Below are 472,280 nucleotides of genomic sequence, written 5' to 3' on the forward strand. Positions count from 1 at the left end.
CTTAAGAGCTGGAAAGTCATGGTTGGTCATGTTACCAATGCATGGATGTGATGTCAGTATGTGGAACACTGGAGTAGGATGTTCTTCAAACAGCTGATGGGTGGTATGATATGTGACCAGGCTGTAGAGCGTTGTAATACCCAAGCAGTTATCTAACAGTTTTTAAGCACCAATATCTGTCCTAGGGTGCTCCCTGGACACCTTTGAGGTAGTGAGTGGGATGAGGATGATGGCTAAACTCTGGGCCATCTTGGACAACGCCTCCCACCCCCTGTATGAGTACCTGTGTGCCCTGGGCAGCTCCCTCAGCAACAGACTGCTCCACCCACGCTGCTCTAAGGAGCGGTTCTGCAGATCTTTTCTCCCTGAAGCAATCACACTCTACAACAGCAATCATCACTGCTCACTGCGGTCACAGCAGTATCATTAGTATTAGTATTAGTAGTAATGTTGTATAATTACTATTACCACTGATATGTGTCATATCTCCTCACAATGAACTACCCAATCCCAGGGTCTGTGCTGACATATCCTTGCATTTGTCATCTATACAGTTTCTTGCACTTGTCACTTTGAAGCAGTTACATCTCAGTTCTTACTCTTTTGGCTGCTATTTGCTTGTTGTTTGTGTACATTGTGTGTATAGACATTCATATGTTGTGCTCTTGTCCGATTCTTATGGCTTACTGCTGTAACACCTAAAGTTCCCTTCGTGGGATCAATAAAGTTTTATCTTATCCTATCTCTTATATTATAAGAATACTTTTTTTGTATGAGCGTTCAGTATGGACTGATGATGGAAATATGCACAACCCTAATTACAACAATGACTCAGTGTTTGATTCATAGAATTTTAATGTGCAGGTGGGAATCATGTAATAAACAGAATAATCAACAATACTCAGCAGAAATGAGCATGTAAATGTTGGCACAGAAGTAGCTAATGACTACACATTGAATTAATAAAAGGATTGTCAGCTACTCTCTGGATTTCATCTTGCAGAGACTGGCTTGGCCTCCGTTTTATTTTACAGGCAGGACATTCTGTGCAGGGAAGCACACAGAAAAGCATTCATCATCTTGATGGATTCAGTTTTAATGTTAATTTGACAAACACAGGGCAGGTGCAGAACCAGAAAATGGACCCATACAGTACTGTACATTCAGGTTGGGTTTATTTGCATTTACGTTTTGTAATCTTTAAGAATTCCTGTTGACTCTTGGATAGAAATCCCTATACATTCAGGAAACATGTGAAATAGTATGAGACAACCTTGGCTCGATTGACATTTATATATATATAAATTGCTCTCTTGTCATTTATTTATCTCTATTTCTATCAAAAACATAGCTAATGTCATGAAAACAATTATCTCTGATCACGTTTAAATCATTCAGTCATTACTGGGTTTACTTTCACCAGGGGAGATGGCTTTAAATGATATTTTGAGCCTGCTGAATCTATGGAAACTCGTTACTTTCAATACTGAATGTCCTGCACTGCTAAGTTAACATTACAACAAGGGGGTTTTGCACCAGCTCAGAGCTAATTTGTTTGAACAGTGGGTATGCCAGCCTCTTAATCCCCCTCAAAATGCCCTGGATTTACTCCATGCCCCAGTTTTATCAGTGGAGTGCAGTCCATACAACCATCTTCCTCCTTTGTAGTATTACAGTGTATGGAGGAAAGGGGCTACCTTTCATGGACTACTATGTTAGCTATGTTCCGGATGTGGAATGAACTGGGATCAAGTGTGGCTGGTGTTAAGATGAAGTTCAGCATTTTGTTTTGAGTAAAATTATTTGTGGCAGTAAAAAGTGGAAATCAAAAAGTAATCATCAAAGGAGCACTAAGTAAGGATTTTACTGCCTCAAGCGTGACCATAATGTATCTGCCAGAGGTTAATGGGATTGTTTAGCAGTGTCTGTGACTCAACGGTTACTCTGTGAGGTGCAGCCACTTCGGGACTTGTATGTGGAACAAACCTTACCTGAACACTGGCATTTAAAGACAATACGAGTCGACACTCTCCTCACAAGAAAAACAACAGAATCGGTAGTCGTTCAGACTGAAACCAGCCATGCGTTAAATGCAAGGAGCTGTGTTGGTGGACACAAGTACAGGTGAGACAAAGAAATATGGTGAAGGAAGTCCAGTTTGAGTAACATATCCAAAGCCAAAACACTGCACAGAGATTTATGATATTAAGAGACAGGGTTTTACAACTATTTTGTTGAAAGGTAAATAGAAATATGGCATTCATGTCATAAAGTAATCTTACAGGAATGCAGCACCTTCTTGGATGATGATGCATTGCACTGTGGCAAAAGTAAATCTAGGTTCAGCATTTTTGCCAGAGCCCTTTGTGTTAGCACCACCACTGCATTAACGGAGGAGACTGTCCTCCCAAGAAGACTGACACAATCAGTCGTAATGTCAGTCGCTCATCAATGACTTACATTGAGTGACAGATGCCATCTAGCGATTCTAGTAATTATGACCAGGAGCAGTGGTGCAGTTTAGATGACTTTATAAAAGTTTACAATTTTCCACTTTCAGAAGAGAAGAGGTGGATGAGGACATTAACCCAAAAGTGGACTTTGCCACAGGAAATGAGTCGGGACAGTTTTTAAAGAAATGTAACTACAATCGTCCCCTAACCTTAACCCCATGGTTATTATTGTTGCCATGGCGACAAAGGTGGCGTAACTTTAAGGAAGCAGTAACTTTAACCCACACACACCATGTTCCTCTAATCTTAACAGAGTGATCATTTAAACCCAACCAAGTGGTTTTTGTGCCTAAACCTAGTGAACAATGACTTGTAAGGGTTTTGGAAATGATGATGTCCTGCTGATTACTGTTGATATGCTCCAATGTGTCCTTCTGGAGTCACATGGTCAAACAACTTATTCGGTTGTTTAATTTGGAGAACAAATTAATTAATCTGACCACAACTTTAGTCATTTATTCAAATGTCTAAAACAACCATTTGTTTGTTTATGTTTACCCGACACAGACCTCTCACAGCCATTTGAATTAGTAAGACTCTTTATCTGCAGCAAAGGTAATGGGCCTCATGCAAAAACCATTCGGATGAACAGATTTGTTCGTAAGATGCACGTAGGAGTGATTTAAGAACATTTGCGGCAATCATCAATGTTCTCATACTTAGAATTTAGTGGTCCAGACCTGATGTTCGAGTCATGAACAGTCTGCCGTTCTTCACAGGGAAGAAACACTTGTTTGATTTATAATTATAATGCCCTAATCTGGAGTTTAAATCACAAAATCCCATCATGGAGCGCTGTGCTTTAGAGAGATGTTTTTTAGCATCTAACTTCACAACAAAGCATTATCTCTTTATTTCTGTCACAGTGCAGAGCTGTTGTGATGATACGTGGTTGGCAGCTGGATTCATATTTTCATATTAGGTCTCCTACTGACACTCCTAAATTTGTGTTTGTCTTCTGATTTCTGAAAGCAGGACTTGAAGCTGCGCAATGTTTTTACTCTTTGGTAACTTCTTGTGAATGAAACTCGCCCACAAACAGAGCGGAACATGGAGCCTAATATGACAGTTTCAGGGGCGTGGGTTACGCTAATGAACATTCATCAGGCTGAAATAAGCAATCTATGACAAGTTCAGGCAGTTAGGAGAATTTGTTGAATCTGACTTGGAACACTTGTATGAACAAACCTCAGAGAAAAGTCAGAGCTTCAGAATACTAATAAGAAAATGTTCTTGCATGAGGCCCATTGTTGTATGGGTGAAGCGTGTCTCACATCTTGATTCCTACCAACAATCAATATTGTTTTCTTTTAAACAACCTCTCCCTAACCTTAACCAGGTCCTGTAGTTTTTGTGCCTAAACCTTAACAATAGAGGTGGCGGCTAAGGAAATGGTCATATGAATTACATTTGTAACAGTCACTTGTAACTTGTTTGGGATGTCACTGGCAAACAATGTCATACTGCTGATAGTGGTGTCAGATCAGAAATTACTTGTGTTGTTTTGGAAGGCAGTAACAATGATGTATTTTGTCATTAAAGATTCCAGACATGTTTAAGATAGTATATAAAAACACCCTGCTTTGAATAATAATTTTCTCTATGTTGGTTTTGCTGCTGGATGAAACATGTCTCCTTTTCAAAACATTTCTATTCCCTTGCCCAATTATGGGAGAAGGTGCAATGAATGGATCAGACATTTAAGCTAGGACTAGTAAAAACATACAATTTTGAAAACCAAAAAGCAAAAGGTTTGTCCTTTATTGTCTGTGGAAAGAAAACTAAAAAAAAAAGATACGGTAGCCCTGAAAGCTCACTGCACTGCATCTTCAAAAAACACAATAAAAAGACAAAACAAAAGCAAATTATCAATGAAGATGACATATGCAAAGCAAAGTAAGAAAACAAACACAAATACGGAAACTTCCTGCAAACAGAAAACAACCAAGAGGAGTAAACACATCCAAATACACAAAACACACAGCAAATACAGAGAAAAAAAACAGTCAAATACACACATTCTGTATTTGCAGCATGTTTGTATATTTGATTGTGTTTTCCTCACATGCACATGTTATCAGATTGATGAAGATTTTTTTCTTTGTTTACTTGTGTTTGTTTCTTTGCATGTGTTTTCTTAAGGTTCAGTGTGTTGAGCTTTCAGAGCCACTGTAGGTTAGTGAAATTATAATTCTTTTGTGTTATTCACCCTCTGGTTGCTCCTGTAAAACTCACATGTTCATTTCTCACACCCCATTGTCACTAAGGTAGCCATGTTCCTTTTTTCCAAGTTCAAAAGTAATGCAAAAACAACCCCATGCATAAGATGTTAACCTAAGACTCATGATGTAGTACCAGGGCTTTTCAACTGATTGTCACCCAGAGACCACCATTCTGACTAAGAAGCAACCTGGGGACCACTGTTGTGGGGTGTGAGGACATGGGTTGAGATTAGGTTTTTTTCTTACCTGTTAGTGTGATTTCTTGGTGTGGTGAATTGCACACAGTCTGTCTATTCTTGGCAATATAGTAGTGGATCATATCATTCTCTGGCTCCAACTTTGCCCTGCACTTATTCTCCAGGTATGCCTGTGTGGAAAAAACACTCACACAGAGATATGTAGTTGCAAAAGCACTTTACTGTTTTTGCTGTGAGCTCTGGAAATTCTGCCTGAGAACTTATCCGGAACTTCACAAGGGGTTGTGTATCATACATGTGCCTCTCGACAGAGCATGTGGACAATGAGCTGATCCTCTACTGCTTGACCCTGCTGCTGCATCATCACAGAATGGGAGCAGGATCCATTTGCTGTCACAAGGCCACTCGTCAGAGTCAGAGCAGTACTTTCAGAATGGAAGCACAAGCCTCCTCAAATGGCCACAGATAATGTCTTTAATGTCAGTGCTGTCAGGATATTCTTCAACTGATGGAAACATAGCCAGGTAACAACCCTCAACTCGCTCTATCCACCTTTTCATTTATTTAACAAATGCCTCCAATTTTTCAAACAGCTGTAAGACGTTTGCATCTCTCCCTTGCGTGGTTCTATTCAACTTGTTAAGCTCTACAAAAACATCAGTGAGATAGGCCAATGTTATATCCTGAACAGTTTCCTGTTACCTGTATATCTGGACTCCAACTGAACGTTAATCATTTATTATGCAACTGCAGCACATTCATAGCAGCATGGCTAACAACAAACAGAACAGAGCAATTCCCTATTGTGCTCCTCACTAGGGGAGTCATGCTAGCCCAAAATACATAACAGCCAGCTTACTTAACCAGTGTCTGCCAGTGAAGTTAGAAGCCAGTTCAATGCTCGTATCATGGATAGCACCAAGCAGTTCAAACACTGCACCACAGGACCGCCATCTTACCTCTGAGGGGTTAAGGAGAGAGGTGTGTTCACTTCCTAAGCCTTCAGAAAGGGATGCAAACAGACGTGTATTTCATGCATTTTGCTTTATGAGGTTTACAGTCTTTACAAGAGCATCAAACACATTGCTGAGCTCAACGCTTAGTGCTTTGGAGGCAAGGGACTCACAATGAATCATGCAATGTTTCCAAATTATTATTTGCATGCACAAACAACCTAGTCTAGCTGCCACTCATAGCTGAGGCTCCATCATTACATAATGCCACACACTTCATCAAGGGCTTTAAAGATCTCTGCACCTGTCATTTGCCCTGGTGGTGGTTTGCAAAATCCTCATATTGCACAATTGCCAACAGTTGCGCATCATTGGTGATATCTGTCGACTCATCAATTTGAATTGAGAATCTTTGAACTGATCTAAGTTTCTCTATCAGCTGCTCTTTCACATCATTGGCCATTTCCACAATTCGTCATATCATGGTTTTACACGTCCGTAGCTGCTGGTAAACAGAGGTGGCTCATCCATAGAGGCAGAGGAGGTTGCTCCTCCTCTATTTTTGAGAGGCAAGAGGGAGATGATAAAATATAAGAAAGAGCAACTGGTTGAAATAAACCATTACCAAATCTCAGTATCATTTAGGCCTGTGCATTGCATATATCTGCAATATCAGTAGTTTGGTATATATAGAGGATTTCCCATATATTCATTTCTTTATGGTGGCCCGCCACAATATCAACATTGACCATTTTCTTCTTTTTTTTTTCAACCATTTAAAATGGATAAAATCTTATTTCATAGTAGAGCTGCATTAGGGGTGTGCCCGAATACAAATACAACCTATCCCATCCCAACCCTCATGATCCTGGACAAGGCTGGGAGAAGACTGAAGAGGGTAGTTTGGAACCAGTGTGGTCTTGTGGCCCTATCCTCCCCTCTTCCCTCATTGACTTACTGGAGAAAACTGCTGAGGAGGTGGAGGAGAGTGAAGAAGAGGAAGAGGAGCAAGAGATTGACTATGAAGAGCTTCTTAATGATGACGACTAAATACAGCACAGCACGATGAAAAAGTAGCATTGCTTAGCACCTCTGTCGCTTGTTCTGTCATGAAAGATTATACTAGGAGTGGAACACCTTCCTTTTATTTACTTGACTTATTTAACTCATATTTTGTTATTTTTCCCTACTCACTGTCAATTTTAGCTGACTCCAGAGTTTGTGTGGACCGTATAGTTTGGTATACATGTAGACATTGTATTTTGCAAGATTTTGAGTGTAAATTATACAGATTTTTTTCTTATTTTTTGATTTTTAATGTACCAAACTTATTAAAATCATTACAATAACCATCTCAATCAATTCCTCATGCCAAAATTATATAGAAAATGGGGTCATTTGTCTCTGCATGATGTCTGGGTCAAAAGTTATGTCAATTTTCAATTTTTATCGGAGCTCCTATGTGGCCGCCAAGATGGCCGCAAAACGGCCGCAAAACGGACCCATGGGAATATTTCGCGTTGGGAACATGAAAATTTGTTTACTAGACACCTTGAGGATTACAAAAAACTAAGTTAGAAAAATATATCAGTCGGGTGCATGGGGACTAGAATGAGGTAAAGCCATAGTCCACATTTCCTTTTTTCAGATTTAGAGGTTATGTTTCACTTCTTTTATCGAGCAGTAGATAGCTGCTCCCGTTAGCCAACGCAACAGTTGGCTTTTTGTAGCAGCCCTGGAGGACTGCAAAGTAATATTGTCTAGCTAACTGGAGAATGGATCTTGATTGTGCGGCGCAGTAGCGGCAGGACGCCACAGGGGAGGCTGGAGGGAGACGCAACTGGAGAAACAACCAGGAGAGTTAGCTTGTTTGTCATTGTTGTTAATGATATCAGAGTGTTTAACCAGCAGCCACAAAGTTCTGACTAACAAGATGACCAACAGCCACAAATGGACGTTATGACGTGGATACTTCATCTCCATGATAGAAAGAAGAAGACGTCAGATAACGTGAGTCAGTTACAGCTTCTCTCTCTCTGTCTCTTTGGTAATTTCTTCTCTGATGGTTAAATGTTTCTGGGGCTGTTGTGTGAATTTATCTCCTTAACAGTAATGCAGCAGAGATCATATAATGTGTTGTGGGTAGTTTGCTTGTTGAAGTTACAGTGAGCTGTCTGGACTCACTCATTCATTTGGGATTGATCCCGTTTTTAATTGAGTGATTGTTCAGCACCTGTTGATGTTGTGTGATTAGTGAATGAGTGTGCAGGAGGTCTGGCTGCTTGTTGTGACAGTTTCTTCAGTTCGTCTTTAAGCTGAGTCATACATTTAGAAATAAGCTTAAAGTAACTAGAATAACAAGTGTTAACATGTCAGCTTTGTAGACTATATTTTATATTTGGTGCATATAGATAAGAGTGTGTAAGTCATGTATTTGATACATGCATTAATACTTTCTGATGTGAACCTACACTTTTAGATCTGTGAATGTTTTTAGTGTTCAATCTTTATAGTGTTCATCACTGATCTGTACCTGTATCAGATTATAAGCTTTGTGGTATTTTATATATTTCTGTATACTAAGAAAATACACAGGAAACACACATAAATGTAAATCATGTGATATATTGTCTGTTTTTGATGAGAACATAAATCTGTTGTCACAATAGAACAATACTATAAATTTGAATGTAACTTTGTTGGTAAAATGACACATTGTGAACCACGCTACGGCTAAAACGAGCACCTCTTTGTGTAGAAACAATATGTATATGCTAAATGTCTTTGAAGAAGCAGCCTTTTCACCACTCAGGGGTTTTTTATTGGCATATAAAATTGCCCCCCACCCCTCTGATTTCATCAGGTAGAGACAATGATATAGTTTGATGTGGTGTGTTGTAAGACTCCATGTTGGTTTTCCTCCTGTCCTCCCCAAGTTCTTGAGTCACCAGCCGCCACTGCTGGTAAAATGAGTTGCTTTGTGATTGTATGGGTTTTTTTTTGCATTGTGCAACTCTAAGCACCACCTGATATGACGCTTTCAGTGCATTTTCACTCACTTTTGCACTCTTTCTCATGAGCATCTGCTGTCTTTGAAATTATGCAACATCTCTTGCATATACTCAATAGGCCTGGCCTTCAAGAAACTGGGATTTATCACCATATGCCGCAATAGTTTTGATGGCTTCATTTGAAAGATGCATCTAGCATACGAAACAGAACGGTACCTGGTCTCCTGCTTTGTCAGTAGTTAATATAAATCCATATTTAATGTAATCCTCACTGTATTTTCTTCTTGACGTTTCCCTCTTTCCTCTGAAGTGGAAGCTTTGTCTGTCAGCATGCAGCAGAAGCCTGGTCCACTTCCACCTCTGTCACTGGCTATTTCCTTACTACCAACCATTCCATGGTGGTGCTGGCTAGCTAACTAGCTAACAGCATAGCAGTAGCCCACTCCCTCAGACATTAACTCTGTTACTTCTTACTGTAACTTGCATAAAGGCTTTTTCACTGGCAAAAAATAAATGAACTCTTTTTAGATGCTGGTTAGTAAACTAATATTTTTGGGCGTGAATCTGTATGCATAGATAAGCCAAGAATGCATGGGGTGTTAGGGACGCATTCCAACATTAGCAGAGTACAGGCTACATAGAATGAATAGGCACTATTTTAATCCTAAAAGAAGTCACCTTGGCTTTTCTAAATTTTATATATATTTGCATGAATTTGATTATTCAGAAACGATAATTAATACATGAAAATGTATATAAAAATAGTGATTCCCACACTGAAACTACATTATTAAATGCATGGTCAGGAACCATGCCTTCACGGACCACCAGGGGGCCGCACACCGCCAGTTGGAAACCCCTGATGTAGACCCCTACTGTGACTGCACAGCACTGTACACTCTTGAAAAGAGAGGCAGAAGAGCTTGGAAGCATCAATTAATTATGCCCATTCTATTGTAACAAGCTCCTCAATCTGTTTTTAAAAACGTGTCCAATTTAACAACCCAGCTTCAAATCTAATTTGTGTGTGCACGTGGGTGTGTGCAAACAAAGGTTAAAACATTGTGAATTACAGGAAAATTAAAGGTTCTACTGAGAAACGTGTTATTAAATGGGAGCAAATTTTAAAGTGCAGGCTCATAAAATGTGAATGTAAAATATTTTAAAAATAGCCTCCAACATGAACTTGAATATAAGTGTTGCAAAAAAAAAAAAGGAAAAGGAATAGCTGTTAATGATGGACAATTTTTCATTGAGACTTTTTGAATGACAAAGTTCCCCAAAAATCTGGTGCATCAGGCTGTATGAATGAGAGGCTTGAGGACATTTTTAAGACTGGTTTGGCCTTGGCACTGCAGCTGCAGATGGATACTATAAAAAGGGCTTATGAATAGGCAGCAAAAGTAATAACGTTTTGCTGAGACAACATGCTGGAGTTCTTAATCAGTTAAAGGTACTTAAAGTATCACCAGGGTCCTGCAAAACAAGTCACAGAGTTCTAGATCATGACTCTTCAGTGGTGGCGGCAGCTCCTGCTCTGCGTTAGTGCCTGCTCTGTCTGTGAGTGAGTGACTGGAAAAAAAGTGTTGTGACAAAAAAAAAAAGTAAATACACCTGTGTTAAAGTGTTAAAATAAGTGCTCATGAATAAACTACCTTATGAAGGAGGTCCCCAACATCAGGTCTTGAACTGGAGTCTCTCAGATCATAGACGACTGTGCTGATTACTGAGCTAAAAGTTTACTCATTGCCTCATGCAGACAGACCTCTGACTATTTATACACCCATAACACAGAGACAGCACACCATGTAACATGTAGGGAGGAACTTCAAAGGCAATTATTGCTTTGCACTTTTCATTTATTGCCCATTTTTTATAACCTAACTTTGTGGAAAGGAGAAGGAGAAACACAGGTTATAGAGAGTCCCTTGGGAGCACTTTGCCTGTGTCAGTAGCTCAGCTTTATCTCTGGGGAACACCCCCAACAAATGATTTTTTAAATATTTGTATGAAACAAATATTTGTATAAAACCCACTATTTGTGCTTTGCTGAATAATGTATTTGCATTCTGGTGCACCCCTACTACATACAGTACAAACTCTATTCAAATATCACAATGCTCAGTATTGCACAGTGATCACCTCTGAATAAACTCATTGTTATGATATGTACAATACCTTTTATACTAGTATACTATATACTATATTATATACTTTAAAGGACCAGTGTGTAGGATTTAGTAGCATCTAGCAGTGAGGTTGCAGATTGCAACCAACTGAATACCCCTGCCCTCAACCCCTCCCTTTCAAGTGTTTAGAAGAACCTACGTTGGCAACGAAACTCGTGAGAAACACCAAAAGCCCTTATTTGGAATTTTAGAGTTTAATTTGTATGTTCTGGGCTACTGTAGAAACATGGCGGTGCAACATGGCAGCCTCTGTGGAAGAGGATCCGCTCCCTACATAGATATAAAGGGTTAATTCTAAGATAACGAAAACACAACAATTCTTATCAATAGATCCCCATAAATCTTACACACTGGTCCTTTAATGCATTCAAGACTCATGTAGAAGACTTTCTCATTATTGGTATCTATGTACAGGTTTTTAAATATTCATCAGTTTCTGCCGTGACCTTAATACAACAGAAGTGAATGAAGATTTATTTGTGATGCTCATAACAATGAAAAATTACATTTAAAAAAAAAAAAAATCCAATAGCTTCAGGGAACAATGTGGCTCCGCTGGTGGAGGAGGAAACCCGGCTAGAAGGCTAGTCGGCTGGGCTGTGCCTAAAAATTGTTGGTTGGACTGACGTTTTGAGTATCAAACTCTCACAGCCTGTGTTCTTGATAAGTGGTTGCATCAAATATGTCATTTGCTCCATCATAAAGAACAGTGTCTGCAGTCACCTTGGATTCACAACAGTTGTATTCCTAAAGGTTTTCACAGCAGAAAACAGCAACAACACATCCATAGAAACTTCTCAAATCACTCCTGCAGCACAACACTTCATACTGTCTGTCTGTATGGTCAGTACACACATATTGTTTAACCAAAATATTGCTAAATAAATGGCTTCCCTGCATGCTATTATCCTCCTCAGTGCTCTAAAGCCCTGTAGGAATTAGCAGCAGTAGAATCATGACATTGTACTCCTCTACCACCTTTTAACCTGGAGCTGTTGTTGAGATGTGCTTAATTACTTACTATCCTCACTGAAAATCAGGTGGCAGTATGGTACAAATGACATTCATTAATACAATAAAAACATGATTGTGAATGAGCTTCCCTCTGGAGTGACCTACACCTTGTGCTAAGGAAGCCTGACTCTGCTATAGCCTATATATATATCACTGCAGGAAACATTGTGGCCCCGCTGGCCCTGGCTTTAGATTCTGTGTGCTGTTGTATGTTGTTGTGGGAAATGTAAAATGCATGGACACTAAACTTGAGTCTGCTCCTGTAACCCCCTGAGAGGATTTGCTTTAGAGTACATTTAAACTGATGGAAAGAGTTGATGGATATGATGCACACGTCAATACAGAACCTCCCTGTAGCTGTTTTTCAAAGCACTGTAGATAACTGTGCAGTTCAGCTTGATTTATTTCGACCATCACTAAAGCATGTCTCTAAGGATTTTACAAAACTTTTTCTAGATTGAACCAATGAGTAAACAGAAAGGAGGACATAATACAGTGCAGGTATAAACATTGAGGAAGAAAAGTCAAGCAGAAGACTACAGGAGGACCTGTAACTACTCAGCAGCGCCAAAGATGCAAAAAAACCTTCCCTAGATAATCTTCCAAGACAAATTCAAAAACTAAATGTGCAATTTGTGCCACAAACTAATGAACAGTAATGTGTAATTACATATAATCATAGCATACGATACAGAGAAAACATGAAAGAACTTCTCAGAAAGATCATGGAATGACCTTTCTGTCTCACAGTTAGAAGTTGTGTATTTTTTATCCGAAATAAAATTCAAAGATGAAGACAGAATAAACATATAGGCTAACACAGCGGGAGATAAGATAATGATTCCATTTAAGAGAGAGGATGAGTGCTGATACAGTCACTCCATCCTAGTGATCCTGCCGTGAAATCCTCTCAGACACTCCAACCATAGAGGTATTCATGTTATCTGTTAACTTATACAGTGTTCAGTATAGTTCATTTCCTGCTCTCATTGGGTCATAAACATGAAATATCATTCAAAAACAAAATAAATATTGAACCAAGATGTGAACCCAGGGCTGCAAAGAGTTTGTTTCAAGTTTGTTTGTTATTTGAACTTTTGATTCATTGCAAATGTTGTTTCTCTCTGTAGCTTTTATCAAACCAGTGAACAGTATGTGTGATTTACTCTGAAACATTCTGCTATAGATGGCCTACATTTAAACTGGGACTCCTCGTTAGATTAATTGTTTTTTTTAAAAGTCTAAACCCACCTTCACATTTGGTCGTTGGTTGGTAGAGGGAGATAATAACCAATTTATCAGATCCAACCTCTGATTCTGATCAATCATTGCCACAGTAAGAGGACATGCTACTATCATTTCAATGAAATGACCAGCAAATGAAATTTTTTACTTTCACCTAAATATAATAATTTCAAGCACTTTTGCCACAGCTGTCTGTAAATATTATTGAAAACTACTTATGACATGAGGCAATGTGGCGTCATGGAGACCCATCCAGTAGCTTTGCTGATGTATGTTTTCTTTCATGCATTTCAGTATCATGCAGCGATTTGAATGCATCAAAAAACCTGCTCAACAGTTGGTTGTACAGTACTTTAAAAAAATGATGCAACACAAATTGTACGTATTCCATAAGAGCATTTACATATTATTTATTAAACTACTGGCTTAAATGCCACAAAATCCATGTAAATTAGGTATTTTAACAATAAATGAAATTATTTGAATTATATCAAAATAATTTTTTGACTCAAAATTGCAGCTTGCTTACTGCCTGTTTTTGCCATTAAACAAATGGCTGAACAACATTAATCACATGCTACATGCTGGGCAGAGACCCCAGTGAATCAATGTGTAGGAAAATGATGTAGGAACTATGCTGTCAAGTTGAATGAGAAAGGAATGGATGTCAGGGCTGGCTTTGACACTGAAGAGGTTGTAAATGTTTATTCATGCGCATATGACGGACTACAAACACATAATTTTGATCCTGCTAAGTGTCCAAAGGATCAGAAACCAACGAGGATTAGGAGAAATAACGGTCATTGGACAGAAATTCAGTTATACCATAACTTCCAGCATGAGAACCAGCAGACACTGATGCACAAAGATCAGATTGTTAGGTCACGTCTATGTCACGGTGATTTAACTCCTCACTACGTTTACGGCGCAACCGCACAGGAGAGAGAGAGACATGGATAAAGAGAGAGATACATTTCTAATCAATCATTTCTAAGTTTTTAATGGAACGACAGAAGACGTTACAAAAGGTTTCAGTGACCTCATTTAGGTGACAATAAAAGTTATCACAAGAACAACCAAGTGTTTGGATGTATTTAAACATTTTATGCAGTTAAGAGCAGCTTCATGTGTTACTAACAGATGCTGCATTACTGGCTAGGTCTGCAGACACCAGCAGCTAATACTAATAAATCTATATAAATAAAAACTACTCGTGCATTCTAGTATTCTCCAACTGCATCGACTAAAACTAAACACGTATGTATGTAATACAAATGTAAAGCAAGGCTTAATCCCACCACCCAAATTCAAAAATGTTACTATCACCATCAAACTGATCAATAACAGCATGTAACCACTAACCTATAAAACACTGGTACAAAATATACTATATCTAATTTTGACTAGAATCAGGTAGGATACATAAACATACATGTAAGTTTTTAAATTATGTATCTTGATGTATCTCAAACATATATGGTCAAATGAAAAAATACTAATTTACCCTTAAAACAACTAGAAAGCACAGCATGGATACCACCAAAACTGCACAATGCTCAATTAGTTACTTCAAAATGTTTCAGTCTGTGTCTGGCTCTACCTCAAAATTCATAGAGATACACAATCATGAGACATGTTTTTTTATTTAATAAGCATGAGTAAATAGTGAAAATGTTCAAAAATACCCCATCACTCAAACATTCATGAGCCAAAATTTTCCCTCAAATTTCATATAAATCTTTTACCAGGTTTCAATGAATAAACAACAAAACAATCAGTCATTGTAGAATTAATCTGACTTGTTATAATGTCAAACTGAAAACCACGACATCCGTGCCAGGTTTCACACTAAAGTCCTGTGTTAAACCGTCAAGGCTGTGCAGGTTACAGGCTGACTGCCTGCCTCATGTTTGCTGATCTGCTGGCGGGATCTGGAGAGGGACTCTGGTGCAGTGGAGGACAGGGTAGCGCTTCTCTCTCGTAGAGTCTTTGATGACCTGAAGTAGTCCTCCCTCAGAGACTCCATCAGGGCTGATGCATATGCTGGGGGAGATAAGAATATTTAGATCACATTCAGTGATATAATATTAAATACATTCACTGACCCAAATTATAAATTAGATTAAATGACTGAAATTGCTAACTGTACGATAGCTTCTCCTTGATGGGGCAAACTGTCTGGGAACCAATGTCCGCTTCCCGTTTCAACCGACAAAAGCGGGTGTTTCTGATGATCTAACCCTAACCCTAACCCTAACCCTAACCCCTAACCCCTAACCCTAACCCTAACCCTAACCCTAACCCTAACCCTAACCCTCTAACCCTAACCCTAACCCTAACCCTAACCCTAACCCTAACCCTTTCTCTAAACCTAACCAAGTGGTCTTTGTGCCTAAACCTAACCAGACTTTAACCACAACGTTGTCAAACCATAAAACATCATTATTCAACGGGTAGAAATGTTAATATGCTACGTTTGTAGAGATGATGATATGATACGTATTACAGGTGTTGAAACGTATATATTCAACATTTCTGTGGTTTGCAGAAACGTTCAATGCCATCGTTTTCTTCTGGCGATTGTGTTGCTGCAGAAGAAGCAGTTGATGCGGGTCATAAGTTTTTTATATACATAGTAAAACATCATTTTTCACATGATGTGTAATGTCATACTGTCACTAAAGGGTGCATTTTGGACATAGTCAAAAAGGAATAGCCTGTATCAATACACTCAGTTTATTAGTTACACCTAGCCAAAGCTAATGCAGTCTCATCCAACAGACCTGCAATAAATCTTATGTTCATGAGGGTTCTAATGTTAAGTTTTTATTTGAACTGTTTTAGATTCAGCTTTATGGTCATTTTAAAGGCTGCAGTTTGTGGTGCTTTTGAATATTAGCTAATGCTTTATACTGAGAGGTGTTTCCAATATTTTGTCCATCCCATGTCTATCAATGAGGGCAGGGTTGCTTTGTTAGACTGGATTAGTTTTAGTGGCACTAACTCTCAAAAAGATCACACAACGGTCACCTGCTGTACATCTCAAGGAAGGAGAAGCCAGTGTAGTCTGGTACAGAGTGGAGGACGAGGGAGTGAAAGGCCTCCAGTGAGAGGCTCTGACGCTCTGAAGACAACAGCTGAACATCTTTCACCGGTGCTGTTGTAGTAGCTGTGCTCTCCGGTTTAAAGGCTCCCGTACACCCTGCATAAACAAATATTTTATAAGATTTATGTACAAATATTTATTCATACATTATGGAGCTGCAGAGTGTGATGTACTTCAACATCAACTTTTGGTGTGTTATCTTTACAAAATAACAAAAAGTGATTCATTGCACTTTCTGAGTTGTATATTTAAAAGTAAGAATATTCTCCAGCAGATTATTTTCTAACTGGAGCATATTGGAATAAGTACACATAAAGCATGAACCAGCAGCACTGAACATTAGACCTCTGATCAGCCGTCTAATTTGTTTGTTGTGTAGCAACTAAAAGGGCTGTGGCTCTCAATAGCTCTTACCAAATGAACATAAACTAGATTACACAGATCTCTCCTCAGCAGATTTATATCATACTGGTTTAGCTACATGATGGGATGTAGTGAGTGCTGTTTATTCACTATGGTTAGCTAGTCCAGTGAATGCATGAGCCTCTGGGTAGACAGCTGCCATATTAAATTATTAAGGGCAATTATCGGAGAATTGATTCATCATTGACTTCCCTAAATAAATTGAAATAAATAATTATGAACACTCTAGTCACAACTGTATTATCAGCTCAGAAATGTATGTTAGACAATGTATGTTCTAGGTTTGAAATGGAACCGTGATGTACAGTACACCCTCACATGTATGTTTATTACTAATGGAAAACAGAAAAACAATTCAACCTGATGCTATTCTCTTTTCTTTGGGACGCTCCCTGCTGTGGCAATACAGAATAGCAGCATGTCATACATAGCAACATGGTAAGTAACATGCAGGGAGCATTGCAAATAATCTCCCCAATGGGAATTAAGTCAGAATTAAAGAGCTCCAGGGCGCAGACACACATAGTAGAATCAAAGCTCTTACAGATAGCAGCAGCAGTAGTAACAGCAGAGGAGCGACTCTAAGCTCACACTCATTCAAACAGGCCGCCACTGCAAACACATACAGTGACATGCAGAGAAGGGTGTTTTTTGCTTTCAGCTGACACAGCATAGCATGACTTTGAGTGTCCTGTCACGACAAGGTCGGCAGGATAAACACTGTGTAAGGATGCCCTAACATGCAACCAAGACACTCACAATCAATACTGTGAAACAGTCATGATGGTGTTTACATCAACTGATAATATACTTCAACAACACTGATAGAGCCGTAAATGAGGAGTGTGCTGATTTAAAAAACAAAACAAAACAAAAAAAAAACAAAGAAAATATGAATATGGATGAATGCATATAGATTGTATGTTTAAATGAGGAATTGAAGTCAGTCACTCGTCTGAAGCTGAACTAAACTCTATTATTGCAGAATGGAACAACTTTTGATAAAACTGCCACTGCAGTGATTGTGGCTGAACAGTTATATTGGTAAGAAAACAAAATGCAAATTCAATGCACTTATTTTAAATGATGGATTGCATTTGTCAAACAGTGTCTCTGAAGTGTTTGTACTGTATTACAGACAGAAATAGCTTCTGATTGGTAAATTCATGGATGACTTTAGAATTGATGGCAACAGAACAACAAATAGTTATTCTGCAGGTATCCTTTAAAGCTGTCAGAATCTGTTTTACTTGTTATTAATATTTTCTTGGAAGTCAGCAAAAATTGAGCTTAAATTAAGAATATATCAAATCAGATTTTTCATGCATTTATAGTATATAGTTGAGACTGGTGCATGTAATCAGTAGAGGTAACTATGAAGTGCAGGAGGATGGTACAGAGATGCAGAATTGTATTATTTGTATTATTATTATTATTATTATTATTATTATTATTTTGCCTTTCTCACATGTTCTGTTCTGCATGCTTGGCTGTTATTGTTTACAACATGATTTGTGAGAAAAGATTTTGAATGTCTTTAATAGAAGGTGGAGGGTGACTTTTTAAAGCCAACAAGCCATGAAAAGTTATTATTATTGAGTCACTGAGCATCAAACAGACAGCAGACTGCTGGAATCAGCTGCTCTCTGACCCCTGTGGCCTGTGTGACCATCTAAAGTAAATGTCAAGCATCTCAAGCAAAGACTGATGTTCCCCTCTCAGTTTGTATTTATTCAGATAGTTCTTAGAGGTCTGAAGATGTAAAATTATCCAGTGTTCACAAAAAAGTAAAAGAAACATCTGAACAAAAAATCACAACATAAAAATATGTTTTTACTCATTTTGATTTTAGATGACTTTAGATTTATCTTGTGCCCTTTAGGGGGCCCCGACCCCCATGTTGGGAACCACTGGTTTAAATGATGGGCTGTAAAATCTTGTGGAACATTTATAATAAATTAAGTGACTACTTTATGGGTAGGCCTACCGCAGGGAACTGAAACTGAAAAATCCTGATATGAAACCTATATTAAATATCTTAAATTCTACAGAAATTGTTCTGTTTTTGCTCGCAGGTAATATTTTGTTTTAATTTATATACCGCAAGATAAATAAGTTAATTTAATTAGCATGTTTTATGAGTAAAATAACGTAATTAGGAAAACAGCGGACTGTTGGACGGCCGCCGCTAATAGCCACTTCAAGCTAGCTACAAACAACCGGGTCAGGACAGGAAGTGGGTCGACTTTTTCTTCAAATTAAAGATGTCGCCACTGCTAGGTGACTACCGAAACGGCAGAACACCAGCAAGTGTGTTTTACTTGAAAAACCAGACCGGAAATGGCTGTGTTGATTGCCGCTAGCTTGTGTGTAGCAGCGCTGCCAATAACCTCACAGCTGAAGGAGGGACTCTGCTGAGCGCTGCGTTGGTGGATGCTTTACAGTCAGACAGGAGGACCGGGGACTTGAAGAAAAGCACTTTTCAGGATTTTCAGAGACTCACAGGCTATTTTTCCCCGACGACATCGCACAGAAGACAAACAAGAGATCGATAAACATGAAAAATCCTCTGTACTGGGCTATGCTGGTCGGGATGAGCATCCTGCTGATGGAGCAAGGTAAGTGATGGATTTTGTCATCTTTTGAGCACTTGTTCTCGTTGTCTCCGGCTCTGTTTGGATGGGACTGTTAGTCAGTTTGTTCTCACCCAAGTGCCTTATGCATGTCGCGGCAGTGTTCGCCCGCACGTCTGACATCAGGATGCTTGTCATCTAAGCTGCAGCTTAAATAAAGCGATTAGTGAAGTGCAGTTGAGCTGTCTTGGTGCCAGTGGCTTGACTCTCTAAGTATCTTTAAGTGGTTGCTTTGAATTTATTTTTACACCGGTTATATTAAGCTGTAGTCATGCTCTTCTTTTCTGCGAAAGTTTAATCCTGTCAAAATAATTCTCAGCAGTATTAGTTTTGCTTTGGTTGTGCATTTTTGAATCCGGAAAAACAAACAAAAAAACAAACAAAAACCAAAAACCGAAGAGGAGCAACTAATATGCTGCTCATCATATGCTGGCTGAATAGCCTTCAGTCACATAGGTCTTTTAATGCACCTTCACTGTGCAATTGTCCTTTTTTTACGCTTGCGGCTCTTGCTGCCTGAGGATCATCTTGACGCGCGGTAAATCTCCCGGACGGGAGGTCTTTGCTGCAAAGTTGATTAAGTATTAGTTCTTAATCCACATTGACTGCGTGGTCAGGTCATCCAAGTTAAGCCATATTCTCCGGGCAGGCAAGAGGGCTTTGCTGCTGGAAGGGAGAGCAGTGAAGCAACTCAGTCTTTTCTGACCTTGTTTACACCTGACATTAACATTCCGTCCAGTTACTAGATTGTGGCCGGATCGAGGTGCGCTGAAAAAGACGCAAATAAAGGCCGCCTGCGGGAAATGAACTGCACCTTTATCAGCCCTAATCAACCTATTGTGGTTTTACCTTTTTGTTTTTTCCTTAAGCTCCATCATGAATCTACAATAAGATAGGGACTCGAGGAAAGATTAATGCTGTTAAATCCTCTTTGTCCTTTTGATGATGACCCTTTAAGTCAAAAGTGAACAAATAAATAAATAAAGGGCTGAATGGATAAATGAATGAAGTGGATAAATCCATTGATTTAGAAAGGAAGGGAGGGTGTTTTTGCTCATCATCTGCAAACCAAAACCTTACTATATTTTATTTGGCCAGCAGCCCCTTTGCTTTTTCCAGATGTCTTGGACTGCACAAAATGCAGCCCTCCGCAACCAAAGTCCTGCCCAGTATGTGATAAGTAACGCTTATATAAAAATAAAGCAGCACATGACTCCTACATAAAAAGCTGATCAAAAGTAGATTTTTTTTTTTTGCCTAATGACTTATGCCAACAAATTTAATGTTACTGTTTTTATTCCTCTTATCAAGTACCATCTTGAATGAGGGTTGCTACTCTGCTAGACTGAAACTGATGTTATGTGGGACACAGTTTTAGCATATAAAGCTCCGAAATAAACTGTGGCACAGACTCTTTGCACTTTTCAACCTAATTATGTACTTTTGAAATGTGTCAGTGGTAAGAAAAAGATGGAATTAATCAAGTGACTCACTCAGTGTGTTTTTAGTAGACCAGAGAGAGCTTGTTTTAACCCCTGACTTAATAAAATTCAGCAGATACTGTCACTGTTAATACCACATATCATTACTTATGTTGCAAGGTAGTATAGTCATTATTTAGCAGGCAGGAAATGGTGTCAAGTGAAAAGAAAACCTCTGCATACTTAGACAACATTTTTGAAAAATACACAAATTACCGCTGGAACAGGCAGCCAGGGAGGAAGCGTTTTGTTTTGTGTCACATCGTTGCGCTATTAAAAATGTCTGCTTTTTAATACACCGGCAAAAAAATGTTCTTTCCACCCCATTTCAAGTCCAATCCATTCTCCAGACAACACCGAAATTGTGCAGAATTCATTTGCATATCAGCAGATCTCTTGCAGAATCAGAGATGTGTTAGATTAGATTAGATGAAACTTAAATGGTCCCCATGGGGAAATTGGGTCATTGCAGCAACAGAATAGGGCACTGATAGGAGTGAGGCAAATATTATAACAAATAAAAAGATTAAAAAGAACATATGGAGGATAATGAATTAATGAATAAAGGTAGGCAGATTTACAGGTGAGCAGAGGTCTGCAGGTTAGTGCATCACAAGCTCTCATGATAATAGGCTACAGTATATTTTATTACTTTTAAAACAGTCGTGTTTAGGTTGCATAGCATTTTGTTGAATCTGTATTCTTTCTAACACCTTATTGAAATTAATTAGCTTCATTTTGAAAAAATTGCAGGTAACTCAAGTTATAAATAACTAAAAGTTAAAGGTTCAATTGAGGTCTGTAATCAGCTTTTGTTGGCTCAGACAGCTGAAACTTTTCAGTTTTTATGGTATTCTAATTGGGTCGAGATGAGTCATCTAGAGTGATGTTTTATTCTCTAACAATCTTTGGACGAGTACAGACACAGGCTTACAGACAGAACATTAACCACACAACAGCCAAAAGTTTCATCTTAAATACATTTTTAATGAATAAATCTGTAATTAATGTAATTTCTTACAGAATGACATTAATTAGCTACAGCTGATGTAATCTGGTCCTGGTGATGTTTTGTCATTTCATCTGTTGATGGTCAACAGTGGCTTAAAATGAGTAGCCTGCTAACGTTACCTGAATGTTTTGTACATTTGTAGATTATTTAGTGTTGTAACTCTGGATCCAGGTCACGCACGAATCTCCTCCGAAATGGAACCGGCTATCGGAACCAATTCCCAGTCATACACAAAGTTAAGATTCCTAGAAGTAATTATTAGTAAAAGTAATTACCTTTGCATTACCCGTTTCAAACCCCTTTGTATCAATATGGGTTTAGCTGCAAAATATGCTGTCATCATGGTTTTAACATTTAAGACTGTGGATCTATTTTTAAAACATAAAGGAGCTGTTACAGTAGCTCCTCTCACAGTCTGATCTGATTATAATAACAAATGGAAGCAGCTCGCGCACATTGTGATTGTTCATGAGAGAAACTGTGATATTTTGGCTTGTATACAGATGTGTACAGAAGTATGGAGAGGACTCGGTCAGAACCAGGCGGGCAGGGTGGATGTAGAGAGCAGGGCAGATCACAGGACCAGAGAAAAACAATTAGGAGCAAATTGATAGAGACGGTGTTAGGCACCTGGGCTGAAGAGCTCTGCTACTTGGCTGGCTGAGGCTGAAGCCACTGTGGCAGGAAACACTGTACATCTGGATGGCAGTCGACACGAATAAGTGCTTGAAGCGCTTCTCGGCACACCTCGAGGGGATGAGCCGCAGGCTAAAATTGCTGTGGGGCTGCGTCAGCTCAATGGAGAGGGAAAGAGTAGGAAGCTTCTTCCAAAATGAAGATCAGTTTCCTGTTGATGCATTTTGAGCCTTTCTTCTTTTTTCTGTCTTTCTTTTATGTTTGATATAGAAATTGAGAGACAGTTGTACATCAAGGACAATATATCACAGTGTCACGCTGTGCTTTGGCACACGTCCTGATTTTGCCAAGTGGTTGTTGTCCTGAGATCAACATTTTGTATGATAGACCTGGGACAACAAATGCCTCAGCCAATCAACATTTGTGATGTCATCACAGAGAGCCCTGCTGCCAATGCCTTATTTATATGGCCATTTCTTGTTGCACAGATACATTATATGGTAGGCTATATATCTTCCCTACAACTCACTTCAGTTCCTGTTAACAGGTATGTTGTCATGTTGCCCAAAAAGTTACCTAACATATGTTCTCACGTCAACATTGCTTTATTTTCTGGTATATGATGTTGTTTTCAGAGCATCATACAGTATGAATGTTGACCTCAAGTCTTTTTTGATTTATTTTCTGTTATACGTTGTTGTCTTCAGACCATCATACAGTATGAATGTTGACCTCAACGTGCAACATGAAAGTTTTAAATTTTACTTGTTAGTTTACACTAGTCTGCTCCTACAGCTTTATTTTTGTGATGGTATTGAAATATATTTGCTTTTGCAATATTGCCCAAAAATTGCTCAGAGTATCCTTAACCCATGGATAGAAGTAGACAAAGCAATATTATGGGCAACCTTTGATATTCAACAGTGCCCTAGGAGTTGCCTCAACATATTGGATAGATTTTTAGCCCTCACTGTTGTGTTGCTTGTTGCCTGCAGCATTGCCCATAAAATTGCTGAATGTATTACTAAGTTACCCTAAGCTCAACCAACATCAATAATGAAGGGTGGTTTATGCTTTGTTAGCTAAAGCTAGATATTTTGCCACTGTCCTTAAATATGAAAATAAATCAAATGTCCTTTTTAGTCAAATATTATTTACATTTACAGTCCACGTTCAAAGTTTGGTTAGTATTGGCTTTGTGGCTTGCTAGCTTGCTCATGTTTGCTAGCTAGCTAAGTTTGAGCTTTTTTAGCTAGGTACGCTATAAAAATTTCAACATCTAAATATTACTTTCAGATTGTTTCAATTTGAGCCAGAAATATAGCAATGCTAATCAGTCTTGGCATAGCAACTTTGCTCAACTTTGCAAGCTAATGTTAGCTTACTTGTATAATGGCAAAACGCTAATCTAAAAAGCAAACGTGCATTTTAATATCCTCATGATCATAAAGCTGTAGTAGCAGATTAGTGTAAATGAAATTTGAAAACTTTCATGTTGGTCTCACCTTGTAATTTGTGCATCTTTGCACAGCCATTTTTACCTCCTGTTTTTCACATCACAAACATTGATTGGCTGAAGCAGTTGTTGTCCCAGGGCTATCATACAAAATGTTGGTCCCAGGACAACAACCACTTTGAAAAATCAAGGGCGTGCATCCTTTTGGCTTTCCCATGTGCAGTTGGAAAATATGTGTGGATATGACAAGGTCAGCTTCACAGTGCACCTTGTGTGGTCTTGCATTTTTTCCCTCCATCTATTATGTTTGGCACAGTTGCATTCACTAGGAGTGGGAATCTTGGGGAATCTCACAATGTGATTCTTTGGTGTCTGATTCGATTCAGAATCGATTCTGGACTGAATGAATAGAAAAGGGGACCTGTTTTCAGTCTCTTGCTCCAGTACACTGTGTGCCGAACCATTCACTGTTGTCCTTATTCCACTGAAATACAATATGAAACATACCTAGCAGATAAAATAAATAGTCTGCAGCCTTTTTATTTTAAAAAGTTAACTGCATTAATGAATGAATGAATTAATGTGACAGCATCTTACAATCTTCTGCCCCGTATGAGAATAACAAAATGAGGCAAGACAGGGTGCTCCGCTGTGTTGTTGTTAATGTTATGTCTCCAGCAGTGGAGAGCAGCCTCTCTGGTGCACCGTTAGCTCCGCAGAAAGACATCACTGTCCAAGGCACAACAGGCCAGACTGAGCACGGAGTTATTTTCTTCACCTCAGAGTTGGTTGAAGTTATTTGTGCTGCAGCGTGTAGGTCAGCCGGTCTCATTTGTTACTGTTGAAGTTTGATGCTCTGCTCCGCTAACGTTAGTCTCCGAGTGACGGCGTAGAAAGTTCACAATATACTCCACGTTCATCTTGCAAAGGTGATTATTTACTCATTAAATCAAAAAATGCTTTAGTGAAGATGAACTCTAGTGCGTGCGCCCCGTAGACTGTCCGGGTGCTGCAGCTGCACCGCCTTCGCACTCGAGTTCTGCCTTTTCGTTCTGTCAGCGTCACGTTATTTACTAACATTTAGAAAATTGATTTTTGACATTTGTGAATTGATGCAGAATCATCCATGTCCGCATCGGGATGCATCTTACAATCGATTTCCCCCCCCCCCCCCCCCACCCCTAGCATTTACCATGACGAAACTGATTCAGACTTGACTCTGGAGTCACACTTGAATAAAAGCTGTAGTTAAAAGTATGTGTGCCTGGAATGAGCTTTTCATGTTTTCTGTAAAGTGAGGCTGTAAAGTTCATACAGCTCTAACAAATAGTACCTCTGGCATATTCTGCAGCTGGTCCTAGTGTTTTTATCTTTGAAGTGAATCTGAATGTAACTTTCAGAATGTTTCATGAAACCTGGAAGGATCTGAACCCCACTGGTTGATTATCTTCCACATAACTGAACAAACAGACTCTGACATGTGAAGGGTAAGTGGGAAGCAATCAAACGCTGACATCAGTGGGTGTTTTTGGTGTTTTTTTTGTTTTTTTTTTTTTTTGCAAGAAGGAAAGAAGTTGCAAATAAACCAAACAACAACAAAAAGCCTAAAACACGGTGAAACATCCCAATATCAGACTGCCCAAGAAGAAGCAGCACATATTCTTTTACTCCCAAACAAAAGAAGAGCATTTCTTTCTGTAGTATTAATCCAGCTTAAGATAAACACTGGTAATGAGGCAGTCTCATTGTTTAAGCGGGCTGCCTCCCTCCCTCGTTCTCTGTATGTGGCTGGGAGAAGACGGTGTTGGCTGGTGTTGCCAGGATGCAGCACAAACTCTTGCGATTTTTTTTTGGCCAAGACCCTTGCAGGCCTGTGTTTTGTGCCCTTGTCCTTCCTCCATCGGCCCGCGTCAGCCAAAGATGAGAATTATAGCCGCTTAGATCGGAATTTGGAGCAACAGCTGTTATTGGATGACCAGCTGAGAGAGCAGAGATGGATAGGGGTGGTGGTACGGGAGCCATGGTGTGCTCACTGTATGCAGTCTTTTGTTAAAGACATTGAGATCATTGTTGATGGGTAGAGTGTGTTCTCTTCTTATCGCAGGGCTACAGCTACTCAGTAGGGATCTCAAGGCAAAAGAGGCAGAGCTGTTGTTGCAAAAAAAAAAATGTCTGTGTCTGTCTCCCGGTGCACAGTCCACATAAAGCCTTGCAGCAGAATGTACAGGCAGAGCAGGCAGATGGCCGACAATGGCAGGTAGATATCACCACCTGTGTGCAGTTGCGTGATATCAAAATGTGATAAATGGACCTCATGTAAACTGGCTATGAGACGCTATTAAAGCCAGGAGGCTTCTTGACTGGAGAGCATGAGTTCACCCTCAGACACTCTTACACTGTTATAAGATGTATTGATGTGTGTATTTCGACATAAAGCATTGGAATCTGTTGGGAGCACTGTCCCTGAACCTTCCTCATCCACCTCTACTCCAGATATGGATTTCCTACACTTCCCAGAGCGCCCCAGAGAACTCGAATGAACCTGTTACAAACAGCTGTGAATTACTGTATGCATAAAGAAGGGCTGTCACTTTAAAAAAAAAAAAGAATCTAGTTTGAATGAATGAGAACTAACATGTAATTCATTCACACTAATTCAGATGCAATGCAAGAAGCAAAAACAGCACTGTTCTTTATGAATTGTTGCCTACTTTCCATTTACAATTTTATGTACAAATTAAATACAAATAACTTACATTTCTGTCCACTGAACAGATCAATAATTTTGTTATATGTCTGATATCAGTGAGCCTGATAAAAACACTGTGGTCAGCGATGACTGCTGCCTTTCTAGCTGCTGAAGCGAGGCTTGATGTATCGATGTGGACTGATGGATGCTTCAGTAGCTCTGCTTATGTCTGATGAAAATTTGGGGTTAGGCAATTGCATTTTACAAAACCAGAAAGCAGCTTCACATTTATGATTTTGCCATCCGTGCTGTTGCATTCAATAATGGTTCCACATATTAGTTTTCAGATGGTTTAGTGTCATGATTGCCCGTTGATTGTCCGTTGGCTTGGTAGCTTTCTCCATTCCAAAAAAGCAAGCAACAATCAACTAACTTCAAAGTCTGATACTGTGCCCCATGGATGTACAGACAACTATCACTGGATTGCTGTGATACTGAAGAAAACTTCAAAACGTGACGATATAGGCAGCATCTTTTTCTACGATGATGATACGATGATATTCACGGGAAATGTACATCACACTGAATCTAAATATGTGTATCATTTCTGATGTGACATATGACTGAGTTATAATGACTAAAAGAAGGAGAATGAATTTCAACGCAAATGGTGGCTCACGCCTCATGTCTCTTCTGCCTCACAGTTTGAAGTGAATGGCATGATAGTGAAAATGATTTACTGAAATGGCTCTTTGGGACTTTCCAAATTTTATTAGACCTAACAAATAAAGGGGGGTTTGTGACAATATTGTTTTTCAGCCGTTCCTTTTGTAATGATTTTGTATGAAAAAAAAAACATCTATTTGGGCCAGTGGGTGTCATGTGATCCTGCAATACTGAGAGTGGCCACTACACCAAAACCACCTCATAGTTCAGCACTGCTCCTGGAAGATTGGTGACAGGGAAAATAGTAAGTGTGACTTTATGTTGTTTTTTTTTTTTCACTAGCACTCCCCACTGGAACACAAGAAACAACTTGTTCCTCTTATTATACACTGTGAAGTTTGAATTCAGACTGATAATTACAGATCTTATTTTTTTCCCACGATTAAATGGCAGTTTGAATCTCGAAAAAAAAGTGACAGCCCTAATACACAGGCAAGACAGAGCAATAAGAAGAGAATGGAGAAGAGACTGTCCTCACATGACATACCACCTGCCTCATGGCTGCATTGCATTCTAGTCTATTGAGTCTGCTGTTACAGGAAAAATTCGTATCTCAGCCTCTTCTATACAAGTTGGAAATATATGGACGTGACATCCATGAAATAAGAAAAACACAGGAGTGAGCAACAAAATGGACCCAGAAATGAAAGATTGATCACCGAGAGCTATTTTTACACCTCTATAGTATATTTTTTTCTTATTCTTGCTCCATAGCTTGACTCAAGAGGTTACCGTGGATATGGAACTTTTTTTTTTTCAATTAAACTTCACGTTGCTTCCCTTCATGGTACAATATTAAGGAAATTAGACACGTTATGAGATGATGAGTGTCTGTAAATGACAATTGTTATTCCACAGATGTGAAATTGCCACTTTGCATATTTCATGGAAACAACAAGAGGGTCTATTTGTTTTGTGAAAAGGCAAATTGCAAATTGGAGGTAATTGTTATCCAGTTGTCTTTCCCATTCCTGTGGTGGGGAGCAATTTCTGTGTTGCAGTCTGTTTCTGTATTAAGTGCTGCTTTTTAGGGGTTTTTCTTGTGTTTGTTTGGTGTTTTCACAGGTTCGTATCACAAATTATCATTTCTGGATTGTGGAAAGTTTGTTGTAAGAGTTTAATGGAAGCGTGATTGATTTGTTCACACTCAGTTTGGGTCAACAATCAATTTGCAGTGCTGGAATTTCACTGAAGGCTCTCAATACTGTGGCTGCATTGTGTATGGCATTGACAATTCAGCAGACAAAGAAAAAAAAAACAACAAATCTCAGGAGATGTTGAAAGAAAAACTTTTTCTTGAATATAATTATATTATTACTACTCTAACTTACACTCTAAATGTGTGACATGACAAGACTCCCATAGGTTGAAGAAAACAGACAGATTCACAGACTTTATCCCAGAGGAAACTTCTGAAACGTTAGTATTTGAAATGCAGATAAACATTTCCGGGTAAATCCATCATGGGCAGAAAATGCAGCTGGAATCTGTTTTTTTTTTTTTTTTGTTTATTTTTCCTGTGCTGAATAAAGTCCTTAGTTTGCACATGCATGGCTTCAATTTCACTTCCTGGATATCAAATAATGCACTGTCATCACGCAGTGGCATTTCCTACAGTCGCACAAAAGTAAAGGCTAAGCTTATTGAGAAGCCTTTCCTCCCCCACATAGTTTGCCAAGTTCCAGTGAAGTGGTCATGTGACTCGGTGGCCAGAAGGGACATTGCCAGGGAGAGCTGATTAATAAGCAGCAGGGATAGTGACTTCAGACTGTGTCCATTCACCAAGTTGTTGTGTCGGAGGAATGCTGCCTCCTTGAGAAACTCGCAGCTCGACCTCAGTACTGTTTGTCTCTATGTACGCAGCTTTAGAGAAACACTGCTGGATGTATATGTGTCCTCTGGGGTAAGGGAATGCCAAAGGCTGTTTAGCAGAGTTACATGAAGCACACAGAGTTTCAAATTCTTCCGATGTTTTTTGACTTTTGACACAAAGGATGAGATTTTCTGAGGAGTTAAGACGAGCTAAAGTAAAGAGGAAATCGCTGAGAGGCAAAGATTCTAAGTTGCCAGGCATTTCACAAGTTATTCTTGTTTGTTAGGAGCATTATTTATGAAGCAGTTACAGTATATGCAGCTGCGAGTAAGGGATTTTATTGCCACTTTCTGTATTTTTATTTGCATAATCTAACATTCCATATGTTATGTTCAATTATCTATGTTTTGGTAAAGCTTAAAACAGCAGATATAACCACAATGATAAAAGAACAAACCTTTTGCAAGAGAAGTCAATGCTGTGACCCCTTAAAAGATTAAAATAACAAACAGAATTATTATGTCAAATGCAAACATTACTAGAGTAGCAGTGATCTGCCATTTTATACCAATTGTGTCCTAAATGATGGTACGTTTGAAGCATTTATACCAAAACCAAATTTAATTTACTCAAGTGCAACATTAGAAGGTTTTTGCCAACATATTCTGGACATGGCTTCATGAAAACGGTTTTACTCCAGCTATTTGTATTTTTTAAGAGGTCCTTTGTGTCTTTTTATGTGAGTGAAGGGTAAATTATTACTGAATTTTGCACTGGGACAGTGTTTTGTTTTTGTGTTATTTTGGTAAAGAGTTGCTTCAGTCACTAGAGGACACACATGTTGGAGCAGCTGGGAGTAGCCCAGGAGATCAAGCCACAGGGTCGCAGTATCAGCCACTCCACACTGGAACCACTACACTTGTATTTTCGATTGAAGCCATAGCTGATGCTTGCACAGTGAAAGTTTTTTGTAGCTGCTCATGAAAAACTAGGTTCTCGTGCCAAAAATGGTACTTTGAAGGCATATTTCAGGATCCGTAAAATCAAGAAGAAGGGAGAAGCATCCAAAGCCAACTAGACTGAGTCACCAGAGGATAATGAAATAAGTTAAAACAAGTTTATCTATCAAGAAACAAAAGGAGAACAGTATAAATAATGAATGACATCCCCAACATTAACCATGTGATGAACAAAAGCAGCCTTTTGTCTTGCTACCTAGCTGTAATTAGGCCTTTTGTTTCCTTTTTTTTTGTTTTTTCCAGCTCAGAGTGACCTTGTCATGATATGTGACTTTCATTGTCTGTATTATAATCGGCTTACCTGTAGTTCTTGTGTCTAGAATGGGTAATAACAGCCTCTTATTGTGCACCAAACATCCCTCTCCTGCCTGAACTGCTGATACCATCAACCTGTTTCTGCTGCTATTCTTCATCCGCTTGATTGTGAAGACTTCCCAGCCTTGCAGGAGCGTTTGCAGCCTGCGATGGTTTCCTAAATCTTCCATATGTTCCTTTTTTATCTGATTTGAAATCTCAAGGGAGGGAAACAGATATATAATTTACGTGGGCAGGCAGTATACCCACATCAATCATATACCATCACCTGCCCAGATCCTTAACATCGACTCAGTGATAAGGAGGTCACTCGAGACTGGGCCTGCCCTCATGCATTAATAGCAGGGAGGCATCTCACAGTTGGGGAGCTGCTGTGTACTGAGGGTATTTAACTAGTGCAGCGGTATGGTTGTAATTTTGGAGCAGATGGCAGAGTTAGTGGTTAGCAAGCACATGGTCTGTGGAATAATCTGTGTGCAATTATTGGGGGCTTGCCTGGGCATTTGTGTGAAGCACGAGAGATAATATTTCAATTAGTGCTATCATTGATTGTACTGGAAGCCCCTTGGCAAAGGCCTTTGTTGTGGCAGTCTGGGAGAGTGTTCATAGGAAACAGTTGAGCCTCCTGAGAGCAGGAATCTTCATTAAATATATAGTTGTTATTTTTTTTTCCTCTTTTCAAAAACCTTCAAAAAACTGAGCAGCTGATATACTGACATGATATGTAACTATACCTGTAAACAAAGGTGACACAGTCTTCTCCACAGAAGAGGATGCACTGGCACGTAGGGGTATTAATTACAAATTTCCCACTGGGGGGAGGATGGAGTGTGCTGATTTTATCTGAATCATTGCCCTAACCTTGTGATTGATGAATGCAAAGTTAACAGATCGATATGGCTGATATAACTTAAAGCGCCCCCAGAAAAGGACCTACAGGCTCTCACAGCGTCACAAAGAGCTGATAAGAAAGACAGCAGAGTGGAGTTATGAGCCTTAGGAAGCTTTGTATTTCTGTTTGTTGTTCACAAGAAGCATGAATTTGCAGGTCCACGTTCAGGATATGTGAACTCATGAATATTTAAGCAGGATTTTCCACATTATTGATGTTATGACAGTCATGTTCTAGTCCTGAGTGATTCAGTGGAAGAGACAAAGCACATGGCACCAATAGACCCACCCTGTATTCATGAATATTGATGAAATATCGGTTGGCCAAGGAGACTTGCTGTATTACAGAGTAGACTGAGTGACTTGATGAGCTTACATCCCCCATCTCATATCTGGGAAATGTTGCTTCTTGGCATCTGGGCTGGTGTGTTGTGGTTGTGAGTATGCACTGAAGTAGCTTTTTTAATTGCAATCACATCAGCAGCAGATGTCTAAGATGAACCCTGATGCCGTTTAACAGGTTGATTAGAGCCAACGCATGGAGCGAATGCATGAATGCACTGCTTAAGTCTGTTTGGGCTTCCTGGTGGTAAAGCTTCACTGATGACCAACAGCAGGGTTGATGTACATGACTGTGCTGCAACTGCTCTCATTCACTTCTCTTAATCATTTTGACATGTTTTTTTTTTTAATTCAGTTTTTTTTTTAAAAAATGCCACAAACTGCTGTTTACAATCTTGTCTTGGAGAAGGTGTAATTATTAAAAAGAAATGTGTTTTATTTGTCATAATGGCAGGTTAGGATTGATGATAATTATTAGTTGTCATGTAAATATCATATCTGTTTGCTCAGATTTTCTTTGTCAGTTTTTCCAAATATTTCTTAATATACTGTGAGCAATTAAGTGTGTGTGTGAATAACAAGCATTTTTTTCTCAGGGGAAAAAAAATAGAACAAGGTATCATTAGTGTGTGCGCTGAAAACAAACTTGGCAGGAAAAGTTTAATATGACTGTTGTTTAAGGACTTCATTTACAACCTAATTCTCTACAAAGCTCTTTGCATTATTTCAGACATTACAGTGCTCATTAAATTTCATGGAAGCTTATGTAGGCCTGCCTTATAATTAATGCTCAACGCTTGAGTGGCAATCTTAATAGTCTTTTAAATGGTCAATACAAAAATGAATGTTTCTCATTAATCAAAATCCCATTGCTGTGATTTCTGCTAAGCCATTTTCTTGCCTTGCTAATACGCGATTCATTAAGGCCAAAAAGCTATTGTCCTAAATTGAAAAAAATCACAACACATCCTCATAAAAAAACAACGTTACAGGTCTAAAATTCAGCCCGGCGAAAACAATGTATAGTTTGTTTACACCATTACCTTATACTGATGTCATCTGACCTGCGTCACTTCCATAGTTACTATGGCCACTAGATGGCATAAATGTAACTATAGGTCATTTTTACCGGCCTGAATTTTAGACCTATACTAAAATTCCTTGAGAGGACGGGCTGAAAAATCACTTTTGTTTTCCCCTATCATAAATCTTTTGGAAATCTTTTGGGGGTTAGAAACTACAGTATATTTTCCTGAAAACCCAAAGCCTGCTTTCAGTGTGAAAAAAGCTTTAACGATCAAGCCCTGCTTAAACACAGAGTTCCTGGTTGCTTTCCAAATCTGCAGCAATCCTTCAATTCCAAATGGGGAGCACAATTACAACAGTCATAAAATCAGTGGCTACTTTGTGATGCTGCCCTGAACCAAGGCCAACACAGTCAATAAATTTTAGGGTGGTACTGTATGTGTAAACTGCCAATTATTCCACCTGATATTAGAAAAAGAGTTATAAACGACAACCCAACCTGTGAAAAAGGACAGCTGAAAGGTTTTTACACATGCCATTGCCCTTGCTAATTGGGAAAGATATGTAGCCAGTTTTGAACAGGGACAAACCTCATAGACAGTGTTGTTATTTTGGTGGCTATTAGAAAAAAACAGAAGCAGCCTGGTACACACAATGCATTAATAGCTATTAGCCTAAAATGTAACCAAGTCGTTCTTAGTGTGATGTAGTCATTATTCTATTGTGTTGTAAACTTCTGAACCTGTAGCAGCTGCCATTGGAACAACACACACAATGTGTTGCTCCTAGGGTCAGTAATAGGGTTTCCCCATTAACAATGGTTCCAATCATCAGTCAAGCAGTTGCCGTCAGTCTAAGCATCATACTTTTTTTCTCCACTGTTGCATCATTGTACACTGAACAACCCCGGAAAACAGCATGGCCGGTTACAAAGCTTTGTCTCAAAATGACCTGACTGCAAACCTAACACCCCCTCTCCAATATTTGAAGCATCGGCCCAAAGCGGCTCTACTCGGAAAACTCCTTAGTCAGTAATGAGTATAGTCCCTGTATGTTTTCAACCAGTAAGTAATTTAGAAGTTGCAGCACAGAAATACCAAACTAGGTTTGAGGTCATTTAGAAACAGTGTCACTATTAGTTTGTCCACCAGAGTGCTGACAAGTTGCTTTTTCAACTGTAAAATGTCTCCAAAAAAATACAGCCTATGTATCATTATCAGATGTTTTTTAAATTCCCAAATATTTAGAATATATCATTATTGGTGTTAAACATCCAGTATTGGTCAGACTATAACCCAAATATTGTTCATCTAAAAGATGTCTTCTACTTCAGTGAAAAGTTCATTCTCAGCGTGTCTCAGTGTGTACACTGGAGGCTTCCAGTTTCTACATCACACTTGTGTAAGTTGCACACCAGGATTGACTTCCAGACTAGCTGTGATGTCAGAAAATCTGCTGGTAAGTACACATGTTAAACTGAGATTTAAAGTGAGCATAGAGAAAGATTTCAATTAGTAATACTAAAGAAGATTGAAGATTAAGTAATTTTATATTTACAATATATTTTCTAATGATCCTATCCTCCCAAGAAAAACGACCCTATAGGTTGTTCATTCAGTCACCAAAAACAACCTACAGTTACGTTTCACTGACAGACGCCATCTAGTGGCTGTAGTAATTATGACCCAGAGAAGTGACGCAGCTCAACATCTATATAAGGTGAATTTCTTATTAGGAGGTGGCGAGTTGGGTTGATGGATAGATAATTAGTTAGATGGCAAAAAGTGGACTTCCTGTTTCAACAGTGAGTCAGGACATTTTTTTAAAAACCGTAATGTGGTGTTTACTTTTGCCATGAGGATTTTAACTTTGCAAAATGGACTTGTAATAGTTTTAGAAGAATGAGCCATTGGATTTATTGTAGAGTGAAGACAGCTATTTGCACTGGAATGTGAAAAATCCATTTTAATTTCACATCTACAACATCTCAGCTTGATGACGTGAAATCATTCTTGATTTACCTCCAGGTTGTTAGATAATAGCAGAGACTCGAGTACCTGCAAGATAGTTTTTTTCTTAGCATGATTTTAGATGGACTCCAGTCATGAAAGACTGAAGGCCACTGCATGATGTATCAGGATGCAATTTTGAACTCCATTCAATGGAGCTGAAATCAGAATATTCTTTCCTGCCATATCAACATTGTGTTACAGATTGTCTCACATAAAGTAAATGTTTCCTAATAATGTGCAACATGTCCAAGTGAAAACAATTTTTTTTTCTGTGTCATATCATCAGTTCTGATGTGTGTTTGCAAGCCTGCACCGCTATATTAAATGTAAAACTGAGTTTTGGGTGGCAGAGCCCGCAGAGATGAAAGCAGCGCAGAGCACACAATTGCTTTCATCCACTTTATTGGAATGCACCACCATTTGAGCTTGTTTTGGTGAGAAAGAACGTCCAATTTACATAAATGTCAGGTCCGTGGTGATGGAACAAACAGACTGACTCTACTGTGTGTTTATAGTAGCACTGGGATGTTGCACTTGAGTCATACAATATATAATATAATGTGGCAATTATCTATCTGTTGGCTGGTCTGTAAGTGATGTAAAAAGTCAACATACCTGAGAAATGATGTGACATGTAGGCAGCTTTCATTGTGGTTTATACTAGATCCACTCATCCACTCGTTTTCTAGCTGATAATGCAAACATTTCAGCAGTGGCAAGATCATGGCAGTGTGATATTCAAAGTGAAAGCTCAGGCAGAAACAAAAAGGATGTGTGCTACTTTATTTGGTAAGACTTTAACTTTGAGGCCAGTTTATAATTTATATATGTGCACAAAACATCCAAAATACAGTTTTGAATCACTGTTTATTTTCATGAATGGATAAAAAAAAATGCCCCGATGAGAAATTTGTTATAATATTGTTCAGACTTTTGATTTTGCTGTTTACCATATGAGCTCAAACTAATATAATATGCTGCGATGGTGCGGTTTGCTCTCCTGCACAGTAATTGGTAGCGCCGGTCTAGTCATCTTCTCATGCAGTATCCTTTTGTCAGTGAACCTGAAGTGAGGCCTTTGATGCAAGATGTTTTAAGTCAAGACTGCTAAAAACAAACCTGCCACAGAGAAAGCGAGTAAGTCTTCAGCTGAACTCTGGTCTTCAGCTGAACTCTGCTTTGTGACTCACATGCAAATCAGTAACTGTTAGATGGCACACATATATTTAACTAGGAAGCTCTGCAGATATTATGAAGATCTGTTTATTTGTGTTAACACAAATAGTAGACTATGCTACAGGGAATACATTCTGTTGATGACACTTGTTCATGCTGTTAGACTGTATGAAACTGTGTGTAGAGCTGAAACATGCGGTCTGTTGACTCTTAAGATTGATTGAAAGAAAATTAATTACCAACAATTTTGATAGTTGATGAATCAGTTATGTATTATGCAAAAATGCCAAACATTCTCACCATATATACTAAATGTACAAAAAACATTACCATCCTCTTTTTAAAATCATTTTTATAAAATGATTGTGATTGATGATGATAGAAATTTACAACAGAAATAAATTAAGACGTTGATATTAGGGCCCGACCATGACTGGATTTTTGGGGCCGATGTCGATACCGATTCTTTCTATCAGTTGAATCTTTTGCTAACAGGAAGTGACGGGATGCTCATATGCTTTTATGTGTGTTAGGCTTGGGTGATTGGATGAATATATTGGCTATCAATGACTGGCTGAGTCCATTGCTGAATGTTATTTATTTATTTATTTTTTTTTTTGTGTGATTTTAACTAACCTACTATAGTGATATACAAGTAGCATAGCTCCTTTTTAAGGGATAGCTCAGTGCGTAGGTTGTGTTCATAGCAAGTGTGCAGTTGAGAGAGAGAGAGTGTGTGACAGTGAGGCTGGTGACTGGAGCAGAGAGTATGAAGTTATAGCTGAGAATCAATGGAGCAGTGCATTGTGTGTACAGTTTAGGCTATTTGTAAGTGAACAAATGCTACAACTCCTCAAGACCCAAGCCAAGTTCCAGCGTCCTGCTCTCCATCTGTGTTAGGCGTGGCACCTCTCAGAGGCTGCGGATTTATCAACATATTAGTCCTGCAGGGATTTAATGAACTGTAGGAGAAGCTTTTCATACATTATAAACATCAGATACTGTAAGAATCACCCACATTTATAAATCAGTAGTGATACTTTAACCACATTAAACCTTATTTTCTGTGCTGATTTAGGTTGGAGTGTTTAATTGAAAAATCTTATTTATATTTCAAGCATTTATCTGTTATTGCAGCACATTTACAGCAAGTACTGAGTTTGCTCTTGTTGATAAAATCAGCAAGTGGTAGCGGAGTTACTTTACTCCAGAAACAGACGTGGTTCTGAGACCTCTAAGATCCATTTTCCACAAAAACACCAACAGCTCGCTTTGCCTCCTTCTCCTCCCAGCAGTTCACCGTGCATGCACCGCTGCACACCACAATACCACAAAGATGGGAAAGCAAGGACAGGAAATTACCAAACTGTCCATGTGCTGCTTGCGCTGGTCGTTGCACTATCATGAAAAATAGGGCCTAATGTTGTATTTGGTGATCAAATTATTTATTTACTAGTCTGAAGTGCTTTAATAGGCTACTCATGGTGCCCTGTGTTCTGATTAGGATTGGATTTAAATGGTCCATAGAGGCAGAGGAGGTTGTTCCTCCTTTACTTTAGAAAGGCAAGAGGGAGATCAAAGTATAAAAAAGTAGTAATTGGTTGAAGTAAACCATTATCAAAGGATCATTTATAAAAGAATTTTTCTCTCTTCTTTGGAAAAAATCAATGAAAAGTGAGATTCATACAGTAGCATATTAGAAAAGAAATTATAACATGCAAATTGTGAACTACTCTTAAACACATCACTAAAAAATTACATTTTATTTAGGCCTTTTCAACAGAGTCCAAATTTCCTTTTTTCAGATGCAGTGGTTACATTTCCCTTTTTTTTTTTTTTTTATCAAGCAGATGCAACAGTTAGCTTGTTATGGCAGCCCTGAAGGACTGTTGAGGACTGTTGTTAAGTTAATGGCCAGAATGGATCTGGACTGGAGGGCACGGCAGCAGCAGGGCGCTGCTGGGGAATGGATGGAGAGCTCCGCTCTGCTGGCGCGGCCTCAGGCTTTGCTGCCTCAGCTGTCTGGGTTGGACCCCTGGCATTCAATGAATGGGATATAAAATTGTCCCCCTCTCCCATTTCATCGGGTGGGGGACAATGATATAGTATGATGCAGTTTGGTGTAAGATTCCATGTTACATTCTGTTTGAATATGGGTTGCTATAATTCAAGGGTTTATGCTATAAATGATGTTGGTGTATGGTGTTTTAACTCCCCTCCAAAGGTCTCTGCACAGCTCTGCATTTGAACATAAGAACATAACATAACTTGAACAAAAGAAAGTAGACATAAGTAGCCAACTAGTGTACAATAACACGACGCCGTGGGTTGATTTTCCTCTTGTCCTGCCCAATTTTTTTAGTCACCAGCCGCCACTGTGCTGACCCATAACCTGTACTTCTCAGTCACATAGTGTGGGCTCTCAGCTCTATCAGCCAGATTTCAAGTATGCTGTTAAAAAAAAAAAAAAAAAAAAACCCAAAAAACAAAACAAAGCAATATACACCCATCCAATGTCTGAAAATAAGAAAGCTTTGCAATGAAGAATGTTAAGAGCAAAAGCAGGCTGGCATCAGTTGTCTTTCACTGACCAGCCAATTCTTCCCTTTTCCCTCTTTAGAGTATGTCTGTTTCACAGTACAAGCCAATATGTTTATTATTTCATGCCTGCTTCCTTTACTCTTTTTGCAATGAATTTATTTAATAGAATGTTGAAGCTAAATATATCTTATTTTTAGTCTTCTTTCAATAACTGAATCCTTGTCTCAAAGTCACATGAAGGACTTGTGAGAGCTGTGCCGTCTCCCTTTAAATGGGTGACTTGGATTATTTGGCCCATGTAGCAGATGCGATCTAAAATCCAACCTCAAATATTGGCCTCCAACTGCTCCACCTACTCCTCTGGCTTACCTGAAGCCATCTGTCGAGAGGCAGCAAAAGACCAATAAGAGACTCTTGCTTGCAGCCTGCCTTCTCTTTCATCTCTTTGTTTTGGAGTATATTAATTGCACACTGCGCTCACATACCCAGTGTGATGCAGATACTTCGTTTTCCCAAATCTCCAATCTCTTCTCCATTTCTTAACTACTTAATTAAGTTTTTTTACCAGCTAAGAATGAAAGCAGGAGGTTTTTGGGAGCAGCGTGAATGTAGACAGATTAATGCTGAGAGAGTTCTGCGTGTATTCTGCTCATGGCATCGTTTTTGGTGTACATGGATATTTCTGTAGGTGAAATACTGCCGACAGTAATGAAATCAGCAACAAGATCTTCACATCTGACCTTCTGGGTTTTTCTATCTTTTATTAGGATGAAGTAAAATCTCATTTAGCAGGTTAATACATTACAGCATATGGTGGCTGTAAAGTGTCCCTCTTGGTTAAAAAAAAGTTAGAGATGCAACTAACAGTTATTGTAATTATTAGTCATGAGTTTTATTGTTCATTCAATGAAAAATGGCCCACAGCCTATGATGATGTCTTAAGATTTATGTTTTGCTCAACCAACAGTCCAAATGATTAATTTACAGTGAAATAAAACATAGAAAATAAGCAAAACTTGACGCTGGAGAAGCTGGATCCAGCGAATAATTTGAGAAGTATTTTTATTGGTTTTCTTGCCAAGATGTGGAGATTGATACCACTCTCATTTCTGTGCATTAAATATAGTATGAAGCTACAGCCAGCAGAAGTTATTAGTTGAGAAACATCATCTTAAAACTGTATAAAGTTGTATAAATTGTATAATCCTTATAATGTACAATAAAACAGACTAATTGATGCTCAGCTTGTCTCACAGTAACATCAGATGGTGATGATGCAGCTGTGGCTGTTTCTCAAACTGAGGCCCATGTTGCTTCATTTATCAGCAATATAACTATCATATTAGCTAGCTAACCACATTACATACCAGTGTTAAACCATTCTGAAACACTGCCTGCAAGCTGTGTTTGATTGTTTACTTTCACGCTCCTGTCTGTCCTTTAATTTTTTTTTCAAAATTCAGCTGAACTCCACAGCATCAGCACAATTACTGCATTTGGAGACATTTTTGCATTTGTATTTTAAGGACTCTTCCTGCGCTGGTGTACTTAATTCCACTTTTCCCCCTCACTTTCCCTGCACATGAAGACGAAAAGTAGCAAATCCTCCCATTTTAGAAGCTTAAACCAGAAAATATTTGGCTTTTTTTGCTTGAAAAACGTCAATCGACCAATCAATGAATTGACTGATGGGTGCGGCTCTGTTCTTTTGGTTGTTGTCTGCTGCTGCTGCTGTTTTTCTTCAAATTGTGATCGTCTGGAGGCCTGTCAAGCTCCCGTTTAATGAGCGATGATGTCATTGTATCCAGTGCCAGCAGAGTCGAGAGGGAACACAACACTTTTTTTTTCCCCCACCTTTCCACCCTCTTTTCTTTCATTGTTATTCCTCATCATAATGGAGGTGATTTGCTTAGTGGAGCAGTTATAGTTGATTAGCACATTTGCCTGAAACAAAAGCAATTCTGTATGTCTGTTTTGTTCTTAATTTGTTCCTATTAGTCAGATAATCACCGCTGAAGGCTGTGTGTGTATTTTAAGGTCAGCGTGTGATGACTGTTGCAGCCTGAACGTGTCCTAAGATTTCGGGGCAGTTTTTCTTCTTCTGTAGTATTCATGGCTGCACTAAACTGTTCAACACTACTTTCATAAGATTGCAAACATAACAGTAACAATAGACATCATGTTCATAGTTGCTTAGTGCTGTTATTGTCGACTGTGTGTTTAGTGAAGGTTAATGTAGCTTTACAAATGAAGCTTCATATTGAGTGTTGCACATTGTTTACAGCCAGCTCCATCTAAAGAGCAGAGACAGACACAGAGAGAGAGAGAGAGAGAGAGAGAGAGAGAGAGAGAAAGAGCGGGAGGGGGAGGCAGCTAAAGGAAGTCTTTCAAAAAGCTGCTTTCAAAGATGCAGCCGGCCGACAGCTGACTGAAATATCCAGCAGCCAGTTTTACACATATTATCTCCACTGAGGAGTTTTGTCTTTGTGTTTGCATGTGTGTATTCCCCATGCATTAACAGGTGTGTGTGCGAGGGGAGGACAAGAAGCACATACATACAACTTGTGTGATTATTTACTAAAAGTCCCAAAAAGTTAATATGTATGTGTGTCTGTGTGTGATTAGTACAACTCAGTATAAGGTGACTCAGTAAAATGATTTTGCCTTGTTAGGAGGAAGCAGCTTGGGTGGATGGCTAGATAGTTTTAAAAAAAAAAAGAGCAAGAAGTGGACTTTGCTGCAGTGGACCACTGTTTGCTTCCCATTTCTTCCCATTGTCATGCCATGATGATGAAGGTTGTGTAGTTTTAAGGAAGTATAAACCATGTATCAAGTGATCATTTTAACTCAAAACCAAGTGGTTTTTGTGCATAAACCTAACCAGACCTTAACCACAGTGATGTCACACCATAAATCATAATTATTTTTTAACAGCGGTTTGAAACGGTTTTGGACAGCTGGAGTGTATTACTATGGCTGCTAGATGGTGTAAATGTAACTACAGGTCATTTTTGTGTTGTGGCACATGTATGACTGCTCAAACTCTTTGGGATTTATGGGACTGACTGTACAGTAGATTATTCTGGGATTATTTCAGAGATGTACAATAAAGGATTTCCGTACTAGTGTGATGGCTACGAGGGACTGAGCACATACAAAGCAAAAGCTCTCATCTCTCTCCTCGTCACTCTCTTGAGGAATCCCCGGATTTCATACTGAAAGTGGGGGGAAAAAAAATGATAAAGCTGATCCAGTAATTTATTCACAAGGATATTTAAAGTAACTTACAAAAATGGCTGATGCAGAAATCCGATTTGAACTTTCTCAGGTTGGGACAGTCATATCCTTGAGGCTAGCCTGCGGCTATTCGGATGGCCATGAATTGGTAATGCCCTCTGGGAAGCTGGACACCAGCCGGTACCATAATTTTTCCATAATTTTTTTTTCTGCCTGTGTCCCATACAGCAAGGGAAAAAAAAATGCTTAGGCTCTCGCCGTTTGTGTGTTCATCTAACTCAATATTGGAGACTGACAGAGGCCTATTTGCTCTCATGGTAATAACTGTGGTGCTTGTTGTTGTATTAAGGCTGATTGGCTAAAGGTTTCAGCGTGTCTGATTTCCTCCCACAATATGCTTGCACTCCTATGTCTCCCTATCAGCAACTGTCAGCTGAACCCATTCAGAGAGGCACATAGTCTTATCATAAATGGTGTAATGCATCCTCATGGTGCATGCTTTTTGTGCTGCTTTCTTCCCGCTCGGTGTATGCACTCCCACGAAGAGCAGATACGGTGGACAAGTTCATTGGTATGTACACAGTGTTCTAAAATAAGGCAGGCCCACACTGGGATCATCAATAGGCTGACACAGTGTTGTGGTGGTGGAACGGAGAGGTTAAAATAATATCTAAATCAGGAAATTCTGGGAAGTGTGAGAAATGAATCACTCTTGTCTCATAGCATTTTCTACAGCACCTCTTTGAAAATCCTAACACGCTGTATCTTTCTCGCCAGATGGTGGGCCTCTTGGAAGTTGTTTTCACAGGGGTTCTTTTTGCTCTACAACTAGGTACCACAAGCACTGGGAAATAATATTGCCATTAGTATGCAAAGGGATGCTAAGGCCTTCTTTTTTTTTCATAAACCTTGGGCTCGTTTACTCTGACTCATTGTCAGATTTCTCCCTTACCGAGGTGGGTAATTCAAATGAGGCCTTCTTGTGGGGCAAAAAACAGCAACATTAAAATCAATACTGTATAATATCTGCAGATATTGTGGTCCTAGTGTTTGTATTGTATCTAGCATCCCAGGAGACTTATATATTCAATGTGAAATATGCAGTGTGTGACAGTGTCATCTATACAAAATTACTGGAATTAGGAGGCAAGAAGCGACGCTCGATATCAATTTCTAACACATTGTATATGGAAATGTATTTCTTGTACCAAGTCCAGGGATAGACATTTTTATGTAGAAGAAAAAGAGGGAAAAAAAAGAATCTCAATACTATTATCTTATTTTTCTAGTAACATGACTCAATGTCAAGTCAGTCAAAAACTGCAGAAACAAGGTTACACAGGAAGAGAGGAGGACAGGGACAAAGGCAAAGTGGGTAAGTGGGAGATTACACCAAGAAAACCAATATCATGGTCAACAAACATTAAACCATTATGTGGAGGTCTGTATTATATTGCCATGGTTTAGGTCATCTCTACCCCTCAGAGGGCAAGTAAACACCAATAAATGCTATATACCATTTCTGAGTCAATGCTTGTATCTCATCTTGAGGATTTTCTATAAACTCAATAGTCTTTCTTCTGCACAAAGAAAAGAGTTGATGTGTAAATGTTTTAATGAGCATGAAAATACACCAGATGCCTCAGCAAGTTTTCAACCTGACATATACTGTACCTTATAGGCAAAAGATTCTGATTCAGTTTTGGCAGCACAACCCGCATGGAAACTGTGCAAAGCAATTTCGGCAAACGTATTGATGGAACCTCTATTTGTCAGCATTTGGCTACACGGTCCATGCACTGAGACTGGATTGGGGACAAGAATTCTCTGCCAGTGTATTTACACATGATATAATCCATGGTTCCATCACTTCAATTTAATTACAGATTGTTGAGACACCTTGGTAGATCAGTGGTCTAAGAAGCACACGGTGCACAGTGTCCCTCGTCCTATCATCTTCCCCATGTTTTCTGTCACAGTCTACTCTCAGATATCAAATAAAGCCAAAATTGCCAGAAGAAATGTTCCAAATGCATCACAGTCCCTCCTGTTAGTCATTGTGTGACAGAGAATGGCATGAAGTGATAGAACAATGAGATGTGTTGTAGCACTTCCTGACATGAGACAACAAATGAACAAAGTGGCTTTTCCAGCTTTCTTTTTTTACCCAACTCCGTATCTTAGCATATATATATAGTATATATATTTACTTCACAATGAATATCATACAGCATATCAATATCCCATTTCTTCTTGGTCAACAGTACAATTTGTAGTAATATAATGGTGGTCTCATTTTGTACATACAGGTGTAAATAGCCTTTATATGATTCGTGTATTTAGTCCCATGAAAATATTATATTTTTTTTAAACTGGAAACACATCTAAATTTAATTTTATTGTGGTCCTATGCATCTCCTTACACCTACAGTAGTTTTTAGTGTACAAATACCCTGTTGTTGAACTCATCTAGCTTTGGCTCAGTAAATTGATGGGAATAATCACAGCCATTGCCCTTGGCCAGAGGAGACTGGTCCAGTGCTTGAAGATCCCTCAGACAGGCTTATTATTAGGCCCAGACGTGGACATGTTTGACCTTTATACTCTCCAACCTGAGCAAAAGGACGATGTCATTAGGAAACTCAAGGTCAGAACAGGTAGACTACAATCAGGTAATGATAGGGAGGCCTTCATGCTTGTCTTCCGAAGAGTTGGTCTTGAAAGGTGTTTAATGCGCTCTATTTATTTGAGAATATTTTTCCCTGTGCCAGGCCATTTCATTGTCCCTCATTGCTCAGACAGCTGCTGTAGCCCTACATATTGTCTAGTCTATTAAACGGAAGCCAAATGAATTGCGCTCTAACCATTGATTTCACTTGTACTTTGTGATGGCTTAGTATAACTAGCAACAATTAGGCATGCCAATATGAAGGCATAGGGGAATAAATATGGATGATATGCTATATGCATTAACCAGTGATTGCCTTGTGATTTCATAGCCTTTGATTATACATTGTGCAGATGAGAATAAAAAACAAATATACATCAATGTATCAATTTATTTGAATTGGAAAAACCAAACCTGACAGTAAAATTACATTTAAATTCAGTTATGATAACACCTGTTTTAAGGCATTGCATTCAATTTGAAATTGTGCCAAATTTCCATTTAGATTTAATTTATTCAGCAAATAAAACACATACAAAAAATTATTCAGTGTGAGACATCATCAGCATGACAAATTTAAATTTATGCAACTCAAATACAGTCTCCCTTGGCTTTAATTTCTCTTTTTGTAGGCTGTCTCACCATGCAAACTGAGCATTTAGCTCCTGCCTGGACTGCTACCACTCATTGTGTCTATTTCACATTTTCTATTTGTAAAAAAAAAGCATGGGGCACTTGTAAAATTATGGCTACAATTGTGATCCTTTAGTTTTGTGGGGTTTTTGTGTGGGTTGTGCGCGGGATTGGGGTGTTTGCATGTGTTTAACTAAGCCAAGCAAGTTAGTTGTTAAGTTAATTAACAGTAACTCCTAAGTGGTTGTGATTTTAAATCCCCCACAAACCCCCTGCAGCAAGCTGGAGGGGAGGCTTGTGATTAGGATTTCTCTTAAGTGGCTCACCCGCCTATGTGCTCACATGAATCACTGCATCATTTTGGCTTTCACATCAAATCCTACACAGGCAAAACGACGCAGGGGCAAATCTGCCTTACTGAAATCACATTTTAAGCTCAGGAAAGTCTATCCTCCTCCCAGATACGATGTGGTCCTCCAGCACAGACAGTGCATGATATTGGTGCTGCTGGACCCTTTCGCAGTGAATTTGTAAAGTCATGTCACAGGCTTCCATCAAGGGGATAAAGTAGAAGTGGCTTTAGTGTAGTGCCTGGCAACCAATCACTCGTCTGTCTGTTTTCCAGCTCAAGCCAGAGGTGGAAGCTTGGCCATCAATATTCTCTCTCCCCTCTGTGCCTTCCCTCCCTCTTTCAGTCTTGTCCCAGACAGACAATTGCTTTATTAGATAAGGAGCAGTGGACCCACCAGTTCTAATGCTGCACCTTGTTCAGAGTAGGAAATCGCATATTCCCAAGTCTACAGTTACAGGTCACCATGCTTTGGAAACCTGTAAAAAAAAAAAAATGCTGTGCTGTATGCAGCTTTACGTTTCAATAAAAACAATTGAAGTTTTAGTTCTGATATAGTTGTCTCAAAAATGGTTTGATAACAATGGGTACCTTTTGCATTTGATATAGAATAGAAGTTATTCATTCAGCTGGGGAGTGTGGAGCACTGTTCCAAATTTGTTTTGCAGGAGTATCATCGTAACTTTCTGTCACAATGCACACAACATATTTACAGATGTACAAGAAGAATTTGGGTCCATATTAACGTATTTCCTCTAATAGTGGCCGGTAGTCAATTAAAAGCCGGGTCTCAGATAATGGTTGGGGGTGTGGTCGAAGCGAACAAATAAAGGTGGGCCCCAAAAACAGGCCAGGGAAAAAACAAGCGTGGATAAATTGGTTTCAGCACCACACAACCCTTGCGAAATGACTCATTTCACTATCAAAATTTGATTCATTTGGTCCAATAACATTTGGAAAGACTAGAAAAGCTGTGCAATTAAATTATTTTATCCCCATTCAAGTTTGCAAAGGGTTAACCGGAAGTTAGCCAGCCCAGCCGGTGGAAGTCTCTGGTGCAGATTACTGTAATTACAAGTAAGGCAGTAACAGAAATTGAACAGACTAAATGGAAGCACATCAGAAAACAAGGAGGCTTCTTACTAAAAGATGAGTAAATATACTTATCAAACAGAGGGAATTAGAAATAAAGGCCTTGCTCTGATATAAGCCTGCTTCCAATAAAGGCCTAGCACCCTCTACAGTTGACGTAGCTAAATAAAGGCCCTGGCCACTATTTTAGGAAGTACGATAGTCCATGTGAGAAATGCACCGTTAAATTGTTGAACCTCATTGGGGTGTTTAGGTCAGATAGTCAGAAGTCATTAGAACATAAACGACTAAAATGTTGTCTAGAAACTGAACTAAAACTCTACACACACTAACTCTTAATATATACATGATAATATTCTGCACAGTGTTAGTACAAGTCTAGTAAAGAATTGATTTTTATTGGTGTGTCAGATATTTTTTGGTTGAAACTTAATTGTGTTTGTGTAAAGTTTATTTAAAGAGTGGAACTGATTGATTGAAACCTTTGACAGACTTATTTTGGCCAAAACACTTTTGACAAATAATTGTCACCTTTTTAATTATTTGATTCTCTAATTTTATGACCTTTTACTCTCTGCATTTGTAAACGGTTTATTCTGTTGGTTTCTGACTTTTATTGTGAGCAATGTTTTTAAAAATCTAAAAAAAAAACACTTGCATGCTTAACTACTCACTTGCAGTGAGTGCGTGTTGAGAATTCAAAAGATATTAAAATAAAAGCTCTGTTGTGTTCACAATATTGTTGTGAAGTTAGATAATTGCATAATTGTAAGTCAATGTACTATTGAATTTTCCTGAATTTTCTTAATCCCTGCATGAATGACACTTCCATTGCATGTTCAGAATACGTCAGAATATTCTCTTTCCACCATGTATGACACACAACATTTATCTTTATGAGTGCAGAGATGGAGGTGACGGGAGGAGAAAAGATGGAGGAATAAAGGGCAGGTGAGCCGGCGGGGGTCATTTTCAGGAGCTCTCAGCCATCTTGAGCTGTATTTTAAGTCTAAAAGTGTTATGAGATGTCACTGAAGGATCTGCACAGGCTGTGGTAATGTCATGTTAGAAACAAAAGATTATCTTGTTTAGATACAGGCGGGAGAATACAAGGGAAAGAAAGCGAGCTTGTTTTTCTGTTGGTAATTACTATCTCAGCATCAGATCAATCCTGCTATCTCACGCACTCTGCTGAAAATGTCTCTGAAATAGGTCTCCCAGTCCTGAAAATGAGACACTAGAGATTCTTGCATCAGTGTTGATATTTTGTTTAGCAAGTACTATACAACAAATTTTAAATAATGATATAATAAACCATAATAAGCAGGAATTGCTTGCTTTCTGAATTCCCAGACTGAGATTGTTGTATGTGAAAAGCGATTGAAGTATGGAGTAGAATAACATAACAACCTCTTTGTCATCTTTGAAATACCAGCTCTTATTTCTTAATGCCAAATACTGATGCAAAGTGCATAATATGATCAATATATTTCCATTATGCTCCAAAATACACATCCTGTCTTTGTCAAGCTTGAATAGAAACCTGCTGTTCTCTTTTTCTTCTTCTTGAGCTTGGAGAGCTTTGTTATACTTGTTTTTCCCAAATGTTGCTGTGTGTTCCTTTCCCTTCCACACATACACTGACCAAACTCAACACACACACACACACACACACACACACACACACACACACACACACACACACACACACACTGCTCTTTTCAGGTCGGATGAGAGCTGAACAGCATGTTGCCTAATCAGGTGTTAAGTTACACTGTCTCTGCTTGTCGAGGAGAAGGCTTAAAATATGGGTTTATAATAGGATGTTGCTGCCATGCATATCCATAGTGGACAAAGCTGGTCAGTGAAGCGATGGTTTAGGTCACATACACAAGCTGTGAATACATTGGGCAATTAAAAAAAATTGGGGTGGCAGTCGGACATAAGGCATAAGGAAGGAGTTTTTCATGCGTCTCCTGCTAATCCAGTGTTTTCCACTCTCGCCAAGACAAAACAGCCTCAGAAAGCAGTGCAACATTCCAAGGATCAACAATAAAACTGTCAAACGTGCAGAATGGTAAACACAGTCCTCATCAGGGCTGGATGCTGAAGGTTGGTACTTTTTCATTGCTGAGGGTACCAGATCGATATCACCAATTATCAGACCATGTTGAGGTAAATGGTGCCAGCAACATCCCAGAGTTTCTCCATTTCCAACACCAGCTCAAAGTAACTCAGTAAGCACTTGCTCTTCAGGAGAGGTATTTTGTCATTTAGCCAAGGTGTAGACTTCATTTTTCTCCTGGATTTTCTTTCTTAGAATTGTACCCTTTTGTGAAGGGGGGTTTTAAAATAATGAAATAAGGACATCTCATTCTCTCCTAGAGTTACCTATGATGATTGCTGTACTTTGCAAACACCATCTTGATACAGGAAATGAAACATTTCAAATGATGCAGGCCTCTGTAGAAGCAGGAAAAGGCATGGGTGAGTATTGAAAGAAATGTGAAGGACACTTCTTCTAATTCCATTCAGTGGTCAGCTGTAGAACCAAACCCATCAGTATTTCCACAAATCAAAAAAACTGTATAAAGCTAGTACTTTGTCTCTTCTTTGGCAAACATTTATTTTATTTAAAAAAAGAAGCTTCATAGTGGTAGTTAATGCTGTGATAAATAAAAACATTCTTTTGTCAGTCTCTGTTGTCTTAAAGGAATGTATGTCTTAAGCCCAAGGAGAAAAGACACAGGTAATTATGTGAGTTTTCTGAGTAAAAAAAAGAAAAGAAATAAAAGCATTCCTAGATATAACAAAGTAGTAAAAAATCACAAGGTTGGGGGGAATGGAAGTCTTATTTAGTTTTGGTTAACATGACCACTTAATATAATCTGGACATAGTTGAAGCAGGTTCTCTACAGCTACATATTTCCAATCTAAGACACAAACATCTTCTTTTCTACACAGTGGCACAGGCAGGTTAAAGCTCCATATCTTCTTCAACTGTAGTTATTCAACTTAAGTAAATTCTACCAGATGATTAGGATCATTTAAGTGCAAAACACACAAATGATTCAGACTACACTACTGAAATCTAGATTTTACTTTATTTCGGTGCAGCTGTACGGTCGACCACTGAAAAATATGTAAAGCGGCATTAATTGATTCTTTCAGCCACTTGGCAGCAGCAGAGCAAGCTTTAAAAGCAACATTGACCTAGAGTTGTTAAGTTGAACATGCTAGCAAACTCTTTACACATCCAGCAAGCACAGAGCAACATTAGCATTCATTTGGAGTCATGATGACCATTCAGATGACCTGACGGATGTAAGTCCAATATTCACTCTCCTTTTAGCTCTGTTTTAGTTTCCACCAACCCATGACAACGATATCTGGCTGTTTAGCTGCTAGATGGGCCACTTCTTTCACCAGCAGCAGCTGTTTGGTGCAGGGCAGGTAATGTACAGTGGGTGAACCTAAACAGTAAAGTTTCAGCTGTAAAACCAAATCAATGAGCTGAAAGATGCTAAAATGCTCCATAGATCTGAGGGAAACTGTAGAATCGCTGATGACTTGGTGGGTTTATTACTATTAAAAAATATTTAAAAGAAAGATTTTGTGCAGCTTTAAACCTATCATGAACAAAATACTTCTAACTAACTTCTTTAGTATGAGTATAGACTTTTGTTTTTATCTTAGGAAACGTTAACTGTAGTGAACTTGTTGGTGAATATCAGAATCTGTTAGAGTGAGATAACTTTTTGTCTTTTTGGCAAATGCTCTGGATTTCTTTTTTTCTTTTTTCTTTTTTTTTCCAAAAGTCGTAGATCAGCGTTTAATTGATGTGATGTTTTTCTCTCTCTTCTGCTCCATCATGTCTTGCAGTCTAACATGTGGTGCCTGTACTGGAGTCGGTCATATCTCAGTGGTCGATCTCATTTTCTTAAAAGGGTCTGACTTGTCTGTTTACTGACATAATAAGCATCCTGATATCACTCCTTACTGGTGACTGTTCCATCAAATACAACAAAAATATGAAAGATAATATTGGAATTAGCAGTGTACAAACCAAGGGAGCATCTGTCTGCAGCAGGTAGCAGGTAGCGTTGTAATCCTATTATATATACAGTAGATGAGCAGACATCAGCCTGTAAATCTAATAGAGGCCCACTCTGTTTGGAAAGTAAGCACCCCCACCAAACCAAACACCACAGTGCTTGCTGGATGACTGCATTTTCCCCTCACTGCCCCATATCCTGTTGAAAAAATTCACACGATGTACCTGGCTCTCTCTGTCAGTTATTTTATGTGAGATTGAGGCACTTGCTAGATGCTTGATACTACGGCTGCCAAATAGCCTGCAATGTAAAATATGAGTCCAAAGGCTTTTTTAATCTATAAAAAGCTTTGTCTGCCCTGAGTTAAGTCAACAGCTTTTACATTTTCTTCAATTATGTCCTTCCAACAGTCTGATGAAACTGCTGGCAAGTAGCAGTGTATTTGCATAGGGGTACTCCTTAGTGTAATTTTATGTCCTTTCTCCTATGAACATCAATGCCTATGAAGAGTCAAAAGCCACAGAATTACCATATTATTATTATTTAAATTGGTAAACTAATCTTCCAGATCTTTGTGTGTTACAAGGAGGGATGTTCTCCTTATTTTCTTCTTTACTATTGGACGGATCGAGATGAAATTTGGTACAGATATTCATGGTGCCCAGAGGATGTACTCTAATGACTGATGATTCTCTGACTCTTACTGTAACTCCTCCATCTAAGTTGTAATTCCTTAGCTTCTGCTCTACCACCATCATCTGGTTTCATTTATCAAATACTTTGGTTTGTGATAAAATACCTTCACTATTGACATTCCTGTCAACCTCAGTTGTAGTTTGGGTTTAGTGCTCATTAGCAAATGTTTTCATGCAAACATACTTTTAGCTCAAAGCATCACTGTACCAGACTCACAAAGCCGCTAGCATGACTGTAGACTCTTAGTCTTGTTTTACCAGGCAGAGTTGAGGGATTAGCTGATTTGTACAACAATTTTCCTAAATAGTAGCTTAAAACTTCAGGTGTTTATTTTTTCATGAATGAAATTGCTGTGATGGCGTCTAGCAAATACAACATAATGCGCTTGTTACATAGTTTATAACTGTCTATAACTAGATTGTTGTTTAAAAGTGCATTTGCATGGAATCATTGCAAGGCCTTTTTCCTAAACATATGTGAAATTCTTTGGTGTGGAATTACTATTTGAATCTAGGGTCTAGAGATACATGTAGTCGAGTAGATAATATATTCTTGCTGACCATGAGAAGATGTCTACTGGATATTCCATATTAAGTAAGGTTAACATTCAGTTTTGCTTGACCGTAATGAACTGTACCTGCAGTGACTCAAGGTCTTGTGCTCCAGGACTATTAAAATGACAAGATTATGCACATATGTAATTCCATTTGCCATTTCATTGTCAGCCACACCCATGTGAATCACATGTTTCTATCCTCTCTTCATGTTTACCAAGAATACAATAATTCATCACTTTATCTCAAGTCCATTTCCTACTTTTCTGACCAAAATGAGCCATGTCCATTACCCTCACATTTCAATAGAGCAGTATGAATGATGAGCCAGCCTTTGCATTGTTCTGCACAGTGCCACTGCACAGTGGCACTTGACCCGGGCTGATTTGCCAGTGTGAAGAAGAATATAGAGCGAAATCCCCTCCATCAAAAATACAATCTCTTGTCATTATCTTGGAAAGCCCTTTAATTACAGTTTTTGCTCAGAAGGTTGGCTATCGCCTCACCGCACAGAGGCATAAAGGGGGATTAGCTGGACAAATTGAAAATGGAGTTGTGTAATTTCATACTCCAAAGACAGAGAAAAAGAAGGAAAACAGAAGGAAAAGATTACCGGGATGTCTGCATATGATCACCATGATCTTTAGTTGTACACCGTGATGTTGTTAAAGAAATTCGGACTCCATAGAAACTTATTTTGAGGAGCCTAATGAATACAATATTTGTCATTTGCCCTTCTTATACTTAAGGAAATGGATTACTGGCAGTGGACTGAGGGCATCTGTATGCAACAAGCAGAGACGATGCACATAGCAACAGTAGCTCTACCGGTGTGTCCTTAAATTATCCCCACTGCCACACACACACACAACCACACAAACAAACACATATCCACCCAAGTTCAGCAGGTGAGTTAAGGTCATGGATCTTTGTGTGCTCCTCTGGTGCCTGTCAGAAGAAAGAAAAATTAAAGCCATTCAGAGAACGCTGCAGAGAGGTGCTTACTGCATGATGCTGATAACGTCCTCTCACCCAGCACTACCTGCTACCTCCCACTGCTCCTTTGTTGAGACATATAAGATATTGCTTGATTGGCTCGTGGTGGGGGGGGGGGGGGGCAATGACACATTGCAGATGTGGTTCCTGTTAGCATGTTTATGTAACGATGTGAGATGGGTTAAAGGCCTTTTTATTACGATTAAATCAACATGTTGAAAGGTGTCGAGAAGCTGATTCAGAGCTCAATCCCTGTTTGCACGGGGTTGATATCGATGCAGTCTGGACGAGGGTTAGCCTGGATGTGGTCTCGGGAAGAAATGAGAGGAGCTCGGACGTTTGCGGCATATTAAATAGTTTCTACAGCATGTGCTGGTAATGTCATGGGACTGAGAGTAGATCAGGTATAGAAATGTAGGAAGGGTTGTGTCTGCTTATTCTACTTCACTGCAACCAGCACTTATTCAACAGGATTTACCTGACCATTCGTCTGAGAGCAGTACACTACACAGTTGTTCAGAAGGTCCCCTGTCAGGTTATCTTTTCTGTCTACATTTAATTCATGTTGTGAATGTTTAGTTGAGACAAAGGAGAAAGCAGCAACCAGGTCAGGTAAAAAAAAGAGAGCTTCTTTTGAGTAATTTATGCCAATTGAAGCTGAGAAAAATGAAGATATTCATAAAAATTCTGAAATATCACACTCCAGTGTTTGTGAGTCATAAAATTCAGATTTTCACATAACATAACACGAGTATAAATATGGATATTGCAATAGTTGTGAATTCCCTACCGTCGTATCAGCAGCAAAGTCATTTAACATGCCATACCTGAGCACATAAATGCATATGTTTTATGTGTGTCAGTGTACATTGTCGTTTTGTGCTCATGTGTGTTCTTAACCTTCTGCTTGACATGTGTTTGCATTTTGTATATATATGTGTATGTGTTAGTGCATTGGTAAAACTGATGGACACAGATAGCTGTCCATCAGCAGAAGCTTCCACATGCTGAGCTGATTCACAGTAAGTGGGCAGAGGGATCGGAACACACGTTTAACACTTGACGGACTTGTAAATAGTGTTCACCGTGCTCTTGGCAAGCTCACCGATTTCTTGTGCTCAGGAGAGAGGTGAGAAGGGTCAGTGATAGAAAGCTTGGAAGAAAAAGCTGCCGTGCGACCGGCTGTGTGAAAAGTGGCTGTGTTTAATAGAAAAAAATGACTCATCTTTTTACTTTTAACATCTTTTACTGGAATATGCTTTCTCTAATTTGATCCGATTTTGATCAAAATCAAAAGAGAAATGAAACCTTGACTGTTTGATAGCAAGGTGCTTTTCATCAATAAAAGACAACATGGCTTCTTTCTCTCCTTGCTCCTCTTGCTCATCACATATAATAACCAATATCCAATCAAAAATGGCAATATACATTTCATTAAAGGCATACATAGATATTACACTGTATCACGGAGGACTCATTCGTTGCCTGCATTCTTCAAAGTCATTTATTTAGCCTGTGATAGAACTCACTACCCATACAATACAGAATGGTAATGACTCAAAGGTCAGAACCAGAAGTCCTGGTGGAGGTGCCATTTGTTTCTTAATACCCAGAGAAACTAACATTATTGATCTCCCGCACTGCCTGACTTTGAAAAGTAATTACTAGGTTATATATGATGAGATTTTCCCCCTCAAGGGATAACTTTATTACTACAATATAACATCTCTCCACCCCTAAAGAAATACAAGGTAGTCGATAGAGCATGCCAGTTGTTTGCATAGAGAAAGGATGGGCACTTTCAATGACAGGACCAATTTATTTATCACAGCTATGGAAGTAAACAGTGAAGCGGGTGCAAAAGAGGTAAAAAAGAATCTTTATCCTCACAAGCCCACGAACATCATATTCTTTCCTATAATATGGGGGGCCCATCTGCCTTTCACACTGATTTGTTTGTCTCTCACAGGGGACCCAACCTGTTTACTCCTAAGAAAAATAAAGTTGCTTTTTTATATGGCTGCCGTCATAGGAAAAAGGTAAAGAGCAGCTTGTGAGGTGCTTGTAAGGACCGCTCTACAGGGAGACAGGTGAGAGACGGAGGCAGCGAAGAAGAAGGAGAAGCAGCATGGGGTGAGGGAGATTAAGAATCTGGGAATATGGAAGAGGAGCGGTAAGGAAACAGGGGGGGAAGTAAGGGAGCGATGAGAGAATGAAAAGGGAAAATGGGATGGAGCAAGGCAGGAGAGAGCGGGAGAGTTATGATTACTATGCTCCATGCTGTTTCGCATGGCTCCTCTTCCCAATAGCCCGAAGCGACCAGGGCTCAGATTTGGGCTGCCAACCAAAAGGTGGATATCAGCATTCCTTTGAGCCTTCCTGCCTCCTTCCCCCCAAACCAGACTTCACACACGCTGCTTCTATCAACTTAGTCCGTGTGTGCTGGTCTTTGAAGTGGGGGGCTACGTGACTCTTTCAAGCAGTTTTAAATTCCCTTTTGCAGGTTATGGCAGTGGTATTAATTGTCAGTTAGTACAAGGTCCTACAAAGCCAGCTGAGCTGATGAGCATATGGCCATCACAAACCGCCTCAAATTGGGCATGCAGCATGAAAATTGATATGAAAATTATAAATAGATTGCAAGGGGTAATTTAGAATTCTGCTCAGTAAATGTTACAATTTTAAACATTTTTTATTATTTACAATTACAATATTATTTACATTGATTGAAGTGCTAAATGAGATGTTGGCAGTCTTTATCTCACAACACTGGCATTGTGTTTCTCTAAATGGAGACATTTTCCATACGCCCTTCATTTCTTGCTTGCAGTGTGATTACTGCTATATAACCCTTGTCTTTAATGGTGCTGCTCAGTGTGGATTTGTTTTACCTTTTAGTTTTAACTGAAGCAGGTAGACTGAGGCTTTCGCCTCCATTTATGCAAGTGAACCACTGCCAAATCAATCTCCCTTTGTTCCTTAAACTTAAGCTGTATAAAAATAATGGATGTAGCCACCATGACATCACCCATTGGTTTGTGGACTCCCATTTTGTGGAGCTGAGGAGGAGTTCCCCAGGGTCCAACTACAGCACCTCATGCACCACCGTGGTAGCGACTTGTCAATCACAAGGTAGCTACGCCCTAAAGCATACCCTTATTTTACTCTAAATGGGGCAATAAGTGATTGAGACCATAAACTCATTAGGAAACTGTTTGCTGAGGTAATAAATCAAGTGAGAAGTAGGGTCATTTTTCTCATGGACTTCTATAGAAAAAGACTTCTTTTTGGAGCCAGTGGAGTCGCCCCCTGCTGACCGCTAGAGGGAATGCAGTTTTGAGGCATTGGCTTCACTTTTCAGACCTGGAGCTACCTGCTTGACCATAAATCAACACATCAGATTTCCCTCCAAATCCAACTCGATTGCACATAAAGGGAAATACTTCATAAACCAACCCTGTCAACTAGAAAATATGTTATGAAACTACTAATTTGCAACAGCAAATATATTTTGAGAGAAACGTAATGAGACCTGAATTATGCTTTTTTCTCAACATAATAATGTATGTGTTTGATTTAAAGATCTAGCAAAATGTTCATACAGAATGTATCTGCAAAATGTTGACTGAAAAAGTATTTTGTTTAATTTTTTACATCCATCATCCACCCTGATTACCTCCTCATCTTCAGTGGAAGGAAGAATATTATATATTATTATAGAAATGTAGTTTCTAGTATGGTTGCATGAAAGACAAAATAGGCTGGAAGTCTTTTAGGTAATGGTATTGTTTTCATAATTCTCAAAATGAAAGTGGGTACTCATTTATCGACATTACATCCTTTTATATCCTTTTAACAGTCAGCTGGATAAACAGACAGCCTATCTTGATCTTGAAAAATTCAATAATGTAATTCCTGCAAAAGTAGTGCAAGTACAGGAAAGCTCAGCTGGGATGTTACAGTTCATATATTCATTTTAAAAAGCCTATGCAAGAAGCAGTATAAAGTATTTCTTTGAAATGTTTCGCTTGAGTGTGATTGCAGCTACTCAAAATGTTCTCTTTAATGATTCTGATGATTGTTTTACCATTAGCATGATTTTCGCCCCTGACTTGTAACATGTTCCTGGTAACATGTTCCTGGTTTAAGATCCTTTTTTAACATAGATCAATATCAGATTCCCTTCCAAATCTAACTTGAATGCACAAAATGGAAAATGCTCCATAAACACAGACTGTGTCCCCAGTAATGGCATTGTTTTGACCATTCCCAAAATTAATGTGCTAATGATTTATTGGTACTGTTGTATTGCTTTTATTATCTTGGAATCATCTTGATCGACACAATAATTTAAGCCCTTTAAAGGAGGTGCAAGGACAAGAAAGGACAACTGAGGTGTTTCAGTGTAGAGATTCACTATTACTATTACTTGCCTATGCAAGAAGCAATGTATACTGGGAGTTGTTCAGTTGAAGATGAAATAATGTCATCATGTACCCATACAGTTAACTCACTAGCCCTCACTGGCACTCTGAGAATGAGCTCTACCTTTGTGAGCAATTACTTATATTCATCATTCACATATACACTTTGGATAAACACTCATAATGATAAGGTCTGTGTTCTGCCTCATAAAATCTCAGCACTGGTTTGCTTTTCCTACACACTGCTCTCTCTCTCTCTGTGCTCACATTATAGGCTTACATCCCTAGAGAATTCCAATTTTCCACTGAAAAACTTTGTTCTTCACCGTTAATTACAGTAGGCCAATGTTTTCTCTCACCCTATAATTACAATTCAGAAAACAATTACATATCATTCAGGCAGCATGATTACCTCCTGTCACTCCAGCCTTCCATGCCATAATTTAATATTTTGCTCAATGATCACTCAGAGGATTCATAAAGGCAAAAGAGGCTCCCACTTACAGTGCGTTTCCTAGTCATCAGCCACTCTGCTTGTTCGTCTGATAAATGCCGGGTAGAGGGAGGCACTCTGGTTTGACAATGTGCCATTAAGCCATCCACAGACCCACTCTTGCAGACGCTGGGTGATTAATGTCTTCTCCTTCTCCCCATTTAGCCCTTCAATAATGAACCTGAATTAACAAGCCCTTGCTCCTGGTGACGAGAGCTGCAAACACTAGCACGCAAACCCTGCCACAAAAAGTTGAAGTACCTCTTTCTAAGGACGTTAGAAGTGATGTTAGATGAAAACGTTGGACACAGCATTCAGTATTTGTTTCCAGCTTTGATTTGAGGTATAACATATGGTGAGAAAAAGAATACTGAACATATATAAGACCTTGAATGTTGGAAAGGGGGAAAATCTCAAGGGATATGAGCCTGATGAATGAAGTTTTTCTTTTCAAGTGCATCAAACTGTCACCATATTGAGAAGATCATGTTTTCTGATCTCTTTACTAAATAAATAGTTTAAAAAGTAAGCATCCAGGTGAATTATAGCTTATTCCATATAAGTGCAGGAAAATTGAAACCACCTTGGGCCTAATTACCATAGAAAAACAACAAGAGGCTTCAGCTGTAATGCAATAAAGGCATACTGTAGGTGGAATCAGTGGAAATGGTAACCCAAACAAAACGAGCTGCCTTGTCAGCGTGTATGTACCTGGGCATTCGGAGGTTAATATCATGCATAGTGCAGGTGGAAATTTACATTTTATACACAAAATGGCCTTCTATTGTGAGAAGTCAGGGAACAAGGTTTTACATGCTGTGGCATTTATGGTTCTACCTCCATCATTTTTCAATTTTGGCAGCACTTTGATGCTGCTGTCAGGATGTTTGGGGATGCGGCATGTGTTGAATGTCATGTCACGCATAAAATTGGATTACATTTGGCCAACAGGAATAAGTTAGATATTAAAGTTCCACTGCTCAAAAGGAGTACCCTATAAGACAAACAAGCATGATTGCTGTTGCTCTGCAGTATTGTCTTATCACAGCTGAGTCGATGTTTGATACTGTGAACTCAGGTTTATAAAGCATCCTATTCGTTACTCACAATCTTTGAATGTAATAAACAAAGTTAGAAGTGAAAAAAAAGTTTTCCTAGGCAAAGAAACAACAACACTAAGTGGGGAATAGGGTGATGTACCAGGGTGATGCTGATTTCAAGATTGAGCAGCACTGTTTTTCACTGACAAAATAGGTTCTACTTGTTATTCATTTTATCAAATATATGGAATGCGGCTATGTACTGGTTTCATAACAACTTAAATCCCCAATAGTTACATACTGAAGCTAATATGATTGACTCAATGTTGAAATCTAGGGCTGCAATGTAAGATTTTCATTGCTGATTAATCTAACAATTATTTTTTCAATCGATTAATCATTTGGTCTATAAAATATCAGAAAATTCTAAAAAAAAAAAATGCCCATTACAATTTCCCAACATGCAAGTTGATGCATTCAAACAACGAAAAGCTGCAAACCACCACATTTGTTTCATTTGCGTCATTGCAATTTTGTCGAAAAATTACTTCAACAATGAATCAGTTATCAAAATTGTTAATTATAAAGTTTTTGGCAGTTGACTAATAATTGTCTAATTGTTCTAGCTTTTATTAGCTTGGATTTCAGCTAACAGCAAAGATATGGATTTCAGCTTTTACTGAAATCCATAACTTTGCGTACAGATGTCACTCGATCAATTGACGTGATTACTGCGATGCTGCGATGGCAGTGAAGGGAGATGAAATAATTTATCCAAGAATAGCTGCGGTGTTCACCAACAACCACTAGGTGGCACATGTCTCTCTACTGTAGGGTAGTCAATACCATCTGCAACCATACAATACATCCATCTGTCAACACAGTTTTAATAATCAATAATCTTCAATATTCAGTATTTCTTAGGGTGAACTTTTCAGTGCTCTTTGTCGATGTGTTTTTAAGCATAGGATTTTCAGTTGTACAGTTGATAAAACTATTTGATTCCTATCAAACTCTGATTTGAAGTGTTAATACTGAGTCTTAAGGGGTGCATGCATTATTAAGCAGAACTGATTGTTGTTGCTGAGTAATGCGTCTCCTATTATTTCAGTTTAGGTCATTATTAAATGTATATAATTGACAATGTCGAGCCAAAACAGCCCAAAATATGTGCTGGTAAAACCATTTCAATGTAAACACGTGGGGTTGTTATTCTGTCTGGTTCGTGGAGCCATGAATTCATCTGGTAAAACAGTAACGAGGAAGACGAAGTCAAGTGATGTAATTCCTGTCCTACATGAAAAGAATTAGGCTTGTTCGTGATGAGCTGCACCTCGCCTGGAAAGCGGACGAGATTGGGCGGCGGCAGCACGAGGAAGTGACAAAAAGCTGCAGTCAAGTCGGACAGTTTCCAGCCAGCCAGTCAAAGACTATACAGGAAGTCACAGAAATAGATACATCCTGTTAGATCCGATCCCAATTTAATAAAATGTTATCAGATCAATCTACTCGAGCTTGTATCCACTCAGTCACTGTTTTAATGGTGTTCTGTATGATAGGGTATTGTGACATCCGTATTCAATCCAAACATTAATCTTTGAAATTAGAGGAGAAATATTTACTATTTAATGCCATCTCTCCCCTTTTCCATGAGTGGGTTTAGGGGGTCAGGTTGAATAGTTGAATGAAAATTTCGCACATCCCCCATGTGTGGCCATGTGTTACTGGTCACATCTTTTGTTTTGTTAATGGCCCTCCTTCTGCTGTCTGGTTCAAGTTGGAAGCCAAAAGCTTATATAAAGACTTCTCTCAAAAACTCAAAACAAGATAAATTACAGAAAAAATAATTTAGTTTTATTTGAGTTTCTTTATTTTCGGGAATGAGATTTGAATGAGTTTGAAAAGTTTTATTTAACCTGGAAAGCCTCAATAAGTTATCAATACAGACTACTATGTTGATGATTTATTTGGTTTTAATTGGTTTTAATTGGTTTGAAAATCTGATATTGGAGCTTAAATTTCATCATTTTGTGTCAGCCCAGTGCGGCATGGATTTGCAACTCCACTACAACAAGGCTACCTGCTTGAAGGTGTGACAATTAAATTGAATCTAATCTAATCTAATCTAAAATAAAGGAAAGGCCAAACAGGCATCAGCAGCCATTAATCACAGAATATAGGCGGGAGTGAGCATTCAAGATCTGTGGCAGACAGCCTGTTTCTAGCCATCATGTACATGGTGATACAAATGAGTGGTTAATTTACATGAAACATTATCATTCTCTCTTGGGAGCTTGGATTTGTATCACAACATACCTGATGGCCGCCTCCATTTATTTCCATAGCATATTGATGGTGGACAATTCCAGAGGGAAAGCAGGAAACCCTTAGCCTCTTTCACACATAGTTCCTGGTAAATTACTGGAACAACCTTTCAGGCACTGCTAGTGATTTTCACTATTCACACATGCAGCTACATTCCGGAACATTTCCGTTTTGCGCCTTCTCACGTATACAATGGCATGAAGTTAGCTGTATAACATTAGCTGTGAACATCAGTGCAATGTGTGTATGGTTAAGCTATTTGTCAGTGAATAAATGCGTCTACTGTGCATTTAGAGATGTTTCTGTTGGAGCGGCATGTCGGCCTGCTGAGCCCCGTTAATCAGCATGAGGGATGAGTGAATGTAAAAACCTTAATTACAAACCAATTTGTCGTCTCTTTTCCATGGATCTGACACCCTGCATGTCCATTCTCCATCTCCATTTAATGCTTCCTACATGGGCCTATCATAGCTTAATTAGACAACACGATATTATATGATATATAACCAAGCACACAGCAAACGCATTAAGTATCTTAGTTAAGACATATGCATTCATTTTTACAGAAACAGTCAGTATTAATGTGTGTTATGACCTGGCTCAAGTAGCCACAACAAAAGGGAGACACACCATGTCAAAGTTTAACAAAGTTAATTTATTTAAACAAATTAAGCCAAATTAAAGGAGATAACTGAAAGCTTAAGTTATGAGGCGTGAAAGTCAGTGGGATCAGTCGTGTATATGAGGCATGGAGGGTGTGTGTGTGTAGGTGTTGGAAGGTGCGTGAAAGCAAAGGAAATAACTAAGACAACATAACTCAACCCAAACCCAAATGGGTATGTGGAGGGGAGAGCAGAGAGCTGCAAACAACAGCAGCAGCAGCAACAAACAGTCAGAGGAGAGTGAGAGAAGCCGCTAGCTGCCGCAAGGCTTTAGTTGGGCTAACGAGCCACCTGTGAGGCAGAGCAGACAGACAGGTGAATAAACAGCAAACCCAAGATGACAGGGGTCATCCCCCTTAAGACAGAGTCCCAATGGGATCACTAAAATGACAATAACTAAAACAAAACAAATCACAAAACAAACAGAAACAATTAACAAACAAAAAAAAATCCCATATTAACCCACTTGGGCTGACTAATCTACTCCAGTTGGAACAAAAAGCTTGTGGAGTAGCTGGAGGACCTGAGACTTTAGCAGCTGGTGACAGATCCTACCAGAGGTAAATGAAGAGGCGTGTGGACAGTACAGTACCAAGACTCAGGATTTTTTTAGCCTACCACATACGACAGGATCAGGGGTCTGTACTACAAAGCAAGTTCAACATACCCAGGATATCTTTTCTCTAGCTGGCTTCACTGAGCCTAACATTGGCCGTCCAGATAACTAGAACTATGAAGCTGCTATCAACCAGCTCAGTCAACTCTGGGTTTTCCAGCTGCGAGCATGTTCATGTGAAAGAGCGGGGTTGTTCATCATGAGCAACATCATCAGAACCATGAATGAAGTACTTCATATAATATGAGATGAAATGACGATACCAAGTACCTGCAGAAAACTTCTGTTTTAGGACTGGCAAAAAGTCATATTCAACAAAGTGAATTTTAAATGAGCCTGTAATCATACAACAGAATAAGATGTAGAAACACTAGAAATCATTTCCAAATAATAAAAGCAAGCTAAGGCTTAAAATACATGTAGGAATTATTATTCATGATTATTATTCATATTTAGTTGGATTATAAAGAAACCATCTGAATATGTCACATAAAAAACTTAAAAGTAATGTCAGACTGTTTCTGCTACCGAAGCAAAGAGTGGAAAAGTAGTTAATGACTGATGAGGTCTGTCTGACCCAAATGTTGCATTTATAATCACGAGAACCAATTAACAGTGTGTGGATTATTTTTCTAATAAAAGACAATCTTTCGTTTTTATTTCCAGTTATCATCACACAGCTCATGTTATTGTGAGCTGCAGTGATGGAATCAGAGTGTAAAATTATCCACACTGTCAGCTGTCACTCCAGAGAGAAAATCAACTTAAACAATTAAAATGCAGATAAAATCATCATTATGTGTTTATTGTCGTAAACAATCTCTCTGTTCGTTAGAAGCTCTGTTTTAAAACCAGAGTGGAAATAGAAAGTCTGGAACAATAAAATGTTTCTAATGAACTATAAAAATATATATTGCTCTTTTTTACTGGTCACTTTATTCCAAACTCAGGACTTTTGTCTTGTAGAAATGAGGACTCCTTTTTTTTTTTTTTTTTTTTTACTGTGATCTTATTGGTCAGTGGTGGAGGTGTTGACAGGTTGTGATCCAATCCTCTGAAGTTAACCTGCTCTGCAAATCCTGCTTCGTAATATAGGTGTCAGGATCAGGAGCCTTGAGGTTCCTATCACTGTCCAAACTCACAGCAGGAACCTCAGGCTCTGAAAGTACATAGGCAATCACAAGTCCTGAGCTACTGAGTCACTTTACAGGTTAGAGCTAGAACTTGATCTCAGTATTTTAACAGTATTTTATTTGGATTAAAAAAACACAGAAAAGGATGATCATCAAAGTACAGCTGTGTGCTATACTGCCCTGCTGTGCCATCCCATCACTCTCTCGATTTGAAGATGCACTTATCGTTTCAGCTGCTGTATGATGTATGCAGGTGTTTAATATACCATAAGGAAATCTGACACACAGCCAGCTGTGGGCAACAAACAGAACATTGGTACTGATGTTTCTGAGAAATCTCGGATATATTTATTGACATCTGAACAACATTATTGTAAGATTCAGAACATTATTGTAAGTTTGGAGGTTGGGGAATCCATATGTACGCCCCTCATGGGGCCTTACCATTACGCATGATGTCACTTGGGAATTCCCATTGACACAAGGATTTCTTTCTTTTTTCAGTTGTATACAGTAGTTTATTAGCCATATGGTGTTTTGATAGCCCTTTAGTCTGATGGCCTGTTATCCCGAAAACAAAAGCTCACTCCTCCAAAGGCTCATTGCTCCAAAAATACACACTCTCCCTGGCTTTTTGGTGTGCCCATTGGCTAAAAATGTAAAGTCTTTAAAAATAGATAAATTAGGCAGTCCCCATACGCACAGGTACACATAAATAAACATAAATACACACAGGTACACACAGATACACATCATCTCTTCTTACCGTTCATCTGGTTACCACAGCGGAGAAACAGCTGAATAAATGTCAGGAACAAACTTATTGAAGAAAGAGAAGTCATAGGAGTTTCATTCACTACAAACATAACAAGACACGAATATCTCATATTTTGGCTAAAGTCAGTTCAGCAAAGTTACTGTATGTCATAAACTTTAAAATGTTGCTTCTGCTTCTTCACTTCCTGTGGAGTCAACGAGAGGAAATACGGATAGTGCCACAATGTGGTTGGAGTTGGCATTATTAAAATATCTTCCAACAGGATTCAAGCACTGTGTTGCTACCTAGCATCAGCATACAGTTATCAAGTGCAGCCCACACTTAACCCCCCTTTTACGGGTGGAATATTACTTCGGTAAATGGTAAATGGACTGTTGTATAGCGCCTTTCTAGTCTTCCGACCACTCAAAGCACTTTTACACTACGAATCACATTCACCCATTCACACACATTCATACAATGGGTGCAGGGGCTACCATGCGAGGTCCCAACCTGCCCATCAGAGGAAATCTAATCATTCACACACTGATGGCACAGTGATCAGGAGCAATTTGGGGTTAAGTATCTTGCCCAAGGACACATCGACATGCGGACTAGAGGAGCTGAGAATCGAACTGCCGATCATCCGATTAGTGGAGGACCAGCTCTACCTCCTGAACCACATCCACCGCGGTAATGCGGCAGGAAGTGCGTCAACTGAATGTACCGACATCTGTACGTTGTCACCCTTACAGCTGACAAAGGTCAATTGAATTTTGTTATGACTATAAGAAAGATGGCCGTGCATCAAGAGTTGCTACAGTTTAGTGGGTTTAAACTTGTGTTACTGATGCAACCACAAGACTAGCCCAAATGACTTTATTCTTTTACACAACGTGAAAAATAGTTTAACTGGTAAAAGGTCTGCAGTATATACAGAGGTCAACTTCATTCATCCCTTTATCCTAGGAATTAACGTCAATATGAATGATTCTGCACCTCATGTTTTACACCCAATGCTAACATTGCGTGTCAGCATGGGATGTCGTGTGTAGAGTAGTTGGAGGGACGTGTAGTGACTTTAGCTTTCATGAAGGAGGCCAGAGTTCACCATCTGTTACGCTTGCATTTTTATGAACTGTAACCACTATCTTTACCTGTAGTTGCCTTGCCCTAACCATACCTTAACCATATTTTATTTGCCATATTCATGATCTTTCCCTGACCACAATACCATAGATATTGCAGAAAGAAACATAAAAAAATGTTATTGAATGTAAGACATCCAATCTCAACACTTTTTGTAGGTTTGCTTTATCATAGGACCACTGCTGTTAAATGATCTTATGTGAATTTGTTTTGTTAAATAACACTATATGACCAGCAGACCTGATTTATATCTAAATAAAATATTTGCACAGCCACAGGACTAGTGGGGTGTTTTTCTGCTGGAAGAGGATTATTTATCTGAAAAGTTGGCTGTTGGAGTTTTTTAAGCTAGTAACCTGTCCAAAAGAAGCTGCATTGTCTTCAAATCTCTCCCTCTACTTGTTCCTGACATACAGAGCCCTCTAAACCAATATTTATTCTCATCTTTGAAGAATAAGTGTGTCTCATCCTTTTGGCTTTGCTTGCCTCAGATGAGTTTTTCTTCTTCTTTATGTCTGGTGCAGAAGCCTGCTGTTTATTCCAATCAGACATGGTAAAAGTAAACTTTTCACTATACACTGTTCACATTTTGTTTAAATTTCAATGTGTGCAAAATTGTGGAAAGTTGCAGTGGTATTGGTTTGAACAGACTGTCATTGCTACATCAGCCAGCAGCTACACAGCACACAGACAGCAAGTTTAGTCACTGTAAATGTGCAAACGTATGTGTCATAATGTCTAACCCTCAATCATAGATGACATAGAGTAAAATTCCTATTTGTTAGCTAGTCTTAGTGTCTGCTTTAACTAAAACTCCAAAGTATTTCAGTAAATGTAATCCATTCGAAGCTGGCAGGACTACAATTCCTACTGGATTGTATCTCTGGGACTCCTCTTTCACCTGCAACCCTCATGTCTGTGTTGAGGACTGCTGGGCTTTGGAGAAATAGGACAAGAAGAAGCAAATTTTCCCACTCGAGCCAATCTCTCTGAAGCATTGGCCAAAGCCCTTTGCTGAACACTGTTCGGAGGAGCCTTCCAGATTGCACAGTGCAAGCCCTCACTGAAAGCCTGTTATTAATTGAAAGGTCAAAGCAGGGTGGGTGGTTAGATAGTAGCACAGAGATACTGTCAGTTCTCTCCCCTTCACTGTCTGTGGTTAGGGGAAGTGAAGAATAAAGAGGAAAGCTCATAAGGTATTATAGCACGGTATACCTTTTAACTGTGTGTAAAGTTGGTGTGCTTCAAAGGGACTGAATTTCCATACAAGCTGGATTGTCTAAAAACCTCTTCAGCTGCCATTCATTGCCCTGGACATGCACTCATCTACTCCTCACTGGCAAATTGATAGTTCCCATATATGACTAATGCTGCTTATTTCTTCACTTGCTTCAGCGCTGCTTATTTAGTACACTCAATACTAATATATTTGAGTTGCTGTATTCCCTCAAATAAAAGACGGTATTCAATTAAAAGCAAGGTCTCTGGTAATGGCTGTGGTCGCAGGTGGATACACTCTTGGTGCCTGTTATGTAATGTGCATGCCAATTAAGCATACATAGTAGCTACCTGGATGTAACTCTATGAGTGCATATGTAGCCCTCACAGAGAGGGGAGGGGGATGGAGGAGACATCACATTAAATACAGGGATAATGGCACATATTTTAATAATAATGACCGCAGTGACCAGAACATTACAGGTGGAACTCAGGCGCTAGAATTATCGTCACGCATGTCGGAGTAAGTAGATTATCGGTAATGCGGTAACAAAAATTTAACAGAGAAAACGGAAGCAGATCAGAAAACAAGGAGGCTTTGTACTAAAATATGAGCAAATATACTTATCAAAGTGAGGGAATTAGAAATTAAGGCCTCTCTCTAATATAAGCCTGCTACCAATAAAGGCCTGGTACCCTCTGCAGTTGAGTTAAATAAAGGCCCCAGCCACTATTAGAGGAAATACGGTAGTTTATGTAGTTATTGTTTATAATTTAGGTTTTTCTTGCATTTGTCTGTTTTACCTTTTTGTACCTCATTGTTAGCTATCTATCTATCTATCTATCTATCTATCTATCTATCTATCTAATTTTTGTTTTCAAGAGTGCTCTCCAGTGTTGTCCATCAATATTAAGCTGCCTTTGAAGCTAATAATTACTTCCTGGGTTTAATATTTAATTTTTTAATAAGAATAAATGGACAGGTCCTTGTGGTCCGTGTCTATACCCTTTATCATTGCTCATTATTTGCTCCAATAATTAAACTACAGATGTCAGCAGTTATTCTGCACAAGAATTAGATAAGGACGTCCCACCCTCTCCTCAAAAAGACACCATAAGTGTAATGATTTCTGTATAGTTCATCTGTTCTACTCAAACTCAAGGAGGTACTCAAATGATTCACTGATTGCTTCGCCAAGATGGCATATTGACATTCACAGGAAATGAGAGCATGAGATAATGGTTGTTTTGGGAAACACGGCAGCCATGGAAACTAGGAGGTATAATTGCTCAAAACAATATACTGTCTCATATACGCTACTGAGTATTATCGCACCTGTACTCTTAATACCCTGAGAGGAAAACGGTAGATGCTTATCCGCTGCAGATTCATCAGCCAACCTGTTAGTTTGGATATATTTGTCCAACAGTGTTAGTTGTCCGATATGTCATGAGATACCACCGGGGAGTATCAAAAAATGCCTCCATCATGACAGGATATGACCTGAGCACTTCTATGAATGTCATCTAAACTTTCAAAAGTTGTCTTCTTCCCTTTTGTAAACATCCAGCTGCCAGCACACATTTATCTTTGTTTGTCGAGCATCTTTCCTTACTGCCTTGCTCCTTTCAGGCATTTCAGACATCCTCCTCATTTTATGTACCGCCATCTGTTTTAACTGTCTTGACAAGGTTAATGGTCTCATAAATGTCTGTGCCTGAGAAATCCTGTGGGCAAGATTTCTTCACTGGAGGAGTTTTCAGTTTTGTTTGGCATTGACTGGTGCAGGAGGGTCTCTCTGCTTTGATCTCAGTGGTTCGGTTAACTGGATGCTAAAGGCATGACACAGGGGATGGCGGTGCTCCACTCGAGTCAGAGCTGTTTGTGTCAAGGTGTTTGAGTCACAGTGCACCATGGGAACAACTGTGTTTCCCCCCTCAGTTGTCTGCAAAAACTGTAGTGACTGAGCAGCAGCTTTACATATGCTGTCTCCTAAAAAAAAATCTATTTAGCAGGTGGATATGCATGAAGCGTATGAAGTGTGAAGTGTCAATATGTTTGTTATATGCAACCTCCAAGCTCTGGGGAAGAAGTGAATTATACAAATAGGGTGCACTGCAGTAAATCGTTCTCAACTGTGTCTTCTGTCATTGGTAAATGGATAAATGGATATGAATAGGTTCCCACTTTGGTGGTGCATTAATCGTGTTAGAGATGCAGATTACATCTCTGCATGTTTGCATAAATTATTCATGACATTGTAATATATGGTGTGCAAATAGAGGTAAACCATTGTTCTGTAAAAATGATGTAATTGGGTCAAAAGGGTTTTCACAGAGAGGAAAATAAACTGCCCTCATGGTGTCATATTTACCTATGTTTTAATATATAGGAGATGCTGGCACTTGTGTATTAAAATGTTAGATATGTCTGCAGAGATAACACTATACTGCTATACCTCTGCAGGCTTGTAGCTTGTTGAAGATGATTAGGAAAAGCCTGCAGCTTTTAGATTTTCCCTTTAATCAAGTGTTCCAGTCAAGGAGGTGCCGTGCGCCTGTTAAGAAATACACACACACAAACACACACACACACACACACACACACACACACACACACACACACAGGTTGCTAGTGACGGTTTGCACAACTACCTTCTTGGCACACTGAGCTTCCAGACTCCCTCTGGCCCTCTCACACTGTGAATTGCTTCACCATCAGGCCACTTTGAGGGAGAGTGACCAGAGTACAGGGAATACAGATGCAGCACTTCAAGAAGTATCACCTTGGATTCAACCTTGCAGCTGCCGTTTGAAAAAAAAAAACAACCTATCATCAGATGACGAAATGGGACAAATCGGCAGGAGTTTTGGGGGGGAAACATCAGCTGTCATTGACTGTGAGGATGTGGAGCACGGATGAGAAGATAAAGAAGAATTAATGGTTGCTCACATGAATTTCATCTTGAGCCATTCCCCAACTGATATTTAACTCTATATTTTCATTGTCTGTCAGCTGTTTCTGTAAAAACAAGAGCTGTATGAAACCAAAAATAATTCTCCCACCCCTTGTTAGGCCTTATAAGAGCTGTTCTCTTTTTCAAGTGACTTTTCAGTGACTTGCTGTGGTAAATGTGAGATTTAAGACATAATACAAAACCAAATCTTCTCTACCACTCAACAACTGCATTGCACAGCTGCATGTCATGTGAGAGATTATTGTACTGTGTGTGGAACAGCCCTTATCTTCATTTAAACTCCGTAGTGATGAATGTAATTGAATATTACCAAGAGTATAAAACATTTCCATTGTATTGTAAACCATATATAACACAATAAGAATAATGTTCTTCTGAACAAATCTTGATTTGTTCATAAGCTCAAAACCCTGTTAAAGATGAATAATTACAATAAACAGCAAGACACTTATCTGACTTTGCTTCAATAGCAATTATTAGGGCGACATACAGCAGTTACAAGGGGATTTAAAAACATATTAGCCACCTAATGTTTTGTCTGATTACCTTTAAGGCAGCTCTGGCTTTAAAGAGTTCATCAGAGTGGAGAGTCAATGATGACCAGCAGGTGTGAGTCAAATTGATTAGCAACAAGACAAACATTTGTTTGCATGTTCATGTGTGTATGTGCAAACATGTGCATTAATGTCTACCTGAATGAGAATGTGACTCCAGCAATTGTAGTGATGGGATAAGAAAATAAACTAATCGAGTCTGAAAGGTGTGCAGCTTGAAATTACAAAAACAATGAAAAATGCCAAAGACAGCACAATAAGAGTAATAAACATTCAAAGTTTAATCGAATAAACACAATTACAAAAGACAGGTCCTATTTAGAGACTCACCTGATGAGCGTCTTCCAATTATTTTACTCCCCAGGCAGCACTCTGGATGTTGTGTCAGAGCCATAAGCTTGTTGGAAATGAATGTGCTTTTTCAAGTAAAGAGTAAATCTCTGTTTAAATGGTTTTACATGAGCACATTAAAATCTAGATGTTGTTTGTGTGGCTTATTGTATAGTTTTAAGGTAGTATTTTTTTTTAAAAAAAAACCTTTTTAAAGGAAGTTTTTGACCTTCTCTGATAAAAAAATATCACAACTGTCCTGAACAGCTCTCATCACATTTAAAGTGGAGCGCCTCCACTTACTGGGTCCAAGGATCGTTATTCAATTAATTTTACTGAGATAATTTAACCCTATTTCAAATGAGGAATATTGATGTTCATCGTCATGAGCAAAAATTATCTTAAGCAATGGAACAAAAAACAGATCAAATCTATAAAACATGTTGCCTGTGTAGGGAAAAAAAAAGCTCAGCTGATGGTTTTCATTTTGAAATAATTTTAATGATAATAAATAATTTTTTCTAAGTGATAGCGGTGTTATTATGAGTGTATGTAAATGTTAGAAATGATAATGTCAGTAAAGTCCTCCCTTTAATGTTAAAATAGTTTTATTTTCACCACCTAGTTTCGATAATGAGAGCTGAAGACAAAGGGGAACAATAAAATTACAGCAACACAAAGAAGCTGATGGCAAAAATAGCAGGGATCCCTGGGTATTCCATTAGGATGTGGTTACTAAGTTCAATATCCTCATTTACAAATACTCCCAACACCCACTATTGAAATCTGTGGTAACAGATGACCTCTAATCCCCGCTGGGATGTAAGACCCAGCACAGTCAATTGTAATTTTGTGGCGCTACAGGAAAAAATAAAGCTTCTTTTGTTAGTCTTAGCAGGCTTTATCTATCAGTTTCCAATTACAGTCCATGAGCCCTGGGCTGACATGCCCATAAGACAATCCTTTGCCAAGTTCAGTGCCTTCATTAAATGTATTAATGCTGTTGCTTTCCTGCTAATCAAGCAAATGCCTGCATGTACAACCTTTGGCCCAAAATCATCACATTTTAATAATTCTGATGAAATCATCTGTTATTGTTGCATATATGCAACCTAGTTTTTAGTTTAAGCAGGGCGATGCAGGATTTATACTCAAAACATTTGCTGTTCAACAAAATATTAATCAGTCATTCATGTGTTGTCAGCACAGTTTTCTTGTGGTCTTTTTCTAACAAGATTTATAACAAGACTCTACAACTATGTAGCTTAGTGGTGGGTGGTGGAAAGTACATTTACTCAAGTACTGTACTTAAGTACAATTTTGCTACTTTATACCTCCACTCCACTACATTTCAGAGAGAAATATTGTACTTTCTACTCCAGTACATTTATTTGACAGTTTTAGGTACTTTTCAGATGAAGATTTGACACAATGGATAATATAACAAGATTTTAAAATACACAATTAAAGATTAAAACCTTTTAACAGTCTAAATACACAAACTATGTTATGAACACAACTCCAATGTTTAAGTGGATACTCATGAGACACATCTTTGGAAAGCTAAGATTCTTGTGATTCAATTGATGCAAACCATCTCAAGATACAGTCACAACTGCAGGTACAATCAACACCTCTATCAGACCACCAACAAACAAACAAACAATTACAAAATTCAGGCAACTCATCTATAAAGCCTCATATTATTCCACTGATACATTAAACTCTGACAAAAATGGCCTTGTTACATTGGCAAAGATCCAGTATATTCAATCCAGTAAAATATTTAGTCCAAAACATGTTATTATATCAATAAAAGCTCATGGACCGCTGCTGCAACATTTCAAATTAGCTAGCAGATGTGCCTAATTTTCCACATATTCTCCGTCATAACTTGAGTTAGCAGGTAAACATTAGCGATATCTTGGTATCACAATGGCAGCTGCACTCTAACCTTTCAATTTACACCTCACTTGACCCAATAAGAGCTTCCATGTCCTGTCCACAGCCTACAATAGCCAACAAGAGTCTGCGTTGAGAGGAAGTGCCTGCCCCTCTCCTTTCATGCAAAGACTGAACCAATTGGATCAGATTTCGCTGATGACTGACGCTTCGTATAGCCAATGAAATTCCAAAAATGAGCATCTGCGGTTTTAATGGGTTCTATAAAGCCACAACAAAGTAATTATGTTAATTCAAACAGTGTGCTGTGTGTTGCTTTTTATATAAATTGCTTTTCCACCATAGCACTTGTTTAGTCTAGTTTCAAGGAGGGGAAAAAAGCACTATAATGTGTTTATGCTTCAGTTACTCTGAAGCAGGGAGTCTCCAAAAGGCCTTCTTTTGGAAAACGCCTAGACATACCCCTAGAAAAATGTGTAAAATGTCATTTTCTGTGATATTGTTATCCAATTTGAACTTGGACTAGGTAAGGCTAGATGCTGTGGTCCCATTGTGTTTTCCAGCTACTAAGCCCCAGCTATAGGTCGTCTATAGGCATCTGTTTCCAAAAAAATATTAAGGCGGAAATAAAAACCTTCTACTTCAGTGTGTTCAAACTTCTATTACTCAGTGCCAGTAGCACTTACTGTGGGTACATCTCAAGTCTCTTATTTGATTTTTCCTTGCTCCTCGATCCTCACTTGAACCGGAAGCTGTTCTGGTCCGCCATCATGAAAGCTGTCTCAAAGCTCTTATTTCTGCTCTAAGGAGCAAAGACAGACCTCTGAGGCGCTATGAGCGAGGATAAATGAGAGCAGCCTTCACAGAAGTCTTTTACCGGACAACACACCCCCTTATTGGCTATCAGTTATTGATTGGACACTGCAGCTGATCTGATATATCACAACATCAGTGCAATTTCATAATGGAGGGAAGACAGATAACATATTAAACTCAAGTGTATCACTCCCATGTTTTATATTTTTTTTTTTTCTGATTCGCCGTCTAGTTAAACATCTGTTAGCCTAATTGTAGGTGTGATCAACAAAAGAACCATAAACAACTTTCTTCATTTATTAGAAAGATTTTTCTTTTCATATTTCCCTCATTAACTTTTATTTAAATAATGAATTCAGAATCAGATTATCAATAAATACAGATGCAAATAATGAATAAATAATACAAACGCATTCTGCCAGTTGAAATGGTTCAATGCAGGTTTTTATTCATGTGCAGGTGTTTGTCAAACAGGTAACAGGCTACAGAGAGAAAACAGCTGCTGGCAGTGATAACTGTGCACCTTTATTAGTATTAGCACAGTGCACATGTGTGCAGACACAAACTCCATCAGAAGTTGCTCCAGTTGTTAAAACCGACTGGCAGCTGATCCAGCTGTGATCAGCTGCCGCAGTCATCAGAAACGGACCTTGCATCACGTGACAGGAAAGGACGTCTCATTTCTCTAAAAACATATTTCCTTGTTTCTTCTCTCCTCACATGGTTTCCTTGTGTCTCTCCATGCATTGTCGGTGGGAGGGACAAAGATTCAAGGAAAGACACAAGCGAATGAAACATGGATGCAATGAAGAGACTTGAGATGTTCCCAGTTATTCTGACTGTTGGGAAAAAACAGAGTTACCTTTTCAAAAGAGACCAAAACATGCATGTACATGTAGAATATGCATGGAGGAGCTTTCACTACTTTGGGTATGCCTGAGATAGATGTTTTAGACTCATTTCACAGGAATTTACAGGAATGGTAAGGGGTTAAACCAGTGGTTCTGACTCTTCTAATGTATAAGGTGGGCTGGAGCAAAGAAGAAAGATAGGTGACGGTATTATGTAGTGACAAATTCCACAGAGGAGGTTGTGGTTGAGATGGGTCAACAAAATGTCAGCCTTTAACATGGGAGACCACTGTTTGTTTCCCATATTCTACAATAGGTGCAGTGAAATGCAGAGGTAACATACTCTAGAGGATGTATTTCTTTTTCAACAGTGATCATTAATGGTTTTGGAAGCACATACAAATCATATCATCCTGCCGATAGGGGCATCAGATCAGGAAATACTTGTATGTGATATTTTAGAGGTCAGGTACAAACAACACATTTTGTAGGTTAATTTGGAGGACTTGTACTTTACATTTGGACCATGTTTCATTGGCTGATAGAGGAAACCAGAGAGGTAATTAGAATGCAGATTTTAGCTAAACATCAAGATGTAATGGTACTGTAGATGCTACCAAAGACCAGTAAAGGTAGGGAAGGTGGTGTTAAGTGCTCTGCAAGTTATCCTCGTAATATGAAGAGAATTTGACATATACCAGCTGTTATTTAGCTCTTTTTTTCTACTCTTATTTCAGATATAACATGTGTACGTATATGCAGAGGACCCTCAAAGGCTATTCTTCTTCCGCAATCTGCTTCACCTCCTGCAATATACGTGCGCTTGATCTGTTGCTGCATTCTCCATCTGCTGAAATTAGTATTTTTGTAGGTAATATAAATCTTGCCTAGGGTAGCAAAACTGTTGGAGCCCACTTGAGGTTCATTGTATACATAAATGACTAGCTCCTGTAGCACCTTAATTGAGCTGTTATCTAAATTTGCATCAATTACAAACTTTAACAAATGAACAGTGCTTGCTAATCTATAAGGTGCCTAAATCCACTCTGTCTTACTGGAGGGAATGAGAATGACAAATGAGGATGAATGAATGCCGGCATGAAAATGCATGTTTGTAATTCTAATGTCAAAGGATATCACAATGGCCTCACTGTATGTTGCCAACATAAACATGTGAACAAAATACTTCACAGCTTAGTGGGATGCAGTGTGCTGTGGCTGCAGTAGTAGTAGAAATGAGATGGGGTAGCTTCTGTTGTACTGCCACAGCCTCGCTAACTTCGAGAGTACACAGAAAACTCTAGGTGATGCAGAGAACTGATGCTGTCTAGCACCGAGGTGAAGGATCAAAATAAGCAGCTGTGGTGATATTTTCTTATTGTAGGTTCAGGCTGCTGTGCCTGGCGGCTGAGTACCACATCAATTTATCATGCAGAAAGTCTCAGCTGCCTCGCTCGCCTCTCTGCTTCCTTTTGCTCAAAAAGAGTGTTTGAGAACGGGCTGCAGGAGCTGATGGACCTGGCCTGGATTCCGAGCTGAAGTTTGCTTTACATTGCCACAACAAAGGAAGACCTAGGACACCTTGATATATGTAACCTTTCAAAAGTTGGAAAATGTTTTATGTGGAGGATCACAGCTTTAGCAGACAAGGACATCTCTCATAAGATCATACGTAAAGCGCTTTACGACTCATGATATTTGAGTGAGATAATCGCTGGAAGGACATCTGAGTGATAGAGATATCTCAACAGCTCCCCCACTAAGAGGCCGTGTTGACCTTTCAGTAATGGTTGCTGCACGCTCAGCACAAAATAGATGCCCTTCAAGAGCAGCACAGAGGGTGCATTGTCATAGCCCGGAGAGATGCATTGCTTCCTTGCAGAACACAACACAGTGTTTGCAGGTAGTGTACAGTAGGCTACTGAAGATTGCCTCCTGCAGCCATGTTGGCAACTTTCATCTCTTAGACTATGAAAACTGATAGTGTGTATTCTTACAAACTTTCTATATAAACAGAGAAGAGCAGATATGCTTCAATTCTACTCTGTTTTTGATTCTTACCAGCATCTGTCATCCACAACAGCTAGCATCCTATATTGACAACCTTTCCTTTATTCTGGTGACTCTCTTTTCAAACATTTGAAGATGGCATGTATCTGTTCCATCTGCAGTCTCTATTTGAAATGATGTCGCACATTTTCAAGGCACAATTATGCTTGGCAAATCCACTGGTTAAATTTTGTGCAACCAGCAGCAGACTATTGCAAAATAACCACAGAAACCTCCATGCTTATGTGCACATCAAACTTGTCAGTTAGGATGAATTCTGTACAGTTTCAAATGCACATCAACAGGTATGTTGGATACTGACACAATGAAAAGAATTCACACAATCCCATGACAAGTTGTAGATAAATTAAAACTTCTCTTTCCACTAATAACTCCATCAGGACATCCATTCAAACCAATTCTCTCCTGGTGTCTCTCCTCAAAAGCACTGGGTAAGCGGGGCAATGACTTCACAAGTCACCATTTTAGGAGACTCGCCAAAATACCATCTGGAGCCTCACATTTTTTAATTACAATACAGGTAGACTGTAGACATGTGGCTGTGATGAGCAATATGATGTGAGAGAGATTGTTTGGATTAAATCGTTAAGTCGTGTTCCCAGAAACAAAGCTGTTATTTTAATTTAATTACTGATTTATTTGTTCATTATTACCAGGAGGTATATCTATTTTATGCCGCAATAAGTTAAGTGTAGTTTTTCTGTATCTTTTTGAGACAGGATTTACCTAACATTTGCAATATTATGTAGGTGAAAAAGGCAGTCCTTGAAACATGTTTGATGTGGTAGTTGAAGGACATATCACAATCAAAGATAATTCCTAGATCCCTTACATCGGTGCTGGAGGCACAATAACTTCAGTTTTGTCTGAGTTCAGTAGCAGGAAATTGCAGGTCACTTTTATGTCCTTAAGGCATGCTTGGAGTTCAGTTAAATGATTGGTTTCATCTGGCTTCATTGATAAATATAATAGGGTATCATCTGCATAACAATGAAAATTTATGTGTGTTTCTGAATAAAATTACCTAAAGGAAGCATATATAAGGTGAATAGTATTGATCCAAGCACAGAGCCTTGCGGAACACCATGTCTAGCTTTTGCGTGCATGGAGGATTCATCATTAATGCGTACAAACTGAAATCGATCTGATGAATAGGACTTAAACCAGCTTAAAGCAGTTCCTTTAATGCCAATTAAATGTTCCAGTCTCTGTAATACAATGTGATGGTCAATGGTGTCAAATCCGGCAGTAAGATCTAACAAGATAAATACGAGAGAAGTCCTTTGTGCTATTGGGAGATCATTTGTAACTTTCACCGGTGCTGTCTATAGTTTACCAAAATGCCTGAATCAAGAGTAGGCTTTTTAAGAAAAGGTTTAATTTTAGCTACTTTAAAGGACTGTGGTAAATAGCCTGTTAATAAAGACAGACTGAGTTTGGAGATTAATCGGTGCCTGTCGAGGGCAGTAAGTAGGTGATGAATATTGTCTTTAATATAGTGGAAACCACTTATACTGATCACGTCCGGGTCAAATTGATCACCATAAGTGGATCATTGTTAAGATATTTTTTTTCTTTTTCTTAATTTCTCATGCAGATCACTATCTAACTGACATTTGTATATTTATTATATGAATATAGTATTCAAGTACTCAAACGGGCAGCTTTGCTATTTACTGAATTTTATTGACTGCTTGTTATAAGCTTCAAGGAGAAAACATTTTTCATTGAGAGAAAATTGTTTTCTTTTTCCCGTCATGATTTCAGTGTGCACACAGCACCAGCCTCAGGTAACCAGCTGGAGGTAGAAGGGTTGTGCTTTTAGGCTGTGGGGGTGCAGGGCTGCAGTGGCCTGCAGCGAGAAAGTTGAACCAGAATCAACTTTTGGAGAAACGCAACCCATAATGCTGTACAACCCTGCCATGAGGGAAGAGAAAACATTACTAGAAAGAAGGAAGGACGTTTCTTTTTCGTTTGGTAACGTTAAAAGTAAAGTTAGGCTTTGCTGACGGCTTCCTGACTCATTTTAAAAAAGATGAATAACACGCCCAAGATAATAAACACGCCCATGCACTTGATAATGGTGCCGCAGTTGCTAAGTACATATCATGTGTATCATGGAAGTAAGGTAAAAAAAAAAAAAAAAAGAAATTACCATCATTTTTAAAAAAAAATTCCATATGTTGTCATGTTTGAAAAGACCAAAATGAACACTGTAAGCGGACTACTTGATTATTATAAGCAAATTATTTAAACAGCATTTGTATAGGAATGATTCTGTCCTGCTTTTTGATCCATATAAGTGGTTGATCACTGTAACTGTGATCACTATAAGCGATTTCCACTGTAGTTTGAATTTTAAAGAAGGTCATGAGAGCTATAGGAATACATAGATCAATTAGAGTTATGACTCTTTGTCAGCATGGCCAAAGTGCTGAAAAGGAACCTAGAGCTGTTTTTATTCTCCTAGAGTAATAGGCAAGTCTGGCATTACAGAGGACCTTCCTATGTGTTTTAAGACTATCTTGCCGGACTAAGTGAGATTCTTCCAGTTTGGTTGAATGCCATATCCTTTCAAATTTTTGTGCTTTTTGCTTTAATTTGCGGGGTTTTGGAGTCATACCATGGAGCTAACCTCTTTAAATTCTACTTTCATTTTATATATGGCACTATAGTGGTATTTAACTGCAGATGGTTATTGTATGGATCAACTAAACAAATGGTGACTGTCAGATCTTCATTATATTCAGAGAAGGGAATTAAACTTTCAACAGAGACATCTGCTCTTGTCAGCATATTTGAGCTGCTGTATTCATATTGGAAAGTCTGCACATTCCAGACAGTAATAAGCTTCCTCTGAGGTAAACTCCATGGGATTCCCAAACTGTCAGTGTGTCATGCAGTCCTGTCTTTAAAGGGGATGAAAGTAGTGAATGTGATTGGCCACGATTGTCACAGCCTCTAACATGCTCACCTATAATGAAAGTGTCTTTGTAATCCCAACTAATATCCAAGTGCACTATGCGGGGGCCCGATGAGCCTTGCCACGAAATAAGCATAAGTATCCGTGGCGCACTTGACTGCGAGTTGCTCTGCGCTGCTTGTGTTCATGAACATAGAGCCCTGAATCCCTGTTGCGATAATGTTAGATAATATGTTGGTGTCACTATCTAATCAGCTGATCATCACTCCCTTGTCTAATCTTCTATTTATCATCTTCTAACCTGATTGCTATACAGTACATGCCAGCTAATTATACATTCAAGACACAGCTGATAGTATTGATAAGATTTGGGGCCCTCAGCCTTTTATATTACAAAACAGAAATTGAAACATTATTCATTCTGCATGTATTAACCTTTTCAGGCACAAGCTCTGATGTCTGAACTGTGCACTCAGCATGTCTGTTCATACACGCAGACTGTAACAGGCTGTCTCTTTATTATAATAGTCTTGGACAGGAAAATTCTTGACAATTTTCAAATTACATAATATTGGGGCATTAAGCTGTTAAAGCGTCACAGGAAGTGGTCTTAAATGTATCCTAAGGATTTATTACGTGTCAGACTGGTGCAATACAGATGAGACTAAAAATTGCGGAGGAGAAAAACAAAACATAATCATGCACATGTTTGGATACTGCTGAAAAGAGCTCAGAGCTGACACTCAGTGGAAGAAAGAGTGATGCACTGACAGCTGTAAAAGACAGGATACATGTCAGGTAGTGAAATATATATAAGGTGGTTATTTCCACTAAATTACCATCTTAAAAAGAAAGCCAAGAGCATCGGTGTGTTATGTAACAAATGTAGGCCGAACACTATCAAACGAGTGCTTGATCTCCCCCAGGGCTCACAGCCATGTCAGTCAGGGTCAAACTGCTGTAAAGGATGTGTCAAGGCTTAGCATGAAGACGGGCAGGGCCATGCTTCTACAGATCCTTACCAATGGTGAAAGTCAGGCAATCCAATTCACAATGAGATCCCACCGGAGCCTGGACTCTCAGCAATTCGCCTCAGCCAAGCCTGTAATTGATATTTGTCAGAGGAAAGGGTGGTCCATGTCAGCTCCAAAGCTGCAGGGAGACGGAGAAAGGCAGAAGGGCGCGCTTGAAGCCGAAGATAGCGGAGGAATATGCCTGTGAGGCATCTTATGACAAGCACGCTGATATTTGTAGCAGTCAGATTCATCATTAATGTATTTATCTCTGATTTTATTGCCATGGAATGTTTTGATAACATTTTAAACCTTATTTTACAGCTTTTTCATGCTCTGTTCAACAGTTGTAGTATTGTCAGTAGATTGTGAAGCACTATTATTATTATTAGTCATATATGCAGAAGAAAGATGCTTGACCTCTCATTCAAAAGGCTTCCTTGAAACATCTTCAAGAAACATCTTAAAGCAGGTCGAGTTGCCCTTGACTCAGCCCTTCTGGATATACCTATGAATTGTGAGGAATCTTCTCAGACATCAAAAATGGCACTATTTATAATAATAGTAGAAATAACAGTAGCATTTGTAGCAGTGTTCCTCCCACACATCAAGGAAGCACATTTATTCCCTTTCAAAGCATTTGCTGTTGAAATAAACATGACTGACATAAAAGCGATATTTTAAACAAGAATTTGCTCTTATGTGGGTGAAGATAAGGCTCGTTGGCAGTAGCATTAAAAGTGGAAAAGTTAAAGTCAGCTGCAAAAGAAACAAAATAGCTGTTGATTACAGAGCTAATTGTACTGTTAGTCAAGATCTGAGAGGATTCTCTGAATGTAAATGAAGTGGAAAGTCTTGCCTGCAACTTCAGCTAATTCTAAAAAGAAGAAGTGGAAACCGTCTGTTTACGTGAATGACTGGTACCCCATAGAAATCCCATTGGAGCTGCCTACTACTGCTGGATGAATGTTATGGAAAGACTTAATATTAGAAGCAGCAATACTCATAATAGTCAGACTAGGACCAGTAGTATTAGCAGTAGCAGTAATAGACCCAGTGGTAACAGTTATACTTGATAAGCAATAGTAGCAATCTGCAGCTCAACATTATAACTCATTTGAGGAACTGACTAATACTGCTGTTTTAAGAATGCAATCATTTGAACGACCCTGAGAGGTCACTTGTCATATAAACTTGTTCTAAACACACGACTAATGTTTTCATTTTTTCTGGTGAGGGGCATTTTCTGTACTATTACCTTACAGCTAGTGACAGTATCATCTGAGAGAAAAGATGACAAGCTGTGTTCTCCACCTCAGTGTGAAAGTCACTGCAGTTTTCAATTCTCTGAACATCAACCTGTTCCATCACAAGCCCGTTTCAAACACTATGCTCTCCAGAGGTCGTATGTTGTCCTTTTGCTTCCCCCCTCCTGTCATTCTCAATTGAAAAACGCAATGAAAGGCATGCTAGTGATTGACAAGCCAGTGGGAAAATGGCTTTGGAAAGACAGCCGGTTGAATGTTGAGCACTTGTTCTGCCTTTTGCTCTGTGTTGGTCGTCCTAGTTATTTCTTTAACTGTTGACCTTGTAAAAAATTGCTGGTTGCTCCCTGGGGCCTCAGTGGTCTGGGTCACAGCAGACTGCATCTCATCTGCTGAAAGCTGGCTCTCAATGGATGCTACATTAAGTGCTGCCAGTACTCGAGAGACCACTCACTGCAGGGACCTAAGATCAGCAAGTGTTTCATAGGTTGGTGCTTACAGTATATGCATCACACTAGGAAACGAAGCAGTTGGGCATGAATGAGCCACAGCGGTTCATGTTCTGACAGTGAAAGGCAGAAAACGGTTTCACAGAATAGAGCTCTACTTACGCATAATTTTTACTTCTACAGTCAAAATTATGTTTCAGCTTTTACGTCCACTCAAGCATTTGTTGCTGTTTGATGAAGTAGCATCTAATTGACTTTTTAAAAAAAGTTTTCCCCATTTCTCATCTTCAGAAATCCTGCCACTTGTCAACCCCTGGAGGAAGGTTTAGTGGTGGAGATTAATTGATGTCATAATAGCGGAGGAAACTATCAAAAAAAGTGAGATTGTGATCGCCTGGATTATGAATAGGCTCATCTGTGAGGGGAGCCTCCAAGATGGCAGAGGAAAGGTGATCTCAGTGGCAATCTCCCCCCGTCTTCTTGTTGTCCCTGTCATAATTAGAGCAGAGCAGATAGCATCAGAGAGGTTAGTGCAGATAGAAGCTCATCTTTTTATTTTTTTCTCTTCCTTATTACTAATGGCTGCCTTTGATACATATTGAAACAATGCACTCAGCACTTGAAAACCATTCTGAATAATTCATGCAGTTGCATCACAGAGTGCCAGCACTATACTGGTCCTACAAGGATCATTGATATCTCATACAATTCACAGTGTTCATTCTCAAAGAGAACATTGTGAATGAGCCTCATATTTTCGAGTTAAACAAACTGTGGGTTCTTTTTGCAAAGATGTTGAGTGTGCAAACCTCAGCAGAGGTACAATGCTTTTGTCTTGAAAAGCCCTGCAGTATTTGCACTGGATGAGTAATTGTGGAAATCATTGGTAATTGTATTTCATGTGTAAATTTGCTGTCTATCCTTTGCAGACTACAAATTTTAGTGCAAATTGTAATTTGTAGAGGACACAGTTAAAAATATGAACCCCATGTGAATTATAGTTGTATTAAGGATTACATGTTTTTGGCACACTTCCTCTTTCTTCCTCCTCATATGAGTTTCATATTCCTACAAAAATACAGAGGTGGCAGTGAAACGTCACCGCAGGTTGGATTATTGTTCATTATGTTTTTGGGGAAAGTTGGAATAGAAGAATTTCCAATACTCTCTACTAGTACTCTAGAGGTGCCTTCACTTACCCCCCTTCCTCTAGCATGAAAGTTAGGTTTCTTCGTAGGTATTCACCAGCACAAAAGATTCTTCTATGAGATGCTGTTTTATAAAATAGGAGCACTATCTCTTATCAGTGGTCCAGTACTTGGGTGGCTCACTAAACGCATTAGGATGAGGTTCATGTTATTTTATCCGTGAACTCTGAAAACTTAACCAAAACAGAGGTGTTGAAAAGTTCCCGCTGCAGTCAATTTCTTAATCTAATCCTGGGTTGGTTTTGAACAGACTCAAGCAGCGACTTACTGGGGAGAATACAAATTGCTTGATGAAATGAAATTAATTTCTTGATGCCAGGTTATCTTCAACAGATAATTGCAAAATCCTTTGGCTGCCTCGATCAGCAGAAGGTAGCAGAGGATGGATATAACTGGCATTAAGACCACAGCGCCTGTGTCAGTTGTGTTTCTCTCAGTGGAGAATTCAAATGGCTTTCATATTTGTACACGACTGTCGCTCATAAAGTAATTTCATCTCTGTGATTTTTTAGCTTGTATTGGTAGCAGTGGGGAAACAATCCAGTGCTGATATCAAATAAATGCTGCATGATTTGGCTGTGCATACTAACTGCATATGAAAGTATAAAAAAAAAACTATTCTCCAAAGGAATGACGGAGCCTTGTCAGTGTCCACTGCTTGTGGGCCACTATATGCCTTATAATACCAGACCCATTAACTAAACCCAAAACCCAACAAATTAGGAACAGTGTTGAACCCCCGAGAGTACAATTTATTCCAATCAATCTAATCACAAGTTAGATGTTTTTTCTCACTGAGAAAGAAAGATTTCTGGACTCCCCCAATTTATATAGTTTGAAAATTCCATTAGTTTAGAAAATTGAAAATTTGTTCAAGAACATTGAGACACACTGTGGGACTTTGCACTTACCTCTAGGTTAAAAACAGAGTTTGAAAAGTTTTATGCAGAATTTCTTCTTATTTCCTGTCATATTCTGATTTTCTTTTTATTAATCTATACCTAGATACAATAATTTGCCAGTTTGTGTAACTATTACCTTTCTGAATCTTAGTACTTTCAGTTTTCATTGACATCTGAGGTATTTACTTAAATCTAAGGTCATTTTGGAGGCTTTATTGTAGTTGGTGGTGCTGTTGTATGCCAACGTTAATGTGACTGAACATTATGGATATTAAATGGAAGGAGATGAAAGAGATGACCTTCTTTTACATTAGTATTTAGTTCTTTTCATTTTCACTGCCCAGTACTATATGTGCCCTCTCGCTCATAAGCATTCACCACAGAACCTCCATACAGACCATAAGGTTAGGAGCATTGTGGCATATTACAGACATTAATCTCACAAGAAAATGATGTATTGATCTTTGGTGCACCACAGGTGGATCATGAAATGACCGTTGATGCATAATTTAGCAAAGTCCTTCCAGACTTTTGCAATAGGAGAATGAAAGGTACGGCTTTACAGGTGGCTCATTGTGTAGCGCTAAACCAAAACAAATTGCACTTCCTGTGAATCACAGTGACATTAAAGATATCAACCAGCATCCGCAGCATGTAAAAGCAATTATCAGTAATTGTGCAGGTTTTAGCCCATTTTCCAAAGGGTGCCATAGCTTTTTAGATTCAGGAAAGCAATGGTACCACCTCCCAGCCAATCCCAAACAATAACAAGCATAGACATCTTGAACAGCATAATGAGTAGTGGTAGATAGATTAAAAACCTTACTGTTCACTTGTTGCCATAGTTTCCAGACAGGTCATAGATGCAGCACACTGGCAGACAAATCAAATCAATACTAATATTGGCTTATATATATTTACAATGATTAATATATGATGACTATATCAAAATTCAAAGTAAAACAGAGGAAATGTTTAAAATTTAAAGCCAGACAGGACAGTATTATAAATAAAGGATGAAAGTACTTTGAAGGCAATTTAAATGAGTCTTTTCTTATGGAAGTGACAAATAAGCAACTCTGGCCCTTGTACAGTGTTTTAGAAAGGATTAAACACTGTTCTGTGTTGCAGCCACACATTATGATTCTGGATGATAATGCATATTTTACATAAAGACCTTGCATAATGCAGCTTGAAAGGATTTTAGCATAGACAATTTGTGATGGCATAGGTTTCTATGGTATCAGCCGTATCTGGACTCATCCTACCCAGCAGTGCTAGCCAGATAAATGAATGCCACAGTGACCTCTGGACTCAGGTTTCCACTCTGCTCCCTTTTCACGGGGGAAGTCTCTGCTTTTCCTATTCAAAGATAAAAAAAAAAAGAAGGGTACATCAGTGCCCTAGAAAAATTGTAATTATTTCAGTGGGTGGAGAATCCCAGTGAGGAAAAAAATCTCATTTCACCAGGATAGCAGACCTCCTGTAAAATATGCCTCTCCCTTTCAAAAGCCTGGCAAATTGGGACAGTGAAGACCAGGTGCCACATGGGGAAAACATTGTAATCAGACACTCGCTTATGATTGCAGCAACAAACATCCACCATGTGACTTCTGAATGGTGGTTTTTGGAACCGGAGGATCCATCATTTTGTCTTTCATTTCTCCGTTTATTCAAAGCCTTGAAAGGCATGCAACATATGGCCTGTGTTGACTATCAATTTCCTATTGAATGTGATGTGTTGAAACCTGCTGCCGTTGTCACATTCAAGGACCTATGGCACCAGCCCTTCATATGTATACACACATGCAGTCATAAAATCTCACTCATGAATGCCTTCAAAGTAAAGCCTGTATATGAAATCACTTTGAAAGATCTCTGAGTATTTGAGAATTTCAGAAAAAGAGGATCCTGAAACTTTTTTTTCCATCTAAGAGTGGCCATCGGTTCACTCAAAGCAGAGCTTAAGTGAACAAAGAGGAGTATAATGGTCTTCCTTGGTGGAATCCAGCAGCGAAGGACATTGGACTTTAAAATTTTAGTTGAGGATTAGAGTGGGATTAATACAAGCATGGCAGATATAAAAAGAAGGAATGTGTGATCCAAGATGCCTCTGTTGTACAGTGTTGATATTCAAGAGATGTTCTTAACACCTCCTGTAAATCACAGATGCAAGGATTTGAATCTCTGCCTCCTATGAACAGATTTAGAGCCCACCGTTTTATTAATACGCTGATTAAAAACATGTTGCCAAATGATGATTATGAATTTCAGTGAAGCACAGTGGTGCCTCTCTGCGGTACCTAAATTCCTGTTTTACTTTATTTGTAGCTGAGGTGTTGGACTGGTAGTCTGACAGGATTTATTGTTAGACTTGTTCTGTTAATTTACTTTAATATTGCTCACTGCTGCGTTATTGAGAAGCAGTCAAACTTTATTTCCTCTTTATCTAATTGTTTTAGAGGCCTCGATCCTACTAGATTTGCACATTTGAAACAGTACAATTAGTCCTCAGTTTCAATTGACATTTTAGTTGACACTGAACCTTATGAAACGTGCTGACAAAAGTTAATTAAGTGGCAAAGTTTGCATCTGTTACCACAAATTTGCCACACAAATGTTTTTTTGGTAAATAAATCGCTGACGATTAGCTGGAAAATAATTAGCTTTAATGCTGCTCTCCTCCGAGGTCTGGAGGACAAGCTGTGTGTTAGGTAATTCTGGTCTTGTTCACCTTCCCCTGCATATCAAGTGTCACCTTTAGGCCCTTTCCCCATTATGGAGATGGAAGAAGAACAGTCCTCAGTATGGCAGGCAACACACTTTAGCAACATTAAAATCACCCACTTCAGGCTTGCTGATGCTTGGCAGTGTTTCATGTGTGATATTTTTCATTTGCTCAGTGAAATTTGGTTTGTTTGCTGGGCTGTTACAGCAGTCTGTCCTTTTTACTGTATATGTCCAAGGCCCTGCGTGTCTTGTTGGTTATGACAGGTTGAATGTGATTGTTTCTGACATTTATGGGCCAGATGGTTGTTTTTTAGGCAGCTGTTGTAAACTCTTAGTAGTTTGTTCTTTATTTTCTTTCTTCATTTTGTCAGTGGAAAACAGCATAACATTTGAACTGACTTTGGTGTTTATGTATTATATAAAAGCCCCGGATAGCCTTGCTACTACTTTCTATACTTTCATATTTTAAAGCAGGTTCGATGCTATCTTTTCTTGCTTTCAGGGATATGACATCACTGCTGTTGTTTTAAGAGATTATATTTCCCAACTTTTTCCAGTTTTAATGTTTCAGTGAGTACATTGAAATAGGACATTTCCCTCGTAAGAAGCATCTCTAAACCGGGGGAAAATCATAATAAAAATCAGCCATGCTCTCACAGAAAGAATCATGAACTGTTAAATAAGATCAAATAAATTCAGTCTGCCTCAAAGAGATTGTGTAAAGTTTATCTGTTCATATATATCAGCCTGAGAACAAAGCCCGCACAGAATGAGAAAAGAGACAGTTTTGTTCTCTGGAGGGGGCCAGCACTAAACTGTGATATGGATTAGAAAAATATTCCCGCAACAAAGATGATTATCGTGGCAATATTAACTGGCTAATGACTTTTTGTCTTTCTGGATGTTTGCTTTCCACAGTCCTGTTTCAGGGTGGCACTTCATTGAACAAATAAATGTAACTGCATATGCCTCCTGCTTTATCCATTGGGCTTTGGCTGAGGGAATTGTCTGAGCATATTGAATTCATAGATCATTGTTGCTAGCTGGGGGCTTCAAAGTATCATTAATATTCTGATTCTGGAGATCTGTGAACTGCTCTCTCGTTCCCTCTCTATTATTACAGCCTCATTCCCAGGTTGAAAAGCGACTGCTGGAGATTTCAAACAACTTTTTGTGTGCTGACTTTGAAATGTGCCACAGATAGAAACAGCAAACAATGTCTTCTTTTGTCTTGTAAGAATGCAACTCATTGAAATGCAGTTATTTCCAAAGCTGTGGCTTTGTGTTGCTTGGTATGTAATCATTTCATTGATCAAGGGTGTCCAAGTCCTGTTATGTCTTGATGGATAAAGTTAGGTCGACTTAGGAAAGATCTACTTAGGATCAGTGGCTGTTAGTGGGGTTTGTCAGATTTATGCAGACAGGATTTACCCCTGTGCTTTTGCAGGGATTTGAATTGATTAACAGTTGGAGTTTTCAGACTTCAGTTTTTGGTTTAAACGTTTTTTTTGTGGAATGAATATTTAGTCTCCCCTGAAAGAGGTTGTGTGTTTTGAACAAAAAAATATGTAATGATGTGGAGTTTTCAATACTGTTGTGCCATGTGAGAAAGTTAACTTATGGCTAACACATCTGGCTCATGTTAAGAGTAATGTTACAGAACTAATAACTGGATTTGAGTCAACATTAGTTTGTCTCTTTATTCTTACATATTTTGTAAATATGACTTTCTAACTTTTTGTGCACCGAGTCTGTATTTGCATCTTTAGACTCCATCCACATTTAAGAGGATGTCAGGAGTTATTTAAGGTTTCATTCACAGGTCAGATAAAGTGTCTGTGTTAAGACTGGGGGCAAAATCACCCCCCTCAAAGAGTAACAGAAATGAATAAAAAGAAGAAGGATTGTTAGAGATTTTCCTTTCAAACAGAATATAAATGGGATGAAAGATGGAGAGCTTGTTGGAAATTATATATTCCTTTTAGTGTTTCTTTGTAGAACTTTTGTCTTGCTCATAATGACAGCTTCAAACTGTCATTAAGAGACAAGACAAAGACTAGTTGAGTCCAGATCCCACTGTGTGCTGGTACCAGGTGCTGTTATGTCTACAATCAACATGATGAAACCCCACCAACATCCTGTCTGAAGTTTTCACTGTTGGCCTTTTTGCAGACTAATGACAATGTTTTTTGTTTGTTTTATTTGTGGGCTGTTGCAGCTCACTGTTAATACCTTGATAATAATGATAAACACTTTGTCAGGTCACTAAAGAAACATCTTTTGGTGTTTAGTTTGCTTCCACCTCAGACAGACTGACTGACAGACTGACACTTACTTACTTTTTGGCTTTACTAAAAATACTAAATAAATAGGAAGGACAAGTTTAGACCATCCTGACATGTCTGCATTGTGTGTTATTATACATTATCATACATTATCCCATTTATACCATAGCCACTTGCCATGGTATAAAAATGCTAGACTTTGAATTACCATTTTGGGGTAATATGCACTTGAAATGCATTTTTTATCAACCTCAGAATAAATGATACTTTTCTACTTCTACAAATCAAGTATTAATTTAGGATATAAATTATGGTGGTAAGATGCTGCATCAGAGCTGTACAGATATCAGAAATGAATGCACATATCCTGTAACTCAGAATCAAATTCTGATCAGGTCAGTCAAGTCCTGTAATTTGCAAACATTTTCTTTTTGTTTATTTGCGTTTATTATTTTACACACATATATACATATAAAAAGGAGCACTATATAAATAAATTGTTACAAATAAACAAATGTAATTTGCAAACATAAAACCGATCTCAATTTCTCACACAGCATTTCTCCCCAAAAAGCACAACCGAAAGTAACAAGTGAGGGAGTGGTACCGTAGCATGTAGCGTTTATGTTGGGAGCGGTATGCAGCTGACATTAGCTAACATTGATGTAATGTAATTTTATAACTTACATTAGCTACATCTCTCAATATATGTTAATTGAATTCGGTAGCTTGCACACCTAGCTAGGTGGCAAATAGCTGGCAAGCAACTGAATCTAGTGCCCCTAAACATACAGTATATAATGTTGTGTAGGAAGCTAATATATATAGCTAATATTCACTAAATCTCTACTTTGGGTGAGGGGTGAGGAGATTTCTGAAGAGTTTTGGTACAGAGGCAGATTGCTAACGTTAGCTAGCTAGCTTTGCTCGCGTCACTTACACTTAGCTTACTTACCTTACTTTATGTGCCAATAAAAGGTTGACCTAATCCCAGCTGTCTAAGTAAGCGTTGCATCGCAGAATTTACATACTACTGTGTGTTTTCTTTTGGATGTTATTTTGCAGATGAACTCTGTGGTTTAGGTAGCCAAATTTTATTACAGAAGATTTGGCCGACATCTCCTCCCAGACAGCCGCAGCAGCTTCTTCTTCTGTCTTCTGCATTCACTTTCTTGAAGTCTGTGTGAAGGGGGTAAAAAAAAACTAACAAAAGTTTTACATCCAATCACAGTAATGATGTTAAAAAATAAATCAGACAATGCACAGGCAATTTAGTGATACTCCCTCAGTTGTGGTCTTGACCGATCTTTGAATAAAATCTTAAGTCCTTTTTGTCTGAGACCGAGACAAGACTGAGTAAAAATGTTGTTTATTCCGAGATGAGACTGAGACCTTCAAAAAGTGGTCTCGAGAGACCGATCTCAAGTACCACAAGACTAGTAGATATTTAAAACAAACCAACAAAAGCAAAACACTGAATAACAGAAAAGAACTATTGAAAAATACCAAAATACTGCACAGTATAAGCTTGACTGCAACTCTACAAAACAAACTGTAACATATCCTAGCCCCACAAAAAAAGTGTGCTATGGACTGGGGATGTGACATGATAGGTGGTGATCCAATTGAAATGTCAGTTTTCATTCCATTGAGTGCAACTTCAGCTATTATGCTGAAGATCACGCTGAACTTTGATTCAGTCCATGTCAAAGATGGCTCTTCCTCTTTCTTAATCTTCAGACATTCCATGACACTTCTGATTCACTTTGAAATGCCATTAACATAGATGTGAGCTCAACCCCTGGCTTTGAATCCTAAGGCTCTTAAATTTGGGAATGGTGGAGTGATGCTGAGGAGGATTGGTTGGGAGGGATTCACTTTCACTTTCATCACATTTTCTGGCTTTGCTTCTTTTCCATTAATCTTTCAAAAGGAGAGAAAAGACACTTCTACATGCAACAAGCTTCCATCTTTCAATATGTTGATGATGGCTCCCTTGTACTGTGGTATTTTGTTACCAGACGCTGGATTAAGTCAAGTGGGCAGGTTACATGTCCATCGCTTTGCGCTGCTACTCAGATGCTCTTTTACAAAGGCCACTTCTCTTGGAAGATTAAGAACGGGATGTCTCCAAAGTTCCTCACTCACATACGTTTATGTGTTGTTTTGTGACATTTGATAAATGCACATGCGCTGCACGTCATGCATGTTTATTTTTGTTTTTCTCACTCTTTTTTTTTTAATTTAGGAGAATTATAATCAACAAAATTGCCTTAAACATTCACACACAATTTGTGAAATACAAGGATCTCAGATTCGTAATTTTTTTGCATTTAACCTTTATTTCCATATACAATCATATAGAAGTGAATATACTAACATAATACATAAATCATGTAACAAGTGTAATCATTGCATCTACCTATCTTCCTCAGGTTCTGTTCAAGAGGCATCATAGACATAGGCACCCAAACAACCTCACTCTAACCATTATGCGGTCACCCACATATTTAACCCTACACTTCTTCATATGCCCGTTGGGAAACTCTGGAGCTTAAAGGAGAGAGGGTCAGGAGAAATCTCAATTAGTTGGTCACTGTACCATCACTTTACATGCACTTATATACAATCAAAGTCACATCCGTATACATGACTCCAATTACATGTAGACTGCACCAGTTGAACTCCTCCCCTCCACTGAGATTACAGAGAAGTTGTGCTGTTAATCAGTCTCGGTAGCTGTAGTGTTACTGGTGTCCACTTAATGTGGAAAACATCTGTCTTTAGCTGGAGTTTGGCTGTAATGCTTTCCATCAAACATACACTTTTTAACCTTTCTCTCCATTTTTGGACAGTTGGACATTTCTCCATAACACTATTATAATGTCAGATTTTTGGTATCCAATATAAAGAATGCTGGCTCTAGAGGTCGGTCTACCCCCATGATTTGCTTGATCTCTGCCTGAATGTCTCTCCAATATTGATACTGTTTGGGTCAATCCCAAAATATATGGGCATGGGCGCCAATCTTCCCATATTTTCTCCTGCATAATTGTGAGGTGTTGCTGTATCTCGCTAACACAAAGAGAGTCTAATATACTCTCATTCCAGTTTTCCTTTCATACTTCCTCCAGCTAGGACTGCTGGTCAGCTTGTGACCATCAAGGCATGTCTTTTCCCACATTTCATCCGTGATACTAATTTCTAATTCCCATTTCTGTTTCATTTTTGTAGTGTTTCCTGTTATTGTTATCCCGTTATCTTGAAGACATCTGTAGAAGTGGGTTCTTTTCTATCACTTCCTCCATGGTCAACATGAAAATCTCTTCTAAATTAGATGGTAGTTTACAGAAGAAGTGTCAAACTTGAAGAAATCTGAAAAAAAAAATCCATCCCTGACAGACTTAATTCTTTCTGAATATGTTCATATGATTTCAAAGTTTCCCCACAAAAATGCTCATCCACAATAGATATCCCTTTATCTGCCCATTTTCTGAAGCCGTTATCTGTTTTGTTAGGTGGATATTCTGGAATAGCTGCTATATTTAATGCATTTTTAATCCATTCATTATCTATTTTTAATTTCTTCCAATAATCTTGGCTTAGGAATGGTAGCCCTTCCAGGGAAATACAGGGGCATGAATTTTGCTCTATACTCACCCATCCCATTTACATATCATTTGTTATCCATGCTATCAAGGTCCTCAGCTGTGCTCCCCAATAGTAGCATTTAATGTTGGGCAAATAAGGCCCCCTTTTTGCTTTGGAAGTAACAAAATATTGAGTCTAACTCTAGGTTTTTTATTTTGCCATACAAATTGAATCAATTTGTCAAGAGTGTTGAATGCTACCATAGGGACTCCTACCAGCAAAGATTGAAATAGAAAAAGCAGTCTAGGCAAAACATTCATTCATACAGTTTCAATTCTACGAATTAGTGATAAGGGGAGAATCTCCCATCTGAGCATATCTGCCTTTATCTCCTTCAGTAACTTTCCATAGTTGGCTTCATACAGTTTTTAGGTGGAGGCAGTAATGACAATGCCTAGGTATCTGAAAGCCTCCCTAGACCAATGAAGCCTGGCCTGGTTATCTAGTTTTGATGACTTGACAGCATCACTGCTTCTGATTTTGAGTTTTATAACCAGATATTACTCCATGCTCATTTAAAACTTATATCATGCGAGGCATTGAGAAGATAGGATCGCTCACATACAGCATGACATCATCCACAAATAGGCTATTTTTATGTTCCACCACTAGCTTAGCCTCTACACTTCTGTGTAGCAGGTAATTCATAGCCCTCTTGTGTCGTATTCCTCTGTCTTCTGTTGAGCTTACTTCCCTCCACTTCCTTCGATTTCCCCTCCAGCTTTTCAATTCAAGCACTTAAATCTTTCATATTATTCTCCACACTCACTAGCCTCTGTTTAGTATCTTCTAAGGCCTCTCTGTGTTCTTTTCTCAGTTCTCTGATCTCTGTGAGAATTAGCGATTCTTCCTTGTCAGACTCACAATGTCAGCTCATTGTGTTCAGTTAATTGTTAATACTTGGATAGTAGCATATGCCTCAATATTTATTTTACATATGGCTGCTTTAAAAAGGGTTTCTCAGAGAGCGAGTTGGCTACACACCTACTGCTATCATAGCTCACCAGAAATCTCCAGATCCCTTAATTAAAAACCTCAAAATGAAAATCTCACATATTGTGGCAATTGTTTGGATGTTCACATGAAGAAAGATAAGGAATTGAATGTGACTGATATATTTCAGGTGCTTCAGCTGCAGGCATACTGCTGCTACTGGTTACAGTTGTGCAAGCTATAAATGTAGGGAAATTAATACATTTAAAATCTGCTGTTCTGCTCGTCTCTACATATTTGTAAAGCCACATTTATGTCTCTCAACACCAATAAACAAATGAGTCCATATGCAAAACATCAGTCCTTACTTATCCATTGGAAAATGTTTTTTAACAGTCTTTAAATCACTCAACAAACAAACAAAAAACAGGGTTTGGAGATTTGTTAGATAACATGTAGAAAAAGCACACAAAGTGTGGTTCTGGAAGATTTAAATAATTCAGATTTAATTAATTCATTTAAATAATTCATGAATGTATTCACTGGCACACCAGCTGTGCGTAAAGTGTGCAGGATTTTGGGGAGGTCAGAGTGTGATCTTCTGCCATCAATTTTGTCTAAGCAGCAGGAAGTGAACATACTGTAAAACTTCAATTAAAAGCCGCGCCCCAATTAAACACCGAGTCCCTTTTACTGGCAGGGTGTGGCTACACGTTTTGACAAATAAACACAGGTCTCAATTAGATGCCAGGTCTCATTTTTATCGAAGTCTTTTGGATGTATTTTAACAAGATTTATTGTCTGATCTATACTCCAGAGCAGAAGGTGACAGTAATGCACCAATAAGCTGGATGCCAACCACTGTAAAACAAAAAGATGATTGTAGCAACAGTGAATGACGGTCACGTTCAAGTACAATGGCGCCAAAGAGGTATGACCTGAAATTCAATCTGTCAGTCAAATTTGCTGAATAAAACTCAGGAGAAGCAGCAAGACATTTCTTCATTGATTCAAAGAGAGTGAGAGAATGGCGAAAAAATAAAGTTTAACTTCAACGCCTGTCTGAGGAAGACGGTAAAAGGGCCAGACTGCATGGCGGGTGGAGGAAGAAGGCTAGCAATGAGCTAGAGCTAAAAATGTGCGAATGGATCCACAGCATGAGGCACGACATCTCAGAGTCTCCTGCAAGATGATCAGGATGAAGGCTAAAGAAATCTATGCCACTGTGAGTGACAAGAGGGATGTGGAGGACTTTGCTGCTAGTGCTGGTTGGCTTTACAGATTCCTTAACTGCAATAACTTGTCTAGATGAGGAAGATGGTGATGAGGAGTAAGAGGAGGACATTTGGACTTGATCATTTATCTTACAGTATACTGGCAGGCCACATGCCTGTGCAGTTGTTTTACTGGTAGCCTTCATTCATGTTTTTTTATAATTTGTTTTATATTCATGTGTTTCAGCCAATAAGTTCCGGACTACCATATAGCTATGATTTGGTTATTATTGTTCAGCCTTTGGCCTACAGTATTACCATATTACAGTATCTGCCTACCTACCAATAGGCTTTGTGTTCTTTTAGTTCCCTTATCTGTTAGGAAGGCTATATGGTATGCAGTTTGTTAAACAATGCAAACACGGTACATTAGGCATTCTGTAATTTATTGTTGTTAAGACAGTATAACATACCCCAATGATTTAAGAGGCAATGTGGTCTACCTGATTTTTTTTTTGTTATATGCAGAACTGATTTGTTCAAATATTTTTTTACACTCCATGTACAAATAAAGGTTGAATTAACTACAATAACGGCTCTCATCTTTTCTAAGGTAGGCTTCTGGTATTTTGATACAGGGCTCGCTCTGTCTCTGTCTCTCTCCCTCTCTCTCTCTCTCTTTCTCTCCTAGAATGAATTATTCATAATTGATATGTTATTCAATAGCCTGGTAATTTTTATACAAGTAATATTCAAAGTGGTTTAAATAATCAATTTGATGGTATTTCCTATCTTTGCTGAGCTAGAGTTGTGTATGAAAGGAATTAAAGGCCTGCCCTACATAGAATCCATTAAACACATGGAGGGCGCTTCTGCCTCCGCAATCTGCAGGTAGCCTATCAGTGCATTAAATTAATTTATTATAATTATTATTTTATCATTTATTTATTTCTCCTGGTACAGTTGCTCCTACAGTATCCTGCACCCTGAGCTTGTGCCTTCACTGCCCAGCAGCAGCTCTGAGTTTATATGACAGGTCAGGTCAGGTCAGGTCCTACACTAATGAGTAGAGTCCAGATTTGATTTAGAAATATTTGTGGGTAACAAATCAGTTCACATTGAGCTTTGTGGGTGACTGGCAGGTACAATTTTGCAAACTGGACCCATCCAAGACTCTTCTTGTGAGATTAAAAAAATGTACTTGTGTTTTAACTTATTATTATTTAACTTATATTTTTCACTGCATATAGGATGGATAAATGTGTCTTGTTAGCTACTTAGAGTATGTGGCTGATGTAGGCCAACTCATACATGGCACAGGACCCCTTGATTGTCACAAGGTTTTTAGCAAAACTGTGCACATGTGCATGTTGTTTAGAAAACAGTGGGCTTCATTATTACAGTATGGTTAATGTGATTAGTTATACCGTGTGTCCTAAAATGAAAATGCAGCAGCTACAGCTCTAGAACTACATTGAAGCTGATTGGATGTCTTGTTTTCTCGGTCGTCATGCTTGTGGATTTTGCACCACAAATACACACTTTACATTTGTGGAAAATGAATAGCAGTTAAGGCACCACTTCCATTGTGACATACTTTTTCATGGCGGTGTTTTGCAACAATTTATTGCTGGCATATTTCAAAAATATGCATGTGAATTGATAGTTGAATACATGAAAAGATTGCAGAAAATGCTCCCTTATGTTTCTTTGAATATCTTTTGAGGCCAAGCTGTGAGTTTGTGGTGATTCAGATCTATATAGCTGAATTCAATAAGAAGGAATGCAGAAAGTTGTTGTAAGCTTTGCAACTCATTTCTCATTTATCCTCTCCAATCTTGACTCAGACAATCTATAAAACATAAAAGTTCAGCTTGAAAGACTCTTTGCGACTAAAATATCGCCATAAATAAAGACAATAAAAATTCCCAAGTCTTACACCATGATGACTGTGGTAACAAATGAACAATACAACATCTGGTGCCATGGAAAGTCAGTCTGTTCTTGTTAAATCACCTGAACATACCAACATTGTTGCTATGAGGAGGATCAGCTGAGCATTCCTCTCACAGTCGCCCTTCTCACAGAGCCCTACAAGCCAGAAAGACAGAAAACTGCATGATCTTGTTTAATATCTTACTGTGCATGACAGGATTTATAAGAAATTAGGCCATCTACATAATCAATCATTCACATGTTGACTCCCACCCTTTACTGATTCCTATTTTAAATTATTACAATAATCAAAAATTAAAAGCAGAGATCAAACTCTTAAAGATGTAGGTCAGGCCCTGGCACATTGAAGCTTTACACAACACAGAGGCTATCTCAGTTGTGTCTTCACTATCAGGACACATATATCACATTATTGCCACTGGATCAAAGTCTTTTAAGAATATGCAAGTAGGCATTAGAATAAACTTTTCTGATCTTGAACACATGGTGGTGACACACGCAGTCTAATGAAGGCTACAGGGGGAACGTCTCATTGAATGTCACTAACCCGTGAGATGTTTTGGGAGAAAGTTTCTCAAAGATTTAAAAGGGTTTGAAAGTCAGCCACTGTCAGTTCATCACTGCTGTACTCAATGTTGAATATCGCCTGGTACAAATATTAAATATTAACAATTACATCAAATAACAAGAACATGACTTTCTCACTCTTTCATGACTTGTCAGTCTGGCTATGTTTCCATCCTAGAACGTTCCTCTTTGTATTAAACAAGCTAAGCCTTCCCTCTTTCTATTCAACTGCGAGATGGATCATTTCCACATTTCCTCTTCCAAAAAAATACAATAACAGATATTGATAACATATTTGTAGGGATGGCAACTCCAACAACATCCACCTGAGACTGAAGGGTTTTTACTGTGCAGGCTTTTTAGTTAACTCACTCACTGTGACCATTTCCTTCATATAAAATACTGAAATATGTCTCGACATCGCATTTTGTTTTCACGTGGTGACGTGCTACAAGTCACATGTCAACAGACTTCACACATAATGATAAACTTCAAAGTCAAATAAGTTGAAAGCCTGCTGCTGCTGCTATTTGCCTCCTTTGTTCTCTTGTCAGTAATTAATGACTTTAAAAAAGTCTAGGAAGAAACAAGAGAAAACAGCCAATTGTGGTCGCTTTAACTATTTTTTTTTTAGTTCGTTCAATATAATGGGAAGCGGTTTGGACATGTGAGTCATGCATGCTGAACTCCTCGAAGTTTCTTATTATTAATGGGAAACTTCTGTAACAGTGTGGTTGAGGCCATAGAGGCAACTACTCACGATACATTCACAATAATGAAAGGACTTTAGAGAACAAGACTTGCTGCGAGGGGGGAAACTTTTTTACACTGTGCCCTTACTGTTACTTCCACAGCCTGACTTGAATTTGAAATGCTATCACAGCAATTATGAAGAGAAAAAGAAACAGAAAAAAAACAAGAAAAATATATTGTTGAGCACAGAGTAGAGCTCTCAGGAACCGTAGGATAAGGCACCGAAGACAGAAGCGTGAATATTCCTACCACTAAGTTACATCTACACAGACATTTTTAGCATTAGTTGTTCTGTTTGTTGTTCTAATTCACTGAAATTATAGCTCAGGAACACACTCATATATTTATTTAATTAGAATACACACTTCGCTGAGGTTTCTGCTCGTTCATTTTGCTGTCATTATGTACTGCTTTATATGTTAAAGTGATATACCCAAACGGTATCAGGCCGCACAGAAAGGCAAAGACGAATAAAAGGAGAAATGCTCAGTATTTAAATCTTAGTTATTTTATGATGCATTTTACAAGCCAGCATTATATATATATACTACTGCCCCATAATACATATACCATAAGAAAATATTTCCATACTAACCCATTAATCAGTCTACTAATTCTCCACCACTGCATGAATCTCCTCATTTTCACCTTGCTGCTTGTCAGTTACTGCGCTGAGGTCACACTGCACACAGCATATGGATGCGTGTCGGCACAGGTCACTGCTCCAGATGTGCATGAATTTCAAATTTTTCCCAGAAGTAAATATTAGTAATTAGTGCCTCACTCCCATTGTGTTATTTGATGCCGTCATTTGGGACATATTAAGCATTCTTCACCATCAAACTCTGCTTTTTACTCTCCTGTCACACGTGAGACTTAAATGATTTGACCTGAAACACATGCTCTCATAAAAGAGCACATTGCTTGATTAAACTAAAGATTATTCTAATGTAGCAAACCACAGTTAATTAGTACACCATTAAATGATAAAAGAAGTTATTAAATGAGGTACAGTAGCTAATAGATGTGTTTCTTTTTTGTCTTGTAGTGTAAATTATCAAATGTCAAAATAAAGGTTTGGTGCAGGGTTCCTCTTGATTAAAAAACAACTCCTCAGTTATAAAAACAGCATTAATTTGACAACCATGCATAGGAATGGAAATGAGATGTTTTAAGGAGTATTATTGTTCATCCAGCCCGTCCTCACAAGGAAAACAACAGTATAGATCTAAAATTCAGCCCAACAAAAAGACCTATAGCTATGTTTAAGGCCATAGTAATTATGACCCGGGGAATTGACGTGGTAACGTCAGTATGGGGTGACTTGATGAGGTGATTTGTTAGGAGGAGGCAGGTTGGATGGATGGATAGATGATTAGAGGAGAGTGGACTTTCCTGCAGGAGACCACCGTTCACTTCCTGTTTCCAGCCGCAAGTATCATATTTCCAACCGCAAGTCAGGACATTTTTTAAAAAAAAAACGTAACGTTGTGGTGTTTACTGTTGCCATGACAACAAAGGTTATGTAATTTTAACAGTGATTTATTTGTTAAGCGGTATATTACAGTCCTGTGGGTAGGGCTTGTTTAATTATGAGGATGTGTTGTGTTCATCATCAAGTGTGGAATGTGTTATAGTGCAGCTGGGTTGTGTGAGATTTCATTTGAATGCACTGGAACCCCCTTCTGATATTCTTACATTATCACTTGAGCGTACTATATGCACATAGTGATCAGGTAGTTTTAGTATTTCAGTGCAGATCTATCTGTCTTCAGTGTTCCAAACCTTTTCTGGAGGTCACTACCAAACTAAGATGAGAAGAAAAAAGGAAACAGGAGAACAAATGTCATTAGCTTTAAAATGCCTCGGTAGTAGATGTGTCAAATGAACACACAGGTGTGTTCAGGTCATAGCGTATACACCATCTCTCAGCAAATTACTCCTGTAGTCTGAGTTGCTTAATTGTATTGATCCAGCTGTCTTTTTCTTCTTGGGTGTCGATTATTTTGGCCCAACCTAAGAGCAAAACAAGTTAGGGGGAATTTACAACAAATTCAAAAAACCATGAAGGGATTTTTTTGTCTGCACTCACAAGCAAAGTAAACCTTTGTGAGCAGAACTGCATTGAGATTACACTGACTCCTCATTTAACGGCTCAAATGCCCTCTAAAATCCAGCAACACCTCAGTATCACTTCAAATGCTGAGCTTGTGTGTTGCATGAACACCCAGTATAGAAGTCAAACTCATATGCAAGTACAAGTACGACTTCTATACTGGATGTTCATTTGTGTGCTTTTACTCTACTAGCAATAGGGCTGAAAGATGGAAATACTGGTCTCTCAGAAAGCTCATAAACTATTGACCAGATTGCCATGAATTTCAGCATAGATATTCATGATCCATGCAGTATGATACCTAATGATTCTGCTGAGCCCTCGACTTTTCCTCTGGCCACAATGTCAAGCCAACATTTGCAATTGCACAAAAAATGATGGACCCATTTCTAGGGCTGCAACTAACAATTATTTCCAGTATCGATTCATCTGTCGATTATTTTCTTGATGAATTGATTAGCTGTTTGGTCTATAAAATGTCAGAAAATGATGAAAAATGTCGACCAACGTTTCTAAAAGCCCAAAGATGACGTCTTCAAATGTCTTGTTCTGTCCTGACCAACAGTCCATATCCTAAAGATATTCAGTTTACTGTCATAAGTTGTTTTCACATATGAACCCCAGACAAGGTCCATCTGTGTTGTCACCTACTAGAAATACTCTGTTTGGTTTAGGCAAGGGCTGGTGCCTGGGTAGAGCATGCAGGAGGCAGGACATGATGCAAAAAGTAGAAGAAAGTAGAAACGGCTTTTATTTTACTCAAGAAGTCTCTCCCATTAGCGCTAGTTTCACAGCGGAGCATTCAGGCTCAGTCAAGACAGTGCAGCCTAGCTGGCTTGCTGCATTTGTTCAGCTCCAGCCACATGATAGAAACATCATCAACACGCCTACTTGCTCGCTGTGACTTTGCACCAGGGAGCTGGCAGGGTAAAGTCTGTTCAATGTCCAGTCCAGCTGATTCGGACATTAGCATTCACACATACAGCTCCTCTGGATAATGTCTGGAAAATTTGAGGGATTGCAGTGCATGTGTGAAATGGGCTATGGGGCTATAGAGGACCACTTGTGCTGGAAGTAGGCCCCTATATTGCAACACTCTCAAAATTTTTGTCAAGTCTGGTTTGTGTTCATGTTAACAGCAACAGTGAAGACAGGAGCTGTGAGCACGGTGCCAAAGCTTTGGGTCTGTCCTGTTGGGGGCTATTAATGTGACTCAGGCAGGTCTGAAACGTGTTATATTAATGTCTGAATTTTATATCAGTGTAGTCCAGATGTCACTGACTGTACCCAGGATTTCACAGAAACATCAGTATTGATGTTGTGTTTGTTGCCCACAGCTGGCTGAGTGTCAGATTCTTTCCTTTGACTTTATTCAATACCTGCAGCATCACACAGCAGCACAAATGATAAGCATTTGGGCGCACGGCACAGCAGTGGTAACTTCATTAACACTGGATTGGCCAGGATCTGATGGTAATTAATATTCTGTGTTCTGCTACCCATCTACTCCAATGACTGTATATAAAGATGTTGACTGTTACACACAGATTCAGGTTTATACGATGGGATTGTTTGTAATAAAGCAGCCTTTATGGATGAATCCTGAGCTCAATCAAAGCTGTGAGGACATTTTTATTTTAAGTAAGTAAAAGTCCAAGATAAGCCTAAAACCCGGTACCCACTTGTCCCCCCCCCCCCCCCAATCACCCTCCTCATCCCTCCCCCCACCCACCATCTGGCTGAAGATTTCGCCCTTGCTGAAAACAGTCCTGTGTAAAACAATACAAGGGCTGTGTTGATGTGGGCGTGTTGTTGAAAGTGCCAGTGAGACAGTGAAACAATCCAGCAAGTCAGGTTCTTGTAACAGATTATTGCATTTAAAGGCTGATCAGAAAAGCAAAGCACAGCAGTTTTTAATACTCACAACTCTAGAAAGTTGTCACACGGCAACCCTGTTTATTAGTGTGCACATGTGGAATGAGTCTGTATCCGCAGACCCCTGAAAAGTATGAACTGAACTGTGTGCTCATCCGCATTTAAATCCGCAGCTGTCCGCAGACATGGAACATGGGAAGTATGAAAGGGCCACACACACTTTTTGGCCCCCGCACTTCTGAAATGAATCCGACACTCATGTAGAAGACTAAAGAAACCGGAAAAATATTCATTCAAATGATATATTCCTTTGAGAGGCTGGAACTTGCTGCACACTCTGCCTCCATATGTATTTTGTCTTTTATTCAGATGACATTTTGGCCCTCAGGCCTTCTTCAAGATCAACAATCAATGATTGATCGAATGATTGATCTTGAAGAAGGCCTGAGGGCTGAAACGTCATTATGGATTAATGGATTATGGTCAGAGGCAATGTTTTCTTGAGTGAATGAAGGTCTACATTTATCAGACACACCGAACTTGCAGGGAGTTGGTCGAGGTGGACGGCAAGCATGCAAAGCACAGGACTTTGACACCAGAGACCGGGAGTCTCATCCGTGGTTAGGTTTGGTTAAGGTTAGTGAAACATTGTGGTTTGGTTAAATGTTAATAAATACCTGGTATTAGGGTGTTAAGGTGGAATTTTTCTGTCTTAAACCAAACCATAATCTTATCCAGACCTATAAACAAGTGCATTGAGTTCTTAAACATAACCACACGTGTAATCATGCTGTAGACACTACGCAGGGATATTATACTGCAAGATAAGACACTCTCACTGAACATTTTACTCATACATTCAGTATCAACACTTTTTCAATAGGTACTAGCCACTATTGAGGCTCCAGACTCCAGTACCAACTTTTATTCATGCAGTAACAAAGAGGGATCTGATTGTGCATACCATTCATTTAACAGATTCAGTTTTTGAAGAAAAAAAACCTCTGAAAATGTTATGTTATTGTATGAATAACCTTGCTTTCAGAAAAGATGGAGAACTGAGATTTTATCAAGATTTTGACTGAATTGTGATTTGAAATGAACGAGCTAATGATTTGTCAGTATGTTCATACCACCTTTAATCATAATACATATTTACAAACAGACATATTTACATATGAGGCTTTAAAAATGAGAACAAAATGATCATATTTTGATTGGATTTTACAGCTCACAATGAATGACAGGTGTTGATGTGGATAGTTTTGACTGCAGGATTCTCTTGAAGATTTCCAGAACTATGCAAGCATTCAGCTATGATCTTGATTATTATGCTGTATCTTCCACTTCTCAGTCTCTTCCTATCTAATACACCCACTCACAGGCTTTGTGTGCACCACTGACTATTAATCTAACATACATTATCGTCAGCAAGTGAACAAAGCTAATTATTCAGATAAATTAATAGATAGAATGGAGTGTTTTATCACCCCTGACTGTGTAGGTGTAGATTCACATGTTGGGATCATTTGAAACAAATGGTCTGCTGAAAACCTTTACAGCAGAGCCATATTCACTCAGTATAAACCAGCACTGCTTTGTAACAATAGTTTGTTGCCCATTTGGAGATCTAGTACTGTATATTGGCATGATGCAGTGTCGTTGTAGAGCTTTTCTGTCTTTCATTTTGAGCAAACAGAATCATGGAGCGACAGCCACAAAATAAAGCACCAGGAAAGCGAATTAAAGAAGTAGCATATGGGATAAAAGTGTGTCACATCACAAAGTGTTTAGAGAGACAGAGGGAGGTTTGAAGTGTTGCAGAAACATCAAGCTGCACATTTAGTCTGCTTTCAACAAAGTTACAATGAATGAACGTATAGCCGTCGGATGACACGGAATCCTTATTTAACAGTAAGATGTATGTCTGTGTGATCACACCTTAGATGATGTGCCATCATTTAAATAATCATAAATCCTGGGCTGCATCTCGGAGCAGCTTGTGATTTCTGACTCGTCTTGCCTTGAATTTGGGCTGTCAAATTGAACTTTCTCAGATTTTCTTTTGAATTTTTGAACTAAAGTTTGCGACAGATGATTTGAAAGTTGTACATGTTGAAAGTCACTCTCAGTTTTTTTGAACCTCTTATCAAAGCAACAGGAGGAAAAAAAAAAAACAGGCTCTTGATTTCTGGGGAATTCCGAAACGTCAAAATATTTTCAAATAAGAATTTGATGTTGATGATTTTTTTTTTTTTTTACCCCTGTTTCCTTTTCCTGGTAACCATTTGGAAAAACTGAGATGTAAAAAAAAAAAAAAAAAAAAAGATCCTGTATGTCATAATTCCTGTACCTCCTGGAACCTCTTGAGCCTAATTAGGACCCAAAAATAGAGGAGGGTAAAACACAGCACAAAGAAAAAGAGATGAGATGCTGAATTCAAAGAGCGAATCACTTCTATAGCCACAGGCTTTTTTTTTTGCATTTGGGGTAACAGCATGATTCATTTGCAACACCCAAGGGATCTTTCAGTGGATTGCCAAGTCTCAGGAGAAGAGATGGGAGGCTCTTCAGAGGGGGGGGGGTTGCAGTGTGAGTGGCAGATCTGTAGCTTTGCTCTCAAAAACCAATGATTAGAGGAAATTGTAGATACAAATATTGTGCTTCCGACCCTGCCACAAGGGCTCAGTGATTCAGTGTCAGTGGTAAGTATAGATCAATGCACTGCAGAAAATAGGCCTTTGGTGTAACCGTAAAGGCTTATTTCTGAATTGAGTGTATCTTCTGTTGCAGAAAGACACACAAACATTTAGCTGCAAACTGTCATCTAGGTGCATGCTGCAGCAGAACAGCCGCACTAATTAGATCAAACCGGAGTAATAATCAATGCTCACCGTTAATAGCATTATTTGTTCTACTTGTTTACTTCATGACTAAGCCAGATGCACTGACCTATGTGATGGAATCCACAAAAATGAGAAGACCTCTGAGCAGCTGTTACCATTAATTGTTATTCTAATCCTTCTCTGCTCTAACCAATTTGTGAATCTGCATTTTTATTAATTTATCAAGATCGCATGTGAAAACAAAGTGAAAAAGGGCTGAAATGTTTAATATGAAAATACTGAATCAATTTAAATATTAGTATTTTTGTCAGCTTATTCATTAGAATGAGCAATGCTAGATTCCAAAAAAGATGTGTAATGTAAATGATTTGTAATGCAGTTTATCTAAACACACACATGAAGATGCAATCACACAGTTTTTTTTTTTAATCTTTTGCTGTCATTTATAGACTGACAGAGCCAGACATTAATGTGTCACACATCACCTGGCATGCTTTTAACACAGTCCTCAGAGCGGTGATAACATACGCTCGATGACTCTTGACATCGCAGACTGAATGACCACACACACACACACACACACACACACACACACACACACACACACACACAAATAAAAGGAAAAAATCACTAGTGGTCTCTCTTTGCCTCTGCCTTCTCTACCTCTCGGCTCCCAGGTACTTCTTGTTAAATCTCGTGACCTTTTGACCCACCTCACCGCCTCCACATCCAGCACTCTTACCTTAGCAGCTTTGCACAGGCACTAAGCCAGACCAACAGGGATCTGTGATGGATGTGGCTCGACAGGAGTCAGGAGTTTTGATGAGTTTTCAGCAACTTGTCAAGAGAGAGTTGGGGGGGAAAAAATGCAAGACGGTGAATGAAAAATGAGTCTCGGAGAAGTACAATCAAGATAAATGAAGGAAGAAACGTCAGAAACCTTATGTGCTTGCAGACGACTCATACGGTCATTAAAGCCTTATTTCCATATGATGTACTGCAGAGTCTTGTCTTTATGCATTCATATACAGTTATGTTATGCAATCCGGGCTCTGCTGGAGAGCTGAACAGTGCTTTACTGAGGATTATCTCGCCCCAATGAACCGAGATGATCACGTCTGAAGCTTTGACTTTGACTGAAGTCATAACTGTAAATCCGTTTGCAATCATTTGCAAAATTTACCTCCATGTATCTATGACAAACTGTGAATTTCTACAGCATGGTGATCAACTGTGAAAGCAATCGTTGGGGCATATTTGGAAGACATGTTTGTGAGTGCTCAGCACTATCTTAATATTTGTTGTAGCTATTAAAGTGGTGTAGGTCCAGATCAGCATTTGTAGGATTGTTTTTCATTTATTTTAGGGGAACTGCCAATTTAATTAGATTTTATTAAGTTGAAACATCAGTATTTTATCACTATATGCAATTTTCATTACTAATGTAGACTCAGAAGCAAATTATATAGGCCATGAAATAAGGGTGATACATATGGTTGTTCAGGAGAATGAATTGGACAAAGATGACTGTCAATATGATGGTAACCAGATAGATTTTACAATTTCTGGCCCAGAAATAATCTCTTCTATGAAATAAGAGCTCATTAAGATGTAAAATCTCAAATAAGCATCTTCATAATTTCTTATTTATTATCAATGATTTGACTACAGGCTTTTAACTGATGACATCACAGATCAAAGACTTTCTGATGTCTGTCTGAGTGTAGGCTAAATTCACAAATGATAATTGAATTGTCACAGGGAAAGACACAGGGATATTAATTTTAGAAATATTCATCTGAGTGATATTTCTCTTTACACTGAGGGATAGTTGTCGAAACAGTAGTTTGAATCAGGCTTCGGATGAATGTTTTATATTGTATGTAATATAGAATAAAGAAATGCCATCGCCCCGTAATTATTATACATTGTGTGCTGTTGTCTTCAATACTAGTGGCCATATGGTAGAAGGATGATCATTAAATGTCATTGCCCAAATGAAGCATAAATCAATATGATATTCATAGAGGGTATAGGAGTCAAAGCGACTGTGAAAGAATGGATGCCATTTTTGCTGGTCGCCATTGATTCTGTGTTATGTGGCACATTTGACAGCATCCTATGTCATCCATTGGTATTTTATTACCAATACCTGAAATACATGTTACCATTTATTCAGCACTATCAATTCAGAATCCATTCAAGCGTCTGTTATTGTGAAATCTAAACTCAAATGAATGGATTAGTTTTTCCATTTAATTACTTCACCAGATGGAATTCTTTTGGGATTTAAGCTGAGAGACTCATCAAACCCCTCCAACAAACATTTTAATACTTTTACATTTTTAATTCCTACATTCTGGTGCATAAATGGTTGCAAGATTCACTCTTGAGCCTTCTAAAACAGCTGTAAATAAAAATGATTTTTTTTTTCACATTGGTATTCAAAAGCACCAATACAAAAAAAAAAATCCCTGAAAACTGGGAAAAGTCATTAGTGCTCACAGTGAACTCATCCCAAAACATGAAAATTAAGTTTTGCCTGTTTGCTTTCACATGCTTGTCTTATTTTCAAAGTAATTTTCTTATGTAGATATATTTCTGAAGCACTCACACCTGATAAGGACCGGATCCTCAGTGGCGTCATCCAATTATGATGTTTGACTTGACGATGTGAGCATCCACACATTCCTCTGCTCTCACAGTAATTAGAGTATAATTTGTCTCAAAACCAGTAGAGTGAATTACATGTAATTACATAAGACAGCTATATTACAGCTATCTTGCTGCATGTTTTGATTGTGAAAATAGTGTGTGCTGCCCACTCTGTGGGATGTGAAAATGACAATTCAACACTCTCACAGCAGTAAAGGCTACAGCAGGGCTTTTATTACTGTACCTCTGCCAAGGAGGTGATGATTTCGATGATTGTTTGTTAGCGGGATGTCTCACTGTAGAGATGTTTTAAGGGTTTTGTTGCATGACAGATCTTTCTTTTCTTTTTTTTTTACGTTTTCTTTTTTTTATAAAAAACTACTCCGACTTAGCACCACCCTGTTTAAATGTGGAAAAATCCCAACCCCCCTCGGTGGCAGTATTCTTGATGATAGGCTTGTGAAATAATATTCTTTGTGTTAAAGGACGGGTTCACAGTTTTTCAAGTCTGTCTTAAAACAACAGTCAGGAGCCCAAATGAACATTGAAACATGTTTTTCTTGCTGTAATCATTTCTCCTGTTCATACTGACCATTAGAAGATCCCTTCATAATAAACTTACAATGTAAGTGATGGAGGCCAAAATCCACAGTCCTCCTTCTGTGCTAAAATGTATTTAAAAGTTTATATGAAGCTAATATGAAGTCAGATCAAGTAGATATCTTTCAACGTTACAGTCTTTTTAGTGCCAAAATCTCTCTTTTTGTTACTATACTTCCACCACAGCTCAACAGGGAAACACTGTCTGAGGAAACACAAAGAGGGAATTTGATGCTGAAAAGACTGTAAATGTGTCAGATATCCACTTGATATGACTAACTCAGACTGCTGAAGACTCATATAAGCTTCAATAAAACTTTTAAATGCTCTTTAAATCCACACTGTGGATTTTGGCCTCCATCACTTACATTGAAAGCACATTTGAAGGGGATCTTTTAATGGTCCGTATGAACAGGAGGAATGATTACAGTGAGGAAAACCTCTTTCACCGTTCATATGGACACCTGACTGTTGTTTTAAGACAGACATGAAAAATTGTGAACCCATCAATCTGTGTACCTTTGTCTCAATCGATTTCCTATTCTGAAACGAGAATCTGAAAATGACAAACAGGGCTTTTTCTGTGTTATCAATGTTTGCAACCATGTTTTAGAAATGGAAATAGAGCTGTTTTCCATTTGATTTTGTCCTCAAAATAGAATGTTGTGTTGTTTACTTGTTACGGATTTTCATATAGTGAGTCAAACATGAAAAATCCAGTTTCAGTTACTACAAAATGCAAAATTGGGGCAATTTTAAATTATTTTTGTTATCAGAAGGTGAACTGGAACTTCATTGTCGGCATTTTTAGCTATGATTTTTAGCCAGAGTAGCAGCAGGTCGGGGCAAGAAAATCTGTGTATGTTTCATAATTGTTTGGCTCATTAGTGTATAACCAGGTAGTGATACTGGTGATACAACAATTACAGCAATGAAATTTATAAGAAAAAAAAAAAAGCTTTAGGTCTGAGGAGGGTAATTCAATAAATTATGCATTCATGTGTGGTTTGCACTTAACAGTTGTGCTCATTGTGTAAGTGCCTATAGACATTTGTGTATATGTTTAGTAAATTGGCATTTTCCTCTTCTCATGAAGGATGAGGAGCAGGGAGGAGAGTCTGGAAGTGGAGGTTAAGTGGGCTGTTGAGCGGGCTGAATCAACTATTTGAGAAGAGGTTGAGGAAAAGAGAAGTAAACTTGCCTATTTCATGAATCAGCTGAAGGTGTGAAACAACAAACGACAGCTGTCTTTTGTGTAGGGATGGGTATCGTTAGGATTTTATCAATACCGATATCAATACCGATACTTATCAATACTCCTATTGATACTACTCTCCATAATTTGATACAAAAAAGTAAAGACATGACATGAAAAGTTGTGAAAATATTCAACAGTTATTTATTTATGAATATAACAGTTAAATTAGAAGTGCTTAAACCCAATGCTAACTGTGTCTTGAGTGAATAACTACAGATTTATTTTTATAACGATTAGGGTTGTAGTCAACCAAAGAAAATCTTGGTCGACTGAAATTCTACCTACTCTCCTATCAATCGATTGGTCACAGGCTAATGCATGTAACTATGTTACGTCGTTAGCAGGTGATATCTAGTGTCGGCAACATTTTTTGCCAACGCTAGATTTCAAACAAAAGCCAGAGACTATATCGTGTTAAGTTACCGTGAGCTATGAATTCACCACTTCTGAGCAGATGGCAGAAGATAATGTTATCTGGGAGTCTGACAAGCCCAGGCAGGGCCTCTCTTCCTGCGGGCAGCTCTCCTGCTCCTGCCTCTGTCTCAGACTGTCTCCTAGGCCTGCTGGTTGCCTGCTGCTGGCTGTGCAGTGCTTTCTTATTTTTTTCTGTTTTATGGTGTGTGGAAACCAGCATTAAGGTGCATCACTGCCATCTATGCGCAGCGTTTGTCTAGGACCTTATCGATATTTCAGTACTGACTAGTCAGGAACCAGTACTGATTTAGTACGGTTCTCAATACCCATCCCTATTTTTGTGCAAGGCCAGTTTCTTCAGAACTTAACTGGTTTTCTTAAGAGCGATGAAAGGGGTTCTCGCTAAACCTTCCTGAAGTGACAACTCACCTAGTGTCCTATTGCTAAATCTGTTCCAACATAACAAAGTTATGAGATTAGATTTGTTTCATAATTGAACAAAATCACCCAAGAATCAAACAAAATACATTTAATTGGAAGTGAATGAAAATAATTTGAAACAAAAAAAGAGCCCAAAGGCAAAACTTACAATAAAACTATACACTTGATTACAAAATTCTTAATTATTATGAATCAAATCTAATCCCATAAAATGTTAAGCTCTTTTTTGTTATACATTTTTGAGTCACTGTGTTCATTGTTGTTTGTTAAAATGACAATGATAACCCTTACTGTAAGCTGTTGCAGTTGTTAATTACTTGAATATGCTGTTGAACATAAGTTTAGATATTTAAGAGGATTATTGCCTCAGATTGTTTAGAATTAAATATATTTACTGCAAGTCATGCCCTTTGTGTGTGACACAAAAATATTTGCGACATTAATGCCTTCTAGACTGGGCTTCATTTCCCGAAATCATCACACTAAAATGATCTTAGTCCATGGAGTTACAATGGGACTAAGATCGGCTTTGGTCTGCAACCACACTCTGAAGAACTATGTTGCCAGTAACACTCACCCAAAAAGTGGGAATATCAGTCATACACGTTTGTGCAAAGTGAATGCTGTTAACTTTTTCTAATTTAACTTTTCACAAATGGATAAAAAACAGCTGATTTTGATCTAGGCTCAGAATAGGATGAAAGAAAAGGCATGAGACTGGGGACATCATTCCATTTATTTTTATTGGGCAAAAACTTGTATAAAATCAAAGGCTGTGTCTGCCTGAGTAAATTGGGACAAATCTAACATTTGGACTGAAGTGTCTTGAGCAAACTGTTTTCAGTAACCACCTCATTAAAAAAAAAAATAAAGGACAAAGGATGGGTCACCTTTGCGTGGATACAATACATTGGTTGCCAGCTAAATGATGGACAAACTTGTATTGAAACATGTTTAGAAAGACAGATGTAAATGCTGAATGTTTATTGCAGAGGAGAGCTGAAGGAATGTCCTGAGTTGGGATGAGAGGATCAGGGTTCAGCTCCACAGCCTTTGAGCAGGATGACCACAGCATCACTACAGGACACATGTTCAATTCAATTCAATTCAGTTTTATTTATATAGCGCCAAAGCATAATGAAAGTTATCTCAGGGCACTTTTCACATAGAGCAGGTCAAGACCGTGCTCTTTAATTTACAGAGACCCAACAATTCCCCTATGATCAAGCACTTGTGAGGGAAAAGAGGGATTTTAATACAACAGCTTAGGTCATACATCAATAAGCTGCTGGAGCATCTACACAGACACATTTAGACATGTATAGCACCAATTCCTCCTGTTTTTATTATTCAATTCCATTTTAAATTCAGTTTTATTTCAATCTGTGCAGCAGCTGCATCTGCAAGTGTTTATGAAGCATGGACACACTGCTTAGCAAGGCTAACGTTAGCTACATAGGCAACTGTATTTAGCTTTTTCGTCCCGGGCGATATGGGAAAATCACTATATATGACTCTCAAGCTATATGCTGTATATTTACATAAACACAGAATCAAATCAACCGACAAGACTCACCTACAACAGCGGGATCTGTATGTGGCCATGACCAGATATAATCCTTGAATACAGGCGTGACGTAAGGCGAGACAAGCGGCCCCCACCAGCCAATCAGAAATAAGTTGAGTCGGGTGCTTAGACCCCACCCTCTCAGGCAGCCCAATAGAAATGAAAACAGGTTCCTTAGCCCCATTTTTCATATTCCGATTTTGGTTTCAGAATAGGAAATCAATGGAGACCAAGATATATGGATTCCTATTCTTTAATGGATGTCCAAATGCATTGAGTCTTAAATGTTTTATTGGTTAATTGTTGTTTTATCTTGATACTGTCGTAATGTCTTGGGATTCTTGATGTAACTATATTATGAATGTAATACAAGAACAAGTATGTGTACAGTGTACTGTGTTCTTGTTGAGTTGCATTGTGGGAAATTCAGGATCCGGCCTTTCTGCACTTGTACTAAGGAACAAAATTCGACTGTCAAGGAACTGCTGGAGCTGGTTAACCCAAAGTGAAGAACGTGTCAGGAGACCGGGATGTCTTATGCAGGAACATTTATTGAAGCTTGATTGATCAAGGAGAACAGAGTTACAGTACAAGTGAAACACTATGCAATGCCACTCAATTCTACCGTCTACCTCTGGGCATGAATATTTAAACACTTCACCAAATCCTTACCCTTACTACATCCAAATAACCAAAATAACTGAAGTCTATACACAGGTTACCTTGAGACAAATCTGACCATCTGCACAAAGCCCCACATATCTCTGCCCGACCTTGGTTCCCATAGGAGACAGTCAGTCACATCAGCCTCTGTTGCTTCGATTTTGACCGTTCTTTTTTCCTTTTGGGGTGTCTCTTGCAAGCCAGCTTTGTAAAAGTGCAGTATTAGATCACTAGAGTACCCCTTTAAAAACCGCTGGTGCTCCAGATAAACAATAGGAGATAAACTGTAGGAATTCAGACATCTCATCTAAGGTTTCCTTCACAGTATGGTGTTATGGATGAACACCCTTTTACAGGAACACAGTCTTAGAAGAAGATGGAGTTATTTCCCCCTCCGACACGGATCTAGCTCACATAAAGTCACACTTGGTGCACTGGATTCATGCTGACAATCCATAAAAGTTTTGGTTGTAGTCAAGACCACTTTTTGCAGTTCAAGGCATTCAATCAATTTGGAGTTAAGATCAAGTCCAATCGGGGTTGAGACCAGATGAGCTTGAAGCCAGAAAAAGTACTCTAATACCAAACCAATGCATATCTTTCCAAATGTGAGAATTATGATTCAGGAGTTTCTTAACTGAACGGAGATGTAGATGTATGTGAAACAGTTCTACACCTATTGGAGGGCCAGTTCAGCCTATAGACTTAGCGCCTTTGCAGCAAATAGGTACATCATGTCAAAGATGTAAGAAAAAACTGTGCTCAGGTTGAACTCACCTGTAGGCCAATGACTCCCAAAGAAATTGTATAAAATTCTAATCCATTTTCTAAACGGCCAGGAGTTCTTGTGATGGCCTATGCACCACATTTTCAACTGCAGGATTGTTTTTCTCCCCTCCCACAGATTTGTGCAGTGGTGTTGATTAAAATCTTTCCAAACTCATAATGGAGATAAATGCATATGGCTGAACCGAGATTATGAGTATTTAACAAGTGGCAAGGATTTAGGCAACAGCCGGTTTACAGGATGTGAAATTCTGTGTTTCCTCATAAGCCAGCTGCATTTTTTTTATCCAGGGTTTGTGTCTGTTGAGGTGAGGTTTATTCTGCCTGAGAACCTAACTGTGCTTTTCAAAAGTTAGTGTTTGCAGGAGTAGCTTTGCAGTGTTGATTCTGCTGTTCCCAGCTCTAACACCCCGCCCAATTAGGCTCTAGGGGAAATAGTAAGGAAAAACGTATTGTAGTGAAAGTGAAACTGTTAAAAATAATTTTGCAAGTTATTTCTTGTTCCAGTTTTATGATAACAACAAGGAAAAACTAAGCAAGATTACATAAATCTTTAATGACCACATGAGGAAGCTGGATAAGCATTACAGAAGATGTTTCGATCCATTGACCCAAGGGTTGTGGGACCAGCATGCACCACTGCACTGCACGTGGTCCCAATGCAATATCCAGGAGCAACATTAATGCAACACAGTGTAGCAATCCAACTCAAGGTCTGTTTGCCCATAATGCCTTTATTCTTTGTGTGTATCATATATATATATATATATATATATATACACATACACATACACACACATTAACTGCTCACAACATCCTCTTACAATACTACATGTGATGTGCACAATATTATAATGCTCTCTATAAAATAAAAGTCACACCTCACAGAAGTGGTTTTAGGTCCCATTGCTTGTAAAATCCTGAATTTATGAATTCACAAGCATGTGCTCTAGATTTAATCTCTCATTTCTGTGCCCACATTATTCTAACATAATGCCCTACTTGAGAGAAGTGCCTAATACAAATAGTTTTGCAGGTGTTAAAATGTAAGGGGTGGCTCTATTCTGCTCTGCACAGGGAACCTCACCTCTCTTGGCGATTCAGCAAGCAAATGTGATTGCAGAATTACTCTTGTTTCACAAGTTGCATACTTATTAGTCAATTCTTACGAAAGGGAGAATGTCAGAGCCCATGTGGTGGAAGCCCGACTCCGCCAGGTGATTCAGGACATGTTGTGGGTCTGCCTCTTTAGACAGTCATTTTCCACTAATGTCTCCCACCTTTGCCTCAAGGGAATTTACTGACAAGGTCTCCTCCACCCTAAAAGATGGAACCTGTGTTCTTTGGCAAAAGAATGAGAATTGTTCTGCAGCTCTCATATAATGGGCCGTTTGCATCAAGTCACTAGAGTGTCCTGACACCTACGATCTGGGGAAATCTCCACAAAACATAGCTGGTAATGATGAATTTAAATGCAAATGGCAACTTGACGGGGGAAACAAATTACACCCATCACTTGGCTAAATTGCTCCAAATTGAGGACAAGTCCCCAAACCTGAGCATATTGCACCACTGGTTTATGAAAAAATAGAATATGGAAAACAAGGTAATAGCTAATTTTACCTCCTCCAGTTATCATGCCCTAGGGAAATAAATGGAAGGCACTGATTTTGATGTATGATTACAGATCATACATACAAATTTGAATTGTTGTAATGTGAGAAGCAATGCCCATTTCCTGTTTGCCAGCACAGGGGGATCCTACATTTGTGTTGTCTTCTGTCTGAGTGAATAACAACAGGAAAAACATTTACAGGCTCTTGTCGACATTGTTTCCTCTCCTGTGGAAGACGGCGCCTCATCAAAGTGCCTCAGCAGAGTAATGGGGAATCATGGCCAATGTTTACAGTCACATTCCTTCTGTCTCTACAAATTCAGCAGCTGTTGCAATGTGGGATTGAACAAGTAGCTCGGGTTTGCCTGATAGATTGACTGTGTGACACATTGTTGACCTTTCTCCATCCCATTCCAGCTGCCAGCCATTTATTTCCTGCACAAATCCAACAGACTTAATGTGCGGTTCATTGAGAAGAGCTAACATGGGAGGGGAATATTGTCTCTTTTTCCCCATTAAGCCACAGAGGATAAAAGAACACTCTCCTCCTTTTCACCCCTCCCACCTCCTCCACTCACTCCATGTTATCCTCAGAGCGGGGAATGCAGGGAGACTTCGAGATCAGCGGCAGAGTCAGGCGCGGAATACAGATCAGCAGCAGGGAGAACTGATGCCCAGACTATTTAGCATACCTAATTGACCTCTAGCTCAAAAACCCCTGCGCTGTGACTAACCCCACCTCCTGCCTCCGCCACCCCCGATCCTCCATAATATTATTTTCTGACTCAGTGCTTACAGCCATTTTTAGTGATGAGTGAGCTTAATCATGGTTCAATCCGTCAGTATGTTTGTCTGCTGTGCACTTTGCAACAAAATGAAGCCCTTGCGCGCCACTGTTTTGTTTGTTCTTTCCCACTCCTTCTCACACCCTCCCTGCTTTCAACGAGAGAAAAGAATCAGGTTCACTGAGCCTTGACAAGAGAGACAGTGATACTCACCTTAAATGTTTCAAAGGTATGGTTTGTCAAAAATTACCCAAAGCAAGAACTAAATCACATCAGTGTAGTTAGTCCAGTTTGAGCCCTTATTAATCCTTTGAAACCATAACGTGCTTCCATGTTTAATATTCCAGCCTGTATCGTATCGACGTTTAAATTCAAACTCGGGCTGGAGCGAGAGTAGTTAGTTTTATGCTTAATGAGGAGATTAAAGACTTCACAGTGTTTCAACAGAGTTATCAGCAACAGTATTGCACTGTCTCAAATAGCTCTGCCACCGCAGTAGGATATCCCAGGAGGCCTCTAAAAATATGCAGTAATTAAGTGCTCACCTCATTCTAATGGGATTATTAGCGTAAAAATATCCAAAGACGTATTTTTAATCTGAAGAAGCAAAGGAGGAGGAGAGCAGCTGTGCCAGATATTTCACTAAAGAGGAGATACACATATTTCTCTCCAACAGTGCTGTATGTCATGTGAAATAATTATATGATGAGGTGAGGAGGCTGAATTACTTAATATCTCTCACCACCCACAAGGACTTGAAAACTTACATTTACTGTTAAAAAATTTAAGCTAACCTATGGCTGTCTTTTTGATCACAACATGTAGTATAATATATACATTTCATCGTGCAATCCTGTGGTGTATAATTACAGTAAAACCAAACCTAGTAGTGTACACTGAGTTTTCCTTTGTAATGAATAATTTGGGGTTTGCTCCCTTTCAGTTTGACCTCCAAGTGGTTTGGATAATCTGGATAAACATTGGCTTGTTTACAACCTGTATAAATGTCAGACTGCTCATTTCTGGCCTTGTTGGGGTCCATTAAGCAATGTTGGATCAGCAATAACAATACATTAGTGAATACAATATTATCCTAACCAATAGAAATGATGACCAAAACTGTGACCAAGCTGTAGTAAACATTCATTTCCCTTTAAATTCATTTTCTAAAAGATTTACCCAAGTTATCACCAGCATCCACCAGACATTTCTTTCTGAGTCATGTTTGAAAGCAAATAAAGAAGGTGTCTTTATTTGATACCAAACTTCAAGTTTAGGTCTTTATCATGAACCTTCTCCTGCACTACCAGGGATTAGACTCTTGGCTGAGGTTAGTGAACCAGCATGGTTGAAATGCTTCTTAATAATAGCAGAGAGAAACAGAAAGACCCAAGACAGCATCTACAGTAAACAATCCTAAACTTCCTCTCCAGAACTCTGAATGAATGTGTGCGTGGTGCAGTGGCATGTCCAGTAAGGGCTGTCAACTCCTTTTATGTGGTTTTGTGACACAACTCTCTGCAATTAAGAGATATGAAAAAACACAGCTAAGGGTGGAATTAGAAGCCATGCAGTGGTGTGTACACAGTAATTTGCAGAAAATGGTTGAGCCACAAACATGCTGTGATCACTTGGGATTTATAGACTGCCACTGGTTCAATATCTAGCAATACAAAGCAGGACTTCATTAAGACAACTTGTTGAAAACACTGAATCCAAGCCACTGTTCCTTTCCTCTCACCACAAAAGTCATGAATCTGTCCATGTAGGGTGCAGTCATGACAATGAATTGCCAGTGAAATGGACAGTGAAGCCACAGTTTGATGGACCCTGGGCTGTAAATCTTTCACCAGGAGCCCTCCCAGTAGGCGCTCTCACCTAGGAAGATCTTACACAGTACATGGTTTCCGGGGCAAATTTGTGCACAGCTTCAGCAGTAAATGCATGACACTGGTAGCTGAATCATCATGTATCACTCCAGGCTCCATAACTGTTACTTTATGGACTAATTTGAACCTTTTAAGGATAATTGTCATAATGGAGGTGCTCTCTATCACAAATGCAATGCACCATACTGCAAACGGAAAGCAAAAGAGAAAGCTAATTCAGGCTTAAATTCTATGACTGCAGAACAGGATAATCTGATACAGGGGCTTCAAAACTTGTTGCTATAGTATATTTGGGGATTTAAGGTGTTAACAGGCAATACTCTATACCTATATTTAATATGTTTGCTATGATGATTTCCACACCAATCAAAATCTCAATTCTGAAACACAGAAACATATTAGCATCTTTATTTTTTAGGTTGGTAGGAAGCTCCTCAATACAGAGAAAGGCAATCTTCACTGCTGATTGACATCTCTGAGGCTGTTGAGTAGAGGTTGGAGGAACCTAAATATTCTAAATGGCCAGAATAAGTACTTAGATGTCATTAACTGTCTTGTCTGTGGAAACATTTAATGTTACAGAATAGCAACCAGAATCACTTAAAACAACCACAAGGTAGATGAAATGGAACCACTTCAGATTAAAAAATAGTGACGCCATCTAGAGTTCCAGACCATTTAGTATGGATAAGACTAGTTTATAATCTCTCCTAATCATGTTGTAAAGCATGATGTATTTTTACTTTGCTTTAACACTAAAACTTTATGATGTAAAACCTAGCTTGAAATGAACAAGTAACCAAGATACCCTGAACGAGAAGACATGAATGTGACAATAAAGACTGTAAAGCGACAGGTTTTTGAGGGATTATTTCCTAGAGAAGATTTTTATTTCTTCCTGTAGGTGTCAGGTGATTGACAGTAAGCAGCGTGTAACGTGATGTGTGTGCTGATTTGAGAACGCCTGACTTGAGCCTAACTAATTTACAGTACAACTTTGAGAATCCCAAACAGTAAAGCTTTATGTTTTCTGTGGTAGATTATCTACTGTAGTCTGGATAATTTTCAGGTCTGTGAAAGGTACGTTTGCTTTCCTTTTGAACGAGAATTAACTGTGGAAAATGGCTTCTACTGAAAGGATGAAAATGAGCCATGGTGTCCTCAATTAGACTGAATATTGTAAAGAAGAGGGGAAATTTATGCTACTAAAATACTGGTATTATGTTAAGCTGGTTAAACTAAATTAAGGCCCTTGAAAATTAAATATATTTTGTGAATTGACCTTGTCATATGAAATACCACACATTAGCTGCAATTAAGCCAGTGAGTCGCATGTGCTGATTCACTGTTTGCTTTGATTATAAGGCTCATGAGCAAAGGTGTGTGTCTGTTTATGTGCGTCTTAACTATCCTATCACCAGGGGTCCGCTGAAAACAGATGTGGTTATTCATAAACGCCTCATCTCCATCGTTGTTCCTTCAGGGGTATTACATTTAGAACAATTGAATTCAAGTTGCCTCAGCTATTTCTCTGCATCAATATGCTCACCTCGCTTGTGCTTTTTTCATACTGGACAGGGGATCGAGGGAGATTTCTAAGTTTTTCACGATACACTGCTGGTGAGAGCATCCATGTTATGATTGTAAATTAGGCTCTTTAAGAGTATGCTTGATGTTTTCAGCCCAGTGGTGAGAAGCCATCATGTTATTTTAAGCCCTCTAGATATAATTACTGCACTTTGGCAGCAGTCAGTAGGTTTACATTGATATATTGAATTGATTGTGTATGGCCCTAATATTAAAACCAAATATCAACCTGTCAGTCCTTTATCTCTGATATGGTGTGGTATGTTTAATACTACTGTGGCAGCTACAAGTGGGGGGATCATATCTTGAATTATAATTCTGGAGCAATGTTGTTATCACGGCTTCATTGTAGTAAACATGTACATATTAATATTAGTCTAGGTATTCCAGCACACAGTGACATCTTACATCTTTTGTGACATCTTTTGCAATGCTGATATTGATATGATACCTGAGTTTCAGTACCAATACTGAACAATACTTTTTTGATTAGTTTAAGGAATATAGTTAAAGTGTTGTTTTTCAAAGTCACATTCAAGAAACAAAGGTGCTCTTCACCTTACAAATGCAAACAAAGAAAATATCTAGGGTGCCCTGAGTCCTGAGTATATTAGAAATGCCTTTGATATTGCATGGCTCACACCAATGTATTTTGTCTAAAAGCCTGTAACATCACATTATGTAATAACACCCACATTTTGTAATATATTATTACATATTGCGGTGGTTACACAATGCAGGAGTTGCACTTTTTTATGATGACAATGTAATAATACAGCGCATTATGTAATAACCAACCAAAATGGATGTCTTTATCTGTACATGTTATATTTTTAACAATAAAGCTAAATTAAACTTCCCAATTATTGAATTAGACTGGTGTTATAGTTGACTCTGATCTTAGTCTGAACAGCCACATAAAAGTAGTAACAAGATCAGCTTTTTATCATCTTATAAAATACAGTCAAACTCAGGGACTCAGGGACAGTCACACTCATTGATGTTTTTATTTCAAGCAGGGTTGACTACTGCAATGATCTTTTGACAGGGCTCCCCAAAAAGACCATCAAAAAGCTTCAGCTTATTCAAAATGCAGCTGCTAGAGTTCTTAGAAGGACCAAAAGGTCAGACCACATCACTCCAGTTCTTAAGTCACCATACTGGCTTCCTGTCAGCCACAGAATTGAATATAAGGCAATGCTGTTTGTTCACAAATCAATACATGGAGTGGGACCAAATACATTACAGACATGTTTAAGGAGTACACTCCCTCTCTGGTCAAGTGGCAGTGGACTCCTAGTAGGACCCAGTGCCAGAACTAAACTTGTTGAAGCAACCTTTAATCACGATGCTGCACATTTCTGGAACGCACTCCCTTTCTTTGTCAGGGTGTTGATGCAACACCTTGCCATGTAAAAATAAAAGAGTTTAATTATACCCAGGAGTAAGAGTGCCTTCAACTTTTTTCTTGTTTCCAGCTTTTTGTTCATTTAGCAAAAGAAGCCAGAAAACACCAAAGGAGGTGTCCTGACACAAATGGCTGACTAAAGAAGTATAAAACTGGCAAAACTGCTTAAATGAGGAAATATCTAATTAAACAATAACAAGATCTGAAGAAACATTTGATGATCACGTCTATACTTGACAGTGACACACGGTGCCACAGACACATTTCAGTCAGGCCCTAAAAAATATTGAGACTTGATACCCAGTTCTCTGAAAGACTGGAGCTTGGCTTCCCCTTTGATTATCGGATCTTCATTTTCTTCAATAAAAATGACACTTGCACAGGTTGATTATGTCATAGTTAAAATATGACCAGTATTAGTCAGCCCTGATAGTTGTCATTATATCACTGGATTGCCCAATATGACATGTTTTATTCAGAAAACCAAATGTGTTGTATTTGAGTGTCTGGTGGGAAAAGGGTGTAGTGCTGCTGATAGAAGCTACTTGTGAGTTGTCGTCAAAAGATAATCCAGTAATATGGATGTGATGGCTTTAAACTTTAGTCATTCTGAGATACACCCAAGGGTGCACTGAGACATCATCAGTTGATCAGACCCTGACTTGTGTCCCAGCAGGTCTACTCCACGGATCACTCCCTCTGATCCATAGCCATCTGGAGGCTCTTTCAGCCGCCTCTATAATGCCCAGAACTGTGAGTGCTCCACCGAGCATGCAGCCAGCAAAGCCTCTACATCCAGCCTCTATAGGTACACAGTGAGCCCTCCATTCCCGCCTGTGACACTGCTCTACCAGATCCTGATATTTCTCCCTCTTCCTCTATGGGCCCCCTCAATCAGATCTTACTTTGACACAGTCAGCTCAAACATGACCACCTGCTTTGAGGCTTTGAACCTAGGATCACATCAGTCCTCAGTAATGTTCGTGTAATGGTGTCAGGAATTTGCCCACATCCACAAGTAGCTGCTAGTCAGTCCCTGTAGTGAGTAGGTCTGTTCACATCCAGAACTGATGCTGGGGCTGCTCTTGTGAAAGTACTATGCTTTCAAGATGGGCAAAGGTGCTTGCTGCTTTTGATGGTTGATGTGATGTGCTCTGCGACTGCGTCAGCATCTGGTCATGGCACTAGAAAATAGCTGAATTCTTTCAAGGCTTTTGGGCAGCTGCACAGGTCACACTCCAAGGTCCCTCAAGCAGGACAAAGGGGACAGATGGTGCCTCGCTGTTGCCCCAGCTGTGGGGGCTGTATGGACTGACAGGAACATCGTGCACAGCCTGGATCACAAACTCGATATGCTGGTGCTCCAACTTACAGATATCAGACTACGAGAGCTTGCACTCAAGTACATTTCACCTCTTCCATGCTCCCTACTGCTGCATACTCACCATCCTGGTGTTGTGTGCCCTCTCAACTCAATTAAACTATGTTTAGTTGGTTTGGAATACTCCATTTCATCTGTCATCTTTGCTAGGAGAATGAAAACATCCTGCCATCTGCCTACATAAGGAAGTGGCAAGTGGTTTTCAAGTCGGTAAAAACTTTACATTTCTGGAGATCACAAACTTAAACAGGATCTTTGCTTTGTATTGTTCTGTGGTCTGGTGTACCTTGAAGACTGAGACAAAGACGTTCTCAAAAATAGGAATGTTTACATATGTTTTCATGAGCACAATGAAAGGATCATGAATCTGAGAGACCTAGAAAACATAGCATTGCCAGCACTCACTTTATCACCAGTAAAGCTACAGAAAAGAGAATAAATGTGGTAGAGTCAGTGCACAGTACCTTGTTCCAGCCACAGTTTGCTTTCTAATTTTATAATAGTGTGGGTTTTTTTGTATCACGATTGACAAAATGTCAAAAAGCTGATGTACCACACACACAAACACACATTTTGGCTGCTGACTTGCATCAGTCAGCTAGCAGATCAGTCAGCTGCAGTTCAAGTGTTGAGGAGTAGAGCAGGGATGATAAGTTGTGAAGGCTGGCAGGGTGTCTGGTGATTAGCCTGGCATCGGTTAGCGCCGTGCCGTCAGAGGCTTTTCTCTCGTGCCAAAGCTAGCATCACATAAACGAGAGAGCAAGGGGAGCTAGAGATGGCAGCGACTGGGAGATGGGAATCTGCCGAGCGACGCAGACACAACAGCAAAACAAACAGAGGGCCAGGAGGCTACCTATCAATCAATGCTGTGTCATGAATGGGATAGGCTCAAGTGTCACATAGCTGAATATGAACTGACAGGCGTGTATGTGTGTATATGTGCCTGTGTGGGGGGTACGGCTGCACTGCTTTCTGCAAAGGTGTACCCTGCCTGTCACTGTCAGATTGATTGTATCATAATCGACATGTGAAAGATGAAAGATGACCTCGCACCAGGCGGGCATGCAGGCAGAAAATAACAAAGGCAACAGTCAAATAGCGCTCAGCACATCTCCTCATACAAAAACACACATAGCACACACACACAAATTTCCTTTTAGCATACCTTTATTCATTGATAAAAATTTTGACCAAGTTTCAGTGTCTTTTTAAGAAATAATCAAAAGCCAGGACAGACAAAAACTTCTTGCTGTCATTGTGCCTTCCCTTTTCTTCCCTCTCCCACTTTTGTCCTGGGATATAGTGTCAAAGATTGATCCTCAAACAGAACTCAGTGCTGATCACACAGACACCTTTGAGTTGCCTGTGTTTTCCAGTGTGTTGCCTGCAGAATGTAAAATAAAGGTGAAGGAGTGAATGTGACAAGAGATGAGTGGACACAGCATTGGCCAGTGCTTTTGTGACACATCAGTCACCTCAGACTCAATAGCAGGTAGTCTATTATCTGAACAATACCAAAAGGAGAGCACACATTATACAGGTTTCAAAGTCCCATTGCTAGTTGCCTTGTAGTTTACAGAATGGATTTTAAGTGAAGAAAACTTTCCCAATGACTTATTATTCTCTCACAATTGTCTTATTACTCTGTCAGTACTTGTTACTCTCCAATGAGATTCCTTTTCTTATTACTGATGAGGAAACTAATCAATAGTACTCAGTACTTTCTAATAATGATACCATTCTTGACTGATCATTGGTATCTTTTTCAGAATATCTATGAACAATGCTGATTCTACTAGACACCTTGCCTGGGTCCAGACCTTTGAATCCGCCCACTACACCAAGTTGATTGATTCTGGTCTGCCATCATGACATGAGACAGCGGTTTCTCGGTTGAAAAAGCGATCAATCCAGTGAGCGCTATGGGGGGACTAACAATTAGCCAATCAGCACCATAGGTGTGACTAACACCATTGTCAAGCTGTTGTCAAGCGTTGTCAGGCTGTGTGCCAACCAAGGAGGAGTAAAACTAGGCAGTGCTGATCAAATATGTGTCAAGATTCTGTTACTGCATTGCCTATTTCTCGTCTCAAATGTTTTCAGAAACATATTTTATTGTACTGTTTAGCTGTAATATGAGAACATTTGTGACCCGGCTGCCATGTTGAAAACAGACAAGCCAAAACCAAAGCACCACCTGACTCGCACTACATCACCCACCACGTCACCACCAGCTGGAGCGTTTAGTGGTGATCGAATGTGTGATCAGCAGTTAACATTTTTAAGACTGTCTTTTCAAGCTCCTCATCTGTGACAACAGTTATTATTGATTGCTGGGTAGATATTATTGTACTGTTGTTATTATCGTTTCTGCAGTAAATATTTTGGGAGATGCCACTCATTTTCACCTGTCATTAATTTATTTCCTCCAGGGTCAAAGTATGAAACATTTTCAGGGCTCTAAAAAACTAGCCTAGAAATATTAAAGCCACAAAAAACCCATATTGGAACACATTCCATTCAAAAAGAATATCTGATGTTGTGAACATGAAATTGTCTAGTCTTACTAAATGGCGACTCCCAGTTTTTCCCCACAGGTATTTTTTTTTCAAAATAAAATATCGTCTTACATTCTGGTCAATGCGGTACTTTCCTGCAGGTAGCGCAGTGTGTAGAACCAGCTTGACTGTAGCTGGGTTTCCATCCAAATGTATCGCAAACTTTAATCAAATTTTCAGAAAACTGGCAAAAGAAAATGCGAATTTATGCATCTCCATCCACTACTGTTATGCGAATATTAGGACATTCATCAAAATAAGCAGCAGGTGGCGCTAATTCTCCAGTCAGTTGCCATTATACCAATGCAGAAGAAGAGGGAGCAACAACATAACCAAGCACCAGTTAAACCTTAAACAGTGAATAACATAGAAAACATGATGGAAATATGATATTTCTGTTTGTTTTGTTTCTAGTAATTTGGAGAGTGTTAGTCTCCTCATCGCTCCTCACTGATCTGTTTTCATCAGTTCATTGTCATTATTTTTTGCCTCTTCAGTGGAGCAAAACACAGTATCAAAAGAAAACATCAGAATCACGCTTATACAGATGACACATCAGTCTTGTGAGTTAAATGTTCGATATGTGATATGTCAGAAGCTATTCAGCACAGGTGTTTTCTTCTGCCATTTAGCACATTAACTTTTTTTTTTTTTACAGAGGCAAAAACCACCTCAAGCGAGCATAAAAACGTTTTTGCAGAATTGAGGAAGTTGTTCTCCAATTTTGCCATTTCCAGCAACTTTTTCTAATGCGATACTTCAAAATGCGCATAAAAGTACGTTGATGGAAACATGGCTAACGACAACAGCTCTTATTTGTGGAGGATATGCAGCCTGAATGTGAATGATTGAGTTTATGAGTTACAAGCCAGTTCCATGAGGTGCTTTGCAAATGCTCAACAGTTTGAATTTGAACATAAAAGGTTAATATGTGTGTGATCATTTTAATCCAAACCATAATCTGTCCCTAAACCTAACCAAGTGGTTTTTGTGCCTAAACCTAACCAGACCTTAAGCACTGTGTTGTCACAGCATAAAATATCATCATTTCTTAACAGTGATTTGTAACGGATTTGCTGCCAATAGAGGCTGCATATTATGAAATGCTCCTATGGATCATTCTGGAGTGCATGGTACAACCTATTTGGTTGTTTAATTATGAGGATGTGTTGTTCATAAAGGGTATTTGCGACCATGACACAGGGCAATCTGTATTGCAATCATGCACAAGAGGTGCTGTACAAGTGTAGCTATGCAAATTGATTGCTATTTTCCTCATGCACATTACCATAGGTCCTCCCACACACACACACACACACACACACACACATATATTTATACACACAATGTAGCCCTTTGTTCGGTTCTTCTCATAATCCTTGACATACTAACAATCTTACATTTCTTTTTTTTTCCATTTCAATTCCCATTCCTCGTTTTCAACCTTCTTGAACGTTTCTCTCATTCTTGCCTTCTGCTGCTTTTCATTTGTAATAACCCGCTGTATCTGTGTGAGTGTGTGGGAACTGCTGCAGGCCGCCTACTGATAACCCTGTCAAACAACCCAGCACCCCCAACTGTCAGCTCTCCCAGGGGCTCTGCTCCTCTGCTAATGGAGACCAACTCCAGCTCCGCCAGAGGAAGAGGTGTGTCAAAACACCCATTATCTTCTTATGAGAAAACACTGGCACTGTACAGAAACCCTTCAAAAACACAGTTTGAATGGGTTCAGAAGTAAGCAATAATTTACGTACAGTATGGGGAAGTGTTTCAGAGTGGTGTCCAATATGGCCTGCTCAAGCCTTTACAATTTCTATTTCTTCTAATAGTAGTTTGAGAAATTTTCTCTTCGCTGACTCAGATATTGAATTATGCATAAGAAAAAAAGAAAGAAAAAAAAAAGGACAGTATTACAATATTTCAAATAAATTGGATGATGTATCACACTTAGATTTAGATACAGTATGTAGAATACAGTGTACTGTATATTTATGCCTGATATGAATCTAATTACTGATGCCAGTGTTATATTTCACTATCAAATCAATGCACAACCAAAGATTTCTGTTAGTATAGGTGGGATGAGTTCTGCATTTCAAAGAAAGGATGATGCTCCAACTTTTTAAGAAGTGAAAACAGTAAATTATCTTACAATACCAGACCTTTGTCTACCTCACTACTTCAGTACTACTTCAGAAAACTAGATGAAAGAACAAAGTAGGCAGGAGTTGAGATTCAAGAGGAAATTTGCATATTCCTTTTGTGGTTTAATTGCCAGCTCTCCATCAGGTTTTGGAGTCAGATCTTGACATGATAAGAATGACTATGGTGCTTAGCCTCACAATGACGTTATAGTGAAAAGGATGTGCCTTCCTAGTGCCTTTGCCAGTGCTAAACCTTAGTCCTGTGCGCAAAATGCCAAAAGATTCACACGCAGATCATCTTTTCAGTTTCATTATCTTTTCAATTTCATTATTGTTCAAAAGGTATTAGGAAAAAAAAGAGTAAATGAAAAACATTAAATGCAAGGCTGTTTCTAGTACATGAAAAGATTAGAAATATCAGCTTTTCATCTAACACCACTGATAGTGCATAGACAGTACAACAAAAGTGGATTTCAAAGTGCTGCCTGTGTCAGTGCACCATCACCCTGACCATCTCCTCTCCACTAAACACTGCACTCCTCAATTCAATTCCATCGGTACATGTGAATTAAAATACAACAGCAACCTTATAATACATCAGATGATCTGCGCGACATAGTTTGCAGATGTCCCTCTAACCTTGTAACTTGGTCAGCTCCCTTCTGAAAATACAGTCTGTAATAAAGTATTAAAGCAATTCTTTATCCTCTGCAGGAGACTGTCCCAGGAGTACACTCCACCCACATGCTTTTCATGTGCCAAGCAGGCTTGATCTAGCCTGCAGTATGTCCTTGACAATGACATTCATAGCACTAATAATGGTGGCAATTCATGCAGATTGACAAGAATGAAGAGGTCTTTCATACCTGTTAACATCAGACCAAAGCATGCATATCAAGGCTGTTTCAAATCAGTCAAAGCAGCCTTAATCGTGATTAATATCTGCTTCTGTATTAGTGTTGAGGTATTTTTGCATGTACTTGTGGTATTATTACAGCTTATGGCTTCATACTTAAGGATAAAATTACCAAACCTCACGAATCAGGAATTTTAGGAAGCCTAGTAATCTTAAACACATTTACAATACTCTAGTTTAAAATGTGACACTGTACAATTTAGTTTAGATTAGATTAGATTAGATTTAGTATATATTTAGTATATAGTATATATTATTAGTATATATTATTTAGTATATTTAGTAGATTTGTAGAATTTCCATCACTCCTACTTTGTCGCTGTACTGACTTCTCATTATCAAAGGGGTGTCATGGCAAATCAGAAAGCAATTCCACGATGTCTGCAGTGCCATGAGTGGAGCCCTATCTGCCCTGCTGTACATCATCCATCCCAACTTTTCTCTCTCAACTTCCCCTTTTTTTTTTGCTCTTGTTCACTCTCACATAAAGCAAAAACATCAGCAGTCATTTCCACCTCTGCAGAGGTCCTGAACCCCAAACCTGGTCCTCTACAGCAAAATAAAAAATCACATTTAAGTTGAATCATTATTACCAACACCAACAACCCTGCTTCCACAGCTGCAGACACCAAAGCAGATCATGGAGACAAGAGTGACGTTACCAGCAGCAAAGTCATTCTAAAGACTCCAGCCTAAGTTAAGCCTAGCTGTCTCAAATCTAGCACTTACCACCAGCTCACTTCCACTTCCTGACTCACCCCAAGCCCTTGGTCTGCAACTAGATCACCTCGATAAAGGAGAGCCTGTGCAGGTGTGTCTAAATAAATACCCAACTCGTCTGTACAGTGGGGTAAGGCGTTTGTTTGTGTTTGTTTGTGTTCTTGCTTAGTTGGTCACTTCAGTAATGTAGTTTAACATATGTTCTATTACCTTTAATGTCATTTTAGTATGGCCCAAATAATATTTGATACACAGTTAATGAAGAGAGCAAGTGAATTCAGAACAACTATGGGTTAAATAATTTTGGGCCACTGAATAATCTACTGATATACTTTCAATTCTAATACCGCTTGCTGAAAGGTTCATGCATCAGCAGTCAGTTTAGTAATATGCTTTGGGCCTTATATACTATCATAGCCTATGTGACACTCACAAAACCAAAGGGATTTTATGAGTTAAATAATTCATAAACAAATAATTTATTTTCTGTTTGTCTTAAAAGGAGAACAAAAACAAATTTGGGACCACCACAGTAGTATTGCTCAGGTTGTCCGTTTTATGTCCTGTTATGCTCTTTTATGTCAGTAGGTGGTAGTATTTAGCCACGATTCCTCTGGGGAGTGGCGTTTGAGGGTACGGGTGTAGTTCTAAAACTGTTGCTGAAAAGGAAAGACGTGCTGTATTCACTTACTATTGTTTACAACTTTGTCCATCTGTTCATTGGGGACGACGTTCGGTACACGTAACACCACAATTTTTCATTGCTGTTGCCAGCCTGCACTGTAGCTGCAAGTACACCTCTGTTAATTTCATATGCATCCTAAGTCATTTTGTTCTGGAACCTTGCCTGTACACCAGCATGACAATGTTCTCCCAAAAATCAGGTTGACTTGTCAGAATTCTTGGAGGCATGGTCAATATGTAGCTAGTTGGGTTTTTTTTTTTTCTTTTTTTATTGTTAGTTTGAAAAATGACATTACTGCTCCTTTTTTGGTTTCACACAGCTCAGGGCCCCTAGGAATAACATCCATAATGGATGATTCTTTACCTTACAATTTACATTCAGTGGCACTACAGGAAACAATGTACCCTTTATGTAGAGAAGAGGAGAGTGAAGCTGCAGTCAGACCAAAATCCACCTGGTGAAATTTATGTGTAGTGTGGTTAAGAGCTAGGTGGACAGGAAATGGTATAGGTAGGATTGTAAACATTAAATATGAGCTAACAATAGCTGTCCACAAAGTTGTAAAATACAACATATAATTTTATCAAACATTTTACTCATTATCCTCTGTCACTCTCCTTGCACTACTACATCCCTCCTTCTCTAACTGTATTATTTCGGCCTGCAGTTATACAATAGGAATATAAACAAACAATATTTCCTGAATAATAGGTAAATCCCTCCCTCTCTCTCAAACTGGCTTTCATCTTATAAATGTTGTTTCACCTTTATAATTATTAATTGTAAGCAAATCTTTCCCTGACCTTAACCATAAGATTATGCACAGAAAATAAGAAGGAGAGGATTTTTAAAATGTTGCCATTAGACATAAAAAATAATAATAACTATGCCATTGGACATAATCTGTTTTTGTTTTGAGTTTTGCAGAATGGTCTGATTTCAACAATAGGTTTATATTCTACATGTCCAGTTTGTCTTACCCATGGTCTGACACTAGTGTTAACTGAACAGGAACTTGAGTTACCTTGATTATCAACTGACCTATGTGTATCATTGTCAAAGTACTTGTGATATGTCGACATAATTAATTTAAAAAAAATAATGAAATGGAGTAGGGTGATGGGAGAGCACCACAGCCATTTGTTTAAAATGAAGGCCTTGCTTGTTAACAAATCATGCAAGTTAATTCTAACTACTGAGTCAGTGCCCATATAGCTTTCTGTTGTCAGGCCCCAAAACATTTCAGTTCTCAAAAGTTTCTCTCACCATTCACACTTCCCTGGTTTGGTCACACCCTGTCTGCACTATATCCCACCACTTCGCAATGAAGAAAAACATGCTGGAAATGATTTTAACATTGCTCTTTCACTTGCTCCACCATTTACCCTTAGAAATTATGCTGAAACTAAAGTTATCCATCTGATTTCCCACCAATTCAGACCCCATGGTGCGTCATCTTCGAAGCTGTGCAAAGCTGCAAATCTTCTCAGCAATTTTAACAGAATAATGCACTCTCAGAATGAATATGGACATTATTTCCTGAAGTTTAAATGCTGGTAAAATATGTAGGTAGCACCCCTGACACTGTGTGTCTCTCCCAGCTTGACACCTCCATCACCTTGCAGCCAGCAATGGATACATTCACCTTTGAAAGTCCACTCATATCACAATCGAAACAGACAACATCTGACCAAAGGGAGAATGAGAAACTCACAATTACCCTCAAAACACTTTGTCATGTGATCACATGGAGAAATTGAAATGGCATCCATGTGGTGCCAATATTGGACCAGGTAATGTGTCATTATGAGAGACGGCCCTCCAGGTATTCACAACATTTATTGGAGTAGGGGAAGTGGGAAGGGAAAACACTTACCTTCTCCAACCAATACCATCAGTCTTCCTTAACATAGTATATTACACAGATTGAACAATCCATCATCACATCTTTACTCTGTTCTCATAAAGTAAATGAATAAGTGCCTTTCCTCATTCTAAAGGTGAGTGTCTTTGACCATGTTTTCTGGTGCTGTTCTTGTTGGTTTTACTCATGTATGGTGTTGTATCTGTCATTATACATTATGCAGCTATTTTCTGTTGTTTAGATGGGTGTGATAAGGCGGGAAATATGGATTGGTGTTTGTCTGTGGGCTAGTTACACAGTCACACAGGGTGTTTCTGAAAGTATTGATCCAGCTGAGACAATACCTGGATAAATGATGTGTCTTGTTGTTGGAGGCAGTTCGACATTTTGTGTAATTCATTCAGTGACAACTGGGCAATAATGTCAGGACAGTTGCTAGTGGAGAACCACCATTCTGTGCTTCATACGAATGAATAAATAAATAAATAATCTAATCTTGACAAAACCTTAAAGATCCCCTCCAGTCATCTTTGAAGATCTCATCTTTTTTTAAATTAAAAAATCATTGAAAAATCCAGAATCTATGAAAATGCAAAAAATGTTTTATTTCAAAAGTTGAACTGCTGGACACAACATGTCTCCTACTTCACTGTAAAGTCCATTCTGCGCATTGAAGAGACCAACATCCAAGTGAAGTAACAATAAGTAAAACACATTTTGAGTGGAGGGGGACTTTAACCACAGCGTTGTCACATCATAAAACTGATTCATTTTTCAACAGTGATTTGTAACAATTTTGCAAGGCACAGGCAAATTATGTTATGTCTTGTTCTAAATGACAGTGATGAATGATGTATTTTGTCATTTGATGTTGAGGATCGACAACAGATGTGTATGTGCAGTGTTGTGCCTTTTTCAACGGAGGTACAGAGCAAACTAGCTCCAAATCCTGGACTGTATTTGGTAATTTTGTGGTTGTACAAGACTTCATATGAAATGATTGGTTTACAGAAAAACTAAACAAAAACAAACAAAAAACACATTTTCTTACTTCTATCTACCCATGCCAGTAGGTTTGGTTGTCTTTGCTCAGGTTTAAAAATTCAACAGGAAAATTTCTTTCCAGAAACAATGTCCTAGTTACTCAGGATAATCCCCAGACCTCACTGTGGGCAGTCTTCATATGAACTACGTTAAGTCTCATGAAAATTCCATTCACCTCCAGTGTACTGAGGCAGAGACAGAAATCTCCTAAACAGATATCAAAATCTGCAAATAAAACCAAACAATCTGTATGACTGGATACTACACTACTTACCATGGTTCATGGATGCCTGCAATCCATAATGACCATGATCCATAGAAACCTGCAAGATGAGAGAGCACAAAAACTCCAGGGAAGAAGCCAAGTTAGTAACATATATTAATGGTACATGAATGCATACAGATAGAGAGGAGGAGGAGAAGAGAGGAGCTCAGTGCATCATGGGAAGTACCTCGACAGTCTAGACCTGTAGCAGCATCCAAGGCGAGCCTGGTCGGCCCTACCTATAAGATTTATCAAAAAGGAAAGTTTTAAGCCTACTCTTGAATATCGAGAGGGTGTCTGCACCCCGGACTGAATCTGGAAGATGGATCCACAGGAGAGGAGCCTGATAGCTGAAGGCTCTGCCTCCCATTCTACTTTTAAAGACTGTAGGAACCACCAGTAAGCCTGCATTCTGGGAGCACAGTGTTCTAGTGGGATAATAGGGTACTATGAGCTCTATAAGATATGATGGTGCCTGACCATTAAGGGCTTTGTAGGTGAGGAGAAGGATTTTAAATTCTATTCTGGATTTTACAGGGATTTTATATGATCTCTTTTCCTAGTTTTAGTCAGTACACATGCAGCTGCATTCTGGACCAGCTGAAGAGTCTTTAGAGACTTGTTAGGGCAGCCTGATAATAAGGAATTGCAGTAATCCAGCCTAGAAGTAACAAAGTTTTTCTGCATCTTTTTGAGACAGGATGAGCCTGATTTTTGCAATATTACGTAAGTGAAAAAAGGCAATCCTTGAAATATGTTTTATGTGGGAGTTGAAGGACATATCATGATCAAAGGTAACTCCAAGATTCCTTACAGTGGTGCTGGAGGCCAGGATAATGCCATCTAGAGTAGCTATGTCATTAGATGATGTGTTTTTAAGGTGTTTAGGGCCAAGCACAATAACTTTAGTTTTGTCTGAGTTTAGTAGCAGAAAATTGCAGGTCATCCAGATCTTTTATGTCCTTAAGGAATGCTTGGAGTTTAGTTGGTTGTGTGTTTTGTTTTGTAATTTGGTTGAATTTGGGCCTGTACTACTAGTTCAACTTAATCTGCCTCTCTTTGGGTGAGCTGGCTTCACTAACATTGGCTGTCCTGGATAACTGTTACGATGAAACTGGTTATCAATCAGCGCAGTCAACTCTGGGTTTTCCAGCTACGAGCACGTTCATGTGAAAGAGGCGGGGTTGTTAATTATGAGCAACATCATCAGGACCATGAATGAAGTACTTCATATGATATGAGATGAAAGGCGATACCAAGTACCTGCAGAAAACTTCTGTTTTAGGACTGGCAAAAAGTCATATTCAACAAAGTGGAATGTAAATGAGCCTGTAATCATACAACAGAATAAGAAGATGTGGAAACACTAGAAATCATTTCCAAATAACAAAAGCAGGCTAAGGCTTAAATTATATGTAGGTATTATTATTCATGACTAAAGTATAGAGTGAATATTTTTCTCTATTTAGTTGGATTATAAAGAAACCATCTGAATATGTCACATAAAAAACGTAAAAGTAATGTCAGACTGTTTCTGCTACCGAAGCAAAGAGTGGAAAAGTAGTTAATGACTGATGAGGTCTGTCTGACCCAAATGTTGCATTTATAATCACGAGAACCAATTAACAGTGTGTGGATTATTTTTCTAATAAAAGACAATCTTTCGTTTTTATTTCCAGTTATTATCACACAGCTCATGTTATTGTGAGCTGTAGTGATGGAATCAGAGTGTAAAATTATCCACACTGTCAGCTGTCACTCTGGTGAGAAAATCAACTTAAACAAATAAAGTGCAGCTAAAATCATCATTATGTGTTTATTGTCATAAACGATCTCTCTGTTTGTTAGAAGCTCTGTTTTCAAACCAGAGTGGAAACAGAAAGTCTGGAACAATAAAATGTTTCTAATGAACTATAAAAATATATATTGCTCTTTTATTCACTTTATTCCAAACTCAGGACTTTTGTCTATGTCGGGATCCTGTAGGAATGAGGACTCCTTTTTTCCAGTGATCTGATTGGTCTGTGGTCGAGGTGTTGAAAGGCTGTGAGCTGATCCTGGGAAGTTAACCTGCTCTGGAGCAGGTTAGCTGTCCAGCATAAGTTGCCATGGTGGTTTATCCCAGGTAAAAGTGAGTTAGCTTTATGATACCGGAAAACCTACTACTACTAATCCTGCTTCATAGTGGTCCCTGAGCCTTTAACAGCTACCATTAGTGGCTCATAGTTGGGTACACACTTGAACATGTACAGCAAAGGCTTGAATTGCCTAATGGAAATAAGCTTTGATTACTTTGTTTTTCATCCTTCGTCCTCAAATGACCGTCCACTTATTATGGAGGCCTTTCACTGCATCTAACTGTATGTCTGTGTTGTGATTTCTGGCAGACAGTTCAAATACTGATTCTGTTGCGCTGCGTTCTATCAAAATGTGTGTTCAATATTACCTGCATCTGTGCCCTTCACTGAAAAATGGAGGGAGTGTATTTGTTTGTGTGTGGGCAGAGAGTAAGAGGCAATCTAAGGCAACCTCAGGTAATCTACAGTAAGACCTGCCTTCTTAACTCTCTCTGCATATTTTCTCTCTTTTTTGTGTTGTTTTCTTACACTTTCAACAAGCACATTCTGCCTTGGTTCTGCATGTTTCATCAGTCTTCCTGCACTGTGTTTGTGGAGGCTGAAAAACCCACTCACCTGTCAGGGTAGTGGCCTCACAATTCAACTAACCTGACTGGAAATCTACTTTGTAAATCAACCTTTAAATCTCTGATGCATCTGCCTCAATGATAATGTGTACCCTTTCCTCTAACAAACCATTCTTCTAATTCTGCACACCTCTCAGCATTTCACCTGTGCATAAGTGTGTATTTGTTTGGTGTATGCCATTTACTGTGTCCCTGCTGGAACATTTCACCCCAGGTTTCTTCTATAAAAGCATGACCCTCACAATGTTTTGTTTTTTCCAGTTTAATGTAACACATTTAGCTGGAAACACATTTGCCAGATTTACCAAATGGGCCTTTGTCCTGCATTCAGAGAGCAGTGGTTTAAAGAAGAGTGTTGTTTTCCTTGAATAAATACTCTTCACTTTTTTTTTTGTTTGTTTTGGATGAAATTGAGTCTGCGGTAGGAGACCTTTCATCATCAAGAATTAATTCTTGCACATTTCATTGTAGGGCTGTCAACACACACTTAGACAGTAAACACAAAAAACATGGTTACAAAAAACATCTGTACATACACACATATACTGTTAAACACCCTAAAAGGAGCACTGGTTTGATAGTCAGTAAACTGATAAAGCTGCAATTACAAGGTGCGATGTATATATGATTTTTTTTTTTCATGCCTTTTTTTTTTTTATTCCACAAGAGTCTAAATTCAGTGAATCTTTTTGAATGTTTCAATTAATGAAACAGTTAAAAACAAACATCCTAGTGTGAAGTGACAGGACTTTGACTGAGATACAAATAATAAATAAAAAATGAAAGGGTTTTAACAACATAACCACAGGAGATGGTGCTTGCAGTCGTGTGTGTGTGTGTGTGTGTGTGTGTGTGTGTGTGTGTGTGTGTGTGTGTGTGTGTGTGTGTGTGTGTGTGTTAGGGGTATGCCCGAATACAAAGACGATATTCGGCAAAGCACAAATAGTGTTTTTTTTTTTTACAAACATTTACTTCGTGCAAATATTTGAAAAATTACGTGTTTTTGGGAAGATAAAGAGAAACCTGTGAAATACCAGCGTGCAGGTCGTCTATCAGTAGGTCTCAACGAGGGGAGTCACATCCACCTGCTACATGATGCACATTTCTTAATTTGGACATCACTCCCGGAGTTGGGGGTGTTCCTCAGAGATAAAGCTGAGATACTGACACGCGCAAAGTGCTCCCAAGGGACTCTCTATAACCTGTTGTTCCCCTTCTCCTTTCCACAAAGTTAGGTTGTAAAAAAATAGGCAGTAAATGAAAAGTGCAAAGCAACAATTGCCAGTGAAGTTCTTCCCTATACGTTACACACTGTGCTGTCTCTGTGTTATGGGTGTATAAATAAGTACAAGTCTGATCAGAACAAAGTGGGCTCATCAGGAGGGGGGGCTTAAAAAGACAGGAGCTAAGACTGCCTGTTAGAGGCAGAGGTTGAACTGAGGAGCTGCATAAAGGGCCAGAATAAGATAAATAAGGAGTTCTTTGAACTGTGAATCATGCAAAGGTGCTCTTGTGGAGTCCCAGAAGAAAAACAAGGAGCTAGAAATGAGCCTAATAGGTCCCCTTTAAGGTTAGGGTAAGGGTTAGTGTTAGGCAAGTAGTGGTTAAGTCTCCAGGAAATGAATGTAAGTCTATGTAAATACCCCAAAAGTGACTTAAGCAAACCTGTGTGGATTTTTTTATAGATTTTTTCCTCTCATGTACTCATGTTTGTATAACTTTTGGCTTACACATACTGTATGTGATGATCAGGTTTGGAACTAAGTCTCAGTAGGATTGCTTCATGCAAACAAACAAAACATAAATGGAATTATTAAATAACAAAACAAGACATTGCTATTTGGTTTTTTTTAATATTTTTTCTTTATGAATTACACTAATTTTATATATTCCTCTGGGAATTCAACTCAGACAATCTTATATATAAAGCCCTTTATCTTTCCTTGTTCATTGTTCCATATCTCAGTGGTATTGCTTGGCCATTCACTCCATATTCTATTACCTCTTCAAAGATCTTTCTTCCACTGAGACATGTGCAAGGCTGTTCATTATCTAAATAATCAACTGGTGTGTATCTGGGGCCCAGAGCCTCTAGGGAGGCACGTGGGTGATTTCATGCCTCAAATGAAATGGTTATGTAATTTCATGAGCATGATTAAGACTGCTTGAACTCTTAGCACCAGATTAGGACATCTCCATAGTGGCAAAGAAGCCCCCAAAAGCCTCATGTACTGTGAAAGCCCAAAGGGGAAGATAAATTGACTCCATACAGAAACTCAGAAGGAACACTAGTTTAACATTTCAGTTGGAGAGACAAATTATTTGCCCCATAGAGTACCCAACATTTTGACTGACTGTGAGGCCACTGAGACGTGCACCAATAGTATCTGTAGAATATGGATGGGTGCAGATCCAACTCCTAAGTACTTGTTTTAGGATGGGAATATGAAGCTGTCCCAGTACTGATGCTTTAATGACATACATCTTGGCACGGCATGGAACTTTTCTGGCAGAAGGACAAAAGTGTCCAGATGTGAAATGCTGCCATTAGCTAAGTTTTATAGACAGAACAGCTTTGATTTAAAAGAGGAGACTTGGCTCTGCACAGTAACTGTCATTCTGTTTTATTAAACCTACACTGCAGCACTGTTCTAACTTTTTCTCAATCAGCTGATTTTATCTTTTAACCTATTATAAATCAAGCATCTTTATCTTTTAACCCACTCTGAATGAGGTGTTTTTATCTCTTAACCTACTCTGAACCTTGAGAACTATACCTGTCTAATATATTACATTAAAAAAACCCATCAACAAGCTGATGGTCTAGAGTTCAACAGGTTGTGTGTTGTGCAGAAAAAAACAAAATATGACAATTCAATGCCAACAAAGTTATCATAAGTATCAGTTAAAGTCAGTGTTTAAGCTAGCTTTTCAAGAGTTTGACTCAAGAGATGATGTCAATGAGAAACATTAAAGATAAGCAGTTGAGTAAGCTAACAAGCTTCATGCCAATGATATATATATTTTTTTTAAACAAAAGTTTCACCCAAAAAATGTTCCACCCAGAACTAAATCTAATACCAGCACCATTGAGTTTGGTCCAGTAAACATACATACATTTCAAAATTATAGATTTTACTTCTGTTCTGGCACAGCATTAACATAGTATGGGGATGGACATATGTGAGAAAGGAGTCTATTAGCCTACTTTTATGAATTCAGCCAAATAAAGCAATGTAAGTACATGCCAACAAGCACTGAACTAACAGGCAGATACTGTAGCTCCATTGGAACAAGGCTACAACGTAATTTTCTCACATAGCAATTTCCAACAAAAGAAGAATAAATGAATGAAATTTCATATTGTATATTTGTTGCAGGTGAATCAGATCTAAAGCTATAGTTCTTCAGTATTTTAGTGTCCATTCGGGTGACTCAATTGTTGCAATTAGCATCTGTCAGCACTATGGACAGGGTCATAACACTGCAGAGAAGAGAGGACTATTAAATCATCTTTAATGCAATGAGAACATACAGCAGAGAGCTATAAGAGCATATGATATAGGAATGGAAACAGACGAAAACTTTGACCAGTTGATAAAACAGTATGGCCCCTCTCTCATTTTAGTTATAAGATTCCAGCAAGGAACCCAGTCTCCCAGTCATAAAGAATGAGTGCCTGAAGTAGTAGTGTCTAAGCAAAGCGATATTTCTCTGTATTTTCAATTTTCATTCATGCCAACTGATTGATAAATGCATATTATATATATTCAGCTTTACATATAACATGTGAGGTAATGGGAAATCAATGAGAGTCACAACTTAATGTTGTATCATTTAATGCTTGAACATGTTGGACATTATAAAAGAGCCAGCCGAATTCACTACACGATTCACACACCCTCCAACTCTGAACTAAACCAGTGTCAGCTGACTCCTGAGTGTAGGTGAACCCGTGGCTAAAGTTAGCATGCCAGTTAAGAACACACAACATGTGAATAAGACGACATTTCTTCTCCTCCGGAGCTTCTGTCAACTGATTGCAGAGACCACATTTATATCAACCCTCCATTAAACCCAGTAAGACAGCGAGAACGCCGACCCCCAAGTGTAAAAGTAATGGAGCGTTACTGGGATTAGTAAGTGTTATGTGAATGTAAATTAATGTTCTGAATTTCAAACTGTAATCCTTAACACTACTCATTACTGAAAAGTAATAATATTACTGTAACGCTTTACAAAGTAATGTGTTACTGCCCAACACTGATTAGTAGATTCACTAGCAGGAACGATGGTAAGCAACCCTGGCAGTGGTCATTAATAAAGACATCGACCGCAAAATACGTTTTAATATCCATCGGTGCATCACTGATAGAGAGAGTGAGAGAGAAAAGAGAACAGCCTTCAGCCTGGCTATCATAATATTTTTAACTCACCGCTGCTCTCTCATCAGGTGCCAGATATCACACAAGCATGCAGCTCTTCCCAAAATATCTGAATAAAGCTGTTAGGAACATAAATGTAAAAGACACCTCTGTCTGAATGACAAAAAATGTCACTTTAACAGATAGATGAAGCCAGGGATGTTGTGTATTCCATGTCTGAAAAGAACTTTTGTGTCACTTGGATATTAACTTCATATTAATTGAAAGGGAAGCCTGAGTTTCTCAGTTTCTCACTCATGGTGAAATAGTGCATTACAGGCCTTCTGACCACCTGCTTTGTCCCTGCTGTTTTCAGCATGCCAAGAAAACATCCATAACTATTTATAGAGTTTTGAGATCTGGCACCAACAAACTGGGATGCCTGGTTAGCTCAGAGGAAAGCTGGTTGTTATAACATTTGGTGTGCAGAGGCTTCCATGCCTGTGGGGCGTAACCAGAACAAAATATGGTGTGAACCAGCTTCAGCTGGTCAGCCAGCAGGGGGGAAGAGCTCAGGTGTTTTGGCTGGCTGGTTAGCCACCACATGGGGTCACTAGATCAAAGAAAGCAGTCTGACTGGTTGATCAAGCAAAAGGGGGAGAAAAATACAAGTACCATACTAGTATCCTGGAGCAAGTATTGCTGGGTCTCACCAGGGGGTGAGAATGGTTTGCCTTTAAATCACAAATGTTGATCTCTTTGATGGCAGATTGTTGTACAAAAATTCTTCCCTGATATGATCAAACTGAAATAATTCAATACTTAGAAAAATCTTAGTAATTACTTTTACTTCAAGACTATGTAGCAAAAATTAATAGTTCATAGACCGGCCAGTCTACCTAAACAGCATGTCTGTAATTCTGAGAAGCAACAGCCTCTGTGCTAATTTTTTGACCCAGCACAGGAGAGAGCTTAGTGCAGCATGTTAGACACAGACTAGCCTTTCCCCAACTGGAGGCGCTTATCTGAAGCACCCCATGGGAATTCATTGTGATCCCCATCAATGTCATGTCCTGCATTACCAACATGTTACCCCATGTTACCAGTTTTACACAGAAATCAATGAAATAGACAGCTTTTATGTCATAAAAGAATAGCTGTTCATCATGTTTCACTTTTATGGTAAAAATAAATATTTTTCCTAGATAAATGATCTCAGACATGTTTGAGTATTTAAAAAAAATCTAAATCATATTTAAAAATCATATGTGGGACTCATAGACTGTAAAAAAAAAATACAGTGGATGCCGTGGAGTCACCGTGATGTCACCCACTGGTTTGTGGACTGGTTTGAAGCCTTGCGTTTGGCGATTTGACCATTGACATCTTTGATTTTTGGAGCCAGAAGTGAACATATTTGGACGACAGGGTGGAGATGACTTTAGCGCTAGTTGCTAGCTTGGTTAGCACTGTGCATTAACAGTCAATAGTTAACTGTGATAATGCTAATGCTGATGCTAATTTTCACTAGCAAAAAACAGGCCTAAAACCATTAAAACATTAAGACGTACTTCCCTGAAAAACAGACAACCAAAATGCTACAATTAACTTTCATAAACTGACACACTGAAATATCGGCAGCTACACATATACTCTGTTTTACATTACGTAATCAACATTGTCACTGTGGTAGTGACTTGTCAATCACAAGGACATTGTGTTGTATTGGAGAAGACTTGAAACTAGTGATTGAGACCATTTTAGGAAAGTGCAAGGTAATAAATCAAGAAAGAAGTAGGGTCATTTTCTCATAGACTTCTACACAGTCTGTCTTCTTTTTTTTCTTGCCCCTGCTGGCCATTAGAAAGAATGCAGGTTTAAGGTACTTCCGCATTGGCTTCACTTTTCAGACTGGGAGCTACCTGCTTGGTAGGAGTCTATAGCTGTATTAAGTACTGTGTGTTATTTTGTGTATTAAATGCAAAGACAGAGATGAAACACAATGTGTTCCCATTTTTCTTGGATTGTTTAGGGTCTTTCAAATAGATTTTTTGGTAAATAGGCCGCTTTGGTAATAAAGATATATTTATTTGTATGTTTTTTATTCTCACAGCAATTATAATTTTTAATGGAAAGAGTTTAAAAAAACCTCTCCAGTGATGCATTGGACTAGCCTGCCCGTACCCTGAAGGTTATTTGAAATGACATTAGCTTCCCTTCTTTATTAGAAATATTACCATTATCATTAAAAAACAAAATGCATTACCCTGGTATTATAGAAACATGATAACATCTTTCTTAGACAACTTTTTCAGTCACTCAATATTCTAATGCAGTATAAGTATTTTCATTCTTACCATGCATTCAACTCCGACCCACACATTCAACCGAAGCACAAAGCACAAAATCGGAAGGGCACATTTGCATGGAGGTTACTGTTTACCCAAATTACAGTGGCCTCTTAATGACTTGCCACAAGATCTGAAAATATGATATCAGAGCACTTCTACCAAAAGAAAACAAGGCATTGAGAACACTCTAAGGACATCTACTTTTAATCATTTGCTTAGATTAAATTGAGAGATTAAAATGGAAACCTTGTGCATGTCCCCGCCCATGTCAGCCTGTCCTCTTTGTACCTAGCATTGGCCCATTGGTTTAAACAGCCTCTGCATGTATTGCCTGAGGATGTAACTCACTCCTCCTCCTCCCCCTCCTCCTCCTCTTCCTCCTCCCTTTCATCCTATTCACTTGGCTTGGGGACAAAAGGGACAATGTCACAGGCTGCGTCCCCCCTGGATAGCACTGTCACCTGTCATTTGAGAGAGAGGCTCCAGAACACCTTTATTTGCTCAGCAAGAGATGTAGCCTGTGTGTGTGTGTGTGTGTGTATATACTGTATATATATGTGTGTGTTCACCCTCTCTCGGGCCTGCAATGTTCCCAGGAGTCTGACCGGTGCATCGACATTAAGTATTAAGAGCCCTGCTGGGCAAAATAACAGTAGAGGTGGAAGGGTTGCACAGGATGGGGGAGGAGAGGGGAGGCTAGGAAGTTGGTGTGTGGGGAACCCAAAGGCAGAAAGAGAGCAGCAGGCTGCGGCCTCATGAGGTTTTCAGGACTACTACATTGCAGCCATAACTTTCTAAAAGTGTCCTGCCACACACTCTCCACCAGAGATGAAATCAGCACTTGCCAAATGTTGACAAAATTCGTATTTGGCAGATAAATCAATAGTGTCACCTGCTACACTTGTAAATGTTTCTGGTATTTTTTCAAACTTTTTTTTTTCATTAGAATGCCTCAGTGATTTTATGTTTTTGGCCTTAGGGCTCTTGGTCTTGTTCTTAAACTTTCTCCCTGCTGACCACTGCTACAGCCTCTGATTGTGAGCCAGTCACAGCAAAACAAAACTGTGGCTCCAAGTCAGAAAGGCTCTTGATTGGCTGCCTATTCTGCTGGCTGCCAACAAAGTGATATTGTGTTTCTGCATTGATATCAAAATGAGAAACATTTTTACTTTAAATAGACTTTTGTGTGTGTGTGTGTGTGTGTGTTAGAGAGTGTGAGTGTGGTCGTGCCTGAAAATGCTGTGATGAAAATGAATTAAATGTCAAATGTGTTTCACTACTGAATTACTAGATTCAGTGGAGAGATGATTGAAGAAGTTTAAATTAAACTTAATTTGCTCTTGTCTCTTAATTACATGTTTCATCCGTAAGTATAACAGTGATTCTTAGCAGGGTTATTTTTAGTTACAAGCCCCTGGAAGGTGAGCCCAAAAACCTACCCGCTGCCCTCCAACACCAATAGACACCTCCTATCTGTCACTGCCATATGCTGACTTGTCTGTTATGGTATCTGTCCCCAAATTACAAAAATAAGGTTTAACATTTAACAGGTTTAAAATGTCCTTTTAAGCAGGAATAATAACATTTCCAGCAGTGGAGGGTGTAAAGATACATCTTAGCTGCTGCAAGTCATTCAGTCTCATTGATAGAAACTCTAATAGCGCTCATAGGCTGCCATCGATCAGCCACTTACTTCCTATTTTTTCTTTCATTCGATCTTTTGTCCCTCACTTTGTCTCCATCACTTTTGCGCTCACGTGTCTCCTCCCTCCCTCCCTCCTCCTCCTCAACCATCACTTGTTCTAACCAAAAGTGCATTGGTTACATCAGTCTACATTCACTTGCAATAGCTCAGCTTTGAAATTGGTCTAAGTGCCACAGTAATGCACCATTTGCAACCCCGCCTGGTAGAACTGACTCAAAGATCTACAGCTCTGCATTTTTCTCGTCTTTTGACAGGGAATGTAGTGAGATTATATTTACAGTAGATCTGTTGAAATGGAATGCATTACTAGAAGTGACAGTCTTTCTACGCAGTATTTTTACATTTGTCCATAAAATGGATATTTATGTGGTATGTCTGCCAATCTTTCTCTTCTCCTCCCTTTTTGAATATTTTATCATGATGCTTCTTAAGATCTTGTGATTTTACATTCAAACCATTGTTTTTAAGCTGAACACATATAAAAGATAAACTAGCATTTTCTTTGTTGCAAGACTGCAGACAAGACTGCAACCCTCTGGCAGCCTTTTTTCCCTTTATCTTCCTTTGCCAAACCTTCACATACAAACAGTTTAATCTTTGTGAAAAGTTGGCTTGTAGAGACACTTAACCACATTCAGAAGCCACGACACGGCACAAATACATCCATTTCATAAAGGGAGAATTACTATGATGGCAACTCAGTATGTCCTAGGGGAAACCAGTTTTAGTCCTGTTTGGTTGTCCACCATTTGTTTTTGTCTATTTTTTATGTAAGGGTCAGTCAACATGATACTGTACCTGTTAATTTCCCCTCTATATGAAAATACTGTACTTGAAAAGCAAAAGTGTACATTATCATCTGGTTCCCTCACATTGCTGAGAGTTGTTCCGCAGTGTGAGCTGTGTACTGAATAGTCACAAATGCTTGGCTAAGGGGTCCCTGAAGGTACCGCACCAAATCAATGTCAACATATCAACACGTCCTTCAAAGTAAACGACCACATAGGTCGTTTGACCATGCACTTTAGAAGAAGCCATAGGAGCATTTTCAGAACAAGCCATAAGAGTGTTTTCTAAAATAAAATCTAAAAGTAATGATGTTTTATGGTGTGACAACACCGTGGTTAAGGTCTAGTTAGGTTTATGCACAAAAACTATTTTGTTACGTTAGGGAAAGATCATGGTTTGGGTTAAAATGATCACTTGAAACATGGAGTGGGTTAAAGTTACTTCTTCCTTAAAGTTATGCAATCTTTGTCGTCATGGCAACAGTGAACACCACGACAATCGTGTATCATTACAGTTTTAAAAAAAACTGTCCTGACTGTCCCACTAAGTCCACCAGCCAACCAACCGTCCACCTCCAAATATGGATATTTGTCACCTTATATAGATGTTATCTGAACTGCATATCATAATTATATCATAATTACTACAGCCTCTACATAGCGTCTGTCACTCAAATGTAACCATTGGTTGTTTTTGGCGACTGACATTATGAACTATCGTGTCATTTTTTTCTTGGGAGTACAAGCTTCAGCATATCTACTGGGGGGTTTCAGCAACCACCAAAGTACTCGTTTAACACAATAGACTGTTATTTGCCCAGCTGGGACTCTCTCAAGCACACATTATATTTTCCTGCTGCTTTTCACAAATACCCCTGCCCTGGTGAGACACAGTGCGGTTATTTCCTTTCTCAGGCCAGAATGGATGATTATTGCATTTTCCCAGCATGTCATCAAAGTAACTTGTTTGACTGTCGGCTGTAATGTCAGACATACCTCTCCTGAGGTCCTGGTGATATTGCTCTAACATTAGCACCATTGCCGTGTAGCACACATTGACAAATGCGCAGAGGGAGTGGTTTTTACTTTGAAAGTAAGTTCTAAGCATGTGAAGGCATACACAGAGTTAGCAATTAGAATGTAAAGGATGAGGAAAAAAATGTTGTTGCTTTGTGAAACGAGCTCTTTCAAAAAAACAAACAACAAAAACATCACAATTCACATTATCAATAATTCATGCAACTTTCTTGATCTAGCTTAGTGTCTCTCAATGTAATTATGTAAATACTCTATCCAAATGCAAACTGCTGAAGGATTTAGGTGAGCAGAGCTCAGAAGGTGTCTCTACACTTAAAGAAAAGAAAGTACAGAAAGTTTGTTGTGGCAGATATTATTGAAAGCCTTAACAATCCAAACTCACCCAGACTCATCACATGCAAGAAGATGCATGAAAGAAGAGTGGGGGAATGTTTAAAATGATGCATATATCCATAGCATTCCAGGCGAGGTACAATACATGACTCAGAGCATTTTCAAACTTTATACCCTCCAGAAAAAAAAAATCAATGTTTTTCCATATGAAACAACTTCTCTCGGGCACATCTGCAGCCTTGCCATCAGAGAATTCCATCATCGTGTGAAACTCTGAGAAATTGCCTTCAAAAATGAACCTATACTTGGAATTTCAATGTCTATAAATCAAAAATACACCAAGGGCCGTCTATGTCTAAATGGATTTGTATTGCTTCTCTGTACTTACAATAATTGCTGCGCTTGTGAATTTATCAGTGCACTATATTTGATTTGACCTTTAAAACTCTTCACTCAAACATTCACTCTTAGGAATTAAGAATCTCATTTTACCACATATTTAAACTGGATTCTGATAGTCCTAAGCAAAAAAAAGGGGGTGAAAGTTTGTTTAAACTCAGGTTTGGTGTTTGCCATGTCTGCTTTCTGACCATCAAATTTTTGATGTGTCATCTAAACCACAGGTTCCTAATGTTTTTTAAATTATGGCACCCTTTCATAGGACTTTTCCTCTTCATGTCAATTTATTGCGTGGCGAGATGTGGTGTAGAGGTGGTGTTATTGCTTATTTCCTTCATTTTGCTGTTCGAAAACATAACATAAAATGTAGTTAATGTAAATGGCCAGACCAGTGACTTGCATGGCAGTTCTGCCAACACTGGTGTGTGAGTGTGAACGGGTAAATGAGACACAAATTGTGGAGCACTATTCAAGTGCTGTCTATTTACTGTGATATAATTGCTACCAAAAGCAGGGCAGAGAGGATAAGCAAATAGCTGACAGTCCAAGTCATCCAAATTAGACATGACATGACCAAATGTTTCCATTGATTTCACCCTTCTCATCCTCAACAAAATCTTCTATTTCAATATATGTATATTTTTTCATCTAAGAAACGCTAGTGACTTTTCTCAGTTGACCTGCAGCTGCCATTATTATTATGTTTCAGAAGAGGAGTTCAACCAATCAATCAATTTTATTTGTCACATGTAATCATATAAGGTATGGTTCTTTCAATTTGTGCATGTATAAGAGTTTAAGTGGAATAGGAATAGCAATATAATAAATATATGTGTATGATGGGAGGGGGGGTGGTCTTAGGCAGTGACCTCATTCAGGATCCTAGTGACCTGAGGGTAGAAGCTCCTCCTGAGCCGCTCAATGCTGGCCTGGTGTATCTGGTACCTTATCTCTGACTGCAGCAGAGAATCTTAATGATTCTCCTAGCCTTATTCTTGTAGCACCTGGTGTAAATATCCTTTAGGCAGGGTAAAGCACCGCGTATAGTATGTTCAGTCTTACTAACCACTCTTTGCAGGGCCTCGTGGTCCTATTCGGTGCTGTTTCCGTACCAGGCAGTGATGTTCCCTGTCAGGACACTCTGGATTTTGCAGGACTAGGAATTCCTCAGTATTTGAAGGGATACCCAGAATTTCCTCAAGCCTCTGAGGTGAAGCATTCTCTGCCTTGCCTTTCCCATCACTGAGTCAGTATGCAGCGCCCAGGTCAGGCCCTTGGTGATGTGGACACCAAGGTACTTGAAGCCGCCCACCCTCTCCACAGAGGACCCGTTTATATTAAGGGGGGTGTAGTTCCTTTCCTGCTTCTTCCCAAACTCCAATATCAGCTCCTTAGTCTTGCTGATATTCAGGAGTAGGTTGTTGTCCTGACACCAGTGGGTCAGGTCCTCTACTTCCTTCAGGTAGGCCTTTTCATTGTTATCTGTGATCAGGCACCACAACTGTGTCATCAGTAAATCTGATGATGGTGTTGAAAGAGGCTACGCAGTTGTGTGTATACAGGGAGTACAGCAGAGGGCTCAAAACGCAGCAATGGGGTGCTCTGCTGTTAAGAATGAGGGTAGAAGAAGTGTGTCTGCCTACCCTCATCACATGGAGTCTGCTCATCAGGAAGTCAAGGATGCACATGCACAGTGAGGTCCTAGAGCTTTGTGACAAGCTTGGAGGGAACTATGGTGTTAAACGCTAAACTGCAGTCAATGAACAGTAATCTCACATAGCTCCCTTTCTTGTCCAGCTTAGATAGGGTGGTGTGGAAGATGTGTGGTATGGTGTCTTCCGTTGACTGGTTGGGATGGTAGGCAAACTGTATAGGGTCCAGTGTGCTGGGTAGTGAGGAGCAGATGTAATCCTTGACCAGCTGTTCAAAGCACTTCATCACTACAGTGGTGAGTGCTACTGGGCGGTAGTCTTTCAGACAGGCTGGTCTTGTTTTCTTGGGCACAGGAAAACTGGTGGACTTTGAATTGAATATCATTGTGAACTCCAGCACTAGTTGGTCAGGAGGAGGACCTGCCCGCTCGTACCCACTGCTTTCTTAGCATTCACACACTTTAAAGCCCTCCTGATGTCATGCTCAGAGAGGGTGAAAGTCTTGCCACAGCCTCCTGGGATTGCCTTCCTGGAATTGTAGTGTCCCTTTTTGCCTCCTTAACTGCTCTTCTTAGATTGTAGGTTGGTGCTTTATAAAATATAAACATATAAAAAGTTGCAGACTGCAGTGCATGTGTTGATGGCATCAAGGATGGTTCTGGTTGTGGAATGATTTAACAGTTTAATTTAATTTAAGCTTGGACTTAAGCTTAGTTGAAACAGTAGCTGCAATAAAAATTACTCTGCAGCCCCCAGGAATGAATGTGAATTATTAATACACAAACACATTAGTGGAGGATTATTAGCTGTGCATTGTGCTGTCAACTGGCTGCAACTGTGATTGGCAGATTAGTGCCCATTTGCCTGTGTAGGGATTATAATATTAGCTGGGCTGCCAGGCAGTGAATGCTGCTCTTGGCAGACACATGGATCTCTATGGTATGTTTGCATTTGGCTTTTCATGCTTGCCTGTGTATGAATTACAGTTTCAACTTGTGTAATTCGTCTTCGAGTTTGCTCAATCTGTGTGCGGGGAGAGAATCCGTCTGTGTGTTTGTTGTTATGTAGATTCCACGTTACTTGCTGGTCCTTTCACAGACCCAAATCTCCCAGGACAATGCTCACTCTCTGTTTCTGTGTTAGATACCTCCTCCGCTATTCCTGCTTCAGCCACATGCTTTGAATTATCTGCAACACGGGGCATCAGGGCACACAGGCTTGCCAGCAGTCTCCTCGGTGTGATACATTTTCTACTGCTACAAAGGTGTACTCTCATTTCATACACCTCTAGAGTTTTACCAGCTCTACTCCTGCAGCAGTCAAAATAAATACACCGGATCTAATGCAATCTGATACCAGTTTTATCCCGGATTCATATCTATCCATAGGTACACACATCTGTGATGTCTCTACTTGAGCAAATATCACAGAATTGCTGATAGAATGCCAGCGACCGTCCAGAAAAAAAAAAAATCCTCGCTCCTCCACAAAGGGGTGAAGCAGAGGATCAGATACAGTCTGCCTGTGTCGTTCTAGTCAGCATGTCTTGTTATCGCTCTCAGTTTGGGCTGTCTCCCTTTCTGTCACCACGCACACACACCCTCCACTCCCATCCCACCCCACTCCATCAGACATGGAAACAGCATCCTGCGACAGCACACTTCACAAGCTGAGAGGCATGCTCATCCGTCCCCAGCATGCAACAGTGTCAACAACGGGCTCCGTTCACAGGCCATTTTTCATGGCTCCTCAAATCTTTAACCTCTCGTCCCTTCACTTCCCACGAGGTCACTGACATCCACTTTATGGAAGGCATGTAAACTCTCACTCATGGAGCTCTCTGAGTATCTTTTTCCATCTGCCCTTCCTGTTTTCCTTCTCCTTCACCATGTTTGTTCTGCTACAGTATGGTGCAGTATTTTTCAGAAATGGATCCGAGGAAGGGTGGAGAGGTAGGGGTTGTGGGGGGGCTTGTGCGGGGTGGAGGGTGAAGGGAGGGGCAGGTTGCCGGAAGGCTCCGCTCTGTGGCTGGCCTTGTCAAATTGATTGATGAGAAAGGCAAGCTTGTGTTCTTGGCAGGCTGGGGATTCATCCTCCTGGCTGCGCTGATACACTTATCTAGGTTTAAAGTGGCGGCGGAGGTGGTGGCGGGAGGGGTTGCCATCACACTGCAAGGGTGTTAAGAAGGAGATTAGGCTGCTGCACATCATGCCAAATGAGATCGGGCACCGGCTGATGCACATGCTACAATGTCATGCGAATACACGCACATGGTTCTATTGAACACACACCCAGTCGAATGGGTGAGAGTGTCTGTGGCAGGGCTGAGTGACAGAGAGCCTAGAGGAGAGATGAGGGAGCACATGTTGGAAGTCCATGTTGTCTGTCTCTCTGACAATGGAGTTTGAAAGGAACACAGCATCACTGGCTAAATGGAAGACAACAAAAATGGGGGGGGATGAACGGCAAAGGAAGGCTCATATTCTGACGAATGATGTTCCACCTCAGAGGCTTCATAGTACTCCAGGTCCCCTTCAGGTTCATTTCTTTGCTCGTTTTTGCAGAATGACCCTGAGGTCTCTCGGTATCATAGAGTGACTCACAAAACACTGGTGGCCTCTCTCTCTCTAGTGTGCTGTTGATAAATGCAGCGTGAGATCTGTGGGACACATTGGAAATTCAATGCAGCTGAATTTATGGTATCAGTCCGTGCAGAAAATAAACCAAGCTCATTCAGTTTATCCAAAGCTTAACCTTCTAATGTCAAGACCAAAAAATGCAAAAAAAAAAAAAAAAAAAAACTTTTTTTGTGACAGACATCGTTTCACAGACGAAAATTAGATTTCTCTTCCTTTTGGTTTATTTTTATGGTTTACAGTGCATCTTGGTTATTTCTGTATTCCACTGTGGCTGCCCTTAAAAAAAAGCTTTGTATCACACTAAGAAAGCTTTGATATTCTGCATGCAAACAATGGAAATTTGGAAGTCCTTAGTATACATGATCACAGGAACTCTGCTCAGTGCAATGATGGCAACACGCTCACAAGAACACAAATAGACCCTCACAGACACACACACAGACAGCCTTAGTCAATTTTAAAGACATCAACAGTTCTGAAAGTCATACTGAACTCAACACCTTTGTTCTAGAAACACTAATAGATTCAATTATGGATACAGTGGTATTTTGGAAGCAGAGAGCACTGAATATCAGATTTCAGTCTCTTTCTTTTTGAGTTTTACAAAGTAGATTTTGTAGCATTTGGAAATGAAAAGTTTCATCTCTGCATCGACAGTTGCTCTGTTCCCAGAACAGCGCTTGAGGGAGGGGAAAATGTTCTTTTACCATTAAAGAAAGTTCAAATTGCATTGCAATGCCACAGCACTGAGGAGGAAGGGATTTGTCTTATAGATGTGACATTATCTTAATCCACTGTCCAGATCCAAGTGCAGGGAAAAAGATGTCAGTTATATTTTCATTCTTGTCATATTCTTATGCCCTCCCACAACATGTGGCACTATTAAAGTCCTGTCTGAGAGGGTTTGAGGAATAGCAGCTGCAGCTGACTTCATTAAGCGGTGTGACTTGCATCATGCTGAATAGCCAGAACTACCTTGAACAAAACTTCTCTGTCCAAACAATAATTCTCTGTTGATGGAGATTTGAAATCGCGTCTTTCACGGGTGCTTTTATCAAACTGCAGAAATCAGAGCAGATGTTGAAATTGATTTGGACCAAACCAAAAACTGCACTGAGTGAAATCTGCATCAGTGCTTCCATTCGACTAGGTCCACACCCCAGAGCCCCCAGAGGAAAGCAAAGAGGTCAATCTTCTCACCAGTGATAAATGAATGAATGAGATCTTTATTGCTTCCCATTACTTCCTACCCCGAGAGAGCAGCAAATAAATGCATACAGCAATTTCTTTTTCAGCTTTATTTATCCAGGGAACGCTGAGCAGAGATTTTAGAGTGGACTAGGCTCTTTTTCAACATCACCCTGCTTCGCACTTTCACACAGGGCTGTAGAAAGGAATTATGGACCCTGTTTGACTCTAGACCCTCTCTCACTTAACTCTCCTCCCTAGCAGCACCACTCCTGGAAAACATCCGTGTCAACAGAGCCACATCTTGTTTACTAATCAGTTACCATTACAGGATTAAATGTATATCATAATCATATTCAAAAGTCATCAGTTGTTTCATGCTTCTTTTAGCTTGCACAGAAATAAATGAGCCGATTGTATTCCTACGTATTCTAGATGTTCTCAGATATGACAACAGCTGAAAAGTATTGTTTATATATTATATTTTTAATAAACACACATTTTAGGATGAATATTCATTACCACTATGTGTATGCCCAGTTAAACTCATAGGCTGTAGGGAGTTGTTGTATGAAACAGGCTTCTACTGTTGGCACTGAGCATCTCAGTAAAAGTAGTTCTATACGGCATACAACATTAATACTATATAAATAATTGAAGCTTTACATTATGATGTAACTTTTGCCCACAGCAACAGTCAGGAAAATGTAGGTGGGAGGAATAAGTCAGTAAGTGCCTTCAAGCATTTAACCCACAAATTCAAAGAATGTGTATACTGTATATTGAGCAGCTCCAAACAAAACTTTGGTTCAGAAAAGACATAAATAATAAAATACATTTTTTTTTGTCAAGGAAGCCCCCAGAACAAGTGTAAGATTGTGTTATATATATATATATATATATATATATATATATATATATATATATATATATATATATATATATAACCTTTGCAGAACTGATTAGCACTTGCCAAAGATGCCTGTATAATCACTTCTCACCAAGAGGCTGCAAGTGGCTGTAAATCAATTAACAGCAACATGCAACTTGTCAGGAAATGAAATGATACTAGTATTTAATGTTGTTTTCAGTGACAACACTAGATGATATTTTACTCACAGAAACATTTGGTGACAAGAGCATAAATGGTTACTGCGAATGCCACGTAATCGCAACATCTCCAGCCAGGAACTTTGTTGCATGTCATACTCTCTCCCTTGTTTCCTGTCTGTCTCTTTGTTGCCCACTGTCCAACAAAAAAATAACATCATCAGTGCCATCAATCTTCCATTTGTGCATCTTGACAACAGGAAATTGGTTACATCATAATTTTGTTTAGTGGCTCATCTTTATTGAATTTACAGCATTTTTTTTTCAAATGTAAGATTCTGAAAGTAATTTAGTATTGTTTTATAAATGAACTCACTGTATTATTATTAAATCTTAGAGTTTGGGTAAAATGTATAATGTACTGCTTCCATATTAATCACATTATGTATCATGTATTATTATACATTATTTACTGTTTCTCACAATCTATTATCAATGAATACTTTCTATTTTCTCTATGGATGAATGAATGAATACTACACACTAAAATTCACTGGGTTAAATTTTTACCCAGTTTGGGTCAGTATAGCACAAATACAACATTGGGTTAACTTAACCCAGTAGCAATCTGTTATTTTAATCTAGTGTTACGAACAAGCTTAAACTACTGTGTCTTTTACAGAACTATGTGCATATGACTTTCAAAAGATACACAAGTTATTAACAATCAATAACAAACCGTGGCATGTAAGTTTAAAAAGAGTAGAGTCTATTATAGCAAGCTTTAGTTTGGGTAAATAACCCAACAGTAAAATAAAAAATAACAGTAAAACTGGGTCAAAACAACCTCTTGTCTTGAGTGACTTTCTGGGTAACATTAACTCAGTATTTTGTTGGTGCTATATTGACCCAAACTGGGTAAAATATTAACCCATTCATTATTTTTGGTGTGTATCTATTTTCTCAGTTATGATCAATGAACAAATTAGAGGCTTGCAGTTTGTACAGACTGCCTGAGGGGCAGCAGGGCGGTCCATAGTAGTAACAGTACAACAGTAAACCACTTCGTATATATGGAGTCCTTCCATCCTCAGAAGAAGATGGAAATAGACTGAAAGCATTAGATAAAAACTAAAATAGATTAAAAAAAAATAGAAAAAATAGATAAAAAATCAGAAGCCTGTGAATTCCCATAGTTTGGTTTCTACCAATAGTTACATTTCTCATACACATAATTGTAAATGTAGAGTTATTGCTGTATATGTATGATTTCATTTGATTGGCCCTCACTTACTGGCAGCAATAATAAAAGTCCACCCAAAGGGAGATCAGACTGGTTTTCTCAATTGGTCCAATGTACATTTTACTACAAATCTGTGCATATGCAATGAATCAAATATGCACCCCACACTGCTCATGTATCTTCTCAGACTTAGAAACTATTATATGTACTTTTTTGTAATTATTCAAACTGTGAACATTGAAAGGAATATTCACTCCCTAACAGCTAGTAAAATTAGTGATGATTAGCTGTTGAAATGTCCTGTATTAACCCGATAATGATTTCTGTTCTCATTCATCTCACTTACTCTTGCTAGAAAGGGATCAGTGAAACAGCAAACCTGGTCCCGGGCCACGTCTTTATTCTAATATAACATAACCTTTGATTCATGACCAGTGTGGCATATGACGTAATTGGTTATAACTTAAGGCAAATTTGCTGAACATTATAAAACCAAATTTAATGCAAATCTAATCAAGGGAGTCCAAAGTTTGGCAAAGATTTGATTGGAGACCGGTGTTTTACTCATAAAAATGATTTATCCTGGGCAGAGCTTCCCTCGTGGCAGAAATAATCTTATTGGTTGAGTTAAATGTCAATTGGCAGAGGCAGAGAAATACATGCCAAATATACCGTACATTCCAAGATTGCTGTTTTATGATGAGCTATGTGCTTGAAGTAGGATGTGATCAATTAAGACTCACAGCTGTTTATATTCCCATCTGTTTTGGATGGATGGCTCCGTGCTATAGACTGTAACCTAGTTTAGCTGTAATGTATTTTTCTTGGATTGAATGCCGCGGCTTCTCATGGGGCTTCCCATGTGTTCATGTTGGCCAAGTCAACGTTTGATGTATCTGCAGCAATCCCTGCAGGTATACTTCTGACATTTGTATCTGTTCTCCATGCATTCTTTTGTTTTGGATTGTGCTTGAGCAATGAGATGTTGCATCATGCAGGACACAGAATGCAAACAAACAAAACAATTTCAGTGGTAGAAGTTGTATAGTATGGGTAACTTGAAGGCTCATGCCAGACACAGTATTTCCTCCATTGATACTGAACATTGAACACTGAATGTATATCATGAGGTGTGGAACTGTCCAATATGAAAGTGATTCCCAGAACATTCAGCTGCTTGTATTGTTTCCAGTCAGCAGCAGGTACATTTGCATTCTATAGTAAGTGAACTATTGTTAATTATATATTTTCTAAATGATTTGAAGAAAATAGGTAAGGCACAGATAATGGGATCAATAGCAACACACACCGGCAGCGCATGACATGCATCAAAACACTCAACCGTTTCTTTTCAGTATAAGCCCACACACTGGTGCAAAAGCAGCAATATCATCACATTTGCTACCAGTATTGGCTACATCTTCTGCATCAGGTGTTTGGTGCGGGTGTCAGCATCACATGACTTTCCCCAATGAGTATTAGAGCTATCAAAGTTAGGAAGAGTACGATTCATCCACACTTAACCATGTGCCACTGTGTGTATAGTTAGGAAGACCAGGAGTAACTGATGTGTGCTCCTTAACTGAGTCTATATTCTAGACCTGTTTCCTCACTGGATAGACAGTGCAATTTGAATTTTCATATCTGCTTATTATGCTGATGCTCGTAAAATCACTCACATCACAGGACCTCCAATTGTTTTCTTCCTTTCATGAAACCTATTATGTTAAATAAGAGAGCCAAAAGCATTCTTAGTAATAGAAGAAACTGTTTTTTTTTTTCTTGCTTGGGAAGATCTTCTGTCTTTCGCATTGCAGGGGCCAATGGCAATCAAATTAACATAATTATTCATTAATATGCAAATGGTCCCAGATGTTCAACAAGCAACAGATGTGCTTTTCTTGTACACAACAGCTCAATATGAAAAGCTGCACAGAGATGACGACACAGAATAGGATGGAGAGCATGGGTAATTTATCATAATGCATTTAATCCTCACTTATTTTATTTTTTTTTTCAAAAGAACATTAATATTGGAAATCTATACAAGATTAAATTTCTCTTTCAGCATCAAGCCAAAAAGCTCATTGTCATAAACAGCCAAAACATTTTCCAAATGGATGAGGATGAAGGTAATAAACAAACACAAGTTTAAAAAAAAGTCAACAAACAAACACATGGGTTTTAGATTTATTGGTAGTTTGAAAATGATGTCTTTACAGGTGCTGCATAATACAGTAAGGCAATTTTGTTCAGCACAATACATAACTGCTATATGAAATAATCTGCAGTTATGAGAGAAGTCAATTTCAAAGGGCTGTAATTATGCATATCATAAAAAATACATTCAAATTCAAATACATTATTTCTATTGCTTTACAAAGCTATAAAGAAGAAAAAACATTGCTATTGTTGAGATGTATGAGATTATTTATAGTACTGCACACACACTGGAGCTACTGCACTTACTGGACCCTGACTGTCCAGCCCTTCTTATGGAGCCATCTCTGGTTCAGCACAATGATATAAAGTTCCTTGGATGTACTAGTCCTTAAAATTACTCCTGTATTTATTTCCTATAGTACTGATTCAGGTTTGTAATCATTTGCCTGTAATAATGAAAGCAAACATTATGAGTGTGCTTCCAATTAATCACCTGTGGAGGAGTTCCAGGTTTTCTCATGCAGATAAAAGTCTTTGACGCAATCTTCAGGGTGAAGAATGAAAAGAGATGCTTGTAATTGAAGAATCAGTGTATGTATCAAACTAACATTTTATTGCGTATTATAATTATACAAGAATTAATGTTGTATATTATTAATATTCAATTAACATAGAACCAAAGCTGGATTACAAAGCAGACAAAGCAGGCAAAGAAGGCGACCCCAGCTCTCCAGACCCTCAGGAGCCCTAAAAAATTCACATTTACTGTCTGACAATAACTTGCAATACATCTATTGAAAATCCCAACTTAAACTAAAATGTTAAAAAGATTTGGTCCAATTTATTAAGATTTTTTTTCCTTTTAATTTGTACCAAATCTAATCAAACCTTTCTATAATATGTCCTAAAAATTAACCATTAAATTCCTGCAAATAACTCAGAAAATTTCCAGGAAATTAGTATAAAATTAAAGGACCTGTAAAATAAAGCGTTGCCAAACGAAACTTCATATTTGTTAGCTGTTTTTAAAGATTTAAAGACTTTAGTCTTTTCATTTGTTGAAAATTGTTGAGCCCTGTGTCAAAATCATGTTTTCAAAACATTTAATATTTCAGTTCATATGCTTACATAAAGTTCGGAGTCAGAATCAGGCTTATTGCCAAGTGGGTTTGCACATACAGATGTCATCATTTTGTCTGCTTTACTATGGTGCTGTGGTGGCGGTAAAAGAGAGGGCTGCACTAGATAATTGTAGACACTAGGCGGCAGCAGAGTGCTTGAATCCCCCCTCCAACCATAATGTAGTTACAATGGCAGAGTGGTGTTGTCTGTATTTCCGCACGTTGACTCCACCGGAAGTGAAGCAACTGCAGAACCGACTGACTGCAGTGAGCTATCTTGCTTGTAGCTTAGCACCACACACGCTGTAGTTGTATGTGTGGCACTTTATGTTTGTCATGTCTTCATTCAAGGCTCCCTTGTCATGTAGTTTATTTGGAAATACTCCTGTTACATCTTAAAAGTTATTATGGGTTGATAAAGACCATTTTGTGTACACATCTAGTTATTGTCTTAATTTAAATAGCGTAACGCCCACTCTGCTAGCTTTGCCATTTTTATATGGCAGTAAAAGATGATGCCAAATTTAGCAGAAGACCTCAGTAATATATTAAAAGTTGGTTTTGTCAAGTAATAAACATTATCAGTGTCTGACAATGATAATAATAACCAAATTAAACTGGTAAACTTGACTTCTGGTTTTCCACATTTGAAATATTTGGAGCTCTTATATTTAGAACAGGAATCACAGTTCCCCTACTACTTTAATTGGCTGGTTTGCATTTGTATAGCTTACAGCATTATCATTTTCCTTTGAAAGCTGACTTCTCTAGCTGTGATAGTGGGGGGTAATGGGGGGTTTATATTCTAGAGGAGAAATATATGTGAGCATAGAGAAATTACAAGAAAAATAGACCACAGTGAGTGCACAATGATATCCATCCATTCCACATTCCACAAGCAGCCAAAACTTGTCAGTTAAGCAGCAGAGTAGTTTTCTCAGTCAGCTGTGTTGAGATGTTTCAGCATTTATTTGAGATGTTTACCATCCCAAATCTTTCCATCGCTGCTCTGACACTCACTTTTTTTCTGACTGCTGAGCTCCTACAGAACTCCCAAGCCGGAAAGCTTGGTGTGTTACTATGACAACCTGCAACCGTGAGTTGTAGTAGTAGTTACTTAAAAAAAAATGTCCTGACAGCTCTGATGGAGCTGAGAATTTATCCATAATGCTGCTTTATTACAAACAGTTCCACTGTATAAAGCTGGAATCTGTGTGTAACAGCTGACCTGTGTAGATGTGTAGCAGAACACAGATTAATTACCTTCACATCCTGACTGATCTTGTGTTAATGAAGTTGCTGCTGCTGTGCCACATGCGTAAATGTGCACATCACTCTCAATTTAAAGATGCACTTATAGTTGTAAACACTGGAGACAGGTGCAGAAACCGCTCCACTTACTGTAAAAATAACCTTTACTGATCTTATAATACATCCACTGCCTGTATGCATCTTGTTGAGTGCAGCATCATATTTCTCCCCTTTCCTCCGAAACTCAACATCAAGTTCCACTCCGTTACATTAAAATACCACTTTTGAGGAGCAGAAATATGCAGGGTTATGTTCAAAACATTCAGGGCTGAAGCAGTGGCAGCACACAGGACCTACAGGACCGTTGCTGGACATGAACACAAACAAAATTCTGAATATTAAGGAAAACAAATCAGCTTTCTTTCAGCTTCTGGGGGAATCTGATGCCTAGTCAATTACAAATACTTGGGGGGACAAAGTTCCATGTTTCATATGTTGAGGTCTAAACTGTGTTGACAGGTGGTTGGTTTAAATATCATAACACAAATATTCATTATGAAACTAAGACTGTGTAACACAAGTATACTGTACAGGCCCGGCAGAAAATATAACAGTGCTGTGACTCATTCCCAAACAGTTTCACAGCACGTCTCTGTTCCCCCGTCGCGTCTGCTTGCTGAGCAGGGTCGCCATTTTGTTTCGACTACCCTACAGAGACACAGACAGACACTGCATCTGGACTGCTCACATGCGCCACCTGGTGGTTGTTGGTGCTGCAGCAAATTGTCAGTAATCACGTCAGTTGAAATAAGTGACATCTGTGGTGTTGTGATGCATAAAAATAAAAAATAGAAAGTAAGACAAGTACATTACTTTGTATAGGTACGTTCTTACCCTTATACAGTATTTGTTAATCACAGACCATCAAAAAAATCACAAACTAAGCGAGACAGAAAACCTGGAGCAAGGTGTTATTCACGTGTAATAAACTGGTTGGTATTTGAGGCAGAATGTGCTGGAGGAGGGAACTGAGATTTTCCATGTTATTCATTTTAGGACAACATTTTTGAAACCTAGATTTTACCATGTTGAATACCACACATGTCTCAATAAGAGTTACAAAAACTATCTTACAGAAAAATTAGACCCATTTATCATCACTTTCTTGCGTTTTGACCCTGGCCTAGCATACAGGAATATGGAACATGCTCCAAATGTAGCTGTGCTAGTTTTGTAGCTGGTGTTGTGACAGTGCTGCAGTGGTGAATTTAAAAGGTAGGGATCATCGGATCCTTGTGCCTCCACTTGTGTTCAAATTAACCATTCATTGACTCAGTCACTTTTATTTGTAATTAATAAATGTTCTCTTGACCTCTGAGATTAAAGCAAAAAACCTAAAGAAACCAGCGTATTGTTGCCCCAAACTGGGCCAGTGCCTCTGTCACTGGGACAGTGGCATAGATAATATGGCTCATAGCTTATGTACACAGCCTGGCTGAGCTTCCAGCAGATGAAAGACTCCTCCTATTTTCTCGTCTGCCATTCTGTTTGAAAGTGATGTTAATATGCATTGTGTTGGGCCTACTGGGATATTGCAGGGCATAACAAACAATGTGACTTCCCCTCAGGATTTTTTCATCTTTACAGAATAGAACTCATAGGGATTTCAAATAACCACTGTAATACACTGTTCCTATTACACTCTTTTTCTGCCTTCACTCTCTTCCCCTCTTCCACTCAAGCATCACCAATTATTTGACTGGCATTGAGCAAGCTGCTCCGTGAACCACCTGATCGTTATTCATTGTTACCCCACTGCATCTCTCGAGTGTCTGGTCCCCTCTCGAAGAATTTCCAAGACCTCAGTCTCAATCAATGAGCTTTAGTGGCGAGAGGATGCATCAAGAAAACAATACAGCATGCGCAGTGGCACACTTATTTTACAAGTAAACAGTGTCTGGATGAAAGGATCCCTGCTGCCTTAAATCATTTGCATACGATAAGAAAACACAAAGTGAAAGTTGAAGCTTCACTTGAAACCCCGTCTTGCAGATGGGGATTTTCTATAGCTGAAAATTATGCAGCCAATGTTTTCTCAACGGCAGGGGACGAAGCACTTTTCAGAGGAATTATCTCGGCTCCAGACATAAGCATTTGAGAAATAACAGAGTGCTGGCTAATTTGTCTTAATCCGCATGGTAGATATCACTCCCTGCATGAGGTACATATGCGCACATATTGACAGAGGTGATTCCTGTGGTGTGTGATCACACCTCTTAATGGATGTCAGGTTGAGTTTGGAGTCTAAGTGGATTATACTCACTTTTGGCAGATGTGTACGTGCCAATATCAAAGATGAACAAATACCTGCTTTGAGAAAAACAGTGCAAAAATAATTCTGCTGTGGTTCGTTTGTGTTGCTGCTCACCACCTTATTGAATATCTTCAAATGTAAATCACTAATCTGTTGTTATTCAAATAGTCAGCTGTCCAAATATTATGTTTCTGAGCAGGTGCATGTACAGAACAGCTTATATTGTCACACAGAGGTCATAGCAGGGATGTGCAGGCATGTTACACAAAATTCCTTAAGAATGGGGCTCTGCGAGATTTGTTCATTTCCATTTTTAAAATACATTTTGAATATAAATGTACTGTTTTTCAACATTTCACCATATACTAAGTGACATTGACAATAACTACATGTTTTATTATTTTCAAAAATAATAAGCCTATTGGTAAAGACACATACCACATAACCACAACATCCATGGTTCAGTTCCAGCCATGGGACTTTGTTGCATGTCCCCCTTCCTGTCTATCTGCACTCTCATCTGTCAATTAAAGGCAAAAATACCTCAAAATAGAAAAAAAAAAAAAAAATCAATAATCACTTATTAAACTTACTTAAACTTAAAACTGTTGCTGGTTTGCTATAATAAATTCTTATAATTGACATTCCTGGTGTAATTATTGGTGGAAAAGGGTGCAAGTGTATGCTTGTTATGTGGGCTGGCATGTTTGGTGCCATGAAAAAAAAAATGTTAAAGGTGTGTTGTAGTTCAGAAACATTTGGGAACCAATAGTTGAAGCTGCTGTGCATGGAACATGAGAAACTTGTCTTTCATGCTCCCTTATAACTGTATCCCAGTTTCTGATCATCTGCATTAATGCATGCAGCGTCTTTGACTCTTCCACATTCAGCCACTCTTTGTCATTTCTGATTGAATCACCTCTACAGTTTAGGATGAATACATTCTGATTTCTGGCTGCCTGGACACTTCTGTGTTTACCACTTGACTAGTCTTGGCTCATGCCTCTGATTACCAGTAAAACAAGTGCTTCCTCGGCATTACTGTTCTACAGAGTTCCACTTTCATTTCAACATACAGATCATCATTGCATTGCATCGTTTTTCATCATACTTTTATGTTTTGCTGACTGCTACTTACTAGGGTTGATGAGGCACTTGCTCAGATAGCAGACAGTGATACATATCCTGGGTATGGTCTTCACATGCAACAAGATCCTGGGTTGTGCTCCAGCATTAAGTTTACTCAAGTCTGGGACAAGAGCTTATCCACATTTCTGAATGTTTTGGGAGTTTTTTTGCTGCTGTTATAATTGCAACTGTATTTTTACTACTTTTACTTAAGTAATGGATCAAACTGTTCTTCTACCACTAGCCTTTAGGTTTCAGTGAACTAACATGCACAGTAGAAATCATTGCTTTGGATGTTTAAAGTATGAAAGTAGCAATGGATTCCAAAGAGTCTAAACCCACTGAACCAATTCTGGAAACATATGAAAGTAGTCTGGAAACATAGGTTACCTTGTGCACTTGTGCCTTTGAGGCAGATTTGAAAGGAAAGGACTGAAAAGCACATTGACCAAGAATGCAACGGCAATCACGATCCCCTCTCATTTTCTATTGTGTGCAGCTGTGTGGGAAGTGGAAAAGGAACAGTTGAAGCATGACCGGCGGTGGATCTATCAGGACACTGTTTGTAAAATTAACTTGACCTTTTTACGTGTAAGGACAAATGCTTGTGTTCATGTAGGCGGGCACACAAAATGCAGAAAACCGTCCTGAAGATCGGTTATTGTGACCTGTACAAGGAGACTCACTCCCACATCTCCACTACGTATTGTATAAAGGGCACATTTTTTTTTTCTTTTTCTTTAGGATCTTGTACATTTAGGGTCAGGCTGGCCTCGTTTCTCAATGGGGTTTCTCTCCCACAGCAGTGAGAAACATTTTGTAGCATATAGATCACACCGTGTCTCCATCTTCATGATTGAATTGCCATTAGCGTTGTGCAGATTACTTTCTCTTCCCATGTTAATGATCCAACTGAGAATTGACCTGCTAGAATGAATTAGGTGAACACGTCAGTGAACTACAGTAACACCACAACAAAACTGTTTCAAAGAACAAACTCTAGCTCTCAGTTCTGCTGATTATGCAAAAAAGCCTGAAGAGCTTCTTTTATGAGAACTTTATACCTGATGCGAATGGTGTTTGACATCCTTCATTAGCTATTCTAATCCCTAGTGTAAGCCACAGCATGTATTTGGGAGGAAAGTAGAAAGTAAAAAAAAACTTCTGACTTCTGTAAGAGATGTAATATGCGTGATTGTTAGGGTCAGATGAAAATCACTACCACAGCATCACCAAATATTATGACTTTTTGCAAGGAATATTAAATATTCTGGATGTTAAGTAATCAGGATGAGCAGGTCACTCGGGCAATGCAAGGATTATCATTTTTAATAAATCCTTCCTGTGTTGCCAGAGGGAAATTCACACTGTCGAGATTTCAAGCTCGGTAAGCCAAACTTTGTTCTGTCTGAACACGACTGATGCTAAGAAGTTACTCAGTTGAATATATTTTAAGGATCTTAGCTAAAGTACGCTTTTGCTCTGCCCTTTTGAAACTTTTCCAGGTACAAGGCAATTATAAACTAATCGTTAGTCATTTGCTAGCTGATAGCAAGGACCTTATTCCTTTTGTCAATGTGCCTCAGGCCTTATTATTATGCTGGACAGCTTACATTCCCTATTTGATGTGGAACGGGTATTTGCCATTCTGAAGACTCTCCCAGTAAATGAGGTCGATGCATGGTCCTCACCTGGAAATGGATTAAATTGCAGCCATATATTACAAATTACTTGTCCGCTGCCTTGTAACGTATGACCCTGGGTGACACAGCTCTGCTCTCTGGTCAATAACACTTGAAGATTGTTGTCGTCTGCTGACATGCAGAGGTTTGCTCCCAAAATAACAGTGGAACGCACTGCCAGCGCTGATTAGATTGTAAAATCTCATCTTGGAAGCAGGTGTGAGGTGCGGCCTGGAGCTCTCTTATATGAGTTTGTCAATGCAGTAGTGGTTGTTCTTTAACTGCAAGCTTGACCCTGAAGTGAGCTCTAGAGAATATGTTATCGAGTTTGTCTTATTTTTAGTTGCCTGTGATGCATTTAGCTCTGAAGCTTTGTTCACACTTGATGGGAACACTTTCCTTTATAGGTGAAACGTTTGCATGAGATTACATGTCTTTAGGGCAGGGAAATGCTGGTATGGAGTTATAAAAAAAATGCCAAACAAAATGGCTTATTTGTCATTGCATGCTTCCCATCTTTGAGTGTTTTGATAAAGAAGCTATATAGAAAACCCAAATAGCAAACATGGTGACCACTGCTGGTAACTAGGCTGACAAACACATACACACACAACAATATGCCAGAGTTTCATATTCCAAGTTTTGAAAAGAAAAATATAGATAACGATTGCTGTAAACACACACAGACACACACACATACACAGAGAACACTGCAATAGCATTCCATCCACAGAGAAAGGAGTGAGGCCAGAAGACGTCCACCAATATAGGAACCCAAATAAAACCATGCGAAATCACAAAACCTGCTCTATCAGCAAACAGGGAGACTCCTGTTAAACAAACATTTCCAGGGCAGTTTGAACTGCACACAAATGTGGAATGGAAAAATCAATTTTCCAGTGGAATGGCACTGATAGCTGCTGCAGGAGTAGCTGCGACCATCAGCTGGAATAAAAAGGTTACCACCACAGGCTTCACAGACACACAATGGTTAATGGTGTCGCCTACTGTCATTTCATGACTTTTCAGTTGAAGATGTGGAAACATTCTATGGTAATTGTTCCACCTGCAGCACCAAAGATTAAACATTTATCAGCACATGAATTAATATCAGGCTGTGTTCAGGTTTATTATGAATACTAAAGTAACATTCAAACTAATGAGAATTATACAAAGGTCAAATATTTCAAACCTAAATTACTGACAATGAGAAGCTCATCTGAGGAGGAAAGTGTTGTGTATTAAGACAACACTAAGTTATTTTCCAAAATGTTTTATCCTCCTTAAATAATTTTTCTTTCCAAAAACATTGGATGGTTTTTCCCCCTAATCATTCATCTTGCATTCAGATCATACTGAATTGTACAGTCTTTTCTTTCATTTTTTGAGACATTTTAGACAGATTTTAGAATAAATCTCTCATCTTCCAGGTTCTGTCTGTCTCCGGGTGATTGACTCAGCTGCTGACTGTTTGTGGAGGCGGTTTGAGGCCAACTATTGGCTGTTTCTTATGGAAATGTGATAAATGTGTCTCTTTGGTTTCAGACTGTATTCAGTGTTTAAACTGTAGTGGTTTATAGAGCTGTAGCAAAGCCTTGGCCATGTTAGCCATAGAGTACCACACATCCCTTATCTATGACATCACCATAATATTTAGACAACCAGCAGGGATAGGGTTAACCCCAATGCTCACCTCCAGAAAATCATATTGGAGTGCTAAAATGTTACTTTTGTGGTTGTGACAATGAGACTTTGGTCATGTGATTACATCGTTGCCTCACTGTGGAAATATAATTTAATTGGTTTGCTGGGATGGCAAATCAACCACTACCCAATAAAAACTTTGCAGTCCCTCCGTGGCATTAATACATGGAGATTATTGCCCATATGGCGAGCATTAAACCACACGCTGTCAAACGTGTTAGATGTTTATTTGTTCAATTTATAACCCAATTAGCTCTCTGACTTTCCCAATGTAGGTTTGGGATTTACTGAAAAACCAAATAGTGAGATGAGAATGAGAAAGAACTTCACTGTGAATAAATGACAGTAAATGCAGCATTTCTGTAATATGGACAACGTGACGGTATAGAAAACATTGAAGTGGTCTCATTATGCGACCCTGAGCATCTTCCAACCTGTTTGGAATCTGTTTTTAATTCTTTGAAATGAAGCTATCTCTTGTCTCACAGGTCTCAGATTCACAATATTTTTAGTCTGAGATTGTCAGAGGAAATCTAACACACAGCTGTAAGAAATTAACTCATCTGAAAAAGGGCGAGCTCATATACCTCATATGCTCCATCTTGAAGTTGAATATTAGGTTTTTGCAGCATTTCATAAACCGGAGTTTGTGATGATTTCTTTTTTTTTCCCTCTTCTTTTTGTTTGCTTTGCTGGAAGCCTGAAATCACAACCCTCCTAGTCAAATTATTATCCAGTGTCTTGATGGATTGACAGGCAAGAATGGAGATGTACATTCTCAGAGTCTCAAGGAAAGTACATTTTCTCAGGCTTTAAAATGCTATATATAGCGCTGTCTGCGAAAGAACAGATCTGTGATTTCCATCTTGCATTTTTACATCAATCCTCTAAGTTTTGTTAGAGCGAGGTGAATTTAGTCTCATTTGGAAAGTTTCAAGTGAGATATCATGCCTTTACATTTCGCCCAGAGGGTGAAACACACTCTCTACATTGCTTTGTGTGAATTCCTCACACTGTTAAATACAATTTAGTTGTAACTCCGCCACCAACCACCTTGTGCAGTGCTGCCAAGTCATCTTTACTGCTCCTCTGTCCCCAGTCACCTCCTATCTGGAATGTATTTAGCCTCACTTTGCCATGTGAGTAGTCAGATGTACAGCTCCACACCTTGGTTTCCCAGAGGCTAGGATTCCACTAAGACTAAATTCAGAGCAGTCCGGGTTGGTTATAGGTGAAGCACTGGTTCCATGAGAGCGTGCCTTCCTCACCTCAAGGCTTTTAATGTTCTGGTTTTTTGAAGATTCCGCAACACACAGATTGTAGATTTTCAGCGTAACCACAGGAGCATGAACGTGCATTACATACAAGTGGGCAGCCTTTTTTTATACCTTCTCTTTCAGCCTGTTCACAGCTCAAGTCTTTCATGGTCTTTTAGCTGCTCTTTACTATTTGTTTTTTGACATTTCAAATTCAAAGCCTGCCTCTCAGTTTATTCTCATTCACTTTACCTTTGCTGCTGAAAAATGCTTATAGCTGAACGCCTTTGACGCAGGATCTCAGGAACCATCTACCAATTTCAACACTACCCAACTAATTTTCTTTTTCTTTGTGTCTTGGCATTATTAATGGAAAACTTTCAATTAAATACGTTTTTTTTTTATGTCTTGAAACGGAATATTTGGCAAACATTCCCACTGATGCAGGGAATGAAGATCAAACATTTCCAATGAAGACTCCTCATGTTTCCAAAAATGACAGAAAGCTGAGGAATCCATAATGGATTAATACCTAAGAGAATGGACTGAACGCCTCCCCATGAAAATTGGTCGAATTTAGTGCTATGGAACGGAAAATAAGTAATTTTCAGTAGTTACACTTCAGAAATTCAGCGTCTAAAGGAAAGGACGCAAAGCCCCTTTTTATAATTGCCCTCGCCTTGTCTCATTTTCCTGTTTAGAAAGGTCCACATTTTGTATTATACCATGAGAGAAATCATAAAAATCATAGCTTTTCTTTGGCTGTCCTTCCTCCATTTAATTTTTAGTTTGGCATTAGTTTGTCATGTTTAATACATTCTAGCCTTACAATAACAATTTGCAGTCATAGAGGAGTTTGGTCTTTTATTATATTGATTTTAAGAAGTCTAAAAGGGTCCAAAGCAGTTTGGCTCCCAGCTCTTTATGTGTTATATCTTCCCCTTGTCAATAGTTTCAGAATGCAGTTTTTTGTTATTTGTGTTATTTTTCCAATCGCCTTAGGGAGACGCACATACTATACAGCTTTAGGCAAGATTTTCTTGTTCTTTGATTTCTATTAGAGTTTAGTGACTGCGTGTTCAAAGCCTTCAAAGTGCACAGATCCTGCCGCCTTCTCACTTTCTCAGTGCTTTATCGAGAATTTTTACTTGCAGTCCTTCAAGTTGTGTAATGTTATTTATTTATTAATCTATTTCTTTCTCTCACGCAGTCACAACAAATAACAGCGTCTGCACAAGTATTGATCCCCCCCCACCCACCCACCCCAACCCAAGCCACACACACACACATATACACATATACACGTCAATAGCCAGTAGTATCTTTTTTTGTATGCAACAAAGCACTTTATTAAATAACTTCAAAACATCTCCTTCCTAATCGGGATGAAAATACTTGAGCTTGACTTTCTGTTGACTTTTTCGTGCATTGCATTATTAATTAGCACAATATTTCTAAACACTACACAGAGAAACAATGTGTCATCCTTAGAGACACACAGTATCTCAAACCTATTGCATCGGAGTGAATATCAAGCTTTGATGAAGTCTCATTGTGTTGTCATTTCTTTAATTCATTTTTCATAACACTGAAATTAATTATAATGTATATAATATTGTAGTACAAATCCTGACAACACATGTAGGAAACAACAAAACATAGCTTGTACATGTGTTTTTATATCTGGGGAGTGATGGGGAGTATTACAATGTTTAGAACTCAACAGAACTGGAACTGCTTTCCGATCAATGTTGTCATTTCAAGGAATGTCAGGGTGGAATTATGGTAAATCCCTTTTGATCATTCCTTTTCACTTAACATTCTTTGAGTCAGAATTCCTCTTTCTCATTTTAGTTCAGCTGTTTCAAAACCCTCAGCTCCAAAACCTTAAGGCTGATACTGATTCTTTAGGACCCACTCAAGCATATGTAATACTTATCCTCTCAAATGAATTTCATAGGGTGGAAAGTTGAAAATAAGTGTTCATCTGCAGGTTAAACTGTATGTGGGAAAAGATGTATGGTGAAAGTTTAACAAAAAGAGAAACTTTGGAGTTTAGAGGCACAGAATGCTTTCATCCGCTGCATCGATTTCAGCTGAGAGGAGACCAGATGGTGTGACACATTACCGTGCCCCATGTGTAGCTGGGCATAGCTTGAGCAAACTCACATCTCACAATTTGTTAAAATTAAAATGTAAATATTCACAGGCACAAGCTGTGCCGTGGTACAGCCTTGTCATTTTTTTTTACACTTGCAAACAAACTTGAAGGCTCCTCCTACAAGTTAGAGGAGACGCAAAGTGGTGAGAGTGTAACACTATAAAAACTTCAGAAAGGTGTTCTGTCATTTGTTTAGACTGTATGTATATATGATGCTGGCGTAATGTCTATTCTGTATACTGTTCTACAGAGGTCATCAGATTTTGTGATGAAGGTGAAACAGTAGTGTTTGTACGGTAGTTCTAAGCTTTTATGTTGAGCATAATGTACAGTATCTCTCCCCCAGTCTTTCAGTTTACCACCTATGTTGGTTTGTCTACATGTTTCTAAGCTGAGACCAGTGACTGTATATAAAGATGGACGATGTGTCTCCACTTCCTGCCGCTCACATCTTGCTTGTGTGACATCATTTGCAGCCAGAGTCTGTGCAGTAGAGTTGGGCGGTGGGATGATGGCCTACAGGACTGTAAAGTTTTTTTGGTTTTTTTTTAGCTATAGTCTCTATTAAGACTGAGAGTAATTTCTGCACACTGTATCATCACCTAGTTAACAGGCTCCCAGTGTGTTTTGGTGATTGGCAGGTCAGTATGTTTAGACGATCCCCACTGCCAGACAAGAACACTGATATTGATTCATTCTGCTAAAATACTGGGTTGCATTCAGTGGTTATTTTTCTGAGAGTGTCTGGTAAGATTAGTCTACATGGTTAAGTTTAGGGAAAGATTGTGAAAACTAGTAATTAAAGGTCTGTGACATGACACAAAGACGTGTCATGAAAGTCAGACCAGCTATACACCCCTTTGTGTCTTGCTACATGTAGGACAGACTACTTCCTGCATTCACACTGAATGTTGGCATTGGTGGTGAAGTGAGGAATCGTCCCATTTCGGGCTGGTTTAGGCATCTAGGTGACAACTAGACTAGATTTGGTTAATGTGTTACATTTAATTTAGTTAAATGTAACTGTTTCCACATTTCAAAGTCTGTATTTGATTATGTAGTATGGACTTGCTTCATACTCAAATGTATGTATTTAAATGCTGAATGTTGAAATAATGGTTACATGTGATCTATACATCTAAAAAAAAAAACCTTCACACTCTCTCACAAGAAAATATTAAAGGTGAATTCCACTGACTTTCCACATCAAAGTAAGTTTCCTGATGTCGGGGAGTGCTTCTGCATATGTGAAACAAGTAGTAAATGCTTTTGTTCCTCCAGAAGGAGCATAAATTACCTGTGATATCACTTTCAGCGTCAGCGTCAGTTGGGGCTGAAGACTACAAGTTTGGAAATGAAAAAAAAAAAAATATATATATATATGTATGGTTGAGGGCTCTGTTGACCTCTTTGCTGAGGGCTACATTAGTCATTACTACCATAACACATCACAATTTCTTACTGACTGACGGTGGTTAAGTTACATCATGGGTAATGTAAGTACCACTGTGGAATAAAAAAGATGATATTGGTTTTGCAGCATTCATTTTAACCCTACAAAAGAAAATGAACAAACCCCCCCCCCCCCCCCCCCCCCCCCCCCCCGTCCATTATGAGTCCGAAAATGTTCTAGGAGTGCAGTGCTAAATCGACTCTTTTGATTACTCTTAATGACTGAGGCACGAGGGTGTTTGTTTACAGTCACTGACATTGAGGAAACAGCATTTGACTTCAACTTTTCCCTGTTATGATTTCACAAAGTAGTTAAAATCAAAGGAAATAATAAGAATGGCCACATCTTCACCCCTCTAAATGAAAATACAAGTGAAAGGCTTGTTGTGGTCACTTCATGTTGGAGTCAACATGAAGTGGGTTGTGTTGGGTTCACACTCTGACTACTGGGAGATGATTTCAGTTTGTGAAGACACAGCCTCTATTCATATTCAAGAAGCATTATGTTGTGTTGTTTGTTGTGAATACATTGAAGGTCATCCTTTGGAGTTACTGTTATGTGTCAGAGGGGTTGAACAGAATATGTAGCCAGTCATGTCTGCTGTGTCTCAGCGGGTATTGTTGCAGTGTGTCACATAGATGGAAGTCGAAACCCAACTTCTGTGTTCAGGGTCATGTGAAACACATTCCAAGCTCAACGCCGGTCGCAGTTTAGCCAGGGTTTACTGGGCCTGCCAAGAGGCATCGCTGTCCAAATCCCCACTGAAAGATGGCTTTAAGTGATGAGCAAGAAGCGGAAGGCGCTCTCACAGAAAAGTCAGAAAAGCCGGAATTAAAAAGCTCTGCAGCCCTCCGGAAATAGGTTCCCTCACCCCTCCTCATCCTCCTTTTCTTTATCCCGTCTGTCTATCTGTCCATCTAGCCATCCAGCTATAATATCTCTCTCTGTCTCTCACCTCCCACACTCAAATCTCCTCAGCTCCTCAGGATTTATATTTGGTCCTGTCCGAGGATTATTTTGCATACCAACTTCCTGAGTGGCTTGCCAGTTACTGTCCCTGCATCTCTCCGGGTGCAGCCCCAACAGCGCTGAGGCCCTTGTTTTTTCGCCTCTCTCTGTCACATTTCTGAGTTGCTAACAATGCGTTAGAGTTAGAGTGGTTTCGTTGCGGCCAAGTTTTTAGTAGGAAATCCTTCCAATCAGCTGCACTGGGAACAAGAGGCATAGAGTGGCACTTTGTTTGGGCCGTGCTCCAGTGTTAGTATAGTCTAGTATACTTATTTCACTTGTACAGGCTGAGCTGGTAGCGAGAGGGGTCATTACACACTAGATGAATATGGTTATGTTCAGACATGCCAGAGTGAAAATTTTGTTCATCACTTGCTAAATTAGGGCTTTTATTTTTATAAGTTATGTCAGTGCGTATAGATCAGTCAGTATATGAGCTCCATATTAAAAACTTTATCATTTAGGAGTTTGGTTTAAAAGTGTAATTTGTCTTATCATGACATGAATCACTAATAAAATTTTATGACGTTAGGGTTTAAAAGCAGTTCATAAGGATAAGCCTTCTGGTGAGTGTTGCAGTGTGCTATGAAGTCATTATCTTGTGGTTAATTTCTCTTGCTATACATAAGTTGAATGAATCATTGCTGAACACAAATATATATGAACAGTTACAGTGAGATCCAAACATTTTGTTTTGGCTCACTAGTTTTATTTCAGTGTGAAAGGATGCATTAGCCATTCTATGTCAAACTGTAAATCATTTTTTTGGCAGAATAAAGATTTGAAACTGAAACAATAACTTTTTTAATAATTCTTATCTGACCAGCAATGTTGTTCATAAAGCGAAAGTTGAGGCTGAGCTGAATTCTGCTAAAGCTGCATTGAAATGCATAAAGCCAGAATGGAGAGCTGGACCAGGAGAGAGCACTAGATGAGGAGTGTGTGGAGGTTTATCGTGTGCAGCTGACTGGCTACACATACAATTGTTTTATTTCATATAACCTTTCACTTCTAGCTTTGATATTAGTGAAACCACATTTAGGTTAGAGCTATCAGTCAGTATGATTTTGCATCTAAATGAGTTCACAGTGAAGCCAAAACAAGGCACCTGTATTCTCCATGCATGTGAGGGCATTCTAGCAGGTAATGCAGTGTTATGTGATAACAAGCTATTCACACAGACATTTCTCCTCAACTAATAAACTTTAAAAGGCAATTTTTTTTTTCCTTTTTTGCACATGGAGTCTGCTGGCATTTGTTGATTACTTTCATTTTCCGCACAATAAATCCCTTAGGGGCGAATTCACAAAAGGATTGCACAGCTTTTGCAGCCATTAAAACTGCGCAAATGAGACAAAAAGAACCCATGTAATTCACAAAGCACCCCCAAAAGGTGAAATGCACCTCAAACTGCGCCACCAAGCAAATGGCATCTCAGTGCTCCTTTGCTATTTGCACATATGTAATTGAGATAATATGCATACTTTTGGCGCATAATTGGCCCCTTTCTATGCAAATGAGCCTTGTTACAAAAACATTGCAATTCACAAAAAAACAGTGCTAATAGCCAGTTAGAGTGAAATTATTAGGGCCAAATCCACAAGAATGGTTTGTGCCCAATAATAGCACCATGAATTGCGCAGCATTTACACCCGCAGTCTGCCCCGTTTGAGGTCCTATCCATGATATGCTGGCGCAAACATGCCCATGAAGTTTTGCAGCTTAGTGCAATTTGCATGTCTTTAATTAACACAGAGCTCTCCACAGTCACAAACCAACTCTCATGTGTTTTGCTTCTTTCATTTCTCTAGTATTTGGCATCTATAACATAATCTACTGGAATGTCAAATGTCAAAATGCAGCTATTAATGTGACTCAGGCAGGTCTGCAACATGTTTAATGTCTGAATCTTACAATAATGTCGTTCAGGTGTCACTAAATGTATCTGAGATTTCACAGAAACATCAGTACTGATGTTCTGTTTGTTGCCCACAGCTGGCTGTGTGTCACAGCTGGCTGTAGCATCACACAGCAGCTGAAACGATGAGTGCGTCTCCATACTGATGAAGAGGCTGCGCACATTTACGCGCACGGCACAGCAGCAGTAACTTCATTAACACCAGATCGGTCAGGATCTGATGGTAATTAATGTTCTGTGTTCTGCTACACATCCACATAGTTCAGCTGTTACACACAGAATCAAGTTTCAACAGTGCAATTATTTGTAATAAAGCAGCTGTTATGGATGAATCCTGAGCTCCATCAGAGCTGTCAGGACATTTTTATTTTTAAGTAGCTGAAAGTCTGAGATAAGCCCAACCTCCCCCCCCCCCCCCACCAATGTCTGACTGAAGATTTTGCCCTTGATATCATTCAATATCTATTCAGTATCATTCAATGCCCCACAAGCTTGAGGATTTGGAGAGAGAGTGTATAAAATACAGTGAAGTGACTACTGATGCTACAGGAGTATGCCACATTGACATGATTCAGATAAGTCTTTATAATATGAGGTTGACGTATTTCTAGTATTTAAAAGCCTTGGTTGCTGTTTTTAGTGGACAGCAACAAGTCCTGCTGTAGTGAGTGCATGACAACAGATGGGTGATATACTGGAGGACATGCAGATGTGCTTATCAGCAGTAAAGCTCTCTGCTCTGGCACCACACTCATTAAAGCCAGAGGCACTAAACACAAACAAACTGTAACAACACATTTCTTCTCACTCACATAGTAACCACCGCTCTGAGTGGAAGGTGTCGGAATAAAAAAATAAAGCCTTACATGTATAAGAAACATTAAATATTCATGTTTTTTAAAATACTAAAAATGCAGGTCAGTTAGCGTATCTGCTTAGCTGCTTCAAAGGTAGTTTTTAATTCATATTGGAATTGTTCACGCCTGCTGAAAACTTTCTGTGACCTAATCGCTGATGTGTTTAAACTGTCAAAAAATCTTTGCTGTTAACAAACAAAAGCCACAAGCTACAAAATCAGTATTATTATTCCACCCGTCTCATCCCGAAGCTCAAGGTGGAAAAGGTTGTCTTTATCTGTGATGTTGTAGGTTTGTAATGACTTCATTACACATGTTCTGCTTTTATTTAAAGGAAACGATTTTCAAAGACTTGATTTTTGACACTTTTGATTCCGTTTTTTATTTAAATGTGTGATGTAATAGCCCCTCAGGCATCAACAATCCACATTTAAGTACTTTGTTTCTTCATCTCATGTTCTGCCAATCTTATGATGTAGGCTTTAGTCAGAAGTTTTCATAGCACTCACAAGTACACAACACATACACTCAGTACAGTGCTCTGGACAGCAGCTGAAGTCCAAGTGGGCCAAAGTTCCTTGGCAAAGTGCATGTGTAGTACCCGGGTACACCACCGTCAGCTCCACGTGTAGAATTGACAGCACGTTCAAAGGCATTCAGTGATGAACAATGCATCTGTCTCATCCATTTCCTCTGGGGTTTACTGGCCTCTGCATTTGGGCCAAAGCAGTTCTTAAAGGGATCTCTGTCAAAAGGGTTCAGTGGCTGCAGGCTGGTTCTCAAATGTAACCAACCATGCCAGCCTGAGTGTATATGATAGAAATTGCATTTGAGGAAAAATTCATGGGAGACAGAGCTCATGCTGTGCCTTCTTTAGAAATTGTCAGGAAACTGGGTCAGGGGGAATGTACAATCGCATGGCTTCTATTAAAGGGAAAATGATTACAGAGTACTGGTTTGTAATGGAATAGAACAAGATGAACAGGAGGAGTATGAAAGGGATTTTGTAAAGTTCAACAAGTTAAGCAACAAGTAGGTCTGCTTTTCATAACTCAGGTTTTACATTAACTAATTTTCTCCCTCCCGTCATCCCAAACCTGATGCATTCATTTTAGGATAATCACTGAGAGGACACCTACTTTTGCTGTCATGAAAAAAGTAGATCCAAGAAAGTCCAATCGCTGCATTTTAAAGTTTACATGCATCTCGGAAATCTGAGCAACTATGTCCATACTGGATGCTTCTGCACCTCATGATTTGTGTCCAGTGTTAACTTTCACTGCTGATGCAGGAGGTAATTTGTCCTTTATATAGCAAGACAGTAAGTAAGGGTGTGGAGTGAAATGCCCATATAATGTAATAATAATAATAATAATAATAATAATAGTAATAATAGTAATAATAGAATAAAAAGAAAGAAAAAGAAAATAGTATAATAAGTATAATAAATGAACCCGTGTTTACTTATTTATCAGCGCCTAGGACCACACCATGTCCACAACAACCAGTTGCCAGTAAAAACACGTAGTTGCCACCAATGTAGTTGCCTAATTCTCATCATACCTTAAACCTGTACTGACTGACTTTTTGGCCACTGGTTGGCAGCAGAAACAAGCTTAAACTCTGACATATTATCATGTTATTAAGGCTGCAGCACCTGATTGGGTCTGAATACAGCCAAAGTTGCTATGGCAACCTGTTAGCAGACAGTTGCTCTGAGACATGGAGCAGTATTAGCATTCCTTTGGAGTCGTGTTTCTGGCCACCTGATGAATGTAATCCACCTCATGAAGTCGTGCATCCATTCTCCTTTTAACTCTGCTTTACTTTTCACCAACTGCGGGGAAATATCTGACTCTTAAGCTGCTAAATGCTCCACTATGTTCACCAGCTAGTCGCTTACTTTGTCTATATGGTGTTTGGTGCTAGGCATGTAGTGTCGAGTGAATATTTAGCGCCTTTTGTGCATAAATAGTCTGAAATAAGTGAACCAATACAGTAAAAATGTTGGCTGCAAAACCAAAACAATGAACTGAAAAACACTGTAATGCATTAGAACTGCAGAGTCTACAAGCCACATCTTTCACACACATAGCCATCTGTCACTTCAGCTACAATAATATCAAAATATTGATTAAAGAATAATTTAACTGCAATAACCACAATCTTTCCCCAACCTTAACAATAATGTAGATGCCATGCACAAATATTGTAGTGCAAGAGTTTTTAAACATTTGAATTGGACTGTAAATTGTTCAAATGACAGTGACACATTTTCAGTACCCACATTAACAAATTAAGAGCTGCTACAAATACATTGTTTTATTAAATGAAATGTTTACATCATTTTAAGTCTATGTTTAAACAATACTCACATTGGAAATGTTATTGGTTGCTGTAATTGTTCTTCCTGTCCATAGTGGTTGTAAAGAAATTCTTTCCTTTCACAATGTCAATGCAAGTGATGAGCAGTCCTTGTTCTGTGCAAAAAATGATCACTCTAAAGTTCAGCTGAAGCTAATACTAGGCATCAGCAGGCTGACTTAGTTAAATCAAGTCAGCTCTGTGTTACAATCCCTATGCAGTCGGCCCAGAGAGGAAACACTGTTCACGGCAGCACAAAGATGTAATTTCACTTATCAGTGTTGTTTAACGATACACATGAAAAAATATGAATGTATCCTTTAGTTAAGAGTCTTCAGTGTGATCTCCCTGACACTGTATGACTATGATATATGATCTCATATATACTGAGGGATTTTAGTGGAGATGTGTACTTGAATAAACTATATGGTATTGTTAAGTGAATGAATAATGTATCTTTGAAGCCCTGACATGGTTAGATCATTTTGATTCTCATTCATAAAGCAGGCCTCATAGTGTTAGTGTTTACTGAGGCAAAAAGCTTGTTCAGTCTTCAATTGTTGTCAAACCTAGATTTCCGTGTTATATGAAATGGCTAGGCTGTTTCAGGCTTTTGTGTTGGCTGCTGTATGCCTGCATGTCGGAATAGTGTGAGACCACACCAAAATAATGGAAGGGACATTTTTTGCATCAAATATTAAAGAACCATCATGTTAGTTAAAAAAAAGGTATTATTCTCTGCTTTTGGCTCGGTTATCTCTGCTATTTTGTGACTCATAATGTGTGTAATATTCTTCTGTTACTCTTATTATCTGGACATCTTTGAGGCTATGAATTGCTCTTTAAGTAAGTGTGTCAACTCATTATGAAAAGCCAAAAAGAAAGAAAGAGAAAAGAATAGATTCAATGTTCAACTGAACTCATTTTGTCAATAATAGAGTTAAGTTATAATTTTAGGGAAATGGAAATGAATACATAAACTATACTATACTATACTACTAGACTATATATATGTATGTATATATGTGTATATGAAGAGCTTCATCTGTGCGAACAAAAAGCAGCCATTTCTTTGGAAAACATGGTGAATACTGGTAAACACACCATGCTAACATTACCTTGTAAGCCTTATACAACCATTACAACCATAATGGCTCTCAGTTGACTGCAAAAGGAAAATCACAATGCACCTGTAGGAAAAAAAAAAGTGTCCAATGGATATTCATGCCCACGTCTCTGTAACACCCCAGACCAGACCACACTGGATTTCACTCTTCAAGATGAAATGATAGACGCGTTCCCATTGAACCACACATAAATATTAAATGCATGAACAAAGACAAGCAGCACTTGTGCACAGCGCTCCAAAGTGCAAAACACTCTTGGGGATGCCTTACCTTTTCTGTGTTGTTCTTTCCTTTGTAAACCTTTGGTTTGAAGGCCACCATGGGCTCCCCGGTGCCAGCTGAATAAAGGGAAATCACTTGCCCTGTCATCTAGATTCACCTTGCAGCCCGGCAGCTGGAAGACGGGGGAATTAAACTACAGTGTGTTTGCTGCTGTGTTTATGTTTTTCTTCCACAGCAGCAATACAAGCCTCATAGAAAATCTAGTCTCTTGAGTTCCTACACTTACCATTGATAGAGTAAAGCCACACTTTGCAACTGAAACACACACTCTATAGTTTGTCAGTTCACATGTTTGTTTATGCATCCCTTTCACACAAGCTTGCAAATCAGCTACTCACACTTGCCACATCTCTTCTACTGGTTTCTCCATTATCAAGTTACTTATCCCAGTCAATGTTGCAATGGCAAAAGGACAAGCAGCATAGGCCAAGTGTTCTTGCCCTAGCACTGTCCTCTAGCTCTCCATTCAGTATTTGAAGAGGAGACAGTGAGAACAGAGAAATGTTTAATTAAGAGGAATTCTGCTGCCGTTGCTGTGCTTGTTAGCCACAACAGAGCTCACAGCTGGCCACTTCCAGCGCAAGTGATATCCCAGGAATCAATGAAAACACAATTTCAGGCAAACAGGGGATGTGCACACAGGGTCACTCAGAGGCACAGGCTGATAATATACAACATAGCCCATTATTCATATATATATATATATAAAAGATGCTCCTGAGACAGATCAGCACATAATAGCAGGGTGTAAGATGCAGGCAGGAACAGCGTACATGGAACGCCATAACCATGTGGTTGGCATAGTGTAAAGGAACATCTGCACTGAGTATGGGCTGGAGGTCCCAAGGTCAGAATGGAAGACACCTCCTAAGGTAGTTGAGAATGACCAAGCTAAGATCCTGTGGGACTTCCAGATCCAGACTGACAAGCTGGTGATGGCTAACCAACCGGACATCGTGTTGATCGACAAACAACAGAAGGCAGTGGTGATAGATGTAGCAATCCCAAGCGACAGCAACATCAGGAAGAAGGAACACGAGAAGATCAAAAAATACCAATGGCTGAAAGAGGAGCTAGAAAAGCTGTGGAGAGTAAAGGCAACAGTGGTGCCAGTGGTAATCAGAGCATTAGGGACTGTGACCCACAAACTGGGAGTGTGGTGGGGGGGATTTTTTTTTTGCAATATTATATTGCTTTTGTTGTTTTTTCAGTGTGGTTTTAGTGTTTTTCTTGTGTTGGACTGGCAGCTTGTCGACAAGATGTCTGCCTGCCTACCGTGCACTGTATGCAGTGATGGGCTCCAGTCCCTGATGAGAGGGAATATGCAGGTAAAGACAATAAGTGGATGTTTCCTTGTTTACTAGGTAGCAGCTGCTTATTTTCCACCTACATTCTCTGTGAAAGGTTTTCATCTGAGAGACGGTCTAGGAACGCTTCATAAATAACATTAAGGGATGAGGCTGTTTTTGATGACCTTTACACAATATGCAGCCTCCTTCACCTATTATGATAATGTCAGTGAATACTGTTGACCTGTTAACCCTGATGAAGGTGACATCTGCAGAGAAAAACACTACATAGATAAAGGTTTAGTCAGCATCACTGCAGTACGAGTATACAGCAGTAGCTTCGAGCCTTATATAGTTAATGGAGTCATACACTTCCATTTCTGCACTCACATATTAGCTGAGCTGAGCATACATTTGGTTTCAGATGCAGATTGATATATTTATTTTTGGTTGGACCGGCAACGGACTGAATGTCTGTCCGTCACTGACTAACTGAGTAATGAAGTTACACCATTGGTGCAGCCGGCCCAGTGTTGGAATTTTCCCATTGGCCGTTGCTCTTTCAAAATGAATTGGCGAGAACAGTTTCAGTTATGTCCTTGGGGGGCGTTTACAGCGAAGCCCTGAGCGCAGCTCACTCTCAGCAGGACTAAAAGTGAGTGCAATCCAAAAATAGAGTTTATATAAGACTTTTTTTTGATGGCCAATATGGGTGTTAATGTTCCAGAATTCCAGGCATATAGAACATGTACCGGACATATGTTTTAAATAGCCTTATAATAGCCTACATTTAAACAACAATAAAACACAAAAAAACACAAACACTATCCAAAAAATATATTAAAAAGTAGTCAGCAGAATGAGCTCTACACAAACTTTGCAAACTGGGCATATAGCAATAAAATAAAACAAATAGCCTTGCTGTTGTTAATTAAATGCAGCCATGTGAGCAGCCTGCAGCTGCAGCTTCGCTACCACATCCACCTGCCTTGGTCTCCCCGAACCCGCCTCTCACCGGGGTCGGGGAAAAGTTAAACTTCCTACTGATCAATCACACAGCAGGGTTTCTGCCAGTGTGTTGCAAGCCTGGCAGCCTGCCATCTGACCCCCCACCGGGCCAAAGCATCTGGGATTTAAAAAAAAAAAAAAGTATTTTGAGATGTTTTCTAAACTAAAATGTGTTACACAAGTAGCGCAGTGTAATGGTGAGGCTAACTGAGAGCTACTGGAGCAACCCGCCTACCATCCAAGAGCAGGCCGAGAGCGGGAGAGTTTCTGCCAAAAACAAACACAGAGACCCGGGGAGACATGCCCCCCTCCTTGGCAACATATTATAGGTCACACAATATTAGGCCATTTAATATGCTAGTAATAAATATATTTATTTATTTGGCAATCGTCATATTTCCCACTGGACATTTTGGCCGTTGATATTTTTATCTGCAGGACAACTACCTAACCCTAACCCTAACCCAACCAAGGCATCTCACATGGAGGCTCTGACATTAACAGGACCACTAAGACACAGATACAAAGAGATGCAACAGATCCATTTTACCAGCCTGCATGGTGGCTAGCAGCTAGTTAGCATGACTAGCGTCGTTAGCATAGCCATGCTCTGTGTATCCCATAGACTGTGTAATCTAATGCTAAGGTGTAGCTGCAGTGTTTCCAGTTTAGCAGCACCATGCTGAGTAGGTGACAGGTGTGTTTACGGTGTTTGTGTCTGAAAGATCTTTAAAATCTTGACCTCTGTAGGTAAGAGGAGCTGAGTTTGCCTGCTGACAGAAAATGAAAAGGAAGGACTAAAAAGCTCTATGTATGAGGAAGAGCTGGAAAAGGAGAGCAGACAACAAACTCATAGAAGAGATCAGGAAATGAGAGAAAGAGAATAGTGATATATAGAAGAACTGAATGAGAAAGATAAGAGTTCAAAGAGAAGGACAGACACCAAAACTGATGCAAAGAGATACATAGATATAGTCATGTCCCAAGGTCTGCCACACTTCCATCTGGATCTCATGGTTTGCTCTCTGTTCATATTAAATTATAGCATTGTAATTCCACAACATGCATTAGTCACTGGCTCTTTTAAGTTGTCACACCTGCAGAAATGGTTTGTATTTTCATCATTTCAGTTCTCTAGATCCTTTTGAGCAGAACATGTGACGGGTAATTTTCGATTAAGTACAGCAAGTAAAGTAACTCTGACATCCATCAGAGATGTGGGTTGCTCCTCAGTAAAATTTAATAATAAAAAAGGGATAATTATGTTTAAATAAAGGAGGTGAGGGGAAAAAAATATGTCTAACAAAGTAACCGATAGAGACACAGCAGAGTGAGAGAGGCAGAGTGAAAAATGCATTTTACTGGCTTAAGGCAAGCAGACATTACAGTGATTGCTCTATTATTAGACTACTGAGTAAATAAGGGCTAACATGTCGGCCTGCAGCTTTGATCAAGTCGTCGAACAAACATTATGTTGTTTATTGCTTTATTCATGGCATATTTGTGTAGCTTATTTCCAGGCTTTCAGCTGTCTACATTTCAGCAGCACACTCACACCATGTTTCACCACATCTGCTGTTCATCATCAATCTTCCAAGCTGCACTGATCTTGCATGTGTAAATTCTCTCTTCACCTGTCATAAATTAACACAGACTTTTCCGTGGAGGTTGCTTTGCAGATCCTTTTCTCACGTTTGAGTTAACGGGAGTGTTCTTTTTTTCTTGGAGAGGATTAATATGGTTGAAGTTTCTGTCTGTTTAATCTGACTTAACTGCTCAGGCAGGGGTTTTTTGTGACACTATGAGTGACGCTGAAGTGTCGTGTAACAACTCAGTAAAACGGTGGTTCATGAAATAGTCATGAAATTTCATCTATAGATTCGTGTACATGGACATGAATTTTCCATTTTTTTTCATGACAGTCAGCACAACTTTCAAATTAATGTATTTCAACTGGAAGTATCTTTCATGTCAGTCGGGACTCCTGAGCACAAAATTTTCCTCACTTCCGATTTTAATATCCTCAACATTTCCCAACACAAAAATACCAAAGTGTCCTTGACTCAACAGTACAATAAGTTAATGGTATGGCCGTTAGTTTTAATTATTTAATCTTTGATTCTGAGAAATCAAGTTTTTGATATCAGAAGCTGCTACATTATCCATGAGCCTCATTGATCGTTACTATGGAGATGAAGACAGTCCGCTTTGCATTATGTTAAAAAACTTTTATTTACTATTATGTCCGCTATTTTCTTTTAATTACTGGATTTATTTCAAATTCACTTTTTGTACAATTGATTCGTTCAGTCACACACACACACACACACACAAACACAACGCTGGAGTGCTTTATTAGATGACATAGCTCAAAGGGAAGGAAGGATGTGTTTGACTGCTGTTTTGGGTTGTCTGCTGTCAGTGGGCTTCATTCCATTTCAAATCGCCGCTGGTTGGCCGCAACCTGAATCCAAATGCCACCATCTCTGTTAAGAAAAGGTGTTTTATAGTCTGTGATTGTAAAATGTGAAGTTGCTCATTTAAATGTATATTTCCAATAATATGTGGCTGAGGATATTTAAAATGAAATCATCTTTCTTAAAACAGTCTTCCTCTATTAATATTGAGCCATGTCGTCCAATAAAGCACTCCAACGTTTGTGTGTGTGCGTGTGCGTGTGTGTGTGTGAAGGGGAAAGACTAAATAAACCAGCTGCACACAAAAAACCTTAAGTTTGGAATATATTATGAATTTATATATATATATATATATATATATAAATCATGGGCACTAACCCTAACTTGCATTTGCACTACATTGCATCAAAAATATCTTGTCACTTGTCACTTTCATATATTTCATCAAACTGGACTTGATTGTGAATTGCATTCAACCTCCGCTGTTACATAAATGAATTATTTATACATGTGTCACATTTACTTTTTGCTCCTGTCATCTTCATATATTTCATACTCTTCATTTCTTTCTCCACAGTCCATATTTCCTTCATACGGTCAATCTTTCATTTCAAGACAAAATTTTAATATTACTTTGTTTATTTCATTATAATTTTATTATTATTACCTTACTTTTGTCTGTTTTTATTAGGCCTGGGATGACTTGTGTCCATGAAATGAGAAAATTAAAACCTTGTCGTAGAGCTTAACCAAATACATCGTTGGAAAGGTCTCGGCCTGGAGAGTAACATATGTCAGTGTGAAGATTCAACATGGCTCCTGCTTTGAAATACTGACCTTTAAACCTTGACCTCTGTGCATATTTGAAGGCTTATAATTCAGCAACAAAAAGGGCTGTAGACATGGGACCAACTGTTATAGAGAGCTCTTGACTTCAGTTATCATATGAGTATAGTCAACAGCTGGGGTCGCTGTCAGATATGGGTAAAATATGGTTAAAATTAATTTTCACCCATTTAACAGTTAGATCATTAAAATCTGATTACACAAATGTGTTTACCATCCCCTTAAACTCCTCAGTGTACTCCCAATTCAGTATTTACAACTTCAATTCTAGGATAAACACTAAGATTTTCTAAAAGCTACAATTCCACAGAGCCGCACCAAGCAGCTTGATACAAATCAGCACCACCGACTAGTCCAGCCAAACTAGTAATTGCACTGCACTGTTAAGAAAAAGTAAAGATGTTGGTTTATTTCAGATATTTTAGCTAGTGTTCTACAAATGGGCTTTTGGGTTGGTGATCAGTGTCAGCTGTGCTTCAAACTGTGTTCAAGCAGCTTGTTTGTGTTTATGTGTGTGTGAGACTCAATCTGAACCAGCTGCTCACAAAAATCTTAATCTGTTTGGAATAAATTCAGTAATTAAAAGTAAATAGCAGATATAATAGTTAGTTAGTTATAAAGTGAAGCAGACTGTCTCTGTCTCCATAGTAACGGTCAATGAGGCTCATGGGTAATGTAGCTGCTTCCGCTATCAAAAACTGACAGAAGAAAAATTGATTTCTCAGAACTGAGGGTGAAATAATTAAAAGTGACGGTCTTAACATTAACCAAACGTGTTGTTGAGTTGTCAAGGACACTTTTGTGTTTTTGTATTGAGAAATGTTGAGGATGTCATTAAAGTCAACAGTGAGGGAAATACTTCCCAGCATGCCAACCATTGACTGTACTTAGAAATAAAGAAATAAAAACAAGGATAAAATCTTGTGACTAAATGTTGAGTAATGTAGTGCTTATAGTTAATGAGAATAAAACAAGTCCCAAATGACACAAAAGATACTTCCAACTGAAATACAGTAGATTGAAATTTTGCGAGTGACGAAAAAACTGTAAAATCAGCGTCCACGTACACAAGTCTATAGTTAAATTACATGACCCTTTCATGAACTGCGGTGATACTGGGTTTCATATAAATGCTGTATATAAATGCTGTTGTAATTGTGCTGTGGTTGCTCCTCTCTAGTTGTTGGTGTGTCTTTTTATTTTATTTTGCCACAGGGTTTATGATTAAAGCTGAAATGATAAGCTAAAATATCTTTCTCTGGTTCATCTGGACTGCCAGTAAAAACAAGAACAGACTGTCCAGTCCACCTGTAACAATTCACAGTTCTGAATTTGTGCTCCATAATGATGTGATTTCTCTCAAGTGCTCTACACAGTAATGATCTTTAGCAGCACACAGACACCGAGGAGTGAAGAGTCTCACCTCTGACTAACCAACCTGAGTTTGCTTTTTGATGGACATGGTGCTGCAGGCTAATGTTGCTGCTCTGTTCCTAAACTCTGACAGTCCATACAAATTATTCAAAATCAATAAGATAAAAAATGACAAAAAACACAATCTTTTACTGTTTTAACCTCTGTCCATTTGTTTATCTAATCTCTTCTGTGTAAAACTGAAAACCCTATCCACTGTGATATTAACACATAATATATTAATGTGTGATTCATGCAGCTTAGTGCAGTCATACCACGCATGCTGATTAGCTTCATGTTCGCTACATGCACATAGCTGACAAGCATTTAAGTGTTTATTTGGTGTCTCTTATGAGAGATGGAAAAAAGAACATCTACAGTATTTGGCAAACACTTTCATTTGCTTTGAAATATATTTAGTCATATGGGATTTGTTTGTGTGGCTTACACTCTAAGACTGTTTGTGACAGCAGCTTGTCTAGCAAACAGTTGATGTAGACTTTTTACAAAAGGAAGCTGCTACAAGATTATCTGAGGATACCTTTCACATTCTAAATCAAGAGAAAACAGTGAAAAAGGAACCTTTTCATTTTAAAAAACATGGCTCTTTTCCAAACATAGACTTAGAAGTCATGTATTGACATGATGCACTTTGATTACCAATAAGTTTTTAGTCCTTTTCATTTTGGAACAAAACAAGAAATTGCTATTTGCAGGCATAATCAGTAAAGTAAGGAATTTTTCCTCAATAAAAAACCATAAGGGCAGAGATCTCAACAAACTTTTTCTTTGTCTAGTTCACCTCATCCTGCAGGGAAAACGCCTCTACATCCTGCTAGTGTCCGCCGTCACTTTGAGATACTCCACTCGCTCTCCTACGGGAGCAGCAATCACTCCACATGTCAATACTGTTGGATGTGTATTTCCAGTCTCATTAAAGACATTAACGAACTTTTGCTGCTGTAAGTTGGCGACCGCTCAGAGCTTAATGAAGTCATTCTATACATGGCTTGCCATCCATAGCAGGGCACTATTCTGTCAGCCCCCTCCCCATTAAAGCAAGCTGCTCATTAAAACCTCCAGTGCCACAGCTGAATTGTTATTGATGTGGTAAATACATTTCCAAGCAAAAGCAGGAAACCAGACCAAAAAAAAAAAAAGAAAATCAAACAAAAAAAAAAACCCGAAACAAAAAAAAAACATGAAAACATTAAACAGGCAATGTGTAAATAGTGTTTGTGTATTGAGTTGAGGTGAGAGACTAATAGTAGCAGTTCTCCTACTCTATGCTCAGGATGAATTTTTTATTTATTAATTTTTTTTTATTCTATTGATTCAAGGTCAGTCCTGCTGGGGTTTGTGCTTCTCTTGATTCAGTCCCCAGATACTAACACAGAAGTTTAGATCAATGCATTTGTTTTTATTTTTGAGGTGTTTAAAGCACTTTGTAACATCGGTTTTGAACGGATCTATACAAACAAACTTTCTTCTTTGTAACAATTACATAAAACCATTACTCAAATTTGATTAAAAATGATATTGCGTCCACCAGTCTGCATCACCCACATCTAATATGATGGATATTATGCAGTTAAATTGATTTCATTTTTATCTATCCATCTATCCATCCCTCCAGTAAACACACGTCAATGAAGTAATCAATCAAAGATAGCGGTAATGGGGATAGTTAATGGGGAACAACAGGGAGAAGGATTGAAGGAGGGATTAGCAGAAGAGGCCAGATGGCGGAGGGAGGGAGTTCAGATGGAGTCCTGGGCAGCCAGAGCTGTAGAGGAGAGCAGAGCAGATGGGAGGATGAGAGGCCTCATAAAACCATATTACCACCGGCATTATCATTGTCATGATCACAGGAACCATACCAGCGATGAAGCTTATTATGTCAAACGTTAGATGCTGAATGGCCCTGGGCTGACTGATGGCGGAGTGCTCTGGGCGGGGAGGAGCGAGAGAGAGAGAGAGAGCCTCGGAATGAGAATATTTACTCGTTTGATCTAGTTGATGGGGAGCACTGAGACAAGGATCTCCTCAGTTGGCAATCAGTGGCTTGAGTAAACGTAGGCTGCTTCAGATAGAGTGTCTTCCTGCTCTGAGAAGTCTGTGTGAGGAAGCCAGTGTGCTGCATGAGAGGGGAATGTGAGGAGAAGATGTCTTACAGTCATGGTCTTCCTACAGGCCTGTCACATGCTCACCGTAGTCAATAGTACTTCTCTGGTTACATTTTGACCAAAATCAGAATAACTTGAATAAAGCAACATGTATTTTATTTCTACATAGAGGTCTTAAAGTGTTTTTTTCCTCATTTAAAAATCACTTTTGCTAGCCTTTAATGGCTGTGACAAACCAGTGTCTCCTACTGTATAGCCAGGTCATCAAAGCTATTAAATATTGTCTTCAGAGCACCTTGCGCTCCATTTTTGTTAAACTGGGGGCCCATGATGGAGGTGAAATTATGGTGACCAGAGATGTAAACAAAATCCTAGTGCACGAGGCGTTTTGGAATGCATATTTCCTTCCTGTTTATGTAAATGACTCATAGGAAATGACCATATGTATTCCTCAAGCAGTTGTGGATCCCCTCCCAGTTGTGGATTCCAGATGTTTAACTGTTGGACATAAGATGTGTCCTACTTTATTATAAAGCCCATTCTCAGTGTACAGTATGTGCACTGGAGGCCTCACATTTCCACATCACACTTGTGTAAGTTGCATACTACCCTGATTTGCTCAAAACTAGTTGTGATGTCACAAATCATGCTCATAGGTACATGCCCACAACTCAGATTTAATGAGAGCACAGAGAAACTTCCCTCCTTCAGTAGATGAATGTGAAAACAAACTCTGCACAGTGAAGAGAACAATATTTAAGTAAAATAACGATAAGCAAAACACATTTTGGAGTGGAGGGTGACTTTAGGAGTTACTCACTCCAGTTTTCCTCAGTTGTTTGGCACAGTTGTTGAAATCTAAATTACTGTGTGAAATTCTCAAGTCGGCACTTTCTCACAACAGTATATGAATTTGTTATTGCTTTCATAAAGAATCCAAATACATACAGTGATGCTTGAAAGTTTGTGAACCCTTTAGATTTGCTCTATTTCTGCATAAATATGACCTAAAACATGATCAGATTTCCATGCAAGTCCTAAAACTAGATAAAGAGACATCATTTAAACAAATGAGACCAAAATCTTTGTTTATTTATTGAGGAAAATGATCCAATGTTACATATTTGTGTTTGGCAAAAGTATATGAACCTCTAGGATTATCAATTCATTTGAAGGGGAAATTAAGAGTTGGGTGTTTCAATCAATGGAATGACAATCAAGTGTGAGTCTGGGAGGCCCTGCCTTATTTAAAGAAGAGAAATCTGGGTCTTCACTGTCAAACTCTGAGCTTCACAACACAGGTCTGTGGAAGTGTGTCATGGCTCAAACAAAGGAGATTTCTGAGGACCTTAGAAGAAGAGTTGTTGATGCTCACCAAGCTGGAAAGGGTTACAAGACCATTTCTGAAGAGTTTGGACTCCACCAGTCGACTGTCAGGCAGATCGTGTACAAATTGAAGACATCCAACACCATTGTTGCCCTTCCCAGGAGTGGTTGAACAACAAAGATCACACCAAGAGCAGGCGTGTAATAGTGCAGGAGGCCACAGGGGACCCCAGGGTAATGTCTAGGAAACTAAAGGTCTCTCTTGCAGTGGCTACAGTCAATGTTCATGAGTCCATCATCAAGAGAACATTGAACATCAATGGTGTGCATGGCAGAGTTGCAAGGAAAAAAGCCACTTCTCTCCAAACAGAACATTTCTGCTGTTTATGGTTTGCTCAAGATCATGTGGATAAGCCAGAGGGTGATTGGAAAAATATTGTGGATGGATGAGACCAAAATCAAACTTTTTGGTTTGAATGAGAAGCATTCTGTTTGGTGATGACATAAGAACCTTATCCTATCTGTGAAACAAGGTGGTGGTAGTATCATGGTTCGGGCAGCTTTGCTGCCTCTGGACCAGGACAACTTGCAATCATTGATGGAGCTATGAGGTCTGAGTTGTACTAGCAAATTCTACAGGAAAATGTCAAGGTATCTGTCTATGAACTGAAGCTCAACAGAGAGTGTGTCATGCAGTAAGACAACGACACTAAACGACAAGTCTTTCTACCAAAGAATGGTTAAGGCAGAAGAAATTTAATGATTTGGAATGGCCGAGTCAAACTCCTGACCTTAATCCTGAAGAAATGCTGTAGAAGGACCTGAAGCATGTAGTTTATGCAAAGAAGCCCACAACATCCCTGAGTTGAGACTGTTCTGTAAGGAGGAATGGGCTAAAATTCCTCCAAGCCGATGTGCAGAGCTGTCTGGTTGAAGTTATTGCTGCAAAAGGGGGTCACACCAGTTACTGAAAGCAAGGGTTCACATACTTTTGCCTCCCACAAATAAGTAAGACAAATTTCCTCAATAAATAAATGAATACGTTTAATATTTTTGTCTCCTTTGTTTAATTGGGTTCCCTTTATCTAGCTTTAGGACTTGTGTAAAAATCTGATCATGTTTTAGGTCATATTTATGCAGAAATAGAGCAAATTCTAAAGGGTTCACAAACTTTCAAGCAGCACTGTATCTTTAACTGACCCAGTGATGCATTGAGTTGGTCTTGGTCATCGAAATGATTTAGACTATTTCTCTAATGAACTGTATTAGCCTTCAGATGTTTTCGCCAGTATGCTGATTGTGTAAATCCTCACATGCAAAATATAGAGCAGGGACAAGTCTCACATAGGGAAAAGAAAGTACACTGTATATGTAGTTTGGTCAGAGGGAGAGGTGGAGATAGCTGAATAGACAGAGAGGACAGAGCCAACATGCTGCTGTGACGACGTTGCAGCAGAGACTTGTAAGGGACAGCTGCAGCATGCCAAAAGATTTTGGTTATTGCAAATATCATATGTGAGATAGATGACACATGAGCAGTTCTGGATTTGTTATATGGGGACATTTGCCTTTATTGTACAATGTTAGTCTACACAAGTAGCACATCAGTTTTTCAGTCGTCTGTCTCACACACGTCTCACAGAACAGATACGCTTCTATTTGACTCAATACAGCTACACAAGCTGCGTGACGGCGCGCGTCTCACTCGCTAGTCATGCTTTTTAGTGTATTTCTATGCTTCAAGTCTATTTTCTTCAATTTTTTTTACACATGCTGTAGTGATTGTAAGGTACTTTATAAGTGCTGCTAAAACATGGGTGACATACACACAGTACTGTCCCTGAACGCATCCTGTGTAGACACTGACAGAGGACTAATGCTGCTGCTCTCATTATGTTAACTATCATGTGGCCATATGAGAAAGCCAAGATCCTGTGTGACAGTGGGATATGAGGATGTGATGTGTTTGACAAGTCTTCTACTGATAGCCTGTCTGTATGTACAGGCCGGCCACATGCTCTCACTAGTCAATAGTACTTCAATCTGTTTTGTGAGCCTCTATTTAATGGATATGACAAAATTGTCATTCCTACTGTATAGCCAGGTCATCAAAACTATTAAATATTTTCTTCAAAACACTATTTTTGTGAAACTGGGGGCACACAAGGACATGCCCTACTAGGTTTTTACTGTAAAACACCGTCCTAGTGCAGCGTGGTGCTAGGGCTGCTCCATTATGGCAAAAATCATAATCACGATTATTTTGGTCAATATTGAGATCACGATTATTTAACAAGATAGCTTTTTGATTCTCATTTTTGCTGATTGCTAATGCTGATATATGCACATATTTTTCTCCACGTGGCTGAGGAGACTATTACACATATAATCATAGATTGTACTAATGATATAAAAAGAAAGACAATATATGAGGGAAGAACTCAGGAAGACTGGAGTTCAGGATCTCAGCATTAAAACTTTAATGAACCTGCCAAGTGGGTGGAGCAGTAGTTTTCTTTGAGTTCATTAGACAGACAGGATTAATGTGTAGGATTTAATCTCTGGTCCACAGTCCGAAGCAGAGGGTGGCAGTAATGCACCTAATACGCTGGTTGCCAACCACTGTTATAAACCAAAAAAGAAGAACACCGCTGCACCTCCACAGATTATCACATCCTGATGGTCCCGGTGTTTCCTCCGCAGGCTGGTGAAAAGTGAAACCTTGCACTCTTGAAATCAGTGTCTGAAGAGTATTCACTTTGATACACAATAGCAGTCAGTTAGCTTAAGAAAAACAACAGTCTGGTGCAGTAGGCATTCAGTGTCAGTGAAAACATGTAGGACAAGACTGTTTAGAAATTACAGTAGGACATGAGGAACACACTTCCAGAGTCCACTGTGGTTCTGACAAAACAGCTAAACATTTTGACCACCTTGGTTTTACACAGTGTGAAAGGATTTGAAACATGAATGGAAGGTTTTTGGTGTGTTACAGCCTTTTGCAGGTTAACTATAGTGTTTTGGTGTACGTATGAGCTGTTAAGGCAAATGCATCTTCAGTGCTGAGAACTTTAAAAATGTTTAGAGAAATGTGCCAAAGCAATTGAGAAAAACTGTAATCAGCTGAAAGAAAATGAGCCTATACATCCCTTAAGCAGCTGGGGATGACATTATTTGTAATAATCACCCATTAATCTACTAGTGCAACCTCTGCATTAATCACATTTCAAAATTAAACTCTTATGGGCATTTCAATTTTTCTACTAGATTTTTTTTTTTTTTTTTAATCAAAGTGAAAGACGCAAAAGCTTAAGTGATCTTTGGTGTGTGTGTGCTGACTTCAAGGTTATTCTTTGCGCTTGTGTTTGTGGTCTGAGCGGATGAAACGCAGACACAGTGTCATGCTACAGTGAGATGAATACCAAAGTACCTTCGCTACCTGATTTGAACAAAACATCATCAGTGCCACCCCACCAACCATGGTGCAGGCCAGTTTGGTCCTGTCAGTGACAACATACGCAAGGGAACAATTTGAAATATCGTTTAGAATAAATTGAAGAGGAAGAATTGTGTGGTTAGCATGTTCAGCAATATTAATAAGAATTGAGATGAATAAGAAATGAAAGAAAATCCAAGAAATAATCCAAAAGTTACATCAGCTGGATGAGCTCTTGGAAGTGCAACACAAAAACACTGCAGCGATGGCAGCTTACCATCAAATATGGTGACAGCTTAAAAGAAACAAGGATATTGCTTGTCTGTGATGGCTTTATATCTGCTAGAGAATGACAATAAATTTCCCAAAGCTCAAGGTAAGCTTGAAATGAAAAGCAGCAGAGGAAACTGAAGAGGTGGCAACTGCAATGTGACTGTATGACGGTGTGTAGCACTGTGTATTCAAGATGAAGAAATATTTGCATGCATGTGTCTCTTTGTATAGCCGTGCCCTTGCAGTTTCACAAGGGTTGTCAAAGCATAATAGCTCTATATTTCCCTGAAGGGTTGCATAAAGCATGTGTGTGTTGTACATGCCTAACAGTTACGTATGCATATGATTATGTGTGTGTGTGTGTGTGTGTGTGTGTGTGTGTGTGTGTGTGTGTGTGTGTGTGTGTGTCAGAGAGAGCAAATGTGCACACATCTGGGCATGTAGTCTGTGCTATGCCAAGTACATATTAAGATATTTGTCATGTAATTGCACTGGGGCTGCGTTCAGCAGCATTAGAATGTGGATGGGGACACCCTCTGATGAATAATACAACGAGTTCATAAAAGGGGCTTCCAATAAGCTTAGCTACCTAGCACCAACAGAGCTGGTGAAGGAAATGTTTGAGAGCAAAGTGTCATGAATAATTGAAGCAGTTTTTGAAAAATTCAGTATTATCTCACTGGCTTGAAGGTCACATCCCTGTCGTGATGTTTGTGCCCCTTCAAAGGGGAGATTGAGTTATCATTCATTGCTTGGCTATGATCTGTTACTACTAAGGTCAGTGATAGCTTGCCAGACAATAACTGGGCTAGTGGTGAAGATGGGTCAGTGCTCAGTGAATGTCTACTACACAGAGACCCTGGTGTAAATCTCCACTTTATTTAAACACTTTAATCCTGTAGCCAGGCGGTCTCAGACATGGCCTTTGCATGGCCAAGACACTGGTAAACGGCATGAAATGAGTCCAAATTTAGCAAAAGTCGAGTCACAATTTCAAGTTTGCAGGAAACAATAATTTTATATATTTTGAAAAGCCACCTGCATCCTCAATCCTGAATAAGGCAGGGGCTTGTACCTGGCTAAAATCCTGTTGTTTTTAACTCAACTGGTCTTATCTAGTCTGATACCTCACCTCAAAGGCTTAAACCTCTAGACGGAGACATAGTGAAAAGTGTTTCCTGCCCTTCTAGGACTGCCTTGCAGTTGGTTGTTTCTGTCATGTAATACACTCAATCTTTTTTTTTTTTTTTTTGGAATCATGGAAATAACAAAATAATGATGAATGTAAGAGCCGTTCCTCTTTTAAAAGGCTGATAATTAAGCCTGTGCAATTATGCATTTGTGCTTTTCATCATTTCAGCATGAACCTCAAGATGTCTTCTGGCAAATATCTTACAAGATAATTACTAGGTTTGGAATATGATCAATAAAGAGCAATTAGTAAGGGATTTTAGTTCTATTTAATTATTGATCAGGCTATTCCAGAGTCTGGATTTGTGCCACAAATTAAAAAAGAATTTTGCTCACCAAACATTGTCATGCTGAGCTGGGTCTCTTAAAAATTCATTAGATTTGGTCAGGCTACGTGCTACTCTGAGCCTCTTTTTAATTGAATCATCAGTGTTATGTTCAGACTTCTCTCAACCGAGGTGGACTGTTAAGATCAGTAACAGTGAAGTTAGAATAAGGTGGCTTTCAGCACGAGATGAGCACAGGTCAAAGCTGCAATCATCATGAATAATAGGAGAAGCCTCACGCGTGGTCTGATTTGCAGAGGGTTTTCATCTTGCTGCTGCTTTTAGATTTGTTATAGAGGAAGGAGGTGTGATATTTTACAGGCAGGGACACAGGGGATGTTAAACAACTTACAAACTGTCATTTATATATAGTCTCTATTGTTATCGTCGGAGCACAGAGCCTGAGGATTTAAAATAAATTGCACTCACACTCTATGCATTATTTCTTTAAAGCGTAGTGCAAAATGTGAAGCTTTTTCTTGCTCCACTAACTTTGATTGCTTTTCTTTGGCCAGCTGTTATGGCCGCTCAGTATCAGTTTTAATGATGCTGGGATGGGACTAGAGGTTGACCACGCTGTGGAGTCAGTCAACCGAAAACGTGGTACACCATTGAAGGTCTGAATTGAATCCCAAAGGAATGTTTTCAAAGCCGTCAGCCCACAACACCATGTTTCTTACCCTGCACAAGAGCAATTAATTCACTGTATTGTGGTCCAAAACGTATGGTCTTGAAAACTATAAGTGTCCCCTTGGTGTCACAGTGGGATTAACAATAATCCTACTTTACTCACAAATTTAAGTTAAAGGAATAGTTTGTGTTAGAGTTTAGCTTAGCTTAGCATAAAGACCAGAAGCTAGCCTGGCTCATTCCAAAATTCAAAAGTACACCTACAAACACCTCTAAAGCTCACTAATTAACACGTTTGTTATCTGGTACATCAGCAGAGATGTAAAAATGATTATTTGTGGTTTTAGGGAAAGTTTCTGGAACTATTTTTGTGATAAACAACACCCAGACACAGTGACTGATTGCAGCTTCTTGAAGTCTTGTGGTGAGGTTGCCAGGTTTTGATAAAGTGTTGTGTCCTAACAAACACATAACCCCTGTGAAAACATCCTTTAGTGTCAAACTCTGCACATGCATCATTCTGCACAGTGAAGGTCAAACATCCAAGTGTAGTAACAATAAGTTTTAAGTGGAGGGTGACTTTAATAAATATGGGACTTTAAAGTATATTACTAGTTTGCGATGTGTAATTAGTGTCTATGTCAAATCTTAATTCCCACTGGGAAACTCAAATCTGATATTCCGATGTTGAGCTTAATAATATGGGACTGCCTTAAAACCAAACAAACATGGACAGCTCACATCAGTCTAAGTTCATTGTTCAGGTTAATTAATCCCAAATTTAATGGACACATTGCTTTATTGTCAGTGTACAATATTTTCAGCCCCCACACGACCAACTCTACAGTCATACAACCATCTTCAGTCTTTAATATGGAACTATTTCCCATTAGTGCCTTCCATACCTTATAACAAGAATGCACTGAGAAATATGAAATTACCTAATCTGAACATGTCTAAGATTAGACAAAAAAATGTTCTGGTGTTCTGCATATTTCTAGAAGTTTGCTTTTTACAGTTAAAAACTGTCCTCTTCACCTGAAAACAAATCCTTATGGCACAAATAATAGTTAAGCAGCACATCTCTCATTTCTTTCCAGTGTTATGACACAGAAATTCTAAATTTGAGGAGATGGAGCTGTTTAGAAAACAACTGAATACTAATGTGACTAATGTGAGGGAGCTGAAGACTCAGATAATATGGATACATAAATGTCAAGTTGTTTTTCCAACCTATCCTGGCTAATAATAGATCGACCTCCCCACCCCCTGTTGGCTGCTCAATTATATTTTATACATGGTTTTACAAACAACAGTTGTGGCTAGTTGCATGCTGGGTACAAAAACTGCACAGCATTCAGTGCATTTTACATTTGGCACATCCCTTACCCAACTTACTGTTGCAGAAAGCTCTTTAACTTTCACTTTGTCACAATTCTCTCCTTGCAATAATATCTATGCGCATGAAGGATTCAGGAAATTGGATAGGAGTATTTATGCATTTTAACTGTGAGAGGAAGCTCATTCATTTTACACTCATTGTCAGTGCTCCATAAGGTACTGTGGAGATATACAGTACCTGAGATAAAGTGTAGTCTCTAAAGGTGAATGCACCACCTACATGAAGCCTTGAAACTTTTCATACACCTACTATATGTGGTACAGTGCACCTTGCACTCACACTTGCAAGGTGTGACAAAGCCTTAATCAATGGGACATGTGCGACCACAGCTCACAGGAAAGAAAGACTGTACGTGCTGATTGGTCAATGATATCAGTCTTGTAGGTGTGGAGACATAGCAGCACCAATTCTCTTCCCCCTGGGGTGTGGATTTGCAATGCTGGGGAGACAGATTACCACAGCAGGTTCTGAAAAAGAGCAGTCATTTTTTTCTTCCTGGGGGCGATGTCACCTTTCTGTTTAGCTGTTAGTTGGCGGTGGCTGTACACCGAGGCTTATTTAGTGTGAGGCAAGGAGGTGAGTATCCTCTGGGGTATGTGATTAAGGTGCTCTGAATGAATGCAATCACCCAGGAGCCAGCTGGGCCACAATTGCCATCGGGCATTAGAGCAGAGATACTTCAACTTTTTTGTCCCAGCAACCAGAAAGCATTAATTTAGCTCCCAGGCTCGTTAAAACCAGCTGAGAATGTCCTTATGCGTGGATGAACAGTGAACAGATCAGGCACTATTTTGAGTGCTGACCTATAGTTGAAGAGATGCTGCAGCATTTTCTGTAAAGGTTGGGTTTGAAAAAAATAAATGGGAAGTACTTACAGTATGTAACAGCAGTATTATTTATAGTGCAAAGGATGCAATCAAGTCTACCTTTGCGAAGGCCATACTGTACCATTTTGTTGAGACCATGTGAGAGATTAATTCAGTGACGTGGTATTGACGCTGTAGTGAAGCACAACGAGCTGTAAAGTGTCCTTCAATCAGTGTTGGTGAGGGTTTACTTGTGACCGCTGCTTTCCTGCAATTTGTGCTTTGCATCACGTTGTCGTGAGTTTTGAGGATTCATTTGTGTAACATGCTTTTGTAGCTGTGATGTATAGTGCCGCTGCTGAGCTGAGCCATGAGCAACTGCGTCCATTCAAGTTGTGCTTACATGGTGTGAGTGTTTTTCACTCGCACCACCATCTGCAGCTGTTCATCTAACAGCACACTGCGGCTGTTAGACTGTACTGTCCGTCCCTGCAATATTTAAAACTGATCCGCTGCTGTGAAGAAGTATTTTTATTGAAAAATTCCACCACTAATGACGTTCTAATTCAGCGATCAACACATGGCATTCCTTATAGCTGCTTCACAATAAAAGCTGATGGTTCACTGGTGGAAAGGTTTTAATGTGAAGCAGCAGCAGTAGGAAGCGTTTATTTGCATCAGCAGTAATTTAGCACAGCTCTGATATGGCTGAAAGCAATCAGTTAACAGAACAAACAAGAACAAAGGAGTGAAGCTAAACTCAAAACCACAGGATTCAGGTAGAAGTTACAGAGGAACAGAAAGATGAACACAGAAAGACTTTTACAACAGTTCTGTTCCCCGTAGTCTAGCAAGTTCACACCTGTTCAGTAGAAGACTGACTCATGTCAAACACAGCTGGTGTGACCAACATAGGCAAAGACTACAGGTTTACACACAGAGCTGAATCTACACCTGTCCATAAATTGTATATATGATGAGTAGCTGAGGAAGGGGTAGGAATAAATATATTTAATTTGTTTTCTCAATGAGAATTTGTTTATTGAGTTTGTTGTATAGGTTTATTTTTAATGTAATTTTATTGTTATTCTTGATTTGTTTTTATCTTTTTTTTTTATTTTTACATGTTCAAAATACAAATTAACTGACTCACAGTCTTATTTACAGGTTATCAGTGGGATACATTACAGAGCTATTACGTTGAATTGCATCACACAATATTGCAAGGTGTTTGTGATATTCTCTTGACCCCCTGTATGTGGAAATGTGTTTCCTTGGATGACAAGAGAATAATGATGCCATCGTCTGAAGCTGATTAGCGTAACAACACAGACTCTGTTGCTTTTAATCTTACAGCACTGGAACAGTTGTATGAGATATGGGATAAGAAATTAGCTGTAATGAACCCAGGTAATTTTCTGTGGGCTTGGGAAATAAATGGAGATGTGTGATAAGATCCACAAGCTTGCAATCAAGCCTTAATTAAGAATAATAATTAATATTAGACTTTCTGAATAGTATGTGTGAAAAACATTTTCAAATATTTATGATATAGTTTGTGCTGTCATGTATGTCATATACTGGATACTTATGTTTATTGTTCATATATTGAATGAAATACTTCCAAACAGACTAATGTGTGGTATGTTTGGATTTGCATACGTTCTTTTCTTTTCTTTTCTATGCATATTCATGACTTAGATTTGATACATATTACATTAAAGGTGTCATTAATATTCATATAATATACCTCTGCCAAACCACAAAGAGCTGGGGTGTTTCATAAAGCAAGATTACCAGTTCAACCAGGCTTATTTAAGTAAATCAGGCTTATTTTCAGGAAATTCAGTGTCATAATGGACGTTGAAATTAGTCTGATTTAGTCAACATGGAAACGTATCCCTCCACATAGGCCTGGTCCTGGTCAGGCTTAGCTTCACTTCATGCTGGACCAAAGTTTCAATCAGTCTGTCTGATTGAAGTTCAGTGTTTTCTCCAGAATTCCTCCCCTACGTTTTCTCTTAAAGTACAAGTATATAGAATAAGGTTTAGGTAGGTCGAAAAATAAGCATTATTCATACCAAACTCCTGTATAAAGATACACAATTTAAAATAGGCTTGTTTGTGGGTGTAAGGCAAGCAACAGGGATGACATTTTAAAGTTAAGAGCCACTGTTTAATTTGGCACATATTTTGTTGGTAAATGTGGACTTGTTGCAGTAAAAATGCAGTAAAAAATCCATCACCAATCATCTTTTTTTTCAATGGAATTTGGTGCACTTAACGTTTTCTCTGCTAAAAAAGTGGCTTCATTGTGGCCATCACCCTTGGAGCAACTGCCTCTCATGCTGTGCTTTTTTGTGAAGTGCTGCTTGGTAAATACTCTCCTTCTGACCTGGGACCTCGCAACCGCACAGCCGACCTGAAGCTGAAGCTGCTGACGGCTCCATCCGTCAACGAACGCTTCAGCTGGGTTTAAAATAACTCCTTGAGCGCTGACGTTGACTGAAAAGGGCCCCATTCACCAGTAACAGCAGATTATCTGAAGTGAATCCCAGTTATCTTCGATGAAAATTTTTAAGCGTTTATATAGTTGGGGAGGGGTCATGCTAGTAACCCCTCTACATCATAGAGCCACCATTTCAGGCCCACCCAAAAAATCCTGAACACAGAAATGGTGAAAAACAGTTTAACGCTCTAACTCCGCAGTTCAGTACAACATAGTTCACATTCTTTTCACGTTTTCAGCAATTATTTCTTCCCATGTGTAATGTGTTAAATGTGTTAAAATCTTTTTTTCTAGTAGCTTGAAAAATGTGCTTTTTAATGCACTGCACTTAAAAAAAACTAACTTTGATTCATGGCTGTCGCCTCATGAGAAGCATTTTCACCATTTCTTCTCTCTTTGAATTCCACTAATATAAAATATAAGAAATAGACACAATTAGACACAGGCAGACAGTCTGTCTCAAGGATTTTTTATAGTTTATTCATACCCAGTAGCAAACTGCAACCGAGCTTTAGTTTCAAGGAAATGCAAATTATCTCGTTTTCTTGCTGATGAGGCTGGAGTTGTATTCGATTCCTCAAAAGTGTTTCTGTCTCGTTACATCCTCTACATATTGTAAATTAAGTTTCAGCCCTCATGATACAAAGAAAGTTCACATTACTTGCACTGGACTTGAACCTACATGACTTGATACATACAATCATAAAAAACATTTATTTTTGCAACTTTGTCTACTTTTTCCTTATTTTTCTTCTATAACATTGATAATCTTTTGGATGGTTGACACATTGTCTGTCATGTGATTATAGAAATATAATAATATTCCTTCTCGTTTGTTAGGCTCATTTGAAACTGTCTTTTCACAATAAGCACTGTTTTTCTGAGCCAGACCTCAGCTAAAGCAGTTAAACCTATGTTAAACCTTCCAGATAAGAAAACAATGATAATGTACAGTAACATGAAAGTGAGAATATGTGTCCAGTTCAAATAAACTAAATGATCTGACTGTGTGTCTTATAACTTGGGCTTCAGGTCAGAGCAGTGCTAATGTGTCTGGTTCCACTTCATTGTTTTCCAACCTGGCATGCAGGGTGATTGTGAAAACATCAAGAGTGTCATTGCCTCACTTTCTCCACGTCCATTCTCCTTTTTGCCTTTTCACAGTGAAATGAAGAGAACTCATATGAGAGGCGCTCTCCTTGAAAAAAAAAAAAAAGATGGGGTCAACAAGGCTGTCTTTGTGTGCGACGGGAAATGACACGCAACACTTCTTGTGCACTTTAAAGATGCATTAAGTAATGCATGACTTCTATCGACCTCTGTCAGCAAACAGTAGGAACTGCAGCCGCTCTGATGGGTCTCTGGTGCACAAACCACCACTCCCGAGCAGCTGAAAATGCAGTAGCTGTTTTTTTCTTTCTTTTTACACTCAAAGCAGAGCACAGGCTGGAAAGTCAGTTTTGAAAGGCGGAGATCTCTGGATATGTAATAGATGAATCAGTGGTAGAAGGGGAACAACAGGTTATGGAGAGCACTTTGCTTGTGTCAGTAGCTCAACTTTATCTCTAGGGAACACTCCCAACTCCGGGAGTGATGTCCAAATAAGGAAATGTGCGTCATGTAGCGGGTGGATGTGACTCCCCTCGTTAAGACCTGCTGATAGACGTAATAATGGAGCATGTAACCGACCTGCATGCTGGTATATAACATGTTTTTGTTTTCCTTCCCGAAAACAAATAATTTAAAAAGTATTTGTACAAAATAAATGTTCCCACTATTTGTGCTTTGCCGAATAACGTCTTTGTATTGGGGCGCACCCCTAGTTGATGTGTCAGCATAGACCGTAGCTTGTTGAATATGTTCTGGTAGTGATTCTGAGGCTTATTCAAGCCTCTTCAAAAGAAATTCAAAGTAGTTGGCTAAATTATGCCTTGGCAGTTAGTGTAAGTATTTCTGCTACGGGGGACTGGTCACAAAGTAACCTAATGCAGCACTGTGTGCAGAGAATAAGAATATGTGAGTGTGTCACCCCGAGTCTTTACTGTTCTTGTTTGTTTGTTTTTTTTACTGCAGATCAAATGAATGTCAGCAGTAAAAAAAAATTTGTTCTCAAGCAAGCCAGCATGAAATACAGATATAACTAAAGCCCACTCCATGCAGATAAGTGATGTGAAGCAACCCTGCCTGCAATTATGACCCTCAAAGTTTAGCTCTCTGTGGCGCAAAGTTGACTGAATTCCAATGAATCATGCAGCTAATGTGTGTGAAAGCAGGATAATTAGGAGAGTCCGGGCAGTAGTGAGTTAGCAAATCTGTCTCTTTTGACTTATTAAGCCAGGTCAGTGCATCAATTGACTGAAAATGAGCTTTTCATCCATGCCATAACGTGACAAGGACGTGATAAGGTGCTCTAATTTCAGGGCAGAAATGCAGGAAGCTTTTTTTTTTTTTTTTTACCTGTATTTGTATGGGGGCCAGGTTGTCAGAATGTAGTATACTGGGTACTGCTATTGGCTGAAAAAGTTAATTTGGAGTTTGAAATGGAAGATTATACTCTTATGTTTATTGTTTTAAGATTATGTTAATCTGTCTTATGTTTTACTGTCAACAATATATTACTTTGTCTTCTCTGCCTCTCGTGTGAGCATGTTCCACTGCTGGTTCCTGACAAATGTGGATAAGTTAACAAAAGCGAGCTGTGGGATTTGGCTTCAACTTTTGCTTCTCAGTAGACAGAGGCAGAGAAGGAAACCCCCTAAGGAAGGAAGATAGATAAAGCTATGAATAAATAGAAGGAACATTGTGCAATGATTATAAGGCACTTTTTAGGATGACAAATATGAGATGTTCTGTGACACATGCTTGTATGTGTTGAACCACATGACAGATCTCTTAGCCCAACGAACTCAGAGGTCCATTTGCAAATGATTGACTAAATATTGCAGTAAAACTCTGAAAGACAACTTCTTGTCTGTGAATTCATCTCTAAATTTCTGTGAGAGGTATTTTGTAGTTTTGTCAAAAGCTTGTTGTAATGTTAATGAATGGTTTTGACTGAAAATATAGGATGTATTAGAGTGTATCAGCGTGATTCACATTGCATTGAAAGCCAGATAATCCTTGACGAATGTTGGCAAGGTATTTGTCTAAAGGCTGCAACTGTGGAGTCATTGACAAATACTGCTTACTAAGTCAGATTTGAAACCAGTTGTAACTTTCATTTCGATCATCTACCAATTAACACTGCTCAATATCAATGTGCAATGTCGTGTAAGTTTTCAATTAATATCAGAAGCACAACATTTCCCCGACTGTATAATTACCAGTGAAATTAGCCTGACAATATGTAGCTATGACATACTGTAAAGAGGTTTGTGCTAACCACTTTGAAAGTGTTCACTCCATAATAGAAGATGATGAAAACCCACTATGAACACCTTTGCCTTACACCACATGTACCACTGAACAAAATTAGTACATTTTAGACTGTGCTGTGCAGTCTTTTTGTATTTGTGCTAAACTAAAGCCCCTGTCCATTAAACCAAATCAACCAAGAAAGGAGAAAAAACAAACTTCATTCTGTCCTTGAATTGACCCTGTGACAGTTTTGTCCTGCTAGATTCACTCTCTGAGTAGTTTTTATTAAAAAAGTAAGTTGCTTTTTGAGCTTTTAATTTACAAAGATAAACAAAGATCTCAAAGTGCTGTGTGACCTTGTTGGAATGGTTAAATTCAAAAGATCAATTTAGCTGCAGGGCTATGACTTGAAAAAGCCCACATTTGCCCGACTGAGATGGGAGAACAGCACACTGAGCAGTTAAAGCTCTGAATATACGGAAGCACAGATTGCAGGCATGTTGGTACCCTCTTTGTGAAATTGACTTTTAATTCGTAATGAGCAATTGCATATTAAAGCACTAATAGCCTCTAATAGAAGTTAATTTTTTTCCCCTGGGGACATGATATTAAGCAGCATCAAATATTATGGTGGAACAGGATTGAAAGGATAATATCAAAAGATTCTTGAACGTTCTAATTGTTTGATTTAATCTGCCACTGCAGTAGCGAGATGCTTTTGACTTAAAGGATTATGGGTAGCTGTGACTTCACTTTGAGACACCCACAGACGACAGCTTAAGACAATTCACTGCAGGATCTGAAAGGCTGGTATGAGGTCAAATTTAGACTGCTAGGGTGTTGGCTAATTGAATGCACTCAATTACAATAGTAGTATAATTGCCTGAAAAAAGTACAGTAGATCTAGCATGAATAAAAAATTTGCCAGAGGGAAGCAGAATGAACTGTGTCTGAGCTAAAGGAAGATATTCTCCAGCAGTCTGAGCACTGTCTCATTCTGCCTGTACATCACAATAAACACAGACAATGCTGCAGCTTCCTGCCTTTGTACATCAATAGCGTTTTAGTCTAATGCGACTTGTCATCGGCATTTCTCAGCGTCTGTGTTTCTCTCAATGAGGGAAATAACTCAAATGTGATAGGCTTGTTCAGTTACTTGATTGTCAAAGTCACCTTGTGCATTGGTGTTTCTGAAGGGAAATGATATTGTATTATTTTATCAAATAAAATATGAGTTGACGTTAAAGTTGCGGATCAGGAGATTAAACAACGACGTCCTGGGTTGCAGTGTTTTTACTGTAATGTAATGAATGCCATGAGGTACTTATTTGTTACACTGTAAACTATAAAATCATTTTTGTGCTTAAAACACATCACTTGTTCACACATACAGAAGGAAATTAAAAAAAAAAAAGTTTACTCCCATGAATTTTTCTTCAACAGTCAGTGGTACGGAGCTCATACACTAGCCACTATCAGCTGAATGGACTCATCCTTCATATTAAAGGTTCGTATTATTCCCTAACTGGCTAATAAGTTAGCTTGACATTTATTCCGTGCATTAATCACCTGCAGTGGATGTTCCAGTCAGTTTAACCTTGGCTGTGAGGAGAACAGAGGGAACTCTTGTGTGTAGTTCACTTACGTTCCTGAACAAATGATGTGATTGGCAAAAGGCTGCTCACTGGATGCTCACTCGAGGATCGGTGGGTGTGTTCTCACTGGTTTATTTGCTGATTTCAGTTTGTACTATGTGATTATTCAAAATGCAGCCTAGACAAAAGACACAACAAACATGACCCCCCCCCCCCCCCAGATAGTTATCAAATTAAGCAAAAACATACAGTCTTGCTTTACTCTTCTTGGATGGAATGCCTGGATTTCAAATTTTACTTGAAAGCTGATTGGAACTGAATACTGAACTGGGTGAATATTAACATGGATTCTGTGACATAAGAGAATGGAAAAGGTATTCTGTTGAGTAGCCAATAAGTCCTGCTTTTCTATCAGTTCATGAACATGAACATGTTTATGCTACAGAAAATGTTAATCATCACATGACAGCGACTTAATGACAAACTTGTTTTGGTGATGCTCATCGTAGATCAATTTCAGCAATTTCTGGTCTGTTCAACAAACAGTAAGTTTGAAGGACATAGAAAGGCACATAGAGATAAAAGCCCAGATATTTAGTATCTAAGGGAAAAGTAATTGTGAACATTGCATGTATATAACCCTGTATTCTACTCTCAAGCCCTAAAGTTGATAAAAAAAACCCATTATTTTAATCATCTTGCCCCAAAATCTGCCCTGGATATACCTGAAACTGATAAGCTCAAAGCAAATTCCTAATCTGAATTCACGCAGAAGACCTTTATACTTCTTCTACTGACTGGAGCTATAAGGAATCAAAGCGGGAAAGATACCTGTCATCATTTAACCTTTCATCTAGAGATTTGCTTGACTGACTGCAAATGGTTTGTGAAACTCAACCCGAGTCTGTTATGAACTGCTTTGAATTCCCATGAGACTGAACACTTTTATTTATAGCTCAGATCCCCCTAATTCAGGGAATGATATACTTTCATTTGAATTTCAATGTGTAAACTCTAAGAATGATATAGTGACAAAAAGCTAACGCAGCTCTGGAAATTCAAACATCATCTGACACGAATATTAGAAGTATAAAGCGTATGCATATTGCTCCATTTCTCACTTAAAACCTAAGCTTTCTTTTTATGCACATAGTTTAAACTGAAAAGGTGGCTTTTTCTCTTGGTGTCTTTTTTAAATACCGTTAATATGCAGAAAAGAAATTCCAGCTTGCTCCAAAAAGATCTGAAGGTGCGATTGAAAGTATCAGCTAAAAATTGCACCTTACACATGTACATTTTTATTCTGGTTGGTTATTTTGGCAAATCCTTGTAAAGTTGCACCTTCCAACTAACATTAAACATCGTTGTGTTTTCCTGTCCGTTCACACACACCCATCAATTTTCAGTGTCCCCAATAAAGGGAGCCCGAGCATTTAATGTCTTTTCATTAAAAAGATGGAAGCCAAGCCGTTGACCTTTAACAAGACAAATATTCCATCCCCAATTACACAAATATGAAAATGGCCAAGTGGTCCAGTGCCCATTTTCAACACACTACCCACCCACCCAAAAGAGAAAATAAAGCAAAAAAAAAAAATAAATGCACACTGATGACATACACGGGAAGCCTCATGTCCCGTTATGACAAATTACCGTGCAAGAAAAGGCTCATGAGGCTGAACCCGCCACTCGGTTAAGCATGTGACTCCCTGTCACCTTAAGAAAAAACTGTTATTTCCTCTTTCACATTGTGAGACTCAGTGCGAGATGAAGTGGTTCGGATGTTGATGATATCAGCCATAGGTGCATTCAAGCGCCAACATGTACTAAATCAGGCATAAAATTAATTTCCAGACTGTGTTTCAACAGGGGCCTGTGTAATAAAGCCAATACTCATTGTAGTCGGGATCTGTCATCTGCTGCGGGGATGTGTCACTTGATTTGTCTTTCAGAATCGGCTGGCGTTGTTGTACATCTCCATCAGAGAGGTTCTCCTTTTGATGCACACGTGTGGTTTGTGGTTGTAACGACGAGGTGTGTGTGTGTGTGTGTGTGTGTGTGTGTGTGTGTGTGTGTGTGTGTGTTTGTGTGTGTGTGTGTGTGTGTGTGTGTGTGTGTGTGTGTGTTGCACTGCAGGTCGGCCAGATTGCTGCAGGACTATGTCTCAGCATCCATATGCTCCTTTATTTGTTCCTGCATCCAGTATCACATACACTGCTGATCAGAGTCCAGCATTTCAATCAGTGTAAAATGCATTAATGCTAAAGATTATTATGGCAGCTATTTTACATTTAGTTCTTTGAGTTTTGGCCTAGAGCCACAACTGACTTCATGACTTCAACAAAAAAATCTATTATTAAGACAGTTAGAAATCAGTTTTCTGTTTGATTTCTACAGAATGAATCCTTTGCATATTTATTTGCATACATTTTTAGTTGCAGTTGGCAAAACATTTTAATCTACACAGTAAAAATCACTGGGTCAAAATGTACCCAATTTTGGTCATTATAGCACCAACACAATACTGGGTAGCTATGAATAGAAAACCACCCAGACAAAGGCTTGTTTTGACCCAGTTTAGCATCATTTTGTAATATTCAGTGTCTAACACTGGCTCATAATCAACATATTTTAGTTTAGATAAATAACCCAACAATGAAATAAAACACTGACACTGGGTCAAAACAACAGCTTTGTATTTAGTTAACTCAGTATTGTGTCTGTGCTATATTAAGCTAAACTGAGTCCAAATGTTCCGGTGATTTTTAGTGTGCAGCTTTAGTTACTGATGTATTAATTCAGATGCTCAAACTACAATTTGGATTGGCGACACATAGAGACATTGTATGATCTCAGAAATTGGTCACAGCACAGGAAATTTGTTTGCAGCAGCGGCAGAGAGCTCTCGTAAGTGATGAAAGAACGAGCGAGACTGAAAGTGCTGTGTCCTCCCAGCAGAACGTCTTCAGTTTGCTGTGATGGGAGAGGTCAAGATAAAGATGGGAAACGATGTATGTATTTTCATCTCATCTTTTTTTTTTATTTTCTTTTTTTTTTTTTTGTACCAACAATAATACGATGAGATTTTGTCAGCTTGTATTTCCACACATCCATTGTTGTCTCATCTTTATCAACAACGCTGACATTGAAATGGAGTCGCAGTTTTTCATTTTCTAACATCCATTTCATCTTGTCAGTGTCTCATTTTAGTCAAAGAGAAATGCTTGACGCACATAATGTGTCACAATAAATGTCAGAGAAATGAACACTGGTGTAAGGAGGCCACTGCAGTTTAGGCTTTAAAGAAGCTGTCTGTTACTCATTGAGAGCTACATCGTTCACACGAGGGCCGACTAATTTGCTGTTGTTTTCTTTAAGTGGCTGTAATTACAAGGATTTGATGGAGAACAAATTGGCCGAGTGCAATTCACTTAAACCAACAGAATTGTTACAGATTCATATTTTTATGAAGTCATTTTATTTAATGGTTAGAATAGCTCCCCCAATCATTCAGGAATGGTTGTTTTTAGCAGGCCTGAACATTTAACTGCAACTGCCAGAGCTCTCTGTCACTCTCATCACTCATCTCTTTCCCCTCTCCGCTGTTTATCCTCCCTCCTTCTCCTCATCCATTCCTCCATCTAAACTGTCTCTCAACCTACAGTACCTGCCTTCTCCCTGTCTCAAAGTCTAATATTTCACAGCTGTCAAAGCCCTTTTAGACTGAGCCTGAATAGCATGAGTAATTAGCAGACCTTATTAGAAGTCCTTATCTCTACTCTTTCTGCCCTTTTTGGGCCCTTAAGTGGCATTTGTTAATGGGCACACTCCTCAGAACTGCCAACAACAACCATCTTTAATTCGACAGCTACACCTTCGTAGCAAAAATGTGTTGCTCATACACACGTGTTCATACACTTGCAAAGAGGGGCATTGTGACAGGGATTCAAAACTCAGATTCATGTTTGCTTAGCATTGCTCCTATGTGTAACAGTGTTAGTCCAAAGTGTTAGTGCAGTGTTTTAAAGTGGAGTCTCCTCACCTGAAATAAAGAGCACCTCTGCTAACATCAGAAGGAATTAATACATTTTTATGAAATATAAAATAAGCCTCGTTAACCCTCAGGAAAAATGAGCAGTGGCGCTTCGGCACACAGAGGACCATGTGTTTAAAGAGTGAGGAGACTGTTTAAACTGTCATCTAATGATTGCGTTGATGATGAGATGAGGTGCATCAGGATCTGTCTGATTCAGCTCAGCAAGTGACTGATTGATCACATCATATGTTCACTTTGCTGTAATTAATCAGAGCAGCATGTTGCAAAGTTGAGGAAATGAAAACCTTTTTTTAATGTAACAAGTAGATCCATAGACCTTTCTTACATTTTGTCTAGCAGGACTGGCACGGGTGTAACTCATGACATTAAAGGTAGAGTCAGTCATTCTGTAGAAAGCTTGTTGATATCTGAACTAGACACCTAAACAAATACACCCCTCCCTTCATGCTCCTTCAGAAGCTCCGCCCACCGAATTCATGGGCATTCATGGCCATGGCAACGACCAAAAGAGAAATATGTCGGGATACAAAGCGATACATGAGCTGTAGAGTCGCTTCTGTTCCTCTCACACATTATCACAAGCAGAAAAAAAATTCATCTCATGTGAACACAACGGTCCATCCACACTCTCCGCCTCTCTGCAGCCTCCACACTGCATTCAGCATCTCTATCTGCAGGAGCTGTCTTCTGTCAGCTGCAGCTCCTGGAGAGCTGAGAGGACAGCGGCCGGACAAACTGCCTTCACCTGGCTGACTGACAGCAGAAATTTACTGAAACCAAAACAGTTTGCATGTCGGCACCATGGGAAGGATTGATACATTTACTAAAATGAAAGTGTATCTGTTCCATGAGGAAACACTTTCTGTGAATTGGCCACAGTCTTTCTCTCTCCTGTTTGCCAGCCCATCCCCACCATTCAACTTCCCTCTGTCCTGTGCACAAGCATGAACACCCCCTTGCTGCTGATTGTCTGGTATGGTTTGTTTACAACGGACAGCTAGCAGACCATGAGGAGATATTCTCTGAATTTGACAGAAAGTGTATTGGAGTAGAATTGCTGACTCTGCTTTTAATGATGGTTCTGCTCCATTTACTGTGAGTGTGCCAGCAAGCACAATACCAAGACCTGGCACCGACACACTGAAATTGGGTCTAGCCATTATGATAAAGTGTCCAGCATGAGAAAAGGTCTGCTGAAAACTTAAATCACCTAACATCACAATCTTTGCACCACAAGCTTCATCTGTTTCTTTTTTTTTTCCAGGTCAAAATCATAACGCCTTTTAGACAAAGTGATCAGACGCTGCTCCTTCACACAGCTGGTGATAATGTGATCGTCCATGTCTTGAATTTTAAAGTGTGTAGAAAGACTGGTACAATGTCCTACCCGATGCAAACAGCAGCACCTACTGTCTGCTCTACACTCTCAGCATCTAGCTGCACTTTCTGCTTTATAAGCAGCTGCCACTGTTATGTTTCCATTCCTTCACCTTAGAGCTGCAGAACAAGTGTAATGCAGCTACACTACAATGTCTAGCCATCATAATTTCATCCTGGTAATTATTTTATATGCCTGAATTACTTGAAGTGTTTAGGATGAGATCTGTAACACATGTTATTATAGTCTGTAGACTGTCTACACATTTACCCATAGCTTTATAGAGACATATGGTCCAAGCATGAACAATATTTACTCTAGTGGGTTAATGTCAACAAAGAGCAGATGGGGGAATTTAAAACGCTGGTTCAATGCACATGATATAGCATCCACTCATGGGCTACCATACCATGTGTGTGGGAATGTCATATCCTAAGCTGCCATTGTCATTATCTTATGTGCATTGTTGTGACCCACAACATTTCTTTAACTGAGCAGTAAGGGGTTTTTTCTGACCCTACAAATTTCATCTCTGCAAACTATATCACCTTTATGACTGTAATGCATTCAGACAGTTAGAGAATATAATTTGTTATGTAATCATCAACAGGTGACCTCAGCGATATGAACAGTAAAAAATGCACTCGAGACTCGTTGGTAACAATAGAATCAGCTATGGCAAATACATATATAAATAAATATAATAATCAAACACTGTAATTATGTGACAGAGCTGCATTTGTTAATATTGTCTGCGTGATAATACCTTTACATCTGACTCACCTCATCACAGCCCGCTCCCCACTGATTAAGTGAAACAGCAGAAGGTGGGAAGGTTTTTTTTTCCCCTGTACACATTCGACAAAACCGTCAAGTAGTCGAGGAGAGCTTCTATAATCTGGCAATTTCAAGGACCCAGCCAACAGTGTATTTGACTTTTGAGTCCTCATATCAGGATGATTTCCAGTTTCCATCACAACAATGCAGGTTGAATTGGAGAGTTTGATTTAATCTCAAAGAGCAAAAAAAATCAACCCGACTAAAGATAAGAAATGAGTGTTGTTCATTCTTTCAGCTCTGTCTCCACCAAATCAATGGATCAGTGATTGACTGTAGATGTGATAATTTATGCTCGAGTGTGGCTCGATCCAAAGCAGGCACTACTTTCCAAGCGTGCAATCTGAATTTGTATTAATTTAATTTATTGTGTTCATCATCATTTTTGTTCAGACAACAGTGTCGCCACAGCCTTTTGTAGACAGAAATGAACCTGTAGTTTTAAAGCAGTGCCACATTGGTTTCAAAAGTCACCTGTGCAGTGTGACTGAGGAAAACTGTTTATTGCAGCACATTGAAGCTGCACCACTATAAATGTTAAAAATAGCAATACACACACACACACACAACACTACAAAGCTGCAGGGTTGCCTGGAGCATGACCCCATGACGGATTAGGTAACCATTACAATTCTAGCTAGTGTGAGTGTATGTGTATACCACAGACAGGCTTGTGCAGACATTGCTCGGGCAAATACACAAAACTCTAAAAAAAAAAAAAAAAAAAAAAAAAAAAAAAAAAGATAAAATAAGAGCTCATGCTGAGAACAGATAAAGTCAAGGGGGTGAATAACATTTCAATCTATTGTGAAATCAACTTATCCTCATGGCAAAGTCTTAGCCTCACAAAGCCGAAGAATATATCTCAGAAGCTCGGATAAGATTAAGTCAGAAATAAGGAAGCCTATAGGGGACTATATTAAAATGATAATGTAAACTTGAAAATGAAAATGTAATTCCACAATAGCATTATAATTTTCCACATAGGTATGTGTTATTTGAGTAAAAATGAAAATGAAATAATCCAATTTGCATTTTCATTTTCACATACCATATTAAAATGAAAATGGAAAAGCTGTTTGACATGTAATTTTCAAAGTCATACCCTGCTGCACTGTGGACAATATTCAAATGCAATAAGCGAAACAGCGCCCCCAGTTTATTGCATTTACATTTACATGTTACTTTGCTCTTTTGGGGTCAAAATGAAAATGATAATGCAATCTGTCAGTCCTCTCATCAAGGCAGGTGTTCAGTTATGATGTCAGTCATTCTCTGTTGGTGGGACACTATAATGCGACTCCAAACAGCCTGCAGCCTTGGAGAAGGGTCCAACTGCAGCCAGTTAAACTTTCACTTATTTCACCTTAGCATTCTACCAAAATCTGTCTCTGAACAAATCTGAGTTGAGAAATAAGCAATCCGCTGGCTGAATCTTCACTCATATCAGATCTACCAGGCCTAATTTAAAAGTTTGTTCCGACTTTCGTAAGGCAAGGGCACTACTGTCAAGCTGCACAGAGCAGATCAAGCCAGGCAAGAAGTCAGACACAAGAACAACCGCTACAGACTCTGAAAGACAGAGTGGTCGGCCAAGGATGCCAGTGTCCTTGGGGAGTGTAAGAGGTTAAAGAGAGAATTGTTGCTTTGAGGGAGGAGAAAGGAAAGAGGATGTCTGTGTAGCTGTGTGCATGTGGTCATGCCTCGATTTGTTGTGTTGAGACTTCTTGAGTTAAAGCAGATTAAGCTATGTTTGATTGTTTTTATATATGTATTTATTTATGTATTTATTGAGGCACCTGTTTTGGTTTCACTATTTTGGAATTGAATAAATCAAGTCATTGAACAAGTGTGAGTCTGCCTCCTAACACCTTCTTTAACACTCTGGCTAAGCTTCCCCACCTGGAAAAGTCCCAAACTCCCTAAAAAGGGTTAGTACTGCAAATCTATAGCATGTGATGCCTGATTCTATAACATTCTGCCAGATCTATTTTCTTCAAAAAGCTAATTTTGTTGGATAGTTAAGGAGAAATATGTAAATGTTTAAATCAAGCATTAAGTTGTAAACACTCACATGTTATCACCTTTTGAGCTGTTATGACAAGCTTGTTAGCAAAGTTGCTTATTCCCCATCCAACCGATAGGAAACAACATTGGCATTCACTGGAAGTCATGTGTCTGGCAACCTGACATCCAGTATTCACATCAGTACAGTTGAGGGGTGTGAAACCAAAACAATAAGCTAAAAGACACTGAAATGCTCTAAAATGCTGAGGGTTGAGTAATAGCAACCTCTTTCACATTTGATCCATTGTTTATATAAAAATATGGATTAAAGCAGCTAATTTTTGGAAGCAGCCTTGCAAGGGGTGCATGATCTAATCAGATGCAGAAAGAATTCCTGTCGATATCTGAGTGAACAATTAAACAGCATTGCTGGTGGAATTTTGTATTGGTACAGTGTTTCATCAGTATCATTACATGGACACAAGTGCACAAGGATGGAGGATACAAGTCGCATTCAAATATCCAACAACATATCAATACACACAGCACAGCATTTACCACATAGTGCAAATGACTCAGGGGCAACAGATGGCTACTACGTGGTACCGGCTCGGCTTGATTTAACTTGCTTTTGGATTTCTGGATTTGGTTTTCCACTGCAGATCCCTCAATGAGGGTGGGGTTTGCAGGGATGACCATCACTGATCGGTCAAACACAAATAGGGCGGCTGCTTCAACTTGTGTATAACTTAATTCATAAAACAAGGAAGTACTCTAGTATCGATGTAGTTCAGGACAAGGAGAGGACATTTCTCTGGGCCTGTTAACTAAACACCCCAATCCATGATGCCATCTACCAAAAGACAAACCCATTTCTCAAAACACTATTCCCCTGTATTCACTCATGTGCTCATGTAGAAAGCACTGGCATTCAATATCATTAACTCAAGTCATCACAGCTGGAACCCAATTAACACGCAATTCCCCAGGTAGAAATGCTAAGAGTCAAAATTGTTCACAAACCAATCAAAACCTCAGGATAGATAACAGGGCCTTGAGTCAGTTCACTTGTTTTGGATCAATGGATCCACAAAGACCTGAAGCAGAATAAATGTGATTTATTTCTTAATGTACAAATTGTTTTTTTCATTTGTAAATACATGGAAATGATTTTACTGTATTCTATTTTCTTTATCAGTTGCATAATTTTAAAGTACATTTTATTTTACTACAGTACATTGAGGAATTAAACATTTTGAAAATGTGTACATGTGTGGTGTATTTATATTGTGTTCATCATGTAAAGAGGTTGTTCTGGGGGAAAAGCATAAGCACCATTATTCATTGCAGTATCAGGTTTTTACAGTAGTGTTTTGAATGGATCTCACCAGTGTGTGATGGCTGTTTTGTGGTGTTGGTGTATTTGATGGCTTTTGTGTGATGACTGAAGGCAAACTCACTCAAAATGATTTTGAGTGAGTGGAGAGTTTGGTTTTGACATGAAAGTTTGTGAAGATGCATTTGTGTTTAGAGTTTTGGGAAATAGAGCATCATTTCAAGAAATTTGTCTTAGTAATCGAGAAAAACTGTAAAAGTAAAGTTAGGCTTTGTTGTCAGCCTCCTGACTCATTTTATAAAAAGATGAGAGAAAAAGAGAGAGATATCTATCTGGAACATTGGAAAAAAGAAACTAAAAGCCAAAGTAGATTAGAATGTTATCTGGCCCTGAAAAGAGATTATAAATTGGCAGAATATCTCTTGACTGTCAGAGATAGAAAGCAGAGACAGATCCTAACCAAGTACAGGTTCAGTGAACACAAATTGGCAATCAAAAAGGACAACACGAAAAATCACAGCAACCGAAAGAAAACAGAATATGTGGTCACTGTTTGACAGGTGAAATTGAGACAGAGATGCACTTCCTCCTACAAACCATTCAATAAAATAAAGAACATTTACTTTAACAAGTTCAACTCTAACATTTTAGATTTCAAAGAGCTGAATGACCTTTCAAAATTAAAATTACTCCTAGGAGGAGGAGACAGGGCATATCTTCCTGTCCAATATGTATTAACATACCACAACCTGAGGGACAGTGCATGACCTAGACACACACACAATACATGCATAGGATGTATATGTATATGTGTGTATACACACACATATACATATACATGTACACACACACGTATATATCTCAATCTTATGTTAACATCATTTTGTTTCATTGACTCCTGATGCTTTTGCAGTATTGTTGTTGTGACATTCATGCCAATAAAGCAAAACTGAATTTGAATTTGAATATAGCACGAGCAAGCTGAGAGCACGAGTGAGCGAGCACGAGAGAGCAGCGGTGGTCGAGCGAGCTAGAGAGTGTATGAAGAGAGGGCAGTAGTAAGAGCAAAGCCAGTGAATGAGAGAAAAAAACAACAACATTATTTTCTGATGGTTTCATTCTAAAACACAAATAAATAACCATCAAACACTCAACAGATGACTTACTGTGGAAACAAATGCTCTTATGGCAGGTTTGTGCAGGATGTCCTGTGTTGCACAAGTGATGATTCTAGTGATGATGATTTTCTTTGACCAGTCAGTGCTCTGCAGTGTTTTCACATCACCTTTTAGTATTGTTTCAGCTTGCTTGGAACCACAACGGAGGTGATACCAAAAAAAGTACCAGATACCATCCCCAACTTTTGCTCGATGGCAAACCAAAAAATAGAGGAATAGAGTGGAGTTGAGTCAAGCCATACCAAGCGGTGGAAAAGCAGCTTAAGGAGCTCAGGAGTTCAGGGTCCATTTTGCAGTGGGGGGAAAAAAATTGGTGGAACAGTGGGGGGAAAAAAATGGTGGAATGTGATTTATAGCCTCCTAGAAGGTAATGGCTGGAACAGGTGGTGAGCTGAGTGAAAGGGATTCGAGATAATGTTCTTTGCTTTTTTTTTTTTTTTTCACAGTTTTTCTTTGGGAGAGGGATTTTATAGATGGAAGGGAGGTGCCAATGATTTTGGATGACTTGTGTATTGACAATCCGCTGAAGTCTTTTGTGGGTTTGATTGTCTGAACTGTTGTACCAGACTGTGGATGATGTCAGAATGATCTTGCACTATTTTGCTGTGTACAACAAGAAAACTGTCAGTCATCTGTTGTACAGAAAAAAAAAAAAAAAAAAAGAGGCAAAGTCTGGGTCCCATCGTTAATCTCTGGCTGCTAAATGCAGGAAAATAAGGACAGCTGCATTCTGATCTGTGAAGCACAATCAAACATGTGTTGTATCCAGCACCTGCTTCATCCTGCTTATCTACTGTAATCCCTTTAATGCAACAGCAATAAAGAATTCCAATAGCTTGAAATGAAATGATTAACTTTGCCTATGATATTATTGCCAATAATTGAATTCATGACCTTGACTGAAGTGTTGGAGGACACATGGGATATTGCAACCTCCTGCTTGCTGCGTTGCATTTTAAACAAGCAAGCCACCACCTACAGTGCAGTTTATTCAGGCTCAAATAGCTGTGTCACATACCATCACATCCTGAATGATATTTCAATTTAATCAAATTGTGAGTCCCTTTTGGCCAGTCAGTGCCAAAGCGGCGCACAATGAACGAACGAATGAATCTGCTCCTCGTGCTAATGCAGCACACACTCTGAATCCGTGATGTAATTGTTTGTTTTTTTTTTTCTCTTTTCTCCCTCTCTCTCTAGGTAAGTGAAACAAATTGCTCAGACTGATTGAAAGTGGACTGCCTTGAGGTATCACATTCAACAGCACACCGAGCTCTGGTACAGTACCCAGCCTTCACACTGATGGAGCCTTTGCTTTTCTTAATTAGCACACACACACACTGACTGAAAATCAACTGGCTGAATGTTACACGGCTTTTTTTTTGTATCGTCAAATCTTGATTACAATAGTAGGGTGGCTGTGAAAGTACTCCAGTGTTTGGAGAGGTTTTTGATGGGAGATTGCACTATGAAGTGTGTTGCATTTGTCCTTTGTTGAAGTATTGACGCTTAAACAGTTTTCAGTAAATGACATACATGTATGGAGTGCTTGGATTGGAACAAAATAGGTGCCAGCAGATTGAACCAATAGTTGCATGGCATTTAACTTTTATAGTATAGATATATTCTGGTACAACTACTACTATTAAATGTAAATTAATAAGAAGCATAAAGCAAGTGATTACTGGTAAAATAATAAAAAAATTCTCAATTAGTATAAATATAAATAGCTACCACTTGCGTTTCACTATAAAACAACCAATCATATTTTTAATTTAATTTAACTCTAACTCTAACATCTAATTAATGTTTATATTTTTATTTACTCTTTCTCTTTTTCATAACATACACACGTAGCAATCATGTCATACAAACACACACACACACACACAATGAGGGACATTACATGCAACTTATTTCAACATAACAGATAATTAAGATCAGCCTATAACCCCTCTGACAACTTCAACAGTTATGTGTTTTTTTTTTCTCATTATTCTTTTTCAGTTTTTTCATAATCTTTTTACGTGCTGTTTGTCCTCTAGGCACCTTTACGCCACTTTTTGTTTTATCAGTGTAAAAAAAAAAAAATTTAAAGTAAAATTAATTGTTAAAATATATAATTTTGAATGCATTTGTTCAGGGAGTTTGCATAGATATGTTTTTGCAAAGAGGCTTCAACAAAAACAATTCAGAATATGTCATACATATGTGGCCTAAACAGTGATTAAAATGCCACTAAAGACAAGGTCAGAATGTTTGGGACTTTGTTTCCAACTGTGAAGGCAAATGAATTGTCATTGTCATAGTGTGCGACCATGAGGGAGGGGTGTGGCTCTGTCTTACCACTAGTGGTGCCGCCTATAGCCTCTGTATGATTTGCATTGTAATGAACAATTGAAGTCACAGCAGCCACTGAATTCAGTTAAGTTTATTTATTAGGTGACAGAGTTTTCTTGAAGTCAGAGTCGTCTGTGTTTTTTGCCATAGGCGCTGTTATATTTTTAGTCAGGAAGTTGTGCATACCTGGAGGGAGAGGCACACAGTAAGATGTAGTGCTACTTATTTGTGCAAAAAGAAGAAGTGATATGCAGGTGTGTGCACTTTTGAAAGCCTAATTTAGTTTTTCTAGAGTGTGAGACAAACAACATGAGACAGATAACACAAGATATGCCACAAAAATCAGAATTAAACAGAAATGCAATTATAAAATCATAAATCAAATTTGTAATACAATCGTGTAAAAGATTTCATTCAAGACACAACGTTAATGGCACCTTAAAACAATCTAAGAGCTGCTCAAAACCATAAAAATAACTAAGACTCATTCAAAATAACAACTTAATGAGACAAACACATCTAGATTCTAAAATACCCCAAAACATAGACAGCCAGAAGAGAGCTCACAGTTTCTGAAGCAATGAATTCACAGAGAGAGAGAACAAATTCAGTGTAAGGGCCAGTTTCACAAGATAGAATCACCCTCACAATTTGAACTGCAAATGAACACTTACATTTTCATCTGTGTAATAATCATCTCAAATCGGGCCATTCTCTAATGGTTGAGACGCACTTTGCCAAAACATTTAGCAGCGCAAGTTGCCATAATCGTTTAATAATTTATCTTGTGATGGACAAAGTGTCACTTGAACTTCCTGCAGTAATGCTGAACCTCTTCATTATGATCAGGCTCTCTTCTTTTGTAGCCTTCTAACTGCTTTGCTTCAAATGACAACTGATTACTGCGTTTGTCTCCGCCACATCAACACAGTCATCTTTCAGTCGGCGTTGCAGCCGCTGGCTCTGAGGTGAAGTCCCCGCATTTGTGTTTGACTCCTTCTGGCTGCGTGTCATGCAGCATAATTGAGTTCAAATTGAATTTGAGCTACCAATCAGTGCAATTAATGAAGGATTGGAGTGTGTCTTGTGAGGGCACGGAGTAGACAAATCTTCCCAGTCCTCAGACATTAATACCTAAGCACCCATACAGTCACATGATGACTCTCCTCAGATTGGTCATGCTCATACTGATAGAGGAATGACTTGCTGTAGATCTGCTCATTATTTTCCACCAAATTGATTGCAGTCAATGCGTCTGCATCCTGTTTATTGTATTTATTCAAAAAAAACATTATTTTATTATTTAATGGTACTTCTATTTATATCTTGTAATTCTAGGAGGAAAAAAATAAGTAAATAATGAGTTTCAAAATGCTTTAATGTAACTATGTGTAGATACAATGGAAACAATATTGTTACTTAAGGAACGATATTTGATAAGTTAAGCTGTTGAGGATTCATGTGTACTGTATTTGCATATTGACAGCAGTGGTGGTACAGTATGTGTGTGACAACCTTTGGAAACAGAATTCTTGCCCTTAGAAGAACAGTGTCACCTGAAATAACTTATTTTTGTTCTAGTGAACAGTAATCAAGACTATAGTACTGTTTAACTAGTGATCAGTCAGCAACAGCTCTGTATCCAGCACTGACTGTGCTGCCACCTGGCCTGGTGCAGTATTTTCCTGAAATCTTTTTTAATCCAGCAGGATATGATTTGAATATTCTGATGACATTTCATGCACTCCCGAGGCAGTATTTTCGTGGAGGCACAACGACTAGCACGAGCGGTGCTCTAACTGTTTGGTACTTTCCTGACCTTGAAACTCACTTTGCTCGTCTGTGTGGTGTTTTGGTGATCAGTGCAAAGCGCACGGTGCACAGGTGGGAGAAGAAGTGCAGACAGATGGGAGGTTCATTCAAATGAAGCAGCACAAAGACAGTTGTATTTTGGTTGAAATACAGACGTTGCCCTGAGAGCAGATGTCTCAGAACCACATTTATTTGTGGCGCAACGTCAATCCGCTGCTGCTTTGGTGATTTTATCAACAGGATCAAACTAAATACTTGCTGCAGACATGCTGCAACAACATATTAATGATTAAAATATGAATAGTTTATTTCAATTAAACACTCTCCAACCAAAATTGGCACAGAAAATAATGTTAAATGTGGTTAAAGCAGGAAAGTCAGTAAATCAGTCTGCATTGATCTATAAATGAATGTAGGTGATTCATACAGTATCTGTTGTCCACAGCTGCTTTATATGGTATGAAAAGCTTCTCCTTCAGTTCATTAAATCCCTGCAGCATCTGAAGGCAGCAGGACAGATGTGTTGATAAATCTGCAGCCTCTGAGAAGTGCATTGAGGGTGTGTCCAAATCCACTTTTGCTATTTTAATGGCGGAAAAAATGGTCGATGCGCCAGGCGCATGGTTCAAAGTGGTTGTCCTGTCTCTTAATTAATCATGGGTGTCTTTTTGGCGTAACATGCAATAAACCAATCACAGTGTTATCTCCCATTCCCTTTAAGAGCCAGGTGTGCTTGCACCTTGGTGGATTGCTATTATGATAGTGCATTTGTCAGAAGGACGCTTCTCTGCAGAGGCAACAGATCTGCTCATGCGCAAAGTGAAAGCCTACGATCCATAACGAGCACACTGGCCCCTACTGCTCCTGAACCCTCCCGTGGTCACCCCCAGACCACCAGTTTAAGATCTTGTTCATTAATTTGTTGCGAATGTATTTTTTTAATTACAGCTTTGGTTTCTTTATTATCATTATCATTTTGTTCAGTCATGGAGTAACAGGTCAAATCAGTTGGGTTTTAATTGCTGATAGTATGGAAACCTGATCACTGTACTCTCAAAAATGTTAAAGAATATTTGTTAAATATTGTTCAAAAATTAAATCATTCATTTTAATCATGTAAAGAATCATTAACACAGTTATCAGGAGCTCTCCAAGGTGCTGATCCTGCTGCTGGCAGCAGATAGAAGCTGTGCAGATTTATTTCCTTCGTTAGTTTAATCATTGTTTTCACCTCATTTATTTCCTCATGTGTTCCTCATGTCATCATGTATTGATGTAGCAGGAAAGTCGATCTGTGTCTGATCCGTTGTTGTCTGTCTGTTTAAATATCTACATGTATTGCCACGATTTGGTCAAATAATTAAACAATTTTATCCATCATTACTGTGATTAGTTAATTTTGATAAATATTACGCCCAACCATGATGACATGTATTTTTTAAAATATGCTGATATACACAATAATAATCTTTTCACATTGTAATCCTGGCGCACATCTGTGTGTGTGTAACAAGCAGAGTGTATATATCATATTACTATCTTGATAACGCGCCCTTAAAATAACAGTGAAACACTGCGCCATTGGCTTCAGACCAGGTTTTTGTTGGTCAAAGCACAATCGCTCTCTGCTGCCTCAAGGTGCCTCGTGGGCGCTGGATGGGAAAATGACAACTGCGTCAGGCTTAAACTAACAAAGACACTTAGGGCCCATGTATGTATGTTGAAGTGAGAGAAGCTCTCAAGTGGTAACAGTAATTATGACACAAAGCAGGAAAGGAGGACATGTTATTATTTAGTGATAAGGTCCTCTGAGAGAGGAGGATGGGGTGGATAGGTGGCTCAACAAAACATTGGACTTTCCAAGGGAGATCACTGTTTGTCAGCACTGTTTTTTAAACCATTGCCATAATTGTCCCCTTATTGGTACTACAAAGGTCTCTTAACCCAAACTATTACCCTTTCTAAACCTCACCAAGTGGTTTTTGTGCCTAAACCAAGCCAGACCTCAACCATAGCATTGTAACATCATAAAACATCATCATTTTTTAGCAGTGTTTTAGAAGGCACAGACCAACAACATATTTTGTTATTTGATTTGGCAGACTTTAAAGAATAGGTGGGGGCAGCGGTGTGTCAATGAGGTACTAATCATAGATGTATCATGGCAAAATACACACTTTACAGCCCACTAGTTCAAGCTCATGGACAAGAGAACATGTGACAAAGGCCTCTCAGCTAAAGCACAGTTAGCTTAGGTAGCCGTATCTCACAATCATCACTGGTCATGGATGAAGCACAGCTGAAAAAGATGTAGTAATGGCATTGGGCAGCACATAAACAGGACTGCACAGCTTCCACTGGGTCACTGCTGTCTGCTGTCATTGTTTTAGCTTGTTGAATAGCAGATTCCTCTTGTGTTCCAGTTGTAACTGATTCATCCAGTGTCAAAAGCTGTTTTCTAATGCTGGGCTTGGTCACATGTTCAGTTAGCTGGTCATGGATTGTTTTATCCGTTTTATCATCAAATCCACATTTAGCAAAGTCACGTAAGCCAAAAAACTGTGCAATAGTCTCATTGGATGCATATGTTCCCTGTCTGAACTTTGGATGTGAAATGTTTTTCTACAGCAGCAACAGCAGCTCTGTATCTGGCAGTGAGTAGTAGATCTGTTGTCCCTCGGCTCCCAGGAAATGGAGTGAAGTAGCTTTTTTGGGACCTTGAAGCCAAGCATTTGCATTAATCACCAGTAGCGGTAGTTGTCAAACATCCGCATCCACATGTCAAAAAGCATCAGCGGCTCTCCCGGGCAAGGCAAAAACATCAGAGGTTTAAGTGCGTTGAAAGTCATGTTGAGTCAGTAGAAAATGATCAGGCAAAAACAAGCAGGTCAGCCATGGCCAAAATGTAGTGTAGACTGAATAAGAAATGTTTAAAAAAAAGTGTTTACTTCAGCAGGCTAAATGGAAAATGATAAAGCTTGTCATAGTAGCATTATATTGTCTACATTCAGTGGTTGAATCTCTAGTTCAATTCTTTACTCTCTATTAAGCTTTTAAGTCTAATTTTACATTGGATTCTGGCCCACTATTTTTTGGAAATACCAACACTGGTTCCATTACAATAATTGCTCTGATTTGTAGCGACAATGGAGGATTTTTAAAACATGAGAGATAAAAGTGTTAAATATGTTATATTAACACAGACTACTGAACATGAAAACATGACAGCCAGGGAGAATTACAATGTGTTGTGTTGGAAAACATTTCAGCATTTCACTTTTCCTCATTCTTCTGTCTTTTATCAGCTCCGTACTGTTTTTGGGCTTCTGTTTTCTCTCAGGCATTATGACCTCCTCCGTCAAAGAGGCTGCGTTGGCTCTGCTTCTGGCCATATAATAAGGGCACTTTGTTTTGCATCAGAATATGATTGAGCCATGAGTCAGACGCCTCTGCTGCAGAGCACAAAGGAAGCATTGTAACCCCTGCTTTATTGTTCTTACCGGAGCGGTAAATATTGTGTCTGGGGGTCTTGCGCTGAAAATCCTTCCATGCTGATTCAATGTGGATTTAAATGTGGATTTAAAAAAAAAAAAAAAACAAGAAGCAGGTATTTGAGTGCACAAAGACATTCTTTCCATTCTAATACAGTATGCTCCATTGGCATTGCCATTATGCTAATGCGCAAGGCGATGCTGTTGAAATGATTCGTTAGCGTAATGGGAAGAAGCTAATTGAGTGAATTCTTGCCAAATTACCAGACGTGGTTAATCGTCCGCCATAAACCTCAGTCGGATGTGAACATACATACCCAGGTACAAATGTACTCACAAACACACACTCACTTGCACAAATGCACGCAAAGGTGTCTACAAGAAGGGTGACTGCACTTCACCTATGACAGGCACTCCATTTAGAGCCGCAACGCTACACAGGTGCTCACTGCTCTGAGACAGACAAGATCTTAGAGTGGAATTGACTGGGAGGTGACAAAAAAAAGAGAGACATGAATACTGAGCAGCTCTCTGAACAGCAATACAGCCCAACAGTTAAAATCTAGTGAGTCTTCTACTTGAGTCACTCACATACAGAAAGTGGTAGATCCTTAAGGAATACTACCCAAGCCAATGGCATTTGCAAAGATAGAACGACGACGGATGATACAGATGATTTTTTTGCTTCGAGAGGATACGCGGCGTGTCAAGCAAATGCCACAGACTTTACTGAAATAAGTTACTCATTTACACAGGAGCCTTCATGCTTGTTGCAACAGAGCAGTGTTGATTTATCAGTAACAGTTACCTGCTTTCTCTAGATGTGTGTGTGTGTGTGTGGGTGTGTTGAGAGAGAGTACACCCTGGATAATGTCACATTAGCATACTTCTATCCCTGCGCTGTCACTCAGTGTAAAATAGAAGACATAAAGTCAGCCCTATACTGACTCCACAAATATGTCTCTAATGTAATCAGGAGTCAGCCATGTGTTTCACCACAGCGGCTGACACAACAGCCTGTGTAACTCACTGGGGTCTGAGCAGGGGGGAATGGATACATTAGCTTCAGTGGAATGCAATAGGTAAGGCTCAGCCAAGTAAAACACAATGCAGCGAAAGTTCACATTTTCTGCTGAAATCACACAAAACGTTAGGCGTGAGAGGTGTGAATACAGCGGTATCAAAGTCTGACAGCCAAGAGGACTGCTGCCATCGCAGTTGAAACACACAGGTAAAAGCTGAAAATTCCCACACTGATATATTTTATCTGGTTGTCACAAGACTCCACACTGAAAGACTGGAATGTTGAAACACCCCTCATATCATCTGGTTAAGGCACACACACACACTATTCCCAGATGTGCATATTAATATAAAATGATGAGCGTCATTCAGATTTGAAAGGTTTATAACTTGATGTAACTGCTCTGATTCATCTCTGCAATTGTCAGCTTTCTCGTCTATTGCGATAGATTACTGACCGAATTACTAGTCTCGAGGGTTGTTATCTATGCTGTCTGGAACTGAATGGGAGTGAATGAACCAGAGGCGCTTAGCAAACCTGAATATTTGTTATAATTATGCATGTAAAAACTGTCACAAGTAAGAAAAGACTCAAGCCATGCTGGAATTGTACTTAACATCCCAGCAGCTCCTGGGGCATGTGTCCTGTTGCCCTCGTACAAATATCCTAGCAGGTAATGTAAATGTATGAGTGGTCCCATATTCTCATATTCAAATCCCACTGAGATTTGCTCAGCAATCCTGATATTGTATAGTCTGCTGTGGCAAAAAAAAGGAAAAAGCTTCCAGCTATATCAGGCAAGATTTTTATGTAAAAATCTAGCCATCTTTTCCAGTCTAATTCTCAGTGAAGCTGTAATAACAACAGAGGAGAACAGTGTCCCTTCTTTATTAAAAGAGACCATGTATAATCAACCTGTTTGCCCCAGTGAAATTCTCTTGTTAGGTACAGGCACTTTATCCCTCACAGGAAGTGACAAGTTGACATTTAAATACTGTATTAACTCTCCTGAAGAGCAGCGGACAAGAATTCCAACATGAGAACAGCTGGACTCACCAGATCTTTGGCCTCTCTTCTCTCTTTGGTGTAAAGTATCACAGACTGGCCAGGCTGGTAAACATGAGCTCCTTGTTTGCAGTTTACAGACTTTAACTTCAAACAGTTGGTAATCCATCACTATGAAAGTGAAGCTGTCAGATACATTTTACGGAGTTGCTTCAGGAGGTTAATATCAGGCTTTAAAGGCGAGTTTAAAGGCGCAGCAAAAATGACAGAAATGTATACAATGATAGAGGAAGTACTGAATGTATTTTATTCTGATTAATAACAACATATATTTAAACCACTGAACAGATTTTTGGCTCAACATCTCCCAAATGGAGAGGTTTTATCCTACTGACTTGGATGATCCCCTAACTTCACCTCTAGCACCACCACAAAGATGGCATTTGTGGTTTTGCTAAACATCGGCATGTTAGCGTTTTAGCATGCTGATGTTAGCATTTAGCTCAAAGCACTTGTCTGCCTCAGCACAGCCTTGCAGATTGTCCAGCATTGCTGTAGATTGTTAGTTTTATCATGTGTTTTTTTTCATGCTCTTTGCAAAAGAACTTGCCTCGCTGTCACTAAGTGACACACCATTAATTAACACTTCTGAATGACCTTCTTCACTTCTGCATTTCTTCCCTTTATGCTCTCCCTTGAGGTTCTCCCTTCTGTTCGCTCTTTCACATGATGTTCTTATTCAAAACTTCACCTTGTAAAGTGACGGTTTAAATCTCCCTGTCTCAACTCAACACATGATCTTCAACAGTTGAGGGCAACCGATACAACCTTGGTCATTTTGCAGTCATAAGATGAACACTAGAAAATGCACTGCAATTAAACAACACAAGACAGTGGAGACAAATGATGGCTCTCCACATCTTCATGGTATGTACAGTGGACCTCATGCTTAAGCACTTGTACAAACAGATTCATTATTCAAATGCATGTAGAAGTGATTTAAGAACATTTGTTGCATTCATCAATTTTTTTCATACTTAGAATTTTCTCATAGGTACGAACAGAATTTACTAGAGGTCCAGACCTGACTTAGACTGACTCTAGACTTACAATTATAATTTCCTAATGTGAATTAATTTTGAGATTAAATATGATACTGAAATGAACAACGACAAAAACAAACAATATAATTTACGACAAGTTCAGACAGTTAAGAGAGTTTGTTGAATCCCAAGTAGGATTTTCTTATTTTCCTCTTATTGCTTTATGCAAGAACAAATATAAGAGAAAAATAAGACAACACATTCATGCAAGAAGCCCATTGGTCTCTTGTCTGCTTTCTGCTTTAACTTTCTCTGTTTCTGCACTTGAGCTCAACTCTTGGATTTGTGGGAGCTTATCTTAAGGCAAAGTACAGTCTGTGTGGCCTTATTCAGCTGGATATACTGTTTACTACTATATGTGGAGGTTGTCTGTGCAGCGGCTGTTCATCAGTTATACTCATTCAATATCTCTTGAGCAGAGGATCATTGAGTGTGAGCTTTTTGTGTGCAGGGAGTGTGGAGGTGCTAGGGGTCATCTCGTGTGTTGACAGGAAGGTTAAAGAGGCAGAGCGCCGTCGTACACCTTCTGCCCACTTTGTAATGTGTTGCGGTGAGGCAGGTTGTTACTGGCTGACCTGTTGCACCATGGTCTCTACAGTTCATCCGGTTTTTAATGTGGTTTATTGTCATGGCAGTGTCATGGCAGGAGGTGAAGAAGTCAAGCCCTATGGTTTCTAAGCATAATTACAAATGTGTAGCCTAGTCTAAGTTGTATTCCCAGGAGTTATTTAGAGACTGTTACTCATACTGCTGTTACATATCATAATATATAAAGCTCTTACACTATACCAATAATTTAAATTTATTAATACCTTTAACTTTGAGCATATCTGCAGACTACAGGATGTAGTAGCGTTTTTCAAACGATTCCCCAGATACCCTTTTAACCCTCTGGGGTTGATGATGTCATATACCACATAAAGGTACTCTAATTACTATTTTTAGAATATCTCTGGAACACTGCATGCTAGAGACTTTACATTCAGCCGTTGCAATGAGCTGTCACTTGTTCTTGTTCATCCAGGGTCTTAATAATACATTAAGGAACCACTGTGTTATTTTTAGACACTTTCAAAAAAGTATAAAAGCAATAATTCGCAAAAAGCTGAACCAATGACGATTGCAAAATGGCGTATAGCCGATTTACAAACGTGATTGGAGATCTATGCTGTGTCCTGAGCTTTTAGAAATGTACTGAAACTCAGAGGCAAGCTTCAGAGAGTAAATAATGTGTCAGGATAGTTATCTGAAGTACTGAGATATGTAAAGACATGTGCCGTTTTCCATTAAAAAATAAAACTCCATAAAAATACACCAAGAAACAAATATGGGCAGTTTTGATAAAAATGTAAAAAACGTCTCTTTTTCTGTGCAATAGAGACTTTATGAATAGACATTTTATTTATTTTTGTTTGTCTTTCATCTGAGGCCTTGGTCTACAAATGTGAAGGCAGTAAATATTTGCACATAGTTGTTTTGTTGAATGAATATGTGATACAAATGTAGTAATAGTGATAGTAATAGTTATGTTTCTCTGTGCAATTGAGACTTCTTTTTTCTTTTTTTACCTAAGGCCTTGGGCTACACATGTGAAGATTGTAATCATTTCCACATAGTTTGTTTTTTTTTTTGGAAAATGGATAAAATGGTTAAAAAATTCAAATTCCATTTTATTTCTCTTCTTGGTCTTTTAATTTTTTATTATGTGATAATATCACTGCAGCATACATATTCAAATAGCCCATGTTGTGCTGAAAAAAATGATATCAATGACTTGCTTGTAACAAGTACTGAATTTATACAAATGTTTATATATTAAGAGAGTCAAGGCACTAATAATAGGAAAAAAAATATCTCAGACCCCAGAGGGTTAAAAAGCAGCAGATGAGAGAGCTGTGCGACCTGACATGAGAGCCAGAGAATCAGTACAGGCTGCTCTCTTTGTGACAGCAGAGCTAAGCGCTTCCATTTGTGAGGACTCCTGTGTTAAAGACACTGTTGTTAAATCATCTTTTCAATCACTGTCTATTCAAACCCGTATTCCAGTGTGCAGCTGAGAGGGCAGAGTGCACAGGCACATCAAATTAGAATGGAGAGAGAGAGAGAGAGAAAAAAAAGATTTGCTTGAGATGTCTGTTTATATGAGAATAAAGGATAACCTCCAGTCAAGCAGAGCTGAGTATTAACCCATATTATTGGATTGTTGACCCAGCAGATTTTCAGCATGCATTCAATATCAAACCAGTTTAACAATGAGCAAAAAGACAGACCAAACATATTGATTGCAATAGTGGGTTCATTAAGAAAAACATTGTAATTAACATTTGATATTTGAGCAACGTGGTTATATTTAGCTTTTTAGCAAACACCTGGGGCCAGATGCATAAACGATGCACAGAAACCATGCATGTGATTTCCTGCACATATAAACACAGAATGTACAGTGTACACATCACACACGCTTCTAAAGCCATCTGACGGTGACGTGATGAGATGGAGATGAAATATAAGTTGAGAAATGGAATTGTTTATGTTGATAACCATTTGCACTGCTTCTGTGACTTTTTTTTGTTGATTTTTTGTGTTTAATGCCAATCAGACGGCTGTTTATAAACGTAATCAATTACCTTAGTGTGATTAATTTTATCATTATTTTAATTTGCACAGGAGTCAACATTTTATTTTGCTGTTAATATTCTTTTTATTTTGTCCTTAGTTGTAAAGTGGGTTTAGATATGAGCTACAAACTGCTCATTGGTTACATTTCTGAGATATGACTGCTGATGATGGTTCACAGGTCCATGTGATGAATTAATGATAAGGACGCCATAAAGTGCCGCACAGCTGTGCGTAATGGTCGTGCATAATGACAGCTGTTCTGCTGTCGGAGAACCTTGCTGGTGCAGCACAATCGGTGAAACTGCACTGCTTCATTCCTGTTTGTTTCACTGACTGATGTACAGACTGGTGAAGCAGGCAGCATGTTGATATAAAAACAGCTGCTTCAGGGTGTGTCTTTATCCAGTTATGGCTCATTGTGGGAGTGGAAATGAAGTTTGTGCTCGTGTGCCCAGTTCCTCAATGACAGAGATTGATAAAAAATGCATACACACAGTTTTAGTCATGAATCCACGCAGAGTTCTATGCATCCGACCCCTGGCATGTAAATAAAGAACATTGTCACTTAAACGTGTTAACATATACCACAGCTACCTGCTGACCTGTGTAGCGGCATGCTGTGTAATTCTCCAGATACTAAATTGATTTACACTAGCTTTAATCCTTCCAAAATAAGATCAGGCATAATTGCATTTGGTAACCAGATCAAATTATGCTTAGTCCTCTCTGAAGGCAAGCTGGCAGTCAGCAAATAGCATCTGTCCTTATAAAACATCCCAAAGTGTGTTACTGCAAGTACATCAGTACTGAGCAAAAAGAAAAAAAAAAAAACAGCATAGAAAAAAGACGTTTTAATCAAAGAATGTTTCACTGAACAACCAAACGCCTAAACAGCAACTTAAGCAATTTTAAAGACGACATTTCTAAATTGAGATGTGATTTTTTTTCCCCCTACTGTGTTTCCACAATACAAACACAGAAGCAAGAGAAAAGTGAGGCAGTCTTGAGGTAACTGAGTATACAGTAACAGGTGAACTAGGTTCCCTGTGTGCCAGTATAACAGATCATACCCTATAGTGTACCCATCAAACATTTAGACTTTGACCAGTTGATATATCAGCCAACACCAACACAGGAAATCTGTGTAAATACAGCTACAAAATGAAATGTCTTCTGCAGTCGGCTGTGGCTGCTACCTGAATCATTCTGTTATATTTCTAATGTCAATATTTTTTAAATGATGTGCTCTTAGCTTTGACTGAATTTATCCACAATTTCCTTCATAGGCAGAACATCTTTTTCTGGATAAACAGTCTATTAGCCGTTTTCATTATAATGTAGATCATCTCTGATACATCCATGGACTGACCTTGTGTCTCAAGAGGCTGCAGCTGCCTCAGTGTGTCTTAGCTGGGTGAGTGGAAGCAGTGCTGGCCAGATAAAAATGATTTTAATTCAATTTATTACAAATCTGGACATGAGAGCAAACATGGCTTATTGACAACAACGCAGATTTTGTCATTTAAATCATAGCAACAACCTTTTCCATATTGAAACACAGCCGACCGTATGCCTCTGTACCGTAATGCTGTGGCTTTTTATTCCTGAAACCACTTTGATATTATAAGAGTGGTGCATTAGCAGGGCCCGAACCATCATGTGCTACTTTAACCCTGTCTCCTAGAAATGATGTTTATATATTACTTAATGACATAAGGTAAGGTTTTTGAGTGAAGGAAGTGCTATGTTGATGTACTGCAGCAGAGTCACAGGGAGGAGGAGGATGGTGGGCATACAGAGCGGAGGACTTTGACACCAGAGATTGCTGTTTCAAATTAGATGTCTATAAATGTCATTTCTAGGAGACAAGTTTGACTATGTGGACGGATTTATAAGATTAAAAAATATAGATTATTGTCCTCATGATGACAACTGTCTTTTTGAATTTGCTACATGAACACCAGCTAGTTTCATTATTCCTCTTGACTATCATTTTTCCTCGTGTGTCTTCCCATTAATGTGCAGGAGGTGGCCATATGATTTTGATCAATTTTGGACAATCATAATTTCTACAGTTTAAACTCCTCCAGCTCTTTGTGAACTCATTACATAAATACATGATCACTTCCTCTTTCACAGCATCATGCAGGCAACAGCTACAGAGACCTTCTCTGCTTTCATTTTCATGCTTTATTTACACAGTATTTCAACGCTGGTGCGAGCCGTCACATCTGTTCAATGTCAAAATCTTTACTGGGCTTTGATTCTACCTGTCTTGCCATAATAAAAGCTGTCACATTCCAACTATTATCAAGGGGAGCACAAAATAAGATTTTTTTTTTTTTTCTTTGTGAGTCGCTATGTCTACCTTACACAAGAATAGGTATGAGCGGAGACTCTTTCACTGTGGAATCAGTGTTGCAGTTTGATCACAAATTCATTTTCAGCTTAGATGTTAATGAAATGCAACATTGCAAAGTCTGCTTCATGAATATGGATGATCTTCCTGCACTTCATGTTCATTTGTTTTGTTTTCACTGCTTATATTCTCCATGTTGTTCTTCTCATTCCTCCCTGCTCCTATTTTACTAAAGTCCTTGACTACAAATCAAATGACAGTTCACTTATTTAAACACTGATCTACCCTATTTCTGTATTTCCTGCTTTTATGACTTTGTCAAATACTTCTCAGAGTCTCTAGTTTTGTATGCCGGAAAAATCATTTTATCTTTTTAGGTCAAATTCAAAGTTTATGAGGTCAAAAACACTTGGTGAAGGAGTTACTGAGCTTTAACTGAAAATTGTGGCCTTCATGTTCTGCAGTTTAGTCACCCTGTCACAAGCTGCTCTGAGCTGTTCCCTACTCTTCTCCAGTGATGTATTATGCTGGATATTAAGCTACTATCATGCATCGCCAGAGGAAAGTGCTTTGTAGCTCACAGGACCCAATTCAAGGGTATGTGCCTTCAATTCTGACCAGATACACTCGACAGAATTCGGTGCAGTTCGTATGCAAGACAAAATACAAGATGCCAGAGTGAGTTAATGTGGTCTGTAGAGTGTGGAGTGATGTTTATTCCGTTACCTTTTTCCCACTCCTTGAAACAGTAACTGCTGCAGACCAGAAAAATGAATGAATGCCCTCTCTGAACAATTGGTTACAATAATGGATCAATTTAGCTGCGAGGAGAAGTGAAAAACAAGCCACGGTTGATACAGGTTTGCTGCAGAAGTGCAGTGATCACAGTATAGCAAGAATGAGCTTCTCTCTAACTCTACAGTGGCTTTAATGAGTATAAGCTGTGTATGTGTGTGCAGCAGTTGTCCATCTGCATGCCAACAAAACAACATATAGGCATCACAGCTTACCTTTTTCTTACTTGTTACGTTTTAATGCTTGCTTTCAATATCAGTCATTTCAATCTCTCATATACTGTATTCCTTGCATGGCTGTCCGTGGGTTAGCTGCCAGCAGAGACAGGAATTAAGCCCTTTCTGCACTGGAGCACATTTGGGAATTTAGTCCCCCTGTGTTGTTTGGTATATTTGCTCAGTATTAGAGTTAACACAATGTGCTCCCAAAATGCTCTCATTAATAATTTCCACTGCAGCTTTTGTAATTCTCAACCTAAAACCAAAAAAAAAAAAAAAAAAAAAAGTCGAAGTAATCCTTGAAAATAAAAGATACAGGGTTGCAGACATGACAGATACACAGGGAATTAAGAACACAGAGGAGCTCTGCACTCAACACTTAAGTCTGACCTTTAATAATGACTCTAAGTACAGAAGAAGTTCCTCCCGGTTGACTAGTTGTTTAAGATGCATATCATGTAATTACAATGTTCCAATTACAAACAGACACTCACATTTCTCTATTTCTCTGAAATTAAAATCTCAAATCTGTCCATTTTTAAGAAGAAAAACACATGCCGATCTAATTAGTCGTATGACTTCTAGTAAAGTGTGCTTCATTTTTTCACTAGCATACACAGCTCACAGTCGCTCCTTTATTTTATATTAGTGCAGGAAAGTAAAATGTGTCCTATCAACTCAGCCTTTAATATGATGCAAGTTCAGCATCACCGTTTTCCACTAATCAGTGAAATTATACATGCTGACTGAGACTGTTTACAGCGTCGCTAATATGATCAGTTCTGCAAATCATCTGAGTGCGTACACTTTATTGTTGCTTCTTCCACAGACAAACTGTAACCAAGACACTGAAAGCTTTGTTTCAATATATCACTTTACACGTAAAATCAAATCAACTCCACTCTTGCGATCAATAATTTGGTAATTGCTAATTTTACTTGTCATGGGCACATTGTTGGTGTATTGGAAAAATGTACAAAAATTCTTTATGCTTTGCGTCTTTACGTTATTGGTTAGTTGTAGCAATACTGTTTTGTTATTTTGAGATACGGCTGGGGAGGGTCTTGCTTTATTAAAAAGTGAAACATAAGGCTCAGCCTCCCTCCAGACGTTAATAGGTTTTTTACAGTTCCTAAGCGGCAATTTGTACTTTATTATCTATATATTGTAGATAGTTAATGCCTTGATTTGATCTAATTTATTCATCTATTGGATGGTGTTGACAGTACGAGTACTGCATAGGCGGAAAAGCAAGTCAGTCTATTCATAATGACAGAATAATGGAATGTCATGTGGATTTCCATCATACCACACACTTGTTCTTCAGACTGTCTGTGCTCCATCTACATGCATGTATGCCGTTTTTGTATTCATAGCTTGGTGGGAGTGATGGCTGCTGAGTAACAAGCTCTTGGTTTTTTTTTTTTTTTGCCTTTGACCCATGTGAGGCTCTGAATCAGCCGCTTGTGCTCAGCAACAAAGCACAGTGCACTGTAGGAAGGCCACTCATTTATGTAACACACAAACATAACAGAAGTCATCCATATACTCTACTCATTTCTTATATGGATTTCTTTATCTCTTGATGAATAGATCCTCCTGTGAAAAAAAAGTCCAAGTAAAAAAAATACAAAAGACAGCAGTTGACAGGTTTTTTTTATCTTAATATAATGAAGGATTATTTTTTGACTGTATCATAGTTTTGAATCAAATGACTCCTTTATCTGGTCTTGACTACGTGCAGACAGGTGGGCCATGTTTGACAGGCATTAGGTGGGAGATCCAGCACATTTTGCACATCAGCATTGATAAGTCTAGTTATTAAGTTGTGTCAAGAAAGCTTTTAGTTTAATGCCAAATGCAGGTCAACCAAATCAATAGGAATGGACAGTAAATGGCCACTGAATGAAGAACATTATATTCTATATTGTGTCTATGTTTTCAGAATTACTTTTTGATAGTATTACATGTTCTAATATATTATCTAATTATAATTATGTACATACATGCATAACCTCTATACTAATGTAATGCAGGGAGAAATGTCGTGTATCTTTAATCTCTTTACCAGCCATCTCTCAGCTGTTGGTCTTTTTCAAATCTATAACATTCAGCAGTGATAAATTGCTGCTTGCCTTGACTCCAATGCAAAATATTATGTGGTTATTTCTCAGTCAGATTTATTTTATTTTTTATGTCAAAAGTTCTATTAAAATGACCTTTGTTAACCTTTATTATTTTATATGTAAAGTCAATACTATTGCAATGGATTTTTGAATGCAATTTTGTGCGTAGTACATCATTTTAATTTAAGTATTTCACAAAATTCAGATCCAATTTCATAACTGATGGTCTTTTTCCTCTACTCATTCCTCACCCATTACATGTAATGATATGTTTGTCACTGCCCGACATAATGACAGGCATGAAAGAAGTACTTGGCAGCACAAGATGACATTAAAAATAATGAGTACAGCGTCAAAATGTAACATATCACGTATTCTGTGGATTTAGCTTAAAGGTTATTGAAGCCTGCTAATGATTCCAAAAAGGCTCATCTAAGCAGGAAATAATCACTGTAAAGAAGGCGAGCGAGAAGTGAAAGAAATGCTCTGCTTTTATTTACCAGCTGCTGCCACTGTGTCCTTGAGCAAAGCATCACTATAGCAACAATAGGGAGCTGTAGCTATGCAGGACAACTTCTACTGCCTCAACACCCCCTTCTAAATCTCCCTAAATCAATAAAAAGCAATATGTTCAGCAAATATTTGATCGATTAAATATTGATTCTGGCTTTTGTGCAGTCACCACCCAAATGACTCTAAGTGGTTTGTCATTAGCAGTATTGTTCTGTTTAAAATTTCACAAGAAAAAAAAAATTTTTGCTTGGGTTAGTTTTTCAGATTTCAATCCAGCCTCTTTTCCAAACCAGCTATGCTGACAAAATAAATGTATCCAGACTTGTGTGGCTCTTCTACTCATGCAGTTACGGGCAGAAGGGACAGCAGTTGCCAATATCCACATGTACACAATAATCCAGCTGTTAATGGTGATTCTAAACAATGAAACCAAGCTGTTTACATGATTCCTTAAGCCTACATATCTTCTTAAAAAACCCTGTTTACACAAGGAAAGTAGCTATTTCACTTACCCACAATCCAGAGAATTATGGTAATTTAAGTCTCCACTAAAAAAAGGATCAAGATAAGGAATATTATTTAATGATTTTAATAATAATGATTTTCATGGTTAAAGTTTCCCTGTGGGGGTTTTGACCTCTAGTAGTGCTGTGGAGCAGTTTTTTGTGAGTGGGTGCACATGAAGATGCGCTTGCACGCGCAGGTGCAGGTGCACGCACACACGGATGACGTGATACAGTCCTAACACTTGTTTCACACTATTTCACTGCTCTACAGATGGCTGTAAGAAACACAGCAAGTGTGTGTGTTCATGCAGAGAGCGAGCTGTGTTTCCTGGGAAAGATCAGGTGTTCTGAGTAAGGTTTTCTGAACAGTACCTGGATAATTAAAGGTGAGAAAGGAGTGAAAATAATGTAAGTCCACATCCTGCAGTGAGGGTACTGCTGACATTTTCTCAGCTGGCTTGTCAGAAGTTTTTGGGGTTGTCGGACTCTCTTTGTGGCCTTTAGAATCAGTTCACAATGGTCTCATACTGATAATGGTTCATTTTCCTCCAAATTGCACATTTCTTACATTTTTAGCAGCCGACTAAATGGAAATTCAGATTGCTCCTCCTTTTCTGTTGAAAAATCCGGGCAGTGGAAGGCATTGATAAATCACGAGCAATCCATTAACTTAATTTTAATAAGATATCCAATCAACAGGGCATGAGAGTGCGGTGTTGCTAATGAAAATGATTGGTAGTTTGCATTGGCCCAGACTGAGTCTGGTGGAAAACAAAATAAATCTTAGCAATTGCATTCTGCTGGGGGGAGAGAATGGCTCTTACTGTAAATGCAAGATTAATTTGGGTGTGGATCTCTGCAGCACTAATCACTCAGAGTGGAAACACAGTTAAATTATAAGAAAAGAAAAGGTACATAAACCGCACCTAGTCAACACAAATCAATAACAGTTAATTAAATGGGCAAATGGGGTAAACAGCATATTGAAACACCTTTTAATTGGCAGCCCACGCAGATTTTACCATCCAGGCTGACAGTTGTAAATAAAGATTCACAAGCACTACAGTTAAGCCTCACCTCCAAGCAATGTCAGGCCACTGTGTTTTATTGTTTACCATGATTTATAATTCTTATCTTGAGCCGCAAATCCCAGGTATTGTGGTAGAAGACAATAAAGTCAATAAGTTTTATAAATTGAACTGGATTCAGAGTTTGCTGAGCATGGAAGGTAAACACTGTTTTCAGCAGCGTATCTACAGGGTTTAATGGTTTTACAGTCAGTTCTAAAGGAAGAACAATGGGTTCAAATGAGAAAACGACCTAACACCTTATACTCTCTTTAATGCACTAACGCTATCTCACTCCTTAAGAATGCCTCCAGTCAATAGTATGCCTTCCCAACAGTAGCTCATAAATGCTAATGGATCACTGAATACATAAATGATTACCCTGAAACAATTAAGCTAACTGCTACTGTCCCAAACATTTTCAACAGCTTGTTAGCATTTTTCAAATGATCACCTGGAAAAATACAGGCAGTGCCACTCATGCTGTTTTATGCATTAACCTCTAGGGTTTCTACTGTAAATTGGATAGAAGGTAACATTTCATAACATAACATCATCCATTGATTTTAAGGTTACCATTTTCTATTTTTCCCACAAAAAAATGATGAGATTTGGGAATTTCCTGGAGTTAAAACTATAAGTAATTGATGGCCTCTACTGTCATAATATAGAACAAGATTTCTGTGTCCCAGTTAGTATACATACTTAACCATGTTATACTAACAGGAAATGATCAAATATATGTGCTGATGCATGTCAATCAAACTCTGACTTTGGGAATGCCACTGCAAATTCAACTTCACATAGAAATAGCAACATGTGCTACCAAAGATTTAATTGTTGTTTTTTTGTTGTTGTAGTTGTTGTTTTTTTTTTGTTTTTTTGCCTGGAGTGTTCACAAAGCTGTTTTACCACCTCTCAAAAGTAGTACTCCTCTGTTTCCTTTGTGCAACATCGACCATAAACAACACGCTCAGCATTTTAGTACGTATGATGACTTTATTTTGTCAATGCACTACATTCTCAAAACCTGCTTAGACTTACACACTATGGACTTCAAATGCTACATGGACTGCAATTATATAGCTTTACAATTAGTCTCTCATTCACACACACACATACACACGCACTTGCTGGTGAGACGATGCAAGATGCTAACCACCTCCACGTGTGGACAGGTGCTATGATATATTACTATACTTTGTCATTATTACATTATTTCTAATGTTGACAATGAGTTTTATACGTATAGTGAATTATAAGAGCACTACTCTGAAAGACATAATACAACTGCAACACTGGAGCATTGCTGTCTATTTCCATTTTCCACACTTAATAATGAGGAAAATATTTTTTCAGAGATTTATTGGTTTATTTTTGTCTGAGATGTTTTTTGGAGCTTTTCTACATCTGTCATTGTCCGCCATGTTTTTGTTGTTGTTTTTTCACAGATTTGAGTAAGCACACACACAGCTGTTTAAAAATAAGAACCACAGTATTTTGCACTGTGGGACAATAGTAGTTATTACGCGCACCTTAGTCAAAAATCAAGCAGTTTTAATCTGCAAGTATGTATGCAAGTATGTTTTTTCATTTTCCAACCATTACAATATATTCTTCAGCTGGATATATCTCATGATTCTGGTGAACTTCTCTCACTCCTCCCATCCATTTGAGCTACAGCGGCCTGAAAAGTGGCAACACAGCCCAGTCAACACATCCCTACGTCAATACTGGATGATTCTGCATCCCCCCCCCCCAGATAACATCCAGTGTCAACTCTAGTGGAAACAGTACAGGAAGTAGAGTTCCCTACTTGAATAACTGTGTAGCATGTCTGACTTTTAATGCAGGAAAGTTCAGACCTACAATTACCATTTGCCTTTTCATTAACCATTATTACAATCTATCCCTAACATTATTAATGTAGTTGCTATGCGCATATATGATAGAAAGCAAGAATTATAAAAAGTTTTACACTGACTGTTTGAAGTGGTTTTGCAGAATCATCTATTAGGTTAATTTTCTGGCGATGGAGTTCTTACAACATTTCTCATTTCTGTTCCAAGTTAGAAAGAGTAAAAACTGACTTTTAAAAGACAGAAATTTCAGCACATTAATCATTCAGATATGAGTATTCACCTACTTTTTTTTCTTTAGGGCAGTACAAATTTTTAGCCATTTCAATGATTTTGTCACAACAATCACAAGATAAAAGACGGTGATGATATTTATGGGCGTGGTCTTCGTATTACTCTGTATAAGCAGATGCTTGTATGGAAACTGAACTGCCTGGCTGCATTCTTCCACAACTGTTCTACATCAGTGTTTCTCAACAGCTTCATCCAGAACGAGGCTTGCTCTTATCACAATGGAGCTTGAAGTGCTCTCCATGTGGCGGAGTGAAACTTTGGATAAGATGACTTGCTGCAGTTGATGATACAATTACACCCAGCCCCTTTGGAAGCGGCCCTGATGAAGCACTGGCATAACTTTGATTAGAATTACTGTAGCAGATTTTATAATGAAGTCCGGGAATATGCAATTAGCATATGCTATTTGATGATGTGATATCAACATATTGTTTTATCAGCTGCAGCTTAATTAATATTTTGCTTAGCGTACACTTGAAGCTTGGTGTTCATTGGGGGAAAGAAAGACAACAAAGTTCTTTTTTTTCAGGAAGTGTGCTATTAGCTCTGAAAACAGGGAATTCTTAAGAGGGAAAAGTGAAGGAAAATGTCATTTTTAGCCATTTTACCCTCTGTAGGGATTTACCCTAGGGGTGATCATCGAATTATGTCAGTCATCTATAATAAACAGAGTGCTTAGCCCCACTCAAATTCATGAATTGCACTTTTTGGAGTCTCATTATTCAGAACAACCATGGAAACATGTGATTAATTACCGTCTTCTAATGAGACTTGCATTTTGGAACGCTTTAGATGATTTCATCTCCAGGAATATTTATCACGTTTCCATACTGCTATTCAGATCATTCTCTCTCTCCGTCTGCTTGCGTGCAGCAGGCACACACACATATAACACACACATGCCCAAAAATCTATTGAATGGAAAATAGAAGTGCCACAGGCAAGAAGCAAATCCATTTTTCCTCTGGCGTGAAGTGGGCTCGATACCGGCTGAGGAGGGACATTAGAGTTTATGAGACATCCTCACATCTACAATAAGTCAATAACCTTACCAAAGCTGTGGGGCTGAAGGTTAGGGTCATAAATGTTCCCAAATATACGTGCCATAAAAATGAGGTGACCCCCTTTAGGGTTCCTAAATGTGCCATTTTAAAGTGAAACACAGTGGAGCAAGAGGCATTGAATTCTCAGCAGGTGTGTCCTTCACTTAGCTTTGTGTTGACATTGGCTGCTTTATTGGAGGAGATGGAGTGATTGCGGAGTGGTGCGCGCTGCCATTTTATGATCTCGCTCCGGCAAAACATTATTTTCATAGCACCTCTTGTGGTCTGTGAGCAAAGCCTTTAATGCAGTGTGGACATCTGAATCCATTTCTAAATACATTTTGGCTGTTAGCGACAATGTTATAAATACTCTTTGCTTTGGCAGAGCTCAGCCCCGCCAGAGCTATCACATTTATCTTTCTCAAACGTTACTGACAAGGGCTATTTCAAAGGCTATTTCCTGGGATACAAGGCTCAAATGTATTTCATTCTCATTTCGTGTCAGATAATGAGGAGCTTTAGGTGGGCTGCTCGGTGTCATGAGCACAGATAGATTAAAAAAGTGTTCTGTTGTTTTTTTGCTGCATCTGTAAAAACACAACAATATCACAATAACACAGATGAGATCCAGAGCTGAGGATGTATTTAAAGGTTACCACCCATGTAATGAGGAGCACTGTGTCCAAACCCCCACCTCAGATCATTACATGAATCCAGCACATCATTCTCACACACAAAACTGCACAATGAGAGCGATTTTTTCAAATATGTGATCTCCTAATTCGTGATGTAGGCACGCTGTTGCAGAGATGCAGTGCCAGGAAAAGGTGTGTGCAGACAGCTATTAATTAAAGGTGTTGAAATTTGTTCCAACACAGAATTCAATCGATGCATGCAAGCTATAATTTGGTCCCGAGTGAATGGCTCTCAGGTATAATGCTGAGGTGTTGCGCGATTATCTGCAGTAGGTATGGCAGGTAGTCTTTTTGAAGTGGAAACAAACAACACTCATTGTAAAAACCCCACTCTGTAGTTGATTAAGGATTAAAATGGTGTGAAAATACTACAGTGCAGTGGGAGTATTGAACATGGGCCCTGGGTGTTTGGGTGTTTTCTTTCTTTCTTTCTTTTTTTTTAAATATGAGTAATTAGAATGTGACACAGACTGTGGATGCTGTCAGTTGCAGATACCCTCAATGATTCCTCAGTGTATAGGTGCTTATTTTATCATTTTTTTAAGATGACACACCAGCAGCTCAACTATATTAATTGCTGTACAGTGGCATTTTAATCATGTAATATTTATTTATATTTTTGAGGGTGGTTCTTGATGAAAATGTGAAGAGACAAACATGTACATTTTCGTCTCCATTGCAGCTTTATTCTCACAGTTTTTGTTCTACCACAGACGTTCCTTAAGCTTCTTTATTGTCTGAGTTTACTTTGTCCCAGATATGATTGTTCTATAGCCGAGATCACCTAAATTAAAGCTGACTGTTTCTGGAAAAACATATCGATTTTTATTGACAGCGCAGCAATCCTTCCTGTGTAATTTTCAGTTTGCAGTCTTTGTTGTGTGTGTGTGGTCTTGTTTTAACAAAGATTTGAAAGCAAAGTGAGTTTCTTTGCTGGAAGCTATGATTGCTTTGTTTTTTTGTTTTTTTTTTCTGCTGTTTGGGCCGGGCTGTATGTATCCAGAGAGCACTGCTGGAGAGCTGCCTCACATCACCATCACAGGTACAGATTTGAAAGATGCACAATGGTTATTTGGCATCTGTGTCTGCATGACCTTTCTGTTGGCTGAGCTCCCATGCCCTTGAACCTGACACTTGTGAATTAAAGTAATTCTAGCTCATGCCACAAATGTCCTGATGATGGCCTTTAAACCCCAGGCTGGTTATAACTTCCTTTATTTACAGGCTAATACATGTCTAGACAGGGCCACATATTTTTATTGTCAGGATAAGACAGCATTTTTACCTGCATATCCATGATTTCAACAGACTGCAGACTGTTTATAGATGTAAATGTCAATGTTCCAGGGTTATAAGAACCATGGTGATGGGACATTCTGATGCCTGAGTGCGTTCAACATGTACATTGACAGTGCAAAGCAAAAATGTTTTTAAAAAAGTAATTTTAATGGATTTTGTCACTCGTGTTGTTTTATTTCCATTTGGAATATATGTTGTGAGTTTTGACACTGCAGTTGGAGGAACAGTTTTTTTATTTTTTGTAATTTCTATGTCTAGATCTATATCTAACAGATCTAAATGATAACATGACAATTACTCATCACATATGTTAAGACGCATCCTTAACTGAAAAATGAGCAGTTTTTTCAAATAGCTAGCATTTGGCATACGGAGCAGTTTGTATCATTCTCAGCATGGCTGTTGAATAAATTTGGCTTTGTTTTTTTTTTCTCAGCAAGGGGACATCTCTGGCCTCAACATGACATGAACCTGAGCTCCTCTAATGACAGTGTTAATAGGCTTCACACTTGCAGGTGAAGTGCTGCGGAGTGCTAATGACATGCACAGCACAAGCCAGACTGCTCAGCTCAGGGCCCTGTTGGCTGGGAGGGTGAGGAGGAAGTCTGCTTCCTGACACAACAATTCATTCCCCTTTACCATAGCTCCAGAATGAGGAGCCCCGGCAATAGTGGAGGCATAAATCCAGCCTGAAATCCCTCAGATTGCATCCGAATGGCCCTTTAAACAACCGGCACGGCTGCCACCGTGACTCCATCGGTGCAATCTATCGTCTTACGGGCGCCGCGTGAGCCTCCTTTCCAATCACAGATAACAACCAAAGCAGGTACTCCTGGCAAATTATGTGAGGGGCTCTTTTCCTCTTTTGCCATAGCACTTATAGGCATAAATTTTCACACACACACACACACACACACATACACACACACACTCCAGCTCATTTGCTTGTCATCTCTCTGAGTGGTAGATTTGTCAAGGTCAAAGCTAAAGAGAAAGTGAGTGGGCGTGTCTCACGTAGGCAATAGTGAATCAAAGGAGATGACAAAATCCGTTAATGTTCCGCATCTCGTCCTCTTGAACGCAGTCACATATGCATCCAGGGCTCACTGACTCTCAGCCTGCTCAGTCTATTTCATGCAGCGCACACTTGTCTGAGTGTGTGAGATGTCGAGAGTGTTAGAGAAGTTCAACAGAAAAGCAGTGTTTTCCTGTTTTCGCAGGATTTCTGCTGAAGCACATAACACTTTATTAGGCATTCTCAAGCAGGCATTTGCTGACTTAACAGCAAAAGGTATGAAAGTGCAATGTTTGAGAATATCTTGTATTGCAATTGAGAAGGCACTAATTGAAATTTGAAAAGGGGTGATAAACTGAATTAAATATGTCTGTATTTGGTGTATTGGAATTAAAAAGGAATCTATTAAAGGAAGGTAAATTGCAAGCAGACAGTTTTCTCAGGAAAGAACTCCAGATGCCACAATCAATCACGCAAGAGTAAACTAAAAGCACAATTGCTGACAGCTTGGCTGTTCTGTCATTATAACCAACCTTAAGAAAATAAATGACCAGATCACCAACAACTTATTTTGTGTTATGTTACACTGGAAGAGGTGTTCCTGTGATGTTTTGCTTAGAATGTGGAGTAGATTTAATGTTGAATGAATATATTTCACACAGGAACATTCCTGACTGGCTGCCCACATCTCAGTCAATCTGTCAGGTCTGGTTTTGTGTTCACTGACAGCTGGGTCCCTGGTTGGCAAACAAACCGAGCCAATCAGAGCTTTGTAGGCGGGATTGAGAATCCTGTGCCAGGGCTGGAAGAATGGCTATTACCAAATAAAAAAAAAATAGAAAAATAGAAGCAGAAAAATGGCCACAAAAAAAGTGACACACGCAGAGGAGATCACAGCTGCACAGGATCCTGTAACTCGACCCGCAGAAATAAAAATCTGCAATCTGCACATTTCTTTGATTGTCGTGGAAAATGTTATTCGGTCCTATTGCAGCAACTGCCACCACAGTATCAGCAAGATGGATACGTAATACTAGTAACAGAATAACCCCTGCTTTCAAACACAAATCAGCTAAGATGAAGCCAAAGTCAGGCTTAATGAGTGAAGTGAAACAAAAATGGCAATTCAATCTTATTACTTGATTCATCATGATTAAGCAAATTTATTCAGAGCTCAAAATGACATGTAAAGTACAAGATGAAAAGATTTTTGCCACAGAAATTCATTAAGCAAACTAAAGTCAAGAAAATGTCAAAAAAGTCCTAAAAGCTTTTTTGTTAATACAGAGTGAGAGCCTTTTATCGTGTGTGTGTGTGTGTGTGTGTGTGTGTGTGTGTGTGTGTGTGTGTGTGTGTTAAAGCCCGAGCATTAGTCTGATCTTGATAATAATATTTCAATAAAATCACATTCAGCTTCACTATTTTTATATATTTATTAATAAATATATAATTATAATAATAAATACAGTCATTAATTAATAAATAGAGGAGTTGGGTATTCATTTTTTATACTTCCGAAGGGGGGCATAAAATTGCATTTTAATTTGAAAATTACCATATTCATGTAAACTGAGGCTATGACTGTCATCTATTTGATAGCCTATAAATAAGTACAAGTCTAGGCCAACAGGCAATAATGGAATGAATAATAAAATATGTTCATTTTCCCAAACATAATACACAGTTAGAATTAACAAACAGTATTACTAATTTTTACCCTAAAAAACAGATAATGGTGCACATCCACAAATCTAGACACACTTAAACCTCTGAAATACAACATCTCACATACTGAACACACAAATATCTGAACACACCCAAACAAACTTAACACACCCAAACATTTGAAAGGCACCCAAACATCTGAACACACCCAAATATCTGCGACACACCCAGTGCACACACTTGCATTTTAAGACAAATGGAACGCACACATGTAGCCATTAGGGGAAAGCAGCCAGGTATCCGTCTGCTTTACTTGAACAGCTGTGTGCCTACTGCGGCTGTGTGCTTCATGTCACAATATACCCAACCATATGGCACAGACACCGCCCCCCCCCTCCCCCCCCCACTGTAGAGCACATTTAATAGGAATAAATTGGACTCATTTGTCTGTCCAGTCGGCATGGTCCAAATCGGAGTATACGTTCTTTAGCCGAAGATTAATTAAGGAGAAATTGTTGCTCATTTTTCCTGTTCAGTGATAAATCTGGCTGCTGTAGGTGACGCTAATGGATGAGGCAGCACCTTCTCTAATGAGGTACACCTCACCTCATCCTTTAGGGGTTGCTTTTGTCTTGCACAAATTGTGGGTAATTGCAAAGCATGAAGTTGGTTGTACATGTGATTTGGATCTATGAAGTGTATGAAATGATCACTGAGGTAAATGAATGCTTGTGTTTTGCTAATTTTTGTGAAACAAATGGGCTGTTGCCTGTTCTCACCTTCAAATGTTCATTAGCATGTGAGGTATTCATGGTGGACTTAAATCTGTCTTATTTGTTTTGGCTTCTGCTAAGAGGTTAGCTCATATAATTTTCAGTGTCTAGTAATCAATAAAGATGAGCAGCGTGTCTGAAAAGATAGAGCTGTTTATCTTTAAAGGTCAAACCAATTCCTACTGCAAAACTAATATCAATATAATGGCTAACACATAACGGCAACATGTGCACCCTGTTCTTTTTCACCTTCTTTATCATTAGCTTAAGAAGGCTATTTTCACTTTATTAACCTTTATCCAACTACTCGAAGGAAGCCTGCTTGAGTCCTTCATCTAACTATAAGGACACAGCAATAAATAGAACATAAGAAGAAGCTAGGGAGTTGAGAAGAGCAATGGTTGCCTAGCAGGACAATATGGATTGTGGATGATCGATGTGAAGAAGTCTCCAATAGGAATCAAATTCTCACTAATGCTGTTGGCTCCAGCACGCTCCATTATGCGCCGATTGCTTTATTCTGATGGTGGTGGTGGTGGGGGGGGGGGGGAGCAGAGTGGTGTTGTAGCAGTGGGAGATTATATTCCATTAGTTCTTATGTTTTATCTAGCTCGCTTCTGCACGCATCAAAGTAACTTAATTCCAGCATGATGCATGTCAACCTGAATAAACCATGAATAGCCAGCATTGTGGAAAATCTCATCAAGCTCATGTACCATTTAAGTTTTGTTTTAATGATCGAGCCAACCCAAAATATGCCTGCTGATGATGTGAGGGTGTGCACGCTATCATTTTTTTTTTCTCGCTGATACCTTGGATGGATTTTCCAATAGCTTTCACAGGGCAAATAGCATTTCTCTACTCATGCTCCCAATTTCATCTGCTTGACAAGGACATACAGTATTGATCTATGTTTCTAAATCTAGCACAAGAAAAGTATTACAGTTGAATATATTCAGCTGCCATGCAACAGCACAGGATGCACAGTGGGTAGCTTCAAAAGCACAGTTGTTATTTTGGGATAAACTGCTGGCAATTGTTGGGAAAAAAAAAAGAGGGCGCTGTCACTCTACCATCACTTTGAAATTTTGGCATGCCAAAAAAAAAAAAAAAAAAAAAGTAAAAAATTCAAAGAGACTATTTGAAAAAGCATGTGTATTTCCTTCTGCTGCTCATACCCCACCTACATTACCTGAGGGTAGCAGTTAAAGCTCTGCTCATGACAGGTTGTGGATAAAGCGGCTCTGTGTGTCTTTATTGCTGTGTGCCCCTGTATGTGTGTTACTCAGCAGCAGCTGGCCAGTCGGCCCTCTAAAGAGCATCTCCCTCCGCCCCGATTAGGTTCAATAGAGTCATCAGAGCACTGTGCTTCCACAGCTCGCTTCCCAAGGTCAGCAAGCCCTCAGGCACTCAGACACTCACCATGTGATTTTCCTGAATATCACACGCACTGTTATCCAGGGCAGACAGAAAACTTGCCATCAACAGGCAAGGAATGTACAGTATATCAATTGCTGTGTGCTTGTCTTAGGTTTAAACCCACATGGGTAACAGATACCAATTTTTTGGATTATAGATGCAGATGTTTCACTGCTGTGTGTTATCTTTACAAAGCAAAGTGTTTCATCTAGAATTTAACATTTGACAGGATGAAAAATACATTTGATCAGCTTTTATGGAGAACCAAAACTCCTCCCTGAGGCCCAGATATGTGTGAGTTCCATGAAATATAGGAAGAGAGTGATTGGCTTTGCAAGGCATTATGGGATTCCAGGCAATGTGAGACTGATCAGTGAAGTAAAAAACATAATTTGCATAAAGTTGAAAATGTTGATCCTTATGCAAATGAGGGCGACATTTGCTGTGATTTGCAGAAAAAAAGGAAATTGTGGCAAAAAGTCACTATTTGTCACACAATGTTTAACAATTATTTCATCATGAACTGAATTAAACATTAAAATAAATGAAAAAAGTAATGATTTTGATACTGTTTTTTTTATTATTGTGTCTTTTCCTAAATGATGATCAGTTTTACTGCTTCAGGATATGTTCAGCATAAACATTTCATCATGATATTGATTTAAAAAAAAAAAAAAAAAAGAATCTGGGATGCATTAATTTTCCTACAAAACATTAGCCAAGTGAAATCAGTCAGTATGAGTATGTCATTTTTATGGGAGACATGGTTGGATAAGAACATAGACAATAAAATCATCCGTGCATCCCCATGAGATCATTTGCTCTGATGCCCCATGAATATATTCACATACATTCTTCCTTTGTATTCCCGTAAGGCAGGAAGAGAGACATGTTTCATGGAGAGCTGTACAGACGGCCACCGCCTCAGAGATGGATGGTATTGACTGGCTAGTATTGGATTTTTAATAAACGGGCAAAATCAGCCCAGTTTATAACCTTATCCCCAGTGTTTACTGTACATGTGATTGAGTGTATACATTCCCCTGTGTGTCCGTACGGGGTTTTATGTGGCTGTGCATGATCGCACGAGCCACCCAGCTGCACCTTGGTCAACTTGGAAGAAAACAGATACCAAGTAGAGAGTATATTAAAAGATAAACATTTTACCTGAAAATAAAATAAGATGTTAATCACCATGAATAAGGTACTGACCTTATCCTTGATGCTTTAATTCTTCTTCATGAGAAAATGTTTCTGCTGTATATGTTCTCAGTCCTCTATTTATCTTGCAATTATGTGTATACTCCTTTCTTCCCTTCTTCCCCACCTACACAGTATCAAAGTTTTTCAGCTTGATTTCACCGGGCGCTTCTGCGTCATGTTCCCGCTCTGACGCGGCCGCGGAGCTGATCACAGCAACTCTAGTCAATGCTTGTGATCCCACCAGACACACGGCAGCACATTTCTGAAGCGTCCCAGAAGCAGCTCTCCGCTCCGCTCTGCTGAACATACGTGCCTAGTCTATTTTTGATGGAAGCCACATCAAGCTGCACAGACCAGATTGAGCCGGGCAGGAAGTCAGACACAGGAACAGCATAGGGCATCCGGTCAATTTTCAAAATAAAACACCCTGTACAGACTCCTGATCGTATATATCACATCACTACATCAGCGTTACATTAGAACCGCTGACACCAGGCCAGAAGTCAACCGGTCAGAGGATATTTGTCACCATGGACGACGAGAGGTTCATCTTGGAAGTGGAAAATCACAAGATTTCATGACACCACTGCTGCCACGACTGCCCCGGCCCCTGTCTTCCTCTCCAGGTAGAGGGGTGGCTCTCTTCTCTCTGGCGGTGCTGGTGTGGTATCCGGTGGGATATGATGGCGTGTGGAGGACAGAACAGAATGGCCTCACAGCCAGAACGTGACGCAGCCGTGCTGATGGAATCAAGGCGTTACTGTAACAGAGAACCATGCAGCCTTGTTTGACAGGAACACAGTCTCATCAATGATGCAACTCTTTGGGTGCTCTGATTACCTTAACTGTTCTAGATCACTGTGTCTTTTTCTCTCTGGTTTTTGTTTGTCTCCTTTGTCCTTTGATTACTTTACAGGCTATGAAATCTGCAGCTAGTTGTGATTTGGTATCTTCCCTCTTTAAAAGTTCTCATAACTGAGAAACTTTTATTTTCTGTTGATGAAACATGCCTTGGCATCTATGACTGCTCATTACAGAGTAAAGCAACAATGACATTTTCTTTCCATCTTGCCTAATTCCCATTTAGTTCTTCATGTGCCACCCAAATTGTACTGGTATTAAAATTAGCCCTGGACCCTTGACCAGCCCACCCAAACCCACTTTGAGATATCTCCCCTATCCCCCTATCCATACAGCCCATTGACATACATACATAAACTCGGGGACAAGATCATATAAAGTCCTGTACATTGTTATATAATTATAGAATTTAATATGAATGATGATAATTATATTGCTAACTATAATGTCATTTACACGACGTCAGATCAGATTCTCTAATATTAACATATGATTGAGTCAACACATATACAACTAAAGGAGTAGCATCAACAACAACTGAACATTGTTTGTTTTGCATTATAATACATTGTACAGGTAACATAACTGTATTTTTATGCTGCAGGGATATATCAACTACAAGTATCAGTATAATATTTGAATTTAAACAAGAAAGTACAGCAGCAAAACAGAACAGAATGCATTTTAGCAGCTTTTCTTTCTTCACTGAATCCTCATGTCGCAAAGAAATATAAAAGACTTGAGTAGTGTACTATGCTGAATAGTAGAATTCCTCATGAAGCCAGAACAGAAAACAGAGCTATTTAATTGTAAACAATTGTAAAATATTTACAATGTGCAAATATTTTTTCATTGCACTGGCCCAATTTGTCTAGTGGCTCACAGGGAAACCTCTTGGTAAACCAGACGTCCCATCCATGCCCTGGCTGGTTCCCCTGGTCTTTTGTTACGTATTGTATTACAGAGGATTCACCCAAAAAAGCTGAGCATAGCTCTCTGTAGGGAAAACATGTTTAAGAATAATTTTGCTGATTCTTTATTGATCCTCCAAAATCTGTGCTGATCTTCTAGTATAGCAGGTATTAAAACACATGTATAAATGTGATAATACACTCTGAGGTGTCCTGATAAATGACAATATCAGAGGAGGTGCTTGTCTACTGCTGATGTGTCACCAATCCAGTGTTAGCCTCCGCTGCTCCAAAGCAAGTCACTGCATCACCTCCTGTCCTATACCTTACACTTCAACCCATGTATACATTATAACTTCATACGAAGTACAGCAGAATCGCCATGGGAGAATGTACATACCTATTTCTAAGATGTGTGTGTGTGTGTGTGTGTGTTGTTTAGTGAACACACACATCACACAGCCTTTGACAATATTTATCTGAAAACACACATCTCACAATGTTACAGATAGTATAACTGAGAGGAGAATATAATGTGATTTGCTTCCTAGGGTCTTGAATCTGTGCATGATAGGCAAAAAAAAAATCACTGCCACGTGGTGGAATGTTCATTACTTATCAAAGGACCTCATTTAACTTATCAGTTCTACTGAAAAAGCATTTCTAGGTTGCTTGTACTTAAAGACTGCCTTGCATATGAAAAATTAAACATACCCCTGAAACTGACTAGTTTCAGCTTCCCCCGCCTGCAGAATATCTGGACGGAAAAGGGAGGGGGAAAAAAAAAAGGAAAAGAAAATCTCCAACCAAAAATCAATTGATGTTTAACCCACCTGAGCGATGGATGTGGAACTGATCGAAGGTGCATCACTGGGGATGGCCATCTCGCTGCAGATACGTTTGGCCATAGCAGCAGCTCTATCGGAGGTGACTCTGTACACCCCAAGAGGGAACAACACAAATAAATAGATTTTTGCCTCTCGCTCCAGGTTCCCATGGCTGGCTTGGCCGGGGCTGAGGTGTTCCCTGACGCACTCTGACAGATTTCCACTGCTGTCACCAACGATCTGTCTTCCCACAGATTTGGATTGATGTAATGATCCCTCTCTGTTTCCTTGCAGGAGGATGCTGCAGCTCTTGAGTTATTTCATTTGCCATGCACTGAGTGGGTGTTATACAACTCTTAGCATTCATTATCTTATATAACATGACAAGACATATTGTTGCAGAGGAGTCTTGTACATTTGCACCATTTAAACAGGTTTATGTTACTGGCAGCTCCCAGAAGGACATAGATTGACAAAGAGGTCCACTAATCCCACAGTGAAACAAGGAGCTTCTTATAGGAATTAACTTAGTAAAAAAGACAAAACTGTCTTGTTGTAGATACTTCAGCACATACCGAAGGCAACCTAAATGGGTTTTTCAATATTTAGTGAGAAAGGGGCTGTAAATTTGTCATTTCTGTAATAGGCTGATGCTAATATGGCCCATCCGAATTACTTAGAAACATCTGTGCTGTTGCGATGCTGTGAATAAATATTCACTGGCTTCCAGTCCCTTTAGAAATGCCAAATGTCTCTCCTCCTGCTCTCGGCTTCTCACTTATCTAGCAGTGCTGGAATCAGTTGAATACTTCCTTTCATTCTCTATATACTGTTAAGAAGTCAGAGGTCTGTCTACTGTGTGACCGTTTTAGGAGACAGTGGACAGCTTCTCTTTCAAATGTGTGTTTTTTTAACCTCTAGGGAAGTTTACTTAGACCTCTTTGGTTAATGGATTTCTAACTGTTAGACATCTGGTGTCTAACAGTACACCAAAGTAATTAACAGAAATTAAATGCAGGAATTATTCTTAATAGAAACTTGATTGAGAAACAAAGAATAAACTGCATGTGACAGATAAATCACAGTCACAGGTAGTCATTATGACAGCATTTGAAGTGTTATAAATATACATTGTAATTAATCAGCAGCTTTGTTCTTTCATTATCTGACTGGCTCAGTGTTAATATAAGACATCTGCAGTTGATCATGATGATAACTGTTTTATTACCTGTGTGAAAGACTGTCATGTCTTTCAGTGGGCACATACAGCTGCTTCAGAAACATTCTTTCTCGTTGTTTTAATTAAAAATGATTGGTGCCACATTGCCGTCATTGCACTGTAACCCGTTACAATGGTCAAGGGTTTTATTTGTTTTATCTGCAAGATTTATCCGAAACTAGTCATATCAAGTGGGGCTCGCTATGGCAACGTCTGTGGTCTGTGATTTACTAAAATGCATAGAGATCAATGGGCTTCATTGACTTTCATTATACTTATAGCTTATTCAATGTTTAGATGAGTACCAACTTTCATCTGAGTGAGCTGATTTTTGCTTTTTGGCCTCAGGATGCAGTGTTCTCACTCTCAGATCTATAACATGCTTTGCAGCCAACTGTCTCCACTCCCTTCCATTGTACTTGAAATTCAGTAAGTGTTTACACCAGACACTCCATTTCAATTGCACAGTGCTTAGCATAATAAGCTAATTAAAGGTACTTCACTCGTGATAACATTTTTAGATTAAGGCACAATAAAATGCACCGTAGTCAATCTTCTTTATAGGCTTGCATCATATTTATAACTTGCTTGGTGCTTACATAAACTGCAATTCCTTTTAGTTCCATTATATTAATAAGGTTGAAGTACTGTAGGCCTATATTGGAGTGTCGCAGTCCTCCACTCTCCATCTACATACACAACACAGACACAATGAGATTCATTTATCAAACACAAACTTTTATACAGGAAACATTGTGAATGTGTTCAATCAAACATGTTTCAATTGCAAAGCAGCTTGTATTCTGATTAAATCAACATTTGGCATTTACATTATGCCCACATTATAGCACACCCTTGTTTGACTGAGTGTTCAATTGCTTTCACATGACTGAAATATTCAGCATCACCTGGTCGCCCTATGGAATATCTGATGCATTCACGTCTCTGTTTATTCCATGTAAGCTGCAAACACTTGAGAAAGTCACCTTAGAGATTCAAGGATGAGGCTGACATTGTGTTGTATGTTTTTTTTTATTGTCAACAAATCCCATACAAGGACCTAAACCAACAATATGTCCATCTCTCAGCACTTTCTTGACCTTCCTACTCTGTCTATGGCTCTCAGCCCCCCCAAGCCCATTGGTTCTGGTAAATCTTTTAAAAAAGGCCTCACAAATATGTAGTTTTCTTTTTAAAAAAAGGCTTAGTAAGATCTTAAAACAGCTGGACACCGTTGTTGGCAAACGTTACTCAAACAGGAGGAGATAGTGCATTTGTTAGGGACTATTTTCAGTGGCAGAGGAATCCACATTTGGTGCTCTAGTGAGTATTTCTGGCAGCAAGACAGTGTGTGTGTGTGTGGATTTGAGTCAAAATAAACTAAACTACAGTGTGTGTTCATAGTAGTGAAGGAGCGTGTCACTCAGCGCAGCGGTGTGGCTCATTAATGTGTTTTTAATAGTTTTTCGTACATCAGTGGAGCACTATGACACAGAGGAATAAGAGATATCAGACTTTGGATACACACATGATACTTGTTAGTAGATCAACTCATTGTTGGTTTGTCTTTTCATGAGACTGATTCTGTATTTTCCACCATGCTTTTTTCTACTTTATGTTGATGGACTGGGGTTAGGGTTATTAGGAATGAACAGCCAGGTACATATCATTAATTAACTTGTCTATACTCATCTACACTCACTAACTATATGCTTAACGAGTAATCCACCTGCTCTCAAAATGTCTGTGTACTCCTTCAATTGCCAACAAGCATCCTTACTTTCCTTTATGTCTCATACTTGCAAATCTGCACATTATGTTCTACGCTTAATTAAATCATGTGGTGCTACTGGATAATCCACTGGGACAGGAAGCAGAGTGCAGGTCTCAGAACACTTGTGAGATCGCTGTTTAACATGAGGGCATCAGACACAGATAATCTTCATGCTGGTGTGCCATGTCAGAGATTAGAGTCTCAAAGCCTGCGCCTCGTGCCAGTGCATAGACAGGACAGTGTTATTTTTGAGACAACACTATGCTTGTGCTGCTGCAGAAGTAGAAAAGGGAGATGTTAGTTTGCATTTATGGATCTGAAGTAAATTGACGAGTAAGTAATTGTGTGAAAGTAGCCATATGTAGTGTAGGCATGCATGATGTTTTGAACAAATCTCTAGTAACACATTAAATTAACTTCACTGCAAGAGTGTGAAGTGGTTTACCTACCCATTACACGATTGTCCAGTTGAATTAGTTGGCAACTTTTTTCCTAAATAGGCTGTTAGCAGTCTATCGGCGTAACGCAGAGAGGGAATAGGCAGATATACATGAGGAGAGAAAAGCATTGGCCTGAAAAGAGCTCAAAAAATGTAAGATTCTCCTTCCGGCTGCGTCCAGCACAAATTAAGCCCTGCTTCTGCTTTTGTGGTGAATATACTTAAGCCACCACCATCCCTTCCATCTAGCCCTCTTTCAAATAGTAAAATACAGCTATTCCGCCCTTCCACTCTACCAATCTTTCTGCATTTAGCTTTGGGACACCACACAAGCCCTTGGGGAGAAAATTGATCCCCTTGTCTGGCAGCGTCTTCTTGTCTCTCTCCACTGTCACTGAACAAATGCATCCTTTGAGCTTTTCCATTTTCTTGTCTTTAAAGGAATAAAACTGACTGGCAGACTTTTTTTTTTTTCTTTCTTTCTATTTCGTCCTTCTGTGTTGTCACCTTTTTCTGTGGTTTGGTGTTGAGTGAACCTTTGCCGAGCACTGCATTAATCCTCTCAGTTTGTAGAGGGCAGAGGCTCAGAATCAGGAAGAATTAAGACTGGCGCCCTTGCCCTCCTATTGTGGGGTGGATTAATAGAAAACTGGTAGCACAACATCAGCAGCCAGCCTAATGCTGTCGAGTATGTTGCCATGAATAGGAAATGACACAGACTCTCAGAAGCTGTTGTGAAAATGAGTCATTCTCCGTCTTCTTCTTCGTTTCTTTTGATCTTCTCACACACTCAGCCAGCATGACTCGGGGTTGTGGAATTAGCCGCTTCGTGGGTGGGCCGATTTCTCATGCACGCTCAATGTCAATGAAGAAGGATTGACAGAAAGATTCAAATAAATACAGAAAGAAATATGCAAGCTCAATCTTCCTGATGGACAATTTGGAAGGCAAATTCTAATATGGGTAAATGTGCCATGTGGGGATGAGGAAACAAAGGAAGAGAGGAGCGATTGCCACTTGATAGCACACTCTTGAGCTCAACAGTCTTAGCCACTGAATTATTTGCAGCTATACTGTCCTCTAGAGGAAAATAAAACACATCACAGCTCACCTCCTCCGCAGTGTCTGCAAAAGCAGAACTGTATGACAGCTCAAGGACGTTCACAGAGGAGATGAGGAGGGACAGAATGACTACACACAGAAAACTCACTCCTTCTCTTTCCTTTTTTTCAAAGTTTTCGTTTCACCTCCAATTCACCCCCCCTTTATTCCCTTTTTTTTTTAGGCATTTCTGTCCAACAGACGGCACAATGCAGGGTGAGATTTGTTGATACAAATTTTACAGGATATGTACAACATGACTCATTGATCACCTCAGGCCCTCTGCACACACTGAGGCTTGAAGTTTTGATATATCTGCTCCATCCATCTGTATTTTATCATGTCTGAATGTTCAGGCTATTTCATGACTGTGTTTACCTGAGCAGAAAGCAGAACTCACTGACCTTTTGGAGAAGCTCTATTATGATAGATGTAGGGTGGCAACCACTTTCCTGTGCATTTTTGTGGAGGTAATACAGTATTTGTTAATACTGTGTTTGCTGTCTATGCAAGCCGCTGTGTAAATTTAAGATGCCTGCAACCACTCCCGCCTATTTTGATGCCTAAAGCACACAGATTAAAATTAATACAATTCATGTGGTTTGACCTTGATGCTGACACCACAGACTGTACACCAGTGAAAACACATTGAAATGCAGGGTGAGAACAGCTGACATCCATAGTTGTTTGAAGTTGTTCCCTGAACCTTTTTTTTTTTTTTTTTAATGGCAGCTAAATCTATTTCCAAACATTAATTTAAATGAACTGTAAGCCTACTGTATGTAGAATGAATTACTGTCAGGACTGGTTGGTTCCAGCATGTTGCTTTGTACAAAATGCTAGCTGGGTATTTCTTGCCTGGAGTGTTGATGTGGACAAGCTTCACAGTGTTGTTCAACCGCTGGAGAATCTAAAAAAAAAAAAAAAAAAAAAGTTAGATACTTGGACAACTCAAACATTTTGATGCCACGGGCCTAAATTAAAGTTTTTTTTCCCTCCCCTGAAGGATCCCAGTATAGTGAGGCTTTTTTTCCAGCAGTCTAGACCAAAGAGATGCATGTACCAGTCACAATGGTGACAGTGATATCTGTGATTCCAACTGTCATAGCACATAATGACTATGTCATTGATCATCTTGTACATCTTCAAGTTACAGTGGAGGTAGAAGATATTAGCCTGTGGTTTGTGGAGCCATGGAGGTAAGAATATATGTTATTGTTTCTAACCAAGTCTTCCTCAAGGAGAAGTCTCGCTCCGAAACCTTAGAAGAGTTTAGTTGTTGCAGGAAGACAGCTAAATAATCAGCTAAATATTCAGCCATGACAGTGAAAATATTTTAGATAGCACTAAGCTATGTGGTTCTGTACTCCAACACAACAACTCCTCCCGGCACTGAGCATGACTTGGTGAAACACAATAACAAAAGAGACCAGATTAAGCTCAAGGTAAAGAAAAAAAGCTTTATTTCTCTGTATGATTCTTTCAATAATGTTGTCAGACACTTATAATAATAATCTGAGCCTGTCAAACAAGCACTTTTAGTGGACATACATTGATGGTGCACTATTGCCCCCGAGGTTTACATTGCAATTGAATGCTTATAGGAAGAACAGCTACACACTAATAGAATTAAACTACATTACTGTGAGCATGTCCAACCTGCTTTCAATGTACAAAAATGGAAACAGAAAGTCTGCCTATAATGAAATGTGATGTGGATTTGATGCGGTGTCGCCGTGGAAAATGAGTATAGACAGCTGAGAAAATCCACATGCAAATTAATAAGTCTACTTATTTCTTTTAAAGGATAGTGGTATAAAGAGGCAGTCACAACGTTTTATATTTGGAGCTGTCATAAATATGAGATGCAACATTTCAGATTACAAAGCACTGTAACTCAGTCGTCTGCAGTTGAGGCCGCAGGTCATTGCAAAGACAGTGTGTGATGGATGAAGCAGTAGATGTGCTGTAGATAAATGGAGCAGTAAACAAGTACTGTTGGGACCGTGAGCTTTATTGTCAGTTTTACTGAGTATACATACATTAATTTGAAATTTTTGCTGTAGAAGTACATTTGCATGAACATTCATTCCGTAATGAAAAGTTTTTTTTTTTGGGCCAGGATTCAGGGATTGTGTGTATGTAAAGCTTATCCCTATTGTTGTGTAGACACATTGTAACTCTAGTTTTGTTGACTTCACTTAACCAGTGGAGTATCTACCGTTATGATTTGAGGAAACATGACCCTTTGAGGGTAGTGACTGTTCAAAAAAGTCTAAACTCCTGAAAAATGAAATAGCAGAAACTATGAATTATTATTGGGTATTGGGTATTTCCTGCAGTCAAGAGTGTTTTATAAGACTCAGTCAGACCTGTTTGGATTGTAGACTTTCATTGATGATGTTTTCATGTTTTGGCACTTTAATCAACATTTTAGTGTTTTGAGCAGACTGCAGTCCTGGTGGTTAGGGAGCAAGAGGATTCAAGTGTAATTCACTCTGTATAATCCTACACTTATCATCACAGTCTTGCTCTTGACTCTGAGCTCGGCTGAATTCTCATCGGCAGGGGTCGACACAATACCCGATACCTGGCAAGGAGTCATTTTTTCAAAGAACTTAATGCAAGTGTTATGAATCTCATTAAATATGTACAATATCTTCGGCAGTAGCCTGGTGAAAAATGTCCCTGAAATCATACCTCGCAGGTCCTGTTCCTTATTTTGCTTTTTTGCATCTAAGAATTCTTTTTTTTCCACTTCCTGCTTCAAAAATCAGCTCCATGGCTCAGTAAAACTTTCATGTTTCCACAGCTTTGCCATAATACAAATTATATATACAGTATGTACAGTATATTTTAAAAATTCCTCGACAGATCAATGGATAACAATTTACAGAACAATGCTCCTTACTGCCTCTGCCACAAAGACTCCTCTCCTCTGGTAGCCTTTGTAGCTTAGCAACAGAGTGGGTAAGTGGCGCGGAGCTGCAGGATAGAGGAGGGAGGGTTAATGGACCAGCATGTAAGTCTCTTGCTCCCACGTGCCTCCCATTGTTATTGTCTCTCTAATTTGACACAGTTTAATTGTGTAGTTCTGTCTTAATGACACATACATCATCCTGTCAGTGAGCAAATATAAATATGAGCATGGCCTTTAGTACTGCTGACAGTTTATTGTTGGAGAGGAGAGCTTTTGTTTAGCAATTGGGAAAGAAAAGTTGACTTTTCATACCACAGAGGTGCAACCTGTAATTTCCCTGCGGCCTATTTAAATTTAGCCCACATCTCATTGCCCCTGCTGCTAAATGGCACATGTCATTTGGGAGATTGGAACGCAAATAAAGTTGTTATATTCATAGTGTTAACAAACACCTACTGCTGCAATTTCAGGCAGACAAAGACTACAGCTTTTTTTTGTCAGACGGTTAAGAGGCATAGGAGTTGTGTACATAGCATACACAAACTATGCTATGTACATAACTCCTATGTTTAAGTGGATACTCATGAGACACGTCTTTGGAAAGCTAAGATACTTATGATTCGATATATGTAAACTATTTCAAGATACAGTCACAACAGCAGGTACAATCAATACTTCTGTCAGACCACCACACAACAAAAAAACAAAATTCAAGCAACTCACCTGTAAAGCCTCATATTATTCCACTGATCAATAAAACGGCCTTGCTACATTGGCAAAGGTCCAGTCGATCCAATCCCATTGACCGCTGTTGCATTATTTCGAATTAGCTGACAGATGTCCTAAACTCCCACATATTTTCCCTCATAACTCGAGTTAGCATGTAAATATTAGCCACATCTCTGTATCAAAATGGCGGCCGCACTCTGACCTTTCGATTGACACTAGATGCTGTGGTCCCATTGTGTTTTCCAGCTAATATGTCCCAGCTATAGGTCATCTATAGGCATGGAAATAAAAACCTTCTACTTCAGTGTGTTCAGTGGCACTTACAGTGATTCTGACTGTTGGGGAAAAAACTTACAAAAGAGACCAAAATCATGCATGTACTCCAAATGGTTCAATAGCTTTCAGTTTACTTTAGATATGTTTTGGATAGGTGTTTTAGGCTAATTTTACAAGACACAGTTTTGTCCTGTCAAAGCCACCAGTAGGGTATCAGCCACTGTGATATCTATGTTTGGTGATTTACTGCACGAGGAGGGAGCGGTCTCCTAGTGTCAAAATGACTTCTCTTAAGGTGTTTGGAGAAGGAAAAGCAATAACTCACCCCTGCAGAGGTTCTCAGCAGTGGTACATCTGGCAATTTGTTGTGTTTGCAGGTGAGAAGTTGGTGTGAGACCTTGTTCCTGATGCTGCAGTAGGAGATGCTGCCGTTTGGTCAGGGTTCCTGCTTAGTTGGGGGAACCTCTGCATGTATTACGCTCTACCAGCAGCTACATGTGTATCAGGGGGTACATAGTGATCTACATTATCCACAGGACATGGCTGAGGTCTACAGGCCAACAGTGGGGTTGGACACGACAGTGACTGTGGCTCACACTGGGAGTCTGCAATAACCAAATTGGTAAGAAAATTGGGCCAAAAAGAAAAAAGAAAAAAAAACACAAAACTTTTTTATTTTTTTCTATTATTTCCTGTCATCTGTGTGTTTTCAGGGTCATAGATCAGCCAATGTTTTCTGTGTAGCCTTTTACTGTAAAACATTTGAATGATTATTGATTATATATAACATTTCAACAACAAATAATAAACATTAATAAGTTACTGTTGATAGATATGTTCAAATCTCCAGAGGAAATGGTTTTGCTTTTGAACAAGTAAATTATGTTAAAGATGCTAGTGTGTGTGAGCACAGGATATTGTCTATACATAATATAATACATAATACCTTATTATTATTTTAATGTTTTCAAACTTGACCAAGCTCAAGACAGCTGAAAGCTTCTGTTTCATGCCAGCACTATTATTAATATCAGTGTTTATCCAAATATAAACCATTTCCCCCATGAATATTTCTCATTCATTCAGTGTGACTTACACTTCCCAAGGTTATCATTATCTCTGATGTCCATCATGAATAAACCATAAATCTGCTTAGAAATAATTGAAAAAAACAAAACAAAAAAAGTAAAGTAAAAATAGCAAATTACAGCTGTAATTATTAGTGAGGTGGGGGTGAAAAATAACCCACATACGAGCTCCAGACCAGATTCAAATCACTGACCAGGACAGGTAATGTTAAAATCACCCCACCTTTCCAGGAGATATATCTCCAGTCTGAATGGAAGAAGATAAACATGTTGGAAATTATTTTCCATCTGGCCTTTCATTCCCTCCCCCCTCCAACAAGAAACTGTGGCAACTGCAGCTCTGTTTGTACAAGAAAAACAATGTCCTCTTCCTATTTTGATTCAGTAAAGCAATCACACTTTGTGCCATAAATCAATACATCAGATTTCCAGGAAGACACAGTGGGTCAATATGGAATACAATTTTTAGGCCGGTGAATGTTGCAGCAACATGGTGATTTATTTACTGATATTACTGATGTTAAATTCCACAATTTCAGTGGTGGAACAATATTTTTGGATTATTCTTACCGACACATTAATGTGTAAGTAGCTTTTTATTGTTGTATTGGTCGCGGTGGACATAACCTCTCTACATACTGTTGCAGTTTCATTTGTAAAACCCCCAATCTCATGAAAACATATCCTAAAAATCTTTTATTAAAAAAATGACTAAATCTGTCAGCGCAGTAAGAATATTTCAACCAGAAACAAAAAACAATAAAGCAGATTGCTGCACTAGATTTATGAAGAAATTGAGCTAAATTATAAATACCTGAAATAAATTGATTTGTATCAAAAATAAGTCGGAATATTGTTCCTGCATGCAGAAGTTTTCACCTTTTCAAAAACTTTAAAGACTAAATTATAGACTTAAATTATAGGCTTGTTTAGTATGAAAAATCTTAACTTGCAGTCAGTGGGTTGGACTAACTGGACGCTGCAGTGACTCTCTATCGCCCCTGTGGTACAAAGTGGTATTACGAGAGAGTATGGGCTGAAGCTAGCTGGTTAGCATGCTAACTTCAGTAGATATCTCTGCAACACTATACATAAAGGTCTTTGGCATGACGTCAAAACTTAGGTTGATAGTTTTAATTAAAATTCTGGCTAATTCTTACACACTGTACCTTTAAGCACAGTACTTGAGGTACTTCATTCATTCTACTACATTCCACCACTGCTAAGCTGTAAAATGTATGTATATATCTGAGAGGATACTATTGTTCTGCACCAATCAATAAAGACCACTTCCCTAGTGGAGTCTTTGTTCGTCTTCCTGATGCTGTTTTTCTCTTTGTGTCTGGCAGTGATTCTTCTATCTGCAAATGAGACATAAAAATAATGTTGTGATGTCCATTGAGTGGTAATTTCAACACACAAGATAGAAACACACAATATGACTATTGTATTTAACAAAACCACAACCTGATTCACATGGTGTTACATTCATAGTGGACAAAATCTTTGTTTTTGCACTCTATTATCACTTCTCAAGTAGTGTGTGATTTAATTTAAGAAAATATTGATAATGTGTTTTGCAATTGCATTCAGCTCCACTACATTTGCTCAACACAGCACAAACCAGGTCACTGAGCCAGAGCACGGCCTTCAATCCTGTGGAAGGCAGCAATGTGCCTCTTGAAATTATTCAGTAAATCTTGAATATGTTGATAAGCTGTGAGATCAGCAGGAGATTAATCGAAGGCAGCAGCTCTGTAGCTGTGTGTGAATACGGGCAGAAATGCGGCTGAGCGGGAAAGGCGTGTAGAAGCAATGCCAGAATGATCACAGACACATAAATCCATTTTACTCTTCTCAGCAATTGTGAAAAGAAGATATTAAGCTTTTGGTTTAAATTGTTTATAAGCCTGGTGGCACTTAATGTAACATCAAAAGACTCAATGCTGTGTAGTCCTGTAAATCCAAAGCGCGACTTATTTGTACCTCCAGCAGTAGACTTTCGATAAGACTGGAACATCATTTTGCTGGGCAGTGAATGCAGAGCACACACTTCCTGTTCATTTATATGTATCAGGTACAGCAGGTAATCTAGACTGGCTTTGCCTACTTCCTGGAGTAAATCACATCCTTACTTCCAGATTCCATAATTGTCTGATTTTGACTTTTTAAAAATCCATCATCCTCTTGTACCATCATCTGCTTTGGAGACATGAGAGTGTGAGGAAAAGGCTAAAAGTGTGACAAGCAAGATGCATTAGTGTTAGAAACCCTGTATTACTTTAGAAAGGTGAACATCTTTCCGAAGCAATCCATCATGATGACGTTTGAAAGATGCAAGTGAGGATGCACAGCATGCAGTGTTTGGTATGGCAGAAGCTCCCACCAGAGAAGCAGGCCTTTGTGAACTGAGAATAATCGGTTTGACTCTTGAACAAAAGTACCGAAACCGCCCTGTTGTGTGGTGTATTGTTTTTGTCCGAAAATTTACATTTTATCCTTCTGGATTGCACAGTAATCTGTCATACTGAAAACATTTCTCTGCTCCCAATGGGTTTATCCACTGACAGGGACACAAAGGGTGACATGCAAATTTTAGTACAAATGTTGGAGTTAAGTTAATTTGCACTGCAGTAATTTACACTCACCAGAGCTTTTATTGCCACTGGGTGTAAATTTTTCCATGGGCCACATTCGTAGGAATGGTAATGAGGTCAGTCTCACAGTGCAGTCCAAGGTGCACAAGGTATTTTTCAGTCAGGTTGATACAACTCCATGTATAAAGATATACATGCCCTCAAATGGCTGCCAAAGGGCTGTTCTGACTGACCGGCGTGCAGGTAATAAAAGACAATAGAGAGCACAGCTAGTTTTGCCAGAGGCATCAATAAATTTTTTTTTAAAGCCATTTCCATCACCGCTTTTCACTCTGCTCAATGGTGCAGCAAAAACATTTATATCCATTCGAATAACTCAGAACCATTAAAGGAAAAAAAGGGAGGTTTTGGATGCGGCCCTGTAGCTGGGCTAAAGGGGATGGATTGGGATTGGAGGTGGATTTGTAGTGAATGCTTGGATTACTTTTGGCAGACTTTCTGTTGAATTGGATTTCACTTCAATAAACAAATCATTCACACAGTTGCATATAGTTGTGAGCGTCATCAGTATAAAATTGTGTAATGTTACGTTACATTACATAGTAAAAAAAGTACAATAATGGACATTAAATGGTTTTTTGTCAGTGTATGAAAAAAACTTCCTCACAGTGCTGAAGGCTTTCATTTCAGATCTGTAGACTTGAGACTGACTCAAGTCACAAAATTAGAATTTGAGACTTGACCCGGACTGGATACCCGGACAGAACACCATGACAGCTGTGAAAGGAACATGTTCAAATGTCATGTCTTATAAAGACTTGTCCTAAAAACAGACCTGATTTGATACTTCAGACTTCAAACCCGAATTGAACTTGAGACTTATTCTTACAACATTGCAGACTTGACTTGACTTAAACTAGTCTCTAATGACTTGAGACCTGATCTGGACTTGTCCTTAACAATTTGAGACTTTTTATTACAACACTTGAGGTTTTACTTGAACTTGACTGTAATGACTTGAGACCTCATTTGGACTTCGTGAGACTTATAGCAAAAGTTACTCAAGACTTGACTTGAACTAGTCTAAAATGACTCAAGACTTGCCCTGAAAGACTTCACCCAGACTTGTCCTTTAGGACCTAAGACTCAACTTGAAACTGGCTATTACAAGACTTGAGGCTTGACCTGGACCTGTCCCCAAAGACTTAGAACAGCTCTGTAGATTTCTGTCAGTGATCAGGAAGGCTTTGAGTGGCATTAGCAATACACATGAGAATGAAGCACCTGAGGAGCAGGTGCATGTGTTTTTAATACATAATTTGAAGAAATGACACCTGCAGTTGTTGTTCTCCCTGTATGTTTTATTTGAACGTACCATGCTGGGCGCACATTTGATGCCCCGTGTTTGAAAAATACAATTCAATACTAAGCCTCCATCCTCTCTCTCTTGGAGCACACCCTGCATTTCTCCACATGTTCAGAACTTCAAAGTGTCTGTTTATTGGTATATTTACTTACCACTTCCTCCAGGGCACAGTTTTGTAAGTTGAATTTTATGTTAATAAATGCTGTTTGTCTTCCTTCGCCCAATAAAAAGATGTGCATGCACCCTTTCTTTTATTCATAATGTCCATACAGGGAGGATGCTTGCTGTTGGATTAGACAGCATTCTCTGGTCCCCTGCAGCTATCTGACACCACCGAATAAATGCTGTTTTTCCAAGTCTAGTTATCATGCGATAGGGAGATCCAGCCATCCTTTTTTTGTGAAAACAAGCCTGAATGTGGCCGTCAGTTATAGTGTGTAGACTCTTATTGCCTGTCAGAGTGTCTGATAGGCTTTGATTGAATGCTATGGCCAAAAAAAAACAACAAAAAAAAAAACTATTACATACTACTGTAAACTTCACAGGAAAGCAGGGCGAAGCATTCTCTTCAAACCGGAGGATATTTCTTGTAGAGCACCAGCCCCATCTTCTGTCTCTGCCAGGCAAAGACAGTGATATTTATCTTCATCACATGAACACAAACAGGACTGTCTGGGAATGAAGCACGAAAGATGAGAGTTATTTTGGTGTCAGTTTGGTTTGCATATTCCATTAATCAATGACTGATCATTACAGTATCATGTCATCCAGGCTCTATGACATGATTGTGGATCATATGTTTGCAGGTGTTTGTGTGGATATGGAAAATATCAGCTCGATGTGAGCTCTGTCAGCCTCAGAATTAATGTAGCATTACCTGAACGTGCTGTGGCATGATTTGGTGCTGCTGTTTTGTTGATATGAAGGTTTTCTGTGAGGACAATTCCAGTGTCCCCAGTAATTCTCATGATTACTGAACAGTTAAGCCAGGCCTGCATGTTGTATGAAGACTTGATTATAATGATTGGTTTGAATTCCTGAGCTGATGTCACATTTTGTCACTCCATGAAAGAGTTATTTATTCAAATTGGATTTTCATTCATCTTACAGCTGCTGTCATTCTCTATTTTATTTCATGTACATTATCACTACCTACTCTTATTAGTTATTTTTGGAAGGTGACACAATACAAGAGGCTAATATTAGTACTATTAATTTTATTGGTAACAATGACACACTATAATGTAATTTTAAGTAGATATAAGGACATTTTTAAGTGTACCATGAATGTAAATATACCATATTTGTAAACAATTATAATTTCTCCTGTGAAGACATATTTTACAGTATTACAACTGTGTTTTACTATATTGTCATTCATTATCTGTTTATACAGCACTGTCCACTTATGGATGCCAACCGGAAGAGTTAGTCATTAGTAAAACACTACTATTATATTGTGTTATAGGCCATTTATTAACTGCAACCGCTTTCCAGTGCTCTTTCAGAACCTCTAGTTTCAAGATGGTCAGTTCATGTAAGATATCCTTATGGAAATGATTCGGAAATAAGTGGAATCTTCACCAGAATGAGTTTCCACAATGAAAAAGCGAAAGACTAAAAAAGAAAGAAATGAAGTGTTCTGATTGATACTTTCTGCAGCATGAGTGGGATAAGCTGAATACATGATGTACTTACCTTGCTTTCCACTCACTAAATTAACTGCTTGTTCATGTGAGCAACCAAAGCCTGAAAGAAGAGCTTATGGTTATAGAGATGTATGGTGCTTTGACATTGTAGGAGGCATTAAAAATTTTGCAACACTTGAAACTCCCCATTATCACGATGAATAGTTCTGAAACTATTTAAGTTTTCCCAAAATACCAGCTATACTTTTCTGCAGAAAGAAACTACTGGAGGCCCAGTTAGTTAGTTAGCATCCATCAGGCCTGGGACTAGCTAATACATCATCAAAGCCTTCTCTCTCTACAAAGTCTTAGCCAGATTCTCTCTCTCTCTCTCTTTGGGATCTAGGAGACATTTTCATATTTAATGATTGGCAGAATAGCGACAGACACGGTAAAAAAAAAATCCCTTTTATGTCAGGCTTTCTGTTGTAGCATTTGGATATTGATATGGTTATTCTAATTCAAACATCTAATTTAAATTTTAATCACTCAGCTGCCACCATGTGATTAAGCCAGCCTCCAAAAAGAACCAAATCAAATCATTTTTAGTGCTCACTCGCTCTCTCTCTCTCTTTTTTTTTCAAATGTAGAAAGGGCCGATCATATTCACATTAATTGAGATGGAGCACTCAGTTTATCCTCCGCCAGCATAGCACTTAGTCCCAGTTTCAGCATCAGCTAATCAGACCCTGTGGATCCATCTTCAGCTCCTTCCAGTGGCCTGTAAGCTCACAGTAATGGGAATTTCTTTGCTCTTTCTCTAGCTCAAAGCCTTGTTTACTGTGCCTGTGTCCTCCTCTGCTAACCTCCTGCTTTTTTTAACAAGCACAACAACCATCTTAGTGATAGTAGCTGAGCATACAGTGAGTGTGAACAGTTCTGGGTAGCAACACACCAACCAAGTCATTAGCATTCTCCAGTGATTAATATGTAAAACAATGACAAGAGATGCTGTGGAAAAAGTTGATTTCTGAGTTTTTAGTTTTTTGGTTGTTCCTTGATTTGAGTGGTTGCAATATGTGTGTTTGTATGGCAGTCAGCACATAATTATCAACTGCTGTGTTAAAAGACTTGTTTACAATGCTCAGCAGATGCACATGGAGGAAAATAAGTCAGAAGTACTTGAGTTTTGTGAAATATTTGAAGCCCCTGAAGAAGAAGGGAGATGCACATGCAACCAAAGCGAATCATTTCCTACACTTGGTATCAACCTGCATCCAAGTGTAAAGGGTCTGTGTCTGAAGGGCACGAAGGATGTGTTTAACCAAGGTCTTCCTCCAGATGTGCTCAAACATGCACACATTTAAAGGATATGTCTGGCAATATTCCATATTTATTTATCGTCAACAAATCCCATGAAATAAAGAATAATTCCAGCCTTATTCTTGATCAGCAAAGTACACTATGTGTCCTCTCCACACACCGCAAAACAAACATAATTAATCTTGAATAGAAATCTATCCAGGAAGCACCTGCAGACATCAGGAAGGCGGCGCTGAGCTTGGCTAGTACTGAAGCACCATCATCAAAAATGGATCGGCAGGCTATTTGTGGAGAGGGAACAAGCCAGTGATGTGTTTACTGTCAATTTGAAGAAGTAATGTACACATCCTTTCAGTGATAGAGCCTAGAGCCTTATAATGTTCTAAATGCTGTTTCAGAAGCTGTTCCACCTTAACAAGAAGACAATGCTGGAGGAAATATGTACCTTCTGTCTTGAAAATGCACACATGTAAAGATGATGTCCATTGGTTCAAAGGAGGAGCTGTCTGCAAAAGTAAAAGTATATGTACCTGGCTTCAAAAAGCCTTATTGGTCGGACCCCAGTCTGCTGTACTGTATCCAGAAATACAACAGCGATCTTCATTTCCACAAGAGGAAATGGTGTTTGGTGTTTATGCTTGTCAACATCAATAGCATTCCTGCAGAGGCTGCAGTTTTGAAATTGTAACCTGCCAGACAAAGAAGAGGTTTATGTCTGTTTAACCCATTGTTTGAGTGAGAAATGTCAGTGTTGCAGGTCAGGTGGTTAGCTGAACCTATTCTTTTAAAGGGGGGGAAAAAAATGCAGTCTATATCATAATTGTATAAAATTGTTCACCATTATGTGGTAAGCGAGGGCAAAGAGTTTCCACCCACACATGTACTGTATGTGATGACAGACAGCTTGGGTACTTTTATTTCAGAGAGCAGTTTTCAGTGAAATAAGCTAGACATTGTAAAGAATGATTTATTTGATCCAACTACTAAACCCCTTAATCATAGATGCTTTATTTTTTAAATCACTGGCTCATTGATTTGATGGACTATACCTGTAGTTGGTGTGAAAGCTGCAGTTTGTTAGCTTCTAGCAGAGTGCTGGCCCTGAAAGCATGCTTTATCCAAAATAACAGGATGGTCTTGTTTCATAGTTTACCCAAATAATGTGTTTTATTTAATTTTACTTTTTAAGCATTCTGATATTATTTCAAATAAAGTCATACAGTTTGAAATCCAACCCCAGAAGATTTGCCAATTGCGGGCCCACACTAGAGAGGCTGCCCCTGTTTGTATTTCTCACACAAGAAATACAATTATTCAATAATATCAATAATAGTATCTTATTGTCAGAGAGGCAGAGACTTTTAGCCACTTGGTTAGCAAATACAGTGTTATAATATAGCCACAAGCAGGACTTGGCCACCTGGGAATTCAGACCGTGGACCTTTGTTTCCCCAGAGAAGGGGATTGACTGAACCACTGGAGACATGGTTTCCACACACCTTCTCACAAGTTGAGGTAATTACATCACATGTGCAAAACTGGGGTATTTTTGTCTAGTTAAACTTAAAATACTGATAAAATACTGAAACAAAATCACACATCATTCTGCTGGTGTGTCAAATGGTAAAATTCGATCAAACATTTGACAATATAGAAAATGTTGTGCACACAGTACTAATTACAGCAAGACACCGAATGTGACTGTGGACTCATCTTTTGACATATCTGAGCACTGTTTGAAACTTGTGATATCTAGTATCCAATGAATGTCTGTAGCATTTGAATGAAGACTTTTGGAGATATACTGTTCTATAATTTTGAAAATTAGAGAGTGACGGACTTCTGAATTGACCACAGGTTGCAGTGAGATAAACTTTTGTCACACATCAGTGGATGTGCTGAAAAAATTTCAGCTCTGTAGTTTTTTTGTCTAGAAATTAAGATTTTTTTGTAATAAACCATGCCCATTTTAGATCAGCAAAGTCCATAGATGATCATGACTATGTTTTGGGACGATTGCCACAATGGTTTTTGATGAGTTGTCGAAAAGAGGATTTTGAGAAAATTGAGAAAAAGTCACAAAATTTGTCACTTTTAGAGCAGAAGAACATTGGAGCGAAAATTCAGATGAATGAAGAGATTAAAATGATGAAAGAATTTTGACTCTAAGCCAAGCCGTTTTCGAGATAGTTGCAAAAATGTAAACTTGATAATTACAGGGCCACTCAGAGGTCAATGAGTGCCATTTTATGTGCCTGACGCCTGGATCTCACCGGGCGCGTCTGCGTTGCGCTCCGGCTCTGATGTGGTTTTGTTCCGTCCTCTACACGGTGTCCTATCCCTCCGAGAGTGTTTCAGGAGCAGAGCGTTTGACTGTGATTGAGCCATCTGCCTTATAAATTCAGTTGCACTGCTACTACAGTAATTATGGCACTTGCCAATTTTGGTGAGTTTTGGTCCTGCTGTTTTTGCTGCTAGAACAGAAACAATAAGGCTCCTGCAGCGAGCTTCACTGCTTGGACCCCTAATTAGGTGTAATATTTGTGTTAGAAGCACACATTGCAGTCGTTTGGACTGATTCAACTTTTTTGTGTTGCCTGTGTAGGATAAACTTACAGACATTACCACAATATTAGCCATTGCCAGCTCCCTCAGTCTAACAGCAAAGGGCAGCAGCACAACAAAAAAAGAAGCAGTCAATAGCAAGACATCATGGTAGTCTAAACTTTAGGCTGTTGCCACTTTTTATATGAACTTATTACATATTTACATTGTCATGGAAGCAGTAAGCCTTACAGGATGTGGCTGGCGATTTTCTATATTTTTCCTATTGTCAACATATCTCATGTACTGAAGTTCTTTGATTAATGTATGATATAGTACAAAGTAAAGAGATTGTGATATGTAGCACAACAAGCTAGTGAAGCTCTGTAAACGGAACCAAGTTCCATCCATTATCTCTTGTTTTACTCTTGTTTTTACTCTGGAGCCGCTTCCAAACAAGATGCTGTAGCCATCGTCTTCAGGGACGAGGGAACATGTCACCCAGTGCAGCGATGTGGCTCACTGATGTGTTTTTTGGACAGCAACTAAGGTCTATGGCACAAGATACATCAGGCTTTGGATACACACACATAATACTTGTAAGTAGGATGAGTTCATTGTTGGTTTGGCTCTGCACTTGAAATTTGTTGACAGTGAGAAAAATATAGAAAATCGCCAGCTGTATCCTTTAAAGCAAGTCAAGACAATATTTTTATAATGTGTATTTAAAAAAAAAAAAAGGAATTAATGTACATTCATCATTTCTATTTTTATTGTTTTTAAATATCCGATTCAGTAGTTAAAATGTAACCGTTCTCTGTTAGACAACAACATTGTGAGTGTTTAAAGCAGAAGCCCTCGGTGCCTGTAACCTGTATTGTAGTGTTGTTGTTCAGTAAGGTTCACTCAGTTTCAAGCCCCTGATTTTGGCCTTAAAGCTTCTCAGAGAAAATAAGTATTAAGTGCATCTTTAATTAAATCTGTATTTAGTTTTGAAGCAGTCTGATAAATTAGTGAGGTGAGTCTCAAGGTCATAGTGTAGATGTACTCCTCCCAGATTACATGACAAAAACATACAGAGACAGAAAAAAAAAATGAAATTCAGCAAACACTACAGATGGGTTTATAATATTCAAGGATACATACTCTAATATAATATGATATAATATTATATATTTATAATATTTTTCTTACATATTTTAATTAATTGACTGCTACTCTAAAGCATGTTGCTTTAACTAATCATTTGTGAGATGTTTGTCAGAACCAAAGAATACAGCCACGCATTTCAAAATGTATCTTTCACTCAAACTATTCATAGGTCAGAGAACAATCAGATAAAGAAGATATTGTTCTATTCATTATGATCCTGATTTTCTCAAAGCGTGTTCTAGTTCTTTCATCGTTGTTATCAGTGACACAGCATTCACAGCGTCTGAAAATGAACGGTCATAAATTGAATTGTTGCTGTGAAGGCAACTTTTGAAGACTTAAGTTCTTACCTTGACTCGGAAATAAAGGAGGTCACGCAGAGACTGTTTAGTGTAACAAAAGTTCAAACATCTGTGATATATTAGTCAGACCTTCACAGCACAGAGATCCACTCTTTAAATCTCAAATTCTAAGCATGATCCACAGGCACCAAATGGCCTCCCCACCACGTCAGCCCTGAGGCAGAACCCTCCCACCCTAGATTGCCTCTCCTCCATCCCTGAAAGCACCCATTCACTTCAAGTCCCATTCATTAAAGCAGATCATACCACCCCGCAAGCCAGCCAGCCAGGTCTCTGAAAGGCCAAGGGAGCGATCCTCAGCATCCCCTCCTTCAGTTATTAGAACAAGACCTCACTCTGCAAAAGAGCAGAGTGAGGGAAGGAAAACCCATTACTCTTCCTCACCTAATCTTCATCAGATTTCCCCCCCACACCTCCCCATTCTTCTGACAGTGTGACTATCTGTGTGTGGTGTTTGGCCGGGGGATTAAAACCTTCTGAGTGCACCTTTAGGGGGCGGGGGGAGGAAGGAATTGGAATTAACTGAGGTTCAGTATTATCAGCCTACATGCCATAGGTGGCTGCGAGTCTATCAGCCCAGAGGAAGACGACTTAATAACAGCCTCATTAAGAGCATAGTCCATTACTGATAAGGGTACCCCTGAGACGCGCTAATTAAAAGCAAAGGGGGGTGTCAGAGTGGGCAAATTGGACACAGTCAGTGAAACTTTAAGTTTTCATGGTGAAACAAAAGCCTGGCTAATCTGACTCCCTTCTGTGTAAGGCTTTGTGTCTGCCCTGATGCACCTTACCAGGGTACTGGAGGTGTTTCTTACCACTGGCCATATTAAGACTTAAAAAGGGTGACTTTGCACAATGATCCTGCCAAATGAGATTTTACCATGTGTATGTATCAAAGGCACGTGTGTGTATGAATGTGCATTTTGAGTCGCCCACTTGGTGGCAGAAGAGTTCTACTGTATACAGCACATACCTCTCCCTTTTCCCTCCTTGTGCAGAGGGAAAAAAAAAACAGCTTCTGCCACGGTGAAGTATGAAGACACAGGAAATCAGTTGCAGATGTCACGAGTATCATACTGGTTCTGTACAGATTGACGTGCCCACTCTGCTGTTTTCTGTATGTCAAGTAAGTTGATGATGTATTACGGAGGAAGACAATGAAATGTTCCTATTGGGACTTCATGACAAGAGAAAATAGAAAACCATAGAGCCAACGCTACCTTGAATGACGTCTTCTTTACAGGTGAACTGAGAGATATTCTGTATACAGTAATGTTGCTGCTGCTATCTGGATCATTGTTAATATTAGTTCTTAATATAATACTTTAAGCACTGCAGCTAATTCTACTGTTTACCTTTTGAAGTGAATGGAATAGCAAATAAATAAAGGACTTGAAGACCACAAGACTCCAGCTACAGCATGATTGCAGCAATGGTGCCCAGCAGGGTTAAAAGTATCCCTGTGTCATACGTTAAAAGCATTTTGATCATAAAGCAGAAGCCATTTAGGCCACAGTGAAAAGGCAGGAGGAAATTATTAGGCTTATAGAAACCATGTCGCCCATCAAAATTCCACATCTCCTGGTGTCATATTGTTGAGGCACTTCAAAGTTATTCTTTGTTGTTCCGCAAACAAAAAAAAGCCCTACCTCAGTGGATTTCATGTTGGGGGGATACAATGTTTCTGAAATTACTTTCATCCTTGAAAAGGGGAAGAATAAGTGACTGTCAGGAAATATTGTGTTTGGCGGCCCACGTGTATTTGGCAAGCCCTCCTATTTGCAGACAAACATGCATGCCTAATAGAATGTCTCGCAAGCAGAAAATAAATGTCCTGCTCCATGCACTCCAGTTGTCTCTGGTTTCATCCTTATCCATTTCAATGCTGCTGCTGCTGCTAGTGCTGTCATTGATAGTAAGGGCAAGGACTGTTCATACACAAACCATTTCTCTTCTGGGAAGAATTGATTTAATGACAACATCCAGTGGCCGCAATCGATGGGGCAGAGGGAAAGGTACATTATGAGGAAAGGAAGACAGATAATGGAGGATCACAGAGTCATTTCCATCACTCTAACTAGCATCCTTGAACACTCCTCCCCCCCTTATTTCAAAAGTACCCAGTGGAACAGGCCAGTGTCTGAACTCGTCTCATTCCCTTCCCACAGTATATTATCGTCACACCCCCTTACCTTTGACCCACTTGCTCATCGCCACCCAGCAGAGTCACATCTGGGATCATAGTGTCGCGCATTACTGGATGATGATCATTTCAGTTTACAGCCCCATGTGGCTACTCAGCTAACTTCTGTAACCGTGGCAGCAGATAGACATTAAGAGATGCTATTGTACTCGCCTCGTCACGGTTTTACAATCAAGCATGCACAATTTGTTTTAGATCCCGCTGCTTGTTTAAAATCTTCTCAACTTAAGAATTGAAGAGTCTCTCTCTCTTATCTGCATCTGAGGACTGCATCCACTCCAAGCACATTTGATGAGTTGTCTCATCAAACTGAGGAGGCTTAATTCTTCTCGTAGTGTAAAGATGCATTGTGGGTCCCACTCCCAAACAGATTTTTTTTTTTTTTCACTTGTCCTAGATATTATGACTTCTATTTTTAAATCCTTTATGGTGTTGCATATTTTTACAAGAACATTATTTGATTTTTTTTTCTGTATCCTCAGCTCACTTATGAGTGAAATATATTCCTTGTACCAAAAAGTGATAACACTGGTCCAGGATTTCTCACCTCAGGCAGGTTGTTCTGGAGCCTTGGGGCCCTCACAGCTGAGGCCACGTCACCTGTTGTCTTTAGTCTCTACTTCTGAGCAGCCAACAGGACACTGCCTGAAGATCTGAGGCTGCGCTCCGGCTCCCGATGGGTTAAAAGGTCTGAGATATACAGTAGCTCGGAGAGACAGAGTTATCAGTGTAATCTTGGCATCAACTCTAAACCTGACAGGCAGTCCATGTAATGGCAGGACAATCTTTTAACACTTTCCTATATCAGACCTAATTTTTGATACTAGTTGTAGCCAACAGCCAGTCAATGTATATGTATTCCTGAATCGCCTTAGTTATCATTGTACATGTGGAGTCCACCTTTCCCATACTATATACAGTTTTTCAAAATACACAATTCGATTTCACTTTCAATTTTAAGGTCACGATTCAGTTCGATTTAAACATTTTTTTTCCAGCACTGACAGCTATGCCATTGTTAGACTGTCGAGTCTCGATTTGTAAAGATCAACAGATCATTGGTTTTATGCCCTGACAACTGTCATTTACATTCTCAAATTCTTCTTTATAAAGATAGGTTACATGGTATCAAGTGTGATATAACACACTAAAGCCATATGGTCAAATTTAAATCATTTATTTAAAATGTAACAATGATAACTTATTTCACCAGTCAGTTGGGAACAAACTGTTAAACACAAAAACAAAAAGAAGAGCCACTAGGTGGCAGAAGGGTACTTCATTTAACCTGGCTCATTTTGAAATTAGGTTGTAGCTCGTCGTCTACCTTACTACGGTAGGAAAGAGGCATCATTTGTGTTTTAATGTTTCACTTATGAGTTGTTGATCTGGGAAGCCTACAAACTATAGTTTTTCTGTCAACGATGCGTTTGTTGTTTACACAACTGACGAGGAAAACAAAATGTTCCCACACTGGTGATTTCAGGGAAGCAGGAGGATTTTCCAGTTCTGTTGTTTCTCCATCATGTCCGACTCTGGCAGTCACCACGGTGTCTGGAAAAGTAATGCTGCAGGCTACCGGTAAGCTATGCTGTGTCGTCTTTGAATTTATTTTTTTCCTTAGGATGCGTACAAGTAGACAGGAGTGAAGAGAAAAATACAATACTTGGAGAATTGCTGATCCTACTTTTGATTTCGAAGGTCGTAATCGAACGCTCATTTCGATTTTCGATTTAGAATGGAAGTTGTGACACCCCTACTATATACTACACATTTAACCTGGCTAAATGCATCAACTCACTTACCTTTCAACACAACTGCTTTCCCCTAAAATTCAGTGTCAGTGCTACAATTCAAAGAAACCACACAGCAAGATTCCACTTTTCCCCCACACCTGAAAAGTCACAGCTGTCATTTTTAGCAGAGTCCTTCATAATAACTGCACAGTGTGACTATTTCTGTTTGATGAGAAAGCCCCTCTCTGACTACCTGACTACCTGCAGCTTTTTGCCTGCCTGTTCATTTCTTGTTGAAAATTAATGACTTCCGGGTGACAATCACTTACTGCATGTAATGGCCCTTAAGGTGAGCCATCACACTCACTCTCTGTGAGGCCATGAGGTATAGGAAGAGTTGATAGTGCAGTGGTGATGGTTTTTTTTTTTTACATTTATTGAAAGAACAAGCTCTGTATCTCAGCACGCACTCTGGTCTTGATTAAGATATTTTAAGATAAGTTTTTTTCTTCAAAGTAAAAATTGCATTTGAACATAGAGAGGGGTCATTGGAGCACCAGCAGACTTCCTAATACGTAATTACATTTGAGTGCTTATCAGTATGTGCATAATCCATCATTTGTCTGACCTTTCAGCCTTAATAACCCCTAACAAAGTTGCACACTTCATTCTTTGTCACATAGCAGCTGACCTTCAGTTGTGCTTCAGTTGGACAATACAGAGCAGTATTCCAAACTTTTCTCAAGTCCACTTGGCTAGTTGAAACCTTCCATTGGCTGCTGCAGTTGTGTTTATCTTCCCTTTATTCCCTGTGCACTGAGGAGCCCAGGTGTTGGCAGTGAGCAGCTTGCGTGGCAGCAAAGTGATATTTTGATGAGATGACAGTCAGCTCGCTTTGCAGTTCTGTTGTGCGGAATAGCATTGTGGCCTGGTGCTCCGTCGGGACAGGCAGATCCTTGGGTCTACACAGCTGGCAGCAGCTCCTGCCAACTGCGGCAGCGCCCCATCACAGATGTTCCTGCAGCCGCCACATTGGCAGCATCTAGCGCTTTGTGTTGACCTTACAGTATTCATGAGCACAGCCAGCCATGGGTGGAAAGTGGAATGTTGCAGCCATCAGTGAACCTGTTAAAGGGATATGCTGAGTTTTCAGGACATTAGATTGTTGGGTTTGGGGAAGTGAAGAAAACACAGACACCAAAATGATCCATGTGTTCGCTCTATTGCTCAATTCTAACACATTAGCATATGTCAGGTGATAGTAGCCATGGCAACTGACAGGTGCATGACCTTTTTCTAGTAAAGTCGTTAGTGCTTTTTATTATATGGTCCTTTCAACTGATCTGCAAGGGATTGGGATCATTGTGTTCTCTGTGGCTAAGCTGACAAACTGTCCTACACCTCAAACTGCATGAATTAGCAATTCACCTCACATGGTTGATGCATAAATTATTATGTACAAAGTATGTGATAGAGTTGCAGTTAATTATGTATGTTATGTTTAGTAAATAATTAAAGTCAGAAAATATAGAAAAATGTCCATAATAACATCCCATAGCCCAATGTTTTTAAATTGCTTGTTTTATCCAACTAACAGTCAAAAATGTCTGACATAAAACAGAGAAAAGCAAATGTTTGACATGTTTTCCTGATGAGAAATAGATCAAAATTTAATATTTTTTGTCAGCCCTAAACTTTTTCACAGACACCTCATCATAAGTTGTATATCTATAAGTTGTGAGTGATTCAATCAAAAAACGATTAGGCCTGAAAAGGTAAAACAGCAAAGTTTAGAGAAAAGTTAAAAAAAAAAAAAAAAAGTCCTAGGCAGCAACCCCATCCAGGATCCCAATGGCCCGAGGCTAGAAGCTCCTCCTGAGCCCCTCAGGCCCGGTACACCCAGCACTTCCTCTCAACTGCAGCGGGGAGAGAAGGCCGCCATCCGGGCAGTTGGGATCCCCAGAAGATCTGTGTAGGCAGGGACCAGAGATGGTGTTTGATCCCTCCTCATTTACCCCGGTGTTTCCTTCTAATGTTAAGATGGATATTGAGATGGTCTTGCTTGTGTGTGTGGTTGGGATCGCAGCTGGTGTTTATCCTCTCTGGTCATATGTTATCATTGTCCAATATTATTCACAAAAAGTTCACAAAAGTGCTCAAATTTAGTTGAGCTGACAGAGAGATGTCTGGAAAGGTCTGCACCCTCTAGAGTCCAGGGTGTGAAGAGAGGCTCCAGCATACGTGTGTTACATTCATGGATGTATAAAGAGAACTGGATACAGCGTCAGAGGCGGGGCCCTGTTCATTCCTATGAGAGTTGCTCAGCGGTGCATGAAACCAAAAAAAGTTTGACTTCTTCCGCAGAGCTTCCACATATGAGGGACTCATAGATCAAATACACTAGTGACTTCTGCCAGCAGAGCCGGCTACTTCCAGTTTAGCCCTCCGGCTAACTTGTATATAAGACAGTTCAATCGTGCAGCTCTTCTGGACTTTCAAAATGTGATCAGACCAAATGGATCAAATTCTGTGTGAAATTCTTAGTGAAACACATCATTTCGCGGGGGTTATAAAAAATGTATTGGCTGATTTACAGACATCTCCTTCACAATGTAAGTGTACGGGAAAAATGTTTTTGGGCCCATTAGCATCACATGACGTTGTAATTACACGGTTTGGCCACTATGTCAAATTGGCTTCAAAGTCCAGCACTGCTCCTGAGGGCTTGGTTACATTGCCAACAAGAATCCTTCAATTTTCCTCCTTGTCTTCTTCTTTAGTGCTGTTTCTCCTTTGGTAACAGTGGCAGTTAGCAGTTGACAGCTAGCTAAATGTTTTGATTTGAAAAATATATCCAAATATGATAGGTATTTTCTCTTCTGTTCCTGCTGATCAATGTTATTACCTCTTCTTACCTTCTGAAGATTATTTGAAGGTTATTTTTAAAATGTCCCACTTTTTTAGATCCAAGTTTGAGATGTATTCAACTCTCTCTCCCTCTCTTTTTTTTTCTTTTGACCCCATGTGGGAGCCTGGACCCCCAGGTTGGAAAACACTGAAGTAATTGTTTGAGCACTACACGTGACTACCAGACTGGTGCAGCAATACAGTATTCCACCGTCTTTGCAATCACATCTCAGTCAATAATTTGTAAATAAGTCTCTTAATACAACATCATATGTGCAAATACAGCATATGTCTTACAGTAACAGCAGAGGGTCCTTGTGTTGTATCCTCACACAGTCTGCACCGCATGTGAGCTTGAAAATCTGTTTTTCACAGCATTATCCCCGTGATAAACACTTGACAATGAGCTGAGATAATTTTTTAAAATGTATTTAATGATGGCGGGGTTAGAGGATGTGGTATCATTTAAACAGCTGTCATTCTCATATAGTTGTTGTTTGCTTAAAATGCTTACTGTTTGCTGAAGGAGATTTTAGGGGATACACGTACACCATCACTACCCCAACAGACAACACTACAATCCCCCTTGCCACTTTCAACGCCTCCAATCTCATATGCACAAAGGCAGACGCAATTATTTTCACAGAGATAGAGGGAAATGTCATCAGGACTCTCCAAAAGCCTCCACATTCTGTTACCTTCTTTTCTGATTTTTTTTTTTTTTTTTTTCATTTCCATGATTCCCTTTATCAGTTAAGTCTGCTCTCAAGATTGTCTCCAGCAATTTCATTACAGTCAATTAGCCTGGGGAGAGAGAGTGAAACAGAGAGCTTTCCAGTCAGTGAGGGAGCATCAGACGAACAACATGCATCTCAACCCGTGCATACCAAACAGTGACAGCAGGAGTCTGTTGGCCAAAAGGCCCTCAGACTAGCAGAGGACATTTACCTCTCTCAAGCCTAATAATGTTTCTGAGACACTCAGTGGGGACTGTGCAGGCACACTACTGGGTCTTTGTGCCTACATGCATTTATATAAAAAAAGCTTGTGATGGACATGTTGCTGACCACAATGGTAGCAGCTAAATCCCCTCCTCTGCTGGATGGTGTAACACAAGCCCAGATCAGCATTTAAATGTGCAGTGAGCAGCAACACAACTTTTTTTTTTTTTTTCTACATTAACTTGACTGCTGAGATCAAGAGGCAATTAATAACTTGAAACAATGAAAGTCAGATTTTGAAAAAGAATATGCTGTAGATGTTGTAGATGTCTGAAGGGACTAACTGTTCCAACTGAATTCAAAGCAGAACTTTGTTTTGTTCTTTGTGCAAATTTGACACATATGCATTTCCATTCACAAGATCAATAAAAAATATTCATAAGAATCTCCTGGCAGGGAAAAAGATAGCCAATTAATTGATTCAGTCTCATAAAATGTACTAAGCTATCAATTTGTAACTGATTAATAATTAACTTAATAACTACAAACAAAATTATCATATCAATAGCTAATAAAGGCAAAATTCACTCTTGTGCAACATTAAACAGCCAAAAAGCATATCCAAATATATCCAAAAGTATTTATTTAAAAAGGTAACAAAAGTAAAAGCACACTGTAATCCAGCTAATGAGGCTATACATTGGATTTGCTGGCAAACAAAATGGCTGACGGCATTCAAAATGGCAATGGTGACCACATGTTCCTTTGCTCTGTGAACAATGCAGGACATGGGCAAAACATCAGACCATGTGGTGCTTTGAGAGCACATGTGCTAGGCTAGAAGCAAAGGAGTATGTAAAGTGCGGCTTTAAACCTTCTCTTAACTGTGTGTGGTTATGTTGAGGAAAGCATGTAAAAGGATGCTAACATCAACTTAGCAGTGTGGCTATACAATAAGCTGACTATAAAAAGACATCACAATAGAACTCAGTGAACAACCTTATATCAAAATAAATACATGCACATTGACATTGATTAAATTAAGCAGCCCTGTGCTTTAGCTGTGTGCCATTCTATGCTATGCTATGCTAGGCTAGGCTAAACTATGCCCAGTTGTTACCAGTTTTTGGAGGGAGAGAGGTTCCTGCTGCTTTGTTTAGTCCAGCAGGTGAACCAGGCTGGGGAAGAGCTGTGGCCCTGAGACTGAAATGCAGTCTTGCAGTGCAGGTCGGCTCCTGTGTGGTCACTCCTTAGTTCATTCCAGCAAGCTGCAGCTTTGCACGGCTTCCCAGCAAGATGCACGTCGGTCTTGCGGCTTGCGTCTGTGTCGTGGAGGAGTTCATCTGTGCTTGTGGTAGATAAACTTGTTTGCTGAATCTTAATCTTAGTTGATCTTAAGCAGGCCCTTGTGTTGCTGCTTTTAAGAAAAGTTTGGTGTGTCTGCTCTGTTAGAAGGCCACACTGAGACAGAGAGCTTCACAGCAGGGGGGAAGTGCAGCTGCATGCTTCAAAGACCCTGCAGGCAGTGTCCAGGAGAAAAAGAGCAATTCCTGCTGCTCCCTGCAGCAGCAATGGTGAGAAAGAGGAAGTGGAGCAAGGGAGCTCTGATTTTGTTGACCTGAAAACATCATGAGTCACATGTCACAGTGGCCAATGGTAGCTCAAAGCTGGGTCCATGGGCAGAGTTAATGTCCAGGTGTGAAGTACCTGGATTCTGGGAGCCTGAGTCTCGTAAGGACTCCCTTTGAGTGAGAAACATACAGTCTGGCCTGTGAGGCCCCAACAGTGTTCCTTGACTACATGAAAATCAGCATAAGCCCCACTCCAGTCCAGAGGGTGGTGCTAATGCTCCAGAAATTGCTTTTAACAGCTAAAAAAGAATAACTTTATCAGTTAACACAATAACACCAAACAACAAGAAGCTGAAAACAAGACATAGTTGACTTGCATTGATGAGGTTGCATTGATCGGGGATCAGATAAATTCTAGAAAGCAATGTCACACTCTCTGTATGACTGTTGAAAGCTTTGAGCAGCTTTTGTCCTCTTGTTTAATGTCACAGACAAAAAGATGGCCAATTCCAGTATAATGTCAGTGTCACTTCAGCTGCCATTATCACAGGGGACAGACAGGACAGATCCAGGGTTTTTCCAGATTGTTTACTTGCATAGTAACACATGGCAGGAGTAAAGATTAAGTCTTGGAGAGATGGATGCATTTACACCTTTACAACATCTGGCTAGAATGAGCCTCAGATCACCTCCTGAGGTTGTTTGGACAGATTTCAACTGTTTTGAATGCTTCTTGGATGCAGTTACACTTAGCGGTTTTAAGAGTGGATAGCTAGCTGAGCTGCCCAAGACACATGAAGTGACTAAGTGTAAAATAAGTATAAATAATCTCAGAACTCAGGACCTCCAGTTCTTTCTGTTATATTCTTCCAGTTTCTCCTTTTTCCTCTCGCCAGTCATACAGACTTTAACTTTCATTGGCACATCTTCATCTAAGAAATATTGTCTGTTCATGTCCATTTGCATTTTTCAATTGACTTTGTGTGCAACCGCCTCACCTCTAACATTTGATCTGTAGTCTGAGCACATCTTTATAGCAAGTTTTATCTTCTCAAGACATCATGATGTGTTGCATGTTATAGTCCCCCAAGACACGCTAATGTTGGGATGAAATGATTCTGCTGGTTTGTGCCATCTCTGTGTAGTAAATCAGGTATAACCAGGGCATTCCCTTTGATGACATCAACACATAGGGCTAAGCCTCAGCTGGTTACGCTTGTACAGAAGATCAGCCTGACACAACTCCTGGGAATCCACTGGGTTCTTGGGGGGATATAGGGGTTCATATGCCTGAATATGCAGTTTACTGTAACATTACCTGTATTCTGTGTTTGTATCATTCTGCCCATGCACTGGTGAACAAAAACAGAATCAAGCTGAAAAGTAAGCAATGACTGGATTCTAGGCAGGGCCGGATTGAGATGAAAAGATCTTAACAAGGCAGTCATTTCTGGAAATAAGAAAAAATATTGTTTGTGGTTAGGATCAATGGAAGTCTTTTAAAGGCTTTGTTTATAATGAACATTTTTGGCAATGTTTGAGCTTTCTAGTTTAGTTATTAAGAGCCACATCACAGGAAGCAAAGCATAAAGGTAGGCGACACAGTTTTCCTTTGGTTTGACTGATTTTCAGGTTGTTATTTTGGCCAATTTAACTTGCTCTTTATATTGTAATTAATTAAAACAAAACCATAATTTTAAAACTTGTACATGTTGCTAATAAGATCACTTTACAATTATTTTGTTACATCCATGCCTTTTGTCGACACATTCATTTGCAGAATGATGATAAGGTACAGTGCACATATATAACAAGTTACTTTCATTTGCCCTATTTTGCCATGCTTTCTGTTAATAGCATATTTCTCATATTTTTAAAGGAAAATGTGGGCGGCAGACTGTGCTGCCTCGTGCTGCTTCTCACCCACACAGCAATAACAGGAGTAACATATGGCTATATTGAAAGGTATATTAAACCAAGATTTGGGCATGAGTGTTATCATGACAACATGGTGCATTGTATGTAACTGAAGTGATTCTGCTTATATGAATACAATAGCTCAGATGTCTCTCAGGTTCCTCCTACATAGATGATCTCATTATTTTAAGCACCTTCTGCATTAGTTAGCATTTAATTTTGAAAAAAATATACTTTCATTAAATCATCAACCATATCTACTTGATGTTTAAAGATATGACATTTATATTAATACCCCACATAAGAAGACAGGGGTGCTGGCACATAAATATATGTTAATTAATGCACTAATCAGGTTAATGGCATGCTATGTTTTATTTACTATAACTATTTGGAGGATGATGGGTGTGCAGTTTAAAGACTTGAGCTTGAGGAGACCTGGAGAGCTGAGAATGTAGTATTTAGTGTTTATGACAAGTATGAAAAAGCACACGTTTGAGACATCTTAAAGGTGTTGGCAACCTATTTTCAATCAGCTTCTTGTGCTGAATGCGTGATGGGAACAATACAAAACAATCTGCCAACATTCAAATAACAGTTTTAGTTATTTAACATGAGAGATTTCTGGGAACAATGTGTACCAAACAGAATTTAGCAACACTGGAATCAGAATCTAGTGGCAGCTGTTTTGTGGTTTCCTCATGTTGCCAGGCTGCTGTCAATCAAACCAGATCAAAGTACAACTGACACAGTCCTGATGAGATAGATGAGCTGAGTTTCTGACAGTTAAACTCCTGATGAATTATACTTGAAGGTGTTTTTGTCAAAACTTAAACTTTGATTGTTGCATATTAGGACATCAATATTTATTATAATTGAGAAAAAAAAACTTTTTCAGGGCTTTTAATCTCTTTGTGATGCTTGTCCCGTTTGACGTAGCTTTCCTTGCACAAGGCACAGGATTTGGTTTGTCTTCTGTTTGGTTAAAACCAGGAAACCAGCCAAGAAACTAGCAATTTGCCACAATACAAAGAAGTGATGAGACATGACATCTTCACTTGCCTACATGTCCGGAGGCCAAGCTGACATGCTGACTGTTATTTTATTGCAAAGTTCAGAGTGTTGAATTGGAGCAACTGATTGTATAATCCACAAGTCCACCTGCTCATGTCTCAATCCTTCTGGATGTACAATGACCTGGATGACTGAGAATCTTCACAGACATATTGAATTGGAGTGTTTTTCTCTGACCACTAGCATCGTCTGCATCCACTCAAAATGAAAACTGATTCATCAGAGCAGGTGCTTGACTGTAGCTCTCTCTCTTCTGGAAATGTCCACTCTGGGCTCACTGTTTGTCCGGATATGCCACGCTCAGCAGGTTTTATTTCTGAAATGAGTCACACCTCTGCATTGTGTTATTGTTTGCTAGAGGCAAATTTGTCTTGAAAGGGCCTGCAAACAGACCAACTGCAACATCACCAAACAGTGTGCAAGGTGAGATAGTTTGTATGGATTTCCGCTCGCTTATCTGTAAAAACTGTGAAATCACAAAAGCTGCTCATGTGTTGCATCCATCACTGTTATTGAATGCAGATAGCCGTTTCTTTCATAAGGAATGCAGTACTAAGCGAATCCTTCAGAGCCTTCAGTTTGATAGTAGCAACTGCTTCAAATGATTGCCAAAAGTTTTCATGGATATGCTTCCTGGACTGAGACAAGCTAATAAACCAAGGTGATATTGTTTGAGGTCTTTTCAAAGGGTCAACCCATAGAGTGCAACTAAAAAGAAGCTAGCTATGCAAGTTGGAACGTCAGGCTATCAGTGCTTCCAATGTGTTGTCACATTTTGGCATGGAGCTTCCCTGTGTAGGACAAATGGAACAAGCCCATTTTAAGGAATGGTAGCAGTGTGTTTACATCAATCAGCAGTGTTGTTTTGTGCTCCTTTGTCCCCACTTAGCATTTCTGTAAAAGGTACCATTTCATTGGGTCTCAATAAGACACAGAGAGAGGCAAAAGAGACATGACAAGCTTTCGTCACCCCGCTACCACCCACCATCATCACTGTCAACACTGCCACCCACTCAAGCTCTCCTCATGAATATCCAGAATGTTCTGTGTTTCTTTTTCTATGCTCAGACAGATTATGCATCAAGTTTTTAATTGATCCCTCTGGGGTAGGATTTTCACAGTAGGGGTAGACTACTAGGGGGGAGGTACACAATGGTATGAACCTCGATCCTGCAATTTCTAAGCAAACACAGTGTTTTGAATACCTAGCTCCAGGCGGCATTAATTGGTTTTGGATGTTGGTGCCTTCCATGCTGCAGAGGATGGGATGTTTTTACAGTTATTTGAGTAGTGTAAGTGCAGGAGATGAGGGAAGGACATAGAGTTTGTTTACATGCATGGTAGTATCCTGTGTACAAAGGGCCTTTTGGAGTATCCCTGTTATCATTTGCACATAAACTAAAACAAATACCGTACATTATTCAGATATGAACAGATAATGAGCTCTGAACAAATTTGACTTTCAGTAATATTTTCAGTTAAAAACACACACACACACACACACACACACACACACACACACACACATACTACTGCATTCAGCAGAAAGCACTCTCTACAGTGGTGGCACTGTAAATCTCTACATAAATCCATTTAGAAATCATATACAAAACTCCAATTTTGGCTCATACTTATCAGATTCTGACTTTTTCTAAATCAAAAGTATCAAGGTAACCCAGGTGAGTGTTAGTACAGTGTGAACTGCCACGAGGCAAAGCAGCGTGCCGTTCGATGGTGTAGATTTGCTGAAATGTAAACAAACAGGCTACAGGCTATAGTTCAAGTTCAGTATTCAGCCAGCCAGTTTCATCTTTATCTTCTCATCAGTTTTCACCAGATTGCTTGTTCAGTGCAGGCTAAAACTTGAAAAATTGTGAACGTATCCGTTGATGCAAGAAACGAAGCAGACTAGATGATTCTGGCAACCCCTGGTCAGAGCCATGTCCAGCTTTTTCGGTATAAGGCAATTTGTGGGAAAAGACTCAGAGCTCTGAATCATTTTCTCATGTTATGTGATCTGTCTACAGCGTGTGCAGAAGGGTATTTGTTCGTGGGTGAGAGTGCATGTGCGTGTGCGCCCTCTTTCCCCAGCATGACTCAACATCGGAGCCTTTAAACTCTTCATATCCTTCTGGGGTATTAAATGTCCTCATCCTTGTCCCTGGACTCTTGGAAAACTGATGATCCTCATTAATGGTGTCCGGATAGAGGGCATGTGTCTTTGCAGCCTCTCTTGTCCTTTCCTCGCACTGAGAAACCCAATCTGACAAATCCTCTTATAAATATATCATTCTCCCAGCATCCCAACCGGGGCCCTGTCCGCATCAGACATCGATGCCTGATTTGTCCTTCCTTATTTGTACACGGCATTGATCAGGTGCTGCTGCTGCCGCCGCTGCCGCTGCCATGAAACTAGGACAGGCGCCGTGGATGAGTTGTAATAAATGATGAATATCCTTCGCTGAGCATTTTTGCCGGGACCTGGCACATGAAGTATGGCGATCACAGTTAATATCGTCTCGCCGGCATGCAGATGAGGGGTCAGGTTGCCATCCCATCAACTACAATAATTGAACTGTCGTCCAAAACTGCTGTATTCCCCAGCTCTCTCCTAGTATTCCCTTCTCTTATATATTTCATGAAATTTTCATCAGCTCAAGCAGGGAGTTATTTCCTGTCTTCATTTACTCAGCTAACTTGAATGGTGCTGAAGACTTCGCTGACAGCGAACAAGATCTACAGCCATGTTTTATCAGATGAAAGCTGCACGTTGATGAAAAAGCAGTTCAAGAGAGATCAAGGCACTCAACCTTTAAATGCAGGCAAATGACAGCCCACCTGTTTTTTAGGCACTTCCTGCCGTTTAAACCCAATTCTGCTACTCGGTTACTGATGCCTCACACAGATCACAGCTGTTCTATATTGTGGGATCTGAGCATGGATGACACCTCAAGGTAACAGATTCACTAGCTGCTGCTGTGGTAGATCAATTTAGTGTGATAACATCATGATGCGAAGGCAGAATGTGAATTCCCCTAGAAAATATTCAAGGAATATGTCAAGGAATTGTATTTCTGTTCAGCTAAGAGGAAGTCAGTGTAGCAGCACTATCCTCCTGTCTGTACTACATCCTGTACCCTGGAATAAACACATTCCTAATGGTGTGGTTGTTAAACTGTAGATTAATGTGCTCCTGTGAGCTCATCAGTCTCAAAGATGAGTACGCCTTCTGGTGGGCTTTTGCTTAGTGGCTTCACTGTTAAGCCATTTCCTTAAAATAAAAGAACATAGTGACTTTTGATAGTTTATGTTGCAATGTACACTGAGGTCAGAGGTCCATGTTGCTGCAACCCATTTCCCAACCTTGTGTGAAATCATACAATATGTGGTCTTTGATTGGAAAGAAAGCTAACCTACAAAAAAACTCCTCTTTCAAGCGACCAGAGTCTCAAAAACCAATAAAGCATAAACAGAGCATAAGAACATAATTGCTCTTTGTTTACTGTCTTTTCTTAAAGACACTAACAGTCCAGGAGGCATTGTTAAGGCCCAAACAACTTCTAAAGCTGCTGAAAGTTGCTGAAAATGAATATATTTATGTATTGTATTGTGCACAAACAATGCTTTGCTCAAAGTTTGCATCAGACCCTTAATGCCTGAGTCTGTTGCAGGTTGCTTAGGTAGATTGAAGATGCAGCCCTTTTATATCTCACATTCTTATAATATTACAAAGTGGCTTAAGTGACATAAAAACACAGAGCTTTCAGCAACAAACAAAATCTGTTTATTTAACTTAAACACATCTACTCATGCACATACATGAACCATTGTGTAACTTAATGACAAAACACTTGAATGCATATGAATGACATGCTGTATACGCAACTCATAACTCAACTCAATAGACAGAAGAAAAAGATCTTTCATCAGTGATTTGACTTTTCATACATAAGTGATGCCAAATATTTCAGCACAAAATGAAGTTCAGTTCAAATTTAAAATGACTTTATTTCATCACAGCTCACATTCACTTGAGACTGTAGGGAGAAAAAAAAAAAAAAAAGCAAAATCAAGGTGAACTTTAAAATATGTATTCTTCCCTGATGTTCCGTAATGAGAAATAACCTTGGGATATCACTTTATGAAAAAGCTTTATCACACTTCGAAGGTAGGCTATGTTTGAGTGCTCCTATTCATCTTGTAACTGTTTACTTATAACTCTGTGCTCTTTGATATCAACCTCTCTAGTGGGTAATAAACAACTGGATCATTATCATAGTCTCTTAGAAATCACGCAAATGAGAAGAGTGATTATGTGGATAAATCAAACAACGGAAAATTAGATCAGAGATGCGAACTGAAACATCGGCTGGGAGGAAAAACTCCGGGAGTCCAAATAAATGCCACATGTGACACATGGATTACCAGGCAGAGGAGCACAAGGTAAACACTCAGAGGGAGAGCTCTTCACATCGGGAGTGTGTTTGAGAGGTGTAGTATCCACTGAGTCTCTCACTGAACTTGACCACAATTACAGGTCATGTAATCACCCTAAGGTGGCAGTGGGCAGATATCTGTAGAGAGGCGAAGGAAGGGAGAGAGAGAGAGAGCGGTGATTAAATAGAAAGAAATATGCCTTCACATAAACATGTAATAAGTCATTTTAATGTCCACAGGCAGCAGTTTTCTTGACATCCCCCAGCTCTCTGCTTATTTCCATTAATCCTCGGCCCTCAGCCTGAAAAAACATCCAGGATGCTTCAACTGCCATCTGCTCAGATTGGCTAATAAAAGCAACACCATCAAACTGTTAAATTATGCCTTTTTATGATTATGGTGGGGAGACTCTAATTATTGCTGTAGACAGACCTCTGGTTGACTCACTCTCTGCCTTTCTTTTTTTTTTTTTTTTCCTTAATGACTATTATTTTTCAGCCATATTCATTTCCTTGTCTACCATTTTCTTTAACATTCTCTAATGTTTTCAACAGGAGAGACCAGTTTCCCTGTTTTGAAATTTAGGCTTTGTAAATTTCATTACTTAGCACTTTAGTTGGTCATCATCCCTCGCAATGACAACACTCATCTAAAACGCCATTTCCTATAATTATTGTAGATCAACTAAATAGACTTAATCTGAAGTCAATTTACCTCACCCCCTGATGCTGATGCAAATGTGAAGTAGCTAATACCTTCCTGTCAGAAGTTTCTTTAAGTGGATACAGTGCAAGGACTACATTCAGGAGAAATGTCACCATGATAGATGTCCTCAGTCTGTCATTAAAAGACTTCAAAACTTCTCTGGGTCCCAAGGCTGGGTGATGTGTCTCCATGGCGCCCAGCAGAGCCACCCACATTACCCCAGCAACCAGTCAGGGTGGAAGATGGATGCGAGCATTGTACAGAGCATACCAGTTGAACAGAGAGGAATGTGTGTGTGTGTGTGTGTGTGAGGGGGGTGGTCAGTCCAGGTCTGGGCTGCCCACAGCTTTTGTATGTCTGTCTCATTTCACAATTCATCAGCCGAGCATGACTGTCAGGCGAGCCTTCAGCTCCAGCGATCCATCAGGGCCTGTCACCCAGCCATCACAACTGAGAGATGAGGCCCCGGTATTCGAATTCCATTAGCCCCATCAGCTCGGCTATACCGCCAGGCAGCCCAGCCAGCCAGCCAGCCAGCACCTTGTTCGGGACTCAAAGAGATAATAAAACCGTATCAGCGAATCAAAAACAGGTCCCATCTCCCTCCAACCGCTGTCACTCCCTCCAACTTCCCATGGGATATGCTGCTGTATTAAAGCCGCATTGACTGACATTACTTTTCTTTTCTGTGCTTTCACATTTTCTTCCCCAAATGAAATATTTCTGCTTTTTCCAACTCCTTTCCCCCCTCACATCAGCCTATTTTCTTTGAGTCCGTTGAAAGAAATAAAAAATTTAAAAAAAGGAAAGGAAAAGACATGAGCTTTAGATTTGTAATCACTGAGGTTGCACAGACATCAACAGATAACTGCCAGCTGCACTGTGACACCAGCACTGTGATGATGGGTTGCCTCTTCATTCCAGGATGTAATGAACACAATTTCTGTAACCATGAGCACATATGAGTGCTTTGAGTCGTGTGGAAGGTACTGGCTGACACTATTTTGTAAGGGCAGATATGAATGTTTAATAGCTGATGCTTAAACATGTACATAATCTGCTATAAATGTTAAAATGTTGTTATAAAATAAAGGATTTATTTAAACCAGTATCACAATATTAATATGAATATTTTTCCAATAGCAACATACATTACATTACGTGAAAGTAGGCAAAAATGAAATGATCAGATGTTTTATGTAATTAACTGCATGTGTTCCACTGCTATGCATTACATTATGCAAATCTATTCATATGCAAAACAAAAACTTAGATGATTCATGTTTTTAGTTTTTAATTACAATTTTTTTTTCATAATCTTTAATTTGTATGGCAGAATATATTAATAGCATAGAAATATAAAAAAAATAAGATCATAGATATTATTTTTCGCATATTAGAAAAAAATATATTCATTCTTATGCCAGGTTTGCCAGCCCTGTGAGGCAGGATGATCCATCACTACCATTTAATTGCAGGGAAATGGATTAACAGATTTAATGAAGGGGGGGAAATTAAGTTTAAAAAAAAATCTAAAAATAACTAAAGAAATAAATTCAGTATACAAAGAAAATGAACTGTATTAGCTGTGGTCATACAGATAACTGGCCAACATCTCATCTGTAACCTCTGGTAACTGTTTGAAAGTGTTCAAGAAGTCTTTCTTTATATTCGGAGGTTTGTGTATAGCAGAAATCCCCTCTAGAAATAAGTTATTTGCATTCACATATAAGCTTTATTCTGAAATGTTGGAAGTCACACCCGGTTTCTCATCAAATGTAAAATATGGAGTATTATACTGCATTACTTGTAAACTGTGCTTGTAATAACTGTAAAGTTATTGAAGACCCTTGGAAGTTCTGCATTAATTTTTAATCAGAGGAAATATAAAAATGTGCAGTAGGGTTTACAGAATAACGTATTCCCAAGAAAAATAAAACAGTTTACCAGAAATGATCTTGCTGGGGACAGTCAACACTTCAAAAAGTAACTTTGTCTAATATGTGACTTTGACCCATATAGTACTTTGCTCTGCTTTCCATTGTGACCCTGTACATTGACAGAACATTGATCCAAGTAAGTATATGCCCTCCCATTTTACCAACAATACCCAGAGTGACAGGATTATGTGCTGTCACGCTGCCTTCTCTTTCTTTAGCAGAGCTCCAGTATTTTCAGAGCACCCCAGGTTTTTTAGTAGGTAGAGAAGATGAGCAATGTTGTCTCATCTCCAGCATTGGCATCATTGCCTTTCTCCTTAATCCCTCAGGCAGTCAATTTGCAGCCAGTGAAGTGTGAAGCTCTATAATGATGGGTTATTGACCCGTTTGCTGTTTGGCAACGAGGACAGAGGCAAACTGAAAGGATAGTTCCTGTTTTTCCATGTGATATTTAGATGGCACTTTGGCGCGGAGGATAATGTAACTGAAATTGATAGTTTGGTTGTCTGATAATAGCCATACACATATCAGCAAATGTCTGCCAGCAGAAAGGCTTAATGAATTGAGTGTATTGATGTGCAATTCTATCATCTTCTCTTAAATTTTGGGTAAAAACATATTCTCCCAGCAGTGGAGAACCATGTTGTTGATTTAGGTAATTTAAAAAAGAATTATGGATTAGTTCCCTTGTCTATTCACCCTGTAGCGTCAAGCTGACTTTACAAGTTAAACACATAAAAAAAAAACAAAGGCAGTAATTTACCCTAGTTTTGTGCATGAAATCATGCTGTAATCAAATTTGCAGATCATAAATAAAGATACATTTGTAGAGTAGCTTGGAAATCTGAGAATGCCTAATCAAAAAGCATTCCAGTCCAATATAAGAAAAAACTAAACAAAACAAAAAAAGGTTTGAGGCAGAGTGATACAATGTGTTTTTTTTACACATTGAATCACTACTATTACTGTGTTTCCTTCCATCAGACTTTCTCATTCACTTAAAATATTATAGCTTTCATTTATATGGCTGGGGACATAATTCTAAATACACATTGACAGATATTAAAAAAAAAAACTACTAGCAACACAAAGTACAAATTCAATGCTCATATCTCCATAATTTCCATTGTCAGTCCTCTCCAATAAAATCCAACCTATTTTTTGTGCATTTTTGCCCCTGCCCCACCCCCCCCAAAAAAAGACATTTGGCATAATTCATCTAGACGAAATGACATAATCTAGCCTTCCTAGAAAGCAAGTTTTGTGTGTGTGTGTGTGTGTGTGGCACTTTTTTGTCTGTCTCTGTTTTTCTCTCTCTTTGTGTCTTTCTTTCCATCTTTCTCTGCTTCCCATGAGGTTCTAGTGGTTATCTATCTTGACATGAGGGAGGGGAAGCCTCAGGGTAACGCTTGACAGGGATTCCTCTCCATGATTCCTGGCTGCTCTCTCCATTCCCCCGCTGTCACTGTAGGGGAATATAAGGGAGTCATAAAAGAATGCTGTCATGTCACTGTCACAAACACTATATGGAACCGAGACGTCCGGCACCAATGCTGACTGTGAGCTGCAGAAATGTGTGTATGTGAGCTGTATGACTTTGTGTGTTGTGGTTCAGGCAAAGAGAAACTGTATTTCTGTGTTTACCTGTCAGGTTGAGTTTTCATATGAAGGCAAGTTCTGAGATAAACTCCCCACATATCCACATAGTACCTTATCAAAATGTCTAATATTTTCATAAATAAATGTATGTCATGTTAATTTTAAAGGATACTTTAGATTTGCTACAGCTCTGGTCTTACTGGGCTGCCAGTTTTATGAGGTTATGATAATATGATTTATGATAATATCACCAGACAAATCGTTGCCATCTGGGAAAACGTCTACACTGTGCCAACAAAGTTCTATATGGCAAGAAATACAAGCAGTCAGACAATCAGACGTGTTGTAAACAGACAACCTTAGTGCCAGATGAAGTTTTCAGTTAAGGCTGAGAGGAGTTTGCAGTTATGATTAATAAGAAGGCAAATGTTAATTGCAGGTCTGTGATGGGATGCTAACTCTGCTCTATTGCATGAATATCTGACAAGATACACACCTATCCACCCCCCTGACCTCCACACCCTTACTTTCCACTTCGCTACATACAGTATAGTGTTACATATACAGTGCACACTACTTACTGCATTGAATCTGAACACTGGCACTGGATATGGCTTGAATGTTGGGCTAAAATAAGCCAGAATTTCTAAACCACTTTATTTGGTGAGCATATCTGAAAAATCTCTCATTACACTGAAAAACTACAGTATGTATCAATAGAGCAGCTCAAAGCTGAACTAGTAGGTCTGTCTGTTAACTGTGATGGATGTTGTGCTTTGTACTCAGTTTGACTTTTTAGCAATGCTGCCATGTTTCAAGATCTCAGCAGTGAAGTTGGTGAGTTCAGTGTTAACAGTGCCAACACGAATGATACCCAAGATGTAATCAACCAGAAAGACACTTTAATACTGAGTCTTTAGCCATGAAACAACTTCAGACTGGTTAGTGTCTGTTGAAGATCTTTGGTAACAGCTTGAGCCGTTGTTGGTAAATCCAGGTTTCTGTGTACAAAGAAATTGGTTCACTGCTAAAATAAATCAAGACCAAGCTTGTCAAGACCAGTTAAACATATCAGGATCATGCCAACAACACAAGAAACTCTCAAGAAAACCAGTTCAATGGTCAATCACTGTTTGACCTATTCATATTTGAGGGGTTAACCTTAGCCACTCTTTAGTTTAGAGTCGCCCAAGTGTCCCATAGTGAGCCAATGGACCTTGAGGATTCATGAATAAAACATGGTGTACATGGTGATCATAGGCAAAAATGTCATGGGGCAGACAGTCCACATCCCACTGTGCCATATGGCGTTTCTCATTCCATAATTGAATATTTGTTTGAAATCAAGATTCTAAGCACAACAAGCTACAGGGTATTGATGGATTCTGCAGTAGCTGTGGTCTGTGTAGACATGAGGAATTTCTGATTTAAAGTCGGAGATTGTAATGAGGAGCTGTTATGTAAATGTTGAACAAAGGCACCATGCCTCAGGGCTCTTTCTTTCATGTAACAGAATGGTTTTACAGTAATTACGGTTGAATAGTGGAACAAAGTGATCTGCTATTGGCAAAACAGGAAAAGAGCAAATGTCATGGAGTATTAATATGTTAATCTAGCGTTTTTTTGGAACAGAGAAGTGAGACATCATCTTGATTCCAAAGCCAAAAGTGAAATCATTCAACACATGAAGAGCTCACAGTACACTGTGTACCGTATTATACCAACATTTCCAGCAGCATTTAACATTCTGAAAGACGTATTACAGAGGGCAGACCTCTACTTCAGGAAATTGTATGAGATCTTCACGTTTCACTCCGTCTACACTCATTACTGAGTGTCGTAATTAAACCTTTTTAACTGCTGCCTTTTTCCAACGGTATACTTCTTTTTTCTTCAGGCCCAACACTCGGTTTAATGATAAGGTAATAAACCTCAGCATTACATCCATCTTTCCTTACCCGTGTGCACTTAGTCCCACTGACCTTTGCAGCTCCAGGAGTTGTTACTTAGTGCAGGTGACTTTCCTCTGCATGGCTGCACTCAGCCATCCATCGCTGCAGCAGCAGCAACAGCCCCTGATGACTCTCTGACATACAAGAAGTTCTTCATCTGCGAAATGGCCGCCTGTGTTGCTATGCACCTTGAATTTATAATTCTCTCTGTGTCACCTTGACTTAGCCACCTCCATTCTGCAGATCGTCTAATAACCACGTTCAGGGGGAACTGTTTCATGTAAATGTGCTCCCGCTCTGAGCTTAGATGACAGAGGAAGAGGCAGGACTGGTATCTATCAGCGGCAGGAAACCTTTACCAAGGAAGGAACATCAAATTCAATTAGTGCGGCAGTGGCAGTGGTGTTGGGATGTGTCTTGAGGGGACAAACGCTCACCTCGGCCCCTCTGATCCATCAGGGATCCAAGGCTTACCATGCTCAACCACCTTGTAACTTGTACTGGGCCACATCTCTCATGCTGATGACATATTTTTCTTTGATCTCTTCAAAGAAACTCTCAACACACCCCACTATGCAACAGATTCAAATGGTTTTCAGTAATGTAGAGCAAAAAAAGTACAAGTGCAGGCCTGCGAAACATTTTATAAAATAGCAAAAACGATCAAAAGATGTTTAAAAAAAACATAAAGGTTAAATGGGTTCCCACTAAACAGAGTATAAGATATTAAATTGTTTAACAATTGCCATCAAGGGATACCCCCGCCCCTCCCACCTCATTGACAGTGCTGTCAGGGGTCATGCCACCTCACTGACTTGGAAGGAGCTGTGATCAGATCAGAAAACTCCAGCCTGATTATGATACACAACTGCAGGGTGTCAGACGTCACCTTGAGCTGACTTTGTTTTTGGATCCATTGCAGAGATTGAACACTACTTCATATTTTTAATTGAGCACCACCATGACCTCACTCACCCTGCTGGAAATGCCAGGAGCCAGCAAAGCAGGAGAGAGAAATAAATTGGGCCAAGGTTATGGGAAAAGGGCCATGTATTTAGCGTTTTTGAGAATGTGGAGAAAAGAAAAAGGTTTCAGAAGAAGTGTCTTTCCTTGCAACTGCAAGTAATAAAAGATAGATATTATGTGTGCTGTGCCATTGAGCTTTGACAGCCAAAGCTAGTTTCCTTGTCAAACACAGATTGTGGTGTCTTTTTCTCCTTTAAAGCTGGAAATAAAAAGCCCAGTGTCGGGTATCAGTTGCAGTACCCAGAGGTAGACGCACTGTGGTTTATGCATTATTACTGCCGGGGACAGCGAGGAGAGCTTGTTATCTCTGCAACATGTGTGACCTCCCCCAGGAAATTCACCCTGTAATGACTACTGATGATGTGTACGTATGGGGTATTGAAATGCATCCTTGATAGTCCAGCACATGTATGCCATATTATGGGCTGACTCAATCCCTTTCCCCCCTTCTTTCTCTCCCTCATTTAATACATAATGGGTTGAGCTTATTGTTTTTCGGAGGAATTTTAAGTCCTTGGTAATGAGTAATTTAGTGAGTGTATGTTAGTGAGTTTTAAATAACATCTTGTGGAGGGATGTTTGGAGCAGGAGGATGGCTCAAATTCCCCTACATACTTCTTATTCCTGTGTTCTTTTAGCAAATTCTTTGCAGAATTATATTTGCATACTATATGCTTGCTCAAACATGACATAGATACCTGTAACTCTTTATAATGTCATTTTAATTGCACTGCCCTCGGACTGTGTCATTAGTCCTTGTCAAGCAGATAATCTCGGCAGTCATGATGTTGATATGCTCATGGTTACAACCATTATGAAGTATAATGGCTCATTTGGCTCTCATCATTTCCCATCTACTGAGATTAAGTGGTTACCCCATGCAGTGAAATTCATGGGCTACTACAGTAGTAAAGAAACCTGGCATGCTGTGTGCCATGCTGAATTCTGAAGAGAATATGGTTTAGAATTAAATATTACATTTGTTTTTGACTTTTCCTGTTGTGCCTATATGTGCTAAGGTTGTTATTATTCTCAGCCCATAAGTAATGTGGGAGTATCATTTTTTACTCCACAAAGACTGTGTACATATCTTCATGAATTTTCCGACTGTGCTTACAGTAGATCTCATGTGATGAACTCTTCAAGTCTGCTGAATATTCTAATTTTCCACGTCTGAACTCTCTAGTAACCTTTTAAAAAATCATTCTCAAGGCCATTCCCATATGGCATATCCAGTTCCAGTGGGTTATTAAAAGTTGTTAATTCATTGCACCATTATCGGGCTTTCTCACAGCTTTAATTATAGGTACAGGTCTGCAGAATAATACTCTACCAGACAAAGAATAGGGTCCATTCAGCAACTGAATGTGGCAATGTGGTGAGCTGAGTGAATGAGAACTGAAAGGCCCACATTGAAATTAACCAAAGTAGGCATTCTACATTTTCACATTTTTGTGAAAGTGAAATGAAATTAACAAAGGACAATCAAATGCTAGGCTCAAATAGAAGCAGAGTTTAAAGGCTCAATTGTTCATGTGCAGCAGTACTTCAGTGTAGACTCAAGCAGACACCTACATGACTTGAACTCTTCTAATGTAATGTAACGCTGAATGCTAAATATCATTCAATTGTGAGCATCATTCAATTGTGAGCAGCAGCATTTTCTATTATTCTTATGGAATAAACAGCTATATCAGCCACTGTTAGACCCATGCCTCATGCTACTATACAGTATGTTGGTTGTAGGCTCCATGCTGTATAATAGAAACTCCATTTGTGACCTCAGCACTCAATATGTTCAACTGTGATTTTTTTTCACATAGCATTCCATATGTTAACTCCAGAGAAAAAGTCAAAATGTTATTTTTTTTACTAGCGATATAGCAATAAAAATGTGTGCTTGGGGCAAAACTGCTGTTTAAATCTAACATTTGCACAGACTGTGCTGACCATTGGCTTGACCTGCAATAGCAAGCATGGCACAGCAGTGAAGAGAAGCAGAGCACAGCAACGCAGTCTATGGAGATGTTGGATTTAAACACTGGTCGGGCATCAGGCAAATATTTTATCATTCTGTGCAGACAGTAGACATCTGTGAGATCATTAAAATGCCTTTTGAAGATGCAACCCACTGCTGGATAACAGGTAAAAAAATAATGCTTTGATTGTCCTCCCAAGGTTTGTGTGCGGAGCTTAAATAAGCCTAGCTTTAATTCAAACATGAGAATCTGAGAACTTGTAGCACTTCTAACACAAAATTATATAACAACATGGTACTGTATGTGGCTAAGTCTATTAGTTTTGTGTTAGCGATCAATCAAAATGTTATAAAAAGAAAGTATTATTCAATGTAGTGTGTGATAAAATGCTATCCCAGATTGTTGAGCCATCCAGATGATGTTGGTGTCTATGGTCTCTTAGATTATAGTTATTCAATAACATTACTTCTGTAAAACGTGATTTGCTGTAAGCAGCTTTTGCGCTGTGAAAGATGGATTTTCTCCATCTGTTGGGGCTCTGAGCCCCTCCACCCTTTGTGCATCTTGGGCCAGCATCAGACATATTGTCAAAACAAGAATGGCTGTGCACCAGGCTCTGCTGGCCATGCCTTGCCTCTGTGTACATATCTGAGGGCAGATAGCTGGAAGAACACTCTGGAATTGTTGTCCTCGCTGTCTGGCCACCTCTTTCTCTCTTGTATGAGTGTATGTGTGTCACATTTTCCACTAAATCGGGCTTGCTTCAAAGAGAAACCAATGTGTTTATTTGCCAAATACTTGAGAAATATTCCTTTTCAAGAAGGGCAATTATATAGCAAGTGTATTTACAGTGCAGCTTCGGCCTTCCAGCTCAAAAAGTGAACAGAATATTTTTTTCTCCAAATAGTCAGTGGAGAATATTGAGCAAGACAGCTTTCCTATGCAGCATTTCTTAAACGACATAATGTCTTGTTTCTCCAAGTAGTACAGTGGTGCTACTGGTCTGGCAAATGTTGCACTTAAATAAGTGAAAGTCTTGGTGAGGTTTTTATTGCAGAGAGAATTAGCTTTAGTATCCTTGTTGGGAGATAGCAGACAAGTATAGACCACACAGTTAATGTTAGCAATAACAGCAGGAGGAGAAATAATGGATGTTGCCTTGTTGAGCGGGAGTACCTGCAGACAAGCTCTCTCCTTTAAATCGAGTTCAGCGAGTCTTACCGAGGATGCTGGAGACCTGTGACCTGTAGTATAGCCTGGTATTAATCTTGTATTAATCCCCCCTCCCCTCCACATTTCTGTTTCTCTTTTAACCCTTTAGAGTTTCTTGGGAAACAAATGTAGATAGAGCAGAAGATAACATTCAGTAGTGCAGGATATTATGCCACCACTTCATGTTAAAGGTGTCTCTTTAAATGAGTCTGTTCTCCCTGCAGGACTTTTGCATATTTTCTCATGCAAAAACTGACCTTTTCCAAGTGTACAATATATGTCTTAAGGTGCAGAGCTCAATTTTCTCTGCTCCACACAAAATATGGAATGAATACCCACTCCTTGTCCCGGTTGCCTTTGAGAAAAGATGTCCTGGCTGTTGTAGCAGGAACAAGCACAGCTCCTTCAGAGAGCACAGGTGTCATGCAATGGGAAACCACACAGATGCCCCCAGGGCAGCCACGACTTTCTCCTATCTGACACACTCAGACCTAATTCTTCTTCTGCTTAACGAGCCAGTTGATCATCCTGCCAACTTGTGCCGCCAGATCAATTCGAGCAGAAGCAGAAAAAAGCAAGGGTAACATTTCTCCCTGCTAGAGATATTTGAAACTGCTTATCAACAACGGGCAATAGAGCAAGACAGGCACTGCTGACCCCAGTGGCCCCTGTGTAATACGGTGGACTCTGGTATGAAATGAGAGCTTGTTACTGCTGGAATTGGGGAGGAGGAAGGTGTGGGGGAGGGGTGGGGGGCTCTGTTGCTGAGGAGGTTGTCATAAGCCATCTTGCTTTCATTCATGAACAATAGTAAATCTGCAGCAGCTGCAATTTATCTTGTTTTTACCATCAGGCCTATAATAAATATTCAACAGAGTATAAAAATCCTCACAGTATTGGTTTTAGCAAACATTTCTTTGCATTGCTGTATGCTTACAAGCATACAACCATTCATGCTGTCGTTGGTAGGTCACACCTTTTTGACACAATATAATGCTGCAGTGTTGTGCCAGTATTTCTGCTTTTAGTGTTGAGGCCTTGAATGCTCTCATATTCAGTGAGTAGCCATTCTGAAAATGCCTAGCCTTGACCCGAGCTTTGCAATAAGTACACCGGCGGAACTCGGCACATCAGCATTTACCTTCTGTTCTACAAAACCAAGGTTAGCATCTCATTGTGAAGCTCTGTGATTCATCAGAATATAGTGGAATCCAGTGGGAGGTCAGGGGGACTCAGATGCTTTGTTTGAACTTTAAACACAGAGATATGCATTAAGGTTTACCTGCTCTCGCTGGCTCGCTGGGATCTAAAGATGGTCTCCTGAGATGCCACTTTTGGCACAAAACCTGAAAAGGCATTTTTAATGAGGATTGATTTGGTGTGCTCTTACATCCAACACTTTGCTTCACTTTACAAGGCTGGCATGTGTGCAAGTCTCTGGTATTAGTCATTTAACTAAGATGCCTGTGTGTTTGTCTAGTCAATTCTTGTTTGCTCAGTTAATTACTATGAAGGAGGTAGAGGAGCAGGAAGAGAGGCACAGGGATTATTCGGGATATATTTCACATTTCAAAACAGAAACAATATCTATAGACAGTCTCTGTAGCACAACAGATCTTTCTTTCACTTTCATTATTTCAATACAAATGTTCAATTTAGCCTTTATTATACTTAATTATAAGATATTATGTAACCTATACAAAAACAACTCCTGGACAGTAAATTTGGGGGATTAACTTTACCTCAGGCATTTTTGTCATTGCAGATTTTAAGTCTTTGAGGACATAAGTCTGTTTCATTGTATAAATACAATCCTGCCCTTCAATTAACTTATAGGGCCCTATCTTACGCCTGGTGCAGAGCGGCGCTAAGCGCAGCGCAAGTGTCTTGGCTATTTGAAGACTGACGCAGTTGTCATTTTCCCGTCCAGCACTCACGTTGTTTAAATAGCAATGGCACTTGTGCGTGTTTTTCTAAAAATGAGGTGTGGTCAGGCGCATTGTTGCTGCATTGCTATCTTGAGGCATCAGAGAGCGATTGCGCTATTGACCAACAAAAACCTGGTCTGAAGTCAATGGCGCAATGTTTCACTGTTATTTTAAGGGCACATTATCAAGATAATAATATACGCCTAAACAGGCAGGTGAACAACATACACTCTGCTTGTTACACACACAGACGCACAGCAGCGCACAAACATGCTAAAGGTAACAAATAAAAGGATTACAATGTGAAAGATTATTATTGTGTATATTAATATATTTTAAAAAATACATGTCATAATGCTTAGTCTTAATATTTATCAGAATTAACTATTCGCAGTAATGATGGATTACACTGAGTAATTATTTGACCAAATCGTGGCAATACACAGAGGTATTTAAACAGACGGACAACAACGGATCAGACACAGATCGACTTTCCTGTGTTACGGACTAGTCAAGTCTAGGGGATTCAGTATCAATGAACCAATACTAGTCCTAACCTGGAGGGTGTAGAAAAGGAGAAAACTAGGAAGAATACGGAGAAAGACGGACTGGTTTCCAGTGTTAGAGATAGACAGGCTGGAGGTGGGTTACCTTATCGGGTTGCCACGCCGACTAGCAGTGCAAGTTCCTCCGACTCGGCCTCGCCAGCTCTGGCGTTGCTCTCGTGAGCCGCGAGCTCCTTCTGGCGGTTCAGTTCAGGTTTTGGTGGTTGGGGGATGGGTCCCCGAAGACCGAAACTGGTTTTACTAAAGGGTCCGGGTGCAGGAAAGGTGTGCGGCTGTAATGTCTCGAACGCTTCTACAAAGGACGTCTCTCTGGGCTTTAACTCACTTCGTATCACTTTCAAAGGTTCGCGCTTTCCCAGCTGAGCGGCCTCACATTACTCCAGTGGTTGCGCACGCACCTCACCGTGGCGTCCTTTTATCAGCCCGCAGCTTAACCACACCCCCTTGTTATCTTCTCAATGAAAACCAGTCCAGTTTAAGAAAGGGAAAGGAAGAAAGAGGAACTATAAACCCCGCCCCCTTTACTCCTAACATTCCTCCCCCCTTACAACAAAAAAAAAAACCATCTGGATTCCACCTATGTTTTTTTTTTCTATTTTATTTTATTTTATTTTTTTTTAGCATTTTCTCTTTTCTTAAAAACAACAATGTACACATCACATTAGCACACTCATTACTGGCATGTCTAGTCTCTGACCCTTAGTATAAAAGGTATCTTATCACTAGTGACATGATTAACGTCTACTCTGGAGTTATGCCTATAAATGTGAAAGACTATACCAATGTATAATGTAAACAGTCTCTTGACTCCAATACACATGCATTACTATAAACACTGCACTCACAGCTTCTCACCACATGTTCATCCCCTTGACAGGGTGTTGGCGATAACATTTTCTTTGCCTGGTAAATGCACTACTGTCAAGTTATATGGCTGCAAAATTAAACTCCAACGGAACACTCTCTGACTGGACGTTTTGAACTTGGCTAGAAATGTCAATGGGTTGTGGTCAGTGAGAACCACCAGATCACCTCCAGCACTACAGACATACACCTCAAAGTGTTGAACTGCCAGAACTAGAGCCAGGGCCTCCTTCTCAATGGTAGAATAACGTTTCTGATGGCGATTCAATTTTTTAGAGAAGTAGGCAACCGGCCTATCTATCCCTGACACATCAGTCTGCAGTAACACTGCCCCCACTCCAACATCACAAGCATCCACTGCCAGCTTGAATGGGACAGAGAAGTCCGGAGCCACCAATACTGGTTCACTAGCTAGGATAGCTTTAACCATTTCCAGTGCTTTTTGACAGTCTGCCGACCAGCTAAACCTCACTCCCTTCTTCAGCAAGTTTGTTAGTGGTGTTGTCACCGCTGCGAAGTTGGGGACAAACCGCCTATAAAATCCACACATGCCCAAAAGGCGCATTAGCTGACGTTTCGTTTTTGGAACAGGCATGTCTAAAATGGCCTGCACCTTGGCAGTCCTTGGCCTCACTGAACCTTGACCAACCTGGTGCCCCAAGTATGTGACCTGCCCCTTTCCAATCTCACACTTGGGCAAGTTGACTACCAACCCTGCTTGCTCAAGCCGTTCAAACAACTGTCTCATATGTTGCACGTGATCAGACCATGAAGAGCTATAGCAAACCACATCATCTAAATAGGTTACAGTGTTCTGTAATCCGGAGGTTACCAGATTCATTAACCTCTGAAAGGTTGCTGGCGCGTTCTTCATGCCAAACGGGAGAGCTCGACAGCGATACAAACATTCCTGCGTCACAAAGGCAGATACATCTTTTGCCCTTTCTGTCAACGGCACTTGCCAGTAGCCTTTTAACAAGTCAAACTTTGAGACATATTGTGCCTTGCCGATCTTGTCAATGCAGTCTTCTAACCTGGGTATGGGATACGCGTCAGTTTTAGTAACATTATTAACCTTTCGGTAATCAATGCAAGGTCGTACGCTTAAATCGGGTTTGGGAACAGGGACTAAGGGAGAACTCCATTCACTTGAGCCCTGTTCAATGACACCAATTTCTTCCATATAAAGCAACTCTGACTTCACCTGAGCCCATTTTTGTGGGTTAATGCGGTACGGATGTTGCTTAATGGGAGTTGCCTCACCAGTATCTACATCATGAGGTATTAACTTCGTCAAACCAGGGGTATCTTTAAACAAAGAACTATACTGGTCCACTAGATGTACTACATCCTCTCTCTGCTCTGTAGTGAGGTAACTGAGTGACTCTCTGAGATTGGCCAGGGCGCTGGAATTCTTCAGCCTAGCTGTAACAGGCTCCACTGACCCAACATCATCATCCTCACTTGTCTCCTCTTCCACAGCAACTTGAGAGGTTATACACACGGTGGACGAAGTGTCACGGGTATAATAAGGTTTCAAGAGATTGATGTGACATACTCTTGATTTGTGCCTCCGGTCGGGGGTCTCAACAACATAATTGCAAGCACCCACTTTCTTAATAACCTTATACGGACCATAGAATTTCACCCCTAGCTTATCTCCACCCATGGGCAACAAAACCAGAACCTGGTCCCCTGCCTTGAAGGTACGTTTCACTGCCTTCTTGTCATACTGAGCCTTCATCTTTCCCTTAGCTGCTTCCAAGTTACTCCTGGCCAAGTCACAAGCTGTATGCAGCCGGTCCTTGAAGGATGCTACATACTGCAAAACTCCACTGGGAGCGTCTGTCTGCCCGGCTGACTGCAACAGCTGTTCTTTCACCATCCTCAGCGGTCCTCTCACTTGATGTCCATAAACCAACTCGAAAGGGCTAAAACCGGTAGCCTCATTCACAGAGTCTCTAATAGCGAACAACAGAAATGGCATAGCTACATCCCAGTCATTTGAGTAACCAACACAATAGGTTTTAATCATAGACTTTAAAGTCTGGTGGTACCTCTCGATTGCACCTTGGGACTGAGGATGATAGGCAGATGACATAATTTGTTTAATTCCCAGCTCATGCATCACTTCCTGAAATGCACCAGAAGTGAAGTTGGACCCACGATCATGTTGGACTTCTAGTGGTAAACCTACCCTAGAAAAGAAATGGAGCAAAGCCTCCACTATGACCCTGGTTTTAATTGACTTCAATGGCACAGCCTCTGGAAACCTCGTAGAAACATCCATAATAGTCAGGAGGTACTCATTCCCTTTCTTAGTTTTTGGCAACGGGCCAACACAATCAATCATTACCCTTGAAAAGGGTTCCTCCATGACTGGTAGAGGGCAGAGGGGAGCAGCTGGAATGGTCTGGTTGGGCTTGCCTATAACCTGACAAGCATGACAACTACGACAGTATGACACCACGTCCTTATGCATTTTGGGCCAGTAGAAATGTCTGCTGATTTTCTCCTGAGTTTTCCGGATGCCTAAATGACCAGCCATGGATACTTCATGGGCTAAACGCAGGACTTCCTCCCTAAAACTCTCAGGCAGCACAACTTGAGTCCTAACGGTCCATGTCTCCTCAGCAGGACGATCACGAGGCCGCCATTTCCTCAACAGGACTCCATCTTGGATAAAGAAGCCTTCAGCTACCTCTTTCATGTCCTCAGCACTAGCAGCTGTCTGTCTCAATGGAGCTACAGAAGGATCCTTTTCCTGCTCTAATATGAGGGCTTCCCGAGTGAACTGAGAGCAAGGTGACACTTCAGCTAGCCTAGCGAAAAAGGTATCAGCCAACCCACCAGACAGTTCCTCCTGCTCGCTGGAATTTCCTTTTTCAGCAGCCAGAGCCTGAGCACGTGTCACCACACAAGCTGTAAACACCTCAGGGTGTTCTCTCTCCAAAGCCATGGTCTCTGGGACTTCACAAGGTTTCTCACACACAACTGGTGTCACGCAAACCTGAGTACCGGCCAAATCGTTTCCCAACACCAAGGCAACCCCTTCAACTGGCAAGGAAGGTACAATGCCGACCACTACCGGCCCATTTACAATGTTAGACTCCAGAAATATCCGGTGCAAAGGAGCACTAATAAAACCACCTCCCACACCCTTCACTGGGGTAGAAGCTTTTAAATAGGTGGCGGGCGAGAGATCTATAATACCCTGAACCAATAAGGACTGTGTGGCCCCTGTGTCCCTCAGGATGGATATAGGGACCATTTCCCTATCAGGTGCCCCAGAAACAGCCCCCCTTGACACAAAACCTTCAAACCCCTTTGCTACTGGGCAGGATGGCAGGTTCACGCTGTCCACTTCACAAAGACCAATCTGTGGGTGGGCATTTATCAACCCCACAACTTTCTCGTCCCCATTTCTTCTCCTGAGACCAGGACAACTGGACTTTATATGGCCAGGCTTTTTGCAATAATGACAGATGACATCACTTCTAGGAATGAAAGGCTTCTCATACTTTTTCCCTGGTCCTTGAGACCGCAGGGAGGGAAGAGTAGGCTTAACCACGCTAGCCTCTGTAGGCCTGTCAGTGGTAGCCTGCCTCCTATCCTGTCTGCCAACCTTGCTTTTCCAAGGCGCCTCTCTGTGCGTTAACTCGTAAGAATCTGCTGCCATAGCAGCTCCTCTCAGCTCTGTAACGCCTCTCTCATTTAGATGTATTTCCATGTGCCGGGGTAAACTGGTTTTAAACTGCTCCACTAGTATAAGTTGTCGCAACTCTTGAAAGGTATGTGTGTTGGTACTTGCTAACCACCTGTCAAACACAACTTCCTGTTGCCTAGCCAAATCAAGGAAAGTCTCACCTTGTTTCCGCTGCAGAGACCTGAACTTCTGTCGGTAGGCTTCTGGCACCACCTCATAGGCTGCCAAAACCACCTTCCTCACAGCATCATAGTCTCGGCTGTCAGATGCATCTAAGGCTGCATAAGCTTCTTGAGCTTTACCCTCAAGCACACTCTGGATAAGCAGCGTCCACCTATTCTCAGGCCACTCTAGCTCTTTGGCTACTTTCTCAAAAGCTTCGAAGAAAGAGGCCACATCATCACCGTTAAATTTTGGCATGAGTCTTAAACAGCTGGAAACATCAAAACGAGCCTCGTGCTTGCGTTGTAGGACACTATGGTTAGCTTTAAGCTTCTCTTGCTCCAATGCCAACCTTGCCAACTCAAGTTTCTGCTCTTGCTCTCTTGCTGCCATTTTTGCCAGCTCAAGTTGAAACATCCGCTCCCCTTCTCTCGCTCTTTCTCTCTCTCTCTCCTCCCTCTCTCTCTCCTGTACCGGATCATGCAGGTGTAACGCTGAAATGAGGGTCTCCACAATTTCTGGCTTTCTAGCCTCTGGATTTATCTCGACCTCACAATACTGAGCTACCGCAAGCAAATCTTCTTTTCTAAGCTTACGCAACTCATTTCGCCCAAAATCGCTCCCACAAAACTCTTCTACTCTGAAAGTAGCCATAGTCACCGTTAGTGAGCGCTCACCGGTGGGGGTAACCAAAGGAGACAAGGGCCTCGCAAAAATTACCTCTAAGGTAACTTATCAGATGGCCATAAACTAAACGTATAACCTGCTAACAGGAGGTAGCTCATAGGTCACTCTATTCTCAGAGATCGATGCAAACATAAGTCACACAGCACTCATGACAGTGCTACTTACACACGGACCGCAAACCAATGCACCCGTAAGTCGCACACAGCACTTATGACAATACAACTTACACACGGACCACAAACCAATGCACCCGTACGCCGCGCACAGCAGCAAAACACCAGCCGTCAACCAACCCGCTAAGCCACACTGTTATCGTCAACTTACAGACCTATCCTCGTTTTTAACCTCGACACACCCGATAAATTTTCCTTAACCTTTCGTCTAGCTAGCTGAGTTTTACATACATACACAACCATCTGTTTAAAACGAGAGTCTGGCACCGAGCAGCTGTTCTGCCCGTAGCTGTATGTCCATGGCCTACTTCTAAACCTAGCAACATACAACTTTTACCGAGCTGAATCCAACTCACTTGTGCCTCTTCCCGCAAACAGAATGCTTGGATGTAACTCACTAACTGAACTCTAATCGCTTCGAATCCATATCCCGGACGAGTCTCCCAAATTATGTTACGGACTAGTCAAGTCTAGGGGATTCAGTATCAATGAACCAATACTAGTCCTAACCTGGAGGGTGTAGAAAAGGAGAAAACTAGGAAGAATACGGAGAAAGACGGACTGGTTTCCAGTGTTAGAGATAGACAGGCTGGAGGTGGGTTACCTTATCGGGTTGCCACGCCGACTAGCAGTGCAAGTTCCTCCGACTCGGCCTCGCCAGCTCTGGCGTTGCTCTCGTGAGCCGCGAGCTCCTTCTGGCGGTTCAGTTCAGGTTTTGGTGGTTGGGGGATGGGTCCCCGAAGACCGAAACTGGTTTTACTAAAGGGTCCGGGTGCAGGAAAGGTGTGCGGCTGTAATGTCTCGAACGCTTCTACAAAGGACGTCTCTCTGGGCTTTAACTCACTTCGTATCACTTTCAAAGGTTCGCGCTTTCCCAGCTGAGCGGCCTCACATTACTCCAGTGGTTGCGCACGCACCTCACCGTGGCGTCCTTTTATCAGCCCGCAGCTTAACCACACCCCCTTGTTATCTTCTCAATGAAAACCAGTCCAGTTTAAGAAAGGGAAAGGAAGAAAGAGTAACTATAAACCCCGCCCCCTTTACTCCTAACACCTGCTACATCAATACATGATGACATGAAGAACACATGAGGAAATAAATGAGGTGAAAACAATGATTAAACTAACGAAGGAAATAAATCTGCACAGCTTCTAGCTGCTGCCAGCAGCAGGATCAGCACCTTGGAGAGCTCCTGATAACTGTGTTAATGATTCTTTACATGATTAAAATGAATGATTTAATTTATGAACAATATTTAACAAATATTCTTTAACATTTTTGAGAGTACAGTGATCAGGCTTCCATACTCTCAGCAATTAAAACCCTGCTGATTTGACCTGTTACTCCATGACTGAACAAAATGATTTTAAAGAAATTTAAAAAATAAATCTTTTCAAAAACCAAACGAAAATACATTTGCAACAAATTAATGAACAGGATCTTAAGCTGGTGGTCTGGGGGTGACCACGGGAGGGTCCAGGAGCAGCAGAGGTCAGTGTGCTCGTTATGGATCGTGAGCTTTCCCTTTGCGCACGAGCAGATCCATTTCTGCTGCAGAGAAGCGCTCCCTCTTACTATTGGTAAATGTGCCATCATAATAGCAATCCGCCAAGGTGCAAGCACACCTGGCTCTTAAAGGGAATGGGAGATGACACTGTGATTGGTTTATTGCATGTTACGCCAAAAACACACCCATGATTAATTAGGAGACTATGGACAACCCCTTTGAACCATGCGCCTGGTGCATCGACCATTTTTCCACCATTAAAATAGCAAAAGTGGATTTGGACACACCCTCAATGCAATTGCGCCATGCGCTTCAGACCGTGTGCTTTAGATCTTTAAAATAGGGCCCCTTCTAAAGAGATAGAATTTTTTTTTTTAAATGTTTGGATATCTAAAATTAGTACAGTGGTACATTGTAGTTTTGGTTTTAATCACATTACATAAATTAAAAACTGCCACTGTGTTGTGATTAAGGGTTCATGTTACAACCAAGCAGCAACCTCCTGTGCTGAAAAATGAAGCCAAGGAGGAAGTGCCAAAAACTGCAGTTCCTTGAATGGCCACTTAAGGCTGGGTCCAAAAGCAAGTCAATCCCCATAGACCCCCATGTTTTACAGCCTGGTACAAAAAATGGTTTTGTTCTCCGTAGCTAATTTAACCTTTCATGACAGCTGTACGGGGGGTGAATTTTGTTTATAATTCACCTCATGTAAAGTTATGCAAAATTAAGGACCACTTTGAGTGACAGGTCGCTATCCGCTAGATGGCTTGTTTCAGCAACCAGGTTTCATTCAGCCGCCTCAGCTTCACCTCTTTGCCCATTTTGGATTAACAGGGAGTTAGGCGGAGTCAGGCACTGCCAAGATGACGACAGCCAGAGTCGCCCACTTTGAGCTTCAAAACTGCTCTTCAGAAACCAATGGGTGACGTCATGGTGGCTACGTCCATATTTTTTACAGTGTATGGTAGGAACAGGGCTGGATTGGGACAAAAAATCGGCACTGGCATTTTTGGCCAGGCCAGCCCCCCCACACAAACACCACCCACCAGTACACCATCCTTGTTTTCCCCTTAAATATGCGTACTGTACTATTCCCCTAAACCACTACAAAGCTGAGTAGTAAGTGCCATGAATAGTGCCATGAATAATGTATCACGTAATAATAATATAAGTAACATGTAACATAGTAAAACTTTATATAAGACAAGTAAAACTTTAAATGCTGGACTTTGACTTGTCATGGAATATTTCTATATTGCAGTATTGTTGCTTTAAGTATCTGGGAGCAGCATGTTGCTGCACATTGTCTTCCTCTCTCTCTCTGTCCTGAAAGCAGTTTACTTTTCATATATTTCACATTTGCTGACCTTTGCCTAGTGGTAAGTCCGTCTCTGCTCTGCTCTGAGCCACAGCATCTGACATAAGAAACAGAGAGGACAGAGGGGGAGGGGTGGGGCTGGCCCAGGAAGAGATGTGATTGGGGCCAGCCTAGTGTCATTATAGAAAATGAACCAATGGGCCGCTGCCCCTGCTTTATGGACAGGCCAGACAGTGTTGCAGTGTCCTCTCTGCAGGTTAAAATGAGTTTGTGATTCATGTTTAAGCTGGCCTTATTCATCCCACTGATGGCAACCTCATTTTACATCTCCACATATATATTTGACAGAAATATCCCAAAGGACCATTGCACTTTCAAACTTTCATACCAAGGTCTTTTATTGGGGACTCAGTGATGTTTGACTAGTTCTCATTAGCTTGGCCTTATTTCTGAGACTAATGCCCCTTTAGTGCTTTTTTTCCTTCAACACTGAAAGGACCATTTCTTTGGGGAAACTGCTGCTATCTGCACTTAATAATTGAGTATATGAATGGTGTGACAACGTTTCCTTTTTCTTTTTCTTTCTCAAGTGTTAGACCCACTTAAATGAGTGTTACAACAGACCACAATACTCAGGCTACAGCTGCTTTGCTATTCTGTGTGCCAAAAACGACTTAACTGCCACCGTCACAAACATTTGAGCGTAGCGTTTGTTTGTGTCTTTGTTGCAGTCACTCATGTTAGCTACGACTATAGTTCTCTGTCGGGGTAAGTCTCTCTCTCTTTTCTCCAATCCTGTGTGCGCGATCAACATCCTCTTTACTGCCAGAGTCGATTCAAAAGACTGCGTGTCTATCTGAGCAGCGACAGTTGCATCATTTAAATGGTTAAATCCCATCATGAAATGTAGTTGTCGCGAAGATAAAAATACACAAGTTCTAATATTTCTTAGCAAGAATCAATATTATCACTGTGGGAGTGCAACATATACCTCCACCTACCTTGATTGCTGTCTGAAAGCTCAGTGTTCATTTCCCTTGTCAGTGCAAACCTTGTAATTATTGAGCATCTGCTTATTTTACTCAAAGCATTCAGTTTAAAAAAGGTTAGATTAGTCTTTAATACTTACTGCTATTCCTTAGCAATCATCAGTCCCATTATCATGGGGGAGATGTGTTTATATTGCTGATGTGAAAATGTCTACAAATGAGAGGTGATTGCCAACAGCTGCCGTCTAGGTGGTTCAAATCAATGGAATGCAGGTAAAATGTTAGGTTCATGTTCAGCTAGAGAGCCCTGGATCAATGAAGTAATGACAGTAAAAAAATGTAGCAGCTCTGTTAACATATCAGACTAGTAATTATGTGTTTGTTTAACTGCAGTAAAGTAATTAAGCAGCACTCTACTGAAAGCACTGATAGGTGTTTTTGTGCTATTGTTTAGTGTCTGCTGATAAGAGCAAACCTGAATGTCTTTGAACCTATGTGAACACAAAACCTTCCTCTATTATTGCTTCATGAAAAATATCCAATTATGACACAATTTTGTAGTTCCTGAGAGCTATTTATTACTTAAAGTGGCTACTTGTGGCATTTTAAAAATCACTAACTCATTGTTCATATGATCATTATAAACAAGCAAAGATGATTGCCGAGATTAGCGGCCTATTCAGCCTCTACAAAGCTTTTTTGTTGTGTCCCGCTTGGTTAAATGTCAGAAATTTGCTTAATGGCACTAAACCTGAAAACAGTGCTGTTCTTGTACTGTAAATGGAGCCAAATCTGTCAAAATTTATGGAACTGGCAGCTGGTTGAAGGACTGAAAATTGCTTGCAACATGAGCACAACTTCTACAACAACAACCTCTTCTTCAGAAAAGCCAAGGAGAAAACCTTTGACCTCAGAAAAAAAAAATCCTTTTTGAGACAGGAAGAAAAGCTCTTAGTTGGTGCAGAATGGTTAAGGGCATGTGAAGGAAGAAAAAACAGAAAACAAATGCAGAAAAGACACACTGCCACATTAGATGACACTATGAAAATGTAAACTTGGCTGCCCTCACTATTTTCAGGCAGTGATGTGAAGACTATTAAGAGACTGCAGAAGAGAGGAGCAACGGCTCTAGCGTGAACTGTAACAGCTTGAGCAAACTCTCTACAGAGAAAACTAGTCTAACCATTACTGTGTTTCTCTCACCACTTTGATTCTTTATACCAAAGGAAAGCAGAAGCCGGCCAGGCCTGAGTGAAACATATTTTAAAAAAACCCTTACAGTATCTCTGTTTTTTGGAATTGACACTGCAAAAGTACACAATTTATGTGTACTTATGTGTACAAGTAAGGTTTGAACCACAAACTCTAGCTGAGAGTGTTGACCACTGAGCCACCATGCCAACTGGCTTTTGGTGATATGGCTCTTTGGTCTTGGCAGTGTTGCTTGGTCAGTGCACCACTTTGATCCAGACTGCCATAACAACTAATGGATATGTTGACATGAAAATTTGCACAGACATTCATAAAAGCTTTCCTCCTGACTTTTCCTCTAGCGCCCCCATGAGATCGACATTTAAGGTTTTGATTTATATTTAGTACATATATTTATTGTCCCCAGAGGATGAATTTTAATGACTTTGGTTACCCACTGACTTCATCATCAGGTCAAAATTTCAATTTGTGCAATCAGAATCAGAACATGTAACGTGTTATGTTAGATCTAAAATCACAGATGTGCAAATAAAAGATTATGAATTTTTATGTTACGTGTAGTGTCCATTGGGGGACATCAAGCCCTTTGCCACAGGGGAGCGTTTCGGAAAGTTTATGTCTGGGATGGGAGGGCATGATCTTACCTGCTCGCCTGAGTGTCCTGGAGGTGTGTAGGTCAGGACGCCGATCACCTGTTAAACACAGTGGATGATACCCTGCAGTCTGCCCTTGTCCTTGGGAGTTGCAGTTGTGTACCAGATGGTGATGGAGGAGGTGCGGATGGACTCAATAATGGAGGTGTAGAAGTGCACCATCACTGACTTTGGCAGGTTGAACTTCTTCAGCTGCCACAGGAAGTATATCTTCTGCTGAGCTGATGTTCTTCTTCCACTTGAGGTCCTGGCTGATGATGGTTCCCAGGAAGCGGAAGGACTCCACGGTATTGACCAGGGAGTCACACAGGGTGATGAGGGCAGGTGGGGCTGCGTTCCTTCTAAAATCCACAACCATCTCCACTGTCTTTAGAGCACTGAGCTCCAAGTTGTTTTGACTGCACCAAGTCACCAGGTAGTCAACCTCCCACCAGTAGGCAGTCTCATCCCCATCAGAGACAAGCCCAATGTGCATGGTATCATCTGTGAACTTCAGAAGCTTGAACAACTGATGACTGGAAGTGCAGCTGTTGGTGTCAGGGAGTCAGAGACGTGCTTCCCCAGCTTCATGTGCTGCTTCCTGTCAGACAGGAAGTCTGTGATCCACTTGTAGGTAGAGTCAGGTACATTAAGCTGGGAGAGCTGGTCTTGCAGGTGGAGTCAGATACATTCAACTGGGAATGCTTGTCCTACAGGAGAACTGGGATGATCATGTTGAAGGCGGTGCTGAAGTCCACAAACGGGATCCTGGCATAGGTCCCTGAAGATTCCAGGTGCTGGAGGATGTAGTGGAGGGCTTTGTTGATTGCATCATCTACAGACCTGTTGGCTCTGTAGGCGAACTGCAGGGGGTCCAGGACTGGGTCTGTGATGGCTTTGAGGTGGGACAGTACATGGTGCTCAAAGGACTTCATGACCACAGAGGTCAGGGGGACGGGTCTGTTGTCAAATCCTGTGGTCCTTTTTTTTTGGGGGGGGGGGGGGGGGGGGGGGGGGGGGGGGGGGGGGGCAGGGATGATGGTGGAGGATTTGAAGCAGGCTGGCATGCAGTATGTCTCCAGTGAGGCGTTAGATGTCTGTGAACACCGGAAATGGCTGGTCAGCACAATGCTTCAGGGTGGAGGGAGCGACAGAGTCTGGACTGGCTGCTTTGTGGGGTTCTATCTCTTGAACAGCCTATTAAGGTCTCTAACCAGAATGGTGATACTTTGGTTTATCACCAAATGCTGTTTGATCCAAAGATTGTTCTGAGACTGTAGAGTTTTGTTCTTTGTATAACTGAATGGGATGCACACCATCTGAAGCACAGTTGTTATTAAATGTGACAGATAAAACAAACACCGTGTGCAAAACTAGTTAAGGCTAAACCTTGAAATGAGATATTTCCACCCAACAGCAAGTTGATAGTATCTTCAAACTTCAAGACATCAAATAGGTGTTACATCAGTATGTGTAACAGACATCATTTTGTATCCATCTAAAAAGATAACCCAAAATAAAATGAATTGCTGATCAAAACAATGTCTCTCAAAGTTACATAAACAGTCTTTCTTAGTCAGCACTAGATAATTCAATTCATACTCAAAACAGAATCTAGATTATCACACGTGTGTACAAATATTGCTTTTGCAGTAAACGTGTTTGAGCTGCCAGCCTGTAAAGTTTCCAGTTGCAGCTTTTAATTAGTTGACCGTATTCCATGAATTACAAAAAGGTTGTTCTTTCACATTTGAAATTTGTTTAGGCAAGACAACATTTCAAAAAGCATGTGGCCCTTTGTTGAAAATCTCCTGAATCAAGGGTATTTGATTGGAATATAATTGTAATGAGCATATGCATATGAATTATGCATTTTGTGAATTTTAATGAATTCCATAGTCATTGACAATGACAACAATCTGTCATTGTTTTGTTGATTACTGCTGCTGCTTCCTCTGTGTTCTACCTTTTATTTTTCCTGTATTTTTGATGAAAAACTTCACACTCATTTAAGCATTCAGTTTGGTTGAACAAACTGAAGCAAAACATTTTTTAATCAATGTCATGAATAATACACTCAGGGATGACTCCTGGATGCTTTGTGATGGAGTTTCTTTCACTTTTTGTTCAATTAATTTAGCTAATATAACTATTTTTTCCTTTTATCAAATGATCAATGTAATAAACATTCTTCATGCTGCTGTTAATAGTTTGTGAATGTAGTAATAATCAAGGTAACATAAGTTTGAGATCAGTAGTTTTCTTCCAGTCAGCTAGTTCTTATGTGTAGAGCAGACCTCAAAGACATATTATACCGTAACCACAAATCTACTACTATACAACATCTTGACTTTTTATGATCTGCACTGACTGGGCTGTGAATGCAGCTGAAATCATTTGTGTGGAGCTCACTGCTGAGGGAGAATTGGAATATTTCAGTTCTGCCTGGCTGGGGTGTTGTGAAGATTTTGGGTGCGTGAGCTCAGCGTCTTCTCCACACAGACACAGTAGATGGTTTTAATATACAGACTCTGCTTGTGTGTATCAATATAATGTAGATCAAGGTGATGGATTGACTGTAACATGAGCTGAGAGACGGTTAAATATTTAATATACTTTCTTTATAGTTTGTCTCACATTTCCAAAAATGGAGTGAAGACACTTTTATTGTGGAATCGACTGTGCAGCTATATTTGACCTCCACATGTTATTGCTCAGGGACTGAGAGACGCCAGTGGATTTAGATGCTCATATTCAGATTGTATCTGTTTGGCCAAAAGAGAAATCGATGGTCTTACAAGTCTTGGAATGTACTGTTATTAATGTAGTGTGGAATTATTCTATTGTAAGCAGCTAATAGATCAAAAGGCCAAGGACAGCTCAGTGCAGCTGATGAAATGATGAGATCCCTGAATCAGAGCCGGAGCAACACACTGCCACCCATGCACGCTTCCAGGAAGATGGGTGGGGAGCTAAGGGTGAGTGGGTGAAGGGCTGGGGGTGCAGGTAAATCAAAAGAAGCTGGTGTGTGGATTTCCTAAACCAAACAAGTTGTTCCAAGCCGTGTGTAATTCACCCCACAGATGATGGGTTTTACAGCCTTTTTGCCTGTATTCTATCCAGTAGAGATCTGTAAATCTGTCAAGGAGAGAGTCAATTCCATTCCCCCTGCTGTAATCTCATTTGCCTCTGGTGCCAATGGTGCATCAAATATTGTTGCTGGCTCCTGTGGTTGGGTGCAGTGCCTCCCTGCCTGCATGCCGCACTGCCGAGTCGAGCCTGGGAGTAAATCCCACCTGTCCCACATGAGGTGCTCCATCAACCACAAAAATCCATTATCCCAGAATGTTTTAAGGGGCTAATGGAATCCTTATCTTTATTTTGCACTGGAAGAATTTAATTACATGCTGTAGTAAAAGTCCCCCCAGTTCATCAGCCCTACATGCATATCTGTCCCTTTTTCAGGTCTCAGACTGTTTGTAAGGATGTTCCAGGGTGGATGTCTGTGTTTTACAGTAGTGCCTGCCAATCACATGATTAAATCATTATACTGTTTCACATAGGTTAGCCCAGTTTCTATATATAGCTTATACCAGTGAGATAAGATGAAATTACAGTAGTTAGGAATGTCCTCTTCCTCCTCCTACGCATCCTTAGTGAACAACATTTGGCATTTTCCTGCAAATCTGCTGTGTGTTATCAAAAAGAAAAGAAGAGCTGGTGCTGTACATGCATCACAATAATGTGTACAGTGGAAATTTGATCAAACTGGCTGCTTTTACTTTGTTTTCCTTCCAGCACGACAAATTTATAACGAGCATTTCAAAACTCTCTCAGTAGGAATTGTTTAGGATTGTATGAGTGTATGTGTGTGTGTGTGTGTGGTGTGTATGTGCGTGTGTGAATAGAGGGGGCTGCATGTCAAAAGCAATCCGTAAAGGGTAAAAGAAAGCCAGAAAGGCAATGCAAATGAAACAGGATAATTACTGTCATCACATTTTGTTTAGGGAGCGATAATGCTGAGATATGTTTAGTTTCCAAATTGTCTGGGAGAATATCTTTGATGACAAGCCTGTATAAGTGGAGGCTGCAAATGTTACAGTGGTAGCTCGTTAAAGTCGAGCATTTCTATGCTCCACTGTTGAGGGTCTCGCTGATTAGGTAGAGAGCTAAAGAGGAGGCGTTGCTGTGGCCTTTTCCTGGGCAACATTTCCTACCACATAATTTAGGGCCGCCAAGTCACCTTCAAATAGGCAGAAACTTCCTGCAAGGTAATAATTACACATTATTTCACCAAATTCCAATGACATAAATAAATAAAAGCTTGTAAGTGACAAAGGTTGTGTGAGTTATTCGAAAAATACCACACATTTTTTGTTATTGTTGATTTATTTTTGTCTTCTCCAAAATAAAATTAGTAACTGCCAATCTTTTGCCATGTGTGCTGTGGATTCTCTATTTTCAACACTTTGCTTGTTACTTATTACTATAAAACATACAGTATATGAACATTATATTTACATAATAATCACATCAGAAAATGTCATAGTCACATAACAAAATACAATAACAAACTTAATGTATATAGCACTTTTGTTAAAAAAGTTACAAAGTGTTTAACAGAGAGAAAAAAGGGATTAGTAAAGCAATTAAAAACAAAAGAAAAAAAACAGATCATGAAACAGAGTGGAATAAAATGAAGTTACACAGAAATATAAACTGTCAGAAGAGGGATAATAAAATAGCAACGCATAGAACATTCATAAAAGCTTTCAGATAAAAGAATGTTTTAAGAGGAGATTCAAAAGGCACTAAAGATGTTGCTTGTTTGGGTGCTCTAACAACAAAGGTGCAGTCACCTTTGGTCACTAGTCAAGACCTAGGAATAACCAGCAGAGCCCCATCCACCTATCTAAGTGAACGCCCAGGCACATAGGGGGTCAATAAGTCCTTGATGTAATTTGGAGCAAGGCCATTTAATGCTTTAAAAGTGATAAGTAGAATTTTAAAATCAATGTGTAATGTAACAGGCAGCCAGTGTAAGTTGGCAAGTACCGAAGTAAATGGCAAATGGTTAATGGTAAATGCACTTATATAGCACCTTTCGAGTCTTCCAACCACTGAAGGCAGTTTTACACTACAAGCCACATTCACCCATTCACACACACACACATTCATATGCAGATGGAAGGCGCTACCATACAAGGTGCCAACCTGCTGATCAGTAGGATCTAATCATTCACACACACACATTCACACACCAATGGCACAGCCATCAGGAGCAATTTGGGGTTCAGTATCTTGCCCAAGGACACTTTGACTTGTGGACTGGAGGAGCTGGGAATCAAACCGCCAATCTTCCAATTAGTGGATGACCTGCTCTACCTTCGGAGTCACAGCCATCCCAATAATATGTTTATATCTTTTAGTGCCAGTTAAAATCCAGGCAGCGGCGTTCTGTACCAGTTGGAGTCAGCGAAGGGAGCTGTGACTGATGCTGGCATAAAATGCATTGCAGTAGTCGAGGCGGGAGAAAATAAATGCATGTATGACCTTATGTTAATCAGTAAGAGACAGGAATTATGTGATTTTTGAGATTTATTTTGAGTTGAGAAAAGCATGACTGGACATTTTTCACTTGAACATCATAACTCCAAGATTTCTAGCAGATTGCTTAGTGTTTTTGGTCAAGAGACCAAGCCTACTGTAAAGAAGGCTGGTAGAATTTGTGGAACCAACGACTATGACCTCAGACTTATCGTTGTTCAATTTTTAAAAGTTTTGGGACAGTCAACATTTAACATCACTGAGGCAGGCAAACAGATCATCAAGGTTGCTGGGGTTGTTGGTTTGAAGAGGGACATATAACTGCATGTCATCTGTGGAACAGTGGTGGGAGATACTATGGTTCTGAATGATCTGGCTAAGAGGAAGCATGTATATTGAAAATAGCAGTGGGCCAAGGATAGAGCCTTGAGGAACACCACAATTAAAATGGGCAACAGAGGAACAGGCATTTGCTATGACAAAAGAGAAGGTTCTACTGGAGAGATATGAACAGACTAGTTGTAGTGCAGTTCCCTTAAGACCAACTACACTGCTAGTTTTACGTGATGTTAATTAACTGACCTTTTAAATATGAACTACATATTTGTAAGTGAGGGATCACTCATTGCAAAATGATACTGCTTTCAATAGGACATGTAAAACATTTGCAGTATGAAAATATTTAAACAGATAAGTTAAGTTTCAGCAGCTCTATTATTTACTGTCTTCATCTGAGAACTGATATAACTCCACTGAAGCTTAAAAATGATCTTTTGAGCAGTCCTCTCAGATATAGGATATTACATATATTGCATGCATTGCACTGATGGTAGGGCTTACACCAGCTAGATGCAGAGCAATTTCAATTGGGTCGCAACTCTCCACATTGTCTGTAGTAACCAGGGCAGACTGAGAGAGGTATGTGAAAAGGAGAGTGGAATTGCTGGTGCATGAATCATTAGAATTTTAAACAATGTATCTTCTCTGGTTCTGGTTTCTACTTCAGGCACTACAGTATGAGTTGGATTTTGAGAAATGTCTGCTTGCACAGGCATGTATCCTGTTGAGGAGCCAATACAAGGATTTTGGTTAGTTTATTCAGTTAGAGCGGAATTAATGCTGCTTTTATGTAGATGTTTTTTTTTCATTTGTCCATCCTTACCCACATAGTATCTCTTAGTTTGATAATTCCATTTTAACAAAGCTAAGGGGAATAATGCATAACATTTCTGTGATATGACATTTTCAAAATTAGAAAATACAGGTGGAACTACAGTGTTCCTTTATTTGTTCATTCATTCTTATATTCACATGTCAAGAACAATATCTTGGCAATCCAAAACATTACACAGATTGATCTGATGGGGGCACAAAAATTATGGGTTAAAGACAACAGTTGTTACCAAGGGAGACAGCATCATTTTCAAGGTATGGCATGTTTACTGCTGCCTTGTTAAGGAAATAAATTTAAACTGTGAAGATGTAGAAGTGGATAAGCTGGTGTTGATTTCTTTTTTTTCACTTGAAGTGCTCACACTATGTTATTCCACACAGATGGCATATGAACACCCAAGGACACCATACAGCACAGATAAATTTAGAGTCCATTAAAGATGACTAAAGAGAATACATTTAAAGGGGCCGAAAGCATTGAGATAGCTGCCACAGCTAAGCATAAACCACTATGGTGTGTCAAAAGTAGAGAAGTCAATAAGCAGTGGCAGTGAATCAGGCAATTACTGTAGCCTATTGTTTTGTTTATCTCTCCAATAAAATCCTTCTGTCTATTTTTAATCTCTGCTTGGTTCTTATTTATTTCCTTCCACGTATCTAAGTGTGCTGAATACAGGAATATTGTCTGGGTGCTGTGGCTCCCACCCTTGACCTCTTCACTGGTAGTTGTTTATAAAGTTGCTTATCTACAAATTGAAGATTTTCTATTGGAGCATTGCACAAGCACCAAAATCCTAGAATCTATCCATCTTTAAATAACCTCTGCAGCTTGTTATGTCTCTATGGTGTTGTATTTGTAATTGTAGAGAGGATAGTGTTTCCTTTCATTTGTAAATGGTCAGTATTGCCCTTAAAAGAAGAATAATAAAATTGAGAATATGAACTTGTATTGCAATCATTTGTATACAGTATAGAAAAAGCTTTATGTGTGACAGAAAACATAAAACAGATTGCTTTTCTGGGGGCTAATTCAATTACATAGAGCGCATTGCTTGTATATTTTTAACAACAGTGCTATCAGCAGGAACTGGGCCCTTCTTTAATCAACTTTGGCGAGTTTGAAAGAAAATGTCACCAATCCAGGCACTGTTCTTTCTCTTGTTTTGGCTCCACTGATAATGTCTGGTAGCAATAAAACTGCACTTTCAATTCATAATCTAAATGTCACAGAAGCTGGGGAGTCATATATCCATGTGCAAATAATATTGTAGGTTTTAATTTGAAGCTTATTGTTTTCAACTAAAACATAAACCCTCTTTTTGAACATTCTAGCAATGGAACATCATATGAACATAATGTCGCTTTGCATTATGCTTTAGAAATATGCATGCAGTGGTCAGTCTGTATAAATACAGCTTTAAAATAATATTATTTCCATACATCCATTCATATGTATACACATTCCAAGACAGGAAGTTAAAGCTTGAGGTTGCAACTGATTGAATGAAATGATGGCATTGCCAATGCAAGCATGGGAAATGAACCTATATCAGACAATTAATAGTATTATGGATGACAATGATGGTCTGTCGGTCCACACAGAAATATCTCAACCACTACTGAATGGATTACCGTGTATCTTTATACAGACGTGCATGTCCCCTAGCAATTGATGCCTGACTTTCCCTCTACCTCCACCATCTGGTCAAAATTTCGATTTGCCCAATATTTTGCAGTATGACTAAATCTCTGAAAACCTAATGACATTCAACTTTACTTTGTGTTTAGTGCTACTTAGCAAATATTAGCATGGTAACAGGTTACACTTAGATGCTGACCCTGATTAATGTTACATGCTAAACATCAGCGTGTTAGCAGTGTCACAAAGTACAGCCTCACATAACGACTATGGTTGTAGACACTTGTGATCATGACATGACCATGACATTTTCACTTCCTTTCCTAGGAAATGCAGTGCCTTGAAGTTTATACCTCTTGGTATTGTCCTTCTCCTGATGGGGTAAACTTTTTTCTACAGGGTAGGGAAGGTCAAATGCACATTTCTCTGGACACTCACATAAGTAATGCACTACATATGTGCATCCTGACTTGACTGTCTGGGAGGTGTCCAGATGCCCTTCATTGCTTGACTGAGCAAGAGGATTATTTCCGGGGGTGTTCAGGGGGAGTTATATGGTGACAGCTGGCTGACACAGCAAAAAGTGGGGTAGGAATGACAATCTTTAAATATTGTGGAGGGAGCATGACTGTCTCAACGTATAAAGGAACTGCGCCCCAGATTTAAACATGTAATCAATCTTATCTCACTGCTGAATTGAGGTATTTTAGGTGAGCAATAAGAATGTTTTCACCATTCCATACTGTAATTGTCCATTTAAATCTGTGAGGATACCTTGAGGGGGCCTGAGACCTGCAAGATACCATTGGAAATTAGTATTATAATAAATAAATGCACATTGTCAGTCAGTATACTTTATATACTGATTTGTGCACATGGTACACTCAGTTTTACCTAAACCTTAGCTGTCCAAAACGAAGGTTACGATATTGTAACTCTGGTTCCATAAGCACAGGCAGGGCTCTGTATTGCACTCTGCTGGACTCCATGGGTAATACTCTCCTCCAATCACACACACGCAATTGCCCACTGAAATTTGCATGTACGTAGCCAGCCAATCAGGACGTGCCTACTGATTATATGTGTCTCGCACACTATATAAACAGTATCTCACTGCTGCTCACCATCCAGAACCACTTCAGCGGATGGCGTAGGAGTGGCATGGTCCACCAGTAGAGGGCTCAGCCTGTGCTTACAGAAGTAGGGTTACAATATCGTAACCTTCGTTCTCTCTCACATAGGCGATGAATGTTTGCCCTGCCTGGACATGTCATCAGACTGCCTCACTGAGCTGTTATAGGTTAGTCACAGCGGCCCTCTTACTACTTTATAATCCTAGCCACTTAAGCAGAGCAGTAGGGGGCCCAACCCAGTCCAGTTAACATGAGCTGGACCTGAGCTGGGTGAAAACATGGCCTAACCTTGCGGGAGTCATAGGTCATACACCAAACACCCTGCAAGCCCCATTTCCCAAGTCATCTTGGATCATGGGAGAATGCAGGCATATAATTGCCCAGGGGGAGTCAAGTGTACCACAGCTGACACTCACGCTACCCTTCTCACAAGTCCTGAGAGCACGGACCTTGAAAAGGAGCCCGTCATGCCTAAGAGATAGAACCATATTAACATACAAGGCATAGACCAAGACGCTGCATATGTCCTCAACACTCACCCAACTGAACAACGCCGGAGATGCTGACACACCACATGTGTGAGATGCTGCTTATAGAGTGTGTGAGATACTTGTAATCTGTAGGCATGTCCTGATTGGCTGGCTACGTACATGCAAATTTCAGTAGGCGATTGTTTGTGTGTGATTGGAGGACAGTATTACTCATAGAATCCAGTAGAGTCCAGTAGAGGGCGGAGCCTGTTTGAGATAAAACTGTAACTCTAATTGAAGTTGTAGGAGCAGTTTGTTATTTACCACAAAGAAAAAATATGACATATTTAGTATTATCATATAAAACAATGCTGTCACTTGTCATTGCAGAATTACAATTTGTGGGTACAAATCAGAGCTGAGAATATATAGGATTTTGATTAAAGATACTTGCTGATTTAAAGCCCCTCACCCACAATACGTCCAATTTAAATAACCACTTAATCCTACTGAGTACCTCTGTCCAGCATGCTGCAAAGCCCAGTGTGCTGGAGCAACAACTGCCCTGACTCCACACTACAAAGCCATAGTATTTGTTGGCAGGCTGAGGGGATCTGACACACTTGTGCTCCTATTTCAGTACAATCCCTCACTCTCCCACTGCCTTGACAGGCCTCATCAACTAAGAGACAGGTCTGAGGTTGGCATTTAATCTCAATGACCCCTCTGCCATGGCACAAGATGCAAGTAACACAGCAGCTGAATCATCTTTAGATAGGAAAGCAGAATTGATGGGTAACCTAGAAGTGTCCAGGTTGTGTGTGTATATGTGTGTGTGGTCTAGTGCTGCTGCCATGCTCCTACTATCATCTCGTTCCCAGTTTCTCACTTGGCACGTCTTTTTCTTTTTACATCCAGTGTACACAGTGGTTTGTAGAGTTTGTTGCTGCTGTTTGGGCACATGTTTTCATGTTTTGTCCAGCTGTCACTAGTCTACCAAAACGTATCTGCAACTGTTCAAGCTAGAGCAGAAAAGACAGTTCAGAGTGCTAATCCAAGTCATGAGGCACAATCAATCCATGACCTTGACCTAGAAGTATGAAGGTAATATAATAATAATAATAATGATAATAATAATAATAATAATAATAATAATAATAATAATAATAATAATAATAATAATAATAATAAACTTTATTTGTATAGCATCTTTCATACATAAAATGCAGCTCAAAGTGCTTTACATTTTAAGCATTAAAACAAGAGCAAATACATTTAGCAAAAACAAATAAATACAACAGCATAGATGAAAACATTTTAAACAAATTAGTAGAAATAGATTTAATAAAATAAAAACATTTTTAGGGGATAAAGCACAATATAAAAATGGGTTAACTTAAAAGCCTTCCAGTAAAGGTATGTTTTAAGTTCTTTTTTAAAATTGTCCAACAGAGCTTGCCTGTTTTATATACATGGGCAGGGCATTCCACAGTTTTGGTTCATAGTACATAAAAGCAGCTTCCCAGCTTTGAGGTTTGGAGGATCTCAGTGCTTTTTTTGTTTTATAGGATATTAAAAAGTTAAAATTAAGGTAAAATTAAAATTACCTTAAAATCAATTCTAAAAGAAAAAGGGAGCCAGTGCAGTTCAGCTTAAACAAGAGTGATGTGCTCTCTCTTATAAAAGTCTAGTGGCAGAATTCTGTATGAGTTGCAATTTCTTTATAGACTTTTTTGGGAGACCAGTAAAAAGTGCATTGCAGTAGTCTGACCTAGTAGTGATAAAAGCATGAATTAGTTTCTCAGCATCCTGCTGTATTAAAATGGCCGTACAGCTTTCTTCTACTTCTCAGGTAGAAGAAAGCTGTCTGGGTCATTTTACTAATAGGGTGCTCAAAACTTATATCTGAATCTAAAATGACACCTAGAACTTATGACTTAGTCTGGTGAGCCAGGCTCCCGAGCTTAGTAAAAAGGGTGTCTCTCTTTGATTTTGGTCCAAGTAAAAGTATCTCTGTTTTATCCTCATTCAGCTTTAAAAAGTTGTCACTCATCCACTGATTTATGGAGGCCAAACAGGCAGTCATGGAACAAAGGCTGTCTGGGTTTGTTGGCTCAACAGAAATGTATAGTTGGGTATCATCTGCATAGCTGTGGAAATTAACATTATGTAGACTAATTATGTTACCTAATGACAGCATATACAGGTAAAATAGCACGGGACAAAGACATCTTGGGCTACACTGAAAGGTAGGTCATGTATTACAGACACATGATCCCTTAGGCTAACATAAAATTCTCTCCACCTGCATCTTCCAGCAAAATGCAGCTGAATCAGTTCGAGGACAACAGACTTCCAGAGAACAAAAGGGACTGGAGCGCATCAGTTAATTCACAGCCTTTAATTGTGCAAACAATTAAAGCAATTAAAACAATTAGTGTCCAAACGTTAGTCTGTTTGCACCCTTATAGAGGTGACTTTAAAGAAGCTTGGAAATTCTTCATTTCAAAGTAGATACTTGAGTGAGTTTTCAAAGGTAGTTGGATTTAGTAGTCTATCAATGGTAGAGAACAAAACCCTAGAGTTTCCACTATTCTCTGTAATAATTTTAGAATTGCATGATGAACTTATAGCTTAGTTTCCTCCATGTTTTTTCAGCATTCCTATAGGATCTTTTTTAGGTCACCAACATTTTTGTTCATCCAAGGCATCACTTTGCTACAAGACCTTTTTCAAATCATTATAGGAACTACTCTTTCAAGCATGACACCCACTTCAATATTGAAGCATCCACCATTTCATTAATAGAATACTTAAAAATGTTTGGATCTATGGAATCTGCTAGATCAGCAAACTGTTGCTACGCTCTAGTGTCAAGGTGATGTGTTTAATTGTAGTTTCATGATAATTTGTTAAGGCATTTAATAGGACATAAAAAATGCACAATAATGATGAGACACATTCATATTGTTCACCAGTAGATCAGTGACATTTATCCTCTGGAGATGAATAGATCAAGAGTGTTACCAAGGTCGTGGGTAGATTCAGTAACATGTTGCTTTAGCTGTAGACTGTCTAAAATATGAAGAAGCTTTATGGCTTTGACATAAGTCTTCTTATTCATGTGGATATTGAAATTGCCATTAACAAGTATCTGATCATAACTAGTGATGATGAGTGACATAAGTTCAGAAAACTGGTCAAGAAAATCTGCCCATAGTTTAGGAGGGCGGTATAATGTTAGTAGGAGTATAGCTGGTTCAGCCTTCAGAGTGAAGGCAATGTACTCAAATGAGGAGAAATCACCAAAGCTGACAAAAATCACCAAAGTTGATAAATTGTAATTTGGGGGGCAGGTTTCAACAAAGACAGCCACACCGTCCGAGCTGAGCCAGGTGTTGTAGTGCTCAGGCTGCCTGTTATTGTTCTTGTGAAGAAAGATGAGAGGGATCAAGCAGAGCTAGTCACTGATCTGATTTTTTTCCTCTGTGCATCTAGTTAAATTGACAGATAACATAAACTTGAAAGTGCAGGTTCAGCACATGGATGGTGTTGCATTTTTTATATATGATATAAAATGCTATGATATAATTATATGAAAGAAAAACTGTAGGTGATTTATCCTTCTCTTCTTATTTCCCTCAGTTTCACTGCAGTTCCATGCAGTCTCTGCATATGTGTTATTTGCTCATGCAGTTTGACAAAGCAAAGGTGACTATGAGACTACCTGAGCTGAGCATCTTATAGTAAACAATGTAGCTAAGGTAGCTGTTTCCATGAAGCATAACCCACTCTGTATTGGATCCAGAGGCAGTTAAGGTCTATTTATTTTGTTTTGTTTTGATGGCACATTGCATTTGCAGTTCATCATTTCTGCTGCAACTGGGCAGCAGGTTCCAGGGACGCTGACCCAGTCCTCAGTGTGATGCTGCAGAAGATAAACAATCAAATATATCATGTTAGAGGCCAACATTAATAGTACACAGTGTGTTATATGAACTGTAGTCAAGGTCACTGGCATCTTGGCAGTATTTGATCAATCTCAGCTAAAGTTGGTGCAAAATAGTCACTTAAATCTATTCATCAACAATTATAACTCCCCCTATGAAGCAAATGTCAGTGGTGTGTAAATAGTTAATGTATGTTTGATAGTGTGGCACAATGTGGTGTAATCATACATACACTGTAGAATTGTTAAATTAAAAATGTTAATTTAACTATTTATGAACAACTCAAATCACATGTATGTGTCATTTAAGTTTTTTTGTTTTGTTTTGTTTTAATTTATGAATAACCAGTTATAAGATATTTATACAGTGTCTTGGCTGATAATAACAAAAACAGTGTGCTATAAAGTATAAGTTTGTATGCACATGTACAGCAGGTTTAAAGCTACTGAAGACATCTGATTATGTATGATTAAAACTCCTTTAAAACTCTTCTGTTGTTCAGCAGAAATCTGACAGGGCTAGAAAACAGAGCAGTCTTTAAACAAACCGTCAGGCTAGGGGAACCGAATTTGAAGAGAAAACAAAGGCTAACTGTAAATTTGAATCTAAATTGTCCATCATAGTTTATAGACCTGGTTGAACTTACCATACCTTACTTGAGCTACTATAGTCATGTGCACACAGTTTTCCTGTGCAATGAATTCTTATTACCAACATTTTAGGTGCGTTCACTATTGGTTTTGCCCCAAAGTAAAGTGGTTTAACTATCCCATCATAACAGCTAGGAATTAAGGAGCAAAACTATGAAAATAAGACCCAATTTGTAATAAACCAGAATTATCCTTTAAGCACATCCACATCCACAAAACTAATAACAGAATATCTGCAGACTGTAATAAACCATGTCATTGATTAATCCTGCACTTCTGGCTCTATATGCTAACAGCGTACAGAGCCTTATTATATTATAACCAAAAGCATGCAATATTTTAAAGTCACAGCTCCTACAGTAATTTTCACACACATTTCAATAACATTTTCTTCTTGAATATGCATGAAAACCCTCTGCTTAAAAAAGTCACCAAGTTTGGGTGGCCGAGAGGCTTTGCATATTTCTTTGGCTAATGTATTATTAGTCACAGTAAGCTCCTTTTTCCATTCCTGTAGGAGAGCTAGTAGAGGCTTGATTTTGTCAACAAAAAGAATATAACCACATAATAATTACATGTGCGCACATTCCCGCCTTAAGCTGACACTTTAATAAAGCTTTACTGAAAAAGCTCCATAGAGCAGCAAAAAAATGTGTTTATTAAAGTGCCTCTAATCAAGGGAAAATAAGTGTGTGTGTGTGATGTGGGGGGAGGGGTGAGGCAGCTCTTTTAAAACAGCTGTTGTATCAGTATGTGTGTGTGCAAAAAAAAACTGCTGAGATGAATAAACAAACAAGCCCATACCACTGTCATCAATAATTACTGAGCTGCTCCCCAGCTCCCCAGATTATTAAGACATCTGAGGATGAAGTGCTTTTTTTTCCATATTGTGCGTTAATGCCTTACATTGCTTTGACCTGTGTGAATTAGTAAGTCCATCGCCTGAAGTGAGATTTTTTAACTTTACTCTGGGTGTCCACATCTAGTTGTTTACGTGAATATGCTGCTTTATGATGTATGGCCTCAAATTCATTTCCCTTCCCCACACAGTTCCCACACGGGGACAAACGACAAAATGAGATGCTTGTGAAAATGCTGCTGCCACTGTGGCGAGGCATCGCTGAATGGAATGTGTTTTTCCGCCTTCAGATGGGGGAAGCAGGGAAAGATAGCTGAGGATGTGTCACTGCAAAGTGCACTCAACATGCCTCGCAGTCTAGAAGCCATTGCTGAGGGGTGATGAAGATGACTTTGCTGGCATCAATCTCTTTATTAGAAAGTAATGGTCACTTCCACTCTGGGATGTCTAACACCTAAGGGCCACTTTGGTATTGATTGCTTGAGCCCACCATGATTAAGATCTTGGCAAATGCTTGCTCTTGGTGAGTGTTGGGAATGAGGGGTGGAGCAGAGCACGAGCCCCAGGCGCGATTGTCCTCTCACTCTCATTTGGTGCCAATTGGAAGCCTTTCCCTAGACCACAACCACCCGTCCTCACAGCCACTCTACCACAGTTGCTGTCCCACAGCTGTTATCACCACTGTTTGTTCACTCTTAATTATTGTTTTTCTCCAAGAGCCCAAACCCCAAGTCAAGTGCTTCCTGTCTGTGCATCTGCAAGTGCTCCAGCACAATTACTTGGACATGCAATCACTTGCATACAATTGGGAAATCTCACAAAAACACATTCAATTTTTTTTTCACCAGGCTCCCTTGAGATCCAATTATATTGTGAGTTTAATTCTACACTGGGCAAAATGTGTGTGATTAATGTGTGAAAGATTTACTATGAGCTTTAAATCATTTTGATTTTCCAGAGGTATTTTCTGTGTTTCAGCACAGTAGGTCAAGATGTCCAGCTGACTTCCTCACTGCATTGCTCCCTCCAATCTGCAAGGTGATATTTCATTAATGCCGATGGCTAAGACCTCATTACCCAAGGTTTCCTTGTGGACAAAGAGAGTCTTAAAGATGGAGGATGACCATCTGGAAGTCATCAAGAGGTATCACAGTGCAGTGCAGCAGAGATAACTGTTTAACTCACTGTCCAGACCACCAACATGATCCATTTCATGCACATCTGGCCAGTGGCTCCCAAATAAAAATGACACATTGGAGACACAGTGCAGTTGGTATTGCCAATTGCAGCTGAATGGGGGCTGCTGCACTGTGTCGTGTGATGCTTTGTTGACTTTGTTCCTGTCATTTTGCCAGCATCAACTTCATGTGGACTTTATTCTAGACAATCTAACAACTTCTTCCACTTAAGGCATCCAATGACAATTTCCTCTATGGGGTGTTCAGCCAGTTTAGGACTCTATGGTAATATGCTATTTGAAAAGAGGCAGACCTGTTACTTAACAACAGTATGTGTGTGAATCACTGTTATGATGTCAGACTGGCATTGAAAATAAAGAGGATATTTGTTATATAAAATCCTAATTGATAGGTTTGTAGGGGGGAAATGGTTATAACATAAAAAAAAGAAAACATCCTGCTGTCTGTGAGGCATCATAGACTAATTAAGCCAACATTTATGGCAAATATCCACTGTTTTCTCAGGAGGAGGCATATCTGAAGGTAGAGAGAAGGCAGAACACACTTAATTGTCAGTCTGCCATACACAAAAGCTGCTGTTACACTGCAGTGTCATCCAATAAAGAAGCAATCTTTATTTTAACTCACTTTAATGTCCACCCTATCATTCCTGTACACTTTCATCCCTCAGCCTCCCGCCCCACATCTAAATCACATAATCTAGTTATCACAATATAATCAACTATACTACATCTTTCCCCTTGTTCAAATTAGTTATCGTTACTTTAACGTCAATATAATAATGACTTTTTTAGTTCAGACGTAAATCCTTCAACAGTATGACATTAAATGTTTTGATTATTTTTCACATTCTCAAACATAAATATATTTGAACATTTTGTTTCAACTATTTTCCATATTCTTAAATCAATGTTTCAAAATCAATCTGGAATATCAATATTCAATGAATCAATATTTTCTTTTACTTTAAAGCTAACCTGAACAGATTCAGTTTCTTTTTCCTATTTATCTCAATTAAGTGTCTTTGTATCAGGCTGGCTTCTTGAAAACTCTGCCACTTCTGGTAACTCTTATTGTCAGGAATGGATACAGCTTCCTGTGGACACTCTACTCTCAGCATCTTATATGTTCAAAACTCCAGTGACCTCAGGTGCTTCTGCCGGCACATCAACATCAAGGTCCATTACCACAGGAGTGTGGCACAGATGTTTAACATTACATAACAAAGTGCTTTTATTTTTGGGGGGTCTGGTTTTATTCCTTCAGCTGAGATCACATGTCCTAGCATCTCTATGTGTTGTAACCCAAAAACACATCTCTCTCTCTCTGTTCCGTCTCTGTTCCAATACTTCTTCATTTTCAGAATGTACTATCACGTCATCCGTTTAGCAAACGACACCTGACATCCCTGCTAGCATCGAGTCAATAGCCTTCTGATAGGCCTCAGGTGTGCTTGACAGTCCAAAGGGAACCTGCAATAGTAGCACCCTCTGTGTGTGATGAAAGTAGTCAGTCTTGACTGTGGGGCTAACTCTACTTGCCAGAAACTTTTTCTTGCATCCAGTTTAGCAAATATTTTGGCTCTTGCACAGCTTGCAGCATACTGTCTACAGTTGGTATTGGATGTCTCTCTTGGATTACAGCTTGGTTTACTTCACTGAGATCTCCTCTCTCTTCTTTTGTGTCTTTCTTTTGTGTAAGTAGAATGTTAGAAATCGGCTCAGATCCGTCATCACCCTCTTTGATGATATCATCATCAAGCATTTTATCCAGTTCTTGGTTTACAGCTTCTATCATTGGATAAAGGACTCTTCTCAGACTCTGAGCTACCGGTGGAACTTTCTCATCGACTGTTACTCTCTGACTGCAACAATTAATCTGTCCTAGACCTTTAAAGAGTGACTTATTCTTGTGTTGACTGACTCAATCTATCTGCCTGATCTACTGCCTTTACATTTACATTTCCTCCAGAACAATCTGTCTGATCCACTGCTTTTACATTTACATTTTCTCCAGGAATGCTTTAATGCAAAGCTTGACTTTCTGCCCATCAGTGCTTCCACATTTCCTTTAATAACATAAACTTTTCCTGTTATGGCATTGTCTTGCCATGTCAGTTGTGCTTTAAAGTAACCAGTAAAAACCATCTGGCCATAAGGATAGAATTTCTTCTTAGTCTGTTTCAGTTCAGCTGACACTTTCTTATATAGATGCTCTCCTATGAAGTTTCTTCCACTTCCTGTATCTATCACCATCTTGAGCTTTTGACCAATTATTCTTATTGTTTCTTTACCTCGTGGATCTACTCATTGGAATCTGAGTCTGATCTTACTTGTTTATACTTTCTGTCATGTCTCTTTCCTTTTTGTAAGCTGTTTTTCTTTCTGCATACTCGTGCATAATATCTAGTACAGGCAGTACAGTACAGGCATTTCGCTATTTTGGCTCCACATACAGTTGCTATTCCACATCTGTAACACATGGTGTTGCTGTTGCTGGTCTTCGTCCGTGCTTCTACTTCCAGATCTGCCTCTTTCTGCGTGAGCAAAAGTTGCATTTCTAGTGAGGTTGACATGACTGTCTCTAGTCTTGCTGTTACCATTTTTTTCTGAAAAAATTTTAGACTTGGCGTGTGCAGCTTCAAAAAGTCTAGCAATTCTTTCTAAAGTTAGTCCTAGATCACTATTTGATCTCTCAGCATGTCGTCTTCTAGTTTGCCAAATTCAAGTGATTTTGCCAGCTCTCTCAAAACATTAACAGAAGCATTGACAGATAACTCAGGGCACTGAGTTCTCTGTCTAAACCCGTGGCATGAAATACGTGTCAAGGGCAGCTACCGCCTCAGCAAATGTACCTTTTTCTCCTGGAAAATTGGCAAAAATCCTCTGAGTGGGTGCTCCGATAGTGTAGCTCTCCTTACCGCATCTTGTAAATGGTAAATGGTAAATGGACTGTACTTGTATAGCGCCTTTCTAGTCTTTCAACCACTCAAAGCGCTTTTGCACTATGAGTCACATTCACCCATTCACACACACTCATACGCTGAATGGATACAGGGGCTACCATGCAAGGTCCCAACCTGCCCATCAGAGGAAATCTAATCATTCACACATTCACACACTGATGGCACAGCCATCAGGAGCAATTCGGGGTTAAGTGTCTTGCCCAAGGACACATCGGACTGGAGGAGCCTGGAATCGAACCACCGATCTTCGGATTAGTGGATGACCGGTTCTACCTCCTGAGCCACAGCTCGTCGCTATAAATGTAGTTTTATCTAATAAAGTAGCAATATTTATTTCAACTCACTTTATTGTGCTTTATCATTGCTGTATACTCTCATCTCTCATTCTCCTCCCTCACATCTAAATCACATGATCCAGTTATCAGGATATAATCAACTATACTGCATACACTATGTGCCATCCCCCTCAGAAATTACTCATACATATACTACCAACAACAACAGCATATGAGAGAAATGTAATGTTTTGCAGATAACTTTTTTTTTACCATCAACATAATGAGGAAAGATTGTTTCTAAATGTCTCTGGCAATTTTCAAAATGTTCACTGACAACACATTTCATTCGGACTATAATATCCACTTGTAGCAACTAAAGCATGATTAATGTTTTTATGCTTACGTTTAGGCACTCAAAGCATTTCGTTAAGGCTCAGGAAAAATTATGGTCTGTGTTTGATATTGAAAAATTGACTTGAAGCGTGAGACAGGACATGTGAATTAACATTCAACTGAAACCAGGATCTTTCCCTAACCTTAACCAAAGTGCATTTGTTGCCTAAATCTAAGCACACTAGACTCCAGATGTAAACCCTGATCTCCAGTGACAAAGTCCTGCGTAGACACTTGTGGCTGAAACACACAGCTAACTGCAAATAAAAGTGTTCGACCAATACATTATTTTACTTTTTCAAAAATTAATCTTAATTTAAGCCTCAGCTGTTTGTTATCACCAGACCAAAACATCATCAACATGGAAGGGGTCAAAATCATCAAACAGGAATCAAAGGAAGGTCAGAGAAAGATCACTAAGGACATCTTTGACCATCTTTGAACGTGATCACGACTGAGCCGTCTCCATGACAACTGCATGAACGCCATCTGCTGATAAAGACAGTGAGATGCTTTTAAAAGCATCCCTGGGTTAAGACTATTTTGTAAAACCAATATTCTCAAATTCAAGAATGAACTGTCACCCTGTTTCAGAGAGGGTTGTTGTGATTGACTAGTCACATGAAAAAACAGACGGAAAAAAAAAAAAAATAGGACATGGTTCAGCATGATTGTGTTGACTGTTACGTTGTAGCACCACATTGTGTTTTGTTGTAACCACGTCACTGCAGAGTAATTTTATTCATCAAATAAAATCAATTAATCTAAGGATATGAACCAGCAACATTTTAGCCTCAGGTGTACTTCCACACAAGTATTTTCCAGTCATAAATATATCAGGCAACATTTAAAAAACACCAGCTCCAGCATTAATGTGTCATGTCCTTTAATCTCTCAGGCAGAGACTGACAACCATTTTGATTTGAAAGCATACTTGAAATACAGTATGGTCACCTACAGTATGTCTACCGTACAGATAAGTGCTGTTAAATGCTGAAAAGTGGCCTTCACTTTGTGGTCAGTCTGGCCAATTTCCATGATTTTCACTAATGGATTTGATTGCTGTGTAGTATCATGCTGAACTCCTCACTTGTCCTCTGCAGAGAATTCTCTTTTATTTATCATCATAGTTTGATTGACACGTGTGGAGGATTGCCTAATATTGGTCATTAAACTGATTACGATGATTAGCGAGTCAGTCTTATAGAGAACTGATGAGTAGTGACATCATGACACACTATGTATCCATGACATTCATCTGTCAGTCTTCCTCACTTATGTTCCTCATGTCAGTCTTTTTCACTGTCATTTATTCCAATTAACATATAAAACGCCTTTGTTGCCTTCAGGCACATCAGGGAATCTTGTGTTTTTTAAAGATGTGAAATATGCTTCACCAAAGAAATGTCAGTTTACTGTACCTCCAGGTAGAGAAGTGAGGCTGTGTTGAGTGAATACATTTTTCCAGTCATGCCAGGAAGCTGTCCACTCTGCTCAAGTGGTGTAGTTGGAGGTTAAGTATTTTAGTCAGTAACATCTTGACAGTATTTGAAGCAAGAGTGTCACTGACTGTCTTCACCCAGCTTCTCCCTGTGGTCCTCTGATTCAAACCACCCAATTAGGCCTGCATGATTACCATTAGTTTAGCTAGACATCATCATCAAGTAGATGCAGTCTTGTTTTCTCTTGCGTTGTCTTTCTCTCCTTGTGTCCTTTGTTTACTGCACAATTAGCACTTCATTACTTTTTGGCACAGCTACCACAGACACACTTCTCACAGAATCTATTTATTTGTCATGGTCAGCTTTAAAATCACTTAAAAATAAAACTTTCTTGTTATTTTTTTTCCTCTTACAAAATATGTTTAAATATTACTCATTTATTTTGCCATTCATTGGCAACTTTTCTGTTGAAGCCAGACATGTGTATGGTGCCGGCAGTCATACAGGCTTGCATGGTTGGGAGTACAAAGCACATGACACCAAATACTGGGGTTTGCATTCTGTGTCATCATCTCAATATGAGACAAACAACCACAGCCCACTCATAAAAAAACTGCTCAATAACACTACTAGAAGTCTGGAACTCAACCTTTAAATACCTTTAAATATTGAATAAGTCTATGCATCCCATCTCCATTTTCAAGTTCAGCATTCACAGGTTGTAATTGGTAATTAAAAGCAAAGGTAATATCAGACATTCAAAGGAAATCGGAAAAAAAAAATGCAGTCATTTGATCCATTGTTAACATTAAAATATTGATCAATGCAGCTATAATATCACCAATACATATGATTATTTATAAAGTAAACACAACTATGTTGTATGAATGATTTTTGCAGCCCTACAGTATCCTTAACAGCAGCCTTTTTTAGTTGAAATCAAAAAATTGTAGACAATAAAACCTATTTAATTACTCTCCACCTTTTCTTTCATTTGTTTAGGTGACATGTCATCTCTAGTTTACTGACTTAGCATTGTTGACCCAAATGGTGATAGTGAGTGACTAAACAGGTGTTCCTATCAGACAGAGGCTTTACTTTGCTCATTCATTTACTAGACAGCTTCCTTCAGGTGAGATGGAGGATGCTGCAGAGCAGTGGCATTTATAGTCTGTGTGGAGGTGGAGCCTCGATTATGAGCTGCAGCGCTTCAAGCAAGTCGAGTGACATGACTGTATAGCTTCCTGGGAATGTGCTGCCCAGAGGCTCATTGTTCTGGATGGTGACATCTCATTCTCTCCCCTTCAAGATCTGGACTATAAAATAGCTTTGCTGCTGTCAAGCCTGAAGCAAACCAACTTCCTCTAGCCTCATAACATACTGCTTAGAGCTGGTGGGGGAGGCAATTGATACAGTATCCATATAATATTACTGCAAACTAAGTGCAACATATTTTTGTTCACATTTCACATCTGCAATTGAGAGAACACATGGTAGTTTTCTGCTAAATAATGCTCTGCAGATTGAGAGAAGGACTCAATGTGCTTTGAAGTCCATCCAGTAATGATTGCAGGTTGTCATTTTCAGATGTATAATGAATTTTGTCATTGGCTCAGCAGAGCTTCTCAAGGCCCTTCAGGCACAGACACCGATGACTAACTTGCACCTTGGTCAAACTAATTAAAACTTATTATCATTCCTCTGTGTGAACTCCTCAACCCAAAGACTAGGATACCTGGACATGAAGTAGATCATTGCAGATTTTAATGGCGGTCAAATTGAAGAAAAAAAAATTGCAAATCTTATCATAAAAAGACAAATTGTATATTCACCAGTAATATGTTTTCAATTGCAGCTCTTGTGATTCACGTTTTATGACTTCATTACCTGCACTCTACAGTGTGACAAATTGAGGTAAAAGTGCCGAGAGGCAAAATATCAGTTGTTGAAAAGCACTGGTGAATGATGGTATTAAATGAGTGAGAGCAGTTGTGAGCACAGGACTGATTAATTCTAATAATAATTAGAATGTTGACTTTTTTTGTTTTTTCAGAGATGTAGTTTATATCATGCTATGAATGGAAATAGGCAGAGGAGACTGCTATGAGGCTGCTGACAGACAGAGAACCTATAGTAATTAGGCTAAACCAAGTAAGCATGAATTTTAATGATTATTATAGAAGCAGCCTTAATCCATCAGACATTGTGCGTTTGGATCAACTAAAGTAAAATCACCTCTGTCACAATGTGACACATGTTTTTTGATCAAAAAGTAACAAAGTTTCAATAACTAAAAGTAGTTATTGATGGTCTACTATCAGGTGCTCCCTATGTAGTTTTTTCTTGTAAATACTATAGTTTTTATTAGTCTTAAATGAGCAAAAAGCAGCGATTAGATACATCATGACAAGGGGGCTTAGATTAAGTGTGTACATGTCCATTGGGTACCATGAAATCAGGTATACAGTAGTGACTCTTGTCTTAAGATAGCTCTGTCCAGTGTGCACTGATGCTTAAGCATAGTGGCAATAAACGTAGTATGAGGATAAACTTTCATTATAATCCAAAGTTAGTTCTGATATTTATTCCATTGGCAGTGAATTCATATCTTTTGAAAACAAATCTCAGTCTTCTGAACATCATTATGACTCAGCAGTGCAAACACTTTAGATGTGTGATAAAACAGCACAAGAAAAAAAGCTCAAATCATGCAGGTATGAGACTCTCTCTACTGTTTAAAGAGACTGATGAAACCAGTCGTCTTAACCTTGTCATCTGAACATACTAAACATTATGTTATGGTTGTTATACACAAATGCAATATAGATAGATAGATAGATAGATAGACAGATAGATAGATAGATAGATAGATAGATAGATAGATAGATAGATAGATAGATAGATCTTTATCTATCCTGAGGAAAATGTATGTTGTAGCACCTTAAAACCAAGAGATCATAACCAACATGTAATAAAGCAATGTTAGAGAAAACTAGATCAAAGGAAATACAAACCAAGTAGCTGTTAGTGTAAAACTGTCGATGCCAGTCAGCTGACTGGATGTGCCTCCATAAATTATGTACAGTAAGTACAGTTTATTTATTAAAAAAAACACAAAAAAACAAGATAAATAACCTGAGAGGTATGAAAAAATGTGGTGATTTACAAAAACTGTGAAAAATAGGCTGATGCAGATAAACAATATGGATAGACAGACACTGCAGTTATGAACATTTGATCTGACAAGAACTATGAAACATATAAATGTGTATATATATATATATAGACACACAAATTGGAGTTTTGGAGTGTTGTGAACCTTACAACCATCTTCTCACAGTATTCTGTAAAAAGTGTACACTTTCATCTTGGACCATCAATGAGTAAAAAAGTTAAATATCCATCTTTCAGTTAAGGAAAACAAACCATAGCATTCAGGCCAAATTTTCAAAACAAAGTATATTTGCATTATTACCATTATTTAGTGTTTATGAATAGCTCCAACCAATTCCAAAGTCCCTCTGCATATTGAACTCAATATATCCATCTATGAACAAAATTTTACAGTTGTTCCCAAAAATCATTTTATTCCTTTTATTTGAGAACACATATTATCCAGTAAACTCTATAAAAATGGCTTCAAGTCTAATTCCTCATTTAACCCTCTCAGGCTTAAAGTGCCCAGCTTAGAAATCCAGAGTGCCTCCCTCTTAAGAAGTAATTTCTCCAAATCTCCCCCTCTCTTTGACAAACATACCCTCTCAATTCACACATATTTGACGGAGGAGACTTGATGACTCATTTCCATAAAATGTGCTGTGACTGGATTGACTGGACTAGATCTCTCTCTTTTTTTTTTTTTTTTTTTTGCATCTTATGGTATTTTTATGTTCCTCTGTGTTTTTCCTACATATCCCTTTCCTCAGTTAATAAATAAATGACACCTTTTGTGTTGCATGAAATCACTCCTCTGATTTATGTTTTTATTACTTGTATGTGGATGGTTGAACTAAATTTAGCTTTAAAACATACTATTTACATGACAGTTAATGGCCAGACAGTGCTTTTGTCGCCAGACTTGATTGAATAATGCACATCTGGCTACTGTTAAGGCCACTTCATACTTTGAGGCATGAGGGTCTATGTGATATAAATTTGTCATCCTCCCAAAATTTGTGATCATGCAGACTATACACACTATAAGTGTGCCCACTCTCTTGTTGCTCTGCCAAATACAACAAACAAATGTAACTTTTTCTCTTGTTTTCTAGTGTGTATGTGTGAAATGTGTAGTGCTGAAACTATACATTAGCCTTTAGCCTTCAGGCTGGTGTAGTTACTTGTGGCTGAAACTGGCATTGAAGCAAACTATGCTTCTGAACTCTGCATTATTACCTATGACAATTACCACGTACTTCACAATCACTATAGAGGCTGGTTACTAAACTGAGATAATGTATAATTACTCTAAGTACATCACCTCACTTCTCTTGTACAAATCCCAGGTGCTGCCATGACAACCATTTTGTCTCTCTCTCCCTTTTCGCACCATCATCGTGATGTATGGCTTATAACTGTTCAGAGGATGCTTTTATTCCATTGGTAAATGTATCCAGGTGCTTTTATTTTTCAAAGAGAAATCAGAGCTGGTGCTGATGTTGTTCTGTTGCAATAATATTTGAGCCTGTGAGCAGACCAGAGATGTGTGTTCTTGAGCATTGTGAGTTATTGTAGAATGAACGCAGGTCACAGAGGTCATGAGCATGAACCTCTGTTCTTCCATTGCCTGGTTTCATGCCAAAATATTGTCCTCCTGGGTCCTATGTCATCCACTTTGACATCCACAACCATACTAAAAATGGTATTATGATCCAGTTGTTTCAAGGTTCGCTTGTGTATTTCACTTCATTTTACCAGAGTCAGTGGAATTAGTTTAGTTTTCAGTTTTGTAACTCCTTTCAAACCATCAATGTTTTTTCTTTTCTTACTTCATGCATTGTATATGACAGACTCCTCAGAGGTTGTTCAAATGAAATCAGAATAATCAAGCATTGATTGTGCATAGAGAGCCAGAGTGGGCCTGATGCACAATACACACTGCAAACACCCAATAGATATAAAAGGAGGCGCATCACAACATGAATCTGTAAAGGTTAAGCAAAGGCATACAAATGCTGAAATACTCAGTTAACATTTGCACATATTCATTTCAGGCTAGCAGCTGCTTCTATTACAAGCAGCATGGCTTCAGATTGAAAATAAATTGAATAGGAATTGGAGATGAATAGTGAGAATTATAAAACATAATATGCATGGTGTGCGTTGAATGAGACAAAGCTACAGAATTGCAGCCACTCAACATCTGTACACATATTTTCTATTGCATTGTAATTTGTCGCTCAGTATGAAAAATGACATTTGATTTAACAGTATGGATATTTAATGACAGCATTTAATGACAGCGCTGTCTGCAACAATGGTGCTTGGGTCATGGAGTTTACTTGACAGAGCTCTCTGACTTATATAGTATCTTTGACTGAATTACCACTCATGTTAAAGTAGCTGATAGACATGATTTTACGCTTTATCTAAAGGACACATTTATGCAGTGCTGACATTAAGTTGTCTTGCTATTGTGGTATCACACTACTACTTGTCCTACATTCTTAAGACACTTTATTCTTTCAGTCATTGTCTGTGATGTAACATTTAGCAACCCAAAATATGCCGTGCCTTCAGGAAACTTGTTTGTCTGGTCACATGGTTTGATGAGGTTGGTTTGTGTCATTCCCAAACCTCACCATAGATTAACACTGTCACATGCTTAGTTTTTATGTAGGCTGCCTTTAAAACGACAGACCTTAAATTAAGACTGTATCTATTAGTGAACAGCCGCTGTGTCTGTTCTTGGTAAATGCTAAAAACACAGCAGCCACAGCCGGTGGAGTAAAGTCATCAACTCAGAAAACTGGCAACTGGTAATGACAGTTAAAGGTCCCCTGTGGCGTTTTTGACCCCTTAGTGGCATCATGGAGCACTTTTTTTTTTAAATGAGTGGGTCACTGTTTTGTCTCATACACATGCATGACACAATATACAGTCCTGCCAGTGGTTTCACACTATCCCACTGATCTACAGCTAATTAACACAGCTATGTGTTAGCAAATCCAGGGAATTGGATGACTGAAAGCTAGTAAACATGGATGTGGATAACGCTTAAAATAAACTTTAAAATTGGCTTTGCAAATGTCATAAGGGAAAGAAAATGCGTTCAACAAAAGAGAACCAAAAACATAACTTTTGTTTGTTTACAAGTTTAAAAGAGTACTTTTAACAATACAAAACTGATATGCGCTTATAGGTGTTTATAGTTTGTGTGGTCAAAAAATATTATGTCGAGCAACAGTGTGTTCTATTGCTTATGAATGCAAATTTGTAAGAGAAACTTGCAGAAGTCACATAGTCTTGCTTTAGTCAGTGTTTGCTCTGGTTTTCACATCATACAGGTTGCACATTAGCAATAAGAAAATAATTCCACAGTGTTTGTGTATTTGCAGCTTGCATATTGCATTTGTGGAGTGTGTTATTCATTCTTAGGTCATTTATGTTATTCCCTGCTTTTAAGCACTTAAAACTACAACTTTTAATCAACAACTATTCTAATAATTGATTAAGTGTCTAAGTCATGTTTTAAGCCAAAATGTCAAAAATCTAGGTTCTCTAGTGTGAATATGTTCTGGTTTTCTTGGTCTAAGATATTAAACTAAATATTTTTGGACTGTTTGTCAGTAAAAACAAGCTCCATATAGCTACATGACCTTTTGGAAGTGGTGATGGACAGTTTTGTCTGACATTTAAATAATAAATCAAGAATAATCAACCGAATAATCACAATGAAAATAAACCAAAATTGTTAGATGCAACTCTGTTATAGACGCTGCTCAGCCATTTTCTGTAGGCTTTTGCATCTGTTTACGGTTATTTTTTTCTGATAAGGAAATGTAGATACAGTGGATCTGTATTTGCAGCATCCTTGATTGAGTATATAATTGGTACAGCCTACCATAAGAGATAAAAATGACTGATAATAATGAATAATGAACAATAACTAAACTCACTGTTTAAATACCTAATAATCCACGAAATCACTGTAAACACTAAACTCTAGCTAGCACCCTGCAGGATTTTTACTATGTTGTTTTTCTCATGAGAACATACTTGATGTCAATCCATGTTGCTTTCACGATCACCCCAACTGTCCGTCTCTGACGTAGCTAGACAGTAAGGGCTCATAATGTAGAGCGTCGACACAGACACAACTCGTTGACAGCCGATGCAAATCTCAAACTTGGAATCTCTCTTTTCTAAAGAATATGAGTCGCGTGACTTGTTCGCCTACTATTTCTAGGCATTTTTAGGCGTTGTTTTAATACTTACAAACGTGATTTGCGATTTTTTATTACTTATTATGTAAAAAAAAAAAAGACTTGGTAAAGGAATAGGGACACCAGCACAGACTGTCAGAGAGGAGGGATTCTTTTTTCTTTTCCTGTTTGAAAACAATAAACAGTGGATGTTTTACAGTGCAGCCAGACAGGGTCGAGTGTCTCCTCCACGGCACACCGCGACTACCTGGCTAGAAGATTTGGATTAAGACTAATGAACTGGGGGTAAATAATCTCCACGGGACCGTTTACGCGGCGAAAACCGACTCATTTTCTCGCTGTTTTTTTTTTCTTTTTCTTTTTTTTTTTTTTTTTTTTTTTACACCACTGAAGGCTGAAGACGATGTCTGTCCGGGGATACTTTGTCTCTTTTTCCAAATGCACAGTTCTTCTCTCTCTGAGGATTTTGCTTCTTGTGCCTGCAGGGTTGCCAGTCCGCAGCCAAGGGGATTCTCAATCCGACAACAAAGTGATGGACAATATCACCGTCCGACAAGGAGAAACGGTCCTTCTCAGGTGAGTCAACACATTTCTCTTTTTTTTCCCCGTCCCTCCTGCGCTGCTTCTTCTCAACTGTATCCCCAAAGCTGAGCGCTGCCTGCAGGCTGTTTAGTGAGGGGGACAGACAGAAACATGACTGAAGTGTTGTCTGTTTTATCATGTTCCCGCCGTTGAAAAAAAAGAGGAGGGGGGGATTTTGAAGGATTAGTCTCTGGAAAACACTCAATTCAGAAACGATACTCTGCTAATCTTTAGCAGCTGTTAACCAGAGACTTAGCCTAGCGCTTTTAATTGTTGTGTGACGGTGCAGAACTAAAGGTGGAGGGGGGGAAAAGTGTGTTTCTGGAAGGAGAGGAAAAAGCTAAAAAAGAGTCGTCAAGTCTCTGCTGAGGAATGAAGGAGAATGTTGCAGGTGAAAAAGGAAAGAAGACATACAACAAGCTAAACACTGGGCAGAGGAACGGCTTGACCAGCTCCCTCAAGATGGGAGCTTGTCTGTGGTGACCTTTCCCCTCCTCTGCGCCCTCAGAGGCTTACTGGACATAGAGGGATTTATGATGCTTTCAAGTGCTGTCGGGAATGTCCATGTGATCCTAACATGAGTAATAATCACAGTGGCCAAAGTGTTACCAGAGTTGTACTGGTGCTATGTTGAGACATTGATAACAGATGATGCCCTAAAGTGTTGTTGCACTGCATTCAAACTGTATGGATAGAACTGGAATGTATTACAGAGAAGTGTCTTTGAGGCTGAGGCTAAATGAGTACCTCACTAGTTATCAGCATTCATTTCCTCGCTTGTGATGTCTAAATGTAGCACATCGGCCAAACTGATGAAAAAAAATATGATTTCCTGAACAGCTTTTGTATCTTGGAAGCAGCTTGATGTTTTTTTTTTTTTTATGTGTAGGTGGTTTTACAATGCATCTGTCTGTCCCTCACAAAATTAGTGCAGCATCATACAGAGTTAGGGCCTATTCTTTACACAAGGTCTTTCTTTTCATTTCGGTCCAAATGCACTTTATTGTTCAACAAGTTCATATCTAAAAGCTCCACATTTAGAATTTTTTTTCACCTCACACTGATTCACTAACTTGCCTCCACGGAGCCCCGGGGGTCCTTTGGGTTCCAGCACTTCATCAGTAATGTGAGGCTGTTTCTTCATTTTCTGTAAGCTCAAGCTGTGAGGGGATGAGATAGGAGGACTGTTTAGGATTACAACTACAGCAAGACTAAATAAACCCCCGAGACAGGTGATACAAGCAAAAACTTTATCAGACTGGGATCAGTTGTGTGCTGATCTGGGGGTCTGTGAGGTTGACAGGGGCTGATTTGTTGTATAAATGCAATGTATTGAATTGGTTTTCATTTTTTTTTCATTGTTAAAGGCCTAATGAGTCTCTCTCATGGGTGAGTTAAAATCAATTAAAATATCCAGTGGTTATAAAGACCTGAACTGATAATTTCACAAGTATTTTGAAGTAGCCCTAAAAGCCCTGCAGAGGGTGTGTGAGAGGAAGGAGAAGGAAGGTGACAGAGTGAAGCTGCATTTGAATGAATATGTGTAATTTATTCTCACCTCTCTTAATGAGGCTTTTTTTTTTTTAAATAACATGTCAAATTATTTAAAAAAAAAAATTGAGATTTTTAATAAGCACATTTCTAATTCAGTGCACATTATGAACCACTCTTGTTGAAGTGCTTGACACCTCCACTCAGGTACTGCTTTACTGGCCTGACTTCCAGCCTTCACTGCTGACCTCATTCAGCACCACGGACAGCTCACTGCCATGTCCTTAATTGCAGGCTGCAAGTGTTAACAGTCAGAGAACTAGTTAATACCAATGTCATGTTTCTGCTCTGTGTTGCACTGTCAAAGCTCATTATTTTTTCTGATCAAGTATGTAAATCTCTACTTGTATTGTAGATGGGAAATACTTTGCAGTTTTGCTCCTATCCTTCTTGAAAGTGTAATGCAGTGCCGTTATTACTCCGGCGCTCAGTCCTGCACAGGTCAATGTGACTGGCAAGTCTGAGCTTGCCATGATGTACATCAATCCTCCAGGCTGAGCAGTAATGGCTGTTTCACTCTTAAATTGATTCACACATTCTGTGGCTGTACTTTGCTTTCATCTCGGTGCTGAGTGCCCTCTTGCACGTAGTCACATGAGTTGAAATGGCATTGGAATCTAAAGCACATGCTGTTGTGAGCCTGCATGCTCAACTTATAATGTTGTCCAGCTGTCTTTAGTAACTGCTTCTAAATAAATAAAAAAAAAATTGCAGCTCATGATTTGCCATTGAAGTCAGGCTCTTTTATTTTCAAAGATGGAAGGGATCTCAACAGTGGATAACAACTGCAGTTACTGAGTAAGCTGGGGATTGTAATGCCTGATGTGTGCAGTGTATTAACATACCTTTTTTTAGTTTAGGGGTGTGTCTGATTTTGATGTCAATAATAGTATAGATCATTTGACTGCAGGGCACGAAGACTGATGGCATTTACAACAGCACTGATAGGTTGAGAATTTAAAAGTTTGATAAAAAAATAAATGGCTGTTAAAAGATTTGCTTTTGTTTTCCCCTCATTATTCCATATACCCCTGAGACGTGCTGAAGCCAGCATTTTAAGTGGGGCAGTGGACTATCCAGTAGGTGCGATCAGGCTGCATGCCAGCCAGTCAAGACTGGGTTCTTTTCCAGCTCCCACCCAGGGCAGCTTCTAATAAGCTTTACTTTACAATTCAGTGTCAACTTCTTTTCACCCTGGTAATATATAATCAACTATATCCTTGGTGACAACTACAGTGACCTTTAAGTCAGCCTTCTTTATGTAGCGCTTTAAAACAAAAATGTGATCACTGTAGATAAACAGTCACAGGGTAGCGAGGTTACAAAACAGCAAAAAAAACAAAAAACAAATCAGAGGACAGAGCATGGAAATTCAATAGCACAAGTAAGGCACATGGGAAATAAGAGCGAGTTAAAAGCACAATGTATTAGCAGTAGCATATGTGATACAGGTAGGCCAACCTCTCCATCAAGTAGCTGAGCCAATTTGTATTACATTTATAGTCCCTCGGAAATTTGGATGTACTGTGTTTCTCTGGCACAAATGATGTTATAGACATGCGATGCACCACCCATGCTGTGCTCTGTGCTAACAAGCTCCCCATTGCCCTTTTTGACAACTGCCAAAACTGAGGATGGTATCACATTTAAATTAGAGTCAGATCTGACATTTTCCTTTGTGTTTGCGTTTGTTTTCAGCACTGTGGCCTGATTTGTGGAGATGATGTATAAATAATGCTAATTATCACAATTTGATCTGAGATCTGACTCCCCACTGCTAAAACCTCCTGTGGAGAGTACAGTAACATCAAAACAGCAGTATTCCAGCCTGACATAACATAGGCACATACTGTATAAAACCAATTATGATACAATAATGTGAATTATGTGAAATATTCTAAAAAAATAAATGATAAATATAAGGCATCCAAGGCATTAGGAAGAAGAAGATTTCTCATTGAATTTTCTGACAAAACGCGCAAAAATGCAACTGTATCAACTTTTGATTGTGCATAACCAGAAGCAGACTGGAGTGTCTGGAGATGACTTTTACCAAACTGTGATGCAGTTTGATTGCACCCAGAACTAGACGAGGGAAGTGTTTATGTCTGATTCACTGCAAAAATTATTAATCATTTTCCTTTAGCTACTGCTCTCCATTGTGTACTGTAAATATGCTTTGTGAAATTTAGTGCAAAACATTCAATATAAACCTGGCTGAAATAGCGACCCGTGTTGTACTTCTAGATTTTTCTACCATTAAAAGATATGTTGGAAATGGAATGAGTTATTATCTATTCATACAGCCTTTCAAAACAGAACAATAAAGAGAAATATGAAACCACATATGGATGAGGCTTAAACTACATTCTGTGTTGTCATTATATTGGAAGGCTATACTTTCTTTGTCTCCTACGTTCTTGGCTTTCTGTTGATCAGCCATTCTTTGGCTGAAAAGATTTTCTGATTGTCCTTATGTGCAATAGGCTTTTATATCTCTCCGTGAAATGTAAGGACGACAGTAAGATGCACTGATACTGAGTATAATCAGAGTTTTCTCTACAAGCCAGATCAAGCAGCATTTATATTGCTAGCACAGCAACATTAAGTTCTGAACAGTGGAAGGTTGAACCACGCTTCTTGTCAAACTCTGTTAACATGTACTGTATGTCGGCCTATTGGTAGCGCTGTGCTTTACATAAATCAGACCATCACTGGACTAAATAAGAAGCACATTAATTTCCCAAGGCGCTGCCCACTCAAGTGGACTTAAAAAGAGACAAGCTGCCTCCTGAGACTGCGATTAATGAATGTCACCGCAGTGGCCGACGTGGGCCGACAAGCTCGTGAGACACTTATCTACCTGCGCACACCACGGCGGTCTCAGAGGCAGATCATGTTAACATTTATTCCTTTCTCTCCTAGCTGCCTAATAGCGGCATTCAGGATTCAGGTTAAATGTTTCAGGGAAGAGATTGGATTCCAAACAGAGAGAGAAGCTTTTAATTGCTTTGATATTTAGCTCGCATGCTCGACACATGTATGAATACATATTCTTTACATGTGGCTTTCAGCTCATTTCGTGCATCAGTGTTATGAATGGAACCAAGCAAGGATTTTCTATCCAGTCAGCGTAAGGAGTTAAAGCAGGTCTCTTTTTAAAGGGACATTCATTTCATTCCTCACATGCCAAGGGCCAAGATTGGAAAGCTGATAATTTGATTTCACAGAGGGATGCTAACGATTCCCTCTGTAATTCCATTTTCTTTCACCTTGCATCGTCTAGCCAGACATTCATCCATCAGTCCCACGTTTTCACTTATTGTCTTCAGCGTCACTGTGCCAGAAAGGGGTTTTCACCGGCAAAATAAAAAGGCTTGCATAGCGAGAATGGCAGCAGAATAGGATCACTATACAATTTCATCAGTTAACAAGATTTTATAAAGTCCTTTCTAATAGAGTTGTAATATAGCCAAAAGCATTTTTTCTCATTTAGTTAAGCACTTGTAGATAGATTTCATTTTCTTTTTCTCTTTCTAGTTTTTATCACTTAGCCTAAGTGGCAAAGACTGGCTGAAGTTAGTATGTGTTGTCATGTAGGAGGAGCAGTGGAATGAGCATAAACATGCACACATAAATCATCAATGTCTTCCCTGTTATTTCTGTCATTCAGTGTGAGGGGATGATAGCAGAGAGCACTATGTTTTTTCTGACTGTGTGTAGCTTGTGGATTTCACCACAACATACTGCAGATGTGTGGTGCAGCTTTGTAATCTTCCTGAGATATTTGGATAGTTCTGACTTCTCTCACAGTATGTTCTCAGCTGAATGGCACAAATCAATTTCGACACACAGACGGACGACGTGCAGATACAGAACAGACAAATCTGAATAAATGAGTTTAGATTTATTTATTCAAAATATCTTTTTTTTTATAAGAGAAACCTGGAAGTAAAATCCTAGAGGTGGGTGATACAATTGATTCACATCAGAATCGCGATTCTTATCTTCTATAATTCTGAGTCGATTCACAAAAAAAACGCCAAAAATCTTTTAAAAGTTAGTTAATAATGTGATGTTAACAGAATGAAAAGGGCAGAACTCAACTGCGAGGGCAGTGCAGCACCCACACAGTTTACAGCACACACATGCTAGAGTTAACTTGTAGTGAATAATCACCTTTGCAAGATGAAGTATATTGTGAATACTTTCTATGCCGTCACTCAGAGACTAACATTAGAGGAGCGGAGCAGCAAACTCCAGCAGTAATAAACGAGAGCAGCTGACCAACACACGGCAGCACTTAAACAACTTCAACCAACACTTTGGTGAAGAAAATAACTTGGTTCTCTACCTCAAAAATCCCTGTGCCCGTTCAGCATCTTGGACAATGAAGGCTTTCCCCGAGGCTACTCACTGGAGACATGATGTGTTAATAACACAGCAGAGCACTCTGCCTCGCCCTCCACTTACTGCAGAGCGAACACACCAGCCTCTGTTTTCACATTTAGACATTTAACCAGTGATGTCGGTCAGTAAATTACACTTTCATTTCCTTATTCTCATAAGATGCTTCCAAAATTCATGCAAATAACTTTTTTAAAATCATAAAGCTGTGTACTCTGCTGACAGTGACCTTCATCAAGAGCCAGTTATGTTTCATATTGCATTTCAGTGGACGAAGGACACCGGTGAATGGTTTTGGCACACAGTGTACTGCAGTAAGAGACAAACCATGGTGCCCTCTTTTCTATTCATTCAATTGAGAATCGCTCTGGAATTGAGAATTGATTCTGAATCGATTCGTGACAACAAGAATCTAAATCGAATGAACTGTGAGATTCTCAAAGATTCTCACTCCACAAAATCTGTTTATATGTAATGATTATTTATTTATTTTATTTTTCTCAATTAATTGATCAATTGTTTGTTTGTTTGTTTTATAAATTCAGTTTACTGTCATAGAAGACAAAGCAGAAAGAAGAAAGCAGAAAACATTCACATTTAAGAAGCTGGAATCAGAGAATTTGGATATTTCTTTCCAACTGACTCGATGACTTGAAATGATTAATCAATTATCAAAATACTTGACAGTTAATTTAATAGTTGGCAACTAATTGATAAATGACTAATCACTGCAGTTCTACTTATATGCATCATCACAAAAAGACAATTCGGTAACAGAAAGGCGACATCACACACATACTCACACAACGTTATCACATTAATTAAAACTTTTGTAAGTTATGAAAAGTGCAAAAGTGAAGTGAAACTCTAAAGTGTGTCAGGGAAATAAATTCTATTATCTAACCAAGTAACTCATAATGCTCTACTGTATCTATTAGATTTCTATCATTAGCACAGATTGGAGTAGGAATATTAAAGTTATAATCATTTATACTTTCATTAAGTCAAACCTCATTTTTGATTCTATTTATGGTCAGCATTTTTTTCTGCAATACTCATTCAGTGTATTTACTTAGAATAATTACCTCTCTATATTGTAGTTTCTATTGCATGTGGTGGAGTTCACCATTCCCACACTGCATTCAGATTGTCCATTTAAGCAGGAGGGATCTACAGGAAAACAATGCAGCAAGTAATCCAGGACAATTTGATCTCATTGATAACAGCCTCATTGTTTGCTGTTGACTGTCTTTACACTGTAGCGGTTACTGCTAATGCAAATAGAACATCCTACTGGCGCTGCTTCACATTAATAACAGTAAACAAGCAGAACACAGGGTGGCTTTTATTGTCTTTTTATTGTATTTACAGAAAACGCAATGTAATATCATCAGTTATCAAAAGCGCTTCTATAAAACAAGACAACAGTCATTTTCTGACAGCAGATATTGCAAGTAGTAATGGAAGAAGAAGCAGCAGCCACAGGGAGCTGTTAGATGAAGAGCTGCAGATGACGGGCTGCACTCCTCCAACTCCTCAGCGTGATTACCAACTCTTTACTGTATCCTGCTGTGTGTGACAAAATACATGCACTATGTGCAGCGTGAAATCAGACTGTAGTTGCAGGTATTACTGACCGATTTCTTTTTTTAAAGCAATGTGAGTTTGTTCGGCTGCGCTGTAAACACATACACCAGTTGATCTTCTGTTGCAGCAGTAACAGATCAATGAGAATTTGCTTTGGTATTAAAACCAGCATTGGTTTCCAAATCAGCCAGGACTGAAATCTGAAGGATTACAACTTTAAAGCTCTGTGTTCATGTGCAGACATTTTTTTCTTTTTCTTTGTTGAGTTTAGAACAAGGTTTAAATGAATATGTGAGGTCTGGATCAGTGTTCAAATTACAAGGGAGCCATGGGACGGGGCTTAGCTCCCTCAAAAGATACCTGAGCTTCCCTGGAAGCCACAAAAATTTGAGTTTTGGGCCGTCTCAAAAAAAAAAAAAAGACCTTATTAATCATTACCTTACCTTTAATTAATTGTATTTCAGCTACAGTATATGGGTCTATCAGCTATGTATGTAGGCTATGCCCAACCCATAGGTGTTCAGTTTTGGAGTAACTTGTGCTCACCATTGTCATCATCAAAACACCAAATGATGGAATATCTTTTGGAAGAAATGACAGCGTGAAGTCTAGTTGATGATTTATTGTCAAGAAAGCCATTCATGGAACTCGTCTTCTGTTGTTCAGGACCCCAATCAAATGGCATTGTGGTATCATCTTGCTTCTTTAATTTGATAGATTTGAATTTGAATGAAACAAGATTATGACGATAGCACAGCATACATATGAAACCAGTAGCACATTGATTAGAGAGAGAAATGAGTTTCATTTGATGGGGAAAGGCAAGATTGTTCCAGAGTGTGTGATGGTATACTTAATTGGAGCTGGATCATGTTGCGGTCATCATTAAATGTACTGTTTTTCAACTTAAAGCAATTTGAAGAAAGTTGAAAAGGTCATTAATCTCAATGTGATTTGAAGTACCAAATTAGCCTTGTATAATTAGATATCCAACAGCTAAAAGGCAGCAAGCTGGAAGGTCATATCAGGTGCTGCAATCATACATTTCATCCAGAAATCTTAAACGAATAAAACCAAGAAGTAGTTGTCTGGTGTTGAATTTCATGACAGTAACTCATGCAGATGCTCTGGGAAACAGCTTGGCCTACATTTACAGGCTCTCTGTATTGTTGATGAGAATAATCTCATATCTCCAGTGGATTACAGAGTGAGGACTTGCTGAACTGTTGAACAGCGGCAGTTCATCGTCAGTAATTTCTGGAAGATATCTTTTTTTTTTTCTCTCCCTCTCTCCCCTCTCATACTTGTCTTGCTTTGAAGTGATTTAATTCCGCCTTGAATGCTGTCCAGGAAATTACAAAGCCACTGTAATGAAGTGTGGCTGATTGGACAAGTGCCCTTCTGTGAACATTAATTTTTCGGCTATCCAGGAATTTTGAAATGAGTACCGGGCAGGTTGGATTGCTCAGATTGCTTTTTATAGCCTTAACCCCCAGCAATTTGAAGCTTTCTAGTCCCAATAAAGTTGATAATCTTCTGATATGGCTGTTGCCCAAATATCCAATCTGAAGCTGATGTTTTAGTCATTTCAAACAACTCAAGTACAAAATTGTGGTGCAAATAAACTGTTCAGCTTCAACGACGAGTTACTGCTGTAATTTTCAAGCCTTTTCTGAAATAGAGCATGTGCCTACATACTGTCTGCCCGTATGGAGTTAAATTAATCAGCCAATTAATTGTGAAGTGCCCCCCTCACCTTTCACCAATGTGCCCTCAGCCTCCCAACAGGCTCAACAACTGCTACTAAAATCTAGGCAGCTATTTCCAGCTAGCTACAGTGAATCAACCAACTTGAAGAAGCTGCAAATAAACAGTGAACTGACACAACGAACCTCTCTGTTTATGTAGCCTAATGATGCTTCACATGCTAAATACTGAGACAGTTTAAAAGCTGGGTTGGCTGGTGAGATGAAGAGTAAGTGTTAGCAGCAGCTGCTAGTTGGTTGACCCTGATTGGACTCAGCATTGTTTGAATGTTGAACACTCCATGGGCCTGTGCCACCAGCACGGGTTTAAACTGAGACTGACTTTGGTGTGTGATTGCAGTAAGCGGTGTGAGAGTTGGACTGACCCATGGGCGGCACGAGTGGAGTTTTGCTGCAGAGTCTAGTAAACTTCAGCAGGGCTCCAGTCCTGTCTGGGTATTAGATGAGGAGATGGGCGGGGGGAGGGGGGGGGGGAGTGCTAAGGATTATGTGCTTATAAAGATTCTCAGCTCCACCTCTCCTTTAGCACCAAGATATCAATACTGCAGGGCATGGTGCTCATGCGCACACACATGCTGTTTACCAACACAAGGATTAGTTATGGATATACCTCACCATTGCCTGGGTGGACTAGGCACAGTGCAATATACAGAGCTCCCGCATAGGTTGTAAAATTTGCAAAGGTATGAAACATGATTGGAAGAAAAAGTTAACGGTACTTTTGGGAAAAGCTAGTGCAGAGTTTGAGCAATAGTGTAGAAAGGCTGGACCACAATCCACATTAATGACACCAGAGCATAAAGTTAAGTAATTCCACACAGTACACACACCAAACATATGAATGATCAGGTATGATGTGAATCCAGATGAAAACCATCACCCCCCACTGAATTTTCACAAGTATATAGTATGTTATACTAATCACTAACAGAGCTTGATGTTGCATTTTTTATATCAACTGAAAAAGAGAATTGAAAGCTGTCCAGATAATGAAAGCTGGGATTTTTCTCTCGGTCAGATTCTTAGTCTTGTGCAATTATTTCCTGATTTAAATCACAGTTTAGCTCATTTTAGATTGTATTTTATTATCTTTTTGGCTTGGGGGCGTGTTTATAATCCTCAATGTATGTAATGTATCAAAAAAAGTAGAAGAAGACTTGCTATCAGCACAGAAACTCAGGTGTTACATTGGAACTCTGTGGCTCTGTGAGGTTGTTTTAAATACTAACATGCTCACAATGATAGTGCTGACATGTGCCATCTTAGTTTTCAAATGTTAGCATGCTAACATCTGCTGATAACGTTTACTAAAAGTATTGTGTCGCAGTGGAAACTATTACTGATACAGTTTAGTTGCTGCAGTGTAAAAGGAAAACAACCTTTCTGTTTCTTACAAGGAGTCAGGACACCTGCTGACAGCTGGTTTATGCTGATTTATGGTCTCACTGTATATAAAGTAGCTGAAACTAGCTCCAGCAGCTACAACATGCTGCTTACACACTGATGCTTCGGCATTAATAATCTTATGATAATAACATATATATAATCCAATAATAGTCCATGTAACTAAGAATTGCAACTGCCTTATTTGAGTTGGATGTAGTGTCTCCTTTGTGTGTTAGATGTTTGTATTCTCTGTCTTATCTGTTGTGTTTTATTTCTACTTAAACTAACTGTGCTGTCTTGGCCAGGTCTCCCTCGGAAAAGAGATTTTAATCTCAAGAGACTTCCTGGTTAAATAAAGGTTAAATAACAAATATCAGTCAGTGGGACCAAAACACTACTTTTACTTTCATACTTTTTAACTACATTTTCCCTCTTAGAACTGGTTCTTACAAGGTGCTGTCTGACCACTTCAGAAATGTTTTTGTCATTGTCCTGAACGGCTTCACTCAAAGGTGGAGTGAAAAGCCAACTGCCACAGAGAGGGGAGAGGAACTGGAAGACAAGATATTGTTTCACTACAGAGATAACAGAGCATATTTTAATAATACCGTTGCACTCGGTCAGTGTTATGGCTCTCTAGTTTGTCATTCTGATGGCAGCGACACTACAGGGTAACCAGGCAACCTAGGCTACAACCAGCTAGCATACACCCATTAGCATGCTACAGCCAAAGGTGCTCTATAACAACAATAACTCTCTGAACTAAGCCAAAATGTTTGTTTGCTGTTCCAGATGCATATGTCCTTGCATCTGTGAAGGCCTCCATAAAATGTGTCATCAGATGATAAACTGCTGCATCAGTAATAAACATACAGTGTAGCTGCAGGATCTGGCATCTCCCTCCCATGAGTGATTGGTGAGAACAAATGAGTGATCGAATGAGCGCATCCGATCGATGTACCTTACCTCTGCTTTCGCTCCAGGCCAGCTGGCATTTAGGTGGAAAACAAACAGCTTTATTTATTTTCAGCTGTAATTGTGCCCAACAAACTTCTCCTCTGGCTGAAGTAAGTTTTTACTGACTTTACACTTCAAAGTGGAGAGACGGGGAGAGTGAAGTGAGAACAGGCAGGGCTCCGGGCTAAAGCTCCAACACACCCTTCATGGCTGATCAGAAACTGTCTGCCTGTGTCTGTGTGTGTGTGTGTGTGTGTGTGTGTGTGTGTGTGTGTGTGTGTGTGTGTGTGTGTGTGTGTGCATGCTGGTGCTGTTTCTGTCTCTATGCTTATGTAGATGTTTGTCCTCAAAAAGATACACAGGTACTGCAAATCCAGTAGAGTGATTTTGCATGTCCTCATTTCTACATGGGGTTGGTTTAAATGTGGTATTAATATTTGGTTCAAATTTGATTAGAATTAGGTTAACCTTTATGCTGGATTTGTAGGCAAAGTCAAAATATTTTAGCTTTAAGACTTGTATTCAGGATTATACGGATTACTTAACATTAGTGGCCAGAACTGTAATAACTATAATAATTGGTGATGACAGTTAAACTACACCACATGCTTTGGCAAAATTACAGTGTACTGGTTGCTCCCTGACCTTCCCTTGTATTTCTGTGTGCAGTAAAATAATCATTTATTCTCAGAAACATTAAATCTTTTTATACATCAAAAACAAAAGGTATGTGTAACCAATTTATAAGTTTTCAATGAAAACATTGCTGCATGTGGACACAATCTCATGCAGTGAGCACTTCCTGTTTAATTTTACTGCGGAGGTCAAGGGAGAGATTGGATGTGATGAAGTCATTGCACAGGGTTATGGGTGATAGGAAGAGTGGATAGGAGTGAGTGTGTTGAGGGGAGGAGGGGCAAGGTCAACAACAGGTACCAAGTGTTATATACCATCATAAAACAGCTTGATTTATTTGACAGGCAATTCAACTATGGATGCATAAACATGTAATACGCTCAGTGTACTAAATCACACTTATTCAGGTGTGGGAGGGAAGCTGGAGAACATGGTTGGGTGTGGGTGGGGGGGTTACTTCTATGTGGACGTCTCCAACACTTTGGTTTTGAGATATCTTGACATATCCTGGCCACCAGCATAAAACTGAAAGAAAACTACAGATCTCTCAGAACAAGTTAGTCAGAGTTTTGTTTGAACCCAGGGGCAACTCGTGCTTGGGGAACTCATGCCCATCAGAATTGAGCAAGTCTTGCTGACTTGAGCTTGCAGAGGTTTACTACCTACATGAGTATTTCTTTCTTTAGACTCTTTTAGTGGTGCAAGAAATTGGAAAAATGTCCTAGTGCATCAATGCATCGATGCTGTCTTTACATCAAGGATCACAGTGGAAATATGTCTTTGACTTCCTTGTGTTATTATTGACATTATGCAGATATGTGGCTAAACTAAGCTAAATTTAAATAATCTCTATGTCTCTTTATAGTCTCTTTAGGATGATTACTTTTGAATTCAGTGGCCATTTAGCCTAGCGCCACGATCAGCTCAAAATCTGCTTTGGACCAACACTTTGGGTTAATAAAAAGATACCTTATGGGGCACATCTCAGTTCTCTTAATTGAATCCACATTTCCAAGGAAAGAGGACTCAAGGAAACATGATTTTAGTGAAATGAGACGTCTCTTCCTCAAGCGTCATCTGAACCTGTCAGTTTCTGATGGCAGCAACAATGGTGTTTTTCACTGGTGAATCAGAAAACAAACCAACAAAAAAAAATGTATTTCAAAAGAAGCAGCGGTCCAGAATTACACTTAAATTGGCAATATTATTTGTGTTTGTATAAAACTGCACTGATGCAGTGATGCTGTTTCAGAGCAGCCTGATCAGCTGCAGTGTCAAATCACTATCAGGTTTCTAATAAACAGATGTGTCGGTCTGTTGAAAGACTTCAGTGAAGGTTGGATTTGTGTATCCTCGCGCAAGCCTCCCCAAGGATCCCACCTCGCTCCTCTAAAAAAGAAATAAGAGCATTGGAACGTCCTTCATGATGGCGGACTTCATTATAATTTTCCAGGTCAGGTGAGGAGCGATGAGCGAGGGACCATCAAAAGGGGAAGTGGGATGTAACCATGGATACTCATGATTATCCTTATGTTTTGGTGACCTGTTACCTTTTCTCTAGTGCTGTCATCAAGCTAATACAACTCCGAATTTAGTAAACCGAAATTGCCATGAAATTTACTGAGCACAAAACACTTCCCAGAACCCTTTCAGTCCTGGATACTCCACGAGCTGTCTTCTCACATGACTAACTGGTCAAAATGTCAACTTTGCACAGGAAATATCTCATACACAATAAATATAGATAGCCACAAATGTGACATTTAGATTTTAGCTCGTTTCATTTGGATTATCTTTCCTCTAGCACCAACTCGAGGACATAACTGATGATCTATGAATGAAAGGCTCTTAGAATAAATCAGCCACATGTTGTTTCCATTCAACACTTCGTTGTAGTTTATAATCAAGCAATATTACAAGAGAGGGTGTGCTTTACCGTCGTTGTCGGCACCACAGTGATGCGGTCAGGAATGAGTCCTGTAAGCATCATTGAAATGTAACAACTATAATAATTGGTGATGACAGTTAAATTACACCACATGCTTTGGCAAAATTACAGTGTATTGGTCGCTCCCTGACCTTTCCTTGTATTTCTGTTTGCAGTAAAATAATCATTTATTTTCAGAAACATTAAATCTTTTTATACATCAAAAACAAAAGCCCTCTCAAATTATCAGCCTCTCAGCGTTTTTTTTTTTTTTTAAGGTGTGATGTCAATTTATAAGTTTTCAATGAAAACGTTGCTGCATGTGGACACATTCAGTAATCAGATTGCTACCTGTTGTATAATTAACTTTGTACAAACAATGTTTTAGACTTTAAATGAAATGAATTAATAAATGAAATATATTCTGTCTACACTTAGAAAGAGTGTTAATAACATTAACCTGAATTATGTTTTATAGGTCAAAAATGTCTCTTCTCAGGTTTGTTTTAATTCTTTCTGTTTTGCTACAAATATGAGCAGTTGTGTCCTCTATCAATATTAATTAGATAACAGTAAGTGAGGATGAACATTAAGTGTAATGGGAGGTGTGAGTGCAGTACAGTATGTGCTGTGTGTTGCTCAATGCTCAGTGAATAATAACCTAAAAATATTTATTTTCCATGATTTTTTTTTCCTCCTTTTTGAATTGATTGTTCCCAAATGCCAAGCTTGTCTGAGATGCATCTCGTATATACAGACATACCATTTATGTACAATGTCCCAGGTGCCTCATTATATTTAGGGCAGTTCATAAGTCAATGATTTCTTTCCAAGCTGCAAGTCAGTCTGCAACACGAATACTTTCCATTTCTCCTGGGCATCCCTGCTCCATTAACCAAATAGAGAGGCAATGCTAGGTATCTTCCTAAGGATAAAGGCAAATCAGGTGGTATTCAAAGCAGATTATCTTCCCCTGAACAGCGGTTCACCTCACTTACCTAAAGCGCTCAGATGTCTGATTCTATAGTGGGAGCAGAGATCTAGTGTACTAGAGATTAAGGAATTCTTCATTGTTAATGCACCGGGGAGCTTTAAACAGGAGGCAAGGCAGGGATGTTCTTGCTCACCACTACTTTTGTTCATAGACTCTTCCCTCATGTCTAAGAGGCTCTGTATCAGTGTAACACAATATACTGGTGCAAGTATAGAGCTGCAGCAGCTTTCTTTTCATTCAGAGAGAGATTCAGTCCTGGTGTTTCTATTCATCCCTGTAATATAGTATGAAATGAAATCCAGAGTCCTAGAGTGCAGCATTTAGTTCAGCTTGATTCCTTGAAAAATATCTATCTTCATGTTTTTTGATTTTTTTTTTTTTTTTTTTGTTTGTTTGTTTGTTTTTTTGGAAAACAGCCAAAGTGACACATACGGCAGTAATGAACAGGTTACCACAGCGTGGCGAAGAACACAGCGAGCTCTCTGATTGATGAGCAAGGTGTGATGTTGGTTGTCTTGTTTTTGTCAAGCACAACAGAATTTAAACTGAATTCTTTTTATACAAATATTAAATATGCTGAGATGAAGACAAATCAATCTTATCCAAATCCAAGTTTCACCTCTGTATGAGTTCAGACATCACAGGAGTTTGCATTGCATTTATTATTGGCTTATTATAGTGCCCACAGTGAGAGAATCAGGGCTTTCTTTTGTGTCTTGGTTATAATTGTGTCCCATTTCAGGCTATGTTTCCTTTAAATTCCCTCCAAAACCAAATATGTCATGATGGGTCAAAAAAGCTTCAAAAACTCCTTCAAATGCAGCAAAGAAACGCAGCCTCCTTTTTCCTAATTTTACAGGATACAGTCCATCATTTGTGGTTTACAGTATTTGTGAATCCTGTGTATAGTTTTCTGTCTGTGAGGCTATGGGCGGGAACATACAATGATGGTATGGTGAACCCCCTGTAGCCTTTCTAGCATATCTTTGATGATAATTTAATACCACTCATTATATTTTATATTTAGACACTGTATGTCCCAGCACCATTATATCATCATGATGGCACATATTGTAGATCACAGACTTACACACGTTCCTCCTATAGTGTAGATAATCTCATTAGGGTTCTGACACGTATGGGGTCAGTTTTATGATAATTTATGTTCATAAATTAGTCGTTTATACACTGGGAAAAATGTCCCTCAAATAACAATCTGTGCACATGAAGAACAGAACAAAAACAAGCCTGTAATAAACCCCAGTGGCTCATTCAGATTGTCTTTAACCAGGCAGTTTATTTTGAACTGCAGCACTCAGCTGGTTTTGTGCACTTAGTAACCGAAACTGATCTGCAAAGAGTAAAAAAACACTGAAACTATGTTTAGAGGGACAAGATCAACATCAAATTGAAGGAACAAATTAAGGAATTCGAAGGCATGAGTTGTAAATTTGAGGGCAGAATCTGCTGATTCCTAATCACAAATAATCTAATTTGTGATTATCAGGGGTATCTTACTTGATACCTTTGTAGCTTTGATAGATTCATCAAAACATACTGTATTTGACACTTTTGATTCAGTGGTACAAAAGGCAGATATGATTCAGTGCTTCACACTAGAAAGACATGAAATGCAAAGTGTTGATAGAAGCACTGCGGCATGCAGTTCTTTATATTTATAATTAATATATTAATAACTGATATAGTCCGCAGGGTATATCAGGGATCAGCTCAGTGTCTGTGTCAGTGCTATCTCCCATAATGCATTCTGATTCACCACTTTTGCATGCTGTGCTGATTGCAAGGTGTGTCCTCTCAGACCCTGGTCCACATTTTGACAAGCTGTCAATGTCAATAGAGTGGAGGCATGTCTCTGATGGCTGTACCTGTCTGTCAGTGTGTGTGTGTGTGTGTGTGTGTGTGTGTGTGTGTGTGTGTGTGTGTGTGTGTGTGTGTGTGTGTGTGTGTGTGTTTGATAGAGAGAGACACAGACAGCCAGAGAAAAGGTAACTTTGAATTGTTTTGTTTTGTTTTTTGAGAAGGTTGGAATAATATTTTTTTCTGGAAGGTGAGTCATTTTGCACTTATGTTAGCTTCTGCAATTACCCTAGCACAAGGTTTTTATAGTACGTAAAATGGAAATTATGAAACTAATTTTAGATCAAACAGAAGATGAATATGATGTTTGAGAGGATGATTTTTACAGCTTACAGTTTATTGCAGCATACTTGACTGCAACATATCCAGTTAACTGTGACATGATTTTAAATGAATTCTTATAATCTATTTTGATCAGTGGTGGATCTGAAGGTAGATGAGTTACTTGCTTTATAAAAAAAGTGTTGAAGCTTGAGTGAAGTTATTCCCAAGAACAGTTTACAGGGATTCAACCAAATCCTGACTATTTCACCAGTAATAAAACCTATTTCAGAAGCACTGTGTTAAATATGCCACTGCTGCCAACTGTAGTTCAAGCGGAATCACTACAGGGCTGAGAGGTAAAAAGACAATATTATGCATTATGCAACTATAGCTAGCTTAGCTCAAGCAGTTAAAAGAATCACTGATAATAGGGGTCCAAGTAACTATTGTTTTTATTGTTGATTAATCAGTCGTTTACTATCATAGAGGACCTATAGAAGATTTTTCTTAAAAAATGACTCAAAGCGGTTAATCAATTATCAAAATATTTGGCGATTAATTCTGTTGATGCTAAACGATTAACTGACTAATCGTTGCAGCTTTACTGATATTACAAAGAAGATGTTGTAAATGTGTCTCATCCAACTAAACTGCAGGAGGAAGAGTTGGCTATGAAGAGTCAGAGTACACAATTAGTTCCCCTGGTTAATTTGCCCTAAATGTGTTGGTGGTTTCATGTAGGGATGGTGGGTGTTTGGCAGCAGAAAGAGAGTTTTGCATTTGAGAAAATTTGTTTTACAAATAATCCAGCTATATCAAATTGTGACCACACAGATCATTTTAGGACTCTTAGCACTTTTTTAAATGTTTTTTTTATATGTTTTGCCCACAATGGACAATTCCTACTTTGCTGTATTTGTTTGAAGTAGATTTTGTAGAGACTGCAGGTGTAAATGAACCCAGCCACAAGTGATTTGCATAAAGTGCCACTGAACCAGATCTGATGGCAGACTGTTTTGACACATGTTTAGCATGTCTGGAAAGTAGAGTGCCGAACTTAGAGTGTTGGTTGAAGAGAAGACATTTTGGGAACTGCAAACATGTATTCATTTTTGTAAGAGGAGTATGTGAGGAAATATTAATGGAATAGCTTAATGTTGTCAGCTCTACAAACATATCAGTGATTTCAGTTCTGAAAAATCAATGTGACAAATTAACTGTAAGACCTATTACTGGCTGCTTCAATCAATCTCATCAGACTGGACCTGCTCCCTGCTTAGACCTAGCTACATCCTCTCCTTCTCTCTGTGTCTGATAAAGATATTGGACACATATTTTTTCACCTCAGAAGAGGAACACCCTAAAATACATATTGCATAAACACAAACATGTAATTTTCAGAGGAGCCACTTTCCTTCCATTTTACCCTGGTGCGGTCATTTAGTCAGCAATGACAAACACAATTTGACTGTAAGCACATAAAAAGAGCCAGAAATCATTTGCAAATATCACCTATAAGAATTAAAAGATTAACTAAGTCATATCCTCTGCTTAACGTCAGAGACAGGCCTTATAGCAATTATAGATATTTCTTCCTGAGCTACTGTACCACCTGTTGAATGTCTCTGAGGTCTCACCCACTCTTCATTATATATATATGTATAGTTTTTGCTGTGAGTAAACCATCATGCTTTAACTGTAATGATGTATAAATGACAATCAAATTAGTGTAAGATAGCTGTGGAATTTTCACATTCCATATGGCAAAACTAATCCACCACCCAAACAGCCGTAATAATTTACATATCATGTGCTTACCATCAACTTTGATCGTATACATGTAAAATGTACTGTACAGTTTCATTAAGTTCATGAAAGTCAGTAAAGTTTGTCAAGAGCGCAGGCACCTCAGATTAACTTAATGATTCCCAACACGATTGGTTAAGTGCGTCTTTATTGACACTCTGTGCAAATGAGGTCCTCAGATCTAACTATCATGCAAGTCTTTTGTTGAGTCAAGCATCTTTCAAGGAGGTGGCAGTAAAAAGGGAGAGTTGACAAGCTAAAAAATCAATCTTGGAATTTCCACATCACAGAAGCTCTTGAAACAGCAGCTAAACACACAGAGCGTCTGATGAAGATGATGATGAGGGCCCAGATGCCCCAGCAGAATGCTTCCTATAATTGATGGGCTGACTAGTGAAGGGCTGACTAGTCTGTCCTTATTACCTTGCAGTAAAAGGCCATCCTTGTTCTTGCATCACTGTCAGAACATTTCACCTCTGCAAAGTTTCACCTCCTACATACCTCTTCTTGGGAGATTCATCAGAAACAATCAACCTGCTGACCTTGCAGTATTTCACATGCATCCAGCTGAGTTGGATATCACAGAAGCAGTGAAGGAAAATTCAAAAACAAATCAGAAAATAAAAGATCTGTGGAAAGAACTGAGACTAGCTGATGTGGTCCACCAGGGACGGATTGGAATATGACAGGAGATTTAATAAAACAGCTCATTGCTCCTCAGGGAGTAACCACCACTAATCTAAGACTTAATCATGTGTAGTGGTCAGAAACACTGCGGGTTGTGTGTTTTGTGGAGCTGTCATACCACGAAAGGATGGGTGGAAGTGGCCTATAAGAGGAAGCAGTGGGCAGCAGAGGAGCGGGTTTGGAAATGTAAGGTCTGCTCAGTAGAGGTTGGCTGTAGGGGTTTTAGTGGCAGAGTTTTGTCCCTGTTAAGAACTGGGTGTAAGAGGATGAAGCCTAAAGCAGACAGTGAAAAACATAGAAGACAACCAGTTTCAGTGAGTGGCTGTGGGTTAGAAGACATGTGAGTGTAGGGCTGGTGATTAATCCAATTTTTTTTTTCCAATTATGACTTTGGTTTCCAATGACTATGGGAACAAGATTATTGAGATAGAACAATTATTGTGCTGCATTCCGTTTTGCAATGATGCTCTCATTTTGTCTTGTGTTATAAATCATCAATTATCATTATATATATATAAACAAGTTTGATAAAAGCATGATGTTTCCAAAGTCAATGAGTAATCGCGTTAAATAACCTCAATATATGATCTCAATATCATGAGTAAAGCCTGACTAACATAGGCTTGTTGATGTTCGCTGTGTCTCCATCATTTGAGAGTAGGAGTGGTTAGACGACTGGCAACGAAAGGCTTTTTGCTTGCTCAGTTGTCAGAGACTCATGTTAGCCAAGTGTTAGCTTGCTTCAGAGGACTGTGTTGAGTGTGTGGGTGCAGGGAAAGAGGAGAACATATTATTGAGCCTTCTCAGAGTCGTGGGCCCAACTCAACCAATGATCAGTTATTGAGTTGGTGGCCACCTGACTAGACTTGCCTGCGCTCTTATGCTCATACTGTAGCTTTTTATTGAAACCATTCTTTTTTGTTTCTTAAGACAGGTCAAGGGAACAATGCTGGAATGTAACTAGGTACATTTATTCAAGTACTATAGCATACAAATTTCTGGCACTTGTACTTTACTGGACTATTTCCATTTCATGCCACAATTCTACTCCACTACTATTCAGAGGGAAATATTGCACTGTTTACTACACTACATTTATCTGATGGCTATGGTTACTTGTTACTTTACCACAATTTTTCATGATATGATAAGCTTATAGAATATAATTTACCACTATCTTTAAGGTACACCCCAGTGTTCTGGTCCTGTTTACTAAGTTTTGCTCTTTGATTTATTTTAATTTTAAATTTTTTAATTTCATTTTTTTTATACTAAATTGTTTTTGTAAAATTCATTATTACTCAGTACAATTATCCTTTTTTGCAACAATTTTTAAAAAAAGACATGTACTGTCAAGGGCTCTAATGGTGTTTTTTCTATCGCTTTTTGGGGTAGTCACGCAGAGCCATGCCAGGAGCACTTGAGCTGAGCTTACATGCTGTGAGTGTTTTTCCATTACACAGCACAGCAAGGTAAAAGAAGTTGTTTACCTGTTGGAAGTGTACTGTTTGCAGAAAATGTATTAAGAGCCTGTTGTCTACAGCTCTTCATCTAACATCTCACTGTGGCTGTTGTTGCTTGTACTCTTCCTCCTAGCATGATTTATAACTGATTTACTGAGCAAATAGCTCCAAATATCTCCACATCTTATTGTGGAGACATGTTTTATTTATCCACTAATTCATTTTCTATAAATTCTTCACAGTAAAAGTTTCCTGTTATTTTGTCATTTAAAAGCTTTTAATATGAAGCACCGAAAGCAGGAAATGTTTGGTTTTCATCAGCGGTAAGTTAACACTGCTCCAATGAGGCTGAAAGCAATCAGGAAACATTAAATAAACATCTGAAAGTACAAACGGGAATACAAAAGCACTGAGAGCTGAACACAGAGACTTTTAAAAATGGGTCAATAGTGACTCTGAAGTGTGAAAAGTATCAGACACACCTCAAACAAAGAAAATAAATATTCATCGGAACTTTGGCGTGAAAACGTTTAACACAGCCAAAACTCTGCCTGTCTTGTCCAAACTGATAAAAACAAATCTCAGAGGGATCTCCATCTCCCTGAGCTTGTCTCCAGAAACTCATGAGCCAAGACATGATTCTTCTAATAAGACGTCTCTTTTCTTTCTTTTTCAACTAAGTATGCACATATTTTAATCTTTTATTGAAACAAGTTCAGTTTGTTTTTGTTTTATTTGTCTCATTTTTTCACCTATAGTATTTCATTTTTTAGTCACACAGACCCTTAAGTTTTATTCAATCCCAAATAGAGAAAAAGATTAAATTTATTTCAAACTGAAATATCACTCTGAAGAAGACACTGAGGTTTGAACTGGATCTCTGCCTGCTTGCTGATAGCAGCACAGCCAAAATGACCGGCTATCATGCCGCCTGGAGAAGCCGATACAAAGACTCTTCCCCGGTCAGTCAGAAACAAGGCTGACCCGCTTCACCGGTGATTCGTCACCACTGCATCCACAAAGACTTGCCTACAGCCCATGGCTTGATGTGGCTGTGCGCCAACTAATCCTTGCTGGTGGCTCAACACTGCAGCTAACTACAGCTCAACCAACACAAACAGTAAGGCATAATATGGCTTTGTGATCAAGGGTTGATGTCGAATAACGTTAAAATGAAGAAGATAATTTCTTTACAGAAGTTGACTTAGCTTTCCCTTAGCATTCCCCATTACAATCTGTAGCCTCGAATCACACACTTCAAGCCACTATTTTGAAACGATTTTTCAATTTTTACTTCTATTATCATTTAAAAGCCTTATTATTCTTTTTCTTTATTATCTTATGCTTTTCATGTATCTTCAAGGCGTTTAGCTATTAATAGATGTCTTCATTTGTCCTAAGAAGTTGTTTTTTCTTTGGGAGAGCAGTAGACAGAGGTCACTGTTTTGAAAAGAACTTACAGTTATGAGCCTGATTAATTGATCAAATTGAATTCAGGGTTCATTGTGTCTTCCAAACATTAAAGCTGGCCCTTCAAGTAGGTCATGCCCAAACAAGGATTTTATATTAATAAATGTATTTATTCTCCTACATTATCAAGCCAGTGATGCAGTTCAAAGTTACAATAGGTCAGTGCTAGACGATGGTGTCACCTGTCAGAGGGCTATGCTGTAGATAGCATTGAGTTGTGAAAGTCTGCTCAATCACAGACTCTGCAGTTAGTATTCCTGTTTTCTTTCTTTCAGCTGTAACTGCTCATCCATCCTCCTGCATGTTTCATTATCTAAATATTTTCTGAGCAAGCTTATATTAGTTGGTATAATTTGGGATCCACCGGAGGGTTAGCTCTACCTGTATTTAAATATGGATGAGGCATCTGTCTTTGTGGGGGAAGCATTTTTCCCTCTGCTTCACCAAGGTGCAGTTTGCAGTTCTTCACATTGGAGCCATTTATCAGTTGGAAAGTGTAATTCAGGCAGGAAAGCTCAAAGTGTACATCTGGATCCCCGGTGGGAATTATTCATCGTCAGCAGGAGTGGTTGGCAGGCAACGAAGTCAAGCATGTTGGCATTTTCATGTGAGCAATACCTGATCTCATCCATAAGGTCAAATACTAGCTTCATGCTAATATCTGTTTTTCAGTGGGATGTGCTCTTGTGATATTTCTATTATTTCTCACATTGTTCTATCACACAAAAACTAATAATATGTTGGTTTGTTTTTTTTAATACAGGAAATATAGTTTAGTGTAGTAGCTTAGTAGTTGAAAAATGAAAAGGTGTTTATTAAACACTGCTTTTTACATGTGTAATGCTTTCCTACAGTTTGACTAGATGTACAGAATTAGGGAATTTCCTCACTCTTCTTGTTTGTAGCATACATATCACACAAACCTGCTGAGCTACTTCACTCTAGATTTTAATTTACACCTATCTGTTAATTACTATAGTGTTAAGTATGTGTATATCTGTCGATTAAACATATACAAAACTTAACTTAATACTTGCCACAAACACACCTGCTGTTGGTGTTTCACTTCTGCTTGGTTGAGGTGAGGAAAATCAGGATCTTCAAGAGGAATCAGGGAATTGCTTATCGGTGATGGTAAACCCTTCCTGATTTTATGAGAATAACTTATAAACATGATTTTATAGTGATGACATGTTATAGAAAATGACTTCTTACTTCTGTTAGGGGCCTCTTAGACTCCAGCTGTAAAGCAGGGTTAAATATATTGGTGGTCTGTATATGACTAATGTTGACGCTACTTTTACACAGTGCCACACCTCCCAAATCCAAGAGAAGTCCAATCGGATTTCTGTTATTGGAGTTTTATGACAGGTTGTTCATAAGAGGTCTAACAGGGACAGAGGTCTAACAGAGAGTTTATAATTGACCCCAAACTAACATCACGATGTCAGATGAAATACTTTACATTTATTTGTCTGTGAATGATTTTTTACATATAAAACATAAACACATAAATAACAAACTATTTCTTTATTTGGTGTAATAACTTGATAATTTCTGTATTTTGTTATTTTCATCAAATGTATGGCAAAGGAGAGGGTAACCCCTTCTAATACTTTTCTACATATAGGGTTTTAATAAGATCCGAAAGAAAAAAGTAGATTTTGTAATTGATGTTATTATTTTTATATGCACAGCAGTGGGGTTTTTAATAAGTCTAATATTATATTTGTGAAAAAACGTATTTATTTCTGACATTTGCGGAGGAGCCCTTTATTTTAGGTGAGTGGGGGGGCCTTCACTGTCACATGCTGCAGAAAACCCTGAGCTTGATCAAATCTATTTGTATTAACCTACATTATACAGTAAATGTGCCTGTAGTTTCTTCTCTCTTGTAACTGACTGAATGATGAACAATGTAGGATACATGCATATAATGATAATATATATAATGACTGAAAACCAAGTATCTGTAATTGCTAGCATGTTTTATAATTTGATGAGTGACATGACAAATCATGTACTGTATGCAATAGTACAGCTCATCCAGTCTGCAACACACTCTGGTGTAGTAGAGTCAAATATTTGCAATGAAGCTGCTTTGACATGGCAAATGTTTCTCCTCTCAGCACCTCCCTAAGATGAATTTATTAATAGTTCCATCAGTGTCCACTGGCAGCATGTCTCCATGGATGTGAATGGCAACAGTGTTGTTCAGCTATACTTTGAACTGCTGGTTCCAGATGTCAATTCCAGAAAGAGACCACCCACTAGTGAATGTGGTTAGCAGCATAGTTGAGAACAGTATGAATTTAGTGAAGGGATTGGGAAGCATTGTTGTCATTTGTGAAGGCTGTGGGTTGCTCATTGTGACATTTTTAGCATGTAAACTCTCCGGCATGGTATCAGGCCATGTCACACAAGGCACTACTTCTCTGTAAATCCTCTGCCACAGACCTTAGGTTTGCTGTAGGGTCCATGTTGTGAACCAACTTCCTCCTCCCTAAGAAAATTTTCAAGTTTTATAATGTAACATTACTTCTGCCGTAGGTCGTAGGTCATGCAAGGTGTTTAAACAATTGACTAATGTTATAGTTTTAAGCCTACTTAACACACCACGATCATACAATGCCTCGGTGATACTGAAACAGGCTAACAGCTCCTTTTACGACTGTTTGGTGACATAAACATTAGCTGTTGGTGTTATTCTATATTCTTATCGTGTTCCTATTGTCAACAAATTCCATGAACAGACCAAAACCAACAGTTAGTTTGTCTCTCAGTACTGTCTGACTTTCCTTTACTGTCTGTAGCTCTCAGCCCCCAGTCCGCTGGCTCATGGATATATGTTTTTATTTTATAAAAAGGCTCAGTAATTTCCTACAGCGGTTGGGCGACGTAGCTTTTTCAGACGTTACTCAAACTGGAGGAAATAGTGCAGTGGATTAATACACATTTGGTGCTCTAGTGAGTATTTCTAGAAGCAGGACGGTGTGTCTCAAAATAAAGTGCGGTGGCTCGGTTCATGGTAATGAAGGGACATGTCACCCAATAACATGGTAATAGTTTAATGGAGCTCTATGGCAAATATGAAAAAGATGCATCAGACATTACTTGTTAGCTGGGTCAATTTATTGTTGGTGTATTTTTTATTACACTATGAAAAACATAGAAAATCACCAGGCTTTACTTCAAGCTGCATTAATATTTTTTTGGTCACAAGAGGGCAGGAAAACTGCAGACAGACTCACAGTCACCACCATATATCTTAACACTGATGTGCTGATCCAAATATGGTGAAGCTGTTTCGAACCTTATTATTCTGCCACTGCTGCATGAATTCAGGGTAGGATTTTTTGTTCCTTTAGTCTCAACGACTTTGGTAAAAACCTTCAAATGATGCTCTCGTCTGAAATGCGTATGACAAATTAAGTCGCCTTGGCTTTTCTCACCTGCCATCTGTGAGGAGACACGGGTGCGTTTGAGTCCGCACCACCAGGCTCAAGACCATCTTTCTTCCCCAGAGTCATCGTCCAGCTGAACTTTTCACACATTTATACTCACATACTCCTACATAACCCATGCATACTTCACTCCACCTCAGTTTTCCAGCATCCCTCCTTCTTATCTGTAATATATTATAAACATGTATTCTGTTCCTTGTGCTATCTTTTTGTACTTCCATTATACATGTTTACTACTCAGAGTATATATGCATACTGCTGATATTTTTTTATATTCTGTACCCAGAGTATTGACATTGCTTCTGTATTATTGTACAATTGCTCAGGTTGACTGACTGACATGTTTAATTGTGTACAGTAGAGGGCAAAAATATGCGTGTTTCCCTTCAAACTATTAATGAAGGAGAACCTGCATACTCTTAGAAATCCTATGTCTGCTTAATATCATTACAAAGTCTTTCCGGAGGCCAAAACATTAATGAAAGCGAAAAGCTGTCCATCATGTCCTTACAAAAAAAAATGATGGAGAATTCTTGTAAAGCCAAATTTAATTGCTTTTTTAAAAAAACTGCCTGAAATCTGTTCATAAATGTTCATCTATGAATGGTGCAAAGTTTTTTTGTTTGTCAAACATTCATAAGGACATAGATTATTGAGGTTTGAGGCATGGATGTGACAAAAAAAGAAATAATTTTTCTGACATTTCCTCCATATCTTTGTTTGTGAGTGTAAAAATTAAGACTGCTGGCTCAGATTCTCAAATTCTGATTTTCTTTCGTTCTTTCTTTGGGAAGTCATTTCAGCTGACATAGTGAGTGCTTTATTGCTCTGGATGTCTCATGAGAGTTTTTGTTAGTTGAAGCAGACGTTGAATAAATTGAGGAATTAACCTAGTGTTCTCTGCGAAGTTATTTAGGGCCTCTGCAGCTGTATATTTTCAGTTTGAGGGATTTTTCTCACATTGTCTTCACAGTAGCATTTCTCTAGAACAGTCTTTGAATTGATTTTCCATAAAAACCCCAACTATATAGTGATAGATCATTGTATTATTGATATCATGGTGTAAAATTATGTGCACTGTGATAGAGAATTTGATCCATATCACCCACTCTTACCATGTCCTAATTGTAAGCTTATATTTTGTTTTCAATGTGAGGTTAGAGAGATCTCACAATGCCTTTAATGTCACTGATCATTCATTGTAATTGCACTTTTGCAATTCCAAAATCTTACAGTGGTAATCACTGACTAACCACTACAAGTGAGAGCATCAGTGCATCCCACTGTATGGCTGACTCACTTTTTATCTCACATGGATAGTAAGCAAAGACAGATGTGTTCTTGTGGTTTTCCTCCTAATCGTACTTTAAAACAGCAAGGCAAGATGTGAGCATGAGAGAAAGATTGCCCATGTATGCTCTTTGCAACTGCCTTTCAAACCTGCCAAGTGCTGCTAATTTGGTGCCCAAACTTTCCACACCTCGGATCAAATGTGTCCTAGTTTACAAAATCTCCTCAAAAACCAAATCTGAAGGTGTTCATTAATTTGTGATTGCCTGCCTCCCTTTTCCCTCCTTTTATCTGATTGTTGTCGAATACGCTGGGCTACACACACACAAACACACACACATTCACATCTTCACACACATGACTCACATTTTGATGTACATTTCTGTGTGACTCAAAAAGAAGGTTTAATTGGGTCAGGTTCAACTTGAGGTTTCTATGCACATCCAGTACTACAAAACAAGATTGCTCTGCAAAGTTTAAACAGTAAAACATATGCTCCTAAAGCAGCAATCAATTCAGATTGAAGAGAAATGCAGAATTGCAGAGCTGTCTGACTTTAAATTAAGATATTATTATATTTATACTTCATAGAGGTATATGATGGAGGACTGCGGTAGGAGTAATTCATTTTCAGAAACTGAAAACGTGACAATCCTTCGCTTTTTAAAATTAAAGTTATATATTATAATGAAAGCATATTATACCAGACTTATTATACTGCACATACTATCCTTAAAATAGGCCAATTAATAAGCACTGAATCTGTCGGTGTCGTCAGTGTCAAATGAAACAAACACCAGACAAGACAGCAGCTATAGAACACCTATATGCCTCAACAGGTGTTAGCTGTCAGCAATCAATATAGAACCTTCATGTATTTCAGTTACTTCACCTAATTCAAGTAAAAAGTGTAGCTGTCAACATATTAAAGAATCTGTGTTTGAATGAACATTTAAATGGGCTGCATTTATATAGCACTTTTCTAGTCTACCAACCACTCAACACATGCCAACATTCACCCATTCACACACATTCATACAGTGATGGCAGAGGCTGCCATGCAAGGTGCCAACCTGCTCATCAGATGCGATGTAGCACTTTTTTTTTACCCATATATTTTATCCATATACTGTATTGTTTAAGGAGTTAAACTTAATAAAAGTGCTTATTCAGAGCAGTTGGCTTTCTTAATGGGGTTGACTGCTACAACAGGCAAGCAGATGTCAAAGCAATTTTCCAAACAGACTCAGATGATTTTTCCAGATGGTATTTTAGACAGCACCCCATTCAAAGCACTTGATTACTCTCCACTGAACAGGTTAAATCAGAGGTGTGTTTGTTATTTTAGGAAACTCTGTGCTTCGAAGTCATGTGCGTTTGGAGTAATGCATGCTTTTAAGCCTGTGCTTTTTTTCCCTCACACTCCTTGTTTCTTCTTCATCAGGAGTCTGGATGCATTTGGAGTGTACTGTAGCCTAAAAGGACTGGCTTATTTGGAGGTTTGGCAACAGCAGCTCCTCTGTTCCCTTCAATGAGTCAGCCTCAGAGCCAGTTTTAGAACCACATTCCCCGGGTGACTTTTTAGACACTAACAGACAAGGTGATGATTTCTCAGCCGCACAACACAATTGAAATAAATCTCTATTGATCTTGTCATCGAACTTCAACGGTGTCTGGTTACATCTGAAGAACTATTGAATCACAGTATTTTCAGAGGAATATCATTAATTGCACCTATCTGAATTCCAGCATTTTCTGCCGTAGCAGCTGTATAAGAGCCCAGTGGTGCATAACACCGATGAAGCAGCCAGAGAGATAATCAAATAATTATAAATGAGAAATGTTATACTTCGTTATGCCTCTCTTTGATAAATGCACTGCCTCATTTTTCCATGACAAATGTAGATTACATTCTATCCAAGGCTACAGGTTGTTTCATGTATATTTAGCTTTGATTAAGACTATGCTGGGAACAGGACATGCACTTACAATTTAATTTCCTGCCCAGACTTGAGACAGTATTTTGACTTCTGTTTGGACACTTATTGTGTAGGGATGACAAAAAAAGGTCTTTCTAAATCGTGTGTCCACGTTTGACATTTACTACTAACAAAGAAAAGAACACTGAAGACAGATGAATATCTCAGAAGTTTTCTCACCAACTGAGGATGGGGGCTGCAGAGCTTTCCACAAGTACCGGCTGCCAGCAAAACTGCCGACTGCTCATTTAAGTCCAGCCTGGCTACTTTATTATATATATTTTTGATTCTACTAAAATAGTTTTAATTAACAAGTTACAATTCACTTTGTGTGTACATTTACAGCCACTAACCTCCACTTCAAAACAATGTGAGCATGATGATAGAGAAACACGCTCTATATGAATGTGTGAGAGGTTGCGTCCTGCTGAGTAGAGAGCGGAGAGTCGTCTTCAGTGTTTGACAAATATTAGCAAAATAACTGATGACAAAACACATTAAGAATTGCATTGATTGCACAGACAGGGGACATCCTCATTTGGAAAACACCAGTGGCAGTAACTTGATGATTGTGCAGTAAGTATTAAAAAAGTCTATTGAAAGCGCTGCATTTTCCATATACACCACACAGACATTAATGGGCTTAATGAATGAATAAATGAATGAAAAATCTTTATTTTAATTGCACTTTTTACAACAGAGCCATCTCTAAGACATATTGCAAACTGGTGTAAAACAGGCAATGTTGTCAAAGTAACAAAAATATGAATCACATGATTTGAGTCAAGTGATTCACGTGTTTGTTATTTTTGGCATAGATTTATTTTATAAATAATTTAAAACCACTACATAGGCTAGACAAGACATGGGATTAAAAACATGTTTCCATGTAAAATAACCTTGTTTATTTCAGTTAAATAAGTTTTGTGCATTTATGTTTCTAGTAAAACAATACATTAACCGTCATTGTGGCACATCTTGATAAAACTTACAGTGAAAGTGGCAATAAATAAGTAAAAAAATAAATAAGGTGTAATAATACTTAATTACAAAAGTTCTGATCAGTCAGGAATAGGCGTGGTTTTTAATATTAACAGCTATTTAAAGACTGTGTAGGCTAAAAGAAGCCTACTTCTCCTTTACAATAATGCACAAGGTGTTTATAATCAGATAGGCAATCTCAAACTAAAATATGCAATAATTAAGATCAGTGTATATGAGGAATAGTGGCTTTAGAACGTGCCAGAGGCCATGGCCTAGTTTGCTACTTTTTCGCGCTGGCTGGCTACTCCATACTTTATGGAAAGCCCTGGACTGAGAGAACAAATGAGAGCATGTTAAAATAGCATGAAGCTTTATAGAGTTACCATTTTTAATTCTGCTGTGATTTCTGTACTGTGAAAGACTACATGACATGTATGCTGGACTTTTATTTCATACTGCCATGTGTAAAGAGAACACCGACCTAGGGACAAGGTTAGGAGTAAGCAAAAGAGCTGATTCTGTGGTATATGCTGTTCTCTGATAGGTTCATTGTGAAAAACATGATGTTGAACTATGTCACATGAAGTAAAGTATAAAATAACTGTAGGTTAATCTAGATTTATTAATATAAAACCTCGATTGATGGGCAGCACCTCCTATAAGGAACCTTTAATGTCCGGAGGAAGCATGAAAGCTTTGATTAAATTCTCAGTTTGATCAATTAATCAGTCTCATAACCATAAGTTCTTTTCAAAACAGTGACCTCTGTGTGCTGTGCACAAAGACACAACAACAACGACTTCTTAGGATAAATGAAGACATTTATTTATAACTAAATGTCTTAAAAGTACATGATAAAGCATAGAATATGTCCGGCATTGATTTAGGTTGAGTCACAGCGAGGTTTAGGCAGTTGCACAGCCAGGGGCAGGCTAAGGGCTGTGGGTAAGTCTTTGTGGGTGCAATATCATTTTACATTACTATTCCTTCAGTAGCTTTATTCTTTCATTGTGACTGCTTATGTAATTTAATGTCTATAAGGTTATTATAGCAAAAATTAAATGTGATTTTAAAAACCATTACCATATAAACACTCATTAACGCTTATGACATTTAAAATTTCAACATGAAGTTCTAACCTTATCAATAGAGGACAGTATTGTCACATGTAATAAAATATAGACGATCGCACAGCTATCAAAGTTATATCATTCCTCATGTATTTCTATGACAAACATTATGTGATTTACATAATAATTAGACATTTAATTCACACAAATTCAGATTCCAATGAATGTCCACCAGGAATGTGAGAGTTTTATGACTCTGGTCTGGGGAGATAAGAAAAGGGCTTTTCTGTTCATGTTTTCTGAGTTGTCGGTCCTTTCTCCTGGTTGATGCTTTTAGTTCAGGCCATGATTTAGTTATTGGCCAGAAATGTGTCATGCTGGCAAAGAGGTCAGTTCAGGGAGGGCCAGTGCACATCTTTGGATGTCTGCACTCACCTCCATGTCTCTGAATCGAAGAAAGGTTGTTTTATCCCATGGAATTAAAGAAAAAAGGGTTTGGTGTCCTACAAGACCTTATGTAATGATGAATGCCATACATATGTGCTAAATCCGTGTAGGCCGGTGGCTTGGGTGGACAGTATCATGCTATCTTAAAACAATCAATGGATCTGTAACCAGACAAGAGAGAGAAGGTAATCTCAAGTAATGCTCTCTCCAAATGTAATGTGCATTGCATTTTGTAATTATACTTCACTTCCTGTCAAAAGTGTTCTGTGTGTGTCTGTGTGTTTCATTCCTGAGTCCAGAGTGCTTTCAGGCAAAATTTCCCAAAACAAACACAATGCCAATGCAATCCTCTCTGGGCTTATTTGCTATTTATTGGTGGTGGAGTGTTGGACATTTTAATTTAGTCTCTTGATAAAGTACTTTTTTGAAAGCATCCCAAAACATTTAAAGGCATTTCTGAGGAGCCTAACATGTCAGAATAATAAGTTTTGTCTGGAACATGTAGTGATGTTGCCATAACTATAGGGAAATGGTAGTGGAAAAAAACTCAAAAGAATTTAAATGTCAAACTATAAATATACATTCTTCCAGCATATTACCACTTACCGAACTACACCTGCCAACCGTCCCGCTGTGCAGAAGGAATTGTGCATCTACTTATGGTTGACATAAGTATGGCTGTACTTTAATGGAGAGAAACTAGATTCCTACATAAAACTGCTCACCACAAGGTCTGTAGATTATCTTGAGTAACCGGGTCATGATTTCTTGAAAGATACAACACATTTTTTTGGCACTTTGAGCACCACCATCCAGTTCCACTGTATTAGGGAGAAGGCAGACATCTCTACAGCAGATATCTCCAAAACTCAGCAACTCACACCAAAATGATCTAGATGGATAAATAGCACTATGAGTAAGAGGAAAAATATGTATTTTTGATTTTTTAGGTGAACTTTCCTTTTAATGGTGGTTGGCAAACAGGTTTAAGGTGCATTACCGCCACCTTCTGGACTGGAGTGTGGATCAGTTACTATTCATTAAAGTCTATTAATTCCTATGTTTTCTCAAAATCTGAAAATATCTCTGTACCCTACATCACCACTGCAACATTTCTCTAATACCTAGTGTCATGTGATTCCTTTGGAGTGTTATTTTAAGTATCTGTCTCTCTTGTTGATATCTAGGACATTGTAAAAATACCTGCTCTGCCATTTCCTGTAGTCCGAATGTTCACATCTACCCGTAGCTTATTCATGATGTTTAATGTACTGTTCAGACTTGTGTGACCAAACCTCATCCTTGATATAATGTCCTCCCCCTTTCTATTTCTATTGCTTCCTCTCATTTCTCCTACTTTTATTTGAATGCTGTAGTAGTATCGGCCCTTATTTCCTCTATCCCACTCTCCCTGCCATTTATTTTTCATGTCTGATTTGATTATACTTTTAACCTCAGTCTTGCAATATTTTACGACCGTAGTGATTTCTCTCTTTCCTGTTGCTCCTATTGCATATTTATTTGCCAGTTCATTTCAATCCACACCAATATGTGCAGCAAAGAATTTAATTTCTATTCCTGCTCTCTTAATTCTGAATATTGTTTGAGCTATGTCAATTACTAAGTCTTGCCTTACATCTGATTGCATGTATTTAATACTTGTTAGTGCACTGCTGGAATCATAACCTATCAAAACTTTGATTGGTTTGACTTCCTCTATCCAGCTTAGAGCTAAAATGGTTGTTCTCTCTGGCAGCTACCTGTCATTGTCAGTATTCAAAGTGACCAATCAAAGGAGTAGAGACATCAGCCACTGTCTATTCTATCCCTGCCTCCAAAGTCTCAAAAGTCAACTTGACAAGCGAGTGAGTGTTGAGCAGTTGTGAGCGCGTAGGGAGGGTCGAGCTTGTGCTCGAGGATGCTTTGGATACTGTTCTGTATCATGTGCACGCACCTGGTTTTTAGGTGTGCAGGTTTTGAGACCAATTTAACACCATAATCACGTCTTATGACTGCAGAGAAAGTGAGGAAGTGTTGTTTCATAAAGTCAGCAGTATATTTCAGGGCTTTTCTATGTAGTGCCCTGTTGTAATCGTTTTAAAGTAAATTCTCAAACAAACAGGGATCAGTACAGTGAAACTAAAATTAGAGTAATGTGAAGCGTACACTTTCTGTCATCAGATCGGCTTGTTCTTTTCTTGTTTTTTCTTTCACAAGGACAACTTGGCATTACTGCATGCAAAGCCTCATAGTCTGAACCTGATGAGTCTGATTATTGTAAGTCTGATGGCACCTCAAGTTCAAGAGGTGAAGGCAGGGTACTGGAATATGAAGGATGGCATACAAAGAGTATTAACATTTTAATTTCTTGGGAGTTCATGGCAGTAATAAACAACGCAGCCTGGGGTGGATCACATATTTCTCAGGCAGTGACAGTCTGCTGCTGACAGGCTGTGGAGAGAGGTGCAGGGTAGAGCTGCTCTCGCTGGTGCACAAATGTTGTAACCTTAACCACAGTGCAGATGATAAAAAAAAAACAGAGTGGTAAGAACATCATCTGGGACTCAGCTGCATGTCTAGTTCTCCATTATCATACTTTATTAGAAGTGATACCTTCCGCTCTTTCAATTATATAGGGAAAAGATTAGGAGTTTTTCATTAACCTCCTGTCTCTCTTACATAGAAAAGAAGCTTTGGAGCGGTCACACAAAATTACAAAAATTATCCCTGATAGCCGTCTTGCACAGTTTTTTCCTCAGAGCTGCAAATCCTGTTTTCAGCTGCTGCTTATTACGGCGCTGGATTGCCTCTGCCAATCATCACACCCTGACCATCCCTTCAGCATTCAGAAAGTGATCAGTCGTGATTTGGAAACTAGTCCTCACTACAGTGTGGCCTGTAGTGTCACATCTTAAATACACATCACTGAGCTGCTTTATCCTTAAAATGCTATGCATGAAATGCACACCCATCCATTACAAATAATGTTTTAGCAGCTTCCTGTGCTACTCGTCACTCTTTGTTTGCCTATTTTGTACCTTAGTAATTTTTCCCTAACACAGCTTTTACAGCAGGCTGGAGGCCAAATTTTTAGTTTTATTCAGTTTGTCTAATTTATTCAATCTCATCTTGGTGCTTCAAATTAATGTCACAGCACTCTAAATAATTGATTGCTTATGGTAATACACGGTACATGGAATCATCAAGCACCACTCAAGGTCACCAAGGCTAATACACCTTCTGGTCGTGTTAATATAGATTTAGTAAAATATTCTTTTATCTTAAGAAACATTTCAAGGTTTACCTGAGCTCCACAACACAACTCCATCCTAGCATGTTTATACCTTTACAACAGTATCCAATATTGTCTTATTCCATAGTAGTAATGATATGCCATTATTAGCAGTTTAGTGGATGACAACATTGTGATAAGAGTCCACACATGGCCTGATAGCCTGTGGACAGTGGGTTGTATGAAAACTGCAGTGGGAGTGAAAACAGCTTTACAATGATATCAAATTGTTTTATCACTGTTATCATAATTTGCAGAGTTCTGTGGTCAAACTAATTCGTCAGAGAAGCCTCAAAATGAATAACAAGTGGGCTAGAGTCAAAAGTTGAAATAAAGAATTTTTCTAAAACTTGAAATAAACTTGAGCGCCACACAAAAAAAGTCTGAATAGCCTCAGAAAACAAGGCTGTGAAGTCACTTTGGCGCATTATCGCAATTTACACAGAACACTCAAGTCGAACAAAATTATCTGTAATGGAACAATAGCAGCTTTTTTCAAATGTCAAGCTACAGAACTTGATAAACATAATGGGAAACAAAATAGCTGTATTTTTACTATAAATGATAAGAATATAGAAAAGTTTTCTGCAGATAATTGTATATTTACTATGTTGATTGCCAGCTCTCAGTCTATAGGTCTTCTGTAGACAGCTGTTTATATTCTCATTCATTATTTTCCTTGGTGTGAGGATATACCATAAAGTCAAAACAACTGACATAGCAGTGTCTTGAACCTTTGTAGTGAAGTTCTGTAATTGTAATATTTAATAAGTGAGTTCAGGTTTGAAAATGTGATGGTGTGAATCTGTAGACCTCAAGGTAAATGTGTCTCTTTTGTCCAGAATAATTGTACAGCGAGAGCCTAACTGGGCTGATACAGCTTTACCTGCTATATGTTCAGTGTGTATGTGTTATTTAGTTCATGTAGACTTGACTAAAGGACTCCTCTGGTTATAAATATTGCACTCCCACTGCTGGTACACGTCCAGACTGTGCAGCTTTTAAAAAATGAATGCGAGTCCTGGGCAGTGTGCTGGTATATTGTATAAGATTCTGTGCCACGGTGAAACATAAAGGCAATGAAACAATGATTTGGACCAGGGAATGATGAAATCAGCATCTCGTTAACCTCTGGTTCAGTCCTCACACCCACAGTATATGCCTTTATACCTTCTGCTTTGATACGCCTGTTGTTTGATGTAACCCCCTGACTCGCTTTTCTCTGCATTGTTGGGCCTTATCATTTCTCCTGTAAAATGGGCCAGCATGTGCTGCCGTTTTAATTTCAAGCTTATTAAAAAGAAGGATGAAACTGAGGGAGAAGTATTAAAGGGTAGGATTAGCATGTGGAGACAATCCTCTATGAAATTACTGCAGACGAGGGCAGCTGAAGTTACCTACCAACACGCACTGTGTCAAGCACATTCACTCTGTTTACCCCTTTCCCCAGAGCCTCAATTAACCAATCCCTCACTTTTGAACCCCTTGTAATCATCGCAAAATCAGACAAGCCATCATTTCTCATGTGTAATTGTGAAAAATCATTTAATTTAGGATAGTTGATTATTCTCAAAAGAGTCGCAAGGCCAACGTGAGCACTAAATCTACCATATAATATTTCTAAATAAAGTGATTTGTATAATTTAGAGATGGAGGGAAATCTATTCCTCTCCCAAGCTCACAGGCAGAAAACATCACACTACCAGCTGTGCTTGCTAATGCACTTGGCAAGCCGCTTTCAGAAGAGCTGTGTTTTTAGTGTATGGGCTCTGCTTTCAGGATGGTGAGTGGAGAGACTTTGCTAGCCTGAGGCCATGTTGTACACAGTTTTGTATTATTCTTCTTTGTGTTTGATGTTTTAATAACTCTTTAAATTTCACTTTGCTAAAGTGATTTGTTATGTGATGTGCACATGATATGATCATATTCAGCTTGCCAAACCACATTGTGGATGATATGTCAGCTAATTAATCTTTGATATGAATCCCTTAAGGAAGAAAAAAAAAATACACAGTTTTTCATTCAAACTAAAATAGTGGCAGGCCTTTTGTCAACCAGCATAGAACCTTCAGTATGAGCTGGATGTGTTTAAAGATGGACTGACTGCTGATGCTCTCCTCTCATAATCAAACTCTTCCAGCGCTCTGCTGCTGGTTCTGTCTGGTTCCTCTGACACACTGGGCCTTGGGTAAGCTAGGACCAGTGCTGGTATGTATAACATGTCTAAGAAATTGTCTTAAGAATGGTCCTAAATTTATTTTGACTTATGAGTCGAAACATTCTTAACAAGGGTATAGCGTTTAATATGCAAGAAGACAGTTGATAGAAGATCTTTCCCTCTATAGTTCCAGTACGTTGACAATATCAGTTATAGATTTAGGATATTATTCATATAAATCATAAAAAAGTCAAAGAGACATGGTTAAATGACACATTCAGCTGAAGGAGAGGTGGAACAGGTGGTAGAATTTCATCAAGTGTTGGCAAACACACTACAGTAGCTTTCCTAATCAGATTCAAGCTGTGCGAGACATGCTTTTTATTAGTCTATAACATTTACAATGCTGTTGGCACAGGTGCTATTTTGTTTATTTGCTGAACAGAGCTGTTGACAACCAGCACAAACCACCACTGTGCTGGTCAGGTTTTGGAGCGCTCCCTTCTCACCTGTAACCACGCCCAACAGTGATGTCACGGTGTCCTGGTGTGCACCTGTGCATCACAGCAGCAAGGTGAGAAGTTAAAACACTGAAGGTCAGCAAAAGGATGTGTTCAGTTACTCTTTAAACAAGGATATATGAACTACTTGGTGTGAGAAGCAAATCAATCAGTTTGTAATCCAGAATTAGTCCATAAAATGTTCGTTTGATAATCAACTACATGTATAAGTGTAGTTTAATGTAGTTTAATGTTTGTTTAATTAAGAATGCAGGAGTCCATCTATAAGTGAAATACATCAGACAGGCATTTTTTTTTTAAATTAAGAATCAGTTTAATTTGTCATTTATATTGTTTTGTTACTCATCGCCCTTCAGACTCATCAGGATCATTGTATTTCACAGCTAATACAAATTACATTCACAATAATTGATTTAATTAGGGTATATATGAACATTAGATAGTGTGCAAATTTGGTCAGATCTTGTATCAACTTAACATTTCGAACACATATGTCTGACGTATGTCAGTAGCAGCTTATACACGGTGACTCAGATCAAGGTGTTAACTTGATATAGTACATTATCACCTCTGCATTATTTTCTCCATCATACACCTACTTGGTGCAGAGCACATTGATGGGGGCAGCATTTGCCATAACTACTTACTCCACCTTAAAAAAAAAAAACGTTAAATATAGTTTTTCACATTTGCTGTGTTGAGCAAATTATGTGTCAAGCTATACTGCTGATACTGTGCTGCTTCTCACACATGCTTTGTGAATGAAGATAGTGATAGATCTTTTACTGTCAAACTACAATTTTTGACATTCATGATAAGTTCACCTTACCAAAAACTGGCTGAATGCAGTTTTTCTAAAACTATATTTTGGCATTTTCTGCACATTTGGGCAAAAGATCAGTTTGAACCCTAACCCTAACCCTAACCCTAACCCTAGTCTACAAAACTACTACTTTTTCATGAATGCATGAGATTCATGATGTTTATTATATCATAATCTCAATATAAACAATACTAATCTACTATATTAAGATCCCTTGCAGGTTCAAGATGTTATTACATCTGAAAACATGGCTTGAGTTCGAAACTTTGCTTTGTATTCATTTAGGCTCTTTGCCAGAAACAATCAGTCAGAATGTTCCAGGCTTTATATCAGCTTGTAAATGTCTAATCTGATAAAGGTATTAGGCACTTTTATTATCAGCAGCCAAAAATAATAACAGTTAGAGTAATAAAACCGTGGAGCAGGGTAATTTAATCATAGCACAGGAAAGCTCTGATTTGTGACAATTAGACTGATATTGTTTGTGATAGAAGGGTTTATTCATGTGTTTAAAACTTACACTATAATAAGATCCACATAGAATTAAAGCAGAAGCATTTTAAATTTGCATTGTCCAGCATAACATATTTTTCATTTTAACAGAAGTGAATCCTGTTAGATTTTACAATTGTCTCCATCCCTGAATGAATTTAGACAAAACAACAAAAAGACTCAGACACTGAATTTTATGTTATATTCAGCTACACATGAGAAATGACTATTTCATTGAAGGTGATATTAATCTTTTAAAGTACTTTGGACAATCCCTGAGGGACGATGAGCAAATTGCTCTGTAGTTGTGTTCATCCTTTGTGCGTGTAAAGATCATCAAATGAAAGCTGACAGCCTGCACTCGTCATCACCTCTCTGTGACTGTTACTCCTCTCAGCCATAATATTATGGAAGCAGAATATCAAACCCCAAAATAGATATGGTCTTTGCATTAAAAATGTGAGGTGCGTTTAAAGCCTGAGGCGGTCAGGTCAATTACACAACTCGAAAAATGATCCTAAGATCACATCGAAAGTAGTATCCAGTTTACAAATGAAGCCAGAGGACATCACAGGAAGTCTCTTATGTAAATGAGAGAGTGAGGTTGTTGTTGATAATGTTGGGCTTTGTGTCACCTTCATTGATGACTGTTACCCTGTCACATGTTCTGCTTGTCATCATGACAGCACCTCTGGTTGATGACAGTATTTTAGAAATATGTTAAAAGTCTTGCGTTGGCAGCTTGGATATAGTGAATATGATATTTAAATGAAATGTTTTCAGTTGTTATAATGTATTCTGCTTCTGTATAGTCAGTGATTAAATGCCATTAAGGCTACACATTGCATTGGATTTTGTCTTTTTTTCTGTGAAGTGCAGCACACTCTGGTGGCTTTAGCATCAAAACATCTATTGTTTTCTAGGTAAGCCCACACAATGGTGGTGACTTATGGATGCATCAGGAGAGGCCACTGTCTTATTTGCCAACACCAACGTGCATCAGTATTGATAAAAGTATTTACCACTTATTACCAATAAGAGACAGAATACAAGGCATAACAGATGTCAGTCACACTGACTCTGCCATTTTCAGGTTTAACAATGTTTTTCCTCAGACATTAAAGGGTAATTCTGGTATATTTCAACCCTATTTTCCCATCAGTGAGATCACTTCAGCCAGCAGCCGTGAAATGGGCTGCAATGTAATCCTTGGGAGCAATTGTGCCTGTTAAAGTACCTCCGTTAAAAGTACTTGTTTTTGCCACCGACAGGCTCAGATTGTTATTATAAGTGTCTGACAATGGAAGTAAACACAGGAACCAGCCGCCTGTAGCAGCATGCGACTGGAACACATTTTAAAAATGTCTACTAAAGTTTTCCCCAACCACAAATCAGAATTGACAGCGATGTTAACATGGGTTTACATTGCGATGTAAGTGGAATGCACATCCTGCTTGCACTTGTGCTGCCACTTGAGCTGAATGTTCAGCCCACAGTTTGCATGCTAGATTGCGTGTGTGGGATTGGAGAAGAAATCAAAGCGCTATTCAGGACCTCTCAAGAAGCTTTAATTTGTCAGGCAGCTTTTGATTACTGCCGGAGATTCGTTTGCTGTAGGTGTATGACATGATTTTTTGCCTCTTTTAAGCTGAGTCAAATCATGTTCTCTCAATCGAAAACATCAATATTGCGATGGCATATTTAATTTACCGTACATAATTTGAAGCCTGTCACTGACTTTGGGTAGGGGGAAATAACAGCGGTGGTAAAAGCTTTGGAAATGGATGGAACTTTGTAACTGTAAGACTTAACAACTGTAGAGTCAGGAGAGGAGTGACACTGCTTGCTGCTTTAACTATCAGACTATAAGAATGATGAAACATTAGTGGTGCTTGACTGGACTGGAACTGCTGGGACACAGAGCACTGCACCATGGAGTTGAGCAGCAGGAAAAGATGACACCTTGGCTTTGCTCTGCAGAGTGCATAAATCACAAGCTGTGAACTGTGCTTAATATGATTGAAGCAGCAAACATGCAAATGTTAAAATCACCTATCATCATCAATGTGGCTATCCTTAACACCGTAATATCTACAGTCAGAGCTACCTGACTGAATATAGACGACTTGCCACATGGCTCACTGTAATGCCACTTGAAAGCTGGAGACATTATTTCAGGGTTGGACTGGCAACAAAAAGCAGCCCGGGGATTTGCCGTCTAGCAGCCTTAGTTTGATACACCAAACTGACACGTTTGTCCATCAATGAATCATGAATCGGTTATTTTGTATTGTTTGTGTTTGGCTAATATGTAAAATGATGATGAAACTAATTTTCCAAGGTTTTCCTCCCCATGTTTGTGCGCACAGAAAGCAAAAAATCAAAGTTGAATCAATGTTATGATCACTTGACACCTAATTTGACTTAATAGCCTGCTTTTATTATCAGAGTTATGAGCAGTAATTAGTTGTATTCAATCAGTAAGAACACATAAGAGTGTAAAATATATCTATGCTTCAATCACTTTGAAACTACTACTAATGTAGTGGCACCGGCTGGTGGTCACACATACCTGTTTCCATAGAGATCCCTGCAAAGACTTCCTCGGAACTTTCCCTGTCTGACTCAGGTTTATCTGTTTGTTACAAATGCATAAAGCAGACATCATATGAACTGTCTGACATGAGCATTCAATATTGTTGTATATATTAAATTAATGATGAATAGTCCAACCTTGACAAATACATATGTGATGTATTATGCGACATACTTGCCATTCATTCTATTTCTTGTAATACAACAATAAAATAACTTGAATGAAGTAGTCCAACCTGTGCTCTCATTTACTTCACAGTCACACAATAACATTCAATAGTGCACACACACACCTCTAACTGGATCTGTGCTGGTTCCTGCTCCCTCCTCCTTCATCATTTCCTTTGCTTGTTCAAAGCCATGTTCACCTGATTGTTTGGAGTAGTTGTTTGTAGAGTGTTTAACCGATAACTTTCATTGCTGGGCTGGCTATCAAATATTATGTGCCTTATAGGCTATAGTGGGAAAAAGAATTGATGAATAGTCTAGAAGACAATGATCAAATTTGCATGTTTATTTTACCCATTAACAGTGGACTCTTTAGAGATATTTAGTGTAAACTTCTCTAAATGTTTGTGCCCTGAGTGACTAGTTAAACCTTGGAAACGCTGCGGCAAGACTCTAGCATCGAAACCCCGAGGTTAACAACAACATTTTGTTCTTTAGTTAATTCATTTAGCTTTAGTCCACAGCACATAGCATTAGAAGCATGACAAAGCACCTGCTCCCTGCTCACTCCTCTTTGTTGTTTCTGCCTCTTCGCCACTGGCCTCATCATCACCCGCTGACTGCTTAGATAAATCCGTTATCTTAGCACACTTTGCGGCATCAGCCAGCAAAGCCTTTTTTTTCTTTGTTTGGTGCACCTTCTCTGTACCGCCGGCCGTGGGTTTTCTCTTTCTATCCATGCTTCAAGTGCTAGATACTTTTAACGAGTTCCAGATACTAACTGTCAAAGTGCTAGATTCTTTCACTTTCAGTTGTGATGGCAACTGCTACCTGCTATTATGGATTGCACCTAATAAGCAACCTAATGCAATCCAATACAACAGCTCTGCCATAAATCTACATTTATGAAGCTTATACATTTTCAGTTTTGATAGATATTGTCAGAAAGGTGATAATTCTACCTCATGTTTATTACTGAGGTCATAGTGTGAGCTTCTCCATGGCCAGTCAGCGCCTGCATCATTTTTAAGTGTTCCTAAAAAAAAAAAAAATCTTAATTGCAGACAAGTGAAATGCATGAAATGAAATGATACCTTCCCCTGTGTCTGTGTGAGAAATGTTTTGCTGAGGTTTGTGAGTTTAGTACACCGGCAATCATAATTTAATTATGTCTTAATTTAATCCCACAATCAGACAATGGCAAGTGGATGTAACGAAATGGATGTCAGAGCTGCATTTCCCCACAGGCATATGGACCATACACATGACAAAAGGGTAGCGATTCAATTACGGCCATGGCAGGGGAGCTCCTGAATGATAAAAGCCATTCAGGAGCTCATAAACACGACAATTTACAAGCATCGCTTCTATCTTCCTTAATCTTAAACCATTGCCAGGGAAACAGAAAAGCCTGCACAGCTCGTACATCAATGTGTGACAACTGTCTCGTTTTGCATCACACCGTGCCTGAATCCAGCAGCAGATAGCTACATGCACTAAGTAACAGGAAAAATCATGCAGTTTTAGGTGGTGATGTTTCTGAGAGATAAATATGTGGCTGGCAGTGCTAGGTCAAAGAGAGGAAGAGTTAACACACTCTCTGCCATTACATTACACAGCACCAAAACTCCTTGATGGGAGAATGTCGGAGACTCAGTCTTGCACATCAATAAGAACATCAGTAATGCAATATCTTAAGTGCAGGTTGTAAAATGTCTTTCTTGGCTGTCTCTACCCACAAGTTTTCCCCTCTCTCTTTATCTTATTTTACAGCTGCTGTCAGCTGTCTTGCTGTAGTTACACAACCACCTCATAAAAAATAAAGCAGGGTTTTCTCATATAACCAGACTAGCATAGAAATATCAGTGCCAGCTGAGTTCTTGTTGGCGTCCGAGTTACACACTCTATTTTCTCTACAGTGAGATGTTGCAGTCTACGTGACGTCTCACTAAATCATTTGATATCAGGGAGATGACGGTGGAAATTTTTAAAGGTTATATGGGGAAACAGTATTTTTTTCAGTCCGAAAAGATAATGGTCAAGAGGAAAATCTTAAGATACACACAAGTGTTCTTGAAGACAAAGAAAATCACACATTACAGAAAACATTTACAAAGAAGTAAACTTAAGGCACTCATGCATATTGACCTTATGCAGCCTAGCCACTTGCGCTTTGTCTCTTAAAGGACAGGTTCATCATTTTCCAAGTCTGTCCTAAAACAGCAGTGAAGTGCCCTTATGAATGCTGAAAGAGTTGTAATAATTTCCCTTCTTCATACTGGCTATTAAAAGATGGCTTTCAATGCTTTCAATGTAAGTGATGGGGGCCAAAATCCACAGTGTGTCCAAACAGTCATTTTGTGCAAATATTTGACTGAAGCTTATATGAAGCCTCAGCAGTCAGAGTTAGTCATATCAAATGGATATCTGCCACATTTACAATCTTTTTAGCATCAATCTCTCTTTGTGTTTCCTCGGACAGCGTTTCCCTGTTGAGCTGCTGCTGTATTCCTCTATGCAGTAAGGTTAAAGAATAGTGCATTGTTGCTGTCAGCAGAAAACATGACTCACACTTCCAAGATTGCAGGCTCTCTTAGGGTTCAGAAAGTTCCCCAACCTCAGGGTCTATAAAAACCTTCAAAAACCCAGTGGACTGACTGAAAAATGGTTGTCAAGTTGTAAAGACTGTTTTTTACTAGTTCTGGAAAAATTGACATTTGTTGAGGATTTCTTTCCGCAGCAGTGAATGTAAATTTGTTTGTAGAGTTTACTGTCAGCAGAGAGCATTTAATAACAGTAATTTCAGTGACAGGGGCGGTTGTGTATTATGTATAATGTTGACATTCAGGATTTTTCAAAGAGCCTCCCAGACAGCATTCAAACTTTGATCAGTGTGATGTGGGCTAATATAAAATGGAAATAAAACAAGACAGCACCTCCTGTGTTTTGACCTCTAGTTTAATTTGTGCTTGTTGTGAACATCCATTCATTCAGATGTGCCCAGCTGCTCTAAGACCTTGCCAGAGGAGATGAGAAAGTTATCAAATTCGACATCTTCATGTTCATATTAGTTAATAAATCAAAACACTCTAACAACAGTGTTTAGTAGCAGCTCTAAATTGTGAAATGCTTTTTTTTTTTTTTTTGCCTTTTTAAATTGCACTGAGGTAGATTCTGTTTCATGAAAGGGCTGGAGAGTCACTGTACCTATTTTATATTTCTGTCCTAAGAAAATATGTTCCCAATAAAATAAATCAATCAATCAAAATCCCTGATCTGATCTACACAAAATTAAGATCTACAGTAAATTATTCTTATCATTATTCTTATTCTTATTTTACAATATGGAGACAAATTTGTAGGGTGCATGGAAGAGGGAAACTAAGGGAAGGTGGAGCTGAAATAATGGCCCTGTGGAATATATGTAGAGATTTAGTTGCATGTAATTCTGAATTAGAGCAAAACCCGATATTAGTCAGAACTGTGAGGAGTCTGGTAGGTTAAAGATCTGGTATTATGGTTGGAATCGGCATATGACCAAATGAGTAATGCAAATTCCCTCACGCCACATCTTTACCTGGAATAATATCTGCAGCTAGAGGCTTAAGACAATATACAGTATAGCAGTCTATGAAGTGGAGTCTGATCCTTTATGAAGGGAAGAACCTGCTGTTGCATAGTTTCAACAGGATGTTTCAGAACAGTAAGATTGTGTCTAAGTTTCCGCACAAAGTAAAAGTATGTTTTACCAAATGTAGCCGGAGGTTGCTAGCTTAGATTTAGCACAGATATATTATATTCCTTTAGCTGAGGAACAGTGAGAAACAATGTTTAAAACTTCATCTAAAGATTGAAGATGAAAAAGTTGAAAATCCTGCAGAGTACTGAGTCTTGTTAAGCAGACACACACACACAACCGCTCACTGATAATGGAGGAAGGATTGTCTCCAACAATGTATTTAAACCATTCCTGATATAAATTTCCATCCTCTGGAAGGCTGTAAAGACTTTTTAGCTGCTGAACAACCAGCAACACTTCCAGTGTCCTGCTTTGCTCGTCGAAATGCAAACTCCGACTACAGAAGTTATGACAGGGGTGGGCTCGTAATGAAGCTGGATAAAGCAATGCATACCACCTCAGCGCTCTTGAGAAATTTCAAAATTTCAAATCGTTAAAAAACTTTAAAGGACTTCTTGTCAGCCACTCTGCGGTCAGCCGACGTTCCATCTGAAAATGGAGCAGAGTGAAGAGAGGAGTGCTTTATTACTCACTGCACGATATGACTCAAGCTCAGGACGAGTAAGTGTATGATGAGCATGTCTGAATGATGCTCTAAGGTCCAAAATCGTGTCTTTCATTGATTACAAAGCACAGACATAATTAGACAGACCAGAAATGTTAATAAAAGCAACAGTATGACTAACCAGTATATAATTAAAGTGTGTCCAGTCTAAAGCCCTGGCACCTTGGGGAGAAGGTGAGTGAAATGTCAACTGGGAGCAAATGCAGATAAAGAATAGCTGTTACAGATAAACAGATGCCATGTCAGTTGAGTGGCCACACTTTGACTTGAGTAAATATGTGGCAGATGCAGTAGTAATACTTTGATAAAGTCACTAGGTTCCCTAAAACACCCTGCAGATGGAATAAGATAACAGAAGCCATGAAGGTGTGACTGACATCTATTTGTAATAAGACCTATTTTAACAGTCAAGAGATGGAGAATGCATGTGTTAAATAAATGGTACTCAGAGTTATAATGCCAACTTCTTTTTATTGTTTAGTAGAAAGAATTAAAAAGAGGTCCAGGTGTACTTTAAAAGATATAAGGGAAGTAGGGACATCCTGTGTGTGACGGTGTTCAACAGGGTTTATGGGAAATGTAGTCTTGTTTTTCAGAAGCATTACTGTTATAATAGTTGAGTGAGCTATCAGATACAGCATGTCAACCCTTATATCATTTGTGCAAAATAAAATGTATACTATTGTGTTAGACTTTGTTGATAACATATTTTGTTTTGGATGTTGTGGAGGATTTAGTCCATTGATGACATTGCTTTTTTGTTTTTGTTTGTTTGCTTGTTTCCATCCTCACTCTGGTGCACACTATCAGTTGTCTGCACACTTTAGCCCTTTAGACCTTCCGGGTCCCAATCTCAATGTCCAGAACAACAGCTTTCTCTTCATGGGTGGATCCAATGACCCTGAGGCACCGAGTGCAACTCGCCGCCATATCATAATCAATCCTTCACGGTGATAGCAGTGCCCTAGGACACTTGGGATATGGAGTTCAGATAAATGTTGGCTTTTACTTAGCGGACAACACACAATAACAAATTGTTCACCTCTCAAAGGGCAAAGCTTTGGCATATTGAAAACAGATCAAGAAATTAGTCATGTTTACAATATAAATGGTCCTGCCAATTGTCAAGCTTCTGCTTGCCAAAGTGATTCATGAAGGAGCAGCTGGTACTCTGTTGCACTGGTTAAATGAGTAACACCAGCAGCTAGCAATCAAACAACCGCTATGGATTGTATTTACTGAATGTTGCAGTGGTGCATGCGTCAAATTGTATGTTTCGATAAACTACATCACTCGTGTGTCTTCAGTTATTTTGCACAAATTGGGTTAACAATGTTTGTGTATCCATTTTATGAATATATATCACGAAGAGTGGCATTAGGAAATAGAAATAGAGGAGGAAATGACTAAATGTTTTAAATTGCTCGTGATGTAAGTAACTGCTCACCCCCCCCCCCCCCCCCCCCCCCCCCCCCCCCCCCCCCACACACACACACACACACAAAAAAAAGAAAGAATAGATTTAGAGGGCATTAGTGAAGTGGGCATTAGTGGTATGTAGTGAGCAAGTAAGTGTGTAGGGATGGAAAATATTGGATAGGTAGGGGAGGTGCAAAGCCATGGGGAGATGTGCAAGCAAAGAGAAGTACTTTAAAACAAATGTATTTAACTGGGAGCCAGTGTAATTACTGAAGGGTGATGTGCCCCCAGTGAACTGTGGCAGAGAACTCTTGCAGCTGAATTCTGGACATACTGTAGTCTATTCATCCCCCGAGTGGGTACACCCACGAAGATGGCATTACAGTAATCGAGATGTAATAAAGTCATGAATGAGAGTCTCTGCAACAGAGTGGGAAAGAGACGGACGTAGTCTGGAGATATTCTTCAGATGGAAGAAGTTTTTGATATGTGTGTCAAAACAGAGGTGTACAAACATTTTGATCAAATTAATTCAAATGTTTGAATGTGTAAAAAAATTCTGTATCTGAACAAATAGATTTAATTTTTGAATCCGTAAGGAGATCTGTAGCTGTGCATGACATTTTGTGAAAAAAATGAAAAAGATTTACACAAATAATTTCCAGTGTATGAGTGCATTACAGAAAGGTTTGCAGTTACTTTTGAAACCAGAGTTACAAGGTGCTTCACAAAATATGAAACCATACAATATAGGTTTAATAGAGGCTTTTCTAGAGTGGAGGTTAGTTGTTAGCTCTCTTGTTAGCCGATAGCTCCAGTAGCCATTAACTTAGCCATTAGTTCTGCTAGTATTGGAGATCATATGGAATATACACTGTTTGTGAGAGTCAGAGCTCCAGTCAAGCACTTAACTATTCTGTGAACAATTTTTTTTACTTAACTAATTCTAGTGATTCAGTACACAGAAAAGAACTGCTTTGCACATCACTAGCGATCTACCTCTTGGCAGACTGCAGGAAAAAACTGCTAGAAAGGCTTGTCCCCCTGGCTCTGTGATTGCATAGTGAAATGATATTGATAGTCAAATGATATGTTAATCTGATCATCACCATTGGCTATTTGGGAAGTGTCAAATGTGGGACAAAAGTACCCGTAGATTTGATTTGCACTCAGATTTGATCTGTAGCTGTAAACTTGGGATTCACACATACAACTGAGTTTTGTGTGAACTTTTCACCCCCACAAACAGATAGATGTGTAACTGCAAACCATTTTTGTAACTGCAAACCTTGGTGCAAATCTTCTTTATGCCCTCACACACTGAAAATTATATGTGTAAATCTTTTTTCATTTGGTCACAAACTGTCAAGCAAAGCAGCAGATCTCTTCACAGATTCAAAAATTAAATCTATTTGTTCAGATTTTTTTGAACATCTGAATTCATTTGATCAAAACGTTTGTACACATTCACACATTTGAATGTATTCAAACAAAATGTTTAAATGTTTTCATACATTCAGATATGGTGATACTCAATTGTATTCCATACAAATTTAGATGGGAGACTTTGCAAAGTGTGGCTGGGGAGGCAATGAGGATAGCCTCAGATTTATCCTGGTTAAGTCTGAGATAATTGAAGGTCATCCAAGCATTAATATCATTTGTCTGAGAGGGCTTGGTGTGTATGTAAAGTTGTGTGTTGTCAGCATAGCAGTGAAAACTGACGCCATGTCAACAAATTATATGTTCAAGAGGGAGAATGAAAATAATGAATAGTAATGGTCTAAGAACTGAGCCCTGGGGGACACCATGGGAAGGGGGACTGACACTCTTCTCATAAATTGCTGTTGGATGTGTTGATGAGGAGTCAAACTCACTAGGGCCTTCACTGTACCCCCGCTGATGAGTGACCGTGCCTCTGCTGGGACATGACGAGTGGCCATGGCTTTGGGCTTTGCTCCATGGATCTTCAGGCCAGGCTGAAACAGCCTCAGGCTCTGGAACTCCTGTGGTGATGGAACCGGGCTACAGAAGAGTGAGATTATTGTCTGTTACTGGAGTAGGACAGTCAGGGGAGTGAGATGTGCTGGTCACGTTCTGGTTACCACAACCAGAGGAGCCCAGGACTGTGAGGTGTTTTGCCCGAGCCGTGGTGACAGATGAAAAATTCCAGGATGAACTTGTCTTTCTCTTTGAGCTCAGCTTCCAGTCAACCGATATTTTTCTTCAACTTTGAGATGGTTGGATGGCAAGATCCACACTCAGCCATCACACCTGCAGTTAGTGTACCACATAGGCTCAGTCACTCCAGTGGACAAACACGACCGAGATAAGTGTTACGGTACACCACTGCCTGTAGATTAGAGTCACTTAAGATCCCATAGGAAGCCACAAGAGCCAAGGTCAGTTCAGTTGGCTATATCTAGCTGACAGCCAATTTAAGATTACTTATGTTTATGTGCATGATTTTGTGTTACATAAAACAATTAAAAATTGTAATTATTTTCATGTTTCACATATGATTTACTTGAAGAATTGTATCTAATTTGATTTGAACTACCTAAATTCCCAAACATCCACACTTTGGCAGTTGCCAGGTGGTACCTGAAAGACTCTGGAGTAGCTGAGATAATATGGTAAAAAAAATCATGATTTCAATATAATATACTATTTATATGAAAACCACTACTATATATATTTTCACTTGTATCTGAGATTTCCTCCTCCACCCCAGTACAAATGGATTCATGTGTTGTGCTCACAGCATTGAAAAAAAAAGAATTAAAAATTCAATAGCAACCTTTCTTTCCAGAAATACTGTCCCAGATACTCCACAGAATGGCATGTAAACTGTTTTCACAGGGACTGTGTCTTCCTCAGAAAGTAGTTCCAATGAAAATGATCACAGTGAGGTCTATGGATTATAACAGGGACATGGTTTCTGAAAGATGTAGTATATTTATGATTCTTTCAATACTGTGAGCACCACCACCATTATATTGGGGTGAAGGTAGAAATCTCAGTCACAGGTATCTCTAAACCTGGACAAATAAAATACAAACTATTTACATGGCTAGATAGCAGAACATATGCATTTGTTTTTCATGTGGTTTGGGTGAGCCAATGCTTTAATAATAAAGGCCCTAAAACATTTTTTGGTAGTATTAGCCTCTTCATTAATGTGGCCTTCAGAGAAGAAATGTTCAGTGGCACATTGACAGCCCTCAGCTCTGTTATACTCATACTCATACTTACATCTGTTGTATATCTCCCATTTCATTCTGGCTATCACCACTGACATGCACCAATTGCCACTGCATCTGTATCCATCTTTGCCAGATAAGGTAACAAATAAACTGAAATTATAAAAACACTAAACAAAGGCACCCACTTCTTTTGTGTCTCTGCTGTGGCCTAGAAAGCTGCCTCCTGCCCATCCCTGCAGCTGTCTGCTTCCCTTTGATTCTTGTAATAATGGAACATGCTGGTGTAAGACAGATAAATACACCGACTCTTCCCCATCCTGCCATGTTTATTCTGGGAGTTTTGTTTACCCACCCCAGATACCATTGCTCTTCTTCCCTGGCTTTTAGGTCCACTTAAGTCTGAATCGATGTTCATCAGTCGGGGCCAGAGGTGACTAAAGGCCTGACAACTGTGCACTATTGATTAGCATCCACCCAGACTAATTTAAACTGCATATGGCATTATCAATACCTGGTACTGACGCAGATTCAGTATTACTATTCAGCAAGCATTCGTCAGGGCAACAGATAGGCGGGACAGCGCGTGAGAGGCAGCTGAACGCTGGGTAATTACAACAGGGAGTTGTGGAATCCCTGACGATACGATTTGCCAGTAGCTCTTTTGTTTGTTCACTTGCTTGTTTGTTTGAACTCTTCCTCCATAATGGACTGTTGGGTAATGAGGTCAGGATGTAAAATATAAAGATGAATGAAGACCAGCAGCATTGTTGTGTGTGTGTCATCCCCAGGCTTCTTATGATAGGGTGGACAATATTTTGGCCTTTTTGAAAATTGGAGACATTTTTGAGATTTTTTTTTTCCAATTCTAGATCATTTTTGTTGTTACTCAAAACAGCTTGACAAACTGAGAGGAGGGGGAGGAACTACATGTTTCCCTTAATGACATTTAGTCAATGGAGTTGTTGGTAGGCTTGTTGCAACACTTGCTTTTTGGAAAAGAACATCACTCGTGTACATTTTAGATTGACTGCAGAGCTACAGTTTCTCTCCTAAATGTGTTAGAGCAGAATGCTTGATGGCAAGTACCAGACCAAATGAGGCTGCAATTTTAGATTCAAAGGCTCTACATTGTGCATAATCCTTTTTAAACCTTCCACTACCACTTATCCACTGGCCTATTGTATTACCTTTAATGCCTCTTTCATCTTTTTTTGTCTGCCAAGTTTTTCCTGTCTGATTTATAGTTGGAAAGGTGAAACAAATTATCACGAGGTCACAGAACTGATAAGTGAATGATAATGATTTCTAAAGAGATGCCACCTACTGTAACAATACCTTTTATTCTACATTGCACACGTGATTTGGCAAATTCTTGTATCTTCCATAAGCAATCTGGTATGAGAAGATCTCATATTTTTAACTGCAAGCTGTTATATATTTCTTCAACATTTATAGTTTAATAGTATGAATGCTTGACATCTCAACACCAACATTATTGTAAGTCACTTGCCCTTTACACTTGTTAAATTTCCAGACACCCAAAGCGCATGCAACTCAGGAAGCAGGAGTTATCACTGTAATGTCATAAGAGGTCACCAGGGCAGGCAAGGTTGGGGCAGTGCAATATAACTGAAAAAACAGGCACAAATAGAAGGTTCAAAAAGAAGTTGAAGTTTTATTTTCCAGCAAGCATTTTATTAACAGGTACCTCAGGTAATTTCTTCAATCAAAATCAAAGTCCAAGAGCCAACTTAAAACATCCCAGAGGAGAAAAAATATGCAAAAACATAAAGTGTCAGTTTTTACCCGCTCATCATATTTTCGCTCCTACATTTTCAGCTATTAAGTGGTCTTCTTCTATTTGAACAGTTCGTAGTCATTAAGGTACTTTCATGAATGTAGGTGGTCTTTTCAAAGTGTTTGCCCAGCTACTTCCAGCCATGTGCTATCTGTTCCACTGCTCCCCTTGTTCTGCCTCTGTCAAGTCTCCAAGTCCTGCTTAAGCACCTACACCTGTCTGACTGGTGAGGCATTCTGGGAGATGTAGTGTGTGCAACAGCAGCAATTTTGTGGTGTGGCAACCGCTCCTGTATGGGTATCTAGCACTACATGTCCCCTTGTGATGCCAGATATCCCTCTCCCCAGGCCTGTCCTCAGCAGGGTGAACAAGGCCCAGAAGGCATAATGGCGAAACAGGGCTTCTGTGTTTCCATGGTACCATCCCGGCCTGTGAATGACAGAGAAGTTAAAAGGTTGGAGGCTTAAGAACCACCTAGTTACCCTGCTGTTTGTCTCTTTGTTTTTAGCCATTGCAATGGCAATGCATTGATCCATCACTAGAGTGAACCTCCTTCCAAGCAAGTAGTATTTGAGTGTTTCCAGGGCCCGTTTTATGGCTAGGCACTCTTTCTCTTCTGTGGCATAGTTCTTCTTCTTGGCAACAACTTCCAACTTAAAGAAAGAACTGGGTGTTCCTCACCTTCATTGATCTGGGATACCACAGCACCCAGACCCACTTCAGAGGCATCTGCCTGGACCACAAACTCCTTACTGAAGTCTGGGGTAGTATGGACTGGTTTTGAACACAAGGCCCTCCTCAGGTTGCCAAACGCTTCTTCAGCAGCCAGGGTCCATTTCACCATCTGGGAATGTTTCTTTGTTGTCACTTCTGTGAGAGGGGCAGCTACCATAGCAAAGTCAGGGATGATTCGCAAACCCCAAAAAGGATCTTACCTACTTTGTCAATGGTTTTGGCCAGTCCTGGGTGGCACAGAGTTTTGGCTCCTGGGCATACATTTCATGAAATTCGCTGTCAAGCCTGCTTGTTGGAGGGACTGCAGAACCCTCTGCATACAAGGTAAGTGGCTTTCCTAATCTCTGAATCACAACATCATCTAAATAGGTAGATGCATATTCTCCATGGGGTTTAAGTACTTGATCCATCAAGCGCTGGAAGGTGGCGGGAGCTCCAAACAGACCAAAGTTATCACCCAGTATTGCCAAAGGCCTCCAGGAGTGGCAGAGGCAGTCTTCTCCTTTGATTCTGCAGACAAGGGAACCTTTGTGAGATCAAGGGTGGTTATGAATTGTGCATTGCCAAGGGTTTCAATTAACTCACTGACCCTGAGGCATGGGATATGCATCAAATCAGACACTTCATTTACTTTTCTGAAATTTTTACAGAAACGTACTGTGTTGTCAGGTTTGTCTGCTAGGATGATGGGACTTGACCAGGCACTCTTGGACTTTTCAGTTACATTCAACTCCAACATCTACCTTACATCCTCATCAATCAGTTTAATGTGGGCCTCCGGTACCCAATACGGCTCCTGGCTGGGTACGTATTTCATGTTCGGGTTGCACCCACATATTTCATGTTCCACATGAAATACATGGGTGCAGCCTGGGAGGAATGAAAAGACATCCTGATTACCATCCACTAGCTCTAGATGTCTGGGCCAAACCGCACTTCGTCCCGGGCTAGTTGTCTTGGCTGTCTGGGGCAAAGACAATTGAACAATTCTTCTCAATCATGCCATTTCTTAAGGAGGTTCTCTTCTTGAGTTGCCGTACTTTGTAACTGACTTCCCCAATCTTTTCAGTTACTTCAAATGGTCCCTGCCGAGTAGTCAAGAACTTGCATTCCACTGTGGGGAATAGAGCTAGGACTCCCGGTTTGGGCTGCTCTCTTATAAGCTGCACTCTGATCTCTCTGCACTTTCTCCACGTGTACCTTCACAATGGGAACCACAGCTGCCATCCTGTCTGGCATCACCCCCACATATTCAATCATGGTACGATGTGGGCAGGGTTTCTCCTCCCAAGTCTCCTTGGCTATGTGTAGAAGACCCCTAAGTTTGTGGGAATACAACAAGTCAAAGGATGAGAACCAGTGTAAGACTAAGGGACTTTTCTTACCGCAGATAGAAGGTAGGGGAGAAGATGGTCCCAATTTCTTCCGTCCTTGTTGATGGCCTTCCTCAGTATGGCTTTGAGAGTCTTATTAAACCTCTCCACTAACACACAGTATATAAACACAGTAGAAAATATAAAAAAATATAAAAAATATAAAATCAAAGCGCTAAAAAGGGCAGCTTCAAGTAAAGTGTTATCAAATTGGCACGTTTGTTATTGAGGCACTGCTTTTAATGTAAACAGCACAGCACATTTATTAGATATAGCAGCTTTATTTAAAAATGCACATTAAAGTGTATTCGGCTTCCTTTTCTAAATCTAACCGTACCCTTGACTTCAACAAACACCTTTTCTTTCAAGCAGCTTTGAAAATTCTTTTGGGATTATAAAGCCAGGACTCTCTCTGATGTCCTCTTCCAGTGTTTTCTTGTCAGGCTAAAATAGGTAAGGGAACATGGACATGGTAAACCATCTTTTCTTGTTGTCTTTTGATATTATACACACACAATTTAGACTCACTTCCTTCCATGACTGCCTGCTACAACAGCAGCATGTTACAAAAATGACTTAGCATGGAAAGCAAATAAAAAGCAGTTATTTATCAAAACTGTCTTTCACTCTCATCTATTGTTTGTGAGCTGTATAATGTTAAAGTCCTAAGAATGCCCTCTGGGGAAGAATAATATTACAGTGAGTCTCATATTTGGTGAAACATTTTGTTTTTAAACTGCCTCCCTTATAAACAGTACTGTAGGTGAAAGCAAAGCCTATGCATATCACTGATGAATCTGCAAGAAGCCCTGTTTTCTTATAATTCTCATAAAATGACTCTGCTGCTTTTCTGACTGCTTTTATATTCAACTGTGCCTTCACTGAAATCTTTTGGTCACAATACTTACATTAAGATTCTCCTCACATGGAGGGGAGCAGATGCCCTCCAAAGGTCACTAATTACAGATTTTCATATCTCCGCATTTCAACTTTTAACTTCAAATTTTAAATCGGAAACCTGCCTGGTAAACAGAACCCCACCTCTCGTGACACGGTAGTTGGTACCTTCCAGCTAGAGAACTACAGTCATGTACAGTCGGTGTGCAACAGGCAGATTGTGAGGTGTGAAAAACACATCAAATCGGCATGAAAACAGTTTAACTTTAATTTGACTGAATCTGTAAATTAGCTAGAGCTTCAGAAATAATGTCTCATAGAGATGTTAGCGTCACTGTGAGTGACTTCATCATCAGTAGGTTTAATTAGTTATAATCCACATCTAATCAGTGTTACCTTGTGGTCCCTCGTCCTTATTATCAACCTACAATTTCACAGAACTGAAATGCCCCCTAAACAGAGGAAGGTGGACATTTGGAGCTTTTTCCCTAAAAGAGAAAAGTTACATAATATAAGTACTGCAAGAACTGTAGTTTCGTGTTGAATGTGAGTTTTCTATATTAAATAACATTGTTAGTTGACAGCCTTGCGTATTCATTCAGTATTGCTGTTGATTAAACTGTCATTGATTTATGACTGTAGGGGTGGAGTTTGATGTTTAATACAGCCACCAAAACAGTTGATTACTGGTTACATGTTGTCTTGTTGTGAACATCAACATACGTGCAAAGTAGCCAGATTTACGTGACTGATTTGTCTCTGAATGCCATGTTCAGGGTATCTGCATGTCTTGAAAAGTCTTAGTATAGCTAAGAAGCTCATCCACTCAGGATGAGCAAGTGTCAATTTTATCAAAAACTTAATTGAATTAATTATTTTGTAATTGTTTAATCCATCTCTCAATTTTCTGCCACTTATCCGGGTCCAGGTCACATTAATTGTTAATTTTAATATTAATTATATTACTAGGAATTATTGTTGTATACGGCGTAGAAATAATGATAAAAATGTGATATAAATATCAATACATTGATGTCCTCAATAATTATAGGCCTTATTGTCTGACTGGTTTTACCATCATAACTATTACGACCGTGAAAAAAGTATGATATTGCATTATTTGCGCAAAAAGTCTTGATTTTAATTTGTTGAACACTGCAGAAACCCTGCATGTTTCACTTGAATATGAGCATCCAGGTGGTGCTAATTCCAATGTTACTTCAGGTTGATTTTTTCTCCTGCCAGAAACTTAACTGTTTATGTCTTCTAAAATGAGTAGCAAGGTTTGTGGTACCACCAACATATTTTACAAAACAGCATTTTACAGATTGCACAGAATGTAAAGATTTCAGGCATTGTTGGACACTGCAGAGTCTGACTTTTCATAGCTCAAAGTAGATATGATCTAGGAACCTAACTAGCATGCAGGAGAGAGGGGGTTCACACACTTTGACACACACATGCACAATATTAGAGGAATGAGAGCACTGGGAGAGATAGTTATATCCCTTTTTGATTTAATTCACACAGAATTTGATTTGAATCTGTGGTTGTGTGACGATGTATAGCTTTATTTCTGATTATTGTACATGTTTTATGTATCAGTTCCTCTTTTCGACCTTAAATTAAATTTAGAATGAGCTGGTGCCTGTTTTCCCAACTACATAGTTTAGCTTTCACACACAGGAAGACTGATTTATTGTGCTATGAAAAATCACTGCTTTTACAGCTGTGAGAAAGAAGGCAAAGGAAAATATACTGTACAAACACTAAGAAAATAATTGAAATAAACACAACTGGATCCTCCAACTACTTACTGTATGCAACAGAAGAATCTCAATGGATGACCAAGCATAAAAATATATATATATATATTTTAAGTCAAAACTTACCTTCCGCTGTGATGTGTGACACAGAAAAGCAGATAAATCATATTAATATTCCACTTTCTTTCAGTGTGAAATCTTCTTCGCAGTCATGCCCTGATAGTTTCTCCCCACTGTGAGACACACACTGGATCTTAAGACGACTATGCGGTCTATGCACTTCTGTCTCTTCTATCCTGGTAATTTTAAAATGGAAATCAGCAGACCTCAGATTGATCCGTGCGAGGGCCTCTGACCCTGACACCTGACCTCTGTGAGCAAATTAAGATGTCAGATCTGCAAAAAAAAAACCTCACTAAAGCTACCTCTAATGAACAAATCATCTATCCAGTTAAATGAGCACCACTTAGTAATGATCTGAGGGGCTTTTTTTGTTGCTCCAAATGTATCAAGCCTCAACTTCTCATGTTTAAACCTTCACTCTGGAATACACTTTGCTCACAAATTATGGTCTTTTTTTAAAGCCAAGAAACTTTTCAAGGCCAGTGATTTAGCTTTGGAGTTAGTTAACCTTGTCCAGAGTCAGTCCTTTCCCCTACTTCCACGCTAGCCTTAAGTGATGGGCCTCTCATAGCAGCCAATTAGGCAGTGTCATTTCTCGAGGTGTACAGGCCCCCAGTTTGATAGATCATGCACCAGAAGCATGTGGAGGGAAAGGCAGCCAAGCATGCTCTTAGGTCAGCTCCATCCAACATACACCAACCCCCAGTATCAGTCAGCCAAGGCTCTGTGATCAATGGGGAGGAAACAGTGTAGCTATTATTTATAGGATCACCAGGCCATTAGACCCAACTACCCACTTAGCCTTTGCCACTGACTGTTTCTGTGTGCCAGACTAGAGAGAATTGGAGATTGAGGATGGCTAGCCAGCCCATATTGTAGGAATCATTCTTTTCATTTATCTCCATCCACACTAAATTTACTCTTGGCTCCAGCGCCTACGATCACACAGCAAACCCACCTGACTTTTGCGGCAAGCAATTGCATACCATTTGCAAACCACACGCAGTGATGTAAAACCAACATTTATTGTACCGAAAATGTTGCAGATATGTATACCATGCTTGCAAATTGGGGTTTTTGCATAAAGGTTTGTTCAGGTACAGTCATAAAAAAGGTGGCTGAGCCATGATGCAATGTGGTCAGAAATAAAATGAAAAAACGTTTAATAGATGTGAGTATTTGGTTACTCCTGCAAAAGAGTGTAGACTTACAGTACAATACAAATTAAATATACCATCCCATTTTCAGAGGCATTTGTTGACATGCACACTAATGTACTGTTGTGATGACCTCCATTAAGATATTGCATAAGGTCTTTATGAATGACCTGCTAATATGCTCTCTTCTCCTTTAATGTTTTTTCCTCTTTTCATGAAATTGAAAAAGGTCTGTTTAGGTTTATTTAGAGTCAAAGGATGATAATTTTACAGATTTATTTTTTTCCTCCCTGGTGCACCTCTTGTCGGAATTGAGATCTATCTCCTGGGAAATACAGCCTTGTGGGAAAAATATCTGCAGGAATACCAGGATTTTTGGCATGTGTGCGTCTGTGTGGCTCTTTGTGTTTACATACTGACATACTATCATTTGTATCAATTATTTTTCATGCTGAAATGGCAAAAACTATGCAAACAGTTCCACTTTTCTAAACATACATGTAGGGTGTAGGCTCCATCCCCACGGATAATAATAATAATAATAATAATAATAATATGAAATAAAATGCCAGTCCAGTGTAATTATCAGTATAACTCCATGCAGTAATAACCTCAAGTCAGCCCTATAAAGATTGTAATCACAATGGAATCACTTTATTAAAACTAATAAAGTTAAGAAGATATGCGGGGAAAAAGGAGGATCAGGATTTCTGAATAGTTGTCAGTGTGAGGACTTGTTCTACTACCACATACAGTAAATTGAAGAATAAAGTCAAAAAATTTAAATAACAATCATTTTATGATGAATTCTGCAGTTCTGTGTTTAAAATCCAACCTCATGTATGGCAAGTAATTTTAAAAATTGCTGGTGATTGAATCCCTGCAGGCTCAACTAAAGCTCATATCCAGCTATTTCTTTGATAGAGATGATCTTTGCTGACCTGACCAACAGAGAAGATCAATATTAGGGATGCACGACATTATCGGCACGTCATCGGTATCGGCCGATAAAAGCTCTAAAATGAAATATCGACTGTGCTTCCCTCCACGGACTGTTTCACCCTGATGGTCCCGGTGCTTCCTCCGCAGGCTCCACTTCACTCCAGCTTCCCGTCAGACCCGCTGCTTCTTTCCACTTTAACTTGAATAACAAACTCAGTGCTCTGGTTGGATCCACATGCAGAACCGAAAGTCCAGAAGTATTGGAAAAAATAATTTATCCAGGTCTTCAGAACTTTTGCTAAATGCACATGGAGCTGAGGACAACAGTATGTAGTACAGTCATCAGCAGTCACAGTTGAGCTAAATGATGTTTGACATGTAGAGCATAACATACTGTATGACCCCGTCTATAAGGGAACTTTGAAGGTCTCCAATACAAGAGCATGACAAGTGAGCTGCACTATACTTCATTTTGCTTCTTTTTTTATACCAGCCCCACAACTGTCCTTGAACTCTGTGACTTAATTGGTTGTTGAAGAACCGGTGGGTGTTATTTGCAAAAGGCACCTTCATTTGTATGTGTCATTGCAGCTGTCCACAGATGATTTTGAGTTGCAGCATTAATCTGACAGTGGCTTTCCTCTGGTGATGTTATACTGTGTTCAAATTCAGACCATAGCAGTTTATTTTGTACAGCTTTCAGGTCAGTTGATGATTTCGATTCATTCAAGGTTTTTAATGAATATACGTAGCTAAATGACATTTGGCTAAGCAGAAAAAGAGGTCCATATGGGAAACACTGCTCTCACTTTGGCATCTCCTTTCATTAGTCTAATTAGTGTTGATAGAAAGTGACATCCAACTTCTGTGAAGTGCCAGACAGCACTGAACTATTACAGGTGAAGCATGTACTGTACGTTTGGTGGATTTTTCACCATAACACTTCCACAAAGTCACTCCAGGTGACAATGAAAAAAGGATATTTGTGTACAGCATGAATTTCAAGCAGAACTGTGTGTGTGGCAGCTCTGTTGTTGGGACTTTGTGGGTGTCAGCAACAGATGAGTTTTTTTTTTACATATACTGTAACAGCTGTAACAGCAAATTACAGTTGTTGTTGCATTGTTGGCGTGCATGCATGCATGAGTAGGAGCTGGTCTCAGGTGGATAGATACTCTGCCAGTATTCAGCACAAACAAACTTTCCATTTGGTTTCTTGTTTGGCTGAACTTGGTGAAAGTTCACGTCAGTCTCTTCCCAGACCACCTTGACAAAGACACCACAGTATGGGCCTCCCATGACTGTAGAGTGGCCCATGCTGAATTGAAAAACTCAGTGTTGAAAATGTTTTAGTAAAAACAAATTACATTTTCCACCAAAGAGCAAAAAATCCCCCACCTTCCCCTTTTCCACCTCTCCAGCCCTCCATGATGCTATGATGATAGCAGCCCAGCCTGCTTCATCCAACTGCTCACAGAGGTTTTGTGTGCTGAAAACACTCACTCAGGCCGTCTCAATCATTCCCACTCACCATAGACAGAGTGGGTTTTACTCCACTTACTTCCAGGTTCCCAAGAAGACAGGAGGTTTCAGACCCATTTTAGATCTCTGCATCCTGAACAAGCGCATTGCCTGAAAGATGTTACACTAACCATCAGGAGGTTGCTGGAACTTGCTCAACCAAGTGACTGGTTCACAACCATCAACCTGAAGATGCACACCTTCATGTTGAGGTGGCGCCGAAACACAGGAAGTTCCTGCATTTTACCTTTAAGGGGATAGCCTATGAGTAGAACAGACTACCGTTTGGCTCCTCCCTGGCTCCCTACATATTCAGCAAGTGTGTGGACATGGTGCTGCAGCTGCTTTGTGACCAGGGCATGAGGGTCTTCTTCTACTTAGACAACCTCATTGTCATGTCTAGATCCAAGGATTCGGCCATTTTTCACACAGCCAAGTTGATGCTCCACCTAACCTGGTTAGGTTTCGCCATCAATTGGAAGAAGAGTGCATCCCAGCCACAGCAGCAGACGGAGTATCTGGGAGTCATGCTCGACTTGGTCAGTCTGCTGGCCATTCTGTCAGAACCCTGATGGACGGCCCTGTAGCAGGCAGTTCTTAGACTGTGGCGTGGAGCAGTGGTGATAGCTTTGGCTGTCAAGCATGTGGCAGTGGGCCATCCAGTGGTTCCACTGGGGCTCCTACACATGCATTGCCTGAAAAGGTGGTTCACCAGCCTGGTGAATGTTTCCCCATCAATGAAAGAGGACTTGCATTATTGGGGGTCGCCAGCTGGGTCCTACATAGCGGTGTTCACAGATGCTTCCCTGTTGGGGTTGGGGGTTCTTTAGGGGAAAACCGACACATCAACCTCCTTGAACTTCAGGCAGTGCTCTTGCTTCTCCAACACTCCCTGACTCTGGTTCAGGGGAGACATGTGTTGGTGAGCAGCTGTTCGCTGCTTCGTCGTGACCATAGTGGTGTTACTCTCAGACCGAATCCTTCCTTTGTTCCCAAGAACATAAGTAGTTCATTCAGGTCAAGAACTATTCAGCTAGAGGCATTTTGTCCTCCACCCCACGGGGATGCCATGGAGGCAAAACTGAATCTGTTGTGCCCAGTACGTGCATTGGCATGTTATGTTGAAGGCATAGCCCCCTTTCGGCGCACTAAACAGCTGTTCATGTGCTATGGAGAGGGAGTGACTGGTAAAGCCCTATCCAAGAAGCGCCTAGCTAGTTGGCTTTGTGAGTGCATCTCCCAAGCCTACAGACAGGTGGGTAAGGACCTCCCCACTGTTGTCCGAATGCATTCCACATGTAGCAGCATCGACGGCCTTATTCAGTGGGGCAAGTGTCAAGGACATATGCACGGCAACATCTTGGTTTACATAAGACTCTATCCCTTGGACATGACGGGCGCCTTTTCAGGGTCTGTGCTTGTAGGGGCGATTTAGGACTTGTGAAAAGGGTGGTGTGTCAGCTGTGGTGCACACACGTAATTGGTGGACGTGTCCTGATTGGCCGACTATGTACATGCAAATTTCAGTGGGCGATTGCGTGCATGTAATTGGAGGAGAGTATCACCCATAGAGTCCACTAGAGGGCTCCCCCGTGCTTATAGATCTAGGGTTACAATATTGTAACCTTCATTATTCCTCTGATCATAGTGTAGGCACTTCAGTCAATATATGTGAACATGACTTTGTTTCCTGAAGCTATAAACCAAAGAACAAAGATTCTGTGATATTATCAAAAGACAAAAGTTACTCTCCTGATACTTCTGAGTCAGAGTTGTGAACTCTAGAATGCATGAAAGTTCTTTCAGAAGTTATCAAATCCTATTGGGTATTGTCTACTGTAAATTCAATTAAATGCCTTTGCAGCAGGAGGATGTTTTTCTTGATGACATTGTGAGACTCTTGTCTCACGTCTCACATTTTTGAAACTTTTGTTCATTTTCATCAGACAAGACCAAGCTATCAGAGAGATAAGCATCACGGCCTTTAATGAATTTCGGCCAGAGCGGGCTGATAAATGAACCGAATGATTCCTGCAAATGGGCCGGCTACTCGCTGAATCTCCCGAGACTGAAAAATGTCTGACATGTCCAAGCCATTAGCGAACTTAATACTAAATTAGCCCCTTTAATTTCCTATAGTTTTGTTGCTGGGGGGAATGGAAATGCAGGACTCCTCTGGTCTGTGGCATTTGATTTATTGCGTTTACTATATGCTGCGCGACAACATTTATACCAGAAAAGTGAGTGGAAGTGAGTGCTCCAGCAAATTTGGCCTGATGTGAAGAGATGTGAAAGCGTTAATATTATTCACAGGGGTACTTTTATCCCTGGCTTAGCTTTGTGTCCAGCTCAATTAAGCAAAGCTCATACACTTTCTCAGACACTGAGCCTCGATTATCATCAGAGGAGCTTCTGGCTACGTCCCACCAGCTTGTGTCCTCTCTCTCATTTAGCTCTTTGAAAACAGAGGGTGGGGAGGGGGTGGAGGTGGTGGGGGTCTAACTGGCCTATTTTCATGTGTCAGTTTGGGACACAGCAGGAAACACTGGGTGCCTGTGTGTGGATATTTCTTGGCCATGTCAATTGCTCTGAGCCTGCTCAAATTCCTTCTGGGACAAATATTGTACTCCCCAAACAAGTGTTTCCTTGTCTTATTTAAGGGTCCCCCAGAGGAAAAGAACAAGCAAAATCTGACTCTGCCACATGACCCATGAGTGACCTCTCCAAGCTTGGGGGAGATAAACCGGCAACTATGTGGTCATGGACGAATTATCAGACAATGGGCCCCTGGGCATGGATGGATGCCTAAAAGGCACCTCCTACCCTTATTTTTTCCTACATTTTGGTTCGTTATAAATCATCTACTGTAGGTCAATATTAAAGTTCAAGATCTTTATGTCTTTGTTTGTTGTCAAGATCATGAAAGCTCCACCCAATGCACTTTCTCTTCTCATTTTATTCACTATAATGATGCAAATATGAGTGAATATCTATTTATATTTAAGTTATATTGCCTTTTATTTTAATTTGTGATCATCTTTATGATGTTTACTTTGCCTACATTTAATTTATCCCTCGTGAATCTTGTGAATTAGTTCACTATAATAATATTTTTTATTATATTTAAAGTGTGCATGTAATTAAAACTACATTGCATTAAATTACACTATCTATTACACCTACAAATGCTTCAATATAGAATTTTAGGGCAGATAATTAAAACTGATAACCAAAAGCCAAAAAATATTCACATTTGAGAAACTGGAATCAGAGAATTTTGCATTTTAAAAAAAAAAAAAAAGAATCATAATGATTAATTGATTATCAAAATAGTTGTTGATTAATATTTGGCAACTAATCGATTAATCAACTAAATGTTCTAAACAAGTTTATTTTCCTACTAGCAACACCAATGCATAGAGAGCATTCACCATCCCTACAGTAATAAATAGATTGAATCATTGTGAACTTGTGTGGAACAATATAACCTTAGTTTATTTTATGAACATATAACCTACACAGTCATAATGGCAGATGTTCTGTCAAAGCTGACAAGCATTTATGAGACACAGAAATAATAGAATAACCTTATTTAGTTTTACACTGGTTAATCTTTACCTCAAGCCCACTGTTAAGAAAGGCTGCAAGCTTTAATAAACTGGGTAACAGTCCTGTTACATCATTCATTCTATCTTTCACTGCCCTTTTTATCTATATTAGTGTCTGTTTTTTCAGGGGAACTGTAAATTGGGCGTTACTGTAAAAGAGCATACTGAGTCAACTGTACTGTATAAACAGAAATGGAAATGAGCTCACACAAGCTTCATTTACAAGAAAATGGTAATTGGCTTGCTAAGCAGTGTCATCTACAATTAAAAAGTGCATGTCTTTATTTGTGCAGAATCAAAATATTTACATACTATGTGAGAGATTTTATTTGTACAGTGTGAATGTGCAAGTGACACAGTACAACACAATATAGGTTATTATCTCACATGTTGCACATGTGTTGTATTTGAATGGGCAAACCTTTTTTAGTAAAGTCTTGACACTTCTTTCATTGTTCTTTAAGCAGAGCCCATATTGCATGGTGTCATTAAAAGGAAAGGCCACTAGATTTCGGCTGTAATAATCACTAAATAACATGACTGTGATGATTGAAAACCCTTGAACTCAGTGGAGTCTGAAGGCTACTGATGAGAGAAAAAAAAGATGATTCATCATGATTTTAACACAATACAGTATCCAGGTCCACCACAACAAATCTGGCAAGTGTTTAATTTATGTTGAAAGTGGGTGGAGGCCGGTAGGAACAGTTTGTGTTTTTCTTTCTGTTTTCCAGTATTCATAATTTTGTCACCAAAATTATAATTGTTCATCCTTCGGGGGACATGAACGTGTGTACCATGTTGTCTCTCAGTCCATGTTTCTAATGCCTGTATGCTGGAAAAATCATGATAGAGACCACAATAAACAATACAAACAACGTCTATTCAACTCGTAGCCTTGTTCAACACAGCAGTAGCTTATCACTGCTTTTAGCTGAACCGACAAAGGTAACAAACTACAAACCTGTGGTAACTGGCAATACAGGGCAGCGCAGCAGTCATACAGATGGCACAGCAGTTATAGTACAAGGATGCAATACAGTGATGAGCTGACTGTTTGAAAGAGTGATGTTCCCTGGAAGAAATCCAAGCTTATATATTACAACTATGAATTGCTCTCAAGTGTTGCAGCTCTTAAATCACTCCTGACTAGACTAAATAAATATATAAAAGAGTAGACTTCCTGCTTGCAAGGCAGCCGCTGCTGCTTTTAAAGTGAAATTACCACTCAGTTTAAGAGTTCACATATGTTATTCCTGTGGGCCAGGACAGTAAAAATATTGTTTCCGACACATTAAGATGCCATTATATCATGGCAATGCAAAGTGTGAAGCTGCTCTTGAATGTGAGGAGGAGGCCGTTGGCTTTGAATCTTGAAACAGTCTATTCAAGTAGTAATATATGTTTTTCTTTTTTTTGTCTATTTGTGTCTACCGCATTGCTGTGGTGTTTGTGGACTTCACCTGCCAGATTCATTCATAAATCAAACTGTGTCCAGTACATTCCCTTTCCTTTGTTTTAAAAAGTCTGAAATGGCACTCCTCTTTGTTTATTCAGCCATGGAGCCATGGTGACTACTACTGCTTATACTAACTGCCAAGATCCTCTTATAATTTTTAAAACAAAACCACTAGTGGTGCTGCCAGAAATATAACATTTCACCTCGGCATGGGTTTTCAATGTCCAATTCTGAGCATCAGTAAAAATATTAACAGCACTACATGATAATAGGTCATATTAATCGATTTGTTGCTCCTGTTATTCTGTGCTCCTCATCATACTTTGATTTGGAGGATATACATGCCCTCAATTTTGGAAAATTGGCACCATCAAAAGTCATGCCCATGGATGTACAGAAAATTATCACTGGGTTACTGTGATCCTGAAGAAAACCTAAAAAGGGTGATGATTCTCAGCAAGTTTGGATGTTGGAGTAAGGGTTTAGAAGCAAATTGTGGCTCAGGCCTCATGTTTCTCTCTCTGCGCCCTCCCTTCAATTTCCTTGCACCGCCTTGGGAAGGCGTGCCTCATAGTTCAAGCATGTCTCTTACAAATTATGTTTAATTACTGCTAAATTGTTTTCCCAATCACGTTGCATCATCAAACATAATCACTGGCTGGATTATGTCATTTATTTAGATAAACTCAAAGACTGAAATAAAGATCAAGAAGACAAAGGGAAGATGTTCTTTACATGCAAATAGTGTCAGAATATTGCTTATGAAATAGGGGCATGACTAAACACTTTATACACTTGGAGACTTCTAGTCTGACAGAGAGAAAAGATTGCCAGTGGCTGTCATTTGTCCTTCCCTCCATCTATACCATGACTTAGCTCTTCTGCCATTTGGACAGCGGTTCAGATGCCTGCAGTCTAAAACAAACGCATCATCGTTCATTCAGTGAGCCACAGCTCAGCTAAAGAGAATGGCGATAAGCCAGGGACAATTTAAGCAATCTTTTTAATGTATCTCACACTGCATGACCTTCACAGAGTGCTATGATATAATTCACTTTAGCTCCTCTGCTTTATACTGTACAACATAAGACCTTATCTTATTACTGTAAGTGATGCTTTGTTTATGTTATGTAACTGCAGGTTGAGAGAAATGGAATATGACTACTGTCTTTTAGTTAGGCTACCATTCAGTGGCTTTGTCACACGCTCATATAATCTGTGTAGTGAAATAGAAATTTTGAATAAGAGTTCATATAAGAATTAGAAAAATAAATATAAAGGATAAAAATTCAATGATAAAAACAACGATTATATCAGCAGGTTGGAGCTGTGACTGCCCACCTGAGTTCTGGCAGTCAGGAAGGAGTTCACTGAGGGGGGGCCAAGGGTGGTTGAGACTGTGCTGAGATGCTGAAGGCTCCAGACGTTTTGGGATTGAGCAACGCAGATTTCGATGGATTTGGAGAAACCTTATCTTCCCCCACGTTATGTTGTAGGAGATGTTGTGGGAGTATGGGGAACCAGGAGTGTCTTTGTATAACCTGAGTAAGAGCTGTGTCCACACTCCTTGACAGGAAGTCAAGTGCATTCTCAGTATTGGGCATTGGGCTATGTCAGGATTGTGCCTCGTCACCGATTCTGTTTGTGATTTTCATGGACACAATTACGAGACACAGCAGAGGTGTGGAGAGTGTCTGCTCTGGGGACCTGAGGATTGCATCTCTGCTGTTTGCAGATGACATGGTTCTGCTTGCTTCTTGAGACCTCTACCTCCATCGCACACTGGGACGGTGTGCAGCAGAAGTGTGAAGCAACAGGGATAAGAATCAGCATCTCCACATCTACGATGAAACTCTGCTGGAAAACAGTGGATTTCTCCCCTCTGGTCGGTAGTGAGTCACTGCCCTAAGTGACAGAGTTCAAGCATCTTAGGGTCTTGTTCACGAATAGGGGTAAAATGAAGCATGGATCAATCAGTGGATTTTAGCCATACCAGACTGCTATAGTGAAGAGGGAGCTAAGCCTGATGGTGAAGCTCCTGATTAGACCAGTTGATGTATGTTCCAACCCTCACCTGTGGTCATGAGCTCTGGGTAAGGAACAAGATCCCAGATACATGGGGTGGATGTGGCTCAGGAGGTAGAGCGGGTCGTCCACTAATCGGAAGATCGACAGTTCAATTCCCGGTTCCTCCAGTCCGCATGTCGATGGGTCCTTGGGCAAGATACTTAACCCCAGATTGCTCCTGATGGCTGTACCATCAGTGTGCGAATATGGTGTGAATGATTAGATTTCCTCTGATGAGATTTCCTCTGATGGGCCTGTACCCATTCAGCGTAATGTGTGTAAATGGGTGAATTTGATTCGTAGTGTAAAAGCGCTTTGAGTGGTCGGAAAACTAGAAAAGCGCTATACAGTCCATTTACCATTTACCATACAGGCAGCCAAAATGAGTTCCCCTCACAGTGTGGCCTTAGAAATAGGGTGGGGGGCTCAGACATCTGGAGGGACTTTAGAGCAGAACAACAGCTCCTTCACATTTAGAGGTGTCAGCTGAGGTTGTTCTGATTAGAACACATATCCCGTTTAGCCTGGGAATGCCTTGGGATCTCCCCGGAGGAGCTGGACTTAGCTAGGACATATGCTTGGATAGCTTGCTTTCACCATGGCCCAAACCCAGATAAGTGGCAGAAAATAGATGTATGGATGGATATTGTGATCAGATTCTGCCTTAAGAACAATAAAAAGTATAAAATAATCACCAGCCCTGCTTCCCAGATAGTCTTGTATATGTACGATTTTCAGTTTACCTTGGGATAGTCACTAACCTTAACTGTATCAATTTGGCTAATGGTTCAGTGATAGGTTTTCATTTTAACTTTTCTACTTATCTGTCCACTCACCATCATACTCCCTGCAATGCATATCATTATGGTGTCATGGTGGCAGCTCTGTCTCTATATTGTAATGTCAACATAATAACTCAAATAGTGCATGATAGACTTCCTAGTGCTTGAAGATGCAAAGTGCTGATTTATTCCGCCCACATGTTAAAACAAGTATGTTGACACAGAAATGTTTCCTAATGAATGCATGGATTGGGTTAATTAATGGCCCCATCAGCATAACTGGTGGTGCTTAATATATCATTGTGATTATGGTTGGACATTATGCAGCTCAAGTGCTTCTTTTTACATCAGGTTGTGACAGCACTTGTTTATCTGTTTTGTTCAGCGCAGGGATAGAAAACATGAATACTAAGTCATAGCACAGGGACATACACTTACAGCTTTCACAGATATCATAGTTGTAAAAGACAAAGACAAACATGAAGCAGGTTATTTCCTGCTATAACCACAAGCAGAATACCAGCACTGTATTCATTTCTGATATAAATGTTAGTCTCACGTCTGTGTTCTAATATTTGTACTTATTAGTTTGTAAAATTAGTGACTTGGGGTCAGAACAGTTTTACTAATTCTGTTGCCTATGAACAATACAATATGTTATCTTTTCACAACAAAAAAAGTCATTAATCTGGCAAAGTGGTGGCTGTTGGTTTACATGTTTATATGTCTGTTATTTTGCAATGATTTTAATTTGTTCACTAGGGGCTACACAAGCCATGTTGTCATTCACTTGAGAGGTAACTGTTAATAGGTTGATTTCTTATTTCATTAATGTAGGACTTGAGTTTAATTTGGTCTCAATTTTAGACCAGCTCTTCACTGACATGTTCCTTTCATGAGGAAAGACATGAGGAATTGCTTAAACAAAGGATTTTCTGTCACAAGTAGATTTTTATTAAGGAGGTAATGATGTTATTCAGGGATTATAGTACACTGGTCAGAAAAATTCAAAGTTCTGTAGTAATGATAATTTATGAAGCTTGATTCAAGGTTTTAAGGCTGCAGGATTCACTTGCACTCATCATGTGGAACTTAAGCAATGAGAAGAACAGTTGTGGGTTGGTCAGTGTCTGCATGATAGATGAATTTTAGCACAATTTTATTTGTGCTTTTTTTATTGTTTATGTGTTTTGAGATTCACACAGATACACATTGGTGATGAGTAACTTTTTAATTAATTTTGTGCACAATACCCAGTCTGAAAAAAGATAGTGGAGGTCACTTATTATCATTTTCTTTCTGTATTCAGTGTAGTATTCAGATCAAATTTTCACCTTTCACATTTATAAAAATATTAAGGGCAGAGTAATTGCAGTTGCTCGTCTGGAAAAAAAAAAACAACAAAAAAAAAACATATGCTAGAAAATTACACCAAAATACTGTTGAAAATCTGACCAAACTTTGCATTCTTCAACATCATTGCAACACTTAACACACCTGTATTCCTCATTTATTCTAATTGCACTACAAGATATTGTGACTGAGGTTTCTGTTGCATAAAAAAAGAGATAAATCCTTACTAGCTGCTGCCACAATAATTTAGCGAGGATTCTTTCTTATATTTAAGTCTCTACTTTATCTGCTTACATACATTGTGTCCTGGATGAGGTTGATTTACAAAACAGACGATAAACAAAAGCAGATATCATCCCATCACATTTCATTCTTCAACACTTTATATCCAAAACACGTTCTGATATGGAAACAGACTATGAGGCATTTGACATTTTTATGACACCAAGCACCGAAGCTTTGGCTCAAGTTGCAAACAGTAACCTTGATGTGTTGTTCAGCTGTTGATCTCAGTCCTGTTCCTCACTTCCAGAGTACGACCACGTCTCTAACCTACCACGGGGTTAATTTCATTGCCCTCATAGTCAGGCTATAAAACTCTTCCTGATTAGATGGACTGAATGAAACCTGCAGGACTCTCAGACACAGTGGCTGGGATTGAGAACTGCTTCTGTCATATAATATCTATAAAGTTTTCGAAATAGGCATATATGTATGTTTAAATTGGGTTTCAAAGTACCTGGTTAAGTACTAATTGAGTTATTGGTACTAATCAACAAATAAATAATATTTTATTTGTCAACAAAATATTTTATGCATACGGCTGTGGCTCAGGAGGTAGAGCGGGTCATCTTCTAATCGGAAGATCTGCGGTTCGATTCCCGGCTCCTCCAGTCCACATGCCGATGTGTCCTTGGGCAAGACACTTAACCCCCAATTGCTCCTGATGGCTGTGCCATCAGTGTATGAATGTGTGTGAATGGTTAGTTTCCTCTGATGGGCAAGTTGGGACCTTGCATGGTAGCCCCTGTACCCATTCAGCATATGAATGTGTGTGAATGGGTGAATGTGATTCGTAGTGTAAAAGCACTTTGAGTGGTCGCAAGACTAGAAAGGCGCTATACAAGTACAGTCCATTTACCGTTTACATTTGTGGTGGTGGTGTTGAATTTCTGGACATGGCTATAAACAAAGTTCATGGTTTATACTCATATGCATGATATCAGTCAGCAAGACGCTAAAAAGCTGTGTGCAAACTATATGATGTCAATGGAAGGTCCCTGTGCTCCAATCTCAAGCCAATGCCAATACACTATCATGCTAACTACTCTACTTCATGTGCTGAGAGACCTGAGTAGAGCACCTAAATTAACCCTTTTCAGGAATACATAATATTGGCATTATACAAGTGATGGCTTTTATATTAATATTTCTTTAATCATGACAGGACATTTATGGATAATCCACAGTGCCTGTGCTGCCTTTTGCTTGAAAGAGCACAGTGTTATATATAAAAAGTCACTATTTTAGGGGAGAAGGGTGATGGATTTTAAACCTTTTTTTCTTATTTTTTTGAGCCTTAGCTAATGACCATCATCAGTGTGAGAGATGCTTGTCCTCTCTGGTCACAGTGAATCCCCCCAGTACATTTTCTCATCAATGTCACTGTTTCTTAGATACAGAATTCTGCTGCCTGTTTAATTGTATCTGACAGTACACATGCAGAAAACAGCAAGATGTTAGGTTGGGGCTCACAGCAATTCACGGCAATTCTTATTTAGATTTTCATAATTGGCATGAATGAAAGTTTAAAATATGAGAAGATGATTGGTCTGATTGTTATTGTGATTGTATTCAGTTCTGCTTAACAACTTAAAAAGGGCCCATTGTTTGTGGTTTATAAAAGTCATTTTCTTGTCTTTCTGCAAATGTGATGATAATTGAGTGTTCTTAATTAGATGAACACGTGCCTTTAATTTAAACCTTGTGCAGCTGTTGCCTTTGTTAATCTGATAGCAATCAATTCAAATGTGTTCATTGTTAAGATTGTTGTTGTGACTTTTACATAAAACTGACAGTTATTCAGACGTGAGACCAGCATGTTAGTGGCCATCACATTTATGTACCGGGGGGTGTGTCTGAAATGGTCTATAGTTTTCTATAGAAATCTCTGACAATGAAAGAGAGCAAAACTGTGCTGATGAACTGTTATAGTATATAATTATGAACTTGACAGTGCTAATTAGTCTGTAGTGTTGGATTTTTTTTTTACCCATATAATAGAATGTTTATGCTCTATCCAAGACCAGTGATCATGTGTTTAGGTTTAGGTTTATTTACAGACATGACCATGATGTGGTTCACCAGCTTTTTGTAATTGTTTCTTTAAAAAAAACAGAGAAATATAACATTTAGCATATTTTGGTGAGTTCAGTGAAATGAATAAAAGAAATACAGTGTATGACGAGTAGAGAAACGGTTTTCTGACTAAACAGACATTTTCGTGTGCGTTAAAGTTGTAAGATCATTTATCAGCAATTAGAGCTTCTTGACCTACATGATCTATTTTGTTACCGTCAGGCACCAAAGTTTAATTTCATTGTATCTAACCTGTTTGTTTTTTCCCAAACGCTACACATTTTTCCAATGGTGCACTGCATGTAGTTACAGCTATGTCGATGTAAAGTGAAAATCATACACAAACCTGTAGTTGAGGCAGTTGACAACACTTTCAGATAATCAGGTAGTAGCGCAACTTGAGGTAAGCCTTTCTGTTTTCAGTGCTGCTACTGTAAGTGTTGCTGTTAAACTGATGTACAGTAATGTTTCCTTGTCAAAGTGAGATAACTTAGCTGATGTACACCTGAACGCTGTGTGACTCGAAGTAAAATTTGCCCCTATTCATTCTCAATGGGACGTTTCTCAAGACATTGCAGCTTTCCATAGTGTGTCATATGCATCAAAACACCCATGGCCATTGTTTTTTGAGTACAATTTCACACGTCAGCAGTCCTGATGCATGTCAACTCTTCAGAAGTACAGCAACTTTATCACATTCAGTGCCCAGATGAGCACTACAGTACAAAGACTACTAGTTCTGCACGGTGTAGCCAGTGTGTGCTCCAGACATTGTTAAATGACATAATGCAGTCAGTGGGTGTTCAAAGGATAAGAGAGAGAAAGAGAGTTCCACTGGCAGTGATGCTCAAGTGCAACAAGGAGCAGGAGAGAAGTAGTCGGAAAAAGTGACAAGAAAGAGGGACATGAATAAACAACAACAATGAGCACTTTAAATCTAAGTACAAGCCAAAGCACTGCTCAGACTGAAAAATGATCAGAAATCAGCATTCACAGTTGTCATCCCACTTGAGTTTGCAGGCCTGATCTGTATAGCACCATAGAGCGAGTTCAAACTAAGCATATTTGAAATGGGTTTATTCAAACTTTATAGGGATCAACTACAGGGAAAGACTCCACAACACAAGTGTCTTTGTGTATGAGCAGATGGATGATGACGTCTGATGGCCACCTGTCATCTTTGGAAAATGTAGCAGAATAAAATCATCAAAGATGAATGAGGTGATGGTGGCTCCCTGTGTTCTGAGTGAAAGAAAAACACATCTATACTTAATAATCATCACATTAAATCAGCCTAAACCTAGGGAGACTGGGATGGCAGGTTAACAAAACTCTGCCCAAGAAAATAACCAATTGTGAGCCCATGTTACATTTGTTCACAAGCCTTTATTCATACAACAATCTGATTAGTTTAACACTGAATATACTTACATTGTAATTAACTTTCAGATTATGAACCTCTTGAAAACACAGCTACAGTTTCCAGTCACTGAGCCAAGCCTAAAGCCCATTAAGAAATGCATTAAATAGGAATTATGGAGAACAGTTTTTCTTTTTCTTTTGTTGCACTGTTTAAAAAGCAGACTTTTACAAATATCTTCAGTTAATCTCTTAAGTTACAGCATGTTGAAAGACACGAGGGCTGTATTCTTCCAAGCAAAGCTACTGATGACACAGCATTAAACATTGACGCAATTGATCCAGAGTGTAAACAGAGTCTACTGGCGACATCTAATTGTGGAGCAACAAGTGTCATGTATTTTTAATGATCCACACGTTACTGTCAGAAAGCACACGAGGCAAGTGGAGAAGCTGTTTGCTTACGGTCACAGTTTCACCTCACCATCTCATGTCTCCCCTTCCCTTCCTCCTTTCATGGTTTTGAGAGGATTGACAATTTATTTGGATTAAATTTTGTTTGCCATCTGTGCAGAAGCGATAAGGAGAGAATATATGGTATGTAAAATATTTATCCCTACATTTTCTCTTCTTGTTGCTATCTAGGCGGATTTAGCTGGTGAGGCATATAGTTTTTATTACAATAACATCCTAAGTCAAACCAGATTTTCTTTTCAATAAGTGTCTAAAAATATATATTAAAGAGGATCATTCCAATTAGCCTCTGAGCATTTTGACTTGAATATAAAATATCTGGTGTCAAGGATGTAACACCAGGTGATTTAGGTATACTGTTAAAAAAAAAAAAATAGTATTGGCATTCATGCAGACATTTGAATGAGAATTTGTACACATGTACAGTGAGAAACTTTGCTAATGCAGTATGAACTGTGATACTCAACAAACTTTTACTCACTCTTTCCTCTGGAGTGCATTAAATAAGTATCTAAAGACCAGCAACTGTAATCTCATATCTTACGACTTATTTTTCTACTCTTTCATCGCACTCAAAGAGGCAGTACTCCCACTCACACAACATGACTGCACAGAGTTTCTCATGAATTGGATATCGGAGGGCAGTGTAAATACTGCGCCAGGATACCTTCAACTGTGCCACTGACCCTCGCAAATTAAACGAAAACCACTGAAAGCTGTGTTTCCACAGGAGGCACAGGATATAGCCCTGACCTGAAGACTGATAAGTAAACAGAGGATTACTGAGTTCTTTAAAATTCATGTCATCATATTTTGTTACATATCATGCAAAAATTTAGTCCTGCTTTCTGTTGCACTGTAGCCCACATCAGAAGTCTATCTGTCTCAGTGCTCAATAGTGATGCACGGTGACTTCAGAACACAGTAAACCACCCCACACTTTTGTATTTTTTAAAGATCTTTTCAAGCATTTAATGTATTTTTAAAAGGATAAAAAATATGTGACAATTCTTTTGTATTTTGTACTGTTACCATGGTTAAACTCAGCACTTACCTCCTTCCTTAAAAACTAAGACTATTTAAAACAAACATTGGGGGAGGTAGAGGACAGGCTGTAAGTAGTAAAAAAAAAAAAACTATAAAGATAATAATAAATCTGAGAAAGAAACTGCCAGGGATTGTAATGTGAACACCAAAATAACAAAGCTCAGCTTATATGTTAGTTTGTCATAGCATTTTCAGGATGTTCTCTGTTTCAGCTATTTCATATCTTCAGACCATGAGAAGGAACCTGACATAGCCCATCACCATTTCAATAAGGACAATAAGGAGAGATCAACAGGAATTGTGAAGTGTGAAAATGTATTGATAACATAGAATGATTTTCGCAATTAGACTCCATCAATGTGAAGCATCTTCATAAAGCGTAGGCCCATATGAAGGGAGGAGACAGGACCGAATACTACCAGAGTATAGATGCTGGTGGTGGTGGTGGAGTAAAGCCAGCAGTTCTTTCTGTTGAGTCTCCCTGAACATGAACGTGGTGGTGATGGGGAGAAGACGAGTTGTGCAATAGTAGGTCTGAAAGACAGAATGATAGAGTTGCAATGACATTTAAAGAGCAGCGTCAAGGGATTGATTGACTCAACAAACTCAGGCAGAAAGATTATTGTTCAGATATGGTGACACCGGAATTGTGAATGTAGGGATTTAGACAGCCGTCAAAAACATTAACAACAACAACTTCAATGGCATGTTCATATGTTGAATATGAATTTTCGGTGAGGTTTTTGTTAGCCTGCTCACAGCCTTACGGTACCCTCACAATACATCTCCTTCACACCTAATTTTTTTTATATGTTAGCCTATATGTTTTGGAGGTACATAAGCAACTACATTAAGGTAGCCTTACACGCAAGACCATTTTTGCATCCCCACCTTTTATACATTAGTGACCAGAATGAGAAGAGTGTATACTGTTACTTGGCCTGTGAAAGATGTAGACAGACCAATCATGATCCCTCACCAGCTTCCCACCCTTGAAAACTGCAATTCGTGCTGTTGACTTCAAAGTATTTAATTTAGTTTTGTGCTTCCATAAAGTTGGAGGAATCACAAGTTACATATTTGAAAACAGAATGGTAAAATGTATTCTGACTTTTAGTCCCTAGTATAAGTCAAGCTCCATCCTACAATTCCCATAATCCAACCTGATATCTAGCTATCATCTTTCATTAGATCTCCACACCTCCAATCTGTAATGCAGGCTTTCTGTGTTGAGTCTGTGTCACGGTGTGTAAAAGGAGTGTCTCTTTAATTTTTTGAATTTGTACAAATATGTATAATAAGGTATCTAGAACTATTTTGTTCCTTTATTGTAGATCAGGAGGTGCTCTTCTGGGGCTCATTACAGTATATGTCTGCACTGATGCTTCTGTGAAAAATGTACTTTTCCGTATGAGAATGGACTTCTTCCTCTACCTCTATTTTTGAAAATGTTCAGGGAGTTGAGGCAAGGACTCTCCATGGAAGCTTTTTGGTTTAAGCTACCATGGGATTTTATTCATCTAAGTGCAAAGTATTGAGAGTACATTTCCTATTCAAACAGTGTATCTAGACATGAAATCATGAAAAAGTATCTGTGTAATAAATGAAAGATATTTCACTACTTTATTTGTGGATGTCCACATGGTACATCAAAACCTATGACCATGAAGTAATGTAACTTCAGGTACCATCAATGAATTGGTCAAATGTTCATCAAGGAAATAATGAAAAAAGCATAACTGCTGGAAAAAAAATGAACAAACAAATAGTTTGTACTGATTCTTTTTCAAGTTCAGCATATACCAGGTCTGCATTAGGCTTGGCATGGTAGTTGGTGTTACTGGTGTTAGACAGTGTTCGAGCACCAGTTACATGACTTTCCCACTTACCCGCCCACCATTGTTTTTCTTTTTCTTCTTTTTTTATAGGAATAAAACCCATTTAGTTCACTTTTGTGTATCAGTGCCAACATTTATCAAATAAGAAAACTCTCATTTGTAAAATACTAAGTGTGTTATCAATACACTACAGTTATAAACTGAAAGTGTCTGTGTAGCTGGTGGGGTTATGCAAATTATGTTCTGCATTTTGTTCTTGGCACTTTCAATTAAGAGGCAGGAGGCAGCACTGGGTTTCAGGTCTGGAGTAGCATTCTGGTAAAATATATACAAAGTAACAAAAACATCAGCTGGTGGTCTGTGTTTGTCTGCTTGGCTCCCCTCTCTGTCAGTTGGAAAGAGTTTGTTTTTTTCTCTCTCTTTTGCCAAGTTACAGTTACAAAATAAATAACAACTATTAGATACAATGAAGTTCAATTTCATGGACATATATAGACATAGCAGCATAAATCAATAAAAAAACCTAATAAGCATGACTATGAATAGCAGCATGACATTACTATATTGATATTACTGTCATATAAATAATCGAATAATCGATTATAATTAGACACATAGTGCAGAACAGTAACCAAGACCAAGACCCATATCTCATTACTGTAACAATTCTAAACATAGAAAATCACAATATTGATCCACATTGAAGTCTGATTACCTTACAACTATATAACATTACCATAGCAACCACACCAGCTAGACTCAGCTTATATAGCTAGACTGGTATGAATTAAACTCAGCTACAAAACTGATTCAGAAACAAAGAAAAACATCTGTAAAAACATCAGGATATCTGGTACCCTGACAGAAAGAAGAAAACATATACAATTAACATAGAAGCACCACAAATACAGCAGAGTTGTCAAGCTAACTTGGCAACAAACTCAGCACTCTAACAATCGCCTGATTTCTTTAAATGTACGTTAATTAAAAACTGTGGTTAGTGATCTGAAATATCGGCAGGATTTACATGGAATGGAACTGATATGGCATAGAACAAGATACAATCATTAGATCATGTTAGTATCACATCTAATGCATGCACACACCTACATAGCTAGGCTGAACACACACACACACACAAACCCCAATGACACACAAGTAGGAGATGCAGACACAACAGAACAAAAATAATAAATGGGAAAGATTTGATGAAATTTATAAGCTGTGTCTACATTAATCAGTTACATCTGCACCGTGACCGTCCGCAGCAGCAACAGAGTCACAGCAGAGAGTAGCAGAGTGAGAGGTCTGTCCTCCCTCCTGCGCTCTGCTGTAAACACACCGTTAGTGAGCAGCTGCTCTCATGTCTCCCCAGGTTTCGGTGCTCGTTTTCAGCAGAAACTCTCCCGCTCTCTGCCTGCTCAGCCTGCTCTCGCTGTGTCTCTCTCCCACTGAAGCCTGCTGTCAGTAACTCATAAGTAAGGAGAAGATCTAAAGAGCTAATGTTAAAGTTCAAAGTAACCGCTCTACAGATATTGAGCATCATTGACAAATACCTTGTAAAATGTCCAAGGTAACTAATAACACCAGTGTCTTCACAAGTTTATTAACCGGTGGGAAAATTTCCTCACTGTGGCATCCTTACTCTGAACTGGCACTGCTTTGATAAATAGCCACATGTCCCTACTTGGCTTTTATGTATTACCAAACTCACTGCTAGTAATAAAAAAGCATTACAACTTAAAAATATTAAAAGCTAACTTGAGTTCTGTGTTTTCCCCTCGGGGCTTACTATTACTATGCACTGCTGAGATTGTTCAGTTCTACAAACCCATATACTGCTACTGATACCAGTTCACGCAGACATCCATCTGTTAGTTTTAGTAATTGTTTTGCATATCGATTTAAATACTTGTAGTGTGTCTACTTCTTTTCTTGTTTCAGCTACTGTCATATTAAAACATACGTATGAATTGGTATTTTATTGTTTGTGTACTGCATGAATAATACAGTTTAAATTTCTTGTTTTCAACTTCCATGTCTGTCTTTTGGTAGATTGACAACATACATATAGAGCTTTTATCCAAAGTGCTTTAGTCTTTCATCCATTCATACACACACTCACACACCAATGCAATGGGAGCAAGCTACCATACAAGACAGTGGCCTAACCATCAGGAGCAACTGGGGTTTAGTATATTTGATAAGACAGAGTAGGGAATCGAACCAACAACCCTGTGATTAATGGCGCTACCTGCTTCCCAAAATTAACAACCAAAACTTTTTTTTTTTTTTTTCATTTTGTTTGTTTGAAAAAGAACAATTTGAAGTATTTATGAGTGAATATACCCCCTTTCTTCCTTTCTTGTCCTTTAACAGTGTGGAAAAAGGACATGTTGCTTCATTAACAATCAAAAATAGTTTCCCCTTCTGTGTACCTAGAGGGGAGAACATGTCTCACAAGGTAATGGTCTAGCAAGGACATTGAGGCTTACAAAGTACAGTAGATACGCCACCCACCGGAGAGGCTGTGTGTTGGATCACCTCCAAGAAGAGTTCAGCCTTCAGTTTTTACACTTGAGTGAGCATCCATGTTCATGCAAGCATGTGTCCTTGTAAGTCTTCAGGTGACCTATAAATTCTCTACAAACCATTACTGTTTTCAAGCCTACCAGAGGAATTACTTTCATTTTAGAGGATAGTTACGGGACTTCTACCTTTTTATTTATAAAGGTTAATATATAGCAGTGTGTCTGCACTGTGAAATATATTCACAGATGAGCCAAATGAATTTACTGTAGCCGTTATAAATGAAAACCCTACTTTGAATCCACTTTGTCATCGTAAACGTATAACCACACCATCTCATATACACTGCAATCTGTTATGTTTGAAAGCCATTTCTACTGTGTATTGATTCCACACAAACACACACGCACACACACCAATGTTTTTTGTCTTCTTTCCCCACCATAATACCACAAATGCCCCAAGGATGCCATTGACCCTACTGCTGCCACTGAAGTGGAAGTGACTGATGCTGTAACAAAAGCTGTGACAGCGTAAATGGAGCTGAGAGTCTTTTAGCTGCAAAGTGTTGCACTCTTGTTATATTGCCACCATTTTAAACCGTTAATGTTTAAATCCCCTACTCTTGTGTACATCGGCAGGAAAATTAGGCCACTGAAAGTTAAAACAAACCCAGATGATAAACAGGCATTTGGCAGTCAAAAGCAGTTTTATACAAAGTATGAATTTCTGCTTCCATTGGCTTGTAAGTTATACTTTTTTTTTCCTGCAGCTTTGGCAGTACTTTCTCAGTGGGTTCCAAAGATTTGTCATGAAAATACAGCAGATGTGTTGCTCGGTGGAAACGGTTAAGGTTCAGTGACCCAGCTCCTGTATCAAAGCAACATTTTGTGACTGGTGAAACCAATCTGTTGTAATTGCAACGGCTCACAGCAGTGTGGTTTCGGCTCATTGTCTCAATCAGTTTTGAATGTCACGAACCAAGTGCGTGGGCAGATTAACAAAAGAAACCTGATGTCTGCTCAAGAGCTGCATTTGCATATGTACAATGTGTCTAGTTACCAAACTTATTGAAAAATTGTCAATATTCCAAGCAAGCTGTTAACATGATTGCTAATAGCTCAAATCCCATTAATATTTCCATTTCTATGCTGTAAATCAGAGTATGAGTATACATTTCAATGTCCTCCTTTTAATAAGGCAACTGGGAATTGCAATTATTCTGCCATTATTGTATAATGACCCTTATTACTGCTTTTCAAAATTAACAAATTTCCAATAAATTTAAATTTAAAAAACGTCATTTTAACAAGCCAATTAACATCTGTTTTATGTTGAGTATGCTTACTCAGAATACACCTGCTGACCCAGGCCCTATTCTCTGTCCCTGTTCAGTTTCAGCCTTTCTAAGTTTCAGTGAGCTTTTACAGCAGCGGTGAAAGCCATGTGCAATGGAGAGTGTCTGCATATTTTCATCTCACCCAAACACCACACCAGCTGGTTTCACTGATTAGTTCCTCCTCTCTGGTTGAAGGTTTGCTAATCAGTGGGATGATTGTCCAGCTCAGCTAGACAGAAAAACATTTTCAAATGTTCAATGAATAATGAAGTGTCCTTATGTAAAGGAGAGGAGGGTTTGTTGTGTATGACAAACATGGCATTTTAATTATTTCCTTTGCTTGATTGCATACATTTCCCTCAAGTAAGAATACCAGATATAAGTTTTGCAGATTTGTCAACCTGACAAGTTCTATGTGTTGTTTATATAATCTGAAAATAACAACCCGACCACTTTGGTAAAAGCCCTATGTTCAACACTATTTTTTTATTCCTTCACAGGTGTGCACAGGGGGACGTTGTCACACACACAGCATGGCTAAACCGGTCAAGTATACTGTATGCCGGAGAAGACAAATGGTCGGTGGATCGCAGAGTGAGTTTGGTGACCCTTAATCAAGAGGAGTTTACCATCAAGATTGAAAACGTGGACATGACAGATGAGGGGCAGTATGTGTGCGCAGTCCAGACAAGCAGTCGACCGAGAACCACCGTGGTGCACATCCTCGTCCAAGGTAAAAACGATCTCTAGATAATAATGAAAAACTAGTAAAACTACTGCTACATACCAATATACTACTAAATAATAATAGCAATTAAAAGAAGCTTGAGTACATTTCTGAGTCACTCCCTATAAAAGTGCTATTTCTTTGGTAGGTGTTTCATCTAAAATTGTAAAAGACTACATATTGCCTATATATGCTCCTTTTTATATAATTTTGATTTGTTTATTTATATTTGTTCTGGTCTACACACATGATAGATGGCTGTGTTATTCCTTAGCATAGCACATGAGGGCATAAGTGAACAGAACAAACCAGGGAGAAAAAAAACAGACGTGTGCTCTCTTTCTTGAATCTCATTTCCTCATTCATTGCTCCACTGGAGCAATTAGGGGCTAAGTGCCTTGCTCAAGGAGAGGGAGGAGAGAGTGTTCCTCATTCACTACGTTAGATGAGGTTAATGGGGAATACCAGATGTTAAGATCCTTTGCCTAAAATGATGGTGGGGACTTGTGATAGTGTCCTCATAGAGATGCCGTGAACAGTGAGGTGCACTGTGCTGTATACACATACTGTAGCATAATGGGGCAGTTTAATGCTACCAATTTGATATGCAAACGATCCGTGTAGCATAAAGTGCTGCGCATAAGATGCCACTCTCAAGTTCATAACAGAGGAAGAACTGGATCATATTGGCCAGCTCTGGATTTCTTATGCTCTCACATTTGATTATTAGTCTTTAGCTTCCATTTAATTCTAACTCATTCAGAATGTATTTTGAAGAATTTTCTTGAAATAATTGAAGTGCTATTTGTACTTGTGTAGTTAGTAGTAAAACTAATTACTTTTATTTTAATAAAAGCTGCCAGCATTGTGTCATGTGGTGATTGTTTTTATTCCCATGACAACCATGAACATAGACAGCACCTCTAATTGTAAACACATTTAAATTAGACAACAGAGAAGGATTTACATGTTAATTGTAGCTTTTTTCATACACCTGCACAGGTCTGTATCTTTTGAAAAAAACTGATAAGTAGATCAAGCTCTTCTATTCTACTGTATATCATCTTAAAAAAATCTAACGACCATCTCTCTAAAGTAAAACAAATGTCACACGTGAAAATGAAATGACAAACTTGTATTGTCAATAAATTATCAATAAAATATCTGCACACATGAATCAAAGACAGGTGCATCAGAGGAAAGCACAACTTAATAAAAATTCTAAAATCTTGCAATCTCCACTACACTCATCAGGTATGGGCAAGCATTACAACAGTTCCATACATACGGTATATACAGTCATAGGTGCTGGGTAAAATATACAATCAGAGGACCACAAAAATTTGACTGATTTTTCTTGGTTTTTAAACATTTTTTTTTTTAATTTTTATTATTCTCATATCTATTTTGAATGTAATGCTCTCATTCTTTTGATGTGTGTTTTTTGGGTAAAAAAAAAATTAACAGCAGTGGTCCCAGTTGGAAGTGTGTGTGTGTGTTTGCTCAGTGTGTTTCATTCAACAGTGTATCTAATTAAGGTCTTGTGACTGGATAATTTAGCCAATATCTGTTATATATATATATATATATATATATATATATATATGGAAGTGTTGTTATGCTTGGCCATATACCTGATGAATGTTGAGCAGACCGAAACCTAAATAAATGCAATAGCAGTGTGCAGGAGATTTTATTTAACTTTTTAAAAACTTTATTTGAATTCAAAGACACCACCATCAACACACACTAGAGAGGATTCTTCAAACTGGGCTTCCATCACAGGATCTTTGGAAAAGGGTTTCAATGAAGCAGTAGCTCACATAAGCACTTGTAAAAACTCCCCAAAATAGGGTTTTTAGTGCACTATTACAGCTGAACAGTGTACAATAAACGATCATTTTTTTCATCATCATTTTTCCCAGACTTAGCTAGATAGCTACATTTCATCAGCAATATGTGATGTGTGCAGGTGACTTTATCTTCTATCAGTGAGGTGTACCATTTATCTAGACATTGGCAGGATGTCTTTTCCTGCATGGTGGCTGTGTGATGCCTAATTATGATGTTTGGTTTTGGTCAGATTAGATTAGTGATAATTAAATACTGGACTGCGATGTGGTACTGAACTTTGCAGAAATGTATGGTGAAAACAGGCCTAAATTTTTCACTAAGTGGCGAGAATTAGTTTTCTATTTTTACTAATTAGTAGTTTGTTGTAACCTTCTCTCTTGACTCTGTCCACGGTTCACACGCTCATCATCGCAGGTGTATGACCTCAGGTGACCAGTTTGCTTCTGACATTGAATGAATTTATTTTTAATCAAAGGTGAACTCATTTTTACATGTCTTGAGGCATGTCTACATGTCAATTTCATGTATAGCAGTGTACTTCCAAACAACATAATCCAAATAAATAAGTTAATCACACGTTCTGTTCAGTTTCTGTGCTTTAAACAGAAAAGAGAATACCACTAAACAAATTTATCAGGAGTCAAAGAGTAATGACATATTATCTACATCTTAATTTCAGTGCAGTTTACTCTGTTTTTCTGTTTATTTATTTATTTACTCATTTAATTCATGCAAATTCTGTGCATATGCAGTGTAGTAAGCAGGTCAGGTCACAGGAGCGGGAGTGAACAGATGCACATGTCCTCAGGATTCGAGTGTCTTGCTAAAGAGCACTTTAACTGGTGTGGACACAGCGGTCATACAGTTCAAAATGAAAGTATCCTGGAGCGTCTCTTTAACCACCAGCTCACCCCTCATCTACATTAGAGAGGGTGACTTACGTTATGTTAAAGCTAAAGACAGCCTGAAAACTATTACTCAGATCCCCAATGTCTCGAAAGATTATATCTTCTTTTTATTATCTTAAAATATATCTCTCAGGCCCTCAGGGGTTTCATACGACTCCCCCCTGAAAGCACACATTTTTTAGAAAGCTGAAGTTGGAAACTGAAGAAACTGTTATCTTCATCACTATTGCCATAGTAACATATAACAAAGCCTTGAGATGCTCTGCTGATTATGATTGGAAGACTACTGTATAAATGATGGAATTTGAAGTGCATGTATTCAATCATTGTTTATGTGACATTAATCATCCAGCTGGCATTCTATCCAATAAAATAACACCTTCCTTCCAACTATGAGGGAATAAATTCAAGTTTTCTGCTGCAATATTCTTCAGAGGGTTATTTATATGAGCACCTGAGAAGTTGAGAATTCATTTGGTGATGTAACTGACACTGTGGTGTCATTACCAGATTGTCATCACAAACATATAATTTCCACATGGTAATTTATTCAGAATTCACAAGAACAAACCTGTCACAGTCATTTGGACCTTTTTATAATATATATGCAGCATGGTTTAATTGTCTTGAAACTGAGACTCTAACTAGATTACTGTATTTATGTATGCATAGTCGGTGAAACCCACAAGGCTATCAGTGCTCTATGCAAAGAGATTGTTTTGCTGTTCCAAAGTATAAATTAACAAGCACTGGCATGTATCTAATGACATGATCAGTAAAAGCGGCTTCATAAGCAAAGTGATGTCAGGTTTCGTGAAGGAGATAAGCACTTGTTTGTGGTTTTTTAAAAGAGCTCATTATATATAGAACTGAGCTCTCCTCCCTCTCCTTTAGGAGAATTGATCAGAGAGTCTTGATGGTTCTCCAGCATGAGCAGTCAGTCTCTGGAACCATGCCCGATCACAATAACTCATCTGATGTCAAATGTCCATGTTTGATTCACATGACTTCATAGATTATTTATAAGACTTAAGATCCCAGTAGAGAGTAACCCACAATAGTGCAGAGGAACTTGACTGGAGTGTTTAAAGCCTGATTACATCATTCCCCCAAAATGTTGTTCAAGACAATAAACATGCATCAGTTTAACCCACAAAAGTCCCTTTATCCTGCATAATAATGGACTTCATTTATTAGTGTTTTCTTTTTTTCTCGCTCTTAAATATATTCGGAAAGAGAATAAGAGAAAAACAAGAAAACTGACTTGCAAACCTTTGTTCTTAAATTGAATGCACATTCAAGGCAATCAGTCATTAGCATTAGCAGGGAAAAACACAATAAGTAAGTAAACAAATAAGTCAAGTTCATTTATAGAGCAGACATCATGAAAAGATTCATTGTAGAGGAAAAAAGACATAAACAGAGACACAATATAAAAGTAGTTAATAAAACAAAGATAGATCTAAAGTTTAGGAACCATGACAGCAAAGTCACAGTCTCATTTAGTTTTGAGGCTGAAGCAAGGAACAACCAATAAGTCCTGATCAGAAGAACTCAGAGACCTGCTGGTGATGTGCGGCTGCAGTAGATCTCCCATACAGGCAGGTGCCTGACCCTGCAGAGCTCTAAAATTAACCTCAAGAATCTTAAATTACGTTCTGAATTCGATGCAGAACCAGTGTAATGACTTACATGAGACCTTTTTAAAGAGCTGGTGAAAAGCTTTGCAGCAGCATTCTGGACTGCTTGTAAACTATGCAGGGATGTCTTGCACAGTCCCTATTAAGCTTTTTTTTTTCACAATCCCAATCCAAGTCCTTTAATATTGAGTATCTCCACTGAGTGTATTTGCCTAAATAACACAGCAGCCCAGTGCACAGTCTATACAGCGACCTGAAAATGAGATAAGATAGAACTTGATTCATCCTGAAATAAATGTTTGTGCCAAAGATGCTCAGTACACAAAGTAAACATAATTATATACGTAACACGTGTTATTTGGACATTTTTTTATTTTTATTTTTTGCTTTTATTTGTTGCTTTTTCTGCACGTGTAAACATCCTCCCACTATATACCACACAATGAATTAACTTCAACTTTGTTTAGGAACCCAAACATGAGTAGTCTTAACTCACTGTTGCCTTGGTGGCAGCAGAAGCAGGAAAATAGCAGGTTCACTGAGGCTGCAAAGAAATACTTGAGCAGTAAAGGTCAGGCACAATACGATGTGAGGGGTATATGTTGCTGGTGCCACTCTCTGCCAAACAACACAGGGAATGAAAGAATGTCCCACCTGACTGAAGCCTATCTTTCAGTCTTAGAGAGCTTGTAGAGCTTGTAGCAGATGGTGTAGAAAGAAAGCCTTCTAGGATAATCTATTACAAGTTTTATTTTTTCCCCCTTTGTTACAACCCACACAGGAAGCTTGTTCATCAAAACTCTTTACTTTTTTATTTTTTACTGTATTCCTACAAAGAATATGAGCATTCACAAATTAGTTTTTGCCACACTTGAGGCCCAAAGATGTCAGTCTGTTTGTTCATCCAACACATTGGACTACAGCAAGATATCAACTATCAACTACTGGACACATATATTCACACTTTGAAGATAAACTCTACTGCCATGTATAACTCAAAATGCATACATGATAATGTGATAATGATAATGTCTTTATTTTATCTGAGCACATTCATGTTCCAGAGGCTTAATGACCTGGTAGCATGTCACAACAAGCTCAACATTTTTAACCCCAAAACTGATCCAGCTAGAAGAATAGAAAAATTGTAGAATATGTGATGTTCCATCTAGGCCTTTCATATTGTGACAGATAATTAATGCTTATCTTTTTGTTCTCATCTTCACTGAATAACACTGAGGTTTTTTATAAGGAGCACATTAGTTACAACAACTCTTACCAGGATTTTATGTCTCTATGCGATGTTTTGCAATTCAGAAAATGCTTTCATGAAAGCTGCTTCCGCTGATGAAAACTATATGATGTGGTTAAAAACTCAGAAAAAACTGGGATAGTAGGTGGACCTTTAGATGAGATTATTCTTATTTTCCCCATAAAAATAAACACATTCTTCTTTTTTCATTCAGATTCAGATATTTGGTTATATTAGTTCATCCTCACACAGTATATTCAGTTCATTCATTCAAGTGTATTCTTTATTGTGTTTGGTGGTCATTGTTTTTGCCTCAGAGACAGGATAACACTGAGGTCATTTTCATTTTCAGGCTCTGTTACCGTTGTTGCAGATCATCTTTTCAGATTGCGCTGACTTTGCTGAGCACTTGTACTCTTTGCCTGCAGGTTTACTATCTTTAAAAGCCAATATGTTGTAGCTGTATCCCCAATTCTCTCACATTGTCTTACATAATGTATATCCATGCAACCCACCAAATGCCTATCAAACTAAATATCTAGAGATTACTGGAAATGTATTTTCAGTGGAGCACATGTACGTATGTGAATGAGAACAAGTAGATGGTAAATCACCAAAGAAAAGTCAAAACTAATAACATGCCTTTTATAACATCAGTGTTTAGGTTTATATGACTTGTTCATTGTTAAATTAGCTTATACTACTTAAAAACTAAATCCAGTTTTGTATGTGTTTCCTTAAAGAAGGGCTAGCTTGTTTTCTGACCTAATGAATGTTTGCATGTAATGGAATTATGTGTGCTAATGAAACGCATTCTAGAAAAATAATTACGGTATTTTACAATCACCCATCTCCACATTTGTAGCACACTAGTCAGGGATCATAGCTGTAATTCTAAGTTAAGCAAAAGAATTAATATTGTTTACTTTTTCTGAAATTCCAATATTATTTCAGTGCTGAATGTAAAACTCTCTCAACAGCTTCATTAAAATCAATAGTGACATGATTGAGGGACGCTGTGCAATTTTGTCTGCAGAGCCAGCCTTTGTTGAAAGTGACAGAACACAATAAATTGTGTCCAGTTAGAAATTCTGCTTTGGGTGTACAGTGAAATAATGAGAGAGGTGTTTGTCCAGTGCAGTGATGAATCCTCATTTCATCCAGGCTACTCATTAATCCTGCTGCCTAAAAATCACAGCAAAGTGTCCATGCTGTGCTGTTTGGATGATCCCTGATCCATGTGGACAGTGTCCGCTTCAATCCCTACTCTTAATATGTTATGCTCAGTCTATCCCTGTAGGGAAATTCTCTTTTAGCTCACCCCATCTATGAGTGGTCAGAGGTCAGGGTCAGCAACAGAGCAGCAGCCCTGCAGCTGATAGGGATTTATAGTACACTTCAGCGATGTGCTTGGTGTGACATCGATTTGAACTCTGGGAGATGAGTTCCCTAACGGCTACGCTAGTGATAAAACTCTGACGCCCCTCGTTCACCTCCTTTCATGGATGTCGATGGGTAGCTGTCATGTAAAACACGGTAGCTGTTTCTCTGTTTATCTTACATGATGGTGAAAATATGTCCTTGTGTTTGTTCTATGAATATTTAAGATTAAACACTCAAGAGAAATATGTATAGTCTGCAACGAGTTGACCTTTGCTAAGCTAAGGGAATTGAGCTAATGAACTGTAATGTAATGCTCCAGCTCTTGCCAGTAGAAATGCTGTCATGTGACAAGCACAGTAATTACTAACTAGTGCTAATAAATAAAATACTCATCGTACAGCAAAATCAAAATTCTGTGATCATTTCACCTTGAAGCAAAATAGAAAAAAATGTCCTCCAAATGAAATGACAAAATATGATGTTCCATGAACTCAAGAATGACAGACACAAGTGTTTTCTGATCTGACCTTGCTATCAGCAGGATGACATCGTTTCTCCGTGCCTTCCAAAACTGTTACTGTTGGATAATAAATATTTTTTATGATGTGACAACGCTACAAAAACTACTTAGTCAGGTTTAGGGAGAGATAAAGGCTCAGGTTAGAATGACCTCCCTGGTGATGGCTTTTAAAAAAAAGAAACAATGTTGACTTGTGATTTGGAAACAGTGACTGAGCAGTAATCTCTCATGTTTAAGGCTGATGTTTTGTGGACCCACGCACCACCCCGTTCTCCTTCCTACACGGACTTTGTTGCTCTGTAGTAACATCAACTGATTTCTGCCTTTGCTCCTGTCATAATTACTTAAGCTGCTTCAGTATATGTTGTTTTCAAGCACTTTCAATAACGACTTTTGTTTTTCTCGAGAGGACAGTCGAAACTTAAAATCCAAAGAAGTAGACAGATATCCACATTATGCACAGATTATAAAGAAAACTTACCAGAAGCTCAACTATAGCATGACCATTAGTGCACAAATTTGAATGCACTCAGAGGCCAAAACACCTTGCCTGGTACAATATGATCATACCACTGAAACATAAAACCAGAAGCAGAACAAAGGCAAAGCAGAACAAAGGGGCATTTCTTGTGTTATGTTTATTTTTATGAGTGGTATTTTTTGTTAAATGCTACAAAATGAAAATCACTTCTATCCAAGAGTTTACAGATTAAAAAGAAGTTTATTACACAAGTTCTATATACATCACTGCCTGACAAAATGCCGAACATTGTTTAGTTTTCATTGCATTATTGCATTGCAGATTATCATATATTTCTTTTGACAAAATTCTGCAGGATTGAACAGCCCACATGGTGGATGATATATTTTATTACAATGGCCTGCTAGTTGACTTGGGTCAGTCTTTGAAGCACTGCAATATTCTTGCAAAGATGATGTGAGGTTACACCTCTATTAAAAAGACATTTTACATGCTTTATATGAAATTGAGGCCACAGAATACCAATGTGATGCTTAATACACACACACATATTCAGACAAACAGTTCTATTAGCACTTTTTATATTATTGGCAAAGTAAAAAAAAAATAACACACAATGCCCAACTGGGAATTTGTTGGCTTTAAACATACCTTGTTACAAACTGGTTTTCATTGAGTTGCAAAGGAGCACGCATAACCATCGTTGCATTTATAATTCTTCACTTCTTCTGGTTTTTCAGTAGACACATTTTACTTAAAACCATCACACTCTCACTTCCACTTTTTCAACAGTGCCTGTGTCAGAATTAGCAAGATCGACACAGAAATGTTCAGGAACTCTATAACCTGACAGCTATTGAATTCATCTGAAAAACCTTTTGTTTTTATTCCACAAACAGAGCTCCAGCCTTGGCCTCTTGCACCACAGCTAAATTGAAGCAACACTTAAATGCTTGCTGTATGCTTTTGTTATTCAAGAAGCGTAAACTGGGATTAAGCTGACATCCAATAAATTATTCATAGAGATTTTGTCTTACAAACAAGTCTGATGTGACTAAAACATGTGAAAGCACCGGTGACACTCTGTTCATACACCTTTAGTTGATGATCCTCAAATGTTAAAATAGAGATGTGTCTTTGTTACTTTGAAATGGAAATGGCTGCTTGGGACAGATCTGTCAGGAAAAAAAGACACACAAAAACAACATGTATTCATAAAAAAAAAACCCAGTAAGTGTGAGGCATCCAGAAGAAATTATTACTGTCATACGCAGCCATCAAGCAAGTCTTCAGATGTCCTGAGACATGTTTATATGTCTTGAGACATTCAGAGACATCTTCAGATGTTTTTATGATAGTAGTGTCTGAATATGAGTGTTACAGAATGTACAAAGGCAGCTGTCATCTGAATGTTCCAAGTAGTAGTCTTCAGACAAGTAGCCTTCAGGCATTTAATAGCTACAGCAGACTTACTGCATGTGTACATGTTAAATATGTTAATTTGATCAGCAATTCATCAAGTAATTAATAGAATACACAAATAATTTGAGACATAATTATGTGAAAGTGTAAAATAACACTCACATGTTTGTACATGAAATAAGGAATACTAATCAAACATATTTGTGCATGTGCTCATGTAAAAGACTTTGTAACTCTCAGATATTGAGGGACAAAATTCACAGTCTTGGCTTTAGTCATATGAATTCAACAAATCATGCACATATTATCCAACGTTAGTTATAAAATTCACTCTAGTGTTTCTCCAGACACAGTGTCCTTGCTGAGCTGCAGTAAAAGGATAGCAGCTTCAGCTCAACTTTCAAATGTATTTTTGTCCAAAATGAGGACAGTAGATTTTGTCCCTGTTGTTTTCACTGGAGTCACTCCAAGATTGAATCTCTCCAATAACTTGTCCAATAACTCTTTAAATATATACATACAGTACGGACATGTGTGTGTTGTATTAAGATAGGAAAAAGCACAACCTGTCCTTTTAAATAGGATTTATTTTCCTCAGCGGAAATGTTCACAGCTACGGACTAATTTATTTTAACCTCCAAATGCAGCATTTAAAATTTTGTGCGATCTTGGCTCATCTGTGTTACACTATACTTTAATGTCCTTGGAATGCATGGAGGTGATTTTTTCTCTGTGCAATGTAGTCACAACTGACATTAATCACAAGTAGTGCGGTGTCCATTCAAAACGTGCCTGTTCGGAACGGGCCAATTGCTCGGCCTCTGGCCGCTGCTTCAACACATAGAAAAATTAATACTGTTGATGTGAACATGAAAGAAACTAATATTCTATTATACACAGATGTTTTAAATAATAAGTACTGCAATAGTAAATAAATGTTCTTTTCTCATTTCAAGTAAAATAAGAACTGCATTTAAAAATAAAATACATAACAGAGAGCCTCTGATAAAATGTGCATCTTAAAATAAAGTGGATTGATCCTATTGGGCTCTTAGATTATTGATTTTCTCTGCCCTCGGTTCAGATTTGAGTGGGTATGTTTGCTCAAAAGATTTGTGCTTTCTCTCATAGTGGTGCTTCACAATCTCTATGGTCTCGGAACATATGAGACACATTGGTTTTGAAGTGCCTGTGGGAGGAAGGAACATGTAAGAGTCTATATATTCTTGATTAAAAGCTCTGTTCTTGCTGTCTACTTTTTGCATTTTAGAGCACATGTGAATCGCTTATTTCTCCAACTGACAGTCTCTCATCTCGTCTCTCCCATATGTACTTATTGGAATGCACGGATTTGATTGGCTGAGTAGCATCACGTGAGATGTTTTATAACGCGATTGGTCTGTGACTTTCCTGGGCTTCTGAACCAGTACCGTAAAGGCTAGAAAAGCTGCACCAGTTAAAATAGAAACGTCCTGTAAAAATGTAATAATTCTCAATAATTTCTCGGTTATAATGAGTACAATGAACTCGTACTCAACCCTGTACTTGCATGGGTCTTCAGCAATACACCTGCCAAGTGTGAAGTAGATTGGATGGACAGTTCTCAAGATAAGGACAGACAGACAGAGAGTCTTTACTTTATAGTTAGAGAGAGGACATCATGTCTCATTTCAGAATAACCAGGATTAATCAGGAACTGGGGAAAGGTGTATTAGACAAAAACATAATTAATATATTGAAGAGAAAATAAAGGATGACATTCCTTTATTTACATAATGAAGTTAAAATATAGTCATTTTATGCTCACTGTGTTGAAGAGAGTAAGCTGCAGTGTTGAGTCACCAGCGAGGTTTAGGTAGTTGCACAACCCGGGGCAGGCTATGGGCTGTGGGTAAGTCTATCTGGGTGCAGCTGTGTTTGCCCACTGGTGATGGGATTCAGCCTTGATCCAAGCTGCGCCGTGAAAGAGCCTTTCTGTCGGCTTAACTCTCAGTTTGGCCGTACTGCTGTCAGCAAGCAGCCGGGTATCTGGTTCAAGTGTCGCTGTCTTCTTCGGAGCGATGTGCTAGTTTGAGTTGAGGATTCAGGCTTTCGCTGGTTTATTGTAATCTTAGTTTAATGCCAAATAAAGTTTAATCTGACTACACAATGTTTATCTAGGCTCGGGTAAGGCTTCACATGGGTTGGCGTAACTTCAAAAATGAAATACTAAATGTGGAAACACAAGACTTAATGTTACAAATAAAACAAAATAAACTGACTTGTTTCAATAAAAGATTTAAATATGCGCAAACTTGGTTGAAAAGAAAGAAAAGAGACATCTTAATAGAAGAATTGTCTTAGCTCATGAGTAATTGGAGACCAGCCCATAGAAAGATTCCTCTGAAGTTTGCTTTTATCAGTTTGGACAAGACAGGCAGAGGGAAATAAATTTTGGGAAAATTTGGCTGATACTTTTGGCTTTAGAGTGGCAAATTACTTCTCTATGCTTCTCATGATGTTTGGACATTCAACCTTCATTGATTCAACCTTCTCAAACCATCTACACATCTAGTAGTGAAATAAACGTTTAAAGCAACAAATATGTGATGAGGTTAAACTTTCAGAAACATAATTTCAAATATAAATTCAACATAACTTCATAATGTATAAAAACATTCAACCTGAAATTCTTCAAACATTATCTTTTACATTCCTATTATTTCAGTAACTGAAGTAATAGGAATGTCAATATGACATCTGATCTAATTTAACTATTAAAATACAATTGTCTATAAAGTTATTAGAGTAAAAGTTAAACACTTAGGTAATTTAGTTATTGGCCAGAAATGGTCTCTCAGGAGGTCTGTTCAACATCATTTTGTCACAGTGTTTAACTTTGGACATACTGTCAGACTCCCACTTGGGTAAAGAGGTCAGCTCAGGCTAGCGTGCTAATCCTACAGTCTACCTGTAATAACAACGTAGGTATGACTTTTTTATTAGGCCATCACACAGGTGGTGTGCCAAATGATTGAGACCGTTATGCTACCAACCAGTGTGGTAGAGGGCAAGGGACTGAAAAAGCTAGTTCGGTACGTCAAGCCCCAGTATGTTATGCCATTGAGGGCTACTGTGACTGTGACATATTGTGAGGAGGATGAGCTAAAAGTCAAGCTAACCAGGGCAGATAAGCTAGCTCTGACCACTGACTGCTGGACAGCTCTCACAAACGAAAGCTACATCACAACTTTTCTTAAAAGTTCACCGGTTAGTTACTGGTCAATGGGTGCCGGTCTATCAAAGGCAAAATGAACTGAAACTGACATCCCAAGCATGAACATATGCATTTCATTGTGGTACCAAAATATTCATCAATGAATAAAGAGTCAAGTCAATTAGAGGTAATGACAATATGTAACTAGTTTAGCATTATAATTATTATTCTTAGTTACAGCTACAATCTTGTGGAATCAACTGTTCTACACTGTAAGCTACCTCTACAGATGTACTATGGGCTTCTATCCATGTTATTGTTCCTGATAAGATGTAGGTGCCATCTCTGTGGGTTTTTTTCCATTTAAAACAACTATGTCTTTGATATTTGATTATCAGAGCATTTCTGTGGTACTTTTGAGTGATCTATAAAGATGGCAAGGATAATAAAGGCTGTGATCCACACATGCATGTTTACACTCTGCATTTTAACCATTTGTCTTCACCTTGGAAAAGCACTCCCAATGGGCTTGGTAATATCTCTTCTGTCTAGATCGATCCTTTAAGATTGCTGTGCAGCACTAAGCACTGTTGGAGATTCTTTGAAAAATAGTTTGACGCCACCTACAGTACTTGAAATAACTCTGATTATCTTGCTTTGCTTACTTTTATTTATGTGAAATGCTTTAGATTGGTTCAATTTTTGCTGGATTAGTGCTGGATGTGGACATTATGAAGCTGGAAAGCAAAGTCTCAGTTTATTTACAGAATATTTCAAGGAAATCGGCTGCTGTATGAATGCATCTGTTAACCACCTGCTGTATAGTTCTTTAAAATACCAGGCCTACTGTGCTGTGGATAGTTCAGATTGTTGCCTGAGAGGATCTTTGTCCAATAGTTCATTTAGAAGACAGCTTGATTAAGTAGTCTGCCTTGAGAAAAAGACTGGTAGCCATAAAATTGTCTGGTTGCTAAGAAATCAATACATATTTGCAGCCCCGGTTTATACAGCAGAAAGTGCAAGTACAATACAACTCAACTTGCTTTAAGAATTTATTTTGAATCAATGGATTGCAGTAATCCTCAGGAGTTCTGAACAAGTGAAACTGCACTGGAAACATCTGAAATTATATCACCCTATTCAGAGATTCTTTGTTTGAAGGAAAACAAGTTTTTAAGACTTACAGATTTACGTTCCAGTTATCAGAACTTTATGAGATGTGCTGTGCTGTGTTCGCAGGTTCTGAACATCTTCCACGGGTGTCAGAGTGGCTCTGGATTTACTTATCAGAGCCTCATTTTGGCTGTGTACCAGAGTGATATTAAATTTAGGAACCTTCAGGCAGAGCTAGAAGTGTTGTCAATCATGCTTGTTTAAGCTAAAAAGAAGTAACACCCATAAACAAAAGCTTTCCTTAAGAATCGATATAGCTACAGCCACTATTCTGCTGTAAAATCACACTTTTTAAAAACTGCTGAGGCAAAATGAGAAACAGCAGCTCTCACCAGTTTTTAGAAGGCGCTGGTAAAAGTCTCTTACAATCCCAAATGAGCTTCTAACTCTCAGCTCTTGGCTCCCCCTCGCCTTTTTCACAGCTTCTAGTTCACCTCACTCACCTGTATCTTTACCTGAATGTGAGTAGATTGATACCACTCTCATACTGTATGTGTCCATTATGTGTGAGTCTCTGGACTCGCCACTTGTTGCTTGGCAACCTCACAGCAATAACAAGACTCCAGGAAGTCACTCCTCTCTCAGCAAAAAAAAAAAAAAAAAAAAAGTCTGACTCATAACCCTCCTGTTTTTACACTTCGGTTTTTGCACATACACAGATCCAGGCTAGCTTCTTTCGCCGGTTTCCAGTCTTTATGCTAAGCTAAGCTAACTGCCTCTTGGCTGTAGCTTCATATTTACCAGACAGATATGAGAGTGGATTATCTCTCAACCCTCAGCAAGAAAAGAAATATGCATATTTCCACAAAATGTCAAACTACTCCTTTGACAGATAGACAGGCATGGATAGCTCATGGTCATCACATCATGTTTCCTAATCTTCATTGTTCTGGATACAAGATGGAAAATGTCATGTCTCTTCTAGTTCTTATATGAAAAGTTTGAGGTTACCATGTAGTCAAAAAACACCACATTATTAGCTACCAGATTTACTTTGTACGCTACCAAGTGACAAACTGTTCACATTTTAACATGTCATCTAAGTGAGTTTGAGTTTTTGGATTTAATACACGTATAGCAGTTAAGATAATAATTGTGCAATCTGTTTACTACCTAGCAAAGTGACTGTAGGTGAATTCATGGTTCAAACTTCATTTTCACTGGAGTAAGGCAGGGAAGTAAATATCTCACTCTCTCTGCATGTTGGATTCAAAGCTCAGTGATAAAAAGCTTTACTTGTCCATGGGGAATTAAACATTTCTTACACAAAGCAGGCTGAATTAAACATGACAGTGATTCCATTTTCATATAAACATAATTTCCCTTTAATGATTGTTCTGCAAAAGAGGATCTAAAGGAAATGTGTTTTGTTGTAGGGTGTAATTCATATCTTTATGTTCAAAAACAACCGCCGTGGTGAAGTGCTTGCATTATTCATCAGAAACTGTTCTGCATGTGTCAGTGGGAAAAGGAGTAGGGGCTGTGTCATAAATGAATGCAACTGACATTTTCTCCTGGTACCTAACTTTAACTGCACTACCAAGATGTGAATCACTCCACCTCTACACACACACACAGGCATAAGGCTTTTAACCTGTGCAGAATATAAGCAAAAATTGAGCTTGTGCTGCAAAACAGTTCCCAGAGGAGCTAGAGTAGAAGTTTTAAAAAATGAACTAACATCCCCAAATGCTACCAGTGGCAATTAAATAAGCGCGGACTGTTCAGCAAGAGAGCTGCTGCTGTCTTGCAAAAATGGGCAGGAAACATAATTATCTCTTTTTCTCAACTCATGAAAATGTCACAATGACAAAACAATGAAACACCATTTTTGGGAAAGTATTTAAACTTAATATACTATATATGACCTTTTCTAAATCACAAGCAGCATTCTAGTCATAGCTATGCATATTTTATAGGTTTTTTTATGGACTTTCTGAAAGTAGGGGGACTTGGAAGTGACAGGTTTAAAAAAAAAAGAAAAAAAGAAAATGCATAATACAACTGTTTTCACAAGCTGAGTACTGCTTCTCATGACAAGTAAACCCTTTAAATCAGTCACACCCTTGATTGAAATTACACATTTTTCATTTTCCTTCACAGTACCACCAAAAATCATCAACTTGTCAAGAGATATTGTGGTAAACGAAGGCTCCAATGTCACCCTGATGTGCCAAGCCAACGGTAAACCAGAGCCTTCCATCAGCTGGAAACTCATCTCCCCTTCAGGTAAATTGTTTGTCTGTAAATAAAAACATGAGCTACAGACCAGTTTTCTGCTATATTGATATTTTCCTCTTAAATCTATCACTTGTCTTCCTGTGCCTCCTACTGCATTTTTCTCACTGTACCTCCCTGTGCCTTTCTCTCTTCCCCTCACTCCTCTGTGTTTATCACACCATCTTTGACTTTGTTTGACCCCTGGTGGATTTCTCGCTTCACTTATTACCCATCATTACCTGCTTCTAGATCATCATTACAATGTAATTGTTCGCAGGAAAATAAACTGGCCTTGTTGTAATTGGACTAATTAATTAGGATAATTGGATGGATGTAAATGTTGTGGAGGCACTTTGAATGACAGGATTAATGCAGAGAACATTAACACAGTGTGAAGCTTTATGCATATACGAGCGTGCCACATCAAGTATGTCCAAAATCGTGTTAGTTTTATTGTACACGTTCAATGGCATTTATTCCGCTTTTCTCAGTCAAGACTGAAGGAAACCAAATGCTAGTTGCTATTTTTGTACACAAATGTGTCCATGCAAGATGCTTGCATTCATAATGAATTACATTTAAAAGCCAGAGCTTTTGTGCTTTCATCTGCGCTGTCCTTTGTATTGAAGCAGGGATCTGGGAATTGAAATGTTAATATGACACAAGTGTGACTGACCTGTGTAAGGAGATAAGCAGGGAGAGGGGACACTCATTGGCTCCTATTTGTAAAATACGACATGCTTGTGCATACATTATCATGCAGACTGTGTTAAAGAGACAAGCGAGGATGGGTGTTGTTGGACTTCTTTGTTAGAGGTGCAAGCAGCGAAGCTCGCTGCTGGAGCCCTATTGTTTTTGTTCTCATTATTCTTCTTTCTTTCTTCTTCTTTTTCTTCCTCTTCTTCTTTTTCTCCACTTAAAGTGTTTGTGCAGCAAAAACAGAAAGACTAGAAGTCACCAAAATTGGCAGGTGGATTTGCAAATTCCACTCATTACTCAGGCACATAAAATGATACTCATTGACCTCAAGGTGGCGCTGTAACAATCAAGTTTACATTTTCGCAATTATCTCGAAAATGGCTTGTTTTAGAGTGAAAATTCGTTCATAATTTTAATCTCTCAATTCATCTGCATCTTTGCTCCAATGGTCTTCTGCTCTAAAATATCAAATTTTACAATTTTTTTTCAATTTTCTTAGAAACCTGTTTTCAAGAACTCGTTAGAAACCGTTGGGCCAATTGTCCCAGAACATTGTCAGTTTTATCTACGATCAAGGAAATTTCAATATGTGAATCCGATTTGAAATTATACATTTTTAGACCTGACTTCAAGGCAGTACTTTACTGTACGCAGAACTAAGTTAATGTTTAGTGTCAACAGCTGTCAGAGATAAATGTGCTCTCCTGATGGTCTAGCTGTCTAAACATGAGCCTTATAACTGTAAGGGCACTGGTTCAAATCCTTTTTGCAATTTTTCACAATCTGTTTGGACCCCAATTATTGCCGCTTGTGGCTATATTTTTCTTTGTTTTTGGTTTTAAGGAGAGAAGGCAGATCCCTGCTACCAGTCAGGCTCTTTGGGTCAAAGTGTCAAAAGTATGGGGACTTTGATATCAGCAACCAGTATGACATTGTTTATGTGGCTGTTGTAGAGATTGGAGTATCTTCTTGTTGTCTCGTATTGTCATTCTGTGGTTTTGGTCCCGCGAGCTTCTCAGTCATCTGTGCAGCATTTATCAGTAACAGAGCCTCGCAGCTTCTGTATGAACAACAGAAGAGTGAGTCAGACCTCCCATCCTGCTGTAACTTGCTTTCGGCTGGATTCACTGCTTGATCCACAAGATGAGCATTAATATTTATGCTGCCCATGTTGTTGTACATCATAAATTCTCTGTGTTAAACAAGTTAATGACATTGCCCACTCTGGTTTGAGTGACACAGTGTCTAGCATCCAATAAAACTTTATGTTTAATGAGTGAGTGTTGGGGCATATTGTTCAGGTCTGGCTCAGGCCTCTAGACTGCTGCTGTATGCTTAGCATACTAAGCCAAGAATGCAATACACATCCTGTGGTATGGTACCTTTCAACAGCAGGAAAACTTGCTGGACTGAGGTGCGAAGTTCTAACAGAGAGGGTTCTTGCAGTATACAAACAAACAGCAGCTTAATACTCCTGACTCCTGACACAAGCTGGAGTCTTAACCACAAAATAAGTTGTTGCCCTCAGAAGTAATGCAATATAAACACCACAACTGTTAAAATGTAGAAGAGGAAAAAAAAAAAATCTATTTCTAGTTTTGGTCCAGGGTATGAACTACAGGGGAGCCAGGGGGAGTTGGCTCCTCTAGTAAGATGTGAACTCCCCTGAAAACATAATTTTTGAAATCATGGGGGGTTTCTAAAACATTGACAATATGCTATTTTTGTCATTCATTTCTATTTCTGTATCTTCATCATCATGGATCATGCGTAAAATTAGGCTATTATTGATGTATGATTCATGCATGAGGGTGATTCATCAGTAATTCCCTTTAATAAAGATACTGGCAACTTAACCCTCTTTCACTCAAAGATGAGTAAAAAACAAATTTTCTTAGCTCCACTCAGTCAGCACATTACTCCACATTTCTTCAAATCACCATTACTCATTTCTCTCTTTTGTAGTCAGCATACAGATATGTCAAAAAGAAAACAAGGAAGTTTACTTGCAAATTTCCCCCAAACCCCCCCACTCATCCGCCAATAAAAAAAGTAAGTTTCCCTCAAAGCCATGGCATAGTTCACACCCTGTTTTGGTCCACTGGTACGTATAAATAAGTCGAGCCTGTCAGTTTCAAAGCATCTTCAGTGAATGCAATACATGTATCTAATCTTCATTTGTAAGAAATTTGTTTCAATATACAGTATAAATATTTGGCTACAAATGTACTTTACTGCAACCCCAGCATTATTCCCACTTCTTTTCCCTCATATTCTATCACATATCAATGACATATATCAGCTGTCATCCATACACCTGCGGTTAAACCTTTGTTAGAGCGTTTAACTTTCACTCTTTGGTTTTCTCACTTTTGCTTAATTCTCAAAGGACTGATGGCAGAAAACAGCACTTAGGACTCTTTAAAAAGCTTCCAGATATAGTGGAAATGTAAACTTTGTCCAAAGGTGCACTGCTTGACTGGCCCTCAAGAAAGCATATCTGAAGAAATTTCATAGAATGGGCCATAGTTGGAGATGGTCTTGAGATTGTCAGTTTGCATTGTAGCAGATTTACTCCTCTTTTAAGTTTGGCCCTGGATGGAGAAGCTAATATTTGTGAAGTCCAGTTTTAAACAGGGGTGAGATGAGATTACAGCAGGGATTGGATCTTTTCAACATACTGTACCTATAGTTAATGATTGCAGTTGTTTATTTTTTTTTTGTTTTTGCAACTGACTGATGAATAAATGCAGGTTGCATTAATTGATTTAGTACAGACTTTAATCTGAATATGTTTGCATTCAATGAAAATGAGTGAAACAATGCGGTCAGGAGTTGGAATGTTCTGGTCCAATTCAAGTTCATATTTCTGAAGATCTTAAAAAGAGGCTTTTTTGTGCTTTGTTATCTGAGCCAGGGATAGACCGCTAACCACTGCATCTCCCTTGAGACTGTGGATCCTCTGACCTGCGCTTACAGCACAAAAAGATGCTGAAGACAAATGTTCATTGTCCCATCACTTCATGAGAACAATGCAACCTTATAGGCGTTGTTTCATGGGTTATCCATAAAAATACATCCATTAGTTGAAGGTCCATCCTCAAAAGGAAAGATTCATTGTTCAAGTCCAAGAAGACAGTCCAAGATGAGTTCAATGAGAGTTTAGAGGAAATTAGGCCATTGGCATCAGCAGATCACAGATTCAAATCTGCAAAGTCTGCCATCCATGGTCCAAACTGAATTACACTAAATGGATCATGATAGTTGTTGCCATGAGCAAAAGTTGACTTTTCCACTGCATCAAATGCATCTGTTTTCTTCTGGCCAACTGTACTGGATTTGAGAAAATCTGTTGGAACAATAAGCCACAGAGTCGAGGCAATCATGCCTTCACTCTCATTTCTTAAGGAGCAAGATCTTTAAGAGATAACCCCACTGCCTTTACTGTCCTCCAGCAGAGCAGCAATCACAACTCACACTGGGAATGTGGCAACTTAATGGTGGTGTTGGCCATGGCATCTGGGCCTATGGTGACTTATGGTAGACATCACTATTGTTAGTCAATATATGTGAGCATGGTAGACAGTCGTATCACTTCCAGGTGTTGACAGTTCCTGTGAAAGGATACAATAACCTCATAAACTACTGCTGTACTTTGGCAGAAAGGTTCATATATTATTGATTTTTACTGTGCGATACTGATTTGGCATCTCATTATCGCGTTCTGTTGTATCCTCACACAGCAGCTGTAAGAATTAACAGGGAGGTAAGGGAGTGATATCCGCTGACTCGTTGAAAGGCGGTGATGCATTGCGTCTCTGGAGGATTTTGGCTTGGTGCTTTATGTGGGTAAACATAACATTAGTTTATTCATTAGCAACCATCAACTCCCACTGGAGCTATGATTGTTGTTGTGAATTCCAGAGTTTTGTTCTTGTTTTTCCGGAGACAAAGGCTCAAAAGTTTTATGAGTCACTGTCAAACACATAGCATGTGCTGGCACTGTGAATTAGTCTGACCAAGGACTTTTAGGTCATTCAGTTCTGGTCCTTGGCCTGATTATGGTGTGAAGCATTGGATGGAGCTCACTAAGCCCGCAGTTTACAGCCCTCTGCAGAAAGGGATGGGGGCTGGTCAATCTGTGGAAGTATAGGTAAGTATAAGTGTCAGTGCAGCGCTCTTCTTTTGGTGCATATTCCCTAAACATTTATCTACCTCATGTTGCACTGGCTATACAGTCATTGATTAGCTGGTGCCAGACACTATGCACTGTGGATACTCCTGCAAGGCCATGAAGGTGTCAGTATGCTCCAACCCAAGTGCTTGTCAGATGGTCTAACAGCATCTCTCCTTACATCTTCACAACATCAGAACTAGCAGGCTGCATCTGACAATTTCTGTAACTTTCTGAAACTGACAATGCAACACACTTGCCCACTTCACATAGCAACTGGCCAGCTGCACAGAGGTGCAAAAAGAAACCATGATTTGAATTTCTCTCTATTTGTATTTCCATTTCTGTCACTTACTGAATGTATAGACAAGTGGCACGCTATGAATGCCTTCCAGGAAAAACAGTTGGTAGATATGCACCTATGGTTATAGCGTTTGGACCCTCTCTATGATGCCTAGATTTTCACTCCACCTTTGAATGTTGCCATTTGGCTCCAGCAACACTTTTAGGATAAAGAGCAACTTTATTATTAGACCAACACTTTTTGGCTCATGGTCTTCCTAATTGTCACTATAAACATATTACAATGTGGCCATGAACACCTTTGCCTTTGGACATAGTCGGACAACATGCATACCTCTGCCTTAATTTTCCTGCTACATCATAGTTGTGGTCATTGTTTGAAAGTTGATTATCATTACCTTATACATCCATGGGCAGTAAGGCAGAGATCACATCACTCTCCATGCCTCAAAACATTCATGTGATGAGTGTGGCAAAGGAACAGTGAGAGAAAATTGTGAGTGGTTCATATTTACCAAGAAAAAAAAAACGATGATCTATTTGATGGCACCACAGTCTAGTGAAACTGACACATAAATGGCAGCATGAAGTTTAAGTGGTCCTGTTTTTCCATTTCAGTGCTCAGATGTTCTAGCTGAGAGTATAAGGAAGTACATATAATGCCTAATTAGGAAAAAAAAACCTGCTCATTTGCCTTTTCTCTTGAACAGCCCAATCAATAGCCTATGAAATGAACTGAGGATGTTTATCCTATTTCAATATGATCATGGACCGGATTGGACAATTGCACCTGAAAGAGGTTTTACAGGAGAATGAGCAGTCTCCTCACCCTTTTGTAATTTTTAGTCCTAATTAGACAAATAGTAAATTAGTGACTTGTAAAGGTCTGACAGAATTGACTGCTGGGCCAGAGGGGGTGACCCGAGTGTTTCCGAGGCATGAGACTGAACCACTTAGCTATCTGGGAACCATCGCTGTGAAATCTCATTAACTGGATCCAACAGCTGGGTTTGTAAGCTGCCTTTACTTCCTGGCTCTGATGTGAACAACAGAGCTGTTTTCTCCTCAGACCTCCTAAAGGTGCAATCTATTATAATTGTCTGTAAATACATACTCAGCTGGGAGGAGTTTGAGAAAGCTGAGTCATCCAGTCAGTCAGTTATTACTGTGCACAACACTTGGCTGAAAACTAGACTTTCGATATATCTTTATATATTTGCTGTATGTAACATTAATATATTTACATAACTTTCATATCTTCATTGTGTTGAGTATTTTGTTTGAGTTGAAGACATCTGTATTTCAAAAAAAACAAAACAAAACTTTTTTATACTACTTTTATGAAAATGTCATTTAATAGTGTCTTGATGGAGAATTTATTTTTCTCCTCTTTCATTTTTTTTCCCTGGAGGAATATTTATGTTGGTGCCCAATGTAATAATTGCCTCTTGTAGTAGGAGTGACATTCTAAAAGAGACAAAAAATGTACTGACTACAGACGATATTTCTGTTTTATGTAGGAGAGGTGTCAATATGGCATAGACCCTCTCTTGTTTATAACGTTTGATAAATGTGGACTACAAGCTGCAATTATAGAGGGTAGAGGGTGCCTTGGTGACTTATCACCCTAGGGTGCAAGCATTTGTTACATCGACGGTTCAAATCAGGTTTCTTTGCATCTCTCCGGCATCTTTCATGTTTTTCAATGGTGTGTTTTCCAATAAAGCAAAGACCTTAAAACTAATCTTTTATAGAGACAGTTCAGATCACAAATTCTGATCTCTGCTGTGCATCTGTGCCCTGCAAGATAGCTGCGGAAGTGTGTGTGTGTATGTGTATGTGTGTGTGTATGTGTGCCGCATGTGGCTACACTTCCTCTAAGTCTGAATTTTTAGAGCAACACCAAACTGATTGAGAATCTTTATATAAAACAAGCCATTTCTCTGACAGCGTGGCAGCCCCATTCAGAGGCATTCTTTATTCCATGCTCATTTCAGCACTCTTCATGATCAAAATAGATGCAGTGATGGGCTTCTTATATTTATTTATCTGTTTAAAATCCATATCTGAGAAAGTACATTGAAATTCATAGTGAAGATCTTTTTTGTTGTTGTTGTTGTTGTTGTTTTGTTTTTTTTAGCAGGCACCAACAAAACTACAATTCAGGAATGTCTATTGGCTTTTAGTTTAGTGTGGGATAAAAATGTAAATAGACTAGCTTCAGCTTGAAGAACTGCCGTTTTGATTTTCCTCATGCAAGATAAAAGGCAAGTGACTTTTTTTGTTTTGTTTTCTGTGTTTCGGTTGTGTTTTTCTCTCAGATGGTTGACTTTCAATGTGCTGATTTACGCTATTTTTTTAGTTACCTTTCTCTTAACAGTTTCATCTCCAGGATTCAACTGAGGGCTTGATAAGAAAGCCTGGTAAGAATACACAGAGGCACACTGCACAGTTGTCACCCTGACTCAGAGAGAGAGAAAACAGCAGATCAGAGCAGAAAATGTCCCAGTACTTGTAGTCCAAACTTCTGTTCCAGTATCTCCCAGCTGCAGAACAACTCTGCTCCAGCCCGGGGCCATTCAGTGTGTGCCCAGCTATTGCAAGCACTCCAGGGTGTTAAAAAGAGTGAATTAAATAAATAAAGATCCTGTGTGTGTGTTTGTGTGTGCGTATTTGTGTGTGTGTGTGCATAAAGATTGATGATTTCAGGCTGAGGCCGGGGCTCTCACACAGCCATGACCCAGCTCCCCCTCACCTTTGATAGATAGATGGCTTTAGGGGCTTGTGGCGGATCAGAAGTGATCCTCGGTATCTCCCACAGACCGCACAACCTGACTGCAAAGTTTGTCAACCCAGGCGGCGGGCTGACGCCCTGGTGCATTAAGACGGCCAGAATGAACATGCACATGATTGAATTTGGCCTAGGAGCAATAAAAGTTTTCCAGATTTGCACTGGCCTGGTAGCTTGGAAATATTCATTTGAAGTTGGAATTGATGGAGTTGGTATTTGTAGATTGGTGCCTTTTTGACCCTGTTAAAGGTGAAAGACAGAAAGCTGTAATTTCATCCCATATCAGTCATTTCAGATGTTCTCGTGTTGCACCTGATTTAGCTTTAGTCTCAGTCATTTGATGAAAATGTGTGTTTGTTTCATTTTAGTCATTTGATTATATTTAATTTTAATTTTTTAAATTATTTTGTCTTCTATGCATTCTCAGGCTGCATCTGTCGCCCTCTTTGATGTGTACAGTTACCATGGTTACAAGTGCAGTTCTCGTCTATTGCAGCGTTAGCAGAAAAGACACTGTTTACCTTTTTATAGCAGACTGCAATGATTCACACACATACACACCCATGTCCATGTCACTGTGCTCTACAGTTATACAACAAACAGACTCTCGTTACTCGTTGTCTTTCTCAAACAGTGTCTGAATAGAGCACACTGTCGTTTTTCTTCACTTGTCATCATTGCAGCTGCTTGTGCTTTCCTCTTCAGAGCAGCTGATTGGTCATTTACTCACTGCTTCAGCAAAATACTGTTCACTGTCTGTTGGATAACATTGACGCAGTAGCTGATATTCTTTTAGTGACCATCTAGACCTTCCTACTACCTATAAACATAAAAGATAGCCGACTGTTAGTAACATTAACGTTACATCCACTGCCCATGATGATGTTCTGCTAAAATTAGCTTTACTTTCTTTTATAAATCTTGTGTGTTGCTCCGCTCGTTTATGTAGGTTGATTGAACTGTTGCTGTTTTGTCTCATTTTCAGTGGGACATTAGTTGAATTTAGTCCATGAATCTTTTTAGTCCTGAATCTTTTTCCTTTCAAGAACTCAGTAGCTAGCTGGTTACATTAATATTAGCTAACATTAGTGACAGAGACATACTAACGTTATGAAATGCAAGATACCGCTTATTAGTGCATTAAGTGCGATTCCTCAGATGCACGCATGTTGTTTAGTAAGACTTTTCATTAAGACAGTAATTTATTCATTCGTTCACCTTTCACGTTATTGTTCGGTTAATTTGTTGCCGAAGATAGTAATATCTTTCCTCATAATTTGTGTTGATTAAATTGACACTGGTTCATTGTTCTTACAGGATGACCCTTAATTATTTTGGTAACCCCCTGTTCTTTCATGTATCTCCACCGACTAGTCAAAATCATCTTCATCATTACTTTCATGCACCAAAATGTACCAGGATTTCCCTAAACTTTGCTGTGGATATTCATGCTCCCTAGATAATGAATCCTGCCAGTAGGACTTTGAGAATAGCAACATTATTAATATGTTGTTCCCCTTGTTGAATTTAACTCCCTTGTTAATTCTTGTTAAAACTTGGTTTTGTCATTTGCCTGTATAAAAGACTACAAGGCAAATTGAATATGTCTATGAATTTTATGTAAATCTGCAAAGTGTACTGAATAATGTTGCCGTCATTTTCTGCATTGATAATCATCAATACCTACATTACAAGTTGATTCAATCGAGCACAGATGAAAAGATGCCAACTAAGAATCACTGAAAATCCCTTACCAACTGATGTTACGTGCTCAAATATAAGATGCTACTTAAATGCACAGTGTGGGGATGTCCTCTTGGGTTCAAGTTGCCTTCATCCACTGCCTCCATGTCAAGCTATATAAAATAGCATTTGAACTGTCAAAATTGGCTAAACATTGGAAGCTGGAGGGAGAAAGGGCAAAATGGGTGCAACTAAAAATGACTATGACAGCACTATTTAAACCATTGCAGGTCTTATCTAAAAAATTAGACAAAATTTCAGGGATGCAGGACATCAATCCTACATTCGACCACTCCAGTAATGTATGGCATATCAACCTGTTTGCACCCCAGATCATCAAATACCGACACTTTGTCACTTCCGTCTGGCCTCTCATGCAGATGCACAAGGCACCCTTTGACGTCTGTATAGCAACGTACCAGCTTTTCAACTAAATCCAATGTAGATCCATCTGCAGCAATATTACACACTCAGAGCAACTGGTGTGGTCTGGCTAGGTTTAGGCACAAAAACCACTTGGTTAGGTTTAGGGAAAGATCATGGCTTGGGTAAAAACGATTGTCATAGCAACAGTAAACACCATGACAAAAAGGTGTCCCGAATCACGGTTGGAAGCAGAAGGTGAACAGTGGTCTCCTGCAGCAAAGTTCACTTTTTGCCATCTAATTATCTAGACATTCATCCATCCCAGCTCCTCCTAAGAAGGAAAATGTCACCTTATATAGACATCATTGGTCTCATGGTGTCTAATAATGACATGGATGGGTTTACATTGCTTGTTAGCTGAAAGTCGGGGGTGGATCTAGAGAAATATGCATGGTGTGGCAAGAGGGTGGAATGGAGACTTTAAGGGGTATATATATGCTGATTTAATCGCAAACAATCACATATATAAATATTTGCTTGGAAAAGCCACCAGTGAAGATATTTTAACTCAAAAACATTACATTATTGTGGCACATGAGTAAAGCAATATCTACAGGTGGCATTAGTAATCAATATTGTTTTATTTCCAAATACATAATATAAGCCCATCAGCTAGCCTAAAATGTGGCCAGAACAGTTTTTTAATTATTTTTAAAATAATTAAACATATGCCTATCACTTAGCCTGTGTTGCCAACGATCCATGATATCCAGTGTTATGCAGCAATGCTGATTATATGGCAAAAGTCGTTTTCTCTGAGCTTCAGTTTGAAAATATGGTGAAAGTGCAAACTCAGCTCTCAGGTACCAAGCTTTTTAATGAACTGTCACGACATTGCTGACTAATGTGGCTTTTTGTTTGGGACTTGGAGGGAGTGATTTTAGAGCTTTTTAAACTGTGTGCTTTTGTTTGTTGCACTTGCTTGATTGATCTGAAATTTGGACATGTTCGTCTGCCAAATGAGCAGTTTCAGAGATGTTGGTCGCTGCAGGCAATCCAGGGTTTAGTCAGGTTTAATCCATCCCTCACACAATCAAACACGAGTTACTATTACCAAACAAAACATGCTTCAACAAAACAACCCCACCACTATCCATCTGCTGCCGTTCTGTGATTCTACTAGTGGAAGATGGCAGCCCTACACACATATTTAGCAGGAAAAAAGCCATCAGCAGTTGTTATGTGCAGCAGGGACCAGGAGAGGCGGCACAGAAAGCTGCTGGGGCCGGTAGAAAATGGAGCTGCTGTCTGCTGCAGGGACGGCTAGTGGCAGCTGGCTTCATCTCTTGCTGCATTCACTTACACTCGGACATCAGTTTCACATTTTTCAAATTTTCCGACCAGCCACAAGTTTTCATATATATATTTTTGTATTAGATTGTCCAAAACCAGGGTGGCAGCTGGGTTGCAAGGCATTTTTTAGGGGTGGCAGCTGCCACCCCATGCCACCCCATGCCACCCCTGTTGAAAGTCTCACACAGATGCTAAAAGGTGCCTTGTGCGTTGTTATCAGATGCTGAAGGGCGTATCAAAGCACTGGTATGTGTTGCTCTAGGAATGAGAACGGGCTGGGCATATGGCACACAAAAAATGACGAAGGAATCTCCCTATATGCAGAGATATGCGTCTGTATGGAATAATCCTGAGATTTGTGTGGGAAAGAAGTCTATTTATTAGGAAAAATGGGTAAGAGAGGGAGTGCATACTTTGGGAGATCTTGATGAATTATATCTTTTATTTGATGAGATGTGTGCTCAGTATAATTTGAATTGTAAGGATGTTTGGTGATACATGTAAACATATACACATCTAAAGCTGTGTAACCAAAGTGTAAAGCATTGAGATGCACAAAGGAACAAATGCGACTGAGGAGCTTTTTCCAGACCCTAACATCAAGCAAACAGCTTCAGTATGTTGTAAAATGTGATGCAAAGTGAATAGTGTTATTTGTGACAGCTTGAGAATTGTATGGCAAAATGACTTGAAATGTGAAAGAGATAAGGAGACACGATCACATATTGTATTAAATAATGGGAGGAATGTAACATAAGCTAGGGGAAGAGGTATCCTATTTAAAGTTTTGCACAGAGTTTGCTACACACAGATGGGACTGAGCCAGGAGAAGATGTGCTGGAGGTGTAGAGGGGAACAAGGCTCCCTTCTTCATGCACTGTGGGACCTTCCTGTCATACAGCCATTGTGGGGCAGGGCCCTTCAGTGTATAGAGGATAGTCAGGAATACAATATCAAGGACTCTAAGACTACGCCTGTTATGTGACAGATCACAAGCAGAAGGGTTGAACAATTTAATTAGAATTAGAATTTAAAATTGTATGCATGGGAATTGTTTCAATGCTGAGATTAGCCCTCAAATGATTCAGAGCAGCTTGATTCTCTAATAAAGATTACATCCTATGAAATAATGCTGGTAAAAAGAGAGTAAAGATATTATCAATAGATGGGACAGTTTTATTGAACAATCTCATGATACACACATAATGAATTGGGTTTTGTTGCTTTTTGCATCTTAAATTTGTGTTTCCTTGTGTTACATTGGCTATTATGTGTATTTCTTACAATGTTCACTGTAAATATAGAGTATACAAACATAATGTATGTATGAGTGCATGTATAAGTGTATGTCTATGTCAGTATATGGGTATGCATATGATATATACATATACTTTCTGTTCTTTTCCTGTGCTATTTTTAGAGGGTAACACAAGTTCAGTATGTTATATCATCCACGCGTACAGTTATTATTATTATTGTTGTCAAGGTTATTAAGTATAATTATTAAATTATTGAATAATTAATCTTATTACTTATCTTAGTACTTATTCGTGTCACTTAAGCTTCGTATATATATTTTTTTCTTTTTAGAAAGTAGGATGTATAATGGAAATAGTGAGTAACTTGACAATAAAGATTGGTCAGTGCTATTCCATCTGGTAATTTACATGCAACACTGTAAATTAATTATTAAATACTGAAATATGGGTTTAATGAAAATATGGGTAATGGGATTAATGTTTTTTTCTTATTGACGTTGTTTTTTGTTTGTTTTTTTCTTTTTAAAAAGAGGTTTTTCTAATTCTTATTCAAAATCTTGTTAAAGAGATGCTTTATACCATTTAGGTACCAGCTAATTTCCTTCTGCTGTCCGTGGGCGGATCTACACAAACACTTAAAAATATAATTTTAGTTTTAATAGTTTATATAATAGAATCCTCATCAGTGTTTTACAGACCAAGCCTATGCTATTTAACCAGATCAACTAATTGGATTTTGTTGTCAACTGTTCTTTTTATTGGATTTGTCCAGCACTCAAAGGGAGTGTATTCCTTTTTTTTCTTCTTCTCTTCTCTTTTTTTCTGTAGTGTGCAGTAGCAGAAACACAAGCATGATTCATCTTTTCACATTCGCTCACATATAATACATCCTCTATAGCTTTAACTCACATACTGTATCCTTCACTTACACGGTTGCTTCTCCTATAGTACGAACAGAGATACAAAAGGACTTGTGGCCTGAGAGATTAGTAGCAGCCATGGTTTTCGTTTTTTCTTTGTATGCTCAAAAATATGCATGCTATTGACGGGTCAAATCTAAACCGTACTGTCACAACAGATTCTCTTCGCTGGCAAACCTCTTCAATAGAAATAAAGCTGCCTTATTGCAGTGCCGTAATACATAGAACCTAGAGGTACTGTATTTCTATGATTCTTTTTTCTGCTCACCCCTTTTATGTTTGTTTCCTTCAAAGAGGATGATGGATCAAAGGAGGCCTGGCACATTAAGAAATTCCTTATGCCGAAGGCTGATAATCAGTGGAAAATAACTATCTATATATTTACCTCACACAGCGGCACTAACAGAGGCACAGTGTAAGAGTCAAGCTGCAGTGCAGCAGCAGTCAGCTGCCCTCCTTCATTGTCTTCTCGGACATCTTTTAAATAGGGTTTCTTCTCAATATTTGTAACAACAGCTTTGTTACTTCTTTTTTAAAAATATTTCACTCTGAAAACCTTTCCTTCAGGACAACATTGGTAACAGCAACCACATCTCCATCTGCACTCCCACTCTCTCTTTGGTTATGTGTTCTTTTCTGTCTGTTTACAGCTCCTATCTGCCATTCCACTTCTAACCCCTCTCCTCCCCCCAATTCTCGGACTCATCAATTTAAATCCAACCTCACCACATCCCTTTGCTCCCTCTCCTTAAATGCCTATATCCCTCAAGCATCTGCTCTCCTGTCTTTTTCCCCCCCTCCTAAGTTGTTCCTCTTGCCCTGCACACAAATATATTTCTCTCTTCCCATTTTCTACCCCATTTTCTTTGCCCTTGAGTTTGAGGATGGCATTTCGGGGACACAGAAAGGGTACATTATCTGCTGCCGGCCTCTCCTGAGACTTCCTGGCTCTCTTTGCTTTCTTCTCCTGATTCTTCTCCTGTGTGGTCTCCCAGATGTCCTGCCATGTCACTTTGATGGCAGTGCAGGACACAGTACTATCTCAGCAACGACCCGGTCACAAACCCAGCAGTCCTCTTTAAAAAAGACGCAAAAATGAGAAAGGCAACTCACTAGTTGAACTTGAAGAAATACATTTGTACATGATTTATGTGTGAACACATGCCCATTAAAATGAAGGAATGCTATAATAAGGTGTTCTTTGGGTATTTTCTGGAGCTTGGGTAGTGCTGCATAGTTTGCACTGAAGTGTCCTGTGAACTCTTTGTTTCTACTGAGACAACATTTGTTCTCTCTTTAGTACACATAAAGAGGAACTTCATTCTATGGACACAGTGTGTGCTGTTTTCAGTGGCTTCACTTGCACACTTGGCTGACTGGTGGTGAAAATGATGGGATGAGTACAGGAAAGCAGCAGTAACACATGAAGAGGCTCAGTAGTGGACAGTCCAGCATCATAAGACTGATTAATTACTTGGTAATGCTATATTTTACAGGTCCCTTAATTTTATACTGATTTCCTTGAAGTTATTTGAGTAATTTGCAGGTATTTAACAGCTAATTTTTGGGACATTTGTTACAAATTATAAGAAAAAAAATGAAAAGTTGGTGAGTACCCACTCATTATAGGTTATCTGGTTTCATAAGTAGATGTTATTTTTCTAATTTTTTTTTTAATAAAGTAGACTTTTGACAACAGAAAATTTTCAGTGTGTAGTTTTGTGTGCTAAACCTAACATTAGCATATTACGTTTTTTAAATAATGTTCTAAAAGTAACTGCTGTGTAACTGTTAATCCTTATGACATTATTTTGAAAGGGATATGTCATTTGGTAGTATGTGAGAAATGTGCTCCTTATACAGGTTTTAAGAAACAACTTAATATGCTAATATGTAGTTTGACACACAAAACAACACACTGAAAACTAAGTATTTTCTGTCAGTTATTTACCAAGTAAGCGAACTTAACAAATGTTGTTTCTTATTGTTTTATGTTTATGCTTATTGTTTCTTTTGTTCTTCTTGTACAAAATTGCACCACGTTCTCTGTGAAATAACTGTTGAATACCTGCAAATTACTCAGAGAATTTCCAGGAAATTGGTATAAAATGAAAGGACCTGTAAAATAAAGCGTTACCATTTAGTTTATATATAAGGCAGGGTAATTTGCCTAAAAACCCTGGCACTGGCTGCAACATACATTTAAATGAATGATGGTGCAGGTGAGCTTATTTAAATGAGAGCAGGGAGTCCCTGGTGGCCCTGGTGGTGCGGTGGTGGTGAAGCGGAGGTGGAGGAGGATTGTGTGCACTGAAAGACAACAATAGGATGTTGATGGGGTGTATTTTTGACAAAGAGGTCATGAGATATTTTTCTTGAGTGGCCTCAGGAAAAAATGCAAATGAGATTGGTTAAATGATTTGGGTGTAACCATGGTGAGAGAATTCTATTGACTGGTTTGGGACTGCATGCAGGAGTGTACTGGGTTATTAACGGTTATGGAGATATAATAGCTTGGTGATGTAAAACAAGGCCACCTTGAAACACAGAGGATTTTCAGATAGTTTGGTTGAAAATAATTATTAATAATTAATAATTTCTCCAGGCTTCAAATGAACACTGGGGTCACCAGCTGATTAAAATAATCTTCAAGTGTCATGTAGATGAAGATAGTGTACAGTCATGTGTATTTAACCGATGATGAAACACTGAATAATAATAATTTAATTGTCATTTTTCACTATTTATGGCTATTATATTGTAAACTGTAAACACGAAGGTGAACTGAAAAAATCTGGTTGTGACATTATTGTTCCTGAGCTGTAGCTCACATTAGCTTCTTAAAATCCCATGTTTTCTTCTGTTGGCAGAATCAATCTTGGGTATGCTGTCTCATTAATATTATTACTACCTCCTGAGGTAATGCATCTGTGTATACTGTATATTTGTCAATAGTACTGTTCATATAACTCTTTTTTCAAAAATGGAAGTAAAACTTACAAGGTATGGTGGTTGGGTTTGGGTCCGATAGCATTGAAGCACTGAATCCAAATCTTTTCAAATCCCTAACTGAATCTATTCAGGTTAAGCTTTCAATTTGTGCAGCAAAAGTTATAAATGACTAAAACTCTAAGATTCAAAGATTCAAGATCTGTAGTCATCACTTGTTGGCTGAGAAGTCTGGTATTCATTAATGTTCACAACCTGTTGCTACAACCTCAAAATGCAGCATAAAATATGAAATGTTGATAAAAACATCTATCTGCACGATTTTTAATTGAGAGATTTCAACTGAAATTAAGATGACTTGATTAGTTTGATGATTTCAGAAGAGAAGACTCACCATGCACTCTGTTAGTATTGCTGGATTGCAAAAGCCCATCAATGGTGTTTCACACACTGGCTTAAAGAGAGTCATTTTGGCCTTTGGGCACATTACTCACAGAATAACTGTTAATCAGCTACAGCTGATATAATGTGCTGCAAATTATGTTTATCATGTCATCCAACAAAATTAACAGACAGTTACAGAAAAAAAATGAGAAGCTTAGAACCTGAATGTTTTGTAAATTGTGCTTTTCCAATAGAAATGCAGAAGAGATAGGGTTTTGTTAAGAGACTGGTCTGCCATGGAACCGTAGCCTGTATGTAAGGATTGATGTAGCGAAGTGTGACGTCACCCGTTGGTTTTCATTGGAGCTGGTTTGAAGCTTTTGGTTGGTGCCATCTTTTCTGTTTGAAGCCAGGAGCTTCCAAATAAGACGTGCAGGGTGTTGCCTCTCACGCTCTGGAAACGCACCTTGCTACCTCTTAACCAACTAATGCTAGCTTACTGGGAACACTGAGTGCTGCACACTTGTGCTAACGTTAGCTACTTTAGCTAAATTGTGCTAACATGGCAGGTATCATAATCAAGTAACATTAAACTTAGTGAAATATTGCAACAATAGTCTGACTCAGTGCAAGTCCCGGGGAGAACAACAGGTGAGCCAACTGTCAATCACAGCTGTCAATCAACGCCCACATGGCAGACATCAAAGCTACGATAAGTCTTCAAAACTTATTAACAAAATGACCACCAGCACATTAGAGGGCCTGACTTTAGAGATTGAGACTATAATAACTCTGAAAAACTTAATGACTTAGTATTTCTAGAGAAAAGTTGAGGCTTTTTGAATGGGAGTCAGTTGGAGCATCTAGTGGCCGTCGGTGTTATTACACTTAAATGTACTTTGTATTAGCTTCAACTTCAAGCCATTTGTGTGGAATTTAGTGAATTAGGGTATTTTGCCAACCTGGCATTGGATGTACCATGAACCATGTTACATATTCTCACCTGACAATCCTGACATGTATTCTATCTTAAACAATTTAGTTACTAGATGACAGGTTAAACAAACACTTCACTCATTAAATATGTAGCATTTGATATTTTACAGTGTAGCAGATCTGCACATTTTCCTCAAGGCTTCATATTATGTTTCAGAAAAGTGTAATAAATTATTCGGATGTTAGCAGAGATGCAGTGCTGCGCCTCAACTATAAAACACTGCAGGTATACTTAAGCAATATTACACTCAAGGGTGTGCTTTACCGTCAGTGTTGGCACAACAGTGATGCGGTCGGGAATGAGGCGCTTGCGCTGAGTTCCGTAAGCATCACTGAAATGCCAACAATAAAGGTAAAGCACACCCTTGAGTGTAATATTGCAATTATACAACATTTACCAACAAAATAAAAGATATAAACAAAATGTATTCATATTGTGAGGCAGTTTGCTCGAAAATTAAAAAAAACTTCTTGCTTGTTATCGCCGTTTTCATGGAAATACACGGGGTCTGACTAAAACCGGGAAAACAATCACTCATGTCAGTAGAATCCTATGTAATGAAACATATGTTTACTACTCCAGGAAGTAGGTCGAACCTTAGTAACGACCTAGCAACAGAGACGATTTCTAGTCCCTGCTGACTCAGCCAGCCAAGTTGATGCTAATGCTTCCTGGAGATCGCAGCATTTCCCAAACTGAATAAATACCTCACATATAAACACAAAACTGCTTTGCTAGCTCAATCTCATTGTAACTAAGATATTCACTGAAAAAAAAAAAAAAATTTTTTCAAATCAACCACCAGTCGTCTGCCTGTGGTTCTTAGCGTGACGTCATGGTCTGTAGTTCTAATGCATGGTGGAGTGATATTTTTAGTGATGAGGCTTTTTTTATTTGAGCACAGCTAGGTGTGCTGTCATGCTGATTTGAGCACATTCTAAATGTCTAGTTGACCAATCAGATTGCTTTGTCGGAACTACGTGTTGTATAATAAAATATAACAATTCTTTGAATATCAGCAATGACATGATTACCTATACAGGCATCCACACGTGCATGTATCAGACACAACCTCATTATTAATTGTAGGCATGTTTCTGGTGTCCTTTGTTACAGCCATTATTGTCATTTTATTTTCTTTTTATTTATGTTTTTAATTTTGGGACCATTAACTATAGAGAATCATTGATTTCATACATCAGTCTGGAGGACAACTGCTCACACTAATGTGAAGCTACCTGCCATAAAACTGATGCTTGATGTGAGTGCTTTGAGATTGTGCGTCAGCTGGCAGCCTTGTCTTGATTAACTCTCCTCAGAGGATTACAGTACTGGTATAACTGACACTACAGTCTCTATTGGTGGAATGTAGTATCCTCCTCAGAGAGAGAGCAAAGCAGAAAAAGAACAAGAGGCACAGAAATGGAACAGACTGGAACCTGCATACCTATAGTATATGAGTTCTCCTGATAGTCCTCATCAGGTGATCATTGTGTCAGTGAGGACTCCTCTCCATAACAACTGTCCCAGGTGCAATTCAGTAATGTACCCGAATCCAGTAAAGTGAATCCATGTGTAATTTATTACTGTCACCTTGCAACATCTTGGGAGGAGGCTTGAAGTCAATTATGTCTTTTGTTCTTTATGTTGAGTGCTGTATTAAGTGTCTCTGTCAAGCGTGTCAAATTGATACAAGAAAAAGTACCGGTGCTGGTATTTTCCCCCGTACATATTCTCATATCTCAAATGTAGTCCTGGTGTGCTCACAGGCTTGAGAGAAACACAAAAAAACAAAGCAGAATATGAAAGTTCTGACAGACAAGAGATAATGAGCTAAAGAAAGCACTGATCACAAGTATTCTAACATCCTCAGAAAAATGTCAGTAAGCTCGAGAACCGGTGTTTGTAAGTGCTAAAAGAAACAATAGATAAGTGTCAGAGAAAGACACAGAAGTGGGCACATGTCATGATATTTACATGAATTTTGCCTGTTATACCAGATCAGGTTGCTTCAAGAATTAACAGGATTTGTCTCCATTCCTGCTGCTGCTGAACTTTGATGTTTAATTTCTGTTTTGATGTTTATTATTGTTCTTTAGTTAATACTTCTTTTTTTCAAATACTGTATCTGAATAATTTTGACTGCAATGCAAAAGCAAACATAAATGTGAATACCTTGATGACTTATAATTTAAGCAAATCTGCAAAAGTTAGTATCTGCCACTGCAATTAACACCTCAGTGCACTAGTGTGAATATTACTTCCCCACAGTCAATGCAAGGGACAGAGTGCGGAAATGAGAGTTGAGGCCACAGCTGTTAACTCATCGCATTTACTCTGAATGACCATCTCCACTTTCTCCCACTTGTTGTATGTGTGATCTTTCACAGGGGACCTGGCATCAGATGATGAGTACCTGGAAATCCCATCTATCTCCAGACAGAGAGCAGGGACTTACGAATGCACAGCTGTCAACGATATCGACACAGATGTCCAGACCATAGACATCACCGTCAACTGTGAGTCCACTGCTTTGGCTGAAGAATTTAAACATTTAGTTTACTATTAAATAGTGCTGAAATGTTTAGCCAATTAATTAGGGGTGCAATGGATCACAAAACTTATGGTTCAGATAAGATTATTCCATCATTTATTGGATCAGCAAAGAAAAACCAACAACAACAAAATATATATATATAACTTTACTTTCCATTTATCCTGTAAAACACTTACAGCATGGAACTTTTGTCCATGGTCTTAAATGAAAGCAACATTCAAGATGTCCAATGTTTAAATAAGATCTTAAATATATAAAATATTCAATACTCAATTGTTAAATTAAAGTGCAAAATGAGGCCTGATACCTTCTTCCTTTAAACATAGTAGTCAATGAAACAACAGCCTGTGTCCACGTCATCAAAACTTGATGATAACTTGTGAACACAGGTCATGTCCTGCAGCTTAATTTGTTGAACAAGCCATTAAACAAACATTCACAGAGGAAAAGTGCACCGCTAACGTCAGTTAGCAGCTAGATAGTTAATTAGCTGCTCAGCTGCAGCACATTAAACATCATGTAAACATACCTGCAGGTGTCACTACGGACCCGTTAAATGCTGGTTTGGTCGTTGCTCTTCAAAATCCCTGTTAGCGACATGCGACATGTCCATGACTTGTACTTACAGCAGTTTGTTTACTTTGTCTCCAATGAGACATTGAATTTTGCAGTTAATCTGCGGTTCACATGCCTGCCGAACCATGGGGGGCGATCTGTACAGATCACGGATCAACTATGTTGCATTACACCTTTACAATTAATCAATCAATAAACTGACAGAAGAAATGCATCAACAATATCTATCAAGCAAAAGTGCCAAATATTTGCTGTATGCAGTGAGTTTTTGTGCTTTGCTTTGTTTTATATAAATAGAAACTTTTCTCATTATGATCTGACATTTCAGTGATTAATTTAAAAAATGGGGATTAATCAGTATTTAAAGTAATATTTACTTGCAGTCTTACTAATAAATAAAATATCCATAGTATCAATGGTACATTCATCAATGGACATTCAAATGTCTACCATAGAAAGGCTAACATACCCTCACTAAGCTGCTGATTTTTAGAATTGAAATATTGCAGCCTCAAAATGTGTTTCCATGTATTTCCTTGATTCAATTAGTTTTGATTTAGGTTAAACATTTTTTTAAGTGCAGTGAAATGAGATAGCTGTGAACAAAGATTTTACTATTTCAGTATACATAATATAATATTAACTGAGCATCATCTACTTTTGTAATTGTGTAATCTGCCTGTCAAGGAGGAGTACAGAATGAAATTACACTGAAAAATATATGTTTAGTATGAGCAATAGTTTAAGTTCTTTTAATGTAATATGACACCAAGTTTACTAATCTGAAACAATTTTGATATTCAATTTATCATTTAACTAATTTTTCAGTGCTGAACATTAGTTAACTAGCCTCTCAATTGTAATAATGTGGTGCTTTTCTATTCTGTCTTATTTGATAGTAAGATAGTAGATTATTATTATATCATTATTATATTATATTATTATTATTATTTGATAGTAGATGAGACTGCTGCTCAGACAAAACAAGACATTATGAATACGTCACACCGGGTTTTAGGAAATTGCGATGTGATGTCCAAGCAATGAATTAATCAAGAAAATATTCTGATGATAAAAATAATTATTAGTGGAGATATAGTACTAGTAAAAATGTTTATGGCTCAAAGGTCATTTTCCAAGTCCTGCAGAGCTCTGAGCAAAATGTTAGAATTTGGGAACCATGAAGAATGACTGAATAGTTGATTTACATTTAAAAGCTTTGTTCAGACAGCTAAAATCTATTTAATAAGATGCAGCTTTTTTGCTGCAGGCGAAGGAGAATATTGTATCAAATTAAAACCTGAGCAGTTAATTCCCTTTCACAGTATCCGGACACCATGCAGTTTCACCAGTGTAATAAATATTGTACATCATTTGAACTCATAATATCCGTTCACTTCTGGTCAATGTGTAGATCACAGCTATGCTTGAAAATCATGGACGAAGAGGAGAGAATGCAGTGACCTCTCTCCTTATATCCTTGACTTGTGCTGCCTTGTATTCCTGATCACAGTGCTCTTGTGTGTTGCTGCCTGCTTGTAGATGCTCCAACTGTGTCAGAGGGCAGAGATGTTGGTGTGACCCTGGGCCAAAGAGGAGTGCTGGAGTGTGAGGCTGATGCAGTGCCTGAGGCAGACTTTGAGTGGTATAAAGATGACAGAAGGTAATGGGTTTTACATTTGCACTTTAAGTAGGCAAATGGAAGAAGTGTGTGTGTGTGTGTGTGTGTGTGTGTGTGTGTGTGTGTGTGTGTGTGTGTGTGTGGGTGTGGGTGTGGGTGTTTACTGCCATCAGTTCTCATAATTATCGATCAGTTGACAGTCATACAAGCAATATGATTTGTTAATCTATACAAACCGCAAATTATTCCTAATAAATCATTAATTAATTATTATGGTTGCTCAAGCCTTATAGGAAATTTTGCAAGTGGCTTTGAAAAAAAAAACAACACATAATTGACATGAACCATGTATATATATTTTTTTCCCATCTAGGATCTTCAATGGCTTTGATGGCATGGAGATTGTGAATACTGGATCACTGTCCAAACTGACATTTTTTAATGTGTCTGACGGAGATTACGGCAACTACACCTGTGTCGCCATCAACAAACTCGGGAGCTCAAACACAAGCTTCCTTCTGTATGGTGAGTACAGGAATCTGTTACATTTATAGTAACATAGGATGCAATAGTCTATCTGCTAGTTATATGTTTTAATAAAAGTAACAATCCGCAACTTTGGAAATGAGTTACCTTCCAATATGTTTTATGTGATTGAATCTTTATTCATTTACTGAAAACTTTTACATTTAAACATGCTAGTATGCCCTACTTCTGACTCCAAATCCTGTAAAAGTGGTACTTACACTTTTTTTGTATGAGACACACAATATTATTATAAACAGTATTTTTGTATTTCTTCAAACATGTCTGGAGGGGATCTTCGTGATTAGAATAGACTGGAAACAGGGGGTAACAGCTAGCCTGGCTCTGTCCAAAGGTAACAAAATCTTCAGACAGAGCCTGAGGCCTGTTTCCAGTCTTTATGCTAAGCTAAGCTAACCAGTTGCTGTAGCTTCATATTTACAGTACAGACATGAGTGACATCGAATTAATGGGGCACCATTTTGGAGCAAAATGGATATTTTGCTCCAAAATGGTGCCTCATTAATTCGAATGAAAGTTGCTCAAAAAAGACTTTCAGGTTCTCTCAGGCTTCCATGCTTTTGGCCTGTAGAGAATGAGCATTAGAGTCTGACTTCCTGCTGACTTCCTGCTGGCTCCCTGCACATATAAATGGTATAAAAATAGTTTACTGATACAGCTCTTTGAGATTTTTAAATTTTCATTGGAGCTAATGACTGAAATTCTGCTAATATAAACAGTGAATTTAAGTGTTTGTGAAGCTCAGAAAATGTATTCATTGATTTACAGTTGTTTCCTTTGCAGTGAGACCTGCAATGTATATACCGATGTAAATACCAAAGAAATGTCCACTTATCACCAAAGGTGTTCAATAATCAATAATCTTGCGGATTATCACTTTACCAGCACTGAGTGGTAGTCAGAATTCAAATACTGTATTGTTTCAGATTTGAACTGGACACCACTTATGTTTTGATGAATGGCTTTTGGCACTATGATTAGTTTGAACTCTCAGCTGTGTAACTGTGCAGCCACAATGCAAAAGTCCATTCAGCAGACAACTTTTCATGCCCTTCACAAGTGTTGTCAATGTTGCTGTTCTGTTTCCGATTTGTTGCTCTGTTCCATTTGTTCCTCTGGTGTAGTGGTAATCGAGCCCACTAGCTCAACGCTATTGCAAGGTTAGTACTCTACACAGGCATGCACTTCAACTGTCGTGGATGGAAAGTTTAACTGCATGCTGAGACATGACAAACATTGCCATTTTCACAAATTGTTATGTCATACATACAGAGTGTTTCTGCCGTATTTGACAAAAACCTCTTGGCACTTCAGGAAATTTCAATTTCTTTATGAATTGACATGTTTGAGCTGTTTTGTTGCAAGCAGCACCTGTGATGGAGAGGAATGGCAAAGCCAAGGGTCATCCAAATGTCATGTGAATCTTTGTGAAAATGGTCAATGCGTCCCGTTTTGCTAACCATGTTTCATCTTTCTCCTTTGCAAACTTAACCGCCTTTCTGTGTGACATGGCCTCATTTTGATTTTTGCATGCTCTCTTTCCAATGTAAGTATTCATCATCTCTCATATTCATCATTTGAGCTTGTGTGATTGTCTGTAGCTCTAGTTTTGTAGCATCCTACAAAATAGTGAAAGCAAACAGAACCCCACTGCAGGCTGGAATGTTTCTTCTGACTCTGCAAATAGTGATTGTAGATTGTAGATTTCTGTTGTAGATGATCCCTGTTAATGTTTTTAGATCTGGCTCTTATACAAGTGATAAACACCTCACCTATCTTGTCTTTTAATGTGTCCTTGTGACTGGTGGTTGCAGCATCTTGTAAGCAAACCCACTCCATTAACACAACAGAATTGGATTTGATTTTGACTATGAGTGAACGTCATTATTCTAATTAGCCATATGCAGGATTAGGGATAATCCACTGTGGCAGGGTAATTGGAGAGATGCCCCAAAGGAAACTATGGTGAACTCATAGAAATCCAAGGGAAATGAGTAGTCATTGTGTTACAGGCTTCAAAGTAAAAAGTTCAAATTTGTCCTCAATCCTCATACAATACGTCCATTTAGATGGAACTTGCCTCATCCCTTAAAAGACTATGATGAAAATATTATGCGTTTTAGTTGCATCATAAAACTGTATTTTATTTTAGTAGTCGTATCCTGGGGATTTCATACAGTGCTCCTGAAAACTGTGCAAACGCTTAGTAATTGAAGAATACCACAGGTGCATAACACAGTAAAAGATAAAGCTGACATTTGGATGTGAATTACTGAGACACTGGCTTGAATTAGAACTGGCTTAAGGGAAATAATTTGTGTCCCCTCTAGTGCATTTTAATGTACCAAGGTTATAGCTTGATGAATAAGAATCTGGTGAACCAGTTTTATTTAGAAAATGAAACTATAAAGATTGAGTTAACCACATAAGATACTCCGTGGCTCCTCATTAAGAACTTTCTTCTCACACTTAAAATGCTGAAAAATATACATCCAACTAGTGTGCTTTCACACTGTAGGTACTTTAAATATTTTATACTATGTGTATATTATTTTTGACATATTTTGACATTTAACAACCCTGGAAATCATCACAAAGCATCCTTTTGACACAATTCTGAAGGTTTTTCAGGCAGTTCTTAATACTAAGAATGCCCTTGTCAAAGACAGGTTGACCTTCTTTAAGCAATAGATGCTGAGCAACATTCACTTTTAATCCTTTTAAACCTTAGTGCAGCATTTGATGCTGCAGACCATGCCATTTTGACCATCACACTCAAAAACAGGTTCTATCTGCAACATTAAATATAGTTCACCTCCTGCCTCACTAATGGATGCTTTCACAGCATATATCATGGTGAATTTATGTGCTGTTTATTTATACAGTAGTTTACAAAAAAGTTTGCTTCTGGCCTCTGGTTTCCTGATTCCATCCGCCATTATCAATTAAATAATACAGTCCTTCATTTTTTACACATCCATATTCAGCAATGTCTGCATGAAAAAATGATTCACAATATGATGCTTGTCAATTACTGACTTTATCACAAATGTCTTTACTTTACCAAGACTAAATCTTTGTAGTGATTCAGACTGTTACAAAACCATAGCCATGATTCATTTCTGACTGAAGATATAAACTATATTACAGATAAAGGCATTTTGGCCACACAGAACTGCAAGCTAATATTAGGGATATAATGATTGCAAACACAGCAATACTCAGGATAGAACCTTGAGTTACTCCATATAGCCCTAATGTAGTCTCTATCTGGCATCTGCATTGGTTTAATTAAAAATCAACCAACTTCACCCTGAAAAAATCAAAATTTTCTATCACTACATCGTTGCTGTGCAAGGTAGCTGAATGTTCTCATCCCAACTCCTACTACTAATTTGTTTTATCACATCCATTTTTTGGGAAATATAGTTGCTTGATGGATTATGTTGTACGCAGGCAGTTGGGATTGGATGATGGGCCCATAAAGTTCAGGACTTTGACACCAGAGACTGGAGTCCAGCTCTGGATTGCTTAAGTTGACGCAGAAAAAGCACTTTGGTTGAGGTTAGGAAAAAAACGGTCCATCTGGGCAACAGTACATTTCCCTCAAAACGTGTGTGCTGTATCAAATGGATAGTATATACATTGAATTTCTAGGAGACAGGGTTGCTTCATCCACATTCAGTAACAGCTTTCATAGGTCATAGTACTAGATGCCATGAAGGTGGACAAAATGAGCTCTGTGGTGACAGACAGTTTGGCATCACAGCAGCAGAGCAGGAAGGAAAGGAAGGAAAGCTGCTTAGATATTTTGTCATATAATCCAATCCAATGTGACTAATAAATCTATGTAATCCAAAACCTCCTAATCTCCTATAATTCTAAACAGTGAAGTGTTATCACTGTTTTAACTGTAATCACTAATTATGTACACTGGTTTGCATGTAGAGAGAGTAGAGTGAAGTAGTCACCCTGTGTTTTCATAAAAAAAAAAAAACAAAAGCTTTGCACTGTACAAGTCAGTAATCACAAAGTCACACATTTAGGATCATGCTGGAAGGGTATTAAGCTACTGAATTGTTATCAGCAGATGGGAAGTTAATTTATTCCTGTAGTGCTAACAAAAAGGAAAGAGACATCTTCAGTGGGGGAAACTTACCCAGGTGTTTTGTTGTTTCTTCCTTTATTTTTCCTCCTGTCAGGACCGAGAGCAGTTCAGGACGGCAGCGGTGGCGCGATGGGAGTGCACTCACACAACTGTCTCCTCTTCATAGTGTTTCTGCCATTTCTGCTCAGATTTTGAAGAGGAATGGATTTGAACAAGAGTATCGTGTGTGTGTGTGTGTGTGTGTGTATGTGTGTATGTGTGTGTGTGTGCGCGTGCGTGTGTGTGTTTTTTTTTCAACTGGAAACATAAACTGATGCACAGCAAGTGCATGAAGTATCCTGCTATGTAATGATGTTGACCCACTTAATAAGTACGTAACAAAAGTTTCTGTTGGTTTTTTTTTTTTTTTTTTTTTTTAGATTTCAAGGATGTAACAAATGTTTCACATTTAATTGAATTTTGTCGGATAATTTTCTCTAAATTATATTATTCTGGATTGTCTCTTTTTATGTATGTTTCAGGAAAAATGATTTTTTAAATGTAGTGTCTATTATTCAAATGGGTTTGTCTTAATTTTTAACCACATTTCATATTCATGTCAACTCCAGGAAAAGGCAAATTTACAGCAAGTATGTGAGGTGAATGTTAAATACCTCAAAGTCAAACTGAGACAGTGAAGTGGAAGGAATTTAGGCTACCCTGAGGCTGAAAGCCTGGTATTATCATATTTTAATGTATAATAATTATCATTCAGTCTGGTTGTTGAAAGCAGAATTGTTTTTGACCTTCAAGTATTTTTGTTCTCAGCATTATAGTGATGTATACTTGCAGTTGTGTTATGCTAATCTTTTAATTTTATTTTTTCAACTCTGTTCAGTTTTAAATATTTTTAGAAGGGAAAATATGAAGTTGTAATTATTTAGGACAAATATCCTCATTTTATGTCTTTGTTGTGTTTTGTTTTGTTTTTTTTTCCTTTACCAACACACTTGTACACAAAAATGGTGTCAAGAATAATTATGCTATAATGAAGTAGTTTGAACTGGAGAGAGAGTTTCCTCCACTTGTGTGGAGTCAACATCTTACTTAAGTAATGCAAATTTATTAATGCTGTTGCTACTTGTTTGAATCATGCCATTTATACACAACACTTATTTGAGAAAATGTCCCTGTTCATGTTCCAAACCAGCACCGGAAGGGTTAGAGACCACTCATGTTAACAGAAAATAAACACTTTTTGCATGTATTTAGATACCAATAACCCAAAGAGTCACAAACAGCATACAAAGAGAGTAAACATGTTGTGTTTTAACATAGGTAGGGATAAACTGGGAGAAAAAAAAACAACCTAAAATCATACTGTAGATACCTTTAAACCAAAATGTACACGTGTATGTGGGTCCTGACAGTGAAATGCTGATGTAAACATGACATTTTCAGCTCTGATGGAAAGAAAAGAATTGCAGGATTATTGTGCAGTATGAAAGCCAATTCCAAAAATCAAAATTGAACAGAGGTCTGAGCAAAAAGGCCTCAACTGCTGTTATCACACGACATATACTGTAGCTTGCATTATCACAAACGACAGGACATATGAGAAAACAAGATACTCATATCTCTGTGTGCTACGCTGGAGAAAGATCAGTGCAGACGGTACCACTGGCGTTTTGAGCAGCAGCAGCAGCAGCGTTCCCTGATTTTGTTGTGAGCGTGAGGGTTTTATGCAACAATCAGAAACCTCTTAGAACTCGGCAGCAAGAATTAAAGCCGGTCATTTATCTTTTTCATGTGTCTTTTGTTGGTGAGCAATTCACACCAACTGCCAGACCGCACTCAGGTTCCCCTCCAGTAGTGGAAAAGAGCTGAGTGACAATGACTAAAAGTAAGATTTGGTGTTTGGCTACTGGTTTTCTGATGCAGAAAGAATTTTATTGGAGGACATCGTGCATTTCTTGCGAAATGCATCAGTTTGTGTCTGTGGACGTACCTCAAACACAACCATATATATTGACTGTTGGTCTCTATGAGAGCTGCACTTGACATCAGTGGCTTGTGTGCAGCACAAAAGCATTTGTAAGATTCCATTAACAAGACATCAAACAGGAACAGAGAATTAAAACAAATTAATGCGTGTGTATGTTTTAGTGGTGGGGCAACGATGCACGTCTTGTGATTTCACTGCTCCGATTGAGTGTGTTTCACATATGATTATTTGTATATTAATGACAGCTCAGACAGAAAAGGAGAAGACTGAGACTGAACGAATGATCTCTGCTCTGTTCTCACCCACCTTTTCCTCTCCTAAAAGAAATTTCAGCTCTGTTTCCAGGCTTGCCTCGGCTCTGGTGAGGTCCTAGTCCATCATCCGTGCGCACCTCAATTTTTCTTTTGAACTCAGCCCCTTTGTGGCTCTTGGGGATAACAAGGTTTGTGCTCCTTGATGTGAAGAAAAAGAGCTAATATCCAAATTAAAAAGGCATGAAACAGATAGGCCATTATTGAAATTGATCAGGGTAATCATCAGCTGAATCTGACAGGCCAATCAAGGTTTGTTTTCACACAAGACAAAAGAGAGAGAGACAGACACTGAAGACTATTATTCATCTCCAGCACAGTGATGTTTGGAAATGACACGATAATTATTCCATCCTGGCTTGAAGGATGGCTCTACTGATCTCACGTCTACTTTGCGCAGTCATTTTGCTACAAGATTAACCACATTTAAGATGAACTGAAGTCAGATCGCCTCCCAAGGAGGTCTGTACTGGGATCGCTTCAGAAGGGTTTGCGTGAAGTGGTTGCTGTCAATTTGCACAAACAATCACAGCCTAATCGCTTTGAGTTCACTTGAAAGGTTGAGATGGAGCTGGATGTGAAAACACCTCGCTTAACAGTTTGCCTGGAGATACTAATTAACAAAAACACACACACTATCTCTTTTTCTCACACGCAAACACACACACCTGCCACATAGAGGGAAGAAGTTGAGTGTATATTTACATGCCTACGTTTCTTTTGTAGAACAGCCAAGCACACATTGTAAAAACTGCGTCCTTTATTTTATTTTATTTTATTTTTTTACTACCTCTGAGCAATTTGCCCAATTATTTAATGGCACAGCATTATTACCACCTTAAAGTAATATTTGATCTGATCATGAATGTGCAACCGAGGCTCATTCACAGAAAGCCTTGCTGTACCACACTGCTGCATTGTCATTATTTTTTTCTCCAGGAATATCACAGATTTTTTTACCGACAGCATAGACACCAGGGTTATTGCAGTTTATTGCTTAATAATTGTAATATTGTTTGTTTTGATGTCATATCAAATGCAATACAGTATAATTTCTCAAGCCAAGCACACTATTACTGAGTACAAACCCATGTTAGCACGTACCTTTACAGCAGATCTGCACCAATGAGCAGAACTGCTGTCAAAATATAACATCTCTTGATGAAATGAAAACATGCTGGTTGTATAGCTGACAACCTAATAATCCACCTAATAATAGAAATGCCATATGGTCACTATGGCAGCGATTCAGAGTTCAGCCTGCACTGAGCATCTCAGACTTCAACTGTGCACATTAATATTCCGACTTTACATGAATCATTAAGAGGAACCCCGCTAATTGTCAAACAATTGCACTGTTTAATAACTCTGATGAGATCTGTGGTCATCAACATAATGTCGATAAAAACTGTGAAGCACCGAGTTGAAGACGCAGCATTGAGAGAAAGAGCAATCCAATCTGAGATCTGAAGAGTTATTCTGCTGTTTCAGTGAGGGTGGAAAACAGTCAGCGGCTGTCAGATCACTGCTGGAAATCCCACTAGATCACATTTCTTAAAGTTTCGGCCTTGGTCTGAGCCATGTGCGGCTTAAAGAAAAGAATCATTTTCATTTCCGTGTTTTCAAATCCCTGTTGTTTCAAACATGTGAAAAGAGAAGGCATGTGAAGAAAACCTGTACAGACTTCTTCTTTAAAGGCTTAATTTGGATTGTTTTCTGACCTGAGGCCTTTTGTATTACTCAGCACCAGTGTTATCGATGCATTATGAGCACTGGTAGCCTCAAGGTTAAACAAGCTGGCTTGCAGAGCAGTTAAATAAACACAATCACATTACATTTAGTATGATAGTGTGATGTTTTGTGTTGCACAGCACAGCTATTTGCCATGTTATGGCTCATTTAATTGAGAAAACTCTAATAAGTTCTCAGTTGGGCCTCATATTGTCCTGTTGTTAACTGGACCCATATCCTCCATTGTAAAAGAGGATGTAAGTCTCACACAGTGTGATGATTACAGCTTTTTGCTAAATACAGTAACAGCCTGTTTATGCAAGCAGTCTCATCAGGAGTTAAATAAAGTTAAAAAGTGAACATTGATTGTTTCTCCCCATGCTGTATATACTCCCCACAGCTGCATATAACATGCATCACCGTCAGGCAAACTGAACACAGCAGGTGATGACATACTATTTCAATGGGAAATAAGCCACTTCAGTAATTGAAAGTAATTCATCATCTCTCAGAGGAGCAGTAGGCCATTGTACTGCAGTTATTTTCTGCATGGCATTAACGAAGTCAGCCTCTGCGCTGTCATATTAGTGCAAATGCAAATGTTCCAAACTCCCACCAAGCATGACTTTTAAAAAGGATGTGCAAGACACACTGTAAGTCCCATTCAAGCCAAACTTATAATGATAAAACCTAGCAACCCAGGGAGAGGATCTTGGAAATACACTAGTAAAATATTTCTCATCCACCCCCAAAGTTCAGCTTGGAAACTGCACCGAGCAGGCCTGAATACAACTTTTCCTGGTTCTGTCTGACTTCAGTCAGCCAATTCTGAATCACAGCCCATGAAGGCTTATATTTTGGCAGTAGCGCTGCATATTTATGTTGATATGACCAATTCCATTGTCTGTTTGAAGACTGCAAAGTGATTGCAGGACTCATTCTATCTCTCAGCCCGAGCAAACACACAGCACATGTTGGAACATGGGCTGAGTTGGAAAAAAAAATAAAAAGAAGCTATGGGTATGTTTCTTTTCTTTGTCTCCATATGTGCAAGGCAAGAGAACAGTCTTTAAAGAAGATTTAAGACAAATGACTGAGCTTGTATTGCACCTACCAGGTAGTTCTATTCATTTTAGGTGTTTTGTGACATTTGTGTGATTTGCATTGGAGTCTGGAAGAGATCATTTTTTGAATGTGAGCTTTGGTTAGACATGAAATATCAAACCTTTGTCTCGGCTGCCAGGAGATTATCATAGCAGACGCATGAAGTAGTCTCATGATCTACTGCGATTTATTTTGGATGATTCACATAAAATTCTGCCCTTTGCCTGGCTACAAGTTCACAGGGCTCTCTTCAGATTGGAAATGTTCCCAAGTGGAGGGGAACATCATGCTATTTTACTCCCTGCATTGTAAAGGATTGTTGGTTCATATGTATTTTCTTGATGAAAAGTGTGTGCTCATATTTAAGACTGACAATAATAAAATGTTGTATCTTAAAACTCTGTGTTTTGAATATATATTTGATGTTGTTTTCTTTCAGAAATGATTCAGATGATTAGGTTGAATATCTATAATATTTTGAAGACAAATCAAATTGTTTGCCATACTGTACTGCCAATAGACTCTTCCAAGGTGCACAAACAGCAGAGTTTCCTCCAGTGGCATCTATCCAGAAACAAGACAAACCTATTGATTTTTGTATCCCTCAGAAGTCCTGACCTTGGACTGAGCTCATTGTGGTCTGTCCGCTACATTACCAACAACTGCTAACTGCAGTTCTCTAAATGACACGAGTGTGTCTTCGAGTCTGAACACAGTGTATTTTAAGGGTTCTGCTACATCAATTATGTACAACCACAGCAGGAAGTCTGCCGTAACACTCTGAATCTGTTTCTCTCCTGCACCATGAATGTTAATTGCACACTGTAGCTGCATGCAAAAGTAATTTCCTATTCTCATTCATTTGCTGTATGGATGATACATGCCACAAGAAGGTGGTGTTTTCCGCTGTGGATTGTCACTGGCAGTGACGCTTGTGACCTGGAGCAATGCTTTCCTGTGCGATAAATAATGTAAAGCATGTCCATGATATGTATTTTAGCTTTTGTGCTTTTCATTGAATTTTTTTAAATGGTGACAGAAATGATACCCCACTGTTCTACTTCAGCCTCAACAAATATTTAATTCATGCAAACATCTGCTCTCTGCAGCTGAGAGTTGCACCATGCACCAGAGACTGAATACAGAGACGCTGTTAGACAGATAAAAGATTTTCTTTGCTTTATTTTAAAGGCTAGTGTCCCTAAAATCAAAGTTACACAGAAATGCACAATTTCAGGCTACATGATGAACTGCATTGTTGAGGCTGTATTGTTCTATTACACTTTGTTTCACTTAAGATCAATTAAACTGATGAAGCATTGAACAGAGACACTTGAGCGTAAAAACACTCAAAACTGCAGAGCCATCTGCTTAGAAATAGGGCTGGT

At 39.0% G+C, this 472,280-nt stretch overlaps 1 protein-coding gene across 5 annotated transcripts; it reads left to right on the plus strand.

The window, feature by feature from the left end:
* The first annotated feature begins 19,282 nt into the window (after positions 1-19,282).
* ntm (neurotrimin) lies at positions 19,283-471,290 on the plus strand. 5 transcript variants are annotated; one of them, XM_044370237.1, is made up of 9 exons: positions 19,283-19,491; positions 340,028-340,118; positions 422,141-422,373; positions 438,300-438,425; positions 458,745-458,873; positions 461,030-461,150; positions 461,482-461,633; positions 462,779-462,814; positions 465,857-471,290. In XM_044370237.1, the coding sequence occupies exons 1-9, from the start codon at positions 19,431-19,433 to the stop codon at positions 465,955-465,957; spliced, it is 1,050 nt and encodes a 349-aa protein (XP_044226172.1). In that variant the 5' UTR covers positions 19,283-19,430; the 3' UTR covers positions 465,958-471,290. The 5 variants fall into 5 exon arrangements, with proteins under 5 accessions (XP_044226172.1, XP_044226175.1, XP_044226174.1 ...); XM_044370240.1 differs by lacking the exon at positions 19,283-19,491 and adding an exon at positions 215,363-215,434; XM_044370236.1 differs by lacking the exon at positions 19,283-19,491 and having other exon boundaries at positions 339,555-340,118.
* Positions 471,291-472,280: the final 990 nt, after the last annotated feature.

Source organism: Thunnus albacares, chromosome 13, assembly GCF_914725855.1.
Source record: "Thunnus albacares chromosome 13, fThuAlb1.1, whole genome shotgun sequence".
Lineage (NCBI taxonomy): Eukaryota > Metazoa > Chordata > Actinopteri > Scombriformes > Scombridae > Thunnus > Thunnus albacares.

Excerpts from the sequence above, each read along its gene's own strand:
- ntm (XM_044370236.1), top strand. The coding sequence starts at position 339,946 with ATGTCTGTCCGGGGATACTTTGTCTCTTTTTCCAAATGCACAGTTCTT. Across the intron at positions 458,874-461,029 it reads CATAGACATCACCGTCAACT|ATGCTCCAACTGTGTCAGAG; the intron begins GTGAGTCCACTG and ends GCCTGCTTGTAG. Across the intron at positions 461,151-461,481 it reads TGGTATAAAGATGACAGAAG|GATCTTCAATGGCTTTGATG; the intron begins GTAATGGGTTTT and ends TTTCCCATCTAG.